The 509153-nt window shown below is 42.0% G+C and overlaps 3 protein-coding genes and 2 long non-coding RNA genes across 19 annotated transcripts; 3 read left to right on the plus strand and 2 right to left on the minus strand.

The window, feature by feature from the left end:
• Positions 1 to 12573: 12573 nt before the first annotated feature.
• On the minus strand, positions 12574 to 18890 carry LOC125112351 (uncharacterized). 2 transcript variants are annotated; one of them, XR_007131126.1, is made up of 3 exons: positions 18619 to 18888; positions 17992 to 18093; positions 12574 to 13153 (listed from the first exon to the last, which is right to left on the minus strand). It is a non-coding gene; the product is annotated as an uncharacterized LOC125112351 (long non-coding RNA). The 2 variants fall into 2 exon arrangements; XR_007131127.1 differs by lacking the exon at positions 12574 to 13153 and adding an exon at positions 17565 to 17618 and having other exon boundaries at positions 18619 to 18890.
• On the plus strand, positions 12960 to 29746 carry PSEN2 (presenilin 2). 4 transcript variants are annotated; one of them, XM_047754481.1, is made up of 10 exons: positions 12960 to 13100; positions 15340 to 15554; positions 16984 to 17125; positions 19227 to 19474; positions 20360 to 20580; positions 21981 to 22079; positions 24976 to 25059; positions 25385 to 25486; positions 27827 to 27945; positions 29057 to 29746. In XM_047754481.1, the coding sequence occupies exons 1-10, from the start codon at positions 12960 to 12962 to the stop codon at positions 29210 to 29212; spliced, it is 1527 nt and encodes a 508-aa protein (XP_047610437.1). In that variant the 3' UTR covers positions 29213 to 29746. The 4 variants fall into 4 exon arrangements, with proteins under 4 accessions (XP_047610437.1, XP_047610439.1, XP_047610440.1 ...); XM_047754483.1 differs by having other exon boundaries at positions 25388 to 25486; XM_047754484.1 differs by having other exon boundaries at positions 19407 to 19474.
• Positions 29747 to 64992: 35246 nt separating this feature from the next.
• Positions 64993 to 112043, plus strand: COQ8A (coenzyme Q8A). Its single transcript, XM_047754500.1, has 15 exons — positions 64993 to 65130; positions 87521 to 87707; positions 90807 to 91193; positions 91454 to 91520; positions 102851 to 102925; positions 105995 to 106117; positions 107798 to 107883; positions 107995 to 108135; positions 108513 to 108594; positions 108689 to 108782; positions 108890 to 109031; positions 109266 to 109373; positions 109481 to 109546; positions 109823 to 109909; positions 110964 to 112043. The coding sequence occupies exons 2-15, from the start codon at positions 87531 to 87533 to the stop codon at positions 111249 to 111251; spliced, it is 1923 nt and encodes a 640-aa protein (XP_047610456.1). The 5' UTR covers positions 64993 to 65130; positions 87521 to 87530; the 3' UTR covers positions 111252 to 112043.
• Positions 112044 to 116734: 4691 nt separating this feature from the next.
• Positions 116735 to 406693, minus strand: CDC42BPA (CDC42 binding protein kinase alpha). Of its 11 annotated transcripts, XM_047755430.1 has the most exons (40): positions 405683 to 406693; positions 351902 to 351993; positions 317825 to 317908; positions 309213 to 309308; positions 294648 to 294796; positions 274975 to 275068; positions 261657 to 261857; positions 259449 to 259697; positions 257167 to 257246; positions 253298 to 253464; positions 241604 to 241726; positions 229281 to 229414; positions 219862 to 220104; positions 219495 to 219605; positions 207118 to 207365; positions 203160 to 203265; positions 192908 to 193032; positions 190801 to 190906; positions 190226 to 190374; positions 188627 to 188718; positions 185237 to 185313; positions 184120 to 184167; positions 175958 to 175996; positions 166952 to 167056; positions 163041 to 163124; positions 153079 to 153184; positions 150442 to 150578; positions 149632 to 149771; positions 148024 to 148105; positions 146045 to 146261; positions 144929 to 144991; positions 143452 to 144045; positions 141693 to 141790; positions 138243 to 138327; positions 135046 to 135169; positions 133665 to 133782; positions 128137 to 128322; positions 125114 to 125237; positions 121631 to 121788; positions 116735 to 120993 (listed from the first exon to the last, which is right to left on the minus strand). In XM_047755430.1, exons 1-40 carry the CDS (start codon positions 405858 to 405860, stop codon positions 120862 to 120864), a joined length of 5544 nt encoding a protein of 1847 aa, XP_047611386.1. In that variant the 5' UTR covers positions 405861 to 406693; the 3' UTR covers positions 116735 to 120861. The 11 variants fall into 11 exon arrangements, with proteins under 11 accessions (XP_047611386.1, XP_047611378.1, XP_047611380.1 ...); XM_047755422.1 differs by lacking the exons at positions 175958 to 175996; positions 184120 to 184167; XM_047755424.1 differs by lacking the exons at positions 166952 to 167056; positions 175958 to 175996; positions 184120 to 184167.
• On the plus strand, positions 121304 to 123718 carry LOC125112918 (uncharacterized). The gene is made up of 3 exons (XR_007131297.1): positions 121304 to 121549; positions 122154 to 122378; positions 123123 to 123718. It is a non-coding gene; the product is annotated as an uncharacterized LOC125112918 (long non-coding RNA).
• Positions 406694 to 509153: the final 102460 nt, after the last annotated feature.

Raw genomic sequence — 509153 nt, forward strand, 5'->3', positions numbered from 1 at the left:
CGGTGGATGAATGGATAAACAAATTGCTGTATACACATGCAATGGAATATTATTCAGCCCTAAAAACGAGTGAAGTGCTGATACATGAGACAAAGTAAATGAACCTTGAAAGCATTTATGCTAAATGGAAGAAGCCAGATACAAAACGTCATATATCATATGATTCCATTTATGTGAAATATCCTGGCAATCAATTTACCTATTTTGGGGTATTTCATATACATGGAATCATACAATGGACCTGGGAGGAGAAGAGGGTCTGAACAAAATGGGTAGGAGCTTTTATTTTGGAGTGATGGAAATGTTTTGGGACTGTACCACAGTGTGAATGTACTAAATTTCATTGAATTGTGTACTTTAATAGGGTTAAATTTACACTGAATTCCACCTTAATTTTTTAAAAAGTGAAGCTACTCGATTGTCAAATCACTGACAATCTCAACTCAGCCATGGCCCCCAAGTCCTGGAAACAACTTAGGTCAATTCTCAGGTCACGGGTAGCAATTACATCCGTGTTCAATTGTATCGAGAGCTCCTGGTAGTTCTGAGGCTCTAGAAAACAGACCAGGAAAATTCTCCAGACGTTAGCCTCTAGCGCTTCCTTATTGTAAATGGGGAGGGGGGACGCGGAGACCTAAAACGACAAGACACGAAACTGTCCACCAAGCAAGGTCCTACGGCCCCAGGGTGCCGCCAGGCCCTCCGACATTGCAGGCCCGGCCCCCACTTCCTCTGAGGTCATCGCTCAGTCCAATGTCAGGTTCACCCCAGCGTCTCCCGGCGGGTCGGGAGCAGGCCTGACCCCTAGCGCGCCGCTTGCTGTCCCCGCGCCCCGGCTCCAGGTGGGGCGCGACGTGGACCGGGGAGAGTGGTGTCGCCCACGGGGCGGGGCCGGGGCGGGCCTGGGGCGGGGTCTGCGCCGGCGCCGGGTCCCGCGGGCGCTCCGCCAGCCGCGTAAACACTGCCGGAGCGGCGCGGTGGAGCAGGTGAGCCGGCGGGGTGGGGTGCGCGGGCCGGCCCGGTCGCCTTCGGCTTGGAGGGCGCGGGCTGGAGCCGGGCCCTGCTCTCTGCGCGGCCCTCGCCGCGGCCGGTCGCGGCCCCTTGGGTGGTTCCGGGGCTGTGGCCCCAGCGGCCGGGGCGGGGAGGGCGCCAGGACAGCGGCGACGGGGCCGGCCCGGAACTGGGGAGTGGAAGGAGCGCGGGGAGCGGCCCCAGGCCTTGGGCCTTCTGCCGGGCCGGGTCCTCCCCGCCGCCGGGGGTGGGCGCGATGCGCGCAGTTAAAGGGCTGGAGCGTTTAAAGGAGCAGTGCACGTGGGTCCCGAAGGCGTGCGGACCGCGGCATTGCGTTCCTCCCTCCTGGCTGGCATCTAATGGGCCCTCAGTCCTGCTGGCCTGCAGCACCCGGCCAGGGCCACTGCTTTGCGGGACCAAGAGGGGAGGCGGGGGGGGGGGGTCTTCCCGCATATGCCAGGAACAGGATCTCAGGTCCGGCCTGGAGCCCTCGATTTCGTTATCAGCGGTGTTTGGCTGTTTTATCAGGCATTTACCGCTGTGAGGAGACTCCCAGAGTCAAGCTCTTGAAGCTGAAGGAACGCGAAACAGAAGCTAGTTCCCATCCCAGATTTTATCAATGAAGAAACTCAGCCCGCAGAGTTAAAGTGACTTTGTTCAAGGTCACCCAGGTAGGATGCATATGAGAGCCAGGCTTAGAACCCTTTGGCCTGGCCTCTAGTTTTGTTGTCCAGACCTTTGGCACTTGGATGAAATGCCCCCTGTCTGTGACTTCACGAGTGTTCCCTTTTCACAGTGTGAACTCTAGATTGGTGCAGTAGCTGCAGCCTTATTTACAGACGGGGAACCTGACAGGCAAACCTTCCAGAACAGTTGCAGAGCCAGCTTGACTCAAAATTGACAGCTCGGGTTGCCAGCCTGTCCAAAGGGTACCTGGATCAGTATAGACCCCTGGCTTCTGGTGTGGATCCCCCTACTGTCTATATACACAGCCCATTCTGTAGACACCTGAGTCTCCAAGGACTTCAGCCAAGACCTTTGGCGGTAATTAAAGGCTTTGTATAAGCCGCTTCAGGTGTGTGAGTTTCAGGTTCCCCTTGGTGTGAGTTTGGCCCTGTGGGGGCGGGAAAACATGTCAGCAGCTGCAGCCTCAGCCCCCATCAGGTGGGCAGGGAGTCCAGGTTCCTCCCTTGAGTACTGGAGGGAGAATTCAGGGCAGGGGCTGGAAGGAGGGGGCTCGGAGGAGTGTTGCTGTGGAGCGGGATGGATGTTGTTTCAGGTTTTCAGGGAACATTCTGGATGGTTTGGTGTTGAAGTATCCATGCACCAGGTCTAGCATCTGATGTGTGCATGTCGGGAGGCGAGAGCCCTGAGCCTGTCTGTTTGAGGAAGAGGACAGGCCTGCTGCTCAAGGCCTGTCACCCCTACCCCCAGGTCCTCTCTGGCTACTCACTGTCCCACTGCACACCCAGGGTTTGCCCGCCACCTTGGTCTCTCTCCAAATTATTGGTGACAATAGTAGCAATAGCATAACTTTTTTTTTTGTCTTTTAGCCTTTTCTAGGGCCACTCCCATGGCATGTGGAGGTTCCCAGGCTAGGGGTCTAATCGGAGCTATAGCCACGGGCCTATGCCAGAGCCACAGCAACATGGGATCTGAGCCACGTCTTCGACCCACACTGCAGCTCACGGCAACACTGGATCCTTAACCCACTGAGCAAGGCCAGGGATTGAACCCGAAACCTCATGGTTTCTAGTCGGATTTGTTAACCACTGCGCCACAACAGGAACTCCAATAGCATAACTTATTTTAAGCAGTTGGTCATATACAATAAAAAGCCATTTTGTACAGGAATTGTCACAGTGGTCTTGAGAGCTCTGATCACACTGAAACAGTTTTCATGTTTACCCTTTACCAGAAGGGGAAACTGAGGCTCAGGGCCATGAGCAGGTTGTCCTGTTGTGTGGCTTCCATGAGCAGCAGGATTTGAACCCAGCTAGCTTTATCTTCTTCATCTTTTGAGTTTTGGCACTGGAGGCTTCCCGCATTCACGCCCTACCCTTGGCCCTGTACCTCTGCCCCAGGCATTTCTGTGCGGTCTCCATGAGCAACTACTTGACAAAGAGAAAAAAAAAATTTTAAGGAAACCAAAGCAGTGTGTGTGTGTGTGGTGGGGGGCGGGTCACATCATGTTTCTATTGAAGACGTGTTTGGCTGTTTTTCAGCTGTTGATTTGACTTTTAGATTCTGTCTCGTTGGGGACTGGCAAGACAGCAAATGTTTCTGCAAGTATTTCCACCTGTTCCTGGACTCCGGCGGCTGGGGCTGGGGCTGTGGGGACAGAATGCCAGGGCTCAGGGGCTGGCACACCCTCCTGGCTGCCTCTGGCCAGGGCCTGGGAGGTTCCCCTCACCTTGAACTGACTGGACCTGATAGGGGCTTCGAGCCTTGTGTAATCAGTGTTGGCTTCTAGGCCTGGAGTGGGTGAGGTTGCGGTGTCATAGTCTGGGGAAAAGTCATTTCAGCCCTGTCCTCAGGGAAGACGAGATGTCAGGGAGGGAGATCATTTCCTTCTAGTCCCTTCATTTCCTGGGAGAATGGGTGACACACTTGTCTTTGTTAAAATGTCTTCTGGGAGTTCCTGTTGTGGCGCAGTGGTTAACGAATCTGACTAGAAACCATGAGGTTTCGGGTTCAATCCCTGGCCTTGCTCAGTGGGTCGAGGATCCAGCGTTGCCGTGAGCTGTGGTGTAGGTTGCAGATGCGGCTCGGATCCCGAGTTGCTGTGGCTCTGGTGTAGGCCGGTGGCTACAGCTCTGATGAGACCCCTAGCCTGGGAACCTCCATATGCCATGGGAGCGGCCCTAGAAATGGCAAAAAGACAAAAATAAATAAAATAAAATAAAATAAAATAAAATAAAATGTCTTCTGCAGCAACGGAAGAAAAATTTAAAGGGTTCTCACCTTCTGCCATACCTTAACCAGAAACCTCCCGACTTTTTAAAAAATAAAAGCAATACGTGCTTGTTCTAGAAAATTCGGAAAATATTTTTTCTTCAGGGCATCCATTAGCCTCCCCCCTCCGGCCACCTCCAGCTCAGAGCGGCATTCTTATTGACATGCATTTCCTTACATTTGCCTATTAAAATATTAGAAGCAGAAAACTGAAGCTGGAGATTGGCATCCTATTTTTTTCTGATAATGGTATGCCTTCAGAATTTTCCCTTCATTGAGTTTTCTCGGAAAACTGCATTTGATGGAAAGCATCTGAACATTTATCTCACCAGCCCCACAGAGAGGCACTGTCCCACTGTCCCTTCTGAATCGACCCCGAGAAGCAGTGCCCTGTTTCCTGCCCCCATGCCCACATGTTGGCGCTTCCTCCCGGGAGGCACGTGCCGGGCACAGCTGCTGCCCCCCTCCTGTGCAGCTCTGGCAGCAGAGGGAGAGCGGGGAGGCCCCTGGGCTGGAGCTGTGGGTGGGGGCGGAGGGAGACTTCTGCCTTTTAAAGGTGGCAGGTGATCCCAGGAGTGAGTAGGAGGTGTTTCCTGAGTCTTGTCTGTGTCTTGTGGGCTGCCTGCATGACCGTGGCCCTGGCCCACAGAATATGTGATCCTCACGGGGTTACAGGTACTTCAAGGGGCTTGTCCTTAGCACTTTGGAGATCCGAGCTTTGACTCTGGCTCCTGGTCTGCGGGCCCTTAGAGAATTCCTCTTGTCCCTCTCGGCTTCGGTTTCCGTAACTGTGAAAAGGGGTGCTGATCAGATGGCCTTTAAGGTCCTTGCCAGCTCTGACATCCGTCTATCGAAGTGCCCTTTTGTTTGACAAAATGTTTGTCTTACCAGCACGCCCTGGTTTAGGGCGAGGTGAAAACCCCAGAGGTCTCCCCAGGGCCTGGGTGACACGTGACCTCATATGTCTGGTGGTTTAAGCGGCTTCGTGACTTTCCAAGAGGAGCATCAATAGCCTTCTTTTATCCCCTCACTCTGTCCCTGCCTTTATGTCATCTCTATTATAACTGCCATTTCTTGGACATCTCTTATGTGTCAGACCTTTTACACATGACTCAAGTTTTTACAGTAATCTTGTGACATGGGCCTATCCCACTTTTTGCAGAAAAGCAAATTAGCCACGTGAATTTAAATGCTCCAAGGCCAGGCAGATGAAAAGAATGGTTCAAATGACATGGCTCGCTGATTCCAACTCTGTCTCTAAGGCTCAGCTTTCGCCCACTGGCTTGCTGTTTCTCATTTAAAAAAAAATTTTGGAGTTTTCACTGTGGCTCAGCAGATTGCAAACCCAGCTGGTATCCGAGAGGTCCCGCTTGGTGGGTTAAGGATCTGGTGTTGCCGTGAGGTGTCACAGATGCAGCTTGGATCTGCTGTGGCTGCGGCCTTGGCTGGCGGCTGCAGCTCTGATTCAACCCCTACCCTGGGAACTTCCATGTGCCTCGGGTGTGGTCCTAAAAAGCCAAAAAAAAATTTCTGGGCCCAAAAGTGGCATGTTAGGGATGCAGTCAGCCGGCTACCTTCCCAGCTTCCCTCCCCCGCTTCCAAAGCGCCCCTTTTCCAGGCTTCTTCAGGAAATGGGGGCTACCTCCCTGTGTCCTGGACACCTCTGAGTAGGACAGGGCAGACAGAGGTCAATCTAGAGCCTGGGTCAAGGTTCAGGAGGCCCCCTCAGGCCCCCTGGGGGCTGTGAGTGGTACTTCAGGGCCACCCCGTAGGAAGCAGACCCAGGCCCCAGGTCCAGCTGAGGCCGCCTCCCTGTGCTGGGGAGAACCATTGGCAAGGGACGCCGGCCGAGGTGGATGGGCAGATTTACGAAGGTCAGCCAGGGCCCATCCACGGTCAGGAGCTCAGGGCCAGGGCAGGCAGGCGGGCGAGCTGTGGGAGTTTCCTCACTGCAGCCATCCCTGCCCTGGTGTAGGGGAAGGCTGGGGTCCCCCAGGGTCCTGGGAGCTCTGTGAGGTTACCTCGTGACCGTAAGAAGTGGCCTGTTTAAAACCAATGCCACTCTCTTCAAGGGCGCCCTGAAAAATAAAATGAGTGAGTATAATAGGGCAGAAACACAGGTGGAACAAACTAGTTCTTAGCGGGGGCAAGAGAGCAGGAGGGGTTTAAGAGGTACCAGCTGCTCTGTATGAAATACATGATACAAGGATGTCATGTACAGGACAGAGAACAGAGCCAGTAATTTATAGTGACCATATATGGAACATCGTCTATAAAAATATCCTCACTGTCGTATGCCTGAAACAACTATGCTGTTGTAGGTCAACTATACTTTAATAATGAAGGTGAGGAGACACCCACCTGGGTTAGAGCTCTGCCACAAAGAAACCAAGGACCCAGATCCAGGCCTTTCTCTGCCGCCCCCACCTGTTTGTGGTAAATGCAGTGACTCCCACTTTCCTTTTGGAGCCGCGATTTCCATCTTTTTCCGTGAGGCACTAGTGTTTACTACGGCATTTAAATATTGATTTTCGGAGTTCCTCTTGTGGCGCAGCAGAAATGAACCTGACTAGTATCCATGAGGACGTGGGTTCAATCCCTGGCCTCGCTCAGTGGGTCAAGGATCTGGCGTTGCTGTGAGCTTGTGGTGTAGGTCGCAGACACGGCTTGGATCCTGAGCTGCTGTGGCTGTGGCATAGGCTGGAGGCTACAGCTCCGAATGGACCCCTAGCCTGGGAACCTCCCTAAGGCGTGGGTATGGCCCTAAAAACAAACCAAAAAATAAGCATAAAAAATCCATTTCCTACTTGGGAATCTATTTCCTACTTATGTCCATTGGCCTTAAATTTTGAGGTCGAAACTTTTGCATTTTCCTGAAATGAAAATAAGGTCAAGGAAATTGGGTCCCCAGGGTTTTCATAATAACAGCAGGAACTGCTGACACCAGCAAGCTTGGGGACATTCTCGGGGTCAGAGTCCCTCCGTTTGGCTCATTCAGCATTTGGATCCCCTTCAGCTGATTGATGGGAGCGAGCAGTGGCTTCTTGGGATGGTTGATTTCACGTCCTCGTCCAGGGAGCTGTTGGCCACAGTGCTGCCTTCTGGGAAGGGTTTCCAGGACTCAGTCTTGTGCACTCCCCCACCCCCCACCCCATCAGCTTCTGTGCATTTTCCTGCTGCTCCCTCAGAGAGAGGGGAGAGCTGGTTGCTATGTGGTTGATAGGATTTGACATCAGCAGTGGCAGAGGCACCCAGCCCCACCCCCACCTGCCTGTGAGTCAGCCTCCCGGCGGGGGTTCTTGGCGTCACTGGGGCTCTGATGTGGACAGAAGGTTGTTTATCTGCCTGCGTTTGAGTGGTAGTTTTTCCCTCCAAGGATCTCAGAGTACCGCCAGGCTTCAGTTCCAACTTAGAAGCCAAGGGAGGACGTCCCAGCTGCTCTGTTGTCCTTCAGGAGCCAGGTAATAAGGGGCTAGGAGACGGTGGAAAGGGGCTTCCTGAGTCCATTTCTCCCCTGAGTCCAGTCAGAGAGCATGTGAGAGAAAGCAGGATGGAAGAAACGCTGTCTGAATTGTTGATACTCATTTTTTCCCTTGGAAAAATTAATAGCTTAAAAAAACCCACCAACTACAGACACAATCCGTGTTTATTACAGAAGCTTCGGGAAATGCAGACAAATGTAAAAGTCATTATCACCCACAATCCCGCTACCTAAAGATAACTACCTTTAATGCTTTGTGATATTTCTTGCCAATGCTTCACATACATACATTTTTGAAGAGAATTCAGATGATTATGTGTGTGGCATTTCATATCTATTAAATTTAACATCTCGTTTTTCCCTGTTATTAAATATTCTTAGACATAAGTTTTTTTTAGTAGTCATATACTAGACTCCATCAGATGGGCGTGGTATACAGAGTCAGGCATCTTCATCATTTTCACTTGAAAAAATATATGTACATATAAATGACTGTAACAACCACATTTTTATATAACTCTTTTATTATTTTCCTAGGACAAATTCCGAGAAGTAGCATTTCAGGATCAAAAGGTATGACTATTTTGAAAGCTCTCAATTTTTTTTGTCTTTTTTTTTTGTCTTTGTTGTTGTTGTTATTGTTGCTATTTCTTGGGCCGCTCCCGCGGCATATGGAGGTTCCCAGGCTAGGGGTTGAATCGGAGCTGTAGCCACCGGCCTACGCCAGAGCCACAGCAACTCGGGATCCGAGCCGCGTCTGCAACCTACACCACAGCTCACGGCAACGCCGGATCGTTAACCCACTGAGCAAGGGCAGGGACCGAACCCGCAACCTCATGGTTCCTAGTCGGATTCGTTAACCACTGCGCCACGACGGGAACTCTTGAAAGCTCTCAATTTTTACTGCCTTCAGAAAGGCCGGTCCAGTTTGTGCCAGGGGTGCTTGAGACCCGGTGTCTCCACACCTCCCTCCAAGGTGGGCATTGCCTGGGAGCTGTTTCGGCCTGATCACTCTGGAAAGCTGCTGCTCCTCTGCAACCCCCTCCCCCGCCCCGCCCCCGTCCCAGCCCCCATGACTCTGATGCAGCATCCGATATTCAGGAGAAACAGCATTCTCTCACTCCCCAGTCTAGCAAGCAGGTAGCGTTCCACAGAGGTATGCCAGGGTAGGTGGGTGAGGGGCCCTGCCCCTAGACAGGAGGGTGGACTGTAACCTGATACTGCCCAGTATCAAGCTGGGCCCTGGCTGGGGCATCTGACTGCTTGGCAGGGGGTGGCTCCAGGTAAGGTCTGACACCAGCCTGAGACCTGCCCAGGGGCCAGCTCAAAGCAAGGATCCCTGGACCTTTGGTCAGGATGGAGCTTGGGATCTGCATGTTAAATAGGCAGCCTAACAAATGAACCTGTCTGCAGAGCAGAAACAAACTCATGGGCACAGAGCACAGACTTGTGGTTGCCAAGGGGGAGGGGGAGGGAGTGGGAGGGACTGGGAGTTTGGGGTTAGTAGATGCAAACTATTGCATTTGGAGTGGATACATAATGCGGTCCTGCTGTGCAGCACAGGGGAACTATATCCAATCACTTGTGACGGAACATGATGGAAAATATTGTGAGAAAAAGGAAGTTCCTGTTGTGGCTCAGTGGAAGCAAATCTGACTAGCATCCATGAGGGCGCAGGTTTGATCCCTGGCCTCGCCCAGTGGGTTAAGAATCCGGCATTCTCGTGACCTGCGGTGTAGGTCAAAGACACAGCTTGGATCTGGCGTTGCTATGGCTGTGGTGTAGGCCAGCAGCTATAGCTCCAATTCAGTCCCTAGCCTGGGAACCTCCATATGCCTCGGGAACTAAAAAGACAAAAAAAAAAAAGTATGAGTAAAAGAATGTATATATATCTATAACTGGGTCACTTTGCTGTACAGCAGAAATTGACACAACATTATCAGTCAACTATAATAAAAAATTAAAATAAACAGCCTAGCATAGGGTTTAAAAGCACAGCACCTGACTGTCCAAGGGTGACTCTGAACCTGTCATTTCTAGATCTGTTCCATCTGTAAAATGGGGAGAATAGCAGTGCCTCAGACCTGGCTAGTACGTTCAATGCCTGGTCAGAGTGTGTTGTCCCACCATCCCTCAGGTGGCCTGGACCACTTTAGGAATGGCATCTCTTCATCATCATTAGCCTCCTGTAAGTCCTAAGCCACACCCTCGGTGTCAGGGGCTCTGAGGGGCAGCTCCACCTGTTCCCTCCTGCCCCAGGCCCAGCGGGCTGTGAGCAGAGTGCCCTTCTCGGCTGGCGCCTCCTGGCCCTGCTTTCCTGGGAGTCATGGGCACAGCCCAAGGAGGGGAGGGGTCTGCTCGGGGAGCCTGTGTTTTCTGGCCAGGAGGCCATGAATCACATGGGCTGAACAGAAAAGCCTGTTAGGTCATTTTCTGATGTTCTCCCCCTGTGCCGAGCAGGGCCACATGGAAGGGGTACAGTCTGTCTTTCAGCCCACTCTCCCCGGGCACGGCCTTCACAGACTTTCCTGGGATTGGGTGACTGGCTGAAAGAAAGGGAAATTGCAAGGACCTAACCCTGCTTGATCCCGGGTTCCCTGCTTTTCTGTCCCCACCTGCCCTGGCGCTCCCTTTTTCCTTCCAAGAAGCACCTTTGCTCCTTGTGTCCCCATTTCCCTTGTGCTTTGCTGTCAGGGTGTCTGGGGGAAGACGCAGCTCCATGCGGTGGTTCTGAAGGTGAGCTTGCCTTCCCGACTCCGGGGCTGCAGCCCTGACGTTTAGATGCAAGGACCCTTGGTCTGCTCCTCTGGTCACTGCCAAGATCAATCACAGGCCTTCCTGAGGCGCGGGAGGAACAGAAGGAGGGCGATCATAACTACGTTATGAGTTCACACCCCATCCAAAGCTGACACGCTCCCAAGCTCCCAAACAGCACATCGCCAGAGCCTGAGCCCTGCTGCACATGGGCTGTCCCGGTTCAGCTCAAAACGCAGGCTGCTCTTTTTGCTCCGATGCTCCCCTTTGAGTAAGAGTGGGTGGGCAGGGAGGGCGTCTTGTGGGTCCAGGCAGGTGTGGTTTGGATTTATCTATTTATCTCCAGGGGCCAAGCCTCGCAGGGGAGGGCTTTAAAGTTTCTCCTCCTGGGGCTCACAGTGAGCTGGGCCGCAAAGCTGTGTCCCCCCAAACTGGGCTTTTATGTAGACTCTGCTGGCTGCTGAGGAGCAGATCATCCCCAGGGCCTGGGGGGAGGCGGGAATGCCCACACACACCCTGTTCCGCAGAGGGCACTCTGGTCACACCCCTCCCAGGTACTGAGACTGTGCCGGCCTCCATCTGCCAGCTTCAGTTCCTGCTGCCTGTCTGGCCCCCTCGCCTCTCCCAGTGACACACCTCCCATCGCCGTTCCCCTGGTCCTCATGCTCCAGCCACAACAGATTGCTGGGTGTCGTCACAAGGGGCCCCGTCAGGTCCCCCATCCCACCATCCATTGATGAGGTTACTTTCCTAACCTCTGAGGCCAGTTTCATGTCCCTCTTTGTCCTGGAGGCTGAGACATCTAATCCCCACTGTTGGTAGACTGTCCCCCCTGTTTAGTCTTAAGTAGCCCAGTGTCCTGTCACCCCCTCCTGGCAGTTACCTACTTTGCTTCCTAGCACTGAACTCAGGGGAGCTCTGCGTATTCTTTCTGAACCCCTGTGGGAGCTGTGGGGAACCTTCTGTAAGGGCCTGAGTCCTCGAGGTGAGCAGAGCCAGGCTTGGGGATGAGCTGAAGTCCACTTGGGCATGATCCAGGCCACAGCCTAGGGCAGTGTTGTCCAAAAAAAAAAAAAAAAAAAAAAAGCAGCCACAGACCCTGCCAAGCGGAACGGAACTGGCTGGGTCAGTAGAAGGAAGCTTCCTGCTCTGTTTGAAAATCATCGATTCTGGGGGCGACTGACGTGGAGAGGAACTTGGAGTTGAGAGCAGCCCTGGCTGTCCCTGTGGCCTGAGGCTCGGCCCAGGGTCCAGGGAGGCTAGTGACAGGGACGCTGGCCCTGCTGGCAGTGCAGCTGTCCTGTTGGGGGTTGGAAGGCTTGGGACTGCCTGGTGCCCACATGGTGCTCCGACCACACCACTGGGGCAGCACAGTGTCTTCAGGGACCGGCTCCGTCCTGTGTAGTCCCTTCAGCCTTGGTTTTCCTGTGAGTCCTGCCCTCAGCTATACTTCCCCAACACACACACGCACACGTGCTCGCTTCTCGTGGTCTTGGCTCACTGCTCCCGTGGCTGCCACTTCTCAACTCATGACTCTCATCTCCTTCCCCTGCTCCCGACACGGGGCACTCTCCCCACCACCCCAGGCAGCTGCCCCCTTTTCGCCCATTTACATTCAGTAGGTTCCTGGGTCAGATTAACCGTTATTTCCCCATCCTGGACTCTGTCCTGTTCCATCCCCCACCTCTGACCCTGACTGTCTCCCTCCCACCGTTTCTGGATTCTCTGCCCTCGCTCCCATCCATCTTGCTGCCACCTTAAGCCTGATTCACTTCCCATGATTGTCTCCAGGGAGGTCACCCTCTCTTCTTTTTACCCCTTTCTTAGTCAGTGGCCAGACATATTTATTTTTTTAGGGCTACACCTGCAGCATATGGAGGTGCCCAGGCTAGGGGTCAAATTGGAGCTGCAGCTTCTGGCCTACACCACAGCCACAGCAACACCAGATCCAAGCCGCATCTGTGACCCACACCACAGCTTGCAATAACTATTGCTGGATCCTTAACCCACTGTGTGAGGCCAGGGATTGAACCCACGTCCTCATGGATACTAGGCAGGTTCTTTTCTGCTGAGCCGTAACAGGAACTCTGCCAGATATACTTGTAACCAGAGATCTGATCTGTCACCTCTGTCCTTGGGGGATGAAGTATATCTCCTTAACATGGCACCAGAGACCCTCCACAGCACCTCTCCCCAAGCCCCAGCAGTGCCAGGCTCTGGCTAGAACATACTTCACACCCTCTGCCCTTCCCTCCCACCTAGGAAAGTCTGTCTCCATCAGATGACGTTATCTTCTCTGTAAAGCTTTCCTGATCTCTGAGATGTAATCCTTCTTTGTGCTTCAGTACCTCTTGGTGAACACCTGGATTATATCATTTGTCACATTGGATAGCTGCTTTTTATTGGTTTTAGGACAAAAGTGTTGGCACATTATAGGTACTGAACGGGTGTTTGTTGATTGAATAAGTGAGTGTACTGACAGTCTGGAGTGGCCAGGACATTTCTGGTTGGGAGTTTTGCCCCATGGACTGGATCTCCTCTGGCCAGTCCCTCTTGAGGCCGCTACAGCCTCCGTGGTGGCCCCTGGGGACCGTGGCTTTATAGCAGCCCTTTGACACTTGTGTCCTAGGTGGTCAGCTTGGGCAGGACCTGAGTCCTGGTCTTAAAGCTACCTCTCACCCTCCTCTGCCTTTGCCTTGTAGGAAAGTGGAACAGAGTCCACTGTGCTCCTTTTCCAGGCACTTTCGGAGGAGGGGCCATGCTCACTTTCATGGCCTCCGACAGCGAGGAAGAAGTGTGTGACGAGCGGACGTCCCTGATGTCGGCCGAGAGCCCCACGCCTCGCTCCTGCCAGGAAGGCAGGCAGGGCCTGGAGGATGGAGAGAGTGCTGCTCAGTGGGTAGGTTCCTGCCAGTGGTCTGAGGCCCCCAGACGGGGCCCTGGGATCCGTACCTAATGGATAGAAACAGGAGGGAAGGGAAAGAGAAGGTGAGAATTGGCTGAAAGGACAGGTGGTCTGCCGAGTGGATCTTAAGTCTGTGAAGGCCTCACAGTAGACTCTGCACGTACACAGCCTGTTAAAGGTCAACTCTGCAGGGCGCTGAGTGATTCCTTCCGCCCTGGCCCTGCCCATTGGGTTCCCCTTCCTAGTGCAGGTTACTGTTTCAATAGGAACCAGAGAGTGAGTTTGGATGCTGGGACAGGCAGCACAGAAGCTAAGAAATTGAGGAAATTGCTGGAGAGAACTTTTTTGGTAGATGGCCAGACATGGTAACCAGGAGAGTGGTATACCTGTCTCACGTTTGGCTTTGGAGCTGGTTATGTGTCTTCGTCCATTCAGGCCACCAGCACAAAATTACTGTAGCCTGTGTGGCTTATAAACAACAGAAATGTATTTTTCACTACTCTGGGGACTGGGAAGTTCAAAGTCAAGGTGCTGGCAGCTCTGATGTCTGTTGAGAGCCCACTTCCTGGTTCATAGGTGGCTGATTTCTGTATCCTCACGTGGCAGAAGGTGGGAGGGCACTCTCTGGGTCCCCCTTTATAAGGGCACGAATCCCATTCATGAGGGCTGCACCCTCATGACCTAGTCATCTCCCAAAGGCTGCACCTGCAAACATCATCACAGCCTGTGAATTCGGGGGACACAGACATCAAGCCCATAGCAGGAGGGGTGGGCTGCACTGTGTGGTCTTAACCTCTGCAGCCTGCAGGACAGATTATTACATTATGAACTGGAGGATATATGTGGGAGAGTGACCAGCCAAGCCCCATCAGGGTAAAACTACACCTGAATCTGCCTGAATTCCCGTCTCCATTTCGCCTGTAGGATTTTTTTCTTCCAGTAGGCCTTGTTCTCCTTTGCTGAAACTTGAGCTCCCTTCTGTCCTCCTCTGGGCTCCAAGAGAGATCTCATCAGCTCAAGGCTACCAAATAGCTACTCCAGAGCCATTTCTTTCTTTCTTTCTTTTCTTTTTTTTTTTTGCCTTTTCTAGGGCCGCTTCCCACAGCACATGAAGGTTCCCAGGCTAGGGGTCGAATCGGAGCTGTGGCCATTGGCCTATGCCAGAGACACAGCAACATAGGATCCGAGTCATGTCTGCGACCTACACCACAGCTCACAGCAATGCCAGATCCTTAACCCACTGAGCAAGGCCAGGGATCAAACCCGCAACCTTATGGTTCCTAGTCGGATTTGTTAACCACTGAGCCATGATGGGAACTCCGGGAGCCATTTCTTATTCGTTTCTTTGTCTTTTCTTTCCTGGAGTTTTTGCGCATCTCAGTTGTTTTTAGTTGTTTTCCCTTCCTTCTCAACTGAATATCTAGATGAAATTCTCTCTGCAAAGAACAGACACCAAAGAACAGTCATTTAAAATGTTCCTTTCATTTGGCTTTGTCTTGGCTGTTCACATAATTAACAAGGCAGCTAATGACCCTGAATGATCACAATTCCAAAACAGGTTCTTGCAGATCGGCTTGTGCCAGCATCTGGCAGGCGTCCCCCATCCTCCTTCGCTGCCTCCTCGTTTTGCTCTCCCACCTCCCATGGCCCAGATCCTCCTCGGGCTTGATGCTCAGCTCACCTCTTTGGTTCAGAGCTGCAAATGTTGCATGCTGGATTTAGGGGGGGCGGGGGTGGGAGGGGGGTGCAGAAAATTCAAAGTCATTTCTTCCTCTGCAAATTCCCTGTGTCTTGATTACAAAGAGAGTCGCCCTTCTAGTTTGTCCATTTTGATTTGCCAACCAAAAATGTTTACTCTCTGCCTTCCTCCTGTCACCTGGCCTGTCCCCTCCCAGGCTGGTAAGGCCATGTGAACAGAGCCGAGTTGCATCACGAGTCCCTTCCTGAGGGTGGGGAAGGTCTTTAGATGCAAACACCATTCTGCCCACCGTCTCTTCCACAGCTGCCTCGGCCTGTCTTCGGGCATCTCTCAATCTCTGGTTGTCCCCAGAAACTTTTCAGATGTCCTAGAATCCCACCGCTCCCACCTCTAACCTACAGCCCACAGCCTGATCCTTACATCTGGAAAGCGACATTCAGATGTCTCATGTCCAGTTCCCAAACACCCCCGTGCTACATCGGTGGGCCACCCATCGGGGGGCGTCCCGGGGCCCTCACAGCTGCTTTCCCACAGAGAAGCCAGGACAGCGAGGAGGACCACGAGGAGGACCCTGACCGCTATGTCTGCAGTGGGGTTCCCGGGCGGCCGCCAGGCCTGGAGGAGGAGCTGACCCTCAAATATGGGGCAAAGCACGTGATCATGCTCTTTGTGCCTGTCACGCTGTGTATGATCGTGGTAGTGGCCACCATCAAGTCCGTGCGCTTCTACACGGAGAAGAATGGACAGCTGTGAGTGGGGGCCGGGCAGGGTGGGGAACGGGGCTGGGGAGGGGGGCGCAGCCTCCTTGGGCTGCGTGGCCCCAGGCCAGCAGCAGTGAAGAGCGGGGTTGAAGAGCTGCTCCCCAAGTCCACCCACACCCTGGTCTCTCCACGACCTCCTGGCCGTGTGACCTGACTCACCTCTCGGCCTCAGTTTCCTCATCTGTGCAATGGGTTTGATAAGGAGGTCACAAGGAGAATTGAGTGAATTAATCCACGTAAAGGGCTCCGAACAGTGCCTGCCACCGTGTGGAGCTCCGGCATGCCGGGTCTCTTCGGGAGGTGGGCTCTCGTCCAGGGTATGGCTGTGTCACCCATCACTGCGTGACCGAGAGCAAGTTGCGCTCTCTCTGGGCCTCTCATTCATGCTCCCACGAATGTAAACCAGGGAGGACCAGATGACTTCTGAGCTAGCTTTTAGCTCGCAAGGGAGATTTTATTTTGGTAAAAAGAACATAGGCAGAAGCAGCCACATGGGAAGATGAGAAGCTTCCCTCTGCTGCCTCCCCCATGTCCCTGGGGTAGTCACTGCCCAGCACCTTCTCTGAACGTCTTTTTTTTTAGGAAGTTTTCGTTAAATTTTGAGTTTTGTTTTTTGTTTTGTCTTTTTAGGGCCACACTCACGGCACATGGAGGTTCCCAAGCTAGGGGTTGAGTCGGAGCTGCAGCTGCCGTTCTACACCACAGCCACAGCAATGCCAGATCTTTAACGCATTGAGTGGGGCCAGGGGTCGAACCTGCATCCTCAAGGATGCTAGTCAGGATGCTAGTCAGTTTTCTGCTGAGCCATGATGGGAATTCCTTGTTTGAGTTTTTTTAATGAAAGGAGAAAGAAATCCCCACCCTCAGGAAGCGTATGTATAATCTGTGGGCACCCAGAACAGCACAGGTGAAAGGTGAGAACTTCTTGCAGATAGACAGTTTACTTACCCAAGTTCAGGTTGGACGGGGAGCGAGGGGTCGATGAACTGCCTCCTGAGCTTATCGGCTGCCTATGCAGCTCCTGGGCTGCTTGGGTGTGGGGAAGGGCAGCATTGGGGGTGGAGGCATCCCTGGCGGGATGGAGCTGACCGGGAAGCGGGTGCGTCTCCTGGGACAAGAGCCGAGAAGGGCAGGGGCAGCGAGAGGCACCTCCAGGGGAGGGTTTAGCTGCCCTGGGGCCGAGGAGGCGTTGGTGAAGCCAGCCAGGCCCTTCTGTGCTGCTACATCCACCGAAGGCAGGGCAGCTCCTGGGGGTGGCAGGCAGCACCGGCCTGGGCAGCCAGAGCGCGGTGCCCCGCGGTGGCTGTGCTCAGGGTGCCTGCGCCAGCGGGTCCAGCCTGGTCCAGGTTCCGCAGGGCGGGGCACGCAGGGAGCCGGGCGAGGAGACCTAGCCCTTGACCGCTGCCTGCTCCCCCAGCATCTACACGCCGTTCACCGAGGACACGCCCTCCGTGGGCCAGCGCCTCCTCAACTCCGTGCTCAACACCCTCATCATGATCAGCGTCATCGTCGTCATGACCATCTTCCTGGTCGTGCTCTACAAGTACCGCTGCTACAAGGTGAGCGCCGCCCGCCCGCCCCTCCCCGCCTCGCCTCCACGCCTCACCGCCTCTTGGGCAGCCAGCCGCCCTTGGCTTGTTTCTTTTTTAAATAGAGTTCCTTTTTTTTCCCTTGCAAAATACACTCTGATTTGGGGTGCAGACCTACCTCGCTTTATTGCTCTTCGCAAATAACTTGGTTTTAACACATTGAAGGTTTGTGGCAGCCCTGCGCCCTCGAGCAGGTCTGTTGGTGCTGTTTTTCAAACAGCACTATTTTTAAAAATAAGGCTGTTTAAAAGAAACTTTTTTAGGGAGTTCACCTTGTGGCTCGGTGGAAACGAACCCAACCAGTATTCATGAGGATGCAGGTTCGATCCCTGACCTCGCTCCAGTGTTGCCGTGAGCTGTGGTGTAGGTCAAAGACGAGGCTAGGATCCTGCGTTGCTGTGGCCGTGGTAGAGGCTGGCATCTAGAGCTCTGATTTGACGCCTAGCCTGGGAACTTCCATATGCTGCAGGTGCGACATCCCCCCCAAAAAATTTTTTTTAAAGCAGTGCTATTGCACAGTTAAATAGACCACAGTATAGTGTAAACATTAACTTTTACATGCAGTGGGAGACCAAAAAATTCATAAATCTCTTTCAACACTGGCTTTACTGTGGCCTGGAAGCGTGTAGCACTGAGGTTTGCCTGTTCTCTCTCCCACCCCTCCCTGGTCCCCCAGTTCTGCTGTCTTTTGAATTTACACATAATCCAACTTAAGGGAGTTCCTCCGTGCAGTGTTCAAAGTGTCCCTTCTCACATTTGGGAGTTAATTCTATGTTGCTTCTCCTTCCAAAGAAGTGAGATGTTCTATTTTAGGCTCTGTTCACCCCGGTACTTACACGCTTAAGTTTATTTTTATTTTCCCGCTTCCCCTTTCGGCCGGGGATGGACAGATGCTGCACTGAGGTGGGCCAGCGCTGGGAGATGTTTGGGGAGCAGCCCTGGGGAGGAATAGGGGAGCTGAGTAGCACCTGGCCCAAGTCATCCACAGAGAGCTTTTCTCCCCAGACAGACTTCAAAGCCCTGAGGACTGTAAGAAACTTAAACAAGGCTTTACCGGATTTAAAGCTGTGCACACACAGTCAGGCACGCACCTGGCATTCCAGGCTGCCGCCATCTAGGGAGCAGGTGGAGAGCAGTGGGGAGGCTCAGTCTAGAGAGATGCACCTGTCCCCCCCTGGGGGTGAGCAATGGGAGGGGGTGTCCAGGAGCTGGAGCTCCTCAACGAATAGCCACTTGTACAAATGAGGCAGAGTTTGTAATTGGGGTAGGGATGGCCACTGATGGCGGGAAACAGGATTGAGAGCTGTGTGATCTGGAGCAGACACTACAGCCCACATGAGGACATCTGGCAGGAGCATGGAGAGGGGAAAGCTGGGACTGCTGTGCTCAGCAAGTGTCAAGATCCCGCCCCCCTCCCTGGGACTGTCAAGAGGCAGCTCAGCCCTCCATTCATTGAGTTTTACCTGGGGGCTCCGCGACCTGGGCAGGAGATGACGGTCCAGGAGTGCCTGGTGGGTCAGCACATGGCAGAGGCAGCCCCTTCCCCTTTGGGCTTCTGCACAGCCTGGAGGAGAGACCAGGCACCCGCTGAGGTCCCAGGTGGCCTGAGCTGGTGACTGATGGGCCTATGCTCAGGGGAGGCAGGTGGCAGTGACCACTGAGCTGCTGACTGCTGGCTAAAGGACTGGTTTAGGATCAGCCCCTACCCTCGCCCTCCCCTTATTTGGCCAGGAGGGAAAACACGTCTTTTTCAGAAAAGGCTGTGGCCTCCCTGCTGGGTGGGGCTCCCCTGGGGTTGACTCTTCAAAACAGGCTACGTCAAGAGCCTGACCCTGACTGCTCCATCTTAAGTAGCACCCGTGGGTCTCCTGTCCCTTTATCCACTTGATAGCTCTGCTCACTGGGGTGTGTCTGTGTGTTTATCTCCTCGCTGCCTGGGGTGCAGCATGTGAGGGCAGAGACTGTGCCGGCTTCATCTCCAGAGCCGGGAATGTGCCGGCACGTCCCCTGGGTTTAGACCTAGAGCCCTAGGTGTTTAGACCTGAAGGGGTTCCAGCTCCTTTGTCCACAGCAAGGCTTATCTGGAGAGAACTCCTTGAATTTCTGTGCCCTCCTCCTCCGTAAAACGGCCACCTGCCAACCTAGTCAGGAAGGCGCCCGAGGAAGAAGGGTTTTCAGGCTTGGGCGTCAGTGCCGAGAACCAGGGCCTCCTCGGCCGGGACCTGTGGTCACGCTGCCCGTTTCCACCCAGTTCATCCACGGCTGGCTGATCACATCCTCCCTGATGCTGCTTTTCCTCTTCACCTACATCTACCTCGGGTGAGTGACAGTGCGAGGACCCTCCCCTGCGGCACGAGTGGGCATGAGGACCCGGGAGGGGAGGGCGCCCCTCGGGCTCCACACCTGCCCCGGTGTCGCTGTCCACGGACCCAGCCTCCACAACACGGGAGCAGAGCCCCGCGTCGGCCACACATCTCCTTCTGGCTCTTGATTTAGAAGAAATATGTGGAGCCGTCACAGAGGGGGCTCTCCACGACCCCCCAGGGGGACAGACGCCTGATGGAGTTTACCTTCTGACCTTCGGGCTGGGCCAGGGTACCTCCTAGTTTATGGAGAAATTGTTGCCCTGCATTTGGGATTCCAGCCTGACCCAGGGCCCAAAGGGACGGGAGGAGCAGGCAAACACTTTCCCAGGACCTTCCCCATGGGCAGGGGGTCTTCCAGATCAGGGAACATCGATGTGATCAGCCCAAGGATCAGATGGCGTTCTCTCCACCTCGTGTCACACTATATTTCAAGGAGGTCCCGTTGTGGCGCAGTGGAAATGAACCTGACAAGGATCCAGGAGGTTGCGGGTTTGACCCTGGCCGCACTCAGTGGGTTAAGGATCTGGCGTTGCCAAGAGCTCTGGTGTAGGTCATGCACGAGGCTCGGATCTCGCATTGCTGGGCTGTGGTGTAGGCCCGCAGCTATAGCTCCAATTGGACCCCCAGTCTGGGAACCTCCATATGCTGCGGGTGCAGCCCTAAAAAGACAACACAAAATAGAAAAATATTTAAGTGGTTACACGGACATGGGAAGGGGATGTTAGCAAATGAAGCCAGAGGTTGGACTGGGACTTAGTGGTTGAGGAGCAGGGGGTACTGAGCTGTGCCAGCATCTCCCGTCCCCACTGAGCGTCCAGCCCCTGGGCTCGCCTTGCAGGGAAGTGCTCAAGACCTACAACGTGGCCATGGACTACCCCACCCTGTTCCTGACCGTCTGGAACTTCGGGGCGGTGGGCATGGTGTGCATCCACTGGAAGGGCCCCCTGGTGCTGCAGCAGGCCTACCTCATCATGATCAGCGCGCTCATGGCCTTGGTGTTCATCAAGTACCTCCCGGAGTGGTCCGCCTGGGTCATCCTGGGCGCCATCTCTGTGTACGGTAGGCCTTCCGGGTTGGGGGGGTGGCCACGGAGTGACACCATTGCTGCACAGGGTGGCGGGTGTGAGAAGTCCCCTCCTCCTCGGGGAACCCTGCATGGTCTCCCTTCTGAGAAGTTCACCTTTAAAAAAAACACGGGTTCCCATGGAATCATGACTGTGGACATGGTTACTAATAACTGCCATCTTTTTGTTATGTTTTTGTCTTTTTAGGGCTGCATTTGTGGCATATGGAAGTTCCCAGGCTAGGGGTCCAATTGGAGCTACAGTTGTCGGCCTACACCACAGCCACAGCCACGCAGGAGCTGAGCCGTGTCTGCGACCTATACCACAGTTCACAGCAATGCTGGATCCTTAACCCACTGAGCGAGGCCAGGGATCGAACCCGCATCCTCATGGTTCCTAGTCGAGTTCGTTACCACTGAGCCATGACAGGAACTCCATAACTGCAAGTGTTTACTGAGCACTCACACCATCAAGCACTTTGCACACTGGAGGTCATTTGCTCCTCAGGATGACCCTGAGGTTGGGCCCGGTACCTGTAACTAACCAGCACCCAGAATGTTAGCCGCTTTTCAGTTTGTATGGTCGTCCCTCCGTGTCCTCAGGGAAATTGCTTCCAGGACCTCCCCCAGAGACCAAAATCCGAGGCAAGTCCAGACCTTTATGTAAAATGATGTGGTATTTGCATACAAGCTGCCCACGTCCCCTCGAATACTTTAAATCATCTCTATGTTACTTATGATGCCTAATACAATACAGATGATGTGTAAATAACCATTAATAAAGGTAAATGGTTGCTCATGTGCAGCCAATACAAGTTTTGCTTTTTGGAACTTACTGGAATTCTTATCTGAAGATTTTTTTGGACCACACTCTTGGCACATGGACATTCCTGAGCCAGGGATTGAACCCCTGCCATAGCCGTGACAATGCCAAATCCTTAACCACTAGGTCACCAGGGAACTCTGAATATTTTTGATCCAGGATTGGTTGAATCCACACATCACATTAGGAGGGCGGACTGTGTTAGTTGATTATCATCACCTGTACTGTTTCTCAGATTTTTTTTTTTTTTAGGATAAGGGATTTGAGCCTCAGAGAGGGGACTTCAAGCCTGTCCTGAGGTCTCTGAGGGACACAGCAGTTCCCTGTTTGCAGGTAGCCTGTTTGACCCTGCTCTGACCCAGCTGTAGGCTCCAGCCAGTGCAAGCTCTAGGGATCAAGGCTGACACGCAGGGCTGGGGATGCTGGAGCAGCGGGCACCGTCTGAGAGCCTCGCCCTGGGGCTCCGGGACACTCTGGTCCCTATGCCTGGTGTCACAGGGCTGGCTCCTCTCTGGGCGCTGCTGGGGAGTAAACATCTTCCTTCACACACTGAGGATGTCTTTGCTTTTGCAGATCTCGTGGCTGTGCTGTGCCCTAAAGGGCCGCTGAGAATGTTGGTAGAAACTGCCCAGGAGAGAAACGAGCCCATATTTCCTGCCCTGATATACTCATGTGAGTGACCGCCATGCTTCCTTCCGATGTGGGATCAGGGGCTGTGTTGACTTTGGCTCTCAGGGTTGATGAGGAGATGGTTAACCCTTTCCCTGACCAAAAGAGAGGATGCAGCCTCGGTCCCAGGAGGAGCTCCACCTTCCAGAGCTGAAGGTGGGCTGTGTCTTGCTATTGCACAGGAAGAAGCTTGGAAAGTTAGAGCAGGGAGGGGGCTTCGGGGTGCCTGGTCCACCCCCAAAGCTTCATCCCGTCTGGCCTGCAGAGGCACATGGTGGGTCTGGGCGGCATTCCCATGAGCCCAAGCCCACCCAGTCAGCTCTCCAGGCCCCTGGAAAAGGACTTTGGAGAGGGACTCTTCTGGGCAGCCATCTGGGGAGCTGCCTTTCCCTGGGTTTCTGCAGCAGTTGCACGGCTGCTTGAAGTTAAGTCCGGGAGGAGGGCATTCAGGGTTGCTGCTGGCCTTGGGTCAGGGTGCAGGGATTAGTATTGATAAAAGCACCCAACAGAGGTGTATCAGACCCACACTTTGTGGTGGGCACCGTGTGGATATCAGGGGTGCAGTGAAAACAAGGTCCCCAAGGCCCCAGCTGCAAGGAGCTCAAGCTGTGGCTTTAAGGCTCTCCCATCTTTACTGAGGGAGAGAGCCCAGACTCCTGGGGCTCATCTGTCTGCAGGGTGCACCAGGAAACAGTTTATGAATGGCTCGTGTGCCAGCCAGTCTGTACAAATGAAGATCCAGGCTTGCAATGGAGCTGTTTGCAGCCTGGCCCTGCAGTGTGAAAAAACATTCAAGGAGTTCCTGTTGTGGCTTAGCAGAAATGAACCTGACTAGTTTCCATAAGGATGCAGGTTTGATCCCTGGCCTCATTCAGTGGGTTAAGGATCTGGCATTGCCATGAGCTGTGGTGTAGTTCAAAGATGCAGCTTAGATCTGGCGATGCCGTGGTTGTGGTGTAGGCTGGCAACTGCAGCTCTGATTTGACCCCTAGCCTGGGAACCTCCATATGCCGAGGGTACAGCCCTAAAAAACAAATACAAATACAAAAAAGCACATTCCAGGCACACCATGAGGATGAGCAGAGGTCGTGCATGGAAAGACCAAGACATGTGGGACTTCCATTCACTGTCGCTGTGCTCTGATGTCGCTTATGCTCTAGGACAGGGAGCAGACGAGGACTAAGCAGACAGACATACATCATGAGCGCTCTGTGGGAAGATAAAGCAGGGTGAGGGCCTGAGGGCTCTGGGGGAGCGAGGGATGCTGCTTTGCACAAGGTGGGCAAAGAGGCCCTGTGTCATAGGTGACATCTGTCCAGAGACCTGCCTTAGGAAAATCTGCTGACAGAACTCTAGGCACAAGGAACAGCAGTGAGTGCAAAGGCCCTGGGGTGGGTGTGGGCCTGGTGTGCTCAGAGGCCAGGCAGAGGGAACGAAGGGAGGACTGGAGGAGGCCGGATCCGTTAGGCTGTGCCGGCGACTTAGTTTTACTGCCCAGTGGGATGTGACGCCACTGGGAGATGGTGGACCCACCTGACAGTGTCTTAACAGGACCGCGCAAGTAGCTGAGTGGAGGACAGAATGTTCCAGGGACAAGAGCCGAAGCAGGAGCCAAGTTTAGATGCTGACTGACAGCCCAGGAGCTGTGGGGGTTTGGCCTTGGGGCAGCAGTGGAGGTGCTAAGATGCGAGTGGATCCTGTAGACATTTTGGAGGCAGAATTGGCAGGATTTCCCGATGGTTGGGGTGCAGATCAGGGATGATGTCAGTTTTGGGGGCCTGAGCAACACAAAGGATGGAGTCGGTGAGCAGGGGGGAAAGGCTGGTGGGCGGGTCAGAGGGCAGTTGTTGAGAGTGTTTAGGGCATATTGATTCTGAGATGCTCACTGGACATACACATGGAGAGCTGAAGAGATGAGAGTTTCCAGGCCAGAGAGAGAGAGCACATTAGTACCTCATGATCCAGCAGCTCCACCTCTGGACGCAGACCCAGGAGAATGGAAAGCAGACTCTTGAACAGCTTTTTGTGCATCCACGTTTATAGCAGCACTGATCACAACTTCCAAGAAATGCAGACAACTCCAAGGTCTATCAGTGGATGAATGGATGGACAAGCAGAATGTGGTATATACACAGATTGGATTATTATTTAGCCTCAACAAGGAAGGAAATTCCGATACATCCTACAGCATGCAGGAACCTTGAGAATGTTATGCTAAGTGAAATAAGCCAGTCACAAAAAGGATAAATACTGTATGCTTTCACTTATAGGCGCTATCTTGAGTAATCAGAATCGTAGAAACAGAAAGTGGAAAGATGGTTGCCAGAGGCGGGGGGAGGAGGAGTGGCTACAGTTTCAGTTCTGCAAGATGAAAAAGTTCTGGAGCTTTCTTTCACAGCGCTGTGAATATACTTAGCACCATTAAATTGTACCCTTAGAGATGGTTAAGAGGACATATTTAATGTTGCATGTTTTTTACTGCAATAAAATAACATAATTAGTTGAGAGTTCCCTTTGTGGCCTAGCAGGTTAAGAACCAGACTAGGATCCATGAGGATGAAGGTTCGATCCCTGGCCTTGCTTAGTGGGTTAAGGGTCTGGCATTGCCATGAACTGTGGTGTAGCCTGGGAACTTTTGTATGCTGTGGGTGCGGCCCTAAGAAGAAAAAAACCAAAAACCTAGTTTACCAAATTGTTCACTGATAGCATTATCATTGTTTTTGTGAGGAGGCAAAACAAGGTGGGAGAAGCCATTTTCTGTCCCCACCCAGTCAGTGCTTCTGGCCCCCCTCCCCCCGTGGCCCCTAACAGTGGGGCCTAAGCCAACACCCATGGGATCTGAGACTTTCTGGGGACACAGTTGGTACTGCCGAGGCCTGACCCTTGTGTCCTCCCCCAGCTGCCATGGTGTGGACGGTAGGCATGGCCAAGCTGGACCCCTCCTCTCAGGGAGCCCTTCAGCTCCCCTACGACCCAGAGATGGGTGAGTATCAGGGGGCTGGCAGCTTCTCATCACTGGGGGCGCTTTTTGCATGCACCTGACTCGACCTGGCCTGGCCTCCCCGGGAGCCTTGGAATAGGAGGGACGGGAAGGAAAATGGACCCCCAGACCCACACGCCCTGGGAATGGAGCGCTGAGACCTGGCTCCTCCGCCTCGGCCCCTAGCCTCCGCCTTTCCCTCTTTGCATCGGGCTGGGGGCGCAGGGGCGAGGACACGGAGGCCCTGGGCTCAGAGAGCCTGACGGGCTTCCCTCCCTCTCCCCGCTCCTCACACGCCGGCGGCTGTCTTCTCTCCCCGGACACCCAGAAGAGGACTCCTATGACAGTTTTGGGGAGCCTTCGTACCCTGAAGTCTTTGAACCCCCGCTGCCTGGCTACCCGGGCGAGGAGCTGGAGGAAGAAGAGGAAAGTAAGGCGCCCCGTTGGTTGGTGGGTCCTGCCGTCAGGGGAGGAGCGCGCGGGGGAAGAGCCCTTTCTGCTAGCGGGATGCTTCGCAGGCTCTAGGAGAGGCCGCAAAGCTGCAGGCCTGTTGGGAGGCCAGGGGGCTTTTACAAAAAGCCCAGGCTACACCTCATGAGTGACGGATGTTGGCTGGGTACCAACTGTGTGGCTGCAAGCGCCGGGGCTCATTGTAAGCGGGGCTCTGGGGGACTCAGCGCTAACCGCCCACACTTGGGAGCCGGGAGGACCGTGCAGGACGTGGGGTGATGGGAGCATTACCAGCCCCTCATCCCTTGTTGGTCTTCCTGGTGACCAGCCGCACCCTGACCCTCTCATGTGCATAAAGGGGCTCCTGAATACCAAAGACACTCTTATTACTGGGGAATCCCAAGGGTTTGGTCTCCCAGGAACCAAGGACAAAGACCAGTTAGGTTTTTTGTTACACAGCGGCATTGGCCAAGGCTCAGATGAGGGAGGAGGAAGCCTGCCGGGAGCTTGGGGCTGTTTGGGGGCCCCAGCAGCCAGAGACCAGACCTTAGGAGTGAGCAGTACTTGGGGGAGCCCAGGCTTTATCCTGGGGGCCACGGGGAACCATTAGTGGTTTTCTGCAGGGAAATAAAGTGAGCAGAACTGCACCCCAGACAGACCCCGGGCAGTGGAAGGGAACACAGCCTCTGCTGGGCAACCAGGTGAGGGCAGATGCAGGAGAGCCCAGCTCAGGCAGCCGGCTGAGGGCAGGTGGCACCGCCACAGGCGTGGGACGCACTGACAGGACTTGGTGGGCAAGGGAGCAGCCAAGAGGCCTGGAGGGTGACAGAGAAGGTGGGCCCACAGGTGGGAGGGTCTACAGGAGATGGAGAGGCCGCAGGCACACCAGGGGGCGTGTGCTCTGGAAGCTCAGGGTTTCATCCCTCCCACCCCCAGTTGGAGTCACAGGATATACAGAACCAGAACAGAACAGAACCAGAACCGTGGGTCCCCTGCACAGGGAGGGTGCAGGGTCAGAACGGAGAGCGAAAGGGACATGTGGGCGACGTTTAGGACAAGGTAAAGGGCACTTGAGCAGGACCCCGGGACGCAGCCAAAGGACAGGGTGCTGGGGCAGGTAACGTGAAGGGTCCAGTGGCCAGGTGGTGGCCTGGCCAGAGCACGCTGGTTGAGGGATGTGGCACTGCCGCTACAGGTCTCTGAAGTGACTGGGGGGTGAGTGCAGAGCTCCTTTGAGGAAGAGCTGGTATCGCTGAGGGAAGGGATGGAGCAGCAAGAGCAGGGGCGCAGGAGGGGTTGGTAGCAGGAGAGGGGCCCGGGCGAGGAAGCCACCTCTGTAACATGACAAGTCAGGAGGCAAGTCAGAAAGTAGAGATCAGGGCAGGGGGTGGAGGAGGGGATGCCGGGCAAGGCCAGGCACCTTCTGGAGCTCAGAAGGGGTGGGGGTGGGGGGCAGACCAGGCAGAGCAGATCTTTGCTGCAGATCTACTCAGTTTGAGTCCATTCCATAAACATTTTTGTTGCCTGTGGAGTTTCCGCTGTGGCTCAGCAGGTTATAAGAACCCAACATAGTGGCTATGACAATGCAGGTTCAACCCCTGGCCTCGATCAGTGTGTAAAGGATCCCTCGTGGCTGTGGTGTAGGCCGGCAGGTGCAGCTCAGATTCAACCCCTAGCCTGGAAACTTCCATAGGCCTCAGGTGGGGCCCTAAAACAACCAAAAAGGAAAACAAATCTATTTTTGTTGTCTATATATACACGGAATAATTGTACTAAAGGAAATAAACCAAAGCATCCTAGCGTTTCTGTATAGTAATGGATATGCCAATTACAAATTACCTCTACCTGTCTTTAAGGGAGACGGGTCTCCAGACGACCTCGGGTATTGGACATGTCCTTGAAAGTAGTGAAGTTACATTTCCTAAAGAGCATTTATAATTCTAATTCAGCACTCGGTCAGTTGGCCTCCCACCCACCCTGGACAGTGCATTTTATTCTCTCCTGTCTTTATTCAACTAAGTGCCAAGGACCAGTTTTCCCCAAGTTACCAGAAATGCTGGCTCTTCACAGCCCCAGATTGCAAGTCCCCCAGGCCACAGGCTCCCCCTCTCCCCACTGGCCACTGTCTTCCTGTGGCACCTGGTCCTTGTCCCAGTGTCCAGGTACAGTGGGCTGGGTAGTGATGCTAGGCCCACGGCCGTCTGCGGACCCCAGGACTCTGTCCCCTGGGTCCCCGCGGCTATTTGGCTGGTGTCAGCCTTCTCTGCCGCCCCCTCTTGGGGCTTCTGAGACCTGGGGGTTCCCTCTCTCCGCCACACAGGGGGCGTGAAGCTGGGCCTCGGAGACTTCATCTTCTACAGCGTGCTGGTGGGCAAGGCGGCGGCCACGGGCAGTGGGGACTGGAACACCACGCTGGCCTGCTTCGTGGCCATCCTCATCGTGAGTGGGCGGGGGGCGGGGGTTGTCAGAGGCTGCTGTCCCTCAGTGGGGCTGGACGGGGAGACCCTTAAGATGAAACCGAGGTTTCCAGGAGCTTCTGGTGGTCAGCAGGGGCAGGCACGGTGCGGGGGAGGGGCGGCCAGGGGTGCTGGCATTACGGAGCATGTGCTTGGTGCCTTTGTCTCCCATGCCTGTGGGGCAGGGATGGTGAACTGAGGTGTATGGAAGACAGAACCGGTGGAGGGCCGTGCCTACGGGCACGGAGCTCTGAGGACCAAGCTGTGATTTGAACTCGGGTCACCGACTCCAAGGCTGTGTGTTTTCCCTCCGTGTCACCCAGGCACCATGGGGTTCTGACTCCCAGGGGTCTCTTAGGGCTGGAGGCGGGCGGGGGCGGTGCTGTTGCTTTAAACCCCTGTAGTTAACTCAACCTGGCCACATACAAAGAAGCATATGAGGATTGCGTCTCAGAGAGGTGGTGGCTCTGACTGGTGCCCATGCCGTTCTGCCTTGGGAAACCCGGGCATCGCGAGCGCTGAGGCTGCAGTTCTTTGCCCACAGTGTGTGTCGGGATGGGGCGGGGGATCCCCCAAGCTCCTCCGCTTCCAGACTGACCTGTGCCCTGCTCTCCCCAGGGTTAGGGCAGGCACCCTGGTGCCTGTGCACACCCTGGACCCCTGCCTGCATCAGTAGCTCAGGCGGGGACAGGATAGGCAGCCACTGTGCCTGCTTCTGAGGGGGCGGGTCCCATGGCATCTTGGTTCTCTTGGTGTCGGCTGCTGAGAACGGTCGCTGGCATTTCAGTCAGGCTGATCCAGTTCTTAAATAAACAGACGTCCCCTGGGGGGAAGGCGTCTTGCCACCAGATCACACGTCACTACGGCAGCAGCCAGGGAAGCTAGTCTGGTGGCAGCAGCTCTGTTTTAGGGGTCAGGAGGCCTGCTTTCTGATTCACCAGTTAACATGCAAGGTGAGAACCTCTGCCCTGGGCACCTCACAGAGCTGTCGACAGGACGGGGAAGATGATGAGGTGCCCTGGTCACTGACTGCCTCCCGCCCCTGCTGCCCGGTCCACACCGGTGGTCACCCCTCCCCACCTCGTGTCCTGCAGGGTTTGTGTCTGACCCTCCTGCTGCTTGCGGTGTTCAAGAAAGCGCTACCCGCCCTTCCCATCTCCATCACGTTCGGCCTCATCTTCTATTTCTCCACTGACAACCTGGTGCGGCCTTTCATGGACACGCTGGCCTCCCACCAGCTCTACATCTGAAGGGCGCGTGGCCACCGGGGCCGGAAGCTGTAGGAAATGGTCACTGGACGCAGTCGTGTAGTTGTACACTCTAGTGCCATATATTCTTAAGACTTTCCTCTCCTCCAAACACAAAACACAAATGAGGATTAGAAAGTGTTGTGCTTACTGGCTGAAGAGGCAGAACCAGCTCTTCGGTGCCAGCTGTCTCTCATCACCAGGCCGAGGCTCGCCCCCTCGTGAGCACTCGCTTCAGCGACAGGAAACGTGGGGAGTGGGGTCGGAGGAGCTGAGGAAGATCCCAAGATGCCTGCCCTCGCCCCTCAGCCTGGAAGACGAGCCTGTGTTTGAAACCCGGAGCCCTGCCCAGGACCGCATGTAGTGCCGGGTCACTCTGGCCGAAAGGGAAAAGCCAATTTTCTCTGCAAGAAATGTTCCCAATGCCTTGTCTATGATGGCAGCATTATTTTATTACCTTTAGAAACTGAGTCCTTGTTACAGCAGTTACTGCTGGGAAGTGTCTTAACATGAGTATCAATAAATAGAAGAATCCTGTTGCAGTGTCGGGGTTCGGTCTGTCGGCGCCAGCCCCTGTCTCTGCATCCCCTGGGGTTACATGTGCTCTGGGCACCGAAGGGAAGAGGTTTGCTTTTGGGTGAAGGAGAGAGGCTTTTGGGAGGGGGTGGCATTGCACCTGAGGCATATGGAGGTTCCCAGGCTAGGGGTCGGTTCAGAGCTACAGCTGCCAGCCTATGCCACAGCCACAGCAACACAGGATCCTTAACCCGCTGAGCGAGGCCAGGGATGGAACCCGCATCCTCTTGGGCGCTAGTTGGGCTCGAGACCTGAGCCACTGCAGGAACTCCCTGAAGGAAAGAGGCTTAACTGCCCCCCCCCCCGCCCCTGATGTTTTGTTTAACTAGAAGGTTTCTTAAGCAGAGGCGCACAGAGCCGGGAGCCTGCTAGCTGACAGCTGGGAGGAATGCCAGGCTGCTGGCGCTGAGCAGATGCCCACACTGGCCTCAGCTGGCAGCGTTGTCAGAAACACCGCAAGGCTGTTGCCAAAACACAGAGCAGGCTGGGTCCCCTGCAGAAAGCGGCACACGGAGGGGGCCCCGCGGGGGCCCAGAAACCTGTTCTCCTGTCCTTCTATGGCCATTTCTCTGGGCTCTGTGTGGGGTGTGGACAAATGGGTTCTTCCTTCTCTGTACATCGTTCAGGGGCTGCAAAGAGAATCTCAGCCTCCAGCCCGGGACCTGAGCCCCTTGAGGCCACGCAGAGCAGGCTGCTGGCCCATTGGGGAGCACAGCTATCAAACGCCTGAGAAAGCACAGATGCCCTGATCCTGGTTCCAACTGGTAGCTCTGTTTCCTTGTCCCATAACCAATGCGAGAGCCATGAAGCCGGCTGTGGGTCACAAGGAGATGAAAGAATCATGTGTGTTGCTGTTGGCCACGGTTCTTTCCCCTGTGCTGTGTGTGGGAATGGAGGAAGGTGTGGGAGCCGAGAGGCCAGATGCCCTTGGTCTTGGGTCTGCAGCTAGAATCCAGAGAGCTGTCATGGCTTGTGACTGACCCACAGGCAACACCAGGGCGGGGCGGGGGTGGGGGTGCATCGCAGCCGTGAAAACCAGAAGGAGGGAGAGTTTTAAGAAGTTGAGGGGGAGTTCCCATTGTGACTCAGCGGGTTAAGATCCTGACGAGTATCCATGAGGATGTGGGTTTGATCCCTGGCCTCCATTGGTGGGTTGGGGATCTGCCTCGAGCTGTGGTGTAGGTCGCAGACAAGGTCTAGCTCTGAATTGACCCCTAGCCTGGGAACTTCCCTACGCCCCAGGCACAGCCTTAAAAAGAAACAAAAAAAAAAAAAAAGAAAAAGAAAAAGATGAGGGCCAGCCTGATAGTAAAAGCGTCCCAGAGATTAAAAGAGAAGAAAGACCAGAGATGCTTATTCCATTTGAAAGGCCTGACGTAGGCGCTGGGGGCGGAGCCACAGCAGAGGTAAAAGCCGAGGTGGAGGCGGATGGCGAGGAGACGTGAACAGGTGCCCTGTCCGGGTGTTAAGGTTCATGTGAAGACAGGGAAGAAACACATGTGAGACGACAGAAGGGAAGAGCCGTTGGGCAGAACAGAGATGCTTGAGGGCCTCTGTCTGTGGATGCTCGGTCCCTGAGTGGCTGGGAGACTGGGGGAGCCAGCACACAAGTGAAGGGGAGGAAGAAAGGGAATCGAAAAAAGGCCCTTCATGTGGAATCTAAAAAAAACCAGAAAACTTCTATACAAAGCAGAAATATACCCACAGACATAGAAAACAACTTATGGTTCCCTAAGGGGAACGGTTGGGGGGCTGAGGGGAGGAATTGATTAGGAGTTTGGAATTAACATGTATATATACACACTACTGTATGTAAAATAGATAACCGACAAGCACCTGCAGTACAGCACAGGGAGCTCTCCTCAGTATTTCATCATAACCTAAAAGAATCACTGTGCTATACACCTGAAACTAACTCAACTGTATGTCAACTTTTTTTTTTAATTTTAAAGAAAAAAAAGGTAATTCAAACATACTGAGAACAGAGGACTAGTGTGCAAACACCTGCATTCCCCGACAAGTAACCAATCAACTAAACTTTTTTTTTTTTTTTTTTTTTGTCTTTTTAAGGCTGCATCCACGGCTTATGGAGATTCCCAGGCTAGGTATCCAATCAGAGCTGTAGCCACCGGCCTACACCACAGCCACAGCAATGCAGGATCAGAGCCGGGCCTTCAACCTACACCCCACCCAGCACAGGGCAACGCCAGATCCTTAACCCACTGAGCAAGGCCAGGAATTGAACCTGAGTCCTCATGGATACTAGTCAGGTTTGTTAGCCACTGAGCCAGGACGGGAACTCCCTCAACTAATCTTAATTACTTTTCCACATTCGCTCCATTTGTTTTTACAAATAAAACCTTATAATCCTGCAGTCCTGTTTGTATTCTGCCCCGGGTTGTATTTATTCCCTCCCACCGTCCTAGGGTCAGCTTGGGTCCTTCCCATCCATGTTTAGTTTTGCATGATGCTATGTTTTTTACTCTTTATAGAAATGATATCATATCATACATATTTGACGTTTTTTTAAAAATTAAAGACTACATTCTCGAGATGTTCACGTGTGGCCACGAAGCTCTGGTTTGTCCTTTCGACCACGTGTAGCCACACATTGCATGATACTCCGCCGTTGATGTGGTTGACACACACGCCAGGTTTTTGCAGCGTTCCTGTGTGGCTACTACTGCGGTGAGCATCCTGATTTGTGAATTTGGGTCTGTACTGGCAGTCCCCTCATTGGCTGGACGTTTCCACTTGCTCCCTAAGCACTTGAATCCCCTTATCCTTCAACCAGTGACCTGAGAGTTCCCCAGCCCGCCAACACTTAGTAATATCCTGTGTTTTGCTTTTGCTAATGGAGTGAGTGCTCCCGCCTTATTTTGAGTTTGCAGTGAGGTTAAGCTTCTCTCTATGTTTTGGTTCCGTGGATTCCCTTGTCCATTTTTTTTTGTTCATATCCTTTGCCCATCCTTCGTTGGGATGGTTAACCTTTTAGTTCTGAATATTTAGGCTTCTTGAGAGCTATATTCTGGAGAGTTCATCTTTCGTCAATTATGTGCATTTCAGATACCTTTCCTAGGCTGTGCTGTGTCTTCCCCACCCTTCCCTTCGGATGCTTCTGTGCTGCCAAAATAATTTTTAAATGCTAATGTTACAGGTAGCTGTCTTTCACCTTTATGGCTTATGTCTTTGAATCTTCTTTAAGAGATCCTTCCCTACCCTTTGAGTTTTTCTAAAAGCTTACATTGTTATTTTCCTATTAAGATTTTTAACCCACCTGAAATTTATTATGTATTTCATTTAGCAGGGACCCGATTTTGTTTTTATCTTTTTTTAAAAAAAAATTATTACAGTTGATTTATGATGTTCTGTCCATTGCTGCTGTACAGCAAAGTGACCCAGTGACACTTATGTGTACATTCTTTTTCTCACATTATCCTCCATCATGTTCCATCACAAGTGATGGGATATAGTTCCCTGTGCTATACAGCAGGATCTCATTCCAAATGCAATAGTTTGCCTCTACTAATCCCCATACTCCCAGTCCATCCCATTCCCTCCTCAGTTTTTCTGTATCTAAATAGTTATCCCAGCACAATAGTGAACAGTCTCACCTTTCCCCATGAGCTTGAGAACTATCCAGATATTCACCAACCACATTTCCATAAAGGGGTGGATCAGTTTTTGGGCTGTGGGTTCTGTTCCACTGGTTTGGTCCTCTCCCATCCCTCTCCCTCACCAAGTGATTAAAGCAGAGAAACTCAGTGGCGAAAAAAGAAGACAGAGCCCCTCCTGGGAGTTTCCATTCCCAGGATTCTAGAGGCAGAGCCTACATGAATCTAATGACACCACATCTCCAAGGGTGGTACAAAGCTATCACGCTGTACCAGTGTTGAGTTGCTGTAGGAATTCACATTTGTATCCATTGGATAAAAAGACAGTCCTGGGGAGGAGTTCCCATCGAGGCTCGGTGGATCTGACTGGCATCCATGAGGATACAGGTTCAATCCCTGGCCTTGCTCAGTGGGTTAAGGATCCAGCGTTGGCACGAGCTGTGCTGTAGGTCACAGACAGGATCAGATCTGGCATTGCTGTGGCTGTGGTGTATGCCAGCAGCTACAGCTCTGATCCGACCCCTAGCCTGTAAACCTGCATATGTCACAGGTGTGGCCCTAAAAAGACAAAAAAAAAAAAAAGGCAGTCCTAGGGAGTTTCCTGGAGGTGCTGTGGGTTAGGTATCTGGCATTGCCACTGCCATGGCTTGGGTTCGATCCCTAGCCTGGGAACTTCCATACGCTGCGGGCATAGCCAAAAAAAAAAAAAAAATACAGTCCTGGAGTGAAACCTGGTATAATTTGTCCAGCGCAGGCTTTCCTCTCCCTCTCAGCCTCTTCCCACTGCCGGGGAAGGAGGATGCAGAATGTGCCAGTGGGCTTTTCCACGCCCTCTGAGCTGTGTACTCCTCCTGCTCCTTTCTCTTCCTCCATCACGTGTTTTCTGGGCTTCTCGTTGCCCCCTGGGGCTCAGGACTGCAACACCTTGTGCTGTGTCCCCTCTGTAAGGAAGGACCTCAAGATGGGGCAGACCCCGCTGTCTTGAGTGTCCTTATAGGCTCTGGAGTAAAACTGCCAGCATGCAGATGTTGGCTCTGCCAGCTGCCGTGTGACCTGAGGGACATCTCTTAAACTTGCTGAGAATAGGATTAGGTTAAACTGTAATATGACAAAAATAATAGCCACTTAAGTTTGGGATATTATTTTCCCACAAAGAGCAGCTCAGGGAGGTCATGATAGCTCGTGGTGTCAGGGGTCAGCATTCTGTCTTCTTGTTTAATATCCTCAGCATGTGGCTTTTACCTCATGGTCTAAATTGGCTGCCAGGCTCTAGCCATCAAGTCCACACTTCATCTGGCATGAATGGAGCATAAGAAAAGGACGCACTTCTTCTCTTAAAGCTGCCCACAGAGGCAGGAGGTACGTGGGCCCCTGGGCTGAGAACACCTGGGACTTGTCAGGCTGAGTAAATTGGGCTTTGCTTCTCTTTGACACCTTAAGGAGAAAGTTAACGGCAGGAGCTGAGCTCTGCTGGAGAAGAAAAAAAAAAAGATGACCACTTCCATCATTCCTGAGGTCCAGGAGACCTCCCCAATTACACATGCGCAGAAAGACTCCTAGGGGGTCCAAAACGCAGGCCCTAATAAGTCCGGATACCGTCCTAGAACCCTTTGCTCTGGAATCCATCGTGGCCGAAAGAGGCCCACGCACATCAGGGAGGGCTCTGGGTCTGGTCAGGTGTGAGAAATAAAAGAAGAGGACTGGTCAAAGGAAAACAAAGACCGGAAGAACTGTCCTATAGAAGGGATTTCAATCCCCGCTCTGGTGCTCTCCTCATTAAGGGGGATGCCCACAACCAGCACACCTCTGTAGGGTGTGTGTTACGTCTTTGCCTCTGACGTCTCTGTGTGCTCCTTCTCTGTGTAAGCTACGCTCCTCCACGTTGTGCTGTATCTAACGAGAGACTTTGCACCTGTTTTTACAGTCTTCGCCTCCTTGAAACATTCTCGCTTTCAACAGGGGGCAAGAATCTGGGCAGTTCTGCTTTCAGCTGCCAGCTGGTCTGGGGGCTAGGATTCCCGGTTTTCATCCGGGCTGCCCAGGGCCAGTTCCTGAGCAGACAGCGAAGATCTCGCTCCCAGCCATCAGCCAGCGCTGCGGCTCTGAGAGCAGCAGCATTTCTGCTTGTATCCAATTGGCCATGAGTCACGTGGCCACACCTTGCTACAAGGGAGACGGGGAAATGCCTTTATTTCAAGTGACCCTACAGCCCTCTTAAGAGGATGAGGAGGTACATGGCTACGGTGTGTCTTCTGGTTCACTGATGCTGATCTCGAATTTACCAAAACAGCATGAGAAGACGAGGTCATGAAGGATAGCGCCGGCCACGAGCGGGTGGTCTTCAGAGGGGGTGGAAGTGAGCCTGACAGACGACAGCCAGGGACTGAGGTAAGTTGTTATCCTGGAGTTAGAACAGGCCACAGAGTGACGGAAGTGGACTCGCAGCAGAGTCGTGAACTCATCCTTCCTGCCACCTGCCGCGTCACAGAGCACCTGCCCGCGGCCTGCAGTCATGAAGGATGTGGTACAACTCCACAGCCCCTGCCAGGGGGCAGTTCCCTGCCTCACAGCACAGCCTACGGGCGCTGCAAGCTGACAAACTGTCCCAGGGTCTGTGATTCAGCCACTCAGGGTTGTTTATGTGGGCTGAATGGGGAGGGCCGGTCCGGGGCTCAGCTGCCAGAAGAAAGGGCCTTTCTTCCAGCTGCCAGGGAAAGATGAGGTGTAGAAGTGGGATTTCCAGACACTTTTGAATGAGTACGTGGCCAGAGGGCTTTGAGGCAGTTGGAGGAGCTTCCTGGGGACACGCAGGAGATCTGGGTTGAGGCTGGGCATCGGGAGGCACTTCTGGAAGGACCCCGAGGCTGTGGCTGTGGGTGTTTTGAGGAGAGATGGGGACAGCTGCAACCCCTTACCCAGAGCTTGCTAAACGAGTTGGTGTGTTAATGCCTTTAACCCTCATCCACTAGGAGGTAGAATAGTAATACCTGGGGAAGAGTTTGGCATCTAGCTGATGAGGGAAGTGGGAAGAGCCAGTGGGAGGCCCACGGCCACACTCTGGGATGTTACCTCACCCAGGAACCCCCCAAACCTCTGATCAGTTCAACCCAATTTGACCTGAAAGAGTGTACGTGCAGATGACTTACTGGGGATGGGGATTTAATTTTCTCTCCTCCATCCTGCTCAGCATTCCTTGTGTCATTCAGCCTGAATATTTTAAAAATTGTATGTATGTATAGACTTTTTAGGGCCACAGGTCCAGCATATGGAAGTTCCCAGGCTCAGGGTCGAATCAAAACTGCAGCTGCCGGCCTACACCACAGCCACAGCGCCACTGGATGCGAGCCGCATCTGCAACCTATACCACAGCTCACAGCAACGCCAGATCTCCAACCCCCTGAGTGCAGCCAGGGACTGAACCCTCATGGATACTAGTGTCAGATTCATCACCGCTGAGCCATGACTTGAACTCCGTTCAGCATGAGTAGTTGTGTCTTGGGTTAGACCAAGGAAATGTTCTCTTATTTTCTTCATTCTCTTTTTTTGATTTTTTTTTTTTTTTTTCGAGACTGCTGGCAGATCTCTCAAAGTGTTCCTTATTTTCTCGACACTATTCTCTTGGGCCCTCTCCTTGCCTCTCCTCCCGTCCCATACTCTAGAATTTATCTTTCAGCCTCCCAACTTTTTTTTTTTTTTGGCAATCGTATTTTTTTCAAATTGAGATAAACTGACACCTAACCCGATGTTAGTTTCAGATGTGCAGCATAGTGGTGTGATGTGTGTATGGTTAAAACACAAACCTCAGCTGAGTAAAGATCAAGCCCTAATTGGCTTTACTCAATGGGTCTTGAATGGCACTGCAGCCCATCCAGCAGAATTGCTGGAGCTCCAAATCACTGTACAGAAGGGAGACTTTGACAGGCAGGAGGGGGCAGGACAAGGAAGTTAATCACAAAGAGTGGATTGTTTCAGGCAAGGTCACCTTCCTTTGGGGGATGGCAGGGGTCTACCTGGCTAGGGCCAACCAGGAAATTGCAGACTGACTGTTTCAGGATACAGTTCCGGAAAATTAGGTTAAGTGTTAAATCTGAGTTTGGTGACATGGGCTTAGCACAAGTGACTCTCTTTGGGGCCCATTGTCTCTTTTTTAACAGTAGTATTGTGACATGATCCCCACAATAAGACTGTTTAACATCCATCAGCATGCACAGTGATGCACAGAAGGTTTGTAGCCTTTTAGTAAGTTTGGAAATCAGCAAGTATGAGGCCTCCGACTTTGTTCTTTTTCAAGACTGTTATGGCTCTTCAGGGTCGCTTGAAATACCACATGGACTTCATGATGTTTATTTCTATTTCTGCAGAAAATGTCCTAGGGGTTTGGTTAGGGATTGCAATGAGTCTGTAGCTCCCTTTGGGTGGTCCTGAGATCATAACAATATTAAGTCTTCCAGTCCATGAACATAGCTTTCCATGCGTTAGGGACTATAAATTCTGCCAGCTATGTTTTAGAATTTTGCCTCCTACAATAAGTTTATTCCTAAATTTTGTCAATCTTATTGTAAAGGGGATTGTACTCTTTTCTTTTGTAATATTCATGTATAGTTTACCACTTTTCCTTTTAGGACCCAACAGAAACATAAGGAAATTCACAGGCTAGGGGTCAAATCAGAGCTGCAGCTGCAGGACAACATCACAGCCAGCACAGCACTGGATCTGGGCCACAACTGTGACCTACAGTGCGGGTTCCAGCAGTGCCAGGTCCTTAACCCACTGAGCAGCCAGGGAACTCCATTATTTAGAAAAACATTCTCAGAGGTTCCCATCGTGGCACAGCAGAAACGAATCCAATTAGGAACTGTGAAGTTGCGGGCTGAGTCCCTGGCCTCCCTCCGTGGGTTAAGGATCCAGCATTGCCGTGACTCTGGTGTAGGTCGCAGCTGTGGCTCGGTTCCCGAATTGCAGTGGCTGTAGCTCAGGCTGGCAGCCGTAGCTCTGATTCGACCCCTAGCCTGGGAACCTCCATATGCTGTGGGTGTGGCCCTAAAAAGACCAAAAACCAAACCAACAAAAAACCATTCTCAGCTATAATCTCTAAAGAGGAGAAAATTAATCCACATAACAAAAGATGTTTGGGGGTCCTCGATCATTTTTACGAGTGAAAAGTCTCCTGGGACCAGAAAGGTGGAGGAGCATCGGCCCCCTGCCCTCGTCCCCCTCCCGACACCCCCAGGAAGTCTATGGCCTTCACCTGCTGGCTTTCCATGCAATCATCCTTCAACCACGTCCCCTGCTGGCCGCTAGAGGGCAGCGTTCGCCGTGTTTCCCCTCCTGTGAGCACTGAGCCAGGATGGCCACAGGAGGGCAGCAGATTCCGCCAGGAGCCCTGGGGAGGCCCTCAAGCCCAGGGGTGGCAGGTTCAGCCCGCAGCCCTGGGTTACTGCAGGGTCTCCCGCCAAGTCCTTTCCTGTAGAAGCCGAGGAGCCGAGGCAGCCCTGGGTCTGATTCGGTAACAGGCCCAGGCCAGCAGCTGACCCCACGGCAGGGGTTGACACGCTCGGGAATGAACAGTCCCTTGACCTCCAGAAGCTGGTTTGCAGGTCTCAGCTTTACCCTGGACGTGTTCCTTCCCACTGCCGTTGCCTGAGAGCAAGGGGCCCCCCCACAAGCAAGGGGCACCCCCCCGGCGAGCAAGCCCCACCCCCACCCCCCACTCGCCTTACTGATGAGCAGCGTGCAGTTTTCACAGAGAAGGGGCGAGTGGGGTGAGAGAAGAGAGCGGGGCCGCCAAGCATGCGAGTCCCCTTCCCCGTTTATCTCCTCTCGGGTGGAGGTGGAGGTCAAGGGCGTGTGCGAAGGGCCTCATTTTCCTCAGCCATGGGAACCTCCAGCAAAGGAAAAGAGAGCCCTCTGGTCATTTAACAGGTGATCCCCTCGCTTCCTGTTAGCGAGTGGCCCCAACAAGCCTAAAGCAGCTAGGCATGAGCTGCTGGCTCACCCCCTGGTCAGTAGAAAGGGCATGAGGAGTTCCCACTGTGGCTCAGCAGTAATGAACCTGACTAGTATCCATGACGTTGCCAGTGTGATCCCTGGCCTTGCTCATTGGGTTAGGGATCCTGTGCTGCCCTGGGCTGTGGTGGAGGTCCCAGTCGTGGCTCGGATCTGGCATTGCTGTGGCTGTGGTGTAGGCCAGCGGCTACAGCTCTGATTCAACAGCTAGCCGGGAACTTCCATATGCACCAGGACCGGCCCCAAGGAAGGAAGGAAGAAAAGGGCATGAGGAGTTCCCATCATGGCTCAGCAGAAACAACTCTGACAAGCATCCAGGAGGATGCAGGTTCCATCCCTGGACTTGCTCAGTGGGTTTAGGATTCCATGTTGCCATGAGCTGTAGGCCAGCAGCTGCAGCTCCGATTTTACCCCTAGCCTGGGAGCCTCCATATGCCGAAGGTGCGACCCTAAAAAGAGAAAAGAAAAAATAAATTTACAAAAAAAAAAAAAGGAAAGAAAAGGGCAACGAGATCTCCATTTGCAGGACAAGCCTTCGAGTGCTGAGTCTCTGGGCTACTGGACTGTGTTCATTCCCTCACACTGTTTTTTCATTTCCCTAAAGCTTCGTCCTCATCTTTAGGCGACCCACTGATACACATAAAAGTCAGCACTTTCTGCTAAAATATGGGTGGTCCAGCAGTGAAGAGCAGAGCTTGGAAAAGCAGGCAAGTCGTGTTCCTATTCTGCCGTGTGTTGGCTGTGTGGACCTGGGCAAGTGGCTTACCCTCTCTGCGTCTCGGTTGTCTCCACCGTCAACAGGGGATGATGACGCATCAGAGGGTTGCTGTGTGCGTTGGGTGACAGGCATCTCGAGGGCTCAAACGGCGCCTGGCTCATCGTACATACTCAATAAACAGTAGCTGTAAACATCACTGCATTTGAAATTCACAACGTTTTCAGGTGCTGGACTCAGAAAGAATCTCAGAAATCATTTAATTCAGTATTTCCTAAAATGTGATCAAAAGATGTTCCATGGAGAGGGGGTCTGTGGCCACATGTGATGGGGACTGAAAATTCAGGGTAGTGTATTCAAGGCTCAGAGAAGTCACAGAGTCGAGAAACCTGTGGAATTTTGATTATCCCAGCAACTTTTTTTCTTTCTTCTTTTTAGGGCCGTACCTGGCCTCTGGAAATTCACAGGCTAGGGGGTTAAATCAGAGCTACCTCCAGCCCTAACACAGCAAGCACAGCAACAGTGATCCTTAACCCAATGAGCGAGGCTAGGGATCCACCCTGTATCCTCATAGACACTATGTTAGTTTCTTAACCTGCTGAGACACAGTGGGAGCTCTTATTCCAGCAAGTGTCAACTGACTTGACCTCAGAACCCTTTCCACATGTCACCTCTTAAGTTCCTGGGAGCTAGTATTGGTACCATGCATCCGAATCATCTAGCAAGCAGAAAACTCTGTGCTGATTCCCCCATCAGTCATCATGCAGGTTCTGCTGGAACATCCAGAAATGAGGCGCGTGGGCACCACGAGCAGTCAGAGCAGCTAAGAGGTCACCTTGATGGAGAGTCTGCCGCGTACCAGGCACTCAGCCCTGGGCGTGCACAATCTTACTTACTTCTTCTCGTAACCGTGAGAGTTATCATCTCCTTTTACAGGTGAAAAAAAAGCTTAAAAGAGCTAAGACTTGCCCACGGTCCCTTGGCTAGACAGCACCAGAATGCAAACTCGGGTTGCCCGGACTGTGCTCCAGCCTTCCTCACAGGCTGCCCTGCTCCTGGCAGCCCCTGTGCCACCTCAAATGGTTGCAAAGTCCTTCCTTGTCCTGAGCTGAGATCCGGTTGCCGTGACTCCCCCTCCTCCCCGGTCTACACGGTCTACACATTGCAGTTTCAGTTCTCCGTATCGTCAACGGTTTCCAGAACTTGACCCAGGCTGCTCCGTTTCCTCTTGACTTGTCCAAGTCCTCCGGCATGCCTTTGGGACTGAAATACTCAGAATGAACACAGCTCTCCCTACTCCACTATCACACGGTAGTTGCAATTTGTATAAATCACATCCTATCAAAAAAACAATTTTTTTTTTTTTGAGGGCTGCACCTGGGGCATTTGGAAATTCTCAGGCTAGGAGTTGAATTGGAGCTAAAGCTGCCAGCCTAGGCCCCAGCCACAGCAACTCAGGACCTGATCCGAGTCTGCCACCTCCCTCACAGCTCAGGGCAACGCCGGATTCTTAACCCACTGATCAAGGCCAGTGATCGAACCCGCGTCCTCATGGATACCTAGTTATGTTCATTACAGCCTGAGCCATGACGGAAACTCCAAAAAAACACAACTTTTTAAAAGAGGGGTTCTTATCCTATATAAGAACTATTTTCTTTTTTTTTTGTCTTTTTGCTATTTCTTGGGCCGCTTCCAGGGCATATGGAGTTTCCCAGGCTAGGGGTCCAATCGGAGCTGTAGCCACTGGCCTACGCCAGAGCCACAGCAACTCGGGATCCGAGCCGCGTCTGCAACCTACACCACAGCTCACGGCAACGCCGGATCGTTAACCCACTGAGCAAGGGCAGGGACCGAACCCGCAACCTCATGGTTTCTAGTTGGATTTGTTAACCACTGCGCCACGACGGGAACTCCAGAACTATTTTCTTTAAGACAAGTTTATGGAATAGAATATTTTAGGTGGCTACAATGAAGGCGATTTTCCCGCCGGTGGCTTGATAACAAAGCTGCATGGGATTTTTATAAAACCTTCAAACCACTTGACTGCTTCTTGCTTTCCCTCAAGAGCAATAGTCTCGGTCTCTCCATTTTTCTCTGTCTCGCCTCTCTCTGCCCTCCCCCCTACCCACAGCAGCCCTGTGTTCACACCTTTCTCACCTGTCTCACCCCTCCTATCACCTGTACGACTTAGCGTGTCATTGTCGAGTAGCCAAGGGATAAAGCTACTAAAACGTAGTGGCTGGACCGTTCATAACAGTTTTTCCCCCTCCCCTGCTCTGTGCTAATCCCCAGTTGTGATCTGCTTATAACCAACAGCAGTCTCTAGGGATGGAAAGTATCTTTTCTATTTAATCAGCTTCATTCTGGCCAATTCTCCTGATGAAAACACCACCAGAGGGAAAACACTTGAATTCTCAGTGTGGTTTGACCAGTGTAGCTTGGAACGTCCCCTTTCTTGTTCTGAACCTCATACTTCATTCATTCACCCCAAGAGCTCATTATTTTGGGTGGCTGCACTCCCCCACTCATAGACATGGAGCTTGTCTTCAACAGAAATCAACCCCCCCCCCCACCCGCTGCTATATGTCCGTAGTCTGGAGCCCCTAGGGAGGACGTTATGCTTAGAACTGTTCAAGTTCATCTGATTAGACCAGACTCAATGTGCCAGCCGGAGGTGATCCCCTGGGAGGCTGGTTCTCCTTCAGCCGGGGGTTTTCTGTTAAACTGCTAATCATTCCCCCTACAACAGCATTTTCCAACAGAATGTTCTTTGGCAATGAATGCCCTGCATCTAAGCTATGCAGTATAGACATCACTCCCTGTACGTGCCGGCTGAACGCTTAAAACAAGGCCTGTGCAAGTGCAGAACTGAATTTTCAATAGTATTTGATTTTCATTAATTTAAAACAAATTAGTCACACACTGGCTGGTGGATACCGTATTGGTCGGCACAGATGTTTACCTGACACAAGGGTAAAAATAGTGAGCCGACAGGCCCGGCTTCTGCCCCAGAAACCCAATTCTAGACGTGGGATGGTCGGAGTTTCCGCGTGGCTCAGTGGACTAAGGATCCAGCATTGTTGCTGCTATGGTGCCGGTTTGATCCCTGGCCTGGGAACTTCTGCATGCTGTGTGCGTGGCCAAAAATAATTGGGGATGGTCATTCAGTGGTCATCAACCATCTGTATTTTTAAGAATTTTGTCACAATTTCATCTATCAGTGCAGTGAATGCTGTTGAAGGATTTTGTCAAATGCCCTGTCCTGTTTATACGCATGGTTGCCCTGCTCCTACCAGCTGGGTGATTTTTTTTTCCAGAAAATAAGTTTTTTCCCCTATTAGTGGAAGTAATACATGCCCACTGTGGCAAAATGCAGGCAAGTATGTAGAGGAAATGAACAGTGACCAATAACTCTGCCATCTGAGAGGACTGCTGTTAACATTTCAGCATATTTTTTTCATATTTTTTCTGTGATTTTTTTTTTTTTTTCCTTTTTAGGGCTGCTCCTGAGGCATACAGAAGCTCCCAGGCTAGGGGGCAAAGCGGAGCCACAATTGCCGACCTACACCACAGCCACAGCAACACCGGATCTGAGCCTACGCTGGAGCTTGGACAACATCAGATCTTTAACCCACTGAGCGAGGCCAGGGATTGACCCTGCATCCTCACAGAGACAGTATTGAGTCCCTAACCCAATGAGCCACAACGGGAACTCTGTGCTGATGTTTTACACATCACTAAGGGCATACATTTTCTGATACCTGCGTACTAACTTTTTCATTGACAGCATTTCATATGTGTTTTCTCATTACATTAAACATTCTCCAAAAACAGTTTTGAAGCCTACATAATAGTTCATGGTATTAATGATGAGTAATTTATATAACCATTCCCCTACTGCAGTACTTTTAGGTTGTATCTAATTTTTTGCTACTGTAAATAAAGTGGTGACAACATTTTTTTGTACAAAATAACTTTGCTCATAATTTACATTGATTCTGTAGCACTAACTTCCTGAGGAAGTGTTATTGTTAATGACAATTCTTTGTTAAAGAAAATGAAGTTAGGAGTTCCCGTCGTGGCGCAGTGGTTAATGAATCTGACTAGGAACCATGAGGTTGCGGGTTCGGTCCCTGCCCTTGCTCAGTGGGTTAACGATCCGGCGTTGCCGTGAGCTGTGGTGTAGGTTGCAGACGCGGCTCGGATCCCGCGTTGCTGTGGCTCTGGCGTAGGCCGGTGGCTACAGCTCTGATTCAACCCCTAGCCTGGGAACCTCCATATGCCATGGGAGCGGCCCAAGAAATAGTAACAACAACAACAACAACTAAATAAAATAAAAAATAAAAAATAAAAAAATTAAAAAAAAAGAAAAGAAAATGAAGTTAGCCTGGACCACATGTTGGCTCTTACTGGGTCAACACTTTACTTCTAAATGTTTGAAACCAGCCATTTGATAATCTCCTGTAGCCACTCATCCCATCCCATATATATATATATATATATATATATGTATTTTTTTTGTCTTTTTCTAGGGCTGCACCTGCAGCACATGGAGGTTCCCAGGCTAGGGGTCGAATTGGAGCTGCAGCTGCTGGCCTACACCACAGCCACAGCAACGCCAGATCCAAACCGCGTCTGCCACAGCTCAGGGCAATGTCGGATCCTTAACCCACTGAGCGAGGCCAGGGATCGAACCTGCAACCTCATGGTTCCTAGTTGGATTCCTTAACCCCTGAGTCACAAAGGGAACTCCCACTCATCCCATATTAATGTCAAGTTCACCGCCGGATACTTTTGAGATTCCTAGGTTTTAGTCTTGATGAAAATCAGAATGACAGTGCCTGCGTCTTTGGCTTCCAGCGACACTTGGGTTTGTCACAGTCTCCCAAAGATGACGTGAGCTTGTCTGCGAGCCCCCTCAGTACCCTGGGGGATAATTCATCCAGGTCAGAACATCTGAGCTCTTTTGGGGCATCAGGGTGCTGAGGTCTTACAACCTCCTTGGGTACTCGAGTTTCAGTGTCTCATGTCGAGATTGTTCCTCAATTTTCCATTCTTAGTAAGGAACGCTGACGGAGTGTGTGGCAGAGACATCCAGCTGCAGGACAGCTTCCCTTCCTTCTGAGTGCGCCCCTAGACTTCACTCCCCAGGTTCCCCCACAGGTGGGCGTGGCCGTGTGTTTGGGTTCCAGCCAATGAGGGAGCGCGAGCAGAGATCTGTGTGCCTGGCGGGTCAGCCTCGAAAGCGGAATGGAGGAGACTCCCAGGACCTTGGAAGTCAAGTGACGAGGCTGTGCGGGAAGGAATACCCTGCTGCCCCATTCACCTACCTGCAGGTGTCCTTGACCGTGGAACTGCTTTTGTCTTTTCCCTCTATGGGATCATTAGCAATTTAGAAACTCACTTGGTCCTGCTTGAGCTCGTTGATTCTTGTATCACAAGATCAGTCACATCTACCTTTTCTCCAAATAACTTGAGAGTCTCCTTCCTGAGTCTTGTTGCACACTGGACGGTCCAGCAAGCCCTTCCCAGCTATCCAGACTCCTGAGTGGCGCTGAGCTGTCTCTGATTTTCGCGTTCTGGGCAGACTGGCCTGTTTGTGCAGAATTAGATCCAAAATGCTGCTCCTCTTCGTTTTCTCTGCATTCTAAGGAATGGAATTGTTGTTTCAGCAAGAATTTAGCAGAAACCTGGAGTTCCCATCGTGGTGCAGCGGAGACGAATATGACTAGGAACCATGAGGTTGCAGGTTTGATCCCTGGACGTGCTCGGTGGGTTACGGATCTGGCGTTGCCATGAGCTGCAGTGTAGATCTCAGACGCAGCTGGGATGCCACGTTGCTCTGGCTGTGGTGTAGGCCAGCAGCTGAAGTTCCGATTTGTTCCCTAGCCTGGGAACCTCCATGTGCTGCAGGCACAGCCCTAAAAAACAAAATAAAAATAAAAATAGAAAGAATTTAGCGGAAACCGCATCTAAATTTAAGGAGACTGAAGGGGGGGGAACAACTTTACAGCCACAACAGCCTGGTACACCAATAGGTGGATCTTGCCGCCTGGAAGGGCTGACCTCCCACCTCGACAAGGTCTGAATGCTTGAGTTTGGCAGAAGGAATGGGAGAGAAATAAACGACTCTCCCGAATACAGTGAGGAGAATTTGGAGTTCCGGAGGCAGTCGGAAAGGGAAAGGCTAGGAGGAGAGACAAGAAGGCGAGGAGACAAAAAAGCCACTAAGTGGGACCGTGAGGGAGATGGCCAGCTGACAGAGTCCCCATAGGATGGGACAGCTAAAGAACTTCCGAGGACAAAGGTGTCTAACATTTAATCTGGAGTTATGTAGATCCTGTCCAGTCCTCTTGTTAAAGGGGTTTGCACAGCCTGGGACGGGACAGCACGCAGGTGGCAGACAGTCCACAAACTGCTGGCACTCGGCAGTGGCAGGGCCTCGGGGCCAGAGGTGACTGTGCACATCCCACTTCCCGGGATGTGGCCAAGCCTTAGCGGGAGGGCTTTAGGCTCCCCCAGGCTGTGGCATGGACCCTGGAACCAATACTCTCTAGGGAGGTTTCACCTGACATCTGAGTCACACACCAAACGTGGCCACTGCTAAAAAAATAATGGTGATAATATAAAATTAAATTAAGAATTAAGTAGGTAGGTCAGGTATTTGGCACCTCAGAACCCTGAGGCCCAGAGAGGTTACGTGAGGTACCTCAGGGACCTGGTGTCACGGTAGAGCGGCCCTGATCTCAGGTTCTCTGGCTCCTGGTCCCTGCCTCCGTGCCCGGGAGGGGAGAGCGAAGCCATGGGGCTGGAGGCAGCGTCATTCCTCAGGCACCGTGTGCTCCTGGTCCCTCGTGGGCTCAGCTCTTCCCTGAGCGGCTCCCACAGGGATCTGGGAGTCAATCAATAACTTGTTCCGCCCATGAGCTGAGCTCCTTGGTGGGAGTGGGGAAGACGTTCCTCCTGCTTGGGAGACAAATTTTCCTTGGTGAGGGGAAGCATGTGAGAAACAAACTCGTTAATAAGCTCATCAGTGGTCATAAAGTTTGTTTTTTGCTTTTTGCTTTTTAGGGCCTCACCTGAGGCATATGGAAGTTCTCAGGCTAGGGGTCAAATCAGAGCTACAGCTGCTGACCAGAGCCATAGCCACAGCCACAGCCACAGCAATGCCAGATCCCCGACCCACTGAGCAAGGCCAGGGATCGAACCCGCATCCTCATGGGTACTAGTCTGGGTCATTACTGCTGAGCCACAACAGGAACTTCCAAGATATTTTATTTGACTGTCAGAGGTTGTCTTTGTTCCCATGGAAGGATCTGGGCCCCCAAACGAGAAGAATAAGCCATAGGTGGGGAGACACTGGAGCCATCCATCAGAGAGTATGTTTCTTGCCGCACTGCTTTCCCGTCCTCTAGACAGGGACGCGTGTTGACTGGTGAGAAGAGGAGGAGGTTTCTTGAGTGCAAGGGGCCCAGGCACTCCTCCTGAGATAAAGAGTCATAAATAGACCTCAGGCCTGACCTGGAGCCAGGCTCAGTGTCCTTGGGCTGGGAGGGCTTGCAGGCCAGGGCTCAGGTGGGGGGGCTGGGACCAAGCAGCTGCTGTGGAAATTTCCATGGGCCATCCACCAGCTTTTGGGAAGCTCTGGAATCCCTCTCAGCATGAGGAGGACACGGGTTATGAAAGAGGCACAAGATGTGGTCCCAGCTCTCAAGGAGCTTGGCCCCGGAGAGGATACTCAGGGACGCTTGCCCAGAAAGCAAGGGAACATCAGGTTGGAAAATCTTAATGTTGTAAATAAGGTCAAGGCCTGGGACTAGTCAAGAAAAAGTCGATATTGCCTTCCAAGTATTTAAGCCCCATTTTGCCTTCTAAGAAAAATGTTGAAAATACAAACTTCACATTCAGGTAAAAGCTGATTTTATTATCTCAAATACTACTACAGGGTCACAAACAATATATGATTTTTATTTATTCATTTATTTATTTATAGGGTTGGTTTTTTTTTTGTCTTCTAAGGCCACACTCGCCACATATGGAAGTACCCAGGCTAGGGGTCGAATCAGAGCTGCAGCTGTCGGCTTACACCACAGCCACAGCAACTTGGGATCCAAGACGCATCTGCGACCCACACCACAGCTCACAGCAACACCAGATCTTTAACATGCTGATCGAGGCCAGGGATCGAACCCACATCCTCAAAGATACTAGTTAGGTTTGTTACCACTGAGCCACAATGGGAACTCCAATATATGAATGTTTTTAAAGGAAAAAAATTTACCGTTTATCGCCGGTGGCTGCAGTCTGAGACATCCTCAAGGAGTGAGGTTAACACTGGACGTCATTTTTGGTACAGATGTCAGTTACTGCTCATCAAAAGACATCAGTTCCATGTCTGGGTAATTGTTACCAAAAGCTTGGAAATGTGTAATTTTGTAAAACCAGATGTTGCCACCACCCCAGGAACCAGAGCTGTGTGCGTGGTTTTCCCCCTCTCCGAGTAAGATTCAGGCTGTGTGTGTTTGTGTGTGTGTATGCACACGTGCATACACATGAGCAAATGTGCACAAGTGTAACTTGCCATGTTCACCATAATGCCGCCTTCCCAATGTACCGGGGAGGATGCTTTGGGTTGCAAGTAAGAGAAATCATGAAGAGAATTTATTGGTTCAGGTGGCTGAGAAGTTAGGGAAGCCTTTCAAAAGAGTTTAATCAGGGCTCCATGCCTCTGATTCTCTCTGCCTTGCCTTCCTTTATGGGCCAGATTCCTTGGTAGGCTGGCTTTCTTCAAGGTTACAAGATGCCTCTCAAGAGCAACTCAGTTGGAACTGAACAATTAAGTCAAAATATCTTGACAAGTCTAGAGAAAGAGGGACCATTGCTTCTCTTAACCATTGAGCCCAAGTCCTACACTACATTCTGATTGGTCCATTCCAGGACCAATCACTGTGTGTGTGCCATGTGCTGACAGGCCCAGGCTCAAAAAAACCTATCACTTAGGCAAATGCATTGGGATTGGCCTAGCCCATAATTGGGTGGGGTCAATGCCACTCACATTTGGTTGCTTAAGCAATGGGGAGGAGGACAGCAGTTGTTGGAAAGATGCTCCTGGTGTCTGCGCCTTGGTAGCAATTTTAATTTTTATTTTTTTAATTTAAGGGCTGCTTTCTAGACACAAGGCACTATGGGAGGTTATTAAGATACTGAGTTTACAATTTTATATAGGTCTAAATTGACCAATTGACAAGTAACTACAAAACACTATTAGGTGTGATATGAAAAAGAGGCATGCAAATTCTAGACAAGATACTGTAGTAAAAGTGACGGAGAGGAGTTCCTGTTGTGGCTCAGAGGTAATGAACCTGACTAGTATCCATGAGGATAAGGGTTTTTATCACTGGCCCAGCTCGGTAGGTTAAGGATCTGGGGTTGCTGTGAGCTGTGGTGTAGGTTGCAGATGTGGTTTGGATCCTGTACTGCTGTAGCTGTGGTGTAGGCCAGCAGCTACGTCTCCAACTCATCTCCTAGCCTGGGAACTTCCATATGCCATGCGTGAGGCCCTAGAAAATCCAAAAAAGGAAAAGAAAAAGGAAAACTGGCTTAAATCTCCATTTGCCTGGTTAGTAGGAAGTCCAGTATCTCCTCCACTGGGCTCCCTTCCTCACTGTCCCCAAACCCAAAGGCTTGCACAGTCCAAAGCAGGGGTTGGGGTTGGTCTGACTTTCACGTGCAAGCAGGGACCACTGGTCTCTGGTCAGTCCAGTGGCCATATGAGCCCCCAGGTCTCTGTGGCTCCTTAGGAAAGACAGTTCCACGCCAGTCCCTTTGAGCCTGGCAAACAGTGTTCCTCACTGGTGGCCCAGAGCCATGACTTTGAGCTCTGCTCCTCAGTTAAATTCACAGCTCCCCCATCCACCCAGGCAGGAGCTGCCCCAGGGGCTTTGGGTGAGGGCTCATCTGGGGCATCTTCTGTCCTTCCCCAGGGTCCACGGCACCAGGCAGCAAGAGTGTTTCCTCCTTGGCTCCACCTGCTACTCCCTTCTCTGACTGCCTCCTTGAATGCCTTTCCCATCACACTCACACACACACAGACACACACACACAGGCTCCTGGGGTGCTTGGGAGTGGGGACAACTTTGTGAGATGCTTTACCGTGACCGCCACCTCTCTCATGGGCCCAGAGAAAGAAAATAAAACCCAGAGTTCAATCCCCAGTGAGACGTGCTGCCCTATTCGGACTTAAAGGTTCCCGCCTCTTAGTCCCTTTCAGAGCTTGCTTGCTTCACCCGAGGGCAGCGTGCGCTCCTGGCCACTCACTGAAAGTTCACCTTGGCTTTCAACCTCCTTGGTCACCGGCAAAGTAGAGCCTTGTGTGTGCCCTTGGCCTCTCGTCAACTTTAAGTTGAAATGGTTTTCCCTGAGCCCTCCCACCTGCCCTGGTTGTGGTTCCTGCTGGCAAAGGGCTCTCTCTGTTTGGGGTCCACCACTCCCCTCTTTTCTAAATGCCCCTTCAGGCCTTCCTCTCTTCAGCCCTGACTCTGAGTATCGCAGAAGGATGTGGCGCAGGAGATTGACATAGAATTAGGCTCCGCTCCTGGTTCCTAGCTTCCAGTATGATTGTGGCTGATCTGGTCTACAGACTCTGGGACCCCAATCTGGAAAGGGCTCCTAAATTTAATGACTTTTTAACAAGTTGTAAAAAAAATATCCAGTGACTGACTGAGGGAGAACAAAGGAAAATAGAGTTCAGCAACTGAGGTGGTTTCCTACACATGCTTGAAAATTTAAGGATGAGGGAATGAATTACACACTCCTTTTCGAGGGTGTTACTTCCCAATCCATGTCATAGAATCAGTTATTTCTCCTTAACAAAATCAGTTTAAAAAAAAAAACATGGAGAGTTCCTGTCATGGCTCAGTGGTTAATGAATCTGACTAGGAACCATGAGGTTTCAGGTTCGATCCCTGGCTTTACTCAGTAAATTAAGGATCCAGTGTTGCCATGAGCTGTGGTGTAGGTCACAGACACAGCTCGGATCCTTCGTTGCTGTGGCTCCGGTGCAAGGTGGTGGCTACAGCTCTGATTCGACCCCTAGCCTGGGAACTTCCAGGTGCCACTGGTGCAGCCCTAGGGAAAAAAAAAAAAAAAATGGAGTTCCCGTCGTGGCGCAGGGGAAATGAACCCAACTAGGAACTGTGAGGTCGTGGGTTCGACCCCTGGCCTCCATCAGTGGGTTAAGGATCCTGTGTTGCTGAGGCTGTGGTGTAGGCGGGCAGCTATAGCTTCAATTAGACCCCTGGCCTGGGAACCTCCATATGCTGCAGGTGCTTCCCTAAAAACCAAAAAAAAAAGAAGAAGAAAAAAGTAAAAAAATCAATTTATAATCAGAACCATTGCCTGGAGCAGGTGGCAACGGTGATTGGAAAGAAGGCACAAAGGACTTTTTGGAGGGAAAAAAAATGTTCTATATTTTAATTAGGGTATTGGTTACCTGATATATTCATTTGTTAAAAAAAACAACAACAAACTTATGAACCATAAATGGAAGCTCTGTGCATTTTACGACGTGTAAATTATATCTCGATTTTAAAATAGAAAAATTAAACCAGTGACTAGGCATCCTTGGCTAATGTCCATATGCTACAGTGTGTTGAAGAGAAATTAATCTGGGACGATGAGTATAAGCCTACCAAGAAGGCAGATGCCCGGGGCGCGCAAAGGCTAAGAAAACGGAGAGAAAAGCAGCGGACGTTGGTTGTGGCCAGAGCCGGGCTCCTTCCGGTTGTGGGAGCCTCTTCTGTCATGTGCTTAATTGCTTCTAATTGTGCAGTCAGCTAATTACAGCCATTCGTCTGCCCGTAGTTGAACAGGTTTAGGAATCCCTTGAAGTTGTTCCCTTACGCTGACGGGGTGGGATTTTTCAGACTCTGGCGACCTCCACAGCTGTGGCCTGGGGTGGTGCTTCCCGGGTATCGTCACCGTCCCCTGTCTGGGCAAACGTGACTGATCTCGGAGCCGGCGCGTCATGCGTATCAGGCCTCGGAGCACAGTGGGGGCACTTGTGGGCTCTGGGCTGGCACTGCTTTCTTGGTGCGCAGACGGAGCCTCGCCGAGGTCCAAGTTGATCACATTTTGAAAACAGGATTGCTCACAGCAGCAGCGCTGTTTGAAATAATGAAAGAATTGAAGCAGTGGGCATGACATCACCAGGGGACTGGTTAAACCAATTAGGATTCATCCACATAATATTAATACTGCAAAAAGAATGAGGATGCCTATCTACGTACTAATTTAGAAAGAGCTTCAAGCTATATGTATTCTTATTTAAAAAAATTTTTTAATGATTTTTATTTTTTCCATTATGGTTGGTTTACAGTGTTCTGTCAATTTCTACCGTACAGCAAAGTGACCCAGTCACACACATATATACATTCTTTTTCTCACATTATCCTCCATTGTGTTCCATCTTAAGTGACTAAATATAGTTCCCTGTGCTATACACCAGGATCTCATTGCTTATCCACTCCAAATACAATAGTTTACATCCATTAACTCCAGACCCCCTGTACATCCCTCTCCCTCCCTCTCCACCTTGGCAACCACAAGTCTGTTTTCCAAGTCCATGAGGTTTTTTTCTGCAGAAAGCTTCATTTGTGCCATATATTAGATTCCAGATGTAAATGATATCATATGGTATTTGTCTTTCTCCTTCTGACTTACTTCATTTAGTATGAGAGTCTCTAGTTCTATCCATGTTGCTGCAAATAGCATTATTTTATTCTTTTTAATGGCTGAGTAATATTTCATTGTGTGTATGTACCACATTTTTTTAATCCATTGATCTATCGATGGACATTTAGGATGTTTCCTTGTCTTGACTATTGTGAATAGGGCTGCAATGAACATACAGGTGCATGTATCTTTTTCAGGGAAAGTTTCATCTGGATATAAACCCAAGAGAGGGATTGCTGGGTCATATGGTAGTTCTGTACTTAGTTTTCTGAGGTACCTCCTTACTGTTTTCCATAGTGGTTGTACCAGCTTACATTCCCATCAGCAGTGCAGGAGGGTTCCCTTTTCTCCACACCCTCTCCTGCATTGGTTATTTGTTGACTTGTTAATGATGGCCATCCTGACTGGTGTGAGGTGGTACCTTACATGTAATCGTAAATAAAAAACAGAACACAGTGTTTAGTATGACCATTTGTATAAAATATAAGGTTATATGTGTGTATTTGCTTAAATTGGTACAACCACTATGGAAAACAGTATGGAGTTACTTAAAAAAACTAAAAATAGAATTACCATATGATCCAGCAATCCCATTCCTGGGCATTTATTTGGAGAAAACCATAATTCAAAAACATGCCTGCACCCCAATGTTCATTGCAGCACTATTTACAATAGCCAAGACATGGAAGCAACCTAAATGTCCATTGACAGAGGAATCGATAAAGAAGGTGTGGTACATAAATACAGTGGAATATTTCTCAACCATAAAAAGGAATAAAATAACGCCACTTGCAGCAACATGGATGGACCTAGAGATTATCATACTAAGTGAAGTTAGTCAGACAATGAGACACCAACATCATATGCTATCACTTATATGTGGAATCTAAAAAAAGGATATGAATGAACTTATTTGCAGAACAGAAACAGACACACAGACTTTGAAAACAAATATATGGTTACCAAAGGGGACAGGTGGTGGTGGTGGGGATGGACTAGGGGTTTGGGGTTGGCATGTGCACCCTGAGGCATACAGAGTGATTGGCCAAGAGAGACCTGCTGTGTAGCACAGAGAACTCTACCCAATATTCCTTGATGGTCTATATGGGAAAAGCATTTAAAAAAAATGGATATGTTTATCTGTATAACTGAATCACTTAGATGTACACCTGAAACTAACACAACATTGTCAATCAACTATACTTCAATAAAACTTTTAAAGATGAAAAAAAAAAAATTGAAAGGGGACAAACTTAAGGACAGTGGTTGCATTTGAGTGGGAAGGTATAAGGGTCTGGGGGCATTGGGGTTGGAAAGTGGGTGGGAGAGATATGGATGGGGGGAGAATTTTCACTGCAAATCTTTTCAAAATAGTTTTTTTTTTAAATCCCATGAATAAAAAAAAATCGCATGAATATTTTACCTAATGGAAGATCGACATCAATTAAAATGTTCAAAAGTTTTTAAACATAGGAAAAAGTTTAGGAGGAGGGGCACCTCCAACCCAGTATTCCTACACAGAGGTTTGTGAAGGTGTCGTGGGAAATTCATGTACTTAAGAAAGTGGGTGGAATTTGATTCCTACTTTGCAATATTTAAGGAATAAAATAGATGTTAAACGATTGTTTTCCTGTGATAACAGAGCTCTCTAAAAGCCCCAGGGTGGGGGTGGAGGGGGGGGAGTTCCCACTGAGGCTCAGAGGAAACGAATCCGACTGGTAACCATGAGGCTGTGGGTTCGATCCCTGGCCTTGCTTAGTGGGTTAAGGATCCAGGGTTGCCGGGAGCTGTGGTGTAGGTTGCAGACTCGGCTCAGATCTGGCGTGGCTATGGCTATGGTATAGGCTAGCAGCTGTAGCTCTGATTTGACCCCTAGCCTGGGAACTTCCATATGACTTGGGTGCAGCCCTAAAACCAACCAACCAAACAAAAAGCCCCGGGCGTGGAAAGAAGGGGTGCAGGCTGTGACCCAGTGGCTCAGGCATCTTCCCACTTAGAAGCAACTCCTCCTGAGCTGGTGGTTTTGACCATCACACAGTCATGAGTTGTTTTTATTCTTAACCACATGCTATATAATATACACTCCCAAGGGTCAAGGAATTGACAAAGATCTTTTGCTTGATAGTCAAGATTTTGTTGGACCAAATTTCAGTCAGGCTCCTGAACCTTCTTCTAGGCCCATCTGGCCTTTTCTTGTAAAGTCCAGTATTGGGAAGAATGAAGCTTAAGTCAGGTTAGCAGGACTCTCCCATCTTCCTTATCTGATCAGGCTCCTCATCCACCACCAAGCCCAGGTGCTGCCTCTTCACCTTGGCCTCTTTTCAGCAAGAATCCTTTTAGGTTAGTTTAGCTAAAAGCCCCTTTACCCCTAATATTTCCTCTTAGTAATTTTCCATCACCTGCCCCCACCCTGCTCCTTGGCCATAAATTCCCACTTGACCCTTGTTATATTCAGAGCAGAGCCCAATCTTTTTCTGCTCTGCAAATTCCTATGACTGTGGTCCTTATACCTATAGCAATGAGCCTGAATAATGTCTGCCTTACCATCTTTAACAAGTGTCATGGATTTTTTTTTTTTTTTAGGGTCATGCCCAGGGCATATAGAAGTTCTCTGGCCAAGGGTCAATTGTGCCTGCACCACAGCCACAGCAACGCCAGATCGGAGCTGCGTCTGTGACCTACACCACAGCAGGGATCGAATCCCCGTCCTCATGGATAGTAGTCGGGTTCATTACTGCTGAGCCACAAGGGGAACTGATTTTTCCTTTCTTTAATAGAATCAAAAAGATACTGATGTTGAACGCTACTAAGTAATGTGGAGAGTGAAAATTATAATTCTACAAATGCGCCTCAGAATTTTTTCTCCAGGTCTGAAAGTTATGATTTATCAACTTCTTAGATAGACAAGTAAGCTCTTCTACTTTAAAATCCAGTGTAAAGAGCAAATATTGCAACCAGTATGTAAATTAATTTTCTGAGGATTACGAATAAAGATAAGCTTTGACTTAACAGAAATAAAAGATGCAATTGTTAAGTAAACCAGTTGGTTTTTAGAGTCCTGTATATTTAAGTATCGATGGGTTAATACTATCAAGATGGTCTAAAATTACTTGAGGAGTTCCCGTTGTGATGCAGCAGAAACTAATCTGACTAGCATCCGTGAGGGCGCAGGTTCACTCCCTGGCCTCGCTCAGTGGGTTAAGGATCTGGCATTGCCTTGAGCTGTGGTGTAGGTCACAGACGAGGCTCAGATCCCACTCTGCTGTGTCTGTGGCACAGGGCTGGCAGCTACAGCTCTGATTCATCCCCTAGCCTGGGAAACTCCATGAGCCATGAGTGTGGCCCTAAATATAAATAAATAAAGGTACTTGAAACACCATAGCAAATAAATTAGATGAAAATGCAGAAAATTCGGTACTTTTTATTACTATTTTTTTTCCTTTTTGTCTTTTTAGGGCCACACCTGTGGCATAGGGAAGTTTCCAGGCTAGGGGTAGAATTGGAGCTGTAGCCACAGGCCTACACCACAGCTGCAGCAACGTGGGATCTCAGCTGTGTCTGCAACCTACGCCACAGCTCATGGCAACGCCAGATCCTTAACCCATTGAGCGAGGCCAGGGATCGAACCCGTGTCCTCGTGGATACTAGTCAGGTTTGTTAACTGCTGAGCCACACAGGAATTCCTTTTTTTTTTTTTTTTTGCTTTGGTCCTTTTCAATTAAATTTTTCATTTCAAAATCTTAAAGTCATTTTCAGGTGTACACATGGTAAAAATTTAGTGAAATGGGTATTAACACAGTATCTTGTGGAATATATGATATGTATTACAGTGTTGATTTATCATTCATTTATTAAGTGAAAATAATAATTAAAATTATATAATGTGTACTATGTGATAGGAAACATCTTAATTACATTAATCAGTTCATCCTCAGCAATTCTATTACATGTAGATGAAAAGGAGGAAACTTAAATGCAGAAAAGTTAAATAACTACCTCAGGGTCACACAGGAAGTATGTAGCACAACTGGGATTCTAACCCCGACATTTTGGGTCCAGGGTCCATATTCTATTTATTGAGCACTTTCTATTTGCCAGGGACTATTCTAGGCACTGGGGATGTAATGGTGAACTGAAGAAGCAAAGATTTTGCTCTTATAAAACTTCCATTCCAATTGGAGGATAATGATAATCAAAGAAACAGATAATAATGTTAGGTGATCAAAAAAAATACTGGGAAGAAAAATAGAACAAGATAAGGGAATACAATTCCTCATAAGGAACACAATGGATCATATTTTGGTAGGATGATCTGGAAAGGACCCCCTAGCAAGGTGACATTATGTCAGAGAACTGCACGAAGCAGAGAGAGTGAGCCAGGAGGATGTCTGAGGGATGAGCGTTGCAGGCAGAAGGAAGAGTGAGCGCAAAGTCTGACATGCAGCTCTTCTTGGCTGTTAGGCAAATGTTGAAAGGAGACCTTTTTAGTTGGAAAAAAAAATTATAGAGGGAGAAGGCAGTTGAAGATAACATCTGAAAGATACCTGCAGTAAGACCATGTTGGGTCATATAGAGCAATGAAAGGATTTTGGATTTCATTCTGAGTGGGATGATAAGCCATCAGGGGGGTTTGAGTTTAGAAATCACATGATCTGATTTTGTTTTCAAACAAAGAATCAAACAAAAAAGGATCACTGTAAGAGGATGTGTGGAAACAGAAGACCATTTCGCTGGCTATTTAAAATAATTCAGAAAGGAGTTCCTGTTGTGGCTCAGCAGTAATGAACCCGACCAGTATCCAAGAGGATGTGGGTTCTGTCCCTGGCCCTGCTCAGTGGTTGAGGATCTGGCATTGACGTGGGCTGCATTGTAGGTTACAGACACGGCTCGGATCCTGTGATATTGTGGCTGTGGCATAGGCCAGCAGCTGTGGCTCTGATTCAACCCCTAGTCTAAGAACTTCTATATGCCACACTTGCAGCCCTAAAAAGCAAATAAATAAATTAAATAATTCAGAAAAAAAGAAAAATAAATAAAAATAAAATAATCCAGGTGAGGAGTTCCCTGGTGGCCTAGTGGGTTAAGGATCTGACAATGTCACTGCTGAGGCTTGGGTCACAGCTGTGGCAAAAGTTTTATCCCTGGCTCCAGAACTTCTGCATGCCAGGGTGAGGCAAAAATAATAATAACATTAATAATAATAATAAGTCAGGTGAAAGCAAATGTTTGCTTGGATTAGGGTGGTAGTTATAGCAAGGCAAACATTGGTTGATTCAGGATGTGCTTTGGAGATAGAGTGGAAGAATTTGCTCATGGGTTTGAAGTGAGCTATGAAAGAAACAGGAGAATGCCAAGGTTTTTGGTCTGAGCAGTGACTGAAGACCACTTATTTGAGGCAAGGAGTCTTAGAGGAAAAGCAGCAGGGATAAGGGTGAGAAGTTGAGGGTTGATCTTGGTCATTTTGGGTTTGACACCTAGTGGACACCGTAGTGAAGATCCTTATAGGCTGTTGGATAGATGAGTCTGGAATTCACAGGAGAGGTCTGTGCCAGAGATGAAAATTTGGAAGTTGTCAGGTGATGGGTGGTTGGTGGGATCACTAGGAGAGTGGGTGTAGACAGTGAAGGGATACAGAACTGGGTCCCAAGGCCCTCTGACATTTAGAGTCAGGAAAATGAGGAAGACCCAGCAATTAAAATTGAGGAGAAATGGATGGTTCTTAGAAGGATAAACAGGAGAGTGTAAAGTCCCAGGGGCTGACTTAAAAAAAAATAAAAGAAACTGTTTCAAGAAAGAGGTCATGGGTGACATCATTGCAAATGGCAAAGGAAGTGCCTCTAAACATTCTGTCTTCTACAAAAACAAAGAAAAAAGTGGCAAACATAGTCAGAATCAACTTTTTTCAGTACTCCACAAACCAACCAAAAGCTTGCAGCAACCTGGAGAGGGTTTATTAAAGAAAAATGGCTAAATCGCAGGAAGAAAAATGAGCTTTGAAAAATAACATTCCTGGCTGAGGGAGGATAATGGAGCTGGAACTGTTTCAATGCCAAATTCTGAGAGAACTGTCATTATTTTACCTGTCTGGTGGTTCTCTGGAAGATTTCACTTGCAAGGCTGTCTGCACTTGACCTGACTCAAACTTAGTGTGAAAAGCATTTTTCCTGTCAAACAAAACAAAACAAAACAAATTACAGACATGGTTTTAACTTTGTGGCTGCTTGAGGCAGTGGATCATAGTTAGGTCAAATAATAGATGAACCAAAGAGCTTAAGGAGAAGTTGGGGAATGAGGCATTCACAGGGACTTTGAAAAATTCTCATATATTCTTGGGAACTCTAGAAGGCCACACACATAGCAGGGCTGTGCATATACTCAGGAAAGACCTGAGAAGGCCTTGAGATCTCATCTTTAACTGATTGTGAGGCTCTGCACAAGCAGGAAGTTAGGTTAAGAAAGAGCTGTCAACTGCCTGGTTGAGTGTTGAAAGCATGCCCCAGTGTGCACAGAGTCCCTCAGCAAAGACCAGATGTTTTATTTGTCCCAGACATTTTAGGAAATCTCTTATCATTATCTGACCACTAAGCTGAGTAGAGACTTCAATGCCCACATATAACAAAATCAGATCTTATAGAATTAGTTCATAAAAGTCACCAAAGAGCAACAATACAAAAAGCAGCAGCAATAACAAATCCTTGGTTTACAGGAGGATGAAGTCTCACCAAGTAGGAAATAGCAATAAAAAGATAGAAATTATTAAAAATAGTCAAATAGAGTTTCTAGAGTTCAAAAATACAATACTAAAATGAAAGACTCACTAGAGGAACTCAAAAATGGATTTGAGCTGGCAGGAGAAAGAATCAATGAATTTGAAGATAGGAAGCAATTCAGATGATCCAATTTGAAGAAAGGGAAAAAGGAGTTCCCACTGTGGCTCAGTGGTTGACTAACCTGAGTATCCATGAGGACATGGGTTTGGTCCCTGGCCTTGCTCAGTGGGTTAAGGAGCCAGTGTTGCCAGGAATGGTAGTGTAGGTAGCAGATGTGCCTCGGATCCTGGGTTGCTGTGGCTGTGGCCGGCAGCTATCGCTCCAATTTGATCCCTAGCCTGGGAACTTCCATATGCCACAGATGTGGGCCTAAAAAGGCAAAAGACAGAGGAAAAGAAAGAAAGAAAGAAAGAAAGAAAGAAAGAAAGAAAGAAAGAAAGAAAGAAGAAGAAAAGAAAAGAAAAGAATAAAGAAATATGAACACAACTTCAGAAATCTGTGGGAAATCACCAAATATACCAACATTCCTGCCATGGGAGTCCTGGAAGGAGAAGAGAGGGAGAAAGGGACGGAAAGACTATTTGGGGAAATATTGGCAGAAAACTTCCTAATTTTGATGAAAAACATTAGTCTATATACCCAAGAAGCACACTGAACCCCACATAGAATAAACTCAGATAGGATAAACACCTAGTCATATGATAATTCCAATACTGTCAAAAGACAAAGAAAACTTCTGCTTTTCATGTTCCTGATGAGAAATTAGGTGTTAATCTTACTGAGGATCTTTGTACATGATGAGTTGCTTCTTTCTTGCAATTTTCAAGATTCTTACTCTGTAAGAAAGAAAGGATGTCCTTCAGGCTGAGAGGAAAAGGCAATAACTCAAATCCACATGGTGAAATAAAGAAAATGGTCGAAGGTCCTGTCGTGGCGCAGTGGTTAACGAATCCGACTAGGAACCATGAGGTTGCGGGTTCGATCCCTGCCCTTGCTCAGTGGGTTAACGATCCGGCGTTGCCGTGAGCCGTGGTGTAGGTCGCAGACGCGGCTCGGATTCTGCGTTGCTGTGGCTCTGGCGTAGGCTGGCGGCTACAGCTCCGATTAGACCCCTAGCCCGGGAACCTCCATATGCCTCGGGAGCGGCCCAAGAAAAGGCAAAAAGACAAATAAAATAAAATAAAATAAAATAAAAATAAAGAAAATGGTCAATGAAACTACACACAGAAAAGACAGCATAGGTACTTTTTTTGTTGTTTACTTTTATTTTTTCTCCTGATTTAAAAATTAACTGCATAGTAGTTCCTCTTGTGGCTCAGCGGATTAAGAACCTGATGTTGTCTCTGTGAGGGTGAGGGTTCGATCCCTGGCCTCACTCAGTGGATTAAGGATCTGGCATTGCTGTAAGCTGCCACATAGGTCCCAGATGCAGGTCAGATCTGGTTTTGCTGTGGCTGCAGCTCTGGTTTGACTTCTGGTCTGGCAACTTCCGTACACCACAGGTGCAGCCGTAAAAAGAAAAAAACCCTGCATGAAACAACAATGATACATCTGTGTGGATAGTCATACAATGAACAGAACAATAATTGGTATGATAATAACAGCGCACAAGAGGGGGGAGAATGGAGCTATATGGAGCAAAGTTTTAGTATATTATTGACAATAAGCTAGTATTAATTTGAACCAGAATGTTAGGTTAATTATACCCCAGGGCAACCACTAAGAAAAAAGAAGGGCGGGTTCAGCTGAGTCAAATGCTGCTGGTAGTTTAAGATGAGAGCTGAGGACTGGCTACTTTACTGGGCAACATGGGGGAGAGATGCTGGTGAGTAGGGGATGGTGGGGGCAAAGCGACCAGATTGTTCAAATAGAATGGAAGAAAAGGAGGGGGAGAAAGTGAATATAGTTCATGCCATGAGTTTTGCTGAAAATGGGAGCAGAGAAATGGAAATGGGATGAGGAAGAGTGAGATAGTTCAACAGGTTTGTACACTAATGGGAATAATTGAGTGGAGAGGGAACAATTGATAAGTGTCTTCTCTGCCTCTGTGATTAAGGAAGATGTTTGGAAATCAGAGAGGAATTATTGGAGCATCATGCTTCTCACCCAAATGCCCCAGGCATTGGCAGTTTTGGTTATTGGGAAAATATATATATGTATGTATTTGTACATAATCTCTGTATGTATAGATATTTGTGTGTATATTGAATAATACTTTAGTGATATATTATGCCCATTAGAAAAGATACACAAAAATGTAAATTTTTAGAAGTTTAAGATAAATTGTCTTGATAATTAAGATGGCATATCATATAATCTCTAATGCCTTGGGCACTCAGACACTCAAGAGTGAGTTACGTGGTGAATACAATCCATGCTTCAAATGTCTTCTTGATAATTTTGAATTTTCTGGCTGTCTTTTTATCAGCTCCAGTTAGATTCATCCTTGCTCTTACTTGGTAGTGAGTTCATACATAGAAGAGTAGTCATAATCAGTTTTCATTGTTTTTTTTCTTGTTTGTTTTTTGTTTTTTTCCTTTTTATGGCCTGCACCTGCAGCATGAGAAAGTTCCCGGACTAGGAGTCAAATCAGAGCTGCAGCTGAGGCCTATGCCATAGCCATGGCAACACCAGATCCGAGCCACATCTGTGACCTATGTCTCAGCTTGTGGCAATGCCAGATCCCTAACCCACTGAACCACGCCAGGGATCGAAGCCCCATCTTCACAGACACTAAGTCGGGTCCTTAATGTGCTGAGCCGCAATGGGAACTCCTCATTGCTTTCTCATTGTTCACTCTGACTGCATTATTAGTGTTATCTTCAGACTGGTTTTTCTTGGCCCAGATTTCTTTTTTATGGAGAATTTCAAACAAACATAAAGAGACAGAATATGAGCCACAACACATCCATCATTCTCTTTCCTCAATTATTGACTCATGATCCATTCACTTCCCTCCAAGCCTGCAGTATTTTGAAGCTAATCCCATACATCATATTATTTCATCTGGAAATAATTCTGTGTGTATACCTAAAACATAAAGACTCTTAAAAAAATTAAAATATCAATTTGAAAGAATCTTTAACTTCAAGTAATGGAGGAATCTGCAATAAAAAATCAGGTCGGGAAAGGAAGAAATGTGTTTTTAGCGTAATAAGGTTGAGGTCATTATAAGGAGTTAAGCTCGAAATCATATTAATGTGATGTAGGTTCCTTCTTTGCATAGACTAGTTGGGGATAAACTAGACTTAGCTAGACTGATGGCCTCTGAAGGAAAAGCAATGTTTATGGTAGTGAGTTATACTATTTTTCAGGCATTTTAGAGCAAAGCTAACCCTGGGCTTGCTGGTGGAGCAAGACTGAACTGGCAGGGAAGGCAACCATGCCACTAATACCCCTCCCCACTAACGCTAGGCACTCTTTCTCCACTGCCATCCGCAGCAGCTGGAAGTGATGAAAATCACACTTCATTCCAAGTGTAGTTTGAGGGGGTAGAGTTTGTAAATTACAGGAAGGGATGAACCAGGGACTCCAATATCCTATGGGCAGTGGTGGAGTCACATGGCTCACAGGGCTTGGATGAACACAGGCAGTTCAGGGAACAGTTAGCAAAGGAGGGAGCAATGGACACTCCTTGACCGCCTAACCCAGGGGGCTGGAGCCAGTGGCCTACTCAAGGCAAATGCCCATTCCTTAGCCCTGTAATGTTTGGGGACAGTTCCTTGGTTTGTCAAAAACTCCCTAATTCTTCCTCAAAAATGGGCGTTGTATGTAATGTGGAGAAGATGGAGGGAAGGGACAGAATTTGGACTATGAAGCGAATAAGTGAATGTTCCTACAGAGATATCCTGCAGGGCCAAGGGCCCGGCCCAGGGGTAAGCAGAGGGCTACCACCCACCAGCCGATGCTGCAGAACCTCATCCCAGGTCCCATGTCAGGCTCCAGCGTGCATGAGGAAAGGTGAAGGTCAGTTCACGCCTGGATTCCCCCTCCTCCCATTTCAGGCATCAGCATGCAAATGCTTTAAAAAAAATTTTTTTTTTTTTGTGGTCCTTTTAGGGCTGTACTCGCAGCATATGGAAGTTGCCAGGCTAGGAGTCAAATTGGAGCTGTTGCTGCCGGCCTACACCACAGCCACAGCAAGGCCAAATCCGAGATATGACTGCGACCTACACCACAGTTCAGGGCAACACGCATCCCTAATCCACTGAGAGAGGCCAGGGATGGAACCTGCATCCTCATAGATACTAGTCGGGTTGGTTAACCGCTGAGTCAGGATGGCTACTCCTAAATGCTTTTGACTTTTCTAAGCAGTAATATTAAACACGTTTCAAAAATGGTAAATGTGAACTCCTCAAAATAGTCTCAGAATAAATGACAACTTTTCGGCATGAATATAAATATTTATATGAAAGTCACTGAATTGTTATTTCTCTCTTCCTCACAAGCTCCACCAATAACCTAGGACAGAGCTGCAGACCGGAGAATGGAAACTGTCACACCATCGGGGCTCAAATCTGCACCTCTGGGTGACTTGGAGACCTGGGGCCACTTGGTTCTGGAGGAAGCACTTTCCTTGGGACAGCTCTGTGTCGGCTGTTTCTCACTCCTGAGGACCCCTCAACCAAGCCGGCTGGCCGCCAGCCGCCGCCGGGCCCGCTTCCGCTCCTTCCACGTGCTGGCCTGTCGTCCGGCTCAGGGGAGGGTCGGGCCTTCCCGAGGAGACTCGCTAACAGGAGCAAACGACGCTGCACGCTCCGGACCCACTCCTCGGGCGACCCGACCGGGGCCACCACTGGCGCGCGCGTGCAGTTGCCCGCAAAGCCAAAAGAGGGACCCGCGGAGAAATGCGACAAGTGGGTGGAGCCGGAGCGCCGGAGGCAGACGTGCACCCAGGCTGCCCACAGCTCTTCCCCCTTCAGCGGGAACTGGGACAGGGGTCCTCGTTACATAAGGCGAGCACCGGGCGGGCCCGCTGCGGTTGCCTCTGCTCCTTCCACTGCCTCCCCTCCAGGCCGGCTCAGAAGCCGGGGGAGCATCGTCTGGGACGTAGCAGCCAACTGCAGGTCACCGCGCCTGCGCCCTCCGCCTGGTCCGAGGCGCGCGCGGGGGGGGGGGGGGGGATTGTTAGGGCGCACGCGCGCCAGGCCTCCAAGCCCAGAACGCCCCGCTTTCCCAAGTAGGGGAAAGGGCAGCGAGGAGGGAAGACGGGGCGGGGCCCTGAGCGCTGGGGTGGCCTCCCATTGGCTCCTCTCTCTCCGCCCTCGGTTCCGATTGGCCACAGGTCGAGCGCACGGGCCGAGCACGCTGCCCCTTGCTGCGCGGCGCTGGGCCGGTGGCCGCGGCGCAGCCAATGGGAGCGGCCCGCGGGGCGGGGCTGCGGGTGCTGGGTCTCCGGGCGCGGGCGAGTTGGTAAACAGATCCGGAGCGCGTGCGGGGAGCCAGCGCTACGCCGAGTGCGCGGAGGCGGCGCGAAGGTGACTTCGGTTCCTAGCTTCCTGCGGCAGGGTAAGGCTGCAGCTCGCCGCGTGCCCTGAGTGCTGTCTGCTTGTGGCCAGAGCTGGGCTCACCACCCGCTTGGGCCCTTCTTGCATCTTTCACAAGGGACGGCGCGGCTTCCCTTTTGCGAGTTTAATTTGCCTCCGGCTTCTGGCAGCCGAGCGGTGAGCGCGCCTCAGGATGCAGGGTGGGCGCCCTGCGGCTGTCTTCTACCCCTGTTCCCACCTTAGCCGAGGGCTGTCTCTGGGAGGGGACGAGGGCCACGTGCCCAAGCCTTAGGCCCCCGGAGTATGCCGAGCAGCTCCGGTGACCTGATGTTGTGTTTCTTGGTGGCCAGTACTGCTTTCCTGCCTTGCTTTCTCATGATGATATTTCTCCTCACGCCCAGATCCCTTTGCACTGTCTCAGAGGAGCTAACTGCCCCCGGCCCCATGTTTGTGTCAGGACTTTGACTCCCTTGGTCCGAGCCAGCTGTTGGCTTTCACAGGTGGGGATTTGGCGTGAACTTGGGAAAGGGGGCCCTTCTTGGTTCTTTCCTCTGTTGGCTTTCCTGTGACCGTCCTCCTCCTCCAGACACTAGGGGTCTTGTGAGTGGTTTGGGCTTAATTGCCTAAACATGTGCCTTTTTTCAGCCTCTGCCCTGCTGCCGAGGCCAGGTCGGTTCTCCCAGGTGCCTTATGGGATGGGGAATGCTGCGGGGGCGGGTCTGGGTGCTGGGACTCTGTATTTGGGTGAGGGGTGCCAGTCTCCTGCAGGGTGAGAGACTTCTGTGCAGTCTGTCCTCCTGGTTAGAGCCTGCAGCCTATGGGAAAACTTATCCTTGCTCACTAGGGCCCTGGGTGTGTGTGACAGAAGCCTGAAGGGCTGGGCCTGCCAGGCCTGACTTGTTGCTGGGGATTTGAACATGCCTGATGCCAGCCTGCCAGTTATCATGGGTGGGTGGGTCGTGTTGGCAGGAGGGCCCTTCTCCAGAGAAGAGACAAAGGGGGGTGCTGGTGGTTCTTAGGAGCAGCTTTTTTTGTTGTTCTTGTTGTCTTTTTTAGGACCACACCTGCAGCATATGGAAGCTCCCAGTCTAGGGGTCAAATTGGAGCTGCACCTGCTGGCCTGCACCATAGCCACAGCAATGCCAGATCCAAGCTGCACCTGCAACCTACACTGAAGCTCACGGCAACATTGGATCCTTAACCCACTGAGTGAGGCCAGGGTTTGAACCCGAGTCCTCATGGATACTAGTCGGGTTCATTACTGCTGAGCCACAGTGGGAACTCCAGGAGCAGCATCTTTAAGACTGGTAATGGTTTGGAGTTCCCGTCGTGGCTCAGTGGTTGACGAATCTGACTAGGAACCATGAGGTTGCAGGTTTGATCCCTGGCCTTGCTCAGTGGGTTAAGGATCCGGCGTTGCCATGAGCTGTGGTGTAGGTCGCAGACTTGGCTTGGGTCCTGTGTTGCTGTGTCTCTGGCATAGGCCAGCGGCTATGGCTCCGATTGGACCCCTAGCCTGGGAACCTCCATATGCCGAGGGAGTGGTCCAAGAAATGGCAAAAAGACAAAAAAAAAAAAGACTGGTAATGGTTTGGGGCATTTTCAGCCTTGCAGATAACACAGACAAAGCAGGGTTATGATTTTTGGCCTGACCTCGGGCAACTCAAAGGAAATGTGAACTAAGGAAGTCTGAACATTTCCCTGTGTGTCACCTAAGGCAGGGTTTCTCAACCTTATCAACATCCCTGGCCTCTATCCATTAGATGCTAGTAGTGCTGCCACCACTGCCACCACATATAGTTATGACAACCCAAAATGTCTCCAGACATTGCCACATGTCTCCTAGAGAACAGCATCAACCTTGGATGAGAACCGCTTAGGTCAAGCTCTTCAAAAGAGTCTTCCATGCTCCCAGAGGTCTCCTGGGACCTATCTGGGAGAAGCTGAGAGGTTGTGTCCCCTGCCCAAACGAATGATACAAGCCACGTAGAGTGGGCTTTAACAAGTCCCCACCTCTGCACCTGCGGGGAGAGGCATGGGAAAGGAGGTAGAGACCTATGTGCATTTGCTGTGCCTGCCGGATGCATGGCAGGGACTGGCTGGGTCCAAAGCACAAGAGAAGTGGAAGACTCATGGTTTCTGTCTTTGGGGACTTTGCAAAACTGTGGGAGATGTGCCTGCAAAATATCTGTGAAGCAGCTTTTCAATAGTAAACAGGTTTAAGCTGTTTGCTTATCCATCATTGGCTTTTCCCAGGTGATGCTTTGCTCGGCCTCACTTCTTTGCTGAGACATGTCTTAGGATGTGGGAGGGGGTCAGGCCTGTGCCTGCAGAGAGTAAGTGTCTGGCTGCACTTCAAGCATCTGTATGGGTGTATATATATATATATATATTTTTTTTTGTCTTTTTGCCTTTTCTAGGGCCGCTCCCTCGGCATATGGAGGGTCCTAGGCTAGGGGTCCAATCGGAGCTGTAGCTGCCGGCCTATGCCACAGCCACGGCAACTTGGGATCTGAGCCGTGTCTGTGACCTGCACCACAGCTCACAGCAACATTGGATCCTTAACCCACTGAGCAAGGCCAGGGATCGAACCTGCAACTTCAGGGTTCCTAGTCAGATTCGTTAACCACTGTGCCACTATGGGAACTCCTGTGTGGGTATATTTACATCTACTCCTCCGAGAGCAGCTACCTCCGAGTGTCCTGAGGCAGAATGGACCCATGTACAATTTGTAGAATTCTTTTCTGGTTGCTCAAAGCCTTCATATCAGAGACAGCCGTTTCTTTTTGTGCGGAGAAAAGCACTTTATTTCTGAGTGTAGATTTTTTTCCCTTCACTGTAACCCAGAATTTATGCCCTAAACTTTAAAGTTCCGAACTGATGGGGGTGGAGACAAATGAAGAATGGTGATTATTTGTACAAGGCAAGGAAAGACATCCCAAGCCCTTACCATGAGTGTCCCTGGCTTATTGTTAATTGATCCTATGGGCTGTATCAGTATTTTCCCATAACCATCCTGGCTTGGTTAGGGGGTCTTTGGGGGTGCCTTTTCTTGCCTGTAGAAAAGAATCTGGACAGGGAGGTCACGTCTCCTTTCTCCAAGAGAGGTTTAGAGAAGTCTTTTATTGGGACGCTCCCAGCTTGGCAGGATAATTTTCCATCAAGAGCCGTGGACACTGAGTCATTATCTTTGTCAGTTGAAACAAGAGCTGTGTGCAAAATTAGACAGGAATATTTAGAGAGTTGTCTTGATCTGACGGTGGCATCTGGAAATAGTTCCAGCATTCTTGCTAAACAACAGCCAGGAACCTGGGGGAACCAGTAGAAAGAAGAGCCAGTGGGCGGGGGGGCCAGGGCCCTGCTCCTTTGGGAACTGCACCTAAGGGAGGGGTGGGTCTGCTGTCTCCGAGACAGGGCCAGGACCCGGAGCCAGATGCATCTCGGTGGGCTAATCCTTGCACTTTTCACACCCAAGTGCATATCCACTGGTCTGTCTGCCAGTGTGTCGTTTGTTGGGGGTACACACTCCTGAGCCCTTGACCTTTTGCTTTGAGGACAGGGGCCCACAGAATAAAGTTGGAAATGATCCTGAAAAATCGCTCTCTTTTTTTTTTGGTCACTCCCGTGGCACATGAAAGTTCCGGGTCAGGGACTGAACCTGAGCCATGGCAGTGACATTGCCGAATCATTCACCACTGAGCTACCAGGGACCTCTCCAAAAATCTCTTTTCACTCTTCATACTTGGGTTTGACGTGTTTTGCGTCTGCTCCTGTAGAGGAGGGTTCATGAGAAAGCTGAGTTGTTTCTCACTCAGTTTGCCATCTCTGGGTGTTGTAGAATCTGCTGCCTTGAAGAGGGGCTGAGTTCTTTTCTCCAGAGCCCTCCACATGCTTTTTAAAGTAGTCCCCATATCCGTCTGGGCTGGGGGAGAGGGGCTGCAGTTGGCCCAAACCCGGGAAGTCCCTCTAAGGGTTGGTGCCCCTCCACACATGCTGCCCTGAAGCAAAGCCCACTGTGGAACAGTGGCAGGGGGTCTGGTTACTCCTCGTGGAACATGTATCAGTTGATTGTCTGCCTTGAGCGTGGCATTGGGAATCGAAAAGCACGCAGGACTTGGGTCCCTGACCTCATGGAATTGGAGTGCGGCGTGTGCAGATACCGCCTAACGCCCTCTGTGTGGTTTGGACTAGGGGCCCTGGGTCAGACCACTTGCAGCTGGTGGAGACGGCGAGGGCTCTTGGAGGAGAAGCTGTGTTAGCTGGGCCTCTGACGATGGGCAGGGTGTCAGCAGGAAGCAGCAGCAGTTTGGGGAGTGGTGGTGAGGGGCCAGGACTTCCCAGACCAACTATGGTGAAAGCCAGGTTTTTGTTTTGTTTTCCCACTTGTTGCAGACCAGTGCTTTGGCAAAACACAGTAAAAATGTCATGGTGGGAGTTCCTGTTGTGGCTCATTGATAATGAACCCGACTAGTATCCATGAGTGTGTTAAGGATCGGGCGTTGCCGTGAGCTGTGGTGTAGGTGCAGACGCAGCTTGGATCCCACGTTGCTGTGGCTGTGGGGTGGGGTGGGGTGGGCTGGCAGGTGTGGCTCCTCTTTGGCCCCTAGCCCAGTAATTTCCATGTGCCACAGGTGCAGCCCTTAAAAAAAAACAGCCGTGGCGATGCTAAATTGCTAGGAAGGTTTCTGAACCCTTCCTTCCTTCCGTTAGCTCCTCAAGGATGGCAAGGCCAGTCTTTGAGTAGCCTTGGTCCATGCGGTGGGCTCCCTGAGCAGAGGCCTTGGTAGGGGTGAGTGCAGTCTGGCCAGAGGGTAGGGAGTGAGAGGGGAGCAGTGGGGGGCTGGGCTAAGGAGCAGATGGGGCTGAATGCCCGCATTTCCTGTTGAAGCAGCCTGTGTGTGCCTCCCTTAGGGTGGTTGGAACAGCGTTCCTGCCACTTGTACCTCTGTGGCATTTTATCTCAGCAGCGGGGTCTAGGTGGGGTGATGGGGGGAGGAGGGCTTGGCATAGCGCTCCTGGTAATTTTCAGCTGACAGTTTAGGGTTCAGGCCAGAGAGGGTTCCCTGAGCGCCCACAACTCAGCTGCGGCCTGGAGAGATGGAGGGAGAGGGCTCCCCGCCCTGGCACGTGCAGTTGCTGTGTGCACCTGTGGGTGCTGGACGACTGTGTAGGACCTGAGGGGGTGCGATCCTCTGGTAGGGGCCCCTGTGGTGCAGCGCTGCTGAGTCTGCTGGACAGGGGCTGGGAAAGCGGCTCCTCTGCTGAGAGGTCTGGGAGCTGGGCCTGAAGGATAAACAGGTTTCCGTGGGAGAAAAGGGATCCAAAGCTGGGGCCTGACAAAGGCCGAGGTGGGCACTGCTGCAGGGAGGGGAGGGGGCTTGGGTGGGCAGGCCGCACCCAGGCAGTCCGGGTGGGTGGGGCGTGAGCCCAGTGAGGCAGCAGGTGAGAAGCAGGGGCGGCCTGTGGCCCAGGGGGCAGTAGGGGAGGTGGGATGAAGGCCTGGATTCCAGACAGTATAGACCTGTGCACGCAGGGTCTTGAGACCAATGACGGCTTGGCCCCAGGGCTGAGATTTCCACTTGGGGCAGGGACTGTTTGGGGTGGACGGTGGTGTCACTACTGAAAACAGGGTTCAGGGGCTGGGGAGCTAGGCTGGCGGGAGGACGATGGTGATTGTTAGCTTTAGATGGAAAGGGGGCGAGGTGCCCGCTGGACTTTGTTCTTAGCTCTTTGTTCTTAGTTCTTAGTTTTTATGAAGGTATGGTTTGCGTACAGTAGATTCACTCTTTCTGGTGCCCGGTTGTGCAGCTCGGCAAATGCACGTGGTCCTGTAACCATTACCACAGTCAAGGTCCAGGGCGGTCCTCCCCAGCAAACCCCCCCACCCCTGGTCCCTGCACCCCCTCATCAGCCCCCGGGCCTGGCTGGGAGTGACGTGCTGTGTGTAGAGCTGGGATTTGTCCTGGAACTGGCTCAGTGCTTCAGACGGCCTGCTTGGCCTGAGAACGGGATGCAGTCTTGCAGGAGCTGTTAGCCTGTGGGGAGGCCGAAGCCCAGGGCACAGTGTGGGGTGGGGGGGCTGGGGACCAGGCCTGGGGACTCCTATGCTGTGCAGTATTCAGGGGGGCCGAGCTGAGCAGGTGAGAATGACTCAGGGAGGGGATTCAGAAGGAAAGGCCGAGGCGGGTGCTCTGGGGCTGGGCTCAGGGGCATGGAGCCTTCAGGTGGCCCTCGTGGGTGTTCCCTAGGGGAAAGCTGGGGTCCAGGGGCAGACGGCATGTGCAGAGGGAGGAGAAAAGATAGCAGGTGCCCTCTGTCCTGTCCGGATGACGCTGAAGGAGAAGCAGTGTCAGCGGGAAGATTTTAAATACTTGGTCTGTGAAAGCTGAGAGCGGGTTTGTGGCCTTGAGGGGAAGGGTTTTGTGGAAGGAGAGATGGGAGGCAGACCTGGTCAGGGGCAGGGACCTGGGGAGGAGGTGGACAGGGCATGGAGGGGACAGGCTGGAGCAGGGGGTGGGAGGAGGGGAGCCCTGGCCGCATGGGCAGCACCTCTCCTGTTCTCTGTTTTGGGGAAGCGGGAGGTCTGCTACCCTTGAGCGAGGCCTCTGCTTGATGTGACAGGGAGGTGGGCTGGGCGGCGCTTTAAGTGAAAGCCAGGCCTGTGTCCTGCCTTGGGTCCCTTGTGGTCCTGCTGGTGTCCCAGCCGAGGGACCCCAGGTGTGTGTGTGTGCGCCCGTGCGTGTGTGCCCTTGTGTCTCTGCTTTTCCCAGAGGTGTGTCTCCTGAGACAGAGTCTGTGATTCCCACTTTTCTGCCTCTGAGATGCAGGTCCACTCCTCCCCCCCTTGCCGTTTCCATAGAAGTTCTGGAAAGGCCGGTACCCACATCCTTTTGAGCATGATTCTTTCTAGACCCTATTAAATCCCCACGTGGGGCACAGCCCTGTGCTGTGTCTCGGTGGCAGCCTTCTACCCTGGGGAGAAAGGGCCATGTCCGAATCTCTGGGGACTGCAGGCCATCTGGGTCAGGCACCTGGTTTTGCACAGGAGGAAATGAGGAAGGGCGGGCCCCAAGGAGAATGGGTGTGCCCAAGGTCACCCGTGGCGGATGTCCAGGTGGGCCTGGAGCCTCCCTCAGCCTGGTCATGCCTCGTGCTGGTCCCGGTCCCGGAGGGCCTCATGGCATCGATCCAGCCGTCCGCTGGGTGGGATGGGAGGTCCTGGGACGGTTCACACTCACACACTGTGTGTTTAATCAGAGCCCTGGTCTGGCCGGTGTTTGCTTTCCGCCTGGCACGCTTCCCCCTGTGCTTGGCGCTGGTCATGGCTCAGAGGTGGGTGCAGGTAAGAAGAGGGTGCCCTGTGACCTGCAGGTGGTTACTGTTTGACAGGTGCTGAGCAAACATCTCACATCTCTTTGAAATCAAACAGCAGTTTGTGGTTCTTGCTCCCTGATGTGTTCACAGCCAGCCTTTGGTAGAGCCAAGGGCTGGGCACCACTTGAGGCCGGGGTCGGCCATGCCCTGGCCCAGCCTGCGCCTCTTTCTGCTCTTGGAGGCAGGACTGGGGGCGGGAGAGGTGCTGTGTCCTGGGGAGGCTGTGCCCTGTGTCTTGGTGTCTGTCTGCCTGTGAGCGGGCTCCTAGCTGCCCTGGCTCTGCCCCTGTGAATGTCACTCTCCCCTGTTTCTCCTGCTTCTGCCCCCCATCCCCATTAAACCATGGGTGCTGCCACTGTGGCTCCACACGGGGCAGGCTTTTAGGGTGCTCATGGACAGCAGAAGTGCTTCGAAGGTACTCAGCATCCCTGGCTGTCTCCTGGGCCCTGGGTCCTAGAGGAGGGAGCTGGAGAGGCTGGGAGCCCTGGGTGCCTGCAGGTATCCCAGCGCAGCACCGGACCTCCGGGGACTAGCGAGGAGGACGTGTGTGTGTGTGTGTGGAGGTGGGGGGTGGTGAACCATTCTGGCCAAAGCATTGATGTCGGGGGAGATGGTGGGAGAAGATTCTGGGAAGATGTCTTGCGGTCCACAGTGAAGGGCCTTAAAGGCTAGGCCTGGGCCCGTGGCCTTAGTTCTGCAGGCAGAGGAAAGTGGAGGTCAGCGAGGAGGCAGACAGCCACTTTGTCCCCTGCCAGATGTCTTCTCATTTCTCCTCCTGAGTGTTGTTGTTTGTCTAGAGCTGTCCCTTGCAGGGTTAACTCACTGGTTTAAAAAACTCCTGGAGTTCTGGTTGTGGCTCAGCAGTAACAAACCTGACTAGTATCCATGAGGATGCGGGTTCGATTCCTGGCCTCGCTCAGTGGGTTAAGGATCTGGCGCTGGCGTGAGCTGTGGTGTAGGTCACAGATAGGTGGGATCCTGTGCGGCTCTGGCTGGCAGCTGCAGCTCTGATTGGACCCCTAGCCTGGGAACCTCCATATACCGCGGGTGCTCCCCTAAAAAGCAAAAAACAAAACAAAAAAACAAAAAAAAAAACCTCAAACAAAAAAGCAAAAAACCAAACCAAAAAACCCAACTCTTGGGGTTTTGCATACACTACTAGTGCTGAAGTTGTTGCACGTGACCTCTACACCAGTGCCACACACCCGTGTCCACGCCTGGCCTGTGTGGCTTTTGGGGGCTGCTAACAAAGGTTGATCCTGGGAGTCAGTGTGGCAGGACTGAGGGCCCAGAGGGGCCTCTGTGTGGGGCCCCTGCCTCTCTCTCTCCCACTACGTCTGAGGCAGAACCAGCAGGCGGGCTCGCTGGTGCCGGGAGCGGGACGCTCTCAGCCTGGTGGCCCGGGAGTGTTCCGGAAAGAGAGTTTAGCCAAGTGGCCTTTGAGAGCCCAGCCAGCTCTCAGATTTTTATGACTCATGATTTTCTGCAGCCAGGTGGACACACTTCTCAGAGCGTGAACCTTGCTGTGTTTCCAGGAGAGTGCCTGTTGGTTTACAGAAAAGTTCTGGACCGGGGGCAGGTTTCTTATCTGCCGTCTCACTTCCCAGGCCGCAGGAGGAAGGGCCTGGAGCCTGGACGCAGGCAGGCATGTCAGGCCAGCCCCTGACAGCACCGGGGCTTGAGCAGATGAGCCCCTCTGTGGAGCTTGGCCGCCTCAGCGAACAGGGCTGTTGTAGGATGAAGAGTAGTGTAAGGTGACATGCACTGGACGGAAATAATGAATGACGGCTCTTGTAGTTCTTCATACTATTGCACTGAAATATTTAATCTGAAGTGAAAGTGTTTGAAAGATGAGGACTATAAAAGCTGATGTATGCCAGGCACTGTGCGGTCCCTGGCAGGGGCTGTGAGCGCTCAGCAGTGGTTTCCGTGTTGAACCGAGCCTGGGAAAGAGGCTGGTGCATGAGCAGGACGTGTTTATGCTGACAGCAGGCACGACTCTGCAGTCAGGAACAAGAATGCATCTTGAGCTGCCCGTGGGATGGGCCAGCCCCTAGCTCAGTGCCTGGCACTTGGTTGGCACTCAGTACTGTTTGTGGGGTGATCAGACTAAGTTGATTTAGATGAACTCTCTGGAAATTATCCTATACTACTGCCCTTCTTCCCAACCCAATGATTTACCTTTTAAAAAATAGCCACTGGGAGAAAAAAAGGAGTTCCTGTTGTAGCTCAATGCGTTAAGAATCCATCCAGTATCCATGAGGATGAGGGTTCGATCCCAGGCCTCCTTCAGTGGGTTAATGATCAGGCATTGCCACAGGCTGCGGTGTAGGTTGCAGATGCGGCTTGGATATCATGTTGCTGTCGCGTAGGCTGGTGGCTACGGCTCCAATTCGACCCTTAGCCTCGTAGCTTCCATATGATGCAGGTGTGGCTCTAAAAAGAAAAAAAAAAAAAAAAGCTGCTGGAAGTTCTCACTGTGGTGCAGTGGGTTAAGAATCCAACCGCAGCAGCGCAAGTTACTGTGGAGGTGCGTGTTCCATACCCGTCCTGGCACCATGGTTAAAGGATCTAGCATTGCTGCAGCTGTAGCCATTAAAAAAAACAAAAAAAAAACAACCCAAAAAACACCCCCCTTGCATTAGTTTCCCATTGCTGCTAAAACAAATTATCACAAACCCAGTGGCTTAAAACTCCACAGATTTGTTATTTTACAGTGCTGGAGGTCAGAGGTCTGAAATGGGACTCATCTGGCTAAAATCAGGGGGTCCGCAGCTGATTCTCTCTGGAGGCTCAAGGCAGAGCCCCCGCCCCTGGCCTTTTCCAGCCTCTGCGTCTCTCACTCGCCTTCTGACCCCGATCCTCCTCCTCCCTCTCAGAGGGACCCTTGATGACCTTGGGCCCAGGTGGCTAATCCCCCATCTCAAGATACTGAATCTAATCACATCTGCAGAGTCCCTTTTGTCACATAAGGTGACATATCCACAGGTCCTGGGGATCAGCGTGTGAAGGTCTCAGGCCATCATTCAGCCCGCCACAGCCACCCACAGCATTTTGGCCAAATTTAAACAACGCTTTAATTATCTGATTTTACTGTAAGAGAAACTCCTTAGCTGCAGCATGAGGTCTCCACGGGGGTCCCTCCCTTCGTGGGTGACAGTGCGGATAACACTTGTGTTCGTGTGGGGATGGGTGGGAGAGTGTCAGAGGCATGTGAGATGTGAGCCTCCCTGCAAGGCTCTTACAGTGTGGCCCAAGAGAAGAGACTCTGCGTGCCAGAGATAACCTGCAAAGCAGCAGACTCTGACCAGCTGATGGGAAGACTCAAATTCATAAGAGCTGAGACTAAGTTAGGGCGTGTTGAGAAATATGTCCTTGAGGGGGTTCCCCTTGTGGCTCAGCAGTAACGAGCCCCACTAGTGTCCGTGAGGATGCAGGTTCCATCCCTGGCCTTGCTCAGTGGGGTAAGGATCTGGCCTTGCCATGAGCTGTGGTGTAGGTTGCAGACGAGGCTCAGATGTGTGGCTGTGGTGTAGGGCGGCAGCTGTAGCTCTGATTCGACCCCTAGCCTGGGAACGTCCGTATGCTGTGGGTGCGCCCTTAAAAAAAAAAATAAAAGGGGAAAAAAAAAATTATGTTGGCCAATGGTTCTGAGCACCTACTGTGTGCCAAGGGCTTGGGATCCTAGGTACTGTTGTATGGATTATTTGACCCACTCCGAACAGATGAGATGAAACGGAGGGGCAAAAATGAACTTAAGTGGCCTGACCTAGATTGGCAGCAGAGGCAGGAGTTGAACCCAGCTTCAGAGCATCTTGACTGCGTCATCAGTATCACTTCCTGAACCAAATCTTTTTAAATGTTTTTTTCTTTCTTTCTAGGACTGCGTCCACGGCATATGGAGGTTCCCAGGCTAGGGGTTGAATTGGAGCTACAGCTGCTGGCCTACACCACAGCCACAGCAACGCCAGATCCGAGCCACATCTGTGACCTACACCACAGCTCATGGAAACACTGGATCCTTAACTCACTGAACAAGGCCAGGGATCAAACTCACATCCTCACGGATACTAGTCGGCTTGTTAACCTGCTGAGCCACAGTGGGAACTCCCTCTTTTTTAATGTTTTAAGCAGAAAACTCTGGTGGGTTTTTTTTAGTCAGAAAATGAAATTACTGTCAGGACCCCCTGCTTGGCAGGTTGGTGTTTATTGTCAGTGACGTTGGCTCCCAGTGGGAAGAAAGGCCACCTGGGAGGGACCCCCGTGCCACCTGCCTACGCTTTGGAGCCCTGGGCCCGTGCAGTTCGTTCACAGCATTGGGTTTCTCTCTGGATCATTATTAGAAGCTGGAACTTCTCTTTCTGCTGCTTTTTAATCTCCGCCTCCTGCCCCCGGCCTGGTGCCCACTTGGGGGCAACATTCTAGGGACTCCTAGGGCTGTCTTCATCTCCCCGCGGGTGGAGAATTTAGTCTAGGACATTGCAACACGTGCCTGTGCTTATTTTCTCCTTTTACTTGTTAAATGATTGGCTCCTGAGCCACGACAGATTCAAGTCCTAGCTCTACTTCTTGTTAGCTGTGTGACTTTGGACAGGTCGCTTCCCCTTTCTGTGCCTTGACTCCTTCCTCGGTGAAGTGGGCATACTAATACGCTCACCTTATGAAAATGAGTGCGGTAATACACAGAGCACGCCTAGCACACCTGCTGGCATACAACGAACTCTCAGTAAGTACTAGCAGCTGTAGTTATCATCGCATTGTGCCGGCATTCTGCTTCTCACCAAGCAAAAACTGGGGAGCTGCTGAAATGCAGCAGAGGAGAAGATCAGAGTGCCTGCCGCTCCTGCTTGTGTGTGTGTGTGTGTGTTAGCCTAAGAGCATATACTTTTAAAACGGTTCCAAGAAAAATCCCAATAGTCTGAAAACAGCTTTCGAGGGGCCATGAAGTCCTCAGCCTCAGAGACAATTTGAGGTCCAGAAATGAATTCCTGTGCAGCCTGATCCAGGGCAGAAGCCCCCTACCCCCGGGGCCTCTGCAGTGGGGGCTCAATGTGAGGCTGGGGGCGGGGGTCACAGCCCCCTGAATCTCCTCTCCAGTCAGCAACCACTCCCCCTCACCCCCAGCGTACGGCAGGAGGCCTCTTGTTAGGGACATGGCCAAGGTGCAGGAATGCAGGACTGGTTCGATGGTGGATGGATTTCTATCTGCTCAAGCTCGAGCAGTGGCCTGGCAGTGCATGTGTCAGTGTGGGGGAGGGTGCAGGGATGCAGGTGGCAGTGAACTTTGGGAAACGGCAGTGGGGGCAGAAGAGGTATACAGGAGGCTGGCAGCTGACACCCTACCCCTGCTCCAGGCCAGACCTTTTCAGGAGCACCCCCCAGGCCGCCCTGTTCCAGGTGGTCCAGTAAAAGGAACATGGAGCCCCTCCCTTTGTCCAGCTCCAGTCTGGGGGCTGTGGGTGATGGGGGTCTTTGGGGGTCCACAGCAGAGCTGTCATGGGGGGCTCTTGCCCCAACACCGGACTTAGTGCTCGTTGGGCTACTCTGATATCTAGTGATCTTTCCAGATTTCTGGGGACAGTTGAAGTTACATTTTACCCTGTTGCCCTGGAATAGAGGTCAACACACTTTCCTTAAAGAGCCAGATAGGAAATATTCTGGGCTTGGTGGGCCATGGTTCTTCCTGGCAACTCCTCAACTGTGCTGTTACTGCTTAAAACCAAACCAGAAAACCCCAAACAGCCATAGACCATGCGTATGTAAATCAACGAGCTGTTGACAATACCTAAGTGAATGCATGTGGCTGTGTTCCAGTCAGTGTTTATTTACAAAAGCAGGCAGCAGGGCTGTGTGTGGCCTCCCAGTCATGGTTTGCTGAAGGGCGCCAGTCATATTACATGTCTTAACTTTGGGTTCAGAAAAATGTGACCGCTGCACTTGCTGCGTTATTCTGGACCCCGTTTTTGGAGGAGAGTACCCGTTAATTATTTCTGTCCTTCAACACCTGGTGTCGGGTCTGCCTGTGCTACCTTCTGAGAGGGGCAGTTGAGCCTCTTTCCCAAAAGTGGGATGGCCGTGTTCCATCTTCCTGGTGGCCTTTTAGGGGCAGTTGTCTTCTGATGAAGGACAGTGGCTAAACATGGGTGTGAAGAGGCAGTATTTATAGCATCCTGATCTGCCCACTAACCCTCTGCCCTTCGTCTCTGGGACAGACACTTCAGGGACGTGGGATTGTTTCTTTAAATGACACCTTTGTGTGCTTGCTTTTGTTTATTTTAACAACAGATACTCAAGGTTATGTTTATGCGATTTATTTTCTATGATAAAAGTAGTGCATGTTCTTGGTAGAAAATGTTAGGAAATAAAGAAAAGACTGTAAAAAGAGTCTTGTCACCCAGAGAACTGCTGTTCGTGTTTTGCAGGCTCTCATCTATCGCCTGCCTTCTTCCCCCCCAACCCCCAAATGACGGACAATTCTATGTTGTAACCTGCTTTTTTCCTACATGGGAATAAATGATCAATTTCTTTTTTTTTTGCCTTTTTTTGTTGTTGTTGTTGTTGTTGTTGTTGTGGTTGCTATTTCTTGGGCCGCTCCCGCGGCATATGGAGGGTCCCAGGCTAGGGGTTGAATTGGAGCTGTAGCCACCGGCCTACGCCAGAGCCACAGCAACTCGGGATCCGAGCCGCGTCTGCAACCTACACCACAGCTCACGGCAACGCCGGATCGTTAACCCACTGAGCAAGGGCAGGGACCGAACCCGCAACCTCATGGTTCCTAGTCAGATTCGTTAACCACTGCGCCATGACGGGAACTCCATGATCAATTTCTTATTGTCCGCAAATACCTGTCACAGTGTCGTTTTAAGTGGCTGCATGGCATTCCATCTTATGCATGGACCACGATTTATGTAGCCGGTCTTAAACCACGTTGGGGTTTATATTCTTGCAGCTGAATTATCATCACACATGCACCGTTAAGGAGATGCATTTGACGGATTTGGGCTGGCTGCTTGCATAACTGTCAGGCGGAGAGAAGAGGAAAGGGGTCTTTGTGGTAGATGTGCAGGTTGGGGCCATTCTGGTGGTGACTCGCAGCTGTGGGGAAAGAATGACCCAGTGGCCTGTGGCTCGCTGGTGGTGGGTGCTTGACTCACCCTCCTGACGGACAGGAGGGGAGGGGTGGGGATGGGGGAGGGGGCAGGGGATGAAGGCTCTTTTTCTCTATCTGTTCCTCTGGGTTCTTCTTCATGTGTTTTTATTTATGTGTTTATTTATTTATTTTAGGGCCGCACCCTCGACATATGGAGGTTCCCAGGCTTGGGGTCAAATCAGAGCTACAGCTGCTGGTCTACACCACAGCCACAGCAACATGGGATTAGAGCCACATCTGCGACCTACACCACAGCTCAGCAAGGCCGGATGCTTAACCCCCTGATTGAGGCCAGGGGTCAAACCCGCAACCTCATGGATACTGGTTGGGTTCGTTACTGCTGAGCCACCATGGGAACTCCCTCTTCTTCATGTTTGCCTTTGAACATTGGCAAACAAGGATAGTTCTGAACTTGCTGACAGACCCTGAGGCTGGAGCTCACTAGGTAGACGCCCGGAGTGCCTGAGATTTTTTTTTTTAATTTTTGCTTTTTAGGGCCACACCCGCGGCATATGGAGGTTCCCAGGCTAGGGGTCGAATCAGAGCTACAGCTGCCAGCCTACACCACAGCCACAGCAACTCTGAGCCGCGGATCTGAGCCGTGTCTGCGACTTGTACCACAGCTCACGGCAACGCCGGATCCTTAACCCCCTGAGCAAGGCCAGGGATCAAACCTACAACCTCATGGTTCCTAGTCGGATTCGTTTCTGCTGCGCCACAACAGGAGCTCTGCACCTGAGATTTTTGAGTGATGGCCCCTAGGGTGTGATTTTTAAAGGCCGAGACGAAGGGCATGTCTACAGAAATCCATGGATTTGGGGTCAGAAGTTTAAGTCTTTGTCCAAATGCGTACACTCCGCTGAGTCCTTGGAGGTAGCAGTTGACGGGTGTTTCCTTTTTCTAAGAGGAAATGGAAAAAAAAAATTCAGGCATGTAAAGGAACTTTCCAGTGCCCCACGGAGGGAGGCTGGGCTGTTCGTGCCTGAAGTGGAAAGGGGGATCTTGGCTTGGAGAGGTCAGAGGCTGCCAGAGGTCACCAAACAGCCCTTTCCGAGGCGTACTGCAGGGACCGTCTGCAGAGTCCCTTGGTGGCCGGCTCCGTGGGTCATTGTCCTCAGACCTGTGTCATCTCTGATGTCCTTTTGCAGTTTCTTGAAGGACTCATGGGAAAGGAAGGGGCAGGCCGAAGGTTTCCTGTCAGGGCAAAGCCAGGCTTTGGGGGGAGGCAGCGGGGAGAGACTTTGAGGAAAGGATCTCGGTTGGAACCTCCTGCCTGGCCTTGGGCCTAGGCCGCCTCTGTTCCCTTTCCCCCCTCTTTTTCCAGAACAGGGTTCTTAGAGTAAGTTTCCCGGATCGGCAGCAGCACCAGCAGGTGGCAGCTGGTTAGAAATACAGGCTCCATCTCAGACTCTCAGAACCAGAAACGCAAGTGGCAGAGCCCAGCGGTCTGTGCTTTTGCGAGCCTTCTGGGTGGTTCTGATGCCCATCAACGTGTGAGACCCTCCCCTCAGACCAGGAGCCTAAGAGGCCTTCGATTGCACGTGTGGATGACGAGCTGCAGGCAGGGGTGCGCCAGGTCTGGGCACAGCAGGCCTTCGTAAACCTCGGGGGCCCCAGCTGCGTCCGTTGCTTTCTGCTCTGGGTCAGGCGCGGCACGAGGGGCTGGAGGTACAGAGAGGGGACAACAGATGTGTCCCCTCTGGCTGACAGCCTGGTGTGGGGGAAAACAGCAGCATAGGCAGATGTACAGCATGGTCACTGCTCCCTTGGGGGAAGAACAGGGTGCCCTGGGGGCTGTGGGTGGGCTTTAGGGATGGGACTTGAGGTGCTGTTGGAGCTGAGGTCTGACGAGCAGGAAGGACGTGCGTTCCTGCACAAGGCCAGGGGCAGAGAGGCCAGTCGGGGCCGTTGCCCAGCCAGGAGCACCCAGCTGGACGAGGGGAGGTGTGTGGGGGGGGGTTGGAGAGAAGTGGGAGCTGGTCGCAGTCTTGGGGACAGGAGCCAGGGGGGCGGGGGGCGAGGTCAGTTCTGGCGGTGCTGAGCTCGATGCCTGTGGGGCGAGGTGCACGGCAGGCGCGGGATGAAGCCTGCTCAGGGGAAGGCGTTTCGGTGCCCTTGACACCCACTCCCCAAGACGAAGGGCCTGCTGTGCATTTGCTTACGCCAGTCATCTCGTGGCTCTGGGGGCAGCTCAGGATGGCAAGAGACCAGAGGAGGGCGTGCTGGCATTTGGAGATACAGGCTCTAGGGCTTTTCTTGGATGGGAGCTGGTCTCCCTTGCTGAGCGCTTTCTACTTACAAGGAGAACTGAGTAGTGGCTTAGTAAATTCACACCCTGGCCCTGGTGAGAAGAGACAAGTGACAGAGGGTGAGTTCTGGCTGTGGGGGTGGGGAACTTGCAGTGCATATGGGAACCATCCCTCCAAATCAAATCCCCCCGTGCGGGTCCTGATGGAAAAGTGTACATCTATCAGGATGGCCTAGTACAGCTTTAAAAAGGACACACTCACCTTCCTGTTAATTTATCTTATTGTCTCTGGTCAGGTGGGCATCACTTTGTGGGTTTTTGGTTTATTTTAGTTTTGGAGACCAGATTTGAAGGTCCCCACACCCCAGATAATTTCCGGCTAATGGAATCTCTGAGTTTGTTTTTCAGCATGAATGACATGGCATCTCTGAAGGCTCTTTGCGAAGGTCAGAGAGTGAGAGTTCAGCAGGAAGTTTCCTCTCGAGCACAACTCCCAGGTCAGGGGACACTGGCTGTGCTTTTTCTTGGTCTCTGTCCCTGGGGAGTGATGAGCTGCCTTTATTCCAGTTCTTTCTCTCTCTTGACAACATCATTATTTCCTTCCTTCATAACAAGGTAGTATGTTAGGAGCAGAAAAGGGGCCTGGTGAGCCACCCTGAGCCCCTCCTACCGGGCAGGGGTGAAGAGCTGAGTAACACCCTTAGGGTTGGTGGTGGTGGCGGCAGCGGCCAAGCCGTCCAGGCTCCCAGGCTTTGCTGATGCTCAGCTGCCTCCTCTGTGCCTGATCCTCGCGTGTCAGCCTCAGCTGGCCCCTGGCCGTCTCCCTGGCGTCTGTGCCCTTTATAGATGTGCCTGCGTGCCACTGCAGCTGTGAGCACCCTGGGGCCAAGGGCAGGTTCATCCCAGGACCTGCACGAACTAGCTCAGGGCATTGAGAGGAGACCGTAGAGTGACCGGATGACTTCTTATTTGGGGGCTGGTACCTAGTGGGCCCTCCCAACTGTGAATGCCCGTCCTCACCCCACGGCTGTAAGCATGGTGCTCCATCAGAGCAGGGCCGCTCCGTGGACACGGAGCCTGCACGCTCCTGGGCAAGGCCCTAAAAACTTGTTCAAGGACCAGCAAGGTGAAGCAGGGTGGGCCGAGGGCGCTAATACTTGCAGATGAAGTTGTGCAGAGGATACGATTTTAAACTTGTGATTAAATGTATTTGCGGGGGGAGGAAGGGCTTTTGATTTTATTCTCTTAAGAGCCTGATGAAAATACCTGCTGGTGTAGCTGAGGGCCTGGTGCTGTGCACGCCTGGAGGCGGCTTGCACCAACACCGGGAGCTGAGTTCCCAGTCACCTTGGGATTCTGGTGCCTTCCAAGTAGGGTTTGTGAGAGCCCATTTTTGTAAACCAGAAGGTGAAGAAAGTGTTGGAAAGGCATTTTCTCTGGCAGTTGTTCCCCTTGAGGATAGACACTCCTTTGCAAAAAAAATAGCTGGTGCCCTGTTCTCATTTGGGCTCAGTGGGTTAGGAACCCAACCAGTATCCATGAAGATGCGGGTTCGATCCCTGGCCTCCTCGCTCAGTGGGTTGGGGATCTGGTGTTGCCGTGAGCTGTGGTTTAGGTCACAGATGAGGCTTGGATCCTGCAGTTGCTGTGGCTGTGGTGGAGACCAACGCCTATAGCTCCAATTCTACCCCTAGCCTGGGAACTTCCATATGCCTTGGGTGTGGCTCTAAAAAGCTGCTCGTTTGTTTGTTTGTTTGTTTGTTTTGGGGTCTTTTTGTCTTTTTCTAGAGCTGCACCCGTAGCATATGGAGGTTCCCAGGCTAGGGGTCGAATTCGGAGCTGCAGCTGCCTACCTGCACCACAGCCACAGCAATGAGGAATCTGAGCCGCGTCTGTGACCTACACCACAGCTCACGGCAACGCCAGATCCTTAACCCACTGAGCAAGGCCAGGGTTCGAACCCAAAACCTCATGGTTCCTAGTCAGATTCCTTAACCAGTGAGCCACGATGGGAACTCCAAGCTGCGGTTTTGAAGCATGCAGCCATGTGTGTGTGACTCTGTTCACAGTGACAGCCTGTTTATGAGCAGCATCTGTTGACATGAGAAGAGGAGGTATTGCCCCATGGTAGCAGGAAGGTAGATTTCCATGATGTCATTTCCACATGGATGGAGCCTGCCTTTCCAGGGACCTGACACTAGTTGTCCTCCTCCCTCACGTGAGACTGGCACCCGTGGAAAGTTCTCTGGTATGAGGATGCAACCATTCAGGCAGGAAGAAAGGCATAACGAGTTGCTTTTCAATGTGTACCTTTTTTTTTGTCTTTTTAGGGCCGCACTCTCTGCATATGGAGGTTCCCAGCCTTGGGGTGGAATCAGAGCTACAGCTGCCAGCCTACACCACAGCCATAGCAGCGTGGTATCCAAGCCATGTCTGTGACCTACACCACAGCAGCGCAGGATCCTTAACCCACTGAGTGAGGCCAGGGATCAAACCCGTGTCCTCATGGATGCTAGTCTGGTTTGTTACTGCTGAGCCACGATGGGAACTCCTTCAACATGTATTTTTAAAAGGTGACATTTATTTGCCACTCTGAATGTGGGATATGTGAATTTGAAAAGTTAGGAAAATGCTGGAGGAGACTGTGATTACTCATGCTTCCCAAATGCAGGAATTTAATAAAACTTTTGGTCAGTTCATTTTTTTCTTCTTTTGAATTAAAAAAAAAATCATCACAAAGTAAGTGTCATCCTGGACCTTCACGGAAATATGTGGGTGCTGACATACTGAGAAATAAAAAGGTCAGGACTGGACTCTGCTGGGTTCCAGACCTGCATCTGCAGTGCGCAGGACGGGCAGGGTTTATTTCAGATTGAACCCAATTGGTTGCAGTGGGCTGTTCAAGTTAGGGCAGAGGAACCCCCCCCCCCCCAAGAAAAAAATCACTTAGCCACTTTGCTCTAGTGAAACTTTAGTTTGTGGTTATGATAACTTGGATGAGATGTTTAGGCAGAATGAATTTTTGAACATTTTTATTTGCTTTTATTTTTTTGCTTTTTAGGGCTGCAACCTCTGGCATAGGGAGGTTCCCAGGCTAGGGGTCGAATTCGGAGCTGCAGCTGCCTACCTACACCACAGCCACAGCAATGAGGAATCTGAGCCGCGTCTGTGACCTACACCACAGCTCACGACAACGCCAGATCCTTAACCCACTGAGCAAGGCCAGGGTTCGAACCCACATGCTCATGGATACTAGTCTGATTTGTTTCCACTGAGCCACACAGGAACTCCCAGAATTAATTTTAAGCCTAAAAACAAAGACTGAATGAAAGAGGTCTTTGTATGTTCTGTGCAGGATTCGCTGTCAGGCCGGGTGAGGGTTTGGGATCATGGGGGCTTTTGGCCTCTGGGAGACTCCCGCCTTCGTTATCTGGGCTGGATTTAGAGGTGTGCAAGGGGAGGGGGGCCTGTTTCTGGGGCCCCCAGGCAGTAGGGTATGCTAGTTGGGGCTGGGGCCCTGGCCTCTGCCATTGCATGACTCTGATGTCTCTTTCCTTCTTCCCTCACGAGGAAAGCTTAGCGGTGCGTGTTGGGCTGGGGCCGGGGAGCTGCTGCGAGCTGGCACCAGCTGTACCTGAGCTCTGATTACATGATCTTTTCCTAGTCCTAGGCGTTTGATCTGGGGCTCACACTTGTTTATTGCTCTGCGGTACAGGAGCCCAGAGTGGGGCCTGGGGTGTGAAAACAGCAGCAGGCGATGAGCAGGGCTCCGCCCACCTCTTTCAAGGGTACGATAACCTTCCAGAAACCTTGGCTTTGATCAGGGTATAGGTGGTGCGTTTGTGGTTGATCAGTGCCCTGTCCCCGTGAGGGTGCCTTGGAGGCGGAGAACCAAGCATTTGGTGTGGTGGACACAAAGCAGACAAGGGCGGGGATCAGACCCGGGGCCACCGCTCAGGAACTGCATCATTTTGGCTGGTTAGTTAACCTTGCTGACTTGGTGAAATGTGGGCAGCAATATCCATGTCATCCATAAGGATTCAAAGGAGATGAGGTGGAGGGTTCTTGGAGGGCAGGTTATGGTGGGTCGTCCTGACTTCCCAGGACGAGCTGCTGCGAGCTGGCACCAGCTGTACCTGAGCTCTGATTACATGATCTTTTGGTGCATTTGGTGTGTGGGGGTTCCTCTGGCTGTCGCTGCACCTCTCTTTTTATTTTGTATTTATTTATGTAGCTGCGCCCATGGTATGTGGAAGTTCTGGGGCCAGAGATGCAACCCAAACCCTTAGCACTGATGATGCTGAATCCTTAACCGCCAGGCCCCCAGGGCACTCTGACAGCTCTCCTTTTAAATCAGAGCAGCTGTACCTTGTGCTCAGGAGCAGAGCGGATCCTTGCGAGAACGACTGGGGCTGCTCCCCGAGAAGGGCGGGCAGGAGCGGGAACCCCGGTTCTGGTAGAGATGCTCGTGAGCCAGGCCTTGCGGTTGCGCAGCTGCTAATTAGTGTGCTGAGAACCCCCTCCCTCCTGCTGGCCCAGCCCTGCGTCTGTGCATCTGGCCTTCTTGGCCTCCAGGTGTTTGTTCACACGTCTGGTCCGGGTCTCCTGGTCGTGCCTTCCACACCTGCTCTGCCCACCGGATCTTATCTCGGAGGCTCCTGGCAGGTCCTTGCCCCCGCTGCAGTGCCCCGTCCAGCTCCGGGGGCTCCTTGGAGTCTCCTTTTGTGTTTGCTCTCCCCGCCACTCCCCGTCTGACTTGTCCCCCAGCCCGGAGCCCCAGGTAGGCCAGAGGAGGGTGTGGGGACTGCCACGTGCGCCCTGCCCTGCATGGCACCTGGTGTGCCTCCGACAGGAAGGAGCCCCTTTTACTCTGTGACCGGTGGAGAGGAGAGAGTGGGTGTGCGCACATGGAGGGGAGACGACTCCCACAGCCGCCCCTTCCTGCAGGTGCTCCTTGCTCCCCGTCTGTCGTGCCATCGTGTTGGTGGAGTTTTCAGTGCCGGTTAGGATTTTCCAAAGACAGTGCCCTGTGGTCTGGACTGCAGCTGGAAAGCACTGGCTCGGGGAATCGTTAAGCCTGAGGGTGGGGAGGGGGCTCTGGTTGTGCTCCCTCGGTGGGTGTCTGTCAGAGGCTTCATTGGGCAGATCGAGGGTGGCTGGGCTGGATTGGGTGGCCCCTGAGGAGTTGGGGCTGCCCCCCCAACCTTGGGTCCCTGGCCCCGCAGGGAGCTGCTTGGGGAGCAGCTGTTCCCTCCCCAGCCTGTGCATTTGGTCCAGAAGGAGAGCACCGGACTAGGTCCCTGCACCCAGATCAGGTCCTGGTTCTACTGCTTGGTGGCTGAGGGACTCTGGGCAAATCCCTTAACTTGTGCATATGATGGGGTGGCCGTGGGGCCCCAGCAAACAGCTCCGACTCCCCGACACTTTCCTTCTGCTCAGCACCCTTCAGCATGGGGAATTGCTCAGTCTGCCTTGAGCCCTGGGCTCTTCTCTTTGCACTCTGACACCTGGATCAGAAGCGGGGTGGGGGCAGGTCAGAGGAAAAACCCAACTGCCCTGAGTCTGGGGGAGAGGTGCCCCGTGTGGGCGTGACGCCAGGGAGGTGTGGAGCCCCGCCCTGACCTGCCTGCTCTCTTCCAGGCCTGGAAGGATGGCTGCCGTGTTGGGGGACGCCCTCATGCTGGTCAAAGGCCTCGTCAAGCTGACCCAGGCGGCTGTGGAGACCCACCTGCAGCACCTGGGCCTTGGCGGGGAGCTCGTCCTGCTGGCCAGGACCCTGCAGTCCACGGCTGCAGAGCAGATGGGTGCGGTCTGGGGGCAGGTGCAGGTGAGGAGGCCCGTTGATGGTGGGAGGGGGTGGGACCTGAGGGCCTTGCTGAGACCAAGGCAGTGAAGCAGGGCACAGCCAGGATGGCTGGTCCCCCTGGGGCTGGGGCCACAGAGGCCACTGGCTAGTGTAGCCTGTCGTCCTTGTGGGTATGATGGTGAGGCTGCCGTGGTATGAGCGAGTTTTAGTTGGAGGAATCGTCTCAAGCTGCCCAGGTGACTGGACGAAGCCCAGCCCCCTTAAGTCAGACCAGTGATTTACCCGCACTTAGCCAGTACCTCCGGATGCCGGGTGCGGGGCGTGACAGGCCCACCCTGCCCCTCTGCCTGGCCTGCCTTCAGCTCCTGGGCTGTCCTGAAGGTAGGAAGAGAGGCCGTTTCAGTTTTAGAAATTGAAAAAGTCACAAAGAGAAAACTAACAGTCCTTGTGTTCTTATGGAGGCAGCCACAAAATCCCTGCGATGCTTCCTTTGTGGAAGCAAACAAGTCCATTTTTCCCCCCACTCTTTTAGGGCCGCATCTGTGGCATATGGAGGTTCCCAGGCTAGGGGTTGAGTCAGAGCTGTAGCAGCCAGCCTACACCACAGCCACAGCAAGTCAGATCTGAGCCACATTTGTGACCTACACCATAACTCACAGCAACACGATATCCTTAACCCACTGAGCCAGGCCAGGGATCGAACCTGTGTCTTCATGGATGCTAGTCAAATTCGTTTCCACTGAGCCACAACAGGAACTCCCCAAACAAGTTCTTTATAAGATAGAATACTTTCACCTTGTTCATCTGATATCTGTTAGTTTTTGGGTTGGGCCGATTTTGTAAATAGGCTGCCCAGTGTGCAGGCGGGCAGGACACCTGTGTCTGGTTGGATGTCACAGCTCAGTGTCTAGCTGTCACTGGGGCCTGAGTGTCAGTGGACCTTCTTCAGTCTTCGACGGCTCTTCCCCCAATGCCAGCTGAGCCCGAGCCAGGCTGGGCCTTGTCCTCCTCCTCCACGTTGCCACGGTCTCTGGGTGCTGATGCGGGGCTCTGCCCCCCTCCATGGCGGCAGCCTCACCTCCTGCCTCCCCCTCACTCCCTTTGCTGTCTCGTGCTGAGTCCAAGAGCCCTGACTTTCTGCCATCCAAGTGGTTGTCAGCAGGGCCTGCTCCAGCCGAGTGATGGGACCCGGATCCCGTGTCCTGTGCCGGGTCTCAGACTCCCTGCCCGTCCCCCTCTGCCGAGGCTATGCCCTGGCCGCCTCACTGGGTGCCTTTGCTGGTGAGCAGCCACCGCCTTCCTGTGGGGTGTTTGGCCTGGGGAATGCCCGGGAGTGAGGCAGCCCGCTGGACATGGGCAGGCCCCCCACCCAGGCAGGGCCCTCCCGCTACCAGCCACTTGGAGGTCGAAGGGAGTGACCGTCCCCCACCACGAAGGAGGCACTGAGCTCCCGCTCTCTCCCTGAACAACTTAGATGTTGGTGTCCCCTCTCTCTGAGGGGACAGAGGGCCAGCTACTCCAGAAACCTCTCCCCCTCTGGCTCCTCAGGGGATTTGCTCACCTATTCATTCAGCAAACCCTGAGTCTGGTCCCTTTGAGACACTGGGCTCCCTTGGCTGGCACATAAACAGGTCATGGTAACGCAGGGCTGGCTGGCGGGCAGCAGGCGGGGTGATGGGGCAGAAGGAGTTACGGGTCCGCAGCCAGCGAGGGGATTCCTGGAGTTACATGGCTCTCAGGACCCTGCCTCAGGCTTCCTCATCTCGGGGCTCCCCTGGCGTCTGGAGAGATGCCCCTCCATTCAGTACAGTTTGAGTCTGTTCTGGGGAAGGGGCTGCCAGGCGACCTCGAGGCGGCCCGGGGGTTAAGGCTTAGCCTGGGGTCCCTGCTCTGCCATCGGCTTCCTGATGGGCCTTTACCGAGGACTGCAGCTCCTGCAGCCTTGTGTCCCATGTAGGAGATGAGAGTGACAGCGTGTCTCTTCCTTCCTCTGGAGGGCAGGTCTGTCTGTTAGACCCCACCATGTCCTATAAAGCTGCAGTGAGGAGGTGTTGGGCTCTGCAGCCATCTCTGCAGAACCTGCGGGCTGCACGTACATTGAATCCGCTTCTGGGGAAGCAGGGAATCCAAGCCCCAAACCCCCTTTCAGGAGTCAGTGCTGTGCTAATTGTAGCATCTTGGCACCATCCCCTGGCCTTGTCTGTGCCCCGCCTAACCCTGTGACTGGGGGTACCCCTATTTTCAAAGGAGAAGGTGGCAGAGAGGGGTCAAAGAAAGAACCTGGGCTTGAAGTTCAGGCCTTGGCTACTGTTCCAAGGGAGACATGGTGTAACCCTGCCCTGTAGCCCTTGCTCCTGGGAGAGCCAGGGCTGGTCCTGGTTGTGACAGGCCCTCGGGTGAGAGCCCCTTGGGACGCCCAAGGCTGACTGGTGGGACCCACTTGTGCAGCAGGGTGCTGGCCTTGGGAGGCAGGGCCTCCTCCCTGTCTGCTGCTGCTTCACCCCTGCTGGTCCCACCTGTGCTTGAGCTTCTCACGGCTTTCCTGTCTTTTCCCCAGTTCTCCCGCCTCAGAGCCCTAGTGGCCTCTCCTTTGCCCAACTTACAGGTGAAGAACTTGTGATTCACCTGGTCCTGGTGGGCCCCCAGCAGGTGCTCAGGACCCCAAGATGGAGGCCCCCCCCCCACCCCGGCTTCCCAGGCCTCTGCTCAGCTGCAGAACTGGCCCCAGCCTTGGGCAGAATGTGATGTGACTCTTGGGAGGGTGAGGGTGGGGTGGCCCTGGTGGAAGGGGGTGCCCCTGGGAGGAACGCTGGCTGGCCTCTTGCAGCTCTCCCGCTGGCTTCCTTTCTTTTCTTTTTGGTCTTTTTAGGGCTGCACCCACAGCATATGGAGGTTCCCAGGCTCGGGGTCGAATCAGAGCTGCAGCTACCAGCCTACACCACAGCTACAGCCATGCCAGATCTGAGCCATGTCTGTGACCTACACCGCAGCTCACGGCAATACTGCATCCTTAACCCACTGAGTGAGACCAGGGATCAAACCCATGTCCTCATGGATACTGGTTGGGTTTGTTTCTGCTGAGCCACAGTGGGAACCCCTCACCCCTTTCGTTCCCTGCAGGGCCAGGAGAGGCATGAAGAGCCCCACTCCGAGAGCTTCGATGACCCACAAGCCGAGTTCCACTTCTCAGGGCCGGGGGCCGAGGATTTCTCTGCCGCCGCCTCCTCCGAGCAGGCCCAGGATCACACCAGCAGCCAGGGCCCGGCTCCTGCCTATGTTGCCAGTGGACCCTTTAGGGAAGGCGGGCTCCCGGGCCAGGCCGCCCACCCTCTGGGCGGGGTGAACAGGAGGCTCTTTGCCAACCCCAGGGACCCATTCTCCTCCACGGGCCTTCAGCGGCGGTTTCTCCACCAGGACCAGTCCCCCGTGGGGGGCCTCACGGCCGAGGACATTGAGAAGGCCCGGCAGGCCAAGGCTCGGCCTGAGAGCAAGCCCCACAAGCAGATGGTGCGTGCGGGAGGCCGGCCTGGGGCTGGGGCGGTTCCCACAGTGCTGCGGTGTCAGGCCCCCTTGGGGACCGTCTCCGAATGCTGTAGCCTGGACTTTGAGGCACACAGAGGCCTCTTTGGGGTCGAGTGTGCTGCTGGGCCGAGCAGCTGCCTTTGGGGGAGGAGAGGGGACATGGGGGGGGGGCAGTATGAACCCCCGAAGGTTGGTGCTGAACCCAATCCCCGACCCCCTGAGGTCTCCTCCTCCTCTCCCTCCAGCTCAGTGAGCGTGCCCGCGAGCGGAAGGTGCCGGTTACGCGGATCGGGCGGCTGGCCAACTTTGGAGGTAAGGTGTGGCTGTGCCTGCCCGGGCACATAGGTCCTGGCGGTGGAGCTGGGACCACCATGGGGCCTGCGTGAGGTGGGGACAGTGAGGACCCAGGGGTGTCCTGGGGAGGGTGGAAGCTCCTGTGTTAGGCATTCCTGGATGTCTTCCAGGGGTGGGTGATCCTGTCTCTGCCTCAAGTCACCCCTGGGGGTTGGGGTGTGGCTGGTGTGGTGCTGTGGGCTGCAGCTTGGCCAACTCTTTGGCCACATCTGGGGGACGGCATCTTTGGTCAGCTCTTCACTCAGGCCTTTGGAGGCCGCTGCAGGGAGGAGGCGGAACAGGAATAAGAGCTCTTCGTTGGCAGTTTTACTCCTGCACGCAGTGGTTTTTCCCCTGGAACCCTGAACATTTGGGGGCCCGTTTGATGGATTGCCTCAGGCCTGCTCGTGTCGGTGGAATGATAATGAGATGCCATGGCCCTGAGCCCTGGGCCATGTGCATGTGCTGTGGAGGCGGGAGTTTGTCCTTTTCTTTGGGGATTTGAGTGGCCATTGTGCTCAGTACAGCTGTGCTATCTGTCTGAGTTGGACGATCATTTTATAGAGAAAGTTTGCAGTGCTTGTATCTGCTGTTGTCATGTCTGATCCTTACTCCCTGCCAAGTGGTTTACATTGAAAGTACCATCCTTTGGGAGGTCCTGTTGTGGCTCAGCGAACACGACTAGTATACATGAGGATTCGGGCTCAATCCCTGGATTCGCTTGGTGGGTTACCGATCCGGCGTAACCCACCAAGCGAACTGTAGCATAGGTCGCAGATGAAGCTCGGATCTGGCATGGCTGTGGCTGTGGTGTAGGCCAGCAGCTGCAGCTAAGATTCGACCCCTAGCCTGGGAACCTCCATATGCTGCAGGTGTGGCCCTAAAAAGAAAGTACCATCCTTTGCGATGGTTCTACTTGCAGATGGAGTGACTGGGAGCACGTTACTCTAAAGCTCACCTGTTCTCAGTACGTTTTCCAGACAGAACAACAAATGAAAGTAACAGCTTTGGCGACTTGAGTGAGTGCTTATTGGCGAGGCTGGTGTGTAGTAGGGTCTGACTGGTTCATGTCGATACCTGTGCGGTGCAGTCATGAAGGGCCCCTGTCATGCGGCTGGGCCATTCTCTGCCTGCCTTTGCTTTGCCAGCTCCTGTGTCTCCCTCCGTGGACCGAATGTCAGGCACGCTCTCCTCCCCGCTGCCTCTCCCCTTTGGGAAACCCAGCTTGCTCCTTGTTCAGACGGGCTCTGTGCCCCCTGAGAACCTGTTACTCCGGGAGCCGGCCCCGGGCCTGAGTTCTGACACTGAGTGATGGCCGGCCAACTTCTTTACATGCAGAGTAAACTAGGGTGATTGGATATAATTTTCTCAACTCTGATTTTCTTCCTCAATTGTTATCTTAAAATGTGGCATCTGCTGCTACCTAGCTTTTCAAGAATCTGGCGTGAAGTATGACCTGAGCTTTTGCACACAGCTATAGCTTCACTTCACTTTAACAGGGTAACATTTCCGACAGTTCCCTGTGGCGCATCGTAGCTCCCTGGGGTGCTGCTACTGGAGTGGGTTTGAGGGTCACCACTCTGGCGGCCTCTGGTGAAGACTTGGCACATTGGCTGCATTGCTCAGGGGCTACTGGGTCACAATTATTATTAGCGTATTGGATGGACGTTTTCTCCTCTCCCCCATGCATTTGAGGGTGAGAACTCTCTTCTTCCTCTGTAGTTGTTCTCTGTAACCTACAGTCCTCCCAGCACTCGGGACCAGGGCTCACCGCAGAGCCTTGTCCCCAGAAGGCTTGGTTTCATGCATTTTAGAATAGGTATACTCCTCTCTTAGGAGTCTCTGGGGGCGTGGGGCAGAGGGGGACCTCTTTGGGAAACATGATCGGGATGAAGGTGACGATGGCTGGTTCACGTTTGGTGGGAGTCCTGGCGAAGCAGACAAATCGGGCCCTTTTGGGTGGTGGGTTCAGGAAAGCACTGAAGTGGAAGCAGTTTTCAGGAAAGCGTGTAGAACCAAAGGACAGCTTCATTAAACTCAGGGACGGTGATGGGTCGCCAGAGGGAGCCAGGTTGGAAGAAGCCCTAGCCTTTGTAGGGCTTTGCACCCCCAGGAGCCTCTTGCACCCCTGCTGACAGGTGCCTGGAGCCGTCCTCCCATGTCTCTGTTGGGGATTTGCTTGCAGCTGTGATTCCGAGCAGCTCACGTTGTTGCCAGAGAAGTTGGCAGCTTGTGTTTCAGGATTGTAGGTGGCCGGATGGGAGCAGAGAAGAGCCAGGTCTGGAAAGAACGTGCTGTTCTGGCCCCAGAGGTAAATTCTAGGCCTTCTGTCTCATCCGGAGGGTTTTCGCACTGCACGTTGTGACCCTTTTAGTGAGTGTGAAATCAGTTTAGTGGGTCAGGACCAACATTTAAGAAACTAAATAGTATAGAATAGGAAAGGATCTGAATTAATACCATAGATCCTTAGAACTGCAAATAAATAGAACAAATGTTGCAAAAATATTTGTTTCAGAGATAGAAACAAACTGTTTATGAACGTCTTTGATTGCAGTGCGAAATAGACGGTTTATGCGTGGGTCTAAACAGTTTGAAATATGTGGCTTATTCACGGGTCAAAACAGTTTGAATGAACACTGCTCTACTTTGTTCTAGAAAACACTTCTAGCCTTTCTTCCCCTTGTGAGGGTGAGATTTTTTGTTTTGTTTTTTCTCTTTAGGGCCTCACCCACAGCTTGTGGAAGTTCCCAGGCTAGGGGTTGAATTGGAGCTGTAGCTGCCGGCCTACACCACAGCCACAGCAACGTGGGATCCGAGCCAAGTCTGTGACCTACACCGCAGCTCACAGCAATGCAGGATCCTTAACCCACTGAGAGGGGCCAGGGATCAAACACACAACCTCATGGTTACTAGTCGGATTTGTTTCCACTGTACCACAATGGGAACTCCATGGGTGAGATGTTTTTGAGGTGTAGACCTACAGACTTTAGGAAGTTTTTACACTGGGGGTACGAAGGAGGGGGTTGCTCTAGACTTCAGGAAGGTAGGGTTCTATTTGAGAAGGTCAGCAGAAAACGCTCCGCTCTATGGAGGTAGAAGGCAGAGGCTTTCCAGTTTGGGTGGCTCATTTTGATGCTGAGATGCAGCAGGAGCCCTAGGTCCAGTTTGGCTGTGGGATATTGTGGCTGTGATGCTGTGGGCATGATTTTGTTGAAGAATAAAATGAAAGCTAGGGTCAGATACTGGATCTGAGGACAGAACTGGGCTTAAATCATCGTACTATTTTGGCTCTAATTCCAACGCTGTTTCCTATGCTCTGGGCTCCTGACTTGGTTTTCCATTTTGTGAAATAAGGGTCTTGCCATTGACTCCAATGGAAATATTTTGATAAATGTTCCATGCGTATCTGAAAAGAATTCTGGCATTGTTGGGAGCAGTTTATTTATCTAGTCTGTTACTCATGTTGATCAGGTCTTTTAATGATTCTTTTTGGATGTGTTTATACTGTCAGCCATCAAGAGAGACATTTGAAAATCTAGTGCTATAATCATGAATTTACCTGCCTCTTGATTCTGTCAATTTTTTGTTTTAATGTTTTGAAGTTTTAATGTTTTTGGTTGCTTACATATTTAGAATTCTCTCTTTTTTTTTTTTTTTTTTTTGGCATATGGAGGATCCCAGGCTAGGGATCCAGTTGCAGCTGTAGCTGCTGGCCTATACCACAGTCACAGCCACGGCAGATCCAAGCCACGTCTGCGACCTGCACCACAGCTCACGGCCACGCTGGATCCTTAACCCACTGAGTGAGGGCAGGGATCCTCATGGGTACTAGTCAGATTTGTTTCCACTGAGCCATGATGGGAACTCCTAGAATTCTTATGTCCTCTCAGGACTGACTTCTTCATTATTAGGTACTATCTCTCCTTATGTCTGTGAGAGTCTAGACTGTCTGATGTTAGTATAGATGTGTTTCAGCCTTTTTTGGGGGAGGGGTTGATGTTTGCATGGTCTTTTTCCTTCCTTTTACTTTCAACTTTTTGTGTCCTTATATTTAATATAAAAATATATAAAAAATATAAAATATATAAAAATATACATTATATATATTTATATATTTATAATATATAAATATATTTATATATAAATATATTTTATTTATATATAATATATACCATATATTATAATATATGGTATATATAATATATGGTATATATTATTATATATAATATTATTTATATATAATATATACCATTTATATATTTATAATATATAAATATATTTATATATAAATATATTTTATTTATATATAATATATACCATATATTATAATATATGGTATATATAATATATATATAATATATGGTATATATTATTATATATAATATTATAATATATACCATATATTATAATATATGGTATATATAATATATGGTATTATAATATATATAATATATATATATTAACCCACTTATATATTATATAATATACCATATATGGTATATTATATATACCATATATTATATATAAATTATATATATTTATATATTATATATATAAATGTATAAAAGTTTTTTTCCCCCTTGTGATTTACATTTAATGGAATTGCTGATGTATTGGGGATTATAGTTACTGTCTTAGTCTTTGTTTACTGTTTGACCCATCTGTTATTTCCCTATTTTCTCATCTGTCTTCCCTTTCTTTTTAATTTTATTTTTTTAAAAATTGAGATATAGTTGAGATATATATAAGTTTCAGGGATACTGCATAGGCATTCACAATTTTTAAAGGTCATATTCCATTTGTAGCTATTATAAAATTTGGGCTATATTTTCTGCATTGTACTATATATCCTCGTAGCTTCTTCCTTGTAGTGTAGTCTTTGGTGCCTCTTAGTCTGTCCCTTCTCCATTCCCTCTCCCCACTTGTCTTGCTGCCTTTTGAATTAATCAGTCCTTTTTATTGTACATGTTTTCTCTTTATTAGTTTGTGTGTTATTATTATTCTTTTAGTGGCTTCTCTTGAGATTACAGCATACATCCTTGCCTTATTACACTATAGTAGGAACAATTATTTTTACTACTTCCCCAGTAATGCTAGCACTTTAGCACACTTTGAATCCCTCTTTGTGTATGTATGTGTGCATGTTAATGAGAATATGCATTTTGTTTCTACATGTTTTATATTATGTACTAAATTATTAAGGTATGTTAAATCTTCAAAGATATTATTTCTTTGCACAGCACCTATGAATTTAGATTTACCTACATATTTACTCTTTTTGTTTTTCTTTCTCCTTTTTTTTGTCTTTTTTTGCTATTTCTTGGGTCGCTCCCGCGGCATATGGAGGTTCCCAGGCTAGGGGTCTAATCGGAGCCATAGCCACCAGCCTACACCAGAGCCACAGCAACGCGGGATCCAAGCCGCGTCTGCAACCTACACCACAGCTCACGGCAATGCCAGATTGTTAACCCACTGAGCAAGGGCAGGGACCGAACCCACAACCTCATGGTTCCTAGTCGGATTTGTTAACCACTGCGCCACTGTGGGAGCTCCTCTCCCTTCATTTTTATAATTACCTTTGGGACCATAATTCCTCTTCTCAGAAGAACTATCTTTATAGTATAGTTTGCTAATCATTAATCATTTTTATTTTAGGAGGTATTTTGGCTGGGTATAATATTCCATGTTAAAAATGAATTCTTTTGACCATTTTAGCAATGTTATGCCATGTCTTCTTACTTCCATTATTCCTGTTGAAAACTTAGCTATTCATTTTATTGCTGCTCCTTTGAAAATAATATGTGTTTTTGTTCTCTGGTTTAAAAATTTTCTTTTTGCGTTTGGTTTTCAGCAGTGTGACTGTGACAGGTTTGGGTGTGATTTACTTTGCTTTTATCTTGCTTGGGGTTGCAGAGCTTTGTGAATCAGTGGCTTGATGCCTTTTATCAGCTTTGGAAAATTCTGATCGTTTTTGCAAATTCTGTGTCTGCCCTGTTGTCTCTCTCCTTTCCCTCTGGTACCCCAGTTAGACATATATTAGATCTTTCTCCTCTGTGCTTGTGTCTCCTCTACTCTTTTCTGTCTATTTCCTTTGTGCTTCAGCCTTAGAGATTTAGAGGGGATGTTGTCATCTCCTCTGACCTATGGGCTGAGGGAGAACTGGATGATTATAGAAATGAGACTAATCGATAAATTAGGCACTAGAGAAAACTTGCCAAAAGGACTTGAGCATTATGTGCAGAGTACTTTGGTGGTTACCAGGACCTTCACCCGGGAATTTAATCCATGTCTTTAAGGCAGAAAGAGGGGAATCCTAAGTAAGAGAAATAGAGAGGACACAAAAAGTGGAGAGAGAGAAAAAGATAAGAATATTCAGAGTCTGTGTAGAAAGGATTTTGAAAGATGCTATTTGAAAGCAGGTGCTAGCATGAGAAAGAGTGGGCCAGGAAGGAACGGACCTTTGGGAATCCTGTTATTTTTAAAAGGTGAAAGGTTAAGGAACCCTCACCCCTAGAAAAAAACTTTTCTTTGGAAGATAGTTCGGGAGTTCCAGTTGTGGCTTAGTGGGAACAAATCTGACTAGTATCCAGTAGGATGCAAGTTCGATCCTTTGCCTCAATCAGGGGGTTTAGGATCTGGCGTGGCTGTGGCTGTGGTGTAGGCCAGCAGCTGTAGCTCTGATTCGACCCCTAGCCGGAAACCTCCGTATGCCACAGGTGCAGCCCTAAAAAGCACTAAATAAATAAATAAATAAAATAAATAATAGTTCACAAGACTATTGAATTTTTTCCCCTTTCTTTTCTTTTTCTCTCTTTCTTTCTTCCCTCCCTCCCTTCCTTCCTTTTAAAAATATTTTTTGTCTTTAAAAAAATTTTTTTTGTCTTAGAGCACCCCATGCTCTGAGCTCCTGGCAGGAGCATTGACATGTCTAAAGTCAGGCTTTTCCTCTACAAATGTTTATCAATAGGGCACTCGATTTTCATCGAGGTTTTAGAGACCTGAGGTCCTGGGCTTGACGGGGGCTGCCCTGATGTCCCCTCGCTGGGTGGCACACAGTGACACCAACTTTGCTGCCTGATTTCCTCAGGGCACGTGCTGCACGTGTGCTATTGTTCTAGGCATTCAACACTGCCCTTGTGCTCCCCGAGGCAGCAAGCCAGATGCTCTGTAGGTCCAGGCGAACTTCTACACCCTTGTAGGGGTGAGGAGCCTGGTTTCTGCTTTTGTGGGTGCCTATTTTAAAAGGGGCTTCGGGAGTTCCCATTGTGGCTCAGTGGTAATGACCCCAGCTAGTATCCATGAGGACGCAGGTTCGATCCCTGGCCTCACTCAGTGGGTTAAGGATCTGGTGTTGCTGTGTGCTATGATGTAGGTTGCAGATGCAGGTTGGATCCCGCATTGCTGTGGCTGTGGTGTAGGGCAGTAGTTGCAGCTCCGATTGGACCCCTAGCCTGGGGACCTCCATATGCTGCAGGTGTGGCCCTAAAAAACTAAATAAAATAAAAGGAGCTTTGCTGCCTGTTTTGCCCTCTTAGAAGCTCTGTGAGGAAATTGGGACAGTTAGTGTCTCCAGCTACAGACGAGGAAGCTGAGCCACAGTCCCCAGTCCCCCAGGGCCATATGTGTATTTGTAACAGTCCTGGGACCAGGAGGAGGCCTCTGTCATACAGCTGGGGTCTGCGCCTGGCGCCCCTGAATTCCTTCCCCCTGCCCTGAAGCCGGCAGGGAGGCTGCCAGGGCTTCCCCTCCCACCCTGGCCATGTTCTGAGAACCTAGAACCCTTTGTGGGGAGCTGCCTCCACCACCCCTTCCTGTTGCCCTCCTCCGATGCTGGGGCCTGACGCTGGGCTGAGGGGGGGGATGCAGGGAGGGAGGAGGAAGGGACCTTCCTAAGGGTTCGGGAGCCTCTGGAGGCAACAGGAAGGAGCCTGGCCCCCTGCCCCTTTCCTGCGCGAACCTTCTCGTCTCCTCAGGTTGGGTGTGTTGCTGAAAGCCAGGGCTTAGAACAGTGTGGCACACGGGGGTCCCGCGTGAGTGAAGCGGGCTTGTGCCCTTGTTGTGGCAGAGGCCCTCCTTCGAGCCTTGCTCCGCAGGCCTGCCTGGGGGCTGGCAGGAACAGAAACTCTTCCCAAGCCTCCTCGCAGGTGGCGCTGTTTGCTGGCAGGAGTTTTGTTTTTATTTTTTGTCACCTCTGTGCCATTCTGGACGGAAGCCCAGTTGCTCAGCAGGGACTGATTGGGCCCTGGGGACCTGCGGAGGGACTTCGCGGAGGAGGCCCTGGGCTCCCCGGTGACGCGCCCTGCTGCTCCTCACTCACCGGTGCTTCTTGTCTGCAAAGCCTCCTTTTGTGAGAGAAATGTCTAGAGCTTTCTTGGGAGGGGCTGGCGCCCCCTCATAGGTTGGGGTGGCGGCTGGGCTGCCAGCGGTGGCCGTGGGGCCGCGGAGCCAGTTCTGAGTCTCATCACCTCCAGGACCTCTGAGTGGGCTGTGTGGGCCAGGCTGGGCCAGACTGTGGGTCAGGACAAGGAGTGGCACTATTTTGAGGGCGGGGGTGACCCTGGAGAGTGAGCGAGCACTGGTTCCGGCACGTCCTCACCCAGGCGGGGGACCCGAGTGGAGGCAGCAGGGCAGAGGTGCTGATGTTCCAGGAGCAGCCCTGGTGCACCTGCTCTGCGTGGAGGAAGCGTGGCGGGGCCCTGCCTGCTTGTGCACGAGGGCCTGAGACTGGCTTTAAGCTCAGCCAGGTTGGGGAGGGTGGGAGGACCAGCCTATTCTTGGATCGGTAGAGCCGGAGCCCCTGAGGTCAAGGTCAGGGCTGGCTCTCACCAGCTGAGCTTCAGGGGGAGCCTTTCAGTTGGCAGCTCCTTGGTTCTGGCATTGGGCTGGTCCCGAGGGAGCTCCCAGGGCCGCAGAATGAGCCTATGGCCTCCTTTGTGGAATGTTCACTCAGAGATTCAGTGTTTAGTGACAGGCCCTTGGCCTTGGAAAGCTTTGGCTCTGCCTGGCAGCCCAGAAGCGGCCAGAGAAGAGTTTGACAGAGCACCCGAGGCGGGCCCAGCAGAGTCAGAGGCTTGGTGACTGCACAAGTGGCCAGCTGGGTCCCCTTTGATGCATCTGCCTCTTCTGCAGTCTTGGCTTTGGACTTGACCTAGGCAGAGAAAGATCTAGAGGTGGATGTATTGCTGAAGGTTATTGCAGTTTAAAATTTAATGTTCCTGTTATCATTATTTTGCTAAGTCAGATATTGTGCTGGGTCAGGTGGAGGTGGACAGGCGGGGAGTTAATGTTTGATCAGAGACACGACTCCAGCTTGGTGCCCAGTGTCCTCTGGAGCTGGGTGGGGGGCGGGGGGGGCAGTGTCAGAGGGAAGCAAGCCTGGCACCTCCATCCCCACACACCCCGCTGTTTTTGGGGGCGTTTCCTGAGGACTGTGCCTTTTTGCCATGGTCTCCAGAGCTTGACTTCTGCTGCCCTTGTGCTGCCCCAGCAGCAGCGTGGGGTGCCGAGCACTTGAAAGGTGGCTGCTCCAAGCTGAGATGTGCTCTGAGGGTAAAATGCACATTGGATTTTGAAGCCCTGGTACAAAATGAACAGACAACAACTCCCAAATCTCGATAACCATGTTTATATTGAGTGCTTGTGGAAATGACAGTATTTTGGGTACATTGGGTTAAATAAAATATATAATCAGAATTCATTTCACATGCTGCTGCTTGCCCTTTTTAATGTGGCTACTGGAAGATGTAAAGTTATATACATGACTGCCATGCTGTTCCTTGGGCAGCACTGTCTAACCCTTTGAATTGGAGTGAGGGCAGTAACGCCCAGTAGCTGCCCTGGGCCCAGCCAGGTACGCGTCTCTAACTCAGCTCTTTAGCCCTCACAGCCATTACGGATGGTTAAGCAGAGGCTGCACCTGCCCAATGGGAGGTAAGAGGTATTGCAAAAACATTTGAAAAATTGGGTTATCTTCTTTTGATTTTTTGACAATTTATTTTTTCATTAAATAACTTTTTCAGTAAATTCAGCGATGTTTTTCATGAAAGTAACGTGTAATCATTGTAGAGATCTTGGCAAATAGAAGCATGAGCAGGACCCCTTCCCGGTGTGAGCCCCAAGGCCCTGGGGCATCTGTGGAGTCCTTCTTGGGCCTCTGCTTTCCCATCTGCTGTGGTCGGCGTGCTCATCCCTGGGCTCCTCACTCTCTTGGCTAATGCGCCCCCTCCCCACCCCAAGCCAGTCGGAGCTGTGTCTAAAGTGGAGGAGGCAGGCCCTGAGCCAGGCTCCTGGGCTTTCTCTGTGGACTTAGTAGCACCCGTTGGGCTCCTCCGACCTCTCCCAGACAGTTGGGATCATCCGGTTCAACCTCTGGACAAACGAGGTGTCAATAAACCTTGATTTCAAGGCTGCTGCAGGGAGCTGGAGGGCCTGCTCCCCACTGTCCTCAGACAGCTCGTCGGAGCCTGCAGGCCTTCCCCACAAGGAAGGCTGTGGCCGGAGCCCCCGTGGCTTCTGCAAAATGTTCCCACGCTTGTAGTTTCTCTTGTGGCTCAGGATCAAGACTAGCATCCATGAAGATGCAGTTTGATCACGGGCCTTGCTCAGTGGGTTAAGGATCCGGCGTTGCCGTGAGCTGTGGTGGAGGTCGCAGACCTGGCTCGGATCTGGCGTGGCTGTGGCTGTGGTGTAGGCTGGCAGCTGCAGCTCCAATTCGACTCCTAACCTGGGAACCTCCATATGCCGTGAGTGTGGCCCCTAAAAAGGCAAATGAGAAAGACTGCGCCTCCCACCAACAGCTGCTCTGTGTTCAGCAGTAATGCTTCTTATGGCCACGTGAAGAATTAGAGAATTCTGGAGTATTGGAGGCTTTTCACACAGACTGTGAAGAGGGCGGCTGTGTCCCAAGGGGCTGCCTAGTTGTCAGGATGTCCTTGGCCCAAGACCATTCCTGGTCCGTGTTCCATCTCTGCTGGGCCCCCCTACAGTGTGGCTCCCAGTTGTACGTTGACTTGGGGTGTATTCGTGTATCCTGGGAGCCTGTAGTGAAGGAGGTGGGGGTGGGGGGGAGGCTTTTCCCCCGCGAGCACCTGCAGTGAGCCAGATCCTGAAAACAGCAGGTGTGTGTCTCCTGCCGCTGCCCCCCCCCCCCCCCCCGCCCAGCCGCCCCAAGGTGTCTGGAGTGTCAGCCAGGCTCCCTGGGAAGCGAGGCCGTGTCTCTGGGGCAGCTCCAGGCCTCATAGGTGGAGGGGCTGTGGGCACATGCCCAGTGCTTAAGCAGATGCCCAGTGCCCTCAACCCTCTCCTTGCAGGTCTTGCTGTGGGTCTGGGCTTTGGGGCACTGGCTGAGGTTGCCAAGAAGAGCCTTCGCCCCGAGGACCCCTCAGGTGAGCTGGGCCCTTGACTGGAAGGGGCAGGGTGGACCCTGGGAGGTGGGTCTGTCACCCCCAGCTCCCACCTGTGTTCCCAGAGTGTTGGCCTCGGGTGGCCTCGTATTTGGCCGCCAGGGCCCCTTTCACCGTGTGTTTGGCACATCTGGCTTAACCCCTGGAGTCTAAGGCCTGGAGGCCGCTCTGCTCCTAGCCCAGCCCACACGCTTAGCCGGCCCCCTGCTCCTCTGGTTTGGCCCTGCCTCTGCCCCTACTCCCCAGAGCTGCTGGGCCCCTGGGTCCGGCCAGGTCACCTGCCTGGGGTCCCCATTGGCTGTGGATGAGGAATGTGGGAGTTGCTAGACTAGACCTGGGGGGCCTCCCATCTCCCACCTTGGTGATCTTGGGGGGCCATCACCTCTCTGCCTCAGACCCTCCGTCTCTGAGCTGTCTCTGTGTCCCAGGTCGCCTGGGGTCAGGGCAGAGCTCTCAGTGCCCCCTAGTCTGGGCAGCACTGTGGGCGGGACTCCGTAGACCAGCTGCTCTGAAACCGGGCTTAGGATGCTCTGCTGATGGGCGGGGCAGCAGGAGGCTCCACCCCTCCCACGTGGGCCCCTCCCCCAGGCCGTCCAGATGTGGGGGGTGGGCTAGGTGGGTGGAGGGGGCTTCCCCTTTAAGGGGGTCCTGGGGGCAGTCGAGAGCAGCCCTGCAAGAGCTGTCTGCTTGGTGGATGTCTTAAAACGGACTTGAAGTTCTGGGCTGAGTGCCCCCTGCCCCTGGCCTGTTTAGGGGACATCAGCTCATTCCAGTACCTAACACCTCCTCCCTCCATCCCTGGGGACTGTACTCCATCAGCTCATTCCAGTACCTAACACCTCCTCCCTCCATCCCTGGGGACATCAGCTCATTCCAGTACCTAACACCTCCTTCCTCCATCCCTGGGGACTGTCCCTGAGGCCTGGCTGCAGCCTGGGGCCAGCTCCCTGGGGGCCTGAGGGGGGCCTATCAGCTGCCTGGATGGTCCCGGGTCACCTTCAGGAAAGACTGTCTTGAGAGGCCAAGGGGCCTCAGAGAGAGGGCGCTAGCCTGTCCCACAGGTCCCTGAGTGTAGGTGACATGGGGTGTGTGTCCTTGGAAGACGCTGGAGGACAGAGGGGATTAGGGAGGGTATTTTTAGTGTCGGCACTCAGACACTCTGGGAAGTGAAGCCTGGCCCTCTCCAGAGTGAGGAGCCAGCGGTCCCAGGCGCACCCCCCTCCTGCTGTCCCCCGCCCCTGAAGCTGGCTGCTCTCCATCCTGCTGCCTCCAAGCAGGAAGAGGCTGCATTGGCTCCAAGGTCACAGCTGCTGTCCTTTGTCAGGGGGCCACCAGCCTGAGAGCAGGACGTGGGCTCAGGCCCAGGTGGGACGTTCTGCAGCTTCCTGAGGGGTTCTGAAACTCCTGGGCCTGGGGAGCCTCTGCTGGGTGGGGACCTGCCCACCGTGGCCTTGGGCTCCCCTGGCTTTGCCAGCCTGGCCCAGGTGGGGACACGGACTCCAGCCTGTGGGGATGGGCCAGGGTGCGGAGGGGCTTCTGGAAAGCTCTAGGGGCCAGGCTCTATCCCTAAATCAATCTCAGGGACACTGGCTGCCATTAGCTCAGGTCGGCTGGGGGAACTCTCCCTCCCTGCCTGGGGGGGGGGGGGGATGGCCTTCTCTCCCAGGTTTCGCCCCTCCTCAGGGACATGGCTGGGGTCCCCAGCCCTCAGGGCCCGCGGAGGGCAGAGTGGATGTAGAGGACTGCCCGTCCTGCAGCCTTGGCCTCTGCTGCTGTCCCTGGGGCGGGGGTGGGTGATCCAGAGGCCTTTCTCAGCCCAGCTGTCCTGGAGTGGCCCTGCCTGTGCGCCACAGCTGCCTTGCCTCTTCCTTGGAGCGCAAATCTCTTTGCTTCCCGGGACCCTGTCCTGCCATCTGGGACCCTGCGAGTGAGCCAAGCCCTGTGTGGGCCCAACAGCTGCGGGTCTTCAAGTCTCCCATCCCCTAGCACCCCCCGCCACCCGCCCGTCTATCAGGGCCAGGACATGCCCCTGGGGCAGAGGGCACTGGTGTGCTGGTCCCTTCCCCTGCTCCCCTTGCGGAGCCGGCTCAGACCAACTCTGAGCACTGGGCCAGGCCCATGGTGATGCAGGCTGAGGAAAGGGCCTGGTGTTCTGGGGGTAGCCCCGGGGATTTCTGGTCCAACTCTGTCCTAACAGGACAGAGGGCAGCAAAAGCATCAGATGTCACAGGGTCGCCCTCTCTTTGTCACCCTGAGCATCGTCCTGCACCCTCCCACCCCAAGGGTGCTGGACCAAGGTCCCCATTCACCCAGGCCAGCTGGCCGCAGGGAGCTGCAGGGCCTCTGTGGACAGAGGGGAGAGGCGGGCACTTGCTGGGGAGCCCTGTCCTTGACCCTGAGCTCCTCTCCCTTGAGGATTTTACTCTCATGGCAACCAGCAGGCCCCAAGTGGGTATCCAGGGACTCGGTGCTGGCGACCTTTGTCCAGTACATTGGGGGGGAGGGACAGTGACTCAGCAGGGACTGATATGGAGGGAGAGGCGCTGTGCACGTGTGCGTGTAGACCTGGGGGCCCCGAGGACCTTCTCCGGCATCTGGAGGTGGGTATGAAATATGGAGTTAGGATCGCATGGCCAGTTTCACGGACCCAGGAGGAGAGACGGTGATGGAGCTTCTGGTATCAGGCTCCATGCCGGGATCTCTGGGGATTTATCACATTGCACTTAAAGTGCCTTAAACCCTGACGTCTTCTTGTTGGCCCTGTTTTTACTGGGAGGACCAGTGGTGATTTGCCCGAGACCCACAGTCCGTGGCCCGTGGGCTGGTCCAACCTACTCAGGCTTGGGTGGGTGGAGGGGCTGCGGTGCTCCCGCTGGGGTGGGGGGCTCCCAGGCCTGGTGCCTACCCCCTCCCCGACCCCTGCCTCCACTGCCTCACTAAGGCCATTCCTGCTCCCTGCTGGCCTCTTCTTCCTCTTGCTACTGGGCCAGTGCAGTTGGGTGAGGTGTACAGATGCCCGAGGGTCACCGTGGTGACCTGGCTTCTCCACAGGGAAGAAGGCCGTGCTGGATTCCAGCCCCTTCCTGTCTGAGGCCAACGCTGAGCGCATCGTGCGCACGCTCTGCAAGGTGCGCGGGGCGGCGCTCAAGCTGGGCCAGATGCTGAGCATCCAGGGTGAGTGCAGCTGGGCCCGGGGCGGCTGCAGTGGGGGCGCTGTGCTTCGGCCCCTCTGGGCAGCAGACTGGGGGTGGTTTTCTGCTACTGGCTTCTCGTGCTCGAATCCTGGCCGTGGAAGCCAACCTGAGATGTTTACAAACAGCATCTTAGTAGCCCACAGTTGTTTTTCTGGCTTTTGAGTGTTTCGAGACATCCAGAGGTGAGGGCATCTTAAAAGTTGCTGAGAGATGGGCTCCTGCCCCCTGGCTCCCCCACCACATGATGGTCCAGGGGTCCTGTGGGGGAGCTCACGAGGCTAGCCACCATGTGATGTCGGGGACTTGGAAAGAAGGCTGGGGGAGGTGGCAGCAGCTGAGCAGGAGGCTGGCTCTGTTCAGCCCCAGAGCAGAGCTGAGGATCAGGGGCTTCTGATAGTAGCCTCCCTTCACCGGGAGGAATGCCCATGGGGCTGGTGTCCTGAGTGGGAGAGCAAAGTGAGTTCCCCGCAGCAGGCAGGTAGACTCACCGAGCTGGCTGAGTGTGAGGAGCTGCTTCCCAGGTAGGCGGGCGGGTGCTGCTGTGGGACTCGGGGGTCCAGTGGAAGCCCTGGATGCCCAGACCCCTTCTCCGAGAAGGAAAGCCCAGAGGCTTGGTCAGGGCTCTGCACGGGCGGCTGTACCAGGGATTCTTTGTGGTCTACAGTAAACAAAGTGAACCAGCTGTAGTCTGGCCACTGAGCTGCCTACGGGGCTTCTGTGCACCTTACCGAATATTTCAGAAAGCTGTTTAACAACAGGGAACGATCAAGGGGGCTGCTATGAGAGGAAAGCAGCTCAGAAGGCAGGCCAGAGCCCCTTCCAGGCAGCACGGCTGCAGTCAGGGAAAAATGCATAGGAAAGAGAACAGTCGTTCTCTGTAGGTGGTCAAATTATGTTTTTGTGTGTATGTGTCTTTTTAGGGCCGCACCCGTGGCATATGGAAGTTCCCAGGCTAGGGGCCCAATCAGAGTTGCAGCTGCTGGCCTACACCACAGCCGCAGCAACACCAGATCCGAGCTGCATCTGCCACCTACACCGCAGGTCACGGCAGCGCTGGATCCTTAACCCACTGAGTGAGGTCAGGGACTGACCCCGTATCCTCATGGATGCTAGTCAGGTTCGTTACCACTGAGCCATGACAGGAACTCCTATGGGTTTTTAAAACATTTTACTGCACGTTACTTCCTAAATGACTTTCTTTTATAATCATAGAAGCTGCACTGCTCTTTCTAGGAAGCCCACCTTCCCAGCTCCTGGGGTGGGCTCAGAGGCTGCCCCACGTCGGGGCTGGGCGTGCAGACCACCCAGTGCCCAGGTCCGGGGAGGGGCGTAATGGGCTGGGGTGTGGGGAGGGGGTGGTTGGTGGTGGTGCTCCGGGACTGTATAGAGATCTGAGCCCCTGTGTCCCCTCCAGAGCACGGGGCCTGTGTGACAGCGGGGAAATTCTCCCTGAGAGCGAGGAGGACCGGAGGCCAGGCCTGCTGTGTGGTGTTGGGCCTGGGCCTCTTCTCTGACCCTCGGGGTCAGTGTGTGGAAGGGCAGGGTGGCCCCTCTGCTCGGCCTCCTCCCAGGGGTCTGCCGGGCAGGGGGGCTGCCATGGCCCCCGTGCCCTCCTTCCGCGGGGTCAGCCCGCAGCTCTGACGGCTCGGCTGCCTTCCAGACGATGCCTTCATCAACCCCCATCTGGCCAAGATCTTCGAGCGCGTGAGGCAGAGCGCCGACTTCATGCCGCTGAAGCAGATGATGGTGAGGCGAGGGGGGCACCGGGCAGCCCTGGGGGCAGGGGTGGGTGTGCTCGGGGGCTTCTCAGGGGGTCCCCGGCCATGCTCATGGCCCCCTCCTGGCCTCTCCCTCCAGAAAACCCTCAACAAAGACCTGGGCCCCAGCTGGCGGGACAAGCTGGAGTACTTTGAGGAGCGGCCCTTTGCCGCCGCCTCCATCGGGCAGGTGCACCTGGCTCGCATGAAGGGTGGCCGCGAGGTGGCCATGAAGATCCAGGTAGGCGGCTGGTGTGAGCCCCTGGCCCCCTGCAGGGCCTGCGTCTCCTCACCTGTGTCCCCAGCGCCTGGTCAGCACTGGGTGCTGAGAAGCACTTGCTGATGGGTGACTGGGGCAGGGGGTCAGGCTCCCAGCAAGTTTGGTGGGGGCGGGGGGCGGGGAGACTGACGTCTGCCTGGGGCTGAGCTGCAGGGGTGGGGCCTTCCTGGGGAGGGACTGGGGGAGGTGGGGGCGGAGCACAGGTGGCCGTGGGCCCAGGGGCTTCGGCGGCTCTTCTGGGCCCCATGGAGGGCGGGGTCTGGGGGGGACGCTGCTGGGAGGCTGCCGGGCGCCGGGAGGGCCTGCTGTGTCTGCCCCCGCTCTCCCTGCCCCCGCAGTACCCCGGCGTGGCCCAGAGCATCAACAGCGACGTCAACAACCTCATGGCCGTGCTGAACATGAGCAACATGCTTCCCGAAGGTCTGAGCCTGCCTTGTGGGGCGGGCGCCGGGGACCTGGGGGGATTCCCCAGGGAGCCCCCGCCCCACCCTGATGCCCTGCTCCCCCGGCCCAGGCCTGTTCCCCGAGCACCTGATCGACGTGCTGAGGCGGGAGTTGGCCCTCGAGTGTGACTACCAGCGAGAGGCCGCCTGTGCCCGCAAGTTCAGGTGCGGCCCAGCCCCCGGCCCCTTGCTGGAGACAGGGCGGCTCCAGGGCTCTGAGGGCGGGGGTGGGAGGAGCAGGTGGCCAGGCTGTGACCTCTCACCCCTTCTAGGGAGCTGCTGAAGGACCACCCCTTCTTCTATGTGCCTGAGATCGTGGACGAGCTCTGCAGCCCCCACGTGCTGACCACGGAGCTGGTGTCTGGCTTCCCCCTGGACCAGGCCGAGGGGCTGAGCCAGGAGATCCGGAACGAGGTGTGTCAGATGGTGGCCCTGGGGCCCCGCGAGGCGCTCCCTGGTGGGGGGGGGGAGGGAGGGAATGTCAAGCTGCTGCCTTTCCCCAGGATGTTACCCTTGGAGTCAAGGTCATCTCTGGGCGGAAGGCGGTTGGGGTGGAAGATGGGGAGAAAACAGGAGTGAGGCTTCTGGGCCTAGATCCGGGGGCTCCCAGGCAGCCCGGCGCTGTGTCACCAGTTCCTCTCCTGCCAGATCTGCTACAACATCCTGGTCCTGTGCTTGAGGGAGCTGTTCGAGTTCCACTTCATGCAGACGGACCCCAACTGGTCCAACTTCTTCTATGACCCTCAGCAGCACAGGGTGAGTGGCTAGAGGGGCTCCCGCAGGGAGCGGGGCTCGGAGGACTGGGGGTCTCAGCCCTGTTGCTCCACTGGGCCAAGCCGTCCCGTGCTGTCGCCCCTTCCCAGGTGGCTTTGCTGGACTTCGGGGCGACTCGGGAATATGACAGATCCTTCACGGACCTCTACATCCAGGTTGGTGGGGGCTGGGCCTGGCCTTGGCCTGATGGGGTGCTTGGGGCTTGGAAAGAGGGAGGGAGGGCCCCTGTCCTGATGTCTCTGTGTCCCTGCCTGTCCCCAGTGGGTGGTGACACTGGGTGAGGCTACAGCTGCCACACCCTGGAAAATAAGGGCTAAGGATGCGTGGGTTGGCATCCAGCTGGGGGAGGGGCGGTGCCGGCTCCCTGCCCCTGGGGAGCCCCTGCCAACGGGCCGTCCACGAGTGCCCCCCCCCCCCGTGCCTGCGCCCAGGTCATCCGGGCGGCTGCCGACCAGGACAGGGAGGCCGTGCTGAAGAAGTCCATAGAGATGAAGTTCCTCACCGGCTACGAGGTCAAGGTGAGCGCCGGGGACCACGGGGCCTGCTGAGCCCCCCGGGCCAGGCTCAGGGAGTCTAGGGGAGGGTGGGTGGGCGCTGTGCACGCTTTTCCTCTGAAATCTGAAGTCAGCAGCGGTTGCTGCCTCGGGTCCCCACAGCGCCCTGCCAGGTCAGCACAGCCCCAGCCTCTGTGCCGAGGGTCTCAGATGCCAGGGGCCGGTCGCCAGGCTCTTGCTTTATGTCGCGCCGCTGCCCACCTTCAGGTCCGAGCCCTGGACTGGTCAGGCTGGTGGCCAGGGCCTCGGGGAGCCCGGGCCTCCCTGGGGAAGGGGTGCGGGGCGTGGTGGAGGGTCAGCAGCCCTCCACAGAAAGGGGTCACCGTCTGCGCTCCTGTCGCCCAGAAGCCACTCAGAAGGCAGCACTTTCCTCTCCTGACTGTGGGGACGGGTGAGAGCCCAGGTCATCTCAGCTCTGTCCCCTCTGGGGGCGGCGAGGCTCACCTCAGCTCGGGGGCTTTTTGGACCAATGGGTCTCATAGAAACTGTGAATTCCAGCGCCCTTGGGCGGGGCTCCCAGCCTGCATCTGCCACAGACCCACCGCCGCTGCCTCTTGTCTTAGATGGAGCCAGTTCACATGTTAATGATGTTTTCCTGGCCCCAGCAGTTTGAGTTTATGTCCCAGTTACCCTTCCTTAGTTTTTCTTTGTCTTTTTAGGCCTGCACCTGCAGCCTATGGAGGTTCCCCAGGCTAGGGGTCTAATCAGAGCTCCAGCCACCGGCCTACACAACAGCCACAGCAACGCCAGATCCGAGATGAGTCTTCGACCTTCACCACAGCTCGTGGCACCACTGGGGTGCTTAACCCACTGAGTGAGGCCAGGGATGGAACCCGCGTCCTCATGGATGCTAGTCACCAGTTACCCTCGCTTAATCAGGTTGAGACACTCACCTGGGTGACCCGCTCAGCTTCCGGGCAGAGCTTTGGAGGAGCGCTCAGCCTGGGGCGCTGTGGTGGGAGCGGGGCCGGCGAGGGCCCTGGTCTCGCCGCCACTCGCCCTGCCCCTTGCTCTCCAGGCCATGGAAGATGCCCACCTGGACGCCATCCTCATCCTGGGCGAGGCCTTCGCCTCGGAGGAGCCCTTCGACTTCGGCACCCAGAGCACCACGGAGAAGATCCACAACCTGATCCCCATCATGCTGAAGCACCGGCTGGTCCCGCCGCCCGAGGAGACCTACTCGCTGCACAGGAAGATGGGGGGCTCCTTCCTCATCTGCTCCAAGCTGAAGGCCCGCTTCCCCTGCAAGGCCATGTTCGAGGAGGCCTACAGCAACTACCGCAGGAGGCAGGCTGAGCAGCAGTAGCTGCGGCGGCGGACCCGCCGTCCTCCTGCCGCTGCAACCAGCGAGAAGCTGGTGGCGCCGAGGCTGCGGTTTGCCTCGGCCCCGCGAGAGAGGGTGGCCAGCTGCTGCGACGGGGACGCTGCTGGCGCCAGGGCTTATACACGGTGTTTATGGCTAAGCGGGTGTCGGGTGAGAGGCTCGGAATGAAAATGCAACCACACCGCCGTCTGTCGGAATCTGCTTAGTGTTCATCCGTCCTCTGAAATGACTCTTGGTAAAAAGACGGTTTTATCTCCTTTTCCTTTTTGTAACAGGGGTTTTCGCTAATGTGGATGTCACAACCAGATGAGGGTTCGCCCTTTGAATCCCTGCCACCAAAACCAAAAGCCAGACAGAGGAGCCTTTTGGGATTTTATCATGTAGTATAAGGTTTGTGTGTGTGGCTGTTTCCAGAATGAGCTTTGTGTTCTCTGCCTTCCCCTCCGGGCTGTGACCTGGAGCTGGAGAAGCACAGATCTGAGCATCGCCAACAAATACGACCTCACCAGGCAAGGACCCCCGCCCCTGCCTCTGGCTGGTTCCAAGATGTTTTGTTCAGACACCTGGAGAAACCACTGCCTCCTGTGGGGAGGGGTGGAAACCGAGGGTGGGGGCTCAGAGGCAGGGCGTGGGGCCCTTCCTCCTGTTCCAGGCCCCAGGGCCTTCATGGATGTGCCAGGTTGGACCCAAGAGGTCATTACAGGCTCTGTTAATTTTCGTACAGTTCTTGCAATTGTCTGATTCATTTGTTTCAATTAAAAGAGAACAATCCGAGCATTGTGGTATGAATCCTTCACTTGTAAAGCCCGAGGTCAGTGTCACGCCCTTTCCTGCCTCCAAATGCTTCTGTAAGGTTTGCCTCCGTCCCTGCCACGGCTGCTGCTGCTGCGAAAGAGGCTAGAAGGTGGTGTTGGGAATTGCAGGTCGCTGCAGACACCTCCCTGCAGGGGTAGTACCTGGCCAGAGGGGGATCAGCACCTGGGATCAGCGTGGCTGAGGAGCACTTCCTGTAAGGTGGCTTTCCTGGGGCAAAACTAACTCCTGGGTACCAGGGGCATTTTGAACATTCAGGTGGGGGTCCTTCTGATGGACCGGGAAGCCTTGAAGGGTGCATTAGGTGGTGAAATAAATTGGAGAGTGGTCCCCAGTGGGCTCTCGTGGAGGTTTTTTGGGTTCTTAAAGGAAAATTCCTTTCTTCAAAATGGGATTGACCAGAACAGAACTGCTGGGCTCTGGGACAGGATGCAGAGGTGGGGTGGTCTCCGTGACACCTGCTGGGGGGCCCTCGAGGCTTAGCCTGGCGCCCAGCACCTTGCACCTACCTGTTGCTGGCGCTTGCACAGCCCTTTGCAGGTCTGTGTTTATGTGTTGTAGTTACACATTAACTCCTGTGATGCTCAGCCCGAGCATTTTGTAGATGAGAAAACACGCTAGTCTAAGCCAAAGGCTGGCAAACTGTGGCCCCTGGACCAAACCACTACTTGTTTTTTTTTGCTTTGTTTTTTTTCCCTATTGGAGGGATTTAAATTTAAATTGTAGTTGGTTTACAGTGTGCTGACAGTTTCTGCTCTACAGCAAAGTGACCTAGTCATACATATATATATATAGATATATACTCTTTTTCTCACGTTATCCTCCATCGTATTCCATCACAAGTGACTAGCTAGATAGAGCTCCCTGTGTTACGCTGTAGGATCTCACTGCTTATCCACTACAAATGCAATAGTTTACACCTACTAACCCCACACTCCCAGTCCATCCCACCTCCCCCCACCCACTTGGTAACCACAAGTCTGTTCTCCATGTCCATCAGTTTGTTCCTTTTCTGTAGAAAGGTTCATTTGTGCCGTATATTAGATTCCAGATACAAATGATATCATATGGTATTTGTCTTTCTCCTTTTGACTACTTCGAGAACCTCTAGTTGCATCCATGTTGCTGCAAATGGCATTATTTTGTTTTTTTAATGGCTGAGTAGTATTCCATTGTGTATGTGTACCACATCTTCTTAGTCCATTCATCTGTCGATGGACATTTAGGTTGTTTCCATCTCTTGGCTCTTGTGAATAGTGCTGCATTGAATGTAGGGGTGCATGTATCTTTTTCAGTGAAAGTTTTGTCCAGATATATGCCCAGGAGTGGGATTGCTGGATCATATGGTAGTTCTATATTTAGTTTTCTGAGGTACTTCCATAGTGTTTTCCATAGTGGTTGTACCAATTTAACATTACCGCCAGCAGTGCAGGAGGGTTCCCTTTTCTCTACAACCTCTCCAGCATTTGTTATTTGTTGACTTATTAATGATGGCCATTCTGACACATGTGAGGTGCTACCTCATAGTAGTTTTGATTTGCATTTCTCTAATAATTAGTGATGTTTGTATATTTTGGAGATTAAGCCCTTGTCAGTTGCATCATTTGAAACTATTTTCTCCCATTTTATAGGTTGTCTTTTTTGTTTTTTGTTTTTGTTTTTGATGGTTTCCTTTGCTGTGTAAAAGCTTTTAAGTTTGATTAGGTCCCACTGGTTTATTTTTGTTTTTATTTCTATTGCTTTAGGAGTCTGACCTAAGAAAACATTTGTACGGTTGATGTCAGAGAATGTTTTGCTTTATGTTCTCTTCTGGGAGTTTTATTGGTGTCTTGTCTTATGTTTAAGTCTTTAAGCCATTTGGGACTTCTTTTCAGCATGGTGTGAGGCTGTGTTCTGGTTTCATTGATTTGAATGCAGCTGTCCAGTTTTCTCAGCACCACTTGCTAAAGAGATTGTCTTCCCCATTTCATGTTCTTACCCTCTTTGTTGAAGATCAATTCACCTCACTTGTCTGGGTTTATTTCTGGGTTCTCTATTTTGTTTTTGTACCAGTACCACATTGTTTTGATGACTGTGGCTCTGTAATATTGTCTGAAGTTTGGGAGAATTATGCCTCCTGCTTGGCTTTCGTTCTTCAGGATTGCTTTGGCAATTCTGTGTCTTTTATGGTTCCATATAAATTTTTGGATTATTTACTCTAGTTCTGTGAAAGATGTAATTTGATAGGGATTGCACTGAAGCTGTAGATTGCTTTGGGTAGGATGGCCATTTTTACAATATTCTTCTGATCCAGGAACATGGAATATCTTTCCATTTCTTTGACTCCTCTTTAATTTCCTTGATTAATGTTTTATAGTTCTCAGCATGTAAGTCTTTTACTTCCTTGGTCAGGCTTATTCCTAGGTACTTAATTTTTGGGGGTATGATTTTGAAAGGTATTATTATGTTTTGCGAGTTCCCATTGTGGCGAAGCAGAAATGAATCCAACTAGGAACCATGAGGTTGCGGGTTCGATCCCTGGCCTTGCTCAGTGGGTTAAGGATCTGGTGTTGCCATGAGCTGTGGTGTAGGTCGCAGATGTGGCTCAGATCTGGCGTTGCTGTGGCTCCGATTAGACCCCTAGCCTGGGAACTTCCATATGCCATGGGTGCGGCCCTAAAAAGACCAAAAAAAAAAAAAGTATTATGGTATTATATTCCTTTTCTAATATTCCATTGTTAGTATGCAGAAATGCAACTAATTTCTGAATGTTAATCTTGTATCCTGCTACTTTGGTGATTTCCTTGATCAAGTCTAGTAGTTTTTGTGTGGAGTCCTTAGGGTTTTCTATATATAGTATGTCATCTGCATATAGTGACAATGTTACCTCTTCTCTTCTGATTTGGATACCTTTTATTTCTTTTGTTTGTCTGATTGCTGTGGCCAGGACCTCTAATACTACATTGAATAAAAGTGGTGAGAGTGGGCATCCTTGTCTTGTTCCAGATTTTAGTGCGAAGACTCAGCTTTTCCCATGGAGTATTATATTTGCTGTGGGTTTGTCACCAATGGCTTTTATTATGTTATGTTCCTTCTATACACACTTTGGTAAGAGTTTTTATCATGAATGGATGTTGGACTTTGTCAAATGTGTTTTCTGTATCGAGATGATGTGGTTTTTGAATTTTCTTTTGTTAATGTAGTTGATTGATTTGCCTATGTTGAACCATCCTTGTGAACTTGGGATGAATACCACTTCTTTTATCCAGTCTGCCACTCTTAATGTCTTTTGGTCGGAGCATTCAGTCCATTGACATTTAAGGTCATTACTGGCATTTATTTATTTATTGCCACTTTAAACCTTATTTTCCAGTTGCTTGTTTCCTTGTTCCTTTTTTTTTTGGTTGAATGATTTTGTCTTATTTTATGCTCATGTCCTCTTAGTGTTTGTGATGTATTGTGTGTAATGCAGATACTTTTGAAAGGAACTAGGAAATATAAGGAGACAAGAAAAATTAGAAAATACATTTGCAGAGACACAAGCTGAATTAAAGGCACTGAAGAGCAGAATGAGTAATGCAGAAGAATGAATTAGTGACTTGGAGGAGAGAATAATGGAAATCACCGCCTGTTTTTGTAAGTAATGTTTTCTTGGTATTGTCTAGGGTGGCTCTTGTGTGGGTGGCAGAGTTGAGTATCTTCAGTAGAGTATTGTCGCTTGTACAGCTGAAAATCTGTATTCACTGGCCCTTTACAGAAAGTTTGCCAAGCCTTCCTCTAAGCCTCACAGCTGCCGCCTTGAAGGTGTGGTCTTTGCCATAATGAATCAGCATAGCGGTAACAGGCAGAACTGTCCGTTACTCGTGAAGTGGAACAGGGAGAGGTCTCAGAATAGTCAGCTGCAGCCAATTAGTTTCCTTTGTCCAGCCCACCGGGGCCTTGCCTGAATGTCCCCAGATGCATCCTTGTAACTCAAAAGCTGCAACTCAACTCGTGGACGTGTCTGCGGTTTCTCTGCCACATCTGTTTACCTGGTCAGATGTGACACGGGTGGGGACGTGTCGCTGGGGCAGGGGTGGGGTCCCTGCTGTGGTGGGCTCTCTGCTTGCTGACAACTGCACACAGCAGGGCCGCCCACAGAGGCTTAGGCAGAGCTTGGTTTTGCAGACCCAGCAAGTACTAGGGAAGTTTTATCAAAAGAGGGGAGCTGAAATCTTCTAGAGAATGGAACTCTGTTCTTACCAGAGCTATGGAAGGAACTATCTCCGTGTCCTTTTACTGTAATGATGAAGCTTGGAATGAGGAGGAGGACTGGCAGAAAACAGGGTCACATGAGGTGAAAAGAGTCAATCACCTTTTCTCCATTCCACAGAGGCCCCCCCCCTTTTCTTTTTAGGGTCGCACCTGAGGCATAAGGAAGTTCCCAGGGTAAGGGCTGAATTGGAGCTACATCATCTACCAGCCTACACCATGGCCACAGCAACGCAGGATCCAAGCTGCATCTGTGACCTACACTACAGTTCATGGCAATGCCGGATCCTTAACCCCCTGAGTGAGGCCAGGTAGTGAACCCACATCCTCATGGATACTAGCCAGGTTCTTAACCCACTAAGCCACAATGGGAACTCCCTCAGACTTTTTAATCAGGGAAAAAAAGACAAAATACTCCATTCTAACAGTTCCCTGTTTTATTGCAATACATCAGAGTCTGGTTAATATTAAGTGATACCAACATAAAGTATTGGTGACAGTCTTGTTACATTTTTGACTGTCCCACCTTAAATATTTCTGTGCAAAAGAATCCACACCATTGTTTGGTAGCAGAGAATCTCATAAAGTTCCCTAAGACATCGAGGGGATCAAACCAAACAAAATGAAATGAGTGATAAGAGGCCAAAGCAGTTTCTTTTCCCCTTCCATACACACTTATTTGTCAGCATTATATTCTAAACAACAACAAAAAAAATGATTACACCCAGGCCATGCAAAACTGTACAATAATATTACAATGAGAAAAAACCCTAAAAAATTTATAAATGATATTACACTATCAAATAAAAAGGCAGGTCATTTTGTTGTCAGGAAATTCCAAGGCTGATTTGTTTTCATCCATTCCCCTGGTGAATGAAATGGTTTCCGTGGATAAAGGCTGTCCCTGGGGAGGAGGAGGTGCCTGGCCAGGGTTGGCATGGGGCAGAGCGCTGGCTGAAGCGAGGCCCTTGAGAGGAGCAGGACTCTGCAGAGAACTCTGGACTTGCTAAGAAAGTCCTGGTGAGACAGGTTTAAAGATGGGCCCAATGCAGTGCCACGTGGCTTATCTAGTTAACTCAGGGGCTGGGCCAGGGAGCGGTGGGGAGCGGGGCGCCTGGCAGATGCGGGCGGCGGCAGAGTCTGACCACTGCTGAGAAGACGGTCCCGTGTCCAGGGAGTAGGTGCTGAGCTTTCCAAGGCTCTGCTTAGCTGGGAGATGAGTGCTTGTGGCCAAAGGCCAGCAAACGGCCCTGCTGTACCAGGGGCTTGGGCATGATGGCCCACCCCACTCTGGCTTTGCTTTAATGATACCTGAGAGTCCATAGGAATGCAACTGGTCTTTCACAGAAGTAGATGTGGCCACTGAGGAACAAAACGACACGATTCTAACCATATGGAAGGCAGAAAGAGGCTGAGAGCCAGCTGGGGAATGACAGGTTGTTGCTGTAAACATAACGGGAATTTCAGATTCTTCCCTGAAACCTGGGTACAAGAATTGCTTGGGAAGCTAGATGGGCCCTTTTCAGTTGTGTTTCATGGCCTTAAACTGTGCTTCTGGGAAAGAAGATAAATCACTAAGTGCAGGGGATGGGCGTGTGTGTGTGTGTACACACATGACTAAAGAAGGGAAATCTGCTTTAGCAATTGTTTTGCAAGGAGGAAGGCTTTTGTTTTTGGCAAAAAGAAATATATGTGTGTGTGTGAATGTATATATGTAATTTTATACACCCAAAGCACACAGCAAGATTAAATTAGAATTCAAGGGTAGACAACAAATTGGCTGAACAGTGATAGCACCATATACCAACACATCTAGACTGTGCCAGAAATGCCTCTCCGTTGATCTTCCTCTTTGACTGAGAAACGAGTCCCTGCTGCTGTATCTGCTCCTCTTTCATGTCCTGCTCGGAAACACAGGACGGCTTCGGACAGCAGTGACCACCTCTGTTCTGTGAGCTTCATTCCTAGTGCCTCTGCCCGAGCATCTTGCTTTCCGTTTTTCTAGAACCCATTTCCTAGCTTTTCAAGTGATTCTTCTCAGAAGCTAGTGGGATAAGCCCAGCAGAATGATCATTATCTTGGGAAACGACCCCCCAAACCCACTACTCTTGGCAGAGTCCCCCCCAAAGTCCTGCTGTTAGAAACGACTGTTTGGGGGCTGCGCTCTCACTGCTGGTGAGACGCATCAGGTGACTGGGTGACATGCGGCTGGCCGTGAGCCTGAGCCTCGGCCACGCTCTCATCTGCCCTGTTTGACTCACTGTGGTGGGGTCCAGACTTCAGGTACGGTTATACTTTGATCCCAAAGCCATCTTAAGAAAAAAAGCACCTCCAGGCAACAGAAACGTACTTGTCAAAGCTATAATCTAATGGTTTAGGGTGTGGTCCTGTGACCCTCAGCCCGGTGGGCCTCCTCCCAGAGGAGATGAGGGAGACAGGAAGCAGGGAGGGGAAAGACGGGGGGGGGGGGGGGGGGGGGCTGCAGGGGAGGAGGGGAGCTGGCCTCGGGTCCTCAGCCCCTGGCTGGCTGGCTCCCTCCTCCCCCAGGAAGTGCCAAGTGTAGGAAGTGACCAGAGTCACAGCATCCCCAGGGCAGGGCCTGGCTCTGGACACTGGATGCACGAAAGTATGTTCACATGACACTTCTCTTCCAAAAGCAAAGGATCTAAAAGGTTAGAAATGCACAGGAATTGATATACCCATCCAAAGGAAAACATAAGCAGATCTAAGCCAGCACTGAGTTCAGTATGTTTAAATGTCAGGCCTGTTATCCTTTTAAAATTCTCTTTTGTAACATAGGACAATCTAGTCCCCACATAGCAGCCTGTCCTCCCTCGCTGGCCCTCAGTCGCCTGCTCCAGAGCAGCACCGGCGTGGAACAGCCCAGCTCCCTGTGGCCCCTGCCGACCAGGAGGAGGAGGAGGTGAATTCGGGGCTGAAGGGACAGGGCCCAGACATTGACCTCAGACCAGCCCCCGCAGGAAAGCGCTGCCCTTGTGCTGCCCTTTGAAGGGGAGAGCAGAACATCTGTTTCTGTGTCTCAGAGAAATTTAGACAGAAAGTAAGCGAGGCAGATTCTCTTTACTTTCAAGAGATATTTTCAGTTCTCTTTCTCATGTGCTTAACTGGTGAAATGACTCTGGAGAAATGAAGTTCTGGTTCTGCATCTCATTTCCTTGTGGTAACTAAAACGCAGGAATTCACATGGCGATGTGACTAAAACCCCATAGAGCCACTGAGGGAGGAAGAGAACAGAAGGCCACGCTGGCCTGCCTGCCTGCCCGTGCCCGCCCACCCGCCGGGCTCAACACGGCCGCTTCTCACCGCGTGAGGGGAAGAATATTTGGTTAAGGCTGTTCAAGTCCTTGCATTTGAGGTTTGAAATTATTTGGTCATTAAACCCTTTTTCCCAGGCTCATCTGAAGAAGCTCACACCCCTCCTCAAAACAGACTCCTCCCCGAGAAGCCAGCTTGGCTGCGGGACAGGTGCCTCAATGCGACTCAGGGAGAGGGCGAGGGGATCAGCCAGGAAAAAAGCCCTTTTATGAGCCTTTTCATGGACGACCTTCAGAAACGACCTCATTCCTGTGTCCTTTCAGATGGAAGGGATCCGGAAGGTGACAAAACTGCACTTTGACATTCATCGGCAGAAGATGCCAAAGTAGAGTAAGAAAAGAAGAAGTATGGTTCCAATTCCACTGCCAGGAAAGAAATGCCTTGGGTAGAAGTAGATTTGTCTTGTCATGATGCTGCTGAAGAGGCTTCAAATGTCAGAAGTCTGGTTCCCCGGTCACACTCCAAACCAAAGAAACCAAAGCCTCTGAACGTTTCCTACGCTCCAGGTGACCGCGACCAGTGTGAGAAACGGCACCAAAGGAACCCTGCTCTCACTCTCCCTCCGCCAGTGTCAGCCTGAGGCCTTCCACGCTTTAAGTACTTGGTTGGAAAACAGACAAGAAATAACACATTTCTTTAAATTAAATGCGCTCTCTCATATACGCATCCATCTCTTCGTTGAATGCAAGATGCTTTTTACTATATACATTCAGTATCTCATCTCTACATGTGTGTATTTACTTAAACTCTGCATTGTAGTAAAATATGCACTGCTTTGTGAATAGGGACTTACTGCCAACGACCTTCACTGTGGGGCTGAAGGGGCTGGGGTGCCGCCAGGGACCCACGGGAGGGCACCGCGTGCTCTCTCCAGGCTGCAAGGAGACGCTACGGTGAAAACAACAGCTGTCTAATCTTACTCTTATCGCTTACATTTGTGTAATCTGTCTACTTAAGCTACCTTTTAGGGGAGGGTAAAATATTATGGAAAGCAACTCTAAGTGTATGAAATGAAATCAGTATTAATCTAAGCCGCTCGATGAAAGTCTGCCTTTACGGTTGTTGCTGTTAAGTCGAGGGGCGTGGATGCGAGTCCTAGAGTCAATTCCCGAATCCCTGCCCTGCCATGCCGCTGGCCCTGGGGTGTTCAGGCAGAGGTGGAGGAGGGGATGGAGGTGGGCGGAGGGGGCCTGGTGCTGCCGCTGCTCACGGGTCATGGGTCCCAGCTCCCGCGGTCGGTGCTCTCCAGGGAGAGGCTCTTGGTCTTTCGCGGCGACACCGGGCTGGGCGGGCTGCTCAGGTTGGAGCTGTTGGAAGCAGTGGAATGCCTCGGAGAATCGGAGTCCTGCAAGGCCCAGAGGCGGACATGAGCGAGGGGCGGGGGCAGGGGGCTGCAGTCGCCCTAGCCGCTTCCTGTCAGTAGGAAGCTCCTTTTCTTTTTCTTATTTTTTTTGTGTCTTTTTGCCTTTTTCTAGGGCCGCACCCACGGCATGTGGAGGTTCCTAGGCTAGGGGTCGAATGGGAGCTACAGCCGCCGGCCTACACCACAGCCACAGCAACTCGGGATCTGAGCTGCGTCTGCGACCTATGCCACAGCTCAGGGCAACACGGGATCCTCAACCCACTGAGCACAGCCAGGGATCGAACCCGCAACCTCATGGTTCCTAGTCGGATTCTTTAACAGTCACAATGGGAACTCCAGAAGCCCCTTTTCTATATAACAAAGGTTCAGTTCCCCCCACAGGTCTTTAGAAATGTGAGTCATTGTCACGCTACAGCTATTAGAAGTCTGAACACCTCCAGGAAAACCGCAGTGTCCAACCCCAGCGACCCGTCCACCTTCCCTGCTGGCAGATCCCCGTGGCAACCGAGGCCAAGTTCAAGGTGGTGGTGCGGCTTTGGTAAGTGCACCAGCCCTTGGTTGTGCAGGCCTTCTCCAAACCCCCGTTCCCAGACAGAGCTGCCACCCCCACTGCACTCACCTCGCCGTCATAGTCTCTCGCTGGGGCGTCACTTCCTTGGTCCATGCCCCCCGAAGACAGTGAGCCCTCTGACGGCGAGGGCATCGGCTGCCGCTTTGCACTGTAGCTCCCTCCGGAGAATTCTCTCTTCAATGCGCTGCCATTCTGCGCCGAGGACCCTGTGGCACAAGGTTCACCTACAACTTTATATGTGCAGGAGGGACGAGCCATCCTTCCCGCTGCCTGGGGCTCATCCTCCAGCGCAAAGGCCTTCACTGACAGACGGTGACCCTGACCCCCAAGCCCGGCCGGGAGCCCGCCGCCTGGAGCGCTCGTTCCCGCTCCGGGCCAGCGGTGGGCGGCTGGGCGAGTGGGCGGCACTGGCAGGCGCGGCTCTGTTCTCACCGGCCGTGTCCACGCAGTCAGTCCTTCAGGTCTCCGCCCACGTGCCACTGCCTTCGTCCCTCCTGCTCCCTGGACCTCACTTCTCTCCACCGCATGCAGATATGATGCTGTCATTATGAGCCTACCGTTCTTTTAACAGATGGATGGTCTGTGCCTCCCCAAGGCCCAGCTCAGAACCCGGCCTGCGACAGGTGCTTAAAACATATCAACTGAAGGATGAGGCCAAGGAGAGCAGTTCCCCGAAGTAAAGGCCGTGCCACCTGATGCTGCATAACTATTACCCTCTAGAGAATTTTCAAAAAAGAATATGAACAGAGAAGCATTTTTGTTCTACAGAGCAAAAAGTCTGCAATACAAAAATGAGGTGAGTTTCTTTAAAATCATATTCTCTTTTGCTCTTAGAGTTGAGGCTCATTCAAAGGGGACTGGCACCATTCAGAGCGAGAAAAAGGAGGACCTGAGAAATCTTGGGGCATTTAAAACTCTGAGCATTTCCTACCATTCTTTAGCTCTCGCTTAAATTTTTTTTTTTTTTTTTGGTCTTTTCTAGGGCCGCACCCGCAGCATATGGAGGTTCCCAGGCTAGGGGTCCAATCAGAGCTGTAGGTGCCGGCCTACACCACAGCCACAGCAACGTGGGATCTGAGCTGCGTCTGCAACCTATACCACAGCTCAGGGCAATGCCGGATCCTTAACCCACTGAGTCAGACCAGGGATCAAACCTTCATCCTCATGGATGCCAAGTCGGGTTCGTTAACTGGTGAGCCACGATGGGAACTCCAAGTTTTTCCTTAAAAATGTTTTCATCTTGGAGTGCCCGAGGTGACACCGGTTAACGAACCTGACTAGCATCCATGAGGATGTGGGTTTGATTCCTAGCCTCGCTCAGTGGGTTAAGGATCCCACGTTGCTGTGGCTGTGGCACAGGCTGGCGGCTCCAGCTCTGGTTTGACCCCTAGCCTGGGAACCTCCATAAAAAGACAATAAATAAATTAAAAAAAAAAAAAAGACTGTGTTGAGGTTTTAGCACAACTGCAAGATACAAATTGTGACTGTTTCAAATTTTCACTAGTGTAACTAACCCAGAGTTACTTTTTTTGACATGAAGAATTCACTGAAATTGTCCACGGAGGGCTGCTGAAAGCGTATGTGCAGCAATAGAGACATAGAGGACGTCCTCGCGGATGAACAGGAGCCTGCCTGCTGAAGCCCTGTCCTCGCTCATCTCTGCCAGCCGCCTCCTAGTTTCAGCTTCCTTCCTGAACCCCTCAGCTGTGTCACCATAAATTACTGGTGCAGAGGTTACCAACACTGGGTGTTCACTGTCTATATTATGGAGCTTTAAAAATACCAGTGTCTGGGCCCCACCCCAGACCATCAGCAGAATTCTTAACTCTCGAAAGCTTTTCTGATGACCCTTGAAAGCATCTCAGGTTGAGAACCGCTGATGAAACCGCATTTCCTGGGAGACCCGCTCCCTCCCAACACCCCATCCAGTTTCTAAGGTGCCTACCGCTGGACTACACTGCTCTGCATTCATTGATGTGTACTCTTTACTTTTTTGAGGCGGCTTTTCTCTCTCCTTAGATTACAACCTATTTGGAGGCATAAATCTTTTTTTTATGATTTTTCTTCTAAGTCCATAACTAGTTTAGTACTCAATTTAATAAAAGCTGGAAGTTACCTTAAAAAATGTTGTCAGTCTGAATATAAAATTCAGGAGTTTCCGTTGTGGCACAGTGGAAACGAATCTGACTAGGAACCATGAGGTTGTGGGTTCGATCCCTGGCCTCGCTCAGTGGGTTAAGGATCCGGTGTTGCCATGAGCTATGGTGCAGGTGGCAGACGAGGTTTGGATCTGGCACTACTGTGGCTGTGGCACAGGCCAGCAGCTGTAGCTCTGATTCGACCCCTAGCCTAAGAACCTCCATATGCTGAGGTGCAACCCTAAAAAAAAAAATCCAAACTGCCACAGAGTTCTGCTGCTCTTACTACCCTCTGTGACCTTAAGCAAGGTCTTTTATCTTTCTGAGTCTCAGTTTCCTTCATTTGTAAATTAGAAATAAATTCACCTTTATGGGATTTTTGTGGGAACAAAGCGGCACGCAGCACATGGAGAATAAAACAGCAGGGGAAGGCGTGTGACAGGGCTGCCCAGCCTCAGCGCAGTTACAGGCTCCTTCCTCAGTCCTGGGGCCACTTCTAGAAGAGAGAACTTAACCCACCTCTGTGATTTACTTTTTTTTTTCTTTTAAACTTTGGGTATGTTCCTTTTAGAGAAAAATTACACTCAACCACCCTGATCTTAAAACAACCAAGGCAGGGCTGTTTCGAATGAACAGCAAAAGGAACAATCTGAAAACTGTGGTCCCTGCTGACAGAGACCATATACTCAGAGGCTGGGCCCCGTCCAGAGAGTTCTAGATAGTGCTGGGGGGTTTGGCCCTAACATGGGGGTGGGCGTGGGGGGTCCAGCTCTGCATGCCCTCTAGGAGAGCCTGCAGGCCCGGGGGTGAGCCCGTCACGGGTGAGAGTGGGTGGGGTGCGGGCACATGGGTTACACTCTCCCTGATTGAAGCCAGGTTCCCTCTGTCAAGGTTCTTCCCTACTTCAAACTCCACAGAGCGTCCTGTCGTGTTTTTAATAAAACAGCAAATGTCCTACCTTGGTCCCCATGTCCCCACTTGATCTGGCCCTTGCCCGTCTCTTGAATATTTTCTCGCTCCCTCTCCTACCAGGAAGCCACTGTATCTCCTGATTCAACTAATCAAACTTGAGTCAGTGCAGCACAGCCCGAGGGAGGGAGCATGAGTTTCCTCATTATTCTAAGTGTGAGGAATTCATCCGCCACACCTGCCACCTGCTCCTGTTACTGGACCCTATCTATTCCCTGCATAGCATTTATCATCCTAATTTATAGTATTGCTCATCTGTCTCCCAGATGGACTGTCAACTCTAAAAAGACTCGGTGACCATGTTCTTAACAGCTGCCCTGGTGCCTCCCAGCCATGACCCAGCGAAGTCTGAGACGCTGTGCTGCCCGAGGGTCCCCGCGTGCTACCCTGTTGGAAGTGTCTTCCCGCAGCCGGGGCCACTTACTTGCTGAGAGGCCACTGCTGGCGCTCATGGAGCGACCGGGCTCAGGGCGGGACTTGGTGATGGATGGGATACTGACTGAGCCACTGAATGCTGTCCGACTTTGACTTTCCTGAGGCCGAGGGTTCTAAAATCAAGAGAGAAAGAATTCTTCATCCAGAGAGAAACTGATTTTCTACAGAGCTGTCTATTTTTCACCCTCATTTCAAGAAATACAGTTGTCTTGAGCAGAGTGATCCAGAACACCAAACACCCCCATACCCACAAGTACTAACGCCCTAGCACAAGTAAACCTCATCCCAGTCAAGGCTAAGTGCTCATCTTTATACTTAGTGAAGTACTTAGCGACAAATATGAATTGTCTGCTGTTGTTGTAAGAACAGTAAGTCCAAGTTATATGGTTAGAAGTGACAGTAAATGTGGAATTACATGGACATCTGCAGATGCTGAAACAAAGCTCTGACCACGTATGAGGCTTTTATTTGCTTAGGGTAACTCAAGAGCTGCATAAGCCCATTTAGAAGAGTCACTGAAAAGTGCATCCTTCTCAAGAACACATTCTGTGGTCCTGATACCAAACGTGCCTTTTGCATGTTCCCATCCTAGTTACCAGGCAACCTTCCTGCCTCACGGACAGAGCAGCATATGAGGCACAAATATGATGCTTGTAACAATCACGGCCTGGGGGAAGTGATTCAACTTGGGAGTGTTGGTTTGAGAAGTTTTTCCATCGAATACTGAACAATAATTTCAGTGTCTAAAGCAGGAAGAAGAGGCATAGAGTATTTTGAAAGTCACGTACCCCTGGAGACCAGGTGTGTAGGACCAGCTGTCTGAACGTTGCCTCCTCAATGGCCCCAACCTTTTAACACCAGAGGGGTGCCAGGGCTGGTGCCCGAGAGGAGGTTACAGCAACGCAACTAATGCAGAACTAACACCAGCAGTCAGGAAAACATGCACTGATATCTCTTGACAATCTCCAAATCATACATTTTAAAGAATCACATATACTGGCTGGCTGGCTGGTTCCAAATTCAAATTCAAATGGCTGCCATTTTGCTTCCTATATCAAATTTGCAAAGTCCATGTAATTCTTAATACGTTATTTGCTTAAAGCAAACATTTTTCCTCTAAGAAAATAAAAAATTTAAAACAGAACGAGGGCTAGCATTTCAACACCCACGCATAGGAGCAACCCTGTATGCCAGTGACATGCGTGCAGTGCAGCAAAGGAGAGCTCAAGAGAGACGGGGTATCAGTTTCAACCTTTAAACTTCTACTGTTTTGCTTAAGGTACCTTGATGTTGTCCTTTTCTATAAAACAAACCTGCCCTAGGAAAAAATGGTAAAAATTAAGCCTATAAAAATACCAGTGGTTTAGTAACACTGAATGGTGTAGTGATAAACAAATGATACACTGAAGGTATGCTCTGGAAAAAAAAAAAAAAAGAAGACAAAGCCCCAAACGTAACAGTTTATCATTCTTCAGCTGAAATTCAACCTCATTTTAAAGCGATGCGAAAATTAAGCTAATGGTCCTTTTCCTGTACAAATATACATAAAACTTCCACCAGTGGTAAGTAGTGTTTCTACTTCTAATGACTTAAACAAATCTCCACCATCTTTTGCATCAAAAATTCTTGATTAATAATGATTCACGTATATGACGTCCTCTAGAATCTACTCTCTGCAGTCTGTTACAAAGCACACTAAGGCCTGGTTTATCTTAGTTAATCTTAACTTGTCAAATAAGATGTTTAATGTCAATGACAGTGACATTTAAAACATCATAATTTAGAATAATTTGGTAATACAAACAAAAATACAAAAACAAACTTCTTACCCTATAGCTAGTTTTCTTACTGGAAATTATGAAATATGAAATAAAAAAATGGATGCTATTATTTTTTAATCCAGCAGGTATTATGGGACATGGATACTGTTCAAGTATTTTATTATCTGCAAAACAAACTTGAGAAAATGCTCCCGTGAAGTCAATATAGGCACATAGTCTTGATGGGAATATGGATATTCAGCTTGAACGGTCACCAGTTCTCATCTGCAGAGCCACACGCTACACAGATGCAAGGCTGTGTGCACGGGACCAAGGGCAGGTGCCATGGTCACCAGGATGCTGCTCATTCTGTATTTTTTTCCTCTCCTTGTTTTATCTTGGATCCTGGTTGGAATTAAAAGCATTTCAGCACCTCAAGGATCAGTAAAACTACTTTCTTTTGGTGATTTTTTTCCTGTTATTCATTGATACTATTATATTTTATACTTTGGAGATTCCTTAGCTCTATAAGAAGAGGTTTATTGTAGATAGAAGGCCTGCGGACAGGCCCTACTACAGACTTTAATGTCACTAAATATAAAAAATTTCTCTGAACTGAACTGGTTCTAAGGTAATAAGCTATTTATAAAAAGTTCAGAGAGTTCCTGTCATGGCACAGCGGAAATGAATCCGACTGGGAACCATGAGGTTTGGGTTTGATCCCCGGCCTTGCTCAGTGGGTTAAGGATTTGGCGTCGCAGACACGGCTCAGATCCAGAATTGCTGTGGCTGTGGTGTAGGCTGGCAGCTGTAGCTCTGATTCGACTCCTACCCTGGGAACCTCCATATGCTGAGGGTGTGGCCCTAAAAAGCAAAAAAAAAAAAATTCAGAAATTCTCGGATCACTTTTTTGTCTAATGGAATAAAGTCTTAATCAGGGGCTATTTCTTCCATCCTGGAATCTGTGATGGAAAATGTTATGATGGGATGATCTTTTGTTAAACATCAAAAAACCTCCACTACTGTTTTAGAAATAAAACTGAAATCCTCCTCAGTCCTTATCTTTTCCTCAAAAGAAGAAACAAAAGAGAACTCGAAGAAAGAAGAGGAGGAAGAAGAGAGACTTGGCAAGAGAGAAACAGGCCAAAGGAAAACGTTCACCAAACCCACCCCCCTTGGCAGTGTTACTATGAAGCCAGGCAGAGATCCGCACGTGTTAGTACAAGTTAACACCTAACTCGGCTGTTCATACCCTCAGAGTCATAAAGCTTGGTGTACCGGGGACAGAGCGTAGAGACGGGGAATATTCAGGGTTTATGGAATCAGGAGAGAGAAATTTTTCAGCAGAATTAACAGTCATGTGATAGATGTGCTCAAAGTTGATCGGAGAGGAGATCAGACCGGAGTGATGATGAGGGGATGGATAGGGAAAACCTGGCTATCAAAACAACAGAAAGAAGAAAAAAAGGTAATGAGGTGATGAGAATGGATTCACTGGACATATGTGACATTTCAGACAACATGCATGTCGAAAAAATGAAGTTATCTCACATCAAGAACTGAATCCACAATGAAATACTTTAAGGCCTCAGTTAATTTTGTAATTCTCTTGCTAGTCCCTTAAAGAACTGATCTGCAAAAAATTATTTGCCTCATAAAATTATTCTTTTATTACTGCTGTCAAGTTCAGTAGAAACTGGACTATCAGACCTGCAAGTAGACTTTCAAAATCATGTTCAGTATTTTTTTATGTGATAGAATCAAAACATGGCAAAAATCTACAAAAATACTAAGGACAGAAAAAGTAAGAAAAAAATTAAAGACGAAGTAAAACCATAACCAGCCTCTCACCAAAAGTGTTATGTAACTGTTCCTTTAGAAACTGAAACCATTTCTTGGTATTTCCAGGCCTGATAAGTGTTTGCTTTTACTGATTTTATCGTCCTCTGAGAGAAACAGCAAGTAATTGTGGAATATACCAGTTACTGCTTTACCTTCAAGCTGCCCAAGCACATCTCCATTTAGGCACTCAAAGAACAACTTTGTTTTTAACGAGAACAAACTTCCTTTCAATCTTCATATGTATTTTTTAAAAATGAAATAATGTAAAACTAAAGACAAAGAAGAAAGTTTCTGAAAACAAGGCATCTAGTTTTTCACATAAAATAACTCCTGAATACTTGGGAACTGTCACTCAGTACCCAGTCACCTTCTCCAATGGGAATTTTCAAGGTTCGGTGCTTGAGAACACCTGTGCTTCAAGAAAACATCCTATCATCTCTTCACTAGAGACAGAGGCTGAATGACTTGCCAGAGAGAGGCTGACTGATATTCTCAAGAGTTGAGATGAGCTTGCTTTTTGGTTTTTTTAAATAATGATGGTTATTTTTTCCACTATAGCTGGTTTACAGTGGAGCTTGCTTTAAAAAAATCTGTTAAGTTAGGTGAGCTTAAAAGAAAGACTCCTATATAAAAGATACTGTTTTACATTTGGAGATGTGAGTAAAATCAGTATCTTCTAAGGTTCTTTGCACAAGAAAAAACTACTGATGTAAATGTAACTTTGACGAAGAAGTAAAATTACTTTTTAAAGCTCTAAAAGGTCATTGAGCTGTAAGTTTTATTTATTGACAATTTTATTTATTTTTATTTTGGCTTGTGCCTGCAGCATGTAGAAGTTTCCAGGCCAGGGACTGAACCCACGCCATTGCTGTGACCTGAATCACAACAGTGACAACACTGGATTCTTAACCCACTGAGTTACCAGGGAATTCCTATTAATAATTTTAGGAACGGGTAAAAGGCTAGGAGAAAAATAATCTTCTATTGCTAAAAAAATGAATCTTTTAGAGGTCAAGTATTATTCTTGCATTCAAGTGGAGACAAATTGATCTTTATTACCAGTATCCACTTATGAAAAAAAGGTAACTGACAAAAAGGATTCAAGGAAACTACTTCGGTCTATACTTGAAGACATACCTGCAGTTTTATATTAACTGCTTATATCCTCTTGGTTCACTAAGACACATAAAAGATTCACATTTGATATTAGAGATTAAAAAAAAAATTACTCCTTTATTATCTCTTCACATTCATGAGGCAAACAACCCTTTTCAGTATCGTTTTGGTACAAAGTCAACAGAATTAAGTTTCTAAAGATATTCAGTAAACTCTCTAAGCTTCTAAGTATTTCACAGGAAGGCAATACTGATTTGCACAAGTTAAACAGAAAAATGTTTGGGGTACATGCTCTTTGCACAAATGACAACACAGCTTTAAAAGTGCTTCTTTTATATGTTCACGTTAGATGAATTTAATTCATCATTATTTTAGAAATAGTTCATTAAATACAGAAAATTACAGTGGAAAGGACTTTCTAAAACCTGAGACTATATTAAAATATCACAAGGTCTTAAATATATATATATATATATATATATATATATATATATATGTTCACACACACATATATGTATATTCACACACACACACAGGTATAGACATGCATATTATTTTCCTTTCAGGCATGCATATTACAGTGTTGTTTACTAAAGGTCTATGCCAAGATAAGCACAATTCTGGGAAGACAGTATACCAAAAAACATTTGTTAAGTGCTTAAATAGATGCCTATGAAAAGTCCCAGCTTTCACGTTCTTTGCTAGTGAAAGGAAGAAAGTCAGGTGAAAATATAGTGAGACTGTGAAGACAGGAGTTCAGACACAGAACATCTTTGCTGCAATACTACATATACAAAAATTTATACCAACTTGTCCTGTGTTTACATGATAAGGAAACATGAAAGGAATGAAAGGAACATTAAAAAACTGGATTGCACTGCAAAGGCAAAAAGTCGCTTGGGTTGATGACAAAAAGAACCAGCAAGGCAGTCATGGGTTAACAAAATCAGTGACTCAAATACTAAAAATCAAGAAGTCTAATGGGAATAAGAAGCCAGCACAGAAGGCCATGTGTCATGGAGTCAGATCGGGGACACATCTTTGGGAAATGCTATCTGAACTTATTTTGCTCAGTAATTAAGACTGAACCTTATTCTGAATAACAACAACAACAAAACAGATAATTTCTTTTAAGTGGTGGGAGGGTGAAGGGGGAAAAAGGAGGAATGTTGTGACATAAAGTTCTCAATGAGGTTTGAAATTTGACATTTTGCTTCATTGTGCTTATTAAGGGTATATAGGAAGACCAAATCCTATTGTGTTATTAATGAAGGTCTAAAAGATTCTGGAACATCAGCAAACTGAGTTTTCACCTGGTTAAGCAGAGGAACATTTTATTAAATCCTGAAACTGTTTCACTTTAAGGAACATACTGTGAGACATAATAGAATTTATAGAAACAATTTATGTTCATAATTCTTGCTATGTTGTTGGCATACATGAGATGAAAAATTGTCTTTTTGTGCAACAAAATGAAGTGGAAGAAAGTTTAATTTTAAAAGGATAATATCCATTAAAACCTTGTTAACTAGTGAAACAATTGTGTATTTGCTGATGTGTTGCTTTGCAACATATGGATGTATTTGAAATGCACATCCCTCTGTCTTTCCATAATGCTAACTACATAGCAGGTGTTTCATTAAATTTCAAAAAGTTTCACTAAGATAGTATATAACACTTGATCTATCAAATATAAGGTATAAATATAGTCACACTTCAACTATTTATTGTAATTAAAAAAATCTCTCTCCTAAGGTACTTTGTACCTGACACTACCTTCTTTGAGGGAAAATGAGAGAGGACTTGGATTTTTTGGTTCTGTTCTGTTTACTTCTGAGAATAAAGGATAATAAGACTAAGGACTTAAGCAAATGTTCAGAAAAAAAGGGAGAAAAAGGGAGAAAAATCTGAAATCTCTGATCGTATGGTTCTGTTCTGTTTACTTCTGAAGAATAAAGGATAATGAGACTAAGGACTTAAGCAAATGTTCAGAAAAAAAGGGAGAAAAAGGGAGAAAAATCTGAAATCTCATTCCCAGGCAAAAGCTGAAAAAATAGTACAGCATATGACAGGTAAGTATAACAATTTAATACTCAGTCTTTATTTATGCTCAATATTTTTTCAGCTTAATATTTATGCTCAGCCTTAAATTTCTTACTTCATTTTAATTACTGCATCAAGATTGACTGTAATCTTTTTGTATACTTTATTTTTCTTGTGTGATCTTTTTTTAAAAAAGTTGTATTGAGGTATAGTGATGTACAATGTTGTGATCATTTCTGCTGTATAATAAAGTGACTCAGTTATGTATATACACATATCCATTCTTTTTCATATTCTTTTCCCATATGGATTATCACAGAATATTGGGTCAAGTCCTCTTGTGTTATACAGCAGGTCCCTACTGGCCAATCATTCCTTATATCACAGTGTGCATATAACAATCCCAAACTTTATTTCCATTTACCCAGCACGGACTATAAATGTCTTGATGATGAAACACAATGACAGTAAGAATGTTACATTCATTCATAAACAGGGCCAATTGGTTGAGCTATTTATAATGGGGAACTCGGGCTCAAATTAATGCAGGTGTTTTGGTTCCTCCCATGAAAAAAAAATGCAAAACTCCCTTTAAGAGCTTAACTTTTTTATTTTAAAAAACTTGACCAAACTATATTACCTACTATGTTTTCTATCAGTGGCAGAGGTCTCTCACAGGAGAGTTATTAATGTGGGTAATTCACAGACTCCTTAGAAAGAGCTTTGGGCCAAAGTTCACAATTCATCTCCCAGATGACCAGAGTATATAACTTACACCTAAAATTCTATGTAAATCTAGATACTATCACCACTGATCAAAAGGGTCTTGCTAAAATTTTAATAGTTTGTTGAGAGAACGATGACACTGAAATGTTAAGTATAAACAAAGCTTGGATAATTAGCTAATTCCACCAACATCCTTAATCTCAATACATTAGGTCAAGAATCCAATCTTCAGAGTTCCTGTTGTGGCTCAGTGGAAACGCAACTGACTTGCATCTATGAGGACGCAGGTTCGGATCCTTGGCCTCACTCAGTGGGTTAAGGATCCAGTGTTGCCGTGAGCAGTGGTATAGGCCGGCAGCTGCAGCTCCGATTTGACCCCTAGCCTGGGAACCTCCATATGCATGTGCAGCCCTAAAAAGCAAAAAAAAAAAAGAACCAAATTTTTCATGTTGCTAAAAACAAACAAAAAAAAACCCAAACCAAAACAAAACAAAAAAACACCACAGATTTTTTTTTTTATACTGTGCTTAAAAAAGAGAGAGAGAGAGAATTGACTTGGCAATGGGTGTATAATTGGCCAAAGGAAAATGACTTGATTTCATAATTAGATGAGAAATGTGACTGTTAATGACAAAACTGACGACGTTCTCTGGGAAGGGGCAAAAATGTCTGTACTGAATTGCTAGAACTTAGTGAATTCTTAGTGATTTGGTAACCAAGTTCTGAATCTTGGTATAGAACCTCTCCAATCTGGCACTTTATTTCTCCAACAACAGTAAATCTAGGTATAGAAGATTATAGAGTATGCAACTAAACAAGAACTTGATGTGTCTGGGTTTTGACAGACATCTAAATTTTATGCTTTTCATGTCAGTTACATCATCATGCATCTTACGTATATTGTAATATACTGAGATAAACATTTCTTCATTAGGCTAACATATCCTTTTAAGTCTGGCATATATTTAAGCATTCACACATTCATTCCTATAGATTCCCCACCCCTTATTCTTAAGTCCATTTATATTCACATTCACTCTTCATTTCTCTTACCATGGGCAGGTCTTTTAGGATCTGTATTCCATCTCCTGGGCCCATGTGTGCTATGTGGTTAAAATTAGTTGGGTTAGAAATTAGTTTATTTCTCATTTCTGGATCTCGTAGCATCTCTCTGTAAGAGAAAACACCTGATGAGATACTTTTTTCTGTGACCAATCTAGATATCTTTAGAGAAAACTTTATACTTAATTTTTTATATAAATTACGAAATGGATTAAAAAACAGAATGTACTAAATTAAATACTTAGAAGATGTTTTATATTTTAAATAAAAAATCTAGGATTTTTGGTGTGAAAACAGAGAAGGTTATTGTTTGTTTATTTATTTATTTCTGCTTTTTGGGGGTGCACCTGGGGCATTATGGGGTAGGGGTCCAAGTGGAACTACCGCTGCCAGCCTACACCACAGCCACAGCAACACCAGATCTGAGCCGTGTCTTCGACCTACACCACAGCTCATTGCAACCACAATGAGCGAGGTCAGGGATTGAAACGGCAAACTCATGGTTCCTAGTCAGATTTGTTTCTGCTGTGCCACGAAAGGAACACCTGGTAGTTCTATTTTTGGTTTTTTAAGGAACCTCCATACTGTTCTTCATTGTGGCTGCACCAATTTACATTGCCACCAGCAGTGAAGGAGAGTTTTTCTTTACACAGGAGGGTTATTTTAGTATTTAAATAACAAAGAAGCTGTACTCCATTTTACAGATAATTCTGAACACTTCATGTATGTCTTTTATTTTTGTCTTTTTTTTTTAAGGGCCGCACCCGCAGCATACGGAGCTTCCAAGGCTAGGGGTTGAATTGGAGCTGAAGCTGCTGGCATACACCACAGCAACGCAGGATCTGAGCTGCATTGGTGACCACACCACAGCTCATGGCAATGCCAGATCCTTAACCCACTGAGCAAAGCCAGGGATGGAACCTTCATCATCATGGTTGCTAGTTGGATTCGTTTCTGCTGAGCCATGAAGGGAATTCCAATGTATGTCTTTTTAAACAATTGCTAATATTTTACAAATGCTTTTGTATGTAACCGGAAACACTTCAAACCTATTTCTGTTTGGTCATTAAGAGAATAGTTAATCTATATAGATATGCTCTCTGTTTATAAAGGCCCACATTCTAAAAATTGTAACGATTCCACATACACAGAGAAATGAATCAAAATATAGTACTTAAATCTAGTACATAATCACAATTTGGAGAGCATTAAAGTTACACAGAGAAATACATTCACTATTTTTAACACCAGAGATGATGAATGACAGATTTTACGAGATCAAATTTTGCTTCCAAATCAAATACAGTATTACTACCAAATAGTCTTTCCGATGCTATAAGCATCTTTGGATGAGTATAAATTAAATATCTACCTCCTCTGTTGCATCCTTTCCTCTTCTGGGACTCTGAAGGAATAACGCCTCTTATTATTAATATTTCTAACCATTTGTTTTCGACTATTATCTGATGTTTCAGGAACTACCAGTTCATCTCCTTCTGTTAAAAAAAAACAACAAAGGACAATGAAAGTGCTAAAATGCTTTTTAATCCATTGATCTCCAAGATGATATAAATATCAATCAATTGTACAAGTATATGCAATTCTAAATTTTATAAGTCGTATGTTGATAATCATAGTAAATAACCAACAATTCAATAAAATGTAAGTAAATACATGTTGAAATTAAACAGCTTGCAAAGTGTATTTTCCCTTTTATTTAATTATAAATATAAAATGGTACAATTTTAATGGAAGAAAAAAAGAAAGATGTGGTTGTCTTGGTGTCTGGTCACTTTGGCCAGCCCACTCCCAATGTCTCTACATGATCTTCTCCCTCCTCCCAGGTGCTCGCTTCACTGGCTTAGGGTGTTAAAAAGCTCTTATTGTTAATATCTGCACAGTAATCAGGCACCAATGGTAAATGACTGATGAAAATGGTAACAACTGAAATTATTTTATATATTAAAACATGTCCTTTGCAGATCTAATTTGCAAGGTACGGAGTAAAGGAAAGGAACTGCCTGCCTACTAGCTCCCTTTACTAAAGCTAAGAATCTCATCACTATGTCTACTCTTTCTGACCTTAACAGTTACACCCAGGCACCCAGTGCCCATCTATTTCACCTTCAGTATTGAGAAGCAAATAAAATTGTCAGCCATGGGCTCCCATGGGTTGGGGAATGGTGAAACAGACGACTGTATCCATACAGTATGATGATCACCATTCTCCAAATAAGGAAAAAGAGAAAAGCCCATCTTTAGAGTGTTCAAATGAGAAAAAGGAAGTGGGAAGAAACCAGCATAGGATGATAAGTAAAAGAACAATGTTCTCCTGTATCATCATAATAGCTTAATCAGACTGCTTTCCTCATAACAGATGTTAAAAGGATAACATTTTAAAAGTAGATGAGAATTTGAGAACTGAGAAGCGCGAGGGTAAAGCAGATCTTGGTGAGCTGCAGTGGCTTTGCATAGCCGAGGCCTGTAAGAGCACTTGGCTCCTGAGAGCTGAAAGAGAAACAGACAAGCCAGAGAAACAATCTTAAGGAAATAGGATTTCCTTCCCTTTCTTTCCCTGGGCAAAGTTTAAGACAACTATGTTGAAATTTCGTCAGGTCTTCCTTCTCCAACCTCTACTTTTACCCCTAGCCTAGAGTAGAAAGATGAAAGTGTAAAAAAAGACAAGCTGGACTAGAGTTTACCTGTAGAGATAAACTGGGTAATGGACACCTTTTACCATCATCATGGTCACATACAGTGAGAACAGGGTGGATTTAATCTTATGCAAATATTCAGAGTTCCTCTAAGAAACACGTATAAAATAAAATATAGGGCTGTAGAACTGAGGTGCCTAAAGCTCAAGTTTCATTAGCTTCAGAGTTATTCTCTCTCTGAGCAGAGTCATTTCTAATACAGGAATATCCTTTCTCAAGTCACAATGGAGCATCCTTTGAGCATCGGACTTCTCCTACAGTCACACTCTATATACCAAGAAGTCTCCAGTGCCAAGAGGAGGTACCAGAGCTTCAAATCCAAAGCTAAGCAGTTAGTGTATGTTTTAGTACTTGAAAACACACAAATAAAACAAACAAAAAAAACTTTTGATTTTTTTTTTTCTGATAGACTATACAAATGTATTGGAAAAATACAGAAGAAAAAAGAAAAGGATAAAGATAATAATCTCACTCCCCAGAGATAACTGGTATTAAACATTTTCATGTTTTCTTGATGTCAATATTTTTAACTTATATTTTAGTCAATTTATTTCTTTTTATTATTTATTTATTTTATTTATTTATTTATTCTAAGGGCCAGAACTGCGGCATACAGAGGTTCCCAGGCTAAGGTCAAATCAGAGCTGTAGCTGCTGGCCAGATCTGAACTATGTCTGAGATCTACACCACAGTTTACGGCAACACCGGATCCTTAACCCACTGAGTGGGGCCAGAAATTCAACCTGCATCCTCATGAATGCTAGTCAGATTTGCTTCCACTGAGTCATAATGGGAACTCCCATTTAAGTCAATTTAAATCATTTTAAATACATAATAAACCATAATTATATCTTCATTAACTAGATCCACCACAAAAGATCATACATCTAAGAATCTGTTTTTATCTCTGTTACAGAGAAATCTGCTGCTAAGACATGAGAATAACTTTATTGTAAGAAGACAGCATTATAACAATACCTGTTAAAAGTGAGCTTTTAACTGTTCAGGCACACTCTGGCTGGCACCCAACTTACTGAATGAGACGTGGGCAGTGTCCCCAGCTAGGACTCACTTCGCTGCTTTTGACACTGCCCCTCTTGTCTGCAGTGCCCAGGTCTCCACATCCTCTCCTGAGACTGGGCACTCGGGTCAATTTCCTCCCTTCCCTGCTTCTGCTGCCCATGTCATTCTAATTCCTATGCACCGGCAGATGATGTATTCCGAAGGCCCCAAATCAGAACTCCAGAGGAATTTTCACAATTCCAGTGCTACAAATTTTGGCTAGGGTTTACAGTAGGAAGAGTACAGCTGTCCCTTTTCTATTCACCTCAGTTCAGCAGAGAAGAATAACACGATGAGTCAGAAATAAATATTTTGCCTATATGGCTATGCAAGCTTGAACAGAATGACTTTCTGTCCAGCAGTTTATCTCAATAACCCAAGGATACGATAGTGGTTGAGGTCACAGACTTTGGAATAAGACACATCTGAACTTAAGTGCTCTGCCAATTTTTATCTTCAGCGGTCAGCTTCGAGAGAATGTTTCTATAAAGCTCTCCTATGTATGTGTATGTATATATATATATTTTTTTTGCTGTTTAGGGCCACACCCTAGGTTCCCAGGCTAGGGCTCAAATTGGAGCTGCAGCTACCAGCCTACCCCACAGCCACAGCAACATGGGATCCAAGCCGCATCTGCAAACTACACCGCAACTCACAGCAATGCTGGATCCTTAACCCACTGAGCGAGGCCAGGAATTGAACCCATATCCTCATGGGTACTAACTGGATTCATTTTCTCTGTACCACAACAGGAACTTCTATAAAGCTCTCCTATTAACGTGTATTTGCTTACCTGCCATCTTATTTTTGAAATATATTAATCTAATTGTCTCCAACCCTAAAAGATTTAATGATCCTTCACTGTTTAAGGGTCGAACCTAAAATAATAAAAAATAAAATTAGTATTTCAACAAAGCTCAAAAATTAAAGCATAAAACTTTTGACGTACTTATACAGCACACATAATTAAAATCTTTAATTTATCTTTGTTCAAAATATTGCCCCCTCAGAAAAATCAAGAATCAGTAATTCTAAGTAGAAAGGTATAAAATTACCTACTTTATTTATTTACTTTTTGTCTTTCTGCCTTTTTCTAGGGCCACTTCCCGCAGCATATGGAGGTTCCCAGGCTAGGGGTCAAACTGGAGCTGTAGCTGCTGGCCTACGCCACAGTCACAGCAACATGGGATCCTTAACCCACTGAGCAAGGCCAGGGATCGAAGCTGCAACCTCATGGTTTCTAGTCAGATTTGTTGACCACTGCGCCATGACGGGAGCTCCCTAAAATTACCTACTTTAAATAAATAAAGTTATAATGATAACATTTTAAAGGAAGAATATTATAGATAAAAATAAAAAATAAAAATACATTTAAATCTTAAATTTGACTTTTTAAAGCTATCAGAGACCAAATGATGATACTAAGATATTAACAAAGGTATTTCATGAATCTTATTTGAACCAAACATACACATATGACAGAGATGAAATTACACCACTGGGGAAAGGAGAGGCTGTCAATAAATGGTGGTGGAGCAACTGGGTATCTACATGGAGCAAATAAAACTGAATTCCTATTTCACACCAGACTGCTAAAATCAGTTCCAAATAGATTGGAAACATAAATGTAGTGGGCAAAACTTTCAGATTTTTAAAGAAAACAAAGATAATATGTTTATGACCTTGAAATAGGAAAGAGTTTTTTAAGAGAAAAAAGATAAATGTAAAGGTTAAGAAGGATATATTTAATCATATTAAAATATATAACAATGAAATTTCAGCAATAATATTTATTTTATTTTTTATTCTTTTTGCTTTTTAGGGTCACACCTATGGCATATGGAGGTTCCCAAGTTAGGGGATGAATTGGAGCTATAGCCGCTGGCTTACACCACAGCCACAGCAATGCAGGAACCAAGCCGAGTCTGTGACCTACATCACAACTCACGGCAGCGTTGGATTCTTAGCCCACTGAGCAAAGCCAGGGATTGAACCCACTAACCTAATGGTTAACAGTCAGATTCATTTCCAGTGAGCCACAATAGGAACTTCAGCAATAACAGTAAGTGTTCAAAAAATACACATAGGTCACAAACAGGGAAAAGATTCATCACATCTATCACTAATTCTGCAAGATGTGAATTTTAGTAAATCAGTAAGAAAAATTTCAATGATCAAACAGAAAAGTGAGCAAAAAACAACAGGCATTTCATAGAAGAAGAAATATGAATGATGAATAAGCATACAAAAGTTTACCCACAACAGAGTTAATGGGGGACATGCAAATTCATACTTCAATGAGATATCACTTTATAACCATAATAAATGGTTATAAAATTATGAAATTATGCATGAGTCATTAAGAACTCTTAATATACTGCTGGTGGGAGTGTCAACTGATACAATTACTTTGGAAAATAATCTGTCTTGTAAAGTTGATCACTTGCATTCCCTTTGTCCTATCGATTCCATTCCTAGGCATATGACAAACTCCTGAACTTAACACACCTGAACATGCATGCAGCAATGTTCACAGTTGCCAAAAGCTGGGGATTAATCAGAGAATACTATATATATGCACAGTACATGTAACATGGATGAATCTTAGAACCAGTAAATACATGAAGAAAGCAAGGCTGAAGATGACATAGAGCATAACTAATTCTATTATCTCAAACACAAGCAAGACTGAACAATATACTGTTGAGGAATATTTAAATATACAAAAAAATTCTGTATTTTAAGAAAAGGGAATGATAAAGACAACATTCAGGAAAAAGGAAAAATACACAAAATAACCAGGTAGATTCAGTGAAACTGGGTAATATTCTTTTTTCTTTTTTTTTTGCTTTTTAGGTCTGCTCCCACAGCATATGGAGGTTCCAGGGCTAGGGGTCTATATGGAGCTACAGCTGCTGGCCTACGCCAGAGCCACAGCAACTTGGGATCCAAGCCATGTCTGCGACCTACACCACAGCTCATGGCAACGACGGATCCTTAACGCACTGAGCGAGGCCAGGGATCAAACCAGCAACCTCATGGTTACTAGTTGGATTCGCTTCTGCTGCGCCACAATGGGAACTCCAAAACTGATAAAATTCCGGCTCTTTAAGTTAGGAGGTAAATTCATAAGCGATCACTTTATTATGTTTCACAAAGGTCATGTATTCTTTTATGTAAGTTTCAAAATTTACATGATAAAAATAAGAGGGAAAACCAATTGTAATGAGCCCATATTTACAAGCTTAGAAGACTGTATTTAGTTGTTTTATATCATGTGGCAATATTTACAAGAGCTTTGCCCACTGCTGTTATGGTTTAAAACTGGGGCAGAATTGAAATAATATTTTAATTATTTCTTCTGCCTTTTCCTCTAAACCCTGCCCTCCTCCTACAACTAATGACACGGTGACACATACTTATATGAAACTATTATTCTTCACTTTTGCAAAACAGCCATTCTATACTGGCAAAAATTCTTTCTGTTATCAAAGGAAATGTTAAATGACAAGATTATATTTTATTAGGAATATGCGAAACTTTTATTTTTCAATCATGAGGTGCTTACACTGAGCTTTGGTTCTGATTTTAATCACTTTTCTAGTCCATGAACTCTGTCCTCATGAGATTGAAGTTGCATACCATTATGTGAAAAACAGTACAATTACAAATAATACAGTCCTTCAGAACTCCTTAAAGGGGACGATAACACATGTTAAGTTGTAGGATATATTCTAGTTGTTCATTATGATAATAATTATACTTTACATAGTGAAACTAAATGTAATAAAAATAATATGGTACTGAGCTACCTATATAAAATTAATGAGCTTGATTTCTGTTGTTCTTCTTTACTCTTAGCTAAGTTCCAAATTTCAATTGTGTTGTTACATATGACAGAGAATGATAAGTGAATGAAAAACATCTAAATAGTCATAATAGTGTTTCACTTACATACATTTGTTCACTTAGCCCATATTTTATTTATTTATTTATTTATCTTTTTAAGGCCACACCTGCAGCACATGGAGGTTCCCAGGCTAGGGGTTGAATCAGCTACAGCTGCTGGCCTACACCACAGCCACAGCAACGTGGGATTGGAGCCGTTTCTGCGACCTACACCACAGCTCACGGCAATGCTGGATCCTTAACCCACTGAGCGAGGCCAGGGATCAAACCCGCAACCTCATGGTTCCTGGTTGGATTCATTTTCGCTGCGCCATGACGGGAATTCCTAAATTACCTTTTTGAGTGGGAGAGTCTGAATCCATTCCATGGAGTTCACATCAAAGATATCAACCGCATTTTCACTATACACAGAGAGATATGGTGCATTATAACCTGCGGGATGGCAAGGAGAGAGAGCTGGCTGATTACTTGTAACTGTTAAACCCAAAACATTTTCCAAGATCTATGCTAAAGAACTGTAGAGTGGAATCCACCCAAACCCTATTGTTAACACATAGTAGCCACATCAAAACACTATGAAGTTAAAAAAAACCCCATAAATCATAAATGAAGAGATTTTACAGCTGTTATAATACAGAAGGATTCTATTAACACCAAGGGTATAATATTCCTTTGCCCAACACTAGTTCTATGAAGAAATGTCTAAAGTAGTTAAACTCTTGACAGTGAAACAAACCTACAAAGTAGAGAAATCTTCAGGTCAGAGTTACGCTCACATTTATGAATGTATGATAAAGGACCCCAGATGATCAATATATACTTACTAAAAGAATGAACAGCAGTAAATGGTGACACAAATAAAGGTTAAATGATTTACCTAAGCTAAGGTCACAAATTAACTTTGTGGCAGAGCTATTCATAAAAGCCAGATATTTCAATTCCTATTTTATCTCCAATTCACACCGTACAATTCACATAATACTCTGAGCTATTTTCTGATTTGGATTCATTCTAAATATGATGCCATAGATAAGAGTATAAATTTCAGAAGAAATAAAATATTAAGAAGAGTTAAGTCTGGATAGTGAGGATTAAAAGTATTTTTCTTTTGTTCTTTTTGTCCAGTTTTTCTAATTTTTTCTGTATAAGCATCTATGGCTCTCCTGAAGTTTCTTATCCTGGACCTTTACACTTGACTGTATTCGCACCCACCATTCCTCCTATCTCGCTGCAGTGGATGAGGTTTCACTCCTCCTGCTCCGAACCCTTTCCCCTGTGTTCAGACTTCTATCCTCTTCGGCCTCCTTGGGGATCTTACTCTACTTCCTACACTTACCATAAAGTCTACCTTTCCCTGGCTCCCTAGTGGCTATTTCCCTTCAGTGTTTAAACATACTCAAGTATCTTCCACTAAAAACAAAACACGCTGGATTAGATATTCCTCCTGTGTGCCTCTACTCTATACTCGTACTATCAGAGCACTTATGTTCTACTGCAGTCTATGCTCTGGGAGGGTAAGACTATCTGTTTTGCTCACTGTTATATCTCTTATGTGAAATGGCACATAGTAGTATTTAATAATTTATAATATCTTAGCACTTCTTGACAGAATACAAGTGGTGACTTAAAATATCTACCTATCTATATAAAAATGTAAAACCAAATAACACTTCTCAAGATGCTACATTTATACCTTTACATAACTGATTAAGTAATTCATTTGGTAACAGCTTCTCTAGAGTAAGTCTTATGAGCTGCTAATGCTCACGAGCACTGTATTTTGGGGCACCGTGAAGATAACTCCTTAGGGTTATTTGAAAATACAATAATGTGGGTTAAAAACCCACCTAAGTAAAATATTCCATAGGAAGATTAGCTTTAATTATGTTCCTGTTCAGGTCGACCGTGATGGCCTAGGCCTTCACTACCTCTGTATGGTTAGTTACTCTACATATCAACGTAATCAATGCTTAGGAAAAACCTCAAAGATGACTTTAAAAAGACAACCTGCTACTAATAATGAATACATACAGGAGGTGAAGTAGAAGGAAAATGAAAGTAAGATAAGACAACCAAAAGCAAGAGAATCTTACAACAAGAGGAGGGATTTGCTGGCCACATCAATTCCTGCTGTCTGGATCTTCGGCCCTGGCAGTCAGTGTATATCCCGATGCTGTTAAAACACAGCAGATACTCCTTACTGGAGATTTCAACTGCGCAGATGGCGTCCATTGGTTGATGTGCAATAAACGAGAGGGTATGGTCATTTGAATGGAGCATACTGTAGGGATTTCCTTCTCCATTCAGGGGATATCTGAGAAATCCAGACTGGAATCCCACACAGAGCTGTTCACTGAAGATGGCCATCCACTGGACATTATATGGGACTTGAATTTCCTTAAATTTTCTGTGCCGGGTCTTGCTCTGAAATAGTTCATAGCAGAGGACCTGCCTTTTCATAGCTACACACAGGCATGTAAGAGCTCCATGACGCACTCTTCCAGAAGTTATGGTTTGACACCCTTTAGTTTCTGCCAGCTTATAAAAATCAGTCTCTCGCCCGTCCAAAGCTGACATAGGAAAAAGGCGTACATGACGATTTCGTCCTGAGATCACAGCAACAAGCTGATCATTGGGAATGAGTTCAATCTGATGAATCTTCTTATTGTCACCAACTCTAATAATTTCTATGCAAAGAAATAATAATAAATCAACTGCAAAATAACATTTTGTTTATTAATCATATCCCAATTATACTCAAAAGGATATGTCAACTTATAATAAAGACAGAGGTACACACAGAAAAATAAGAAATTAGAAATCAGACGGACAAAGAGGAAGATAATTACACCCACTGTAAGATAATTTAACCTAGCTATAGGAACATATTAGCATTGAGATTTCTGGCAGCCAAGGCAAAGAGCTGCTATGTCAATAATCTTCAAGAAAAAAACCTTTTTATTCTCAATAATCCTAGGGAAGCTTACCATGGGGTTAATATTTTTTAAAAATGAGTGTCTCATGAATCACTATAGGTCGTTCTTTGGGTAACAAATTAATGAAGTTTAAATGCATTGTTTTTCCATGATATAACTTGATATTAAGACAAAACTGAGAACTGTATTTAAGAATGCTAAATTAAATGGGTTCCTTTTTATTCCACCCAGTATTTAATTTCTCCCTAGGAAAAAAATCTGTTGTATTAAACTGTGAGAAAAAAGACCCCAACAACAAACACATTTTAATGACTGTTGCCTCTTCTAGTACTATTAGAACAGTGGAAAAATCGAGTTGTATTTTCTTTCATGTACCACCTTTAGAAATGCAGCCTGAGTTCATACAGATCTGTTACATAAAATGACAGATGACAGACAATACATGGAAGTTTTAGAATTCAGGAGGACTACAGAAATTAAAAAAAAATCTTTCGACGTATAAACATATCAAATTAGGACTGGTAAATTTCAATTAAGGAATACATAAAAGCAACTAATGTTCTTTTCAGAATTTAGAATCTATAGTTTAGAATTTTCTATCAAAAATATTTTCTTTGCAATAATTTTCTCTTACCATCTTTGGTGACATGTACAACAAATAACCCTTCTTCATTTCCCAAAGCTATTCTTTCATGATCTATATAAGACATAAATATGAAAGATTTTTTATTAGGTAAAAATATGTAAAACTCACAGAATAAAAGAGATAAAGAAATTTGGTGCAAAAAAGGAAATAAATAATTTAAAAGTAGCAGTAACAACTTACACTACTAAATTTCCTTTTGATTACAGTGGTAAATATTATCTTTTTAAAATAAAAGAATCATTAGAAATAATTAGTAGCACCACTTATAAAACAGAATGTTTATTCAACAAAAGGTGAAAGAAAAAAAACCCCCTAGTTTCTTAGCACCCTGGGTCCAGTTTCATTTCTTGTTTGGAAAAGGAAAAATTGTGAAAGGCATTTGAACTCTACTCATTAAACTTCTTGCTATTTATTAGAAAGTAACAAAAATTTGGGAGTGCATGTAAGAACATGGTGAATATTTAAATCTCCAGACATAGATGTTGCTATTTTTGAGGACATTTCTGTGTTAACAGATTTCATCTTATTTAAACTTCACAATAACCTCTGCAAGGTAATTAGTATCTATATTTTACATAGAAAACTTACACTTTATGAAACTAGATAATTTTGTGTAAATCACACAAGTATTAAATAGATTCATTAATAGGCTAATCTTTAGCATTATTGATATTTCAGAAAAAACACATTTGAAAAGTAGATTTATTATTGTTTACTGAAACACAAAGCTCTAATATGATCTCATTCATTCAATAAACATTTACTGTAGTTCCCACGGTGGTGCAGTGGGTTAAGAACCTGACTGCAGTGGCTCAGTTTGCTGCAGAGGTGCAGTGGGTTAAAGGATCTGGTATTGCCACAGCTGTGGTATAGGTTGCAGCTGTGGCTTGGATTCCATCCCTGGCCCAGGAACTTCCATTAGCCATGGGTGTGGCCAAAAAAAAAAAAAAAAACCAACCCACCACCAACAAAAAACATTTACTGAGCATATGTGATATAACACATACTATGTTAGATACCCGGGACTCCAGGATGAAAGCCAGTCTCTGCTGACAAGGTAGATTAGTAGACAAGGATAACACGATAAATGTTAAAAATTCATACCTATGATTGCAGCTGCCTGGGTTGTTTTAATGAGGGGTAGAGTGCTGTCATAAGCCTCTTTGGGTACATAGACTGAGCGGTCTCTGAATTTGTTTTTCTTCAAAATCTTGTGCAATTCACTCAGCACTGCAACCCACTTACTCTTCTCATTCTCACTGTCTGCTAGCATCAGGATCGAACATTTGTTACTAGATGCTGAGAGCTGGGAAGCTGTGACCTAGAACAATTTAACCAAATTTTGTGATATTAGGAAATAAGACACCTGTAAACAAGTTTTATGCTTAGGCTAGTTTGCTTAGCACTAGCCAACACCATGAGCATTCATTAAATGATACCTTTTAACAGATACCTAATCAGAGGAATAACTAGTTTAAGCATCCAAAGTCATGACAAAGGTAGCAGATACCATTCTAAAGGTTAGTGCCATTTGTATTTTCTTTGCTCCAAAGCGCCAGAATACTATCACTAAAAAATTCATTATACATAGTCATATAATAACAGCAAAAAATTCATTACACACAGTCATATAACTACAGCAACTGACATTTATCAAATAACTACTGAGCACTGGACACTGATCAGAACATTTTATAAGTATTAATTCATTTACCTCTACATCTTTTATATATATATAAAACCTGTGATGCAAAAAAATTAATTTCTTCAGGGGAAATGAAACCAAACACTAGACTGGGATCCTGTGTCCATGCTCATAAGCACTATACTTCACTGATTTTCTACTTGTTTTAAAAAAGTCAAAAACGTTCAGAAGATACTTACATTCTGTTACTTCATAACAGTAACTCACATTATCTTAGAAGACCAGATCACTTGAGCTAGTATGAGTTTAAATGAAGGTTTATCATTATACAATGACACTTATAATCAGAACAGATTTAAATTATGTATATATGGCTCCTTTATTAAAAGTAACAGGGGTGATAATAAAATCCCACAATTATATTTAGTTAGAGATAAGTGGGCCTGTGTAGGCTCCATTGGTAGCTGGAGTGAAAATAGTTGGTCTGAGAACTGAGAGACTAAGTATGGTCTTTGCCCTTTCAGAAACAAGATTCATAGATAAATACTATGCATACAGGCATCCCACCAGGGCAGTCCTTTATTTTTTTCTAACCTCTATTATTTTAATTCAAGATTGCACTGTGTTAGCCTCTAAAGATGGCTACCAACAATTCTTCCTATGGAATTTCACTTTTCTTATCAAGAAATCAGACTATTTCCTCTTTTCTTAAATCCCAGGCTGACCTTATGACTTGCTTTGACCAACAGAACACAGAAGGGTTATCACGCCTATGTAGCTTTTGGGCCTAGTCCTTAAAAGCCCTGGCTGCTGCTTTTGCTCTGTGGGAAGCCAGCCATGGATAACTCAGCTGGACTACTTAATGATTCGAGACATGGAGAGAGTTCACACAGAGAACTGAGGTGGCCCAATGAACTGCCGAGTACCCAGGCCCCAGATGAGAGTATAGTCGTTTTGGATATTCCAGCTCCACATGAGCTGAATGCAGCCCGCATGAGTGACCCCCATTGACAATGGAAGAACTGCACAGCTGACCCACAGAAGGGCAAAAAATAAATCACTGTTGGTTTAAGCCACCAAGTTTTGAAGTGGTTATTATATAGCAATAGAACTGATACACATTAATTTTTTAAATGAGGTTTTAAAGCAACTTTTCTTTTTTAATTGAGAAACATCACACTTGATTCAATTTTCCATGTGGTAGTATTTATTTGAAAATCAGATTGTGACTCAAAAATATCATCCAAGAGGAAACCTATTTGAGAAGCCATATATTCAGGCTTTCTATTGGTCTCTTACTCATCAAATATTTACTTAGCACTAATGGTCTATAAGTTTTGGTTCTCTTTCTGGTAAATTTATAATCTATATGGAGAGGCAAAATATATATTCGTTAAAAACATCTAATTCAGTGATAAATTACAGCACGTATACTTACTCTAAATATACAGGGTATATCTTTTCGACTCGCATGAATAACATCAGAAGCCAAGACTGAACTCACAGAAAATTCTTCATCCCTAAGGGAAGGTGAGACACTAAAAGTCAGCATATGTGGGGGTGTCTGTGGTTTGGGGCGCGTATCCAAATAACACACATGAAGCAATCCACAAAACTTATTTGCACAAAACATTCGAATGGAGCTTAACATTTTAAAAAATTTTCCTCCTTTGTAATTGATAGTGCCCAATAATTTATCATGTGTAACTTAACAGGGCCAGATTATATCAGAGTTAGAAATCATCTCTAGCTTACTCAAAGTCACAAGGCCAGCAAGGATGTGTGGAAAACTGGGAATCTGAACCCTGGTGGGTCTCCAGAATCTCCGGCAGACTGCACCCCTTCTCCTCCCATAATACAGCTCGAGTGCCTTCAACACAGCTCATCTGACGTCTTACTGTTCCTTCAACACCTAAGACAGATTTCCTTTACAATAATTTATTCCTTGTGATTTCCTTAATTTGGTTACTGGTACCATCATTCTCTTGTTCTTGAAGACTTGACTTCTTGGTCTTATCTTGATCCTTCTATTTTTCTATTTGGCCCCTTAGAAGGTCCTGTTAAAATTTCCTCGCTAACATTCTAATATTTCTTGCATCTACTCCTTTTTTTTTTTTTTTTGCTTTTTAGGGCCACACCTGTGACATATGGAAGTTCCCAGGCTAGGGGTCTAATTGGAGCTGCAGCTGCCAGCCTACGCCACAGCCACGTGGGATCTGAGCTGCTACAACCTACACCACAGTTGGAGACAATGCCAGATCCTTAACCCACTGAGTGAGGCCAGGGATCGAACCTACATCCTCATGGATACTAGTCAGGTTCGTAACCTGCTGAGCCACAATGGGAACTCCTGCATCTATTCCTTCATATTCTGTATTTGTGGGAAAGATAACATGTTTGAAACACTGGTATGAAATGTCAATGTGAGCCACACCTGGAAATTCTCATTTTGAGTGCTGGAGAAAGATCTGGACTGGAGACCTATGTCTGGGAGTTGTTAATGCAGAGGTGATGGCTGAAGCTCTGGGAGTAAATGAGTGCCTGGAGTTAGAAGAGGAGGTAAAGCAGAGCACTTCAGGGGCAGGGGGAGAGTCTGAAACAGGAGGCCAGAAGCATGCAAGAGATGTGCTTAACTTAAATGTTCACTGGTTGATTTTATATTCCAAGAGCCTGACTGATGTTGAGGTTTTTATTTCTTTTCCTCACACGGGAATTCTATCTAAGCCCTTATTTTAGTGATGATATAAACATTACACATTAGGCCTCCAGTACCCGAGCAACCTTTAAACTGGTCTTTTGGTTTCCAGTGTCAGCTTCTTTTCCCTGACCCCTAGCCCCAGCATGTGCAACATACACACGCATCAACCTGTTCTCATCAACCTTACTTCCTATTTTTAATTATGTCACAATTGCAAAATTAATAAATGAGATAATTAACATGAAACTGGATTTAAATAAAAATACGGCAATGTAATTAGAAGAAAAATTACACACTTTTTATTCCTGTGCTACAAAGGTACAAATATTTTCATCTCCGAAAACGTACCTCATGTCAATCACTTGACTGACTACAACACTGGGCTGAGATGCTTTTCCTTCAGCAATTTCGTACAGAAAGAGTTTGAAATCACAAACTACAGCCAGTGCCCTCTGCCATCCTTTCTTCACTCCAGCTGGCTTAGGGATCTTAGGCAAACAAAACAAACAACTCAAACTGAACTGTCAATCAGAGCTCCTTTAATTACATATGTAATTGCATGGTGAAAACTGAAAGATAATGTACACATATTATAAGTCTGCCACTTTGATTGGGAAAGTAGTAGATGGAACACCTGTAACATTAATAACATGCGAAAGTGTAAGAACATATGCTTCAAACACTGAATGATGTTTTATTCTTAAAAAAATTTAACATCACCATTTCAACTTTCTCTAGTAATTCACTAAAATAACACTCATGGATTTCTAAGTAGCATAAAAGCCAAATTTTGTATTTACACTGAACATTAATCAAGATTACAAGTAAGATTACGCCTGGATAATATCTCATACTTCATAAGCATATGCTTGCTACCTCTCCAGCAAGACTAAGTGCCAAAGACTACTTCATGGAGGTTTCAACATCTGTTCAGTACAAGATAGGGACAGTAGAGAAAATACTGAGACATTTGGGAATTTACTATAATCAAACATTAGGTTTTTCTGTTCAAGTCATTACTCTGAATAAAATAAAATCCTTAGATGGATTTTATTCACCTAATTTTCTGTCAAGGACTGTGTTTGTAAGGTGATTCACTTGAATTCATTAACACGCCTTAAAAAATTAATCTAAACCCAACCTAGTCATCATACTTACCCTGACATGAGCTTCATATGCTGTTCCTATTCCTTTCTGCGGATCTATGCCCAGGGGACCCTTTGTCTGTTCAGGAGGAACTGGACAAGCAGTTGGAGCTTTGTTTACGCAAGTTATGTGACATGAAAATCCACACACTTTTGGAGGGAAAAAACAAACAGTTTTCAATAAAAATTCATTCTTATGAAAAGAAAATTCATTGAATAATCCTTACATGCAAGGTGCCATGTTAGATGAATGCGTATCTCCAATTTTTAAATAGTTTTTGTCATCTGAGGAGCTGATTCATTTGCTTATCAATAAGAATTTCAATAAGAAATAGTAATTTTTAAAATTACTGTATTATTATTGTTCTGTGTTAACACTAGAGATCAAAATGAGAAGGAAACAGAAAAAAAAAAAAAACCAACCTTGTGAATAAACAATTGTTTTAAACTTTGAATTCCAAAAACAGTAGTTTCTGGAGTTCAAACTCTTCATCAAACTGAAATTTGGTATCTGCCCTGAAATTTCTCTTGCAAGAGTCACTGATGGACATTAAATTGTCTGACATCTTGGCAATATCTGGTAAACTTTACCAATCCCTCTTTTTGAAGATGAAACTGTTCAATGATTAAAAAGGTATAAACTAAGAGTAAATTTTAGGAGTTATTGCTATTATTATATACACTTAAGCTACTACTAAGATAATAATAATAATTAACTTCATTGAGTGATTTCAATTTTGTGGTCGTAAACAAAGAGCTGTACAATCACCCTCATTTGCATGCTGCTCACCCTGTGTCACAGAACTCTCACAAGGGGCACTACTGGAATTCAAACCCAGGTAGGCTGGCTCACAGCTCGAATACCGAACAACTAACAGTATTGCTGGGATACCTGTTGGTACTTACATGAGGAACTTGAAATTCTAACAGAAAATGATAAATAAAAATAAACTCCAGTTATACTTGAGACTTGGTTGGGTGAAAAACTAAAGGTTAAAATATTTAAAGCAATAAACTTGCTGGGGATTTCAGACTAAGAGTATCTATTTAGACAATTCCTACTCTAAGGGGGTTCTGGAAAATATTTGGGAAAGAATACAAGAGGAACGGAAGGGATAGCATCATGGGAACACGTCCACATGGGAAATGGATATTAAACCTCAGAGAGGTAAGAGGGACTGTCAAAAACTATCCAATCTTCTGCAAGACAACTCATTCACTTCTAAGTAGAGTGCCAAACAAGTAAATTTTTTTTTTTTTTACCTCAGCAAAAATCTTACTTCCAATGAGCAGTGGAAACAATAAAATAGTTGACCTATACTGGAACTAATTTCATTCAACCAGGAAGAACTAAAATGACAGGAATCTTTAGAGGCTGTAACCATATTACATAACATTTATATAATTCATATATAAGACTGGGCATGGTGTAATGTGTCCCCACTGCTTTACAGAGTAGGCTTCAAAGAATCTGAAGAAAAGACAGGCACAGTTTCATAGCATGAGAGTTCAGAAGAGAGTCGGGACAATCTCAGAAATTCCTACTATGGAATTGCAAATGATTCTGATAGGTAAAAAATGACAAGGGACCTAAAGCCAAGGAGCCGCCTAGGATCCTCTCTGATAAACAGATTTAAAACATGACATGTGCTAAGTACTGGCTATGTTTCACAACAAGGCAAGGATTAAAAACTGTACAAATTCTCTCTTTTGGCTTCAGCCACACTTTCCTAGTCCATGAGAGAGTCCTTCTCAGATGACTTTGTTTTCTTTACCTTTTACTCCCCCTTAACTAACCTCCTCCAAAGGTTCTGTCCTCATACTTGTGTTTCTCGGAAAACATCATTCATATTCATCGCTTCGCATCTGCCTTTCAGGCCTGCCCATTTTCTTTTGCCCTAAACCCATGCATCTAACAGCCCAGTTAAGATAATGTAATTGAGATCTTCCCCTTTGGCTGCAAGAACCAGACAAACAGAGAGCATGGGATCCCTGGTGCCTAGAAGCAGAGAGCAGGCATTCCACGAGCATGTGATGGATGGGTCGATGAACGGCAGGGAAAAACCTCTGCTACTGAGATTAGGAATAAAATATCTTTTGAGGCACAGTGGCAAACACTCAATATTTTCGAGAAGATACTGCAGAGCCTGCTTTTTAACAGTAATTTCTCTAATAAACTGGAATAAATGTAAATGAATAGATTTGAGAATAACTTTCAGGTCTTTGGTGACATAGGTTAATTCTGAAGACCATACATCCACCTGAAAACAAAGATGAATGAAACATCTTTAAATATACTGCCCCTGAAAAATGTTTGTAGGGCCATCTGTCTAGAGTCCAATAGTCCACAGACTTTTGCAAGGTACTTAGTTTATAATCCAAAGAAAAGAGAATGATTAAATCAAATGTTTACATACCGTTTTTTTCATGACTATTTAATCCTTTTTATTTTTTATCATATATTTAGATATATATTTTTTCTACTGTACAGCATGGTGACCCAGTTATACGTATATGCATACATTTGTTTTTCTCACATTACATGTTAAATGTTAACATACCTTTCAAAGAAGGTAAAGTTATTTGATTACAATTTAGGTAGTAAATATTAGGACTCTAAAATCACATTTTCTTCCCATTTTGTTCTTACCTTCACAGGAACAGCCTTGTCTTATCAGACCCACCAGCAAAGAGGTACACTGATGACACTTGGTAGGAGTGGTAAAAGATTTGACAAAAAACTGATGAGTCTTGCGCTGCAAAACAAATTGATAAAAACATACATGGTGATTATTTAAAGGATTTCTGTAAAGGGAATCTCTGTGAACCACATCAGCTGCTAGAATGTTTTCAGAATGAATGATTCATTTCTGCTGAGCCATAACGGGAACTCCTCTACCATCTTTCTATAATTAATGCTCTTTAAATATTTTTATTAGGCATATTAAGCTGGTTATGCTAAAAATAACATAGAAAGTTTAAGAATAATCTATTGCTCCTGAATGACATTTTCAGTTATAAAATAAACTGTAGCTTTTTTTTTTTTTTGCTCAGAAATTTTCACTTCAGGATTTTTATAAATTCTTCAAATTATTCTTTGGCAATGCATTAGGTGAAATTTTGCATATTTATACCTACACAAGTAAATATAATATGCTTTTATATCTTTTTGAGAAGAACAAAGAGTAATTTTAAATTCTTGTCCTGACTATGACTCATGTATTATTTGTTTAAGAATAATATGCTTAACAAATAAGTTTTCTCCCTTGGAAAGCAGGCAGTATTACACATGACCAGACACAAATACACATATATTATTCCAGAGACAGATGGCAGCCTGAAATTTCTTGTTGAAATCCAGCAGTTTAAGTTCTTCTCTAAGTATTATTTGAGCTATACAGTGGCAGGCCGAGGCAGACTTCAGCTCTCTAGAACACTTCCTTCCTCTCCAAATTAACCCTTAGCATGTTTCCATAATATATAAATTAAAACCACTATTCTATCACTCTGCTGTGAACTTAGGAGCAAATTATTTGTCTCACTTTCTTCATTCTCTACAGTGGAATCAGTACTATCTACTTCATAGGGTTAAGTGAGCATTAACATAAACGAAGTCTTTTGAACACAGCTATTATACAGTAAGCATTCAAAACATACTTACATAAGTGTGTTATAACCATACTTATAAAACATATTATTTTTAATTTTTTAATTGAAGTATACTTGATTTATAATGCTCTTAGTTTCAAGTATAGTGATTTGGTTCTCTCTCTCTCTATATATATATTTATTTTCTTTTTCAGATTCCATTCTTTTACAGGTTACTACAAAATACTGTATTATATAGTAGGTTCTTGTTGGTTATCTATTTTATGTACAGCAGGGTGTATATGTAAATCCCAAACTCCTAATTTATCCCTTCCTGCTCTTTCCCCCTTTGGTAACCAGAAGTTTTTTTACTATATCTGTGGATCTATTTCTATTTTGTAAATAAGTTCTTTGTGTCATTTAAAAAATGTTTCACATATAAGCAATATCACATGATATCTGTCTTTGGTATATATTCTTTGTTATGATTAAGTAATATCCATACACACACACCCCCACACACACCCACATCCTCTTTATCCAATCTTCTGTCAATGGACAGTTAGGTTGCTTCCATGTCTTGGCTACTGTAAACAGTGCTGCAATGAACACTGGGGTGCATCTTTTTGAATTATGGTTTTCTCTAGATATAAGTCCAAGATGGGATTGCAGGATCACATGGCAGCTTTATTTTTAGTTTTTTAAGGACCCCTGCCATACTGTTCTCCATAGTAGCTGTACCAATTTACATTCATAGCAACAATGCAGGAAGGGTCCTTTTTTCCTACACCCTCTCCGGCATTTATTGTTTGTAGACTTTTTGATGATGGCTATTCTGACCAGGGTGAGGTGACAACACTGTACTTTTGGTTTGCACTTCTCTGACTATTACTAATGTTAAGCATCTGTTTATACTCCTGTTAGCCAGGTATCTATCCTCTTTGGAGAAATGCCTATTTGGATCTTCAGCCCATTTTTTGATTTTTTTTTTTATATTGCACTGTGTGAGCTGTTTGTATATTTTGGAGGTTAATCCCTTGTCAGTCACTTTGTTTGCAAATATTTTCTCCCATTCTGTGGGTTGTCTTTTCATGTTGTTTATAGTTTCCTTTGCTCTGCAAAGGCTTTTAAGTTTTATTAGTTCCCATTTGTTTTTATTTTTATTATTCTAGGAGGAGGATCCAAAAAGATATTGCTGCAATTTATTTTTTAATTTTTTGTCTTTTTAGGGCCGCAACTGTGGCACATAGAGGTTCCCAGGCTAGGGGTCGAATTGGAGCTGTAGCCGCCGACCCACACTACAGCCACAGCAATGCCAGATCTGAGCTGCATCATGGCAATGCCAGATCCTTAACCCACTAAGCAAGGTCAGGGATCAAACCTGCGTTCTCACAGTTACTAGTAAGAATCATATCCGCTGAGCCACTACAGGAACTCCTATTGCTGCAATTTATATCAAAGAGTGGACTATGTTTTCCTCCAGGAGTATTATAGTATCTGTCCTTACATTTAGGTCTTTAATCTATTTTGAGTTTATTTTTCTTTTTAGAGCCACACCTGTGGCATATGAAAGCTGCCGGGCCAGGGGTCAAATCCAAGCTGCAGCTGTGGCCTATACCACAGCCATGGCAATACTGGATCTGAGCCACATCTGTGGTTTATACTGTAGTTTGTGTGATGCTGGATCCTTAACCTACTGAGCAAGGCCAGGTATCAAATTTGCATCCACAAAGAGACATCAGGTCCTTAACCCACTAAACTACAAACAGGAATTCCCATTTTCAGTTTATTTTTGTATATGGTGTTAGAGAATGTTCTAATTTCATTCTTTTACATGTAGCTGTCCAATTTTCCAAGCACCACTTATTGAAGAGACTTTTTTCCATTGTATATTCTTGTTTCCTTTGTATAAATTAATTGAACATAAGTGCAGGGGCTTATTTCTGGGGTTTCAATCCTATTCCACTGATCTATATGTCTGTTTTTGTGCCAGTACCACACTGTTTTGAGGACCATGGCTTTGTAGTATAATCTGAAGTCAGGGAGACTGATTCTTCCAGCTTCATTCTTCTTTCTCAAGATTGCTTTGGCTACTTAAGGTCTTTAGTGTTTCCATATAAATTACTTTTTTTTCCCTCTGGTTCTGTGAAAAATGCCACTGGTAATTTGACAGGGATTGCACTGAATCTGTAGACTGTTGGATTGGCAGTATATCCATTTTGACAATATTCATTCTTCAAATCCAAGAACATGGTGTACCTTTCCATCTGTTTGTGCCATCTTTGATTTCTTTCATTGGTGTCTTATAGTTTTCAGAGACCAGGTCTTTGCCCTCCTTAGGTAGGTTTACTCCAAGGTATTTTATTTTTTTTGATGCAATGACAAATGGAGTTGTTTGCTGATTTTCTCTTTCTCATCTTGTATAGGTATGCAAGAGATTTCTGCGTACTAATTTTGTATTCTGCAATGTTACCAAATTCATCGATGAGCTTCAGTAGTTTACTGGTAGCATCTTTAGGATTTTCTGTGTATATTACCATGATCTGCAAACAGTGACAGTTCTTTTCCAATTTGGAGTGGAAAAACTTTATTCTGTATTGCAGTAATATATGAATACTGATGGATAACAGTTTTAAAGTAGTATTTATTTCAGTTGAGACTTAAGTATATTAACAAAAAAGAGAATATTTAAAGCTTTAAGTTAGAAACAAATTCTGCTCTTCTCAATTGAAATATATGATTTACACACCACAAAATAAATTTTTAAAAAAATCAAGAGGAGAAAAAGGATCATCTTTTTACACTAGTGTCCTGGACTAGGATGAGATTCTCAAGTTGAGAGAAGTCATGAGCTCTGGTCCAAACTCAAACCCTTCTATTCTAAAAGTTACTCAGAACCTATCAGTCAGTTTCAAAGTAGCACTGTGATTTGGCAGTATTCTAAGTAGAATATATAAGTTCTCTATGTGGACTGGGCACTGACCAAAGTGCAGACATTGTGCCAAAACTTCACAATCATCATCTCATATAATGGAGACAATGCCCCTGGGAAGACACATGTTATTTCTTTGCATAAAAGAAGGAAGTGAAACTCAGATTAAATAAGTTACTCATGAATCAACAATTATTGGTAGTTAAAATTCAAGCCCATATTTGGGTGACTCTGTAATCTCGCAAAGTTTGATAATTTAAAAACATATAACCAAAAAATATGATCCTTCAGAAAAAAAAGAGACTGCATAAAGACATAGTTAGGTCAAGACTAGGGGCCTCCACACCTGTGATAAAAATACAAATACTGGAGTTCCCATCGTGGCTCAGTGGTTGATGAATCTGACTGGGAGCCATGAGGTTGTGGGTTTGATCCCTGGCCTCGATCAGTGGGCTAAGGATCTGGCATTGCCGTGAGCTGTGGTGTAGGCTGCAGACGTGGCTCGGATCTGGCGTTGCTGTGGCTCTGGTGTAGGCCGGCGGCTACAACTCTGTTTGGACCCCTAGCCTGGGAACCTCCATATGCCGTGGGTGTGGCCCTAAAAGGACAAAAAGAGCAAAAAAAAAACCAAATACTGAATTTGTTGACATAAGAATCTTGCTCAGTATTGCTCCTGCAGACTAATTTTTACTCTAAGTTTTTTGCACTTTGAGGACCTACCAGAGTAAATTTTTTAGCGTTTCCTCCCCCTGCCCCCATTTTTCTATTTAGGGCCACACCTGCAGCATATGTAAGTTCCCAGGCTAGGGGTCAAGTTGGAGCTACAGCTGCTGGACTATGCCACAGCAATGTGGGATCCAAGCCACGTCTGCGGCCTACACCACAGATCATGGCAATGCCGGATCCCTGACCCACTAAGCAAGGGCAGGGATCAAACCCACATCCTCATGGATACTAGGATTCATTTCCACTGCACTACAATGGGAACTCCCAGTGCTTACTTTTTTCAATTGTCCAAAATACATTAATGCAAAAGATGTAAAGTTTGTTACTGGTTGGTTCTATAAGCTTTTATTACAATGAAAGAAGAATTAATCAACTGTTCAAGGTAAGACTTTGTTCTTTTTCTCTTCTTCTTAAAGATAACATGTCTGAAATGACAGCAATAAAATAACTGTGGCCATGACAAATTTAATAGTACTACTTCACAATATCCAAAAATTGCTTATAAGACATATTTATTATACACTTTTCCCCCCCAGAGATCTACTCAGAATGTGATAATTTTAGCTGAGTATGTAATAGTAGGAAAGATAAACAATGTTTTAGCAGAGGACTGGCAGGTACTGGTTAAACTGGGGAAATAGGCATGATTTACCACTAAAGATTAAATGGTCCATGTTTCACTAATTCCAACTAAGTTTAGTATAACATAACACATGATTAACATGATTCTGATGGCATCAAACTTTAGGCAACACACAATAGGCTTTCCGTTTTACTTGTTTTTGGTTTGGAGAAGAGGAATAATTACAAAAATTATTCAATCTGAGGGGATCGTTCTAAGATCCCCTTTCTTGTCTCCTGGTCAATATCTGATTTCTAATACTTCTACAAAATGTAGTTGGAGAGGAGAAAAAAAAAAGTCCAGCAAAAGAGGCATTAAACCTAAAGCATGAACCCAAAGTAGTTTTAGATTATGTGATAATTTGGAGTAAATGAGAATTAAACTATAACCTCACAATTTAAAGAGGTGGACAGAAAGCAGGGTCTTTTCCAATTGTGTCACTGTTGCAGACTTCAAGCTACTTGATGGAGAAAAAATATTTTTAATAAGAAGTGTGAGAACAAAGTAGAACCAACACTTGGTTAAAACTTACAAGTTAGTAGTTGTAGATAACTGGAATTCTACACTAATAAATGACAAGTAAAGGAGTCTGTATCTCAAGCAAAACTTTCTCAAAAATTTTTTTTAAAGTAACCTTTTTTCCTTTGAAGCACTTTTGAGATAACTGTAGATTCAGCCCTTCACTTTTAAAAAACATGAAGTAAATTTTATTTTACTTTTTTTGGGAGAGACAATAAGTATACCAAAATTGAGTTAATATTCAGCCCCTGAAACATTTTCACCAGAGCTTCGTGTGGAAGCCTCTCTAATTTATTTGACCATACTTCTTTTCTATTCAACTTGATGACCCACTCCCAATCCTTTCCCATGAAATTGAATGTCATCTACACAGGTGCTTGGATAAGTGCATATTTTCATAAATTAGATATTTTTCAGTGTTTGTAATTTATATGTAAGTGTGATTTTGTCACACATCAGCCATATTTTACCTATCTTTCTGCTCTTTCCAACTCCCTGCTACCATATAGAGCAGCAGCATCTCTGTCATGCTGCCTAATGGCCTAATGGAGTGGAATAAAAACTGTTCTGAAGGAATGAGATTGCTGGGTCATGTAGTATATGCTTACTCCAAATGCCAGTTTGTTCTCCAGAATGGTTGTACCTGTTTAAAGTTCCACCAGCTGCGTGTGAAGCAGCCTGTTTCTTTATCCTTGATTTTTGACAACTTGGTGAGTATAAAGTAGCAGTAATTTTAAAATTCTTAAATTATTTTAATTTCTCTGACTATAAATAAGGTTGGATATTTCCTCACATGCTTGCTGATCACCAGGATTTCGTTTTCTGGGAATTACTTATTCATGATATTTGCCAATTTTCAACTGTATTTCTAAGCTTTTTCATATGGAGTTTCTTCCATATTCTAGAAATGAATCTGTTCTTGGTGTTAAAAATTGCAAATATCCTCTACTAGTCGGTCATCACTTATTAACCACCTATTAACAATGCTTTCAATGAACAAACATCTTTAATTTTAACACAGTAAAGTCCATCAATATTTTCACCTTATGTTTGTGACTTGAGATCTTATTTTCATTACCAAGTCACAAAAAATCCTACATTTTCTCCTATGTATATACTTATAATTTTTTAAGATCAAATTAATAATGTATATAGTTTAAAAAGTAAATATTGTCACAATTATAACAAAAACAGAAGTACCCCTTTTGTCCCAAGTCATCCTTGGGAATCCTAGGGGAAATTTCCTTTAACCCTCTTAGCTCTTTACTTACTTCTGTAATGTACCCCTATTATTTACTGCCAAAAAAAGAAGCAAAAGAAAAGAAAAAGAAAAAAAGCCTATACTGCTATGTATGCTGTATCTTGAGACATTATGTATTGACTTCCCATTATGGTAGAGAAGGATTTAGCCTTGTTATGCTATGTACTCTCTTCATTTCCCCAATGTCATTATAGCATAGTTTTCAGTTAAAATTTGTATTTAAAGAGTGTGTGGGGGTGTGTGTGTGCACAAGCAGAGTGCATGTGTACATGTGTGAGTTATTATAACCTTGGGATTATTATTCAATAATGTATCAAGAAGTATACTATAGCTATATCTTCCTTCTGCAATCTTGTGATTTTTCTGAAATTAATAAAGCTCTCCTTATTTATTTATTTATTTATTTATTTATTTATTTATTTAATTTATTTATTTACTTATTTATTTTTAGTGCCACACCTGCAGCACATGGAAGGTCCCAGGCTAGGTGTCAAATCGGAGCTGTAGCTGCTGGCCTAAGCCACAGCCATAGGAACACAGGATCCAAGCTGCTTCCGTGACCTACGTCACAGTTCATGGCAACTCTGGATCCTCAGCCCACTGAGCGAGGCCAGGGATTGAACTTGCGTCCTCATGGATGCTAGTCAGATTCATTAACCTCTGAGCCACTTGGGAACTCCTCTCCCTTTTTTAAACTTAATTTTCTGTGTTTTTATCCCTAATTCTTCCCAGACTCTCCAAAATAACTGCAAAATCTCCTTGATTCTATTTATTACATAGTCAAACACATGAGGAAGGAAATCTTTAAGGCTCCTGTACCCTCTTTTTTTTGCTGACCCAAAGACATCTCTATTGAAGCCTGTTTCCATGCTCCATTTTTAGCTGCCTGCTCCCCAGTATTTCTCTTAATCGGTGCCAGATTCCCTCTCTCCTATGGGTCCCATGCCTTTCTCTTTCTTGACCTCCTCCCCTGTTTTGATGGAATTCATCTCCTAGTAGTTTTCTTAGAAAACAGAGCATGACTGATATGTTCGGGGTGGGAGGTGGGGGATCTTGAATTTCTAAATTTTTAAAAAAATTATCTTCCCCTAAAGTCTGACTGAACATATGAGAGAGAATCAAAAATTCTAGCCTGAAATCATTTTACCTCACAACTGGTTCTATTCTGTTTTTTGTAGACAGGTGTGATGCCATTTCGACTCCTGACCAGTTGAATATGATGTGTTTTATCTCCTTGGTGGTTTGAAAATTCTCTTTGGAGACTCTAAGCCCAACTACTAGTATTATGGGAGCAAAGCAGGGCTCAGGGTCTCACCATTCAGTTTGTTTCCACTTTCTGCAAAATCTCACTATTTCTAGTTTGACACACTACTTTTCTCTCACCAGCCACTGAGCCTGTCCTAGAACTCGGGGTCTCTTTGGTTTAATTATCCCACAACCTATTAACACACAGCTGAGCTGACATAGCTGTTTAGCTTTCAGAGATGGTCCAAAAAGGCTTTGTGGACTTTGAACTAATTCTCCGATTCATTCCAGACCCCTTTCACTCCTGACTCTCTTATGGTGTCATTTTGGTTGTCTGAAGCATGTTCTTTAGTATGTTCCTCAGGAAGGGCTTATAGGAAACAAGTTTCCTTGAGTTCTTGCACGTTCTTAATACTCTTCTGTGACTTTATTTTTGAAGGACACTTTTATTATCCTTAAAATCTTAAAACCTTAAAAATCTTTAACATTCTGCAGGGAACTATAATCAATATCCTGTAATAAACCATAATGAAAAAGAATGCAAAAAAGACTGAATCACTTTGCTGTACACTAGAAACTAGCACACACTGTAAATTAACTATACTTCAATTAAAAAAACTTTAACAGGAGTTCCCGTCGTGGTGCAGTGGTGAACGAATCCGACTAGGAACCATGAGGTTGCAGGTTCGATCCTGGCCTCACTCAGTAGGTTAAGGATCCGGCGTTGCCCTGAGCTGTGGTGTAGGTTGCAGACGCAGCTCGGATCCCGAGTTGCTGTGGCTCTGGTGTAGGCTGGCGGCTACAGCTACGATTGGACCCCTAGCCTGGGAACCTCCATATGCCATGGGAGCGGCTCTCAAGAAAAGGCAAAAAGACAAAAACAAAACAAAACAAAAAACCCCAAACAAACAAACAAAAAAACCCTTTAGCATTCCAATCTCATCAAATTATATTGACTATGTGCAATTTTTGTATATCAATTACACCTCAATAAAATTGTCAAAAACAAAAAACAAACAAACAAAAAAACCAGGCACTAGAGGGCAGAAGCCATTGGTATTTTCCTTCGATGTATCTTAAACAGGTTATTGCAGCGTTTTTCTGGCACAGTGTTGCTAATGAAATGTCTAACAAAAAAGGCCATTTTCTCTCTTCCATGAATGACATACTTTTTGCCTTAATATATAATATTTTCCTTTTTATTTATAGACTGGTAATTTATTAGAATGTTTTGTTCTGTCTGGGTTGATTTTCTCAACTATATTGTTTGTACTTGTAATATGAGTTTTGAGTCTTATTTTAGGGAATTTTGAATATAGTTGTGAATACAATTTTTAGTATTTTCCCTCGATTTTCATCTTCTTTCAGAAACTCTAATAAGTAAGTGTTGGCCCTCCTTGCCTTTATTTCACGGGATCATGAAGATGCACTTCCCTTATAGTATGTTCTCTAAGCACCACCCCCTGCTGTAACAGACTTCCAAACACTGAATTTAAGGTGGAAGTAACACAAAACAAAACAAACTGTGTGCTCATTGCTCATCCTACCTTTCTCAGTGGTGAATGTTTCCATTCATACACAATTTATTCTCTTTCCCAGCTTTTATGTTTGTCATTTTGAGGAAACCAATAGTTAAAATCATGGCAAATACAAAAAAGGAGAATAAAATTCATCCCCCCCCCCCCAAGAAAACACCATGCTTATAAGTAGATTGAGTACCTTAGGTGGAAAGCCAGTTGAACCAGGGCATCCTTTTTTCCTTAAGGTTGGTGTGTGAACTGGAAGTGGGGTAGAGTCTACAGTCTGAATCCAGGGGAAAAGAGGAAATAAATGTCATAAAACACTCCATCTATTTCAAATATCACTAGAAATAAAAGTAAATACAGCCAAATAAAACAGCAATAAGGAAAAAATATCTCATTGAAGCTAAAATTCTTAGTGCCGATAATTTAAATTCCCGCCTGCAATATCTACAGATAAAATTTATGTTCAGTTGGTAAAAACTATTGCAGTCTGGAAATTTAAAAACAAATAACTTAGAAGAGAGCATCTACAGAAGAACAAAAAAGTCATAGGATGAAGCCTACACAAAAATGAAGTATTAATTTTCGAGTTTAACTGAAAGTGCCATATTAATTCTATAAAGTATCTGAAAGAGTTTTTATAAGCAAAATTGATAATCAAAATATTTATTCTTTTAAATCCTTGACTTCTATATAAAGAATGCACGTTACATACATGGAATACAATTCTGTGGATTAGTGTGTAAGTATGTATGCAGAGAGGAAGAAAGAGTGAGCGAGCGCCTCAGAGAGACAGATAAAGAGATATACTGATTGATTGATTAATAGAATTTTGTGAAGAAGTAATTTCTGCATAGGAAGTTAGATTATTTAATATTATTGGAATTCAGAACCGACATAAAAATTTAGTTACAAGCCATATCTTTTTGTGGAGTATTATTGTAAGAGATTGCTTTGAATAAAAAGAATCAGTGATTCTACTGGATATTACTGTGGGGGTAAAGAGAGACATGTCTTAATGAGCAAAGCATGAAAAAAAACAAGAATGACTTCCTTTTAGGATGCTAAACAAGCAAGAGGGGAAAGCTAGCTTTGTATAAAGTTACAGAGTATTTTAAAATATTAGGAGAAAAATGAATGGTCACTCCTTGACTACATAACGTCCAAAAGCAGAATATTTTATACACATGATGGCCTTAAAATGCAATTGAGATGGGCTTCTTAGAGTTTTCTACTTAATTGTGACTTTAGTTCTAATTTAAATTTAATTTACTTTTAAATAGCTTGAAAAAAATTAAATCCAATTTATAATTTAACATTAAATAACAAATATGAAATAGAAGAGCAGAATGCTTAAAACCCAAATGAAAGTTAATAAAGAACAATTCACAGGAAACAATTGTTACCAGAATTTACACAGAAAGTCAAAGAGAAGTTTTTGGAATTAAAAAGAATGAAGTAGGGATGCTGAATCCAAGATCGACAGAATTCAATAAAGACCAGCAATGCCTAACTTAGAAAACGTATTTTAAAAAGATCCCATTCACCACAGCAAGGATAACTTTACGGCACCTAGGAACAAATTTAACAAGTGATTTGGAGTACATTCATGAAGAAAATAATGAAACTTTACTGAAGATATAAAATGATATCCAAAAAATATATATACCATGTTCATAAATGAAAAGACCCACTATCACAAGGAGGTCAGTTCTCAGATAATCTATAAATTCAAATCTAACCAAAAGCTTTACATGGAACTTAAAAACTGAACCTAAAAATTATATGTAAAACTAAAGGGCCGAGAAGAAAAAGGACAAGGTAAGTGTGAGTGGCTGACCACACCATGTATCAGGAATTATTTGAAGACTACAATAATTAAGACAATGCAATGTTGGTGCAGGAACAGACAAAAAGAACAATGAAAGAGAACAGAGAAGCCCCCAATAGACCCATTTATATAAAGCAGAGCTAGCTTTACAAATCAATGGGGGAACTATAGGAAAGTCATATGAGGCAAACAGACTAGAACCCCATTTCCCATAATACAGAACAATGAATTTTAGTTTAAGGTCCTAAACATGTAAAAGCAAAATTTAAAAGCATTTAGAAAAATATGGAAGATAATCTTTATAACTGCTGCAGAGAGAAGAATTGTTTTAAAAAGACATAAAAAGCAGAAGTCATAAAGGAAAAGACTTTAAATATGATTTAGATAAAAACTGTTGCAAGACAAAAAGATACCACAAATAAAATTTAAAAATAAGCCACAGACTGGAAGAAAATATTTGCAATGCATATAGCCAGCTAGGGATTAGTATCCAGGATATATAAAGAACACTTACAAAACAACAGGAAAAATAATCCAATAGAACAACAGACAAAAGACACGAACAGGCAAATCACCAATGGTTAATAAACATATAAAAGGATGTTGAATAACCCTTGACATCAGAGAAATATAAATAAAAGCAAAAATGCCACTCTATACCCATCAAAAAGACAAAACTTAATGTCTGACGGTACCAAGGGTTGGAAGGATGTGGGGAAATGGGGAACTCATACACACACAATGCTGGTGAGGGTGAAAACTGGTCCAATCATCGTGGAAAATAATTTGACAGGATCTAGTTAAAGTTGAAATGCATATGCCGCACAACCCAGTAATTCCATTCCTAGATATGTATGCTAAACAAACTCTGCACATTTGCAAAAGCGGATAGCTATTAGGATGTTCACTTTAGCATTGATTACAATAACAAAAAATTGGAAACAACCTAAATATCCAATAGAATGGATAAATAGTTGTGGTATATTCATACAATGAAATACTATGCAATGGTTGTAATGAATGAGCTAAATGGACACGTATCTGTGTAAGATATGTAAGACGCAGATAACCCTTGTGTAAAATTTAAATACATAACAAACACTATTATATATTATTTATGGATGCAAATGAAATAAACATGTAAAACTAAGGAAGAAAGGGCATATCTTAGTTTCAGGGTATTTAGATATGTCTGGGAAAGGAGGGGGGAATGGTATAAAGAAAGGTATTTCAACTGTCTGAAATATTTTCTTTCTTTTAATAGAAATTTGAAAAAAATGGGGCAAAATGTTAATATCTATTAAATCTGTGGATGGTGATTATGTGGGTGTTTATATTATTATTTTCTGCATGGCTGAAATATTTCAAAATTGAAATAAAAATGCATAAACCTAAAATAGTAAAACAATGAACATCTAAACAAGCTGAGAGTGTCATCAACCAAACCTGACTGAGGAAGTCTACCAAAAGATTGGAAAAAACCAGGTCAGAATCTGACTACAACTCAAACTTAACTTCAGACACCTCTCCAAACAGAACTATCTGCTTCTACTGGAATGCTAGACACAGTTGATGATCAAATGGGAAGCAAAGGAGCTATATCAGAAGTGTAATGCTTGACTAAATAACCAGAGCTGTATCCTGAGGCAGGATGGTATTAACTGAGGAATACGTCATCCTTCTGTCTTATTGAGAAAATGATTTCTGTTGAGAAAACTGGCCAATTGGCTGTTTAAAAATATTGACTTACATAAGGTGTAAATGCAACACTGTTTTTGTACTACTAAAAGACATAATTTGGTTGGATGCTTATTGCTGATTCACAGTTAGAATAAACTATTCAGTTAACAGTAATGTCAATTTTAAGTTTTATCTATGAAGCAATAGTAATGCCATGTCTTATTGGACTTATTAGAAGACTTAAAATATGAGAATGGCACCTGATGCTGCCACGTGCCTACAGAGTTTTTAATTTGATAATTCCAAAATTTACATAGCTCTGTCCTCTGTTCTATATAGCTCTTTACGTAAAGACTATGTTTATAATTAAATAAAAATTTTTGTCTGCTTCAGGTTGAATTTGGGGGGAGCATTTTCACTTCAGTTTTATAATTCTACCTGTACTATCAGTCAAATTTTAATGATCTCCAATATATGTGACTTATTACACAATACATTTGATTAAAAGAAGAGAGTCAGATTTCACTTGTTTCTGCAAGTCCCTCTTTCCTGACACAAGTGAAAAGTTGGGGAGCAAGACTGCTCCACTGAGGCACCTTAACTGGCTCAGCTTCACTAGATGTGGAAGGAGATGTGGACCTTGACTGGATGTAAAACTTGACGTTCGGATTCCGTACATATGTGTTCTCAACGGGATCGGTCTAGGAAAATAAGTCAGGAAAAACAAAAACCCAAGAAATCACTTTTAAACAATGTGCAGCTCTTAGTAAATTTCTGTAAGGCATGATCATAACAATTCTTGAGAAAGACGGATAATAAACTTTAGTTTGAACATTCACATTAGGGATATGTCATTAGATTAAAAGCATACCACTAGCTTTAATGTAAACAAAGGTTAAGATAACAATAGTTAACAAAATGTTCCAATCTTCACCACTGATTTCTTACTTTGAGTTAACTGTGAAATAAATGCAGATTATGTGATAGGAACATGTACTGCAGATTAGGAATAATCTTGTCCTTGTTAAGAATGCAATTTGGTTCTCTAGCAGACATTAGCTGAAAGTAAAAGAAATCTATCAGGGAGTTCCCATCGTGGCGCAGTGGTTAACGAATCTGACTAGGAACCATGAGGTTGCAGGTTTGATCCCTGGCCTCACTCAGTGGGTTAACAATCTGGTGTTGCCCTGAGGTGTGGTGTGGGTTGCAGCCTTGGCTTGGATCCAACGTTGCTGTGGCTCTGGTGTAAGCAGGTGGCTACAGCTCCGATTAGACCCCTAGCCTGGGAACCTCCATATGCCAAGAGCTGCTCTCAAGAAAAGGCAAAAAGACAAAAACAAAACAAAACAAAACAACAAACAAAAAAGAAGTCTATCAGCTTTGTTCTTGTCACTAAACTAAATTCCCTTTTTATTTTGCATCAGTAGAAATACCAGCACTTATACTCAGTTGCACCGTTTTAACAAAGTATTTTTATTTATTTTTTTGCTTTTTAGGGCCACACCTGCAGCATATGGAGATTCCCAGGCTAGGGATCTAACTGGAGCTACAGCTGCTGGCCTACACCACAGCCACAGCAGTAGGATCCAAGCCATGTGTGTGACCTACACCTCAGCCCATGGCAACGCTGGATCCTTAACCCACAGAGTGAGGCCAGGGATCGAATGCACAACCTCATGGTTCCTAGTTGGATTCGTTTCCACTGTGTCACGACCAGAACTCCAACAAAGTATGAGCTTTGGGTTAAAATTTAGCATAAAAGATCCTATGGAGGAGTTCCCATTGTGGCTCAGTGGAAAGGAATCTGACTAGTATCCATGAGGTTGTGGGTTCAATCCCCGGCCTCATTCAGTGGGTTTAAGGTGTGAGCTGTGGTGTAGGTCACAGACTCCACTTGGATCCCATATTGCTGTGGCTGTGGTGTAGGCCAGCAGCTACAGCTCCAATTTGAACCCTAGCCTGGGAACCTCCATGTGCTGCAGGTGCGGCCCTAAAAAGACAAACATAAAATTGTTTCAGGAAGCTTTTTCTAAAGAACATTTCAAAAAAAAAACAAAACCAAAAAACAGTTAAAAAAAAAAAAAGATCCTATGGAGCACACTGATAACATATTCAGCTTGGCAATTTTCAAAATTACCAGGACTGGGTTTTTTAATCAAAGTCAATGAAAAACAATCTGGAGGAGTTCCCATTGTGGAGCAGTGGTTAACGAATCCGATGAGGAACCATGAGGTTGCGGGTTCGATCCCTGGCCTTGCTCAGTGGGTTAAGGATCCGGCGATGCTGTGAGCTGTGGTGTAGGTCGCAGACGTGGCTTGGATCCTGAGTTGCTGTGGCTCTGGCGTAGGCCGGTGGCTACAGCTCTGATTCGACCCCTAGCCTGGGAACCTCCATATGCCGCAGGAGCGGCCCTAAAAAAGGCAAAAAGACAATAAATAAATAAATAAATAAATAAATAAATAAATTAAAAAAAACAATCTGGAAAGGTTAGAGAATTTGTTTCAAATATGTAGTACCTCAAGAATAATGATCAGCATTTACTGTAAATTTACTGATTTACAAATCAATAAAATAAGAAATCAGCTTAAAGATTTTAAATATGTACTTCAAATGTTTTATTTTTTTTTATTATGGTTACTATTTTAGGGACTGGTTACTGGGCTGGTAAATACTCTGCTGGTGCCCACCTGGGGCTTCCCAGGGTGGCAGGCAAGGGCAAGCACTCTGGCAAACCACAAGGCAGGACTGGTGGGGCCAACTAGCATGGCTACAAGCTGGGCCTGGAACCTTTAGCTAGAGGACAGTGGGGAAGTGGGGAGAGGAAGGGTCTTAGTTCGGGCATCTAGGGGGTCTTCGAGTAGTTAGCTATGTACAAACGGCTAGGAGGATATCTCACATTTTAAGAACTGAACTACTAAACTGACGCATATCAGCTGTGTGTCGGCTCTGTGTGTGCAATGTGGATAATTTCATAAAACTAGTATGCCTTATTAGGTGGGAGAGCCAGGCCTGAATCTCATCTCTTGACTCTAAATTCAATACTCGTTTTGTTGTTCCAAGGTAGCTCCAAAGTAGAGATTCTCAGAGCAATATGGTGATCATGGAGGCTGGTAATGAACTATGACCAGGAACAAGAAAATAAAAGAAAGGAGAAAATAGGACTCTAGACAAATTTTGCCTAGTTCACAATTTTACTGCAGGACAGCCATGGAGAAGCTTATCGGTTTAAACTGTTACTCTAAAATATGACCCTAAGTTGGGAGTAAAGCAAAAATGTCATTTATTTCTAAAAATTTCCTTCTAGTTTCCCTAAGATTATATAAATTACAAGCTGAATAAAAGTCCATGGGATGATGGAATTAAAATGGAATTGATAAGCAAAGCAATATCAATACATTTTACACTGATACAAATTTAAAAACCTGCTCAAATAATTAAGAGTTAACAATCTCAAAGTTTTATAGAAGTGTCCAAGTGGAGGATTTGCTGTGTATAAAATTGGGTTCTTTTAAGAAAATTTAAGGTTCTGACCTGCTACACAAAAGCCTCCAGCCCATAGCTTAATTAAAAGACATAAAATCAGAAGTTCCTGTGTAAAGAATAATGCTATGTTTAACAAAGGTGATGAAGAGAATTCAGAAACAATTTGGATCCATTTTAGAGTTTAAAATAAGACAGTGAGTTAATACCACGAAAATTTTCTCAGAGAATAAAATTAAATATAGCTAATATAGTGGCTTTGTAGCTCAAGTGTTAGTTATTTAAAAAAAATTTTTTTTAAAGTGAGAAAGGCAAGAGACTGCTGTATCCAATAGTACTGGCTGAAAAAAATTTTTTTTTTTGTCTTTTTAGGGCTGCATTCATGGCAATATGGAGGTTCCCAGGCTAGAAGTCGAATCAGAGCTGCAGCTACTGGCCTATGCCACAGCCACAGCAATGCTGGATCCTTAACCCACTGAGCAAGGCCAGGGATCAAACTTGCATCCTCATAGATGCTACTCAGATTTGTTTCCTCTGAGCTATGACGGGAACTCCCTGGTTGAAATTTTAAAGCAGGCTTGCTCTTTGTGCCATGTGAACACATGCTGACAGAAGTTGAGCATACTGTTTTATATACTCTGTTTTATTGAAATTAGAACACACCACTCTAAGCCATTTTGCCAACATCTGCTCTAACGGGAGGTTATATCAAGAAAATTGTCAAACCTATCCATCAAGTTGGTTGTTGAAATATTTACTACCATGTTTCAAGACCCTATGAAAATGTGACATTATGATGGTGTGATATTAGCAAAGAAAAAATACACTATCACAGTTTAATCTGTGATCACACAAATTAGTGACTCAAGGAATGATTGAGGCTTTTAGCACATACCTCTTGGCCCTTCTGAAGAATTATTGCCATTCATAAATTTTTTTCTCTTAAGTTTTCACTTGTCAATAAAACAAAACAATAGAAATGAGAACAGATTTTAAAATGATTTCCTTAGCTGAGGGAGGTTAAAACTGGTTATTCAGAAGTAAAAAACATTTAAATAAAAATAACCCACCCTAATTGTAGTAAAATAGAATAATGAAAATTCCCACACTAGCTTTTTGGAGCTTTATCCTCTTAAAATAAAAATAAATTCCAGAGATTAAACAAAATCGAGTTAGCTTTCTTCAACAAAGACAAAAGAAATACTGAAATGATATTTTGAGATGGCATTAATCAACCATATTAAAGAGTTGAACCATGCCATTTACAATGCTACTGTGACTTAAAAAAAAAAAAACAAAAACATGCATATATAAATGAAGTTGAAAATTACCACTTTATTTTCCAAGAGTGTTTCTCATAAAGACAAAGACACAAAAGTTTGGTAAAGATGAATAAACTCATGGCAAAAAGTTTTGAATATCAAATTGAAAGAAAAAATTCCAGGTCTTTTAAAAGACTCTAGTAGAAGCTAATAACTAATCAGATTAATAGATTTTAATATTTCATTTTCTTTCTGTGTTGCTACCGGTAACAAGAGAAACATAATACCACTTACACAGTCGCTTCACCAAAGTGTTAATGATCACCAGCATGACTGTGGCTTTTAAGATGTTACTAATTTTATCTGTAATTACATGCTTACCAATGCATTTTAATTAATGGCTTATTCTATCTACTAAAAAACAATTTTATTACACTTTCAGAATATTCATACTTAATGACCGTATGTCAGGATTTACAGACAGCCTAAATTTAATTTTAATAATTAACTGGCAATGATTCAGGTAAAATATGACAGCAAAGCAACTGATTAATAGAGTATTAGTTACTTTTATGTTTCAAGCAAACATAATCATTAGTATTATATTAAAACCAAAGAAGTTAAAAGTTCTTTGTGTTATAAAAAATAGCATTAAATGTAAGCCATGACTTGAATGCAGGAAGAGCTAATAAATATGGTTTACATAAACAGCAGAGCTATCTTAACACTTGGGTTTATGATTATAGAAAAAAAGATAAATGGGGAAAATAAAAAAGAATAACTAATATTAATTGGACAGTACATCTTGATATAATCCAAAGGAAGATCTTAGAAACAAATCTTAAGTGGAGTATAAGCAATTTATTCAATATTTCTAAGCTTCAATCTATTGAGACAAATAAAGAACAGCTTTATGTAAGTGTGATTTTTTTTTTCCATTTTTGATTAACTGATTCTTTTTACCAAGCAAATGTTCTTTAAGGAGTTTTTCCTTTGTGCGTGTGTCCTTTTGTCTTTTTAGGGCCACACCCATGGCATATGGAGGTTCCCAGGCTAGGGGTCAAATTGGAGCTGTAGCTGCCGGCCTATGTCACAGCCACAGCACGCAGGATCCGAGGCACATTTATACCACAGCCGTGGCAGTGCCAGATCCTTTAACCCACTGAGAAGGCCAGGGCTTGAACCCACATTCTCATGGCTACTAGTCGGGTTTGTTAACTGCTGAGCCAGAATGGGAACTCCCAAAGAGGTATTCATATGAATAAGCACTAGAAACATCTGCTATACTCCAATGTCATTTTTACTTACTGCTCTGTTTGAAAAAAAAAAAAAGGCAGAAAAACTGAATATCAGCATATTGTCCACAATGCATAACATTGTCATATAAAAAGTCCATGAGGTTTCCAACAATCTATTAGGACTTTTCTAATAAATGACCCATAAAATGTATTTTTAGAGCAGCGTGGTATAATAGAAAAGATTTTCTGCCCTGGCTCAGATGTGGTTTTTAGATTACCCACTTTCTATCAGGAATTTCTCATTATGCAGTAGGGTCTTCTTATAAATATAAAAAACCCAAATACTACTTATCTTGAATATGTATTGATGGATCTTTTCTACTCCAAAAAAAATTATAGATATGAATAAATACAAGTTGCTAACATTCACATAAGAAAACTTGTTTTAAAATAAAAAGATAGCAAGATTTGATATAGATTTGATAACATTAAGAAATAGCTTATATCTAACATGTTGTTTTGTATTGGTAAATATAATAGCAAACAGAAAAAAAAATTTATTTTTCATCTCTTTTATCCTTTAGCTGGAAGTATTTTGGAAACAAAGTGGCAAGTTCTCCCATTTTTTTATACTGAGAAGCACTTTCTAACCTCAAACTTTTAGTGATTTAGTTATTTCTGTTAATTGCGCTTATGATAAAAAAAAGTATTATACTATATCGCTTGGACAACAGTAAAAGTAAATATATTTTATCATTCTAAAACAAATCATCAATTACTGAAGGTACTGACTCATAAATGTAATCTCACCAGTTACAAGTAACATAACTTGTTTCTCTTTAAGAGAATTTCTCCTTATTTTCAATTTATTGATTTGAGTATCTACTCTGGAGAACTTACAATGTTTTAAAAAAAACAGAAAAGAAAGTCCAGACACATGTTGGTTATCTACAACCTCTGATTTAAACTCTAAAGGAATCATCTAAAAGATCCTCAGTGTTTCTCACTATTAATGATAACACTATGAACCTTTCCATAACCACCTGTATTCAGACATTAATAACTAATATTAAGAGCAAATCTTACACTATGACTAATTAAATACTACTACTTCTAAAAACACAAGTATTCAAACTGTAAATGAGGGTTTAGAGCACACTGGAAATAAAAATATATACATTTATATGACATTTCACAGTCACTTAGAGAATTTCAAATTTATCAAAGTATAATATAGTTCTTGTCTAAAAACACAATATGTAACATAAAACTGCATACCACTGTTAGATTCAAGGACGCTGTTAGGAATGGTAACTACTTGTGCCCTGCTGTTAATACATGTAATAATTCCCAGGACTACTGAGGCTCCTCACTAATTTATGTTTCTATTTAACTACTGAAAGATTGGTCATTCTTCAATCACCTCCCTTACAGACATGAGCACTTTTCACCAGCTGACTTCTTATCTGCCAAATAGGCAATAAAGGAAACGTTAAAGGAAGCCTAAGAAGCAAATTACCAAGTTTACCACATCCACGTTAAAAAAAAAAAAAAAGATATGTAATCAAAAGTCAGTAAGCTCTAGCTAAGTGTGGCTTATTTATATCCTACAGAATAAAGAAGTAGACTAAAGAGCAGAGGGCCTTGTAACAGCTATTTCCCTCAAAAATTTCCCCTTGTTTCCAGACTTACGGAAATGTTCTGGGTGGCCAAAGTCCCTAGAAGTCTACAAGGCAAGAGACATAACCAATCTATGATAAATTTAACCAGAAAAACAAAACCTCTCTGAATGATAACCTGACTCAAAAACAAATAGCTAAAAATGTAGTCAATTCACAGGCTGATGACTTGAACCTAATACAACTGGGAACATCATATTTCGGTTTTCTCTTCTGGACGTTATTTACTTAATATTACCCAGATTTGATAAATCCAAATAAACAATGGTTTTAACTCTCTACAAATGTTAAAATAATCAATAAGTCAGTTGACCAGCAATCTTTTCATAGACCATCAATCTTTTCATAAACTTTAGTAAATAATGAGCTATCAGTGAAGTCAGAGTTAGGCTGGCCAGACCACTGGTATCTAAACCACTTATTCATTATTAAACAGTGGTTTGAAAATATGCACTATATTAGGGTTAATCGTGTTTGTTTGTTTATATTTTAAAAAACTGTATGACCATATCCACAGCATATGGAAGTTCCTGGGGCCAGGTACTGAACCTGAGCCACAGCTGGGACCCACATCACAGCTGTGGCAACACCAGATCCTTTAACTCATTTAGCGGGATGGGGATCAAAACCTGCACCTTCTCTGCAGCAACCTGAGCTGTTGCAGTTGCATTCCTAATCCACTCTGCCACTGTGGGAACTCTAATCATACTTATTTTATTTTTAAAATTTATTTATTTTTGGCTTTCTTCTTCTTTTTTTTTTTTTTTTTTGGTCTTTTTAGGGGTACACCTGTGGCACATGGAGGTTCCCAGGCTAGAGGTCTAATCATGCTTATTTTACATTCAATCCTCCATCAGCAGAAAGATAAGAGCACAGGAAGCAACGGGTCACTTTATTGCTTCCCACATTTCCCACAAAGCAGCCAATTCCCTGATTTAGAACTTTCCCAGATCAAAAATTCTGCATGTAAGGTGTTGATCAATACTAATGATCCTGAAGCTAAGGGAAAATTTAAAATGTGTGCCTATTACAGATTTTCCTTTTTGTTATTATTTATAGTGCATATGAAAACCAGAGCAAAGAGTGTCAGCTGGCCCACTGAGTGTCACCTAGGAAATTGAATGTGTGCATACTGGTGCTGAGGTGGAGGCTAATTTAGAAAAATTTGAGCAGTTTTCAAACATCTATTCCCCACTCTGGGCATATCAGAATCCTGCAGGACAGAGGAAGTGGCTAGTCCATCTGAGATTGAGAAACACTGACTTAGCCTTAGCACAGAAAGATGTTTATAGTATGAAATCAGTACATATATAAAGAATGCTACAAATATTTTTTAAATCTTGGAAATATCTTAGAATATAAATGATTTGTTATCAACATCATTGCCTCAAATCTATTAATGTATTTTGGAATTTAACTCTGAACTATGTAAAAAAACTCTATCAAAGATTTCTCCAGAACTGATTTACACATAATTATAGTCAATAAGATCTATAACTTGCCCCAAATCTTCTTTGAATTTTGCATATGAATTATCAAGTTTTCTTTCTACATAATTAAAATTTCTAAGAATCTCTACGTATTGCTTACATAAGAATTATTTAGAAGTTTATTTACTTTGTATGTGACCAATTTAAAAAGCATACTTTAGGATTACTTTTTTACCCAATCAAAATAAAAAAGATACCTTATATTTTTAGTAGTTTGGTTACAGAAATTTATATGAACATTCCTAAAGCTTTGCGGCCAAAGCCAAAAAACAACAACAACAAAAAAATACAGAAAAGCAGAGTAGCAATAGCAGGAGCAGCAGCACAAAAGCATGCAATAAGTGTCATAATACATCACAGAAACATTAGCATGTACTGCAACCACAGGCAAAAAGGATAAGAGAGAGGGTAGAGGGCATCGGGATGGGCACACAAAGTGCAATAGTCTCTTACACGTCTGCCTTTGCTAGCTGGAGTACACGACGGAGAGCGCTTCAACAAAGAAAGGAGAATACTACGTTACAAATATTTACACACACGACTCTCAGTGACCAGTACTGTATTAACAGACAAAGTATATAAACATACATAGAAGACATATTTTTGATAGGTTGAAGGTACATGTATTTTCAGGAAAAAACTGGAAGACAGCAAAGTAAAGAAATAGTTGCTCAGGCTAGGTCTAAGAGTGGTAATAAGTTATCACTGGACCTGACACAAACAGAGACCCACCCCACCAAATAATGCTCCATCAAGCTACAGCCAATTTCTTTTCTGCAAAGGATGGTAGTGGCAACTTGAAACGGGAACACATAAAGGAAGTAAATAATTCAGAGTTAGTGCTAGCAAGCATTTAATAAAATATTTCATTAACTAGTGCTGCTTCAGACACTTATCTTTCAAATTCCTACTCTTTACCAAGACGATTCTTTTCAATGATAAGAGCTAAATTAGACCTTTAGAATTACTGATGGTGAATTAAAACAAAAAGTTCAATAATAATGTTCCTCCTGACTAGACATTAAGCTAAACCAAAAGAGGGACTTTTACTTTTCTGACATTAAAGAATTAAGTAATTTGGAAAAACTAACAATAACAATAAGCAGATAACTATAAAAAAATATTTCTCAAGTTTTTGAAATTTGTGATGCTGCTAGAGCTTCACAAATATAATCCATATCTACTCAAGCAGTTTCCTATATTCAATTCAACCTGACATTTATCGAGGGCTTACAATATGTCAGGTACTTAAAAGATAAAGAGGGCATGGCAGTTCCCAGGCTGGTGAGGGAGACAATGTGACATACTATAATACGTATACGTACAAAGATTGTATGGGAACCTGGAGGAGGGGTGTACAGGGTTTTTATGGGGACTTAGAGGATGGATTTTATAAACTGAGTCTATAGGAGTTATAAAAGATTTCAGAGAAAACTTGAAAAACAATCTCAAGCATAAGAAACATCAATCAAGATCATCAGTTTTGCCTGTACAATACCTCTGGCAGATGGTAAACGGGAACAATTATTTTTTTTATAGGAAACTGTTTTGGAAGATGATTTGAATACTATATCCCAAAGAGTGAAAAGCAAAGCAGGATTAGAAGGTTTGCAAGTTTCTAAACAAGTCCTTCTTAGTCCACTCGGTCTTCCATTATGGTGGAGGCCAAAGTCTCAGGTTCAATCCTGATTATACTCCTTCAGGTATTAACAGGGAGTATCTGTCTCTCTTTACATTCCCCCAAACCAGACAACCAAACATCAAATAACTCACACCCCAACTCTTCCTCTAGCTAACATTTACTCTCTGTCCTCTCTTCTTAATAATGCTGATAGCTAACATTTCTCATGTGTATAATATATACAGGTGTTTTTCAAAGTACTTTACATATATCGACTCTCTTAATTCTCATAGAAATCCTAAAAGGTAGGTATTATGATTCCCCTTTTAAACATGAAGAAAACAGATTAACCCGCAACAGATGACAAAACTGGTAAGTGGCAGAGCTAGGATTCAAACCTTCTCAGTCGGAATTCTCAAATGATGCACAGTCACAGTCTCTACTTCCTAGCTTCTCAATTTGCTTCTCAATACAGTAAAATCTGGCTTCTGCTTTGCTTGCTCTAATGAAATGCTGATAAGGTCCTATGGTGCCGGACATCTCAGCTGTCCCTGAGGCTGCTGACCACTCCCTCTGAAAACACCAAAGTCCCTAAGGTTCTGTGACATGAAACTTTCCTGAGTAACTGCATCCCCTGTGAACACTGCTCCTCCTTCTCTTTTGTGGAATCCTATTCCTCCAGTCCCTTCTCTTTTTGAGAGACCCCAGGTTTCTGTCTGACTTACTATTTTTCTCTTGCTACAGTCTCCTCCGGGGAGATCTCAATCTGCTTTCAATCATGTGGATTATTTCCAAATTTATACTGCCAGTTCACTCTTTTTCCTTAAGTTTCTAACTCATCTAGAAAACTATCTGCTGGACATCTCCACATCATGTCAGGAAACTCAAACTTAACTTGTTCAAAAGGAAGCTGGTCACCTTTCCCCTTTGTTAAGTCTTTTAATAAGTATTACATATGAGACTGATTAAATCTAAGCTCTATAGTATCTCCTTTATACTCCTATAATACAATCTATATTATTTCTCCCATTAGTGTTATTTATTTAGATGGGTGTCTTTTCCACAAGACTCAGATCCTTAAGGGCAGGAAATGTTGTATTACGCTTATAAGTTAAAGCCTGTAAAATTAAAAAATTCTTAATAAATATGGAATGTATCCTTCTGCAATTCCATAATATGTCACCTAAGTATTTCTTACAGCATTTATCATTTTCTACTCTGTATAGTCCCTGACCACATATTTATTTTTTCTAAGACTGAGATAAGCATTTTGAGGTGTACTTCCTATATCTGATTAATCTTAGTATCTACCATTGTGCAAAGTAGAGTACCACACATGTAAAAGGTGATAAAATATTTAACAAAGAGAAACCATTACTTTTGGGCCATCTATACTCCTAGACCCAAATCTAGAGTGTGTTAAAACCATGAAAAAGAGCATGAATAAATTGTTTAAGGTAAATACATTACCACTATATCAAAACGAAGTTAAAATGTCTCTCAAAACTGTCTTAGAATATGGAGGAAAAAACATTTTTCTAAGCTAACAGTGATACTGAATTACCACTGTAATAATATTCTTTCCCAAGTGGTTACCTAGAAATGAGACTATTTTTATATTTTCAATAGAAAAGGGTGAATCACACTTTCCCAATGGTGCAATTACAGGAAAACACACACACACACACACACACACACACACACACACACACACTTCCATACACAGCCACACACCATGGCTTTCTATAAACATTGAAACTGGTCTCTTAGTAAGCACTGGAAACTAGGACTTTTTAAAATATGCAATCGAATACCATTTTATAGCTAGGTCTATAAATTGTCTCCAGAAGTTTAAGACTGATTATGGAAGTAAGCACAAAAACAGAAATTAAAAGAAGTAATTTATCTTATGGACACATAATTTAGCTAATAGGTTTTAAGGTTCAGTTAATAAATTCCAGAAGTCTTATTTAATAAAATACCAGAGAGGTAAAAGACTGTACAGTCATGGTTCTTTCCCTCTAGATCACCCAAATGTCTTATAATATTAATATATGATGTATAATATACAATATAACCTATTGCCTAAATTAGAGAAGAACTGCATATGACAATCTTCTGCAATATGACAGTTTCAAATCAGGTCGTATTTAATATACAAAAGTTTTAAAAAGCAAGAATTAAAGGAGGAAGTTATAGAAATGCCATTTTTCTCAGAAGGATTTAGGCTTAACATTACATACAATTTGTTAATCATACAATTAACAAATCTTTCAATGCATGTTTTAGAATTTTGTCTTTCATTGATTCTCACCTACAATCAACTCTTCCCATATACAGCTATGAGATTGGTTACGACAAGATGCAAGAAGCTGGGGGAAGGGGGGAATAACAGTTAAAAGTAAGAGAAGAATGATGGAAGCTAGGAGCCAGGACTGAAACTAAATATTTTGGGACATCTTAGCAGGATTTTAAATGAGGTCAAAACCAAGAGTAAATGAAAGGTACTGTCTCTATTTCTTCATGTCTGACCTTTATATTCTAAGCTTCAATTCTTTGACTCTTTCTTCAACATACTGGAGTAAGACACTTTCCAAAAAGCAAGTTGGTACATTTTCATTTGCCAGAAAAATGGGCGACTTTTATAAACTTAGCCTAATGAACAGAATGTAGAACTATAATTTAATAAAACTCAAAACTTACCTGGCATATATTTAATATATGACAATACATTTGTCAAGTATTAGTACAGCAACTAATTCATTGATATAACTGTAATTAGTATTCCTTTTAAGATAGTCAATTCAAGCATTCTGGGGGTTCGCTTGAAAAGAAGAAAATGAACTGAACAGAAAGGGAAGTTCCTATAAGCTTGGTCTGATGATGCCTGGCCCTGCTACCAATGGAAGGAAGGGAACAGGTGGGGGAAAACCCAAGTTGTTGAGCTCCATTTGCCCCCCACCTGCTACTTGGAAGCTGAGACTGGGCCCAATAAGCAGTAACACAAGCAGTCCAGGACTGGGCACAGGGGATTGAGAGAAAAGATGAGGGTAAAAGAGGAAATTATTTCTACAGCAGAAGGGATCCTGGCATCTATTCAGCTACAGTCTTAGTATCTCATATGGGAATGTCATACCCAAGAGACCACTTATCAAAATGCTCTCCTTATATCTGGAATCTAATGAACCTTTCTACAGAAAAGAAACAAACTCATGGACTTGGAGAACAGACTTGTGGTTGCCAAGAGGGAGGGGGAGAGGGAGGGAATGGGATAGACTGGGAGTTTGGGGTTAACAGATTCAAACTATTGCATTAGGAGTGGATAAAGCAATGAGATCCTGCTGTATAGCAATGGGAACTATACCTAGTTACTTGTGATGGAACATGATTGATGGAGGATAATGTAAGAAAAAGAATGTGTGTGTGTGTATATATATGCATATATGTGTGTGTATGTATGGCTGTAGAGCAGAAATTGATAAAACAATGTAAATCCACTATAACAGAAAAAATAAAAACCTAAAAAAAATATGCTCTCAGTTTCTTTCAAAACTAACTAAACCTCCCTTTTACCTGCCCTAAAGAATGTCATACATAACCCCTTTACCAACACTTCTCTATTCCCTAAAATGAGAATCCTAGAAAGTCACCCCCACTAGTAGAGGAATACCCTATCTACTTTATTAGTGGGAGTGCTGGGTGAATTAAAGACTAAAACCACTGGATTAAAGGTTTTCTAAGTTGCTTTTCTCCTTCAAAGATCTACTATTCTACATGTAGAAAAGTCCAAACGCCTAAGTTCTCCTGAGTTACAGAAGCAGAGTGCTGAGAATGTACTCTGCTTCGCCTGAATCAGAGGGAAGGAAGGGACTGGTGTTACACATCCTCTTGGGTTGGTTGGTTGTTTTCTGTCACTGTAGTTGTGATTCGCATTTCTCTAATAATTAGTGATGTTGAGCATTTTTTCATGTGCCTGTTGGCCATCTGGATGTCTTCTTTGGAAAAATGTCTACTCAGTCTTCTGCCCATTTTTCAATTGGGTTGTTTGTTTTTTTGACATATACTCTTTCTCAACAGTGTAACTTAAAGGGAAAGCTTCTTGTTCTGAATGTCTTCCCACACTGCCCCAAATCCTAGCATTCACGTGAATGCTGAATAACAGGCGGAACAGACTGAGGTAAGTTTAGAGGTAGGAGAGTGATTAGGTGACTGTTTTAAGTAAAATAATTATAGTTTTAGTAGGCCTGTGTGGGAGGGTAAGGAAAAAAGCAGAGGGTAATTTTGGAGGAAGGGAGGCACTCGTGGTAAAGCTCTGAAGAGTCAGAGCACAGTATGAGGGCACCAGGCTACCGCAGGCAGAAGCAAAAGGTCAATGATGTGTGGACACCAAAAAAAACTGGATTTGCTCAATTTTGCTTAAAATGTATTCCCTCCTATATCTATTTATGAATTCTAGCTACAATTCAATTTTAAGTCTTCAAGGTAATCTTTTTCTTTTCTATAGCAAAGGGACAGAAAATGGAAAAGCGTGAGCAGAGGATGTGTTCCATGGGTTAGTTAAGAGTTAGAGTCTACTTACTATAGAAGGGAGTCACATATCAGAAACATTATGCCCAACAATCTAACTCATTCTGGCACAAGGAACAATTAAGACTTGTTTTCTTCCTTAAGAATCTTAAGAGAATGGAAGCTACAGAACTTGAGTTTTATACTAAATATCTTGGATGTGGAACCCAAGCATGCCAAAGACTGAACACCATTTTCAAAATATCATTCTGCTATGACTCTGAGGATGAAATGGATGATAATGCTGAGAAGGGTGGCTGTGACATTATGAACTATGAAGAGAAATAAGAGGTTTATGCCATAAAATATGAACCAAGAAAATAAAATTGTTTTCAAAATGTGCTGCTGAAGCAAGCACAAGAATACAACATATTTTTTTGAATGGGATCTTACCCTGGCCTTTACCCTGATACGTAAAAATCATTTTCCAGTGGTAATAGGGTTCAACAGGAGCAAAGTATAGTGATTCACGCCAGTGGTGAGTGGAAGACTGAGTGGTGAAGAGCTAAGAAAGTATTTAAGTGAAACAGTTCAAGGATGAGAAAAGAAGCTAAAGAGAACACAGCAATGGTGGGGAAATGGGTCTATTGAGAATAAGGAAGTAATAACCCGTATTACTGAGGGCATCACATATATTGTTTCTTTAAATTCTCAAACTACCTAATGAAATTAGTTACTATTATTATCATGCTTGTCTGATGAGCAGGCCAGGACACACAAAGCTTAGATAACTTGCTCCAAATTATATACCTTGAAAGTGGCAGAGGCAGGATTTGGGCACTTCAGCAATAAAAGGAAAGCCCTTAGGAAGCAGATGAGAGAAAAGCCATGCCCCCAAAGAGCTGGAGCCTGAATCATAAGATTCTGCAGCCTTTGTAAACTTAGCTCCTGTTTACTTTATAATAGGAACTCCTCTGTACTAACTTTCCAATTTAGATGTAGGCGTGAATTGAAGCTGTGCTGAGTAGTGGTGGGTGAAGGACAGGAAAGGGTACTCCTGGAGAAAAAGCAAAAGGGGGAAACTTAAACCCTACTGCTGGGCGGTGGTGGAAGGCACCTTCTGAGAGCAGAGATGAGACAGGAGTGGGTTGAGCTGTGCTTCTGCCGAGAGGAGCTAATAAGCTATTTACCAAAATATAGACTATTCCTGTGTTTTACATTCAAAGATTTTTGTGGGAGAAAAGGGATGGAGAGAAGAGTTTGTTAGAAAGAAAAATGAAAACAGTTTTCTAGTGGAAAGAATAACTGAAATATTTTCAAATTTCCTTCCCATTCTTTTGAGGTGAATGCTATCTGTATGGAAATACCATGTTGAGTATTTTAGAATAGTAAAATATACATTAGATTATAACATCAAATATTATTGTACATCAAGAGAGTTCTCTTTTTATTACACTGTAGAATTAACTAGAATAATTACTTGTCTCAAAAATAAAAGAGTTTCCATTTAGAATTGAAAAGTGTACACACACTTCAATATAAATATTTCAAAGAAATAAAAAATCACTTAAAATATAGACCAGGAGTTTTTCTTTAGTAGAAATTTAGGCTTAATTTTCCTCTTTATATAAGAATTATATTTAATAAAACATGAAAAACAAAACAATTAAAGAACTTCTCCTGGTTTAAAAAAGTTATATGTACAGTATTTGCATTTGAACCCATTTTATTTCCCAATTTTGGGGAAGACAGAATATTCAACAGGATAATAAAATGCTTTACAACAAGAATTATTGTTCCAGTTAATGTGAAATAGCGATATTGTATGTGTCAGGTATTTCTGTAAAAAGAATGAATGATATACATTAGAAACTTCTAAATTATTAAATCTATAGAATTAATTTAGGAAAGAAAATGATAATGCAGTCAATTTACAGTGCATATAGTGCATGTTAACTTAATTTTTCACACAAGAAGAAAAATTCTGTCCGTATTAAAAGTTGATTTGTACTCAATTATTGTGTTAAAATAAAATCTATTGAAAAATTTAATAAAGCAGGTCACTTTTTCTGATTATACCACCAGAGGCTTACTTTTAATTAACATAGAAACTATATAGTAAAGTGCTGAAAAGAAAAGGGGAATGTGAAATAGAAATTGCCATGAAAAATAAAAAGCAATTATTTATGCCTAGGTATCCACGAAGTGACAATAATCAAATAAGCATTCCAGTCTTCACTGCTGATGCAAAGAATGGAATTATAGATTCTCTGATGGTCAATGCACTTTTAAAATTACATTTTTACTTTGTGATTTTTAATAATGATAACCTTTCATTGTATTTAAGGTAAGAAAGAAGCACATTTTGGCCCACAAATGATCAAGTGTGATATTTCTGAAACTGACTGCATTACTAGGTAAAGTCTTCATATCAATTCACTGATCTCTTTTACTGAAGGATGCATTGGTTTGAAAATCAAAGACTTACGTCATCCAAAAAATCAATCAGTGAAGATGAGGAAGAAGAAAAGGAATCCTATTTAACGAATACAGCAATAAAAAAATAGAAAATATGGATGAAGCAATTTAATTTAAAGAACAAATAATAAATCAAAAATTTTGTAAAACAATTGAAAGGCAAATGACATTAATTCAAATAAATAAATGAGAAAAGTAGTCACAGTTATTGTTTTTCAAGAAACTCAGAAATTCATTAATTACTTTTTAAAGAGTTATTCTCTTTTCCTTTCCCAAAGGAATAAAATATAATTCATATGTTGTACCCAAAATGTAATACACTGAAGCTCATGGCAAATCATTAATAATCAAATTAAATGGAAGCACTTGAGAAGGTAACAACTAAAAGTAAGCAACAGAATCTCTGCTTCTAATTGTTCCCACCAGAACGTAGGCTTCTTGAGGGGTGGGATTTAGGTTTGGTCACTACTGTATCTCCAGCATCTAGAATAGGGCCTTGCACAGAGATAATACAAATATTTATTGATTAAGATATAATCAGTAACTCAAATTTTCTGAGACAAAAAATATACTTCAGACCATAAATTTCATTTTCTAGCAAAGAATTTAAGTACTAAAGAATGACAGAATCATATGAACACTATTTCATTATTATAGAGTCTGCCAAATAAACTCTATGCAATACTTTTAACAAAAAGCATTCCTTTGGTACATTTCTAAAAAACTAAATTGATCTGGAACTAGAACCAGCACTGCCCTATAGTGAGCTTTGACATTTTCACTTGTTTTTTATCGTGGATTTATGCTTTGGAGAAAAAAGAAAAGTGTCAAGAGTATTTAAAGTTAGGATTTGTTCTGCACTTACTGTTCCTCAGAGAAAGAGTGAAATTTCTTTTAAATCTTATGACTCTCTTATTTAGATCTTTCTCAGATTTTTCTTAAAAACAAATGTGATTTAAGTTTCCATAAGATTGCAGAACATATTCCTTTCCTCATACGTTTTGTTTATATAAGATTCTAGGCTCTCTTATGTGGGATGCAATAAAAGTTTTACTGCAAATAAACTGGAAATCATAAAGTACATTTTAAATTGACCACAGAGGATATGTGAAAAGTTTAATACTTACTTCAAATTGATCCAGAGCATCGGTAGGCGTATTCAAAAATGCCAAGAAAGAATGCTGTGAGTCTTGGTGCTCTATACCTAGAAGACAGCAGCAACTTTTCTTAAAATTAGAACAATTAAAACTAATTTTCATGGATAACCTTTCCTGTCTGAATCTATTAAAAAGCTGCTCACTAACTATCGTATTTCAAAACTAATTAATATTATTAACTCCATATATTTAAAAAACTAAAATACATTAGTGTTTTTTAGAACACCACTCAATGGATAAATCCCATCAGTCTCCATAAAATACTTGTTTCTTGACTTACTTGAGTTCTTAAATTTCTTTTCTTGTATAGTATACCATAAAAGCACATTAAATCTTTTGGCAGATTTGAGAAATTTTTTAAAAGCGGGCCCAGGTTGTGTCTTATTTTTCTAAGGTAATTTATCACCAGACAAGGTTTCTGTTTTGAAATGCTCTCATCATACATATAGTATGCACTAATATAAATAATCTTTTATAAAAAATAATGTAGTGATAAAACAAATGTATTTAATTATGAACAAACTTTTGCAAAGACCTCAGTCTGACTTCATTTGTTCTGTGCCCGTGGCATGCAGAAGTTCCTGGGCCTGAGATCGAACCAGAGCCACAGAAGTGACAACACTGAATTCTTAATTGCTAAGCCATCGGAGAACTCCCCGTTTATTGTTTTATTGACATAAGTTGCAGGGAATTATAAAAAAACTCATCTGAGAAAAGCTAGGATTAGAGAATAAAGGCTCTAAACCCTAGTTTTTCTCAAATTAAAAAAAAATTCATGCACATTTCTTGGGTATTATGGTATTAACTTCAAATGCAAAGCTGCCAAAATAAATCTTAAAATACACATACAATGATAAATACGAGGGAGCAAAAAGGAGAAACAACCAAGCACACATTTTTTACTTCCTTATCCTCAGGAGCTGATATCAACTAATTTATGTGCTTTTTGTATTACTCTTTAGTAATATACCATAGCTACCAGGTAAGGCAATATGTTCAGAAATTCATCCCATCAATAAATATTGGCTGAGAGCCTTCTATTTGTCAAGCCCTGCCTAGATACTGGGGATATAATGGTAAATAAAGCAGAAAAAAAATCCTTGCCCTGATTATGTAAATATTATATTGTATTTAAGTAGTATAGAATATTGTTACAACATATAGTGAAATTTTATTATTCTGCAATGTTCAAAATCCAAGTAAAAGCTATGAATTAACATGCAATGTGATAAACTTAATTTTTTTTGCTGCAAGTATAGATCTACTTTAAAACGATGCCATCAGTGCCAACTGGTGTGTTACAGTAAGTCATACTCTTCATTGGTTTCTTTTCTATATAAATTGCCTTTAGGGTCACAGGCCCTACATGTCTTATGTATTCTTTTTCCTCTACTCACTAAATAATGCACCTCTTTCCACTTTTTTTTTTTTTTTTGGTCTTTTTAGGGCCGCACCCACAGCATATGGAGGTTCCAGACTAGGGGTCTAATCGGAGCTATAGCTGCTGGCCTACACAATAGCCACAGCAACGCAGGATCCAAGCCGAGTCTGTGATCTACACCACAGCTCACAGCAATGCCAGATCCTTAACCCACTGAGTAAGGCTAGGGATCAAACCTGCAACCTCATGGTTCCTAGTTGGATCTGTTAACCACTGACCCACAACAGGAACTCCTCCTTCCATCTTCATATGTGAAAATTAAGCTTAATTCTCATTTTAGCATGATGCCTTGTGCTCCTAATATGACTTCCTAACTCACTTTTTCTAGGTTCCTTCCTTTTCTGTTCACAAGGAAATTCAATCAACAAATTTATTGAACATTTACTACTTTTGATGGTTTTTCATGTTAACTCCTTTGTGTTATTACCCTCCATCCTCCACAATTTAAAAGCAGATGTGGAGACCCAACCAGGTTTCCATTACTGTGTATCAAAGAAGTGGGAAATGATAAGCACAGAAGTATAACATAGAGCCAATTAACTAGCTCAGTGTTTGGTCAGGAATGATGTCAGGAAAGTGAATTTCTAGTAACTGTACATATGAGATCCTTTCATTAAGAAAATAACATTCTGGGAGTTCCCATTGTGGCTTAGCAGTTAACAAACCCAACTAGCATTCATGAGGATGCGGGTTTGATCCCTGGCCATGCTCAGTGGGTTAAGGATCCGGCGTTGCCCTGAGCTGTAGTGTAGGTTGCAGATGCAGCCTGGACCCCACGTTGCTGTGGTTGTGGCACAGGCCAGTGGCTATATCTCTGATTCAACCCCTAGCCTAGGAACCTCTATATGCTGTGGGTGTGGCCCTAAAAAGACCAAAAAAAAAAAAAAAAAAAGGAAAAGGAAAAGAAAGAAAGAAAACATTTTGCATTTAAGAAAAAAAATTAAAACTTCATATTCTTTTTTTTTTTTTGCTATTTCTTGGGCTGCTCCCACGGCATATGGAGGTTCCCAGGCTAAGGGTCCAATCAGAGCTGTAGCCACCGGCCTACGCCAGAGCCACAGCAACACGGGATCCGAGCCGCGTCTGCAACCTACACCACAGCTCATGGCAATGCCGGATCGTTAACCCACTGAGCAAGGGCAGGGACCGAACCCGCAACCTCATGGTTCCTAGTCGGATTCGTTAACCACTGCGCCATGATGGGAACTTCAAAATCTTCATATTCTTAATGCCCATATTATGGAAGGAAAGTTGAAGTTCATGCAATAGACTGCCAAGCACTCTGAGTTACTTTTCGCATTAATGGAAAAATGCTCAGGTAATGTTTTCAAGAAAATGGGAATAAACCCCAAGAAATCCCACAGGGTGAGTTATTTCAGTACCAAACATGGGAGAAGACACTGAAATGCCCAAATAATTCTTCATCACTGAATTATCTTTTTAATACTGGATTAGATTAATCTTTAGTTATTTCATATCTTATTTCCTTGACTACCGTCAAATCCCCTATAACATTTGAGAACAGCATAAAGTATATGATAGAAACAAACTTTTTCAATCATGATACTAATGTTCATGAAATAGTTCATGGCACTGAAAAAAAGTCAAACTGACAGCAAAGGTGAGTTTTTCTGTTAGGAAGTCTTTAAACAATGTGTATCAAATAAAACAAAATGACTCAGAGACTCCATATGCTGCGGGTGCGGCCCTAAAAAGACAAAAAAAAAAAGGAAAGAAAGAAAACATTCTGTCTACCAAATATGTGTGCATATGTATCACGTACACATGTATCTATAAATGAGTGCCGAACTGCACATGTGAGCAATTCTTCTACCTACACAATAAGTTGATTCTTGTGTAATAAAGTGTACTCATAACAGAACATTAAGTCCTGATTGATGCAAAACACATTCCCATACCCTTTTCAGATCTAAGCTCTTCAGTGTCCTTTATCAGTTGTTCGATTTCTGCTAGTAGTTCCAAGTTCTTCTTCTCTGAATCTTTTAGTTTACTTCAATAAGGGGAGAAAAGGAAAAATGTCATTATTTTTATTGTTGGTGAGTGAGCCATCATGTATGTAATTGAACTTATTTGGTTTAAATGTCAGCCATGATAATATGGGGAACTGCAAACTGCAGAATGGACAAATCCAGGTCATCACCTCCTCCTGTGGAAATAGAGACACTAGAACACAGCTCACTCATTTACATGCTGTCTGTGGCTGCTTTTGCATGACAACAGCAGAGCTGAGTAGACAGAAACTGTGTGGCCTGCAAACCCTAAAGTATTTACTATCTTGCCTTTTACAGAAGAAGTTGCTAGAAGAAGTCATAAAATCAAAGGTTAATTTTAGAATTCTGTTAGACTTCTTTCATACAGAACGATGAAAGTAACTAAGTTTATTAATTTCCAGTTTGACTCATATTCCTTATTTATGGACAAATGCATAAATTTGTGTGTCCTAAGCATAAGAACAGAGATCACACTTACTCCAAATTATAAAACAGAGAATGACATTTAGTAGCTCTTTATGTTGGAATCAAGAATAAGTTTTTTTCCATTTTCTCCAGAAGTTTTTTTTCCCATTTACAATATCACACTAGCACATTTAAGTAAAGCATACTTAATTTACAACAAGAATTTATAATTCAATTGGGGTGCCACGTATTTGGTCTTTGATATAATTCAAAAAATTAATGGTGGCAGTTTAAGGACTAGAATTCATACCATTAAGAACTGAATTTTTTGGGGAATTATATTTCTTTTCATGACTGAATGCCTTTGGAACGTCTGGTATTCTGAGTACCAGATAGATTTTTCTATTTCTATTTTGATTTGTAATATGAACAGTCTACTGTTTCTCTCTATCACCCATACTACCTTATTCCTGAACCAATCCAATTACAATTTTCATTTTATCATTTATTTATTCAGAGTATAGTTTGTTCTGCTATTTTGATAAGAATGGAGGAAATGTATGCATTAGCTAACCATCCTGGAAACTGTGGAGATACAATTTTTTTATATGTAATATAACATGAAAAAAATTATAATTTAAATATATTATACCATTATGAAATTTACCACCACTAGAACCTTCATTTGTAAAAAAAATCTATGGTAGAGGTCAGAATTTTCAGATGACTGTATTTTGTTCTGCCTCTATGCTGTATTTTTATACTAACATGATATTCCTGAACAAGAGAGAATTCCCCCAAGAGGAATTTTAATAGAGTAAAATTTGAGAGCAAACTAAATTTTGCAAATAAGGGGAAAGGTAAATAGAATATTTATTAGAACTATTAATTCCACTTTATGGGAAAGTCAGATAGAAACAAAGTGCCATCACTGCACACCAGGCCTGAAAGCATCTATTCATTTTCAAATCATCATAATTTTTTTTCTAGTCCTCGCTTTAAAAAAAAGCGATAGGTAGGAAACTAAACATGTAATCTCACTCCAGATACTTTGGACTAAATTAAAAATCACTCTAGTAGGACTACATTATTCAATCTTACCATTCTGTTATGATGTTAGATGCTTTAACTTTATTCAGCTCTTCTTGGATGGCCTGTTTGGCTCTTATTTCTGCATCCAGAGCTGACTGCAACTCCAGCCTAGCTGACATATCCAGTTTTGCAAAACGACGCATTTTCCAGGGCATATCCTATGAAATAATATGAAGGTGGTTTTACCTCCATTCTATTTTATTTTTAACACTTAAATTTAGTGATATAAGTGAATTTGAAAACTATGTAAAAAAATTACCTTTCCCTCAATTACAGAATACAAGAGAAACATTAGTTGTAAAAATATACTGTTTCTCATTAAATTTAGAAGTAATTATAGATTTACATTATAATGAATTTTTTTTTACAGTTATTACCATTAATGACTAGTCATACAAACTATAGTTAAGCATCTATGTATTATGATTTCCTAAACTGGAAAAGACTTGGAATGGTTTCTCATTAAAAACTCTACCATAGGCAAAGCCTAGGCAAACTGATACATGTGCTCAGATTTATCAGTGTTTTTTGAGGCTTGCCTCCTTCTAATATAATAAGCCTCCTTGCAAAATGGCAGAACTTACTGTTGCTCGGGTACCCAAGCTGGAGTTTCTTAATGCTTCCAATTCTTCAGTCATTTTAGAAGCTAAGGCCTGAAGATATCCTCGTGCATCCTTTTCATCACTGACCCTAGAATATATGCATATACAGACAGAGGTCAAATACCAAAGTAAAACAGAGAAAAATTTAGTGAGCAATATTATTTTAAAGTGTGATAAGGAAATAAGTGAAAAGGGACAGAAATTTAAAGATGTTCTTAAATGTCTTCTTTTATTAAAGTTCTACCACAGTACTGTCAACAAGTGGGAAGTAGTTTGCTGAACTGTTCATTTATTTACAGATTAAACCTGGCCATGTTTAGGAAGGTCCAAATTACACCATCTGATAAATCAGTAAAACTTTATCCTCGAACCACAGAATTAATTTTTTTTCACATTAACAGCCTTATCTGTGGCAAATGCAGGTTCCCAGGCTAGGGGATGAACTGGAGCTGCAGCTGCCAGCCTACACCAGAGCCACAGGAATGCGGGATCCAAGCTGCTGCAAATGGCATTTCATTCTTTTTTATGTCTGAGTAATATTCCATTTTATAATCTTCTTTATCCATTCCTCTGTCAACGGACATTTAGGTTGCTGCTGTGTCTTGGCTATTATAAACAGTGCTGCAATGAACACCGGGGTGTATGTATCTTTTCGATTTATGGTTTTCTCTGGGTATATGCCCAGGAGTAGGATTGCTGGATCATATAGTAACTCTATTTTTAGGTTTCTAAGAAACCTCCACACTGTTCTCCATAATGGCTGTACCAATTTACAATCCTACCAGCAGTGTTGGAGGGTTCCTCTTTCTTCACATTTACTATTTGTGAACTCTTTGGTGTGAAAAAATACTCTGTATTGTTATAAAGCTCTTTTGTTTTCTAAAATGGTCAGTAAAATAACAAAGAGAAAAGATTCAGTTTCTATTCACTGGACATTTTTCCAAAAAAGACAGAGATACCCAAGAGACACATGAAAAGATGCTCAATATCACTAAGCACTTAGGGAAATTCAAGCCAAAACAACAAGATATCACCTCATACTTGTCAGAATGGCTGTTATCAAAAGACTAGGGATAAGAAGTATCTGCAAGGATATAAAGAAAAAGCAACCCTCATGCTTTGATACAGCCACTACAGAGGTTCTTCAAAAAACTAAAAATAGAATTACCATAGAATCCAGCAATTCCACTTCTGGGGATTTTTTTTTGCAAGAAAACAAAAACACTACTCAAAAAGATATGTGCATCCCTGTGTTCACTGCAGCATTATTTACAACAACCAAGATATGGAAGCAACCTAAGTGTCCTTCTATAGATGAACAGATAAACAAGATGTGCTATACACAATGGACTATTACTCAGCCATTAAAAAATAATGAAATCTTGCCATTTGTGACAAAATGAATTGGACCTTGAGGGTATTATGCTAAGTGAAATAAGACAGAGAAAGACAAATACTATAGGATCTCACTTATACATGGAATCTGAAAAAACAAAAATGAACAAGACATAACAGATTCATGGATAACAGAACAAATGGCTGGTTGCCAGACAGAATAGGGATGGAAGGTTGGGTGAAATAGGGGAGGGGGCTTAAGGGGCACAAGCTTCCAGATGTAAAGTAAATAGGTCATCAAATAGGTCTATGATAAAGTAAATATATCATAGAGTATACACCCTATAACAGATAAGATAGTGTATAAACTCAATAAAATCGCAATAACTTTATACAGCAACAGATGTTTACTAGACTTATTGTGGGTCAATTCATAATGGATATAAAATGTCAAATCCTTATGCTGTACATCTAAAACTAATACTGTATGTCAACTATACTTCAATTGAAAAAAAAAAAAAAAGGACATGGAAGTTCCCTGGTGGCAAGTGGTCTTAAGGATCTGGTGTTACTGCACCTGTGGTGCAGATCACAGCTGTGTCGAGAGTTTGATTCCTGGCTCAGGAGCTTCCACATGCCGCGGATATGGTAAAAAAAAAAAAAAAGGGCAATATGTTAGTAGCCTCCTAGAATTCATACCAACTTGACTGTATGGCCAAACACCTTCCACGAGAACACATTTAAGAGTACTTACCACTGAATTATTTCTGTAATTTGAGCTTCCCAGTGTGCGACTGATTCCTTCTTGTCTGCTAGATCTTTTACTTCTTCTTCTAACTGTTGGTTGCGTGTACTTAGGTTCTCATACAAAGTGGTAAGCTGAAAGGCAGTTTTAAGACACTTAAAGATGTGTGTAACTTTTAGGAACAGGAATTCAAGGTACTCAGATGCCTTTTGTTAAATCTGATAATTCACAAATGCTCGCTCGTCCTCCTGATTTCCTGTTATTATGCACCTTCTGGTCACTAAATTTGGAGACACCAGGTACTATGGATTCTCCTTCTGCCTTCACTTTCCCCTTACTCCCCATAGGGGTTCATTTCTCAACATTGTATATTTGCCTGAAGAACTTCCCAATTCTGCTGGTAACACTTCTCATTTTTTTTTTGTCTGAAAATGTAACTATGCCATCTTCTTTTAAAAAAGAACTTACAAAGGATTTTAAGCACATACAAAAATAGAAACAGAATATAAGTGAATTGCCATAACCCAACTTCAATAATTATCAATGTCAATCTTATTTCATATGTACCCGTTTTCTTGTCTCTTCTTCCTGTCTTATTCTGCAGCAAATATCAGAAACCACATTAACTGTAACCATATATATTTCCATGTGTATCTCTAGAAAATAAGGCTCTTTTTACATATAATCACAGTATCATTACCATATTTAAGCAAGTTTAACAAGTTTCTTTGCATCATTACATAGGTAGTAATTGTTCAAATTTCCAGTTGTCTCAAAATATCAAAAGATTTAAGTTTGTTAAATTGAATCATACCAAAAAGTAAACATACTTAATGGTTGCTGTATTTTTTTCTTTCTTTTTTGTCTTTTTTTTTTTAGGACCGCACCCATGTCATATGGAAGTTCCCAGGCTAGGGGTCGAGTCAGAGCTGCAGCTGCGGCCTACACCACAGCCACAGCAACAGTAACAGTAATGCCAGATCTGAGCTGTATCTCCAACTTACACCACAGCTCATGGCACCACCAGATCCTTAACCCACAGAGGAAGACAGGGATCCAACTTGCGTCCTCATAGATACTAGTTGGGTTTGTTACAACTGAGCCATGACATGAACTCCCTGGTTGCTGTATCTTTTCAGTTTTTTTTATTTATAGGCTCCTGAGTAGTCTGTTTGTGCTACTGTGAGAGAATACAAAAGTCTGATTGGCTTCAACAAAAAACATTTATTTCTTACAGTTCTAGAGGCTGGGAAGTCCAATATCAAAGTGTCTGGTGAGGGCCCACTTCCTGGGTTAGAGATAGTTCTAGTCTTTCTGGCAGTGTCCTCACATGATGGAAGGATGAGGGGGCTCTGTGGGGTCTCTTTTACAAGAGCACTAATCCTATCATTGGGGTCTGTCTATGTTCACGACCTAATCACCTCCCAACTTCACATGAGTTTTGAAGGGACACAAACATTTAGAACACAAGGATTCCCCTCCAACACTTTTATTTTTCTTGTAATTAAATTGTATAAAAAAAGTAGGCTGTTTGTCCTGTGGAGTTTTCTATAGCCTGAATTTTTGCCTCCATTTTGGAAAGATATGTTTTTGCTGTATATAACACTCTAAATTAGGAGTTATTTTTCCTTCAGCATGTTAAACGTGTCACTCCTTTTTATTTCGGTTCCATTTGGTTGTTGTTGTTGGAAAGACAGCTTTAAATTTAAGTTTTTCTCCATTGAATAAAATATGTCTTTCTTCTCTGGCTGCTTCTAGGATTTTCTTTGGTTGTTGGTTTTTGGCAATTTTTCTGATGTGTCTAAAAGGGACTTAATTTCTATTTATCACCTTTAGAGGTTGTGGCATTTCTTGAATTTGTAGCTAAATATTTATCTTAGGTTTTGGAAAATTATGAAACATTAACTCTTCAAATATTGCTTTTGTACTAGTCTTTCTCCTCTCCTTCTGGGAAAGCATGTATGTGTGTGTCAGGTCTCTTCATCACGTCCTCTATGTCCTTTTCAATCACAATCCACACTTCAGTATGGTTCGTTACTTACCCCTCCTTTCTTTGGCTCTTTCCAATCTGCTGTTAAAAAATTTTCGGTTGTTTGGAGTTCCCGATGTGGCTCAGTGGTTAACAAACCCAATTAGGAACCGTGAGGTTGCAGGTTTGACCCCTGGCCTCGCTCAGTGGGTTAAGGATCCAGCATTGCCATGAGCTGTGGTGTAGGTTGTAGATGTGGCTCAGGTACCGAGTTGCTGTGGCTGTGGTGTAGGCTGGTGGCTATAGCTCCAATTGGACCTCTGGCCTGGGAACCTCCATATGCTGCGGGTGCAGCCCTAGAAAAGACCAAAAAAAAAAAAGAATTCTATTGGATATTTCAGTTATTTTTTCACTTCTAAAGACTTATTCGACTCTTTGGTGTATAGATTCCTGTTGTCTGCTGAAATTCTCCATTGTGTCTTCTATTTTCTTAAGTATAGTAGTAATTTTAATGTTCATTCTTCTTCCTGTTGTGTTTTTAGGGCCGCACATGCAACACATGGAAGTTCCGAGACTAAGGGTCAAATCAGAGCTGTAGCTGCCAGCTTACACCACAGCCACAGCAATACCAAATCTGAGTCGGGTCTGTGACCTGCATTGTAGCTCATGGCAATGCCAGATCCTTAACCAACTGAGCGAGGCCAGGGATCAAACCCAAGTCCTCATGGTTACTAGCTGGGTTGGTTACCACTGAGTCATGATGGGAACTCCTATTTTAATGTTCATTTGTGAAAATTCCAATATGAGAAATTCTGTGGGTCTGTTTATACTGATTCCCTGCTTTTCTTCTTTCGTTTTTGCTGTTACACTTTTTTTCTTGGCTTTCTTTGGTTCTATCTCTTGGTATGCAGTGTAATTTTTTACCATATGCCACATATAGTGTATGAAAAGTTGAGAGAATTTGAGGCTCTATCTAATATCTTCCTCCTTCAGACCCTGAGAGGGCTCCTCTCTTTCTGGTTCACCCTTCTTTCTAAAATGGAGCCTTTTCAATCAATGAGACCAGTTGAAAGCTTGAACTGATTACCAAGGATCCTATGCCTTGGTGAGCACTGGTATTCAGTTTTCATCTCTCCAAACCCGTGAGACTGTGGAATACTGTGGTCACATCTCTGGATTCTCAGCTACAGCTTTCACACCAGCAAACGCCTTGAGGGGAAATGAGGCATGAATGCTGGGCTCATCTCTGTACTCCTTCTCCTCAAGGATCTTGGTCAGTAAAGTCTTGGCTGCCTTCTTTTTCCAATGCTTTCCTACAGTTGAATACTGTAGTATTTAAAATTCCTATAGTATTTTAAAAATATATTTTTAAATCCAGCTTTGGAAGTTCCTGTTGTGACTCACGCAAACCAATCCAACTAGTAACCATGAGATTACGAGTTCAATCCCTGGCCTTTCTCAGTGGGTTGGGGATCCAGCGTTGCCGTTAGCTGTGGTGTAGGCCTGCAGCTGCAGCTCCAATTCGACCCCTAGCCCAGGAATCTCCATATGCCTCAGGTGGGGCCCTAAAAGAGACCAAAAACAAACAAACAAACAAAAAACCCCAAACCATATGTGTGTGTATGTACGTATATAAAACATTCTTTGGATTTTTTTCCATTATAGTTCATTCAAGATATTGAATATAGTTCCCTGTGCTACACAGTAGGACCTTGTTGTTTATCTATTTTATACACAGTAGCTTGTATCTGTTAATTCCAAACTTCTAATTTATCCCTCCTCTTTTCTCCTTTGGTAACCACACTTCGCTTTCTATGTCTGTGAGTCTATTTCTATTTTGTAAATAAGTTCATTTGTATCATTAAATTTTTTTTTTCTCTAGATATATGCCCAGGAATGGAACTGTTGAGTCATACGGAAATTCTATTTTTATTTTTTAAGGCACCTCTATATTGTTTTGAATAGTGGCTACACCAAATTACATTCTCACCAACAGTGCAGGAGGGTCCCCTTTTCTCCATACCCTCTCCAGCATTTATTATTTGTGTATTTTCTGATGAAGTCCATTTCGACTGGTGAGGTGGTACCTCACTGTACTTTTGATTGCTTTTCTCTAATAATTAGCAATGCTGAGCATCTTTTCATGTGCCTGTTAGCCATCTGTATGTGTTCCCTGGAGAAATGTCTACTTAAGTCTTCTGCACATTTTTTTGATTGGTTTAGTTGTTGTTATTGAACTGTATGAGCTGTTCGCATATTTGGAAATTAGGCCCTTGTCAGTCACATTGTTGACAAATATTTTCTCCCAATTCACAGGCTGTCTATTCATTTTGTTTATGGTTTCCTTTGCTGTGCAAAAGTTTATAATTTTCATTTGGTCCCACTGTTTATTTTTGTTTTTATGCTTATTGCCTGGGAGACCAACCTAAGAAAACACTGCTACAATTAATGTTGGAAAATGTTTTGTCTATGTTCTGTTCTGGGAGATTTATGATGTCATATTTAAACCACTTGGAGTTTATTTTTGTATATGGTATGATGGAATGTTCTAATTTCATTGATTTACATGCAGCTGTCCAGTGTTCCCAACACCATTTGCTCAACAGATTATCTTTTTTCCATTGTATATTCTTGTCTCCTTTGTTGGAGACTGACTGTAGGTGTGTGGGTTTATTTCTGGGCCTTCATTCCACTGATCCATATGTCTGTTTTTGTCAGCCAATACCATATTGTTTTGATTACTGTAGCTTTGAAGTACTGTCTGAGGTCTAGAAGGGTTATGCCTCTAGTTTTGTTCTTTTTCTTCAGGATTGCTTTGGAAATTATGAGTCTTTTGTGGTTTCATATATTTTTTAGGATTATCTGTTCTAGTTTTGTGAAAAATGTCATTGATAATATGATCAGAATTGCATTAAATCTGTAGATTGCTTTGGGTAGTATGGCCATTTTAACAATATTAATTCTTTCAATCTAAGCACATGGGATACCTTTCCATTTTTCTGAATCATTTTCAAATTTCTTCATCAATGTTGTATAGTTTTCAGCACATAAGTCTTTCACCTCCTTGGTGAGGATTATTCCTAAGTGGTTTTTTTTTTTTTTAGATGCAGTTTTAAAAAGGATTTTTTAACTTCCTCTTTCTGATATTTTGCTGTTTGTGAAAAGAAATGCAATATATTTCTGTATGTTAATCGTGTTTCCTGATACCTTGCTGAATTCATTTATCAGTTCTAGTGGTTTCTGTGAGGAGTCCCTAGGATTTCCTATGCATAGTATCATGTAATCTGCATACAACAATGATGTTACTTCTTTCCTTTCAATTTGGATACCTTTTCTTTCTTTTTTTTGTCTGCTTGCTGTGGCTGGGAGTTCCAATACTATGTTGAACAGAAGTAGTGAGATGGGGCCATCTTTATCTTGTCCCAGATTTTAGCTGAGGAGGCTTTCAGTTTTTCACCTTTGAGTATACTGGCTGCCGGTTTGTCATATAAAGCCCTTATTATGTTGAGGAATATTCCCTCTATACCCATTTTATTGAGAGTCTTCATCATAAAGAGATGCTGAATTTTGCCCAAAGCTTTTAATGCATCTATTGAGATGAAGCTTTGATTTTAATTCTTCACTTAATGTGGTGTATCACATTAATTGATTTGTGGATAAGGAACCATCCTTGTGACCCTGGGATGAATCCAATTTGATAATGGTGTATGTTCCTTTTTGTTGGATTTGGTTTGCTAATATTTTGTTGAGGATTTTTGCATCTGTATTCATCAAAGACATTAGCCTGTAATTTTCTTTGCAAACTGGACAACGCAGAAGAAATGTACAAGTTTCTAGAAATGTAGAGCCTTCCAAAACGAATCAAGAAGAACAGATGATCTGAACAGACCCATCATTAGAAGTAAAATCCAATCTATAAATTAAAAAAGATCCCTTCAAACAAAAGTCCAGGACTAGATAGCTTCCCTGGGGAATTCTACCAAACATACAAAGAAGAACTTACACTGATACTTCTCAAACTCTTCCAAAAAACTAAAGAAATAATACCTTCAAAGTCATTCTATGAAGCCACTATCACTGTGACACCAAAACCAAAGATACAACCGAAAAAGAGTATTACAGGCCAATATCTATTTTTTAACAATTAAAAAATATATATACACTTTTAAAAGGTTACTCTCCATTTACAGTTATTACAAAATATTTGCTATAGTCCCTGTGTGGTACATCCTTGAGCCTATCTTACACTTAATACTTGTACCTTTCACTCCCCCACCCAGTATTGTCCCTCACCCCCTCCTCACTGGGAACCACTAATATAGATAATCTCTATATCTATTAGTCATCTTATTTTTTGTTATATTTACTTGTTGTATTTTTTAGATTCCACATATAAGTGACATCATAATTGTATTTGTCTTTCTCTAACTTATTCCACTTAGCATAATGCCCTCTTAAGTCCATTCACATCGCTACAAATGACAAAATTTCATTCTTTTTTTTTAATGGCTCAGGAGTACTTCTGTGTATGTGTGTATTCTGGGTTTTTTTGGTCTTTCTTTCTTTCTTTTTTTTTTTTTTTTTTTTTTGGTCTTTTTAGAGCTGCACCTGCAGCATATGGAGTTTCCCCCAGCTAGGGGTGGAATCAGAGCTATAGCCACTGACCTACACCACAGCCACAGCAATGCCAGATCCAAGCTGCATCTGGGACCTACACCACAGCCACAGCAATGCCAGATCCAAGCTGCATCTGGAACCTACACCACAGCTCACGGCAACACCAGATCCTTAATGCATTACGCGAGGCCAGGGACCGAACCCACGTCCTCATGGTTGCTAGCCGAGTTTGTTAACCACTGAGCCATGATGGGAACCCCAATATTCTGTTTTTAACACAGGCTAAAACCACATTCTAAGTCAGGGATCTATAAACTTTCCAGTAAGGAACTAGATAGTAAATAGTTTTGTCTTTGTGGCTTCTTTTAGAAATAATCATTTTAAAATGTAAAGATCATTGTTAGTTTATCGATCATATAAAAAGAGTCTGAGGGCTACATTTGCCCACAGGTCACAGTGTGCCAACTCCCTAATCTAAGTTCATCAGGAATTCTAACAACCCAGGGTTTTTCTGGTGTGTGTTTTCAACCTGTACTTCTGTGGGAAATAGGCAGTTTTGGCACACATCACAATGCAAAGTTTCTTTTCTTCTCCTTTTGCCAAAGAACAAATTACTTTATGTAAACACAACTCTAATTCCTATTTAATCCTGCCCTCAGCCTGTCCTCTTAGAAGAAAAGAGGGTCAGAGAAACTGTCACTGCCAATATACACCCTTATCTGTATACTGAGAAAAAGAGATTTAAGTTTTGTACCTCAGGGTGTGCCATTTACCTCTGAATATATTTTATTAGCTATTTTCTTTTTATAGATTTATTAAGGTACAATTTACACACTATAAAATCCACCCATTATAAGTACTAGGAGTTCCTATCATGGCTCAGTGGTTAAAGAACCTGACTAGGATCCTTGAGGATGCAGGTTCGATCCCTGGCCTTGCTCAGTGGGTTAAGGATCTGGTCTTGAAGTGAGCTGTGGTGTAGGTTGCAGGCGTGGCTCAGATCCCACGTTGCTGTGGCTGTGACACAGGCCAGTAGCTACAGCTCCGATTTGACCCCTAGCCTGGGAACTTCCATATGTTGCAGGTGCAGCCCTAAAAAGCACCCCCCCCCAAAAAAAATAAAAGCATTTATGGGTTACTGATTTGTAGTGAATTTAAATATCTGTGCAATGATTACCACAATCAGGATGGAACATTTCTAATACCTGAACAACTTCCCTCATACTGGTTTGCTGTCGATCCTGGTGTCCACTCTGAGTTTCAGGCATCATTGATCTGTTTTCTGTGCCTATAATTTTGCTTTTTCTAGAAACTTGGTATCAGCGAAATCATACAGTATGTCTTTTTTTTTTTTTTTTGGTACCAGGCTTTTTTCACTTATCATATTACTGAGGTTCAACCATGGTGTTGCAAGTATCAGAAACTCATTCCTTTTTACAGCTGGATAATATTCTATTATATGGATACCAGTACACTACATTTATCTGTTTACTTGATGAACATTTGTATTGTTTCCAGTTATATGCTACTATTTTACCCTTCAGGTCTCATCCAAATCAAAAGAGTATTGTTTAAAAATTATGTCTAAGGATCCAGTGTTGCTGTAGCTGTGGCATAGGCTGCAGCTGTGGCTTGTATTTGATTCCTGGCCCAGTAACTTCCATATGCTGTGCGTCTGACCAACAAGGAACCTGACTAGCATCCATAAGGATGCAGGTTTGATCCCTGACCTAGCTCAGTGGGTTAAGGATCCAGAACTGTCCTGAGCTGTGGTGTAGGTCACAGAGGGGACTTGGATCTCAGGTTGCTGTGGCCGTGGTGTAGGCTGGTGGCTACAGCTCTGACTGGACCCCTGGCCTGGGAACCTCCATATGCTGCGGGTGCAGCCCTAAAGAGACAAAATAAATAAATAAATAAATAAATTTTAAAAAAAAGGAAAAAGGAAAAAAAAATTTTTTTAATAAAAAATAAAAATTATTTCTAAAGACATATTCCTGGTAAACTCGACAGAACTTTATGGTTAATAATGAAATAAAACCAAGGGCTAAATACAAGATTTGATTGGTACTTGATATGATTATATTACCATACAATTTTTCTTAAACTATAATCCCATCTTTTACTAGGTAATGTGCTTAGACACTCTAAATGAAGTGGCGTTCTAGAGTTAAATTATATTTCGTTCTTCAAGGTAACTCTTAACAGAATCTTAAAATTCTGTCTTATAGACAGAAATGATGTTTAATTTTGTAGTCATATTAGTCAAGCCCATGAGATAACAATTATATGATCTGGGCGAATAGAGTTTAAATACTATTAGTTTTATTTTAGTGGAAATGACTAAGAGTTATACAATAATGTTCATGCAATATTCAGTTAAAAAAAGCCACTTATACTACTTTTTTTTTTGTCTCTTTGCCTTTTCTAGGGCCGCACCCGTGGCATATGGAGGTTCCCAGGCTAGGGGTCTAATCGGAGCTGTGGCTGCCAGTCTACACCACAGCCACAGCAGCTGAGGACCCAAGCTGCATCTGTGACCTACACCACAGCTCACGGCAACACCAGATCCTTAACCCGCTGAGCAAGGCCAAGGATAGAACCCACAACCTCATGGTTCCTAGTCGGATTCGTTAACCACTGCGCTACAACGGGAACTCCCACTCATACTACATCTTATGTGGCCACTTTCCACAGCGTTTGTGTCCACTAGCTTTATAATTACAAAATAAACTAACAGAGTTCTTTTCAAGTAGTCTGCAACCAAACAAGCAAAGTCATTTTTAAATGCTTAGAAAACTGAATAATCATAGGGGTAATAGTGAGAGAAATAAAAAGAAATATGGAACACAATGAAAAACTGACATAGAGTTAAGTCTCTGTGTTATGACTAGCCATAATTTTTCCATCTGTTATTGAAATGACTATTAATTGAATATAATACTTTTACTGGAGCAAAATCCTAGAACTCATTATGAAACACAATTATCCAAACCTTCTTATTTCAAAGTAAGTAAAATTACTAGGCCTGCTGATTAATACTAGGATTTTTATAGCTGTTAACAAATGGCACAAAAAACACAGAAGGACAGCAGTTTAAGAAATCTGAGGTACTAAATGGAAAAAGAGTCCTTTAAGTATTTGAAATTTTGTTCATCAATCTCACTACTTTAATCAATTTTTAACATAAGTTAAATTCAGGGTCTGCTCTTTATTCAAGCTACAGAGTTTAGGTGGAATTGGATTCTTACCAAAGGATGGTATTATCTCTAGCTATTACCAGTTCTCTGTCATAAACATATCAGAATGGTCAAAATTTCTCTAGTTTGGCCTAACTGTTGCTGTTTTTTGCCAAAGGCAGGCCTTAACTTAGCTAGCCAAGAGTAAGTGACGAGTATGAGAGCAAAAAGTGAAAGGGAAGAGCTGGAAAATGAAATAAAGAATAGAGCTCAAAAAATAAATGGGAAAAAGCAGAAGACAAGATAAGCCAAGTCCTCGCTCCATAAGACTCCTACATCGATCAGCATAATGAAAAACTGCCTGTACACAGAGCGATCCTTGTGAATAAGGAGGGGTATTAAACCAAAAATGTACGCTAAATAGAAAACTATCTACCACTTCTATCACTGTATTAAAGGTCTACTGTGTCAAAGAATATAATGAGACTGAATCACTCACCTTATCAAGTTCACTTGTCAGTTTTTTATTTTCCTCTGTCAATAACATTTTTTCTCGTTCATACTGTTGTTTGAATTCATTTTCAAATTCTTCCCTTTCACTTTGACTAGTACAACCCAAAATAGAAAAGGAAAAAAAGAAACTGAATTAAAGATAAAATAATCATATCCCAGATTGGCTGCTATACCATATGCCATATTCTGAAAAATCACTTATATCTTGATTGCTTCAAATTCCAACCTTTTTCCTTAAAATTAAGAAGTCATAATCACTTTAAATAATAAATAAATTTGGGAGTTCCCGTCGTGGCGCAGTGGTTGACGAATCCAACTAGGAACCATGAGGTGGCGGGTTCGGTCCCTGCCCTTGCTCAGTGGGTTAACGATCCGGCGTTGCCGTGAGCTGTGGTGTAGGTTGCAGACGCGGCTCGGATCCCGCGTTGCTGTGGCTCTGGCATAGGCCGGTGGCTACAGCTCCGATTCAACCCCTAGCCTGGGAACCTCCATATGCCGCGAGAGCGGCCCAAGAAATAGCAACAACAACAACAAAAGATAAAAGACAAAAATAAATAAATAAATAAATAAATTTGTCTGCTTAATAACATCTGTTTTGTTTTTCATTTGAAAATCTGAGGAAGACATCTGTGACTTGTAGACTCCCTGATAATGCACCTTATTTGGTTATGTATATGCTAAAAAGTATGGGAAAATGAGGAAGCTAGGGAAAAAGGAGGGTAGAGGGGCCACAATATGACTCCTTTCACTCAGCTCTAGACTGCACAGAAAATTCAAATTACATTTCCGACCGTCCTCTCAATACACCCAGCCCATCCTTCCACTACTGCTTTCTTCCTTCCTCCCTATGTACCTACCTATCTGCACATACATAAACACAGAACATTTAATGTTATAAGACCTATCTTTTTTCTTCTTTTTAGGGCTGCACCTGAGGAAATTCCCAGGCTAGGGGTTGAATCGGAGCTGTACCTGCTGGCCTATGCCACAGCCACAGCCACGCCAGATCTGAGCCACGTCTGCAACCTGCACCACAACTCATGGCAACACGGGATCCTTTAACCCACTGAGCAAGGCCAGGGATGGAACCTGCATTCTCATGGATACTAGTTGGGTTCTTAACCTGCTGAGCCATGACAGGAATTCCTATAAAACCCCTAAAATGATAGTTCTGATTCACCCTTAGGGGTAAAAGATACTTGCAACAAACTTAAAACAAACAAACAACAACAACAACAACAACAACAAAACCCTAAGGGAAAAGGGCTATCAATTTTTGAATACTGAGTTGAGATGTAGATAAAGAGGCTTATTTCTACAGTGGTTTGATGTCAGCAGCAAATGAAATTCACTGTGAAGCAGTTCTGGGTAATTTTACAATTGCTTTCAAGTCAAAGAAGAACATAAGTGATGGTTGACTTTAAAAATATAATCTTAAAAATCCTTTTCATCACTAAATTATTAAATATAAATTAAAACTTAAATTATAAATTCTAGGAAAATAACTATCCTGTGTCCAAGCAAACATGTCACTTTCCTTATTACTGAATCTTTCTTACTTCAGAAGCAACTCCAAACAACAAATGACAAAAATATGAAAAATTACAAAGAAGAATCCTTTCAGAAAAATAAGTCCATTAACAGAGTAAAATTTCTACATAAGACTGTTTTTGTCTTTTTCCTATTAGCATTAAACATAACTTAAGTCTCTTCCATACTGCAACAAAATAAACACTCTCCCCTCAACACCATGTCACACATTTTCTCCTTTGCTTGTCTGCTCTTGTCCATTAGCAACCACCCTGAGATCTTGAGAGGCTGCCTATCCACGTCCGCATCACCTAACTGGTTCCTCTCATGCATCTCAAACATCATTTGTTTAAAATGAGCTTCCTATACTCCCATCCCAAACTAGCTTCTTCTGCAGTCTTCCTCTCTACATGGTAACTACCGTCTCCTAATTGCTAAGGCCAAAAACTGTAGCAGCATCCTTGATGTGTCCTCTTTCCTTCTCACCCCGTATCTAGTCCCTCAGCCAGTAACATTACCTTTACCTTTTAAAGAAATAGGAATTTGAACATTTTTTTACAGCTATTTCTGCCACCACCCTAAACCCGAGCCACCATTATCTTTTGTCTGGCTTATTTCCATAGCCTTTTAAGTGGTTTCACTGCTTTTTCTCTTGTCTAGTTCAGACTATTCTTATCCTCGTAGTCACAGTAATCCCTTTAAAACACAAGCCAGTATTGGACCATTTTCCACTCAAAATCCTGCCAAGCTTTCCTGCCATGGTTTTACTGAGAGTAAATCCCTGTAAGTCACTGAACATGACTTAACAAAGCCTTATGTGATCTGGCTCCCGTTACCTCTCTGTATATTTCTCTCACTGTTCTTTCCCCTTCTTATTTTAATAACAGCCTTTTATTTTTTAGAAAGGTTTTAGGTTCATGGCAATAGTGAGAGGAAGATAGAAAGATTATCCATTACCCCTTGCACAGCCTCCCACTTTTATCAATGTTCCTCCCCACAGGACTGTGTTTGTTGCTACTGAGGAACCGACAGTGGACATGTCAGTATCACTAGAACTCCACAGTTTGCATGAGGGTTGGTGTGGTACATTCCAAGGGTTTGGATAAAAGTGTAATGATTGCCCCAGGAATTCTCTGTACTCTGCCTGTTCATCCCATCCTCCTCCCAATCCCTGCAACCATGGACCTTCTTACTATCACCATGGTTTTGCCTTCCCATTATTTGTTTTTAACAGACTTGTTGTTTTCCATGTAAAATGTTCTTCTCATACATCTGTATAGATATCTCCCCCACTTTCTGTACTGAGAATTCACCTTCTCAGTACAATTTTCCCTGGCTATTCTATACACACACACACAAAATTTAATCCTCCTCCTTAATGCTTCACAGTCCCCATCCTCTAACTTATGCTTTGTTCTTAGAATTTACCATTATCTAATATATTCTGTATTTTACCTATTTTGTTTATAGTCTTTCACCATAACTAAAGGAAGGCTCCATCGGGACAGAGAATTTTGGGTTGTTTACTGCTAATGTCTCCAGTGGCTACCACAGTGCCTTCCCCTTAGTAGATTCTACAAAAATTTGTTGAATAAATGGGCCCAAATGAATTCAGCTCAGGCTTCCAATGTAAGTTGAAAAACGACAATAACATACATATAGTTACCAAAAACCTAGAAATCTAAGACCCACTGATAGTATCTCCTGCTTCTCATTTCCCGAATCTGGTCATGATGTCCTCCAGGTTCTGTCTTGTCAGCAGACCCTCTGAATCCCTACACCTGTCTCCATCTTCACTGTCAGACCTAAGGCCCAGTTACCTCACCTCTCATGGCTAAACTCCTATCTGCACTCCGTTCCTGTCAATTCATGCTCTACACAGTAGCAAGAGTGATCTTTCAAAAATATAAATATCATCATGTAATTTTCCTTCAATAGCCTTAGGATAAAGTCCAGATTCCTTAAATTCCATCATGATCTTGCCTCTATTTTCCCTTCTGGTCTCATTTCTCACCATTCATTTTTACTTTTGTGCTTCTACTATAATTGACAGCTTTCATTTCCTGAAATGTGTCAGGCCACCCTTTTCCTCTACATCATGGCAAATTTTGCTTCCCCTGCCTGGACACTTTTGTAGTTATATATTTCTTATATCTTTGGTCTTAACTCAGAAATACTTTGGTCCAAAAAAACCTATATACATCAAAGATGTCCTTTTTGGCTCTTCTATGGGTGCTCCTCTATGTAACCTATTTGCTTTACTATGACACTGTAATATAATTTTCTATTTACCGATCTTGACTTTGGTCTTCGAGAGGACTAGAATATGTTTACTGCCTATATATCTCTAGTCTCTGACACTTAACAGGTATTCAACACATAACTATTACAGGAGTAAATAACTTGACTCTTACCTTTCTCTCCTGTTTTTTTCTAATTTGTCTTTCAAAATCATAATTTCTTTGTTGAGAGCAAGTTGCTGGCCTTCTGAATCATGCAGTTCTTTCTTCAGATTTTTTATTTCATTTGCATGTATTCCTTCTCTCTTAGACAATTCTTCTTCATAAAAGATACTTTTCTTTTCCAAATCAGTCTTTAGTTTGGTTATTTCTTGCTGATGTTCTATGCTGCATACTCCTGGTGAGTAACTAATTTGTTTTTGCTATAGAAATAATAAGAAAAGATTAGTTCATCTGTTAAGAATAATAAAATAGCAAATAACTCCTCCTATAATGACTTCATATAACTGAATATTATTTATATGTAATATAAAATAATACTTTATTAATACCTTTTCTCTGCCATATGTTGTTAATATTTTTAAGTATATATTCCTTTACTATTGTATTTTACAGTCTTCTCCACACCAGGATTATATATTTATCTGTATTTTCTGCTGGTACTTACATAATTATTTGTTTTACATTTAAAGTTCTAGTTTATACATAATATGGTTGGTGCATGGAGTGAAGGGAAAATCTAACTGCATCCTGTTTCTAATGTGGAACTGATAAAAAGGTTATAAATACAGTTGCGCTTTTAAAAGATTAAATTGAGGGAGGGGTTGTAGAGCTAGGATGCACAAAAAGAAAAGGAAGAAAGGGAGATCCCGTTGTGGCTCAGCGGTAACAAACCCAGCTAGTATCCATGAGGACCCAGGTTTGATCCCTGGCCTCGCTCAGTGAGTTAAGGATCCGGCATTGCCATGAACTGTGGTCACAGACGTGGCTTGGATCTGGTGTTGCTATGGCTCTGGCGTAGGCTAGCAGCTACAGCTCCAATTCAACCCCTAGCCTGGGAACCTCCATATGCCACGGGTGTGGCCCTAACCATCATAACATTTAACAAAACAAATTCCAAACAGATGAAAGTCAATATTTTAAGCATATTCAGGAAAAAGCAGAGCTAAATACTTAGCAAACTGAAAAAAGCACAAGTCAAGCTTCAAAGCAACAGAAAAAATACTAAGGAAAATAAAAACAAATCCATAATTTTAAAAGGAAACAAGACCAAAACTAAAGGGCAAATGATAAATTGCTAACACAGCTGCAAAAAAAGACTAAAAAAAAAAAACTACAATTTTTACTATGCAAAAGTTTATATGAATTGATAAGAAAAACATTAAGACTACAAAATGGGCAAATGATTTAAAGAGATAATTCACAAAGAGAAAATGTTATTGATACACAGTCTACTAAGAAAGCTGGAATGCCTCTCATACTTGCAAAGGTTTGTGGCGTGTATCAAATGCCTTAGAAATGATTTCATTTCTAGGTATCTATTCTAAGAAAATGACACTGAAAAGGAAGCAGGTAAAAGTGTTCATGGTGATTATTATACTGCAAAAGTGAAAAATACATATAGTCAGCCCTTGGTATCTTTGGGTTATTGGTTCCTGGTCTGTCCACCCTCCATTACCAAAATCCACCATCACTCAAGTCCATTTAATAAAATGGCAGCGTATATGTGTATAACCTAACTCTCAAATACTTTAAATCATCTATAGGTTACTTATAATACCTAATACAATGTCAATGTTACGTCAATGGTTGCCAGGGCATGGTAAATTCAAATTTTGCATTTTGGAATTTTCTGGAATTCTCTCCCCCTTCCCAATACAACAAGCCCTCCATATCATATCTGTGGATGTGGAACCTGTGGATATGGCGGGCCAACAGTATTTAATAGTAAGAAACAGGATATGTGGATATTCTATCATCATTATAATTATGTTTGCAACAATCATGTCATAATGAGGGAAAGGCGTGTATCACTCTCAAGTGAGAAATGCGTGTTAAGGGTTGAATGTGTCCCTTCAAAACTTAAATATTGAAGCACTAACTGTCAATACCTCAAAATGTGACCTTATTTAAAAATTGGGCCTTAAAGACCGAATGATCTGACTTACGTGTGGAATCTAAAAAAGCCTAACTCTTAGAAGCAGAGAGCAGAACAATGGCTGCCAAGGGCTGAGTGGGTGATGGAAATGGGGAAATATTGGTTAAAGGGCACAAATTTCAGAAATGTAGGAATAAATTTTAGAGATCTAATGTAAAGCAGGGTAACTACAGTTAACAATCCTGTATTGTATACTTGAAATTTGCAAAGAGAGTGCATCCTTCTTTTTTTCTTTTTAGGGTCAAACCCAAAACATGTGGAGTTTCCCAGGCTAGGTGTCGAAGTGGAGCTGCAACTGCTGGCCTACACCACAGCCCTGGCAACACGGGATCCAAGCCACATCTGTGACCTACACCATGCTGGATATCCTTAACCCACTGAGTGAGGCCAGGGATCAAACCCGCATCCTCATGGGATACTAGTCAGATTTGTTTCCACCGAGCCATGACGGGAACTCCAAGAGCATGCATCTTAAATGTTCTTAGGAAAAGAAAAAGAAAGAGGGAGGAAGGAAGGAAGGAAGAAGTAAAAAATAACTAAGTGAAGTGACAGACATGTTAATTAGCTTCATTGGTTAATATTTCAGTGTATACAAATATCCAAAAACTAGGTTTTACACCTTAAATATGTACAATTTTTGTTAATTGTACTTCAATGAGCCTGAAAACAAGGAAAATAAAAATATAGATTTTACAGAGCTAGTCAACTTAAAATGAGGTCACTAGGGAAGGCCCTAACCCAATTATGACTATGTCCTTATAAACAGAAGAAAGTGAGACTCAGAATCATGCACAGAGGGAGAATGTTATATGAAGATTAGGACAGAGATCGGGTGTTATATCTACAATGAAAAGAATGCTAAATACTGCCAACAAACCATCAGAAGCCACTCTGTAAACACTTTGATTTCAGATTTCTACCCATAATTGAGACAATACATTCCTGTTTTTTGTTTTGTTGTTGTTGTTTTGTCTTTTGTCCTTTTAGGGCTGCACCGTGGCATATGGAGTTTCCCTAATGTTTAGGCTAGGGGTCTAATTGGAGCTGTTGCTGCTGTCCTATGCCACAGCCACAGCAATGCAGGATCCGAGCGATGTCTGCAACCGACACCACAGTTCACGGCAACACCAGATCCTTAACCCACTGAGCGAGGCCAGGGATCGAACCTGCAACCTCATTGTTCCTAGTCAGATTCATTTCTGCCGCACCACAACAGGAACTCCAATACATTTCTGTTTTTAGGCCACCCAGTTTGTGGTAATTTGTAATAGCAGCCCTAGGAAACTAATACAACAAAGTAAAAAAAAAAAAAAACTCTTGTGGTATTATGATGTCAACAATTGGTAAAGCTTTTCAAAAAAAATAGCCTTAAAAAGATATAATTTTCATACGATACTCTTGACTCATTAAAAGTGCACAATTCAATGGGTTTTGGCATATTATTTAATTTTTAAAATTTATAATTAATCATTTTTTGGTTGCGCCTGAGCATGTCAAAGTTCCAGGGCCAGGGATGGAACGTGCACCACAGCAGTGACCTGAGCCGCAGCAGTGACAACACAGGATCCTTAACCCACTGAGCCACCAGAGAATTCCCATTATTTTTAAGTGGTAAACCATATATAACAAAAAACTTGCCATTTTAACCATTTTAAGTGTACAGTTCAGTGGTATTAATTACATTCACAATATTGTGCAACCATCAACACTCTAATTTCCAAAACCTTTTCATCTTCTCAAAGAGAAATTCTGTAAACATAAAGGAATAACACCCCATTACTCCCTCCACCTAGCCCTGGTAACCTCTATTCCACTTTCTAACTCAATGAATTTGACTATTTTTAGTATTTCACATTAAGTAGAACCAGACATTATTTGTCCCTCTTTGTCTAGCTCTCTCACTTTGCAGAATGTTCTCATTATTTATCCATGTTGAAGGAACTTCCGCCCTTTTATGGTTGAATAATATTCCATTATATGCACCTGCCACATTTTGTTTAACCATCTGTTTGCTGATGGACACTTGGGTGGTTTCTACCTATTTTAATAATGTTTTAATAATGTTTCAATGAATACTGGTGTACAAGATCGTGTTGGAAGTCCCTGCTGACAGTTCCTTTGGGCATATGTGTAGGAGTTGAATTACTGGGTCATATGGTAATTCTATGTTTACTTTATTAAGGAATCATCAAATTGTTTTCATATCCTTGTGAACACTTACCTTGTTCTGTTCTAAATTGTAACCATCTTAGTGAGTATGAAGTGGTATCTTGTGGTTTTAACTTCATTTTCCTAAAGATTACTGATGTTGAACATCGTCTCATGTACTTACTGGCTATTAATGTATCTTCTTTGGAGAAATGTCTATACAAGTTATTTGTCCTTTTTTTCTTTCTTTTTTGGCTGCCCCAAGGCACAGGGTGTTGCTCCCTGGGCAGAGATCAGATCTGAACCACAACTTGCAACCTATACCACAGCTGCGGCAATACCACATCCTTAACTCGTGCTGGGTCCTGGCACTGCAAAGAAGCCTCTGATTCCACTGCACCACAGTGGGAACTCCAATTATGCCCATGTTTTGACTGGGCAGTTTATCTATTTGTCATTAAGTTGTAGGAGTTCTTCATAAATTCTGGATATCAAACCCTTATCAGATATTTTTGATTTATAAATATTTCCTTCCATTCTTCAGGTTGTCTTCATTTTCTTAAAAATATACTTTGACTCAATATACACATTTTTATTTTGATGAAGTCTAATTTATCTACTTTTTGTTTTGTTGTCTATAATTTCTGTGACCTATCTGTCAAGCCCAATGTCATGAAGATGCACCTCAAGATTTTCTTCTAAGAGCTGATGGTTGTAGCTTTTATATGTAGTTTGTTAATCCATTTTGAATTAATTTTTAAAATATAGTATGAGGTAGGGGTCCAAATTCAGTTGTTTGCATGCAGAAATCCAGTTGTCTGGTACATGAGTTGAAGGAACTACTCTCCCTTCTAAACAGATGTAGTTACTATGTCAAAAATTAATTATGCCCATAGATACATGAGCTTATTTCTGGACTCTTAATTCTATTCCAGTGGTCTATATTTCTATCTTTATGCCAGCATTACATCCTTTTTATTACTATAACTTCATAGTAAGTTTTGAGATTGGGATAAGTGGGTCATCCAACTTGGACTTCTTTTTCAAGATTTTTTTTTTTTTTTTGCTATTTGGGGCAGTCCCATATGAATTTGAAGATCATATTTTCCTTTCTTCAAAAAAGACTGTTGGACTGAATTATCTTTGTACATCGCTTTGGGTAAAAGTAATCTCTAAACAATACCAAGTCTTCCTATCCATAAACATGGGATAGCTTTCCATTATTTTAGATATCCTTTAATCTCTTTCAGCAATGTTTTCTATTTTCAGCACACAATATCTTAGTTAATTTTATTCCAAGGCTATTTTTTTTTCTTTTTATGGCCGCACCTGCAGCATACGGAAGTTTCCAGGCTAGGGGTCGAATAAGAGCTGCAACTACAGGCCTAGGCCATGGCCACAGCAAAGCCAGATCCAAGCCACAGTTTACGGCAACATTGGATCCTTAACCCACTGAGCGAGGCCAGAGATCAAACCTGCATCCTCACGGAGACTTGAGTGAGTTATTAACCCACTGAACCATCAAGGAACTCTCAAGTCATACTTTTAGATGCTACTGTAAATGTAATTGCTTTCTTAATTTTATCTGTGGATTATTCATTGCTGACATAGGAATGTAACTAATTACTGTATGTTGTTCATGTAACCCTGGGGTTGTTTTCTTATTATTGAGTTTTTAGAAATTCTTTGAATATTTGGAACAGTGTTGTATCAGATTTGTCTGTAGTCTGTACCTCATCTTTTCATTCTCCTGGCAGGGCCTTTCACAGACTAGAAATTTTTAATTTAAGTCTAGGATATTATTTATTTCATGGATTGTACTTCTGGTGCTGTATATAAAAAGTCATCACTGCACCAAAGATGATCTAGGTTTCTCCTATGGTATCTTCTAGGAGTGTTATAGATTTGTGTTTTACATGTAGGTTTACAATCCACTCTGAGTTAATTTTTTGTGAAGTGTAAGTCAAGTGTTTATCTTCTTTTCTTTTCCTTTTGCCTGTGCTGTCTTCTTGTTCTAACACTATTTGTTAAAAAGAACATCTTTTACTCCATTGTATTGCCTTTGCATTTTTTGTCAAAAATGATTTATCTATATATTCTCTTGCCCATACCATACTATCTTGATTATTGCAGCTTTAACAGTAAGTCTTGAAGTCAGTATTCCCACTGCGTTCTTTTCTTTCACTATTGTGTTGGCTATTCTGGATCTTGAGCCTCTCCATATAAACTATACACTTAGTCGTTGACATTCACAAAAGAACTTACTAGAATTTTGACTTGTATTGCACTAAATCTGTAGTTCAAGATAGGAAGAACTGAAATCTTGACAATACTAAGTCTTTCTATCCATGAACATTGAGTATCTTTCCATTTATTTAGTTCTTCAATTTCTTTCATCAGAGTCCTACAGTTTCCCCATATAAATCTCATGCATATTTTGCTATATTTATACTTCAGCATTTCATTTTTGTGGGTACTAATGTTAATAGTATTGAGTTTTAAATTTTAATTTACACTTATTCATGGGTGGTATAAAAGAAAGTGAATGACTTCTGTGTATTAATCTTGTACCTGCAACTTTACTAAAAAATAAAAATGTCTTATGAGTTTCAGAAATTTTTTTTCTTTTTAGGGCTGCACTTGCAGCATATGGAAGTTCCCAGGCTAAGGGTCGAATAGGAGCTGCTGCTGCAATATGGGATCCAAGCTGTGTCTGCAAATTACACTGCAGCTCACGGCAGTGCTGGATCCTTTAAGCCACTGAGCAAGGCTAGGCATCAAACCTGCATTCTCATGGATACTAGTTGGGTTCTTTACCACTGAGCCGCAACGGCAATTCCAGTCGCAGGAATTTTTTTTTTCTGTTAACATTTTGATTCTGAACATAGATGATCATATATCATCTACTAGCCAGGACAGTTTTATGTCATCCTTCCCAATCTGTACACTTATTTTGTTTTCTTATCTTACTACATTAACTAGGACATACTGCATGTTGTTGAAAAGTAGTGAGAGGAAAAATCCTTAGTTTTTGAAACAAGCTTCTTCAAGCTTAAGTATGTTGTTATCTTTAGGGTTTTTTGGTAGATAATTTTTTATCAAGTTGAGGAAAGTTCCCCTCTATTCCTAGTTTACTGAGTTTTTATCATGAATGGGTATTCGAGTTTGTCAGATGCTTTTTCTGTATCTATTGATATGATCATGTGACTTTTATTTTTTAGTCTGTTGATGTGATTACATTAAATTGATTAGTTTTAAAATGCTGAACCAGCCTTGCATACATGGGAATAAAATATCAATGGTTATGATGTATCATTCTTTTCATAAATTGTTGGATTCAATTTGCAATTTTTATTTTTTATTTTATTTTTTGCTTTTTAGGGCTGTACCCATGGCATATGGAAGTTCGCAGGCCAGGGGTCAGATTGGAGCTGCAGGTGCCGGCCTACACCACAGCTCATGGCAACGCTGGATCCTTCACCCACTGAGCAAGGCAAGGGATTGAACCCACATCCTTATGGATCCTAGTCAGGTTCGTTGACTGCTGAGCCATGAAGGAAACTCCCTCAATTTGCTAATATTTTGTTGAGGACCTCTGCATCTATGTCAGTGAGGCATCTTGATAGGTAACTTTTTTTCTTGTGATGTCTTTGTCTGGCTTTGGGTAGTAGTATAATTCCGCTGTCACAGAATGAGTTAGGAAGTGTTTCCTCTACTTCTATTTTCTGAAAGTGATTATAGGGAATTGGTATGACTTCTTCCTTAACTATTTGGTAGAATTCACCAATGAACACATCTGGGTCTGGTGCTTTCTGTTCTAGAAGGTTATTAATTATTGATTTAACTTCTCTAATAGACAGAGGCCTTTTCAGATTATTTCATTTTGGTTGAATTTTGGCAGTTTAAGGAATTGGTACATTTCATCTAGCTTATCAAAATTTTCAGGCATAGAATTGTTCATAGTATTCTTTTATAATCCTTTTAATATGGTTTTGGATATGTTTTGCTATTATTCTGTTGCGGGTTTATATATCTACATTCATTAGGAATACTGATCTAAGTTTTCCTTTTCTTGTGATGTTATTAATATAGCTTTGATATTAGGGTAATGCCGGCCTTATGGGATGAGTTAGGAAGTGTTCCCTGTTCTTGTATTCTGTGTAAGGGTTTAAGATGAATTGGTGTTGGAGTTCCTGTCACGGCACAGTGGAAATGAATCCAACCAAGAACCATGAGGTTGTGGGTTCAATCCTGGCCTCACTCAGTGGGTTAAGGATCTGGCATTGCTGTGAGCTGTGGTATAGGTTGCGGATGCAGCTCAGATCTGGCGTGGCTGTGGCTGTGGCGTAGGCCAGCATCTATATCTCTGACTGGACCCCTAGCCTGGGAACCTCCATATGCCGCGTGCGCGGCCTTAAAAAGCAAAAAAAAAAAAAAAAAAAAGAATTGGTGTTAATTCTTCCTTAAATGTTTGGTTCAGTTCACCAATGAAGCCATCTGGTCCTGGACTTTGCTTTGTCAGGAGGAGTCTTATTATTGATTCACTTTCTTTGTTTGTTATAAGTCTGTGGAGACTTTCTATTTTGTCTTGAATTTAGGTAACTTGTGTGCCTCTATATTTGTCCATTTTGTCTAGATTATTTAGTTTGTTGGCACAGAGTTGTTTACATGGTATTCTCTTAAAACCTTCTTCCTTTGTGATGATAGGTAATGATACCACCTTCACTTCTGATGTTAGTTGTTTCCTCCCTCGTTGTCAGTCTAGCTAAAGGTTTGTCAATTTTGTTGATCTTTCAAAGAATCAACTTTTGTTTTCATTCTCTTTATCATTATTGTTCTCATTTTATTGAACTCTGTTCTAATCTTATTTCCTTTCTTCTGTTAGTTTTGTTCTCTTCACTCTTCTATGTCTAGTTCTATAAGACATAAGGTTAAGTTACTGATTTGAGAACTTTCTTTTTAATATAAGCATTTTCAGCTATAAATGTGCCTCTGAGCACTGTGTGTGCTGCATCTAATATGGTGTTTTCATCGCATTAAGCTATAGATATTTCCTAATTTCCCTTCTGATTTCTTCTTTGACACACTGGTTTGTTAAGAGTGTCTTGTTTAATTTCCACATATTTCTAACATTCCAGTTTTCTTTACATTATTGATTTCTAGCTTCATTCCATTTGAATGGAGTAGATACTTTGTGATTTCAATCTTTTTACATTTATTGAGATTTATTTTGTGGCCTAACATCTGGTCTATCTGGAGAATGTGCCAACCGCACTTGAGAAGAATGTGTATTCTGTCGTTGTTGGGCGGAGGATTCTATACATGTCTGTTAGTTGGTTATAGCGCTGTTCAAAAAACCTCTATATCCTTATTTATCTTCTGTCTGTATGTTCTATTCGTTATTGGAAATGGAGTGTTAAAGTTTCTAACTGCTATTCAAGAACTTTTCCTTTCTTCAATTCTATTAAAAATATCCTTAATGAAGTAAAGATTCCTACAACTATTTAAACAAAATAGGTTTACATGTGTATTTTATGGTACACAAAATTTACATGCATATATCTTTCAATCAAGAAATTCCACTTTTAGAAAATATCCTGAAGAAATGACAGAATAATAATAATCACAGCTAACACTATTGAGCCTTTACTTTGAGCCAGGCCTTGAGCTAAGCAATATGTGTGTGTGGTTTTTTTTTTTTTTGTTTTGTTTTTTTTGTTTTTTGTCTTTTTAGGGCTGCACACGTGACATATAGAGGTTCCCAGGCTAGGGGTCTAATTGGAGCTGCAGCCGCCAGCCAACGCCAAATCTGAGCCATGTCTGCAACCTACACCACAGCTCACAGCAATGCCGGATCCTTAACCCACTGAGTGAGGCCAGGGATCAAACCCACAACTTCATGGTTCCTAGTCAGATGTGCCTTCTGCTGCACCACGATGGCACTCCCAAGCTAAGCATTTTAAATGTATTAACTAATTTATTTGGTTAATTTTATTATTATCCCAAACTTGTAAAAGATACAAGAGATTCTGCATGTTTGATCAGTAGGTAAATATATGTAATTCAAAGTTTTCAATGCAGCAGTGTTTATCACAGAAAAAAAAGTAGATTAGAGGAAAGAATGGTATCGAGAATTAGTCAGGCTGGGTTTAAACTTTACTGTATCATTTATGACTATACAATTTTTAATTATCTGGGTTTCACTGTTCTCAAATGCAAATAATCTCTAGGATTTCTTCTAGTTTGCACTTTCTGGTCCTTGTTTTTACCAAAATCACCTAAAATAGTGCTGGAAACAAAGCAGTACCAGACTAAAAGTTATTTGAGATGGTAATGTAATGACTTCAATATGAATCCTGCTCCAGAAGCACAGGTATTTACAGAAGAAACATCTCCCCTTTTTCTTTTTTGCTTTTTAGGGCCACACCCACAGCATATGAAAGTTCCCAGGCTAGGGGTTGAATCGGAACTCCAGCTGCTGGCCTACACCAGAGCCACAGCAACACAGGATCTAAGCTGTGTGTGTGACCTATACTGCAGCTCATGGCAACGCTGGATCCCCGACCCACTGAGCGAGGCCAGGGATATAACTCATATTCTCATGGATACTAGTTGGATTCGTTTCTACTGCGCCACAATGGGAACTTCCAACATCTCCACTTTGAAAAGCTAACCAGGGCTGCACAATCATGATGAGTCAAAACAAAACAGAACAACCTCAAAAACAAAACAAGAAGTAAAGTCTAGTTTATATTTGTATTTACAGCAGAAAAACCTTACTTGCAACTACTAATACTCAACTGAAAAAGCAAGTTCTGACCATTCTACCATATCATTCACTCACTGAAGTAACACATTTATTAAACAAGTATTAAATATTTGGCCCTACGCCAGGTCAATAATATGCCAGTCTATGTTTTCAATAAGCTAGGTCACAGTTTAGGTGAGGATATACTCTGTGAATAAATAATTATAATAAGAACTATCTTTTAAATTATTAACAAAATTCTATAGCAGTATAGAATAAAGAATATTTAGACCTCCTGAGATGACATTCAGTAACTTGATTCTTATAGTTGATGGGTGAACAAGATACTAGACTAGTCATGGTTATGCAAGGGGTGGGTGGAGGTGGTGCTGGCAGACAATGCAGAGGAACAGTATATGTAAAGGTTAGAGTCCAGTAAAGGCAGACATCAAGGAGTTCCCATGGTGGCTCAGTGGTTAACGAACCCAACTAGTAACCATGAGGTTGTGGGTTCGATCCCTGGCCTCACTCAGTGGGTTAAGGATCCTGTGTTGCTGTGGCTGTAGCTGTAGCAACAGCTACAGCTCCGATTTGACATGTAGCCTGGGAATCTCCATATGCCTTAGGTATGGCCCTAAAAAGACAAAAGAAAAAAATAAAAAATAAATAAAATAAAACATAGAAGCTAGGTGCTATTATAAAAAAAGAAGAAGAAAAAAAAAGGCAGACATCATATTCAGATTATAACTTGGTGTCACAGGAATATGATATCAACTTAATCTCTCACTTTGACATACATATTATTATTATAGCTAATAGATACTGAGCACTTACCATGTATCAACTTATATACATATATATGTATACCTTATATAAAACCAAAGAGAGAGAGTTTTACAAATGAGAAGTTAAGGTACAAAGAGATTAAATGTTTTGTCCAACACTACACAGCTAGTAACTGAGGAACTAGGCATTAAAACCTGATAGTACAACTCTAGAGCGGGCACAAGGATTTCCCTTGCTAAGTACTTCTGCTGAAACATTTAGTCCATACCAATTATCATCTCGTCCCACTTAAGAGACATATCTGCAAAGCTACCTCTGAGCTTTCCCTAAGTCATTTAAGACAGAGGGTCTGGACATCTAACCATGCCTCCAACAAGACTACCAATATATCTTGTCCAGGTATGCAACCCTTCATAAATAGTTTAACTCCTTCCTGATAGACTTCTCCCCACTAAACATAGCCTTCCCTTTCCTTAAAGCATGATTAGGAAGTCTACCAGCTCCCTACTGAGAAAAATGAGAATGAAGAATACCATATTTAGATGGTTGTATAACTATAAATGTAATAAAATTCACTGAATTAAAAAAAGAATACCATATTTAGGATAGCTAGTTTTTACTCTATACTAACAAGAGTACAAAACTAATAGTCCTATTAAGCACAAAGAGGAAAAATTAATTCAATTTCATAAATGGGAAATCAAACGATACCTTTAGTCCCTCTAATTCATTTTCCAGTTGCTTAGAATAGTGCTCACTCTGTTCACGCAACTTCCTGTCTTTAGATGCTTCAGCAGCTATAGCTTCTGAATGGACTTCCAGCTTTAAAATAAAATGAAAGAAGCAGATTTCATGGTTATAACTCTTCTTCCAATAAAGTGTTTTTCCCCATGGGAATTTACCTTGCAATAAGTAGATAACTCAAATGTTTAAATTTATATTAAACAATATTACCAAACTAAAAAAAAAAAAACTTTTTTCAAAAATTAAAGAATGAAATATATATCATTTCACTAGTCTGAGAAAGCAGCTTTAATCACTACCCCATGGGCACTACAAAATTTGCCTGACTACTAACCTCTTTTTTGGCTCTTTCTGTTCTGCGCAGTTCTTGCCTTAAGCTTTCAACTTTTTGCATCACCAGATCCACCTCTTCTTCCTTATCTCTGACATGGCGAGCAAGTTTCTGCTTTTGGGTGTGCAATTCTGTTAGCCGCTCATTGATCTCCATGAATTCCTGCATGGCCAGTTTCCTCTGACAGTGTGCGTCTTTCAGCTCTTTGGATTGGTTTTTTAATCGCTCACTAGCCTGGACTAGTTCCTACAGTTTTGTAAAAAGAATATAAGTTACCAACTCTGCAACCTAGGGATCAAATTTGGCCATCAAAATAGCTATCATGAAGTTAAGGAGAGCCAAAATTATTCACCTCTGAATAAAATGAAAAGAAATGAACTATTTTTGAACAGATATTAAAAGCATGGTGCTCTGTTCATATTCTCAATTCCTTATGCTAACATGCTAGTAACTGCAAAGGAATAGTTGATTTAACTTCCTACCACCTTAGTTTCTATAAATAAATAAAAGGTATAGGAATATAAAATATAATGGTCAAAATAATGATTTTGTGAAATTTAATGGATATTTGTGAGATTAAAAATAAACATATGGGATGATTGCAAATGATGAAAACATGGATTGTACCTGATGTGGAGACCTGGGCCAGAAGAAGGGAAAAGAGCTAAATTCTCTAATTTAATTTAGTGAGGAACTAAGAAGGGGTTAAAGGAGACTCAGGTCAGTAGGATCACTTGTCTCCCCAGTAAAAAGAAACGCAGATCTTCTTTGAGCAAGAGTCTCGCTGAAATCTAGGTTTTTTAAAGAGTATACTAATATGAGCTCACGACCAAAGATTCCCAAACACTCAAAGGACAAACAACCATAATCAAACAACATAAATAATAAAAATAAACTCAATGTTTATTTGGGATATTAGAATTATCAGATACTGATAAAACTGCTATATATGAAACATTTGAAGAAATAAAAGGAAATCATAAAAATGGGAAAAATGATAAAAAAGACTATTAAAAATGATCAGGCAGATTTAAAAAAACAATTTCATAGAACATTTAGAAATAAAAAATAAGCAGTAAAATTAAAAACACAATCTACAAATATAGATGCTCTATCTTTAAAGTAAGAAAAATAAAAAGAAATTCAAACCAGCAATTTTAAAAATAAAATATATAAGATCAAATATAAAAATTTTTTAAAGAAATCAGAGGAAAAAAGAGACAACCTATTTCACATCTCCAAAAGAAAAAAAAAGATAATTAGAGCAGACATCTAAGAAGTAACAATAGTAGCAGAGGAAAGTCTTTGGAAAGAGATGAGAAAATAATTAAAACTGAACACCCATAAAAATTACTTTTCAAGTATAAGGCTCAAAAAATAATGAGATTCATACAAACAAAAAATGTCAGCGCTTACCACAGTCAGAACTGCACTAAAGGAACATTTAAACATATATCTGAGGAAAAGGAAAGTGATTTTAGAAGGTTTGTCTAATGAAAGAGAAGTGGAGGGCTAATAAATTGGTAAACACAGATATGAACATAAATAAACTTGTATAAAAAATTGTAGTATGGACACTATGTGGGCTCTTAACCCATTGAGCCATGATGGGAATGCCAACAAAGGCTGCTTTTAAGTGAAGACCAAAAACTACTGTGGAGAACAGTAGCTTAGATATTAAATTAGGCTTTGTTGAATATGCATGATAAAACACAATTCTAGCAAACTGCTAGAATGAGCAGTGAGTGAAATGGGAACAAGAAAACAAAAACCTTAATTAAAAATCAATCACAGTTTTTGCAATATATTTTTATTTTTATTTTTTTGGTCTTTTTGCCTTTTCTAGAGCTGTTCCTGTGGCATGTGGAAGTTCCAGGCTAGGGGTCTAATTGGAGCTGTAACCACCAGCCTACGCAAGAGCCACAGCAATGCAGGATCCGAGCTGTGTCTGCAGCCTACACCACAGCTCACGGCAACGCCAGATCCCCAACCCACTGAGCAGGGCCAGGGATCGAACCTGCAACCTCATGGTTCCTAGTCAGATTCATTAACCACTGCGCCACAACAGGAACTCCAGTTTTTGCAATATAAAAAGAATTCTGGAGATTGGTTTCACAATAATGTGAAGGGACTTTACATTACTGAATGTAAAATGGTTAGGGTAGTAAATTCTAGGTTGTAAGTATTTTGCCACAATTAAAAAAAAAGATCAAGAAAGGAGACAGAGATAAACAGAGAAAAATATGATAAAGAGAAGGCAAAAAGTAAAGTGGTAGAACATTTCGGTAGATTAATAAGTATAAAAGGTTAAGTTCACCTGCTAAAGGCAGTTTGTTAAACCAAATTAAGAAACCAAATCTCAACTTAAATAGAAAAAGCATTATTACTGCACACAATGATAAAAATTTATTCAATAGAAAGAAAGCTACTCTAAATTTTTGTGCATTCCATAATACAGACTCAGAATGTATTAGAAAAAAGGCTATAATTTCATAGAAAAACCGGTGAATACATCATCGTAATGAGAAGTTCTAATTTCTCAATCACTAATAGATGAAACAAGCAATTAAAAAATAGTGAATATAAAGAATATCTGAAAAGCTCAATTAACAACCTTCATATACAGAAGCTTGCACCCCAAACTGGGAAACACATTTTTCTCAAGCATATATTGAATATTTAAAAGTGAAACAGTTTAGGCCATGTAATAATCTCAGATTTCAAAGTAGGTATTACACAGATCCAGTTCTTTAATGACATTATCATTAAAATAGAAATAAAAAATAAAAAGGCTATATTCCATTATAACTCACTGGTCAAGGAGAAAAATTATAAAGGATATTAAAATATTTAGACCTAAAAGTTTTTAAATACAAAAAAAGCAATAAAAATGTTTGGTATATACTAAAACTTGGTAATGCAGTAAAAGGTATCATACATGGGGGAAATTTATAGCCTGAAATACTTACACTGAAACTAAAGAAAAAGTTGAAATTCAATGAAATTCCACATAAAAAGTTAGAGATAGAACAACCCATTAACCCTCCCCCCCAGTATATGATAATAAAGAGCATAAATTAATGAAAAAGAAACATGAAAATAATGAAGATAAAGCCAAAAGCTGGTTCTTTGATCTTACCCAATAGATGGCAAGGTCAAACAAGGGAGCAAGAGTAAATGTACAAAGAAATAACATTAAGAAAGAGAGATTATAACTCAAACTCTAGGAGAAATCAAAGATAAAATAATGCAGTAAAAATTTCAAGCCAATAAAATTTTCAACTTATGAAATGAACAAATTCCTCCAAAAATACAATTTATCAAAACTGTTTCAAGAAGAAATGGAATGTTTAATAGTCCTATAACAATAAAAAGTAACAACCAATAGCTAACAAACTTTCGTTATCCCTACAGTGGGAAAGAATCTCTAGGCTCAGAAGGTTTTACAGATGATTCTCCTCCAAAGTTTCAAGGAACACAACGCTCCTCTTACACAAACTTCTAGAGAACAAAAAAAGAGGCAGTGCTACTCAGCTCATTCTATGAGATCAGTATAATCTTGAGATCAAAAAAAGACTGGGAAAGATAAGAAAACAATTACAAGTCACTCTTATTGAAGAAAACAAAACAAAAAAGTCCTAAAAAAAAAAAAAAAATTAGCAAAGCAGTTCAGTGGCATATAAAGTGGATAAAGGTGAACTCTAGAACTAGATTTCCTGTGGTGAAATTCCAATTCCTCCACTTTTTACCTCTACAATTTTGAGCAAATGTACTTAATTGCTTTTTTTTTTAAATTTCTTTAAATTTTTTTTTTGTCTTTTTGCCTTTTCTAGGGCCACACCTGTGGCATATGGAGGTTCCCAGGCTAGGGGTCGAATTGGAGCTGTAGCCGCCAGCCTACACCAGAGCCACAGCAATGCAGGATCCAAGCTGTGTCTGCAACCTACACCAAGGCTCACAGCAACACCAGATCCTTAACCCACTAAGCAAAGCCAGGTATCAAACCTGCAGCCTCATGGTTCCTAGTCGGATTCGTTAACCACTGAGCCACAACAGGAACTCCAAATGTACTTAATTTCTGTGTGCAGTATTACCATTTACAAAATAAAAATACTACTACTATTACTACTACAACTACCTAAATCACAGAATTCTTTGAAAGATTAAATAATCTATGTAAAGCATTTAAAACAGTGCTACTAGAAGAGATACTACATAAGTGTAACCTACACTATCATATTATTATTTATGGGCCATTGACTTTTAACCTAGAAATGCAGAAGTGGCTTAACACTAGAAAAAAAATCTATAAATGTAAAGTTTATTAAAAGAAAATAATTATATAATTTCAATAATAGATAATAACAAATTCCTAGAAATTTGTTGCAATACTCTGCAGAAAAGCACATTTAATAAATTCAATATCATTCTTGATAAAAATGATTAGTAAAATAGGAATAGAAGATACCTGATAAAAAAGTATTTACCAAAAATTTACAGAAAATATTGTTATTTACGGTGAAATAGTAAAGGTATTTTCTTTGAAATTAGGAATAGATAGGGATGCCTGCTATCATCACTTCTATTCAACATTGTATTAGAGGTCCTAGTTTATACAGTAAGACAAGGAAAGAAAGAAAAGTTAAAAAAAGACAAAGAAACAAAACTATCATGATTTCATGAAATCTTAAAGAATCTCAAATATATTACAAGAATTTAGAAATGTTGCTAGAACAGAATCAGTAAGAAAATATAATTTTTAAAGATATCATTTAAAATATGAAAACAGAATAATAAATTTAAAGAAAGGTAAATAAGACCTGTATAAAATTTTATGGAGAAACATTTTAAAATACTTTAAAGATACATGGATATATTATGTTTTTGGGTAAAAAGACTGTGGGGTTGTACAGAAAATAATTTTTACATATTGTACAGATAGTTCTCTCTAAGAAAACTTTACTGAAACTTGGGACCTAGGCTAAAAGCAAGGCTCTTTTACTAATTTATGACTTACTAAGATAGTGAGAAAACTTCAAAGATATTTAACTTCTGGATTTACATGTTTACAATTCAAGGAGGGGCAAAAAGAGAGATAAGAGCCTAGGCCAAGGACATACTCTCTCTATAAAGCTGGAGACTCCGACTTTTCTTTCCACTGGAGTTTCATATTTGGTTTTTTGGTTTGTTTGTTTTATTTATTTTTATTATAGTTGATTTACAATGTTGTGCCAACTGCTGCTGTATAGCATAATACATTCATCCCCTCAAATTTTTTATTTTTTAATGATTTTTATTTTTTCCATTATAGTTGATTTATAGTGTTCTGTCAGTTTCTACTGTACAGCCATACATATATATTTTTTATTTTTCTCGTATTATCTTTCGTCATGTTCCATCACAAAATCTTCTATCATGTTCTAACACAAGTGATTAGATATAGTTCCCTGTGCTATACAGCAGAACCTCATTGCTTATCCATTCTGAACGTACTTGTACTGTTTTTGTTTTTTAATTTTTTAGCTGTCCTGGCATATGGGGTTCTTGCACCAGGGACTAGAACCAAGATGCAGCTGCCTTGCACCAGGGACTAGAACCAAGATGCAGATCCTTAAGTTTCCAAGATGACTCTCAGAAAGGTGGGTAAAGACAGGGGGAAGCGAGAAGCATCTGCCTCTCTCTGGTATATAAACACCCTGATTCATTTTTTCAGGGTTCCTCCTCTACCATACAGATTGCATATGAGCAGGGTTTTATTCAGCCAGCTCTCACTGTGTTGCCCTAAAGGTGTACAGGGAAGCTATGTGGTTATTTTTTTGCTATATGTAAATTGTAGTCATCTGCCTTATCCAGAAATCTTGAGTGCATTTACAATGATATTAATAAATACGGATAAGGACTTAAAGATGCAATGTAATGATATCAATTCTCCTGAAACTGGTCCATAGATACAATGTAATTTTCATCAAAATTCCACCGCAGCTGAGACAAAGACAGCTGAGACAAAGACCCATATGTAAATGGAAATTTAATATATGATACCATATGATATCACTTATATCTGGAATCTAATATATGGCACAAATGAACCTTTCCACAGAAAAGAAAATCATGAACTTGGAGAACAGACTTGTGGTTGCCAAGTGGGAGAGGGAAGGAGTGGGATGATTGGGAGCTTGGGGTTAAAGAGATGCAAACTATTGCTTCTGGAATGGATTATCAATGACATCCTGCTGTGTAGCACAGAGAACTAGGTGTAATCACTTATGGTGGAGCATGATAATGGGAGAAAAAAGAATGTATACATGTATGTGTAACTGGGTCACCAAGCTGTACAGTAGAAAAAAAAACTATTGGGGAAATAATAAAAAAATTTAAAAAAATTTAATATATTACAGAGGTGACATGGCACATTACTGGGAAAGGAGGGCCTATTTAGGAAATGAATAACTGGCTAGCCATATGGGAAAAAGTGAAATTGGTTCTTACATGATACACAAAAATAAATTTGTGATGCATTAAAAATATAAATGTGAAAGATCAAACTTCAAGGTAAAAACTTAGGAGAACTGTTTTTTTACCTCAGACGTCTTATATATAAGCCAGTAAATGCAATAACCATAAAGATAAAGATTAATGAATTTGACTACATTAAGACTAAAAACTTCTGTTAATCAAAAGAGCCCATAAAGAAAGTGAAAAGACAAGCCACTAACTGGGAGCTATCTGTAACATACAGAATTCACAAAAGATTAGGATGTCCAGAAAATTTCAAGAATTCTTACGTACTAATAAGGAAAAGACAAATAACCCAACAGAAAAATGTACAGAGGATATTAAGAGGCATTTCACAAAAGAAGTAATAGAAATGATAGACATGTATAAATATAACTCAACCTCATTAACAATTAGAGAAATGCAAATTAAGACCATACTAAAACATCACTTTAGACTTAAAATATCAATTCACATTAGGTTGGCCAAAAACAAAATACCTAGTAATATGAAATACTGTTGAATATAAAAACTCTTATACACTACTGATGGGAGTATAAACTGATACAATCTCTGTAAAATGATTTGATATTATCATAAAAGAAAATATTTGCACTGAATATGACCCAATTATTCTATTTGTGTTTGTGTGCATGTGCACGTGTATGTGTTTGTATCAGGATATATGTTCAAGAATGTTCACAGCAGTATCATTTATAGAAGCCATCAATTATAAGCAACATAAATGTCTACAAACAAAAAATTAGATAAATAAATTGTGGGTGTCAACATAATGTATTTTATAGCAACTAAATGAATGATGTATAGTTATACAGATGAATCTTAGACATATATATATATAACGTTGAGTAAGAAAGTAATTGCAAGAGACTGCATATACCATTTTATAAAGCTCAAAATAAGAAAAACTAATATACTATTTAGAGATATGCTAATATGTGATAAACAGTTTTTTACTGGAATGATGAATATAAAATTCAGAACAGTGATTACCACTGTCAGGGAAGTGGGGAGAAAGGAATAGAAAATGACTACTCAGGGCTATGCCACAAAATTGGTAATGTTCTATTTCTTTCTTTCTTTCTTTTTTTTTTGTCTTTTTGCCTTTTCTAGGGCCGCTCCTGCAGCATATGGAGGTTCCCAGGCTAGGGGTCGAATCGGAGCTGTAGCTGCCTACCAACGCCAGAGCCACGGCAACGCGGGATCCAAGCCGCATCTGCAACCTACACCACAGCTCAGGGCAATGCCAGATCCTTAACCCACTGAGCAAGGCCAGAGATGGAACCCGCAATCTCATGGTTCCTAGTTGGATTCGTTAACCACTGAGCCACGATGGGAACTCCAATGTTCTATTTCTTAAGTCAGATGTTAGGCTCATTATTTCCATCAAAACTTATATAATGTTACATTTATTTTCATATGTATCATATGAAAAAATATCTTAAAAATAATATTTGCTGCCTATAGGATTTTAGGCAAACAACATAAAATTCTTTATCAATATAATTTGTTTCATTTCAGTACTACCCTCTTCTCGAAATATACTAGAAGGATTTCTAACATTAAAACTTAACAAAAATTGGCAAAATACCTGTTACTATGAATCTAGATATTAGATGCTCGTCCTTACTATGTCAACTAAGTTTGGCTGCATAATCCTACCTTTAAATACCTAATAGTAACCACTAATACAACAATAGAATTAAAACAAATAGGATATCTGTTATAAATCCCAAATATTACTAAATTGGCCATGCATATAACCAAATTTATAAATAACACTGCTTGAATGTGCATCAAGAAAAAAGTAAAAATACACTAATCTAATTCAATTCGACCTTTATAGCGTTTTCTATTAGTCTTTTTGATTAATATCATCAGCAAATAGCTATTTTCTTTATTTTTTAATTACCTCTATTTCTTTATAAGAAGCAAGACTTATAAGTCTTCCCTGAAGGATTTTATCTATATTATCAATGAATTGTACATAGTATCATTGAATATAATTTATACCATGCCATAAACCGCCTGTTTCTTTTCTGCATTGGCTAGTATTAATTCCAACATTTTAAAATTTGTTAATGTTAACTAACATTTATTAATGTTTTTCATTTAAGTCAAGTATTTTTCTTTATTGCTTGAATATTATATACCCTATTAGACTGTGCTACGGTGTCTTAGCTATTAATTTTGTTGATGTTTGTAATAACTAAGTGTTCACAAAGTTCTTATGAAAATATCTTTAACTTATTCATCCATACTTTGAAAGATAAACTGACATTAAAAATACAGTACTATTAAATAATATTAAATAGTATTTATGCTAATATTTAGTATTAATATTAAAATACAGATTAAAGAATTAAAAAAAGTTCTATCATAATCTTCTAAGAATGTTCATATTAGCAAGCCACAATAAAAATATGCCTGTATTTTTAATTTTTTCATAGACACTAAATAGATTTTTACTATTCTCTCACTTTTTCAGAGTATTTCTTCTCCAATAACATTTATTTTTTTTATTTTTTTGCCACGTCCGTGGTCCAGGGATCAAACCCACAGCAGAGCAGTGACCCAAGTCACTTCAGGGACAACGCCAGATCCTTAACCCCCTGCACCTCAAGAGGAATCCCAATAATATTTTCTTTTAATCAAGTCCTTTGATTAACTCTCCAAAAGAACAAAAGATTCTGAACCTTGTAAGCCTCAAAAATATAAAATTTTCTTCATTATCAACCATTCGTCAAATGATATACACCAAAAAAACCCTGATATTTTTAAACCAACTTCTTAAAGATAAAATATACTATACATTATTGTAATTCATTCTGAAGGCTTTCACTATACAAATTAAACAAGACTAAGAATTCAGAAAAGGCTTTAACAATCTATCTATATATTATTACCTTATTTAATTCTTCCCTTTCTTGTTGTAATGTTTTGATTTGTTTTTCATAAGCCTTGATCTGTCTGAAAGCATCATCTAGTTCTCGCCTCACAGAATTAGCTTCTTCAAGTTGCTGTTCCAAATGACTTGATTCTAAAAAGAGGAAAAACAATGCTTCGTTTACTATTTGCATAAAAACAAATACTCAAAACCAAGGTTTAAAACAACTAAATTTAAATTTTTTTTGATTTTTGTACCGATACCACATACCACTGACAATTAACTCTGCTTATCAGATCACTATAAAGATGGTGAATACATAATACCAGTGTGAAGAGCAAAATTTATGAGCAAGGCTTTTGCATAAAATCTATGTGCAAAAATGCCTCATACATCTATTAAAAAAAGACCATATTTCCAAAATCAGAACCAATTAAAAACTTAAAACTAACCAAAAAAGAACAAAACCAATCAAATAAACAAAACAGACAGCTTTTCCTCTATGGTTTGTTAGCATACTTTTGCTGATATTACTCAAATTACCATGTGATGGTTTTGCTTCTAATATTGTGGTTCCAGATCACCCAACCTAGTTTCTCTAAGTGGTGATTTGAAGAATAAACACAGATTTCTTTCGTTCTTCCTTTTTTTCTTTTTTTACTTTTTAGGCCCCTACCTGCGGCATATGGAGGTTCCCAGGCTAGGGAGGGGTTGAATGAGAGCTACAACTGCCGGCCTACACCACAGCCACAGCAACACAGGATCCGAGCCATGTCTGCAACTGACACCACAGCTCACAGCAACACCAGATCCTTAACCCACTGAGCAAGGCCAGGGATTAAACCCACAACCTCATGGTTACTAGTTGGATTCAGTTCCACTGTGCCGCAATGGGAACTCCTAAACTCTGATTTCTAAAAGCAAATGTTTGAAATAGGCTCAAGGAGTTAAGTAACTTGCCTAAGGTCACACTACTAAATGAGCATCATAGCTAACTAGAGCCACCAATTCTTACATCAACCTCTTCAACTCAAAAAGTAATGTAATTAAATATATATAACATTTTCAGTTCAGAAGAGTTCTTTAAAATGAAATAATTAATTTTAACATAAACCTAAAGAAAATTTTAATGAATTGATATGAATTACTCCCAGCATCTAAAGCAAACTAGCAAATTAAAGAGCTAGCATCAGGGAAAATAGAGACATTTAAATACATGCATTATTAATTCTTTCTGAATATTTTCTATTTTTTACAAACTTGTTACTCTGTCATCCCCAGACAAGAAGCATTAGCATCCTCTAGGAGCTTGTTAGAAATGTAGAATCTCAGGTGCCATTCCAGACCTAATCAATCAGAATTTATATTTTAACAATATCCTTGCAAATTAAAGGCTGGGAACAAATGCACAAGGCACTGCACATTGTTGAGTTTGATGTTTTCAATAAATAAAGAAGTGGTTATAATATGCTAGTCCTGGAGAAAAGACCATTTTATTTGCACAGAAAAGTCTTTGTTTTGGGGGTTTTTTTTTGTTTGTTTTTTTTGTCTTTTGAGGTCTGCACCCGTGGCATACGGAGGTTCCCAGGCTAGGGGTTTAACCAGAGCTGTTGCCGCTGGCCTACGTCAGAGCCACAGCAACACCAGATCTGAGCCGTGTCTGCAACCTACACCACAACTCAAGGCACCGCCAGATCCCCAACCCACTGAGTGAGGCCAGGGATCCAACTCACAATCTCATAGTTCTTAGTCGGATTTGTTTCCACTGCACCACGATGGGAACTCCTGCATAGACAAGTCTTGTAGTCAAAAAGCCACTTGAATTCATTCATGTATTACACACTAGCTGGTTCTAGATTCCTTAAATAAATTAATTTACTAAAATTCAGTGCCCTAATCTTACAGATTTATTAAAAGCTTACTTAGGTATTATAAAAGTCTACATACATTTATAGATAGCATAGTATTTAGCAATTTTGAAGATATCTGCGAAGTTGCATTTAGTTTTCATTTTGTCTTAACAGTATGTTAATAAGTGTTTTCCTTGAGAACAATAAAAAAGATCAATGGCTGTTTAGTCTTAAGGATCACAGGGCATTTAGTCTAATCTTCGGACTAAAATTTTATCATTTTCTCAAATTTCAGCAGTTCATGGGGAATTTTTCTTGTTATACTAATTTCTTTCAAACATCTTTAATGATATTTTCTTGTCATTTAAGTTTTTAGGATTTTAAAAATTTCTAAAGTAGGTATCAAATTCTAATAATTTGGAGTCAAAATTTAGTAGGTGACACAACTGACTTCTGTCACTTATGGGGTCATCTTAATCAAATTTCATGGTTAAAGCACATCATTCTAGAGCAGTAACATGGTACATTAGTAATGCTTTCCAAGAACGCTCCCTTCTTTCCTTCTACTTTGAAAAGGTCTTCCCCAGCATGTTCTAATTTTTGGAAATTATTAAGTCATTCACTTATCTAAACTGCTCTTTGTAGAATCAAAAATGAAACTAGTATTTTATAAAATGTCTGCATCATATAAAGTTTATAACAAAATGTATTATATGGGATAGCTTCAACAGTTTTTAAGGATATTTTAATTGCTTTATTTCAATATAGCTTAAAGTTTAGTTTTATCTCAGCCATTACACCTTAGAAGCTTTGCAACAGAATTAAGAAGACATACAAAATAAATGTCAGATTTTCATGATTCATATTTCAGACATTTAAAACATGGCTAGGAGTTCTGGTTGTGGTGCAGCAGAAACAAATCCAACTAGGACTCATGAGGTTCTGTGTTTGATCCCTGGCCTCGCTCAGTGGGTTAGGGATCTGGAGTTGCTGTGAGCTGTGGTGTAGGTCGCAGACATGGCCCAGATCTGGCACTGCTGTGGCTGTGGCCAGCAGCTGTAGCTCTGATTTGACAAATAACCTGGGAACCTCCGTATGTCGCGTGTGCGGCCCTAAAAAGCAAAAAAAAAAAAAAAAAAGCCTAAAAATTTTAAATATTTGTTAAGATAACAGGTAAATATAAGAAATACATGAAGAAATGTACTGGATAGGAGTTCCCATCACAGCACAGCAGAAATGAATCCAATTAGGAACCATGAGGTTACAGGTTCGATCCCTGGCCTCGATCGGTGGGGTAAGGATCCAGTGTTGCCATAAGCTGTGGTGTAGGTTGCAGATTCAGCTCAGATCTGGCATTGCTGTGGCTGTGGCACAGGCTGGTGGCTACAGCTCCGATTATACCCCTAGCACAGGAACCTCCATATGCCTCCATATGGGTGCAGCCCTAAAGAGACAAAAAAGAAAGAAATGTACTGAATAAAGACGTGTTGAAGAAGACAAACCCACCCAATTATTTATAAAATCCTCTAATATGGAGAGAAGTACAGCACCTGTAGTTGGGAATACACAGAATTTTGTATTCCCCAAAGATAAAAACTTCAAATCCAGAAAAATCCACAATGTATTGATTTTGGCCAACCACAGGCAGAAGAGCCTTCTCTTTCACTATAATAAATAGTAAATTCAATGAAAAATTTGAATTCTTTGATTATAGAAAAACAAAATGGAAATTTTAGAAATGAATAAAATAGGAGTTCCCGTTGTGGCACAGTGGTTAGCGAATCCGACTAGAAACCATGAGGTTGCGGGTTCGGTCCCTGCCCCTGCTCAGTGGGTTAACGATCCGGTGTTGCTGTGAGCTGTGGTGTAGGTTGCAGACGCGGTTCGGATCCCGTGTTGCTGTGGCTCTGGCGTAGGCCGGTGGCTGCAGCTCCAATTCGACCCCTAGCCTGGGAACCTCCATGTGCCACAGGAGTGACCCAAAGAAATAGCAAAAAAGACAAAAAAAAAAAAAAGAAATGAATAAAATAAAAATCTCAGTAGATGGATTCAGCAACACAAAGGAGGGATCAGAGGCCTCAATGAACTGGAAGATATCACAATAAAATTAACCACTATGAGTAATGGGAAAAAAAAAAAAGAATGAAAAGAAAAATGAACACAGCTGCAGGGACTTGTAGGATGATAACAAAAGATCTTATACCAGTGTCATCAGAGACGCAAAAGGAGAAGAAAAAGTAGGTAGGTGTGTAAAAGTACTCAGAGATACAGGGTCTAAAAAACATTCCCAAATTTAGCAAGACAAATTAAACCTACAGATCCAAGAAGATGATCAAACACCAAACAGAATAAACCCAAAGAAATCCAGGCCAAAGCATAGCGTTAAACATCAGAAGACTAAAGAAAAAGAAAAATCTTATAAGCAGTCAGAGAAAAACAGTATTTTGTATTAAAGGGAAAATACTAAGAACGACAAAGAATTTCTCCTCAGAAAACATGAAGATCAAAAGCAAGCAACACAGTATTTTTCAGATGTTAAAAGAACTATCTTACCATTGTGGCTTAGCAGTAACAAACCCCTCTAACATCCATGAGGATGGAGGTTCCATCCCTGGGCTCAGTCAGTAGGTTAAGAATCCAGCACTGTCATGAGCTGCAGTGTAGGTCGGAGACATGGCTCAGATCCTGCATTGCTGTGGCTGTGGTACAGGCCAACAACTGCAGCTCCCATTTGACCCCTAGCCTGGGAACTTCCATATGCCACATGTGTGGCCCTAAAAAGCAAAATAAATAAATAAATAAATAAAACACACAAATCCCAAACAATTAAACAACAACAAAAGTACTATCCAACCAGGCTCCTATGCCCAGCAAAAAAGAAAGAAGGGAATCAAAGCCCCACGGTAACCACAAAGCAAAGACCTTCAGTAGATACACAAGGAAGAAAGGAACAAAGGAACTATAAATCAGCCAAAAAACAGTAAGACGACAATAGTAAATTATCTATCAACAGTTACTTTAAATGTAAATGTATTAAGTTCTCCAATAAAGACATCAAGCAGCTGAATGGATTTAAAAAAAAAAATGCCCAACTATACGCTGCTTCTGAGCTACAGATTAAAGAGATGGAAAAAGACATTCCAGGCAAATGGAAAGCAAAAGAGAACAAGGGGGAGCTCCCACCGTGGCGCAGTGGTTAACGAATCCAACTAGGAACCATGAGGTGGCGGGTTCAATCCCTGGCCTCATTCAGTAGGTTAAGGATTTGGCACTGCTGTGAGCTGTGGTGTACATCACAGATGCGGCTTGGATCCCACATTGCTGTGGCTGTGGTATAGGCCGGTGGCTACAGCTCTGATTGGACCCCTCGCCTGGGAACCTCCATATGCCACGGGTGCAGCCCCCAATAGACAAAAGACCCCCCCAAAAAAAAAAACCAAAAAAGGTAATTATATAATAAAAAGGGGTCAATTCATCAAGAGGATATAACAGTTGTACATTTTTACTACCCCATCATTGTAGCACTCAAATATACTAAGCAAATAAAACACACCTGAAGGGAGAAATACGCAACAATACAATAGTAGCAGAGGAGGTCAAAATCCTACTTTCAACAATGGATAATCATCTAGACAGAAAATCAATAAGGAAACCCTGGACATGAACTATACTTTACACCAAAATGTGTTGAACAGACATATACAGAACACTGTGCCCAAGAGCAACACAATATACCTTCTTCTCAAACACACATGGAACATTCTCCAGGATACATTAAGTTAGGTTACACAAGAAGCCTTATTTAGCAAATTTAGAAAGACCAAAATCATACCAAGGATCCTTTCCAACTACAAATGTATGACACTAGAAATCAATGAAGAGAGAAAGTGGAAAATTCCTAAAAATGTGGAACTTAATTCATTCCCGAAAATCCAATGGGTCAAAAAGAAATTAAAATGAAAAAAAATTTAAATCTAGAAACAAATGATAAAGGACAAAAATGTGCCAAATCTGTGGATTGCAGTAAAAGACGTTCTAAGAAGTTCATGGCAATAAACACCTACATTAAAAAAAAATCTGGAGTTCCCATCGTGGCTCAGTGGTTAGCAAATCCGACTAGGAACCATGAGGTTGCGGGTTTGATCCCTGGCCTTGCTCAGTGGGTTAAGGATCTGTTGCCATGAGCTGTGGTGTAGGTTGCAGACGTGGCTCAGATCCCATGTTGCTGTGGCCCTGGCATCGGCCAGCGGCTACAGCACCAATTCGACCCCTAGCCTGGGAACCTCCATATTCCGCAGGAGCGGCCCAAGAAATGGCAAAAAGACAAAAAATTAAAAAAAAAAAAATCTCAGCAGAGCTTCCTTGCCTGCCCGCTTGCATCTCTCACAAGTGTTCTGTCCTAATAAATCTGTTTCTTGCCAAAACAAACAAACAAACAAAAAAAACAAAAAACCCTCAAACACCTAACATTACACTTCAAGGAACCATAAAACGAATAAGGATACCGAATCAGTAATCAAAATCCACCCACCAATGAAAACACCAGGACCCAATTGGTTTACTGATGGTCAACTGTATCAGACATCTAAAAAGAATCAATGCCAATCCTTCTCAAACTCTTCCAAAAAATACAATTAGAGATAATCCTCTTAGACTCATTTTAGAGGCCAGCATTACACTGCTACCACAGCCGGGCAAGGAAGAACAAAAGCAAAAGTCAACAAATGGGACTGTACCAAACTAAAAAAAGTCTGCCTAGCAGAGAAAACCATAAACAAAATTAAAAGCCAAATATGGAATGGGGGAAAATATCTGTAAATTGCACATCTGAGAAGGTGTCTGTCAAAGTTAATAAAGAGAAGCCTCACTAAAATGATGTTCGGAGGCCAGAAGAGAAAACTCTCACACAGCAACTCTCTACATCAATAACAGGAAGAACTGTCAATTATAGACCCCAACAGAAGAATCATGGACTATAGGCCCTAATGTGAAAGATGTATATCGAATCTCCTACCCCAGGAACTCAGCCAGTGTCACCCTGAATTCTCCAATGGACTTTCATTTAAAACAACCCTTTCCAACTTCCTTGTTTTTCTCTATAAAATAATGTTCCTCTCCTTTATTTGTTGGACTTGCCTATGGTTTTAACTGAGGCTTGCTTGCTCCAAACTGCAATTCTCCGCTATTCCTGAATAAACACATTTTTGCTGGTAAAATAATTGACTTTTACTTCTTAAGATTAATAGGTTAATATAGAAAATATATACAGAACACAGAAACTCAATGGCAAAGAAACAATCCCATAAAAAAAATGGGCAGAGTTGCTGAATATGCCATTATTCTCAAGGAGACATAGAGATGGCCAACAGATATGTGAAAAAGTGATCAACATCATTAATTATCAGGGAAACATAAATCAAAACCACAATGGAACATCTCACACCTGTTAGAATGGCTGTCATCCCAAAGGTAAGAAATAACAGGTGTTGGCAAAGATGTGGATAAACAGGGATGTTTGCACACTGGTGGTAGGAATGTAAACTGGTGGAGCTGCTGTGGAAAACAATATGGTGAGTCCTCAAAAGATAAAAACAGAACTACCATATGATCCAGCAATTCCACTTCTGGGTATTTAACAGAATGAAACAAAAATACTAACCTGAAATGATATATGCACCCCCATGTTCACCGCAGCATTTTTATACAATAGCCAAGACATGGAAACAACCTAAGTATCCACTGATAGATGAATAAATAAAGAAAATGGGTATATATGCAATGGAATACTTTTCAGCAATAAGAATGAGGATATTCTTGGCATATGTGACAACACAGATTAGACCTTGAGGGCATTATACTCACTCAGTGAAATAAATTAGAGAAAGACAAATACTGTATGCTGTCACTTATATGTGAACTCTAAAAACAACAAATCTCATAAAGAAAATATTGGTGGTTGCAAGAAGTAGGGAGTACTGGGTGGGTTAAGAAATGAAGATGGTCAAAGGGTACAAACTTCAAGTTATGTAATAAATAATTACTGAAGATGTAACGTACAACATGGTGGCTACAGTTAATTACTGTGTTGTAAATTTTAAAGTTGCTAAGAGAATAGTTCTTAGAAGTCCTCATCACAAAAAAAAAAAAAAATTGTGGAGTTCCCATCATGGCGCAGTGGTTAACGAATCCAACTAGGAACCATGAGGTTGTGGGTTTGATCCCTGCCCCTGCTCAGTGGGTTGAGGATCCGGCGTTGCTGTGAACTGTGGTGTAGGTTGCAGACATGGCTCGGATCCCGCGTTGCTGTGGCTGTGATGTAGGCCAGTGGCTACAGCTCCAATTCGACCCCTAGCCTGGGAACCTCCATATGCCGTGGGAGCGGCCCAAGAAATGGTAAAAAGACAAAAAATTTAAAAAAAATTTGTAACTGTGTGGTAATATAAGTTCACTAGACTTACTAAGGTGATTATTTCACAATATATACAAATAGTGAATCATTATATTGTGTATCTAAAACTAAAGTTACATGTCAATCATATCTCATTAAAAGAACAAAACACAAAAGAAAAAATATAAACTAAAACTCAAAAGGCAGTACCACAAAAAGAGGAAAAAAAAGACTAATATCTCTAATGTATACAGATTCAAAAATTTTTAAACAAAATACTGGGAATAGAATTCAATAAAACATAAAAATAATTATACATCATGACGAGGGATGTACATGTTCTAGGAATGTAGAGCTAGTTCAATACGTCAAAATTAACCCATTTAATCCACCATATTAATGAGTAAAGAAAAAAAAACACATGTTCATTAACAATCAATGCAGAAAAAAATACTTGACAAAATCCAATATCCATTCATGATTTAAAAAACCCTTAGAAATATAGAAAGAGAGGTTTTAAATTGATAAAGAACTATAAAGATCCTACAGCTAATATTACACTTATATGTGAAACTTAATGCTTTCCTCCTAAGATAGGAAAGAAAGACAGGATGTCCATTCTCACTACTCTTTTGCAGCACAAAAAGCATCCAGATCAGAAAGGTAAAAAGAAAATTGTTCCTATTTGGAGATGCATGAAGGTGAGCACAGAAAATTCCAAGCAACCTTAAAAACAAACAAAACATAAAACAAAAAAAGCCTCCTAGAATTTATAAGTGAGATAGATTTGTATGAATACATTTTCCAAATCCATATTACCTCTTTGAAGATAAATCACTAACCATCTTAGCTGTCTTGTGTTCCACTGATTTTTTTTTAACGCCAAAGACTCGAATACATCCAGTGCCAGTGATATTTTATTGTTGGTATCAAAGCAAAGTAAATGATTCTGCTTATCATACTCCTAATCTAACTTATACTTAGAAAGATAAAATTACAGAAACATAATAAAGAGACCTTTCTTAGGAAGAGGTGCACTTAATAGAACAGCAAACTCAAAATGGATTAAAGACCTAATAGAACTATAGAACTCCTAGAGGAGAACACAGGCAGAGTACTCTTTGACATTATAAATTGCAACAATATCTTTTTGGGGTTTTTGTTTGTTTGTTTGCTCTTTAGGGCTGCAGCCGCAGCATATGGAGGTTCCTAACCTAGGGGTCTAATCGGAACTGCAGCTGCTGCTGCCAGCCAACACCACAGCCACAGCAACACCAAATCTCAGCCACTTCTGCAACCTACACCACAGATCATGGCAATGACAGATCCTTAACCCACTGAGCAGGGCCAGGGATCGAACCTGTGTCCTAATGGATACTAGATGGATTCAATATCGCTGAGCCACAACAGGAACTCCCACAATAGTATCTTTTTGGATCCACATCCTAGAGGAATGAAAATAAAAATGAAAATAAACAAATGGGACCTAATTAACTTTTTTAAAAAAGCTTTGCACATGAAAGAAAACAATTTAAAAAAAGAAAGAAAGAAAAGACAACCCACAGAATGGGAAAAAATCTTTGTAAATGAAGCAACTGAAAAGGGATTATTCTCCAAAATATACAAGCATTTCATGAAGCTTTATGTTAGAAAAACAAACTTCTCAATCAAAAACTGGTCAGATCTAAATAGACACTTCTTCAAAGAAGACAGACAGATGGATGCTGAACATTACTAATTATTAGAGAAATGCAAATCAAAATACAATGAGGTATCACCTCACACTGGTCAGAGTGGCCATCATTAAAAAGTCTACAAACAATAAATGGTGCAGAGAATGTAGAGAAAAGGGAACCCTCTTATACTGTTGGTGGGAACGTAAACTGGTGCAACTGCTATGGACAACAGTATGACAATTCCTTTAAAAACTAAATATAGAACTACCATATGATCTAGCAATCCCACTTGCAGGCCTTTATCCAGAGAAAACCATAATTCAAAAAGATAAATGCACCCCAGTGTTCAATATAGCAGTATTTACAATAGCTAAGATATGGAAGCAACCTAAATGTCCGTCAACAGAGGAATGGATAAAGGAGATGTGGTACACAGATACAATGGCCTACTACTCAGCCATAAAAAGGATGAGATAGAGCCATTTGCAGCAACACAGATGGACCTAGAGATTATTATACTAAGTGCAGTCAGCCAAAGATAAATATCATATATCACTTAACACATGGAAGCTAATAAAAATGATGCAAAAGAACTTACTTATAAAACAGAAACAAACTCAAGAGTTTTTGAAATCAAACTTATAGTCACCAAAGAGGAAACCATGAGGGGAGGGATAAATTAGGAGGATGGAATTAACACATACACTACTATATAGAAAACAGGTAACTAATAAGGACCTAATGTACAGCACAAGGAAATCTACTCAATATTCTGTAATAACCTATATGGGGAAAAAGAATGGATATATGTATATGTATAACTTACTCACCTTTCTGTACACCTGAAACCAATACAATATTGTAAGTCAACTATATCCCAATAAACTTAAATAAGTAGAAGTGGCATAAATTATGCTCATAATTTATAGAGATTAAAATCTCTATGTGTCAATACTATATTTTAAATAGTCTTTTTTATAAAAGACACTGTGTCAGATTCCTCTTCTTCACTTATTTTGTCCTAAAACAGCATCTCTGGAGAGGCCTGACTCTCCTACCTAAAATAGTACCTTTCTCACTCTCTCCCTATACTTACCAAGACCATGTGATGCTGCTAAACCTTGCAAAAGGCCCCCATTTCACTTACAGAAAAAACCAAAGATCAGTCAGGAAGAGTCCACTGAGGGAGTTCCCATCATGGCTCAGTGGTTAACCAATCTGTCTAGGAACTATGAGATTAAGGGTTCGATCCCTGGCCTTGCTCAGTGGGTTAAGGATCTGGTGTTGCAGTGAGCTGTGGTGTAGGTTGCAGACATGGCTCGGATCCCGTGTTGCTGTGGCTGTGGTGTAGGCAGGCAGCTACAGCTCCAATTAGACCCCTAGACCCCTAGCCTGGGAACCTCCATATGCCGCAGAAGCGGCACTAGAAAAGGCAAAAAGACATTAAAAAAAAAAAAAAGGAAGAGTCACTGATCAGGCAGGAAGCCCACTCCAGTTCTTTCCTTCTCTACCCTCATCTCCATCCATTCCATGTGCCTGCTCTTCCTGCTCAAGCCATGCTGTCTTATGTTTTATTTGAACTCTCGAGGCATATTTTGACTTTAGGGCCTTTACATTGGCTGGTCTTTCTGTTTGAAACTTGTGTCACATGTAACTGCAAGGCTAAGCCCAGGGTAAAAGCGCCTTCCTTACGTTCTCTAATATTCTGCTCACATATAACCTTCTCCATGAGGCTTATACCTGGACCACTCTATTTGAAATTATAAAATTCCTCGTCTTACACTTCTGACCTATTCTCCTTATTCTGCTCTACTTGTAAGTAATTATCACCCTTTAACATACTGTATGTATCATTTACAAAGTTACATAGTTATTGTTTTATGTCTGTTGTTTTCCCTCCACCCCAGCAAGGACAAAGATTTTTGTTATTTTGTTTAGTACCACATCTCAAGAACATAAAACAATACCTGATACACAGTAGGTATTATTTGTTGAATGAATGGATACAATAAGCATATTAACAGTTGTCAAAATTAATTTTAATTAATCTCAGCAATACACTGAAAAATGAACTACTCAGATAAATGCTTTACCAGATAAATTTCAACAAAATATCCCAAACTAATAGGTCATCCACTAAAGTCATCTTTGTAAGTTTAAATCTGGGTTAGGTGCGCCTCTTGTGTACTCTCCATGTACCTATGATCATTTTTCTTCTGGATTTTTCATACATATTGCAAAGAACTACCTGTTTATCTTTTCCACATGAGCTTCTTGAAAGAAGAAACCATACTTATTTGCTTTTCCTTCACTGGCATATAGCTCACATCAAATAACACATGCAGGTACTCAATAAATGTTTTGTGTGTAAATAAAACATTTAAAAATGTCTACTACACTGAATAAATAATAAATCACAGAAATTTACCTCTTACTTGTTTCCTTAGTTTTTCAATTTCTTCTTTTAAGTTTTTTATTTCTAAATCTTTGCTTGCTGTTAGTGGACCATCAACAGTTGAATACTGCAGAGCCTGGACAGTCTGTGTTGACTCTTGAAAAAAAAAAAGAATAAAAGAAAGGATGAGAAACATGCCCTTACTCTACATTTTAAAAACTAATAGCAATATATATCTTTCTAGAGAAACCGTTTTTTAATTCTACTGATCAAAACATCTACCCATTGACAAAAAGCACGTAAACACATTAAAATTAAATCACAAAACTCCATTGGATGTCATTAAAATCATAAGTTAGAAACAATCTACCTTCTAATACGTGGGATTTTCAGTTTTAAAACTGTTGATACACTTATGCCAGTGAGTTAGCCCCCTTTCATCCGAGCATAAGGCGTCATCAATGTAATAATCCAAAAACATGTATCAGATGATGTATGAAAAAACTGAGTCTGGTGTATGAAGGGAGGTTTAGAGACATTAATATATAATACATAGAAGTGCTGGAGCTGTGTACTCCTGACTTCTTTAAGAGAGCTCTGAAATCTGCATTATTTTAAGAATTCTATTACTTGCAGCCCCAAACAACCTAGCTGGTAGATGTGTCTCCAGCACAACCCCCAAATCTATCAGTCATACCCCAGACCAAGGCTTCTTACCTTCTGTGAACCAAGAAATGGGTCTACGTGTATGGGGTAGCGAAGAGAGGGATAGGAGGACGGGTGAATTGGGTGGTACTGGCACAGTCCTAGGAGACTGCTACAGATGGACAGTGTCTGGGGATCCAGAAACATCCATATCTTATAGAATGTGAAACAGTCCCTCACATCAAAGAATCACCATGCCCCAGTGCTTGGAGTTCACCTACTGAGAAATGTTACTGTACATGGTGTCATTACTAATAACTCCATAGCCTCTAAAATCTTGATTTCAGGTAAAACGTCTCTCTTATGTTTACAGTTTACTTACTCTAGGGACCACTTCCTTTAATTCTTCATTCCCACCAAAAGTACCAAGTCACTAGTCCTAACATTTTTCAGTCTTTTTTCCTTATTTATCCTGGTTAGATTCCTTGGTCCGTCAGCAAAACTGCTTTGCAAACACACCTTCAACTTCTTTGGCCTTCTCTCCTCCAATGCATTTAGCCTAGAAGGCCCCAAATCTTAGCTAAATCCTACTCTCCTACTCTATGCTTTCACCCCAGTAGCAGAGAGTGAATGGAGAAAGCGCAAACATTTAAAATTCGTGTCTAAACAGCTTGGCAATGACTGGCAATCCTAAAATATTTCCCTAGTCTATCTATTCTTCTCTAAACTTAACATTCCACATCTTCTCTTTTCTTGTCAAAAATCTAATACATTCTCCAGCATCCTTAATCTGAGCTGATAATCCTGCCTTGAATCTGATTTATCATCTATTTCCTCAAAGTAGAATGTGAGCACTGCAAGAGGAAGGTTTTTTTTTTTTCTTTCTTTCTTTCTTTTGCTTTGTAGGGCCACACCTGTGGCATAGGGAGGTTCCCAGGCTAGGGGTCCAATCGGAGCTATAGCTGCTGGCCTACACTACAGCCACAGCAACTCGGGATCCGAGCCACATCTGTGACCTACACCACAGCTCACTGCAACGCCGGATCCTTAACCAACCAATCGAGGCCAAGAATCGAACCCACAACCTCATGGTTCCTAGTCGGATTCGTTTCCACTGCACCATGACGGGAACTCCCGGAAGTATTTTTTTCTTTTTCTTTTCGTTACTATATCCCTAGTCATGTGCACGACAATTCCTGTCTCATCAGTGATCAGTAAGTGGCTGAAAAATAGATGAATCAGCTTAAATGTTAACCGATGCCATTGTGTGAAACAAAACAGGCATTAATACCAAAAAGCAATGATCTTACATTTTTTGGATTTGTTTTGTGCAAATGACACCAGTCATACATATATAACGATACTAAGGAACAGATTAAAGAATTCAAAATATTCAAAAAAAAAAAAACTGGGACATAGGAATTTCTCATTCAAAATAGGTTTGAGCAGGAAATAACAGATCATTGCTCTATCACTCCTGTGGCAAAAAGTAAAAATAAACTATGTAATATGAACAAATCCTATTTTTATAAACCTTGTGTATTTGGGAAAGCAAAGGGAACTAAGTAGGGTAAACCAGAAAGGGATGAGCCATTCTGAGGTGAAAGGGCCATGACAGCTGCTCAGAACCTTATCCAATTCTGGGAGCAGGTAAATTGAGGGATAGTATGACGGGGAAAAAAAATGACAACTTCTGGTGAATGGGTGGGATTGGTAGAACAATTTGGAAATTTCAGGATCCCGAAATTTTATCATGCTGTTATCCTCATGATAAAGTGTACCTGGGACTGCACTGGAAGTTAAGGAGGTTCTAAAAGTCAGACTGCAATCTCCTACAGTGCTGGAGTATTTCAGAGACAAAGTCTTCCCTGAGGAAAAAAAGCCTGTTATAAACAAAGAGCCAATTTCCCCATCTAGACACCTGCCAAATTTGAAAGTGGCAGGGGGGTAGGAGTCTAAAGGGCAGAACAAATAAATCCCTCTCAGTTTTGAGAGTGAGTCTCAACCATACTCCAGCTAGTTCTCCCTTCAGGACATTTGAAACCAAAAGTAGGTTGAGGCTGACGAAAACTGCAACCCAGACTTGTCCTAGTTCAAATCCTGAATGGATTAAAAAAAGAGAAACCCTCTCTAGAGTGACAATAACATAAACATTATTCTCTATGGGTTTCTTTGTTTGGCCATGCCCATAGCACTCGGTAGTTCCCAGGCCAGAGACAGAATCTGCGCCACAGCAGGGACCTGAGCTGTTGCAGTGACACCACCAGATCCTCAACCCACTGTGCCACAGGAGAACTCCTCTCTGTTACTTTTATTCATGACATTTGTCATACAATAAAAATTGAGATATTTGGGGAAGCAGGAAAATACAATCAATAATCAGAAGAAAAATCAAAAACAGAGACACACAGGTGGTTCAGGTGTTATAATTAGCAGTCAGGACTTTAAAATAACTAATTTATTATTAATATGTGAAAGAAAACAGAGGAGCAAATAGGCAAAATGATGAGAAATTTCAATAGAGAATTGAAAACTATAAGAATAAATCAATGATATTCCTGAATTAAGAGACAGTATCTGAAATTAAGTCTCACTGAATGGACTTAACATCTGAACACATACAGCAGATGATAGCACTGGTGAACCTGAGGCAAGTCAATAGAAAATATCCAAATTGAGCACACAAAAAAAACTAAGAACAGAGAAAAGAGGACTGAGCATAAAAGAAATGTGGGACCCAGTCTAAAATACAAGTAACTGGAGTCCCAGAAGGAGAGGATATTACTGGATGGGGCAGAAGAAATACCTACAGAGATTTTGGCTTAGAATTTTCCAAAATTGATGAAAGATATCAATCAAGATTTCAGAAGCTCAGAGAATCCCACACAGGATTTCACATTAGTACAAAGAAAACTATACTCAGGAAGATCTAGCCAAACTTTCTGAAAGGGGAGTTAAGGAGAAAATCTTAAGGGAAACAGGCAGGGAATGGGGGTGGTGGTGAGGTAGGTACATTTAAGAGATCAAGATCCACAACTGGCTTCGCAGATATAATGGAAGTGAGAAAACAATGGGATAATATCTGCAGAGCATTAAAAGAAAAAACTGTTAAGCTAGAATTCTAAGGCAGCAAATATTCTTAAAAAATGAAAGCAATTATGCAACAAATAAACAAAAATGAGGGAGATGTTGGAGACCATCAAACAGCAGAACTCTGCAGAAGGCAAATATCTATGGACTCAGTTCTAAAGTACAGCGTTTTCTTCAAAGACAAGATGAAGGAACTTATGCATTAACCATGTTATTCTATAAACAGCTGCATTATGTCCAAAGGATACTCCCTTTGATATCACTAAGATGATAATCTCATTATTGCCTATGCCTGACCCTGTCCACTAATCTTGCCACCTTCCTTAATCCCCCTAATGATAATCTCATCACCTTCCTTAATAAAAATCACAAGGGCTAAAAAAAAAAATGAAAGCAAAATAACGACCTGTCAGACAAACCACATGTGGGAGATTAGTCACAATACATGCAATCACAAGAAATACTATAGGAAGTTTTTCAGACAAAATACAAATGATTCTGGATAGATACATGCATCACTAGGAAGAAATAAGGAGCACAAAAAGAATAAATATGTGGGTAAATAAAAAGATTTTTTAAAGATTTTTATTTTTTCTATTATAGTTGATCTATAATGTTCTGTCAATTTCTGCTGTACAGCAAAGTGACCCAGTCATACATATATATACACTCTTTTTCTCACATTATCCTCTATCACAAGTGATTAGACATAGTTCCCTGTGCTATACAGCAGGATCTCATTGCTTATCCACTCCAAATGTAATAGTTTGCATCTACTAAGTTCAAACTCCCAGTCCATCCCACTCCCTCCCTGAAAAAAGGTATTTTAAAAATTAATGGAGTTCCCGTCGTGGCGCAGTGGTTAACGAATCCGACTAGGAACCATGAGGTTGCGGGTTCGGTCCCTGCCCTTGCTCAGTGGGTTAACGATCCGGCTTTGCCGTGAGCTGTGGTGTAGGTTGCAGACGCAGCTCAGATCCCGAGTTGCTGTGGCTCTGGCGTAGGCCGGTGGCTACAGCTCCGATTCGACCCCTAGCCTGGGAACTCCATATGCCATGGGAGCGGCCCAAGAAATAGCAACAACAACAACAACAAAAGACAAAAAAAAAGACAAAAAAACAAACCAACCAACAAAACAAACAAACAAAAAAACAAAACAAGACAAAAAAAAATTAATGAGTAAATATTTAAGGCAACAATAAAACAAATGTACTAAAGTTTACAGCAGAAATAGAGATAAATTATACAAAAATAACCATATAAAGGGCTATTATAAGGTTCTTACATTGTTTATAAGGTAGTAAAATAAAAACTATTTAAATGAAAAGACATGTAAAACCTAATGTGAAAAAAAGGGCAAAACTTCCATAAGACTGAATATCCAAATATCCAAGCGGACAGTAAATACATAAAAAGATACTCAAGGATTTCCCGTTGTGGCTCAGTGGTTAACAAATCCGACTAGGAACCATGAGGTTACAGGTTCGACCCCTGGCCTTGCTCAGTGGGATAAGGATCTGGCATTGCCGTGAGCTGTGGTGTAGGTCGCAGACACAGCGCAGATCCCATGCTGCTGTGGCTCTGGCGTAGGCTGGTGGCTACAGCTCCGACTGGACCCCTAGTCTGGGAACCTCCACATGCCATGAGTGTGGCCCTAGGAAAAAAAAAAAAGAGAGATACTCAAGTTTATTACTTATCAGGAAAATACAAATTTAATGGCAAAACTCTACCATGCAGACACCAGAATGACTAGAAGTAAAAAAGCTGATAAAAAAGCAAGTTCTGATGAGGCTATAAAGCAGGTGAAACTCATACATTATTAGTGATGCAGTCACCTTTGAAAGCTCTTTGGCAGTATTTTCTAAAGCTGAAACTATGCTACCTACTCCTAGGTAGAAGAGATATCTAACAGAAGTAAGTATATACCAACATCAAGATAAAAATTTAAGAATATTTACAGAAGCTATGCTTGTAATCGTCAATATCCAGAAATAGCTCAAATGTTCAACAACAACAGCTTGGAAGGTAAGGTCTGAATATGTGTCCCCCAAAAATACATATGTTGAAATCTTAACCCCCAAAATGATGTCATTAGGAGGTGGAGACTATAGAAGGTGTTTAAGCTGCAAGGGTGAAGAAGCCCTCATGAATGAGATTAGTGCCATATAAAAGAGAACCCACAAAGATCCCTCGTCCCTTCCACCACAAGTGAGGACACAGCAAGAAGGCACTAGCTATGAACCCTCACCTGACTATGTTGGCTCTTTGATCTTGGACTTCCAGCCTCCAGAAGTGGGAGAAATAAATTTCTGCTGTTTATAAACCACCCAATCCTGATACACCCTGGCTTGTATTTTTTTTTTTTAATACAAGCCAGAACAAACTCAGACATTAAATTTATTTGTAGTACTTATATACAATGTAACACTAAACAGTAGTAAAAAAAAAAAACAAAACCTACTGATATATATGCAACATGGAAAAATTATGTTAGTAAAAAAAAAGAAAAAAGACACAAATGAGAACACACTATATGAAACCATTTATATGAAATTCAATAACAGGTAAAATTAATTAATGGTGAAAAATTAGGATAGGATTTACTCCAGAATTGTAGGTTACAAACTGAGAAGGGGCATGGTGGATCTTTATGCTAGGCCTAGAAATATTTTATATACTGATTAGGGTGGAGGTTACATAAAAGTACACAAATATAAATATTTATGGGGCTCACATTTAAAAGTGAGTACTTATACACTTTATTACATGCATATCACCATTTAAAAATCAAAAGTAACACCGAAGTCACATCCTGTGAGTCATTTCTTTTTCCTCTCCCCTTTGACTCACAACTAATTTGACATCCATAACTGAATAAAAGTGTTTCTGCACAGCACACCAGGACACCTGAGAGATCCACCCACCTGTGCATCCAGAAGCAGGTACACTGTACCTTGGAGGAGGCTACAGATCCAAGGTATTGGCAGCAGTGACCTTTCTAGCAGAGGGGCTAGAAAGTGAAAGTGGTGAGTGAAAGTTGGCCTGGCTACAAGGTCTGTAGCAGGAGGAACCCTGTAGCTCTTCAGCAATAACTGGATTTGTGAAGGGGGCAGGGGGAGGGGAAGAAAGGAAAGAAGGCAGACAAAAGGAAAGGAAGGAATGCATTTCTTGCTATCTGCCCTCAGGTCTCTAAACACCTCCACCCAAAGCCCATAGTAGGTACTAAGTATAGGCCTAGGCTCTGCAACAGTTTTGACTATACTCAGGCTTCAAACTTCAGTGATTAGTCAGCCCCTGAGAAAGAGAAACCCCAAATTTTTGCTATAGCGCCACCTTCTGGAAAAGAAGGTCTTCTGATGCCAATCAGCTGAACTTGGATTGAAAGCAAACAAAAGCCTTACCTAAATAAGGGGCTCACTACTTCAAATGTGATGACAGAGGCACATTTCACAAAACACTATGAAAAATTACATAATACAATAAAAAAAAGAAAACGACAATTCTTTAAGCAACCAACTCAAAGATACAGAATATTCCAATCCAGTGATGAAGAATTCAAACTAACTGTTATGAAGAAATTCCACAAGCCACAAAAAATCCCAGAAAGGCAACTCAATGGACTCAGGAATAAAATTAATGAACAGAAGAAGCACTTTACCAGAAAGACTGAAATTATAAAAAAGAATAAAATAAAAATTCTATAGGCGAAAAAAAACAGTAAATGAGATGAAGAGTACACTAGAAAGTAATGGAAATAGAGCACATGAGATGAAAGAAAGAATAAGCCATATAGAAGATAGGGATTTAGAAATGATTCAGGTGGAAGAGGAGAGAGAATTATTATTTAGTGAAGAAACCCTACAGGAGTTATCAGATTCTATTTAAAAAGCCAACATAAAGATAATGGATACACCGGAAGGAGAAGAGAGGGACAAAGGGGCAGTAAGTTTATTTAATGAAATAATAGTTGGGGAAAAAAACTGGATACAAAATACCTATCTCAATGCAGAAACACATTATAATGAAACATATTACATTTCCAACACACATTATAGAAAGCTAACAAGAAAGCAAGTCCATCAACAGAGGACTGGATAAAGAAGTGTGGTACATACACACAGTGAAATATTACTCAACCATAAAAAACAAGAAAATAATGCCATTTGCAGCAACATGAATGGACCTAGAGATTATCACACCAAATGAAGGGAGTCAGAAAGATAAATATATGATATCACTTATATGTGGAATCTTAAAAAATGATACAAATGAATTTATTTATAAAACAGAGACAGACTCACATCAAACACAAATTTATGATTACCAGGGCAGGGGGAGGGATAAACTAGAAGTTAGAATAAGTTAGAATAAACTTTATAAACTATTAAATATAAAACAGCAAGGACCTACATACATAGCACAGGGAACTCTACTTAATATTCTGTAATAACCTAGGAGTTCCCGTCGTGGCGCAGTGGTTAACGAATCTGACTAGGAACCATGAGGTTGCGGGTTCAGTCCCTGCCCTTGCTCAGTGGGTTAACGATCCAGCGTTGCCGTGAGCTGTGGTGTAGGTTGCAGATGCGGCTCGGATCCCGCGTTGCTGTGGCTCTGGCGTAGGCCGGTGGCTACAGCTCCGATTCGACCCCTAGCCTGGGAACCTCCATATGCCGCGGGAGTGGCCCAAGAAATAGCTAAAAAATATATATATATATATATATTCTGTAATAACCTATATGGGAAAAGAATCTAAAAAAGAATGGATATGTGTATCTGTATAACTGAATCACTTAGCTGTACACCTGAAACTAACACAACATTGTAAATCAAATATACTTCAATAAAAAATAAATATTAAATTAAATAAGTCAATGCTGAAAAAAGAATTTTAAAGGCAGCCAGGGGAAAAAAAGAAAGTATCCTGGAATTCCCTTCTGGCACAGAGGGTTAAGAATCTGGTGTTGTCACTACAGCAGCCGAGCTGCTTCTGTAACATGGCTAAAGAAAGTTTTTTAAAAAGTATCCTATGAAGGAGTTCCCGTCGTGGCTCAGTGGTTAACGAATCCGACTAGGAACCATGAGGTTGCGGGTTCGGTCCCTGCCCTTGCTCAGTGGGTTAACGATCCAGCGTTGCTGTGAGCTGTGGTGTAGGTTGCAGACGCGGCTGGGATCAGCGTTGCTGTGGCTCTGGTGTAGGCTGGTGGCTACAGCTCCAATTTGACCCCTAGCCTGGGAACCTCCATATGCCGAGGGAGTGGCCCAAGAAAAAAAAAAAAAAGTATCCTATGAAGAAATCCCCATTAGGCTATAAGCAGTAACTCAATAGGCCAGGAGAGAATGGAATAACATATTCAAAGTATTTAAAGATAAAACTTCCAGCCCCGAATACATTAACCAGCAAACAAAATCTGTGGGAGTTTACCAACACACTGTCTTACAAGAAATGTTGAAAGGAGCCCTTCAAGCTGAAACAAAAAGATGAAAGTACACAAAACTCTGATTAAGATGATATCTGGACAGTCAGAATTAGAAAACTGTAGCTGTATTCTGAATAGTATATTAAACAATTATAGGATAAATGTTAAAGGAAAAGAGTGCTAAAAATTACTATAACTACTACAATTTGGTAGCAAATTCACAGCATAAAAAGTGATCATTTGTGACATCAAAAATATAAAAGGAGGGAGTTCCCACTGTGGCTCAGTAATAACACGACTAGTATCCATGAGGATGCAGGTTCAATCCCTGGCCACCCTCAGTGAGTTAAGGATCTGGCATTGCCATGAGCTGCAGTGTAGGTCACAGATCCAGCTTGGATCCTGTGTTGCTGTGGCTGTGGTATAGGCTGGCAGCTGCAGCTCCAATTGGCCCCTAGCCTGGGAACTTCATATGCTGCAGGTGTGGCCCTAAAAAGACAAAAAAAGGCCAAAAAATATATATAAAAGGAGATGAGTAAAAGAATGAAGACTTTACAGGTGAATGAAGATAAATTGTAATCATCAAAAAAAAAAAGGTCTATTTCATCAATTAGATATTTTATGTAAACCTCATGGTAAAGACAAAGCAAAAATATAGCAGAGAGACATGAAACATAAATGAAAGGGGGGCAAGGAGCAACCCACCACAGAAAATCAACTTAAAACAGACTACAAAGGATCAACAAAACTAAGCTTTTTTTTTTTTTTTTAAGACAAACAAATGTGACAAAACAATCTAAACTAAGAAAAGAGAGTGGAGTTCCCGTCGTGGCGCAGTGGTTAACAAATCCGACGAGGAACCATGAGGTTGCAGGTTTGATCCCTGCCCTTGCTCAGTGGGTTAACGATCCAGCGTTGCCGTGAGCTGTGGTGTAGGTCGCAGACGCGGCTCGAATCCCGTGTTGCTGTGGCTCTGGCATAAGCCAGTGGTTACAGCTCCAATTGGACCCCTAGCCTGGGAACCTCCATAAGCCACGGGAGCGGCCCAAAGAAATAGCAAAAAAAAAAGACAAAAAAAAAGAAAAAGAAAGAAAGAAAAAAGAGAGAGGAGTTCCCGTCATGGCACAGTGGCTAACGAATCTGACTAGAAACCATGAGGTTGAGGGTTCGATCCCTGGCCTTGCTCAGTGGGTTAAGGATCCAGCATTGCGGTGAGCTGTGGCGTAGGCTGCAGACGGATCCCGAGTTGCTGTGGCTCTGGCGTAGGCCTGTGGCTACAGCTCTGATTAGACCTCTAGGCTGGGAACCTCCATATGCTGGGGGAAGTGGCCCTAGAAAAGGCAAAAAGACAAAAAAAAAGGGGGGGGGAGAAAACGCAAATAAAATCATAAGTGAAAGGGGAGACTTTACAACTGATGCTATAGATATATCTATGATCCACTTATGCTCATATGGGATTACAACTAATATGTAACTCCTTGGCATATAGTAGTACAGAGAAAAAGCAGATACATTTCTAGAAACACAATCTACCTAAACTGAACCAAAAAGAAACAGCAAATCTGAACAGACCAATAATGAGTAAAGAGGTGGAATCAGAAATGAGCTAAGGAAAAAAGTAGGGCTGCTGGACAGCACTACGATCTTAAGTCAGTTTGAGATTAGTGCTCATGAATTTAAAGTGGGATTAATTGGCATGTTGCGTGTTTTCAGTAAACTACTTTCAGCCACACAGTTACAGATGCAGTGTATTTAACTAGGGGTGGGGTCCTGCCAAAGGAGTCTGACAAACAGAAAGAGGAGTCATAGATTTGAGAATATATGAAAGGGTATAATTAAGACTGACCACAAAATGAGAACTGAAGCTATAAGAGGAACAGTGAAAGGGCGATAGAATTATAGGTAATGGTGGAATTGAAGGAACACTGCAGTTAAGACACTAGAGGAAGTCAACCAGAAAACCACCAGGAGGAGACTGTGAAGGGTTTGCTTGAAACTGAGGTTAAAAAAGAGTTTTAGATACTGTAATTTCAAGATAGATCTTACTACCACCACACGGAGTGGATGAGGGAGGGTGCAGGACAAGATCACTAGAGGTGAAGAATCAAGAATATTAAAGAAGTAAGAATATTCACTGATATGCGTTTTAAAATCACCAACTATTACAACAGGAGTGATGTTACAGAGAATATTACAACAGGAGTGATGTCTAGCTCCTAGTTTTCTGGGAGTTAGAACTTTTAAGGGTTAAGGAAATATGGGAGGGAGTCATTTAAAGTGGTCCAGGAGGATTAGAATGGTTCCATTTTTCTTAGCAGGTTCATTTTCCTCTCCCCAGAGGGATTTATATACATTCCTATGCACCCATGGGAAACAAATGCTATTCTACTGTTTACTGTTAAATCTGTAAGTTTACACAAATGGTGTTATATTGTACTCTGCATAAATTTCTACAACTTGCTTTTTTCCATTTAATAAAAAAATTTTTTCAAGATAAAACAACCACTTATAATAAACACTTTCGACACCATGAGTCCAACTCAAAAAGAGAAAACATTATCTTTAATATATTTACCTTGAAGCTTTCTACTAAGTTCAAGTTTTTCCTGTTCAAGGCGCTTAATCCTTCTTTCATAGGCCTCAGTTGCTAAGTTGTTCTCTAGAGTCCTCTGAACATTAGCATCAAGATCCAGAGGTGTGGGACCAGCTGTAACTCTTAAACAGCTCCGATCAGAAAGAACACTGAAAAAAAAGGGGGGAAAATGTGGGTTTACACTGAAATAGTAAATCTGAAGAGAAAGGATAACCTTTTGAACTTGTTCATTTAAAAATGGATTTGGCGGAGTTCTTGTTGTGGCTCAGTGGAAGCGAATCCGACTAGGAACCATGAGGTTGCGGGTTCGACCCCTGGCCTTGCTCAGTGACTTAAGGATCTGGCATTGCCCTGAGCTGTGGTGTAGGTTGCAAACGCGGCTCGGATCTGGCATTGTTGTGGCTCTGGCGTAGGCCGGTAGCTACAGTTCTGATTAGACCCCTAGCCTGGGAACCTCCATATGCCGCAGGTGGGGCCCTAAAAGAAGATAAAAGACTAAATAAATAAATAAATAAAATGGATTTGGACATCTTGTTACAGCTAGCCATCTGGAGTGCTTATGAAACACAATTTTTACAAAATCATTTTTACAAAGGACCTTTGAGAAGCATTTTAAAAATGAAAACTTAAGTGGCTCAAATTATCCTGAATTTATTTTAACAACCGCAAATTATAAAATCAAGTTTGCTGAAGGATTACTGGTAGCATAAAACAATGTGACCACCTAAGTGAAAGAGCAGCCAAAAGCACCAAGCATGTCACCTTTGGAATTCAAAAGTGAAATGCTTTCATAAGCTACAGGATGTATTGTACAACACAGGAAATACAGCCAATATTTTATAATAACCATAAATGGAGTTTAACCTTTAAAAATTGTGACTCACTATATGGTACACCTATAGCTTATATTATATTACACATCAACTAGATACTTCAATAAAATTTTTTTAAGTGAAATGCTTTCTTTAATTCAACACAATTTCATTAAAAATATCTGAAGTGCTGGATACTCAGGAGTGAGCAAAACAGACAAAACTTGCCCACGTGGAGGCTTATAGTCCAGTGGCAAAGACAACAATAAACAAGCACAGTAATCAATATATTAGATAATGTTATATGCGTAGGAGAAAACATAAAGCAGGAAAGAGGGAAATGAATTATTGAGGGGAGTAAATAAAGATGTAGATAAAGTGGTCAGGAAAGTCATCACTCAGAAAGCAACTCTGAATAAGTCCAGAAAGAATAAGGGGACCCGCCAAGGGAACATGAGGGGCAAAGCATTCCTGGTAGATGGAACAGAAGGGTGAAAGCCCTGAGACCAGAAAGAGTAGGCCTGGCATGTTGGAGGGCCAGAAAGGAGACGGGGTGGCTGCAAAGTGAGCAAGGGCAAGAAGAGAAGGACGCACACCCAGAAAGATAAACTCTGCCAGTCACATAGGGCCTCATAAGAACTTCGGTTTGGAGTTAAAATATGAAGCCACTGGAGCTGGAGGTAGTGAGGGTTGGTCCAGAACAGGAGAGTGACATATCTGACTTATCTTTTAGCAGAATCACTCATGTTCAGAGAAACATAAGAGATGACATCATGAACAACTCACGTAGGTAGTTAGGAGAGAGGAGAGATTTAGTCAGTTAGTTAGTTAGTTAGTTTGGGGCCGCACCTGTGGCACATGGAGGTTCCAAGGCTAGGGGTCCAACTGGAGCTACAGCTGCAGGCCCACACCACAGCCACAGCAACGTAAGGTCCGAACCACATCTGTGATCTACACCACAGCTCAATGCCAGATCCTTAACCCACTGAGCAAGGGCAGGGATCAAACCTGAAACCTCATGGTTCCTAGTCAGATTCATTTCCGCTTCACCATGACAGGAACTCCAAGACAGATTTTAAGGAGAGGAGAGAGGCCTCAGCTGGAAATACGTATTTAGGAGTAATCAGCAAATATCTAGAGGAACACAAGGAAGGAAACAGAAAAGAGCAAAGAAAAGCCATGGGACACAGGGCGATTAGGAGGGATGTGGAGAATGAGAAGGAGTGGCCAAAAAGATAGGGAGAAATGAGGCCAGTGCTCTGGAAGCAAAGAGGAGAAAGTGTTTTAATGGGAAGCAGCCATGACAAATGAGATGAGACTTGGCCAATAAGTAATACTGGGACCACTGAGAAACGACTGTTAAGTTTAGAGACACGGAGGTCAGTGGTGACATCAATAAAAGCAGTTTACATGATGTGATGGGAGCACAAACCTGACTAGCACGGTGCCAAGAAATTAGAGTATGAGAAAAATGGACAAAGTATACACAACAGTTTGAAGTAATTTTGCTATAACACAGAGCTGAATAATGGTTGGTAGCAGGTAAAGAAAGTTGGATTAAGAGAGAGTTTTATGTTTTGCTTTAAGATGGAAGGAAAAAAATAGCATGCTTGTGAGCTGATGGAAATGGTCTGTTACTCAAATGACACAGAAAAGGAAGATTTTAGGAGCTACCAGTTAGCAATGCACACAGGGACCAACATTAGGGTAGGGAGCTCACACAGAGAAGAGTACGTGGGTCCAGAGGTAAACAGGTGGTGAATGTGGTGACGGGAGCTTTTGGAAGCGGTCTGCTGCTCACTCCAACCCCTCCGTGAAAGAGGAAGCAAGATCATCAGGTGAGGGTAAGGATTTCAGAGGTTTCAGGGGAAAGTATAAAGTATGAAATGGGGAGTTCCCGTCGTGGCGCAGTGGTTAACGAATCTGACTAGGAACCATGAGGTTGCGGGTTCGGTCCCTGCCCTTGCTCAGTGGGTTAACGATCCGGCGTTGCCGTGAGCTGTGGTGTAGGTTGCAGACGCGGCTCGGATCCCGCGTTGCTGTGGCTCTGGCGTAGGCCGGTGGCTACAGCTCCGATTCAACCCCTAGCCTGGGAACCTCCATATGCTGTGGGAGCAGCCCAAGAAATAGCAACAACAACAACAAAAAGAGACAAAAAGACAAAAATAAAAAAATAAAGTATGAAATGGTTACCTAGGAGAGTGGAAGAGTGAACGCACTATGATAATACCGTGTACCTGCCAGGCAGCAATAAGGGGCACTTGAGGTTGGGCATCATGAACTTGAAGTGAGACTAGTCAGATATTTTTCTCTGGACACTTTGTATTGCACAGGTGCAGGTAAAAATCTGAACTTTAATAATGAATGTCAACTTAACAAAACCAGTGATACAGGATGAGAGTCAAGGAACTGAGGGGTATCCAGGCAGTGATTACAATCATTCTCAATGAAATTTAAGGAAAGATAAGAAGGAAAGAGAAGGTATGAGCCGAATAAGGATCAGTGAAAAGAAGGTTAAGATTAATGGGCTGAAACTTCTGATGCTTTACACCTAAAAATATTTATTCAATAGCAAGAGATCCTTCTAATTCCAGCCTCATTGCTAACAGACTCTAAACTCTCTATTTGCCCTATTCTTTTTCCTCCAAAATGAGTTAAGATTCTTACATGTTCTATTCATTTTGTAATGTCCAACTTTTTCCAGTAGTAGCTTCATCACTTAAACATTTATACTTTTTTTTTTTAAGGGTCACACCCGCAGCATATGGAGATTCCCAGGCTAGGGGTCCAATCGGAGCTGTAGTCGCCAGCCTATACCACAGCTAGAGCAACATCAGCAACCTACACTACAGCTCACCACAATGCCAGATCCTTAACCCACTGAGCAAGGCCAGGGATTGAACGCGCATCCTCATGGATGCTGGTCAGATTCATTTCCACTGAGCCACGACGGGAACTACTTAAAACATTTTTTAAAACCTTGATTCATTTTTATTTTACTTTAAATTGTCCAAATCATTGTTAACTTTCCAAACTTACCAGCTACTAGTATATGTAAAACCAACAAATGGCAGATGGTGGCCAGAAAATGCAGTATGTGTTGGTGGGGGCATTGTTTCCTAAAAGAGGAAAAAAACACCTGGTAAGAAATGAGAACTATGAACGGTCAATAGGAAATAAGTGACTGATTAAAGTAGAAACACTGCTAAGTTTGGTACAGATGTTTAGTAACATAAAACTTAGACCATAAACACTGCTATTGTGGAATTCTAATAAAATGAAAGATTTAAAGTCTGACAGACATTAAGAGTACAATCATTATTTATGTATTCTATATCTGCAAATCTGTCTAATCGCTACAATTTATTTGTAACACCCAAATCAATATTCGCAAGTACTTCTGTAGTCATCTGCAGATACTTGCAAAGCAAAGAAAGATGTGAGTTGCTCTATACACAAGTTCCCAGCCAAAGCTGAAAAGGAGACTTTCGGGCTTCTTGGTCCAGCTCTCATACTGTAAACAAGTGTTTTTTTCAAGGTCTACATGTGCCACATTTTGCTCTTCTTGGTTGGTGTTTTTTAAAGGTGATTTTTCTTTTTTTTTTTGTCTTTTTGCTATTTCTTGGGCCGCTCCTGCAGCACATGGAGGTTCCCAGGCTAGGGGTCCAATAGGAGCTGTAGCCACCGGCCTACACCAGAGCCACAGCAATGCGGGATCCGAGCTGCATCTGCAACCTACACCACAGCTCACGGCAACACCGGATCGTTAACCCACTGAGCAAGGGCAGGGACCGAACCCGCAACCTCATGGTTCCTAGTCGGATTCGTTAACCCCTGCGCCACGACGGGAACTCCTTAAAGGTGATTTTGCTGTTTAAGACACCCTCCAAGAGCAGTGCTCAAGTGCCATCTATTGTTCCCAAGCAAGAAGGCTGTGACTTGCCTTACCAAAAAATGTGTGTTAGATAAGCTTCATTCCAGCATGAGTTACAGTGCTGGTGGCCATGAGTTTGACATTAATGAATTGACAATAAGGTCTCTTTAAAGAGAAACACACATAAAACAATGTATTGCTTGGCTGATGTATTGTGCTGACTGGCTTAGGAAAAATGTTGTGACCAGAGGCTCACAGGAAGCTAACCCTGTATTTCCCCCAGAAGCAATGGTTCAGGATTCACTAATACAGTCAGTATTCATGGCAAGTTTACTGAACATAACCACAGCAAATAGAATCAACTCTACTGTGTATTTCATCTGGAATGACACAATTCCTGGTAACAGTAAACATAATTCTTGTAATAAAACTGATGAGGAAAAGCCATTTAATTGTTTCTTATCAGGTTCAGGAAGGAAAGTATAAGAGAAGTTCTTATCCGTCTTGAACATGGTACTCACTGAACAGTGAAAAGTGATATAAAATTAATATAAAAGCTTTTAGTGCAGACTTAAACCCATAAGAAATAATTGAATAAATATGAAAGTTTAAAATGAGAAGGTTAAAAAGACAAAAAAAACCCTGTTATTTTCCTAAATTTTAATTTAATATAACCTAATTGTTTAGAGCAGAGGTTGGCAAACTATGCTGGCCTGTTTATTTCAATTCCTGGGCTAAAACCACTGGTCAGCCTCCTGCCTCAAACAGGGCTATAACCTCAGTCTAATAAGGCCACAGATTTTTTTTCTCCCCATTCCTTTCCTACCAAGTTTGCTACTGCTAATGGCATCACCACTGACCATGGGTATTTAGCTCTAGGATCAAGTCAACTCCCTCTGGCAGCAAGGCTGCTGGTTTTTATAAGCAGCTCCACTCGAGCAGTTCTACTGTCCCAATTAAGCTGAGGGAAGGGTTGGAAGGGCTGATTTTATCCAAAGTTCACAGTTTTCAATGAATAAATGCTTCTCTATTTATTTACCTTGAGTTGATTAGTCAAGCCCTGAAATAGTTTTTTTTTTTTTTTTTTGGACAATTTTGGCCAGTTTCACGGCATAATATTTAAGAAGATTTGCCAACATCTCACTCTGCCATCATGAAGTCCACTTTTTTAAAGTCTCTAATTCATCTTCTTCTTAGGCAAACCTAATGTCATAACTAATCTAAGAAGCAAATCTTTTATTTTTTTCAAGCTCCTAGTCATGAATGACTATGTTCACCTCTGTTAACTCTCTTAATTTCCTGATTTAGATGGAATAAATACTAGAAACCATGATAACTGACTAATGATTGATAAGGCTGTCTATAAAATTACTTCATAACTGTATTTACCCCCCCCCCCCAAAAAAAAAGGTGGAGGGACAGAATTTCTTTACAAAGTCATACTCACAGAATTTTTTAAACAATCATCATCCACATCAAAATTCGATGTATCTGTTGGGCTACTAACTTCTGGAATATAAGGTGCTTCACAGTTTCGAATATTATCCCAATCGATTCCACTGAAAAATGGGTGTTTCTTAAAGTCCTCTATTCCATTTTGACCAAGCCGATGTTCTCTGCTACAAATGAGCCTTCGAATAAGATCCTTAGCATTTTCAGACACATCAGTCACTTGAGCTGGAAACTGAAACCTTTCCTAACAAGGAATAATAGAAACAAAATATAAATCACTATTAAACATCCTAAGTAGGTTGATGTTACTATTTACTTTCTTAAAAATAGATTTTCTTTTAAAAATATCTAGCAAATATATACTGGTTCAAAGTACAGATACTAAAGGAAATACAGGAACAAATTTTAAAAGCTCATTTTCCTACAAGAACTCTTCATTTCATATGTCATTTAATCATACATGCAAGACAGAAAGAATGTTAAAATACATTAAATGCTGTCAGAATGAAAAGAATTCAGTGTAGTAGAATTTGACTCAATATATCAATAGTGTATATGACTGATAATGTTCATATAAGTCACATACTAATGATTAATAATATTGAACATTTTTTTCCTTTTTTGTTTTTGGCTACTCCTGTGGCATATGGAAGTTCCTGGGTCAGGGACTGAATCTGAGCTGGAGCTGCGAACTACGCCACAGCTGTGGCAATGCTGGATCCTTAACCTCCTGTACAACCACGGGAACTCCATTCTGAACATTTTAAAAGAATATAATACAGGGAGTTCTCTGATGGCCTAGCGGGTTGAGGCTCCTGCGTTCCCACTGCTGTGGCTCTGGTTGCTGCTGTGCGGCGTAGGTTCAATCCCTGGCCCAGGAATTCCCACATACTGCCTGTGTGGCAAAAAAGAAAAAAACAAAAACAAAAAAACAAAAAAAAAGAGAGAACCTGAAATAAACGTTGCAACTCTCATTTAAAAAAAAAAAAAGAATATAATACATACTTCACATTATTGGAAGCACTTTATTCATTTAGCTCATTTAATCCTCAGAGCAACTGTATAAAGTTGGTACTCCTATTTCTCTAATTTTATAGATGAGCAAATGAAGAAACAGTTTAAGCAATTCACTTAATGTCACAAACTAATATGTGGTGGAACTGGCATTTTAACTGCAGCTGCTGACTCCAGAATCCGTGTTCTTAACAGCTACATTATAGTACAATGATTTCTATCTGAAATGCTTTACATGCTATTTACAATTTTATAGCTGTTTCTTGTCTTTCAACTCTAAAACTATTTAGTAGATTACCTTTGCATCCAGGTAGAAAAGCATCAACTCTGTAAAACTGATTTATATATATGTAAAATAACTAATCATAATTATATAACCAGAAGAAATTAAAAAGGGATCTTACTCCCTTTTTGGGTTAGTCCTATCAATAGCTAGGTTTTTCCATTTGTTCACAATCTTCTGAGACTGCTAATAAGAATCCAACAATCTATTTCACTTAGTGCTAAATGGATTAAAGTGTTAACTAAGTCTTTGCTGTTGTACACCTGGACTCTTTCCAATGTTTGGTGATCATAAATAAGAATGGGATAGGTATCTTGGTACATGTCTCTGTTCTACGAATACTTCCTTAGGGTAGGTTGCTAGAACTGATGTTGTTCAATCCAAGGTTTATACCATTTTTAAGGCTCCGGATACATACTTAGAAACCTGACAGAAAGATTACATCAATTTACATCTCCATCAACAATGTCTAACAATGTCCATCTCATTGGATTATTTACAGTAAAGAGTACTATTTTTTCTTTTCACCTTTGCCAGTTTGATTTGCATTTCATATGTTACTCTTAAGATTGAGAATTTTTAAATACATTCTAGTCATTATCAAACTTAACTACTGTAGTAATGATATAAATGGTCTGCTTATGATTTTTGTTATTCTACTGGAGAAACCATTCAATTTCCTACTTAGGAGTATCTCTAATAAAATACAGGAGAAGATGAGAACTAATAATTTTCCATATAATTTATGGATTTCGATTACTTATGTTTGTCATATCCTCTACTGGTATGAAATTACCATACCAGTAGGGGATATGCTATCACATTTTAAATTTAAGTATCACATTTTAAATTTACTATATGTATTATTTTACCATATTAATTCAAAAATTAGTAAAATATACTAACTTTGTGATTCATGATTTTTCCATATGTTTCCACCAGAGACTCTGCATAAAATGGTGTTTCTCCATAAAGCATTTCATACATACAGACCCCCAAAGACCACCAGTCACACTCAGGTCCATATCTGCCTTTTCCATCTTCCATGGCTTGAAGGATTTCAGGAGAGATATAATCTGGAGTTCCAACGGCCACTGAGGACTGGACCTGAAGAAGTTCACATTTTTAGTAATCTACTACAATGTATTAGGAAAAAAAAATTTTAAGTTAGAAATGTTTATATTTACTTTGAAATGCAATAAGCATTATTTCATAACAAGTACAACTTTGTCATTATCTGAATTTAGCCTCCTTATCCATGTAAGCTAAAATTTCTAAAATTCCCATACCAATCATCTCCAGATTTTATAATACTACAGAATACTATTACAGCTGTTACTTAATTGACTACATTTAGGGTAACAATATGATTTGAAGAACACTGCTACTAACCACAAACTGAATATCTACCTTAGAACATTCTAATTATTAATATTAAAGGTCCAACATTCACATATTAAAAAAGATGTGAGTTTTTTTAACAATTAATCAGAGGGGAAAAGAAAAAACAGAAAAAAACCTGGCCAAAACTATGTGCAACCTGGAGATTATTTTAAAATATCTTAATGAAAACCTAAGGAAATAGATATTAACAATGTCCCACAAACTACTTATTTATTTAAACAATTATACAAGGGGAAAAATATAGCCTTCAAAAAATAAATTCCCAGTAGAGGAGTTCCCGTCGTGACTCAGTGGTTAACAAATCTGACCAGGAACCATGAGGTTGCAGGTTCAATCCCTGGCCTTGTTCAGTGGGTTAAGTAAGGATCCAGTGTTGCCATGTGGTGTAGGTCGCAGACGCGGCTCGGATCCCTCTTGCTGTGGCTCTGGCATAGACCGGCAGCTACAGCTCTGATCCAACCCCTAGTCTGAGAACCTCCATATGCCACAGGAGCGGCTCAAGAAAAGGCAAAAAAAACCCAAAAATTAATTAATTAATTAATTAATTAAAATAAAGTCCCAGTAGAGAAAAACAGTTGGGCATACAATTACGGTAAGTTAGATGTCAATTAGAAAACACCAGCTAAAAAAGATCCTCGGCATATATCCTGTAAGGCACTCCAAAGTGAAAGAAAATCGGCTCTTTATATTTTTAAGAGAACACAGCAAGAAATTTACATTCTCAAGATAAATAATGCCTAATACTCTCAATTTTCTAGACTAAATTATCATTCCTAATAATCATTATAGATCAGACTTTCTCTTAAGCCATAATGAGAATCGGTAATCTGAAAACTCTTCTGCTACAAGCTTTATAAAATAGTAAATAAAATATAACAACCATTTTTAGGTGTGTACATGTATAACACTTGGTTGTACAGAAAAATTATCACAACCTTGTAAATCAACTATACTTCAATAAAACTTTAAAAATGAAATAAAGAAAACTGAAAAATTTTTATAAACACATAAATGAGCATTTAAATAAAGAAACATTCTTAGGGGCCAGTAATCAAGGAAGTATTAGAGCAAGAGTGGTGATTGGGGAATTATTGGTTTGCATTTTCTAGTTACCTGGATTTTAACATATATATAAGGACATGAAGAAAGACCCTGCACTTTCATGAGGTTTGAAATGAGAGGCTGCCCCATATAACCTTTACCCTAAAAGGTATATTCTAAGTGAAAAAGTGAATTATAAAAATCTGCTACTCAGTACATTTTTTGTCTACACTGTGGCTGATCCATGGAAAAAAGTTTCCTCCTTTAGAAATTCATAACTTTAGATTACATAATTCTACCCTTTGGATTTCTAATTCCCAGGGTTTCTGTGATCCAGAAGTTCTCAGGTCAAGAAAAACAAAAACAGTGGCACCAGGTTAGGTGTCTGTAGAAAGCCTGGCATAATGAGGTCAAAACTACCCTGGAGGACATGTGCTCAAACTTGGCCATATATAATTCTCACACATCAAAGCCCACTGAAGATGAGCTTTGATGTGTGAGAAATGAGGAAACATTCCATTTTAAGCAAAAGTCAGAAATCCAAACAATACACTTAGACCTCTCATAATTATCAGTTCCAATTCATGAAATAAATATTTTTAAAAGTATTAAACATATTGAGAAAATCAAAGACATAAGAAAAAGATGAAAAAATTAAAGAGAAGTCCTAGAAATGGAAAAAAACTAGTCATTGAAATAAGATATGAAAAAATAAATACAATCAGATCCACTTCTATACACATCATAGTTAAACTACAGGGCACCAAAGGTAAAATATCTTAAAAACATAAAAGAATAAAGAGATGATCTACCAAGGAATGACAATTAGACTGACGGCTGAATTATTAATACTAACAAGACAGTTGGAAGAAAATGGAATTCTATCTTCAAAGTGATGAGACAAAATAATTGTCAATACTGTGTTCCCTACCTACCTAAATTATAGTACCAACAAGAGGGTTAAATAAAGACGTTTTCATAAAAAGACTGAGTGAACTATCACATATAGACCCTTTCTGTTTAACATTACTAAGGGATATATTTCAGAATCAAGAAATAAACCCAGATGGAAGAATGTGACACTAGAGGCAACTGTGAACAAAGATATTAGTAAAGTTTAACATACATCTAAATTGCCATTAATTGGATAAAATAATAACAAAGAGAAGGAGAAAGAAACAGTAAGGAGTAAGAAGAGGAGGAGGAGCAAGAGAAAAAGGAGATGGAGGAAGAGGAACAACTACTGAAAGATTGAAAACTAAGAACTAAAATAACCAGAAAACAATATGGTACTAAGGGAGCAATTGGGATTAAAATGTTCTAAGTTTCTTGGTTTTCTAATTTTTATTTTATTTTTTATTATTTTTAATCGTGATAAAATACCCATAATATAAAATTTTATTTATAAATTCATAGTTAAGTGGCATTAAGTACATTTACATTGTGGTGTATCCATCACCACCATCCATCTCTAAAACACTTTTCATCTTGCAAAATGGAAAATCTATTAAACAATAACTCCATGACCCCCTCTTCCTAGGCCCTGGCCATTACCACCATACTTTCTATAAATTTGACTACTCTAGGTACCTTATATAAATGAAATTATATAGTATTTGTTCTTTTGTGTCTGGTTCATAACACTGAGCATGTTTTCCAGGTCTATCCATGTTGTAGTGTGTGTAAGAACTTTCTTCTTTTAAAGTTGAATAATATTCCATTGTATGTATCTACCACATTCTCATTATCCATTCACCTGTTGATGGACACCTGAGCTGCTTACATCCCTTGGCTAAGGTTAATAATGGTGCTATGAACATGGGTCAACAAATATCTCTTTGAGACCTGGCTTTAAATTCTATGGAGTACATACCCAGAAGTGGAACTGCTGAATCATATGGTAATTCCATTTTTAGTTTTTTGAAGAACTGCCATACTTTTTTCCATGGTGGCTGTAACATTTTCCAACAGTACACATGGATTCCAATTTTCTCATATCTTTGCCAAAATAGTAGCCATCCATTTAATATTTCATTATGGTTTTGACTTGCATTTCCCCAATGATGAGTCATGTCGAGCATTTTGCCATATGCTTGTTGGCCATTTGTACATCCTTTTAGGAGAAATGTCTTTTCAAGTCCTTTGCTCATTTTAAATTGGATTGTTAATTTGTTACTGAATTGTAGAGTTCTTTATATATTCTGCATATTAACCTCTTAACAGACATAGGATTTGCAACTATCTTCTCCCATTCCATAGCCTGTCTTTTCACTAAGATAACTGTGCCCTTTGACGAACAGAAATTTGTAATGATGGTGTAAATCCAATTTGCCTATTTTTTCCTTTTGTTGCCTATTGTTTTGTGTCATATGCAAGAAATCATTGCCATATCCAATGGCATAAAACCTTCTCTTTCCCCACTGTTTTCTTCCAGGAGTTTTATAGTTTTACCTCTTACATTTAGGTTTTTTGATTCATTCTAAGTTAATTTTTGTATATGGTATAAGATAAGTTTTTTCTTTCATTAGGAATATGGTGGAGTGAGTTCTCATTGTGGTACAGCTGAAATGAATCAGAACAGTATCCATGAGGATGTGGGTTTGATTCCCGGCCCTGCTCAGTGGTTTGGGGATCTGGCATTGCCGTGAGCTGAGGTATAGGTTACAGACGCAGCTAGATCCTGCGTTGCTGTGGCTGTGGCAAAGGCTGGCAGATGTAGCTCCAATTTCGACCCCTAGCCTGGGAACTTCCATATGCCATGGGTGCACCACTAAGAAGCAAAAAAAAAAAAAAAAGGAATATATAGGGGAAATTGACTCTAGACTTGAGATACACAATAAATGTTAAAAATTTAGAGATAAACATTAAAATATTTTAAATAAAATGTATAACTTCCAAAGAAGTAAAGAAAAAAAGATATAAAACTAAATTTGACCAGCCAATAGAAGGCAGGGAAGAAGGGGGGTAGGGGGTGGAGCATGTATGCAAATAAACAAGCAAGACTTATAGTAAATAGCACAAGATACTAGAAATAAACAAACACTTTGATAATAATGAAATTCACCTATCAAAAGACAGTGTTGTCACTACTGGTTAACAAAACAAAAATGAACAGATTTTTTTTTTTAAATCAGCAAAAATCTGTTTAATGCACCTAAACGTAAAGACACAGAAAAGCTAAAAATAAAGGGATGGAAAAGATACACCAGGCATATGTTAAACAAAAGAAAGCTCTATATCTGTCAAATTGGATTCTAAGGGCAAGATGATAAAGATTTTTAAAAATTTATTAACATAATTATAAAAGAAAATACCCTGGAAGAGCAGTCCTGAATATTATGTACCTAACAGCATGACACAAAAGAGTTGTGAGAACATTCATAATAACAAGGGAAAATTAATAAATTCAACATCATAATAAGGATTTTAAATAATAAAAAATAGACCACAAAGAAATAAAACTGACAAGACTTAAAAATTTGAACAACAAAGTTAACAACTTTAATCTTATGGCTGTATATAGAAAGCTGCACCAAAGCTTAGAAAAAATGTATTATTTTCACATAAACATGTAACAGTTATAAAAATTGGCCTGTTACAAAATCAAAAAGCAATTGTGACAAGAGCTAAAAAACTGAAAAGAAACAGATCCACTCTCCAGTAAAAAAAAAAAAAAAAGAAAAGAAAAGAAAAACTTTCTATAAATAACCAAATAAGTAAACAAAATACTATTAATACTAAAGGCACACATCTAAATAATTAATGGACTGGAGAAGAGTTCTAACTAAAGTTGGGAAGTACTTATTAAAATGCTCCATGTCAGGAGCATGCCCGTCGTGGCGCAGTGGTTAACGAATCCGACTAGGAACCATGAGGTTGCGGGTTCGGTCCCTGCCCTTGCTCAGTGGGTTAACGATCCGGCGTTGCTGTGAGCTGTGGTGTAGGTTGCAGACGCGGCTCAGATCCCGCATTGCTGTGGCTCTGGCGTAGGCCGGCGGCTACAGCTCCGATTCAACCTCTAGCCTGGGAACCTCCACATGCCGCGGGAGCGGCCCAAAGAAATAGCAAAAAAAGACAAAAAAAAAAAAACCCTCCATGTCAAAACTTACAAAGGAAAAGTAAAACACAAATAATGTTAGGAATGAAAAAAGGTAAAAACTACACAAGTAACAGAGATTTTAAAGTTAAAAAGACTGCAATTGGAACGTTATGCCAATAAAGTTGGAAACTCAAAGAAAATACACAATTTTCATAGAAAAAAATATAACTTACCAAAACTGACTCAGGAAGAAATAGAAAACCAAAGAGACCTATAACCATTAAAAAATTTGAATCAATAGTATAAAATCTACCTGGAATACAAACAAAATAAAATGAAAAAAACAAAACCTCACCAAAGCAAAGGAGATTCAATTACATAAGAAACAGATAATCCCAGTTTGTTTTGTCTTTTTAGGGCTGCACCCGAGGCATATGTGGGTTCCCAGGCTAGGGGTCTAATCAGAGCTGTAGCCACCAGCCTACACCACAGCCACAGCAATGCGGGATCCGAGACACACCTGCGACCTACACCACAGCTTATGGCAATGCCAGATCCTTAACCCCACTGAGAGAGTCCAGGGATCGGGAAACCGCAACCTTATGGTTCCTAGTCGGATTTGTTTCCACTGCGCTGCTACGACGGGAACTCCCAGATAATCCCAGTATTAAGACTATTCTAGACCAGGAGTTCCCATCGTGGCTGAATGGTTAATGAACCCAACAAGTATCCATGAGGTTGTGGATTTGATCCCTGGCCTCACTCAGTGGGCTACGGATCCCGCGTTGCCATGAGCTGTGGTGTAGGTTGCAGACGTGGCTCGGATCTGGCGTTGCTGTGGCTGTGGTGTAGGCCAGCGGCTGTAGCTCCAATTGGACCCCTAGCCTGGGAACCTCCATATGCCGCAAGTGTGGCCCTAAAATGACCAACAACAACAAAAAAAGACTGTTCTAGACCCAAAATGGGTAAGGGCAGAGGACATGCCTCCCCTGTTCATTTTATAAGGCTAAAGTAATCTAAATATAAAATAAGACAGACAAAGATTTGAAAAGGAAAATTACACTACAATCTTAGACATGATCAATGTCAGGTATGAATCTCAGGCAACAATTCAATATAAAAAGTTAGCATGATCAATCTAACAATTTGTTCAAATATATCAATACAACGTGATAATAAAGTTATGTTTATATTCAAAGAATGGATGATTTAACAGTGGACAATCTATGTCGTTTATCATAATAACAGATTAAAGGAAAAATACCCTAATATCATCTCAATGAATGCAGAAAAATCATCTGTTTACACAATATCAACAACTGTAGGTAGAGCTTCCGTGCATACCCGCTTGCATCTTTCACAAGTGTCCTATCTTAATAAATCTATTTTTTGCCTAAAAAAAAAAAAAAAAAAAAAAAACAGAAAACAAAAAAACAACTGTAACAACAAAATCTTGGTAATCAGAAAAAGAAATTTGCTTAATCTGATGAATATATACCAAAAGCTTACAGCAAACATCACACTTAATTTGAAACTACAGAGAAAATTAATAAAGTCAGGAACAAGACAGAGAAGCTTGCTATTACTACACCTACATTGTGTTGAAGATAACTGACCGCATGAGGAAAAGAACAGCAAAATAACAATGCAAAGTTAGAAGGGACAAAACCCAAAACTGGTCATTGTTTGGAGAAAATAAGATTTTTTTCTATAGGAAAATATACCTATACACATAGAATCTACAAATTATTTTGAACTAATAAGAATGTTTTATTTTATTTTTATTTTTTGTCTTTATAGGGCTGCACCTGTGGCATATGGAGGTTCCCAGGCTATGGGTGAAATCAGAGCTGTAGCTGTCAGCCTACACCATAGCCACAGCAATGAAGGATCCGAGCCAAGTCTGCAACCTACACCACAGCTCACAACACCACCGGATCCTTAACCCACTGATCAAGGTCAGGGATTGAACTTGTGTCCTCATGAGTGGTAGTCAGATTCATTACTGCTAGCCACAACAGGAACGCCTTTATTTTTTATTTTTTCATTTTTATTAAAAAAAAATTTAGTGTGCTTGTTAGTTTCAAAATGAATATACAAAAATCAATTTTAGACTAAAAGAGGAAGGACAAACTATTAAAATGCAAATTTTTAAAAGTTATCCATTTGCAATAGCCAAAAACAAAACAAAACAAAACCATCCATAGGTGCCTAGGAACAAATCTAACAAATAAAGGTAATGTATTTATACTGAACATTATTATAAAACTTCATTAACAGATATAAGAGAAAACCTAAAACAATGAAGAGAGAAACCAAATTAACAGACGGGAAGATTACAGACATAAAATTTCCCCCAATTAATCTCTAAATTCAGTGCAGGTCTACAAGCTTGTATATGTGAAGGAGTATTTCTACATCTATATATATATATATATAGAGTATTTCTACATCTATATATATATATATATTTAAATATATATATATATATTTAAACCAACAATATAATCCTAATAATAATATGGAAAAACAAATGGCCAAGAATAGTCCAAACAATTTTAGAGAAAGAAAAAAAATTACTGCAGGACCTCCCTACCCTCACAGAAACTGACCTCTTACGAAAGTATAGCGATTAAGAGTATCATTTTAATTGAGATATGAGAACCAAAAAGCAACCTGAAACTAAATTTGGAAAGTAATAAAATTTAGGAAAGGTTAAATTGAAGCAACTGCCCGGGTAATAATGATCCACACAAAATCCTAAAATCACATTACTTCCGAGCGCCAGGAATAAACAGAACATCCTAAAACTTACCACGTAAGGGGGAAGGGTATAATAGAAAGATTGAGAATTATAAGGGCATAAGATGTCTCAATAGTAAAATAGAAGACAACAGTAAATTAGAAGCCTTTTCTCTAATTCTAAGAATAAAATAATTTCAAATCTATAATGCTGTGTTCGGTCTAGACAAAGTATCAATCAAGTATGAGAGTAGAAATGAAGGCCTTTTCTAGGCATGTAAGGTTATGAAATATTTACTTCTAATAGAACCTTTCTCAGGTAGCTAAGACCAAATGAGAAAGAAGACAGGGATCCAGGGACAGAGGATCCAATACTAGAGAGTGACACAGGAATCCATGACGATGACCTAAGTAATTCTAGGATGACCGTCCTGCAGTGAGCCTAGAGGACCGTCTAGATGAGAAGAGCGTATGCAAGCCTACAGGCAAAAGAGACACTGAGTTATTCACTGTGTTTGGGATAGAAAGGAATTGCTCAATTCCTTAATGGAGTTTGTGGATAAATCAGCAAGAATTACACGGAAAACTAAACAAAGCCAAGGGGTCACTTACTCCAGGGAAAACAAAGAGTTGTTCAAGAGAAGAAATGTAATTAAACTGCATTGTACAGCTATGAATGATATTTGTATAATCATAATAAAAACTGAACAGGATTTAATGAAAGATCATGTGACAATTACAACGCTGGGAAGATAGAGAGGGGGTGTAAGGGTTGGTTGAAATGGCTGTAGGAGAACTGAATCCTTATTTTCCATGGTAGGAAAGAGGAAATATCTAAAACTAATCAAGTGAGAGTAGCATGAATACGGTAATAAAAAATACGTAAGTAAAAGAAACAACAGAAGGAAGAGCTAAGAAAGGGCTGTCTGCCTGTATAAAGTAGACTTGGAGGTGGGAAGAACTAGGACAAAGGAATGCTGTGTTTTGTGGTAAGTCTTCCTAAAATTGGGGAAACTCACACAGAAACAAACAGTACTCAGTGCATTCTGGAAGACACAGGGATTTAGAGGGTCGGACATCAGACTCCAGGGGAGCAGCCTCAACCTGGAGTCTAAAGGGCTTATAACACGCAGGGCTGGGGAAATATGAGCTCTTCCCCTGGAATTCTTTTTCAGTGTAGCTCTCTCCTCTCCAGAATTGTGGGCCACAACTTCCTGATGCCACAGCCTCTCTGACTTTCTCAACACAGCAGGACCACCATGCTATTGGCACTGACCACTTCCCACTCTGTACTTTACACACATGTAGCATAACTCCATACACCAGTCTTACGCTCGTGTGACTAAACTGTCATAACTTTTACCTCTACCTAGGTCATAAGCTCCATATTACGTTATTTTTATTCTCAATAGCCAGATGCTTTTGAGGTAAATTTAAAAAGAAAGAATAGAGTCTTTTTTATCTTATAAATCTTTTTTTTTTTCTTTTTTGCTATTTCTTGGGCTGCTCATGGAGGCATATGGAGGTTCCCAGGCTAGGGGTCCAATTGGAGCTGTAACCACTGGCCTACGCCAGAGCCACAGCAACATGGGATCCGAGCCGTGTCTGCAACCTACACCACAGCTCACAGCAACACTGGATCATTAACCCACTGAGCAAGGGCAGGGATCGAACCCATAACCTCATGGTTCCTAGTCGGATTTGTTAACCACTGAGCCACGATGGGAACTCCTTTATCTTATAAATCTTATTTAACATATCTGATACTCTTTCTCACAAAGATCTAAGTATCCAAATGGTATCATTTCCTTTGATATGAAGAACATTCTTTAGCATCTAGCCCTCTTTCATTTATCTGAAAATGTCTTTAATTCACCTTCATTTTTGAGGAGTATTTGTGTTTGATATAGAATTCCTGGTTTACAGATTTTTTTTTTTAAGTCCTTTAAAGAATTCCATGATTTCTGATTAGAGGTCAGTAGTTATTTTTACCATTTTTCCATAGCATGCAATGTGTTTTTTCTTCATCTGGCTGTTTTGTTTGTTTTGTTTTTTTTGCTGTGCCTGCAGCCTGTGGAAGTTTCCAGGCCAGGGATCAAACCCGCACCATGGCAGTGACCTGAGCCACTGCAGTGACAACAATGGATCTTTAATCTGCTCAACCACAAAGGAACTCCTCATTAAAAAAAAAAATTTTTTTTTAATTTTTAGCAGTTTAATTATGATGTGGCCAGGTGTAGTTCCTTTTATAACCTTGAGAAACACTAGGATTCTCAAGAGTTTTTTCCCATCACATTTGGTAAGGTTGAGCTATGAATTCTACAAATGTTTTCTGTCACTATCTCAGTTTTACCTAGGATTCTAATTATATGAATCCCTGAGCCTAAACTAATTTTGCTTCAGTCTTTACCTCTCTGTTCTTCACATTGTTCCATCTCTATTAATCTGTCCTCAAAATTCAGTGGCTCTTTCTTTTCTCACTTCTAATCCAGTTAACCTCCTCCTGTGAATTTTTTATTTCAGTTAGTATAATTTTCAAGTTCTGTAAGATCCACTGGGTTAATTTTTCTGCTGAGATTTCCTTATCTGTATAATCCTTAAGACTATTACCTTCCTTTAATTCCTTAAACATATTTATGATAGTTTTATTAAGTCTCTTTCTGGCAACTCCAACATCTGTGCTACGCAGGTTTCTACTGACTGCTTTTATTTTTTAATTCTGTATTACAATTTCTTACCTTACCCTCTATTTTTGTTTGGAAGTGATTTTTGCTTGAATGCTGTTCACTGTCAATAAGACATTCAGACAGAATGAATTCTGCTTTCTTCCTCTGAAGAATATTAATACTTCTTTAAGCAAATTAAAAAAAAAAATACTAACTGATCTCCTTGAACATAGGCTGGTTTACAGTTATGCCTTTTAAGGGCGATTTATAGAAAACTTGAGATTCATGTCAAGCTCCTCCATTTGGAGGACTACTTTCAAACTCTGTTCATCTCATCAGGGTTTAGATTTAAGCTGTTAGATAGGTTTAGAGTATGCCTTACATGCTACTTATCTAGCTCTTCAGGGCCAATATCCTAATGTCTGCCAGCACTGTCTCCCCTCCAGCACTGCTTGATTTCAGGTAATGTGTTTAATTTTCAAAAGAATAGCATCTACTAACTGGTAACTCTTATATGCTCTTATACAGTTGGCCTTCCATATCTGCTGGTTTCACATTTGCAAATTCTACCAACTGTGGATGAAAAATCTTTAAAAAAAATTTTTCCAGAAAGTTCCAGAAAGCAAAACTTGAATTTATTACACCCTGGCAACTACTTACACAGCATTTATGTTCTATTTGCAACTACTTATATAGCATTTACATTGTATTAGAAATTATCAGTAATTAATGATTTAAAGTATACAGGAGGATGCATATATGCAAACACCACATCATTTTATATAAGGAACTTGAGCATCTGTAGATTTTACTATCCATTGTGGGGGTCAGGGGAAGGAGATCCTAGAACCAATCCCCCACGGATGCCAAGATACAAATGTACTACATAACATATACAGCCCAAGCATCATGAGAAAGCCCCATATGGCTATTTAGGCCCTCTCTCTGCACAACTGCCTCCTTTCTAATGCCAAGCCATGTAGATTCCAGCTGTCTCAGATAACCCAACTGTCATCTCTTCCTCCTCAGCTCTGTAAGACTGTTAAACTCTGCTTTACCTCTAGCTTTCTGCATCAAGAGTCAGCAAACTATGCCAATCCTGGAAAGCGGTGAGGCATATCTCATGAATTCATTTCTCAGGGATAACAGTCTTGTGTTGTCTATTGTCCACTGCCTAAAAACAGCTGTCTCAAATAATGCATCCAGTTTTATAGTTATTTATAGTGAAAGGACGATTTGGTATCAATTACTCCCTCCATTTGGTGAGAGGCAGAAGTCACATAATCTTCCTTAAAAAGGTTATCGCTTTAGGGAGTTCCCATTGTGGCTCATCAGCAACAAACCCTATTACTATCCATGAGGAGGCAGGTTCAATCCCTGGCCTTGCTCAGTGGGTTAAGGATCTGGTATTGCCATGAGCTGCAATGTAAGTCACAGATGTGGCTTGGATCTGGAATTGCTGTGGTTGTGGCATAGGCCAGAAGCTAGAGCTCCAATTTGACCCCTAGGATGGCAATTTCCATATGCTGCAGGTGCAGCCCTAAAAAGACCACAAAAAAAAAAAAAGTTATCTCCTTAGGACAAATTTAAATATTTAGAAGTCAAATTACTGGTCCAGAATAATGCGACATTTTGTGGCCTTTGGAATACATTATATTAAATTACTCTGCAACAAGTTTCTGCCAATTAATATATATTTGGATCTCTACTATACAGCCAGGAAATTGAGGTATATATACAACAATAAAAACAACAATAATAAAAACAAAAGCAAATAGGGAATAAAACTGGGGCATGTAAACTCTTAAGTGAAAGAATATAATGGAGGGGCCTACGGCTAGCAAAACTAAAGCAAAAGGTGACATAAAACTGAATCAATGCTTTCGGATAAAAGCAATCACTTGTTGAACATTGTCAGGAAAACTAGACAACTAGCTAAGAAAGATAAAAGAAAAAATGAAGAAAGAGTTGCATTTCCTTTTTTCCACGTAGCATTTATTTTCTTCACTCCTCCAAAACTGCAAGAATATCTCTAGTTATATAAACAGTGCAGCTAAAGAAGGAACAAACAAGAGTCTCAAAAAGGCATAGTGTATCAATCTGAAAATCATTAACATAAGCAGTTGAAAATGGTATATGACTTTTTAATAGACAAGCCCTATCATGAGTAAGTATGCCTAAATGTCTTCATGGAAGGAAACGGAACACAGAAAAACAAATGGATGAATGGATGTTTGATAGATAACATATATATAGTTGATTCCTAAAACAGATAAAGAAGACAAGCAGCTAGGGAAATATCTGTGGGTAAATAAGATTCATCTTTATTTACCGTTCCATCTTCCATCAGCTTCAGACAAGAACCAAAATCTGCTAACCGAATATGTCCATTCATATCCATTAATATATTATCAGGTTTGATGTCTCTGAAAAAACAGATACATTCAATTTTTAGTTGGGAAAAATAAATACAGTTACTTGGTAAGATACCATTTTGTCTGAAAATCTCAACCTCTTTTAAAATTAATACTCTAAGAACATATATATATATTTAGACTGTTTCTTTATGGATAGAAATCCTAGCTCTGAACCATACTAAACTTTAACACATGCAATTTCAATGTTTTGAAGATTAAAAGTACCATGGTAATTTTCATTTGGGTTAAATTAATCTTACCATCTTTCCTTTAGATTTGCACAGATTCCAGTGTGACCATGATAGGCCTACTTTCTGCATATAGAGAAGAGCCATAATTACTCGATACCCACAAAACGCACTACCTTCTAGCCCATAAGACTGAACAGGGAAAGATATATGCCTAGACCCTGAACATTAATGTAGATAAATTTTCAGCTATTGTGGATCACGACAATACAAAAAGAACTGCTTCATAAAGCTGATTTGAAAAACAGCTGAAACAATCAGGAGTTCTGTCGCGGCTCAGTGGTTAACGAATCCAACTAGGAACGATGAAGTTGCAGGTTCGATCCCTGGCCTTTCTCAGTGGGTTAAGGATCTGACGTTGCCATGAGCTGTGGTGTAGGTCGCAGACGCTGCTCGGATCCTGAGTTGCTGTGGCTGTGGCGTAGGCCAGTGGTTACAGCTCACATTCGACCCCTAGCCTGGGAACCTCCATATGAGCGGGAAGCGGCCCTAGAAAAGGCAAAAAGACCAAGAGACCAAAAAAAAAAAAAAGAAAAGAAAAAATCGAAAAGAAAACCAGCTTAAACAATTAATAGTGATCTTTATTATATAAAGCTATTTATAGATGTTAGGTCAAAGGCTTGTAAGATATCCAAATCTAATTAATGACAAACTAAATCACGCCAGCTTTTGCATTTGTTTCTACATTTGAATCACAAAAAATGTTGCAAACCTTTGTAGTAGCTACTCCACTACAAGCGCAGAGTTCAGCAGTTCTGACCTATTCGGCCCTTTATAGAAAAAGTTTGCTGACTCCTGTTGTAGATGGTTACTTAACAGAGAAAACAACAACCTATATAAGAAATTGGCATCATAATCCTCAATATTTGAATTTAAAACTCTCAATTACCAGAAATGCTATACTAAGAAAAGATTTTCTGTTGTTTAGAAACATCAAAGAAGTACACTTTAGTGCTGGAAAGAATCTTAGAAATTACCTAGATCATTTTTATCTGAGGAGAAAACTATTTTATTCTTTTTTATTTACTCAATGAATTTTATTACACTTAGAATTGTATGATGGATTATTCTTAATTTTTAAAAATGTTAAGCTAGGAGTTCCTGTCATGGCTCGGCAGTTAACAAATCCAACTAGGAACCATGAGGTTGCGGGTTCGATCCCTAGCTTCGCTCAGTGGGTTAAGGATCTGGCATTGCCGTGAGCCGTGGTGTAGGTCACAGACACGGCTCCGATCTGGTGTTGCTTTGGCTGTAGTGTAGGCCAGCAGCTACAGCTCCAATTGGACCCCTAGCCTAAGAATCTCTATATGCCACAGCCATAGAAAAGACAAAAAAAAAATTAAGCTATATAATCATACATAATAGGTACTGGTAGATTTCTCAGATTTTAAAGGAGATTAAAGGAACTACAAAGACAGGATTATGAACATCAATAATATTTGTGGCTATGTAAAAAATAGGAAATATTAAACAATAAGAAATAAATTGTACTTATATACTTATAATAATTAATAATTGATGAAATGGAAAATATTTAGAGACATTATTGATAGTTCTAACACTCCCCAAGTATCTCACTACCCTTGCTGACACCATCTCCTTCCTCCAATCACCAGAGGTTAGCAACCCCAATCCTGAATTTGGTGTTTACTCTATCCATGCATATTTTATATTATTAGCACATACATATGCATTCAGAAGACTACATAAAGTATTTTCCTGAATATCTTTAAAGTTTATAACTGCTACCAAACTGTGTGTAATAGTCTTTTGCAAATAGGTTTTATTCTAATATTATGCTTCTAAAATTTACCCATGTTGATACATACTATTCTAGTTCATTAATCTAAATACTACATGGAATATTTTCTTACATATATAATTTATCTATTTTCCTGATTATGGAATTTAGAGTGTTTCTAACAATTTTAGATTGATTTAGATGTTTATTTTGCTGTTACACAAAATCTGAGATGAATATTTTTATAAATATCTCCGTATACTCACATGGGAACACTTCCTCTGGCTATTTAAAAGTGGAACTGCTATGATAAAAGACCTGTACATCTTCAACCTTACTAGCAGAATTACTAGTAAGATTAAGATTCTTCTTCTTTTTTTTTTGTATACTATCAATGGTCATCCTAGATTCCTCTTCTATAAAACACCAGTTAAAATCCCTTGCCATTTTCTTTTTCTTTTGTCTTTTTTTTTTTTTCAGGGCCACGCCCATGGCATACGGAGGTTCCCAGGCTAGGGGTCCAATCAGAGCTGTTGCTGCTGGCCTATGCCACAGCCGCAGCCACACCAGATCTGAGCCACGCCTGCAACCTCCACCACAGCTCATGGCAATGCTGGATCCTTAACCCACTGAGCAAGGCCAGGGATTGAACCTGCAACCTCATGGTTCCTAGTCAGATTCGTTTCTGCTGCACCACGACAGGAACTCCCTATTTTCTTATACAGTGTATGTTCTTTGTTTTTTGGTTATTCTTTAGGAAGTCTGTTTACTCAAATTTAGGTACAGGTGCTACAAATCCCTTCCCCCACAATGTGGGCTTGTTTTTCCACATTGTTTATAGTGTCTTTCTTATTTGTAAAAAAGTATTTAATGCTAATGCAATGTTGCAACTTATAATTTGTGTTTTTTTATCTTTTTACTTTTTTCAGCTTCACTGAGAAATATACAACAAATAAAACTGTAATATATTTAAAGTATACAACATGATGATTAATTCAATATACATATTATACATTGTGAAAGGATTCCCACCATTGAGTTAACACATCCATCATCTCACCTCATGTATCATTTTGGAGTCTTGTTTTGTTTTGTTGGTGCGAACACTTAAGTTCTACTCGCTCAGCAATACAATATTATCAACTACAATCACCATACTATATATTAGCCCCTCAGATCTTATTCATCTTATAACTTAAAGTCTATACCCTTTTATGAACCTTTCCCTATTTCCCATACCCCAACCCCTGTCAACCATCATTCTACTATCATAATTTCTATTATTTTGTCCTAAGAAATCTCCCTTATCTTCTCCTCCCACGGGTCATAAGGATAGTGTTCTATATTTCATAGGTTTTAATGCTTTAGTTTTCACTACAAGTCTTCAATCTCCCTGGAATTAATTTTGTGTCTAGTGTGAGATAAAAGCCATACTATATTTATTTTTGTCCCAATACTATTTATTGAATGACATCCTTTCACTCCACTGAATGCTAAAACCATCTATGTCATAAATCAGATGGATCTGTTTCAGGATTTCCCATGCAATTTCACTGGACAGTCTTTAGAAAGGGATCCTATTAATTGCCAGGACAATAGGTATGAACTAGATCTATCTCAGGCAAACAGAGATATAGTCACTCTTATCTAAATAACAATAAAATGGACAAACTCTTACAAACGTACAATCTTCCAAGACTGAACCAGAAAGAAATAGAAAATATGAATAGACCAATCACAAGCAATAAAATTGAAACTGTGCTATAATGGAAAAAAATAAAAATCATTTAAAGAAAAAAGACAGCTATAATGGGGAAAAAAATCACTTAAAGAATAAATAAATAAATAAAATTGAAACTGTGATTTTAAAACTTCCAACAAACCAAAGCCCAGGTCCAAAAAGTTGCAGAGGTAGAATCATTCCCAAGCTCATTCTATGAGGCCATCACCCTGATACCAAAACCAGACTATGATACCACAAAAAATGAAAATTACAGGCCCGTATCACTGGTGAATACAGTTGCAAAAATTCTCAACAGAATACTAGGAAACTGAGTCCAGTAATACAGTAAAAAGATCATACACCATGATCAAGTGGGATTTATCCCATGGATGCAAGGATTCTTCAATATCTGCAAAATCAATCTGTATGATACACATTAACAAGTTGAAGAATAAAAACTTTATGATCATCTCAATAAATACAGAAAAAGCTTCTAAAAAAATTCAACACCAATTTATAATAAAACTCTCCAGAAAGTGGGCATAGGCAGAACCTACCTCAACATAATAAAAAAAGCCATATATAACAAACCCACAGCTAACATCATTCTCAATGGTGGAAAAGCTAAAAGTGGTTCTGCTAAGATCAGCAACATGACAAGGATGTCCTCGCTCACCACTTTATTCTTTTTTTTTTTGTCTTTTGTTGTTGTTGTTGTTGTTGTTGCTATTTCTTGGGCTGCTCCCACAGCATATGGAGGTTCCCAGGCTGGGGGTTGAATCGGAGCTGTAGCCACCGGCCTACGCCAGAGCCACAGCAACGCAGAATCCGAGCCGCGTCTGCAACCCACACCACAGCTCACGGCAACGCCGGATCGTTAACCCACTGAGCAAGGGCAGGGACTGAACCCGAAACCTCATGGTTCCTAGTCGGATTCGTTAACCACTGCGCCACGACGGGAACTCCACCACTTTTAATCACATAGTTTTGGAAGCCCTATCCACAGCAATCAGAGTAGAGATTTTCTTTCTCGAGTTACTGTGGCTGTATCCCACATTCGGCTGCCGAGTACTTTCATTTTCTCGTTGCTGCTCTAAATATTTTGTGATTTCCACTGTGATTTTCCTTCTACCCAGACTTGCAAAGAATGCATTTCAAAGGTTCAAAACATATGGACTATTTTTTAGTTTTGTTTTGATTTAACTCTATTTATTCACTCATATGGAGGGATAAAACATTTATTTTGTTGAAAATAAAAATAGAAAAGGCAAACACTTGAAAAATTTTCTCTCAGACCTTCCATCCATCCACTCAGTTCCAGCGCTGCCTCAAATTATTATTGTTAATTCATTCCTTAACCATCCTTTTAAAGTTTTCTTTATGTATACATAAGCAAATAAAAATATATTAATTTTACACAGATGGTATACTATGCACATCAATCTGCATACTTCTTTCTTAATTTACAACAAACACTGGAGCCATATCAAAACAAAGCCTCATACTTCTTCTCAGTATTCTATTGTATGACTATGACATAATTGAGTTAACTTGTTTGATGTTGATAAATACTTGAGTTTTTTCCAATCTTCTCATGAAAAACTTTGTACATATATCATTTCCACATATGTGGAGCTTGCAGTCAGAAGCTTCATGCATTTGCAACTGTGATAGGTATATCCAAACGCTCTTCATTTATTTGAGCCAATTTACATTCCCATGAGCACCCTTGAGACTGCTGACTGCCCTACAGCTCCACACTCAGAAGTCAAATATTTGGACCTATGGCCCATTTTACAGGTGAAAAGCAATAGTTATGACGTGTATTTTCTGTATTATCAGTGTTAACCACCCTTTCATATATTTAGAAATGCCTTTTGCCTTTTTTTCCGTGACATTGTGGTCTTTTTATCGATTCCAGGAATTCTTTACATATTAGGAAGAGTACTCCTGTGCCCATGATTTGAGTTGCAAGTCCTTTTCTCGAGGTGAACATCTGTCTTTGGACTTTGTTTATGAACTTTTCCTCCCATATAGCCTTTTGATGCATATGTTCAATTTATCAATGTTTTATGATTTTGTGGATTTTGAGTCATAATTAGAAAGGCGTTACCCTCATCAATATTATAAAGGAATTCCTCTATGTTTCATTTCCATGGGAGCACTTTTACTTTTTATTTTTTTGCACTTCAACGTTTAATCCATTTGGAATTCTTCCTGGTATACCATAAAAAGCATGATCCAATTCTATTTTTTCCACATACCATTTACTGAACTTCTTATTTGAGTTGCAACTTCATCAGATGTTAATGCAGCTAAGTATTTGGATCTATTATAAGACTTTCAACTTGGTTCCACTGTCTGTCTCTACATATAGTAGTAATATATATATATATATTTTGTCTTTTGTCTTTTTTGTTGTTGTTGTTGTTGTTGCTATTTCTTGGGCCGCTCCCGCGGCATATGGAGGTTCCCAGGCTAGGGGTTGAATCGGAGCTGTAGCCACCGGCCTACGCCAGAGCCACAGCAACGTGGGATCTGAGCCACGTCTGCAACCTACACCACAGCTCACGGCAACGCCGGATCGTTAACCCAGTGAGCAAGGGCAGGGACCGAACCCGCAACCTCATGGTTCCTAGTCGGATTCGTTAACCACTGCGCCACGACGGGAACTCCTTAGTAATATATTTTTAATTACTGAATATAGACTTTTATTATCTGGTAGGGACAGTCTTTGTCACTGCATATTTATGCTTATATATGCTGTGAATTTCTTAATAAATATATCCCTAAGTATCCATATGTTTAGATATTACACACGGAGTCTCTTCTTCGACTGTAATTGCCCAGTCCTCTCCAAACTGCAGCAGCATGAGCAGAAAAGTGACTGTTGTCTCAGATCAGTCACTGTGTTTCAGGGTCTGTGGCAGACACAGAGATATGCTGCCTCTTTCAATGGAGGGCTTTGACCCAGATGGCAGTAGACAGCTCCCCAGAGGCGGTCTCTTTAGAGTTACAGAGAGCCTCTTCCCCAAAAGGCCTGTCTTTCTTGGACAACCCAGAGCCACTGGATTATTTACAGAGAAATATAAGACTCAGCCATTTCAAGTAAGTGAACAACAATTCTTATGGACCACAGGCTCTCCAGAACTGCTGGTAGAACTGACTGAGCCTTTGGCCTGCCATGCAAACTGACTTCTTCTGCCTAATCCTTCTTCCTCAAACCTCCCTTTCAAAGGTGTTAATCCTAATACTCCTTGTATTACACATCCTGTCTGTGTACCTGCTTCTAGAAAACACAATGTGTTGCATGGCAATGGATAAATGGAACAATAGGCCAGCAAATTCCATTTTTTGATACAAGAAGCCAAATAACACCTGGCATTCAGAACCACCCTGAGTCAGTGACATCTTGCAAATAAGGTGGCAGCCAGCTAACCAGGTATTGTCAACAAAGGAAGTGAAAGGGAAATTCAGCCAAAACATTAGTTCAAACTTTGACAATCCATAAAAATTAAGAAAGAATAAGAAAATGTTTAGAAGAGATGAAATCTCTACATTATCACTGTAAAATTATTACTCGAGTTTCTTCCTAATTTGAATATGAATCATTTATCATTAAAGTTTTTATAATCTGTAATTTTCCTTGTTCACAAGCATAGGCAAATAACATCTGACTTATAATGAACATTACTTTAAAACTCTAAGACAAAATTAATATTAAAATGATACAGATTTTTGTTTATAACATTAAGAATAAAAGAGAATTAGAAAACAATGACCGTACTGAAATATTCTATATGTTCACTAAATATTTCAATATTCTATAAATTCACTAAAACATCAGTAACAGAGAATGATTATTATAAATATTATACCTATAACAGTAAAATGTGGCTATAACAACATAAGTTAACCTTCAAAGCAGTAGTTTTCAACTCTGGCTGGACAACAAAATCAATTAATGTGAGGCTGCTTCGCTATAGATACCTCTGCCGCAATCCAGACACCACAAATAAGAAAACTGCATAGGGAGTGGTTACTGAGAACTGCTAATTTAAGACATGGATCTCTCCTTCCATCAACATTATGTCAGTGACTCTCATTTGGTTCCTTTCCATCATTTACATCAACTGGGGGAGAAGATCTCACATAAGAGTGCTTCTGTTTTCTTTTTTCAGGGCTGTAGCACATGGAAATTCCCAGGCTAGGGGTCAAATCACAGCTACAGCTGCTGGCCTACACCACGGTCACAGCAATGCCAGATCCGAGCCGCATCTGCTCACAGTCACGTTGGATCCTTAACCCATTGAGCAAGGCCAGGGATCAAACCCACAACCTCATGGTTCCTAGTTGGATTCGTTTCCCCTGTGCCACGACAGGAACTCCTACATTTGAATTCTTAATAGAAACATTAATTTGAGGCTCACCTTATAACTGAGAAAAGTTATTCATAACACTCTGTCATAAACTTTTCTCAAACTTATCTTTCTCAATGCATAGTAAAAAATATAAACAATAAAAAACTAATGATTATATATATAATGCTGGGGACTATAAAATAACAAAGGCTGCCAAAATCCTCATCTTTTTTTTATAACATATCCTTCAAAAACCATCTAGATACAATCACCAAGAGGAAACAGGTGAAAATGACAACTCACATCTACACTGTAACTCAAAATCTACCACAAAATTAAAATCATTTCTACTTAACGGAAAGAAATATTCAAATCCAGCAGATCCACCTCTACAGTGCATGTAAAAGGCTCTACCTTGGAAAGAGACCATGGGGATGAAAAGAAAAGAGCAGGGGTGATAAAACAAACTTTACTATCCATTGTTGCTATATGGAAAAGTCCTATCATGAATGGGGTAAGACGTAGGGAATGGGGGAACTGGATAAAGGATACATGAGTTTTTTTGTACTCTCTGCAATTTCCTGTGAATCTATAATGATTTCAAATTAAATTTTTTTGACTCAAATTATCTTAAAAAATTTATGGGCTTTTTATTTTATGCTCCTCATTGTCTTCTAATACATTAACATGATCTCTCTAACAAAGTATTTACTTAAACAATATCCTATAAAATGAAAAACCTTCTAAAATTGTGTAATAGGCAACAATTTCTAATTTGAGAACCAATCACCGGTAACTTTAATGTGTTTTGTAAGAAATCCTAAAAGACGGAAAGTTTTTGTCAGTGACCCTCCTATGACCTTGTCTCTCCTAGCCCAGCTGTTCTCACATTCCCTCTTGCCCATGATCCTTGCCCCACTCCTCTGGAAAAATCCCAACTGGCCAACCACCAGCTCCTAAACTGCAAGAATTGCTTTCTCTTCTGAGAACTGCCTCTGACACTACAGGCACACCTTGAAGATATTGCAGGTTAGGTTCCAGATCAGTGCAATAAAGCTGCTACCACAATAAAGCAAGTCACACAAATTTACTGGTTTCCCAGTGCATGTAAAAGTTATGTTTACACTATACTGCAGTATGGTGAGTGTGCAAGAGCATTATGTCTAAAGAAACAATGTACACACCTGAATTTTAAAACCTTTATTGATTAAAAATGCTAAACATCATCTTACAATGCAAGGCTACCATAAACCTTCAATTTGTAAAGAGTGTAACATTTTGTTGTGCAAAGGAACAAAGCACGATATTCGCTCCACTTGACCTGTCTTGCTATGGCTCTATAAAAGCCTAAGCAAGACTTTCATAAGGTAATGCCCAAGTCAGCTTGGGCTGCCAGGACACATACTGTAAACTGGGTGGCTTAAACAAAGAAATTTATTTTCTCACAGTTCTGGAGGCTGGGAAGTCCAAGATGAAGGTCCAACAAGGTTTGCCTTGTAGTTAGGACTATTTTCCTGCCTTGCAGATGACTGGCCTTTAGTTGCGTCCTCACATGGCCTTTCCCTGGTAGTGCACATTGAGATAGACAGAGAGTACTCCCTGCTATCTCCTTTTAAAGGACACTAATCTCATGTAGAGGTATAATGACATCATCTAAGCTAATTACCTCCTAAAGGCACACTGGGGATTAAGAACTTCAACATATGAATTTAAGGCAGGGGGCACATATCATCATTCCATAACAAGTAGGATATTCTTCAAAACTTTCTCATGCCCTAGCACTCTGAATAAAGGCTTATGCTTAGTTAGCATTTATCCAACTGATTTTCTTCTACAGTTTCTATTCATTAAATAATCAACTAAGAATTGAATATTCATTATGTACCACAGACTGCGCTTGGTGCTAAGGTTACCAAATATATATCTGAGATTAACCAAGGCGTTTCTACTGAAAAAATTAAATAATAAGAAATGGAGGAAAACATAAGTTATAATTTATCTATTTTAAAATACCATGTAAGGAGTTCCCATCCTGGCTCAGTGGTTAACGAATTCGAGTAGGAACCACGAGGTTGCGGGTTCAATCCCTGGCTTGCTCAGTGGGTTAAGGATCCGGCATTGCCATGAGCTGTGGTGTAGGTTGCAGACTTGGTTCGGATCCTGCGTTGCTGTGGCTCTGGCGTAGGCTGGTGGCTACAGCTCTGATTTGACCCCTATCCTGGGAACCTCCATATGCCATGGGTGCGGCCCTAGAGAAGGCAAAAAGCAAAAAAAAAAAAAACTAAAAAATAAAAATAAATAAATAAAATACCATGTAAGTACTTATGTAAGAAATGCTAATAGATCATTATAAATAGTTCAATAGATTTTTCTTTTTATTTTTTTTAGATTTTTCTTTTTAATAATGTATTCTCAACCAGATGGTACTCCCATAACAACATGAAATTACTTTAAAATGTAGTTATATACTGTTATGATATCTAGGCACTCTGTCTTCATTGAAATCTACTTGTTTCAAAATTTGTACTAATTCATTTGACTTTTTTGATAAATCTAATATTATATTATAAAAATTAACAACTCTTGAAACAGCTAAAGCACACCAAAAAAAAAAAAAATCATTAATGACAGTCACAGATTTTTCTGGATTGGTGAGTAAAAACAACTCACTGCTGTGTATTAAAGAGAAAAAAAATGAAAAGAAAAAAAGAATAAAAACAAGATGAAAGAAATTCAGAGGTATATGGCTACTAAAGTCTGGGTATTTTAGCATGCAAAGTAAATTTCAAGGCCCCCCCCAAAAAAAGGCCTCCTTAGTAATAAGAGGGATCTCTAAATCATGATTGAAGAAAATTATTTCACTAGTAATACATAACAAGTAAATTTGTAATACTTCACTTTCCCGGAGAAAGTGGCAGGGAGGGAGGGTGCTGGTATGACTATATGATTCTTCCCTCCTCACACCTCATTTCTCTACCAGATGCAGAGTTCAAGAACCAGGGCTGCAAATGGGGGTCCCAGAAAGAACTCCTAAGAAAGGAATTCTAGCCTTTAAACCTCCACGTTGGAATTCCGAAGGGCCTGATAGGGTGTGTTATGCCTTCATCCCACCTGGTAAAGACAAGCCTGGCAGGGAATATCGCTGGATTGCTCAGTAGTTGAGGTAGTCACTAATTCTCTATCTACACAACCCTACCTTGCATCAATGCACTGAGATGGAGGCACTTGCGAGACAAGTATTGCTGCTGGCAGTGTGGACCAACACAGTGGTCAAACCAAACATTCTTTCCAAAGGACAAAAAGTTTGGGCAAAACAAAGTAACAAATGGAGAGAAGGAAAAGTAAAAACCACGGATAAAAGAATGAATAAATACGTTACGCAAGGGAAATCCAATATTGCAGTGATGTTCTGTGAGAGGCTCAGATCAAGAGATGATGTTGCCTCCTAGTTCAGTTACACCAGATACCTGAAGGACTGAAGCTTTACATTGCTGAGACAACTCCTGCTTTTGGAACCTGGCACCATCAAATGAAAGCCTACAACCCTGAATGCCATCGCTCTGAGAGATAATTTAGTTACATGACATGATGATGAACTAGAGGCGGATGCCTCAGTGGGACACTGATAATATACCACCATTTTTTAACTTTTATACTGCCATATTGTCATATGGTATCAACACTGGCCTTGCTGATAAGATCCGACCACATTATGATGATACTGGTGTTAATAATTAAATATACTGGGAGATTCAGTTAAAGTCCCCTCAGGATCCAATAAAAGATCAGCTGGAGGAAGAACTAGATTTAGTTAAACATCAGCTAGTTCCTATACTAAACAGTTCTGCCCAAGTTTATGATATGGCACAAATACCTATAGATCAAAGGGGAAAAATAAGTCATTAAACTAGTCAAAATATGAAAATGTATGTAACTGCCTTAAGAGATGAATTGATGGTTTCCTTTTTCTTTTTATGGCTGCTCCTGTGGTATAGAGAAATTCCCCAGGCTAAAGGTCAAATCGAAGCTGCAGCTGCCGACCTACACCACAACCACAGCAACACCAGATCTGAGCCACATCTGCAACCTACCCCGCAACTTGTGGCAATGCCAGGTTCTTAATCCACTTCGCCACAATGGCAATTCCAGAGGTTTCTTTTTTTATCCCTTTTATTTATCCCTACCTTATGCTAGGTTCCTCCAAATGACAGACATATTCATACTGATACTATTTACTGTGTCCATCATATAAGTGCTATACTAAATGTAATGTCCCAAAAACTATGATCATTTTGTTGTAGGAGAGCCTTGGCTAAAGGCCAGGAAGCGGCCTGTACAGTGAAGAACTAATCTTAGCCAAAGAGAGGTCTGGCCTTTGCTGCAACTACCGAGAGGTGATCTCTAGGCCTTAGAACATCATCACAGGAGTATCTTTGTCTGGGGCCTTTGGCCACCAGACAGACTAACAGTGTCACTTATGATGGATGTGATTTATTTGGACTGTACAGTAACCGTTTCAAAGGGTCTGGAAACTAAAGGTATCATCCCGCTCAGGGAAGGGCTGGGGACTAAAGGTCAGGCAGTATGTGATGGAGCACCCCCAAAGTCTCAGGTGAGTTGCTCTGGTTGGCAATGCTCCACATGTATTGTCATACATGGATGCTGGGAACATACTGCTGCCCTAATTCCGTAAGGAGAAGAGGAAAGAACCTCTGCGGTCTGTACTTCTCTTGACATCTGCCCTGTGCACTTCTCCTAGATGACTTTAACCTGCACCCTTCCATGTAATAAACCGTAACTGTAAATAGAAAAGCTTTCAGCGAGTCCTATAAGTCCTTCTTGCAAATTATTAAAACTAAAAGTGGTTTTGGGAACCCTCCTGAACCTATAATTAGTGCCAAAATTAAGACGACCTTTTGAGACTGTTTCAACGCTGAAGTTGACCCAAATTCTTTGCAGTTACTAAAATACCAAATGCACTGTACTATAGTGACTTTTTATATAAAATGATCCCTATAATGGTGCATATCCCAACTTCGCCTACAGCTCTACCTTGACAATTTCTAACTATTAATATTACCTATTCTTTAGTAATCTCAAGATAATGTACAAATACCTCCTCCTCCATTAGCAGTACCAAAAATTTCAGTTTTGAAATGTGCCTGAGGCCTGTGGGGGACTGACAGGAGTTTTACATTAGCCTCAGGCTTCAAAGCATTTCTATGTCACTGTAAAAGTGAAATGACTTTACATATACCAAGAGGATAACTGCCAAATCACACCCGCGAATTCAGGCTGAAAGAGATGAAATGTGCCCAAAGCCCAGGTGGAGGCCCAGCATCCATTCATCCTTCATAAAATTCTTACGGGGTAAGGGATGAAAAACTCTTTAGAACTAAATTCTGTGTGAATTCCCTCAGAAGGTTTCATTAAAATAGATTTGATCCATTTCCTGTAATGCATCAGTACACTTCCCTCTAGAGTTCACCATGTTATATAAAATAGTATTAACATTAAGCAGATGAGGTTAATAAACACTGGAATCATAAATCTTGAATATGGAACAAATTCCATGAGGAAAAAAAAATAGGAATTATGAAGAAATCCATGAAAACTGAATTATTTTTTGTCTTTTGTTTTATTTTTGGACTAGGTTAAGGAGAGATTTCTTTAAAAAATATTTTTCCATCCTAAGGATTTGTTCAAGCAAGAACTTAGTGTTTAAAACAAACACAAGAAAGTAGACACACTCCATTACGTGCCACAAAAACCAGCTTAATTTGACTTCAGAGACAAATTCTATCCAACAAAAAGTTAGCCTGCCTGAGTCCTTAAGACCCTTGCCTGATCAGAAATGTGAACATTTTTACATGATAAGCTATACCAAGTAAAACAAGTAAAGGTAAACATGAAAAATACGAAAATATAATAACTTCTGCCCATCAGTCATTTTTTTCCTAGTTTAGCTTTACTTTTAAATGTAAGTTCTATCTCATGATTTCTTACTTGTACCTGTATTTTGCCATTATTTTATTGCATGCTTTCTTATTTTAAACTACCTAAATCTAATGTGGAATGAGGTGCGAAAGACAGGAATAAATAAATGATGAGATAAGTAACTACTCTATGAGGAAATATAATCCAGAGGGAGCACCACACAAAGACTGATGTAGCACTTTTTAAGCTTATGCATAGTCTAAATACCAGATGCAGCAGCAACTGTTCCTAAAATATGATTTGACAAAGGGAATGTTATGGTGCAGCAACCTACTAACCCATACCCAGTAAGGAGACCTTGAAACAACCATAAGCGTTCCCTGTCTGGATGAAGAAAACCTCTAGAGATAACATAATAAAATCCATGCACTGAACACAACAGAGGAAATGGTCATAGTCTATGTTTCCAGAAACTTTAAAATGAAGAAAATAAGGAAAATATAAAAATAAGTAATTTGGAGTTCTCATTGTGGCTCAGTAGAAAGGAACCTGACTAGCATCCATGAGGACGCAGGTTCGATCCCTGGTCTCATTCAGTGGGTTAAGGATCCAGTGTCACATGAGCTGTGGTGTAGGTCACAGATGCGGCTCAGATCCCGTGTTGCTGTGGCTATGGTGTAGGCTGCCAGCTGCAGCTCCAATTTGACCCCTATCCTGAGAACCTCCATATGGCACAGGTGTGATCCTAAAAAAGACAAAAGAAAAGGAAACACAAGTCGGGTAGGAGAGGTGGAGTCATGCTAGAGCAGATTCATACCCCAGGTAGGTGACCCACAAACGGGAGGATAGTTACAATGACAGAGGTTCTCCCCAAGAGGTGAGGGGCCCAAGCCCCACACTGGACTCCTGAACCAGGAGTCCTACACTGGGAAGAGGCGCCTAGAGAATATTCGACTTTGAAGGTCAGCGGGGCTTAGTCTAGGGAGAACAGAGGCTGTGGGAAGTAGAGACTCCACCGGGGAAAGGGCACACACACACCTCTCATGCTCAAACCTAGGGCATAAGCACTAATTTCAAAGGAACCTAGGTCAGACCTACCTGCTGATGTGGAAAGTCTTCTGCTTTACAGAGGGAGGAGGTGACTGAGGCTGACCTTGGAGACTTAGGCACTGGCAGCAGCCAGTTTTTGGAGCTCCATTCCACCATGGGGACAGTGATGCTGACGAGTACCATTTTGGAATCTTCCCTCTAGCTTCTTAGCACTGGGCTCCAGTCCCACCCACCAGTGAGCCAACATATACTTTGGGACACCCTGGACCCCACAAACTGTTGTGTCAGGAGCTGCCCCCCTCCCCATAGTCTGACACCAGCCCTGGGAACCCCGAGCCCTGCTGCCAGACCCCAGGGCCTGGCTCTGCCCACCAGTTGGCCAGGACTAGCCACATGACCTGACCCCAGTAGGTGGGCAACAGGCTCTGGAATTCCTGGACCCAGACCACTAGTGAGCCAACACTAGCTGTGGGGCCCCCTGGAGTTCTATAACAAAACAATCTGCCAACCATCAAAGACCATCCCCTCTCAATCAAAGTAGTATCTAATAAGGTAGTCCAGTTGGGAGGCATAATGTACAGTACTCTTAAAATGGTGCTATCATAGCAGACAACACTAGAAACAGAAAGTAAGGTAAAATCTTAGTTACTGAAGGACACACGATATCAGCAGGTACTATTCTGACACCAGAATCAGTATTCTAATTATCTTTGTATATCATCTATGTAGTATTGAGAAACACCATGCGAGTCCTCATCTTTCCATTTGTCACCTGAAACTAAACCATAAGATAATCAGACACAATATTGTAATCAGATCAATCTTATTACTTTGCTGTCATCCTAGTGGGATTTTGTGTCTTTAATTGTTAACATTTTTGAAGTGGTAGCTGACAACTTGAACACAAAATCTAATGCTAAGTTTAGTTTAGCATGTTCATTTAGAATTAAGGTGGTTTTTTTTTTTCCCAACCTATAATTAGGGCTTACTTTACTATAACCCAACATTTGGCACATACTTTAATCAACCTGAGTCAGATATAACATATGATGCTGTTTAGTTGTTAGAAATAACTCTATTCACTAATTTCACATTTAAGCGAAAAGAGAGGCCACACTTTTAAAATGCAAGCTGCTTATCCAGCAAATCAAAAATGGAAATGCAGGCATTGAAACTTTAAGTTGAAAAACAAAGTGCACCTATGGCAAAGTCTAAAAGCTGAGTTGAGAGGTGACTGAAAAGAAGGTATTTCATGACTGCCAAGTAGTGTTTCAATAAACACGGGGGCGCGTGGGGGGGGGGTAACCACTTTGTTAAAAGCATAGGGGGACATGGACATGCTTTTATAATGTTGATAGTTCTTGAGACAGTTGACCCTTGAACAACATTGGTTTGAACTGGACTTTTTTATATGGTAAATACTGCAGATGAAGGAACCTCAGATATGTCGGAACCAAGGTTACAGAGGGCAGACTATAAAGTTATAGATGGGTTTTCAACCACATGAGTGTTGGGGTCCTAACCTCCACAATGTTCCAGGGCAACCTATGTTGTATTTTTCTAAGTATTCAAGCACTACCTTTAACATTAAAATAGTGATAAAATATTACATCTGAACCTTAATGGTCATTCTTTGTAAATGGTGTTTACTTTGGTTCTCCTTCCTTAGCTAAGCTATTTCAAGCTCTTGAAATGTCTTCCTCCTATCCTATACGTGACCTTTCCCAAGAGGTCTTCTTGATTCCCCTGTTTGGCTACCTTATTTATTCTTTTATTTTACACCTCCACCATGTTTAGTAAATAATTTTTACTACTTTTTAACCTATTTTTGTCATCATTTAATTGCTCTCTATATTACAGTTAAACTTATCCAAATAACTTCTCAAAATGAAGGAATATTTCTTTCATTCCTGTTGTGTCTCTCACCCAAGAAAATAGCTAGAACACTGAGAAAACAATACTGGTTGAACAATACTTTCACGATGAATGAATTTACAAAATTAAAAGTGTGTCCAACTTGGGCACAACAATGAGCCTACGTGTTTTCTTAAAGTCGTCTTTCAAAAGACAATAAAAGGAAGGTAAAGAGCATATTATATAACTTAACATAAAAGCAGGTGATATCTTACAGCTGCTCCCACTACTACTTCCGACACCCAGGATGGAAGCATCCACAGGAAAAAAAGAGATTATTAAACATCTGCTTGAAATGTCTCAGCCAAGACAGTGCTGTAATTACATATAAAGGGAGAGATGACTGGCTTTTACTAGGACATCTTACCTCTACTCTCATTATTCTCCTCCTAACCTCTGGCTGCCGCTCCTCAGTGTGCTTCCATGTTCACTGAAGGGCACAGGGAAAGACGAGGAGGGAGGGAGAAGAGGTGTGGGAGTGGTCAGAGATGGAGAGGGCTTGTATGCGTGTGCGGGCATGAGTATGTGGCCACGTGCAGAAGGCATGATGACTTTAAGATAAATCAGATTATTACATGTGATTCTGAAGGCAAAACTAGGATCAATGATAAGGAGAGAAGAAATTCAGCTTAACATAAAGTAAAATTCTGTAACACTGGAGCTGCCCAACAATGGAATAAATAGGATTCATTTAACATTAAGTACTTTGTAAAATTAGAGGTACTTAGGCAGTGCTTAGTGTTAAAATGGTTATCAATCCATATGTCAATATCAGAAAAATAGCTGTTATCCAGAATGTTGTATTGAGAAGAATTATAAGGCTGCATATATAGTCAGTAGAAAAGTGTCCTGTGATCAGTTAACAATATTTGTCACTTGTGATAGAATATGATGGAAGATAATATATGAAAAAGAATATATAAAGAATATATATACTCATTCATATATATATATATATATATATACACACACACATATATATGAATGACTGGGTCACTTTGCAGTACAGTAGAAATTGGCACAACATTGTAAATCAACTATAAAGATAGTTTTTTTAAAAAAGAATATTTGTCACAAGCCTGGCAGAAGGAGAGTAACACATATCTCATTTTTACTATCTCTAATCTAGATGAATTATTTTCAGAAGTAATCATTCTTGGTTGAGAATTTAGATGTGAATTGAGTAAAGCTGTTCTCAACTCCACAAGTCTAAGACTAACATTCTTCCAATATTCAAGGACACTTTAAAAATATCTTTAAATGACAGTCCTCAGCTAGGATCTTGGGTTACTGCTTAATCAATAAAAAAGCAGTTTGGCTTCTCCTCCTATCATTCACTCTTGAGCCACACAATACCATCTTAAAAACTGTACTGAGCTTTACAATTTTCAAAGTATGTTCATGTCTTTGTTTTCAATAAAATGTGCGACTATCAACAGAGAAAAGTATGTGAATAGAAAAGTGAAACTGAGATCTATAAAATACATAAATTTTAACCAAAAAATCCTTCTTTTAATAATGTCCTGGAGTTCCCTTCGTGGCTCAGTGGTTAATGAATCCGACTACGAACCATGAGGTTGCGGGTTTGATCCTTGGCCTTGTTCAGCGGGTTAAGGATCTGGCATTGCTGTGAGCTGTGGTGTAGGTTGCAGATACAGCTCGGAAACCCCGTTGCTGCAGCTCTGGTGTAGGCCAGCAGCTACAGCTCCAGTTCGACCCCTAGCCTGGGAACCTCCATATGCTGAGAAAGCAACCCTAGAAAAGGCAAAAAGACAAAAAATAAATAAATAAATAAAATTTAAAAAAAAAATAATGTCCTAAAACTTCATTACTAATTAAGTCAATCAGCATAAGAGGCCTACATCTTAAAAAAAAACCACAGAAAGAAAATTATTTTTCCTGCATTCCTACTTGTCACAGAAATTACTTTCATCACCCACAAATCAAAAGAAACAGTCATTACTTCCTTAGAGCATAAATTTTCCAAAGTGAGGTCACTAGACCAGCAGCATCAGCAGCGTCACCTGGAAAGGTGTCATAGGTGCTAATTCCCCAGCCCATCCAACCTAAGTCAGAAACTCTGGACTTCAATCCTCCAAAAGACGCTGATGCATGCTGCACGCATCAAACCACTGTCTTGGAAAATGGCTGTTTCTTTCTACCACGGCAGGATCCATTTAGCTGCTTCTCTTCCTCGTCTCTCTACTCTTTCTCACATTTTGCACAACCCAAAGATTTTCTCATTTGAATGATTAATTCAACAATAACACTGTGAGGATTTCTTTTTAAAATGTGAGACTGCCTTTTAAATCAATCAGTTTGAACACTTTTTATTATACATAAATTATGAGCTGTTTATATAGACATATTTTTAATGTGTCAACAAACATAAGAAGACTCCTATATAAAAATCATTTTGTAAATGGCCTTTTTCTTTTCATTCCATCTTAAGCTGTCTACGAAATAACATTTGTAGGAAAATTTTTAAATAAATCATTATAAGTGTCAAAGTTTACAAAGAAGAAATTATTCCGCAGCCATCAAAATTATCATTTTTACAAAAACATCTCTTTTGACATTTATACGATCCGCTCCTTCACTGCATCTTACTCACCTGTGTACATAATGCAGCTGATGAACTGAATCAATTGCTATCACCATCTCAGCCAAGTAAAATCGAGCCATATCTTCAGGCAATCTATCTTCAAATTTGCTGAGTAGAGTAAGCAAATCCCCACCAACGTAATAATCCATAACCAGGTACTGGGAATGAAAAAATAAGGTGTACTCAATAAAAAGGCTGAAAAATCAATGTATTTAATGTAACCCAAGGTCAAATAACACTGGATGAAATATCTTTGTTGTTAGTTAACAAGAAGCTTCTAAGATGATCAGCAGCAATCATTTTGTCTTGAATATTTCATAAAGCAGTTATATAAATCTTCTAAAAATTAGGGCAGGGGAGTTCCCTGGTGGTTCAGTGGATTAAGAATCTGGCATTGTCACTGCTGTGGCTCTGGTTTCAGCTGTGGCATGGGTTCAATCCCTGGCCCAGGAACTTCTGCACACCCCAGGCATGGCCAAAAAAAAAAAAAAACCCACACCTAGGGCAGGGAAGAACAGAGGATTATCATTATTGTGATGTTGTATTGGTAAGATAAAAATAAGGGAAAGTAACAACACCTTCATCATCACCATCAACCTACAATAAAGACCACAGTTTTACCAACACGTCACAGAATAATATTTTAATTCTCCGAAAAGGTTTTAAAAACTCATTATATAAGACAGTCATTTATGTTGAATATATTCATCTTCAATGGCATTACATGTTCCTTATTTCATCTTGGATCAGTAACAACTTTATTATGACCAGCACCTGGATCAGCATTTGGAAGCCACTGTTATACAGAATACAGAGCAATTCCCACCATATATACATTTCTGATCCTGTACAAGTATCAGAGCAGACATACATATACTCAGAAGGTAACTAATTTTAGATATGGACTCTTATGGGTATGTGTGTATGACACTGTGATTTATAATAAGAGACATATTTTTTGGAATAGAGCAGAGAGTTGCTTAAAACTCTTGGAATTAACTGACAAGATAAAAGTGTCTTTTGTTATTTCTGACAAGACCCTTTCAACCACAACTAAGTTTATGTTAATGAGGTGACTTTTAGAAAACCCCTAAGAAACCTAAGGAAAAACCAGGGAAAACAACCAAGATTAAAAGACTGGAACTTTCAGTCTCACACCCCACCCTCCAACCCCTCCTCCCACTACCTCCAGGCAAAGAGAATATAAGCTGAATCAATCATCAATGGCCATAAGATCCAGCAATCCCACTTCTAGGCATATATCCATAGAAAACTCTAATTGAAAAAGATACATGCACCCCAATGTAAATAGCAGCACTGTTCACAACAGCCAAGACATGGAAACAACCTAATTGAAAGATGAATAGAGGGAGTTCCCGTAGTGGCGAAGCAGAAACGAATCCGACTGGGAACCGTGAGACTGCAGGTTCGATCCCTGGCCTCACTCAGTGGGTTAAGGATCTGGCATTGCCATGAGCTGTTGTGTAGGTCACAGACTCGGCTCAGATCTGGTGTGGCTGTGGCGTAGGCCAGCAGCTGTAGCTCCGACTGGACCCCTAGCCTAGGAACTCCACATTATGCAGGTGCGGCCCTAGAAAAGACAAAAAAAAAAGGACCAAAAAAAAAGAAGAAAAAAGATGAATGGATAAAGAAGATGTGGCATACATAAAATGGAATATTACTCAGCCATAAAAAAGAATGAAACAATGCCATTTGCAGCAACGTAGATACAATTAGAGATTCTCATAATAAGTGAGGTTAAGTTGGAAAGAGAAAGACAAATACCATATGATATCACACATATGGAATCTAAACTATGACATAAATGAACTTATTTTTAAAACAAACTCACATGCACAGAAAACAAACTTAAGGTTACCAGAGGGGAAAGGGAGTGAGAGAAGGATAAACTGGGAATCTCTGAGCTACAGAAACAAAAGTAACCTATGAACTTCTGACTGGTGGGTTGAGGTGGGGGGCACTCTTGTAAGACTGAACCCTTCACTGTGAGATTTAATGTCATCTCCAGGTAGACAATATCAGAATTGAGTTAAATTATAAGACACCCAGCTGGTGTCACAAAAGTGCCTGATGTGTGGAAAAGCCACACATTTAATGTCAGAAGTGAAGTAGTATGCAAAGAGTGCCCTGTGTGTAATATACATAAAAACAATAGTCTTCCTTTACAGTGTGTGTATACCAAAAAAGAAAAAACAAAGAATACATACCAAAATGCTGACAGGGATCATCTCTGGGTTGCTGGATTACAGACTATGTCTTAGCTTTTGATTATCTTCTAAATTGTTTCATAAACATGTGTTACATACACATGTGCATACTGTTATGTCATGTCATGCCATGCTATTTGTGAGTGAAAGCTAGACATAGTAGAAAAGATGGGCTTTATAGTCAGAGAGACCTGTATTCAAACTCTGACTCTAAGTTATAAGTGGCTTTTAGCAAATAACTTCATTTCTTTGATACTTTACTTTCTCATCTATAAAACTACAATAATGATATATTTTTCAGAGTATATCACTTAGCATGAAGGTTAGTAAATAGAATAAATATACATGTCAGTTATAACATCTTGAAGTTAAGGTGACTTTATTATAGAATGGAGTTATTTCAAGGATATTATCAAGTTGACATTAAGATTTAAAAAGTCTAGAGAAAATTCACATTCTTATTACTACATATTAAAATTATAGGCATGGGCAATTTTGTTTTTTAAATTTCATTAGAGTATTATTTACAAAGCTGTATTAGTTTCAGGTATACAACAAAGTGAATTAGTTATACATTATACATATATTCATTCCTTTCCAGATTCTTTTCCCATATATATTACTACACAGTATTGAGTAGATTTTCCTGTGCTATACAGTAGGCCCTTGTTACTTAAACTTATTTCATGTTTTAAATCTTTGAAAATTAGGCCAAGAATGTATTTCAAATCCTGGTGTATGGTTTACCTGCTATATTTACTAGGCCTAATGTTTAACAGGCTCTATCAAGAAGATTAGATCAAACTAATTTTATATAATAAAATTCTATTAACATAAATATGTTGCTAGAAATGGCAATGGATATGGAGAAGAAATTCATGGCTCTTACTTTAAAAAGAAGTATTTCAGCACAGCGGCAAACACAGAAACTTTCCAAACAAGTCTACTATTAAAATTAGAATCTAATATTTATACATAGAAAGTTATAAAAGGGGAGTTCCCGTCATGGCACAGTGGTTAACGAATCCGACTAGGAACCATGAGGTTGCGGGTTCGATGATCCCTGGCCTTGCTCAGTGGATTAACGATCCGGCGTTGCCATGAGTTGTGGTGTAGGTCGCAGACGCGGCTTGGATCCCGTGTTTCTGTGGCTGTGGCGTAGGGCAGTGGCTACAGCTCCAATTGGACCCCTAGCCTGGGAACCTCCATATGCCGCGGGAAATGGCCCTAGGAAAGGCAAAAAAAAAAAATTTATAAAACATAACTCATTTCTACCATAAACATTTACGAGGTGCCAATCAGGATTTTTTTGGTACCAAAAAGAGGATAAAGAGATGAAAGCCTTGTATATCAAAGGCTTTTCTCTCTTGAAAGTGTATTCTGGCCACTCCTAAGGTCTAAATACACCATTTATCAGTAAACTGCTAAAAAATAATCACTTCAACATTTTTGCCACCCACGGTCACCATTCAAAACTTAGCTCCCTGAGTCATCGTCTATCTTCTACTATTGTCCACATACTTCTATGTGCTTCCCTTAATAAACCCAAGACTCTGGATCCCTTGGCCTCCAACCTTTCAATGTGCTTCACTGAAACTCTTCTACAGCCAACAAACAACCTTGAGATAGAGTAAAAAATGATGAACACATAAGTACTCCTAGCTTTCCTTTCCTGTTGCCTGCTAAACAGTGTTTTGGCTTTGCCTACTCACATTCTTTCCCTACCTTGCCCTTGGAGGTATAGCAGCTGTAGTTAAGACAGAATTCAGCAACTGGGAGAAGCAAGATGCAGGAAACACAAAAGAAGAGTCTCAAGAGAAAAGCCATGAGTTGAAAGCGAGCGATACTTGCAATAGGGTTTTAGTGTTAGAGAGACAAGGTGTATCCAAAAAGGCAGACGAGCAATAACCTCACAAGGAAAAAACCTCCTTTTCCTCTATAACACATCCCAGTGAATGTCTCAAAGATCTGGAAGTCACTCTTTTATTCACTCCAACATTCAACTAAATCACCAAGGTCTTGTTGAGTCTATTTCCTACTAAATCTCTGTCAAGTCCATTTACTTCTATCCCTACCACTACCAACAATCCTAATCCAGGCTCCTGGCCTTTCTTGACAATATTACTACTACAGACTTAAGGCCAAAGTGAATAGCTTTCTACAATATATTTTATTCTGTAAACAATTTCCTTTGGAATGGAAAAGAGAACACAGAACAAGAGAGGGAACAAATAAATTCATTTACTGGTTCTTATATATACATATTTTTAGAATTTACTATGTGCTAATATTACATTTATGCAATGGAGATACTACAATAAATAAATCATAGTTCCTGCCTTCATTGGCATTTACAATCGAATAAAGGATAAAACACAAATTAATAGGCCCTTTCAGTGTAATATACATCTTTGACAAGGCTAAGCAGAAGGTACTGCTGCAGGCTCTTAAAGGAAAGACCCTAATCTTTTAATCAGGTTCATTCATTCGTTCGCCCAAAATTTATTTTTGTACAATAAATTACCTAAACCAAGTAGTGAAATATTATCTAAACCAAATAGTTAAATATTCCACTCTTTCCCCCAATTTAATTGAAAAGCCTCCTCGGAAAGGATGCTAAATACACTGCTCCTGGACACTCTATTCTGCTATCATTGTCTATTTATATATCAATATCATATGGTTCTCATTGGCTAATTAGTAAAATTTAACATCTGGTAGGACAAGTTCCTACTTATAGACTACATTTAAAATATTACTCAATATGGCAAAAGCATCTTTAAACAAGTTAAGAAAACTGTAGACTGAGAGGCGATATTCCCAAGACATGTCAAGGAGATAATAATACTAACATAAAGAGCTCCACAGTTTTCATGTGGTGCAGTGGGTTAAGGATCTGGTGTTGTCACTGCGGTGGCCCAGGTTGCTGCTGTGGCATGGGTTCAACCCCTGGCCTGGGAACTTCCACATGCCATGGGCACAAACCCCAAAAATAAATAAATGAGCTCCTACCAGCTGTAAAGAGGGCAAGCAATCCAACAAAACTAGGCCAAGGCTATTAACAGTTAACTCACATAAGAGGGAGTACAATTAGACAACACAGAGTCAAAACCAAACACAATTAGCCAATTAATACATGATCAAAACAATAAGATATATTTCACCAATTAGATTAGCAAAAAGACCCTTACCAGTTTGGGAAAAGTGACTTAAAACAACACTACTTTTTGGAAGACGAAAGACTACAACCATTTGGCAAAGTAATGTCAGCGTTATCTATTCAATTTTAAAAGGTACATGTCCACTTTTAGGAATACAGTCAAATAAAATAAAAGCTCCAATGTGTAAAGCATGTGGGTAAGTAGGTTTATTGCTTATTTTCAAATAAGAAAATATGAACAGGAGTTCCCGTGGTGGTTCAGTGGTTAACAAATCCGACTAGGAACCATGAGGTTGCGGGTTCGATCCCTGCCCATGCTCAGTGGGTTAACGATCCGGCGTTGCCATGAGCTGTGGCGTAGGCTGCAGACTCGGCTTGGATCCCGTGTTGCTGTGGCTCTGGTGTAGGCCAGTGGCTACAGCTCCAATTGGACCCCTAGCCTGGGAACCTCCATATGCCGTGGGAGTGGCCCTATAAAATGCAAAAAGACCAAAAAAGAAAAGAAAAGAAAGAAAAAATATGAATAGAGATCAACAAGAAAGCTGTTAAATGGATCGATTCAACATACCTATTCTATGAAATATTATACAGTTGCCCAAAAGAATAAATATATATGCCCATGAGATATTTTAAGGGAAAACATCAAGCTATAGAGTAATAAATACTTTGTAATTCAATTTTTATTAAAAAAAAGGAACAAAATATACATGCACACGCAGTTATACAAAGCATGAAAAAAAGATACAGCCAAGTTAACATTAGTTTCCTCAGGAGAGTGGTATGAAAGATGAAGGTTAGAACCATTAACTTTCTCTTTCGGCCACTCCTGCCGTATGCATGAATTCCCGGGCCAAGGAAGGAACCAAACCCAGGCCACAGCAATGACAATGTGGAATCCTGAACCACTAAGTCACCAGGGAATCCCCAACTATTAACTTTTCAATGCATATAGATCTCTACTGTAAAAGGGAAAAGATCTAGTCAAGTTAAAGTTGACTGATGGAATATAGTTCTGCAAAAGGCCAAAGGTGGAGGCAAAGGTTGATAGGAATAATCCTCAACATAAAGATATACCTCATCCACATCGACAGAACAGGTGCAAATATGGATAATCTGTATATGGGGGAGGGAGGAAGAGAAATGCTGAGGTCAGAGCATAGAAAGTTAAGGGAGTTCAGGTACAAATAACCAATGGCTTTCATTTTCTCCAGGAAGTAGGAGTTATAGAATGAGAGTACAGGGATATTTATATAATGTCCCTATACCAGAGAAGGGGATCATAATTGTTACTCCTGCTTTATGGCTACATAAGAAGACAGTGAAGATAAATGATTGGTCCAAACATACATTAAAGAGTGGGAAGGCCAGAACTCACGTTCTTGATCCTTTTATCAGTTCCGTTTTTACTCAGATAAAACAGAGTCAGTGTTCACTGAAAAAGCTGACTAACTATATCCATGACACACAGGAGATGCTGAGCACCACAATAACGAAAAAGAAATTAAGGATACAGGCTGCGCCTTCAACAATTTTGTACACCTCCAAAATTAATGGATCTCTAGGTGTCGATATACATATCAGAAAGTTTCCAACTCTGAATTTCTAAAAAAATCTGTAATTCAAAATCTGTGCTTTTTAAGGAACTATATCCCAAGGAAAGAATGCTAAAGCATGTGAAAACACAGCGTTCAGAGGAAAAAACCATTTCACGAACACATGTGCTTTTAAAAGGCTTCATAGGGAGAATATCCAACTCCCTTATTCACTGCTTTATCACATGATGAGATTAATAGTCACTCCTTAGAGCCCCACCTTCTATTTATCCCTCCTTGCTATTTTTTTATTTTACTCTTACAGAAATATCTTGCTAATTATTTCTATTTTCAGCACAAACTGGATTCCTGTAAAGCAGTTAAAGTTCATATGACTAATTACAATTTAACATGTAAATACCTTACATCCTCTAATCAGTTTATAAATGCTAATACAAGAAGTAAAAGTTTTGCTTTAAATATATTCCTATCTTTCTTCCTCCCAAACATAAACAGGAAACAGAGGGTAAGAAAATGTGAGGAGGAAAGAATTTTTCACTGATTCATAATACTCTAATATCTAAGTGATAAGAGGTTTATGTGTCCATATAGATGTAACTAAATAAGTTCGTATTTAATGAATTTTTCTTAAGGAAAACAATGTTCTAATCACATCTTAATATCATTCATTAAATTATGCAACTTTTTTCAAAGCAAATAAAATGCATATATGCAATGACTCTACATAATTTTTTAAGAAACTGGCTGCAGTGATATTTGAGCATGTTACAAATGAAAAGTCAAATCACTTACCACAGCTTTCCTGAAGTATATAGCTCTGTAAATCACGTTACTTATTTGACCGCTTTAGGGCAACTAGGGTTAAAAGTTATTTTGGAAAATAACTATGTATAATTAAGTTTCCTTATCTAAAACTGGGTTTGTCAACATTTTTCAATGTTTTTATTTTCTAATTATCTTATAAATATTCAAAATAAACTCTTTAATGGTAACTCAGAAAATTTAGGGCTTCTGACTCCTGAGACTAATATACCATGAAGGTTCCCTTAAACTCAAGAAAAGCTAGCAGTTTACCAAAGATCTGAGTACTAGGGCATTTCAGTCCTCTTCCAGTTACAGTGGAATTTTAATTCTAATATAATTAATGACTGCTTTACATGCACAATTTCTGAGACATTTTGTGAAAAAAATATTAATCCTAATGTCAAATGTGAAAAGCACAGATAAGGCTAAATAACTCATAGGAGAGAGAATGATAAATCAGGCTTTTCATTGAAAATTAGGCAAAATTTTGCTATATAAAATTTGGTATTTGGACACTTTATTTCCCTATCTATTCATTTCTATGTTTATAACAAAATGTCAAGTTGTAAGCAATCCATAAATATACAGTGTTGCATCCATCTACAATGGAATACACCGTCATAGTGGGTTTTAGTCCTTATTTAAATAAGGATTTATTTAAATAAGCTTTTCAAAGTCATCATGACAAACAAAATTTTGCCAAGCAAATACTCAGCATGTGTTTGATTTACTCTTAATTTTGCTGATAAATCCATGCATAATATATTTGCATTAATACAGTCACCCACAAAATTTAATATAAGTATAGTAAATTCAAGTCAAATATTAGTCCATTTAACAACTGAGCAACCAGCACATGCAAAGCTCTATGTTACAACTTTTAAACAATTCTGACTATAACCCACAGTAATAAATACATATGGTTTATATGATTACTCAGTATACATTATCAAAGAAAGAAGTGCTATAAAACAGTATTTACTCTTACTACTTGAACTCTATCATTTTCTGTTCTACTTAATTTTTAAATGCTGGTTGTAACCCATTAAACTGATTTTATGACTCACTAATGGGTCACAATTTACAGTTTGAAAAACACCATCACACTCTAAAAGCATGTAAGGGATACAAAGACGGTAATGATCCTGTTTGAACACCTGGATCTGGATCTGGCTTGAAATCAGATAAATCCCACAACTATTAAGTTACACTAACCTTTATTGAGGGTTTATATCATTTATTTAATTTTTCAAAGCTGTACCAAAAAAATCAAAGATTTGTATAATCATACATAGGTTAATCATACAATAGCAGGACTAAAAAATGTAAAGCTAAAAGGAAATAAAGATTAATTCAAATTGGGAATTCTGGAAATACTGTTAAGATGTAGAATTTGAGCACAGTTTTAAAGTATTAGACTTCAACAGGAGAGTGGCAGGAAGAGGAAGAGGAGTGGCACTAGTATGAAAGGTACCATGGACAATACAGACAAGAAGTAGAAGCATACAGAGAATGCTCAAAACTGCCAAGGTTTCCCCTGAGCCTGAAACACAGGGGAAGGACAGGCCCAACATTTCCAGGCATATCTTTATTTACCACAATATTACACTTAACACCATTAATGGTTTCCTCTACCATCTCTCCTTTCTTTAGTTTCCATGGTGCAGTGTTTTGATTCTTTCTGGCTCTGGCCATTTCCACTGGTTTTCTACTTCATGGGGTGCCCTATCTCTGTCTTCTCTAGGCAAACTTGTTTCCTCATTTTATAAGCACTACTCAGTGATTCTCCTGGTAGTCACTGTTATCTATAAAAGACATCGGCCAACTTTTCCTCTAAAGCACCAGATAGTAAATACTTTAGGCTTGGCTGGTCAAGCTGCAAAATGAAAGATATTATATAGGTATGCATATAATAAGAGAAAACAAAATTTCCACATATTTCACTGGCAAAATTCAAAATGTGTTAATAATAATTTAGCACAATTTTGTAATACAAACTAATGAGAAAACAAAATGCTTTTGTGGGGAGAGGGGAATATAACAGTTTGTTTAACTGAGGTTCAAAAGTTTGTGTTCCCTATCGCCAAAAATCAATTACAAAGGTTAATCTGTATATGCTGATCTGTAATGAGATTTAACATATTTCATCTGTGAAACTATCTATTCATGAAGACAGGTACTGCCAAACACTGGTATCAGTTCATTTGTCTATCATTTTAACTTAGCATATTCCTCCCTTAGAAGGCATGTGGAGAATGCTATTAAATTTTTTTTCCCCATAACTTGTGTTTAATATGCCATTACACAACAGATTAACCACTTCTAACTGAAAATTAGGCACAAATTCTCAATTGCCCAGTTAAATGGATTTTGAACTATGGACATTTCCTTTGCATTACATCAAGTCCCCAAAAATGATTCCAGAACTGTAGTTTGAGCTCAAATGATCTATCTACTGCAAATCTGTGGCAAAATGAAGATCTCGCTCCTTTTTACTTTTGACAGCCTGGGAAGTAGATATAGCAGCTTGACATTACTTGTGATTCAAACACTATTACTTGTTAAAATGACTTCACCACAGCATTAAGTGTTGCTTTGCCTTACAGTTTTATGTTAAATTTATTTTTGAAACATATCAAGTCTACAGGGAAAGCTAATTTCCAAACCTATTCAATACCTGATAACAATGGTTGAGGATGGGGGTTCTGGTTCAGAAATATTTCAATCTTCCTCCTTGGTTCAAAATATTGGACTAAAATGTTACCACTGCAAAACCAGTGAATGGTTGTATGGTATAGCAAGGATGTTAACCTTTGATTTCTTTCTTTTTTTTTTTTTTTTTTTTTTTTGCTTTTTAGGGCTGCTCTGGCAATATATGGAAGTTTCCAGGCTAGGGGTCTAACCAGAGCTACTGCTGGGGGCCTACACCACAGCCCCACCAACTGAGTGAGGCCAGGGATCAAACCTGTGCCCTCATGGATCCTAGTTGGGATCGTTAACCACTGATCCATGAAGGGAACCTCCTACCTTTAATTTCTGATCAAAATTCATGGAAATGATAATAGTTGTTTCCACAAGACTGAATGAAGTGCAATGTTGATATTGCTGGTTCAACATGTAATATATTCAAATATTTGCTGCAAACTAACTACTGATTAATGAGAGAATGCACATCCACAGTCTTAAAGCACCTAATATTTTCACATGATTTATAAATCTGTCCAAATAGCCTTTTTCTGCTCCACACATATTTTCACACTTTAAAATAATATGGACTATAACGATTTCACACTAATTCCTCAGGTACTTCAAATTCAAGCAATGACTCTTCAAATAACTCAGCAGAATCAGTAACATCTTTCAACTCAAGAGCCAAAGAAAACTTCTCAATGTAACAGGAAATGATTATTCCTCTGGATTATTTCTCCATCATTGATGTCACTCCCAGTGTCCTCAAATCTTTGAGCAAATGCTCTCACCAAGAGGCTAATAGTCTCGGATAAGTTTCTTTTCTGCAAACCCAGTTCTTTGGCTGCTGCAATCAAACATGATTTACTTAACACTGGTAAACAGCTTCCTTTGCTTGATTAACAGATGAGCCACTCAGGAGCCTACAGTTGTAGTCTCATTTTCATTTTTAATTTTTGTGAAAAAAACTCTGCTGTGATAATATATTGTTTTAAATTTTCTGACTTTTTCTGGTTTCTGCCTTCCTGTGAGTTAGGGATGTTGTGATGAGTGCTCAGTTGGGCAATGCAGACATTTATTACAGTCTATTGGTACAACTGTAGTAGATCATGTAATAAACACCTGTTGTAATTTAATTCATTAGCAAAATAATCCATACTCCACTGTGCCTTAAAAGTATGATATTTGAGAAATCTAGTTTTCTTTCATTTGACATGAGGCATATGTCACTATTCATTTAAAAAAATAATAAAATGTCATAGTATAGCAATGTATAGCACTGGACTGCTATCAAGTTATAACTGTCACTGCAGATTGTAGTCTGAGTAACAGTGCAAAGCAATGAGAGTTAACACATGCAGCAGTGTTACCCCCATCACAGCACTGGTTTCCACCGCAAATAGTCAACACTGCCACTGTAGAGCAAAAGCTGCCAGAGATAACATATAAATCAGTGGGCATGGCTGCATTTCAATAAAACTTTACAGACAATGAAATTTTAATTTTACATAATATTCACGTCACAAAATAACCTTCTTTTGATTTTTTTCAACTACTTAAAAATGTAAAAACAATTCTTGGCTCCCGAGTTATACAAAAACAGGTGGGCCAGGAGTTCCCATCGTGGTGCGATGGAAACAAATCCAACTAGGAACCGTGGGGTTGCGGGTTCGATCCCTGGCCTCGCTCAGTGGGCTAAGGATCCGGCATTGCCGTGAGCTGTGGTGTAGGTCACAGATGCGGCTCAGATCTGGCATTGCTCTGGCTCTGGCAAAGGCCTGCAGCAACAGCTCCGACTGGACGCCTAGCCTGGGAACCTGCATATGCTGTGGGTGTGGCCCTAAAAAGACAGAAGACAAGAAAATAAAATAAAACAAAAATAGGTGGGCCAGATTTGAGCTGCAGGCCACAGTTTACCAAAATCAGATATATAAAAACTCTTAAATGTATAGTGCTAGTCACCCTCAGAAACTTAGACATCTAACCCATTAAAAGAATCATGTGACAATTCAAACCCAACATATACCAAATCAAACTAATCATCTTCCCACTCCTCGAAATTTTCTCCTCCTCCTATATTCCCCAACTCAATTCATCAACTACCATCCACTGAATCCCATAAGCCAGACACCAGAAAACTGGGAATCATTCCAACTCCTCTCTTCTCCACTGACATTCATCAAACACAGTAAGTTCTAATTATCCTACTTCCTCAACAGTACCTGAAACCATCCTCTCTATCACCTTTATTCAAACTCTCGTTATCTGTCATCTGAATATTGCAAAAGTCTCATTAGTCTCTCTAGTTTTACCCCCTGAAATCCATCCTTCACACTGCTTCTAGGATGTTCTATATAAAATACACACTGATTAATCAGTCTGTAAAACTCCCCCTAGAAATTAAAACAAAATTGCAACTCCTCAGCATGGCCTGCCCCCTGGAAGCCTCATTTTACCCCTCTCTCCCCTTCCTTACTATAATCACACTAGCCCTTTCTCTCATTCTTCAAACACCTCAGTCCCTTCCTACCACAAACTTTCTATATTCCTAAAACAGCAGTTTTCACACCTTGCTGTGTAAAAGGCCCCTGAAGTCGCATGAAGGAAAGTGGAAGGAGGAAGCCGAAAGATCAGTCAGGAGAGCTCCATTTCTATATGCTTCATTGATTGTCTAGGCTTTCAGAGATGGTATCATTTTAAAAAGCACACACACAAAGGAGTTCCAAGACCAAAAAAAAAATTGTTTTTAAAACTCATGGTTGTGAAAGTCTAATCTCCTTACCATAACTTATAAGGTGCTATATGATATGATTCTCTCATCTCTCCTCTCTCACCCTCCTCTTTCTCTTTCCTCCCTCAAAGGGAATATAACCGATGGCTTCAAATTTCTACCCTTTTGCTCACCCAGACCTCTCTGCCTCTTCTTGCTTCATCGGTCAGCTAGCTTACATTGTCCTAGAAGAGTCCTTATTGACTTCATACCTTTGAATAAGTGTTACATTTTTTTTTTATCTGAAATAATCCGAAAATATTATTTACTTATATTGTGGATTTTTTTTTTTAGAGTCGCACCCAAGGCACATCCAAGTTCCCAGGCTAGGGGTTAAATCGGAGCTGCAGCTGTGGACCTACACCTATGCCACAGCAATGCAGGATCCGAGATGCATCTGTGACCTACACTGCAGCTCATGGCAATGCCGGATCCTTAACCCATTAAGTGGGACCAGGGATTGAACCAGTGTCCTCGTGGATACCACTCAGGTTCGTTACCACTAAGCCACAAAGGGAACTACTGATTGCGGATTCTTTGTCTGACTTCCCTTGCAAGAACATTACAACAGTAAGAAAAGAGATCCTTCGTCTGTCTTATTCACTACTGAATCTATAGAATCTAAAGAACAGTGCCTGGAACACAGCACATGTCCAATAAATATCAAAGTCATAAAAAATGTCTTATTAATTTTTATTCCACAGTGTATATAGTATAATGCCTAGCACACACCAGGAACTCAACACGTGTGTGCTAAAAAAAAAAAAAGCCTTGAAATAAAAACTGGGGTCAGAAAATGAAGTCTTAAATAACAGGCCAAGGGATTATACACTCAAATAGGCAGATTTCATCTCATTTTCCTATTCACTTGTTAATCTCTTCAATCTTCAATTGGCAGTGCTTCTAATAGTTTGATTTTCCTCCAAGTTCTTTCCCAACTTCTTTTGTCAAGTGGTTCACGATGTTGATATAAAATTAGACATAGCCTAGATTTTAAATATGGCTCTACTTAAAGTAGCACAAAGGAACTCTGAAAAATATGTAAAATTCTAAATAGTAATAGAATACTACAAATAAAATATATTGGGAAAATCACAAAAAAAAACCCTGACCATATTTTATAGAATTAAATGTTTGGATTTACTCTAGACTTGCTTATTAAGAAGCATAAAAAATTCCAATGGAAAGGTACTGAATTACCCCGGGTGGGGGGTGGGGGGATCACATATTAACTAAACAACATTAAGCTCTGTGAAATTCAGTGGTTTTCTAAATAACATTTATATGTAAATAATACTTAAAGAGAAAATAATGCTAAATTCTGCCAATAAAAAATTAATAAGCATACAGACATATAAAAATGATTCTTACCAAGTTGTTGTCATCCTGGAAAGCATAATGCAAAGTTGTAATCCATTTATTGTCTCCATTCACTAACACATCCCTTTCTTCACGAAAACATGCTGTCTGAAAAGGAAAAGAAAAATTTTTTAGATATAGGACACTTTATGTAAAACTAGGAAATATAGTATGCAAGCAATTGCTTAAAATATTTATTACATTTTATGTTCTGAAAAAGGAGTACATTCAATATTACATGACTTTTTAACAAGTCAAGTTTCAAAGCACCCTCAGAAATTGGACAACTGAAAGAATACACTTAAAAATATTTTACATTTAAAAATAGTGTCATTAAGTCAAAACAAAAACAAAAATATACAGAACCCTTTAACAACCATGGCTCAACCTACTATCTAGATAATATAAAATGTCAACATTTGGTCACATTTCCTTCTGATCTTTTTGTTTTTCAGAAGATACAAAGTTGAAGCCTTCTCATTCCCAAAGCATCCTCATCCTTTCCTCCTCTGATAAAATGAACAACCTGAAGTTAGTATACATTCTTCCCGGCACGTGCTCTGACTACACCTGTAGGTGTCCAAAAACAATAGAATTGTTTTCTGTGTTTTGAAAATTTACAATAAACAGTATAATTGTATTTATACTTTTCCAACTTGACTACATTTTACTCAATAATGCTGCTTTGCTTTTAATTACTATGGTATTCCACTGTATGAATAGAGCAGAACTGATGTAACCTCCCCCATAATCATGAAAACATAGGTTATTCCTAACTTTGTGCTATGTCAATGCTGCAATGAAGTTTCTCTAGGGCATACACTAGAAGTAGAAATGCTAGATACACACATTTTCAACTTTACCAGATACAGTCAATTTTTTTTACTTACCAGATACAGTCAACTTTACCAGATACAGTCAATTTTTTTTTGCTTTACCAGTTACCACCCTCCCCCTTTTTCCATATCCTCAACTCAGCATTGTTAGACAATATGATGGGTGTGAAATATCTTGGCATTTTCTAATTAGCATATTCTTAATTACAGGTGCAAATAAATAATTTCACGTATGCCTACTGGACATCTGAGTTTTCTCTTTGAATTGTTCACTCTCTTGGCCCATTTTCTATAGTGGATTGTCTGTTTCTTACTGATTTATAAAAGTTTTAATTTATTCTGAGGGTATACTTCCACAATTACAAAGACATATCCTAGAGAACCTTAGAAATGTATGACTAAAACTTAAATAACAATACTATATCTTCACATTTTTATTTAAAAATCTACTATTGCCATTAAAAAATTACAACCATGTTTTCATTGCACCAATTTTATAAGCTTTTTACAGTGCAATACATTTTAGTTTTCAGAGACAAAACAAAGGTTAATTTCTCAAGGTTCTTGTTTGCCTTAGCAGCATTTGATAGAGGATCTTTTACATAGATTTGTAATAGATGAAAAACCAGATTGCAAATGCTTTTTTTTTTTTTTTTTTAAAGCAAAACGTGTACCAGGTTTTTGGTCCAAATTGTGTAAGATGAGTTAAACTCAAATTGCCTTCCATTAACCCGTAAATGTTTATTTCTGTAAGCATAGCTATATTGAAATAAAGTTTTAAAAAGCAAAAAAAAATTTTTTTAAGAAAAAAGAAAATCTCCAATGCCAGACAGTACAGAAAGAACTGAAAATTAAGCAAAAACTAAAAGTCTCCCTGAGTCATGCCTTCGTAGTTTCACTGGCCACCTGTTAGGTCCAGAGGTTACCACCAATAATTAAGTTGATTATCTTCTCAGAAAATGTCTACATATATCTAGGCACGCGCGCGCGCGCGCGCGCGCGCACACACACACACAAATACTACACTCATGTGGTGTCCCATCTTCCCTACCTTTCTTTCATTACACAAATGAGAGCATCACAGTGATCTGTAAGTCTTTTTTTTTTTTTTTTTTCAAGTAACAATATACTGAACAGCTTTCCACACCAGTACAGAGACCTACTTAGTTTTTCTTAATGGCTGTAGCACATTCCATACACACTGTAAAGCCATCATATAGTATTCCACACAGACTAGGTGCCTAATAATTTATTTCCCACAAGGATTTCTCATCGTGGTGCAGTGGAAACAAATCTGACTAGGAACCATGAGGTTGAAGGTTTGATCCCTGGCCTCACTCAGTGGGTTAAGGATCTGGCATTGCCGTGAGCTATGGTGTAGGTCAAAGACGTGGCTCAGATCCTGCATTGCTTGGCTGTAGCATAGGTTGGCAGCAACAGCTCCAATTAGACACCAATCCTGGGAACCTCCATATGCTGTGGGTACAGCCCTAGAAAGCAAAAAAAAAAAAAAAAAAAAAAAGATTTCTCAAAAGATAAACTCAATAGCCGCAATATACAAAAAAATTAAGAATACCTAATTTACACTATTTTTCCCTAATTTCCTAAATACTCTAATTTTTACATGTATTTCCATAAATTTTATTTGATGCAACAGAATTTCCACAGTGATTCACTGAACAGCATCATCACAGCAAATATTAAAAACAAACAAAGCTTAAACCAAATGAATGGGCAGTTTAACCTGTCAACTCAATTATTAAAATCTACAATATGATGCTTTGGTTCACTTTAGGAGGAAAACAGAATCACTTGACATACTCACCACAAAGTTCTGTTTTAGACTTTAACTGACCTTAGGTTATGGTTTACTGCTAATATTTTAGAGAGATGGCAAAGTCCATCCGAGCCTAGAAGACACCTTCCTCCTGGCTTTATCTTACCATGACAGCTATTTGAAATTTCAAAGACATTTCTAGCTAGAATCTAATAAACATTTGATTGGTGACTCCAAACAAAATAAAGCTCCAAAGACTACCTGTGAACACGACAGATTAAAGTTTAGTAGATTCTAATCTGTTCTAAACTGTTTAGTGAAAAAACAATTTTTAAAAGTATAAAATAAACTATTTATAATATAAACCTGAAAACATATACAAGAGAAAGCAATCCCCTATTCCCAATGTACCCATCAACTAACTTCAACAATTATTCCATTGTCCAATCTTGCTTCATCTCTACTCTCATCCATTTACCACCCTCCTTCCATGAGCATACGTGTGCACATGCACACATATGTATAAATACACAGGATTTCTTTGGAAGCAAATCTTAGACACCACAGAACTTTAGCCATACATATTTAAGTATTATAAACTATTCTTATTAGTGTCTCAGATACTGAGTTTAGATGTGAAGCACAGTCTCAGTTTTTGCTTCAATACGTCACTCTGTACTCAGTCAGGTGTCACAGGTGAGGAGGGATGGGAGGTAATGCTACTGGCATCTAAAGGGAAGGAGCCGGGGCTGCGGCTTCACATGCTACAATGACTATGACAGCCCCAAAAGGAACTATCTGACAACTGGCCTCAAACATCCTAAGTGCCACTGTTGAGAAACTCTGTTCTGATCAATATTAACCAAACCATGATGTATGTATACCAAGGATTCAATATAATAGAAGACTTTGAATAACATCTACTTCAATTACTTTTTTGAAAAAACTAAGTAAGATTTTTTATAATATTCTCCTTTTAAAAAAAGAATATTTGAATCTCTAAAAACGCAATAATCACAAAGAGGAGGTTGCTGGAAACCACGTAACTCCTTCAGATTCTATCACTCAGTTTCTATTCAACCAAACATCCTGTTAGCCACAGTTACAGTTCTGTTACATAGTTTAGCATTGTTCATATCCAGTTATAATTTGTATAAATGGGAGTTTCCATAATGGCTCAGTGGAAATGAACCCAACTAGTATTCACGAGGACACAGGTTCGTTCCCTGGCCTCAGTGGGTTAAGGATCCAGTGTTGCAGTGAGCTGTGGTGTAGGCCGGATGCTACAGCTCTGATTAGACTCCTAGCCTGGGAACCTCCATATGCCACAGGTGCCACCCTTAAAAGACAAATAAACAAACTGTGTAAATGTTATCCTTAATGGGTTAATGGTTAAAAAGAAACAAGAAAAGGAATACCAAGTTAATATGGAAGACATATAAATGATAATAACTCTGCAAAACTGTCACATGATGCCCTTCCTTAAATCCATAGGCGCATTCATCAGATCAGCATTCTTACAGAGAACATCCAAACTGCCTGAGTACTTGAAAAAAGTGTGTTAAAATGAGAAAATCCATTCATGATATGTCTAATTCGGCTTCTCATTTATTAGTAATAAAGACTTACCTCACCCATAAAGTATTATCACAGAAAAAGTCTTTCAACTAATAACTGATCATTCTAAGCTAATATTTAAGGTGGAAAAAAGCAAGGGTCAGGAGTTCCCATTGTGGCTCAGTGGTTAACGAATCTGACTAGAAACCATGAAGTTACAGGTTTGATCCCTGGCCTCGATCAGTGGGTTAAGGATCTGACGTTGCCATGAGCTGTGGTGTAGATTGCAGATGCAGCTTGGATCCTGCATTGCTGTAGCTGTGGTGTAGGCCGGCAGCTACAGCTCCAATTAGGCCCTTAGCCTGGGAACCTCCATATGACATGGGCATGGCCCTAGAAAAGACAAAAAAAAAAAAAAAAAAAAAAAGCAAGGGTCTCTTTGTTTTTAAAAAATAAACAAGTAGAATTTTAAAGTGCAAAACATAAGAACTTCAGGAGTTCCCATGGCGCAGTGGGTTAGGGATCCAGTGTTGTCACTGCAGCAGCCCAGGCTGCTGCTGTGGGGCAGTTTCAATCCCTGGCCCAGGAACTTCCACATGCTGTGGGTACAGACAAATAAATGCAAGAACTCCAGATATCAGCCTTACACATCAAAGCATCAAGTTACCTTTAAATCTCCATATTAATACATATTTGATGGCCAAATCAAACATGAACTATGTCACAGAAATCATTTGATAACATCCACAATTGGCAAAAGCATAAGAAAACAGACATGCTTTACATCTATGAGTGCAGAGGTAGACTTTGTCAACCTTTTTAGACGACTATCAAAGTTTAAATCTACACGCATCCCATGACTTCCACTGCTGAGAGGTTTATTCTGGGGAGTAGATAAATTCTAGAGTGAACAGAACATGAATATCCCTTAGTGTAAAAATTATCCTGAAAACTCCTTCGACCTCAGCATACACAACCTGGAGTAACTCAGAGTAACCAAACAGCAGCAACGTCTCTGATTAACAGTACTTCACAGCCCCTGTTATTTTTATTTTACACTGCATATACTTTCTTAGGTGGCATATCCAGTTCTGATGTACTATTTTCTCTCTTGTTTTGAAATTCCTCTTTGTCAAACACACAGATTTGGCGAAATAACCAAATAAAAATAGTAAAAAGGTAAAAATAATCTAAATGCCCATCAATGTTTAAAAAAAAAAATCAACCTACTAAATAATATATCCATTCAGTATAATGAAAGTATTAGAAAGAATGAGATAAATGTATAAATATGGAAACAGAAAAATCTAATATATTATTAAATGATAAAAGCAATGTGAAAAAAATCAGACTTTTAATATGATTCCTACACAGTAAAATTTTTTATTAATGATAAATAAGAAACTCAATAATGATTTACTTTGAACAGGAAGACTGGATATCTGGGAGAGAAAAAGGAGCTTTCATGTTTTTTACTTCTTATTTTCTATAGTGATTGCAGGTTTTTTTCCTTTTTAGGGGTGCACCTGAGGCATATGGAAGTTCGCAGGCTAGGGGCTGAATCAGAGCTGCAGCTGCCGCATACACCACGGCCGCAGCCACGCCAAATCCAAGCCGCAACTGTGGCCTATATCACAGCTTGCAGCAATGGGATTCTTAACCTAATGAGTGAGGCCAGGGATTGAACCCACATCCTCATGGTTATTAGTCAGGCTCTTAAGCTGCTGAGCTACAACAGGAACTCCTGCATTTTTTTTAAACTGTAGGTGGTAAATCAGGAAATAGAGGCAGTTCCAATCTAATGACCTCGATACTATTACTACTGCTGCTGCTACTCCTACTACTGGCAAATACAAAATTAAAAAAACAACAACAACAACAACAAAACAGAGCTAGCAACAATAACAAAAATAAGACAATAGGAAAACCAGTACTATCGCCATTAAACAGTGATATATATACATTATCACTGCGATATATATTATAGATATGTTATTATTCCACTTATGGTGTAGAAATGATTATCTTTAATAATGAGATAACTGAACCTTGAAAGTGTCTGGCTCTTAAGATTTTGTGAACTAAACTGCATCTTCCAGGAAAATGACTAAGACATCTCCTATACAAGTAAAACCAGTAAGAACTGAATAAATTTGACAAGAAAGTAAAATTTACAGAATAGATGGGGAGAAGTTAACTTAAGAAATTATTGATGTACTAACAAAGTTTGTAAATGATGAATCTGTAGAGATATTATCTCTCTAACTATAAGATTATTTACTTATTCAGCTGGCACATACAGAAATAGACAAGGTTTCCTAGTACCTTCAAATAATACATATCCCACTAATTATATATTTGTTATATACCTTAAATAGAAATAGATATGGTAAATAAGTTGGAGGTAAATCTCTGAAAATTGTTTTAAAGTATCAATAATACACAGCTGAAAAGATAAGAAACTTTGCTGCTCATGTGTAATCTTTTTTTTTTTTTTTTGGTCTTTTTATGGCCATACCCACAGCATATGGAGGTTCCCAGGCTAGGGGTCCAGTCGGAGCTGTTGCTGCAGGCCTTTGCCAGAGTCACAGCGACGCCACATCCAAGCCGTGTCTGCGACCTACACCACAGCTCACAGCAACACCGGATCCTTAACCCCACTGAGCGAGGCCAGGGATGGAACCCTCGACCTCGTGGTTTCTAGTCGGATTCATTAACCACTGAGTCATGATGGGAACTCCAGAACATAATTATTTACTATTTTTTTAATAATAAGATTTATTGCTCCAACTGCTGGAAATGCTATCAGCTCCCCCAGGTTTGTCTTAGACACAGAAAAGCCACTAGTCCAAGGTCATGTCCTTCTGGCGGCAGCCCATATCCAAAGACTGACTGAGGTAGGTACACAAAGGTCAATCATTCAGCCCAAGGCAGGACGACTCGGAAGGACTTTTTCTGCTCCACACCTTCCTGATGGATCAATAGAAGCTTCTGGGACAGCCTGGCTTCTCCCTGACAAATCACGTTTCACCCTCTTTCCCTGCTATCAGTGTCAACTGCAAAGGTACTGCCTAATAAACAGACTGCATACTCAACTCCATTTCAATGTTTGCTATAACCTGGAAAATGCACCAGTGACAATAAGGCAATTCAGTCTTAGGGAAATACAAAAGTAAATATTGAAGCTATTGACTATAATGGGCACTGGCTCATGTGTCAGAGAATGACATAAAAGTTTCCAGATACTTCTTAAAATCGGGTTTTATTACTTCTGTAATTACCTCTGGGAGGTAGAGTGGGGCTGGACCTGTGTCGGGTGCAATCAAAGAGTGTTTTAGCTTTATCTGTAATGTGCTAATATTTGTTTACAAAGAATGTATCTGTATTTCACGTGTGCAGTTTTTTCAGCAAACAGAAAAAATGACTGAAAGCAAAATTTGCCAAAAATGTTATTAATCCTAGAATACAAGGGATTATTAGTTTCTTCTTTGTGTTTTACTATATTTTTCAAATTTCCCAAAAGAAAAATATTGAAATGTTTACTTTCATTACCACTGTATGTTTCTATCATCATGGGAACTATTTTTGCTTTTTCCTGTTGTTTTATTGTTTTTCAGGTTGCTACAAGTACTGGTAGGTAAAGAAAGATTTCTAAGGGCTGATTTCTCCTTATCCTCTTATGGAGCTTACTAACCTCCAGGGCTTATACTGACTACTACTCAGCAATATAACCCTTCTGTAGGTTAAAATATTAAAATACTTCCACACCTATAAGTTCTGAGGCCCCTAAATGCCCCACCCCACCCAGTGACTCACTATAACCCAGCACAGCAGGAAACCTCCAGAACCCCTCCCTGAATGTATGTGTCAGGTCAGTTTTGACCACACCATACCAGCTATTAGATATTTTAACATCCCTCCAGTCAATCCTCCTCTCAGATCCAGCACCAACATAAAAAAAAATGCTGACAATTCTTCCAACAGCAGATCTTATCCCTTCACATAAATTTAACTGCATAATCAGCAATAAATAGAATTCTTAAGAGGCCATATTTCAAATGACCGCTGACTTCTACTTAGAGCAGGATAAAGGTAAATACAGAATAATATAAACAGGCTATGTCAAATTTGAAATCAATCACTACAAAATTTTTTCCTAATAAAGAAACTGGTTTCCACACATTCTTTTAACACAAGCATCTAAGCCCTACATTACAAGGTTTTCCATTTGGTTTTCAGACAATATTAAAATAGCATCAGTAATGCAACATTTATCATATGTGTATCATAAGTGTGAATTGCTGAATTTGCCTCTTAGGCCTTAAAAAATAAATCCACCATAGAGTAAAGGTTATTAAATTATACTTAAAGATCTACTGGATCTCTATAATTTTATTTTCCTCTAAATATATCTCTAAAATATTATTTAAATATTCCAATAATTAGAATCTTACCTCCGCTCTTTTCAGCATTTCCCATTTATTCAATATTTTCATGGCAAATACTTTATCTGCATTTTTTAGTTTCACTACAGCAACCTAAAAAAGGAAATAAAACTTTAAAAATATGACAAATAATACTTTTTTATCCATTTTCCTTTTTCCTCTCTGTAAAAAAATAAATACCAAAATTATCAATGATTTCCATGCAGTTCAAACTCTAAGATCCTAAATCAAATAATACTGTCAGTTAAAAAAGTTACATTAGTTAAACTGTGCCAAACAAACAACTGTGCTTTTGAACACGGTATCAGTTGGTGATTGTATATTATATCCTCCTTTTCAACTTTTCTGCTCTGGAATTTAAACTCAGTATCTACTATCTCTAAGAAACGGACAAATATGTACAATACAAAATAACTATAGCTTATTAAACACAGCATACCCAATTCCAAATGATGCTACAGAGAATGCCAGCTGCCAAAACAAATATGTTTCTTGGGGATCAAACAGTATGAAATAAACTGAAAATGATAGTATTTTTCATGCCAAATATTCTCACACACTATACCACAACCCCCAAGAGACAGACACACACACACACCTAAAAACCAATTAAGGCTAACAGCTCTACAAATTGTAGACTTTACACATTCCTTTACAACAGAAAAAAAAGAACAGATGTTTCTGTACTGTGTATTTTAGTTACGTATAGATCAAAAAAACTGCCAAATACGGAGTTCCCATTACAGTTCAGCGCTAATAAACCTGCTGAAGGTTTATGAAGGTTTATATCCATGAGACACTGGTTCAATCCCTGGCCTCACTCAGTGGGTTAAGGATCTGACATTGCCATGAGCTGTGGTGTAGGCCGGCAGCTGTAGCTCCAATTCGTCCCCTAGCCTGGGAACCTCCATATGCCATATGTGTGGCCCTAAAAAGACCAAAAAAAAAAAAAAGTCAAATACAAATAACTATGTCCCAGTTTTCACCCTCAACAAACCAATTACATTTCTGTTTCTACTTCTCTGCATCAGTTTGACTAAATAACCTTAAAGGGCCCTTGAAGTTCACTGGAGATACTATGGAGCAGAGACTGAACTGCACAGGAAGAGACAAAGCTGCTTCCAGTTGCTGAGGGGATGGAAAGGAGGAAAGACAAATACTATCCTAATATGCAGAAGGAGAGAAAAAAACTATCTATCTTCAAACAGTTCAAAGGGATATTTCCAAGAATACAGAATAGGTTTAAACTTAGGTATCAAAATTATAAAATCCTTTTTTTTTCTTTTTGAAAATATCTTTTCTCCAGCTTTTTTGAGATATAATTGGCATGTTACCCACAACAATATCTCTTTTTGTTTTGCTTTGTAGCAAAAAAAAAATCTAAATTATTTTCTTTCTTTTTTTTTTTTTGTCTTTTGTCCTTTTTAGGGCTGTACCCATGGCATATGGAGGTTCCCAGGCTAGGGGTTGAATGTGAGCTGTAGCCACCGGTCTACGCCGAGCCACAGCAACACGGGATCCGAGCTGTGTCTGCGCCCTACACCACAGCTCATGGCAATGCCGGATCCTTAACCCACTGATCGAGGCCAGGGATCGAGCCCTCAACCTCATGGTTCCCAGTAGGATTCATTTCCACTGCGCCACAATGGGAACTCCTGTACCAAATGATTTTTATTTCTTCCATTATAATTGGTTTACAGTGGAACTATATCTTGTCACTTATGAAACATGATGGAGGATAATGGGAGAAAAAGAATGTGGAGATATATATATATATATGTATATATATGTGACTGGGTCACTTTGCTGTACAGTAGAAATTGACAGACCACCGTAAACCAACTATAATGGAAAAAAATTATAAAATCTTAATAGCAAATGTACACATCGGGGTATTTAGTAAATTTAATATTTGGAACAGACGGCAATAAAAGTAACATAACCATATAAATAAAGTTAGTGTATAATACTATATTATCTGAACTAGAATACATCTTGATAATTATTATAAATGGTTATACTCATGACTGTGGTTATAGTTTTTCATCAATTAAAATGGTAGGAAGGAGGAAGACCTATCTCAATTTCAAATGCAATCACTTCAGTCTTTAGTCCTATCTTGTCATATCTGGAGAAATAATGGATCAGTTAAATTGTCTGCTCACTGGCTTCATGTTTAAAGGAAAAGGGACTGTACAAGATACAGAAACAGCCTAAATACCCACCGACAGATGAAGGGATAAATAAAATGCAATATTACTTAACCACAAAAAGAAGGAAATCTTGCTTTTGTGACAACATAGATGAACCTAGAGGATATTATGCTAAGTGAAATAAACCAAAAACAGAGAAAAACTGTATGATTTCATTTATATGGAGAATCTAAAAAAGGTGAACCCAAAGAAAGAGAATACAATGGTGGATGCCAGGGGCTAGGGGTTGAAGGAAAATGACAGATATTGGTCAAAGGGTACAAATTTCCAGCTATAAGATGAGTAAGTTCTGGGGATCTAACATACAGCATGATAACTACAGTTGACAATATTGCATTATATACCTGGAAGTTGCTAAAAAATAGATCTTTCATGTTCTCACCACAAAATGGGGGAGAGGATGCTACCATAAAGAGCACGGAAAAAATTGAAACTTTTTTTTTCATTAAGATCTCTAAAAGGCTGGGAACACAAGCTTCTGTACTCTGTCGACTCATCATACACTACACAATTGGGACTGCAAGTGGAAGGAAGGACAGGAGCACCGAGCTAGACTTGCTCACACTTAGCAAGGGGGAGAGATGAGGAAGGCCATCACTTACGCCCTCTGTTATTGGCCGAAAGACTCCTATGCTTAGACTTCCTCCCCTCAGGTGCTGTGGTGTGAAAAGTAAGCCTAACACCGTATGAGCCACCAATCTGCTATGCATATAAGTATGTACGTATCTGATGATAACTAGTAGCAGTAGCAGTATCCACCAACAGATACTGAGTGTGGTCAAAATGCCAGGTGTTCTTCTAAGAGTTTTATGCAGGTCCACAATCCCTCACCTAAAATTCTAAAAGCCCGTGGGTTTTCACAATTCATTTGGCAACATGTACTGACATCAGGCTAATCACAGTTTGGGGGGGGGGGGTTGTGGGTTTTTAAATCTCACTTCGTGTAAAGATAAACATGCTCACTGCAGAAACAATGATGTTTTTGCTTATGAGGTGCTACTTAAAATCCCAAAAGGAGTGCTACATAAAATAGAGTACATGCACTAAGTTATCTTTCCATAATCCAAAAAACACTGGAACCAACACCACCTCTGGACTACAGAGTTGTGCAACAGAGTTCCCGTCATGGCGCAGCAGAAACAAATCTGACTAGGAACCATGAGGTTGCGGGTTTGATCCCTGGCTTCACTGAGTGGGTTAAGGATCTGGGCATTAACTGTGGCATAGGTCGCAGACGCGGCACAGATATGGCGTTGCTGTGGCTGTGGTATAGGCCAGCAGCTGTAGCTCTGATTAGACCCCTAGCCTGGGAATCTCCATATGCCATGGGAGTGGCCCCCCCCAAAAAAACACAATAAAAATAAACTAGCATGTATTGAACACTCAAATACTGAGCAAGCATTTATTGTGACTGTTCAGAGCACTGGTGACAGCACAGACTCTGCAGCCAGACCTGGGTTACACACAAGTATAAAGTGCTTACAACATGGTCTGGCACTTAGTAAGTGTTCAATAAGCATCAGCTATTTATGCATCAGGCATGGCACTAAGCGCATTATAGCCCAGTCTCTTAACTGTTGTTTGCTCTATCCTTACTATGTGGTAGATGTTATACATCTCAATTTCTTCAATGCCTTCAACTATGAAATAAGAGGTTTCAATCTCTTCAACTTCCAACTTTATAAATTTATACCCATGACATGTACATATACACAGAAATATAGTAAGAAGTATTATCAAATGAAAATATTCACAAATAAGAACTAAGACACAGTATATGTGGTTTTTAGTAACTAAAATACTAGCAATTAATTAAATATCCTGAAAGGTAAAACTGACTGAATAGATCACAAATGAAAGAAAATTATTAATATTCTTAAAAATATTGTTAAAGATACTACTTAACAGGGAAAAGTCCACAATATGTTGTTTAAAAAATTTATTAAAGTTTGTATGCTACAGTTATTCTATACACATATTATATATATATATATACATTTCTATGTCATATATATATCAAAATATTTTAAAATCAGGTACTTCTAGAGGACATGGTTTTTTTCTCCTTTCTATCTTTTCTGTATGGAACATGCAAAATCTGAAGCATCGAGTAGGATAGTGTGGAATACCGTTTCATCCTAGTCATGAAATGACCACCGATTATTGAGGTATTAAAGTGTGGCTGATAAGGGCCATATTACACGTCATGTGGAAATCACGCCATGCTGTTGCAAGGTGAAAAACATTCTCAGTTGTCTTGAAACAATTTCATGAGCTGCCTAAAAACTTTTCTTGAATGAGGTGGATGTGGTGAAATAAAAAATGTCAGAGAAAAGGGTACTCTCCTTCACCACTGGTAGGAATGTAAATTGCTACAACCACTATGGAAAAGTGTGGAGGTACCTCAGAAAACTAAATACACAACAACTGTGCGATCCAGCAATCCCTCTCCTGGGCACATATCCAGACAAAACTTTCACTGAAAAAGATACAAGCACGCCTATGTTCATCACAGCGCTATTCTCAAGAGCCAAGACCTGGAAACAACCTAAATGTTCATCAAAAGATGAACGGATTAAGAAGATGTGGTACATATATACAACGGAATACTATTCAGCCATAAGAAAGATAAACTAATGCCATTTGCAGCAACATGGATGGAACCAGAGATTCTCATTCTAAGTGAAGTAAGCCAGAAAGAAAAGACAAACACCATATGATATTACTTATTTATGGAATCTAAAATATGACACAGATGATCCTATCTACAAATCAAAACAGATCATGGCCAAGGAGAGCAGACTTGTGGTTCCCAGTGGGGAGAGGGGAGGGAGTGGGACTGATAGGAGTTCAGTTTTTAGATGCAAATCTGCTATATTTGGAATGGATGGGCAATGGGGCCCTACTATACAGCACAGAGAACTGGCTGTGATTGGGTCCCTGTTGTACAACAGAAATTGAAGAAACACTGTAAATCAACTAAACTTTATTAAAAAAATGTCAGTTCACATGAAAACAAACTTATGGTTACCAAAAGGGAAACTGGGTGGGGTAGGGATAAATTAGGAGTTTGAGATTAGCAAATATGAATTACTATATATAAAATAGATAAACAACAAGGTCGTTCTGCATAGCACAGGGAACTATATTCAAAATCCTATAACAGGGAGTTCCCATCGTGGCACAGCAGAAATGAATCCGACCAAGAACCATGAGGTTACGGGTTTGTTCCCTGGCCTCGCTCAGCAGGTCAAGGATCTTTGCCATGAGCTATGGTGTAGGTCTCAGAGGAGGCTCAGATCTGGCATTGCTGTGGCTCTGGCATAGGCCGGTGGCTACAGCTCTGATTCAACCCCTAGCCTGGGAACCTCCATATGCCACCTGCACGGCCCTAAAAAAACAATTAAAAAAAAAAATCCCATAACAAACCATATGAAAAAGAATATGAAAAAGACTGTGTATATATGCATAAGGGAATCATTTTGCTATACACCAGAAACTAATACAACATTGTAAATCAACTATACTTCAGTTTTAAAAGGTGAGTTCAGAAAGTATTTCAGAAAATTTTAATATTCAATTTAAATTATCAAATTGATGACATGAGAAAAGAATATGAAGTTGATGAAGTTATAAAACTGATCTTGCTTTTCTCTTTTAACACTACAGATCATTTTTATGTTCACTGCAGGAAGAAGGAGGAGAAAGAGGAAGAGGAAAAGGGGGAGGAAGGGAAAGTGGAAGGGGTAAGGAAGAAAAGAAAGGAAGGAAAAAAAGAAAGAAGGAAGGAAGAAAGAAAGAAAAAAGGGATTCTCCTAGAATTCTAACTTCAGGTTCTAGATTTTCAAGAACTATGACTAACTGAGATCTAAGAGGGTAGTGTGATAAAATGTCCTTTCTTATTTAATTTGCTCAAAATGAAAAGTGCATTTAGTATAGATTGGAAGATTATAAATTTATTACAGAACAAAGATGTATTTTTTAAAAAAACCAACTATACAGATGCTTATATATTAAAAGCACTATGTTAGAAAAACTGCAAATGCTGCAGAAAAATCAGTAGGTGACAAACGTAAGTGAAAGAGTTCTTAAACACAATTTAAGAATCATCACTTTTGGAGTTCCCGTCATGGCTCAATGGTTAACGAATCCAACTAGGAACCATGAGGTTGCAGGTTCGATCCCTGGCCTTGCTCAGTGGGTTAAGGATCCGGCGTTGCCGTGAGCTGTGGTGTAGGTCGCAGACACGGCTCGGATCCCTCCTTGTGGTGGCTCTGGTGTAGACTGGAGGCTACAGCTCTGATTAGACCCCCTAGCTTGGGAACCTCCATATGCCGAAGGAGCAGCCCTAGAAAAGGTAAAAAGACAAAAAAAAAAAAAATCACTTACAGCTACAACATAACCCTTAGGAATGATTCTACTACATTAAACAGAATTTCAATATCCAAGAGGCAATTGGCATGCAGTTCCACAAATCTAGCCTACACTCAATAGACGCAGAATTCACCACATCTCCTCTGGTCTATCCCTTCTGATCCATCATTATACCTTGCCTGGCCTGTCCTACTCAGCCTCTCTACCTCTGCTCTTATGCCCCACAATCTCTTCTCAAAACAGTAGCCACATGATTGTGTTTAAACCTAGCTCAGATCATGACACCCTGTTCCAAAACTTCAGTTTCCAATCTCTCCAACGCTCCACGCTATAACTTCTAAGTATCCTGGTCCAACATATATCCCTGGTCTTCCAACCTCCCAGATCTTGAATTATTCTCCTGGCTCACTCTGTTCCAGACACACTGGTCCATCTGAACTTAATGCTTCCGCACTTATTATTCCCTAGGTCTCATATGGTCTCCCCCCACCCCATAGATACATGGTTTGCTTGCTTACTCACTCACTGCAACGTCATTCTGCCTTTCACATACTTTCTATCGCATTTCTTTGCTTCCTTTTGCCCTCAGCTCTTATTATCTAACAAACATATGTTTGTTTATCTCATTTCATTGTTTATCTCACTCACTAGAGTATAAACTCAATGAGAGCAGGGATTTTTTTTTCTCATTTGTTCGCTAGTATGTGCCCAGTGCTTGGGAATCAATAGGTCTGCAGTAGTATTTATTGAATAAACAATGAGTGATTTGTAATCTATGAGTGTATGTATACACATATTGATGCTGTAAGGCATCAATACACTCAGCTTCAAGTACACTATGCAACTGATACTGAAACCCAAATAAAAATAAGACATTATGACAAAAGAGATACAAGTGTGTATTTTAAGGTTTATTAAGTGTGTACCAGATTATTCCAGCTCATGCTGCTCTCTTGACAGTATGTATGGCTTTTAAAATCTCAACGTCACAACTCAGCCTTTATTATCTTTTGTCTATTGTTACTGTTCATTATTTATTGTTTCATGTCTTTATCTTTTTAATCACTGCTGTATGTCTACCATCATGTATTATTAATAACAATAAGATAATAAAAACAACTCATTCTGGGGAAAGCGTATTTGTGCCTGGCATTGGGCTAAGTACAATACACATACTGCCATATTAAACTCCTACACCACCCTAAAGCAGGTTCTACAGTCCTCACTATCTGACGACAGAGCTAATGTTATGTACTGCTCTAACTCCTATGGTTCTACAGGTCCTGAAGAGCCCTATTCATCATGCCTATAGTCTTGATTCTTATTGCCAAGTTAATAGTGATCATCATTAGTATGTATGGAAATCACAGTGTTTGTTTTTTATACACTGTTCTGTGAGTGACCAGTTTGTATTCAAAATATTTAATAAGAAAACACTGAATCTCTTTAACAACCAAACTAAAAACACTACAGAGAGTTAACTAAACTGGCTAAAGGCATACTCTCTATGAAGATGCAATTTATATTTACAGTAGCAATAGTCAAAATATTTAGAAATTGGTACAGCATGGGCACTGACCACTCAGAACAGATACTGGCTATAAAACAACAGTATGTGCATGCTAGTGGGCAGCTACGGCTGAAGACTAGCCCTGCATATACAGAGGCTACCAAAGGTGAATCATGCAATATAAACGAAAAACTCTCACTCTCCCTTGAATCCCAGGAGAGCCAGGGTACAGAGTTTTTAAGGAAGGATGAATTGCTAAAAATAATTCTCCTTTCAGACCCTAGGACTAGGTTATGCAGACACATAAGGGCCTAGTTATGGTAATTAGAGGAAGCAAGCTAATTAAAAGCTTTTGACACCTGAAGCAGGGGTAGCAGGCCAAAGCAGCAAGCTTTCACAACAAGCTCTGAAGCCCAGAAGCCTTGAAGCTGCCGGAGCAAGGCTGGAGCAGGCAGAAGCGGTGAGCCACCAGGAAACTGTGGACAGGCAACACCCAGGGCGTAAGTTAAAGGTTTTCCTGAAAGCAAAAAGGAAAACCCAGCGTTAAGTTAAGCAGTAACTGACAACAATTGAGTCGTAGAGAGAAGGTTCTTAACTCATAGAGCTGTTGATTTTCAATCACATCTTGCTCCTTTACTGTTTCCCATAATTTACGCATTTCTTAAAGGAGTTACATAAATTATGCTTTTGTTTTCATAGTTTTAATTTTTTAAGAAAAAGCATAATTGATAGGAATGCTGTCCCTATCAGATAGCCATGCCAGAGGTGAATCTAGCCACTGGGTCCATATACCTATTTACAACTTCCTGACAGAAGACAGAATAAGAGGAAAGAGATTATCTCTTTAGGGTTGTCTTCACATTTTGAAATCTATTAGTTGGTATGTAAGGCCACCAGAGATATTCTAATCAGGAATGAGTAACTAAACAGTAAGAGCTCGTAATCCAGCCAATACTTTCTATACAAGATTCACTGTGTCTTAAAATAGAGTAAGTTATCTGCAATCTATTTGTTGCTTTTACTTGACATACTTTAACTGATATAGAGCAAGAATATACCAAGGAAGGAAGGAAGAAAGAGAGGGAGAGGGAGGGAAGAAGGAAAGAAAAAGATACCTTCTCACACTAAATCTCAAATATTATTAGTCATGCATTAAGTACCCTGAATCGACTCTGGATCGTACTGACCTAGGACCAGGCAGAACTTAGCCCCAGTCCACTAACAGCTGGACCGCTGTCTGCTGCAGCCCACTTGCCAGCTCGGCACCACCTCTTGAATTCTTCTAAGGATTAGGGCTACAGAGCAAATTCACTGTCCTTAACCATCACCTCACTTAATCCTAATGAGCAACGGCAAGTAACTCCCCAGTGCTCTGTCCTTTCTTTCGGTCTCTTTGGGGGATGAAAATATAGATAGATAGATAGATAGATAGACAGACAGACAGACAGACAGGCAGAGAGATAGATTGATTTATACTGGATGTATTTATAAATGGATTATAAATGGATATATTTATCCATTAGTTCGATCTCAACTGAATCCTAAAATCTATCTGCAGCCCCACCATTAATTCTGTTCTTCACCAATCTTCTAAAATAACTTGTGCCACCCTGCCACCATCCTCTATCCTACCCCTGACCTACCCAAACCTTACCCTGCAATTAATGACCAGTGGCCTACTTCATAGAAAACAGATCCTTCATATTCCATCATACCATCTTTAAATATGTATATATACCTACTTCTCCTTAATTCTTTTTCTTTTGAGCCCAAGGAAGAAGTGTCCCCACCACTTTCAAGGCTAACAGGACCATCTGAGATCTCAATGCCAGACTCCCCTTCCTTTGCTTCTTGCCCTTGTTCCATTAAAGATTTACTTCTGGACTTCAAGTCTTCTTTCTTCTGGTTCCTGAACATCAGTTCATAAAACTTTCCAAGACTATCTCCCATCCCAAAACAAAATATAAAACAAAAATTTTATTGCCATTCTACCTTCCCCTCAAGAAAGTGATAAAAATCCCTTTTCCTTAAGACATCATTTCTCCATAAAGCACATTTGCAAAGAATAATATGTACTTGCTTTTCCCACTTGTTCATCATTTCTTTGCTTCTCAGCCTCTGTCAATCACCTATTTCAATCCATTTGCTATTTCACTCTACTGGACTCAAAAACTATTTTCTCAAAGATCAATAATGATGTTCTAAATTCCAAATAAAATATACTATTCTCAATTTTCAACTGCTTAACTCTCTCTTCATTGTTGGACATTACTGAAATCAATATACTTCCTACTTATTTACTTTTCTATAACCTATTAAATGATATTCCCCAAGGATCCCTACTCCACCTGTCTCATTATTTCCATTCTTTCCAAGCTTCTATTATCTACTCCATATGCCCCAATTAATATTTATATGCTGATGACACCTAAGTCCTCATCTCCTAACAGGTAGACTCATATTTCTAGTTGTCTACTAGTCATCTTTCTAGAATGCCCAGCAAATATCTCAAACTTAACAAGTCAAAAACCTGCACTCCAAACTCATTCACTCAGGTTGCACACCTCGAGCATCCATGATTTCTCCCTTTAACTTATCACTGCCATCGAAAGTGACTTCTTTCCCATCTCTCTATCCCACCAGTCTTCTTTCCCACTTCCAATGGCCTAGTTCAAACCCTCATTATTTCATAAGAAAAATGATATGAAGTTCCTTTTTGACCACCACATTATGTTAGACTTTATGCTAACTGCTGAGAATACACACAGAACTAAAAAAGCCCTTGCTCTCAAAAATCTCAGTCCAGTGTGGAAAACATATCTAGACAGATAATTACAGTACAGCATAGAAGAAAAGTAAAAACAAGGTCCTATAAAAAGCACAGAAGAGAGATTCCTAACCCAAAAGGCTAGAGAAGGGAGGGAGGTTATGTAACATGGGAATACGTGTTAAAGTTTCCTGGAAGAGGTGATTAACACCTGAGTCCTACACTGTGAGCCCTAGAAAAGGGAGAGCAAGAGGGTTAGATTAGAGAGAGGGAATACTTGGGGAAATGAGGGCAGCAAGAGGCCAGCAATGAGGAATTATCTGTGTTAGGGAGAGGGGTGAAGATGTGTTCTCTCCTAAGAGAGGTTTTCACCCTAGCAGAGGAGGAAGCTAGCTAGAAATGAGACCCAAGAATCCAAATAATGGAAGAGCTTGTACGCCATGTTAGAACCAAGCATAGATAACAGAGAACCATTCTTCCTAGTTGGCTGTAGCTAGATCACTTCAATAGCTCTGTGGAGAATGGTTCCCACGCAGGTGGAGAAGGTTAGAGAAGCAGCTGAAGTAAAATACATTGAGGACCTAACTAGGGAAGAGACAAAAAAGTTGAAGAAAAACTTAGGATAAAATGTCAATGATTAATAAGATGAAGCGAGGGCTAGAGAGTGAGAAGTCCAGGATCTCCCTGCCTCTTGTCTCTTCCTCGACACTACCGGTATTCTCTTAGCAGTTTGATTCTATCACTATTATGTTTATTAACACTTGATAGGACTTCCATTCCTGTGAAATAAAGTTTCTTAGCATAGCATACCAAATCATTCACTGCTTCTGCCCAAGAGCTTTCAATCCTCATCTTTCACTAATACCAACAAAAATCCTCTATTTCAGCCAGCGTCAGATGATACCTCATTGTAGTTTTGATTTGCATTTTTCTAATAATTAGTGATACTGAGCATCCCTTCATGTGCTTTTTGGCCATCTGTATGTCTTCTGTGGAAAGGGTCTATTTAGATCTTCTGCCCATTTTTTCATTGGGTAGTTTTTTTGATATTGAGCTGCATGAGTTGTTTGTATATTTTGTGTATTAATCCCTTGTCTGCTGCATCATTTGCAAATATTTTCTCACATTCTGTAGGTTGTCTTTTTGTTTTGTTTATGGTTTCCTTTGCTGTGCAAAAGCTTTAAGTTAATTAGGTCCTATTTATTTTTGTTTTTATTATCATTACTGTAGTAGGTGGATCCAAAAAGATACTGCTGCATAATGTTCTGCCTATGTTTTCCTCTAAGAATTTTATAGTGTACAGCCTTATTGGGAACCCTCCCATACTGCTTGTAGGAATGTATATTGGTACAACTACTGTGGAAAACAGTATGGAGGTTTTTCAAAAGACTAAAAATAGAACTATCATATGATCCAGCAACCACACGCCTGGGCACATAACTGGAAAAAAACAATTCGAAAAGATACATGCACCCCTATGTTCACTGCAGCATTATGTACAATAGCCAAGACACGGAAGCAACCTAAATGTCCTCTGACAGGGGAATGGATAAAGATGTGGTACATATAAACAATGGCAATTACTCAGCCATAAAAAAGAACGAAATAATGCCATTTGCAGCAACATAGATGGACCTAGAGATTATCATATTTTGTGATGTTAAGTCAGAGAAAGACCAATACATCACTTACATGAGGAATTTTTAAAAATGATAAAAAATGAACTTATTTACAAAACAGAAACAGACTCACAGATTTCAAAAACAAGCTCACAGTTACCAAGGGGGAAGAGTGGAGGGAGAGGGATGGATTGGGGTTTGGGATCAGCAAATGCGCACTTGCGTGTGTGGAAGGGATGATCAGCGGGAACCTACCGTAAGCACAGAGAAACCTCCTCAGTGTTCTGTGATAACCTACGTGGGAATGGACACGTATATGTGTATGGCTGAATTACTCTGCTGTACAGCAGGAATTAACACAACACTGTACATCAACTACACGTAAATAAAATTTTAAAAATAAAATAACAAAACCCTATACTCCAGGCACAAGATCACTACTGGCTCCCTGAACAAAAAGAAATGTACTTAAAAGAAAAAAAAATAACTCTTGATTCTACTAGAATATAATTAGTACAGAAAATTTATAAAATTAAAGTACAAAAAATAGAAAGCCACAAATAACATTATCTAGCAGAAAACTACTCTGAAATCATGTATCACTGTCCATATTCTTTCAACCAGCAAGGTCCTCTTCCAAAAGTTTATTTTAGAATAAATTATTTAGAAAATCTTCTGGGAGTTCCTGTCGTGGCGCAGTGGTTAACGAATCCGACTAGGAATCATGAGGTTGCGGGTTCGGTCCCTGCCCTTGCTCAGTGGGTTAACGATCTGGCGTTGCTGTGAGCTGTGGTTGTAGGTTGCAGACGCGGCTCGGATCCCGCGTTGCTGTGGCTCTGGCTCTGGCGTAGGCCGGTGGCTACAGCTCCGATTCAACCCCTAGCCTGGGAACCTCCATATGCCGCGGGAGCGGCCCAAGAAATAGCAACAACAACAACAACAAGACAAAAAAAAAATCTTCTGAAATGCAGTGAAAGTATTAATGTATAAAAATGCTTTGGAAAGCATTATTTCTAATATAGAAAAAAAAAAAAAAAACAGGACAACCTCAGTATTCATTATGTACTGCGTACCTGCTATGTACCAGACATTGCTATAGATGCTGAGGAACTGAAATGAACGGACAGGGGGAAAATCCTTACCTTCATGGGGCATACGTTCTAGCTTACCATTACTGTTAAGAAAGTTACAAAACTTCCACATAATGGACTTTTATGGAGCCTTTAGAAATCAGGTTTAAAAGAAACATTTCAACACATAGAGAAGAGACTTAAACTATCTGGTAAGAAAAGCTGGTTAGATATAAATGTTTACCAATATTATTACCTATGAATACAATAAAATTGGAAAGAAATGCCACAGAACAGAAGTGGATTTCAGTGCTGTGTAGCCTTTGATTAGACTGTAATACTATTCAGCATCATGGATATAGTACATGATTAATAAGTTTCTTTTTTTCTTTTTAGGGCCACACCCATGGCACATGGAGGCTTCCAGGCTAGGGATCGAATAGGAGCTGCAACCCTGGCCTACACCAGAGCCACAGCAAGGCTAGATCCAAGCCGCGTCTGCAACCCACACCACAGCTCACGGCAACACCAGATCCTCAACCCACTGAGCAAGGCCAGGGATCAAACCCACAACCTCATGATTCCTAGTCAGGTTCATTTCTGCTGCACCGTGACGGGAACTCCAGTAAGTATTTTTTATTAGTCAAAACAGAGACACCTGAACAACAAGAACAAAGAAAACCCTTCGTTTTTCTGCTTTTCATCTCTGGAAAGGAAAATTATTATATTTAAAAGCACTGTGCCAAGTATTGATATAATAAATAAATTCAATCCTTGCCTTCACTTACAATCTATTGGTGAAGACAAACATTAAACACAAAAACAAGAATTTAAAAGTGTAAGCACCAGGAAGAAGTTGTACAAGGTTCTCACGATTCCCCATTACAAAGACAGAAGTATCTTACATCTTCACTCCCATTTATTTATTTATTATTTATTTATTTTTTATGGCTGCACACTCTGCATATGGAAGTTCCTGGGCCAGGGACTGAATCCAAGCCACAGTTGCAAACTACACTGCAGCAACACCAGATCCTTTAACTCACTGTACTCAGCCAGGGATCAAACCCCTACCTCCTCAGCAACCCAAGCTGCTGCAGTCAGATTCTTAACCCACTGCTGATTTCATTCTCCCATTCAGTTTTTTTCTGATTGCATTCTGCCATCAATTCTTTTACTAATTTCCAAATATGAAACGATTTTAAGGAAGCGACAGTAATGACAAAATGTATTTTGTTAGGTGGGGAGGACCTCTACTTTCTCTGAAAACACAACACCCATTAATATTCTAGCCTTAAATATAATGCATGAGTCATTTCAAAGTATCTGCAAGAACTATACTAACAGAGGTAAGTGGTTGGGCAAATTCACTCTGCTCTACTTCCCTTTTTAGCAAAACTTAGCCTGCTGCCTTTTTCCTCCTAGAGTTCAAGTTTGGAGTGAATAAAAACACTCCATCTTAAAAGCAAGAAAGGTTTTACCTTCTCTATTAGAGTCAAGAGACAAATGCTAAAAAGGAAAGGCTGAGTAATTCCCCTTCACTTCTATCCATGATTAAATCAAGTGGATTAAGACTGAAGACCTGTCCTCTAGCCATCAGCCTGGAAGCCCAAATCTCAGTGACTCTGTTTCACTAGCAAATGAGTTTCTAAGGCTGACTGGAAACCTAAATTCAGCTTTGAGTCTCCTTTGAGATCCAAAGTAAGGAACAAAGGTTTACACTTGGGGGAAGATACCTGAAAGTCTCTAGTCTGGCTCCAAGTTCTTGTCTTAATCCTTTTTAACAGGGGATCCTAATAACTCTGAAGCTGATCTGGCGTCAACAAACTGATTAAAATCCAAAGGCAAAGAGAACTGGAGCCTCACCTCCTACCATGGACACAGTTATCTAATAGCCCAGAAATCAAAAGCATCAACAGTATTTTGAAGTTTTTGTCCTCACTGGAAAAATCTGTTTTGCTTGGTATAGAATCAGAGGTTGACAGGTTTTCTTCTTTCAGTTTTAAGATGTTGTTTTCTGTTATCTTCAACTTTCATCATTTCCGTTGAAAAATGTATTGTCTTCGCATCGCTTTTTGAAAGTTACATGTCCCTCTTCCTCTAACTATTACCAAAATTTTTTCTTTATCTTTGGTTTTCATAAGTTTTACAGTGTGTGGCTGGATGTATTATGTGCCCTAAATGTATTGATCTTATCATGGAGTCATATAATTCTTAAATCCGTGTATGGATTAACGTCTTTAGTTAGCTCTGAAAAATTCTCAGCCCTTATCTCTTCAAATATTATTTTTGTCCCATTTTCTCTCTTTCTCATCTCCCTTTGGAACTATAAATACATACATGTTAATTTTTTCTTTATGTCTAATTTGAACCCTCACTTATTTTTAAACTTTCCATCCATTTTTTTTTCCTCTCCATACTTCAGCCTAGATAGTTCCTATTGACCTATTTTCCATGTCACTAATCTTCTCTTCAGACTGCAGTGAAACCTATTAAGTTTTACTTTTTAATTTTTTTATTTTTTTGTCTTTTTACCATTTCTTGGGCCACTCCCGCGGCACATGGAGGTTCCCAGGCTAGGGGTTGAATCGGAGCCGTAGCCACCGGCCTACGCCACAGCCACAGCAACGCGGGATCCGAGCCGCGACTGCGACCTACACCACAGCTCACAGCAATGCTGGATCGTTAACCCACTGAGCAAGGGCAGGGATCAAACCCGCAACCTTCTGGTTCCTAGTCAGATTCGTTTAACCACTGTGCCACGACGGGAACTCCTAAGTTTTACTTTCAATCACTGTGTATTTCATTTCTACATTAGGGTCAGATTGCCTTAATCCAATCTGGGATTGACTGGACTAGAACTGAGTTTCAGTCTTGTGAGGGCTGGCCTATTTCCACTTACACCTCAGGGTGTGGTCTCTCAGGAGTTCCAATTCAATACCTGAGATAATTAACAAAGCCTTCCACTTCACTGAGAGCTAAGCTCCATTTTTTTTCCCCTACCTGTGAGATTTCTGAAAGTTCTCTTTAACTTCTCTGACACCAGACAAGTGTCTTCAAAAGAAAGGTAAAACTGAATGCTGGGGGTTCACCTCTCAAAAGACCTTTTCTGTGACTCTCAGTCCCTTCAGTCTTTGATTAGTGTATAGCTCTTACGCCTTCAAACACCTGAATTTATTTTAATAAAGGTTTTCTAATTGTTTCTATCAGAAGAGTTGATGTCAAACAATCACGTGTGTTAGAATAAGAGGTTCTATACAAAGTCTTTAGTGTGTGGAATTTCTCAAACTATTCCACTGACTTTTGATTGGCATTTTGTAAAACTAATGAATTGATTTAGGAAGAACTGACATCCTTACAAATATTTTGTACCATATTTGAACATGATAAATCTGTTTTTCAGGGGTTTTTTTTAATCATATGTTGTAATAATCTCTCCATGTAGATCTCATGCACTGTTTGTCAGGTTAAATCCTAGAGATTTGATTTATTATTGTGAATGGTATCATATGCCATCATCCTCTGGTTTATGTCATCATCTCTTCTGATTACTGAGTAGAAAGAAATTCCACTGATTTTTATAAAATAATCTTTTATTTAAGAAATACTAAATTACCTTATTAATACATACAGATATCTATTTTTTTCTACAGATGTTTATATAGGTGATCTGTAAATGCTTACAGATTTTTCTCTTCTTTTCCAATCCCATTAACTCATTCTATTTTTCTTTTTTTCTTTTTTTTTTTTTTAATGCACTGGCCAGAAACTCCAGTAACAAAACAAAACAAAACAAAAAAACAAACAAAACAGTGTTAACTATATTTGTCTTATTCCTTTTTTTGCTTTTGCTTTTTAGGGCCCCACCTGCGGCATATGTATGTTCCAAGGCTAGGGATCGGATCAGAGCTACAGCTGCTGGCCTACGTCACAGTCACAGCAACGTGGGATCCAAACTGCATCTGTGACCTACACCACAGCTCAGGGCAACGCCAGATCCCTGACCCACTGAACAAGGCCAGGGATTGAACCCACAATCTCATGGATACTAGTCGCACTCATTTCCACTGCACCACAATGGGAACTCCCTGTCTTATTCCTGATGTAAATGGAATACATGTGACGTTTTAACATTAAAGGTTTGATTTAAGTTTCTGGCACATATCCATCATCAAATTAAAGACATTCAAAACCAAACTTTTGGTTTCAGAGGGGTAAATTAGGGGGCTGGGATTAATATATACACACTAACAAATATAAAATAGATGGAGAACAAGGACCTACAGCACAGGGGAATTTACTCAATACTGTGTAATAACCTACATGGGAAAAGAATCTGAAAAGGAATGGGTATACGTACATGTATAACTGATATACTTTGCTGTATGCCTGAAATTAACACAACTTTGTAAGTAACTACATCCCAATAAAATTGAAAAAAATACATTCTCTGTTATTATACTGTTTTGATAATAGATGTATACTAAACTTATGCTTCTGAAATTGAACAAATCTTGTAAACCCCCCCCCCCAATTTTTAAATACATTAACTTTTTTAAAGAACCAAAGTGCAGTTGTGTGTTTTGTTTTTTTGGATGCACCCACAGCATATGGAGGTTCCCAGGCTAGGGGTCCACTGGGAGCTGCAGTCGCCAGTCTATGCCACAGCCACAGCAACAGAGGATCCCAGCCACATCTGCGACCTACACCACAGCTCAAGGCCAGATCCTTAACCCACTGAGCAAGGCCAAGGATGGAACCCACAACCTCATGGTTCCTAACTGGATTTGTTTCCACTGCACCACAAACAGGATCTCCTCTTCCATTATCTTTCAACTGTGGTTGTTTACACATATAAAAGTTCATGACTTCTGATTATGTATAATTATTATCTCTTTAATATATAGTAGCTTTCAGTTATTATCTTGGGTTTCTGAAATAATATCACATCTTCAAATTGGGATTCTAGTTCTTCCTTTCCAATTTTTATAACCAATTAATATAGTTTTTCAGCAGAAGTTTTGTTTTTCTGGGTCACTGCAATTCACTTTTGTTTGACTAATTCATGACATTTATTTGATGCCACTCTCTAGTTTATGCACTAACACAAAGAAGAAAGAGAGCAAAGTCATCAACAAGAAGAAAACTGACACGGATGCTTCTGTGATGAATTAGAATGCTATGACACTTCAAAGATGTTAAATGCTTGGGATGGGAAAAAAAGATCCATAATAAAAGACAACCATCAAAAAAATAACAAAGATGTCTAGCAAAAGAGCTAATAGAGAAATCATATAAGAACATTAAAAAATACTCAAACAACTCAAAAGAAGGCATGAAGAGAGCAACAGAAGAACACCGATGAGACAGAGAAAACAATATACAACATACCTAAGTCTACTGTATTTATAAGTACATTAATTATAAATGGTCTAAAACAGGCTGCAGTAAACTGTGGCCTGAAGGTCAAATATGGCCTAACATCTGTTTTATAAATAAAGTTTATTTGAACACAGCCAAATCCATTCATTTACAAACTGTCTAGGGTTATTTTCACACTACAGTGACAAAGTAGATTAGTAGCCACACAAACCAAATGGACTGCAAAATCTAAAATATTTACAGTCTAGCACTTTACAAAAAAAGTTTGTTGATCCATGGTGTAAACAGTCCAATGAAAGTGCAGACATTATCAGAGCGAATTAAAAATGCAAAATCTCTAACTATATGAGATTCGCCAGATGGTCACTTTAAAAATAAATGCAAAAAGAAAAAGGCTATATTTGTATGAAACGAATTAGACAACAAGACAAGGAATATAATCTTACATAAAATAAACATTCCATAATGATAAATGAACACATAAAAATTGAAAAAGTGGAGTTCTCAACGTGGCTCGGTGGAAACAAAACTGACCAGCATCCATGAGAATGCAGGTTTGATCCCTGGCCTCACTCAGTGGGTTAAGGATTCAGCATTGCCAAGAGCTGTGGTGTAGGTAGCAGGTACAGCTCAGATCTGGTATTGCTGTGGCAGGGGCGTAGGCTGGCAGCTACAGCTCCGATTCGACTCCAGGCCTGGGAACCTCCATATGCCACGTGTGCAGCCCTAAAATAAAAAAAATAAAAAAATAAAAAAAGACAAAAAAAAAGATTTAAAAACTGTTTTAACTTTCTAAAAAAATTTTTTTTTTTTTTTTTTTTTTTGCCATTTCTTGGGCTGCTCCTGCAGCATATGGAGGTTTCCAGGCTAGGGGTCCAATCGGAGCTGTAGCCAATGGCCTATGCCACAGCCACAGCAACTCAGGATCCTTAACCCACTGAGCGAAGCCAGGGATTGAACCCGCAACCTCATGGTTCCTAGTCGGATTCGTTAACCACTGAGCCACGACGGGAACTCCGTAAAAATTTTTTTAAAAAAAGAAACAAAAATATAGGAAATTCACAAACCCAAAGTAGCTTTGTTCAATAATTAATAACACAGAAAAACCTCTACATGACTGATCAAAAGAAATGAAACATAAACTATAAATAACCAAAATGAAAGAGGGAATATCACTTCATATTCTACAGATACCAAAAAATAATAAAGAGATCTTATGAACAACTTTATACATTTGAAAACTTAAATGAAATACACGAACTCCATGAAACACAAAATTTACTGAAGCCAATAAAAAATGAAATAGAAAATCTCAATAGATCTATAACCATCAAGAAATTAAATTAGTGGGATTAAACACCCCACAAAGAAAAAACCAAGACCAGATGCTTTCACTGGTAAATTTTATCAAAAATTTAAGGGAAAAAAAATACATATATAATATATACAAAACTTTCCCAAAAAGAGCAAACACATCTCAATTCATTTTACAAGTGCTGTATAACTCTGATGTCAAAATCCGACACACTGTTTTTTTAAAAAAGAAAATTATGGGATTAACATTCCCCATGAACAGAGACAGGAAACAGTTGAGAAAATACTAAGGAAGAGAATAGAGCAGTATCAAAAGGTCTCTAAGTCATGACCAAATGGAGTTTACCCCAGGAATTAGTTTAATATTAGAAAAATCAATCTATATAACACCAAAGGCATAATTCATGAAAATAAATAATTGATAAGCTTAGATGTTGTTAAAAACTTCTGCTCTGTGAAAAGCATTGTTAAGAGAATAAGAAGACAAACCTGTGGGGGGGGAATATTTGCAAAAAATATATCTGGTAAAGGCCTGGTATTGTTGAAAATACACAAAGAAAACTTTAAAAATCAACAATAAGAAAACAAACCATCCCATTAAAAAAAAAAGGGGGCTAAAGATCTTAACATACACCTCACCAAAGAAGATGTACAGATGGAGTTCCCGTCGTGGCGCAGTGGTTAATGAATCCGACTAGGAACCATGAGGTTGCAGGTTTGGTCCCTGCCCTTGCTCAGTGGGTCAACGATCTGGCGTTGCGGTGAGGTGTGGTGTAGGTTGCAGATGCGGCTCGGATCCCACGTTGCTGTGGCTCTGGCGTAGGCCAGTGGCTACAGCTCCAATTCGACCCGTAGCCTGGGAACCTCCATATGCCACAGGAGCAGCCCAAGAAATAGAAAAAAAAAAAAAAAGATATACAGATGGCAAATAAGCATATGAAAAGATACTTGACATCACCTAGGGAATTGCAAGTTAAAACTACTACAAGATATCATTACATGCCTCTCAACGTTCTATCACTACTAAAATTCAAAATACTGACAACTCCTAAATGCTGATGAGGACATGGAGCAATGGGAACTCTCATTCACTGCTGGTGAGAATGCAAAATGGTACAGCCATTTTGGAAGACAGTTTAGTGGTTTCTTACAAAACTTAAACCATGTTCTTAGTATACAATGCAGCAATCTTGCTCTTCAGTATTTACCCAAATGAATTGAAAAGTGATGTTTATACAACTATCTGCACATGGAAGTTTACAGCTGCTTTATTCGTAACAGCCAAAACTTGGAGGCAACCAAGATGTCCTGAAGGAGATGAATGGATAAACAAACAGTGGCACTTGGAGTTCCTGTTGTGGCTCAGTAGAAACAAATCCATTCCATGAGAATGCAGGTTTGATCCCTGACCTTGGTCAGTGGGTTAAGGATCCAGCATTGCTGTGAGCTGTGGTGTAGACTGCAGATGCAGCTCGGATCCCAAGTTACTGTGGCTGTGGTGTAAACCTCCAGTTATAGCTACAATTCAACCCCTTACCTGAGAACCTCCATATGCCTCAGCTGCAACCCCAAAAAGACAAAAAGACAAAAAAAAAAACAAAAAAAAAACACACAGTGGTACATTCAGACAATGGAAAGGAAAAGAGCTATCAAGCAATATAAAGCCATGGAGGAAACTTAAAATTCATATTACTACGTGGAAGAAATCAGTCTGAAAAGTCTAAACACTGTATGATTTCAACTCTATGACATTTAGGAAAAGGCAAAATGATGGAGAAGGAAAAAGATCCATGGTGGCCAAAGGTTGGGCTAAGGAAAAGATGAATAGGCAGAGCACAAGGATTTTAAAGGCAATGAACTACTACGTATGATACCAAAATGGTAGGAAAGTATAATTAACATTTGTCCAAACCCATACAACATACAACACCAAGAGTGAACCCTAATAAAAACTACAGACCTTAGGTGTTGATGTGTCAATACAGATCCATCAACTGTAATAAACATGTCGCTTGCGTTTGAGAGGTTGATGGTAGGAGAGGCTGCACATGTGCAAGGTCACGGGCAACAGGCACTCTGTGTACACTGCACCCAATTCTGCTGTGGCCCTAAAACTGCTCTAAAAAAGTCTATTAAAGAGTCAAGCAAAGTAACCCATCAAAGTAACAGGCTAAAAGAGCAAATTCATATGATTATTAAATTCTTAGCAAACTAGGGATAGAAGGTAATTTCTTCCATCAGACAAAGGGCACCTATAAAGACACCTACAATTAATATCATACTAGTCAAACACTGAATCCTTTCTCCCTTAGTTCAGGAAAAAGGTAAGGATGTCTACCCTCATGACATCTATTAAACATGGTACTAGAGGTCCAAACCAGTGTAATAAGAAATAGAAGGTATAAAGTCTGGAAAGTTAAAAGGAAATTATTCCTATTCTCAGACAATAAAACTGTTTACAAAGAAAAACTAAGAAAACAGTAGCTAAAACAAAACATTTTTAAATAAATGAATTTAGAAAACAAAGTCAGATACAAAAACCAGTGGTATAGCTACATACTAACAGCATACTACTTGAATATAAATATTTAAATATCACTTATCATACCAAGAAATATAAAACATTTAGGAATAAATTTAACAAAATTTAAACAAGACCTGTACACTAAAATCACAAAATATTCTGGAGAAAAATTTAAATAGACCATAAAAGACAATGAGAAATGCCTTGTTCATGGACTAACTAGGAGATTCAAGATTAAGATGTCAGTTCTCCTAAAACTGATCTATAAATTGAATACAAACTCAATTTCAATACCAGTAAGCTTTTATAAAAATTGATTCTGGAGTTCCCATCGTGGCACAGCAGAAACGAATCCGCCTAGAAACCCTGAGGTTGCAGGTTCGATCCTTGGCCTCACTCAGTGGGTGAAGGATCTGGCGTTGCCGTGAGCTGTGGTGTAGGTTGCAGATGCAGCTCAGATCCTGCATTGCTGTGGCTCTGGCTTAGGCCGGCAGCTGTAGCTCCGATTGGACCCCTAGCCTGGGAACCTCCATATGCCACAAGTGCGGCCCTAAAAAGTAAAAAAAAAAAAAAAAAAAAAGAGAGAAAAGAAACTGATTCTAAAATTTATATAGTAAAGCAAAAGTCCTCAAATAGCTAAAACAATTTTAAAAAAGATCAAAGAAGGAGGACTCACACCCAGACTTCGTTACATACTCTCAACTTTATAGTATAAAGCTACAGAATTAAGGCTGTGTTGTACTGACACAAGGATAGACAAAGAGATCAATGAAACAGATCTAAGTGCAGAAATAGATCAACATTCAAATGGTCAACTGATTTTTTTGACCAAAGTACTGAGTAATTCAATAGGCGTGGAAACAGGCTTTTCAAGAAATGATGCAAAACAACCAGATATCCATGTGGAAAAAAAATGAACTATGATCCCTATCTCACATCACACATGAATTAATGTGAAATGGAAACACCTATATAAACATAAAAGTGATAAAGATTTTAGGGGAAAAAAAAGGGGAAATATCTCTGTGACCTGGATATAAATAAGGACTTCTTACACAGAACGCAGAAAATAATAACTATAAGAGGAAGAAAGAAAACTAAATATCAAAATTTAAATCTGCTCATCAAAATATATTTTTAAGAAAATTAATAGGCAAGCTATGCAATCTTTGAGAAAATACTAACAAAACATATATCTGACAAAGGACATTTATACATATAAAGAATTCCTACAACTCAATAATGAAAACGTGAATACCTTATTTTTTTTGTTTGTTTTTTGTCTTTTTAGGGCCGCACCCACAGCATATGGAGGTTCCCAGGCTAGGGGTCTATTCGGAGCTGTAGCCACCGGCCTACACCAGAGCCACAGCAACGCGGGATCCGAGCCTCATCTGCAACCTACACCACAGCTCACGGCAACGCCAGATCCTTAACTCACTGAGCAAGGCCAGGGATCGAACCCGCAACCTCATGGTTCCTAGTCGGATTCTTTAACCACTGAGCCACAACAGGAACTCCGAATACCTTATTTTTTTTAATGAACAAAATATCTGAGCATACACTTCACAAAGGAAGATATAAGAATGGTCAATAAGCACACAAAAACTCATCATTATGTTCCTACATAACACAAATCCAAATAACAATGCAATTTAAGACCATAAGATGCTATTACACACCCAATAGAATGACTAAAATTAAAAAGATTAACAACAGGAGTTCCCTGATGGCTTAACAGTTAAGGATTTGGTGTTGTCACTGCTGCTGCTTGGGGTCATCCCTAGCTCAGGAACTTCTACATGCCTGGGCTGTAGTCAAAAAAAAAAAAAAAAGACTAAACAATTATTACTGAGAACATGAAACTGGTAGGCATGTAAAATGATACAACCCCATTGGGAAAATGTGCAGTTTTTTAAAATGTAAATATATGCACCTACTCTACAGTTCCACTCCTAGGTATTCACCTAAAGAAAATAAAAACATTTCCACAAAAACCTGTAAAAAAAATTCATCAGTTTTAATCCTAATAGCCAACCACAAATAACCCAAATGTTCATAGGAAGATTGTGTTATGTTAATAATACACTAATCAGCAATAAAAAGTATTAATATATTTGATCACAAGAATGGATGTCTCAAGACATTTTTCTGAACTAAGGAAGCCAGACAAAAGAGTACATATGGTATTATTTCCACTTATGAAATTTTTCAAACGGCCAAAACTAATCCAGTTAAAATGTAAAACACTGATTGCTACTTGGCGGAAGTTTTGAGGAAATGGCAGGAAAGGGAACTTTTTAGGGTGATGGAAATGTTCTGTATCTTGATAAGAATGAATTCAAATTTGTCAAAACTTGTAGAACTGTACATATACAATTACTATATTTAAATATATATAGAATTTACTTCAAAAGATGTAAACAAACAAAAAAATTTGCACTCCTAGATGGTTTCACTAGCAAATTCTTCCAAACATGTAAAGAAACAATAATAATCTTATGCAAACTCAGAAAATTTAAAAGGTAAGAATACTTTGCAAATTATCTCATGAGCTAAGCATATCCATTTAAAAATATAAAGAAATTAAAAGATAGGTAAATTAAAGGCCAATCTTTTTCATGCATATAACAAAAAAAGATAAAATACTAGCAAATTGAAACCAGTGATACATTAGAAATATACATCAGGAACCATTAAATTAGACTTACACAGTGACCCGATATTGGTATATTTAAAATTAATATTATCTCCAGATTAACTAAATATAGTAGCTAAACCATAACATTAATAAAAACTCTAAAAAGACCAGGATGAGAAGGAAAACTTCCTTTACCTAAAAAAAAGAATAACCACAAAAAAATTATAAAGCTGTAGTAAACTTCATACTCTCCCTGAAATCACAAACCAGAAAAAAATTCCATTTTTAACAACTAAATTCAACACTTTAAGGAAGACACTCCCTATTGTAATACCATAGGAAAAAGAAATAAAAGGTATAAAGATTGAAAAGCTAAAAGCTGTCATTATTTGGAAATGGTACGATTGTGTACATGAAAAAATTCAAAAAATTTATAAACCAAAATTAATACGGTAATATATCAAAGTACTTAAATACAAGATCAATATACTAAAATCAACATATTTCTAGTCAAGCAGCAAAGCTAGAAAATGGAATTCTGAAAATATTTATAGGCTCATCAACAAACATCAAAAAGCCATAAATTAACAAAATATGAACAAGAATTCTACATTAAAAACTATTAAAAATTAATGAGTAACACATATAAGGTCACCTGATTCATAATGAAAGTTCCTTTGCAAACAAAAGTAGAAAAGGTAGTCTTTACAATAAAAAGACTGAGAATCCACAAAGAATAAAATTAACCTTGACCTATATCTCACAAAACACAAAAGAATACCAGATGGATGACAGACATCAGTGTAAATTAAAAAATTTATATGAGTTCCTGCTGTGGTGCACTGGGATCAACAGTGTCTGCCACAGCAGACACACAGGTTCAATCCTTGGCCCAGTGCAATAGGTTAAGGATCTGGCGTTGTCATAGCTCTGGCATAGGTCCCAACTCTAGCTGGGGTTTCATCTATGGCCTAGGAACAAAATATGCCAGAGGGTGGCCATAAAAAGAAAAAAAAAAATAGATTATAGAAGATAACATAGTAAAAATATCTTCATGATCTTCGGGGTAGAAAAAAATTTGTTCAAGGATTAAAAAAAGCAATAATCAGAAAGAAAAGCCTAATTAATTGGACTTGACAAAAACTAAGAACACCTCTCCAATAAAAGAACAAATAAGTAATATGGAAGATAGCCTGGTAGAAATCACTGACACACAACAAAAAAGAGAAAAAACAATGGAAAGAAATGAAGTCAGTCTAAGAGAACTCTGGGACAACTTTAAATGCACCAACATCTGCATCATAGGGATGCCAGAAGGAGAAGAGAGAGAGAAAGGGCCAAAGAAAATATCTGAAGAGATAACAGCCAAAAATTTCCTAACATGGGAAAGAAACCACTCACTCAAATCCAGAAAGCACAATGAATACCACATAAAATAAACCCAAGGAGGAACACCTCAAGGCACATATTAATCAAACAGACCAAAATTAAAGACAGAAGAAGTACTGAAAGCAGCTAGGGGAAAGAAACAAATAACATAAGGGAAACCCCATAAAGTTATCGGCTGAGTGATCAGCAGAAACTGCAGATCAGAAGGGATGGCAAAATATACTTAAAGTGATGAAAGGAAAAAAGCTCCAACCCAGATTACTCTACCCAACAAGGCTCTCATTCAGATTTGAAGGAGAAATCAGAAGCTTTACAGACAATCCAAAGCTAAGAGAATTCAGTACCACTAAACCAGACTTACAACAAATACTAAAGGAACTTCTCTAGGTGGAAAAGAAAAGGCTACAACTAAAAACAAAATCACAAATAACAAGGCTCACTAGTAAAGGCAAACATATAGTGCTGGTAGCAAATCATCCACACACAAATATGCTACCAAAACCAGAAATCATGAGAAGAGGAGGGTATAAATGCAGGACAATGGAGGTGCATTTGCAATTAAGACACCAGCAACTTAGGAGTTCCATTGTGGCTCACTGGAAACCAACCCAACTAGTATCCATGAGGTTGCGGGTTTGATCCCTGGCCCTGCTCAGTGAGTTAAGGATGCAGCACTGCTGCGAGCTGTGGTGTAGGTCACAGATATAGCTCAGATCCCATGCTGCTGTTGCTGTGGCTGTGGCACAGGCTGGCAGCTGTGTCTCCATTTCAACTCCTAGCCTGGGAACTTCCATATGCTGCACCTGTGGTGATAAAAACCAAAAAAAAAAAGAAAGATACCAGCAACTTAAAACAATCTTCTGTGTGTGTGTGTGTGTGTGTATAATATATATATACACTACTATATCAAAACCTCATGGTAACCACAAACCAAAAATCTACAATAGACACACAAATAACAAAAAGCAATCCAAATACAACCCTAAAGATAGTTATCAAAGCACAAGAGAACAGAGAAGGGAAGAAAAAAGACCCAAAAAAAAAAAAAACCCAAAATCCAAAACAATTAAGAAAATGGCAATGAGAACATACATATCAATAATCACCTTTAAAGTAAATGGACTAAATGCTCCATCCAAAAGACACAGACTGGCTGAATGGATACAAAAACAAGATCCATATATATATATATGCTGTCTTCAAGAGACCCACTTCAGTTCTAAGGACACATACAAACTTAAACTGAAAGGATTTGGAAAAAAACACTCCATTCAAACAGAAATCAGAAGAAAGCTGGAGTAGAAATACTGATACCAGACAAAATAAACCTTAAAATAAAGGATGTTACAAGATACATGTAAGGATAACCTGACCCCCTTGCTATACAGTGGGAAAATAAAAAAATTATAAAAATAATAAAAAAAAAGAATGTTACAAGAGACAAGGACATTACATAATGATCAAAGGCTCAATCCAAGAAGAAGATATGACAGTAAATATATACATGCACTGAACATAGGAGCACTTCAATATATGAGGCAACTGGTAACAGCCTTAAAAGGAGTAATCGACAGTAACACAATAATAGTGAGACTTTAACACCCTACTTACACCAATGGACAGTTCATCCAGATAGAAAATCAACAAGGAAACACAGGTCTTAAATGATGCATTAGACCAGGTGGACTTAATAGATATTTATAGAATATTCCATCCAGAAGCAGTCAAATACACATTCTTCTCAAGTGCCCAGAGAACATTCTCTGAAATAGATAACATTCTGGGCCACAAATCAAGACTTGGTAAATTTAAGAAAACTGAAATCATATCAACCATCTTTTCTGACCACAACATTACAAGACTAGAAATCAGCAAGAAAAAAACTGCAAAAAAAACACCAACACGTGGAGACTAAACAACACACTACTAAACAACCAATGGATCACTGAAGATATTAAAGAGGAAATCAAAAAATACCTAGATGCAAAATGACAACAAAGACAACAATCCAAAACCTATGGGATGCTGCAAAAGCAATTACAGAGGGACGTTTGTAGCAATACAAGCCTACCTCAGGAAACAAGAAAAAACTCAAACAACTGAACTTTACATCTAAAGCAACTTGAGAAAGAAGAACATACAAAAGCCAAAATTAGCAGAAGGATAGAAATCATAAAGATCAGAGCAGAAATAAATGAAATAGAAGCAAACAAACAAAAAAACAATAGAAAAGATCAATGAAACAAAAAGAAATGTGTACCCTTATGTTCACAGTAGCACTATTCCCAATAGCCAAGGCATGGAAGTAACCTAAATGTCCATCAACAGATGAACAGATTAAGAAAACATGGTACATAAATACAATGGAATACTACTCAGCCACAAAAAAAGAACAAAACAATGCAATTTGCAGCAACATGGATTCAACTACAAATTATCATACTAAGTGAGGTCAGAAAGACAAACACTAATTATATCTAAAATATGACACAAATGAACCTGTCTATGAAACAGAAATGGATTCACAGACAGAGGACATACTTGTGGTTGCTAAGGGCGAGGGGGTTGAGGGAGGGATGAAGTCAGAGGTTGAGGCTAGCTGTTGTATGTAGAATAGATAAACCACGAAGTCCTACTATATAGCATAAGGAACTGTATTTAATAACCTATGATAAACCATAATGGGAAAGAGTATTTTAAAATACATATGATTAAATTACTTTGCTGCACAGACAAAATTAATGCAACACTGTAAATCAACTATACTTCAATTTAAAAGAGAAAAATTGAAAAAAAAAAAAATGATCCTGAAGTTCCTGTCATGGCTCAGCAGTAACAAACCCAACTAGTATCCATGAGGATGTGGGTTCAATTCCTGGCCTTGCTCAATGGGCTAAGGATCCAGTGTTGCCATGAGCTGTGCTGTAGGTCACAGGAATGGCTCAGATCCCACAGCATGGCTGTGGTTTTGGCACAGGCCAGCAGCTGCAGCTTCAATTGGACCCCTAGCCTGGGAACTTCCATATGCCATGGGCATGGCCCTAAAAAGCTAAAATATGTTTTAAAAATTAAAAAAAAAAAAAAAAAGATCCTAGTGTTGGTGAGATTGTGAAGCAACTGGGACCTTCATATGCTGTCAGTGAGAGTATAAGTTGGTAACCACTTGGGATATTACTTGGCACTACCAACTAAAGCTAATTATGCCTACTATGCGACCCAGAAATTCCACAAGCTGTGTGTGTGTGAACATATATATATATAAAACAATTTTTTTTAATGTAAAAACCTCAAAATAAATGTATTTTCAGACCAAAAAATGCAAATACTCTATCTCAGCAGACCTGGCAAAATACTAACAGGAATTTTTTTTTCTTTTTTGGCCACCCCATGGCATATGTAGTTCCTAGATTAGGGATCAGATCCTAGCTGCAATTATGACCTACACCACAGTCAGCTGTAGCAACTGTGTCAGTTTGGGGATTGAACCTGTGTCCTGGCACTTCAAAGTTACTGCCGTTCCCATTATACCACAGTGGGAACTCCTTAAAGGGAATTTTTTTAAGTCAAAAGGACAAGAGTATCAAAGAGAAGTATATAAATATAAATAAGTATGTGAATGTGAAGAGCAATGGTAAATGTAAACACATGGGCAAATCTAAAAAAGGCCTGTATAGTTCTCATTGTGGCTCAGTGGAAACAGATCCAACTAGCATCCACGAGGATGTGGGTTTGATCCCTGGCCTTGCTCAGTGGGTTAAGGATACGGAGTTACCACAAGCTCTGGTGCAGGTCACAGATGTGGCTCAGAGCTGGGGTTGCTGTGGCTGTGGTGTAGGCCGGCAGCGGTAGCTCCAATTTGACCCCTAGCCTGGGAACTTCTGTGCCATGGGTACATCCCTAAAAAGCAAAAAAAAAAAACAAAAAACAAAAAAATAAAACAAGTAAAATAAAATAAGGACTGTATAATCATATCGTTTGGGGTTTCGAATATATGTAGAACTAAAAGACATGACAGCAATAACCAAAAAAGGTAAATTAAGTTAAAAGGGAATTGACAAAATACAAATTTACCAAGAATACAAGTGGCAATCTCTAGGAAAACCAATAAAAGATGGTACAACTAAGAAATTAATATAAGGGGAGAAAAAATAAAATACTCCGCTAATCCAAGAATTGAGAAAAACATAATACTGAATGGGCAAGACAAAGAGAAAACAAATAGTAACATGTAGTGTAATTACATTAAACATCAACCAACTATACTCCAATTAAAAGATAAGAGAGTACCATACTGGATTAAAAAACAAAAACTATATTCTATGTAATAGTAAATATATAAGATTATAGAAAGCCGAAACTAAGAATGGAGTAAGATACTTAATGCAGAAGAAAAATTAAAAGAACTAGAATACTTTCTACTAATATCAGAGTAATATTTAACTCGAAAAGTATTAAAGATAATATTTGGTATCAATGAAAACAATGATATCAATGATAACATTTATATTTGTTATCAATGAAAACTAAATGGAATAAAATATAAAAGCATCATTTCTCTCTCAGGAAATGATACATCAACCAAAGAAAACAATAAGGATATGGAAGACTTAAAATTAATGCCGTCATGGCGCAGTGGTTAATGAATCCAACTAGGAACCATGAGGTTGCAGGTTCCATCCCTGGCCTTGCTCAGTGGGTTAAGGATCCAGCGTTGCCGTGAGTTGTGGCGTAGGTCGCAGATGCAGCTCAGATCCCGCATTGCTGTGGCCCTGACGTAGGCTAGCAGCTACAGCTCCGATTAAACCCCTAGCCTGGGAACCTCCCATATGTTGCGGGAGTGGCCCAAGAAATGGCAAAAAGACAAAAAAAAATAAAATAAAAAATAAAATAAAATTAATGCCTTTTACCTAACTGATATTTATAGAACACTGCACAGAAAATTTCAAAGACTGGAAATCATACAGTGTATATCCTCTGATTGCTCTGGAATTACATTCTAACTCAAAAACAGAAATATAACTAAAAACCTTCCAAATATTTAGAGATTGAGAAATAAACTTCCAAAATCATGGCTAGAAAAAAAATCACAACAGAAATTCAAAATCATATTGGAAATCACATTGTATTTTGAACAAAACTATAATGAAAATGATGTATCAAAACCTATCAGTTGCAGCTAAAGTTGCAGATAACACATTTAAAAGAATCGGAAATCACTGCTCTAAGTATCCATCTCAGAAAGTTAGAAAAAGAAAAGCAATTTAAAACCAAAAAAGAGGACATTAAAAGACAGAGCAGAAATTAATGAAATGGAAAACAAATCTACCAAAGAAAAATTCAAAAGGCAAAAGTTAATTCATTAAAAAACTAACACGGAGTTCCCGTCATGGCGCAGTGGTTAACGAATCCGACTAGGAACCATGAGGTTGCGGGTTCCATCCCCGCCCTTGCTCAGTGGGTTAATGATCCGGCGTTGCCGTGAGCTGTGGTGTAGGTTGCAGATGCGGCTCGGATCCCGAGTTGCTGTGGCTCTGGTGTAGGCCGGAGACTACAGCTCCAATTCGACCCCTAGCCTGGGAACCTCCATATGCCGCGGGAGCAGCCCAAGAAATAGCAAAAAGACAAAAAAAAAAAAAACTAACACAACTGATAAACATCTAAGCATGGCAGGTGAAAAAGAATGAGAATGGCAAATAATCAATATAGTAATAAATTTTAAAAATTAAATGACATGGATGAACCTAGCCTAATCCACACATCTACAGAGAAAATTCAAGGGTTTCACTGTGATGCAGTGGGTTAAGGATCCCTCGCTGTCTCTGCAGCAACTCAGGATCAATTCCCCCCCACCTCAGCACAGTGAGTTAAGGATCCAGCATTGCACAGGTCACAGCTGCGGCTCATATTTGATCCCTGACCCAGGAACTTCCAAATGCCATAGGTGCAGTTTAAAAAAAAAAAAAAAAAAAGGAAGGAAGGAAGGAGTGGAGGAAGGGCGACAGGAAGGAAAGAAATCCAAATACTTCAATTTCATTTAAAGAAATTAAATATTTAATTTAAAACTCTCTTTCTAGGAACTTCCAGGCCCAAATGGCTTCATCAGTGAAATCTTCTAAGCATATAAGGAAGAAATAACAATATTCTCAAAATCTACAGAACAGTAACAGAGGAAACACTTCCCTCTTTTTCTGAGGCCAGCATAAGCAAGTTGCCAAAATCTGGTCAGGATGCTCTAGGTAGAAAAATTACAGGCCAATTTCCCTCAAAGATCGAAAACACACACGCACACATGCATGGACACAAAGACACAAACAGCAAACCAAGTTCAACGGTACATTAAAAGGATAATTCATCCCAGCAATGATGGCTTATTTTAGAAATGCAAGGTTACTTTCCAATTTGAAAATAAATCAATGTAATTCAACACATTAACAGAGTAAAGTAGGAAAGCCATGTCTCTAAAGACGCTAGTAAAGCATTTTATTAAAATCCAACACAATTTTTTACTTTAAAAGTACAGTTAGCAAGGTTACTGACTATGACATCAATAAACAGAGTTCAATTTTATTTCTAACTAGCAAAAAACAATTAAAAATAAAATTTAACAAACAAATCTTATTAAAATAACATAAAGAACATCACATACGTAGGAATAAATCTGCTGAAATTTGTATAAATCCTCTCTACTGAAAGAAAACTACAAAATATTAGTGGGTTAATGTTTAAAGCTCTAAATAAACAGAGGGATACATCATGTGCATGGGTTGGCTGACAATATTGTTATAGATGTCAATTATCAACAAATAAATCTCTAGCTTCAGTGCAATCCTAATCAAAATTCCAGCAGATGGGTGCTGGGTGTGGGTGCAGATTTTTAAGAGTAAATAAAAACTGAGGCACATAACCTAAAATTATATGAAAATACAAAAGGCCAAGAACAGAGAAGAAAGAGGAAATCAGAGTATATACACTGCCAGATAGCAAAACTCCTTAAACTAAAGTAACTTAAGGCAATGTGCTACTAGCATGCAGAGAGAGAAAGAGGCCAATGGAACAGAAGAGAGTCTAGAAATATATTCAAACTTACCATGACACATGAAAAACAGAAATGCCTTGGAAAAAAATTCCATGTAGAAAGATTTCATTCAGACTTTAATAAGGTTTTCAATTAACAAAATCAATTACAACAGCAAGTAAATTATATTTCAGTTAAATTCTCTCACAGACTGTATAAAATAGCTTGCAAAAATTATCAGATCTTCTATAAAATCTTTATTTCTTACCTCTCCAAAAGCCCCTCGACCAATCACCTTTAATATTTCAAAATCTTCTCTATGTAACCGCATCTGTTTCACTTTAGAAGTAAATGGTTTAGCTGAAAACAAAAAGGTGACATCAATTACTTTCTTAATGAAATGTGATACAAACTGGATCTAAATAGTGATATTTCTTGAAAGATAAAAATGAAAATTATGACTAAGAATCAAGCCAAAGTATTTAATAATCTCATACACTATACTGAGAAAAAATGATTTAATTTATATACAATGTTTCATTTCTTTTATATGAATTATATTTTTGGTGAGGAAAAATTTTAAGCTGCAAATAACATATGAAATAATGCAAAGTTTATTCTCATGTTAAACATTCTACATATTCTAACTCAATGCAAGATATATATTTTAACACAAAGATCGAAGAAGTAAAAGCAAATCTCTTGACACTAGAGACAGCTTCAGCAATTCCCACAAAGTAAATATTTCTTTCACACTCATTCACGTATCGATCCTTTTAACATGCCTTTAAGCAAGAGCCTACCTTATACAAAGCATGGTGGCAACTACTAGAGTTTAAAACAAACATGATTACAATATGGTACCTTCATTTAAGAAGTTCTCAGTCTTCAGGAAAGACATTATATGCACACACACATAATTTCTATGTGATAAAAATTTCTAATATAAAGCACTACAGAATCGGTGAGAATGAAATTCTATTTCTCTTATATGAACACCAATGCTTCACAGAGGAAGTGACATTGGAACTGGACCTTGAGGACTAGGTAGACTTCTGCTACTTTGCCTGGGTTTGCACTGTGGACATTCCTGGTCGAGAGGACAGTAAAAGCAAGTGAAGAGAGACAAGAAAGTGAACTTGTGATAATGGTCTTTGATATCATGCAAGGAACTTTGACGTTCTACTCTTAATTATAGGGAAAATGCTGATATTTTCTCACACAAAAAGGAGTTAATATGATTAAAAGGTCACTATATATGGGTAGAGATTTCTTCTTCCTACCATGGAGCCAAAGCATGGCAAGATCAAAATATGTATTTCAGCATTAGGAGGGTCAATGAGACACAGCAGGCCTTACAACTTGCTTTTTGGTCTAAAGGGACTTAGCCCTAACTAGTTTAAAGAAGAGGATTATCCTGCATTGCAGAATCCAGTCTAAGAGAGATTTCTGCACTGGTGTTTGAGACTGTAAGGAAGGGAAACAGTAGATCTCTATTTTGAATTCACAGAAGAGAAAAGAAGATAAGGAGTTCTCATCGTGGCTCAGTGGTAACGAACCCAAGGAATATCCATGAGAATTCAGGTTTAATCCCTGGTCTCCCTCAGTGGGTTAAGGATCTGGCATTGCTATGAGCTGTGGTGTAGGTCGCAGACACAGCTCGGATTCCGTGTTGCTGTGGCTGTGGTGTAGGCCAGCAGCTGCAGCTCCGATTCAGCCCCTAGCCGGGGAACTTCCATATGCCCCATACTGCAAGAGAGAGAATAAATAAAATCATGGCAGCCAGGAAGTGAATACTTTGATGAAATGCCCAAGGCATCTTGGTTTTGAACAAATTATGAGACTGTGGTGACTGGGAATCAGTCAGGGTCCTAACAGGAAATAAATTATCCCAATCTGAGGAAATTTTACATACAAAAGTACAGGTTAGTCTTAAGGGAATGGCAAGGAACAGTGTAATCATCTTGAGACAACTGCTCTCACTTTCCTGGCTTGTATACCAGCATATTGGAAATACTTGGTTAATAAGGGTACACATAAAATGTGTAAATTAAAAATAAAGATGTGGAGCCAGCCAGTGTGAGACTAGTGCTGGTCTAACTGCCAACCAGAGCTATATACAAAAGCAGCCTAAAGCATAACACTTAGCAGTTCTTTACGTCGTTCATCATCTACCTCACTTTACATTACCCTGCCCTTCTCAAGACTCCCAAATAACCCAAACCCATAGAGGATATGCTCTTTATCTTTGTCTCATCCTGACCCTAAATCCAAAAATGACACTTCACTGCAGACAACTATGGTTATTCTTTAGGGCCATACCCACATATGGAGGTTTCCAGGCTAGGGGTCAAATTGGAACTACAGCTGCCGATCTACATCACAGTCACAGCAATGCAGGAGCTGAGCCACGTCTGCGACCTACACCACAGCTCACCACAACGCCGTATCCTTAACCCGCTGAGCAAGGCGAGGGATCGAACCCACAACCTCATGGTTATTAGTCGGATTCGTTCCTGCGGTGCCACAATGAGAACTCCAACTGTGGTTATTCTTAAAGAATAATTCTATGTATGTATACCTTCCTCTGGGTGATACTTATCTAAAAGGTAAGAAATCTAAATATTTCCTTCCTCCAAAACACTATGGTAAAATAGGAAAAGAAACAATATTTTAAAACTAGAGTTAAGTGAAACACAATTCAGGTAAGCGAATCGTTGTTGAAACAATCTTATAGCCAAGGTACAAAGGGTAACAACAGTCAAAAAATAAATATTATCTTTCCATGCAATAGTATGTGCGCCCTGAAAGCACCAAGCAACAAGTACTGTTAAATTATACATAACTAGGATTAAGAATTTTAGGAGTTCCCGTCGTGGCACAGTGGTTAACGAATCCGACTAGGAACCATGAGGTTGCGGGTTCGGTCCCTGCCCTTGCTCAGTGGGTTAACGATCCAGCGTTGCCATGAGCTGTGGTGTAGGTTGCAGACGCGGCTCGGATCCCGCGTTGCTGTGGCTCTGGCGTAGGCCGGTGGCTACAGCTCCGATTCAACCCCTAGCCTGGGAACCTCCATATGCCGCGGGAGCGGCCCAAGAAATAGCAAAGACAAAAGACAAAAAAAAAAAAAAAAAAAAGAATTTTGCTGGCTACCCACGTTTTATAGGAGCGTACAATAACATAAATCAAAAGAATAATCTTTTCTTCCTGAAACCTGCTAGTAAAAATCCCATTCTTTTAAAAAAAAAAAAAATCCCATTCTTTTAACATGGAAAAATTATTCTATTTGCAGAATTCAAAAATAAGTTAACTCACAGATTTCTTCAGAAGGATCGCAGTTTATTATTTATGCAACTCACTCAAGAAGTATCTCTGAATACCCACTGTATGTCAAGCATTTTAAAAGATGGTAGAGGTACAAATACAAAACAGTCCCTGTCCTCAAGTAAACAAATTATGCAATAAGTATCACTATCCCATTTGATATTTTCAATATGGTTGAAGACAAATGGCTAATAAACACAATGTGATGCTCGCATTACAAGAAATCAGAGAAATACCAACAAACTTAGTAGGAATACTTTTTATGTAACAATCAAATGTGCCAAAAATAAAAAATCTGAAAACACCAAGTGATTACAGGAGGGTGACTCACAGGTATCCTCATATATAAGTGATAGGACTGTTAATTACAATCTCTGTGGACAACATGTGGTTTTTCTTTGTCATTCTCTTAACATGGCATTGTACTTAAAGAGAGTTTTAGTTGAGTTGCTCCATCTTCGTATACCTTGAAATAAAACTTCGTTGGTTATAATACATTTTTAAACATATAGATGAAATTGCTGTGCTCTGATTTTACTTCGGAATTTTTCTTTACTGTTTATAAACAATGTTGGTTTACAATTATTTTTTTTCTGTACTATCTTCATCTGGTTTGGTACCAATGATAAACCAACCTCATTAGTAGCTTCCTCTCCTTCTCTTTTCTCTAAAACAAAATAATCCCAAATTGTTTAAAGATTTCAATGTGAAAAATAAACTACAAAACTTTTAGTTAGAAGACAATAGAGATTATGACTATAAGGTCTGTTAAAAAGTGCTAGTGAAACATCTCATACGTGTGTCTTTTTGTTATACTTGATATTTGACTTCTTTCATACTGTCATTTTCATTTTCCTATTTCTAACTGTGACAACTGTACTAGTTATATTGTTCTAAGAAATTACATATTGCATTGAAATTTTCAAATTTACTGGAATAAGGTGAAAATATTATTTTGTTTATAAAACTCCATGAATAGGTTTGGTCCCATTTTTTGTTACTAATATTACATATTTTGGTCTATTTTCATGGTTTTCCCTTATCAATACTGTTTGCATATTTTATAAGTATTTTGTCCAAATATACAATATTTAGATTTTTTTTAATTCTGTGGTGTTCTTCCTTCTGTTTTAGTAAGTTCTCCTCTGAATTCACATAAAATTTCAGAAAAAGGAAATAGATGCCAAGAGTAACCCTCTGCCCCCACCCCACCCCCAAAATCAGTATCACCATATTGATATTAGACAAAAGAGACATTAGGCAGGGAGGCTTTAGTAGAATAGAGATTAAAGGAGTCATATATAACGATTGAAAAAAAAAACAGTTGAACTTAACCAGGCCATAATAATACTGAACATGTACACACCCAATAACATAACCTCAAAATATGTAAAGGCAAACTGACAGACACAAAAGAAGAAACATACTTTACCTTTCTAAAGGGAGACTTTACAATCTCTCTCAGCAATTGAGAGTTCAAGCAGACCAAAACAACAAGCAAACAATGTTTTAATGTATTTGAGCAGCATACATTTAATACCCCACCTGAGATTTAAAGAATATAATTTTTAAACACATACTGAATCTCTACAAATATTCATAACATGAGACACATAAAACTACCTCCAACAAAATTCAAAGTGTTGGGAATATAAAAATAAAATTCTGAGTACTGTGCAATTAATACAATTAGATATCAACAGCAGGAATTCCCACTCTAGCACAGCAGGTTAATGATGTGGCATCTCTCTGGTGGCTTAGGTTCTATCCCTGGCTGGCACAGTGGGTTAAGGATCTAGCCTTGCCACCATTTGTGACATAGTTGTAGCTACAGCTTAAATTCGATCTCTGGCCCAGGAACTTCCACATGCCACAGTTATAGCCCAAAATTTAAAAAAAATAGGAAATCAGTAACAGACCATCAAGAAAACACACATGCACTGAAATTCAAAAATAATTTTAAAGAAGAAATTAATAAGATAATTAGAAAATATTCAGAACTATATAATAATAAAAATACTACACATCAGGGAGCTCCCACCATGGCTCAGCGGTAAACAAACCCGACTAGTATCCATGAGGACACAGGTTCAATCCCTGGCCTCACTTGGTGGGTAAAGGATCCGGCACTGCTGTGAGCTGTGGTGTAGGTAGCAGATGCAGCTTGGATCCCAAGTTGCTGTGGCTGTGATGTATGCCAGCAGCTACAGCTCCAATGTGACCCCCTGCCTGGGAACTTTCATAGGCCACAAGTGTGACCCTAAAAAGACAAAAATTTAAATATATATATATATATATATATATATATACACATATATATATACACACACACACACACACACACACACTACATATTAAAACTCCCAGAATACAGCCTAAACCAATATTTACTGGGGGGGGGGTCAATATTTACACTGGGAAAAAAGGAAGGCTGAAAATTAACATGTTAAATATCAACATGAAAGATCAGACCAAGAGAATAAATTCAAAGTAGAGGGAAGAAAACAAAAATATAAGGAATAAAATGAAATAGATCAATTTGAAAATAAGCATATAATAGAAATGGTCAACAAAGCCAAAGGACAATTCACTGAAAACAATAAAAAAGAAACTAAAGAAAGGAAGGTGGAGAAAAGTCAATATTGGAAATGAAAAATTAGATAAAACTACAGATGCTACTGATATTAAACAGATAGTAAGGGAATGTCATAAACAATTTAGGGCAATAAATTTGAAAACAAAGACGTGGACAAATTCCTTTAGAAGAGTAACTGATTTTTTTTAAAAACTGAAAATATGAACTGTCCCAAATTGAATCAACAGCTTAAAAATCTTCCATACAGAAAACACCAATCCTGAACAGTTTTACAAGCAAATTCAACCAAACATATAAGAAAGAGGTAATACTCATCTTAAACCAAATTTTCTGAATAATAAGCAGAGGAGAAGCTTTCCAACTCATTTTATCCTAACCTCATACCAAAACTACAGATACTCTTGCTCATTATTATAGGTGCAAAAAGTCTCATCAAATTATCCAACTAAACTAATCAAGCAATGTATAAATAAAATCACATGAGTAAGCTGGGTTTATACCAAGAATTATTCAATAAAATTAAACCATTCAATGGAGTTCCCGTCGTGGTGCAGTGGTTGACGAATCCGACTGGGAACCATGAGGTTGCGGGTTCGATCCCTGGCCTCGCTCAGTGGGTTAAGGATCTGGCGTTGCTGTGAGTTGTGGTGCAGGTTGCAGACGCGGCTCAGATCCCGCGTTGCTGTGGCTCTGGCGCAGGCTGGTGGCTACAGCTCCAATTCGACCCCTAGCCTGGGAACCTCCATATGCCGCAGGAGCGGCCCAAGAAATGGCAAAAAGACAAAAAAAAAAAAAAGTTAAACCATTCAAGCTATTTTAAAAAACAAATTAGAAATAAAAGGAAATTTCTATGGCCTTATAAAGGATAGCTACAAAAGCAGCAGCAAAACAGTAAATATTACACTTAAAGGTAAAATGTTTAAAACACTCTTTAAAATTAGGAAATAAACAAGGATGGATTAACATTAAATTAACTGTTATTATCACTTTCATTTAACATAGTAATAATGATCCAACTGTAGTAAGAAATAAAATACAAAAGAATTGAAAAAGAACAAAGAAAACTTACTATCTGCAGATTATGTGATTTATCTACATAGAAAACTACAAAAAAAATCAATATGCATCATTATTATTAATGACTAAGTCAAGGAAATTGCTGCACAGAAATAATATTCGAAGGTTAATTTCATTCCCATACGTCACAAAGCTTTTTTGGAAAATCCTCTAGAACGATTTAAAATGACACTTTTTTTTGGGGGGGGGGTCTTTTTGCCTTTTCTTGAGCCACTCCCTTGGCATATGGAGATTCCCAGGCTAGGGGTCTAATCAGAGCTGTAGCCACCGGCCTACACCAGAGCCACAGCAACACAGGATCCGAGCCGAGTCTTTGACCTACATCACAGCTCACAGCAATGCTGGATCCTTAACCCACTGAGAGAGGCCAGGGATCAAACCTGAAACCTCATGGTTCCTGGTCAGATTCGTTAACCACTGCGCCATCACGAGAACTCCTTAAAATGACACTTTTTAAAACTGATTTAACAGTATTATCTTAGTTTCAAATATATACCATCGTGATCCAGTACTTTTACCAATTACACTCCATTGAGAGTTACTACAAGATAATGGCTATAATTCCCTATACTACACAATGTATTCTTGTTGCTTATCTACTTTATATATTGTAGTTTCTATCTCTCCATCCCCCTAATTGTCTCTTCCCTCCTTCCCTCTCCCACTCTGGTAACCAAGTTTTTTTTCCTATCTATGAGTCTGTTTCTGTTTTGAATATATGTATGTTTGTATTATTTAGATTCCACCTATAAGTGATATCATACAGTATTTGTCTTACTATGACTTATTTCACTAAGTATAATATTCTCTAGGTCCATCCACATTGGTACAAATGGCAGAACTTCACTCTTCCTTATAGTTGATTAACAGTCTATTGAACCACATCTTCTTGATCCAATCTCTATATAATCTCGGATGTTATTTTTCCTCTTCCATTTCTTATTTTGTCTACTTGGGTCCTCTCTTTCTTTTTTCAGCGAGCCTGGCTAATGGTTTATCAATTTTATCTTTAAAATACAAAAAAAAGGCTCGGTTTTATTTTTTCTATTGGTTTTTTTAATCTCTATTTTACCAGTTCCTCTCAGATCCTTATTATTTTCTTCATTCAGCTGACTTTGGGTTTTGTTCTTTTTCTAATTCTATTAGGTGGTAGGTTAGGTTGTTCATTTGAGATCTTTCTTGTTCCCTGAAGAAGACTTGTACTGCCATAAACTTCCCTCTTAGAAATGCTGCATCCCATAGATTTTGGAGTGTTATATTTCTGTTTTCATTTTTCTCAACATATTTTCTGATTTCATCTTTGAGTTCTTCATTGACCCACTGGTTTTTTAGTAGTATGCTGTTTAGTTGCCATGTGTTCATTCTTTTCCCCTTTTTCTTTCTGTACTTAATTTATAGTTTCATACAGCTGTGATTGGAAAAAATGCTTGATATTTCTATTCTCATAAATTTGTTGAGACGTATTTTGTAGTCTAGCATGTGATCAACCCTTTGAACATTCGACGTACACTTGAAAAGAATGTGTGTTCTGCTGTTTGGGGATGGAATGTCCCATAGATATCTATTAAGTCCAACTGATCTATTGTATTATTTAAGATTACTCCTGCCTTATTGATATTCTGCCTGGATGATCTGTTCATTGATGTAAGTGGGGTACTAAAGTCCCCTAATATTGCTGTACTACTGTCAATTTCCCCGTTCATGTCTGTCAATATTTGCTTTATATATTTATGTGCTTCTGTAATATGTTAACAAATGTAATATTCTCTTCTTGTATTGATCCCTTATCTTATATCATGCTCTTCTTTGTCTTTTGTTACAGACTTTGTCTGAAAGACTATTTTGTCTGATAGGAGTATTACTAGCCCTGCTTTCTTGCAATTTCTGTTTTCATGAAGTACCTTTTCCATACCCTCACTTTCAGCCTGTGTGCCTGTAACCCTGAAGTGAGTCTCTTCTAAGCAACATAATGAAAAGTCTTTTTTTTTTTTTTAATCAAATCAGCCTCACTATGTCTTCTTTTTTTTTTTTTTTTTTTTCCTAGGGCCACTCCTGCGGCACATGGAGGTTCCCAGGCTAGGGGTCGAATCAGAGCTGTAGCCGCCACCCTACGCCAGAGCCACAGCAACACGGGATCTGAGCTGCATCTGCAACCTACACCACAGCTCACGGCAACGCTGGATCCTTAACCCACTGAGCAAGGCCAGGGATGGAACCTGCAACCTATGGTTCCTAGTCGGATTTGCTAACCACTGCGCCACGATGGGAACTCGACTATGTCTTCTGATCAGAGCATTTAGTCCAACATTTAATTATTGATACATATGTACTTATTACCACTTTATTACTTGTTTTCCAGTTGTTTATCATCTAAAAAAGATATTTATAATGGAACTTTTTAAAAGACCTACCAATAATTGTAACAAAAGATGCATATCCCCTTAATATACTACAAATGTTTACTGATAAATGTTAAAGACCCAATAAAAGGACTTGGACAGGAAGTCTCAATACCATAAAAGGTCGATTCTCTCCCAAATCTGCAATTTCATGCAATTACAATAAAAGTCCCAAACAGGGTCTTCATGAACTTGACAAGATAATTCTAAAACTTATTAAGGATGAGCACAAAGCACAAGATTAATGAAGATATTTTTGACAAAGACAAACAAGACAGAAAAAGAATGACTTTAACTATTATTAAAATAACCAAGACTTACAATAAGACTATAGTAATTAAAACAGTATGTATTGGCAAGAAGATGAACTGACCAAAGGAACAGAAAAGAAAGTCCAGAAGCAAACTCATATATGTACGGATATGATTTATAATAGTACGGGCACTGCACAATGGTGGGGAATTAACAGATGATATTGAGACAAAGGTCATTTTCAGGAAAAGAATACAATTATACTTCTGCATATTATTCCAAAAAAATAAAATAAAATCACTAATTCAAAAAAGTATATGCACCCCTATGTTTATTGCAGCATTATTTACAATAGCCAAGATGTAGAAGCAACCTAAGTATCCAACAACAGATAAAGAAGCTCCACACAATGGAATATTACTTAACCATAAAAAAGAATGGAATTTACAACACCACGGATGGATCTAAAGGGTATTATGCTAAGTGAAAAAAATCAGAGAGAGACAAATACATGATTTCACTTATATGTGGAATCTAAAATACAAAAGAAACAAACATAAAACAGAAACAGACTCATAGAGAGAAAAAAAACAGGTAGTTGCCAGAGGGGAGAGGGGTAGGAGGATGACAGTAATCAATGATGAAAATGAAGAGGTACAAACTTTCAAAATAAATAAGTCATGGGGATTTAATGTACAGCATAGGGAATAGATCAGTAACACTGAAATAACCTTATATGGTAACAAGAGTAACGAGGCATATCATGGTGATCATTTTGTAATGTATAAAAATACCAAGATGCCAGGAGTTCCCATCCTGGCTCAGTGGTTGACAAATCCGACTAGGAACCACGAGGTTGCAGGTTCGATTCCTGGCCTTGCCAAGTGGGTTAAGGATCCAGCGTTGCCATGAGCTGTGGTGTAGGTCAAAGACGTGGCTGGGATCCCACATTGCTGTGGCTCTGGTGTAGGCTGGTGGCTGCAGCTCCAATTAGACCCCTAGCCTGGGAACCTCCATATGCCACGGGAGCAGCCCTAGAAAAGGCAAAAAGACAAAAAAAAAAAAAGTCAAGATGCCATACATCTGAAACTAACATAATATCTCAAGTCAATAATACTTCAATTTTTTAAAACTCAGGCAATTTCCTGACTGTTTTTATTAATTATGGTAAGAATTTAGGACATTTTTGTGTGCAAGGTCCAGAGAAAATCAATAATAAGGAATCACGTATTTTCAATAAGATATAAAATAATGATACACGTAATTTAAATATGGGTTGACAGACTAAAAGAATAACCCAATTAACTTGAAGATTTTTCAATTTCAAACTCCAAGCCATCTTACTAAGATACATCATCTATACAGAATAATTTTTTGTTCATAATGCAGCAACTGAGTAAAATAATTCCACATAAGAGTTCTTCTGTTTTTTTATATCATACTCGTGAATTTTCTATTTCTGAAGAAAAAAAATTTTTAATTTAACCCTAAAATTGTGCTAATAATAAATTAAAATTATTCTGAGATACCATTTCTCACCTATAATAACTACAAAATTAAACAGCTTAACAAAAATGCTTCATTAATAGGCTACAGGGGAATAAAAACACTCTCTTACACTGCTGTTTGAAATGCAAAATGGCAACATTTCTACAGACAGGAATTTGGCAATATCTAACAAAACTACATATACATTTACTCTCTTAGTTATCTCAATCCTAGAAATCTACCCTGAAGATACAACTCTAACAACATAAAAATACACATGCATTATTATTTATAATTACAAAATATTCAAAACAATCTAAATACCAAAACATGGAGAAATATTTGAATAAATTATGACACACACATGAGATACTGTGTAGCCATTACTTATTAAAAAAAAGAATGAAGATGATCTCTATAAACTGACTGATGATGGAATGATTTCTAAGACATATTAAGTGGGAAAAAAAAGTCCAAAATAACATATAAAGTGTACCACACTTTAAAATTACAAGTATGTATGTCCTTAGTTCTACAAAAAGAAGTTAAAAGAGATTACCTACAAAGTATGAGTAGGGATGAAGTGGAAGGAATAGAGAGGTGACAAGTGACAGTGACAGTCTGGGATACTATTTTGTTTCTATGTATGTAATTTTAGCCTTCAAAAAAATAACATAACCACAAGAGATTTTCTTTTAAAAAAAGAATTTATTCAAGTAACTTTAGAACAAGGTATTTGAAATATATACCTTCAGTCTAATGACAAAAAAATACAAAAAACTTGAACTCTCCTTAGATTGGTTCTCTGCAACAGTCAGTAGCAATTATGAAGTACTATTTTATATATACTCTAGTTAATTAAACAAATGAATAATACACCTGTTGCTGGGAGCCTTGGTTCCCAAGGTGAAAAAATACAAATATGGGGGAAAGAGGCATCAAGAAAGAATCCTCTAGTGTTAAGTCAGAATATACAGTATCAATATAAACTCATACATGCATACATACCATAACATACTAAAGGCATTGAAGAAGCATGACATACAAGCATTACATACAAGCAATTCAGCAGCAATGATCACACTTAACATCCAGATACAGTTTCTATTTACCAACCTTCACCTAAAGGAAACTAGGTTACCGGGAGGAATAGCACATTACGATAATGGACAAACGACATCATGTGCCTTCTAGTACGAAGCACTGAGAATGAACACAATAACACTTATGACTACATGCCAAAGACAGACGACTCTAATCACAAGGAAATAATCAAACTACCTAATGTGTAAAATCTTAAAATCAAGGCATTAGTATAAGAACTGATCTCCTTTGCTGTACAGAAGAAAACTGACAGAACAATGTAAACCAACTATAAATGGAAAAAATAAAAATCATTAAAAAAATTTTTAAAAAGAACTGGTGTCACATACTGAAATGAGATAGAAGAAGAAACAAACATAAAGGGTTATTCAAAACATAACAGAAAATATTAAAACACAAGTCTAATACAACATTAATAAAAAGAGAAAAAATAATCATCTACAACAATGTAGAAGGACCATTTGATAGAATTGACGCTTTTTTCTTTTTTTTTTTCCAACACCCTTTCATGATTAAAAAAAAAATTCTATGAGCTCTGAATACAAGAGAAGTTCCTTAACATATGATAAATTCCAGGTATGAAATGCCCAGAGCTAACATCATACACAATGGGGAAAGACTAAAAACTTTTATCCTAAGATTAAGAACAAAGATGCCAGCTATACCAACTTTCACTCAATATAGTACTAGAAGCTCTAATCACAGCAATTAGGTAACAACAAAAAGAAATAAAAGGCATCCAAACTGGAGACGAAGTAAAATTATGTTTGTAGATGACATGATCTTATAAGAAGAAAATGCTAAAGAAATTAAAACCTGTTAGAGCTTATAAATGAATTCAGCAAAGATGCAGGATATAAAATCAATACACAAAACAGAGCTGTATTTCTTGCTTTCCTACATGATTCCATTTAAATGAAACAGAGAAACCTACAGAGACAGAAAGCAGACTAGTGTTGCCTAGGACTAGGGGGTAAGGGGTATTGTCAAGCAACTGCTAATAGATAGGGATTTCTTTAGGGGATAATAAAAATGTTCTAAAACTGAATTGAGGTGATGGCACAACTCTTGTGAACATACTAAAAACACTAAACTGTACACTTTTAAGTGGGTGAATGTCATAGTATACAAATTACATCTCAAAGTTACTTTTAAAAAATCACCTGAAAAGAAAAAAAAAATGGAGTTCCTGTCGTGGCTCAGTGGTTCACAAATCCGACTAGGAACCATGAGGTTGCAGGTTCGATCTCTGACCTTGCTCAGTGGGTTAAGGATCTGGCGTTGCTGTGAGCTGTAGTGTCGATTGCAGATACTACTTGGATCCTGCGTTCCTTATAGGCCAGCGGCTATAGCTCCGATTAGACCCCTAGCCTGGGAACCTCCATATGCAGTGGGTGCAGCCCTAGAAAAGACAGAGAAAAAAAAATCATCTGTATTTCTATACACTTGCAATAAACTATCCAAAAGGAAATTTTTTTCAATTCATCTGCAATAGCATCAAAAGAATAAGAATAAATATAATCAAAGAGATGAAGGACCTATACACTGAAAACTACAAAAATTGCTGAAAGAAATTAAAGAAGACCTACATAAAGGAAAAGACATCCCATATCCATAGATTGGAAGACTTAATAATGTTAAGATGACAATGCTACCTGAAGCAATCTACTGATTCAATGTAATCTCTATCAAAATTGCAACAGCATTTTCTTTTTTTTTTTTCACCGTAATAATTTTTATTAACATCCACCCTCTTCAATAGAGTCCACATTCTTTTAAGTTAATTTTAATGATGACATCTGTAACAGCATCAAAAACAAACTGCACGTTCTTGGTGTCTGTGGCACAGGTGAAGTGGGTATAGATCTCCTTGGTATCTTTTGCAACAGCATTTTCTACAGAAATAGAAAAATTCATCCTAAAATTCATATGGACTCTCAACAGATCCTGAATAACCAAAACAATCTTGAAAGAGAAAAACAATATTGCATTATGTCTGACTTCAGAACTTACAACAGGAGTTCCTGCTGTGGTGCAGTGGAAATGAATCTGACTAGGAACCATGAAGTTGAAGGTTTGATCCTTGGTCTCGCTCAGTGGGTTAAGGATCTGGCATTGCCATGAGCTGTGGTGTAGGTTGCAGACACAGCTCAGATCCTGCGTTGCTATCTATGACTGTGGTGTAGGCTGGCAGCTGTAGCTCCAATTTGACCCCTAGCCTGGGAACTTCCAAATGCCGTGAGTGTGGCCCTAAAGCAAAAACAAAACAAGACAAAACAAACTTACTACAAAAGTAGAGTAATCAAAATAGCAATGTACTGGCAAAGAATAGACATGTAGAATAACAGAATAAAATAGAAAACCCGTGGGAGTTGCCTGGTGGCTTAGTGGATTAAGGATCTCACATGGTTACTGCCGCGGTTCAGGTTCTGCTGTGGTGTGTATTCGATCCGTGGCCAAAGAACTTCCGCATGCTTCAGGCACAGCCAAAGCAAACATTCCACCACAAGGCTAAATCGAGAGAGAAAATGAGTTCTGCAGAAAGATAGAAAGCACATAGATGAAAAGAACAGATGAATGGCAAGTATTTATTATTCCCATTTTACAGAAAACAAGTTCAGAAAGGTAACATAAATTGCAGAAGATTGTATTACTAATAAGCAGTACTAATAGGATTGAAACTGATCTGTCAGACTCCAAGGCCTTTCCAATGTAACATGTCTCTTCTTCCCAGAAGTTTTGAAATTAACACAGATGCTGGAATTAAGAAAATCAAATATGAAATAATTCTAAGTTTGAAAAAACGTTTTGAAGCTGGAAAAAAGCATGTTTCTATCCAAGACCCTTGCTCACTGCCTGGTTCACCGTACACTACTGAATGAATGGATAAATGAATAACTCTAAAGTAAAAAGAATTCGAAGTTCCAAAAGAAATGCCAGGTATACTCTGCAGGGCATACCATTTTCCCTGTTGAATGCAGCCCAAGTTCTAAACACAGGGTCTCCTCTGATCCTCCCCTCCAGCCCACCTCCAACCAACAACTAATATCTGGACCTCAAGGGTCTGCTGGTTTCAAGCCACTGGAAATTGCTACCATAGCTTGAGAAAGGAACCTAGTTAGTGGTTCGAATAGACAAAGAAAGTGGAAAGTGAGAAGATGAGGAATAAGACAGAGACGGAGCCTGAAAGCAGAAAGAGGCCTAGACGAGAAGAGGGAGTAGAGCAAGAGATTTTAACCTTCCTTTAATCCATGATTCTGCTTCTTCCCTTTGCTCTCAAATTTCTCTAGGGAGTGTCCACTCTTCCATTTTTCCTCCCCCTTATCCCTTCCACCACATGTCCTTCAATTATGGATGCTGATGCTAATCTTCAGTGGAGGAACATGAGAATTAGGGACCAATGCTAAGGCAGGGAATGAGACTAACCCATGCAGAAGAGAAGGGGGAAGAGAAACATGAGGGAGCAATGATGACAAAAGAATAGTTAACTGAAGTCACATCAAATCTTTTATCAATTTTATAAGGTCTTATGTCTATGTTTTACAAATAAAATATATTGTGTACTTTTGAATTAACATATAGTAAAAGATTATGAAATATACTGTGACTATGACTATATACCAGTCATCTGTACAAAGAATAAAATTATGAGTGGTATGTTTAAAAGGATTTTAGCAATGATAGATTCTTAAGGACAAGTGTGAAACTGTGCTATTCACTTTTAAGCACCCAAAATAGTATCTTTGACAGAGTAATTTTTAATTTTTTAAATAACTGACTACTGGAAGGAGTTTTAAAATAGTTTATACACATATATGGTTTTGACATCTTAGTAAGCAAAAATAACATAGATCCACACATGTAAAACCATGCAAAAAGCACACAGAAATGCTGAACAAGAAACAAGAACAAAAAATTAGAAATATACATTCAAACTCAAAAAAGAGACAGACAAAGGGAAATCCATAAGAGCCAGAAATAAAGAAGTCCAAAACACAGGAGCAGATGCTGCAAAAAGCATAAGGGAACACCAGTCCTGGGCATAGTCACTAATAGATCCACAGGAAATGAGGTATTGCTGGTGACCTAAGAGGGATAGAAGACTAGAATCCATACCCCTAATTAAGGCCAGGACTCAGGATCCTCTCTCCACGTAAGGGAATAACAAAAATGCTGATTCTTGGTTAGGTAAGCAACCCAAGATGGAGTGGGGAGTAGTGTTAAAAGGAAGCACATTAAGAGTTTAGAGTCTGAATCTACACCACTCATGCAGTAAAGGAATCCTCAGGCAAGAAATCAATACTAAATCTAGTCCCACCCCCACAGAGAAAAGCACTCAGAGAGAAGAGAACTTGACCCAGGAAAATCTGTGCCCATCAGAAGTGAGTTCACCATATAAACATTTAAACCACATGAGGAAATAAGCCCACCATAACGTAAAGTTGGCAACTGAAACGAACAGGAACATCACTACCCCCAAGAACTCAAGAGGATAAATAGTACAATCTGAAAAACACCATAAAATAAGTGGGTAATGATGACTAAGAGATAGAATACAAATGATAAAACAGATATGAAAGTTTACCAAATAAAACATCAAGTAATTAGTCAGTGAAATTTAATATTACCTTAAATCACAATATGCATATATGATAAAATAAATTTGTCACCAATTTACTTCTCTATATACTGTTTTTAACAATTCAAACTTTATTAAATAAAAAAAACCACTCTGAATCAATAACTCAAAGAGTGGGGCATTTATAGGAAGATCACCGATCCCTTCAAGAATATAGTGTAAATCTATGAAATCCTAAGAAAAAGCATATATACCTTAAATGTTATATATCATATAAAAAGATTACTAGATGCTTCATAAACCTAGATTAAATCATGTCCTAAAGGATACTGAGTACATAGACGTATTAAACTAATTTACATATATCATCACAGAAAATATCTCCTGGTTTAAAAAAAAATAGCCTTTTAAAACATAGGACAGCCTGAGAATGCCATTTTCCACATCCCCAGCATCAATGAATTCTACTTCCTACGCCATACTAGAAGGAACTAGGAACTAAAGGAACTTAGAATATGATGTTCAAATGGCACATGTTTATAAACATCTTTCTTCACAAAATCTTTCTTTAAAGTAAAAGCAGGTAGTGAGTCACATTTGTCCAATGGTGTCATAGTTTCCTGAACCAACAAAACAATTAAACAGAAATAAGTTCAGTAAAAGGCCCACAATTATGCGAAAAATTTAATGTAAAATCAAAGTGGAAATTCCATTCAGTGGCAGAAAGATGATCTATGTGGGAGGAAAAAAATCAACTCACAATTCATACAACTCAAAAAATAATACCATAATTAAAGAAATAAATGTTTGTAAAAATGGTAGTACTAATAGAGAAAATAAAGTAATATATTCGCGTAATCTTGTAGTGGAGAAGACTTCTTAGCAAAACAGAGCCATATAGCCAGAAGCCATAAAGTGCTAGATTTACCTACATAAAAATTTAAGTCTTCTACCCAGGAAAAAAACTTAAGTCTTAAGTTTAAGTTTAAAGATAGATTTTTTTTAAATAGTGAAAAACATATTTATAAATTACACTTACTTAACAAGACTATATAGAACAGATAGTTTTATACATCAACAAGAAAAAAACTAATATTAAAAAAGTGGGCAGAGTATATGAATGAATAGTTTTTAAAAAAATAAGAAAAATGGAAGGATATAACATGGAACAATAAAAAAAAGACAACACACCAAAATGTGTGGAATGTACCTACAGTGTACTTAGAAGTCTAAAGACAAATGCTAAGAATTAATGAGTTAATCAAAGACCTTTAAAAAATGGGGAAAAGAATAAAAGTAAATGAAAGAAAATAACATAGATGAGAGGAGAGATTAACAGAAAATAGAGAAAATCGACATTACAAAAAGTTGGTTATTTCACAAGACTGACACAGCTCTAAAAAGAGACCAAGAGAAGGGAAGACATAAATAAGCAAAATTATAAATAAGAAAATGTACACAATTACTCCTATTAAGATATTAAACAGAAAATCATTATTTCAAATGTATGCCAGTAAGTTTTAAAATTAAAATCAAAGTGAGAAAATTCCTAGAAAAACTCTACCTGTCCAATGACACGGTAAGTAATAGAAAACTTGAATAATCCTATACCTGATAAAGAAACTGAATCCCTACTTTAAAATATCTCAAGAAAGAAAACTCCAGTAATTAGGCAGATTTGTCACATAATTCTTCCAAACTTTCAAATATATAAGGTAGTTATAACACCAGTATTACATAAGGGAATAATTTTTTTCAACTTGTTTTGCATGGCCAGCAGAATCTTGATACCAAAACTTTACACGGACAACATAAGGAAAGAAAATTATAAGCTAATCTCTCTTGCGTACACAATGTGAAAAATTGTAATTAAAGCACTAGTGAATCAAATTCAGAAACATATGCTATATATCACAACTAAGTTGGGTTTGATATAGAAATGCGGAACTGACTCTATATTCACACTTCAATGTTTACCACTATATAAATGGAATAAAGATGAAAAATCAGGTAATTATCCCAACAAATTGTTTTAAAAAATGATAAAATTCAATACAAATTTATATTAAAAAAACAAAAAACTTAAAACCTCTTAGAAAACTAGGAATAGATACACTGGCTAAAACTCTTAAATAGCTAGTTTTTAAGTCAACTTCTAAAGCCATATTGCCAGGGACAAGATTCAAAGCTAAACTACTCAAAATGACTCTAAAACCCAGGCTTTTCCCATAACAGTCTAGCAGTAGTCATAAAATATTTTTATTCACATACTATCTCTACAAAGATTTTGAAAAACAATGTAACCCTTTGAACAGTTTTAAATTACAGCTCAAATAATTATAGGTTTAATGGTTGTAAATGATGTAATTTCCCATGTGTTTCATATTGCATCTATGCTTTAAATAGAATTCTATTAAAACCTGGAATTTATGAAAATTTATGGGAAATGTCCACCATATAATCTATTTGGCAAAGCCAAGCCTCACTGTTAAACCGATCTTCAAAATAAGACTTATTTTCTGTTAGAAAGATGTGACTTTGATTTTTAACTCAAATGAATGTGTTATTACATAGCCCAATATCAGCCATTTTGCTTCAGAGTTTTCAGAAAGATGATGGAGGAATTTCCACTGTGGCTCAGCAGGTTAAGGACCCGACATTGTCTTCCTGAGGATGCACGTTCCCTGGCCTGGTTCAGTGGGTTAAGATTCGGGTGTTGCTGCAAGCACAGATGGGGCTCGGATCTCTTGTTGCTGTGGCTGTCATGCAGGCCTCAACTGCAGCGCAGATTCACCCCAGCCCAGGAACTTCCTTCCATATGCTGCAGGTGCAGAAGGAAGGAAGGAAGATGGATGATAGAGCTTTGCAACTAGTTTATAAGCTAGTGAAATGAAACACCTGCTTCAATACTTTTTATAGAAGCTTTTTGTTTTGCTTTCCTTTGGGAGCTATGTATTCTCAAATAGGCTTTTTCTTTTGCACCCAAGAGATTTCCACAATCTAAAGCATGCAACATTTGAGACAATAAGGAGTATGTCTTTATTTTATAAAGTGGGAGATGAGCAGTTATGAAATGACAGTGGGAAAACAGGCTTCAGAGTGTTCTCAAACAGATGGATTTAGAAAAGAATACTTAAGGAAGGTGAAGATCTGAAATGATTCCTGATTAACCATGTGTAACCCCCCACCCCCACCCCTTGGGATGCCTTCATGCGCCAGTGTACAGATAATTCAGCCTGAAGACTATTACACTAGATTATCATAATCCTGAGCTTTAAGAGATTTTTTTTAAGTAAAATTGACAATTTGTATTTTAACAGAAAACACTTTAATCTGATTTTAACTGACTCTCAGATGTAAGTGGCAGCTGATATCTTAAAAAATAGAGTATCTTAGAGGCTTTGTTTTCTAATAGGGATCATTTGCAATGCGTGAGAAGGGTGGTTTTGGCTAGGGATAGGGGTCATTTTCTGAGCCCTACCCTCTTCTCCACACTCTAAGGTAAGCATGCCACCCAGGGACCCCACAACTGCAGTCTCAGGGTATCGGAACTATTTCTCAGGGCCAGGACTGCCTCTGAGGTTCCCTGGGACAAGACTTGCTGCTACCGGTGGCCAAGGCTCCATAAGCAACTGGCTAGTGCCTGTTCCAAAGTCCAGATATAGTGCCAGGCCTGCTGCTCCCCCGCTCACCCAGTCTCCCAAATTCCAGTCCTCCATGCCCCCTATTTGGTATTTCTATGCCATGTGAGATGAAGAATGCCGAGCCATGAGAGCAACTAGGCCAAACCAAACTAGAAAAGTCAGTCTGGTGCCCTATCAAAACCTCATTCATGCTGCAAGTAAAAGAAAAAAAATTTAAGGCCTTTTAATCATTAGAATTCTTTTCTCTGACTGGCTGCTCTGATTTTACCCAAAACCAGGTCGGGGTAGGCAGGCTGAGAGCCCTGGACCCTCAGCCCTTCCTCTGTGTAACTACTCCCCCTTCCAGGCATGCCTGGGGAACTTCAAGGCTTCTCAGAACAAAGCTTGTAAGGGCATCAGAAGACTGAGTTCCCCAAGCTGGGGATGGAGGCAGTCAGCCAGCCAAGAGCCCCCAGCCTCATCCCAGCCCTTGCAATTCTGAGCGAGGGACCTGCCTTGGACCCGAAGGCCCACTAGACATGAGGCCCTCAGAAGCGGCTAACCCAGGGCTGCTAGAAGCAGCTGATAAGTCTCCAGACCTGCACTGAGCCAGAGGCAGTGGGACCTCGAAGCTCTGCCCTGAGCACTCCTGCCAGAGACAGAGTTTTAGCGAGTACTCAGAGGCTGACAAGTCAGAGTCTGATAACAAAGCCTGATGCAGGGAAAAGGAGTGTGACAGGGTTAAACCACTACCAAGAGGCTCAGAAAACCTGAACTTCTCTGGACCTGCCAGAAACTCACAAGTAACCCTGGGCAGGAAACGTCCCTTAGTAAAAAGGAGGCGGGAGAAAACCCAGCTGGCGCTGGGTAAAACCAAAGGAGCCAGCCAGAAAAGAAAGTTCTAATAACCAAAAGGAAAAGAAAAATTTAGAATGAATGAGCAAATATTGCTTAAGAGTGCAATATTAATATTCTTATGGTGAGAAAAACAATTTTCTGGTAATCATTATTTTTATGGCTCCTAAGCAGCACTTCCAAGGAGTTTAAACTAAAATTAAACAGTTGTTTATACAATATTCTAAAATATCTGTACAGAAAATAGCAGGATCACATCCAGTGTTTACATACATATTACATATATGTGACAGAATTTTTATGACAGCCAAGTGAAAAGGACAATAAAATTTCTCCAGCACAATACTGTAGCAGTAATGCAACCTCTGTTATTACCTGCAGCATCTATGATCTTCCTTACTACAGTTATTTTTAAATACAGATGATAATTTTTTTAAATATTTAAAATAGTACTACTACTTGCTTAGGAGCAGGTAAAAAGCAAACATCAGAAAGGCACAGCTTTACCTCACATTTTGCTAGTGGTCTTACATTTACTCAAGTGTAGAGCCAGTGATTTAAGCCAGTCAAAAAAGGACATGTACTATGGTTACCAAAGGGGAAAACATGCAGGGAGAGTGTAGCAAGAGAAGCAGGGATAAGTTAGGAGTTTGGGATTGACATATGCACACTACTATAGCACAGATAACATTCTCACTGCCGTGTAATAACCTATACGGGGAAAGAATATGAAAAGGAATGGAGATATATATATATATATATCTGCTGTATTACACTGTACACCTGAAACTAACACAACTTTATAAGTCAATACTCCAATAAATTTAATTAAAACATAAAAATTAAAAAAAGATTCAAAAAAAAGGACAAATACTATATGATTCTACTCATATGAGGTACTTAGAATAGTCAAATTCACAGACAGACAATAGAATGGTGGTAGCCAGGAGGAGGGAGATAATGGAAGTTATTTTTAATGGGTATGATTTGGGAAGATGAAAAAAGTCTATTAATGACAGTAGTGCTGGTTGCATAACAATGTGAATGTACTTGATGCCACTGTACACTTAAAAATGGGTTAACGAATCTGACTAGGAACCATGAGGTTGCGGGTTTGGTCCCTGCCCTTGCTCAGTGGGTTAAGGATCCGGCATTGCCATGAGCTGTGGTGTAGGTTGCAGACGCGGCTCGGATCCCGAGTTGCTGTGGCTGTGGCGTAGGCCGGTGGCTACAGCTCTGATTTGACCCCTAGCCTGGGAACCTCCATATGCCGTGGGAGCGGCTCAAGAAATGGCAAAAAAGACAAAAAAAAAATGGTTTAAAAGGTAAATTTTATACGTATTTTCTTGCTTTTTTTTTTTTTTTTTGTCTTTTAGGGCCACACCCACAGCATTCCTGGTAATGGAAGTTCCCAGGCTAGGGGTTGAATCGGAGCTACAGCTGCTGGCCTATACCATAGCCACAGCAATTCAGGATCTGAGCCAAGTCTGCGACCTACACCACAGCCCACGGCCAACGCCAGATCCTTAAGCGAGGTCAGGGATCGAACCCGCGTCCTCATGGGAGGAAAAATTTTACATTGAGAAACTTCTACCCACTGACTTAATCTTGCCTGCAATTAAATAAATTTTCCGTTATTCTATTTTAGTGACAGGATATCAGTGCTCTAAGGCATACGACTTAAAATGTATGTACTGATGCAACAGCAATGTCCTGAAAAGATATATACATAAATTAGTCTCAGAAATATTTTTGCAAGCAAACATTAATAAATCTGCTGATATTAAATGATAGGCTTTCTAAATACAAATAAACAAGAGAAAAATAAATGAGTAAAAAGTATTTAACCCACCATAAAAACGAAAGGTTTCATATGCCACTACAAAATACTTTACTATAATATCTACTAAGAGCTTATACAAATCTTGTCTTAACACTCCTTGAGCATTAAAAAAACAGCAAATATATCTAAGAACCGAATAGGAAGATTCTATTTATGATGAAAATGTTATACTACAAGTATGTTTACTTTCAAAATGCTTTACTAGTTGGTTTTAAGTAACTAATGAACAATCCATAAACTCTTTCTTCTATAACAGGAAATTAATATACAGTAATTAATGCTTTGTCTTTCCATATCAGGTATGATGGTGTGGTCTGATAAGTATTTAACAGTATTATCTTAATATTTTATAACTAAAAATGTTATAAAGATTTTTATTTCCTAAAAATAAATTAATGATTTTACTTTTTCTACATCTTTCTCAAAATGAAAAACTGAAGTTCAAGCAGTTCACAAATTATAAACTAGTCATAATCAAGAAATTCATTTCCAAATAATTAATATGAAATTTAGAATACAGTATCTCATAGAAAAGGTTATAAATACTGGTTAGGGAGTTTTCATTGCGGCTCAGTGGAAACCTGACTAGTATCCATTGGAACGCAGGTTTGATCCCTGGCCTCACTCAGTGGGTCAAGGATCCCACATTGCTGCGAGCTGTGGTATAGGTCGCAGACAAGGCTCAGATCCCGCATTGCTGTGGCTGTAGTGTAAGCCAGCAGCTGCAACTCCCTAGCCTGGGAACCTCCATGTGCCACAGGTGTGCCCCTAAAAAGACAAACATGAATAAATGAATAAATACTGGTTAGTTTTCCAGCCAGGCACACTTAAATCTGTAAGCTTTAAACCTAAGGTCAGGAGTTCCCATCATGGCTCAGTGGTTAATGAAACTGACTAGGAACCATGAGGTTTCGGGTTCAATCCCTGGCCTTGCTCAGTGGGTTAAGGATCCAGCGTTGCTGTGAGCTGTGGTGTAGGTCAAAGACATGGCTCAGATCCCCTGTTGCTGTGGCTGTGGCACAGGCCGGCGGATCTACAGCTCTGATTAGACCCTTGGCCTGGGAATCGCCATATGGCACAGGTGTGGCCCTAGAAAAGATTAAAATAAATAAATAAATAAACCTAAGGTCAAACAGGTAATTATCAACTCTTCCTTTCACCATCATGTTTAGGAGAGTGCCCCAACTTAAGAGCACCGAAGAAAGTGTACTAATTTCTTCAATCTATGTTTCTATGTTGAGTTTCTCTCTTACTAGGATCCAAAGTTCCCCAACTGTCAGAAATCCATGTAGTTCTTCTACTCAGACGGACCAAAGGATTCCCTCCCCGGTAGACACCCCCAGGTGGAGAAACATGGTCCAAACCATCAGTGGTCTCCAGTCTAGCCAGCCAGATGCACGGCCCAACATGACAAAATTCTTTTGGTTCCTTACATAAAACAGGGAGCGAAACAAACGGCTTCCACAGTTTTATTAATTGAGGATCCAAAATTTCTAAAGATGAAATTGACATTCTCTAGTCTGGAACTGTGATTCTTAATCAGTAGTGCATATTAGAATCAACAGGGAAGCATTTTAAAAATTCACATATTGTGGCCTCCATTTCTGAGTTGACTGAATCATAATCTCTGGAAGTGAGTTACAATCATATACATTTTGAAAAAAGCCGCACAAATTATTTGGATGTATACCCTAGTTAAGAACCACTTCTTTTGAGGACTTCACATCCTAAGTGATTTTTTAATGACCATGTGTACCTAAAAAAAAAAAAAAAACCAAAATCTACATTCTTGGTTCCACCCATCTGCCCCTGAAATAACAGACCCAAATTCCATCTAGCTAGCCCTGAAATAACGGCCCAAAACCAAATCAGGTAAAGGATCCCATAAAAAGTCACAACGAAGGATTTTCGGGGTCTAGTGCTCTGCTTTCCTTGAAGACAGCCAGCTTGTTCCACACAAATTCTATCTTCTGTGAGTTCTACCAGCTCCTGTCACTAGGGAGAAGATCATTTAGGATTTACCATGGAATTATCTATTTTTTTTTTTTGTCTTTTTGCTATTTCTTTGGGCCGCTTCCGCGGCATATGGAGGTTCCCAGGCTAGGGGTCCAATCGGAGCTGTAGCCACCAGCCTACGCCAGAGCCACAGCAACTCGGGATCCGAGCCGCGTCTGCAACCTACACACAGCTCACGGCAACGCCGCATCGTTAACCCACTGAGCAAGGGCAGGGACCGAACCCGCAACCTCATGGTTCCTAGTCGGATTCGTTAACCACTGCGCCACGACGGGAACTCCGGAATTATCTATTGAAAATAAAATCCAAGAAATCTCCACCTTTATCTCTGGCTCAGACTGTGTGAAAAAGGAGCAATCCTACTTTTGCACAAATCATTCTGGCACACCCTAGTTAAACCTGCAACACCCTCTACTTCTGAGCAGCTGGATGTAGCTAGCGGGGGGGTGGGGGGGGGGGTGGGGGGGGGGGAAATCACGATCCCACTGGTTGATTAAACTCATCACCACATATGTCATATAAACACAACATTCCTGACAATTTCAATACATTCACCTAAGATAGTCACTCTCCTACCCTCCAAATCAGTACTGAATATAGTGCAGAAAAGAGATAGCTTAGCAGGCCTAAGGTTATTCCTAGAAAGACCTGCTTGCAGGTTGGTCCCTGCCTAGAGTCTGGGAACTCGGATTTGGGAAGTGCCCCCTCAATCCTAACTGACAGGATTAAGTGGCTCAATGTACCTAAACTGTGTAAACAGCATGGTTTATGCCAATACTTGCTGTTCTTCTGGGAATCTGGAACTTTGACATGTGCTAGGCAGAGGGAGACTATGTGAGCAGGCTCTGGTGAAAACCTTGGACATTAAGTTTTTAATGAGCTTAACTGGTAGACAACACTTCACTCATGATGTCCTGCTGGAGGGATTAAACACATCTTGAGTGATCAGTGGAAGAGGATCCCTGGAAGCATGTATTTGGTTTCCTCTACCTTTGCCCCATGAGCTTATTTCCTTTGCTGATTTTGCTCTGTAGCTTTATGATAATAAATACTAACCCTGAGTATGACCATATGCTGAGAGTCCTGTGAGTCCTGCTAGTGAAGCACCTAACTTGAGGGTGCTCATGGGGACCTCAACGCACACATCCCCTCTCATTAAACTTCCAATAATCCCATTACCCCCAACACTCTCAGCTGATTACTTTGTCTTAAATATTAATGAAAGAACAGCAGCAATCAGAAGTGAACTCCTTGGAGTTCCCATTGTGGCTCAGCAGTAATGAATCCAACTAGTACCCAAGAGGATACAGGTTCCATCCCTGGCCTTGCTCAGTGGGTTACGGATCCCAAGCTGTGGTGTAGGTCACAGACGCACCTCGGATCTGGCATTGCTGTGACTGTGGTGTAGACCAGCAGCTGCAGCTCCAATTTAACCCCTAGCCTGGGAACTTCCATACACCACACATGCGGCGCTAAAAAGAAAAAGAAAAAAAAAATAAGAAGTTAACTCCTTTATCTTCCCACAACCCTGTACCTATATCCTCATCCTCTCTACTACAAATAAAAACAAAAACAAAAAAAGCAGTGGCCTTTCCTCAAAGACCAATCCCTATATTTATGTCCCCTCTCTCCTGTATCATGACTTTTCTTTCTCCTCATTGGATCTCTTTTATCAACCATAGTTTTTCCCCATATCGAAAAACCCTCTCCAGTCCCAGGTCCCCCTCTAACTACCCTCAAAATTCTTTGTTCCCCATCACAGTGAAACCTCTTTGAAGAATTAACCTCCACTTTGCTCCCATTTTCTTTTCATCTGACTTGATCTGGACTTTTGCCTGAATCTTAGACACATTCACAACCTGTGACATTCCTTTCTTTTGAAGCTCTTCTTTTGGATTCTTGACACCACACTCTCCTGGTTTCTTCTACCTCACTAGCCACTCTCCATTTCTGGCTCTTCCACTGTTCAAGCTCTAAATTTTGGATGCCACAAGATTCAGCCTTTAGCCTTTTCCTCTTTCTTATCTACACATGTTAAGAAATCTCATCTAGTGCCATGGCTTACCTATAAGCTGATGAATCTAAAACTTATATCTCTGGCCCTAACCTCTCCATTAACTAACATATCTCCAGACTAACACATCAAATACTATCTCAAATGTGGCCAAAACAGAACTCATAGTTCCAACCCTACCCCACAATTCTCTCATCATAACTCTGCCTCAGTGATGGAGTACAATCAGTTGTGATTAAGAGGGTGTGGTCTAAAGTCAGCTTAGGGAGTTCCCGTGTGGCGCAGTGGTTAACGAATCCGAATCCGACTAGGAACCATGAGGTTGCGGGTTCGGTCCCTGCCCTTGCTCAGTGGGTTAACTTGATCCGGCGTTGCCATGAGCTGTGGTGTAGGTTGCAGACGCAGCTCGGATCCCACGTTGCTGTGGCTCTGGCGTAGGCCAGTGGCTACAGCTCCGATTCGACCCCTAGCCTGGGAACCTCCATATGCTGCAGAAGCGGCCAAAAGAAATAGCAAAAAGACAAAAAAAATAAAAAAAATAAAAAAATAATAATAAAGTCAGCTTAAAAGGTTTGGATCTTGACACCAACACTTTTTTTTTTTTTGGTCTTTTTTCCTTTTCTAGGGCCGTACCCTGACCTGAGGCATATGGAGGTTCCCAGGCTAGGGGTCCAATCAGAGCTGTAGAAGCAGACCTACGCCACAGGATCCCAGCCGCCTCTTCGACCTACACCGAAGCTCATGGCAAGCTGGATCCTTAACCCACTGAGCAAGGCCAGGGATCAAACCCGAAACCTCATGGTTCCTAATCGGATTTGTTAACCACTGAGCCAACACCAACACTTTTTAGCTATGAGACCACAGACCTGTACCTTAGCTTCCTCATCTACAGAATAAAGATAATGCTATCTTTTCATAACCTTGTGAGGATTATTAAATAACCCATGAAAACTGCCTAGACAGTACCTGGCACACAGTATATACTCAATCAATATTAGCTATTATTATTTATCTGGTTGCTCAGGAAAAAACACGGGCCATCCCGTACCAACAGTCTAAATTACCACCCAAAGCACTCTCTTGTCACATTAAACTCTGTATTTTCTTAAGAGCTTTTACCAGTATCTAAAATAATCCTACTTATTTACATGTTTATTATGCTGCGAGTTCCACAACAGCAGAGACCCTGCCTGCTTTGGTCATTTCCCTAACTGTAGAAACTGATACCTACCTTATGAAGGGATATGCAATAAGTATTTATTAAAATGAATTAGCAAGTGAGCTCCAAAAACATTCTATTATAACAAAAAACTGCAAATCTTAAGGCTACTGATGCTTTGGTAGGAAGCAATTTCCAAGACTCCTTTAAAAACAAATACGGCTTCCTACTGTCCACAGAGGCAAATTCAAACCATTCAATAAGCCCTGCAAAATGGCCCCAAACCCACCATTCCAACTGTATTTCCCACTATTCCCTCATTCTGCTCTGGAGCTCATGCCTTTAAAGTTTCCTGCCTGCACACTATAGTTCCACTGTTTCCTTTCATCTGAAAATGCCCTCCTCCTATCTTAATTCACAAAACTCTATCTTCTTAAGGACCAGCTCAAATGTCATCGCCATAATTGATCCCTTTCCATTCCCCACTCTCCTTATGCAAAATAATCTCTCTCTCTCAGTGCCTACTGTAATACACTGACATTCTGCCTAATTCTTTGAGGGCAGGAACCATATGTTGTTCATCTTTCCTGTTCTCACACTCCAGTATACAGATAATAATTCCCACAGTCCACTAGACACATGTTTATTGTACACACTATTTATTGAAATTAACTTTAAACAGATCATCTCCTAACCACACCTTCTGCAGATATCACAAACAATAAATGTAAATAAATATATAAATAAATACATACTCTAACACTGAGTTAGAGACACAATGAGAGGTAATCTTTGGTGTGACATACATAAAAAGATAATTAATAATCTAAGATTATTCATACTGGTTGCCCAACAAGCACCATAAACAAATTTTACAGGTATTCAGAGAAAGATAAGCCAACAAACGATGGCATGGCTGAGTAAAGTATCATTTTAAGGACCATCTGCAATTTTAAATTGAAATGTAACTACAGATACCCATGTGTATCATTTTCCCTCTTCCACATGGCGACACTGCCTCAGAATCCTTAAATCAAAACCACACATTAGAGATGGCATTACTTAGAGCAGAGAAAAAGCAAAGAACACCATTAAGACTTGACTGCAGCACTAATAATTTCTAAAGAAGATGCTATGAAAAAATCGTAAAACCACAATGCCAACTGGAATGGAGACTGTGGTTCACCCTGAATCCATTCCCTCTTCCTAAACAGAATCCTAATAGTGTTAAGTTATCTACACTGTCCTCACACAGTCAGTGAACCTCAATAATCTCAACCAATGTAATGACTAGTTCAAGAAAAGGCATGAAACCTAATTCTGGATACTGAGACTGGAGGGGAGTGTTTCCATGAAAGATAAAGTCCTATTCCTCTTGAGAAGGCTATAAGAAGCCTTTTCCCACTGTCTCTGTCGTGTGCGCTCTCTCCTCCCACTTAAACAAGGAATTAAGTTGCTCCAGTGCCATCCTGCAGCCTTGGGGGAAAAGAGAAGCTCAGCAGCAGAAAGAACCTGGATGCCTCACAGCACCATAGAGCACCCAAGCCAAGAAGCTTAACCCATAAGTCTTCCATTTTTACTGTGTAATCAACAACCTTCTCTTATTTCTGAACTATCATTTTTTTCCAATCACTTAGGTCAGACGTGTACCATCAGAAAGTTGAATTGTTTCTGCAAAAGAATCATGAATTTAAGAAATAAAGTACAAAGGTTCACAACACTCCTTTCAAATTTACTTCAAAAAAAGATAGTTTGAAAGTAATGAACAGGCCTACGTTCTGTAATAAATGTATTGCAGTAATTCTTAAAGTATCATTGTTTAAAAGAAGAAATATAAAGTTTACAGTAATTTTTTAAATCTCAAAATTATATTTCACTAAAAATATAATCTCTATTTAGAGAGACAAGCGTTTCCATATTTTTTTATCCTAAGGGAGCTAAAGTAAGATAAATATCATAATTACTATGAAAAAAAAATCTTGTTCCAATTATTTTTAGACAGAATAGCTGCACTCACAGTATATGAAGTTCCCAGGCTAGGAACTGAATCCAAGCCGCAGCTACAACCCACGCCACAGCTGTGGCAACATCAGATCCTTCAATCCACTACCCAGGGCTAGAGATCGAACCTGCACCTCTGCAGTGATCTGAGCTGTGCAGTGGGATTCTTAACCTACAGTGCCACAACAGAACTCCAAAACAAGTATTTTTGAAAACTTTTATTAACAAATAAGTCATCAATAAAGTTTACTGAATTAAAACACTCTTTCTCTATTACCTAGATGTAGTGAAAATTCAACAGGTATTAAGATAATTTGGTCATAATCTTATTACTTTCCATTAAATGCTAAAATCTGAATTTGTTAAAACCTGACTTGAAAGAGGATTATGAGGGTGAGAAATATTTTAATAATAACATTATTATGAGGAATGTATCCTATTCATTATCTTCCCACAATTAGAGCAATTATCTAACACAAAGCAAGCATTCCATAATCGTCTGAATTTAATTACTGCTATTACCACTGATGACCACTTTTTGACCTCTGACCATATTTCTGTCTCCTAAACATTCTACTTAGATGTTTTCACTATCATTCAAAAAAGGAACCAAAAGTCTAGACTTAAACATTTTCACATTTATATTGCATTCTTTGTCATATTCTATTTATTTTCTCATTTCCACAGAATTGCTTTTAAGTAGGTGTTTTAGAAGTGTTTCGTCATAACAATTAACTCTTGAGATTTAACTACTAAAATAATTTTAATTTTATTGCCCATTTATTCCACTGTTCATTCACAAGTTTTTTCATTTACCATATAAATATCTGAGTGCCTTAAATACACCAGTACTCATGTTTGGTATTGGAGATAAAGTGATAAGCAAAATGGATAGGATCCCTGCTTTGACAGGGAAGATTATCAAATAATTATAAATACATATAACTTAAAATGGTGGTATGTGCTGTAATTAGTGACTACAGTATACTTCTAATCACCTTTTAATTCTTACAATTTCTAAATATTATCACAAAAAAGGAATTCAAACATGCCGAGTCTACCAGTACTATCAGAACTTATAACAAATGTGGCATCAGAACTGGCTACACAATCTAAAATTAATATTATCCATTGTGAAAGACAGCCATATAAGGCTATTATGATAAAGTCTTTTTTGGGGAGTTGAAGGGGCTGCACCTGCAGCATATGGAAGTTCCTAGGCTAGGGATTGAATGGGAGCTGCAGTTTCAGACCTAGGCCACAGCCATAGTTCCGCCAGATCTGAGCAGCCGCATCTATGACCTAAACAGCAGCTCATGGCAACGACAGATCATTAACCCACTGAATGAAGTCTGGGACTGAACCTGCATCCTCATAGATACTAGTCAGGCTCCTTTTCACTGAGCCACAACAGGAACTCTGTTAAAGTCATTTTTTAAAAAGAGATATTGATATTTTCTCCACTATTTCATTATAAAATCATGGGCAAAAGCTGCTTTTAAAAACAGCCCTAGGAGTTCCCGTCATTGCTCAGCAGAAATGAATCTGACTAGCATCCACGAGGACGCAGGTTCAATCCCTGGCCTCGCTCAGTGGGTTAAGGATCTGGCGTTGCCGTGAGCTGTGGCATAGGTCGCAGACACAACTCTGATCTGGCGTTGCTGTGGCTGTGGCATAAGCTGGCAGCTGCAGTTCTGATTCAACCCCTAGCCTGGTAACCTCCATATGCCATGGTACGGCCCTAAAAAGATAAATAAATAAATAAATAAATAAACAGCCCTAGCTTGTAATAAAATCCCATTCAAACATTTTACAACAACTTTATAGCAGCAAAAGAAAAAAAACTAGAAGTAACTTAAATACTGAAAATACATTTTAATGTCCAATAAATAATGGTATATCTATTTAGTTGACTTTTAAAATAGTAATTACAAAGATAAATAATATAGAATATATTCTATATACAGTAATATAGAAAAAGAGGTTAAGATAATACAATATTGATAACTAGAATGATAACTAATACTTATTGTGGGCCAAGCACTGGTGTAGCACTTTATGTGCAATATTTTATTTAATCCTCACAACCCTGTGAGGTAAGTATAATAACTACCCCCATTTTGAGAGATGAAGAAACTAAGGAACAAAAAGGTTCATTAATAGACACTATCACTTTATCATGTTAAGTGAAAAAAGCAGAGTATAAAAAAATGCCAGACAGGTTTCTACGTAAAAAACTGAATGTGTATACAAAAAAAAAATATTTGATAGGAAGGTACAAAAATGACAAAAGCTGCTGCGTTATAATGGCAACATTTTAAAATTTTTTCTACTTTTTAAAAAATTGTAGAGGCCATTTAAGAATAGTACATATTAAGGGAAAATACTTTTAATGTAAAATCCACAAAATATACATAACACAAAAATTTTAATTAAGTACAGTTCCAGCAATTCTGGCAATGTATTCTCTTCCTCACTCCCCTTACACATGGCATGCAAAGAAGAGATTACCAAATTAACATAGTTGGAAAAGTAGATCAAGTTCAGCTCTAACAAAAACTCAAATTAATCTCAGCTTAAAATAAAAATGTATTTCTTTTTCAAATGAAAAAAATCTGGGAGTTACCGTCATGACTCAATGGAAATGAATTTGACTAGCATCCATGAGGATGCAGGTTCCATTCCTGGTCTTGCTCAGTAGACTGATCCAGAGTTGCCATGAGCTGTGGTATAGGTCACAGAGGCAGCTCGGATCCTGTGTTGCTGTGGCTGTGATGTAGGCCAGCAGCTACAGCTCCAATTCAACTCCTAGCTTGAGAACCTCAATATGGCGCAGGTACGGCCTTAAAAAGAGAGAGAGACAGAGAGACAGAGAGAAAGAGAGAAAGAAAGATCTTAAGGTAAACAGTCCAAAGCTGGTAAGGCAGTCTGGCAAATTTGTCAAGGGATCCAGGATGCTTTCGGCTCACCACTACGCCATCCTTGGAGCATGCCCTTGTGCCCCATTCTTAAGACATCACATGACATGTGTTTTGTGTAGCAAAAGGGAGTAAGTGGAGAAAGTTCACCTTTTAGTGAAGCTTCTGATAGATATCGCATATCACTTCTGCTTACATCTAATGGCCAGAACTAGTCATGTGTCTACTATACCTAACTGCAAAGAAAGCTAGAAAATATGGTCTATTGACTTTTGTTAATAAAAAGAGGGCGCAGTCTCAAAATTCCAACAACTTTTCTAGTAGAAATGGAAAAGCCAATCCTCAAATTCATATAGAACTGCAAGGGGCTTAGACTAGTCAAAACAACCTTGAAAAGGAAGAAGAAAGCTAGAGGACTCACACTACACAAATTCAAACAATAATCAAGGCTGTGTGGTACTGGCATAAGAATAAATATACAGATCATTACAACAGAATTTAAAGTCCAGAAATAAACCCACGCATTAATGGACAACTGATTTTTGAAAAGGGCACTAAAGTCCATTCAAAGGAGAAAGAATAATCTCTTCATTGAATTGTGCAGGGACAACTGGATTTCCACATGCAAAAGAATGGAGTTATTAGACCTCTACTCCACACCACATACAAAAATTAACTCCAAATGGATCAACAACTTAAATATAAGAGCCAGACCATAAAATTCTTAGGAGAAAACATAGGGCAAAATCTTTATGATACTGAACTAGGCAGTGATTTCTTGGATATGGCACCACAGGCACAGGAAACAAAAGAAAAAATAAACAAACTGGACTTAGTGAAAATGAAAAAAAAATGTGTGCAGCAAAAGATAGTATTAACAGAGTAAAAAGACAACCCACAGAATAGGAGAAAATGTTTGCAATCATTTATCTGATGAGAGATTAATATCCAGAATACATGAAGAACTCTTACAACTCAACAACAAAAAAGCAAATAACCCAATTTAAGAAACAGGCAAAAGACCTGAATAGTCATTTCTCCAAAGAAGATAATGCAAATGACCAATAAGCACATGAAAAGATGTTCAACATCACTAATCATTAGGGAAATGCAAATTAAACTACAATGAGCTACCATTTTACTCATACTAGGATGGATATGATCAAGAAATGTACAATACCAAGTACTGACAAAAAAATATAGAGAAACTGGAACCGTAGCACATTGCTGCTAAGACCCTAAAATGATAGTGCTGCTTCAGAAAACATTTTGGCAGCTCGTCAAAAAAGTTAAACAAAATATGACCCAGAAATTCTTCTCCTAGGTCCATAACCAGAAGAATTAAAAACAGAAAATCAGAGACCTGTACACCAATTATCAGTACAGTATTATTCATACTAGCGAAAAGGTGGAAACCCAAATGTTCACCGAAAGATGGATGGATGAGCAATGTGGTAAATTATTTGGCCTTAAAAACAAATCAAATTTTGATATATGCTATAAAAAAGGATGAACCTTGAAAATATTATGTTAATAAGCTAGACATAAAAGAATAAAGATTTATGATTCCACTTTTATGAAATATCTAGAATAGGCAAATTCAGAGAGAAAGAAAATAGATTACAGGTTACCAGAAGCTGGGGGAAGAGAACAAAGAATTAATTGCTTTATGGGTAGAGAGTTTCTGTTGAGGTGATGAAAGAAGTTTTAGAAATAGATATTAGCGATGGTTACAAAACATCATAAATATAACTGTCACTGAATTAGGCACTTAAAAATGATTAAAACAGCAAGTTTTGTTACATAAATATAAAAAATATATATTTTGCCATTAAAAAACCTTAAACAAAGGGAAAACAGGAAACTCAGAGGGATTAGTTTTTCATCCATCTCAGAACAAACACAACATTCATTCATACTTTCTCTTTCTCTCTCATGTGTAGGAGGAATTCCAGGGGTCCTTCCCTCCCTAGAGTTGTACCATGATTCCAGACCCACAAGTATTTCCATGGCACTGGTAACAAGGAGCATTTCCAATACATTCAACACACAAATACAAACACAAAATAACTACAAGTTAAATTACGACCAAATAGCACCAGAAACTCAACCAGTATAAAACTGCCTTCCCTCACCTTCTATCATTTTTGTAGTAATAACCTAAAGAAAATAATTCATCTTAGTTTTAAGAATTTAGCTAAATATGTGTATAAATTAGATAATGGCATTTGTATAGCCATTTTGCCAAAGCCTAAAAACTCGAAGGAAAATCAATCACTATGCTGTACAGCAGAAATTGACACAACACTGTAAATCAACTATTCCCTAACAAAAAAAAAATTTTTAAGTAAGCTGAGCTAATAAATACAGCGGTCATCTATAAAACTCCATATCCAATATACTAGAGTAGAATCAAATATGTACAGCTCTTTACATTCTGGAAGCTAGTATCTTTCAAAAACGGACAACTTTTAAAGTAGAAGAAATACAGATCAAGTAAAACAGCAAATAGTGAAAGTCCTTCTGTGTTAGGGCAGTAGTAAACTGAAGTAAACATTTTAATTCTCTGTAAACTAAACAGAGAAAATGTTTCTCTATAAAGCTTTCCAAATTTTCAAAACAAGAAATTCAGATTCCAATACAATTTGACATGAAGAGGACAAGGGGGAGGAAACCCGGTTAAAATATCTTTATCTGAAAATTCTTAGTATTCATAAACACTAAACAATTGGAGCTTTTTAAAATCTAAATTTTTATTTCAAAAACTATATACACTTACAAAAATCATCTTTGTATATTTCAGAATTGAAACGTAAATTAGTGCTGCAAAGTAAATATTACTACTGCTAGGGGAAAAAATTTATCATTTCCAAATACTATTTATATTACATCATTTCCTTTTGTTTTTTTTTTTTTTTTGGTCTTTTTGCCATTTCTTGGGCTGCTCCTGCGGCATATGGAGGTTTCCAGGCTAGGGGTCCAATTGGAGCTGTAGCCACCAGCCTACGCCAAAGCCACAGCAACACAGGATCCGAGCCGCGTCTGCAACCTACACCACAGCTCACGGCAACGCCAGATCCTTAACCCCCTGAGCAAGGCCAGGGATTGAACCCATGACCTCATGGTTCCTAGTCGGATTCGTTAACCACTGCGCCACAATGGGAACTCCCTTACATCATTTCCTTTTACCTTTTTTTTTTTAATGGATGGTTGAAAAAATTTTTAGTAGTATACCTAATTGAAAACAAAATATACCAGATTATCATGAATATTTCATTCTGACCCTAAGTTACTGTCTAGGAACTCTGGTTGGATCTACTTTAAAATTATTTTGATTTTAAGTAAAGGTATTAAATCTAGATACTAAAAAATGATCACCCATCTAAGACATAAATTTTAATTTACAGCTTTCTATTTTTAATATTTTCTTTTTCCCTTTTAGATAAAATGCAAGAGTAAATACAGACTTTTTTGAAGTATACAGTCCCCAACAAAATAAGTTACCAACAGTGTGGAGAGGAGAATAAAAATGACCTTGAACAGCAGTGCCATGAACAAAATAATCAGACTAATCTCTAATAGCAAGGAAACAAAGTATTACATAATTGTTGTAGTCCCTTGGGCTGCTATAATAAAATACCACAGACTGGGTAGCTTATAAACAACAGGGATTTATTTATCACAATTCTGGAAACTAGAAGTCCAAGACCATGGTTGCTTTCTAGCAAGGGCCCTCTTCCTCACTGCTAGCTGGCACCTTCTCACTGTGTCCTCAGCCAAGGGCTCGCAAGTCTCCTGAGGCCTCTTTTACAAGGGCACTAATCCCATCATGAAGGTTCCATCATCATGAACTAAGCACCTCCCAAAGGCCTCACCATCTAATGCCACCGTCTTTGGGGTTTGGATTTTAACCTAGGCATTTTGGAGAAACATTAACATTCAGACCACAGCAGGAATTAAATAATAATTTGTTCTAGGGAGTGTTTTCAATATGTATCCTAATGTTCAATTAAACGATGAAATCATCCCCTGAAAACCTGACCCAGGGGTAGTTAGAAAGCGGACCAGTTTCCCATTTAGTCCTACTGCTCAGCAATCCCTGAAACAAATTTGCCTTAACCCAGCCCTGAAAGAGATGAAAAGGAGAGCTCAATTACTGGGGTTTCAAAAATAACTTCCCTGTGAAAATTAAAATGTATTACAAGAAGAATCGCATTTAATAGAGGCATTTCCTAGGATTTACAAGATAGATTTCTGAAGACTCAGGAGCAGTTGAGTAACAAAGTTACCCTGAAGCTGTGTATCTGCCAAGTGTTCCCGATGCCTGGTCTCACAGTACCTGCTAGCTTACTAGTTTATAGAAGTGATAATTACATCCATCATTCATATCACTTGTCTAATTTAGTTTGTCTTTATTGCTCTGTTAGAGGTCTTTTTTTGTATGTTCAATTCCATAAACATTGAGTACTACCTATGTGCCTTATGTCACTTTAGAAGGATTTGTATATCATTAATGTCATTACAAACAATTTACAAAGCTTTTTCAAGAATAAACTACCTTTTCTTAAGACATACTTTATAAATTGTCATCTACAAGAACAGAAAAATCATGGGAGTTCCCATCATGGCTCAGTGCAAACGAATCTGATTAGTATCCATGAGGATGCAGGTTTAATCCCTGGCCTTGCTCAGTGAAGTTAAGGATCCTGGGTTGCTGTGAGCCATAGTGTAGGTCGCAGAAGCATTGCTGTGGCTGTGTTGTAGGCCAGCAGCTGCAGCTCCAATTGGATCCCTAACCTGGGAACCTCCATATGCCACAGGTGTGGCCCTTAAAAGAAAAAACAAAGAACAGAAAAATCACTAAAGAAAAAAGAGTGATCTGCTCCAAGAATATACTGAATTTTAAATCTATTTATTGCATCCAGTTTTCAGCTCCTCAGACTTAGAAAAAAGTCTGAAAACAAGGTCACTGAGGAAGGATTAAAGGAATAGGGACTTCTTAATTCTGCAATTCCGCAAAAATTAAGTTTTCATGTTTATTAGTCATTCATAAACAGAGATTCAAATGCCAATTAAGGTTCAAGAAAAACACGAGGCCCCAGTAAGGCCCATCACCCTCACAAAAAACCCTTCCCTTCCTATACCATCCTCTCAATATAGTTACAGTGTAATTTTGGTTAAGTCAACAGTCAGTGTTTCCATTACTGTGAATGTGTAAATTATTACCTTTCCTGCTCAAGTTTTTTTTTTTTTCTTAAAAATTGCTTTCTCATTTGCTTCATTTAGCAGGCAAACTTAGACTCTCCCCAGATTTCTAAACCTCCTCTCAAGATGTTCATTCACATCAGATGTGAAAGAACTCCCTCCAGGAGATTTCCACCCTGCCTCCAATCTGGGCTGAGCGACCTCTACATGTGGTGCAAAGCCACCATTCTGTATTCTCCCTTCACCATCAGCCTAGCAAATCCTCTTTTCTCCCCTATACTGGATCTCCTACTTCCTACATCCTCTATTTCCTCATCTTACTTTACTCCCTTCTGTATTTGGGGCTAAGCCATCCAACTCATCACAGTTTGCCCAGGGACCTCCTCATGTGAGCCCAAGTCTGTTTTAAGAAATGCCCTAGTCCCGGGATTGAGAGAACACAGGTTGCAGAAGATAAATTTTTTGAAGACATGCAGGTCTAAAAACATCCTGCTTGTGGGTTAAGGATCTGCCTGCAGGGGCTTAGGTCTCTGTGCAAGTCTGATCCCCAGCCTGGTGCAGTTGGGTCCAGAGATGCTGCCGCTGTGGTGTAGGTCACGGCTGCAGCTGAGATTCAATCTCTGGCCCAGGAATTTCCACATGCTGCAGGTGCAGCAATTAAAAAAAAGAAAAAAAAATAACCTATCTTTTGGAGTTCCCACTGTGGCACAAGAGGATCAGCGGCATCTCTAAAGCACCAGAACGCAGGTTCAATTCCCAGTCCCATGCTGGGTCAAAGGCTCCAGCATTGCCACAGCTGTGGTTTAGGTCACAACTGGGGCTCGGATCTGATTCCTGGCCCAGGAACTCATGTGCCACAGGGTGGCCAAAAAAGATAAAGAAAAAATAATAATAATAAAAATAAAAATGTCCTTATTGCACCTTTGCACTTGATTGAGAATTTGGAAGGGGATAGAATTCCAGTTTGGAAATCATTTTCCTTCAAAATACCAACCTTGTCTTCCAGCTTCCAGTGTCATTTCTGAGAAGTTCAAAGCCGAATTCCAGATTCTTTCTACTTTCTCTTTGGAAACTTTCTGGATCTGTTCTTTGTCCCCAGAGTTCTGGACATACCACAATGTATTGGTGGTAAATCTTGTGTGATTCTACTTCTACCCCTTTGTGCTGAGAATCTGGTAGGGCCTATCTAGAAACACATGTCCTTCAATTCTAGAATATTTTCTTGAATTATTTCATTGAGTTCCTCCCCTCTGTGCTCCCTACTGGAATTCCTATTACTCACATTATTATTCAGACCTCTTAAATTGGTCCTCCAATGTTCTCTGTATCTCCTCTCTTCTCTTTGTGGTTTTTGCTCTATTTTCTTTTTTTTCTTTTTTTTTTTTTTAGGACTGCACCTGAGGCACATGGAGGTTCCCAGGCTAGGAGTCAAATCCGAGCTGCAGCTGCCAGCCTATACCACAGCCATAGCAACGCCAGATCCAAGCCGCATCTGCAATCTACCCCACAGCTCACGGCAGCACCAGATGCTTATTAACCCACTGAACGAGGCCAGAGATCGAACCTGCAATCTCATGGTCCCTAGTTGGATTCATTTCCGCTGCACCACGACAGGAACTCCAGTTTTTGCTCTATTTTCTGAGAAATTCTTTCTGCTTTAACTTCTAGCTCTTGTACTGAGGTTTTAATTTTAGCTATCACATTTTTAATTTCAAAGAATTTTTTATTCTCGTGTTCCTTTTTATGATATCCTGACTTATTTCATGGTTTTTCTCTTATCTCTGAGAATATTGAAGAGTTTTTGTTTTTGAAGTTATGCTTTCCTTGCAAAAAGTCTGTTTCATGTAAGTTGCTTTTTTTCCCTGTTTGTCTGTTTGTTTGAAGCTGTACCTTATAAATGACAGGCTTTCTTCAGATATCGGACAATCCTTGGTTTTCTATTCCTATTTAGGTAGGAGAAATGAAAAGATGGACTGAAGCTCTGAACTTGAGGTGAAGCCCACTGATAACGAACTGCACTGAAGTGTGATGGCCTGAACCCTTTACTGCGGAATCCCTGATACATCTCTATCCTTCTCCTTTCCTTGGGCTGATCAGATTCTCCGGAAGACTCTTCCAATCTCCTGTCTTTGTGATAAAGCCCTAGTTGGCAACATTCTGGGAGCCAAGCAGAAGTAAATAAACATTTATTTCCTCTCCTTGATTTCAGTATGAAATGCCCATCCTAAACCAGTCCAACATCACTCAACACAGACAACCTCTGTTTCACTAAAGGAAACACCCAATCTTTCTTGGGGAGGAAAGACAAGAGCCTGAGGCATGCAGGAGGGGAGGAGTTCTAGAGCTCCTACTGCTTACACAACATTTTCAATCAATCCTCCACCTTTTAGCTCCACCTGTACCTCACAGGTGGCACTTTCACAGGTTCCTGAGAATACCAGTTTTTAAGACGTCTAAAGATTCTGCCAAGTAAACTATTACTGACCTAAGACTGCTTTCTCAGATCTGCTAAGTCAGCAGTTATCACCCAATTACCCGCTTTTCAGCTTCCAAAATTTCATTGTTATAGTAGCCACTCCTGTTTTTCTCACCCTTGCAGATTTAAAACATTCCTTTACTACAGTTTTAGTGAGGCTACACTATGAAATTAATGAAACTAATTTGCGTGTTCAATTCATCAACAGCAGACTCTAAAGTTCATGCTGGATATTGTAAAATAAGGTTAAAAACAGACAATGTAAGAAAATCTTATCTTTAAAAATTGCATGATTTGCATTTTATCTTACCCCTTTAAACAGCAGCACTCTCTCCTTACCGTCACCTCACTAAATACTTATTTACAGACTGTCAACTTCTAAGGAAGGAAATTATAAACCACTATTTATAAGAAACACCTTCAAAATAAAACAGAATACATCATTAGGAAAGAAATCCCTGACATACAAAAATATGATTTTCATGCAATGCTTCAGGATCAACTCCACTGCTTTTCAAAGTTTCACCTACAAGTATAATGGCCTAAATTCATTCAACCAACAGGACCAAATGCCTGCACTATATTCAGACAGGCCATGAGGTAGGGACTGCAGAAGACAACTTCCCAAACAAATTAACTGATACATGAAAACTCATGTAATAGTTAAAGGATAATCAAGTCAAATATTTGATTAGTAGACGAGTCAACCCTTCATTATAGCTAGAGAAAAACGTGAATGTAGCACAAAAAGGCAGCACAAGAGAACTTGGGGGATAATGGAACTGCTCTGTATCTTGCCTGTGGTAGTGGTCTAATCCGTCAAAAACATATATATTGGGATGTACACCCAAAATGTGAATTTTACTATACATAAATTTTTTGAAGAATTTAAAATTCCTTAAGATGAGAATGGGAAATAAATAAGCAAAATTATACAGGCACACACACACACACACGCCATTAGAAGATCAAAGTAGGCATGGGGGAACAGAGGTTATAGTGGACCAGAGTAGACTGAGCTGAATGAAAAGGATATTCACATAAAAGAGCTGAATGGCAACACTTCTGATATATTCCTGCCAAAAATGTATTATCATGGGAAAACAAACCCAAATTGAGGGTTACCTCAAATGCTGCAAAATAACCAGCTGCCAATCTTCAGAAGTGTCAGTCATGAAAGCTGAGGAAAATCTGAAGCCCTAGTCCAGACTGAATGACACTAGAAGGCATGACCTCCAAATGCAACATATGATTCTGAACTGGATCCTTTTGCTATAAAGACATGATCAGGATAACTAACAAAACTTGAATGAGGTCTTAAGGATTAGATGATACTAGTGTATCAGTGTTAATTTCTTGATTTTAATAGCTGCACTGTAGTTATACAAAAGAATATTAGAAAATACACACAAACATATTTGGAGATAAAAGGGCACCCAGCTGTCAATTTACTCTCAAATGGTTCAGAGAGGAAATTATTGTACTTTAGAGTTGCAATTTTTCTGTACATTTTAAATTATTTTCAATTGTTTTGTGTGTGTGTGTGTGTGTTTTTTGGGGGGGTGGCTTTTTAGGGCTGCACCTGCAGCCTATGGAAGTTCCCAGGCTAGGGGTCGAAGTGGAGCAACAGCTGCTGGCCTATACCACAGCCACAGCAAGGCCAGATCCAAGCCATGTCTGCAACCTACACCACAGCGCACAGCAACACTGGATCCTTAATCCACTGAGCAAGGCCAGGGATCAAACACGCATCCTCATGCATACTGGTGAGGCTTGTTACCGCTGAGCCACAAGAGAACTTTCTAGATTATTTTTAAATGAAGAAAAAGATTAGAAAAATAGATGAGGACCCTATCTTTAAAAATTCCAAATGCCACACTAAGCAACTTAGTGTCATCCGGAAAGCTATCAGTAGTCATTGTAGGATATTAATTAGGCTGTTGAAGTTGTATTTTTTAAAAGTTCTACTAAACAAAGACCCCAGATATGTAAGAGTCACCATATTTTCAGGTTGGGGCACATGTAATACTGAGATTATACTTAGCATTTAGAAAAGAAACAAGGGTGTTCCCATCGTGGCTCAGCAGCCACGAAGAGCCAGATGCACAGAGGCCAAATGGAACCAGGATAACTCAGAAGCTGCGGTACTTAAATGGAATTACCACAGGAATCAGATAAAAGAAACAAGTATGATCACACTTAATCACAACTTTGAGCAATGTAACAACACGGCAGTGAACGCCTGGAAAAAACTGTCAACTTAGCATGCATCAGTCAGAAATAGGGTGACACATTACAAAGGCATGCAGCAAAAAGGCAGAAATAGAAATCATACTAGCCTTGGAAATACTGTGGTTTTAACCATAAACTCTAGGAAAATTTTATAAGTACGGAAGATGGAGAAGCTTTATGATATCCCATCGATAAATCAGCTGTACCACATACCTGAGCTTTTAGTGTGCTTTTAAATGTTCCTCAGTTATGATTTCTGGTCAGGGCAAGGCCGTAGTTAGCTAACCATACAATCTCAAAATGGGGCTTTAGCCACTGCGAGCTTTTCAAAACAAAATATTTTTTAAATCTCAGGACAGAACACTTCTAAGTAAGTGTCTGACTGCTTTTAATAATATCTGATTCAACTTGGGACATTAGGCACTCCCACTAAACCAAGGATAGGATTCTTATTGCAGCAGGAAAACAATGCTTTCACAAAAAAAGAAGAAAAAAAAGCCAGGAAGTTTCCGTTGTGGCTCATCGAGCCCGACTAGTATCCATGAGGATGCAGGTTCCCCGGCCTCACTCAGTGGGTTAAGGATCCCATGTTGTTGTGACTGTGGTGTAGGCAGGCAGCTGCACCTCCAATTCGATTCCTAGCCTGGGAACTTCCACATACCGCACCTGAGGGCCCAGAAAGCAAGCAAAAAAAAGCCAAAAAGACAAAAACCTCTCATAAAATCTAATTTGTTTTATTTAACAACCATAGCAGTCTGTATCCAAATTCTATACCAGTGCAATGATTAAAGAGATAACTGAATTAAAAAATGATCAAGCTCTCCTAGAAAAAAAAAAAATCACTAGGTTAGCAGGAGCATCTTTGCAAATCAGGAACTACACATATAAAAATAAACTCAGGAGTTCCCGTCGTGGCGCAGTGGTTAACGAATCCGACTAGGAACCATGAGGTTGCGGGTTCGGTCCCTGCCCTTGCTCAGTGGGTTAACGATCCGGCATTGCCATGAGCTGTGGTGTAGGTTGCAGACGCGGCTCGGATCCTGCGTTGCTGTGGCTCTGGCGTAGGCCGGTGGCTACAGCTCCGATTTGACCCCTAGCCTGGGAACCTCCATATGCCGCGGGAGCGGCCCAAAAAAATAGCAAAAAGACAAAAAAAATAAAATAAACTCAAAGAGGCGTTCCCTTGTGGCACAGGGGTTAAGGATCTGATGTTGTCACTGCAGCAACATGGGTCACTACAGTGGCATAGGTTCGATCCCTGGCCTGGGAACTTCCACAAGCCATGGGAGTGGCCCAAAAAATTAAAATTAAAAATTAAAAAAATAATAAACTCAAAGACATGTATCAGGTTTTACTGTTCTTCGTAAAAACATACTCGTCAAATGCAGAACTCCACACTAACCACACTATATATACCTATCCTGTCTCCTTAGCTGAAAAAACATGGAAAAGATAAAGGCAAGTCATTCAAACCTCTGCCTCTGGAGCTGGATATAAATTGTGACAATATTCAAAAAACAGTATGATAGAGGAGTTCCCGTCGTGGCTCAGACTAAGAACCATGAGGTTGTGGGTTCAATCCCTGGTCTTGCTCAGTGGGTTAAGGAGCCAGCATTGCAATGAGCTGTGGTGTAAGTCGCAGACGTGGCTCAGATCCTGCATTGCTGTGGCTCTGGTGTAGGCCGGTGGCTACAGCTCTGATTGGACCCCTAGCCTGGGAACCTCCATATGCTGTGGAAGCAGCCCAAGAAATGGCAAAAAGACAAAAAAAAAAAAAAACAGTGATAGAGATATAGAGAACAGACTCATGGTTGCCAAGGGGGAGGGGAGAGGGAGTGGGATGACTCGGGAGTTTGGGGTTAGTAGATGCAAACCACTACATTTAGAATGGATAAAAAACAAGGCCCTACTGTATAGCACAGGGAACTATACCCAGTCTCCTGGGACAGACCATGATGGAAAAGAATATTAAAAAAAGAATGTGTGTGTATATAAATACATATGTATGTATGTATGTATATGTATGTGTGATTGTGTGACTGAGTCACTATGCTGTACAGAAAAAACTGGCACATTATAAATCAACTATACTTCAATAAAAAAAAGTAAATAAATAAATACATAAAATTTTAAAAAGTGTGAAAGAAGAGTTCAGCAACCACTTCCTGAAACATAACTAGTTTAAAGGCTGTGATTCTGCCTGAGGAGTTTTAGTGTATGCCAGCATTTCCCAAACTCTATCAGGTATTCCTCATAAAAAGGGTTCCAAAATCAAATGACTTAGGCAAGTTCTAGAGAAAACAAAGTTAAAGAGGTTTTTGCACTGTAGAACTTTCAAAAGTATTACTATGATAATGTGCTTTATAATATCCAAAGAGAGATGCAATAACTACTATTTTCCAATCTTACATTGAACTCAATTTACAGACTCTTCATTTATATCTATCGAAATATAGTTTAGGAAACACTACAGCACACACTGTTAATTTTCTTCATAGTTACTGTCAGTCCTCAACATGCATTTACGGATGCTATATAATCTTTAGTCCACAAAAAGCCTAAGTGAATGACATATCAATAATTTTTCTTGATTATTTTAAACTTGAGTTGAGGTCTAGAATTCTACCACTGATTTGCAGCTATATAACTACAAAAACAAATCATAACTAGTCATTTCATAACATTTGTTGTTCATGATGAAAAGAATAGGCAGGGGCTTAATATTTAATGAAAAACAGTTCAGTTAACAACACAATGTTCCAATGTAAAATATCCTAAAAGAAGGAATACGATACTGTTTGCATTGTCACAGAGGGAAAGACATCTCCAATGCCGATAAAATTCAATAAAATATTATCAATAAGAATATGTTAACAGTGAAAAAAAGCTATTTACATCTTTGTATTAGTACAACTATACCTTTCTATTAAATTTCACCAAAGAATAGCATTTTATCTTCCTTTATCAAAAGGCCAGAGAGAAACTTCAAAAGCAGTATGAGAGAAAAAGCCAAGGAAACGCAACTATAAATCACCAGAAAAAGCAAATCCTAAATCAACTTTCAATCTTTTTGGCAAAATAAGCTATCACTATCATGTCCATTTTTCACTCACGATAAAACATTCTTAGAGAAGTTAAGTAACTTGCTTAAATCATTCAGCCAATAATCAAGGGAGCTGGTCTGAACCCAACCCCCGGGTGTATTGGCTTAGAACAGAAGTGTTCAGGTTGAGGTATTCCACTTGTACATCTTCACCATGGAAACTCTAAGTAAATTTAATTAAGCTTTATCACTATGAATGGAGCAAACTGAATAGAAGGTGGGGTTTTTTCCATAGATTTAGTCTACAGTGATGTTTAAGCAATTTGAAATAAAACCAAAATGTAACAAATGATTGCATGACTGAACTAATTCACATGTATTTTTAGAAGACTGTTTTCATCCATATAAGCAGTATTTTCAAGCATAATTAGGTTGGGGATGAGAGGAATAATGTTGATAGGGAAGAATTAAAGAGAAAAATTAATGTATGTCAGAACAGAGAGAAAAAACACCAATTTATCCTACAAGCTATTTATCTTTAAAATCAAGTTGATTTATCCTCTATTATTATTATCTGACACCTTAATACTCAGAAGTGAAGCTTATGGTAATCGTAGAGTTCTAATTGCTTACACAGTGCTGAAACAGCACCAATTATATATAGTTTCCTCTCTAATAAAAGTATTGTATATTCCAGTTTCTTTACACTAAATAGGTGCTGGCACTTAAAACCCATAGTTTCACAGACACAATGTTATCAAGTAATAGTAAAGTTCCCACACTAATCCAAAAGTCTGAAACCAATAGTTTAGCAAATTGTTGTAACCTTGGAAAAAACTATATTTAATACTATAATGAATGCTAAAATTGCATGTCCATGATCTTAAATATCACAAAGTTATATGTAAAATTACTTCAATAGACAGACAATAGTTTTGCAACATGTTACAATTACAGTAACTAAAGCTGCAAAAGATAAAGTGAAAATTTCTAAATTTGTCGAGAACGCATATACTTGAAAAGCAAGTTTAATTAGGGCAAGAAAAGGTCATAAATAGAGACTTGTCGGTAATTTCAAGGACTTCAGAGATTAGCAGCACTGGTTCATTATAATATCTGATTTTATTCTACTTCGTAAGGTACTTTTCCTGGAAGCAAATGTCCACCAGAATCACTCTTGTGCTACTCTGCCATGATTAAATTTATCTTTCAGTTCACATGACTATCACACAAAAGACAATTAAAAGTCTACAACCATTAAGTAAGATCTAATGTATCCAGATTTGGATATTCTCTCCAAACCACACAGCGCCCCAAACTTCCCCTCATAATTATCCCTTTCAAACCAAATACATGAGACATCATGACCTCATAGTGAAAGAGCATTTCCCAAAGGGTGTTCCATGGAACACTGGTTGCCAGCCACCTTCCTCGAAACATGATAAATTCAAGGATAACCCACAGTATTGTTAATGTTTAACTTGTTTAAAATAGTTTCCCCAATTTATTTAGCCACATAAACCACCCCGCAACACACACACAACACCTACTAATATCCCAAGGATTTCCAGAACACATTTTGAAACCGGGGAGGGCTAGAGTAAAGAAACCCTAGGCCCCAAATGAACAGCTGTTCATATGAGGAAGAATTAAGGGGCAAACAGTGAGACTGGAAAGTGGAGAGCCAGTTCTGCGATGCTCCTGTTAAACCAGGAAAGCCAAAGTGCTACTCTTACAGCAGCAGATAAAGCCACACAAGAGTTGGGGGAGGGGTGTGAGCCAATAGAGGGCCAGCCACTCCCCACCTACTAACAAGAAAAAGCAAACACTATGAAGAGGAAGCAATGGAGCAAGTAGCCGGGAAGAGCAATCCCTGTTACTGTGATCAGCATCAAAGGGGAAAAAAAGGAAATCCCCTGGATCTGGAAAGGAGTTTTTCATGCAGTGACAAAAAAAATACAACCATTCATATGTCTGGGATGACCTACACTTATAGTGTGGGTCATTCTAAAAGAAAATCTTTATGGCAAGAACTTCTTGACTCAAGACAGCAAAACCTGCTGAGCAATTCTTGGTATTAGCTACTTAAAAACTTGAAATCACCCCCACTGGAAGTTTCCTAACAAGGGATGAGAAAAATCTATGGAACTAGCAAAACCTTCTCACCTACATCTACTCCAACGATCATGTGGAGTAATCGAAAGGCACAAACAAAAAACTACAACCAATATCAATAGGTCATATCCCTCCTGTTTGACAAGCTTATACAACTCTGACAATCAATGGAAGTCAACGTCTAGGAACCCAGAGTCAGAGAAGTAAAAATGTCACAAGGAAGGAAGTGAACCATCAAAGACAATGCAAAGGAGTGAAGCTAATTCCTCTGTCCATTAAGCTCTTCTAAATTAAAAATACCCAATTACTCATGAGTCAGACTGAAGTTGCAACCCAGGAAAACAGTACACTCAAGCTCATTTTCTCATTCTTCCTCTCTCCCATTCTTCCACCCTTCTTCCAAGTATGTTGTCCCTACCTAAACTTCTTTTCTTGAAATCCTTCGATCTGTCCCTAATTTTATCATGCGTGCTTTTTGAAAACAAGAACTATGTCTATAATTTTTTCGCTCTTAAATAGTCAACATGGTTTAGCCTCATCCACACTAGAGTTCAAATTCTTCTGATCCCAATCTTCAGTCAGTAATACAAGAAAACACAAGAGTTTTGTGTAATAGTACTTACTCTTTCTATATATGATGTATTTGATATTTTCTATTCCTGTATACTTAATTTTCTAAATGCTAGTTGGACTTAGTAAATTGATTCTAAAGCCTATCAAACCCAACAGGATAAAAACCAATGAACAAGGAGTTCCCGTCGTGGCGCAGTGGTTAATGAATCCAACTAGGAACCATGAGGTTGCGGGTTCGGTCCCTGCCCTTGCTCAGTAGGTTAATGATTGAGCGTTGCCGTGAGCTGTGGTGTAGGTTGCAGACTCGGCTCGGATCCTGCGTTGCTGTGGCTCTGGCGTAGGCCGGTGGCTACAGCTCTGATTCAACCCCTAGCCTGGGAACCTCCATATGCCGCGGGAGCGGCCCAAGAAATAGCAACAACAACAACAACAAAAAAAAAAAAAAAAAAAAAAACCAATGAACAAAATATGCAATATACTGGCAAGAAGTGTACATGAAGAGAAAAGGTTTTGGAAGAAATTTCTGACTACCATATAAGTACAGTACAATAAAATATTAATTTGTAACATGCTCAGTTCTTTTACCCTAAAATAGCCTGGGCTTACTATCTAATATAAGTCAAGTCCTAAGAATCACGGAAGGTTCATAAAATTTTCAATGTATTATATGCTACTTGTTTTTACACTGCCATGCTAAGGTACGCCTTACATTTCCATATGAAATAAAGAAGTTCCTAAAATCATTAGTGTAATTCTTGACACCCCTGTTCTCACTCACAGAGCAATAGATCCTTTTAAAACAAAAAAAGAAATAGAAGAAAAATGGAAAAACAATAACCACCACTTTTGAACATGCTTCTATCATGTGTACCAGCATTGTGATAGATCGAATAACTATTATTACGCTTAGAAGAGATTAGACTATGAGGCGACTAGTATAAAGGAAACAAGTGCCCAAGCTATATTTCTGATGACATTTACAATGATTCTAATTGAAGACATATATGAAAATAAACCTAATCATCTGCATTAAGTGAACATTTTGATAATGTGATATAGTTATTACATATATTAATATTAATATATTAATAGTAGTATTAATATTCTACTCAGGAAAAGCTAACAATGAGGAACATTATGTGAAGAAAAAAGAAAAGATTTAGATCCTTCGAATCAAGCCATCATCACCTCACTTAAATGACCCACACATTGAAAAATGTGAATAAGCTTTAAAAGTACTCTGATGATGGAGTTTCCATCGTGGCGCAGTGGTTAACGAATCCAACTAGGAACCATGAGGTTGTGGGTTCGATTCCTGCCCTTGCTCAGTGGGTTAACGATCCGGTGTTGCCATGAGCTGTGGTGCAGCTCGCAGACCTGGCTCAGGTCCCGCGTTGCTGTGGCTCTGGCGTAGGCCAGTGGCTACAGCTCTGATTAGACCCCTAGCCTGGGAACCTCCATATGCTGCAGGAGCAGCCCAAGAAATGGCAAAAGACAAAAAAATAAAAATAAAAATAAAAAAAAATACTCTGATGAAATGAAAAGTTTAAACCACAGTACCTGCTGATATACTCTAGTAACAAGTTTATTAATCATTCAGACTATTGTGTTTGTATACAATGAATAAGCTATAAAATTCCTGTTAAGGATTTAAATGAAATATTTAAAGTCCAAGATTCAGAAATCATCAAAAAACCAGTTATCCACATACAGAGAGCCTTGCATTTTTTTTGGATTAAAATTATCTTACACCTATTTTTTAAGTAAAGTGGTGAAGAAGTCCCTGTAATTCCAATTTTCCATTTCAAAGTAGAGGACAGCCAATTCAGTGAATAGTATTCATTTAGTCATTACTAGCAAATTAGCTTACCATGTAAAAGGTACTTTTACTTCTACAACTCCACTATAACTCACTGTAGTTACACCACTGACATCAAAACTATCATTTTATAGACAAAACATACAAACCATAATCATTCTAACAACTTAAAAACAAAGACAGAACATAATCTTTCAAATCTTATTGGCTATAACTGGAAAATATACATTATTAAATTCAAAAATGACTTATGGCCTTAAGGCACTCATATGGCCTTGCTCTGTTGCTTACTGCCTTAATCCCCTCTTCCTCTCTAGAGCTCTATGCAATTCCTCCCTCAAGCCATCAACACCAAGAACAAGGAATACTATCAAAAAAAAAAATCTGACTTTGAATTGCTAGTGTTCTTACTGTTCTAATACTGTAATGAGCAAAACATTACCTGTATCAATATAAAAGTGAAATGGACCATAACTAAGAATAAAGTGAAACTGATGGAAAAAGAAGCAAGACAGACAGAATCTTGCTGTCTCCATTTTTAAAAGTATCAGCAAAAAATAAGCTATATCTAGATAACACTTGCATTAGTACAGAGAGCCAAACACAAATATACAGCATGTACTACAGGGTATTTAACTATCACTGCCCTCTTGTTGCAAATACTGGGTCTTTTAAAACTCAAACTAAAAATTGTACCATTGAAGGGAAATCTAAATTACCAAATTTAACCCCAACAAACAATCCCTTTCAATTTCCATGATAAACCAAAAAACATACTGTTTAAAGAATTAAGTTGAGGTCAATTCAGTATCTGGAAACTTCTTTGATCTAACTCGGCTTTTTTGTTTGTTGGGGGTTTTTTTGGCCACGACCAGAATGCATAAGTTCCCAGGCCAGGGAACAAACCCACTCCACAGCAGTGACAACACCGGATTCTTAATCACTAGGCCACCAGGGAACTCCTCTAACTTGCTTTTTATATAGTGTTAGGTAATGAGAATTCAATAAGACATCTCCCCGGAAGAGAGTAATCAATTCACATGCCAAGAACAGCTGATGTATTTCAATAATGAAGTGATCGACATTCTTAACCTAAATTCTCAAATAACTTAAAGATGGTAAATACTACTACTCATGATGTATTTCTTGAAAGCTTTTTCCATTCTTAACTTTCTTTACTTACTCCTTACCCAAATTTCTATAGTTGATAACTCCCACTTTCAAGACCTCACACTCCAACTTAAAAATGCCTGATACTTAAGTGGCATTGTCTAGTCCCAAAGCCTACAAAACAATGCCTGATAATTCTGGTTTCTTATTCTTTATTGAGAAACACAATAGGAGTTTAAGAGATTGTATCTTTGTTACATCACATCAGACTTCTAAAAAGACAAAATATGAAGGATGCTACTAAAACTTAATTTAAACTGTGAAAAATCCTTGGTTTAAAATTGAAAATCTACTAATAAAATGTATTTGGCCAAATACTTATTTGACTTTTTTCTTATTTGGCTTAAATATATACAAAGTTTTTTTTTTAATAATGATGTAGAAACAAGATCCAAGGAAGCATGTTCAGTGGAAAATATACGTAAATTATTCTGATAGTACAGCAAAATATCTCATACAATAAATGTGAATCCTTAATAATCAAAAGACAACTTAGGATATAGATTTCTTTTATCGTAATTTTTAAATTACATTTAAAACCAATACATATAAAGAGTTCTCCCATCATTTTGCAGATGAGAAAGAACAGACATTAAATGACAATCATAATCACAGACTAGAATATCACTATGGAACCATAATTTAAGAACTGTAACCCTAAAAGTACCAAAATCTTTTTTAAATTAAAAAAAACTAAAAAATTTCTAAATTTATGAAACATGGCATGTAAAACTACTGTTATAAAATATTTTACTCTACACATAAAAGTAAGACATATACTCACAAATCTATCACCCAGAGTCAAAACTGTCTCATTCTTCAGAGAACAGTCTCTTGAAAGATGATTTAGAATTCTCACATTCTTACACTCTAGTAGTCTGTTTTTTAAAATCATTCCACTCACATTTCAAATATATATATTTTTTAAACCCTGTGACATAAAGTTGCTAAAAAAAAAACTTCTGATACTAGCAAATTTAATTATTAACATTATCATGTGCAGGCAATCTTGAATAAGTGATTTACTAACAAACACATTTTCCATAAATCTTAAATTTTAAAAAATGGTACGATCACCAATTGACCTTTACTTCAGAAAAATAAAGCTTTACCTGGGAACAAAGCCATTTTAGTATAAAAACTTTTCAACAACTCAAATTTTGGCATTCCAAAGGTATAAGACACATCTTTGATTAATATCCTTCAAAAGTCAAGGTACCAACACAGGTCTGGGTGATGCTGTATAATCTTTCCACAGAGAATTGGTGGATGCTGGAACTTGCTCACATGGAACACTGGAAGCGGAAGAACTTAAGCCAAGCTTTCAAGCTTGAAGGTCACCTGCAGCATTTGCTCTCTTCATTGATCTACATCCCTACTTAGGTCTTCTACATCACACCTATACTTAGGAAAAGGAAAACTCGAAATTTAACCAGGTTAGGTTTGAATTAAATTGTGGGTAAATCCTAACTCACAGGCAGGCAGGAGCTGCTCCCAAACATTCTCTACCAACTACTAACACAAAAATTTTAAACTATTTATGTCATCTTGCAAGCATGACAATTTTTGGTAAGTCCATGTTTAGTAATTTCCTTTGCTTGTACTATATCGAAATGTAATAAAACCCACTGACGACCACCTTCAAGTTCCTGTTGACCTAAGATATTTTAATATCTCCTCCCATTTTCCGAAGCCTGGCAAGGAATGTTTCCACCAATAAATGCCTTCCAATTCAACGCCTGTTATATACCACCATGCATCAGACAGCCGTGAGCAACAATCCATTTTTGCCCATCACAGAATTATTCGAAATCTCTTGCTGCTGACCAAAAACCACAGTCCTTCCTCACAAGTTCCTCATTAAATCAAGGCAACAACTAAAGTGGCATGTTTTACTCTTGGGAAAATATTTACCAAAAACCAGAAGGAAAAAAAAAACTTGAATACTTGCTGCCTATTCTTTTATTGCATATACATTTAAATACATAATATATACCATATAGCATATATACTGATTTAATATATATGCTATTATTAAATATACTTAACATACCAAATATATATATATTAATATACTCATTACAGAGTAGAGAGTTTATCATGATAACTCCCTACAACAATTAAATCTTTATGCCCAGCTAAAGAGGTTTTACTTTAAATACACTTACCCCATTCTAGGTATTCAAGAATGTTCTTCTCTCTTCTCAGTGGAGAATTATTGCATTCATCATAAAGGCAGATGAGGATATCCAGTAACGTTTCCACACTGAAGCACTGCCCATTGGTCTGAGCCGGCCCATCCAAAATAAACTGCTCCAACTGCCTCAAACGCACTTCTCCAGACATGTTTGCTTCAATTTCGGCTGGGTTTTCTTGCAATAACTAGAGCGACTTTGACTATGATTATCTGATCCTAAATTGTAAAAGCTGTGGTTTTAAAAATAAACCACTTGTTATTCAAACAACTGTCATGCAGTGCCGGGGCTGAATGCAACATCCAACCCACCAGGAACCTCACTTAACTGAAGCGTCTTCAATTTCGCACATATACATATATCGTGAGGGAAAGTTATCATAAAATAGATATTTAATACATTTTTCAAAGAATAATACAATTAAGTCGTATATTTAAATAAAATAATTAAAAACTACAGCGAACCAAAGAGTCACTTCTTATTAAAAAAGGGAAAAAAAGAAAAAAGAAAAAACTCTTCTCCTTCATTCAAAATTCAACTCGTGCAACATAATCCTGAAACGAATCCGGTTGCATCATTAATGAATTAAGTCCGATCTGCATCAGCAATTCACTTCCCAGGCAGAAGGAAAACCGAAAAGAGAGGAAAAAACCAGAATGTATATAAGGGGGAGGGAAAACCAAAAATTCTGCTGCAAATCCTCCCAACCACCACTGGGATAACGCCTCAGCGGCAATTTCTCCAGCGGGAAAGGGAGGTGGCGAGGTCCCAGAAGCAGCCCTGGGCTCGGAGCACGCCAAGTCTTCCCCGGAGGAGGCTTTTCCTTTCTCCTCCTGGGCGCCTTCTTCCTAAGGCTTTGCAGTTAGTCCCATTTCCAACGGATTACGAGGAAAACTCTTCATTTTTCTCCCCGCTTCTCCCAGGGGCCTGACTGGCTGCGGGCGGCACTCGCCCCCGGCTCCGGGAGCGGCGGCTACTCGGCCGCCCGAGCCCGCTCCATGTCGGTGGTCGCTGGGCCGCCGGCCTGGGCCGCGCCGGGCGGAGAGCCCGGTCTCCCCCTCACCAGCACCGCGGCCGCCCGCCCGCCGACGCTCCCGACGCCCGGGCGAGGAGGTGCTTTTCTGGATTCAGAGGACGCGGACGGCAGCAGCTGCGGCGGCGAGGGCGCGGGCGGCTCCGGCAGCTAGTTCTCCTCCTTCTTCACACCCCGGGGTTAAGGGCATCTTTCCCCGGCAAGGAGGGAAGCGGCCGAGGCGCCGGAGGAGGGGTTGGTGCCGCTGGTAAGGAGACCAGGGGCTGCCGCAGCCCGGCTCGCAGCCACTCCCTTCCTTTCCCTCCACCCCTCCCCCGCCTTCCCCGTCCTCTCGCGCTCGCGCCCTGGGCTCCGCGAGGCTGCTCCAGGCCCGCCGCGCGCAGGCGGAGGTTCGCCGACGAGTCCGGATCCAATATGGCGGCCCCCGCCCCCTCCCCCGACACGCGCGCACACGCCCTCTCCCCGCCCCGCCCCCGCCCGAGCCCAGCCGGCGCGGCGGGGTCCCGTGCTGCGGCCGCGCAAAGCCGAGCCCAGGCCCTGGGCGGGTGGGGGCGGGGGGCGCGGGCGCCTGCACCACCCCGAGGGGAGGGTGGGGACGCCTCGGCAGCCCAAGCTGCGGCAGCCGCAACGTGGAATGCAGGGATACGGGAGGACTAGCGAGGCGGCGGCGGCGGCGGCGGCGGCGGGAGCGGACGGTCTGGAGGCGGGAGGACCCGGGCGCGGGCTGGGAACTGCGCCACCGCCGCGCTGCTGCTCCCGGTTCCTCGAGGCTTCTGGTTCGTACGGATCGCGAAGCGGGGCTTCCTCCTGGTCCTCGGAGGCACCACCTGACTGGCACGTTTGCTAAGGGGACCCAGAAGCTGACAGCTTAAGGCTTTCAACACCTCCGTAAAAGACCGTGTCTTTCTCACCACCTCTACCTGCTCACCTCTCGCCCCCCAAATTCAGTTCGCAAGCATTCCGAAGTAATGATTTCGTTGGTGTCTAATTGCACCACCTCTTGTGTCATTTCCCAGGACAAATACAATGACAGACTTGTATGCGCTACCCTCCAAGTCCTGAGTGTGTGCGCGAGAGTAGAATTCCCTAGTCTGCTCCCAAAAGTTTCCCTCTGTAGAGCACAGTGTTTTCTCCTCCACAACTATTCTAGCGGCTGCCTGTTTATTCCCCGCAAAGGTTACCACCTTACGAGGCATTCAGCCAATGAAGAGGAGTCAAGATAGTCCCCTATCGTCAAATCTCCATCCCCTGTTCGTGGGCGCGCACGTAACCCCATGGCACAGCACAGAAACCCGGCAGCAAAGGCAGGTCATTCATCAGGTACAGTTCCTGATGCAATTAGGACCTTCCAGGTTTTTTGAATCTCGATTTTAGGAGAACGCTCTACAAATTTTTCATGGAAGAGCCCACATTTAAATGTATCCTTAAACTGGGTCACTGCATTTCTGTCATTTCCCTCTCAAAACTGCCATCTCTATAATTTTTCTCCAAAATACACTTATTTTATATTCCTTTCCTACACCCGTGAGGCAGTTAGGTTTACTATGTTCATGCCCACAATTGCCCATAGGGAAGCTGAAGAAGAACTAGAAATCAGGGTCTAGAAGTCTAAAAATAAAACCTAACATTAATTATTCAAATTGCTGTCATTCACAAAACATTGTGAATCTTTTGTGAAATCTACACTTGGTGTGGCTTAAATGACACAGCATTCTTTTTCCAACAAGCTCTTAACACAAGAGAGATATTTACATAGCCTCAGACAAAAGATGGATCATTTCTAGCCAGAACATCTTTACATGTGTGTGTTGGCTAGTTACAAAAGCAGTAGAAAAGCAAAAAGCTTAATCCTAACACACATAATATTTTGGTGTTTATTAAAGTCTTTTTCCTGTGAATTTTAATAAAAGTGTTACACAATAAAAGACAGTTTTAGAGCCTCCTGTTTTCACTTAATATATAATGAGCCTGTTTTCTGGTCAGCCCTTATTCTTCAACAGCATGGTTTTTAACAGTGAAGCCAAAATGCTTTTACCCTTTCACTTGACCATGAGGTCGGGTAAAAAAGAAGCGATTTCTCTGCTTTGACATCACAGAGCTGGCTCCAAGATACCTACTTGTCCAACGTGTAAATAACTCTAAAGAATAGTTTAAGAGAGAACCTAAGCCGTGTTAGATCACAATAAATGCTAATTAACAGTGAATATATATGAGATACAGATACATTAACAAAAGAGTCACGCTGCTGGTCCTTGCCACCTATGCTGTTAGCACTCAGGAGCCACCCACAGTCTAGGGTATTGACGGTTGCTTAATAACCTTTTCCACATTATTTAGACAGTAAAGGGGAGAACTTACTTTATTTCAAAAAAAAAAAAAAAAAGGCACAAAGAGAAGTAGGAAGGTTGAACCCAATCAATTTTGCTTGAATAATTCAAGCTCAGAGACTTAATAATTAACTAGACACTAAACACATTGTGTGGGTGTTATTTTAAATGTTCCGGTTGAAGTGTGAACATGCTTGTTAATGAAACCGGTCTCAAGCCAAAGAAAGGCGCAGCCCCAGCAGCCCCACAGTGCTTGAAGTGCTTCTGCAAAACATGAGTGCTACAGGCTGCATGGCAGGGTGTTCTTTGCATAAAGAGCCTCGAGGAGGTCTCTTTTGTGAAATTTTGCTGGGGGGCCCAGAGACTTGATCTATACCACTGCAAGCACAGTGTGTTTGAAATAATCAGAAGAAGTTTTAGGAAGTTGCTGGGAATTATTTTGACCTTTCAGAAAGGAAACAGGGCAGGAAAGGACAGAGAGATAAGAGAGTGAAAAGATTAAGGCAAGAGTCTTAAAGCCTGGTCCAAGGAAGGCTCCAGTTCTGGCCTAAGAGCAGAATTAATTCGTCAGTTAATACTGATAACAACCAGCCCACTCTTACCTTGCTCTATCTTACCCCAGAATAAGTATCAGTTCAATTTTGAACAGGGTCCAAAGCAGATGAGAGTCACAGCAGAGTTTCACGTATAGTAACACACAAACATTTTACCCCATCCCCTTTCAGCCCAGCTAATACATCCCGACCCTGCAATTGATGGACTTGGCTTAGCACCCTCTGAGGATAAAACACCAGCAAATGCTTGTCCTCACTTCATGTGTGCCTCCTGATACGAGTAATACCAACTGCAAAGGCTTATTTAAAAAAGGAGGAGGGAGACATTGTAATTAATAATTGCCTCTTTTACAGAACTCACAATGTGTAAAATACCTTCCTGAGTACTTTGAGCATATTATTCAATTCAAGCATTATAACCACATGAAATAGAGTATCATTTCCACATCTTTGATAAGTATCATTTCCACATCTTTGATATCATTTCCATATCTTTGAAACACGTTTAGAGATATCTTGTATAACTTGGGAATGACAGAAAAGCTAGCAAGTGACACAGGAGCTAGAAATCTACACCAGGCTTGTCTCATTCCAGAGCCCATAGTTCTAATCACTAAATAAGAGAAGTCTGAAAGATCAGCAGGGAGTTCCCGTCGTGGCACAGCGGAAACGAATCCGACTAGGAACCATGAGGTTGCAGGTTTGATCCCTGGCCTCACTCAGTGGGTTAAGGATCTGGTGTTGCCGTGAGCTGTGGTATAGGTCGCAGACACAGCTTGGATCCTGCATTGCTATGGCTATGGTGTAGGCCAACTGCTACAGCTCCAATTCGACCCCTAGCCCAGGAACCTCCATATGCTGCAGGTGTGGCTCTAAAAAAGACAAAAAAAAGATCTGCGGAACTCCATAAACCCAACTCCTCCTTCCTGTTGTCACCAGGAAGCAGTGGGATATAGTTGTTAATTCACATATCTGGGCATTACAAATTGACAGCAGAGCAAAAGAAGGAAACATATATGATGTGTCAAGGTCCAACCAGAAAAAGAGAAATCAGAGAGTTCCCTAGTGGCCTAAGGGTTAAGGATCCAGAGTTGGCACTGCAGTGGCTCAGGTCACTGCTGTGGCATAGGTTTGATCCCTAGCCCCCGGAACTTCTGCATACTGCAGTTGTGGCAGCCATGGTATGCATAACCTCCCCCCACCCAAAAAAAAAAGGGAGAGAGAGAAATCACCTTTTTTTTTTTTTTTTTTTTTGCCTTTTAGGGCCATACCTGTGGTATATGGAAGTTCCCAGGCTAGGGGCTGAATTGGAGCTGCAGCTGCCAGACTACACCACAGCCACAGCAACGTAGAAACTGAGCCACATCTGCAACCTACACTACAGCTCAGGACAACACTGGATCCTTAAACCACTGAGCCAGGCCAGGGATCAAACTCACATCCTCATGGATACTAGTCAGGTTCGTTACTGCTGAGCCACGACGGGAACTCCAGGTGAACTGGTTCCTGGTGAGAGCACTCGTCCTAGTTTGCAGATGACAAACTTCTCATTGTATCTTCACAAGGTAGAGAGCAGAGAGAAGAAAAAACTCTCGTTTCTTCTTACAAGGGCACTAATTCTGTTTATAAGGGCTCCACCCTCATAACCTAATTACCTCCCAAAGGCCCTGCCTCCTAATACTACCACAATGGGGAAAAGGATTTCAACATATGAATTTTGGCAGGGGGGGGGGAGACACAAACATTCAGTCCATAACATTTCAATATAGAAAAAACTAAGGACTAAATAGGTTAAGTAACTTCCCCAAGGTTATAAAGTTGAAAGATAGGAAGGTTAGGATTTCAAGCCAGGTGAGATTCATTCTAAAGTCTGCTTGCTAAGGGAGTTCCCATCATGGTTCAGTGGTAACGAACCCAACTAGTATCCATGAGGATGCAGGTTTGATCCCTGGCCTTGCTCAGTGGGTTAAGGATCCCGTGTTGCTGTGGCTGTGGTGTAGGCCAGCCACTGTAGCTCTGATTTGACCCCTAGCCTGGGAACATCCATTTCCTGAGGGTGTGGCCCTAAAAAGCAACAAATAAATAAATAAAGTCTATGTGCTGAAATGCTTTGCCAGCCCACCTCATAGCAAGCTAATAAAAACTAATGTCCATTAACTTATTAATAATTAGACTAAGCCCTACTGTCTAACCAAAAAATGGGAAAACTAAAATGACTTTATTATAACCTTGAAGCATGAAAGACATTCTCTTGCAGGAATTTGGTCACAATTGTTTTGCACACAAAGAAGAGCAAAACCAGAGAGAAGAGTTTATTGAAATAGGGTTTATTCCATGTAGACAAAAACAGAAACCCTTAATCGTTGGGTTGGTAAGCCCCCAAATTAGCCACCAAGAGAGCTTGCGGAGCTGTAATGTCGAGGATCTTAAAAATGATCATTTCGCTTTGATTTCAACAGCCATCTCTCTTGAATAGTTTGGAATCCACCGACCAGAAGGTGAGAGGATCCGAACAGCTGTGCCCTCCATTCAGCAGTAAGATTCGGAGCTTCCACATCAGTACGGGGACCAATTAAACCACAGTCATACGGTGGAGGCAGCGATTGTGTTTGAGAACAGACTGTGACCTCTCTCTGACCCGGAGGATAGCAGCATCAGCACTTACCAGCCGAATGAAATAAGACACTGTCAGCAATGTTCCTCACAATAAAAAGTCTACCAATAATAATAATAAAAAGAATCAAGACATAAACCCACACAAAGGATGGTATCTGGAGCCCCCCAGGCATTCATGAGAATAAGGGAAATGAAAATTCTAGAAAATTAAATCTAAGTTATCAAGAGGGGCTTTCCTCAAATAAGAAAAGGTCCCTTAACATTACAAAGTCCAAGCAGAAATCCATGCAGAAGACAAGAAACAACGTAAAAAAAAAAAAAAAAAAGTTCTAAGTATTCAAACTCGGGACTTGTTCCAGCCACTTCTCCAGGTACTAGGATGGTGTATGTCAGGATAGAAAACTAGAGAATAATATTAAGAAATGATGTTAGAAGAAACAAATTAAGTATTTTTCTCTACTGTAACATTAGATTTTCCTATTCCTTGAAACTTTGTTTCTCATAATGATAACATGTACGCCTGATCACTAGTGGACTATTTTCTCAGCGATGGAGCTGGTTTTCTCTGAACCATCTGTACCCTTTTGCTCAACCTGCCTCATGAGAAGAATAAGATTTATTTAATGGCTAGCCACCGTTGGACAAACATTTTGTGTATATAAGAATTCATTTCTAGGAGTCCTTGTTGTGGCTTAGCAGGAAGAAACACGACTCATATCCATGAGGACACAGGTTCAATCCTTGGCCTTGCTCAGTGGCTTAAGGATCTGGCATTGCTGTGAGCTGCGGTGTAGCCAGTGTTGCTGTTGCTGTGCTGTAGGATAGCAGCTACAGTTCTGATTCCACCCGTAGCCTGGGTACCTCCATGTGCTGCAGGTGCGACCTTAAAAAGACAAATAATAAAATATAATAAATTTCTAGGTGGTAATAAAACTACAACTTTGTTCTCATTAGTACGTCATACTAAAAATGGAATTAACCATCTCACAAAATTATTAGATAATCAGAGTTCCCATTGCGGCTGAGCAGGTTAAGAACACGTGTCCGTGAGGATGTGTGTTCAATCCCTGGCCTTTCTCAGTAGGTTAAGGATCTGGCATTGCTTCCGGCTTCAGTGAAGTTTGCAGACACGACTTGGATCCGGTCAGCAGCTGCAACTCCAATCCAACCCTAGCCTGGGAACTTCCATATGCCACAGGTGCAGCTCTAAAGTGAGAGAAAAAAAGTATTAGCAAATTATTAACAAGTACAAGAGCAATCATTCCCATTTTTTAAAACTATGAAGCTATTTTACTTTTTTCATTCATTCACTCATTCTTTCATTCATTCACCAAGAGTCATTTACCAAGCCCCCCATCTGCATCAGGTATAAAGTAAAAAGTAGAAGTGGGTGATATTCACCCTTCATTGTACAAATCCCCAAAGATACACTTATAAATTGTAAGCAAAGCTATCACAATATTGTTAATCTCCTTTAGTTGGAAGAGGGAGGTTGGTTGATAATAAAGCAGAGAAATTTCTCTGAAAAGTTGAGTTAGAGTACACCTTTTGGTGAGCTTTGGATTACTCATAGAACAGAGCAGAGGGGATTTTTTTCAAATAGGGAGAAAAGACAGGGCCAACTTCAGTGCTGGGGGAAACAAGCCAGGACAGAAGACTCAGAGTCCTCCAGGAAGTGACCGAGGTACAGCTAACCAAATCCAAGCGTGGCTTAATGAAATCTTCTGTAGGTGATTTAATATTTAAGTGGTCCAGTGCCAAGAGAACAGGGCTGAGAGAAGCAGTGATGGTTGTCTTGTGGGTGCTAGGATTATGGCGGCCCTTCTAGACGTTAGGGTAGCCTTTGTTGCTAAAAGAGGTGGGAAGAGGATGTGCAGGCAGGAACCCATGCGAGTTTTTCCCAAGCGTCAGCCAACAAGGGGTGGACTTGTTTCAACGGGGAATAGGAACAGAAACTTAAAACTGAGTTGTAGGCGTTGCCATTGTGGCTCAGCGGTAAAACTAGTATCCATCCATGGGGACTCGGGTTCAATCCCTGGCCTTGTTCAGTGGGTTAAGGATCTGGCTTTGCTGTGAGCTGTAGTGTAGGTCATAGCCTTGGCTTGGATCTGGCGTTGCTCTGGCTGTGATATAGGCTGGTGGATATAGCTCTGATTCAACCCCTAGCTTGGGAATTCCATATGCTGCAGGTGCGGCCCTAAAAAGCAAAAAATAGTAATAAAAAATTTTTTTAAAAAAAGGTACAAAGCATGGGAGTTCCTGTCATGGCACAGCAGAAACGAATCTGACTAGCAACCATGAGGTTGCAGGTTTGATCCCTGGCCTCACTCAGTGGGTTAAGGATTTGGCCTTGCCATGAGCTGTGGTGTAGGTCGCAGATGTGGCTTGGATCTGGCGTTGCTGTGGCTCTGGCGTAGGCTGGCAGCTGTGGTTTCGACTAGACCCCTAGCCTGGGAAACTCCATATGCCTCAGGTGCATCCCTAAAATGCAAAAAAAAAAAAGAAAGTTTAAAAAAAAGGTGCAAAGCCTGACATTCAAGCTGACCAAAGGAAATAGAGGTCAGGTAGAAGCTCTTGAAGTGTCTAGGAGCTAAATATTACTTTGGGCCCACTAGACACAAGGTGTAGATATAAGGGCCTATTTTAAGGTCTTGCCACATAACAGTCAGAGTTGACAGTGTGCCCTATGAGGTCAGGCTGCCCCTCCTCAGGGCCTATATGGATGGGCTGGACTGTGAGAGTCATCACTGCTGGCATCTTTTAGAACTAGAACAGCTGTGGACTGAAGCCACCAGCCTACAGTTACCTCCCTCTGTGCCCTACCGTGATGCCTAACACCTTCAACAGTCCAATACAGTTAGGGCCAAGTTGGTGAATATCTTTCACAAGTGGGATACATTGGAGAGCTTGTATGCACTGGAGCTAAAATTCAGATAGATTTCTCCCTTAATTGGCTGCTGCGGCATTCTGATTCAGAGTGGAACCTCTGAAGGTTAAATAGTAAACCATTGAGGAGCTATGAACCATGGTTTAAATGCAAATTACCTTGTAAAGGAAAGTCATGAGAAGAGATAACCAAGGTAAAACATCCTCAACTCAAAAAGCAGTCGGGGATGGAGTTCCTGCTGTGGCTCAGCGGTAATGAACCTGACTAGTAACCATGAGGAGGCAGGTTCCATCCCTGGCCTCCTTCAGTGGGTTAAGGCTCCGGCATTTCCATGAGCTGGGTGTGGGTCACAGACGAGGCTTGGATCTGGTATTGCCGAGGCTGTGGTTGTGGCATAGGCTGGGAGCCGCATTTCCGATTTGACCCCTAGCCTGGGAACTTCCATATGCTGCAGGTGCAGACCTTGAAGAAAAAAAAAGCAATCAGGGAGTTCCCTTGTGGCTCAGTGGGCTAAGAACCCCACTAGTATCCATGAGGTTGCAGGCAGGTCGCAGATGCCGCTTGGATCTGGCATTGCCATGGCTGGTGTAGGCCCGCAGCTATAGCTCCCATTAGACCCTTAGCCTAGGAACATCCACATGTGCAGGAAGAATAACAAACAATTCCCTCCCCAGCCCTCTCTTGCTCTCTGCTTATCTCTATCTTACCTGCACTTCAGTGTCTGCTAACGCATCTTCCTGTAGCAACTTCTGTTTAGCTACTTCTCGCCTCTTTTCCTCGGCCTACCTTCTCTTTCCCCATTATGTGTCCTTTCTCTTTCCTTCTTTTGCCTTCTTATGTTCCAACTGCTTTCTTTTCCCTTAACTTCTCATAATAATACACGAAAATACATTTTAAAATATGTATTAGATATCACCTGTCTCAAAGGAAAAAATATCCTTTCAAGGAAGTGTCTGGTAAGTGCATAATTTGAGACAAATAACATAAAGTTAGTGCTTATTAACCCGTTCATCTACATTTAGATGAACTGCCTTACCTAGAAGAGACGGCGCTGAAGGCGCTGAAGGAAGAACATGCCAGGTAGATAATTTTTCCTGATAACTGGCGGCAGGTAGAGAGATGAAGGAAAAGTCTAGGCATGAGACAGACACTCCACGAGGGCTCTGAGAAATGCAAAAATCGGAGCCAATGTTAATAGGGAGTCTGTTCTGAGCATTTTTCTCACATGATTTCTTTGATGCTCACAACACCTCTATGAATTAGGCAGCATTATTATCTCCAGATGAGGAAACAAGTGTAGAAAGTAAGTGGCAGACATGGAACTGGGACCCAGTCTGTCTGTTACCAAAGCCCATGGTGACAAAACCAAGAGACACTTCACCAGATCGATAGTTCTGTCTGTTAGAACAAAGCCAAGTGGTAAAAAGGAACCACTAAGATAGTGGGAGGGCGCGTGGTCCCACTAGACTACGCTCATTCAGCTTCACACTTGTGGTCCTAACAGTTGCTGGCACAGACTGGAAGCTGAATAAGTGATTACGGAACGCATGAACAGGATTCAAAGCAGCAAGCATTGAAATTTCTGAACTGGAAAAATCATTATCTTACCCAATTCAGGAGTCATGCAGCCTCTGCGTAAACATTCCCAGGGACAATCCTCCTACAAAATAAGAGTCACAGTGGGCCACGTTTTAATTTTTTTTCTTTTTCCTTGTCTTTTTGAGGGCCACACCTGCAGCACAAGGAAGTTCCCAGGCTAGGGGTCGAATCAGAGCCTCAGCTGCTGGTCTACACCACAGCCACAGCAACATGGGATCCAAGCCACATCTGCAATCTATACCACAGCTCATGGCAACACCAGATCCTTAACCCACTGAGCAAGGCCAGGGATCAAACCCGCATCTTCATGGATACTAGTCAGATTGATTTCCACTGAGCCACAATGAGAACTCCTGGGCCACATTTTTGCTACAACAGTTCAAGGCCTTCAGCTCCCACGTACACAGAGGCTTTAAAATATTTTTCTGATACTCCTACTTTGGTGACGTTTCATCTGTCATTCACTCTTTAAAAATCACTGGAGGAGTTCCCGTCGTGGCACAGTGGTTGACGAATCCGACTAGGAACCATGAGGTTGCGGGTTCGGTCCCTGCCCTTGCTCAGTGGGTTAACGATCCGGCGTTGCCGTGAGCTGTGGTGTAGGTTGCAGACTCGGCTCGGATCCTGTGTTGTTGTGGCTCTGGCGTAGGCTGGCAGCTATAGTTCCGATTAGGCTCCTAGCCTGGGAACCTCCATATGCCGCGGGAGCGGCCCAAGAAATGGCAAAAAGACAAAAAAAAAAATCACGAGTATAATATGAATATACTTAACCCTACTGGACTGAATACTTAAAAATGGTTAAAATGGCAATAAGTTTTATGTGGTTTTCACAATTAAAATGTTTTTAAAATATAAGAATGTAAATATCTGTGTATATGAAATATATGTAATCTTGAAATATACATCATGAAAGTTGGTGGCATAGACCAACTTTATTCATTTCTTTCAGAAAAAAACTAAAATCTAATGGACAACTAAGCAAGTCTCTTTGGGAACTTGATGCTTAGCTGTTAACTGTGAGGAATACCCTCTTAGCACCACTCTTAGGTCTATTCTTCTGGAAGTTTCAATAACTCATGTTTCTCTTCAGTATTCTGTGTAAACGTAAGTTTACATTTTCTATGGTAGTTACTATCTTACAGTTATAGTTATCCCTCAGTATCTGAGGAGAATTGGTTCTAAGATCCCCTCTCAGGTACAAAAATCCACAGATGCTCAAGTCCCTTTTATAAAATGCATATACCTACCTTATCCTCCCTTATACTTTAAATCATCTCTAGTGTACTTATAATAACTACTACAATGTAAGTGCTATGCAAATAACTGTGAATATGACAATATAAATGCTATGCAAAAAATCTAAGTTTTGCTTGTTGGAAATTTCTGGAATTTAAAAATATTTATTTTTGATCTACAGTTGATCAAATGCATGGATATGGAACTCATGAATACTGAGGGCCCACCCAGAAAAGTGTTAAGTTAGAACAGTCTATTAGGATAGTTGAGAAATTCAGTAAATTTGCATAATACAACTGTTCTAAAAATGTATCTGACACTTGTTTTGAGCAGACAAGTAAGACATAGAGCATAAAAATGATTTCCATGGAGGAAGATTTTTCTTTTTTATTACACTCACAATCCTCTAGAAATAGGAGGCATGAGAAGGGAACTGCAGGCAAAAATTTTTGTTGTGGTCTACACAGAAAGGAATGGGAGAAGCAAGGTAAATTAGCAATACAAACTTATGATTGGCTAATTTGAATAATTTTGACAGGCTCTGGGATATAGGGATGGTTTCCATTTGTCCAATGCCTAGGTCCTGTGATGATTAGGGCAGGGGGTAGTATCCTAGACTGAAAAAGTATGAGAAAAGAAAATTGCTCAAGAGTGTTGTTTGCATATCAAAAGGATGCTGTCGGGAACGTTGTTTGTCACTCTAGGAATTAGTTAACCGTAGGAGAGCAGTTTCCCAGATCTGTAAGGCTCCAAATGCCAGAGCATCAAGAATACAGAAAGTAAGAAAACATAGTTAAAGCAACTATATTTGGAGGCAGACATGTGAAGATGTGTGAAGACACTAGGTAAGTGGTAGACAATGCGGAAAGAAGCTTACAGAGCCCCATTCTAAGTTCCATTTTCCTGACCATCCAATATGCTGCAGGCAGTCTGTTGAACCTCCTTCCACTACTCCATTCCTTTTCTTGAGTCTTTATTACCATGCCCAGTCTCTGAGGTTTTGCAAAACAGTTGCTATAGCCACAACTATTGTCTGAATCTGCTTTTAAATATGATAATATGATACATCCAATTATATTTTAAGATATTAAAAAGTCTTGTTTACATTATAATTTATGGACAGATGATCTTCCAAATTAATGCCAACATATAATAAATCCCCAGTAATTTAAAATGTTTATCATGTGAAACTGTCTAATTTTTTTTCTACTTTGATGTTCCTCTGTCTTTATATTTGTTTCAACTCTTTCACTAGAATCATATTCTTATTTTTTCTCTGTGCATTCTTGGGATATTTCCGCTCAGTAGAAATACAATATCAAACTTCATTGTTTTATTAAATATATGAAACATCAGACTCTCTGGATAGTGAGTCAAAGTTGCCGAAGGATATGTATTTCTTTTTGTCTGCTGTCTATTATGACAGCAGGTTCAGAATGGTAAAGATCATGCTGTTTGTAGTATTAACTGAATAATTGAGAACCGATATTTGCAAGGAAAAAGCTAATTGCCCTGTAGCCTTATGCCATCATCAAGAGAAATTCAAGCATTTTTTATTTTCCCCACAGATGAAGTGTATTTTTCTTTGGTTTTACTTCTATTGAGTTTGGTTAATCCCTTTTGAACCAGGAAACACAGATTCACTATATATAGACTCTCCTTTGCACAAAATCTTCAATATCTTGCATTTATTAACACATAGTTTATCTGTCATTTTAATTGTGCCCACACAAATTGTACTGATTTATATTTAACCATACCAAATTTCATTTGCAGTTCTTTGTTTTCTTGATTTTCATCAACAGTTGAGAGTGAGTTAGCATAGTACTTTGAAACGTTTCCTTTGTAAATAGTGATGATGTAATGTTCCCCCACAATTATTTCCTTTAAAGTTATTTAGTTTTTTAGTTTTGTTTTTTGTTTGTTTGTTTTTTGTTTTTATTTTTTGCTTTTTAGGGCTGCACCCATGGCATATGGAGGTTCCCAGGCTAGGGGTCTAATCAGAGCTACAGCTACCGACATATGCCGCAGCCAGAGCAATGCCAAATCCAAGCCACATCTTCAACCTACACCACAGTTCACGGCAATGCTGGATCCTTAACCCACTGAGGGAGGCCACAAATCGAACCCACAACCTCATGGTTCCTAGTTGAATTTGCTTCAGCTGTGCCACAACAGGAACTCCTAAAGTTATTTAATTTTTAATGTTGAGGGAAAAGGAAACTCAACTTACATTGACTTTCTCTGCTTTAAATTAATTCTCCAGTTTCTTTCTTTTTTTTTTTTGTCTTTTTGCCTTTTCTTGAGCCGCTCCTGCGGCATATGGAGGTTCCCAGGCTAGGGGTCTAATCGGAGCTGTAGCCACCAGCCTATGCCAGAGCCACAGCAACATGGGACCCAAGCCGTGTCTGCAACCCACACCACAGCTCACAGCAACGCTGGATCCTCAACCCACTGAGCACGGCCAGGAATCGAACCTGCAACCTCATGGTTCCTAGTCGGATTCCTTAACCACTGCGCCACGACAGGAACTCCAGTTCTCCAGTATCTTCACATAACTATGTCCCCCCTAATTTTCAAAGTGTAGTCTGATTGCGTAAACCTGGAAAAATCACTTTCTTCTTTTATTATATTTCCCCTTATATAAAAGTTAATAATTCAGCTACCACAGATCATACTGTGAAATTTCATTAAGAAACCACCACAGGAGTTTCTTTTGTGGCTCAGTGGTAACAAACCTGACTAGTATCCGTGAGGACGAGGGTTTGATCCCTGGTCTCACTCAGTGGGTCAAGGATCCAGCGTAGGTGGCAGACGTGGCTCAGATCCCTCCTTGCTATGGCTATGCTGTAGCTGTGATTCGACCCTTAGCCTGGGAACTTCCATATGCTGCACGTGGCCCCCCCCCCCCAAAAAAAAAGCGGAAAAGGAAGAATGGGAAAGGAAAGGAAAGAATCTACCACAGTGACACAGTGATGTGCTGCTTTGGGGAGAGAAGACATGGTTATCCGGCTGCACCAGTCTTCCTCCTAACACTTCTCCACAAGCCTAAAATTCTGATACACGGGTTTCTGCCCAGTTCTAGAGTTTCAGATTTTGTTTTTTTATGAAGTAACCATTGCCCATGCCATTTAGGTATATACTGCTCATGCTAGGCATCTCTACTTCCTAAATAAAGGTGTGGAATGGATTCACTCCTGAATCCTAGAAACTTCATTGTTGGTTTAAAGATTGAGGTTGTTCAAAGGAAACTGTGAAGGAATCATTATGCAATCCTTCCCCCGCACGACTATAGAATGTTAGTTTTAAAAGGAATGTAAGGTCATCCCACCCATCTCTGCATTTTAGAGATGAGGAAACCGAGCTTTGGGAAGGTTCAGGAATCTTGAAATTTGCCCAACGTGACAAGACTAGTAAGTGGTAGGTCCATATGTGTGTACTTTCAACAGCCTGCAATATTGATATTTATTTCATTAGTTTCTTTTTAAAATGTATCTTAATACTTAAGGTAAAAGTATTTTAACAGAGCCTGGTTGAATTTTTGAGGTATCAAAATATGACTAAAATAACCTGTTGTGTCTCATTTCTTTATCAAAGTGTTACTACTGCGGCTTAAGCCATTTAACAATGGTTTCTAAGCATCATTACTCAGAGGGGACATTCAACATGTTTAAGAACAGGACATCATAGATATTGCCCAACAATTGGTGTGTCTGTTCTGGTTCTACTAGCTATGTATAACCATGGGTATATTACTTAAAAATGAGACAATGCTCCACACTAGAAATAAAAAAAATTATCCCCAGTGGTGATCACAATGCAATGAAAATACAATACCAAGGAAAGCTATAATATTTCCATGATCATATTTGTTCAACACAATTTGTTTTCTCAGAAATTTTACAAGGAAACAAAGAAATTTTTTCCTGCCCACATGATAATTCTAGTGGATTAACCATTAGATATAACTATTGGTAATGGTAACAGAATTGAGCTTCTGGAACTGGTAAGACTGATTGCCTACTCATGTTAGAATTTTTAATACATTATAAAATAAATTCTGGCTATAGTTATCCGTGTATATAATTTGTGGCGTTGTTACATTGGGTTTCGTGAGTGAGTACATAATGATACCCTTTACTGGCAACCTTGAGTGGAGCTAAATTTGTGTTTGCTGATTTGCTACAGAACTTCGTGGAGTTCCCATCGTGGCTCAGTGGAAACGATTCTGACCAGCATCCATGAGGATGCAGGTTTGCTCACTGGCAGCTGCAGCTCCAATTCAACCCCCAGCCTGGAGACTCCATGTGCCATGGGTGCAGCCTAAAAAGATTTAAAAAAAGAAAGAGGAGTTCCTGTTGTGGCTCAGTGGTTAACGAATCTGACTAGGAACCATGAGGTTGCGGGTTCGATCCCTTGGCCTCACTCCGCAGGTTAAGGATCTGGTGTTGCCGTGAGCTGTGGTGTAGGTCGCAGACGCGGCTCGGATCCCACGTTGCTGTGGTTCTGGCATAGGCTGGCAGCTACAGCTCTGATTCGACCCCTAGCCTGGGAACCTCCATATGCCGCAGGAGTGGCCCAAGAAATGGCAAAAAAACTATAGATAAATAAATAAATACATAAATAAATAAAAGAAAGAAAGAAAGAAAAAAAAGAAAGAAATCCCAGGGAAGAACTCCTAGGGCAGGAAATGTTAGCCAAAGGAAAGCATTGGGAAATCTGGCTAGGCAAACAAATAACAATAGTCACTCTAGTCTATTACATAAACTGTAGTCAATCTTACTTTGGAAAAAGGAAGTTTAGAAAGACTGGTCACCAGTCAGTGAAAACTGAAACCCACGTGACTTTAATAACTTTTAAGACTGCAACATAGTCACTCATTTACTGAAGACTTTTCTAAAAAAATTTTGTTTTGGACTTTAGGTCAACATATTTTGCACTGGATTTTCTCCCTCCATGAAAAAATAATCATTTCATAAAAATAGCTTCATGAGCCTGCAGTAAAACAATGGTGAAAGAAATACAATTTTTCCTATTGCAGACAGACGGTTGAGATTTTTTTGCATTTATGTCATTCAAAAATGATTGTTATAAACTTCCAACTTGGCAGAAATGTATTCCCAATGGAGGAAAAGAAAAAAAAAAAATCAAGCCAATCTAAAGGCATAAAAATTTAAATAAAGTAGTTAAGAACAAGCACAAAATAGAATATTTTACATGTTTTCATAAGAACTTAGACGTCAGGCTTCCTGATTCAAAAAACTACGCTTTAGGGATTTGACTTTAGCAAAATGATTACTTCTTCTTTTGCTGTACCTTCTACCTAAATCCAGAAAAAACACTGTAATGAAGCACACGCGTTCAGAACATACATCATCCAAACATAAGGAATTCCAAAGATTTTCATAGCAATGATCATTTCATCTCCTCAGCTGTAAGTCCGTCTTCCCATTTGGCCATTGAATGGTATACGATAGCATAACATTATAGTTTATATTTCTTGGGCATACTATAAGCCATGTTAAATGTGCTCTATAGCTGAATCAACATGAGAATCTGAACTCTGGAATTTCCTGGTCATTGAATGTCTAAATTCATAACACTGTTGTGTTACACTATTTCTGGACAGTTTCATAAAAACAAGCACCATTTTAGGCTTTGTCTTTTCAAGCTTATATTTCCTTCCACTCATTAGGCCATTGTGGCTCCCCAAGCCTGCAACAAGGGTTTCTGTCAGCCAAAGTGGAATTGAGCAAATGTGGCACTAGTGAATTCCAAAACTGAAACTCTTAATAATATTTTATTTTTTTTCTTTGCTTTTTTTTCCTTTTCTTTTCAGGGCTTCGCCTGTGGCATATGGAAGTTCCCAAGTTAGGGGTCAAATCCGAGCTGCAGCTACTGGCCTATGCCACAGCCACAGTCACACCAGATCTGAGCTGCATTGGCGACCTACACCACAGTTCCCAGCAATGCTGGATCCTTAACCTGCCGGGTGAGGTCAGGGATTGAACCCACATCCTCACAGATAATACATCAGCTTCTTAACCCTCTGAGTCTCAACGAGAACTCCAAAAGCTCTTATTAATATTTTAAGGAGACTCTATATGAAGCAATTTCTTTGGCCACACCTGCAGCATGTATATGTTCTGGGGCCAGGGATGGAAATTTCACCACAGCTGTGACCGGAACCACAGCAGTGACAACACCAGATCCTTAACCCACTGAGCTACCAGGGAACGCTAAAGTAATTGTGTTTTAATTCCTAAAATCATCATTGACCCTTCCCACACATTTCTGCCAAGCAAGCAAGACAGAAGCTGTTGTGAAAACAAGGAAACATTAGTGGCTCTTATGGTAAAAACGTAGGCTCTCTGCTTCTCCATGACCTTTGGCAATAAATGCTAATCTGAACTGGTGTAGAACAGAGAACTTAGACTTGGTTTCTCCTTACTCACGATTTCATTTTAGTAGACAAGTTATAAAAGTCAAATCAGAGAACCTTATATTATCCTCTACTTTGGATACCTAATAAGCCCACACATACTATTCTGTCCTAAGTAGATTATGTATGAATTTCTAAATCTTGGCATTGCCATCTAGCCCCCAAATCATCTGGTTCTCTGCTGTCACTTGTCTTTTTTTTTTTTTTTTTTGTCTTTTTAGGGCCGCACCTGTGGCATGTGGAGGTTCCCAGGCTAGGGGTTCAATTGGAGCTATAACAACCGGCCTGCACCACAGCCACAGCAAGTCAAGATCCAAGCCGAGTCTATGACCTACACCACAGCTCATGGCAACACTGGATCCTTAACCCATGGAGTGAGGCCATGGATCGAACCTGCAACCTCGTGGTTCCCAGTCAGATTCGTTAACCCCTGCGCCACGATGGGAACTCCAAGACATTTTTAACTGAAACTCAAAATTGCCAACATTCTAGAACATAGCAGGAACATACTAAGTCTCCAGTTCAGATCAGAATCTTGTTTGGGGATGCTTTTTCCTTATGGTCCTTTGTATGACGGTTTGATGTGCAAGCTTTCTTCTCTAGTCTGAAGGCCAGATCAGTGAAAAGTTACATAGATGATGATCATTTTGATGATAGCATGATGATGATGATATTGAAGATGACTTCACAAACATTTAAAGAGCATTTACTACAAAGCAGCCACTGTATTAAGTACAGCCTGTCCCGCACCAGTGTTGCATATACTGCAAATTTGTTCTTACTTGACTGGTTAATAAGGGGATATCAATATAATCAGGATTACTCCAATTCATAAGTGATTCTCCCCAGCATGTGAATATTTGGCAGCTCAATGCACACATGTTAATATTTTATAGTCCAATGCATACCATGTAATAAGGTTTAAAAAAAAAAAAGGAAGTCATGAAGTAATCCAGTCCAAACACTGTGCCCATTCACTCCACGTTCTTCCTCTTGGCTCTATCTGGGAAGTGCTCAGTGGGAGTTTTCCTGGATCTTGGTGCATTTCGCCCTCATCTCTGTAACTTGGCAGCATCTACCCTTACTCATACCTTCTTCCATCAGGCAGCCATCACCTTCTATTAAAGGCAAGTCGCATATTTACACAGCATTTCTTTTTTTAGGAAAGTTTAACCGCGATGTGTCTTATTAGGATAAGTATTATTCTTGTCCATGGTTTGGTTACAAAGTTGCATAGATTTTGAGCAGCCTGACTCAACTCTGTTTTTTTTTCTTTTTCCCCCACAAACCCTCTTACTTTTAGTGCGCAAGTTTGCCGAATGAACGGTTTGTCGTTTCTGCCCTTAATGCAGAAATGCCTGCTCTTTGCCAACATAATCTTATTCAGTTCTTGTCACTGTTTTACGGCAGAAGTGTTATTCCCATCAGTTGATGAAAGGAAACCAAGACTCAGAGAATTTAAGTAGCTTGTCCCAAATCTTGTTGTAATGAGAAGGCAAGATGACTTTGAGTCAATACATAACACCCTACTTATTACCTGGCCTCATACATTCCTAATCCAGTCTTGCCAGTCTTAGGATCAAAGTGAAGGCACAGGAGTTCCTGTTGTGGCTCAGTGGGTTAAGAACCCTACTAGTATCTACAAGGATGCAGGTTTGATCCCTGGCTTCTCTCCTTGGGTTAAGCATCCAGCATTGTGATGAGCTGTGTTATAGATCGCAGGTGTGGCTGGGATCCCTCGTTGCTGTGGCTGTGGCATTGTGACAGTTGCAGCTCTGATTCTACCCCTAGCCTGAGAACTTCCACGTGCCTTGGGTGTGGTCCTAAAAAAAAAATTAAAAATGAATTAAAAAAAAAAGAAAATTAAGACACAGCAGAGTCATGGGAATGGGGTAGCAGTTCAGGCCTGCCATTCTCCAAGACCGACAGTGCTTCCCTGTCATTTCTTACAGAAGATATCCCACCACATTTTTTTGTTGTTGTTCCAGAAAAAAGCTCCATAAAAATAAATGAAATATGTGGGTCAGCTGTAGCAAGCTACTGATAACGTCACATGAGGGAGGCGGGGGAATTCTGCGGAGGGAAAAAAGCCAGGCTGAGTCTGACCTGGCCCTGGCTTCACGGTACAGTGATAGAGCACATTCCAGAAGCAAATAGGATGTTGGGGATTCAAATAAAAAAATAATCCCAGAAGAGATTTTCTATTGTCCGTTGAGTTCCTTTCAGAAATTGAATATGATTTGAGGGAAGCAGTATTGTTCATCTCACAGATGAAAATAATGCATTTTTAAAAGAAACTGTCTTACACAGCATGATCCTATTTTTATTAAAATAGAATACAGACACACAAACCCTTTGAACAGTAAACATCAAAATATTAATGGTTTGATCTCTGAGTGGTATGATTATGGGTGTTTTTTTTTAACTAGTTTATATTTTACAAAATGTCTGAAATGAACAAGCATAATTTTTCTGAAAAGAAGTGATAAAAATTACTTTCAAAAACAAATTCTTAGGAGAATTCTGTGATTTTCTTTCCTGGGGACAATTGATTTTATAAGGTGGAAAGACATTAATAATCTTGAAAAATTTTTTTTTCTTTTTATGGCTGCACCACAGCATACAGAAGTTCCAGGGCCAGGGATCAAATCCAAGCTGCAGTTGTGACCTACGCCACAGCCGCAGCAACACCAGGTCCTTAACCCACTGTGCCACAAGGGAGCTCCAAGGCATTAATATTTTTGAGGTAGATCAGTTTTTTGGTCTCATCTCTCAGCTTTGCTGTCCTTATAAACAGACTTGCTGCTTTTTTCCTCCCTATTCTTTCAACTTTTCACAAGCTTGCTTTTTTTGTTGTTTTTGCTTTTTTGTCTTTTTAGGGCTGCACTGGTGGCATATGGAGGTTCCCAGGCTAGAGGTCGAATTGGAGCTCTAGCCTCGGCCTACACCATAGCCACAGCAACACAGGATCCAAGCCATGTCTGCGACCTACCCCACAGCTCACGGCAATGCCAGATCCTGAACCACTGAGGGAGGCCAGGGATCGAACCTGCAACCGCATGGTTCCTGGTCAGATTCGTTTCAGCTGCTCCACAAGGGGAACTCTATTCACGACTTTACTTCTCCCTCTTTCCTGTGCCTTTTATCCCATCCACATGTCCTGTCTGTTCTTCACTGCCTTCTTCACACTGCTGTTTCTTCCTCCTTTCCTCCTCTCAGGCATCATTGCTTCCCTGGCATCGCCAGCCACCTGTGGTGACTCTAGCATCCTCTTCCACCCAATACCACAACGTTCACACTTGATCACACATTTCTATTGTTTTGGAGGGCTTTATTATTTTTTTTCAGCAGCTTTTTTTCCTTTATTTCTCCCAATAGCAGCAGTGGCTATTTGTTTATTTCTAAGGCTCTCATGTCATTTGGGTTTCCTGGCAGCACCAACAAGAAGAAACAGATTCATCCTAGAGCATTATGTACAAAACAACAACAATAAATCTCTATTTTTAAGTGTTTTTCTGTTACCACTCACTCATTTGTTCTTTAGTTGCAGCAGCAAAATGGTCATACTTACAAACTAGGAGGCTCAGCAAACACACAAGAGGTTATTGTAGATAAATCTCTCAAAACCTTTGCTTTTCCCTTTTATTGTCCACTGTGAGTAAAGTACAATAATAGCAGGATCTAATCTCACTGGTAGCTTCATCACCTCTGGGGGAAATTGCTATAAATCCTCAAAGCTTACCTGTGACTATGTCTACTTCTGTCCAAGTATTTTTTTGGTATTTATCTCCTTCTTTGTTACATGTGTTTTACTAGTTTCAGGAGTTGCACTCCAAGTGCCAGAGACTATGTTAATATAGTCCGGTAATGATTCAACCTCTGGGAGTCTCCGTCATGGCTCAGTGGTTAATGAATCCGACTAGCATCCATAAGGATGTGGGCTCAATCCCTGGCCTCACTCAGTGGGTTAAGGATCCAGCATTGCCATGAGCTGTGGTGTAGGTCCTGATGCAGCTCGGATCCTGCGTTGCTGTGGCTCTGGCGTAGGCTGGTGGCCACAGTTCAGATAGGACCCCTAGCCTGGGAACCACAGGCCCTAAAAAAAAAAAAAAAAAGATTCAACCTCTAGTACAACAGCTGCAGCTGGGTCACCCTGGTCACCACATGCCTCAGTCCATCTAGTTTTCACAAGGGCCAAACAGGTGAATTCAATGGGGATGTGATGGGGTGGCTATCCTTTTGTCCCTTTGCCTGTCTCCACTGTTGTTCTTGGAGCATGTGACTGCTTCTTTTTTACTATCTTGGCTGGAGGAGGGCATTATATATAAGGACCTCCACTTGGCTCTTCCTACCATCATAGCCCTTACTCAGGAGATCAGGCATCCAATGTAAGGATCCTGCTTTCTGTTAAGTGCATGTATCCCAGGTATGCCCTTGGAGACTGGGACAATAACCACAGTTGGGTCTGTGGTCTCAGGAGACTCACCCTCAGATGGGCCTGGACAGAGTTCCATTTATCACCTGGATCTTTAAGTTTCACCTATTATGAGGGATTGTGATAGTGTTTTGAGTCCTCTACCTCCAGTAGCCCTCAAAAGGCACGGTCATTGTGGAGTTCCCACTGTGGCACAGTGGAAACGAATCTGACTAGGAACCATGAGGTTGCAGGTCCGATCCCTGGCCTCACTCCATGGGTTAAGGATCCAGCATTGCCGTGAGCTACGGTGTAGGTCGCAGAGGCAGCTCGGATCTGGTGTTGCTGTGGCTGTGGTGTAGGGCAGCAGCTGTAACTCCGATTCAACTCCTTGCCTGGGAACCTCCATATGCCTCAGGTGCGGCCCTAAAACGATGGGAAAAAAAAAAAAAAAGGAAAAGAAAGGAGAAAGTATAACAGTATACTCCTATTGCAGGGTTCTTCCTTCCTTCTATCCTTTCTTTCCTTCTCCTTCCTCCCTCCCCCTTCCTTCCTTCTTCTCTTTCATCATTTCTTTCTCTCTTTTGCTTTTTAGGGCCACACCTGTGGCATAAGGAAGTACTCAGGCTAGGGGTTGAATGAGACCTACAACCACCGGCCTATACCTCAGCCACAGAAATACCAGATCCAAGCTGCATCTTCGACCTACACCACCGCTCAAGGCAGCGCCAGAACCTTAACCCACTGAGCGAGGTCAGGGATTGAACCCGCATCCTTGTGGATACTATTCAGATTCGTTTCCGTTGCTCCACAAGGGGAACTCCTGTAGGGGTCTTTCTTAAGTGGACCTAGGCTCTCCTTCAATCACTGGCTTCTGGGAGTGAAAACTGGCTCAGATCTGGAAACTAGGTGAGTGGTCGTGACTTTCCACTTCGGCAGTCAACATTTACCCTCTGCTCACTAAAACTCACCAAGAGTTTTCTTGCTTATATAAGTGAAGTAACCTCTTAGTTAGCTGCCCATCTTACCTCCCTAGGATTGCTGTGGTTTATTTTGCTTTTTTTTTTCCTTTTCTTTTTAGGGCCGCGAGTGCGACATATGGAGGTTCCCAGGCTAGGAGTTGAATCGAGCTACAGCTGCCAGCCTACACATCAGCAACACAGGATCCTTAACTCAGTGAGCAAGGCCAGGGGTCGAACCCGCAACCTCATGGTTCCTAGTCAGATTTGTTTCTGCTGCGCCCCAATGGGAACTCCCCATCACTGGTGAAATTCTTCATGATTAGGATGCTCCTGCCAGCCAATAGTTGTTAGCACCTCACTTAACACCAGTCAGAGGTCCTTGCCTGATGGAAAAGCAAGACTCCTCTGAAAGCTTCCTTTCTATGGTACTTCTGGCTCCAACTGTCTTGGCCTGCGTTCCCTAAAAAAGTAGAGCCTAAGATAAGGATTTGAATGGGAAGTGATTCCCAAGAAACAGGAATGAAGCTAGGAAGCAAAAAACAGGAGAGGAGGAAAAATTATCCAAAGGTGTGTTGTTAAGCTGTTCACGGGGCTCCATCCTGCTGGAAACTTTTTAAGGGGTCATGTAAAATGTGCCTCCAAATTGTCCACTCAGCCTCTCCCATTGGTCAATGGAACGTCTGCCCCAGGAAACAAAACTCCTTGCTGGGTTTGCACAGCCATCATGTCAGAATGGCTGAATGGGTTTCTTTAGGTCTCCCACGGGGTACAAAGTGCGAGAAATGTGATAGAGTTGAGGTGGGATGCCATCAGGTTATACCTACGCAATGTTGGTGTCACCTACTAATGGCAGTGCCAGCCGGCTCCACTTAACCCCACGCGGCAAATAAAAACATGCTCAAAATGTTGTAAGACAAGAGGCGAGATGTCTCCGATAGGCCTCTTCTCCCGGAGCATTGCCTCACATCATTCTCTTTGCCCAAACTTTGTATTTCATTTATCATCACTCTGATTGTCTCCTGGAAACAATCTCAGTGGGGAGTTTTCCCACATCTGTAAAGCTTAACCCAACAGCACTCTTATTATCTAATAGCTGTATCCATCCAGTTCCTCTGTGCAACTTCCTTTGTGAATTATCAGAGACCAACACTCTCCCCAGGGTGTTTCTAGTATGATTTAACTGTCCCTGGTCATAAATTATAATACACTTGTGACAAAGGTTTCTTAGGTCATGTCCCCTGAGACACACTTTGAGATAGGATTGTTTGTAGGAAATTTATTGGGGGGGAGCTGTCTTCAGGATCAGCATCCATGGGGAGAGAAGGAAGTAGGATTGGGTGGAAGGAGGAGCTGAGCTGGGATGCAACAGAAGCCAGGCTGCAGCCAAAGGGGAGCAATGCATAGCCTGTCTTGTTTCACCTTGATGCAAAGCGGGTAGACCCTTGTACCTGGCATCCATCAGTGATTGGGTGGGGACTGGCCCCAGGGAGGGTATGTTCTTGGGCTCAGGACTGAGAGCATTTCCTGGAGAGTGACTCAGCTAAGAGTCTGGAGCCGCCAAACACTCCAGCAGCTGGGGAAATATCTCAGTTCTGAAGATCTGGGCAAGGTATCACTGCATTAACTCTGGTCCATCCTCTCTGCTGCTGGGGTTGTTTTTCTTGTAAGTTCAGTTCTGCAGACAGTTCCTCCAGGATTCTGGTTGGTTCTTCCTGTGGGAAATTTGAAAGAGGAAAGTTGGCAGAAAAACCACAACTTCTGCTACTGCAGTAACAGAGCCTCAGGCTCCAATTAACCATCTCTCCCTCCTTCTGCCTATGCTACATTCCTCTCACGCTTGGCTGGACCTTTGTTGGTCTTGGTGCCTGACCTGGTGGGCTGAGACCCTGGTTGCCATGCCCTTTTCAGCCTTTTTTTTTCCCCCTTGTTTTGGCTGCCCATGGCATATGGAGTTCCCAGACAACGCAGGATCCTTAACCTACTGTGCCGGGCCTGGGATCAAACCTGGGTCCCAGTGCTCCCAAGACACTGCTGATCCCATTGCACCACAATGGAAACTCCTGGCTGTGGTACCTTGCCTATTAACTCTCAAAACTGGGAAAGAGTGGGAGTTCCTGTTGTGACTCAACGGTAATGAATCCCAGCTAGTATCCATGAGGATGCCGGCTCAGTCCCTGGCCTCGCTTATAGGTCGCAGCTCTGGCTCAGGTCCAATCCCTGGCCCACAAGTTACATATGCTGTGGGGCCGCCAAAAGAGTGGGGGAGTGGGGGGAAGAGGCATATTCTTTAATACAGGAATGTTTTTGGAAGGTACAATGGTGAACAAAAAGGAATATTTATCAACTTAGCCTGGGATGGGTTGGGATGGGAAAGCCAGAGACAGGAAAGTCTTCACAGAGGAAAAGGAGTATATTGCTGGTGCGATAGGCTGAAGAATGTCTCCCCAAAAATGTCCCCAGTATGTGAGAATATCTTAAGTGGCAAAAGGGACCTTGCAAAAAAGGGGGGGGGAACCTTGCAGATATAATTAAGTTAACGATCTTGAGACAGAAGGAGTGTGAGAGACGCAGAGGATGGAGGGATGCAGTGATGAGGAAGGAGCCATGGCCAAGGGACGCAGCAGTGCCCAGAGGCTGGAAAAGGCCAGGGGCAGGGGCTCTGCCTTGAGCCTCCAGAGAGAATCAGCTGCTGACTCCTTGATTTTAGCCAGGTGAGTCCCATTTCAGACTTCTGACCCCCAGCACTGAAAGACAACAAATTCCTATTAAGCCCCAAAATGTGTGGTAATTTGCTCCAGTAGCAAAAGGAAACAAATGCAAGGCTTCCCGGTCTACAATCTTCAAGTTCTCAGACCTCTCCTCTCAGTTCACTGGTTTCTTTCAGTGATTTTTCTCCTATTTCAGCCACTCTCTGGCTTGGTCATAGCCTAGATTTAATAGTACTAATAACTGGAGTTCCCCTAGTGGTGCAGTGGAAACAAATCCGAGTAGTAACCTTGAGGTTGCAGGTTCAATCCCTGGCCTCGCTCAGTAGGTTAAGGATCCAGTGTTGCCATGAGCTGTGGTGTAGGTTGCAGACATGGCTCGGATCCTGCATTGCTAAGACTGTGGCTGAGTCTGGCAGTTGTAGCTCCGATTGGACCCCTAGCCTGGGAACTTCCATATGCTGAGAGGGCCCCCTAAAAAAAAAAAAAAAAGTACTAATAATTACAAGCCCTCTGAAACTTACACTTTCAAGGATCTCTCTGATCACGACTTCCTGTTTTTCTAGCACTCTCTCTAGTGCCCTGATTCCAGTAATCCTTCAATCCCGCTGGATCCTCCAGTCCACTGATCCCACCACCTGTTCACTGTCCTTCAGGCACTCATGTCCTGGTTGCCTTCCTAACCCGATTTAGATTTCTCGGGCAATCATTGTAAACATTCCCTTGCCCACACCCCAGACACCCTCGCCGCTCTCTCACTCTGACTTATGTTCTTGCCAAAATTCCACCCCGCTAACATCTAGTTTTCTGCCTACTCCTTGCCTGCAGTTGGACAGCGGAATGTGACTGAAGAAAAACACATAACTGTGCCAGGGATCCTAAATTAAACTGCCAACCGCTAACCTCCACTCGCCCTAGGGCCGCCTGGCCGTCCTAGTGCGCATCCAGCGTCCACGCCTCCACTCACACCTTCTTCTCTATCTCCCCACCCAGCACCAGGTCCTCCCTCCCCTTCAGGCCCATCTGGAGACCTCCCACGTGCTTCTCCCACCACGCCACCCTCCTTCCTGCAGCTCTACCCACGCACGCCCTCTCACCCGCTCTGGTGACTCTGGATGAACTGCACGTGGTCCTGTCTCCAGCAAACTTCTGCGTTCTTGTGCTCGCTCCCATTCTCTTTCTCCTGCTCAAGGACACTGCTGCTTATATTGCTTCCCTCATCTCCAATGTCACTGTCTTTCCCCTCCATTTGGGGATCATCCCCAGGTTATAGCAAAGCTCCTTCAAAGACTTGTCTGTATTTGCTATGTCTGTTTGTCTGTTTTTCTCCTCCCCTTCTCTCCCTAACCTACTCCCAAGAAGCTTTCTTTCCCGCCGTCTTACTGAACTAGCTCTTATGGAGGAGTTAGGAATACCACGATGCTAAACCCAATGATCAGGCCCCATTGAACTTCCTCTTTCAGGAGCTTTTTTTTTTTTGGTCTTTTTAGGGCCGCACCCGGGGCATATGGAGGTTCCCAGGCGAGGGGGCAAATCAGAGCTGTAGCTGCCAGCCTAAGCCACAGCCACAGCCACTCGGGATCCAAGCTGCATTGGCGACCTACACCACAGCTCATGGCAATGCTGGATCCTTAACCCACTGAGCAGGGCCAGGGATCGAACCTGAGTCCTCATGGATGCTAGACAGATTCGTTTCCGCTGAGCCATGACAGGAACTCCTCTTTCAGAAGCATTTGATGTGAACGATCATATCTTCTTTCCTGAAACACCTTTTTTTTTTTTTTGGCTGCGCCCACAGCATGTGAAAGTTCCTAGACCAGGGATGGAACCCACGCCACAGCTGTAACCAGAGCCACAGCAGTTCCCATTTGACCCCTAGCCTGGGAACCTCTATATGCCACGGTTGCAGCCCTAAAAAACAAAAAACAAACAAAACAAAACAAACCCATAAAACATACCAGCAGTCACACACACAAAAATGAATTCCTCATAAGCAACCTGGCAAAGAAATAATATCCTGTGCAAAAATCAACAATAGACACTTATTAGATTAATACCCTTTTATAATTATTACCTCAAAGAACTGGATGGTAACAGACTCCAACGAAGATTTTTTGATATCTATAGGTACATAATGGTGAAATTAGATTTTTTTTTTTGTCTTTTGTCTTTTTAGGGCCACACCACGGCATATGGAGGTTCCCAGGCTAGGGGTTGAAAGGGAGCTACACCTGCCGGCCTACGCTACAGCCACAGTAACGGGGGATCCTAGCTACATCTGCAAACTGCATCACAGCTCATGACAACTCTGGATCCTTAACCCATTGAGCAAGGCCAGGGATTGAACCACATCCTCAAGGATAATTGTCGGGTTCGTAACCTACTGAGCCACAGTGGGAACTCCCAAGTTTCTCCCGTTTTCAAAAAATACACCTCATGTTATAAACTAGTACACTGGATATTTTTACAAAACTCCAGGCCTAAGTCTTTTCAACAAGTTATAGGGTCACTAGTTTCTAAATTTAGACTTTATGTAAAGGACCAACATCAGGCAAGGGGCAGGGGGAGTGATCACAGTCGTTCGGTTATAGCTCAACAAGAAAACAATGCAAAACAACTTCAAGCTATTAGTAGCGTTTATCAATCATTCATGAGTCCTTGGTTCCTTAGACAAAAGCCAGCCAGAGCCTATGTTGCACTGTCCTAATATAGACACAGGGCACTCAAGTTTCTGTGGCGCACTGTTTGACCATGAACATCAGAATGGGTCCAAGTTCAATCCTAGGGAAATTCATATGCACGTGAGTTAAGGCACACCGTCATTGGAGTGTCAGAGGTAATCTTGAAAGTGAATGATGGCAGATTCATGTAACTTTGGGGGAAAATGTTGACTGGCTGGGGAACGAGGAAGGCTCAAGGGTGGTGGCAGTGTTTTCACTTGTGATCTGGGGGCTGGTTGACAGGTGTTCACTTTTTGAAAATACACTGAAAATTGTGTAATGTGTACACATTTCTGTTTGTATACTATTCTTCACAGCAAGGGGTTTTTTTTTGTTTGTTTTTCTTTTCTTTCTTTTTTTTTTTTTTTGTCTTTTTGCCATTTCTTGGGCCGCTCCTACAGCATATGGAGGTTCCCAGGCTAGGGGTCAAATGGGAGTTGTAGCTGCTGGCCTACACCAGAGCCACAGCAATTTGGGATCTGAGCCAAGTCTGTGACCTACACCACAGCTCATGGCAACACCAGATCCTTAACCCGCTGAGCAAGGCCAGGGGTTGAACCCGCAACCTCATGGTTCTTAGTCGAATTTGTTAACCACTGCGCCACGATGGGGACTCCTCTTTTTTTTTTTTTTTTTTTAAGATCAAGAAACTTTCCAGAGTTCCCATTGTGTGGCTCAGCAGGTTAAGAATCCAACTGGCATCTATGAGGATAAGGGTTCCATCCCTGGCCTCCCTCAGTGCATTGCCCTGAGCTGTGGCGTAGGTGGCGGACGTGGCCCAGATCTGGCATTGCCATGGCTGTAGTGTAGGTCAGCAGTTGCTGTGCTGATTAAACCCCTAGCCTGGGAACTTCCATATGCTGCAGGTACAGCCCTAAAAAAATACAAAATAAAGACAGAGAGAGAGAAAGAGATTTTCTCCAGCTCTTGAGGGATTGACCTTGCTACTCCTAAGGGCATGCCACAGGACTAGCTTCATGGACTAGGAGCATGACAGAAACATAGCCTCTCGGGCCCCACCCCAAACCTACCAAACAAGAATCTGGATTTTGACAAGGTCCCCAGGTGATTTGAATGCACAATGACATTTGAGAAGCACTGACCTAAAGCATAAAATCATAAATAGAAAAGCACAACAGGAAAGTGTAATAAATAGTCTAATGGAAGGAAGCCCAGGGTTCTGTGGGGGCCTGGAGAGGCGGCCTCCACCCAGAACAGCTCAGTCGCCTTGCTGAGTTTGCCCCCAAGCTCAGTAATTCTGGGAGTACCTCATGGCCAGAAATATGGGCTGAGAACCTCAAGGTTTGCTCCCTCCCTTATTTATGGTTTAGCATTTCAGGGAAGAGCAGCCATTGGCCACAATCAATACAGAAGAAGCCTGAGTTTCAGGCCAAGAAAATGCTGCTGTGATTCTGCCATTGTTTAAAAAGATAAATGGTCTCTCCAGCCAGGGACAAAGAAAAGTAGGACAAGCTCGGGGAGAACCTGATAAAGGAGTACCTCGAAAATAATTAGTGGCTAATTTTAGCCCGTCAGCTTACCTATTTTTTTCATTATTCAGGAAAACTGAGTTCCAAAGTTATAAAATATGACCCTGCTGAAGGGATCTCAAAATAATGGACTCGGAAAACAAGAGCTCAGCAGCATCTCAAATGTGAAGAGTCATTACTTTCCTCTTCTATTTGTCATTCCTATGATCGACGTTACTGTTGCTTTGTTTTTGCTTTTTGCTTTTTAGGGCAGCACCTGCAGCATATGGAGGTTCCCAGGCTAGGGGTCAAATCAGAGCTACAGATGCAGGGCCTACACCACAGCCACGGCCACCCAGATCCGAGCCATCATCTTTGACCTGCACCACAGCTCACAGCAACAGCAGATCCTTAATTCACTGAGCGAGGCCAGGGATCAAACCTCATGGATACTAGTCAGGTTCATAACCAGCTGAGCCACAATGGGAACTCCCTGATCACCATTATTGCATTTCTTCAGATTGTTTGCTCTTTTAAAACAGTAGCACAAAAAACGAATTAAACATCAGGGAGAGATGATTTCTTGTCTCTGTACAGCATACTCGCTTTAATTTATGCTTGAGTCACAATAAATTGTTTTAATTATAATACTGCACTGCTAACTCATTTAGTTTGTGGTCCACTCTGACATGGAAGCACTTTCTCCTTCATCTGGGATTCCTGAGCCTTAAGCCTCCTGGAGTCTATAGTGCCGACTCCTCAAGATTTTAACATACAGTCGTCTCTGCTGAGATGAAAAGCAAATGTCGGTTTTCGGAGACACCTTTTCTGATGTTTCGGTCATGTCGTGTTCTGTTCGTAATATTCAAATTGGGAGCATCCCTTGCCTTCAAGTGGGTCCCCTTTTCACGTCTAGTGAATACTTTCGGCATCTTCATCTAAATCATCTTTATCAAGACTACAGAAAAAAAACAAACTCACAGGGACATAGAGAACACACTTGTGGTTGCCAAGGGGGAGGGGGAGGGAGTGGGATGGACTGGGAGTTTGGGGTGAAACTACTGCATTTGGAGTGAATAAGCAATGAGACCCTGCTGTATAGCACAGGGAACTCTGTCTAATCACGTGATGGAACATGATGGAGGATAATGTGAGAAAAAGAACACACATAGGTATGACTGGGTCACTTTGCTGTACCACAGAAATTGACAGAACATTGTAGATCAACTATAATAAATTTTTTTTAAAAAATTACTGAGGAAGAACTAGCCCCAGAGGATGTCCTTGAGTCACTGAGGAGCCATCGATAATCACTGTTTAGGAATTTCAGTGAGCTAATAGTCTTTCCAGCATCTCAGCCACTCATTCTATGATATAGAATCAACTGCCTTATTCACATTCTCCTGGGCTCCTTCTCTCCACCCCGCTGTCCACCCTTCACCGCCCACCACCATAGGTTCTGCCCCTTTAGCACAAAAGGAAATAACATTGGTCTGGCCTAATCCTCTTTTTACCAGCCCATGCCTTGGCATTAGAAAGGTAAGGAAATAAGACTGTTTTCTCTGCGTCATAGCCAAAGCACTCTGCAGCACACCCGGTGGTATCTGAGCAGCATTTATAAGAAGTGGAAGAGAGAAAAGGCTGGGCTGCCCGATGCCCGGAAACACGCACAGAATCAGATATTTATTAGTGAAAGTGGCAGGAATGATTCAAAATCTGCGGTCACCAGGGTCTGAGAACAACTGATTGGGAGGACAAGCAACCACCCTGGATAAAATCTGACCTCTTTCCGCAATCCCACTCAGCACTCTGCTGGCTCCGAACATGCTTCAGCAGCAGCCAAGGGATGCTCCCAATTTTTAAAAAATATGAAACAGAACTGCAGACGATCATCAAGCAAAGACAACTACACACCCTGTCCCACAAAAACATACGCTGGTCTGTGTTAAATTACATCTTCACTGTGAGCAGACAGGCCTCAACGAGGCTAATTCTACTGCTCAGCTTTAACTTGTCCTGATAATTTACTTGCTGGATAAAAATCCCTGCCATTTTCCTGGGACTCCCTGGGGAATTATTTTCACTGCCTGGCCCCGCCTCCTTTTCAAGAAGTAAACCTCATTCTTCCTCTCCTCCTTCTAACTTGACCATAACATATGCAGAGTTTATTCAGGCTCAAATATCTGCTCTTTGCATATTGGGTTCCTTCTCAGTGTCAGGACCATTGTTTCAATTGTGAGCAGCTAGGCGGCAGGGACTCGTGTGTGTGTGTGTGTGTGTGTGTGTGTGTGTGTGTGTGTGTGTTTGCATGTAGATTCTTTTCTTAGGACAAGTACCCCTCATCCTGTGGCAAAAGAACAAGTCTGCCAGATTTTAGCATTAGAAAATAAAGCAGGGAAGTAAATCCCTAATAATGGCCTGAAGACTCTTGATTTCAGGAGTTAGAAATTCCTTTTTCATTAAATCCAGTGGATTGAGAATTGCTGTGTTAAGTGTGACAGGCAATGGCAGGCACTTGCCCTCCTCCTGGCTGAAAGAGCTACAGAGGAGCAGGAGCTCGTGACCACCTGGTTCCATCTGTGATGCCCCCACTGGCACCAGTGCCAGTGCTTTTAGACCAGTTCCAGAAGTCCCAACCTTTAATCACTTGCTGCTGCTGCTTCTTTTTTTTTTTTTTTTTTTTTTGTCTTTTTAGGGCTGCACCCTCAGCATATGGAAGTTCCCAGGCTAGGGGGTGAACTGGAGCTGGAGCTGCTTAGCACTACAGCCAAGCTACCAAATTCCCTGTGCCGGGTGATGCATTTAACCTTGCAGAAATCAATCATTGATTCATACACACATATATTCATGTATTTAATCGCTTATTTAAAAAGCATTTATTGGAGTTCCCGTTGTGGCACAGCAGAAATGAATCCGATTAGTATCCATGAGGACATGGGTCCAATCCCTGGCCTTGTTCAGTGGGTTAAGGATCTGGCGTTGCCGTGAGCTGCAGTGTAGGTCAAAGATGCTGCTCAGAACCTACATTGCTGTGGCTGTGGTGTAGGCCGGCAGGTACAGCTCCAATTCAACCCCTAACCTGGGATTGAATTTCCTCGGGTGTGGCACCCCCAAAAAAGCAAAAAATAAAAATAAAAACATTTATTAAACACCTGCCATGTGCCAAGAAAGGAAGAGATAAACAATATAATATTGCTATCCTCAAGAAACTCACATCCTAGTAGTAGAGTCAGATAAATAAAGATAATAATTGTTTCAAAGAAATAAGGAAAAGTCAGTAATAGTGAAAAGCAAAGAGTATTTTCAGGAGTTCCCCTCATGGCACAGTGGTTAACAAATCGACTAGGAACCATGAGGTTGCGGGTTCGATTCCTGGCCTTGCTCAGTGGGTTGAGGATCCGGCACTGCTGTGGGCTGTGGCGTAGGTCACAGACGCGGCTCAGATCTTGACTTGCTGTGGCTGTGGTGTAGGCCGGTGGCTACAGCTCCGATTCAACCCCTGGCCTGGGAATCTCCATATGCCACAGGAAGCGGCCCTAGAAATGGCAAGAAGATTTAAAAAAATAAAAAAGAGAGAGTATTTTGAGAGCTCTGAGAAGAGGTATCTTAACCAGCTTGGAGGTCTCATACCCAAGGCTGGGTATGACCCAATTTATTGCTTGCTGGGAGGCAAATGTAGAAAAAAGGTAGCGAATGAAACCAAACTACATTTCAGAAAATCAAATTATAGACCCATAAAGCTTCAGCCAGCATATGGAAAAACTTATATTATGTCTTTGACCAAATAGGTCCAATCTTCAGCAGGCAGTTTCTTGCTGTGAGCGCAATTAGAGAGTCTAAAGATGTTGCTTTGATGGAGTCATTAAATCCTTGGGCAACACTTTGCGGATTCCAGGTCCACTTTCTCTTTCTCTCTCTTTCTCGCTCTCTCTTTTTTAATGCATCCATAGCACGTGGAAGTTCCCAGGCCAGGGATACAACCTGTGCCACATCAGTGACCCAAGCCACTGCAGGGACAATACTAGATCCTTAACCCACTGTGCCACGAGGGAACTCCCAGGTCTGCTTTCTCTGCCCCTGACTCATTAACAATTTTCATAATAGATTGTCAGAGGGCCAAATATACAGGAGACTACTATTTTAGAAAGATGAGCTCTAAAGTCAGAAAAGTTCAATACAGACTGAAAGAAGGTTTGCATTTGACTCTGCTGACAGAGCTGCATCCAGAATCTTCCGTATCTAAAAATGGCTTTAAAAGAACCATCAGCTATCCATACATATACAAGCCATAGCGCTGATCTACTTAGGCCTGCTGCTTCCTGCCAAAAGAAAGAGAAGGAAAACAGCTTCCAGTCAAAATGAGATCAACTTATCTGACCCACAAAAAGAAAAAATCCAATTAATTTACAATAAGACAATTACAGCAATTCCCATGAAATAAGCTGGCTTGGGGTTTTAACTAATCCCAAGTAAAGCTTGGAGGCCAAGTTGATTTTATCCAGTGATCTAAACATTGACATGCTTATTTGGAGTTTGGCTGTCTTAAATTCTTAAGAAAAGTATCTTGCATTTTCTTAATTTTTGTCATTGCCAAGGCCCCAAAAGACAGGAAGAGGTCTTAACCTTTTGCATCCCTGGTGTGTGACAATCGGAAAAATAGAAAGAATTTAACGAATATTTATGAATACATTAAAAATCTCAAATTCGGACACAGGGTGAATAGACAGGGAGGAAATAATCTGATCTCTATTTGTTGCACAGGAAAAATGAATCCTGCACCCTTGGACTGGCTCTGACCATCTTAACCCAGAACATAAGAACAAGTACCCATCCCTTTTCAGAATGTCAGTATTTCAGATTATGTTTATCTGCCGGATAGGGTCTCTGTTTATGTTTTTCCCAGTGTTATGCAGCCTGTTTGTCTGCCCTTTGACATGTTTGTCCACCCCGATGGGAAGCTTAGACAGAGTGGAAATGATGCCTGTTTTAATGGCTTCATGGCACTTAAGTGGGTACTTCAAGATGCTATTCTGAATGGAGCCCTTAGGAAACCCTAATGAGTGACACCATTCTAAACAAACTGAAATACCCAAAGAACAGCCTCTCTCTCTCTGGAAGAAGAATACTGAATGATATCACTGTGTTTTCAAAGCCCAACACCATCCTTTAGAAAACATTCCTCATCACTTGAGAAACCTCTCCCTCTCTGCCCCACTGGCCATTCCCCTAAAGGGGCATGTCTGGGTTAGCGGAGAAAAGGACGATGGAAATGAAGGAGCCAATGTTTTGTTGCTTCTTCCCTTGGTGGGAGTGCCCAACATACAGATAAATGGCCAGCATAGAAAAGGCTCTCCCCCACCCCCTCTTCTGGGCCCCATCCTCAGCATGAGGAAGTCCCTGGGCCATGGATCAAACCCACACCACAGCAACGACCCCAGCTGCTGCAGTGACAACAGCCAGATCCTTAACCCACTGAGCCACAAGAGAATTCTAGAAAAGGCTCCGCATATCCATATTTCTACCCGCCACTTCCAGCAAACCCTCCAGCAGTGACATGGCAGGCTGGCGCATCATGGGAATTTCCAGTTCACTCGGGTTTCTGCCTGGATATAAACCTGCACCATAGAAAGATGGCATCACAGAGTCAGGAGCCCTTGTTACCCACAACATCCCAGGCTCCTTCCCCAGAGACCTTGATCCAGTGGGTCTGGAGTAAGAGGCTGGAATTTATACAATTAACAAGAAAGGCTGGGAGAGCCTTGTCATCATGTAAAGTCTAGAAGCCCTGATTCTTATTTAACCATTTAATTTTATAGATGATGAGATTGAGGGTAGAAGTTGTAATGACTTGGCCAAGGTCACACAGCAAAACTGTGTTTAACCCTAGGCTAGGCCCCAAGGCCCACTTTAAAAAAATGTATCCCTCCAAATGCTATACTAATACCATAATTAATTAATCTCCTGGAAATAATGAAACTTTTTCATAAGCAAGTTAGTCATGCTGATCTTCAGGAAGCATATGAAGCAGTGTTTGCACATCATCTGGTGAGTGGCTACGGGAGACAAAAGACCTCCATGGGTAGCATCTGTCTCTAGGCTGTGCATAATTAAAAAACCAGTTCCCCAAGTACAGAGGGATTTGCAGGAAGACAGCAGAAAAAAGAGTAAAGAAATAATTAGATGAATGTTAACAACAGCAAAAAAGGATTCTATAACATGTTTCAATGTCTATGTTATAGTCTCATTCTAACAAAAGGAATTTGAAGTGGGAGAGGTTTTACGAACTTTCAAAGGCATTTTTTTTTTCCTATAGCATTTTCAAACACTTTTTAAAAAAATTCTTGAAGTACAGTTGATTTAAAATGTTGTTAATTTCTGCTGTGATTTTTTTATATATATATATATATATATACACACACACACATACATATATCTTTCATATTCTTTTCCATTATGGTTTATCACAGGATATTGAATATAGTTCCCTATGCTCTACAGTAGGACCTTGTTGGTTATCCATCCTATATATACTGGTTTGCCTCTGCTAATCCCAGACTCCCAATCCTTCCCTCCCCCACACCCTCCCCTTTGGCAACCACAAGTCTGTTCTCTATGTGTATGAGTCTGTTTCTATTTCACGGATGTGTTGACTTGTGTTGTATTTTAGATTCTGCATGTAAGTGATATCATATGGTATTTGTCTTTCTCTTTCTGACTTATCTCCTTTAGTCTGATAATCTCTAGGTCCATCCATGTTGCTGCAAATGGCATTACTTCATTCTTTTTAATGGCTGAGTACTATTCCATTGTATGCATATACCACATCTTCTTTATCCATTCACCTGTTAATGTATATTTAGGTTGTTTCCATATCTTGCCTACTGTAAATATTGCTGCCGTGAACAAGGGGTGCATGTATCTTTTTGAATTATAGTTTTGTCTGGATATATGCCCAGGAGTGGGCTTGCTGAATCATACAGCAATTCTATTTTTAGTTTAGTTTTTTTTTTTTGGCCTTTTTGCCATTTCTTGGGCCACTCCTGTGGCATATGGAGGTTCCCAAGCTAGGGGTCGAATCGGAGCTGTAGCTGCCAGTCTACACCAGAGCCACAGCAACGCAGGATCCGAGCCACGTCTGCGACCTACACCACAGCTCACGGCAACGCCGGATTGTTAACCCACTGAGCAAGGGCAGGGATCGAACCTGCAACCTCATGGTTCCTAGTCAGATTCATTAACCACTGCGCCACGACGGGAACTCCCTATTTTTAGTTTTTTAAGGAGCCCGCATACTGTCAAACACATTAAAGAAGGTGATTGCTGGTTTATTATTGAAGATGTGCCTAATACAGCAAAAATTCCAAAACACAATTTAAAGAAGACCAACACCAGGCGAGGTTATAGAGACAGCGAATGTGCTCTGTCTTCCCCACTCTGCTCTGGTTTTGACCCCACAGTGGCAACTGCTCAGCCCCACTAACGTCTATGCCCGCTTGCTCCCAGTCTCCCCATCTTGATCAATTCAATACCCATTTTTTTCTGAATGTTTTCAGCCTCCTTACTTTCTTCCTCCTTTCTTCCCTGAGGGATGGCTCCAAACCCTACTTCAGGCTTCCGTGTCACCCTTCCCTCCTCTCTCAGCTGCTTTCTCCTCTATCTCTCTCATCAGCTCTTCTCATCTGCCTGCATCTTAAATGGGCCCCACACTGGGACTCTAGATATTTCCTTACTTGGACTCTAGATATTTCCTTTGGATGATTCATCTACTTCAAGGTGTCTTTTTCCACCTGCAGACGCACAAATCTGTTTCCCAGCTCAGATAGATTTCTGAGCTCCAGACACAAAGACGCACAAATCTGTTTCCCAGCTCAGATAGATTTCTGAGCTCCAGACACATACTTCCAACCATCTGGACGTTACCTGGATGTCCTGCAGGCACCTGAAGCATCCATAGCATGTTCAGAACCAAACACCTCTGGCCAAATCTGCTCTCACCTGTGACAATGTTATAGTGAATTGTGTCTCCAGCCCAACTGCCTCTAGCATTAGACACTCCAGTGTCATCTCAGATTCTCCCTCGCTCTCCTCCAAATAAATCTCCTCCACACACTCTATTAGTCAATCTTGGGAATGTTTCTTTTCTTTTTTTTTTTTTTTTCTTTTTTAAAGACCATACCCATGGCATATGAAAGTTTCCACGCTAGGACTTGAATCGGAGCTGCAGCAGCCGGCCTATGCCACAGCCACAACAATGCCATATCCTTAACACTCTCAGTGAGGCCAGGGATGGAACCCATGTCCTCATGTATACCAGTCAGGCTCATTACCACTGAGCCACAGTGGGAACTCTTCGGGGTAACTCCTTTTCCTGGTGTCTTGGGAAAGAGCCTTTGAACTGGTTTCTCTGCCCCCAGCCTCTCCTGGCCCAGCTCCATTCGGCACTGCTTGCAGAATTAACCTGTCTTCTGAGAAGCTGATTGTCTCTTTCTCCTGGCTCCCCTTTGCCTGTAAGATAATACTGGGATTTATTAAAATGGCATAAAGCTTCTTTCAGCCTCGCTTTCCGTCATTCTGCCTTATCTCTCGCCATTCCCCCAGAAATATACATCCCATTGCCAAATGAATTTACAATTCCCCAGACACCCCAGGCCCCCAGGCTCTCCAATGATCTTGTGCCTTTACATACACTGTTCTCTGAGCCTGGATTCCACCCGCCCACTGCCAACCCCAACTCCTCTTTCATTGTCTTACTTGTTCATCATATCTGTTTTAAAATCACCTCCTCTGGTGTTCCTGTTGTGGCTCAGCAGAAACGAATCCAACTAGTATCCATGAGGACACAGGTTCAATCCTTGGCCTCACTCAGTGCAATAAGGATCCAGCATGGCGGGGATCTGTGGTATAGGTCAGAGATGTGGATGGGTTCACGAACCTGACTAGTATCCATGAGGACATGGTTTGACCCTTGGCCTTGCTCAGTGGGTTGAGGATCCGAGTTGCTGTGGCTGTGGCGTAGGCTGGCAGCCGCAGCTCCAATTGGACCTTTAGCCTGGGAACCTCCATATGCCATGGGTATTAAAAATGTTTTAAATTAGAAATACCTACTTTTAGTATCACATCCTCCCTGCATTTACTGAGCAAACTCTTTGGGATACATGCTGCAGATGCTGAGGTAGATAAAACATAATCCTGCCCTTGAGCACCTTAACTCACATTTAAGTAAAGAATCCAAACACAGCAGAGAACTTGGAATTCAAACAAAGCACTTCAGGGAAGGCAGACATGTTCATGCCACATGTATTGGAGGAGACTTTTCAGAGGAGGTGATTTTTTTTTTTCTTTTTAGAGCCACGTTTGCGGGATATGAAAGTTCCCAGGCTAGTGGTCGAATCAGAGCTGCAGCTGCCAGCCCGCACCACAGCCACAGCAACTCGGATCCTTAACCCACTGAGCAAGGCCAAGGATCAAACCCACGTCCTCATGGATACTAGTCAGGTTCGTGAACCACTGAGCCATGATGGGAACTCCTTACCCTTTTACATGTCAATATGCAATTGTCCCACCACCATTTGCTAAAAAAGACTATTCTTTTCCCACTGAATTTTCCTGTCACTCTTGAAAATCAAGTGGCCATAAATGCAAGGGTTTATTTGTAGGCATTCAATCATATCCCATTGAGCTATCTGTCTATTCTCATGCTGAAACTTTTTATCTTTAATGTGAAAGACGTTATCCCTGCCAATTATTAAGTTGGAAGCAATAAAATTTGAAGCTCAGAAGTTTCAAATTACACTGAATTCCAGATCTTCAGATAACTCTTGCCTTAGAAGAAGGCAATGAACTTCAGCTGCTGAAAGTCGATTCTTGGATTCTGCTTAGGTGAGGGAATCATGAGTGGGTCACCATTCTTGGGAACTGGATGTGTGTCTGCTCAGCAGGCTTCCTGCACCAGGAGGTCCCTCTGAAATCTTTCATTCTTCCTTTGCTACAAAACAAGCCCCACTCTGTTCCAAACTTACTCTCTCCCTTATCCCAGGATTCATATGTTGAGTTTCCTATTCGGCATAGTTTTTTTAGTCATTTATTTTATTATTATTAAAGTACAGTTGATTTACAATGTTTCTTCAATTTCTGTTAATACAACAAAATGACCCAGTCAGACCCAGTTGCCTGTGCTATACAGCAGGAGCTCATTGGCCATCCATTCCAAATGTAATAGTTTGCATCCACCAACCCCAAACTCCTCGTCCATCCCGATCCTTCCCTCTCCCCCCTGGCAACCAGAAGTCTGCTCTCCGTGGCTGTGATCTCTCTCTGTTTTACCATATTTTAGATTTCACATATAAGTGATATCATATGGTATTTGTCGTTCTTTCTGACTACATCACTTTGTATGAGAAAATCTCTAGTTGCATCCATGTTGCTGCAAATGGCAGTATTTTGTCCTTTTTTATGGGTGAGAAATATTCCATTGTATATATGTACCACATCTTCTTAATCCATTCATCTGTCAATGGATATTTAGGTTGTTTCCATGTCTTGGTGATTGTGAATAAATCAAAAAGATATATGCACCCCTTTGTTCATTGCAGCACCATTTAAAAGAGTCTTTTTTTTTTAGTCTCTTTAGGGCTGAAGCCATGGCACATGGAGGTTCCCAGGCTAGGGGTTGAATCAGAGCTGTAGCTGCCAGCCTATGCCACAGCAAGGCAAGATCTGAGCCACGTCTGCAACCTACACCACAGCTCACAGCAACGTGGATCCTTAACCTGCTGAGTGAGGTCAGGGATCAAACCCACGTCTATGTGGATACTAGCCGGGTTCGTTAACCACTGAGCCATGATGGGAACTCTAAGATTCATTTATTTTTTTCAGCATATATTTATCGAGCATCTGCTCTGTGCCAGACATTGTTCTTGCCTTGGGGGATACAGTAGGAAAGAAAACAGAACCCATTACCCTCAAAGAACGTGCATTTTACAGACACCAATAAGCAAAAAACAAGCACTCACGTAAATACAGCAATTCCAGATAGTGATCAATGCTCTGCAGAAAGTAGAGACAGTGGGGCAGCAAATGAAAGAGGGGTCCTGTTAAAACAGAAGGGCGCTCCCCCAGGAAGTGGTATTTGAGCAGAGTCCTTGGTGTTGATAAGTGAGCTCTGTGAAAATCTGAGGGGAGAGTAACGCCGGCAGAGGGAAGAGCACGTGCAGAGGCTCCGGCAGTAAATGAGAGACGGCAAAGAAGCAAGCACATGTGGTTGGAGCAGAGTGGACGTGAAAGAGGGAGAAAGGGGCAGGAGGTGGAGGTCAAAGAGGCAGCCCAAGGCGAGACCACACGGGGCTTTATAGACTAAAATTAGAGGAGTTTAGATTTTATTTTCAATCCGAGGGAAAACCCTTGGAGAGTTTTAAGCAAGGGAGAGATACAATCTAATTTACTCTTTAAAAAGATTACTCTACCAGAAGAAAAGAGATGAAAATCTTTGTGACCTTGAGTTAGGCAAAGCTCTCTTAGATACAACACACAAAACTTGGTCTGTGACAGAAAATATTGAAAAATTGGACTCCATTAAAACCCAGGCTTTCCACTTTCTGAGGAACACTCTGTAGAGGATAAAAACAGGGCACAACTGGTCCACCTTCGAAGGAGCTTGGAAGCTGCTACTCCATCAGCACAAGCAGACAGGTGACAAACTGAAAAATCAACCACTCTTCTCAGATCCCTGAGTGCAGTGAGGTCACAGGGCAAACTGCTGCCCACAGAATTGAACAAACAGTCGAATACAGAGAATCACGATTTATCAGAACAGAAACCAGTGCTGGGATAGAGAAACCTGAACTGTAACTGACAAATTATTGTAGGCTCAGTGTGGATAACTCTGAGATTGAAAACTCCCAGAAGACTCTATTATGGAGAGGCCATCACATTTTTGTGAGTTTTGCCTCCAGGTGCTCAAGTACACATCAAAGAAAAATCCCCCTGGGAGTTCCTTTGTGGCCCAGTGGCTCTGGTCAGTGCTGTGTCAAGGGTTCAATCCCTGGACTGGGAACTTCCACACTGCATGCTGCAGGTGCAGCCAAAGGAAAAAAAAAGAAAGAAAGAAGGAAGAAAGGAAGGAAAGAAAGGAAATTCCCCTTGTGCTTCTGGCCTGGGGAAGAGAAAATGAACCATTTTGAATAGTCTCTTTTTTTTTCTTTTTCTTTCTCTTTTTTTTTTTCTTTTTTAGGGCCGCACCTGTGGCATATGGAAGTTCCCAGGCTAGGGGTCCAGTCGGAGCTACAGCTGCTGGCCTACACCACAGCCACAGCCAAGCCGGATCCAAGCAGCATCTGCGATCTACACCACAGCTCACAGCAACACTGGATCCTTAACCCACTGAGTGAGGCCAGGGATCAAACCTGCATCCTCATGGATACTAGTTGGGTTTGTAACTGCTGAGCCACAACAGGAACTCCAGCTATTCTTCTTAACCAGGTGTGTCCTTGAGAGAAACTATTTAATTAGAGCCTCACCTGCTGAGCTTTTATCAGAGCCTCACTGACCTTGGGGAAGGGAAATGCCCAACTCCAGCCCACTCTAGCCATCCCGTACTGCCTAAGCAGTGGGATGGGGTTGGGGGGCAGGAACTGAAAAGCACTTGTGAAGTTCACAGTCCAGAAGCAGAGGTTCACTAAAAGCCTGTAGACCTAATCTTAGGACTATAGGATGCTTCCCTTCCCCCACACTTTAGCACATTACTAAAGGTCTGTTTACAGTATTTCCTTTTGCTTCGTACATCTTGTCCAACTATTGAGAAAAAAATTACAATGCATAATGAAAGGCAAAAACACAGTTTGAAGAGATAGAGCAAGTATGCGAATCAGCCTCAGATATGGCAGTGGTGTTGGCATTATTAGACTGGGAATTACAGCGACTATGATTATTATGCTAAGAAGTCTAATGATAAAGTAGACAGTGTGCAAGACTAGAGAGGCAAGTTAAGCAGAGAGATAGAAATTCTATAAAAGAACCAAAAAGAGGAATTCCCATTGTTAAGAACCTGACTAGTATCCCATAAGGACTCAGATTCGATCCGTGTCCTTTCTCAGTGGGTTAGGGAACCAGCATTGCCGTGAGCTGTGGTGTAGTTTGCAGACACGGCTTGGATCACGTATTGCTGTGGCTCTGGTGTAGACCGGGAACTACGGCACCAATTTGATCCAGCCTGGGAACTTCCATATGCTGAGGGTCCCGCCCTAAAAAAGACCAAAAAAAAAAAATCCTAAACCTAAACAATTCAAGAGAGTACTTATGTTCAGATGATTTTTTAAAACTTTCTGAAATCAATAATAAGAGAATGATCTAGTTAAAAAACAGCAAAAGACGTGGAATCTTCAATAAAGAGGGTACAGGCATGGCAAATAAGCATGAAAAGATGTTTAACATCTTTAGCTATAAGAGAAATGCAATTTATATATTTATGGGTGTATTTATTTATTTTGTCTTTTTAGGGCCGAACCCGCAGCATATTGAGGTTCCCAGGCTAGGGGTCGAATCGGAGCTGTAGCTGCGAGCCTATAGCAACTTGGGATCTGAGCCGAGTCTGTGACCTACACCACAGCTCACAGAAACCCCGGATCCTTAACCCACTGAGCGGAGCTAGGGATCAAACCTGCATCCTCATGGATACTAGTTGGGTTCATTAACCACTAAGCCACTATGGGAACTCCTTGAGGTGGTTCTTTGACACTCAAGTAGAAGTGGTATGTATGACCTTAGAGGTAAGGAGAGTAGTCACACATGGAAGTATGACTTGGGATTCATCAGCATTTGGGTGAATTTTTACACCAGAACCACACCATCAACAATCACCATATCAAAATGACCTTGGTTATTTCAACACTGGGCACCATGGGTTCAGAAGACCAACTGTATTTTCTTCATTAATCCTGATATGAATGGGAATGAGACAGAAGTTATTTCCTCCATTTTACTCACAACTAAATCTAGATGCATCTGTCAAAGGACTTTATTATTTATTTATTTATTTATATTTTTAGGGCCGCTCCTGATGCATATATATATATACATATACATATATACATATATATATACATATATACACACATATATATATACACACATTTTTTTTTGTCTTTTTAGGGCCACACCCATGTCATACGAAGGTTCCTAGGCTAGGGGGGTCAAATTGGAGCTGCAGCTGCTGGCCTACACCACAGCTCAGGGCAAGGCTAGATCCTTACCCACTGTGCGGGGCCAGGGATCAAAGCTGCGTCCTCATGGATACTAGTCACATTCCTTTCCCTGAGCCATGATGAGAACTCCTGCCAACGGACTTTAAATAGCACCTTTACCTTTGACCCGTCTATTTTGTGAGCACTGGAGTTGCAGCTCAAAAACAGGGCTAAGCCCTCAAAAACTTGAACCACTGTGAGTTACAAAAGAATCCCGGATTTGGTTGGTCCTATAAAAATGATTTATTGTACATATGCATGTGTGCATATGATTCATAAGTGTTTTCAGCAAATTGAAAACATACTTTAAACGTATGGAAATTAGCAGAAATAAAAATGAACAAGAGATTGTTAGGGGACAAAAATACTTGATAGTAAAGGCTTCAGAGACATAAACAAAAATCGCTGAAACAGGAGTTCCCGCAGTGGCGCAGTGGTTCCGACTAGGAACCATGAGGTTGCGGGTTCGATCCCTGACCTTGTTCAGTGGGTTAAGGATCCGGCATTGCCATGAGCTGTGGTGTAGTTTGCAGACGTGGCTTGGATCCTGAGTTGCTGCGGCTCTGGCGTAGGCCGGGGGTCTACAGTTCCGATTAGACCCCTAGCCTGGCAACCTCCTTATGCCACAGGAAGCAGCCCTAGAAAAAGGAAAAACAAACAAACAAACAAAAAATCGTTTAAACAAATCCATTCTATGTATACAAAAAGCTAAAAAGAAAAGTCAATTTGCTCCATGTTTGCACTTCTGCAGTCAGAGCATTTTATTTTGTTTTGCCTTGGAGTTGACTCCCTTATGTAACACATGTCAAAATAGCTGGAAAAATGGGATTAACAATTGCCGGCTGAAATTCTTGTCCCACAAGGCCAACTCCCTCTGGCTCCTTTTCTTCTCATATTTTGGGCACTGTGAGCTCGAGGTTGGAGCCCCTGCAGACAAGCAGTGCGCTATGGCAAGAGAGAATTCCAGGGTTGAGTCTTCTAACTTAGCTGCTATCATTCACTTACTAAATCCTCTTGCCAGAGCCCCTTAAAGACGCATTGTGGTCTCACACAGGGTGTGGTCAGCAGGAATTTTGCCATCAACTGGATTCCTGCAGGGGCCCGATCTTGCTAATGTATAATTTGGGTGCTTAAGGAAGAGCGAAAGGTGAACCCACGCTAATGCCTTGGCGTTGATGTCCTCATCCACCAAAGGAGCATAGGGCTTACCTTCTAGGGGAGGGTTTGAACAAATGTACAGCCAAATTCTAATTTTGGTTCCACCAAATGTGCTGTTTCGGACAGCTAGCAACCACTCAAATTCCCAGTAAATTCTCTACAGTGAAGCTCATAAATGTGGTTAGAAAGTTCTTTTGATAGAAGATGCTATTAGGAAGGAACACATTCAAAATGAGTAATGTAGTTTCTGCCACATGGGGACTTAGAAAAAAGTTTTTGGATTTTTTTTTTTTTTTTTTTAGTTGAGCCCCTTGGATGTTGGGAAAATAATACAAAGGGGCATTTGCCAAAATGATTGTGGGAATACGAGAAATAATTTCTAAAAGTTCTTTAGTTTTTAGGGTGCTACATAAATCTTAAGATATTGGTATCCACGAGGACATGGGTTCAATCCCTGGCCTCGCTCAGTGGGTGAAGGATCTGGCCCTGTGGTGTAGGTCCCAGACGCAGCTTGGATCTGGCATTGCTGTCATTGTGGCGTAGGCTGACAGCTGTAGCTCTGATTCAACCCCTAGCCTGGGAACCTCCATATGCCTAAATATAAAAGCAAAAAAAAAAAAAAAAAAAAAAAGAAAGAAAGAAAAAAAGGTGTTTTTCGAGCAGTACCTTGAAAAGGCAGTGGGTGTGGTAGAAAAATTCCCCAGGGAACCAAGAGTCCAGAGAGAATCTCTAGGCTCAATTATGCCCCAATTAACTGTGTGACCTTGGGTAAGTCAGCCTCCAGGCCTCATTTTCTTTATGAGTTGAGTAAAGGCAACAAAAAGCAAACTAATTTCCAGGAGGAGTGACCAATGCAAGCAAAGGCATGGGGACACATAGCTGTGTGTCTAAGAAATCTAATGGTCTGATTAATCCTGAAGTGCAGCCACAATACCACTATCTTATAACCCATTCCTGGGCATTCAGTAATTCTAAGACAACAAACATATTTTTATTTTCAAAAATAAAAGCCGCCATCCCCAAAACAACAATTTCGGTAATGACCCTCCTCCCCACTGTATTAATCTACGACATTGTGTACGTTTAAGGTGTACCACACCGTGATTCGATACACTGATATACTGCAAAATGACTACCGTAACAGCATTAGGCAACATCTTCATCCCATCACATATTTGCCGCTTCTTTTTTTTGTGGTGAGACCATTCAAGACCAACTCTCTTAGCAACTTGCAAGTATATGACACCATATTATTACCTATAACCACCATCTGCACGTTAGATCCTCAGAACTTCTTTAGCTTCTACCTGGAAGTTTGTCCCTTTCAGCCAATATTTCCCCATTTCTGCCACATCCTAGCCCTGGTAAACAGCATTCTACTCTCTGCTTCTCTGAGTTATTTTTTTTTAGGTTCCACATATAAGTGAGACACAGTGCTTGTCTTTGTCTGACTTAGTGCACTGAGCATAATGCCTTCAAGGTCCATTACGCTGTTGTAAATGGCAGGGTTTCCTTCTTTCTTGTGGCTGAATAATATTCCTGTGTGTGTGTGTGTGTGACATTTTTATCCATTCATCTGCTCATGGACACTTAGTTTGTTTCCATATCTTGGGTATTCTATATAATGTTACAGTAAACATGGGAGTTCAGATATCTCTTCCAGATCCTGTTTTCATTTCCTGTGGATTTATATCTGGAAGTGAGATTGCTGGATTATATGGTAGCTCTATTTGTAGTTTTTTGGAGGAAACTCCATACTGTTTTCTACAGTGACTATGTACCTTTCAATTCCCACCAACACTGTTTCCTTTTCTCCACAGCCTTGCCAACATTTGTGTCTCTTGTCTTTTTGATGGTAGGCATTCTAATAGACGTAAGATGCTATCTCATTGTGGGTTTGGTTTGCCGTCCCTGACAGGGAGTGATGTTGAATGCCTTTTCATGTACCTGTTGGCCACCTGGGTGTCTTCTTTGGGAAAATGTCTATTTGGTACCTCTGCCCATTTTTTAATCGACTTGTTTGATATTTTTTGCTATTGACTCGTATAAGTTCTTTATATATTTTTGATATTAACCCCTTATCTGATTTGCAAATATTTTCTCCCATGCCTTAGGTTGCCTTTTCATTTTTTCTTTTTTTGCTTTGTTTCTTTTGCTTTGTAGAGGCTTTTTAGTGTGATGTACTATTTTTTTAGATAATGATTTTTATTTTTTCCATTACAGCTGTTTTACAGTGTTCTGTCAATTTTCTCCTGTACAGCAAGGTGACCCAGTCACACATAAATGTATACATATTTTTCTCACATTATCATGCTCCATGATAAGAGGCTAGATATAGTTCCCAGGGCTATACAGCAGGATCTCATTGTTTATCCATTCCAATGGCAATAGTTTGCATCTGTTAACCCCAAATCAATGTACTATTAATTTGTTTTAGTTTTAGTAATATTATAGTTTTTATTAATTTTAAAATTTATGAATACCATTAATATTATTGATTTTATTTATTTATTTATATTGTTAATTTTGTTTTTGTTGCTTGTGCTTTCAGTGACATATTCAAAAAAATCATTTCCATGACCAATGTGAAGGAGTTTTTCCCCTATGTTTTCTTCTGAGAGTTTGACAGTTTCAGGTCTCATGTTTAAATCTTTTCTTTCTTTTTTTTTTCTTTTTTTGTCTTTTTGCCATTTCTTGGGCTGCTCCCGTGGCATATGGAGGTTTCCAGGCTAGGGGTCTAATCAGAGCTGTAGCTGCCAGCCTATGCCTGAGCCACAGCAACGCAGGATCTGAGCCGCGTCTGCAACCTACACCACAGCTCACGGCAACACCGGATCGTTAACCCACTGAGCAAGGGCAGAGACCGAACCCGCAACCTCATGGTTCCTAGTCGGATTCGTTAACCACTGCGACATGACGGGAACTCCTCATGTTTAAGTCTTTAATCCATTTTGAGTTAGTTTTTGTGAGTGGTTAAGATGAGAGTCCAATTTCATTCTTTTGCGTGTGATTATCCAATTTCCCAACACCATTTTTTTTATTTGTTTTTATTTTTTTTTTGTCTTTTGTCTTGTTTTAGGGCCGCACCCTCAGCATATGGAGGTTCCCAGGCCAGGGGTCTAATCAGAGCTATAGCTGCCAGCCTACACCACGGCCATAGCAATGCCAGATCCAAGCCATGTCTGCAACCTATACCACAGCTTACAGGAATGCCAGATCCTTAGCCCACTGAACGAGTCCAGGGATCGAACCTGCAACCTCATAGTTCCTAGTCGGATTCGTTTCTGCCGTGCCACGATGGGAACTCTCCAACACCATTTATTGAAGTGACTATCTTTCCCCATCAAGTATTCTTGGCTTCCTCTTCAAATATTAGTTAACTATATATGCAAGGGTTTATTTCTGGGCTCTCAGTTCTGTTCCATTGGTCTGTGTGTCTGTTTTTATGCCAGTAACTACTGTTTTGATTACTGTTGCTTTTCAGTAGAGTTTGAAATCAGGAAGTCTGAAGCCACCAGTTTTGTTCTTTCCCAGAATTGCTTTGTCTATTCAGAGTCTTTTGTGGTTTCATTTGGTTATGTCTTCAATAGCTTAGATTAAATATGAGAAGCAAAGCCAAATGAATGGAAGCAATTGTATTTGTATTTAAATATAGTTTTTAAGGGGAGCTGGAGAATGAGTCTACTCATTTGGTCCCCTCTGGGAAAAGGTTGTTATTTGTGGAAAATACAAGTGAGATCCACACTTTGGGAAACAAGAAATAAAATTACAGGACACTTCTGAGGGGAATGAAAAGCAAGTCAGAGTCTGAAGCTGAGAAATCACTGTTGAACAGGCTGTTAAAGGATAAAACTGACATGAAAAGAGCAAAGCCAAGAACATAGTAGTTAAAATAAAATGTAAATCATATGTGGAATGTGGAGTCCCGTGTTAAGAAGCAGACAGAAAATAGTGCATAAGTGAAATACCAGCTCAGCAGGTTTATAGATCCCTATCTCTAGAAAGATTATGAATATATTAAGGGAAATATTTTTGTTTCACAGCTGTACCCAAGCATCTGTCAGTAGTTCCATTATCATTTTCATATATATATATATATATCAACAGGGAAAGGTTAGAGTAGGTAAAAATATATACCCTGTGTGTACAAATATACTGAAACATTTATTTAATGATTAAAATCCTGGAAATTGTTTTTCTAAACCCACAGCTCCCTAGGCTAAGGGTACATTTCTCAGTCCATCAGCGTTCATCTAAAAACCTGAAAATGAGGTCCAATGTAAACCAAAGGGAGAGACATAGCTATTATAAATAGAGATATTATGCGACCATCTACTCATCCAGGTTTTAAAAATAGATTGAAGTGCTACTCTCCCCAAGATTTATAGAATTTGCTTTAAAAATAAATGTCAATTGTGTGCTAAGTATACGGCTGAAACTCATGCCTGTATCTGTTCGAAAGCCCTTACATCCAGGCTGATATCACATTTTCTATTGATGTAGATGGCTGTCATTACTCTCTGAAATTAACCAGGTACAGTTAATTGGTAGGTACCATAATTCTATGAGTCAAATTAGCTTTTACTTGACAAATCCCTGATTCAATTGCATGTTCTTTTTTCCTTTCGTTTTATTTTCTTTTTCTAAAACATGAGCTCCAGGAGTTCCTGTCATGGCCAGCAGAAACAAATCTGACCAGCTTCCACGAGCACTCAGGTTCGATCCCTGGCATCGCTCACTGGGTTAAGGATCTGGTGTTGCCATGAATTGTGGTGTTGGTCGAAGATGCGGCTCGGCTCTGGAGTGGCTCTGGCTGTGGTGTAGGCCTCCGGCTAAAGCTCCGATTCGATCCCTGGCCTGGGAACCTCCATATGTCATAGGTGCGGCCCTAAAACATAACAAATAAAAGTTTTAAAAATAAATAAATAATGGGGTCCAAAAGGTAGAGTTAACATCCAGTCAGGATCAATCCTAAGTGAAAGACTGCTTTAAGAACTCAAATATCAGGGAATTCCTGTCGTGGCACAGTGGTTAGCAAATCTGACTAGGAACCATGAGGTTGGGGGTTCAATCCCTGGCTTTGCTCAGTGGGTTAAGGATCTGGCATTGCTGTGAGCTGTGGTATAGGCCGGCAGCTACAGCTCCAATTCGACCCATGGCCTGGGAACCTCCGTATACTACAGAAGCGGCCCTAGAAAAGGCAAAAAAAGACAAACAATCGAAAAAACAGTGTATCCATATTAGATTATTTTCTAAGAACTAACTTTTGGTTGTATTTATTTACTCTATTATTTATTTCAGCATTTCTACTCATTTTTTTAATGATTTTTATTTTTTCCATTATAGTTGACAGTGTTCTGTCAATTTTCTACAGTATAGCAAAATGACCAGTCACACACACACACACACACATATGTGTATATACTTTCTTTTTCTCACATTATCCTCCGTCGTGCTCCATCACAAGTGACTAGATACAGTTCCCTGTGCTCTACAGCAGGATCTCAATGCTTAACCACCCCAAATGCAATTGTTTGTGTGTATTAACCCTCTACTCTTATTTTTATTCATGCTTCCTGTTATGGATTAAAGCGTGTCCCCTCTCCCGCCAAAAGATGTTGAAATCCTAACCCTCAGTCTCTTACACTGTGACCTTATTTGGAAAGAAGGCCATTGCCCTTTGAATTAGTTAAGTTGTCATGAGGTCATATGGGAGTAGGATGAGCCCTTAATCCAACACAATCCAACATGACTGATGACCTTTTTTTTTTTTGGCTTTTTAGGGCCACACTCACAACATATGGAGGTTCCCAGGTGAGGGGTTGAATCAGAGCTGTAGCTGCTGGCCTATACCACAGCCACAGCAATACAGGATATGAGCCACATCGGTGAGCTCCACCACAGCTCACAGCAATGCCAGATCCTTAACCCACTGATTGAGGCCAGGGATTGAACCTACGTCCTCATGGATGCTAGTCACATTCGTTTCCACTGAGCCAAGATGGGAACTCCCGAAACTTGACCACAGACACAGGTGCAGAGGGAAGACAAAGTAATTATGGACATGGAGAAGACGGTGGTTACAGAATTATAGTGATGCTTCTATTAGCCAATGAACACCTGATGCACCAGAAGCAAGGGGAGAGGCCTGAACAGTGCCTCCCCTTCCGAGGAGCATGACCCTGACTGCATCTTGATTTCAGACTTGCGGTCTCCAGAACTGTGAGTCAAAACATTTCTGTTGTTTTGAGCCACTCAGCTGGTGGCATCTTGCTATGCAGCCCTAGGAAGCTAATGCATCTTCCTTCTTTACTTTTTACGTTTATTATGCTATTGTTTTTCCAGTGTTTATTTTAAAGGTTTAGTTTATTTATTTTCAATCTTCTTAATAAACACATTTAAGAATTTACATTTACTGCTTGATTCATTTTTGTAATTTTCATGTGATTTCCTTTTTAATCTTGAGTTATTTGGTTGTAAATTTTTTAAGTTTCAAAGCATGCAGACATTTAAATATTTTTGGTGTTGATTTCCAATGTAATTGAGTTATAGTCAGAGTACAGTCTGTGTGATACTGATTTTTTTTTATTTTTTTGAGATTATTTTTAACCTTGTAGGTAATAAAATTTTTTGGGTAAAAGTTCCATAAATACTCAAAAAGAATATATTCTTTATTTGCTTGGTTCAGAGTGTTGTATGTATTCTATTTATCTATTAGATCAAACTTTTAAATTTAGTGTTCAGGAGTTCCCGTTGTGGCCAGTGGGTTAAGGGCACCATGTTGTCTCTGCGAGGATGTGAGTTCAATCCCTGGCCTTGTTCAGTGGGTTAAGGATCTGCTGTTGCCACAAACAGTAGCATATGTCTCACCTGTGGCTCCGATTCAACCCCTAGCACAGGAACTTCCGTATGCTACAGGTGTGGCCATAAAAAGAAAAAAAAATTAAACTTGTTCAAATATTCTGGGGAGTTGCTACTTTTTTAAGTTCTGCTGGATCTATCAAGGGTGTGCTAAAATTCTTTACCATGAAAACGGACTGGTACATTTTTCTATAATACGATTAAGTTTTTTTAACTATATTTTGAGGTACCTACAAGTTTGTGACTGTTATACATAGCATATATCCTGTTATTCCATAGTATACATCTTTCTATTAATTTTTTTGTTTTTAAATTCTGATATTAAGATCTGATATTAAAGATGTCTATACCAGCTTACTTTTAATTAATATTTTCACTGTGAATCATTTTCTATTCCTATATTTTTTACTTTTCCAAGTGGTTTTGTTTTAGATATGTCTCCTGTATAAATAGCTGATTTGGGGTTTTTATTCATTCTAATATCTTTGTTTTAAATCAATTTTCAACACACTTATGCTTGCTGAGATTTTTTCTGTTGTTGTTGTTGTTGTTTTTGTCTTTTTGCCATTATCTTGGGCCGCTCCCACAGCATATGGAGGTTCCCAGGCTAGGGGTCGAATTGGTGCTGTAGCCACAGGCCTATGCCAGAGCCACAGCAACATGGGATCCAAGCTGCGTCTGCAACCTACACCATAGCTCATGGCAACGCCAGATCCTTAACCCAATGAGTGAGGCCAGGAATCGAACCTGCAACCTCATGGTTCCTAGTCGGATTCATTAACTACTGAGCCACGACGGGAACTCCTGGTTGCTGAGATTAATGGTAATATTTAAACTTATTTTCAACTCTCTTATTTTTTTAATTTTATTTTTTACCATTCTTTGCTCCCCCCTCCCACTTTTCCTGCCTTCTCTTGCATTAAAAACATTTTCAACATTGTCTTTTTCCCCCTCTGCTAGCTTAGGAGCCAGACATGATATTTTACTTATTTTATTAGCTATCTTTAAATTGTTAACATACATACTTAACTATTCCATTTTCTGTGGACATCTAAAATTATTCAGTATTTTTACCCTTTTCCCTGACATGCAGCTGACCCTGGCATGTATTAACTTCCCATTGAATAATCCTCATCCTCTTCTCTTATGCTTTACCCTCCTCTAGCTCTTTCACTTTTGTTTAGAGTTCTGTCTAGAGTTCATCCTTGTAATAAATGCCAAAATGATGAGTTTTATAAGAAGACTAAATTTACTAAGCTAGTTTATCAACTTCTGTGTTTATCATTTAATATCTCTGTTCCCTTTTGTTTTTGCTAAAATACGTTTTTTTTTTTTGCCTTTTTTTAGGGCCTCACCCACAGCATATGGAGATTCCCAGGCTAGGGGTCAAATCGGAGCTGTAGCTGCTGGCCACGCAGGATCCGAGCCTCGTCTGCAACCAACACCACAACTCATGACAGCGCCAGAGCCTTAACCCAATGAGTGAGGCCAGGGATTGAACCCGAAATTATGGTTCCTAGTTGGGTTCATTTCCACTGCACCACAACAGGAACTTCTAAAATACCTTCTTGCTAGTTATTTTCATGAGGGTCTCTGAGTGGAAATATTTTAATCACTGTCTTCTTGAAAATGTCTTTCACCCGCACTGTTAAATAATAGTTTAAGGAGATATAAGATTTTTAGGAGTTCCCTTGTGGTATAGCAGGTTAAGGATCTGCCATTGCCACTGCAGTGGCCTGGGTCACTGCTGTGGTGTGGGTTATCTCCCTAGCCTGGGAACTTCCCACATGCCATGGGTGCAGCCAAAAATTTTTTTTTTTTTAATATTCTCAGCCATTTCCCCTTAGGGCTTAAAGATATTACCTTATTGTCTTCCGGCATCAGTTTCTACACATGAAAAGTCGGCTATCAGTCAAATTCTCATTCCTATGAAGGTGATATGTCTTTCCTTGCTAATAATTTTTTTTTATTTATTTTTTCCCACTGTACAGGAAGGGGATCAAGTTATCCTTACATGTATACTCGCTAGTAATTTTTAAGTTCTCTATTAATCTCTGATGTCACAGAGTTTCACAAAGATGTGTGGATTTATGTTTATCCTGCTTGGCACTTTATATGACTCTTCAGCCTGAGATGGCACATCTTTCTCTAACCATGGAAAATTCTTAGCTGTTATCTCTTCAGACAGGGCTTCGCCACAATTCACTTGATCCTCATTTTCTGGAACTCCTCGTAGACGTTATATTGAAAGCTCTTGATTAATCCTCTCTGTCTCTTAATTGCTCTCTCACATTTTTTAAAAAACATCTTTTGTCTCTATCCTGTTTCCTGGGTGAAATCCTCAGCCTTCAATTCATTCACTTGCTTTTTCACCATTTCCAGTCTAGAGCTTATCTCATCTGTTGGATTTTTATTTTAACAACTCGGATTCTTCATTTCCAAGGTTTCTAGTTCCTTTCAGTCTCCATCCACTCTGATTTCATTTATGCTGGCATTTTTCTCATAATGTCTTGCTCTGTTTTTAAATGGAAGTTATTCCTTCATATATCTCTCTGAGCATTCTAAACAATTTTCTTTCCCCTCTCGATCTCTTTTTTTCTTCTTTTTCTCTTTTTAGGGCTACACCTGCAGCACATGGAAGTTCCCAGGCTAGGGGGCAAATCAAAGCTACAGCTGCCAGCCTACACCACAGCCACAGCCACGCAGGATCCAAGCCGCATCTGCTACCTGCATGGCAGCTCACGGCTACGCTGGATCCTTAATCCACTGAGAGAGGCCAGGGATTGATCCCACATCCTCGTGGACCCTAGACATGCACGTTTCCGCTGAACCACGATGGGAACTCCGTGGGAAGGGTTTAAACAAATTGAAACTTTTTCTCAGATGGTTCCATAAAGTTAGTTTCAACAGTAACAAGTTCGTATTGTTTTTGTTTGCTTGGCTTTCTCAGAACTGGATTTTGGTGGAAGGGCTCATTTTGAGACAAGGCTTGCCTTCCCTCTGTCTCCGTCTCTCTTTCTCTTCTTTCTTCTACTCCCAGCGTGCTTTCTCCTTCGTCTGGTTGGTTGTGTGGTTGCCCTCATTCTGCACTTGGCGCCGCGGACTCTAATTCAGACCTAGATCTACTAACAGAGCTTCAGAGATCCAGCCCCCAGGGACTGAGGAAGCACAGATCCAGGCACTGAGCCAGGCAATGGACTGCTCCCTTTCCAAAGTTATACCTGAGTCCTCTCTCTCCTCTAAGTCCACAATTTGCTAAAAGCTGTAGCCTCGGGCAGAAATAACTTCTTTGCACCCTCCTTTCAGGCCTAGGAGGAGCCTGCCTCTGCCTCAGGCTTCAAACAGTGAACCTGGCTTCAGTCTCCCACCTCAGCAGGGAACTCTTTTATTTTAATGGACCTTGGAAGAGCCAAACTCCAGCTAACATTGCCTGGTTCCAGACCTAGGGCCTGCTAAGCTTGTGGCTTCTGCTCAGCATGAGCTTTGTATTTCTGGCCCAATTCTGGGCCACAGAAGTGTTTATTTAGTTTGTAAAGCTTGATAAATTTCCTCTGTCGTTGGTATGTGTTTGGAGTAAAGCTGTGTCAAAGAACAGGCTTTCAGAGCTGCCTGGACTCAGTTCGCAGGCTGACTTCTTGGGTGAATCCAAGGCTCTGTAATGCATTCAGTTCAGTCTTTGGTTTCCTCTTAGACACGAAAAGGATCTAGTCTGTGGCTACATGTCTAGAATGAAAATAATGTCAGAAGTATGGTTCTCTACATAATTTTGTCTTAACATCTGACTATCTAATAATTAGCCTGATTATCTAACAATCTAAATCAGTTGTCATGATATTGAAAATATCAAACTTTCTACCTTCCAGTTAATTTCCTTATCTACATTTTCATAGAATACCAAGATTCTTTTTCAACGAAAAAGAAAGATGGGGGAATATTATCTCCTAGCCCCTGAATTCTGGAGTCTTCTAATGATTATTTTTACCAAGTAAATAAATCCAAGAGTCAACGAAATGTGGTTTGCTGCTATGCTTCCTGGAATTTCTTGCAGAATTATAGCATCTCAGAGTTGGAAGGAATTCTTCATATGACCACACTGAATTCTTTTCCTGTCGGTCTGCATCACATTTGTGAAGGTTAGTGACTAAAAGGCTAAGACTGTAATGAGTCCTGTGGCAAAAGTAAACACCCACTTCAAAGGCCATTCAGACACTCAGCTGGTTTCTTTGAAGAGAATTCATTTCCACGAAAAATGTTCCCAAAACTTTCTGATGGGACCAGAAAGAGCCAAGAAGGCTGTTTTCCCCTTCATTTGATTATAAATGACATCACATTGCTGGTGGCACCCTGGTCCAGGTTTAACAACTGGCTCCCCAGGGGAAAAAAATATCGTAGTGTTTGTCAGCTTCCGCGTTGTAAATGCTCCCAGCTTGGCTGACTTCAGACTCTCAATGTGTCATTGCAAAACACAGAACTGGAAGGCGGTGCCCACAGTAGGTTTTCTGGGTGGTTGGGGCTCAGCTTGCGCACCACCATGGTGATAATGCCAAATCCAATAGCTGCTTTCCAAACCTCAACTTGACCTCCCAGCAGCATTTGGCATCCAACAAAGCTGCTTGCACCATTATTGAGACACACTCCTCTTGGCTTTTCTGCCAACCATGCTGTCCCCTCTTCACTCCTAAACGTAGGTGAAAGTGAGTCTCACTGGCAGCTCTTCTTCTCCTCCTCGGCTGCTATTATTAGAGACACTCAGCACCCCTTCTGGAGCTGATGGCTCATCTGTCTCTACATCACTGCCACCCCCCCACCCCCGACAGTGATCTCATTACCTGGTCCTATGGCTTTACACATCACATATTTACATAACAGTTAAAATGCTGTTAATGCTCGTATTTTTTATTTTTTTGCCTTTTTCTTTTTTTTTTTTTTTGGTCTTTTTAGGGCCACACCCATAGCATATGGAGCTTCCCAGGCTAGGGGTTGAATTAAAGCTGCAGCCTTGGCCTCCACCACAGCCACAGCCACTCGGGATCCAAGCCACATCTGCAACCTATACCACAGCTCACAGCAACCCAGATCCTCAACCCACTGAGCCAGGCCAGGGATCAAACCCGCATCCTCATGGATGCTAGTTGGAGTCATTTCCATTGCGCCATGACAGGAACTCCTATTTACTCTCATATTTTTTATCTCTAGGCCAGACCTTTTTTCTTGAGCTCTAGATTTGATATCCAACTGCCAACTCAGCTATCTCAGAGGCAGCTCAGATGTAACCTGTCCCCAAACTCAATGCCTGATCATCCTCCTCCTCCCACCTTCCTTGTCAAAATAAATAAAATCGCTACCTATCCATTTGCTAAAACCACGAACCTGGGGGCCTCTTTGCAAGCTCCCTCCCCTTCGCTCATAACAGCCAACCTGTTATCACAATACTACTGAAACCACTTTGAAAAGATTTCTCAAATCTGTCTGAATCTCTCTGTCTCTAAGCACCCACCATCCGGAACGGACAACTGCAGCTGAGCTCCTAAGCTCTATCCACTCCTTGTCTCTTGCTCCTTCTTCCTGTGCTTCGCACAAGGGGCAGAGAGAACTTTTAAACGTGCTTTAAAGCCTTCATTGGTTTTCCATTGCATTTAATAGAAAATAAAACATCCTTACATGGTGTACAGGGCCAACAAGGATGAGATTTCAGTTTAATTCTCCAATCTCTTCTCCTTCCGTTGTCCTCCTCAAATTACTACACTCTGGCCACACAAGTTGTTTTAGGCTCTTCACCACACATAATTCTGAAAATTGCTCACTTTGCCTATTTCATGTGTATCTCCCGCATTAGCCTGTAAGCTCTCTGAGTGCAAGGATCATGTCTATAATGTTCATTGAATACTCAACGCCTAGCTCATCATAAGTGCTCAGTGCGGGAGTTCCCATTGTGGCACAGCAGAAATGAATCCAACCTGAATCCGTGAGGATGCAGGTTCGATCCCTGGCCTTGCTCAGCGGGTTTACAATTTGGCATTGCCGTGAGCTGCTGCGGGGTAGGTCACAGATGCTGCTGGGATCTGGTGTGGCGGTGGCTGTGGTGTTGGCCGGCAGCTGCAGCTCCAGTTTGACCCCTAGCCTGGGAACCGCAGGTGTGGCCCTAAAAAGTAAAAAAAAAAAAAAAAAAATCCTCTCAATAGTTCTAACCTCTAAGAGCAAGAAACAACGCAGCACCGGAAAACCCAGCGTGCAGGTAACCAAAACCAGAGGCTTGTTGTTGTTATAGAGAAAAGAGAACGATGTTTGATTTCAACATTCACACATTCCAAACCGCAGGCTTCCAAGCCTTTCTCTCGCAGCCAAGGCTGTTGGTGAGAGCCAGGTCTAGAGAAAAGTTTCCAGAAAGCAGATTTTGGCCAGGGTGCCACTAAACCTACAGAGAATACAGTTCTGTGGGGTTTTCTTTTTTTTTTTTTTTAAAGAACATTTTCATTCTTTTTTGCCACAGGATTTCATGAACTATGTTTATTTTTCCTTTTCAGGTTATAGTATTTGGATTTTTCATCATCAGATGTGAGAAACAGATACATTTCTTTCCTTTCTTTCTCTTCCTAAAATTCTTTCAACTCATAGAAGGAGCCAAAGCTAAGATTGTCTTTTATTTTTTATTTTATATTTTCAATTTTTTAATTTTTAATTTTTTGGCTGCTGGCAGCATATGGAGCTCCCGGGGCCAGGGATCAGATCAGAGTTGCAGCTGTGAACTAAGCCTCAGTAGCAGCACCGCTGCTATACAGCACCGGAAAACCCAGCTGTTTAACCCACTGTATTGGACCAGGGAGCAAACCTGTATCCCACTGCTCCCAAGATGCTGCCCATCCTGTTGCACCACAGCGGGAGCTCCTAAGATCTTATTTTGGAGAGCAGATTTTTTTTTTTTTTGCCTTTTCTTTAGGGCCCCACCCCTTGGCCTATGGAGGTTCCCAGGCTAGGGGTCAGGAGCTACAGCTGCCGGCCTACGTCACAGCCACAGCAATGCAGGATCCAAGCTGCGTCTGCGACCTACACCACAGCTCAGGGCAATGCCAGATCCTTAACCCACTGAGTGAGGCCAGGGATTGAACCCACAACATTATGGTTCCTAGTCAGATTTGTTTCCGCTGCACCACGATGGGAACACCCAGATTTTCTTATGTTACCGTTAGATTACTTCAGAGAAAGAATGGCATACTGAAGTCTACTTTCTGAGCGCCTTTTCTTTTTTGGCTGCGTCCATAGCATGCAGAAATTCCCAGGTCGGGGATCAAACCTGTGCCACAGTAGTGACAACGCCAGGTCCTTAAATGGCTGAGCTCCTTCTGAGTGCTTTGGGAGGCTACCATGTGCCCAGGGAAAGACATGATTATTGATTTTAATTACAATTTCCTAGACAAGTGGCCTGCGTGGCCCAGCGTCCTGAGCCCAGAGAGAACAGCAGGCCCTCGGTCTGTACCAGATGGTTTTGTAAACCAAAAGCAATCACTGCAAGTGCACTGGTTTAAGGGGAATGTCCAAGAAAATTGCCTTCCTTCTCTTCGGAACGTGTCATTACAGAAAAATAGAAGGCCCTGCATTCCAATCTGATGTGCATTTAACTCTGCAAGCCTGTAAATTCCGCCATGAGGTAAGGGGCTGATTCGGAGCTCCAGAATCCTTTTGGTGCCACAGAAAGGATTTTAAAATGGATACCCTTGAGGTTTCTCAGTGTTATTCTGCAAGGGTTGTGGAATAGATGGGGCTCTGTCTGATGAGCTGTCCCAGCCCTGGTAAACAAGACCAGGATGCCTGGTAGCCCACAGAGCCACCTTGTATTTTAAAGGTTAGGAGGTGACATCTTGCGGGTTTGAGCTTGGTTTCAAGTGTGCACGTATCTTGGTTGGAGAAGCAATAACATTACCCTGATGGAGTCTGGCCTACCCCCAGCGAAGGTCTGGCTATAATTAATTAAAGAAATACTTCCTGTGGAATGCTTTACCTTATAGATCCTGAACAAAGGATCCACATTCCAGGAGGCACAGGAAAGCGTTATTCTCAAGCTTCCTGTCCCCTGCGGTGTATAGAGACTTGAATGCCACCACGTAGACTAGAGATCATAATTGACACATTCTTTAAATTTTCATATACCTGTAGCCCCAGGCCTCCTTTCCCCTCTTTATTTTCTTTTCTCCTGATCTTCCGGGGAGGTGATAATTAACAGATTTAAAGGCGTGCTCCTCGCACCAAGGACACATTGGGAAGAGACCCCACTGGAAGAAAAATAACCTGTATTAGAGCCTATAATTGTAGTGATCTATTCGCTTCATAACAGCTTGTTTTTCTATAGCATTTTACTGTTTGTTTGTTTTACCTTTTAGGGCTGCACCTGCAACATGTGGAAGTTCCCAGGCTAGGGGTGGAATCAGAGATGCAGCCGCAGGCCTACACCATGGCCACAGCAAAGTCAGATCCTTAACTCACGGAGCAAGGCCAAGGATCAAGCCTGCATCCTCATGGGTACCAGTCGGGTTTATAACCTGCGGAGCCACAACAGGAACTCCAACATTTCACTGTGTATAAATCACTTTACATATATGATTTTTTTTGTATTCTCATAGCCATTGGTTAAAGTAAATATTGTGCCCATTTTGCAAACAAACAGAGAGAGAGACTCAGAGATAGTAAGAGACTTGCTCAAAATCGCTCAGTAGGTTTGTTGTGCTCAGACCTTTAAAGCATTAAATGTTTTCATTCTTATAGTAGAACTGGCTTTAATAGGAAACAATTGCTATAGAATCACATTGATGGGAGTTCCCTCTGTGGCTCAGCAGTAGTGAACCTAACTACTGTCCATGAGGATGTGGGTTCCATCCCTGGTCTTGCTCAGTGGGCTAAGGATCTGGCATTGCTGTGATCCTCATGGGGTTGCCGTGCGTGTCGTGGGCGAGGCTCGGATCCTGAGTTGCTGTGGCTGTGGTGTAGGCCAGCAGCTGTGCTCTGATTTGACCCCTACCTTGGGAAATTCCATGTGCCATAGGTGTGGCCCTAAAAAGCAAATAAAATAAATAAATAAATAAATAAATTTTTTTTTTCAAAAAAGAAAGAGTCACATTGATGTTCCAGATTCTGTAGCTAGTCCTGTTTTATTGATCTCTGCTTGGCGATGTCACTGCCATCATGAAAAGAAAACATATGCTAAAGCTCCCTGTAGATGCCGAACACAAAATGCCAACAGTTGAATTGATTGAAGTAAGCAATCTGGTACCCCATTCCCCCCTATACACCCACAAATAAAGGGAAATAACTAAGGCATTATGCTCCCTGCCTTCAAGAATGCCTGAAATTAGAACCATCTCAGCATTGTGACCCGAAGTTGCCTCAACAGGAAGTTCTGTTTTTTGAATTAAATCTGCAATCATTTTCTCTCCAGTTGCTTTTATTGCCAGTGGGGCTTTGGACACATCATTCCCAGGAAAGCAATGGATACATATGTGAGATGAAGACAGATGCTACTGCTCCCAACCTCGCTGGCAAAAGCGTTGGGAAAAACAACCAGATAATGTCTGTCGTGTGCCTTGGATGCCTAGAAAGAAAGAAGGTTTATGTGCAAGGGGTAATTACCTGAGTCAGCAATGATGTCCTCATCTACACTTTACCTGGGTGGGTGCTGCCTAAGACCCTGCCGAGTATGATTTGGCGCTCAGGATTGATGTTCTAAGGACGTGATGATGTTGCAATACATTAGCAAAAGAGCCTACGACGGGAAGGTAAGGCATCTTCTTCTTTTGAAAACTCCGGGATGATTGAGATTGATTTTCGGCTGTCTTCTCCACCTGGTCCTGCAATTAGGACCCCCTGCAAGGTACACAAAGCACTCCTTCCATTCCATGTGGTTCTCCCTCTAGCAAGGGTCAGGATGATGTGGCAAGGAGTGACCTGGAGAGGAGGAAAAAACGTGTCTAGTTCTTTGGAGGGGCTCCCAAAACATGAAAGCCCGGTTGGAGGATGTCTGTGGTCATGCTTCTAGAAAGCCTATGCCCAGCAAGCTCATTCCCAGAGAGCAATACCTTTCCCATACCTAGCAGGACCAAACCAGATGACCTGGCCCCAGGCACCATTTGAATTTGCTTAAGAAGAGTAATTCTAGGTATTTCTGTCATGGCTCAGTGGTTAACGAACCCAACTAGTATCCTTGAGGACGCAGGTTCGATCCCTGGCCTTGCTCAGTGGGTTGAGGGTCTGGCGTTGCCATGAGCTGTGATGTAGGTCATAGACGTGGCCTGGATCTGGCCTGGATCTGGATGTGGCTGTGGTGTAGGCCAGAAGCTGCAGCTCTGATTTGACCCCTTACTTGGGAACTTCCATTTGCTGCAGGTATGGCCCTAAAAAAAAAAAAAAAAAAAAAAAAAAAGGAAGGCACAATAAGTTCCCTGGAGGTACAATGGCTTAAGGATCTGGTGTCATCACTGCAGCAGCTCAGATGGCTGCTATGGCATGGGTTCAATCCCTGGCCCTGGAACTTCCTCATGCATGGGTGTGGCCAAAAAATAAAAAATAAGGCAGTATAACCACTCTCTTCTTTCCTTGGGGGAGACAAGAAATGGACAAAAGGGTGGGAGATCATTTTTATGAGGCCCCTACTATGTGTTAAATAATTTATATGCACTCATTATAACTAGATTGTGGGTAGCTATTGTCACCATTTTACAGATGAGAAAAGTGAGGCACAGAGAGACCAAGTAACGTGTTTAAGGTCTCCCAGCAAGGAAACAGTAGAGCCAGAATTAGAACATGGATCTGTCTGATATCAAAGCCCATGTCCTTTTGACTAAACCAACATTCCTCAAACTTCATTATTATCCTGACACCACACAAAGGAAAACAATTCTCAGAAACCGTAGTTGAAGGAACAACTGGATGAAGGAACTAAAGCTATATTCTATGAAAACATCAATTTTAAAATTCTCAGCTTTTCCCCAAATCCTGGGGACCTCTATGTGAGACACATTACAAGAAAACGCAGTCCCCCACCCCCACCCATAGACAACTCCATTTTTAGTACTAAGACCCAGGATGACTGCATTTTAATCACATCGCTTTGCTGCTTAGGAATGGCTTTAATGAAACAAAGCCTTTGCTGCTAATAAGATTTTAACACTAGCAATCTGTTAATATTGTAGATGTAAGTTAATTCTTTCCACCACAGAGACGCTTGATAAACTTCAGGCCCATTAACGTAAATGGCTGTGGCATCTTTTGGGTTTAATCTAAATGCAAGTTTACCTGGATGTCCCACACAAGCTTTGAGGTTTAAAGATGTCACCCTCGTCGGCATTCCCATCATGGCTCAGCGGAAACAAATCTGACTAGTATCCATGAGCTCTCAGGTTCGATCCCTGGCTCCACTCAGTAGGTTAAGGATCTGATGTTGCCATGAGCTGTGGTGTAGGTTGAAGATGCGCCTCAGATCTGGCATTGCTGTGGCTGAGGTATAGGCTGGCTGCTGCAGCTGTGATTGGACCCCTAACCTGGGAACTTCCATATGCCGAGGGAATGGCCCTAAAAAGACAAAACAAAATAAAAAAATAAAGATGTCATCCTCATTCTGGCCCATGCTGACCAACTCTAGTAAAATGGAAGCATATCCATGTCAAGTTTCAAAACAAAGGGATTTTCTTATTCTTTAATCACTGATTTCTAGTTCTACTCCTGAGATGCCAGACTCCTGAGTGGCCATCCCCACCAGTTTTCTTCTACCCTGTCCAGTTTTGGGTCTGTGTCTGGCATCTAACAATTTCCCAGCAGGCAGAGCAGCAGTAACTTTCTCCTTGGACCTCATCTTCCGGTCTCTGAACTCAACCTCAACAGTTGGACATTCGCAAACAGAAAGATACATTCCCAAATAAGGTAAGGAAGTCAGTAAAAGAGCCTTGTTTACCCTTTCCACGCCTTTCCCATTCCCTGTACTTACAGGGCCTTTCTCTGAGGTCATATCAGTCTATTTAATCAGTTTCCCTAAACTATAAGTTCTTCAGAGAAAAAAAAAAATCTTCTAGTGCTTTGTATTCCTTCCTTTCTCTTGGTCAGTGTGGTACAGACGATCCAGGGCTGACAGAGTAAGCCACACCCTCTAACCCTCATCATAACCTCTGGACATTTTCCATTTGCCTCCTGGTTTCGCTGAAAAATGGTAATTCTTTGTGTGTTTTTGTTTTTTGTTTGTTTGTTTGTTTTTCTTTTTAGGGCTGCACCTGCGGCATACATAGGTTCCCAGGCTAGGGGGTTGAATTGGAGCTCAGTGGGTTCAGGATCTGGCGTTGCTGTAAGCTGTGGTATAGGTTGCAGATGTGGCTTGGATCTGGCATTGCTGTGGCTGTGGTGTAGGCCGGCAGCTGCAGCTCTGATTCGACCCCTAGCCTGGGAACCTCCATATGCCACGGGCACGGCCCTAAAAAGTAAAAAAAATAAAGAAATCTAGTGCAAGCATTGCCATCTCAGGAATCCAGACTGAAACAAAGTGTGCATCATGGGGTGGGGAGTGCTCCTCTTCTGAATATTATTAGCCTCCTTTTGCCCCTGTCCCTCCAAGACCCTAGCAGCCCTTTGACAGTGTACCTCAATGTTACACATAGCTATCATTCTGGCTACCTAGTCTTTAATCATCCTGCCCATTTAGGGAGAATCCCAGAAGAGAGGAAAGACAAGATGCCACCTTGTACTGTAGAAGTTGAAGAGGGCAGAGTTTCTCCCTTTGCCCCGGCAACGAGGAAATTAGAACATCACCTGGCCTCAGCAGATCAAAGGCCCCACTTGGGACGTGCCACCTGTTGGGAAGCACAAGCCTCTGGCAGAGGTGGATTTGAGGGTCCAGCAGCATGGCAATGACCTTGCAGGGGGACACAGCCCAGCTGCATTATGACAACTGTCCAGCTGTGACAGCACCAGTGGCAGCATCCTAAACAGACAATCCCGTGGCAAAACCTCAGCTGTGCCTCTTGATTTTCATTCACTCCAGTCACCTGGTTCTCTAGTCGTCCCACTGACTGTGAGCTGCAAGGTATTCTTCCAGCAAATTCAACTTCTGCTCGAATCAGAAGAGATTTTTGTTGGTTGCAGCCAGGAAATCTGACTGGTATGCCAGTCTTTCCTGTGTGGATACAAGCTCCAATAACAGCTTGGTATGGTGGCCTTGACTGGGCCATTTCCTTCTGGCTTGACCTTGCAACCATGCATGAATTGCATGCTTTGCTTTCTCTGAAATCTGGAGCTGTATGTACTCTGAGGACAGATAACAGGGGACCTTAGAAAACAAGTGCCCCAACAAACTAGGAAAAATAACTGGAAAAGGGAGGGTGCCTCTGATGCCTTCTTTGCCGGGAGGTGGATATGATCATTCAAGAACAAATGAAATCAACTTTGTCTATTGATTCTTTTGTGGGGGGTAGGAGGGCACCTGTGGCCTGCAGAAGTTCCTGGACCAGGGATTGAACCCGTGCCCCAGCAATGATCCAAGATGCTGCTGTGACCATACCGGGTCCTTCACTCGCTGTGCCTTAAGAGAACTCCTGTATATTGATTCTTTTTTTAAAATGAAGTTTATTTTGTTTTTTAGCCCCAGTATAGAAAAAATTCACATTCATTGCAGAAGAATGTGAAAGAAGGGGGAAAAAATTACCTGTCATTCTACCAGCCACCAATAGACACAGCTGAAGTTTTGGTGTGTCTTTCTAATATTTTCTATGAAAATCTTTGCATAGCTATGATTAGCCTAGTTTATTGCTTATTAAAATTAGGAAAAGAACAAACATTTCCTTTACAGATAGATAGATAGATAGATAGATAGACAGATAGATAGACAGACAGACAGACAGACAGGGATACATACCCCCAGCTGCTAAATATAGGATGGTGAACTCTATCTTTTGGTTGAAAGGAACATTTCTCAAAATGTGTCCCATGGAACACGTATGCCTCTATTTCTTAACAGCTGTTGTGGATCTGCTATAAAAAGAAATGTTCTCAAGCAGATAAGTTTGGGAACTACAGAGTTCAAGTTGAACACATTCATTGCATGAATCTTCAGAGCTTCTGACACATTCGAGTGCAGTGTGACTTAAAGAGAGGAGCATTTTCGGCGTTCCTATTATGGCTCAGCAGTAGCAAACCCAACTAGTATCCACGAGGCTGCGGGTTCAATCCCTGGCCTCTCTCAGTGGGTTAAGGGTTGGGCGTTGCCACGAGCTGTGGTGTAGGTCGCAGATCCTGCGTTGCTGGGGCTGTGACGTAGGCTGGCAGTAGTAGCTCTGATTCGACTCCTAGCCTGGAACCTCCATATGCCACACCTATGGCCCTAAAAAGCAAAAAAAAAAAAAAAAAAAAAAAGGAAGAGCATTTTTCAAGTGTATTTGATCATAGAACTCCCCTTAGAGAACACATTTCCCAGGGCTCGTGTTCTAAGGAGTCCTGACCCAGAAAGCTTTGAACGTCGTGTCATTTTGCCTTCCTCCCCCTCTGTTATTGAGGAAGCAGCTCAGGGTCAGTCAGGGAGCTAGATGGAGAATGTATTTCAGGCATATGAAAGCACAGCTTGGAAAAGAAACCACAGAAGGGGACCCCAGAAGTCATTTTCCTTTGCCTTTATTTACCTATAAGAACATGTTCTAGGGAACGAGGTTTATAGAAAAATATCACTCTTCCTTCCTGAGAGAACCGAGACGCGAGCAAGGCTGAATGTGAAGGGAGCAATCTTATCTTGGGAAATGTTGCTGCATAAATGAGTTTATCCACGTTTAAGGAGAAAATCCAATTAACCGACGAGAACACTGCCTTGCCAGACGAGGGAGATTAACTTAATGTTGCTCAATATCATCTTAGTACCTTCCCCCCTAAAAAGGACAGTTCCGTGGGATGCATTTTTGTACATGATGTAAACAAGGACGAATGAGAACACAAGAACGCAGGAAGCGTAGTTTAGTTCAAAGAGAATGTGCTCATTAGAATGACGCGTGGTTGACGCAAGAAATTGGGCTGAGAAATCCTGTTCTCGCCCCACCGCTTTCCCTGCTAACCTAACGTCTGGTCCAACTCCAGATGCAGAAGCTGAGGGGCACGGGGAGGAAAAAAGCATCGTGACATGTGCGAGGTCTCCTAACACACACCTTACTTCCCATACTAGGGTCAGCTCTGCAAACCTGCTTTGTGCCGAAACCCAGCCACGAGGCTCCCATCGCAGTCCTGAGCCTGGCATCTGTCATTTGGGGAATAAACTGAGTGTGTAGGAAAGTCTGGGAATTACCAGAGTTCAAAAGTACCTTTTTTCTGTGAGGATGTCTAAAGGATATTCTAGGACAACTTCCTGGATCAGGGCCTGGAACTTTCAGCCAGCTTCTGTTTGGTGAGCTGCTCAGCGGACCCCCGTTCCCAAGCCAGACGGTGAGAGCTCCCGGTGACCCTTGAGAGGGAAACGGAATCTAAGAAGGTTCAAGCTGGAAGGGACGATAATGCTCCTCTCCTCTAAGCCAACCCCCTCTATTTACAGATCTCAAAGCATGAAACCCACCCACAATCCTGAGAGTGAATGTGTTTCCTCCCTTCTTCTATTTTCGTGCCGTTTTCCCAGGGCTTCTGGCCAGAGCATCTCCATCAGCAATGTCTGGAGGATTTATGAGGCCAAGCGATCCTTTGGGTTTCCACGCAGACCTAAACAGGAAACCCACACAAGGAAATGCCCTTTCTGTTTGCAGGCCGAATTCCCAGGATGCCTTCACCAGCGGGCCCTGGCTGGAACCAAACAAAGACCTGGCACCACAGATGCCCGCGGATCCAGAGGCAGAGGTGCCCTCCCCCTGCCCACCCCCAAGTCCCGTGCTAATTTAAGGAGAACAAGACTTGCTTCTCTCAGATCTGGACTTGAGGTTGCTCTGTCAGTCTAGATGCTGAGTAGGCGTCAGCCCGGAGACTCCCACCTCTCGGCTCTCTGAGTTCAAAGCTCTTCTCCTCCTTTTTCACCTGGAGAAACCAGGCATCGGACTCACACCTCCCCTCTTCCTGCTGCACAGTGTGTTTTGCTTACAGAGGATGACTTAAGGATGGAAAAATATGTGCATGTCCCAGCCAAGGGGCAGCCAGAAGTTGCCAAGTCCCTGTGAGCCCTCATGGCACACTGGGAGAGCCTCTGACCAGACCCAGCTCCCCTCTCCTTTGTGCAACCCCAACACCCCGTGTCCTGCCAAATCCCCTCTCCCCTTGTCATCAGCCCATCTGCCCTCATGTCCAGCCACTGGGTGTGGCATGTTTAATTCTTTGCAGCTCTCCATGGAAGATTTAAAACTGAAGAAAGAGGAGTTGCCGCTGTGGCACAACAGGATCTGTGCCCTCTTGGGAGCACTGGGATGCAGGTTCGATCCCCAGCCCGGCACAGTGAGTTTAAGATCTGGTATTGCCACAGCTGCAGGTTAGGTTGCAACCGTGGCTCAGACTGATCTGTGGCCCAGGAGTTCCATATGCCACGGGGTGGCCAAAAAAGGGAAAAAAAAAATGAAGAAAGAGATGGTTGCTCAGCGCCAGACAGGAAGGAAGCCTGCGTTCCTGGCTCATCGAACAGAACAGCAGTGCTGCTGACCCTTCTCCCCCTCCTCAAGGCGTCCCCTGCAGCTGACACTGAAAATAGACTCTGTCCCCGCTCCAGGGTTGCCCCTCCCTCCCCCCTCCTCGGGAAAGAAAACACAGGCAGTGAGTGAGCCGACAGTATTATCAGGGCCTGAGTGTCTTTCAGGAATTACCAGATGTTGGGAAGAGGATAATGTGTCATTTCCTTTAACAAACAGTCTGGGCATCTGTGCATTTCCTGTTGAGCCAGCTCTTTGGGAGAATGTGAGGCAGGGGGAGGGACAAAAACCCCTGCCCTCTACTCTCAGGTACCGAGGGGCTTCTCCAAAACCCTTCTTCTGACTCTGGGAGTTCCCTGGTGGCCTACAGGTTAATGATTGGGCATTGTCACTGCAGAGGTTCACCTCATTGTCACTGCAGAACTTCCACCTGCCGAAGGTGTGGCTAAAAAAAATTGTTTAAAAAGCAGTTCTGTCCTCTGTAGGTGTAGGTGACACTGCGAGGAGATGGCACAAGTTAAAAACAAGGCTTTTGGGGAGTTCCCCTTGTAGCTCCACTGAACCAACACAGGCCACACCCCCAGGAGCTTGCCCCACCACCGAAGCCATCCCTACTAACCTGAAACGCTGGAGATGAAGCCCAGTCCCCTCTTTTGAACCTTCCAGGTGATTTATTTATTTATTTATTTTTGGCCATGCCCACGGCATGCAGAAGTACCAGGGCCAGGGATCGAACTTGAGCCACAGCAGTGACAACACCAGATCCTTAACTGCTTCACCACCAGGGAACTCTTTTTTTTTTTTTTTTGAGGCTTCCAGGTGATTTTAATGTACTCTCAAGTTTTTGGGTTTTTGGGGTTTTTTGTCTTTTTAGGGCTGCAGGTGCAGCATATGGAGGTTCCCAGGCTAGGGGCCAAATCAGCTACAGCTGCCGGCCTACACCACAGTCACAGCATCGAGATGTTCAGTGAGCACTCCAGGGTGATGGATTATGGATACTTTTTATTTCATTCGTTATACTTTTCTGGGTTTCCCCCCAGTTTTTCCATAATAAATAGGTCTTTTTATAACCAAAAAATGTTAATAAAGTGACAAGCTTGACTGCAACCTACAACCACAGATCATGGCAACACCAGATCCTTAACCTACTCAGTGAGGCCAGGGATCAAACCCAAGTCCTCATGGATGCTAGTCCTGTTTGTTACTGCTGAGTCACAACAGGAACTCAAAGTTTTTTTGTTTTTTTTTTCAAGTTTTATTGAAGTATAGTTGATTTACAAGGTTGTGATAATTTCTGCCTTACAGCAAAAGTGACCCAGTCATATATATACACATATCCATTCTCTTCAGATTCTTTTTCCACATAGATAATCACAGAATACTGGGTAGGGTTCTCTGAGCTATACAGCAAGTCCCCATTGGCTAATCATTCCACACACCTCAGTGTGCATCACCCTCGAGTTTGAGAACCTCTGGGTTCTCAGAAGACAAAAGAAGAGACGGAGGGGTTACCTGAGATGATGCTCTAAACACCTGGCAGAAGCGGGAGGAAAGGACGGGACCTGTGGATGAGGCCATCTTGGCAAGAAAAATGTCCCGGAACTAAAAATGAAAGGACAGGAGTTCCCGTCGTGGCTCAGCAGAAACAAATCGGAAGATGCAGGTTCGATTCCTGGCCTCGCTCAGTGGGTTAAGGATCCAGCATTGCCGTGAGCTGTGGTGTAGGTCTCAGACATGGTTCAGATCCTGTGTGGCTGTGGCTAGGGCTCTGATTCTACCCCCATCCTGGGAACTTCCTTGTGCCGCAGGCACAGCCCTAAAAAGACCAATAAATAAATAAATAAATAAAACAGTAAATAAGGCAAAGATACAGCAATATCTCCCGGCTCAGACTTCACTAGTTTGCAGCACTTCCAGAGTGTACATAAGAGTATATTCACAGCACATTTTACAATTCAAACAAAATGTCCAATGTGGGCCTGATATGTACAATGTGTGTGCAAATCCATTGCTATGTGGCAGGAAGGGGGACCCCCTCCCAGGGCCCCGGCATGGGCTCTTGTCTGACTCTCAGGACTGAATTGTCCAAGGAGACACTCGTGCTGAGAAAGCACGAGACCTACTGGGAAGGGGCGCCCGGGGCCCAGAGCAGCAGGAGAGGGAACCCAGGAGAATGGCTAAGCCACGAGGCTCACAGCCTCAGATTTTATGGGAATGGGGTTAGTTTCCGGGCTGTCTCTGGCCAATCATCTTGCTCGGCCTGTATTCAGTCTGGCTCAGGGTCCTTTCTGGTGCCACCCGCACCTCTCGGCCAAGATGGATTCCAGCGCCAAGGATCCTGGGAGGTTGGTTGTCTCCCCCTCCCGTGGGCCCCTCCCGAATCCTCCTGGTTAGTCTTCAGGGCCGCACCGCGTATCTTATCAGGGCCTGCCGCTGTGACACAACGCTTGCAAGTGGCTATTACTGTGACTGGTCAACGTGGTGGCTCCAGTCGATGGTTCCCGGTAGATATAAACAAAAATATTGGAAAAAGTCTACATCGAGATGTTCAGTGAGCACTCCAGGGTGATGGATTATGGATACTTTTTATTTCATTCGTTATACTTTTCTGGGTTTCCCCCCAGTTTTTCCATAATAAATAGGTCTTTTTATAACCAAAAAATGTTAATAAAGTGACAAGCTTGTTGGGTCAAAATGGTCATTTAAAGACAGTTCTCCGGAGGCCAGCTCTCCAAGAATTTATGTCACGCAGATAATTACACCACCTGTTACACTTGTGCGAAAACAGGACATGGAGAGCGTGGGATCTGGAATGCAGAAAGATTGTTACACGCATCAGATCTAGTTCAAACTAGCACAGCAGGGAGAGCTACCGAAAAATGAGCCAGAGCCCACCCTGGGGCATCCTGCTCACTTCCCCTGCCCACTGGGTGCCCCTGAGGAGATGTGGGCACTGGGTGTTCTCAGCAGCCTGCAGGAATGGCCTGTCCTTCTGTTCAGCTTTATTCAGAAGCCCCAGCAGCTTCTGGGTTTTTATAGCCGTTTTTCCCAATAGGAACAGGCCCGGAGGCAAAAACAAAACCAAACCAAACCACTGAAAGAGCCCTTAAAAGCCTAGAAAGGAAGAAAGGACAATGGAACGTGATGTAAGGGCAACTAAACAGCCAGTGACTCAGCGCTTCAGCGCCATCAACACCAGCTGCAGTCCGAGGTGGCAGCCGCAGTGGCAGCTTGCAGACACACACACACACACAGAGGCAGTGCAAACATCGCCTGGAGAGCAAAAATTCAGGCTTTTGGACAGTGCTTGGAGGCAAGGCACAGAATCAAAGATTCCTGGAGCTGTACACTTGGCAGAATGTATAAGGATGTTGCATGGTTTTGTTTGTTTGGGGGTTTTGTTTGTTTTTGTATTTTTAGAGCCGCACCCACAGCATGTGGAAGTTCCCAGGCTAGGGGTGGAATCAGAGCTGCAGCTGCCAGCCACAGCCACAGCAATGCCAGATCCCAGCCACGTCTTCGACCTACAGCACAGCTCAAGGCAATACCAGATCCTTAACCCATGAGCGAGGCCAGGGATCAAACTCTCATCTTCAGGGATACTAGTCAGATTCATTACTGCTGATACTGCTGAGCCACAATGGGAACTCCAAGGATGTTGCGTATTAATTCAGCTTTCCAGTAACATCTTTTATTTTTATTCCCTAAGGAGCTGGACATGTATCCCTGAGGTCAATTTCTCCAAACTGGAACCAGGATCCACCTGCAAGCACGTCTCTCTCACCCAGCTCTGACACGTCACAGGATGAAGTCTGATCAGCTTGGTGGAGTTCAGTGTCGGTTTCTCAGGAAGACTGGGCTGGGGAGGGGGGTGCAATTCTCACCCTTTGTGAGTCATGGGTGGAGGGGGGACTACAGCTGGGAGTGGGACTCTGTCCCATGGAATTTTGCAATCAAATACTCTACCCCTGAGCTATACCCCCGAGTCCCATGGAATTTTGACTCAGGCAGTAACTCCGTCTACAAATGTGTCATCTTCTGCACAGACACATTTTTTCATGATTTTAATTTTTTCCACTAGAGTTGGTTTAGAGCATTCTGTCAGTTTCTACTGTGCAGCAAAGCGACCCAGTCACACATATATACACATTCTTTTTCTCACATTATCCTCCATCATGTTCCATCATAAGTGACCAGACAGAGCTCCCTGTGCTCTACAGCAGGAGCTCATTGCTTATCCATTCCAAATGCATCCATTAACGACACAGATGAATTTTTTTAACTCAGCCTGTACCACGAGTCAGAGTCCTTGAAGTGACCTCTCCCTTGGAGCTGGTTTGGGTTGGTCCCCGCTCCTCCCGGCGGCTCCTCAACCACAGGACCCGCCCCGTAGACCCTGCAGACTAGGGGTCTGAGGCCTGCCCATCACCATTAACCACCACACCCACACATGTGACTAGCACCGCTCCTAGGATGTGGTGCAAAAGCAACTTTTTGTCACCCGCCACTCCTTCAAATGTGTTCTGTGAGCTCTTCCCTGCCATTAGACTAAACACCATGGGCTCCAGACATTTCCCGCTCTCTCTGGAGTATGGGATCAGTCTATGGACAGATGTTTAAATCACAAAACATAGTCTCATTTCAGAAACGAGGTGTCCAGGCTAAGCATCCAGAGGATGAATGCGGCAATCTTCATCCACGGTGGGGTTTCACCGCGCTCCCCACGCCCAGCCTGCAGGTAGGAGCAGAGGTCAGGGCACAGCAGGCTCTCTGAGGCCCTGGCAGATGGTAAAAGGGACGCCTTCCTGGGTCTGATTTTTGTTTCAGGCTCAGGATGCCCTCCTCCTCCTGCCGGCTGCCCCTCCCTCACCTTCTCAGACCAACTCCCGGATCAAATTTAGAAGGTCTCCTGGCCTGCTCTCTCCATCAGGAGGCCCACAGTGGTTGGTTCCTGCTCTTAAACAAAGCCCTATTTCCTCTTTCTCCACCTATTCCCCCAGCCACGGCTGGAGCCTCCCCAGGAGTTCCCCCAAGTGAGGGTCTCAGGCTGGTTCTCCTCTTGTAACGTGATGGAGGTTACACCCCCCCACCAATGCCACCCCTCTTAGGGGGGCAATCCAGTCCTAACTTTCCCCACAAATTCCCCTGCTCCATTTTCTCTTTCTTCCTTCCTCCCTCCCTCCCTCCCTTCATTTTTGGGTGCACCTGTGGCACATGGAAGTTACCAGGCCAGTGGCTGAATCCAAAGCCATAGCTGTGACCTACACTGCAGCTGCCACAACGCTGGATCCTCACCCTGAGCCCTCTGGGAGCAAACCCTCCAAAGTAACCCTAGCCGAGGCAGTCAGATACTTAACCCACAGCAGGAACGCCTTCCATTTTCCTGATCCTTCCATATCCCTTCACGGATCAGTGTTTTTTCCATTTTGCTTCGTTTTTTGCTTTTTAGGGCCACACCTGTGGCATATGGAAATTCCCAGGATAGGGGTCAAACCAGAGCTGCAGCCGCCGGCTGCACCACAGCTCACAGCAACACCGGATCCTTAACCCGCTGAGCGAGGCCAGGGATTGAACCCACATCCTCATGGATCCCAGTCGGGTTCATTACCTTTGAACCACAACAGGAACTTCCAGCCAGGTTTGTTTCATCTTGGACTCATTCCTGTCACTAAAACTAGGTCTAATTGGATTTTCTTCCTTTTCTCTACTAAGCCACGGAGAGCCCCATTAACTTCCTAATACTGCTAGAGAGTCTTTCTATTATGGTAGAAATTAAGCCGAACTTGCCATTCTTAAAAACATTTAAATTTCCATGCAAGTCCCCTTGACCTGGTTTTCTTGGTGCTCTTGGAGCACAGAATCCCTGAGCCTGACACCTTTGACTCACGGCAGCCAGAGGACAGGAAGACACCAGTGTCAAAGGCCAATGGACTCTTGAATCTGAGGAGGCACAGAACCAGAGAAGAGCCGTTTCTCTCTGCCCCAGTTCACAAGTTACAGGGGAGAGAAGTTGCTAAACACTAGTCTTGCTTCTTTTTTTTTGGCCATGCCAGAGCATATGGAAATTCCCAGACCAGGGATCGAACCCATGCCACAGCAGTGACCCAAGCTGTGGCAACACCAGATTCTTAACCCGCTGCACCAAAAGAGAACTCCTAGCCTAGCTTCCTTTAAAAAACATCAGCTTAGGAGCATATAGCCATGAAGAAGTGGAAATTGTATTCTAATTTAAAGAAATGCAGGAGTTCCCAATGTGGCTCTGCAGGTTAAGAACCTGACTTCTATCCAAGAGGACACAGGTTTGATCCCTGGCCTTGCCCAATGGGTTAAGGATTCAGTGTTGCTGTGAGCTGTGGTGTAGGTGGCAGATGCGGCTCGGGATGTGGCGTTGCTGTGGCTGTAATGTAGGCCAGCCCCTGTAGCTATGAATTGACCCCTAGCCTGGGAACTTCCATATGCTAAAGGTGTGGCCCTAAAAAAGAAAAAAAAAAAGAAAGAAAAAGAAATGCATTTGATTTGATTTTGGATAAATGACAGCTCTGTGAGAGAGAAGTGATAAATTATATATTTTAACATCCCAATTTAGAAAATCAGTGAAGCAAAAAGCTATGCTAAGGAGTGTTAGAAAAACATCTTCAACTCCACCTGAGCCCTCTTAGGCTGACATAATAGTTATCCCCAGTCCGAAGGCAGCAGGGCTTCCTGCAACCAAAAGTAAGTTGCATTACAAGTCTGACTTTCCATGCAGTCTTACTCTGAACAGATGTCCCAGGTCCCAATCTACCCCGTGGGGGCTGATGAGGACCTAATGGTCCTACTAGGCGAACTTAGATCTCTCTGAGCTTGTTTCAATGGGCAAAGACTATCCCTCTGCCCCCAAACAGTTATGTCTATTACAATATCACCATCTAATGGCAAGGTGCATTACAACATAAATGTAACCTAGTCCAAGGGCCCCTGGCGAATAGTTATAATGTATCTCTCTGTCTCTCCATGTAAGTCACCAAATGGAACCCATAGTTCATAAAACATGGCCCCAGAGCTGAGATTCCTGGTAGGGGAATGTCTCTAATTTGACCACATTAAAAAAAAAAAAAAGATTGTGTAAACATCAGAGAGAACCACAAGATTTCTTTCTTTCTTTTTTTTTTTTTTGCCTTTTCTTGAGCTGCTCCCGAGGCATAGGGAGGTTCCCAGGCTAGGGGTGGAATCAGAGCTGTAGCCACCGGCCTACGCCAGAGCCACAGCAGTAGGGGCAGGATCCGAGCCGCATCTGCGACCCGCACCACAGCTCATGACAATGCCGGATCCTTAACCCACTGAGCAAGGCTAGGGATGGAACCCGCAAACTCATGGTTCCTAGTCGGATTCGTTAACCACTGCACCACGACGGGAACTCCAAAAACCACAAGATTTCTAAAACACTCTCAAAGTGTGCAAGGTAAGAGAGGAGTGTTATTTTAGGAGATGTTGTTTCAACTTTCCTATACAATGAAAATTTAGTAACAGAAGGATTTGTACAATACAGTGTGTGTATAATGCATTATTATCTTACAGCAAGGGGGATACAAAATTAAACCACAACCCTATGCAAACGCTATTCACTGCTCTAAAAATAAAGCCCCACACCAAAAACTAAGTTTGAATTGCTGTAGAAGAAAACAATAACGTATCATTAACCCTTTGCTCTCTGTTCGTACCAGTGGAGATTTGAGATTCTTAACATCTACTTGGGGATTTTCCTCCAGTGCTAAACGTTGGAAGTGGAGATTGGGGAAATTCACTGAGCAATGCAAACAAAGACTGCCCCTCCCCAACCCCCTTGCTCTCCCCTCTCTCCAAACGCACAGAACAGACATGTCAGGGATTTTTCCACTTCCCGAGCCATTCTATTAGTGCCACCAATCAGCTCTAAATTGCATCAGAAGACAGACAGAGCTCTGGAGTCCCCTGGTGTTGCAGTGGGTTAAGGATCTCTGATGTTGTCACTGCTGTGGTGCAGGTGTGATCCCTGGCCCGGGAACTTCCACATGCTGCAGGTACAGCCAAAAAATAAGAAAAGGACAGACAGACAGAAACTTTGAACTCCTGGGATGCCAGCTGGGCCACAGTGCATCGAGCTTGGCTGCAGAAACTCCAGAGCTCAGTCCTCCGTGTGGGCAGGGAGGCTGGCCCAGACAGATGGCAACCAGACACTCAGCCAACTCGTGGGCGATGAGATGCCATGGGAACAGCAAGCAGCATGGGCAGGTAGAATCAGGACACCCTGAAACATGGCTTCAAACACCCGTTATGCTACGAATTTTTGAGAAACGTTCCTTAAACTGCCAACCAACTAGAAAGGCAAACTGCAAGAGGGCAGCGTCAGTAAGACCAGAGAAAATATCTTCTGGGGAGTTCCCATCATGGCTCAGTGGTAAAGAACTAGTATCCATGAGGATGCGGGGTCAATCCCTGGCCTCGCTCAGTGGGTTAAGGATCTGGTGTTGCCGTGAGCTGTGGTATAGGTTGCAGATGTGGCTCAGATCCCACATTGCTGTGGCTGTGGTGTAGGCTGGCAGTTGTAGCTCCAGTTGGACCCTAGCCTGGGAACTTCCACATGCTGCACATGCAGCCCTACAAAAGAAAAAGAAAAGAAAAGAAAACACCTTGTGGGTTGAGATCTACATGACGTGTGCCTTCCCAAACAGCGCCCGTGCCAGGCGGTTGGTGCACAGAATAGAGGCAATGGCACTGCTGAGTTATAAGCAGACGGGGAGGCCCAGAGCTGAGCCAAATGACCTCAGCTCTTCCTCTCCTGACTTTGATTTCACCCCAGCACAGAGATAAGATGACAACTAACCGCCGCCACTGTATCTTCTAAATCTAAGTGTTGTCCCCAACCAGAAGCTTTACCCGGGGAAAGTGTGAGACATGCAAATTCTTGGGCTCCACCCCAATCTTACTGAATCAGAAACTCCAGGAATATGGAGTTCCCATTGTGGCGCAGCGGAAACAAATCGGACTAGTATCCATAAGGTGGTGGGTTCGATCCCTGGTCTCACTCAGTGGGTTAAGGATTTGGCATTGCCGTGAGCTCTGTTGTAGGTTGCAGACGTGACTCAGATCCCACATTGTTGTGGCTGTGGTGTAGGCTGGCAGCTGTAGCTCCGATTTGACCCCTAGCTTGGGAACTTCCATATGCCGCAGGTGAGGCCCTAGAAAGAAAGAAAGGAAGGAAGGAAGGAAGAAAGAAAGAAAGTCTAATCTGTGTTCTCTTTTTGAGCTTGTTGATTCTGATACAACACCTAATATGCTTGAGAACCACTCTTGTAAATGAAGACGCTGCAGGAACCCCAGAGATGCAATTTGTTGGATTATGGTCAGCAGACGAGGGTGCAGCCACGTCAGCTGAAACCTGTGGCTCTGGAAACACGTTTCATCCGGCACCTCAGCTGCCTCCCTGTCAAGCACTGTGTCATCTGGGTCCAGACTCCTCCACCCCCAGCGGCTTTAGTGAGTTTGGCCACCTCCTCTCCCTGGGAAAGCCCAGGAGCAAGGCTAGTAAGCCCTGGTCAGGTTCAGCAGAGAGGTCCCTGGGGACACTCTGTCTCCTTATTTTGTTTTTTAATCTTTGGGATCAGTGGTTCACTTCCAGGTCCAGCAAGAATGGTTGGCAAGCGACGGTTGTTAGGTGGGGGAAGCACTGGCCTGGAACACAGAGATCTCGAGCTCAAAGGAAACGGTGTGGCCTGGTTAGAGCAGCTGGGGAGCTGATAGCAGCTGAGCAGAGAACAGAAGCTCAGGCGGGAAGGCAGAAAGCAATTTAGCTTTAGGGGGTTCCATTCCCCTGGTATATAGAAACGTTACAGAAAAGCCTACATAGCACTATAACTAAAACCCGCACTCCCACCACCTAGAATTAAGAACTGTTACCATCGTGTCAAATGAAAGGCTCTGTTTTAAAGCAGAGGTGAGAGTTAGAACAGGAGGAAACAGGTGACGCATTTCTGAAATCTTTTTTAATGAAGACTGTCCTTGTTCTTTTATCAGGACACTTTTTGACAGTGAGGTTTCCACATAGCTGCTAAAAATAACTTGTAAATTTGCCTAGCTAGAGACTGGAGAGTCGGAATTTACAAATAACGATGAGCAGAAAAAGAGCTGAAAAGGAAGCCAGCTCTTTTCCCTGGGAATAAACAGAACATGCTTTTGGACAAGCACCTCCTGAAGAGAGCAGGGAAGGAAATTGGGCTAGTCCAAGAGAAATCAGGCTACAGATCATTAAAGTTTAAGGCTTTCCCATCTCTGTTGATGGAGCTGGAGCCAAACCTGGAAGCCACAGAGGAGAGGCCCATTACCAAGGGCACTCCAAGGGCACTCCCCTCCCTGGCTGACCTTGGACTACTGCTTGGGGGGGAGGGTCACCCATCAAAGCCCAGAGGCAGTAAGTATGTGGGCTGAAGTAACGTTCGTGAGCCTCTGTGCTTGTTCCCAGGGTGGGGACAGTATGGATGTCTCTAGGCTGAAGAGCTGGTCTCCCAAAAGGACAAAGACATGCTGTGCGGAGCTGGTCCAAGAGCAGGCGGGGGAGGGGCTGTCATCTTTGCTCTGATCCAGCCAGTTTCACAGCCCCAATAGCGACGTTAAGAACCTCCAAAATGAAACTACCTGTGGCACTGAGGACCTGCTTCTCTTTTTGTGACATCCTCATTCCATCAGTAAAGGGAAAATATATGTATTTCTTAAAATACTTGGAGTTCCCATTATGGCTCAGTGGTAATGAGCCCGACTAGTATCCAAGAGGATGCAATTCGATCCCTGGCCTCGCTCAGTGGGTTAAGGATCTGGCATTGCTGTGGCTGTGGCGCAGGTCACAGACATGGCTCAGATTGGTGTTGCTGTGGCTGTGGCATAGGCTGGCAGCTGCAGCTCTGATTTGACCCCTAGCCTGGAAACTTCCATATGCCATGGGTGCAGCCCTAAAAAGACCAAAAAAAAAAAAAAATCTCTTCCTCCTCCCTTAACCCTGCCTGGGAATCTCATCCTTGCTTAGACAAACCCATTTCCCCTGCAGGCAGGCCAAAGACAGAGGAGGTTAGGGGAGTTCTTCTTGCTCTACTTACTAGAGAGCCAGTAGAAGGAAACCTAGATTAGATACCCACTGGGTACTGATCTTTTGTGTATCTATTGCTAAATCGAATAGTTATTGGAAAGTTTAATAATGTTAAGCATGCAACTCCACTGGGCAGCCTCAGTAAAACTTCCTGTACCCACACCTAGGTGCACAGCTGCCTCGTGACAGCATGTCCCCCTACACACGTAGGTCTCTATCACGGGACACCCCAGTCCCCACCCCACCCCCTCCAGAAGCGCTAGGTGCCATCACAGTCACAGTCCAGTTGTGACCCCTCCGAACCTCTACTGATGGAAAGGAAGCATGTTAGCTGCTGCCAGAGCAAACTGCCAAGGAAGCCTGCAGAAGCACTCAGGCTCATTAAAAACCAATAATAATAAATGGATTTTTCACCTGGTTTCCTATGGAAAAAATAATACTGGGGAGGAAAAAAAAAAAAGAAAATGTAGAATACGTGTGTGAATGCGCGCCTCACTCTCATCTCAGAAACTCATTATTTCAGCTAATAAACTTTTTTTTTTTTTTTTTTGCTTTTTAGGGCTGCACCTGTGGCATATGGAGGTTCTCAGGCTAGGGGTCGAATCAGAGCTGCAGCTGCCAGCCTACACCACAGCCACAGCCACGTGGGATCCGAGCCATGTCTTTGACCTACACCACAGCTCAGGGTAATGCTGGATCCTTAACCCACTGAACAAAGCCAGGGATCGAACCCTCATCCTCGTGGATACTAGTCAGATTTGTTTCCACTGTGCCACAACGGGAACTCCAACCCACTGATCCCTAACCCTCAAGGATACTGGTCGGGTTTATAACCCACTGAGCCACAATGGGAACTCCCCAGCCAATAGACATTTTTGATCCCTACTATGTGCAAAGCTCTGTGCTTGATTCTGTTAACAAACAGGAGCAAGACACAGTCCCAGGCTTCCAGGAGCTCACAATCTAGAGGAGAACATCATACATAAATAAAAACTAGGAAGTCGTGTTATACGTTCTATAATAAAGACTCATTCTTCTATTCAACAAAGATTTATTGTTCACGATGTGCCAGCCTCAAGTATGAACACATCATTTGGAGAGCACAGAGGCCAAGTGTAACTACCGTTCCTCTTTCCAACACGGAAGATGTGATAAACGACCTCCCGTGCTTATGCTCTTGAAGATTACGGTCCAGATCTTTTCATAGACCCCTCACATCTGGTGTGTGGCAAACAGAATAAATACGGCCTTCTCAGAATGGATTTCCTGTCCTGTTATTCACCAGGCAGTTTCAACCTCATCTGTCTTTGCCATTCATTCACCAGTTCTGTAAACACTTAGCGAACACCTTCAATATGCTGGGAACAGGGGTGGCACAAACAGGAAGCCCTCTGGTTGTTCACAGCTCAATGGGGGGAAGCCAGCAAATAACAGACAGACAATATGGGGAACACGCTGTCACAGGCATGGGGTCCCTGTGAAGGGTGCACAGCGGAAGGGCTGGTACCCCAGCCTGGGGCGGGCAGGGAGGGCCTGGGAAGGCTTTTTGGAGTGAAGGCTAAGCTGAGTCTCAAAGGAGGATGCGTGGGAAGAAAACTAAGTTGTGTGCGTCAGAAGGACAGCATTTCAGGCAGAGAGAGACAGAGCCGGGAGGTGCTGCATGGGCTCAAGGAGAGCACCAGGCTGTCCGACCTCCTGAGCTTTGCATTTCCCAAAGCTTGGTCTTGTCCGAGGTGCTTGGCATTGGTGAGCTTTCTTCAGCTAGCTGATTATAATAATAATTAATCTAATTATAATAATTGTTATCATTATTTTGCTTTTTCTTTTTTAAAGGCTGCACCTGCGGCATATGAAAGTTCCCAGGCTAGGGGTCGAATCAGAGCTGTAGTTGCCAGCCTATGCCACAGCCACAGTGATGCAGGATCCGAGCCTCATCTGCAAAGTACACCACGGCTCATGGCAATGCTGGACCCTTAACCCACTGTTCGAGGCCAGAGATCAAACCTGCATTCTCATGGATACTAGTCAGGTTCACTGAGCCGCAACGGGAAGTTCCCAGGTAACCAAATTCTTGAGAGGATGGAGGAGCAAGTAGAACACCAGTTTCTCAAGGCTGTCGGGTGGGCCAGATGTTCCTGTGGGCACTGGGATCCGGATATGTGCAGAAGGATGCTGAGTGAGCGTGAAATTGGAGCAAGTCGCAAAGCCAATGATCTTGTCATCAACTCCTGACAGCCCTGTATCGATGTGGTCATTACCAGCTCCTCTCCCCGTTCCCTTCGCAGCCAAGCCTCCAGGAGGCACCACTTTTCATTTCTGCTGCGCCACGATGGGAATTCCGAGGCACCCATTTTCTCCATGTCCTCAGCCCACATACTGCCCACCCCGCTGTAATCTGGATTCTACCCTGAAGCTGCCTTCACCTCGGTCACAATCTCTTGCTCAATGCAGGATTCCTTTCAGCCCCTCTTGTTCTTGGCGTCTCTACAGCTTTTGGACCTGAGACCTGCTCTCAGGCTTCCTTCTGCTTGCCTACACCACTCCTCCTGTTTTCCCCCCTGATGCTTCTGGCTGCTACTTCCCAGGCCCCTTTGCATCTTCCTTCCTTCTTTTCTGCCAATCCTGCAATGATTGTTTTCCTCTCTGTCCCCCTCTAGGTAAGATCATGGTGTCAGTTGGATCTCTACAGTCTAAAGATGCTCAAATGGCTTTTTGAAAAAAATTGTGATAAAATACATCTAACATATATGTACCATCATAGCATTTGGGGGTTCTTTTTTTTTTATCATAATCACTGTTAGGCGCCCAGTTCAGTGGCATCAAGTATATTCACATTGTTGTGCAACCATCACCTCTGACCATCTCCAGAACGCTTTCTTGCAAATCTCAACCTTGGCACTTATTAAACAACTTCCCTTTGCCCACTCCCCCAGCTCCTGGCCACCACCATCCTACTCTCTGTCTTTTTGAGTTTGACTACTCAAGGTACCCTGTGTTTGACTACTCAAGATACCCCGTGTAAGTGGAATCAGACAGTATCTGTCCTTTCATGACTAACTTGTTTCATTTTGCAAAATTCCCTCGAGGTTCATCCATGATGTAGCATGTGTCAGAATTTCCTTCCTTTTTAAAGCTGAATGACATTTCATTGTGTGTATTCACCACACTTTGTTTATCCACTCATCCATCCACGGACACAGGTTGTTTCCGCCTCTCGGCTATTGTGAATAATGTTGCAAGGAACATGGGCGTACAAATATCTCTTTGAGGCCCCGGTTTCAATTCTTTAGGAGATACACAGACACACACACACACACACACACACACACACACACACACGCATATGGATTCTTATATCCAGATCTGTGTGTGTGTGTGTGTGTGTGTATTACTGGAATTACTGGATCATATGATAGTTCTATTTTTAATTTTTTTTATTTTGTCTTTTCTAGGGCCGCACCCATGGCACACGGAGGTTCCCAGGCTAGGGGTCTAATCAGAGCTGTAGCCGCCGGCCTACGCCAGAGCCACAGCAGCACAGGATCCAAGCTGCGTCTGTGACCTACACCACAGCTCACGGCAATGCTGGATCCTTAACCCACTGAGCAAGGCCAGGGATCGAACCCGCAACCTCATGGTTCCTAGTCGGATTCCTTCACCACTGAGTCACAACAGGAACTTCCATTTTTAATTTCTTGAGGGACCACTATACCATTTTCCACCATAGCTGCACAATTTTGCTTTCCCACCAACAGTGCACAAGGGTTTCAGTTTCTCTATATCCTCACCAACACTTGCTATTTTCTGATGGGTGTGAGATTTAAATGACTTTCATCCACTCTAGAGTTGTAGAGCCAGCTGCCTACTGGACATCTCAACCTGAATATCTTAGAGAACCTGAAGTCAACTTGCCCCAAACAAATACTTCCCCCAAACATGATGCTCCCTGGGGTTCCCTATCTTGGCAACACCACCACTATTCCTCCAAGTGCCAAAGCTGGACACCTGGATGGCTTTCTGGTCAGTTCCAGCCATTCTAGCTCCCCGGTATCTCCTGAATCTTCCCACTTCTCCCCACCTGGTCCCAGCACAACCATCTCAGTCCTACCCGGGACCACCTCCTATCTGATCACCCAGGAGAGTCCCTGCCTCCTGCCTTGCTCCCTCTGATTCATTCTTCTCACTCTAGACAGTTAGCTCTTTAAAATGTAGATTTGACCCCATCTCTTCTATTTAAAATCTTTCAGGGGCTCCACCATGTCCTCAGGATAAAATCCAAAGTCCTTTGAATGACAAATTCTATAGTGTCTCTCTTTATGATCTGGTCATATGATCCTCTGATTCAAGCCTAATTTCTTTCTCTCTCTCTCTCTTTTTTTTTTTTTTCCTATTTTGGGCTGCACTCAGTATATAGAAATTCCCAGCCTAGGGTTCAAATCGGAGCTGCAGCTTCCAGCCATAGCCACAGCCGTAGCAACACCAGATCCCAGCCAAGTCTGTGAACTACACGACAGCTCATGGCAACACCAGATCCTTAACCCACTAAGAAAGGCCAGGGATCGAACCTGCATCACCATGGATACTGGTCAGTTTCACTGCTGAGTCACAGTGGGAACTCCTGATTCAAGTCTAATTTCTTATCACTTCTGGCTTTGTGTTTTGAGCTCATATTGAATGACGAGCCATTGCCCAAATGCATTACCACTATATTTCCTCTCACTAGGAATTCTTGATCTGGAACATTCTTCCCTTCTCCTGCTTCCTCTCTTGGCTCACTGAAGTGTCCCCTTCTCTGGGTCCCTTCCCCCTTCCCTGGGCTGGGTGCTTCTTCCAGTGCTCCCATAGCACTCGCCACACGGCCCTCTCCCCTGGACTATGAGCACTTTTAGTCTCCAGTTTTTTATTTATTTATCTTTGGATCCCCAGCATCTAGCACAGAGCTTGGCACATACTAAATGCCCATCTGAGTGGTCAAGGAAGGCTCCCTGGAGGAGAAGACAACTCCACTTGGGTACTAATTAATGGCTAAGAATTGGCCAGGTGAAGACAGGTCAAGGAATATCTTAAGCGGTAGAGGCGCAAGCAAAGATACAGACGTGTGGCACAGAATGAGGCACCAGAAAACAGCAGGCTAGGGAGTTCCCTGATGGGTAGGATTCGGTGCTTTCACCATTGTGGCCCAGGTTTGACCCCTGGTCTGGGAACTGAGATCCCAGGTCAAGCCACTGGATCCTGCAGCCAAAAACAATCCCCCCAAGCCCCCCAAACAGCAAATTATTTAACGGGGCTGGAGCGTACGACATATGAGTGACCAAAGACAAACCTGGGGCACATTTGCCTATGACTCAGAGGAGAATCTATCAAGAAATTCTGGCCAGGGTATCAAAGAATGGACCTATTATATAAGTTAGGCGTGGTCCCTAAGCATCAATACTCAAAATCAAGGAGCAAATGACAGAAAACAGATAAGTTGCTGTCCTCTAGAGTAGGGTTTTTTTCTGTTTTTGTTTTGTGTTGTTTTGTTCAGGACCACACCTGTGGCATATGGAGGGTCCCAAGCTAGGGGTTGAATCAGAGCTGCAGCTGCCAGCCTACACCACAGCCACAGCAACACGGATCCAAGCTGCTTCTGCGACCTTTCCACAGCTTACAACAACACTGGATCCTTAACCCACTGAGTGAAGCCAAGGATCGACCCTGCATCCTCAGAGAGACAACGTGGGATCCTCACTGGATCCTTAACCCACTGAGCAATGGGAACTCTCTCCCTGTATGTTTGAATTAAGTGATGGGTGGACCATTCATTAAGTAGCTCCTCATCACCTATTTGTTAAATTGAACTGACTAAAGCATTACCATTTTTAAAATTGATTATAATAATGAATCATATAATATACTCTAAAATAGAATAATAATAACATCAATAAAGTCGTGAAAGGAAATTGCGACATTTCAGGAAATGAGTCAGCAGTGAGGGTGGGACACATGAGGTCAGGAGAGACAGGTCCCGGATGATGAGCGTTTGGAGTGCTGATGGGGATGGAGGTGCCTGCAATTTATCCCGCAGAGCAAAAGCCTCCACACCTTGTTCGGCCACGTGGCCGCAGACCTTTATAGGAACAAGTGCCAGCCTTGGGTTCGATGCTTCTGGATTCTGACTCTTGCTCCTCCTGGCAGTGTGTCCTCCTAAACGGACCCACAACTTACCGCATCCCTCTCTGGGTCTTTGCTCCTTTTTTAAAATTTTTATTTATTTATTTATTTTTGTCTTTTTAGAACCGTACCTGCAGCATACAGAGGTTCCCGGGCTAGGGGTCGAATCTGCTGGCTATGCCACAGCCACAGCCATGCCAGATCCAAGCTGTGTCTGTGCCCTACACCGTAGCTCACAGCAACGCCAGATCCTTAACCCACTGAGCGAGGCCAGGGATCGAACCTGCGTCCTCATGGTAGAGTCGTTTCTGCTGAGCCACGATGGGAGCTCCTGGGTGATTGTTCTTGATACTTTCACACCCTTCATCCCCTGCCACTCAAGCTCCATTTTCTCCTTCCTAAGGGCAGGCGGGGGTTGTGGGGGGGATATATTTGCTCGATAAACCAATCCTTTCACTTCCAGCATGGGGTCATCAGAGCCTGTTCCCAGTGACCTTTCAGAACCACTCTTCCCCTCTCTGGCCACGTGCATCCAGCCTCTTGATTCTGGGGGAACCTTCCCAGCCCAGCTTTTTCCCCGCCCCCAACCTAACTGAGCAGGTCTCACTTCCACTACCTGGTGTTTGATGCCCACCCTGGAGCAACGGGGAGGAAAAGAAAGTTCCCCTCGGCCCTATCAGCTTGGCCTGGGTGCTCCGTGAAACGCCGGATGCTGACAGCAGAAGCCGGGCAAAACCACCGCTGCTGAAAATAGAGGCTCTCGCCACAGAATTACTGAGTTAACTCGAGCCTTGGTCCCCACATGAAAAGTTCCCTGCCTAAGTCACACCCTCCGCTGAGGCCGCTCAGAAAGGCTGGAAAGCGCTCTTTTCTGGGAATTGGGAATGTGGGACACTCCCACAGAGAGTCAAAATCGCAGGCTGCACAAAATGAAGTTCAGGCCTCGAAAAAAGTGACCGGCTGGATTTCCTGTGCCGCCACCTCCTGGGAAAGGAAGAAACTGCAGAGCTACCCGCTGTGGAAGAAAGAAGCTTATTCCTTCTGTTATGCACCTCCATGTGGGGGCACGTGAGACCCCTGCCCCAACCTTGATGAGGGTACAATTTAGGTAGTTTGTCGTACATGCAGCACAGATAAGTGTGCAAGCTGGAATCCTGGGAGTACTGGCCACCTCCAATCCATGATCAAGTTCTTTAAAAAAAAAATGTTTAAGGTATAGTTGATTTACAATGTTGTGTCAGTTTCTACTGTACAGCAAAATGACCCAGTCATACATATATATACACGGGTTTTTCTCATAATAGCTTCCATCATGTTCTATCATAAGAGGTTGGATATAGTTCCCTGTGCAGTAAGGTAGGACCTCATTGCTCATGCATTCTAAAGGTAACAGTTTGCATCTACTAAGTTCTCTCATTTCTGAGTCCAAAGCAACATCCATTTCTCTCCACTCCTACTCCCTTCTCCTCTGAGCCAAACCACCCTTTCCGCTTGGCCTCCTCCCTAAATATTCTTTTTTCCATCGCTGCACCTCACTCGGTCCAGAGCAGCCTGCCTAAAATCATTTTAGGGGTTCCTCTTGTGGCTCAGTAGGTTGTGAACCCAACTGGTATCCATGAAGACTCAGGTTCGATCTCTGGTCACATTCAGGGGCTTAAAACATCTAGCATTGGGGTACTCTGTCGTGGCTCAGCGGAAACGAATCTGACTAGCATCCACGAGGAGCCAAGATCGATCCCTGGCCTTGCTCAGTGGGTTAAGGATCCACTGAGCAAGCTGTAAGCTGTGGTGTAGGTTGCAGATGCGGCTCAGATCCCACGTTGCTGTGGCTGTGGTGTAGGCCAGCAGCTACAGCTCCGGTTCGACCCCTAGCTGGGAACCTCCATATGGGGTGGGTGCAGCCCTAAAAAGCACAAAGAAAAAAAGAAAAAACATCCAGCATTGCCTCAAGCTGTGGCATAGGTCAAGACACAGCTCAGATCTGGCATTGCTGTAGCTGTGGCATAGGCTGGCAGCTGTGGCTCCAATTTGACCCCTAGCCTGGGAACCTCTATATGCTGCAAGTGCAGCCCTAAAAAGCACAAAGAAAAAGAAAAAAAAATCATTTAGTGTTTTGTGATTGCTCTTGAGAGTAAGACCAAGCCCCCTACCACAATCCCAGGCCCCAAGTGGCCCAGCAGACACCTTATCTGATGCCCGCTCCTCCTCACTCTCCCACATCAGTACACGGACCTTCTTTCAATTCTCTAAACTAGACAAGTTCATTCTTGCCTTCAAGACTTTGCTTATCAAGCCCCTCTATCTAGTTAATTCCCTTTACCCTTCAGATGGCAGCTCAGACATCACTTATTCAGATAAAAAGTCCTTGGAATTCCCAATGTGGCTCAGCATGTTAAGAACCTGACATAATGTCCATGAGGATGTGAGTTCGATTCTTGGCCTCCCTCAGTGGGTTAAGGATCTGGCATTGCCGTGGTTGTGGCGTAGCTCACAGATGCGACTTGGATTGCGTTGCTGTGGCTGTGGCATAGGCCTGCAGCTGCAGCTCCAATGCAGCCCCTAGCCCAGGAACTTCCATATGCCACAGGTGTGGCCCTAAAAAACAAAAACAAAACAACCACCCGGTCTTTCTGCTAGTTAGTCCAAATTTCATGTACTTTCTCCTCGTGGCAAACAACGAAGTTTAATTGCCTGTGTGTGTGTTCGGTTGATTAATGTCTCCTTCCCCCAAAGCCTGTCAACTCAACCTGGTATCACCAGTATCAAGCCTGGTACCTTGCATATAGTAAATGCTAAATAAATATTTGTGGGGGAATTTGAATTGGCCTGTGGACTTTTATGTCAAAGATGGGAACAATTTGGTTTGCTTGGTGAGTATGGACCTCCCATCACAAGGGTAGAACAGGGCTGGGATTGCCCCCGACACTAGTGGCATGCCTTAGCCACAGTGGCATCTCCTTCTGAGCCTGTGCGGAAGTCAGCATTGTTCTGTCCTTGTCCTGGGTGGGTGGTCCCTAAGGTGGATCACTGGTGGGGGGTGTGGAAGCTGATGACAGAGGGTGTTGATGGATGGAGCAGAGAGCAAAGAAGGGGAAGAGAAAGAGACCATTAAAGTCAGAAGGCCACTGGATGGATGACCTCTAACGTATGTGAGGACCCCCCCTCTCCCGACTTTCTCCAGCTTTTAGAGTGAATGATACCACGACTACACTAGGGAAGAGCAGTACTCACTCGCTTGAGTGTCCTTCCTCCCGGCTCAGGCTGATGGGATGCATTCACTTGGTAACCTTCACAGAGTTCTTGTCTGATGGGAAGTTATACCTGCTCTTGGCCCCCAGAGGGCAGTCTGGAGGCACTCTGGTCAGTGAAGCCTGATGCAAAAGCTGCTGAGATTAAAAACCAGCTGATTGTGCCTAGTCGTGGCTCAGTGGTTAAGAAACCTGACCTGACTAGGATCCATGAGGATGCGGGTTTGATCCCTGACCTCACTCAGTGGGTTAAGGATCCAGTGTTGCCGTAAGCTGTGGCAAAGGTTGCAGGTTGCAGACACAGCTTGGATCCTGTCCTATTGTGGTTGCAGTATAGGCTGGCAGCTACAGCTCTGATTGGGCGCCCTACCATGGGTGTTGCCCTGAAAAGCAAAAAAAAAAAAAAAAAAAAATTGCCTTGAGACAGAGAGCATGGGGGGAGGGGGTGATGGTAGAGCTTCCCTTGTTTCCCTTGTCTTCAGGGTCACATTCTTCGCTGCCTATTGTCCCCATACCTGAATACACACAGTACATATATTTTGTCCAGTTTTGTAGTTGTTGATGCCAGAAGTGCAAGTTCTGCTTCCATTACTCCTTTGCTGTCAGAACAGAAGTTATGGGTTTGTTTTTTAGCCTGAGCCAAAACATTCTTAATTGGAAACATTTGTGTTAAAAGGCAACTTTGTGCACTCAGGGCTATGAGAGCAACAGCAACAGAATCAGGGGAGAAACTTCCTGCATGTTCTGGGTGAGGGGAGAGAACTAGGAAGGCTTTAGAAGACACTCAAGTTGAATCTTTTTTTTTTTTTCTTTCTTTCTTTTTCGGGCCACACCCATGGCATATGGAGGTTCCCAGGCTAGGGGTCGAATTGGAGCTGCAGCTGCCAGCCTACACCACAGCCACAGCAATGCATGGTTCCTTAACCCACTGAGCAAGGCCAGGGATTGAACCTGCATCCTCACAGACACTGTGTCAGGTCCTTAACCCGCTGAGCCCCAATAGGACCTCCCTCAAGTTAAATCTTTAAGTAGCTCAAACTTCTCAAGTCCAAATTAGATCTCCTGATCATTTCCCCAGAATGGCAACTCTACCTGATAACTGCTCAGACTAAAAACTTTGACGCTATCCTTGTCACCTTTCTCTCTTATGGCACATATAAACCGATGGCAAATTCCATCGGACCTACCTTTAAGCTAAATCAAGAATTCAGCCCTGTCTCACGGCCTCCCGCTGACCCCATCCTTGCCCAAGCCCCTGGAGGTTCTTGCTTGGATTTTTGCAGCAGTCTCCTAACAGGTCTCCTGTTTCCATACTTACCTGTCTGCTGCAGCGTATTCTCAGCCCAGCAGCCAGAGGAATCCTCTAATATGGCACCTCTGCAAATCCTCCAAAGAGCTCCTCACCCCACAGTACAAAGCCTTGCGGTGCTTTGCAAGGTTTCCCTGTATCTTTCTCACTTCGGAACTTCACTGCTCTCCCCCTTACTCACGCTCCTCAGCCGGCGCGGGGCTCCCTTCAGTTCTTCTCACCCCAGAGGCATCCGCTGCCTCAGGATCTTCGCCCTTGTTCCAGGCTTTTCCCTTACTGCGTTCCCCCGGGCGCTCACACGGCTTGCTCCTTCATGTCCACAGGTCTTTTCTCAAAGGCCCCTTCTCCATGAGGCCTTCCCTGACCACGCCCTTTAAAATTGCAATAACTGGAGTTCCCCTTGTGGCTCAGCGGGAAGGAATCTGACTAGCGTCCATGAGGACGCAGTTCCATCCCTGGCCTCACTCACTGGGTTAGGGATCCGGCGTTGCCGTGAGCTGTGCTGTAGCACAGCTTGGATCCCGCGTTGCTGTGGTGTAGACCGGCACCTGCAGCTCCAATTTGACCCCTAGCCTGGGAACCTCCGTATGCCGTGGGTGCCGTCCTAAAAAGACTAAATAAATACACAAAAAATAAATAAATAAAATTGCAGTAACCTGCGCCCCTGCTCTGGCATCCCCGTCCCATCCTTTTTTCCTGCTTCATTTTTCCTCCATAGCACTTACCCCTTCTGCTCTGTTACATAGTTTACTTACTTATATTAAGCATTGTTTGTCTTCTCCCACTGCCACCATCGCCACCACTAGAGTATAAATTCTCTAAGACAAGAAGTTTTGTCTGTATGATTCACTGATGCTAGTACCTAAAACAGTATCTGGTGTGCAGTAGCCTCACAATCCGGCCTTAACTGTGAAAACCATTTCATAAATACGTAAATGCCAGAGCCGTGGCCGGGGAGGTAATCAGTGAAGGGTAAATATTTCAGGATGAAGGAATGGCATGGGAAAGCACTGAAGGGGGGATTCCGACATGATCAGGATACTGAAATTGGATGTAGCTGGAGGGAAGAGTGTTTGAGAATGTGGCCAAGAGGCAGGGGATGGTTTTTCATGCTAAGGTGTTTGAACTTCAGCCTAAAGCAATAGGGTGCCACTGAATGGTTTTAAGGTCATGGGATTCCCATGTGGCACAGTGGAAACAAATCTGACTAGGAACCATGAGGTTGTGGTTCCATCCCTGGCCTTGCTCAGCAGGTCAAGAATCTGGCGTTGCTGTGAGCTGTGGCGTAGGTTGAAGACGCGGCTTGGATCTGGCATTGCTGTGGCTGTGGTGTAGGCCGGCAGCTGTAGCTCTGATTGAACCCCTAGCCTGGGAAACTCCATATGCCACAGGTGCAGCCCCAAAAAGACAAAAAAAAAAAGTTTTAAGGTCAGAGGAGAGGGCTGTGAAGCCTGATCATGTTAGTATTTTAGAAAGATGGCTCTGGGGAGTTCCTATAGTGGATGAATGGGTTACAAATTCATGGATGCGGGTTCGATCCCTGGCCTCACTCAGTGGGTTAAGGGTCCAGCGTTGCTGTGAGCTGTGGTGTGGGTGGAAGACATGGCTTGGATCTAGCATTTCTTGGCTGTGGCTAGCATCTGTAGCTCTGATTCCACCCCTAAGCCTGGGAACTCTTATATGCCACAGGTTTGACCCTAAAAAAGCAAAAAGAAAGAAAGAAAGAAAGAGAGAGAGAGAGAGAGAAAGAAAGAAAGAAAGAAAAAGAAAGAAAGAAAGAAAGAAGAAAGAAAGAAAGAAAGAAAGAAAGAAAGAAAGAAAGAAAGAAAGAAAGAAAGAAAGGAAAGGAAAGAAAAGCAAAGCAAGCTCTGCCAGGAGCCATGGGTTTAGAGGTGATGAGGCCAGATGCAAGGAGACCATTTGTTTCTAATTTCAGTGGCTCTGATGATAACACATGAAGACCTGGATTAAGTCAGTGGCCACAAGCATGAACCCAGAAAAGGGATGGATTTGAAGGGTTGTTAGGAAGTGAAATCTTCAGGACTTGGTCAAAAAATTGGTTGTGAGTTGGGGGTCAGAGTTAAGCTTTCAGGACGACAACACAGGCGTTCCCATTGTGGTGCAGCAGAAAATGAATCCAACTAGTATCCATGAGGATACAGGTTCGATCCCTGGCCTTGCTCAGTAGGTTGGGGATCTGGCATTGCCGTGAGCTGCGGTGTAGGCTGCAGACACAGCTTGGATCCTGCATTGCTGTGGCTGTGGTGTAGGCTGGCAGCTGCAGCTCTGATTCAACCCCTAGCCTGGGAACTTACATATGCTGCAAGTGCAGCCTTAAAAAAAAAAAAAAAAAGAAGAAGAAGAAGAAGGAAGGGGGGTTCCCATCGTGGCTCAGTGAAAATGAAACTGACTAGGAACCAGGAGGTTGAGGGTTAGATCCCTGGCCTTGCTCGGGGGATTAAGGACCCAGCATTGCCATGAACTGTGATATTGTTCGCAGACAGGGCTCAGATCCTGCGTTGCTGTGGCTGTGGTATAGGCTAGCAACTATAGCTCCGATTCAACCACTAGCCTGGGAACCTCCATATGCTGCGTGTGTGGCCCTAAAAACAAACAAACAAACAAACAAAAACCAAAAAAAGGAAGGATGACCACACACATCTCTAGTTTGGGTGATCTGAGGGCTGATGGTGCCACTCCCTGAACACAGATGTAAAGCAATGACACAGCCTCACCAGTCAGCTTCCTGTTACTGGGTCACCAGGGCCCAGGGATGATGGGTGCAAAGCCCAAGGCAGTCATCTGCATTCACCCTATGAGGACATCCAGCTGCTGGCAGGAAATCTGACCTGAGCCTCATTAGTCAGCAACCTCCCTTCCATTATGAAAGACCAAGCCTCTGATATAAATATTGCTTCCATTTGTTAGACAGGGCCGTGTGGCCTCTTGCTCCACCTTGACTGCCCTGTGAAGTAACTGGAGAAGGAAATTATGCGTGCATTTCCCCAAAGAGAAGTTTAGATGTGTCTAAGGACATAAAGGTTCTTATGGAGTACCTACGTGCACACAAACAATAAGTAGTCCACCATCTGCCATCACAACCAATATTTGTTGCGAATGTTGAATCTGATGCAAAGGGGCTCTAAGCAGAGTTAGCAAGAGGGAGTGGGTCTGTGTAGTAAGGTAGAAGGAAAGCTTCCTGGAAAGACTCCCTTGAGGTTCTGGAAGAGAGAAGCAGAACCTGCCTTTGAGTATGGAGGAAGCTGTTAAATTAATTCACTTGAACACAAGCAGCTTATACAGCAATGACCCCCCATTTTATGGCCTGGAAGCAGCAGAGGGTGGAATAAAAGTTGTTCAGATTTAAGGGCATGTACTATAGGAAGGTAGAATATTTGCTTTCATTCATTTTAAGAGCTTTTTTGAAGTACCTATGTGCACATAAAACAATAGGCAGTAACACAAGATTGCCACATGAGTGGAATAAACAGATTATAGGCTGGTGCAGCCAGAGGAGGCGTTTAACTCTGTATTACATAGAAGTGTCATTCAGAACTTCTAATGAAGTGTTACTCAATTACAAGAATGACGCGTGTATAATTTTTTTGATGATATTGCTAAAGCTGGCAATTTTGGGTTAAGTATATACTCCGTAAGAGTTTTATCCTATGGTTTTGAAGTAGGTAACTTCTTGGTTATTAATATGATCCTCCTATGAGTTTTAATAAGGAATCAAATCATAAGGCTCGCTTTCTTGATGGACATGTTAAAAATGATAGATGACATGAAAACATTTAAATTCAAATAGATCCTTTACATTTGTAGCTACTTGTACAATTTTGGGTGGGCTAGAGACCTTTCTGGAACTACTGAGCACTGACTTGAATTAATATACAGAAATAAAGACAAGAATATGTCCTGCATAGTCAAGCAGGTCTTGCATAGCCTTTTCACTCTGCATGGGAAAAAAATGTTCTCTGGGGCTTTTACATATATAACATGGGTAATAGTCTATGCTGTTGTGCCTGTTTTTACTTTTACATATATGACAAATAGCATTAGAAAAGCAGCAAGCCACCATAAAAAAATCTATCTGGACATATAGATAGGTAGATATAAATATAGAGATATGTATTTTACAAAACAGCAATTATAATATCTTGCTTGATACAGTAAAATGCATCTGGGTTACTGAGAATTTTAGGATGACATTTTCTAAATACATTAGTGTTTCAGATACAACTATGGTTCCCTTTTTGCTAATATGTTTACACTTCTTTGTCTGAATTGAAAAGAGGAAGTATTACAATATGATTGCTTCCTTAAATAATGACATGGCAAAATGTCTGAAATGTGACAGGAAAAGCAAACTTAAACTTTTGTTCTGATGGAAGAAAGACTAAGATTATTGCAAATTGTTTTTTTTTTTTTTACTGTAGTTTGGTTTGTTTCAAAGAGCACATTTGTGAAACATGTAATCTGTTATGTGGTCCCCCTTAGACAAGAAGGATGTCCTCAGTAATTCAAATTCCGAAGATGCTCTTTAGGGCTTCTCTCTGTAACTAGGCATTCATTTTCAACATAAATGCTTCTTTCCGCAGAGAGACTGTGTCTGATTAACTGATAGCCAAGGAGTTGTGGGTTTTTTTGTTTTTGTCTTTTTAGGCTGACACATGGAAGTTCCCAGGCTAGGTGTCGAATCGAGAGATGTAGCTGCCAGCCTACGCCACAGCCACAGGAACACAGGATCTGAGCCACGTCTGCGACCTACACCACAGCTCAAGGCAACACCGGATCATTTAACACACTGAGTGAAACCAGGGATCCAACCTGTGTTCTCATGGATCCTAGTCGGGTTCTTAACCCGCTGAGCCACAACGGGAACTCCTTGATGGCCTGGGAGATTAATGATAACTTAAAATGCATTTCAATTCTTCTCCCCCAATGAGTGACACTCAGTTTTCTAAATCAATAACAAGCACACTTTCCACATCAGAGCATTTCATTGTCTCCCTGCGTTACTATGGTTGCATAATGAGTCACCCCAAAGCATGGTGACTTGAGGCACGATAATCATGCCTTAGATAGTGTATGCTCTCTCACTGTTTCTGTGGTCAAAAATTCAGATCAGGTACAGAATGAAGGTTGGTTTCTGATTCACAACATCTGGGGCATCAACTGGAAAACTCAGAGGCTGGGGCTGGAAGCCTCTGAACGATCATTCACTCACACGGTATGATGGCAGTTGATGCTTGCTCATTGCTGGGGACTGGCTGGGATGTCCACACTGGACACCTCGGTGGGATGGGTTTCCTTACCACGTGATGGCCGAGTTGTAAGGGCAAGTATCCCAAGAAAGAGGAAGAAAGAAATGGAGGTTGCGTGGCCTTTGTATGACCTGGGCTTCAAAGTTACATGTTTAGTGACATTTTTCAAAGTCACATGATTTCTTGGGGCAATCACAGGTCCCTGCTCAGGTGCATAAGAAGGGAACAGAGGTTCCCCCCTCTCTGTGGGAGAAGTGAAAGTCTCCTTTAAGACAAGCATGTGGGATGGGATAAATATACAGGTAGAACCATCTTTGAAAGATACAATCTGGGAGTTCCTATTTTGGTTCAGCAGCAACAAACCTGGCCAGTATCCATGAAGGTGAGAGTTTGATCCCTGACCTCACTCAGTGAGTTATGATCTGGTGTTGCTGCAAGCTGCAGTGTAGGCCCAGATGCGGCTCTTCTTTGTGTATGTCTATAACTGAATCACTTTGTTGCACAGCAGAAATTATCACAACCTTGTAAATCAATTATATTTCAATGAAACTTAAAAATATGAAAAATGTATCGGCTTCTAATTAAAATTATACGTATGTATTTTATCATATAATATTTGCTATTTTGACTTCTTCAGTTATTATTTTTCTAAATACTCAGCAAAACAAACAAACAAACAAACAAACCAGGAGTTCCCATCATGGCTCAGTGGAAATCTGAATCTGACCACCATCCATGAGGACACAGGTTCAATCCCGGCTTGCTCAGTGGGTTAAGGATCCATGGTTGCTGTGAGCTGTAGTGTAAGTCACAGATGCGTCTCGGATCCCGCATTGCTGTGGCTGTGGTGTAGGCCAGCTGCTGTAGCTCTGATTCGACCCCTAGCCTGGAAAGCTCCACATGCTTTTTAGGTGCGGCCCTAAAAAGACAAAAAACAAACAAAAAACTCATATTAGAACATGGAGATGGTAAGACTCATGGAGGTTAGAGCTGGAAGAGGTTTTAGAGATTTAACCCAGATTCCCATTTTTACAGATGATGTCATCAGTGATCGTTTAGAGGAATTTGCATGAATTTTAAGGCTCTAGATGCACATGGTTTTCTTCTGGAGAAGCCCAGTTCTGAAATCCTGCACGTTAGGGAAGACAATCAGAACCTTGTGTTATCCTGATCTTTGTTCCTCATCTTCTAGTGACATGGATGTTCCTGGCAGTCCCATAAGAGCTGAAGCGGTAAAGGTGTAACAGTGTGACAACCGCTGTGGCACAGTGCTTGCCAGTCTGGTCTGGAGAGCTATCTTATGCCAGAAGGCATAGAAGTCTAGCGACTAGCGGGCAATGTGAGCCAACTCAAGCAAAGCTGAAGCAGGTCCTTTTGGAGGTTTCCCCTGGAAGAGCTGGCATGCATTGCCTGCTCTTGTCCTTGGCTTAAAGCGGCTGGGCAGTGTGGTGGGAGAGTGGATGCCAATACTTGAGGATTGTATTTTCCTGGTTTAACAGTTCTTAGTGCTGTGGGCTCTCAGGGAAATTCAGGACAAGCTCCTTTTGTTACTTTAGGGTTGGCTTGATTAGCCAGGGGGTCTGGCCAGCTGAGGACAAAGTGAAGTCATTTGTTCATTCATGTGCTAGTGCCCCTGTATTCAGCAACAGTTGCTCTAAGGATGACAAAAACGAGGACTTCAGGATTCATGATAAAACCAAATGGCTATCCTCTTGGGACATAGCGACTTAGCGGACTCCCATGTGTTACACTTACCATGAGTTTCAGGTTTCTTTGTTTTTATTATTGAGGATATGCTGTAGGTTTTCTTAAAATAAACAATCAGCCTCTGGAGCCACATTTACAAATTTTTTTTTTTTTTTTTTTTTTTTTTGTCTTTTAAGGCCCACACCCACTGCATATGGAGGTTCCCAGGCTAGGGGTCAAAACGGAGCTACAGCTGCTGGCCTATACCAAGGCCACAGCAACGTGGGGTCAGAGCCCTGTCTGTGACCTCGGTTACTAGTTGGATTTGTTACTGCTGAGCCACAATGAGAACTCCCCAATTTATCATTTTTGATGACCTTTCAGAATTTATCAATGAATAAAAAACAATAGCTAGCAACACCACATTAACCCATTTAAATATACTGGAGTCGGAGTTCCTGTCATGGCACAGCGGAAATGAATCCAACTAGGAATCATTAGGTTGTGGGTTCGATCCCTGGCCTCGCTCAGTGGATTAAGGATCCGGTTTTGCCGTGAGCTGTGCTGTATGTCGCAGGTGTGCCTCGGATCTGGTGTGGCTGTGGCTGTGGTGTAGGCCCACAGCCACAGCTATGATTCAACCCTTAGCCTGAGAATCTCCATATGCCAGTTTCACAAAAGAAAACTGGAAAAATATCAGCTGTGGTCCTTTTTCTCATAGAGCTTCCATTTGAGCAGTGAAGGTGGTACTTAGGAAGCTAGAGAATAAACAAAGATGAAATATGTTAGCTGGAGCCATGAAGAGAAGCAGGGGAAGAGGAAAAAAGTAAGAGAAAGCCCCTCTGATGAGGCCTCTAGACCTCACTCTGTCCCTTTCTAGTTCCAAAGGGACTAATTTTGCAAGTACCCAATTTTGCAAGTACCAGGTTGACCGGGCCCCCAAAGTCCTCACAGAGAAGCTAGTTTTGCAGACAAATTGGATCCTTATAGCCAAGGACCAGTGTTCTTCTGTGGCTGCCCTGAAACTTGCGTCTCAGTGCCGGCTTCTGGTCTGGGAGCCTATATGGGGTTCCTAGAGCTGCTGTAACAAGTTACCACACACTGGGTGGCTTAAAACACCAGGAGTATATTCTCTCACAGTTCTGGAGGATAGATTTCAGAATCAAGGTGTCAGCAGGGCCCTGCTTCTCCCAAAGCCTCTAGGGCTGCACCTGCGGCATATGGAAGTTGCCAAGCTAGGGGAGCTGCAGCTGCCAGCCTACGCCACAGCCAAAGCAACGCCAGATCTGAGCCATGCCTGAGACTGCTCATGGCAACGCCTGATCCTTAACCCATTGAGCGAGAGCAAGGATAGAACCTGAAACCTCATGGATTCTAGTTGGGTTCATTAACTGATGAGCCACAAAGGGAACTCTGAGGCTTGGAGTCTTTAGAGTAACGTGGTAAGTGGCAGGCTAGAAAACCCCCAGCTTGTAGCCTCTTTTTCCTCTATGAGCCTGTTGCTGGGTTATACCTGCTGGGAAAGTTTGCTCTTAGTGCTGCATTGTGCAACACAACAAAGTAATGCAAAAAACAACTATTTATTGTACACCTAGCATTCCAGGCACTTTACATGCATCCCCATTGATTTTATCCCTTTAACAACAGCCCTATAGAAGTTCCTGCTGTGGTGTGGAAATGAATCTGACTAGGAACCAAGAAGTTGCCAGTTCAATCCCTGGCCTCGCTCAGTGGGTTAAGGATCTGGCATTGCCGTGAGCTGTTGTGTAGGTCGAAGACGCGGCTCAGATTCCCCGTTGCTGTGGCTGTGGTGTAGGCCGACGGCTGCAGCTCCAATGAGACCCCTAGTCTGGGAACCTCCGTATGCCACAGTGAGGCCCTAAAAAGACAAAAGACAAAAAAAGAAAAGAATACCTTGGAGTTCCTGCTGTGGTGCAGTGGGTTAAGGATCCAGCATTGCCGCAGATGTGGTATAGGTCACAGCTGTGGCTTAAATTCCATCCCTGGCCCAAGAACTTCCATATGCCAGGAGTGCAGCCAAAGAAAAAAAAAGAAAAAAGTGTGAATACACACTGGATGCTTGGTACCTTGCTGAATGTGAGAGAAAAAGATGACAATGACATTGTCTCTGCCCTAATGAAGCTCACAATGCAGTCAGGAGGATAACTTATAAAGAGTAATCAGGACACAGGGTAATAGATGCTATAATGAATCCTTGAACCAGGCTTCTCAACTATGTGCAAATAGCAACATCACTCATTAACTTCTTTTGTCTGGGGTGCCCTTTCTATTAACTTGCTGCCAACACATCAGATAATAGCCGCAATTATGGAGTAAGATTTTGTTTTCTGGTTCATTAAGCTGGAAATGTTTTGTTTCTCTTTCATATCTCAACTCTTTTTTGTTTTCTGTCTCATTATCCATGTTGATGTTTTAAAGTGAGCAAGAGAATAGATTTTAGTTACATTGCTTGCAGTTGTGTCATAAAGGATAATTAATTTTCTTCTAGGTTAAAAAAAAAGAAGAGAGAGAGAGACAGGGACTTAGGAAGCCTGGGGGTTGTCTATCTAGGTTTGCCAAAACTAAATACAACTTTGAGCAAAAATCTCATTGAAATAATCTGGATTTGGTAATTTCTAATGGCCCTCTGATGTTGATAACCTATGAAATTATTATCTGATAATGCATGAAATTTTACGTTAGGCAGATAAACATTAAAAGTCAATGATCAGGAGTTCCCATCGTGGCTCAGCGATAACAAACTTGACTAGTATCCATGAGGGCTCGGGTTCGATCCCTGGCCTTGCTCAGTGGGTTAAGGATCAGGCGTTGCCCTGAGCTGTTGTGCAGGTCACAGATTCGGCTTGGATCCCTTGTGGCTGCAGCGTAGGTTGGCAGCTATAGCTCCAATTCGATCCCTAGCCTGGGAACTTCCATACAGCATGGGTATGGCCCTAAAAAGCAAAAAAAAAAAAAAAAAAAGGCAATTACCAACTTAAAAAAAATTTCTTAATACAGCAATGGAATTGCAGCCTGATATTTACATAGAACAAATCATCCAAAAGAATGGAGAAATATTTTCTCTACTGTCACATATTACTCTTATTTGCACAGCTAAACTAAATTACTTGATGTCCAACAGAGTGTTGGCAGTAGGAAATACTTGGTACGAGTTAAAAGTTTATTGCGTATTTTTACACATGATCCTCACAACAGATGAGGAAACTGTGGCTTGGATAGTTTAAGGTCTTGGTACCTGGATGTATGGATAGCAAAGTCACGTCAGGGGTCAGGATGCACATTTACATCTTCTCCCTCTGAATTCAGTGCTTTTTCTGTTTTAACTCCCTGCTTCCAAAAGTGCTTCACGTGGTCAAGGAAATTCTCAGGAGAATGTTCCTTTAAGTCACATGCTGGAGGGGTTGATCCTATTGCATCTGCCTTGAGGCTGGTCTAGAATGGGATGTGGCTTCCTCCAGCTACTTCTGACCTCTGAGCTCCTGATGGTTGGGGAGGAATTTGAGGGCTGACATGAAGTTGGGAGGGACCGTCTTAGATCACCTCTTCTCTTGGAAGTAGACAATACGCAGATTTGAAATATGCCAGCAAAGGAAAGAAATGATTTTAATTAAATGAAATTAATGAAGACTCTTGGTTTTTAAGGACTCCAATGGTTATCGAATGGCTTGTTGAAATTTCCTCTGTACAACAAATGGTTTCCAAATCAGCTGCAATTATACTCAAGTCTGCCAAGTTTGGTCTGCACACGTCACTTTGTCCTTTAATGTTTCCGTGACGTGACTCTATCTCTATAGTAGGACTGTGTGTCACGCTTTGAAATCTTTATGATCTTCTAATTAACAGATTTTTTTTTTCTTTTAATGGCCTCACCTGCAGCATATAGACGTTCCATCCCAGGTTAGGAGTCAAATCAGAGTTGCAGCTGCCGGCCTACCACAGCCACAGAAACTCCAGATCCGAGCCCGTATCTGCAACCTAAGCCACAGCTTGCGGCAATGCCAGATCCTTAACCCACTAAGTGAGTCCAGGATTGAACCCACATGGATACTAGTTGGGCTGGTTTCACTGAGCCACAGCGGGAACTCCTTAATGCTCATTTACAGGATGGGTATTATGCCATCCCTGGAAATGTAGCAGGGAACAGAAAAAATGACTCTTCACTTAGCAAGCTTGTTGTCAACTGGAAAAAACAAGGTTGGGGTATGACTTGTTATAACCAATAATCTGTATAAAAGTGATGAATATGTAACCTCTGCAAACATCTTGAATGTAGCTGTTAGGATAGAGGCGTTGCTTCTATTTTAAACAGACAAGCTCTATTTTGCTGTTGTTGTTTTTGTTGCTAAAATATCAAGTTTTACCCCATTACTTTGCAAAACAAATAAGATCTAATTCAGAACATTTCAATGAGGTTCTAAATTCTCGGAAATCAGAGAGTTCCCATCATGGCTCAGCGGAAACAAATCTGACTAGCATCCTTGAGGATGCAGGTCTGATCCCTGGCCTCACTCATTGGGTTAAGGATCCGGCATTGCTGTGGCTGTGGTGTATGCTGGCGGCTACAGCTCTGATTCCACCCCTAGCCTGGGAACCTTACCATGCCGTGGGTGTGGTCCTAAAAATAAAATAAAATAAATTCTCTGAAATCAGATGGCTGTCTGTTGTTCCCAGGATGCTGGGTTGGTTCTGAAATATCACCTCTTGAATAAAATGTTCCAAATGGAAGCATGAGGGTCCATACTAGTTATTATCATTTTCTAGGCCGTTAAACAAAATAACTAATGATGGATCACATAGGTAGAACACTAATGAAATCCTGCGCTGGGCACATACTTCTTTTT

Source organism: Phacochoerus africanus, chromosome 12 (genome assembly GCF_016906955.1).
Source record: "Phacochoerus africanus isolate WHEZ1 chromosome 12, ROS_Pafr_v1, whole genome shotgun sequence".
NCBI lineage: Eukaryota > Metazoa > Chordata > Mammalia > Artiodactyla > Suidae > Phacochoerus > Phacochoerus africanus.

What these genes read in the sequence shown, in the direction of transcription:
- PSEN2 (XM_047754481.1), top strand. Translation starts at nt 12,960, where the DNA reads ATGCTCACTTTCATGGCCTCCGACAGCGAGGAAGAAGTGTGTGACGAG. An exon ending in TTCACCTACATCTACCTCGG is followed by an intron (nt 19,475 to 20,359) that starts GTGAGTGACAGT and finishes CTCGCCTTGCAG; the next exon opens with GGAAGTGCTCAAGACCTACA. An exon ending in CCCCTACGACCCAGAGATGG is followed by an intron (nt 25,060 to 25,384) that starts GTGAGTATCAGG and finishes CCGGACACCCAG; the next exon opens with AAGAGGACTCCTATGACAGT.
- COQ8A (XM_047754500.1), top strand. Translation starts at nt 87,531, where the DNA reads ATGGCTGCCGTGTTGGGGGACGCCCTCATGCTGGTCAAAGGCCTCGTC. An exon ending in CCAGATGCTGAGCATCCAGG is followed by an intron (nt 106,118 to 107,797) that starts GTGAGTGCAGCT and finishes GCTGCCTTCCAG; the next exon opens with ACGATGCCTTCATCAACCCC. An exon ending in TCACCGGCTACGAGGTCAAG is followed by an intron (nt 109,910 to 110,963) that starts GTGAGCGCCGGG and finishes CTTGCTCTCCAG; the next exon opens with GCCATGGAAGATGCCCACCT.
- CDC42BPA (XM_047755430.1), bottom strand. Translation starts at nt 405,860, where the DNA reads ATGTCTGGAGAAGTGCGTTTGAGGCAGTTGGAGCAGTTTATTTTGGAT. An exon ending in ATGATTGTTTAAAAAATTCT is followed by an intron (nt 257,247 to 259,448) that starts GTGAGTATGACT and finishes TTCCTCTTTTAG; the next exon opens with GAAACAATGCCCCCACCAAC. An exon ending in CAAGCTTTATGACTCTGAGG is followed by an intron (nt 125,238 to 128,136) that starts GTATGAACAGCC and finishes TCTTGATTTTAG; the next exon opens with AACCCTCGGCCTCAGGAAAG.